General features: G+C 37.7%; 7 protein-coding genes and 1 non-coding gene across 9 annotated transcripts; 3 read left to right on the forward strand and 5 right to left on the reverse strand.

Annotated features, from left to right (window-relative positions):
* The first annotated feature begins 9,781 nt into the window (after positions 1 to 9,781).
* LOC125226280 (four and a half LIM domains protein 2) lies at positions 9,782 to 55,472 on the forward strand. 2 transcript variants are annotated; one of them, XM_048130211.1, is made up of 6 exons: positions 9,782 to 10,019; positions 10,596 to 10,785; positions 14,669 to 14,843; positions 52,264 to 52,433; positions 53,184 to 53,370; positions 53,844 to 55,472. In XM_048130211.1, the coding sequence occupies exons 1-6, from the start codon at positions 9,868 to 9,870 to the stop codon at positions 53,999 to 54,001; spliced, it is 1,032 nt and encodes a 343-aa protein (XP_047986168.1). In that variant the 5' UTR covers positions 9,782 to 9,867; the 3' UTR covers positions 54,002 to 55,472. The 2 variants fall into 2 exon arrangements, with proteins under 2 accessions (XP_047986168.1, XP_047986170.1); XM_048130213.1 differs by lacking the exons at positions 9,782 to 10,019; positions 10,596 to 10,785; positions 14,669 to 14,843 and adding an exon at positions 26,433 to 26,754.
* Positions 55,473 to 60,506: 5,034 nt separating this feature from the next.
* Positions 60,507 to 63,910, reverse strand: LOC125226192 (uracil phosphoribosyltransferase homolog). The gene is made up of 4 exons (XM_048130107.1): positions 63,743 to 63,910; positions 63,385 to 63,577; positions 62,443 to 62,610; positions 60,507 to 61,812 (listed from the first exon to the last, which is right to left on the reverse strand). The coding sequence occupies exons 1-4, from the start codon at positions 63,868 to 63,870 to the stop codon at positions 61,630 to 61,632; spliced, it is 672 nt and encodes a 223-aa protein (XP_047986064.1). The 5' UTR covers positions 63,871 to 63,910; the 3' UTR covers positions 60,507 to 61,629.
* A 1,018-nt stretch (positions 63,911 to 64,928) lies between these two features.
* On the reverse strand, positions 64,929 to 131,968 carry LOC125226087 (elongation of very long chain fatty acids protein 6). The gene is made up of 4 exons (XM_048129939.1): positions 131,457 to 131,968; positions 108,298 to 108,435; positions 74,112 to 74,333; positions 64,929 to 69,968 (listed from the first exon to the last, which is right to left on the reverse strand). The coding sequence occupies exons 1-4, from the start codon at positions 131,648 to 131,650 to the stop codon at positions 69,608 to 69,610; spliced, it is 915 nt and encodes a 304-aa protein (XP_047985896.1). The 5' UTR covers positions 131,651 to 131,968; the 3' UTR covers positions 64,929 to 69,607.
* A 3,029-nt stretch (positions 131,969 to 134,997) lies between these two features.
* On the reverse strand, positions 134,998 to 139,681 carry LOC125226448 (vitamin K-dependent gamma-carboxylase). Its single transcript, XM_048130430.1, is given in 9 exon segments — positions 134,998 to 135,471; positions 135,736 to 136,228; positions 136,718 to 137,220; positions 137,820 to 137,983; positions 138,250 to 138,435; positions 138,729 to 138,894; positions 139,165 to 139,320; positions 139,544 to 139,558; positions 139,561 to 139,681. Coding segments are annotated over 9 exon segments (2,190 nt in total). The 3' UTR covers positions 134,998 to 135,085.
* Positions 139,682 to 144,207: 4,526 nt separating this feature from the next.
* Positions 144,208 to 234,212, reverse strand: LOC125226678 (glutamate synthase [NADH], amyloplastic). Its single transcript, XM_048130738.1, is given in 44 exon segments — positions 144,208 to 145,875; positions 147,928 to 148,014; positions 150,983 to 151,153; positions 153,066 to 153,154; positions 154,084 to 154,209; positions 155,832 to 156,041; positions 156,540 to 156,730; positions 157,269 to 157,352; positions 163,315 to 163,451; positions 164,295 to 164,560; positions 167,131 to 167,358; positions 167,772 to 167,916; positions 169,643 to 169,791; positions 170,547 to 170,673; positions 170,951 to 171,087; positions 172,153 to 172,301; positions 173,401 to 173,586; positions 174,479 to 174,612; positions 174,803 to 174,912; positions 175,569 to 175,714; positions 176,391 to 176,536; positions 176,539 to 176,598; positions 177,214 to 177,358; positions 178,067 to 178,454; positions 187,725 to 187,812; positions 188,257 to 188,520; positions 189,283 to 189,387; positions 190,680 to 190,715; positions 190,718 to 190,856; positions 191,740 to 191,896; positions 192,217 to 192,345; positions 193,786 to 193,940; positions 194,556 to 194,558; positions 196,120 to 196,242; positions 196,569 to 196,690; positions 197,601 to 197,852; positions 198,526 to 198,623; positions 199,595 to 199,704; positions 200,209 to 200,331; positions 200,586 to 200,671; positions 204,422 to 204,591; positions 228,599 to 228,729; positions 230,650 to 230,759; positions 234,035 to 234,212. Coding segments are annotated over 43 exon segments (6,141 nt in total). The 5' UTR covers positions 230,758 to 230,759; positions 234,035 to 234,212; the 3' UTR covers positions 144,208 to 145,744.
* LOC125226750 lies at positions 175,156 to 175,270 on the forward strand. Its single transcript, XR_007177125.1, has one exon. It is a non-coding gene; the product is annotated as a U5 spliceosomal RNA (small nuclear RNA).
* A 3,308-nt stretch (positions 234,213 to 237,520) lies between the features above and the next one.
* LOC125226574 (all trans-polyprenyl-diphosphate synthase PDSS2) lies at positions 237,521 to 260,873 on the forward strand. The gene is given in 8 exon segments (XM_048130573.1): positions 237,521 to 238,047; positions 240,354 to 240,485; positions 244,782 to 244,970; positions 252,802 to 252,866; positions 252,869 to 252,934; positions 256,612 to 256,772; positions 257,629 to 257,820; positions 259,955 to 260,873. Coding segments are annotated over 8 exon segments (1,281 nt in total). The 5' UTR covers positions 237,521 to 237,733; the 3' UTR covers positions 260,117 to 260,873.
* Positions 260,874 to 264,321: 3,448 nt separating this feature from the next.
* LOC125226459 (DNA N6-methyl adenine demethylase) lies at positions 264,322 to 423,080 on the reverse strand. The gene is given in 17 exon segments (XM_048130444.1): positions 264,322 to 267,081; positions 267,084 to 268,764; positions 269,202 to 269,430; positions 269,765 to 270,043; positions 271,183 to 271,411; positions 271,806 to 271,945; positions 272,272 to 272,814; positions 272,961 to 273,903; positions 274,029 to 274,119; positions 274,160 to 274,769; positions 274,932 to 275,001; positions 300,778 to 300,978; positions 316,887 to 316,913; positions 358,054 to 358,140; positions 402,425 to 402,565; positions 411,111 to 412,897; positions 422,911 to 423,080. Coding segments are annotated over 16 exon segments (6,936 nt in total). The 5' UTR covers positions 412,245 to 412,897; positions 422,911 to 423,080; the 3' UTR covers positions 264,322 to 266,550.
* Between the last annotated feature and the right edge of the window lie 1,645 nt (positions 423,081 to 424,725).

The following is a 424,725-nucleotide window of genomic DNA, read 5'->3' on the forward strand; positions in this document are numbered from 1 at the left end:
AAATATATTTCTCTCAAACATGGTATGAAATATTGATGTTATGTGCCTTATAATTGGCAGCGAAGTATGACGTTGCAGGTGCGGCTAGGACGATTGATAGATAATGGAATTTCATACAAACCTTGCAGGCCAAGGCCGGCAAAGTCCTCTTTTTTAATTTCCAAACACAGATAATTGTGACATAACATCCAGGTATTTAGCCAATTAAAAAAAAAAACTATAAGGGGCTTTATAGACGTGCCGACTGCAACTGGTACGGGCCCTAGACAATATTTGATTTTGGGTGCGTTTTCATAAAAAAAAAATTTTTTTCGTTTTTTTTTGAATTTTTTAACTTTTTGTTTTTTTATAAGCGTATACGGGGCATCAAAGGGGAACGAAAATTCGATTATTTTTGCGCTACGACGCACCGTTTAGGAGATACAGCCATCCAAAGTTACTATTTTCAGTAGAATTTATTTATTTCATACCATGTTTGAGAAAAGCACTATACATACCTCGGCGGGAAATGGGGTTGCCCGCCTCAGAACTATCGCTTCGCTCGGCCGTCTATATGTCTTCGGCCGGCAACACCCTTTGTCCCGGCCTCTGTAGTAATGTACTATTTTAATTAGACGCCATCATGGTTTATCTTAGGTACCTACCTACTTAAACACATTTAAAAATGTTACTTATATTTGGTGGCTGTTGCATCTTTTATAAAATTTTAGTGAAGCTATCAAAGTAGAAATCCAAAATAATAACTTTAACATCTGGTCTTATCGATTATAACTAAATTTTTAAATTAACCTTAACTAACGTTTCGGAGATGGCGTCCCCATGGTCTCGTAGAAGACTCAATGATATCGTAGTTATACGCGTCCCAGTTTTAAAGTTATTACTTATTACGTACGACAAAAAAACGACAAGACAAAAAAACTAATTAGTTCGTCAGTTAGATTATCACAGAATTTTAGACACGTATTTTTTATTTTTTCTCGTAAACGAAAAATGACGACGGTACAGTGCGTTGAAGTTTCGCGTGACGTCACGCCTAGGTACAATTTTTACTTAGAAGTGACGTCACAAGCCCCTACTCCGGAACTTTGATTTGATATCTTTGTATTTTTTCATTAATTAGAAAAAGCGAAAAAATATGTTTTCAGTATTATTGGACGATCTAACTGACGGACTAAACAGAATGCAATTTTTTGATGTAGTCGTCATCCCTATTGTGATAGTTTCAATCAGTGGAAAGCCAAAATATCAGGTAGACGAATAAATACTAAAAAAAAAACACTGACTGAAAGGTCTCGCTAACATGACACTTTCATCTCACGCGTGAGAATCATAAATCAGAGCATACTCCCCTTTCATTCTATTTCCACCGAGGAAACGGTCAAGTAAAATTAGCTTCGAGTGTTGCCGAGCCAGACTCAATAGGTGAGGTAAATGTGGACGACCGAAAAATTGGGAAAACAATATGCGACTTGGAAAGTTTTTCCGAGTTCTTTACTTTTTTTTTATACCACGTCGGTAGCAAACAGGTATACAGTCCGCCTGTATCACCGTAACCTATGGACGCCTGCAACTCAAGGGGTGTCACATGCGCGTTGCCGACCCATTAGAAAATTGTTTACTCCTTTTGAAGGACCTCATACTGTAATTCATCGGAAATACCTCGGCAGGGAGCATGCTGAAGAAACTTCCGCTTGGGTTTATTTATTTATTTACTTAATTGCACTATAAAAAAAGTACAAATCGCGGACTTAATGCCTTAAGGCATTATCTACCAATCAACCATAGGGCAAACAGAAAATTTATTTAGAGAGCATGACAACGTTGAGCAATTTACAACAACTATTAACAATATTATTTACAAACAATCAAAAACATATATATTAATATAATTTGGGTTTCTTATGTCAAGATTTGTCATAGGTCTGGTGGATCTCTATATCAATTTGACACCTGACGCGATCGGTTGGTTGCGTAACCTGGATGTCGACTTATAATACAGTGTAAACTCTATATAACGGCACTGAAGGGACTGTGCATATTATGGCGTTATAGAGAGTTGCCGTTAAGTGGAGAGAAGAAAAATCGGAATTAGAAAAAGAAAAAGTTTATTTCAGAATAGTGTTAGTAGTAATATACGTTAGTCATGGTCAAAAACGGCCTACACATGGAAGCAATCCCAATTTGTAAACAAAAGAACCAATTTTTAGAAAGTTCGGGACGCTTGATGCCGACGTCGAGTTTATTGCCGGCTAGGATAACAAAGCCACAAAAGAACGTACACAGCTGCGCAGTTTTTACTAATTTTAGCAACTTTAAAGGTACTTTTTATTACTTAATTGTTGCCGTTATTGCCGTTATTGAGAGTGGGTGTGATGCTATGTAGAGTGTATCATTGTATGATAGACAAGCTAAACCAACCAAAGTCAATTGGTTTCGACGCTTTAGAGAGTGTGCCGTTAAATCGAGTGACGTTACATGGAGTTTACACTTAATTGTCTGCAAATATACGCCATACGCTTAAATAAATAATAGGTCTGGTTTTTATTCAAGCCGAAAGAAGTTATTACACTGAATTCCTTGCGATATTTTTCGTCGTCTAATACATGTACTTCAAGTTATTGACTATCAAAATAAGTTCTCTGTCGTAAGAACCTCATTGTTACGTGGCCAAAATGATGTCAAACACGTATGTAGTTAGGTAGTAGTTGAAACCATTATAAATCCTGTAACTTTTAGAAGAATTAAGGAAATAAATATATCTAATTAGTAACAAAATGCCTGTCAAGAGATGAAAAGTACCTAAACATAATTCTTATAAGTAACTGGAAGATTTTGAATAACGAAGGTAGGCTCGGAATTATGCAAGAGTGTTCTTGCTGAAGGCTGATGCCAATATGCTGCAAACTGTGACCAATAATTCTAGAAGATTACGCTACATTTGACAGTAGAAAGCGCTCGAGGTTGCGGGACCCCGGAGTTTTTCGAAACTTATGTGCGAAATGTCATTTGATATTTGCCAGTCGCTTTTCGGTGAAGGAAAACATCGTGAGGAAACCGGACTAATTCCAATAATTCGGGTTGGAAGGTCAGATCGCAGTCGCTTTCGTAAAACTAGTGCCTACTTGGGATTAGTTGTCAAAGCGGACCCCAGGCTCCCATGAGCCGTGGCAAATGCTGACATAACGCAAAAAAGGATGATGATGACGCTACATTCTACAATAGATGTTATAAATGTCTTTCGTTTCATAGATAACAATGAGGAGCTTTGCACACGGCCGACCAGCTTTTATTAGGATTCGACCGTGACTCCACCCCCGAATGTAAACACGTCAGATTACGCTTCGCTAATCAAGTATATAATCAGTTAACACTTTCGAAACCGGGCTCTACGCGGCGCTACGACATTTTCGCTACATACGGGGAAACCCATGTAATCGGCTACGCTTCTACGAGCGGTGTGCCCGACAGTCGGGTTCTTGGTAGCGAAAGTGTTAAGACGTTTCATTAACGTGTCGACTTTGGGAGGAAAAACTCGCTGGAGATGCTCGCATGTCGTCTAAGTGTATGGGCTACTGGCCACTTAAACTTTCAGTAATACTTACCAACGACATGTAACTCCGTATAGACAGATAAACTAAGAAAAAAACGTACCTCAGAACCGTACAGACAAAGATACGGTGGCCTAAATGGCATTACACATTTGGGGGACGCTCGGCTAGATGGCGCTAATATTAATATTTAACATTTTAACACATATCAAGCTAAGACTATGGGCCAAATTGTCAAAACTGAGGTTCAAAAGTTTAACCTTGTGTTGAGAGATGGCTGTCTATGCACTGCGATTACACATTTTACTTTGACAGTAACTCTCTATAATACTCGATCCTCTTTGCACTTACTCATCACAGAAGAAAATATTGTTGAAAACCTATTAATATTCCCTTGATAGACCTGAAAATAATCTATTAAAGCTTTTGAAACATCATCGTCGGAAATTGCTCATACAAAAAACGCGAACGTCATTTCAAAGTAAAAAATCTGTTATCGTAGCCTGAGACCGTAACAATGGAAATTCGCTGAAATATTCAAAAAACACAAAATAAAAGCGGTTTAGACACTTTCATAATAACCGCGAGGACTACGTCAGTTTTGACTCTGCCACGAAGAACGAGCACCTACACGATATTTAATTATTTACGCACATTTTCCTCATTGTCTGAATTCATTGATGTTTTAAAAGTAACATGTTTATTGCCTTAAATTTATGGTTCCTAATTGTTTTAGGACAATACAGGTGGTTAACTTTTTTTAATGTATTTGTTACCTACTAATGTGTACAGATGTAGTGCGAAAAGGGTTTCCTTCGTATTTTTCCGGAAACGTTCGTATTTGTCATGCTAGTTCAGTCAATGTCAGTACATCTTGTACTGAGACTGACTGAAATAGCATGACACTTTCGTACATTTCCGTAACATTACGAAGGCAAATCTTTTCGCACTACATATGAAGTTAGTTACGTCTTGCGTGCTTGTATTATACAGAGTGGGGCCTGTAACAAAGGCGAAGAATTGAACTGTAGGCTATTCTCCTTATACTGATCAACATTTGTTCAGTGACTTTTAAAAATTATGAAGTCTTTAAATTTTTAATTTTTCATACAAAATAAATATTACCTTCAATGTACGCCATTATTGTTGTCATTGACGTTGTCTGACACACTTTAGACTTAACAGAATTCGCAATACATTACCTCTTAGAAAAAACTTTCAAGGGTGATAAAAATCAAAATACAAGTTATTTTTAAAAGTCGCCGAACAAATGTTGATCAGTATAAGGAGAATAGCCTAGAGTTCAATTCTTCGCCTTTGTTACAGGCCCCACTCTGTATATAGTAGCAAATTTTTGTAATGTATAAGTAGAATCTAGTTTCTGATTAATTTTTTCATTACATTTTGCTCTACCTAGTCAGCATTATACAGTACCAGTACAACTCAATACCTATTCAATACAAATCGGCACTCGGCCCGGATCGAACTATAATATACGCAAAAGTTAGATCTAAATAGTTACGATAACGTTCTTGTTTAAAGAATCCTTTTGAGCATTGTTTGAATATAATAGACTGTTCCTCTCGTAACGCACGTTTCCGAGTTCCGACATCGCAGCCTTCAGCGGTCGATGTCTCGATGAGCGCAAGGTCTCGGTCATCGCTCACTATTTTTACTCTCGTATACTGTTACTTATTCTGTGCTTTAGTAGGTCAGCATTGGTAGGTATTTGTTGGGCCATACCCCTATCTGATTCGAACTATGCATGCATGCCGATTATAGCAATTGTAAAAGATGGTTGTAGCCCCCTGTCTTGGATGTTTTCTATCCCCCTTATTCATAAACGTACTCTAAAGTAAAGTTCGTTTGTCTCTTTCCGGTGTATTGGTGTGATAGAAAAGGACAAACGAACTTTATTGCCTTGTTAATTTTTCTTTCTCCTTGCACCATTTTTACATGTCTCTGTTTGACCCGATGGTTGACTGGTAGAGAATGCCATTAGGCATTAAGTTCGCCATTTGTACATTTTTGTTTTATTTGTGCAATAAAATTTAAATAAATAAATAAATAAATAACTTTAGAGTACGTTTATGAATATAAGGGGTATGTATATAAGTATGTATTATCGTTGCTTAGCGCCCATAGTACCTACAAGCTTTGCTTAGTTTGAGGCTGAGTTGATCTGTGTAAGGTGTCCCTAATATCCATACTTCCATACTAATATTATAAATGGGAAAGTGTGTGTGTCTGTTTGTTCGTTTTTCACGGCATAACGGAGCGACGTATTCACGTGATTTTTTAACTGGAGATAGTTGAAGGGATGGAGAGTGACATAGGCTACTTTTTGTCTCTTTCTAACCTGCCACTTCAATAGAATAGGGTGTGAAAGTTGAAGTTTGTGTACAGCATCACGTAATTTTCGAATTTAATGCGATCGAAGCCGCGGGCAAAAGCTAGTATTATATAATTTCTATACCCATTCTGTCCTCCATACCCAGCGTTTCTTGGATTCTCTATTTTAAATAACGATAACACTATGTGAAACACGATAATGAGAGAAGCTTGCCAAGATATTAAACCATCGAGCACCATGTACCTGATTAAATCGGGCCATCCAAATAACAATCATATTTCAAACTATTATAGTTTGTTTCACGAAAGCTCCCCAAGTGCCTTAGCCGAATGGCATTTCTGCGACGCGAAACGAAACGCCGCGAAAGGTAATCTGGCTCTGTCGCACCAATACGCAAGAGCGATAGAGATAGATATCTACGAGCGTTTCGTTTCGTGAGCGTTTCTGCTATTTGGCTACGGCACCTGAACCTTTTACGTATGATTGAAAGTTATGATATGACTAAACTTTTTATGCCTATTACTTAGTTAGTCCCTCGTATAAAGTTTGACGATGGGAGGACACATGCTATTGTATCGAAAAACTTTAACAATTCGTTATCGATATTTATTTGGAAATCTTTATAATATTATTATTTTCTCTATCTTGAAAGGGTTAGGTATTGAATATTGATATATACTTATACTGAATTGAAAAGTGGTGTTAATACGAATGAAAATGGAAAACGCGTTCTCCACGTCCTAAGTTTTTTATCCAGTAACTGATAACTCAGTTCTTTACAGTCGGGTTAAAATTATAAGATATTTTTCATTGTGTCTGGTTAGGTTCCCCCTCCTCACCTCCATCTTATAAGCATTCAGTGTCCTGTCCACTTCCCCCCGCGCAAACATCGCATAAGCGCTTTCATTCAACCGCGCTTACACGCTCGAATATGTGATCAATTATATAACCGTTATAATTATTCTCTGTACATGTAATTTGTTCTGTACAATAAAGTGTTTACTACTTATCTTATCTTATCTTAAATCTGCGGGGCCCTTACGGATACACTTCGACCCATCGGGATCTTTTGTGCAATTACCCCCTACGATCCTAAGATCCTTCAGCTATTCAGGAGCTTCTCGACCATCTCATATCGGATGATGAGGCTCATGGGTAGCTCTCTGAAGTCCTTCGGTGCCAGGTAGCCTGCTCCAAAGTTCTTCATTCTTTGTCTGGCGAGGGCGTGACATTCACACATTAAATGTCTGACGGTCTCTTCCTCTTCGCCACACATGCGACAATCAGTGTTGTCGGCGTGTCCCATCTTGGCCAAAATTCCTTTGACCCCGTAATGGCCTGTGAACACCCCTGTTATAATTTGGAGTTGTCTTTTGCCTAGCTTCCCTAGCTTTTTGCTCCATCCAGTCTACCCTCTGCTTAAAGAGCTTTGAATGCTTCAGACCAACCAGGGCATCCCACTCTTTTTGGTGACTAGCCTTTGTTTGGTCTTTCATAGCCGTTCTGATGGTTCCTTGTGAAAGGCCCACATAAGGTTCCGGACCTATGAAGTTGTCTTCAGATCCGGCCTTGGCAAGTTCATCAGCGTTTTCATTGCCAATGAAGCCTTCGTGCCCACCGGGGCTACCGGGGTGGATACCGATCCATACCAGTTGCACCTTGTTTTGCCTTCCAAGCTTGTTAAGAGCTTGGATGCCGTTTATTTAATACCAGTCTAGAGGTAACTCTGGGCGATGTGAAGGCTTTGAGTGCCGCTTGACTGTCGCTGAGTATATAGATAGTCTTACATTGGATTTGTCTAACTATATTCTCATGTACACAGGCAAAGTGTTTACTACTACTACTACTACTACTGATCACCTGGTCCGACTCAACTTGATGTCTGTTTATTTGCGCGCTTTGCACTTTTGCACCATGGGGCTGGTTACGTTTCTACCTCCATCTTACAAGCATTATTCATTAATAGCTATCCTATAAAACGCAGACGTAACTTGTGTCCACTCACCCCCGCGCAAACAGCCGCCTAAGTAAAGCTAAGCGCTTTAATTCAACTACACCTACACGCTGGCATAAGGGACCACCTGCTCCAATTCAACTTGATGTCTGTTTATTTGCGCGCTTTGCACTTTTGCATCTATTACGTAACCGTTTCCGTCTGGCAACCTCTAAGATCTAGTTTCTTTAGATGAAAATTTATTACTCTGTTGTGCATACTTTATGTCCCAATTTTTCTTCTGACGGCATGAGCTACTAATTTCATTTACAGAACTCTCGACCTAGTGACAGAAAAGAAAAAGATATTATACTGATTATTTATTATTATACGGATTATACTGCTCGAAATATCAACCAAGTTGAGTTACTGCGAATGAATGGAAACAAATTGCCTTTGCAAAATTTCCCCTTCAAACCCTCTAATAACGTGAAAAAAAAGAAAATGCTGACATCCCTCTTATCAGGAGCAGGAAGTGAGTGCTCCAATTGCAAAGATGGCGTACAACGTGGCGTCTTTCAATATTTTCAAGTATTATGCGTTCTTTGGAAACTAAAAATCATTTGAAATACAAAATTACCAATGTAATGCATGTATGTTGAGTTCAACGTAGTTTAAAACATGAAACGACTTTAAGTGCCCATTCTAGTGCGATTGCGAGTCATATAACTCGAATCAATCCAATAACAATACAGCCCATATCCAACCCGATTCTAGCCTGGTTAAGTAATGAAATCCCGTGTTTAACTAGGTACCTACTACTTACTTTATTTTCCAAGCGATGCTAACGCAACTTACTTTAATTATGCAATATATAATTACACACACAATGAATTCACAAATTAACACTGTCAATTTAAATTTAGTTGGTTGCAAAGTTCAATTAATTTTGTATTAACAAATAAAACGCAGCAAACCTGATTGAAGTGTTGTTAGCTTAGTTGGCAGAGCGATGCTAGGTTTGTGATCCAAACTCGCGATTTTGACTTCCGACAAACCCGAGACAGTGAATAACTTCATATTCGGTTTGTCACAAAGTAATCATAACTGAACTGAACCGATAGTTACCTAGCACTAGTAGGCATAGTTGTTTGACTTGTGAACAGAAATCATGAACATTTAAAGCTTACATCTCATTGGGAAGTGGAGCGAAACTGCACTTTTAATAGTGCATCACCGACCTTGCATAAACCAGTAATTGTTGACCAATAAATAGGGCAGCGAGTTTCTTGTAACACTCGTGTCGAATGACCCAAATATTAGAGCACAGTTTCGAGTGCTCTGACGCGCAAATATCATTTACTGACACCGATACAGATTTAACTAAACCAAATCTTAAGACTGAAATAATTCCTAATGGTTTCCTATAACCATTTGATCTAATGTTCTCGTCGAAATTGCTATGTTCTAATGCAAATATATAAACACACTTAAGTGAAATATCAAGTATGTTCCTTACATAGCTACCTAATAGCTATACCTACTTAATTCAGTATTTAGTTGTACTCTAAATCGGCATCTATATATTTTAATTACGACTCAACAGATCAAACGTCTATTGATTGATTGTATCGTATTGTTATATCAAAAAGATCCGATAGGTATACCTCTTAGCGCCAAGTAGCCTTGCCAAACTATGACAGAATGCTAAAAATGGAAATATTTGGCATCATATACAAAAGCAATTATCTCCTTAAGCGGGTAAGCCAAGCGCCGGATCGCTGCGGCCCAAGTCCTGGCGGCAGCGACGGGCGACTCCGGGAAACACGCGATTCTCGGGTCGCCTCGCTCGGGAGCCGCCCGCGCACCTGCCCTCTCCGTCACTCTTCCAAATTTAAATCCCAAACTCCCCCCACCGACGACGCTAAACATTCTGGAATAATTCCCGCTATCCTATACCGGTGCTCGCCATTCGAATTCGGGTCGCGACCGCGTCGTATCGCTTTTTGTAATCAGGCAGATCGACTGCTGCCATGGCCGACGTTGACGTTCAAGTCCAGTACACCACCACGGAGAGGAAGACCAGGAAGGTCAAGAAGTCCTCGAAGCGTAGGGAGTCTAAGGATGGCGAGGTCACCGTCACGGAGCTCGAACAGACCACCACCAGCAACATCAACGACGATGGGTATGTGTGCGGTGGCCAAACTCCCTTGACCCTCAGTGCGACAGTGTCTGTGCAGCCAAGTGTCGATTACCGTGCTCGACCTTTAGTGACATGTACATGATGTTTACATTCGTAGGTTCGCTATTGGCCACCCTCACATACCCGACCTAATCCAAGGTATTTATAGGCATAGTTTCATACTAATCCGCACAACAGTGAACCTGGATAAAAAACAACCAAAACATGAAATATGATATTTTAAACCTAAATAGTTTTAGGCCCCTAGAAACCCTATAATATATATGTTTCTGAACATTAAATATGAATCATCCAATAAAGTATAAAGTTTCCATGTAGGTCAAAGTTACAAACCTTGCACTAAGTTCTTAATCCCTTATAACCTAGCTTAGGTTAACCATTTGGCAATGATCACTTACGTTTTGCCAAAATTTCTAAAAATACAACATTGTTATTTACCTGTTTTCCTATCTCAACCACGTGATAACTGATTCAGTTTCAAATTTAATTATCGCCTCGCCTTCGATATCGGCTCCCAAATTCTTATGTTCATTTTCGTTGTCCCCAGCTAATTTTCAGTGGCGAATACACCAAGGCGATGAACAAGGACTGGCACAGCGGGCACTTCTGCTGCTGGCAGTGTGACGAGTCGCTGACCGGGCAGCGGTACGTGCTGCGCGACGAGCACCCCTACTGCATCAAGTGCTATGAGAGCGTCTTCGCTAACGGCTGCGAGGAGTGCAACAAGACCATTGGCATCGACTCCAAGGTAACCACCAACTGCTACAATGTACCTAAGTACCTACACTAGGTCTAGCATAGGTTCTATTCTCGCGAGTTCATACATATTGCGAGACTTCAAGTATGTGGATGCACGTGAGAGCGTCTGTTTAGCGAAAGCGTCTGATCTGTTAGTTTTGGTCTCTCAAGCGACTCCAGAATTGTACTCTACTCATACTGCCCGATCTGACTGAACATTCGTGGGTTAAGCGCAGGACCTTGACTCAAAGCTAGTAGAACTGTCTTAGAACTCTAATTAAGTCACCCTAATGGATGAAAGCTGCCCAAATATGCTGCCAAAAAGCTGACAAAACCAACTTACAATACCTCGTCTGTTATTGTGCTTGGGCGGCGGTAATCGCTTACCATCAGGCTAAGTATTCGTCTGCTTGTTTGCGTACATCATAAAAAACAAGCATAAACCATGTTGACAGGTGTTACAGTGGGAGTTACTGTAGTTTACTAATAGAACATTATGACAGTCTGAAAAACATGCTGTCAAAGTTGGCTCGTTATACCGTGTTGATAGTTCGCAAATCATTGTCAAAGCCAAAAGGCAAATCTCTAAGTTGATAAATTGCCATCCAGGCGTGCGCTATAATAGAGGCTCATTATTAGTATCAGTAGTTGAATACTATTGCCTGAATTAATGCAATTGTTTCAATAGCCTTTTTAAATTCTTCCTTATGATGGAAAACAATCAGTAATTGTAAATTGATAGCAAAATATCAGTGTATTTGTATTGAAATAAGATGCCTGGCATTCTGAGCTTTGTTACGGCCGATCAAATTTAGTTATGTCACTCCAGCCGGCCCAGATTCCTCGGGCGTACCTCTGCACACGGCCCCAGCGCCCGTGCCAAGCCAACGTGGGCACGCCACGCCAAACACTACACATTTATCTCCACACCCGACGAATGACTTTTCCTGTCCGAATAACAGCTGCAACTTGTCGCTGTTTACTCAATCCTTAAGATACCTAATTAATAAACAATCCACGAGACCACTTTCTCCATTGCCTAGAAGATAGACAGATTCTGATCTGGCAAATCCAAACTGAGCTCATTTCCTCAGCGAATTTGACCTTTAAAAGATTTATTACAAGTAGCTTTTATTGTACATGTTGGCTTCTTGGTTCGTGTTCAAATTGCTGAAGTCGAATAGGTCGTTGTTTACAATGAAACATAAGACCGTGTAATCCTGGCATAGCAGCAGCTCATGTAGCACTAACAGCTACAAATAACGCTGAAATAAAAGCTAGATTCTTGTTTACGAACAGCGAAATAAATCATGGAAATATTATTAGAATTATTTTGCAGTTTTGTTTTGACTTTAACAAATTGGCGAGCGGTGCGAACAAACGCCTGCCGAATCTATTTCCGAGCTGGATACAGTTTTAATGCCGACCTTGGGCCTTCGCGGGATCTGTCAGTAATTCTTTCGGGATTTATTCAAGACTCCCCGCTAAGTATTTCGTAATCGGTAAAAATAAACTTTCATATTTTATTGACATTACGACATGCGAGTTTTAAACGCGCTGAGAGCCGCGCAGGAATAGATCTGGAATGAGGGGCGCTTTATTTTGAAACCTGAACAGTGAAGCATTCGTCAACCGCTACGTGATTTATTTGAATTCTTCTCGTGTTCTTACGAACTGTTAAAATATGAAATACAGTGTATTTGAATTATTAGGCTAGGTATTATTACATTAAACTCAATTATTTGGTCAGTGAACTTTATATTGATGTATGTAATAGAATTCGATAGTATGAATGTTTGTCTTAAAACGTGAATCATATGACTGGAAATAACTCGAGATTGTAGTTATGACGTCTGAGCTGCGGCTCGTATCGATTTGCGTCTGATATAAGACGCGAAATTAATGTACGCTGTAGATTAAATATGAATGATTGGAACAGGAAATTGAGGGATAACTAAGTGTTAAACCAAAAACAGCTGGTACATGGTACATACTTACATAAGCAGTTTTCAGGATAGGCCAGTCAGAAGGAATCAGAACAAGAATTAAAATACAGAAATCTCAGTCACAAACTGAACTTTTCTCGGATTTATTAAACTACTTTAAGTCATTAGCAACTACAACAAATTAAGACATTAAATTACCAGTCGTTCGAATGATAGATGTCCCCTTCATTCTTAATTAAATACTGCAAGGCGAGCCATATAGTGTGGCGAACAGCTCTCAATCAAAGTGTAGCTCAGTAATTACCACCCACTCATATGGGGATTCACAAGAGTTCCGTGCTGGAGTGGAAAAACCAATACTTTACATCTAATTCTCGTATGTCACAGAGCTCCCGAGTGATCACGTTAGTACGAAATGAATGTCTTATTTGTATGAACAGTGATGTATAAAAGCGAACTAGATAGACCAAAATTTTAATCAAAATGTTTGAGTTCTCATTGAATCAATTTCTTTAGCCAATTGGCAACAATATTTATTTTCTTTTGTATGTTTGTAGAGTAATTGGTGTATGTTTAATATTCGTTGAATTAAAACTTCTAGTTACTTTAGTTGTTAAAGTGGACCCTAGGCTCCCAAAAGCCGTGGCAAATGCCAGGAAGGGGATGATAAAACTTATACATAGGTAGTTGCAATGCTCTCTGTGGTTATTGATAGGAAAGAATACTACAAACAGAAAATAAGGGCATGACAGACTAAGATCCTACCCAATAAAGTTTTGCAATTGCGACTATGATTAAAAAAAAATGTGCCAAATATGATATTTAAAATTGCCCTACAAGTACCTACTCTACATTTCACGATTATAAAGATGTTCTGAATACGTGCACCAAATACTACTTACCCTTGACCAGTTTTTTTAATTTTTTATAACCTATTTGTTAATTTAATATCATGTCAGTACATATAACTATTTTTAAAAACCGGGACTTAATCGCGTATAACTACATATTAAACTGACCACGACAACCCGAGACCACGGGGACAACGCCGTCCTTGAAACGTTGGAGGTCAGTTTAATATGTAGTTATACGCGATTAAGTCCCGGTTTTTAAAAATAGTTATGTGTAATAATCGTGAAAGTTTAAATCAGTGTATGTCATGTTTTGTAGATGCTAATTATACCTACTACTTCCAATTTTGAATCGCGTACTCATCATCGTTCCAAGAAAATTCATTACACAGAACAGGTTTGGCAATAGGTATTATTTTAGATATTAATTAGTTATGTCATTTTGTTTTGGGTGTCTTATTCGTACGTAATTATTAATATGGTTTCATGGAGACAAAACCTATATAATTTTTCATAAATATAATGATGTTATTACTCAGAATTGACGAAGAGGATTAGAATACTGATAAACAAATTGATGTCACATCATTCAACGTTCTATTAAATTAGTCTCATTTAATGATAAATGACATACTTACACGAAAACGCCATTAGAGAATTTCCATAATTATGATGTGGCCTGCTGATAACGTAGGTAATTTGTTTCGCAAACTTCATTTTTAATAACAAACAACATGTCATTGTAAAATGAAACAAATACGTATATATACATACATACATACATACATACAATCACGCCTGCATCCCACTAAATAATATGCTGTATATATAAGATGATGAAAATGCTATATATCGGCAAAGTAGCAGGCGACCCGCCTAATGGAAGTGGTTATCGTCGCCCAAGCAACATTAAACTACTTATTCACAACTAAGTAATCTACTTAGGTACTTCTTTTAAAAGATAACGTTATGTGCCGGAAGCAAATGCGCCTTTACTCCATTTCGCTCTACCCTGATTGCGCGCTCGGGCTGGCATTGCCTTGCCTGTTGGTCCTTCGTAACACCAACACATACTCAACGCTGTCCACATTTCCAGGACCTGTCGTACAAGGACAAGCACTGGCACGAGGCGTGCTTTCTGTGCGCCAAGTGCCGCGTGTCGCTGGTGGACAAGCAGTTCGGCTCCAAGCTGGACAAGATCTACTGCGGCAACTGCTACGACGCGCAGTTTGCTAGCCGCTGCGATGGCTGCGGCGAAGTCTTCCGTGCTGGTGAGTACTTGCTTCTAAAGCTAGGCCACATGCCCGTATCGTACACAACGGACGCATCCATAAGTTCCATAACGCATCGCATCCATTTCGTCAACTCAGGTTGCGGTGTATACGGCGTGGAGTGTGGACGCACTTGTGTGACTTTCTATAAGTACAAAGAATGACTCGGAAAAAATGTGATTTGAGAATTTATGTCGATTTTTTGCCGATAATGAATGGTTGTATACGCAGACTATGCAGACGTACACATACAAGTACAACGCCTATTAAGACGATGCATGTACTGTACAAATTAAAAAAGCGGCTAGGTACATTGTGGTATCTAACTGTGTTCTTGCATACCTACGTATTGATCCAGACGACACTACAGTATTGGCATTTTTACTGTGTCTCACCGATACAATAAAGGAGGACCTTTTTTGAAAGTTTTTGAGTTGGTTGAATATTTTGTGTTGGTTGAATACTTCAGTTAGAATAGTTCAGTTTAAAAACATGAATTATTTCTCAGGATTTTGTCACCTACCTAAATTATTTTAATTTGAAGCAGCTTTTTATATTTATTACCTCCGTAAGCTCCATGCTTCAGTGACATGTCAACGTCCTCATCTCTGACACAATGCCTATTTAAGCGTGACTTGTTCGATCCGCTGCCGGGTGTATATTCCTTATAAAGTCTCCAGCCAGTAGCTCAACAAGGAGGCGTAAAGGCCGCGATTCAAAGAAAACGACCAATGCCAATGCCGTAACCTCGGCCGTTTTACTTTTAAAACCCTTTATGGGCTTGCACTGGCCGTATAGTAAATTTGATTGAGTTTTTAATGACTCATTTTACCGCCTTTTTAAGTTGAACGAGTCGGTGTTGCTTATACTAGTCGTTAGTGTGTTTTCACATTACCCGATCTGATATCGGATGTAGGAAGGATTTCAAAGGAAAAAATCAAAAACGGCGGCGTAACTATATGGGATATCGGTCCGACATCCGATATGGGATCTCATAATGTGAAAACTGAATTATGTGGATAACATGTAGATAATCTTTAATCGTATTAAAGCAAATCCAAATTGAATCACAGCTCTGACATAATATGCCCATAAGAGTAATCTAATCGCAAATTAACTCGCGAAGCGAAACGAGGGAAATAAGCAAAACAGTCGTAAATTGTGAGCGAAACGGCGCCAAACGAGCGGATCTGGTCGCCTAGCCGAATTGACAATCATTGACGCTAGACGCTGATCGAAACGCAGTCTGGCTCTGTCGCGCCAACTCGGAGGAGCGATAGAGATAGCTAGCCACGATAACGATATTATCGTAAGCGTTTATACTTTTGGCTAGGTGCCCTGGTCGCGTAGTGTCGCTGTGCACTTACATGGCCTCTCTAATTGAAATTGGAACATCACTAATGGATTGAAGAGGATTGTTTGTCTCTGGTTTCTAATGTTTCTATGTGTTTAATGGGGACATTGGGGACCCTGGCCGTGGAGCGGAATTTTCCGTATGGAATGACAGGTGTGGACACTTACTATGCGTTTGCAGAGAGACTTCTGTTACGAGTATGTACATGCAGAAACTGAATGATAATTCAGTGCGTCTAAGGTTAGCCTTAAAACGTTTTCACAGTATCCGACCCGATATCAGATTCCTTTAGTACCGTTTCGTAACTAAAAATTGGTAACCAGCTTCGAAACAGGAAAAAATCCCAATTCGTAACTGGCTTCAAATTGGGACTTTCCCATTACCGATTTGTAACCACGTTTGGTAACCGGCTTTGAAACGGGAAAAAGAATCCCGTGTTGTAACTGGTTACAAAATGAGACTAAATCATTACCGATTCGTAACCATGTTTGGTAACCAGCTTCCAAACGGGAAAAAAATATCCCGTATTGTAACTGGTTACAAAATGGGATTTTTTTTTGCCGTCGTGAATAGGGGCTGTCCATAAATTACGTCATCGATTTTTTCAGATTTTAGACCCCCCCCCCCCCCTATAATCATCCTATCGTCATATCTTAATGACCCCCCCCCCCCCCCCTTCTCCCAAAATTGACGTCATTACCAGTTTGACAAAATAAAACATTGCAGATTTGAGAAAAATAGGGTATTATATGATTAAAACACTAGAATCATCTTTTATTATTTTTACTTTGGCAATAATCATTGATATAACTACTTATAATAAATACATAGTATAAAACAAAGTCGCTTTCGCTGTCTGTCCCTATGTATGCTTAGATCTTTAAAACTACGCAACGGATTTTGATGCGGTTTTTTTAAATAGATAGACTGATTCTTAAAGAAGGTTTATATGTATAATACATTTAAGTACCACGGGCGAAGCCGGGGCGGGCAGCTAGTATTATATGTAATATTATTGTTAGAGTATTTGTAGTTATTACTGTATTTGTGTACATCTATGTTGCATTACTTATGTATGTTTATTATGAGTTATTTTTGTATTGTATGCGCCTTAGCCGCCTCTCACATTTGCAGTCTCACTTACTAGGTGTGCTGGAAGAAATTTCTTTTTAGAAATAATCTTTTTGTACGTGAAAAATAAACTATAAATAAATAAGAATGACGTCAATTTCGAAACACCCCGTCCCCATCTATCATTTACCGTCATCCGCAGACCAAACCCCCCCCCCCCCCTAATTTAGAATGACGTAATTTATGGACGGCCCCATACATGATTTATTCGAATAATGCTGACATTGAGTAATTTTTTAGGGTTCCGTAGTCAACTAGGTTGACTAGGAACCCTTATAGTTTCGCTCTGTCCGTCTGTCTGTGCGTACACCGTCCTAGCTTCGATTTGATAGAAACTCCGATCAGTAACTCGGGCCCGATACGTAACCAGCAACAAACAGGGAATTTTGTATTCCCGTTCTGTAGCCAGTTACAAAACTTAGTTACCAAACGGTACCACGCTGGCCCCATACGTAACCGGCTACAAACCGGGAATCTTGATTCCCAATTTGTAGCCAGTTACAAAACTTAGTTACCAAACGGTACTACTCTGGCCCAATACGTAACCGGCTACAAAATGGGAATCAAGATTAGCTGGTTACTAAATTTTGGCTACCAAACGGTACTAAACCATCACTAGGAAGGATGTCAAAGGCAAATCTCAAAACTGTTGATATACGTATAGCATATCGTTATCGGACAGGAGAATGTGTAAAGTCATCGCGATTTTGATCCAAAATAGAAGTTTTAGTTTACCAAGTACGTGGATTTTGTCACACGCGAAATGAATTTGACTCGATAAACAATAAACATACAGTTTAAAATAAAATAAAATCTTTACTATGATAGTCGCATCTCGCATAATTCATTCTCGATTTCTAATTAAAATATCCATGCAGGCTCCTATAGAAATGTTTTCTCTATTGTGTTTAACATAAAATAAAAACCAAAAGCTAATTTAATCCTCGTACATGATACCCGGTGTTTCCTTTCATCGATATTTCGGGCAGACTGATGAGGGCGATGAAACACCCGGATATTTTAGTGCCATCGACTTTGTTTAGAAAAACCACAAAACACATCTATCTACATTATTATGGGAATTGCTTTTAGACAAGCATCGATTTCATATTGTATTCGATGATAAAAGATTTGAAAAATGCAATCAGATCAACATTTTTTTATTCTTTAACTACTTGATTGTAATGTACAGTCAACCAATTGGAACCTTAGGCCACTCTACAACCATGTCAAAATGACAAGCAGCAAGAGATATCTTACAAACTGATTTATAGCGTCACTATGACATAGTTCTACAGTGGCCTAGGGTTCCAATTGGTTGACTATACTTACATAAGTATATGCCATATGGTATCTCCATTAGTTTCTTGGTTAGTATCTACGAGGACTAACAGTCTCATTCGGAAACTTAATCAATATCAATATAATATTAGTTTGATAAATTTATTATAGCGAATGAGGAAGGTCCTCTATTACTACAATTTCGCCTTGATTGGAGTAAAAGAGATAGGTATTTGCTGAGGCAAGCGCTCCCAATACAATTTCCATATAAATTTCCTACATTTCCTATGCCTTTCAGAATGAATTCCTCGTTCTCTCTTGATAGTCTTGATAGATGATGTCACTTGTTTGGGTTCAATTGGAAGCCTATTGAATCATCTGCGTTGACCTGCGTGGCTTCTTTATCGAGTTAATTGGAAATCTGTATCGATTTTGTTGTGTATTCGATAACAGAATCAACCCTTGCCCTATTTATAATATTTATATAGGTACTGAAATTTGAAACTAATAAATCTTTTTAAAATTGAAAATGTTTCGTCTCTGTTGCGTTATTCCGGCATTTTGCCTCGTCTCATGGGAGTCGGCGGCACATAGGCACTAATAGTTAACGAAAACGATTGCTATCAGACCTTACAATCTATATTATCTACAATTATATTATTTTTGTACTAGATATAATCCTCAATTTAAATGGGTGACTATACGTAGTTGGCCACTCTATAATAAAATGATAAACCTTCAATGCAGTTTTGGATTTACGACCGGTAATAAATTATTCCCATATGCATTCACAACGCTACCTAAGACCAATAATTAAGTTTTTTGTCTCGAATGCGATATTTTGAATTGCTTAATTAATAGATTATTTTTGTTTGCCATCCTCTTTGCAGAGTGCCATGGTCAACTGCTGACATCAGATTTGTCCATTAAAAGATTCTAATCCTAGAAATATCAATTGAAGTAAATTACTACCGTAGAGACTACAACAATAACCAAGTTTTTGTTAATCTCAGGCCGAATGTCTTTTCAAAGACACCCACGTTCACGCGATGATCCAACCGAATCGCGGAAGCGACCCAATGACTCATGTAATTACATCGATTATTTTAATTTTAACACCAAACTCGAATTCTCATAGTTTTAGATAAGTTCCTTCTCATTCTTACAATCCTTGTGCGACTTGACAGAGAAAGAGATGGAGTAGGACCGGTAAAAGCTCCGTTGTAGGTAACTGTTTTAGATAAACACTTAATCCGTTATAAGGATGACTTCGAAATAATGTGTTGTCTTGTCTAGTAAGACTAAGGCTACAGCTGTGTAAGTAACCTAAGCACACATTCATGGATCAAAGTATTACTGTCTTCAGACAATTGACCTTTGAAACTTCGATATTCGTGGAAATCGGTGATGTCAGGAACATATTTTATGTAACCTAACTGCCTTGCGCTGACCTATGTAATGAATGACTAACATAGTTGGTGCATTTTATACGTTCGAGTTATGCAATTATTTTTGTGAAAATCTTAAGTTCATCCTCAACCCATCTAGGAGGGTAGAAAATCATTGATATTATTGAGAAGCTCAATAATATCAATGATTTTAAGAAATTCAATACAAATAAGGGATCAAAGATTGTGTGCAGTATTTTGAATAGGTAACTTAAATTAAGAGTTAACCAATAGAAACGGAGTATTTTACCCTTTCCCATTGCGTGTCATCATCTGTTATCGCTTTAAAACGTCTACTCAAACTTACCTTCAAGCGGCTGTCGCTAGGGAAAGTATAATCCTCTTTGAAACATATGAATTTGTGCGCTTTGCGAGGTAAAACATTTTCACCGGGAAATCTCAACGAGAAGAGATACAGAGCCGCAAAGTTAAGTGTTTAATTAAAATGTTGCCGCAGTAAAACGACGGATTCGGTTTTCGAATATTCTGCATACTTCCAATACTTTTATACCACGTCGGTGGCAAACAGGTAAACATTTAAAACTATTAAAAAAAAAACATTATTAATGTCGCTTAACTTAAAACTAGGAAAAAATCATTGTGCTATACGGTTTTTTTTGTAATATAAATTATATTACAATCAACCTGAAAGGAGAATGAATTTACCCCAGTTTATAGTACGACACAATCTATACCTACTTATCCCAAAAGACGTCCAATAGAACAAAATGTCAACAAACATGACACAACTTATGTCCATTACAATTTGTCAAGTGTCACAGTGTCAGGTGAATCACTTTGCGTGGGCGTCGTCAGGCTCTATAATCTCTATGATGCCGTAAATTTACGATCAATAATAGTACTTAATAACATGCCGGATATCGATTGACCTTGAGATTAAGCTCTATTTAATAAGCCCTATAAAACTTTGGGAAACTATGTTAGGCGTTAGTGACAGTCTACCTCCACAGTCCTCGTGTACAAAATTTTGTACATATTCCAAAATTTATTTTTCCCCTCACTAGCTCGGAAAGACGTGTTTTGTCCTTTAATACCAGCGGGTAAAAACGCATTTTATCCACTAGTGGGTAAAGTAATTTGACCTTGAATAAAGTCAAACTAACTGCTTTAAAATTGATAAAAGTAGGTGAATCTAGTAATTAAGATGATTTACCACCTGCGGAACTACTGGAAGCAGTGATTAACGCATTTTTTTGCGTTGTAGTTTCCTCGCTATAGTGAGGGGAAAAGTTTTGTGTTACACTCGGGTGCAAATGTATTTTACTTCTCGTGTGTTAAAAAACTCGCAAGTTCAGAATTCTATTTTCGAACCACTCGCTTCGCTCGTGGTTCAACTATAGAATCCTTTCACTTGCTCGTTTTTCAATTCCACACTCGGCGTTAAAATACAACTTTGCCCCCTTGTATAACAAATAACTATTGAACCTTTGCTGAGTAACAAAAGGTTCCATATTCAAAAACAAAACAAATGCTTCCAGGACTCACGAGGTTAAAGTGGTAGTTTGTTTGCAGATAGTGATCTGCATGGTGATCAAAGTTTTGTCATAAAGATGTAAGATAAAAGTGAGGGGGCAATTTGACTATCTTAATCGGATTGTGTTGGCAAACTATTAGATTGTTTCATTTCAACTAACTGCTGCGGCAAAAATGACGTTCCTGGCGGTCGCTTTCTGATAAATATCATCGTAGAAATAAGTATCTAGGTTTCATATAATTTATTTCTTTATGTAAGTATATTCAAATACCATAAAATGTCTGAAACAATTTCACGTGGTCAGTTACTAATTCATAAAGTGTAGAAAAACAAAGCGAATGTATTTTAATCAGTGTTCACTTGGTCGCGTATTTTCTAACAAAATTTAAAATAATGACAATATTCTCATGGAAAAATACTCTCGCAATATCGATAAATCACGCGCGGAGTCTTCCCTGATTTCCATACAAAAACAAAATCATACCCACTTGGAAATAAAGGCGTGGGCACATCATTAGTATAACCAATACCGCACACATTGGGAAAACCCACCTTTTTCCTTATTCCTAGATCCATAAAGTTGTATTCTGGCTGTTTATTTTTTATACAACTGCCTGCATTGACAAATTTGTCAAAACAGAAAGCAGTGTCGCTACTAGTCGAAGCGAAACAGCGAATTTGTATGAAGATGAATTAGTTCCAAATTTGCCCGCTTGCTTCAATAAAGTTTGTTTTATAAGATTTGTGGTACAGACAGAGTTTTGTTTTAAATTATTCATTGGTCCTGCGATTAAATCAGCCAGTGATGTATTGAGCTCTGCGTGTAATAATCGCTTTAATACTGTCACATTAATATTGATGATATTGTTTTATTTTGGAGATAACAACCAATGCTCATGAATTCTATGGTTAGAAGGGATTAAGAGGTTACTTAGATTCTATGTAACATTAATTTTGAATGAGATTACGTTGAGGCACTCTGTTCGGTCCTTGTTTGTTTATTTTCTTTCTGACTCTTGGAGACCATATACATCTCCAAGGAAAAAAGTAGATTAAGTATATATATATATATATATATATATATATATATATATATTTCTCCTTTGCTTAAGACAACAAGAGTCTTTTACAACTCTAAAGTTATTTTAGTTATTCGTTTTTTTTTCTTCATGTATAATTTTTTTAGATGTACTTTGACACTTAGAGACTCTATACATCTCTAACATCTCTTATTAATAATCATAATAGCTTTGTACTTTGTATAATTTCTTGTGTTAATATTTTTTTTTTATGAATACTTTTGCTTATTTTGTATCTTGTTTTTTTTAATGCATGTTAATTATAAGATGTAATGTTTTGAAAAGAAGTGGCCCGCCGAGTTTCTTGCCGGTCCCATAGTGGATACCCTCCTCCAACTGAGGGGGGACTGAAATCTTCTCGAGGCTGAGGCGTAGGGTTAGAGTCGGCGTAGTTTTATTTGACGTTCATAAGCGCATTGTAATATGCCTACTTGGAAAAAATAAATATTTCATTTCATTTCATTTCATATCATTTGGTTTATCGTTTTAATGAGCTATTAAGTATAGTGTTTATAAGTAGAAATTTAGAGGATAAAAAACATAAAAGCCTAAATATTTAAGCAGGTACAGGCTGTGGAACACTGAACAGTTAGTACACTAGTGTGATTTAGCTCGCATTTATAAGAGGTGCGAAAAGGACGCACCGACGCGATAGTTTCTCTATTACGCGACCATGCTTGCCCTTCTGAACTCGTGATTTACCGACCAACCCGGGAATGTTGGCCAATTCCCGTGCCGTGCATGTTCGCTTTACATATTTAATTTTTAAAACAGTAGAGCAGATGGTAGCCGACCGTCCAACAATATCCATGTCCAATGTATATTAAATTTGACGACCGGTCTGGCTCAGTTGGTAGTGACCCTACCTGCTAAGCCGCGGTCCTGGGTTCGAATCCTGGTAAGGGCATTTTTTTGTGTGATAAGCACAGATATTTGCTCCTGAGTCATGGACGTTTTCTATGTATATATAAGTATGTATTTATCTATTTAAGTATGTATATCGTCGCTTAGGACCCATAGTACAAGCTTTGCTTATTTTGGGGCTAAGTTGATCTGTTGTAAGGTGTCCCCAATATTTATATATTTATTTTATTTATCTCCATCCTTTTTATGTACCTATACTATTGAATGTTTTATTCTGAAATTTAAGATGTCTGAGCATTTCTTTAAATGATAGAGATAGTAAAAAAGGTACAGAAAATTGCAAGACTTAACCATTTTTAGATCGATCTTTCTTTACAACCAACCGAAAGTAATGTTGTAAATTATTCCTTAATGACATAAAAGTGAATTGACACTGACCTGCATCTCAAGTGCATCAGTGCTATAAATTTATTGCCCATCCGCTTAATGCTGTAATGACACCTGTTTCTGATAAGACAATTTTATGGCCTCGTTAAATCATGAAGTCTTATAAAAAACATATAATAATGCCAACTCATAAACATGAAAAAAGTTGTGAAACGCGTAGAACTTTTCTGAAAAATGTACATTTTTTTAAAAGAACTACTTATGTAATTGTATTTCTTTGTTAAGATACATTTATGCACTTGCGTCTTCTACTCGCAATTAGCATATCTTGAAAGAGATAAACAAAATTAATAAGGCGCGCCTTGATGATGCCACAATCATCGCTTAAGATAGGACCTAAAACTGGGCGGAGTCTGTATAGTTGTATACCATTAATGGATATTAAAAACTAAGAAGTTCTTCCATCCACTATTTTGGTTGCGTTACTAAAATAAAATGTTTTACCACGTCTTATTTTTACAAGATTTTTCTGTCTGAAACGCAGTTTTGCAATTGATTAAACCCCTTTAGATTTAAGTTTTAGATATTCATTGAATCTTGTAGATATTATGTACAAGTAAGACATACAGTATGTAAACTAACGAAAACCATTTACTGTATCCCGTAAATGTCCAGGTGATACTGAGAAACTTTTACTATGGGACCAACACCCAAAACGCGAAATAAAAATTTACTCTCCCATAGGAAATACTTACTATAAAATAACTTTTCACGCGTAGAACCTATGAAACTGTCAGAAGATATTTTCGTGATTTCGGGGTTGATCCCATAGTAAAAGTTTCTCAGTATCACCTGGACATTTACGGGTTACAGTAAATGGTTTTCGTTAGTTTACATACATACTGTATAGTTTACACATTATATTCTGTCAAACATATGCAACAGCTCCACATATGTACCTATACCTACAACTGTAGTGTATGTGTATATGTACATAATATGTGTATTTGTTTTAGAGCTTATCGATGTTTATTTCCAATGCATTTGCAATACATGCATAATTAGTTTGTAAATATTCTAGGTTATCTGGTCCTATCCATCACTCGGCACCCACACCCGCCCACACCGAGGACTCTTCATCTTCTTGCCACCTTGGTCTACTAACATACGCGTATTGTAGCACTGTACAACTCGTGTTGTAGGTACATTATGTACAGAATACAAACAATAACCGGATTGAGTCATTGCACATGGATAAAAAAAAACTTTACCTTCTTAAGAATCAACCTATCCCAATTACCTTACCTATATAATATATACTATGTATTAAGTACTATTACATATTAAAATTGTTAAAACTAAAACCGAGCATAATATTTATCCGATTTTGTAGTTTAGTGACACGATTGGGCCCTTAAGCTCAGAGATATATTATTATTTTTAAATCACGTACTTATTAGTTACCTACCCGAATGAAATAGATAGTTATTTCTCTATGGTATACAAATAAACATTTGAAGTGTAAAATAATCCCTACTAATTATGAGATTAAATTAGAATTGAATCGAATCTAACTATTGGTTGAATACCCACTCAATACTTTATATTTTTTTGGTTATTTTGAGGCTTTTATTTAAATATCGATAGCTAATTGCGCATTTTCTGTAACATTAGTAACACTATAAGTATACAACTTACGTGTCGATGCGTGTTTAACACACGTGTCAAATTTATCGACTTCTTATCGAGTGAACGTGTCTTACCTTTACGGTATAAAAAGTTCTGAGAAAAAGTCGTGGTCAATGTGAAATGCAAATCAATAGTTAAACAAAAAACTCTAATGGTCATAAAGTCACTTTTGTAGGGATTATGATTATTATATCATTTATTATTTAAAGACTATAATTAATAGATACAGGCTCTAAAACTCGTTCTTAAACAGTTCATTAAAGTAATAATATGTACCTACATAATAAGCATGTACCTAGTATGTAAGTGTAATGTAGTGCCTTGTTAATGTTAGGGCTACACATACTGCTAGTAAACAACTCTCTTCAAATTGATTACTACAGTAAATCCTTTATCTTGGGTCCTTAATTGGAAACATACTTTAAGTTTACTTAACGTTGACACACAGGCTATTTGTATAAATATAAGACGCGTATAAATTTAAAGAACAGTTGTATGTAAGTATATAAATACGTCGATAATTGTGGTTGATAATTAAAGATTAATTTATTTATTGCACATAAAACAGACAGTACAATCCAGACTTGGAGTTATATCAGTTGAATATATTAGAATATTAACGACGCCCGTCCTTTTACAGTAAGCTCTGTAATTTGGAGGTCAAGATCCACATGTTGATCTATGACACGACAATTAACATGATTGAGAATGAATTGTTTCCTCATTACGAGCATCTCTGCAGTAAGTTATCGCTGTGGATCCACAGCCTACACCGTGCCTACGCCTCCCTCCGACTATCGCTACAAAACAGCCAGTAACGTACTGGCCGCCGCGCCGAGAAGCCTACACTACGCTCGCGTTTAAAAAAAAAGTCGTCTTTGGCGCGTTTTTCAACTTTTTAATCCCAAACGTCATCGGACGCGAGTTTTGTTTTTTTTCCTAATTTTGAAGGACTTGAGTAAAATGTCGGCGGATGTGTTGAGTGATGATTTGAAGTCTCGTCTGCATTTGACGACAAAAACAGTAGGGCAAGATAGAATACGAAGGGCGAGGGAAAATAACGAGGATGTCGCCATATTGTCTATGTTCCTGCCTAACGCTACGGCTGAAAGGGAAAACAAAAAGTTCTGCTGTGCCATGAGGGACCAGTGCTTACTTGGAGACCCAAGGAAAACTATCGCAGGTTGGAAACCACCCTGTATTTTACATACATTTTTTTATTATTATCATCATCATCTTATTAAGATGATTGTAGAATTCTACAGCTGTTTCAATATTATTGTTTATAAAATATCATAGTCATGCGACAATTGTACAACAATAGGTCATAGAAGATTGCTATATCAGGAATTCTTCCTGTGTATAAAGCAAATAATTTCACATCGTTCATCAGATAATTACAATTGTGTTAAGACACAATTTCTATTTAATAAAACGTATATAATATAATTAAAAAACTAGATGACTTCATCGTCAACGTGAAATCATTTTAACAGTTCTAAAAAGACAATGTAAAAGGGATTATTCATAGTGAGAAACGAAATTGTCCTAGCTAGGTAGTCTACAGAAGCATAAAAAAAATCACTTACTAACTGATTTATTGCCAGCCGGGCCTTTTACAGTCATGCTACTGTACTGTCCATTGCCATTGCCATGTAAATGCACCGAAACGTTGTTAACCGCAGACGTCATTCGTTCAAAATAAATATTATATCCTTCATTCGAATGCTATTCGAATTTTGAATCCGCTATTTTTTTATTGCGTTGCTAAAGTTGGGGAGTTCTGTCTGGCCTGCATTTTAAAGCAGTTAAAATTTTCACTTTTAGATCTGATCTGCCTGCTGAATAAAACTTGCAAATAATATAAAATATTGCCATCGGTTACAGATATGCATAAATAAATAAGTTGTTCTATTATTAAACAATAGTTGGTTCCAACATTCATATGTAGGTACCTAGTTTGTCTCCGTGCTGGTCATTATGTTATGATAATAAAGCGGCGTAATGTGTGTTTGCAAAACCTACCTGATCTCTGATACGTGCGTTTCATCTGAATTCAGCTTGCATTCAATTACCGTTTATGCATGTCATTAAAATTATGTCATGGAAAACATATATTATTCCCCATTCCCATATAAAATAATGACAATGTAGAGTCTAGATTATTTAGGTACATACAGAAGTCAAGACAGAGTTTTAAATTACTCTTAATCTAATTATAATTAAAAACGTCTATTTTGTGTGTTGCTTGACATTTTTTATCCACGCGGCAGAAATCACGCTAACGGACATCCATCTATAGAATTTATTGATTTTTATAAAGGCTTAATAGTCCTATTATAACACTTTTTATTTTATACACGTCCCGTGGCAATAAACAGCCGTCAAGTAAATTTACATTAGTCACCCGTTAATTCTAAGCCGCACCATTAATTCGTTCACTCGTAATTGAATGAACGTCGGTGTCGTCGATCCTTTCATTCAATTAATCTTGTCATTCAACGAAATGAAGGCCATATTTAATTTTATTATTAGTATTGCAAACACGCATGCAGATGTTTAAGCAGGACAAATGTTTTTAAACAATGAATCAGCTTATTTAAATAATATTATAATTCAATGTGTATATAGCTTAGCTTGCTAAAAAAATATTATTTCATTCCTAATTTGAAAATGATCCATTCATTTATACAAGATTGAAATCTTTAGCTATATTTAAATTTGTAACACGTCCACAACTTCTTAAATGTTGACAGAAGTCGTTCCTGTAACTGGGCCATTTTTTTTTTTTCAAAGTTGTCCACCCCACTTATTTTCTAGATTTTTGATTTTTTATGTGATTTGATGATTTCCACTCACCGTTACCATTTTTAACCGCCGCCTCAAATCTCTCAAGAAAGGTGGTTTTCAAGTCGTTTTTTTTTTCATGTTTGTTCCACGATATCTCCGTCGTTACTGGACCGATTTTGAATTTTTTTTTTATTGAATGTATATGCATACAGATTGGTCCCATTTTTACTGATGATGGTCAGAACGGAACTCCTCAAATCTGAACGGCATGCTCATAGTGACTTTGGTATTTTTATAAGAACAGTATGCACTTCCGTCCAGAACAGTGACATTTGGTGGCGTACGCATACATTTTGTATGGCGGTAACGGAATGGAGGTCTGAAAAATGTATGGAAATCTTGGGACATTTTTTTCTCCTATCAGGGGGCCGATTTTTGAATCTCACGGCGTTCGAATTCAGAAAATTGTAATTGAGGGCGCCAGAGGGCGCCACGAGCCTTCGGGAATGTCATATACTTAGAAATTTCGACCCTTGCTTTCGTGGACCGATAGCCGAGTGGTTCTGGCATTCGCCCGGTAAGCGGAGTACGCTGGTTCGATTCCAGCTCGGAGCACTGGAGGCTTTGGTCACTTTTTCTTTGTATATGACATTTATTTAATGTTCAGAAAATTGTCACCGAAATTGCCTACTATTTTCAGTGACAATTTTCTGAATTCGAACGCCGTGAGATTCAAAAATCGGCCCCCAGGATCGAAAGACCTCGCGATTATGAGTATGAATCGCGTAAAAAATACTCATGTTACAAAAAAGTGGGGTGGACAACTTTGAAAAAAATGGCCCCTGTCATTTTCCTGAAGCCGTATCGAGACATTTCGCATGATGTATGTACCTACGTATCTTATTTCAAATAAGAATAATGAAAGTAAAGGATTAAACTACATCATCAGAAGTACTTCAACATCATCAACTAAAAGACTAAACTATCAACGCGACGAGCTACAAAGTTATAAAATGGAATCTATGGTTTACGGAACCTATAGTATGCAAATTTGACCATAATTTACTATATGTTAGATACTTAAAAATAGTTTCAGTCTGGATTTTCAGATTATTTATTAATTGACTTCTTACAGTTACCAATTTAAGACATTTCAACAAATTTAAATAGCTGCGCGTAAAGTTCTGAAGACAGAAAATAACTCTCAAGATCTAATAAAAGACTAGTAAAAATAAAGTTAACACATCGCATGATGTGTAACAAAAGCAGAGAGCTAAAATTATCGGCACGATAGTATTTATCTGGTGATTGGACGCTTTAAATAGACCAAGTTAACTATACAGTCTATCGCGGGCACTAGTACGGCTACTATAAATTTTGAACGAAGAAAAATGACATTCATCGTATGGAGATAGTGAACACTGAGCAGCATCCAAGCGGTTACATACTAGAACCAAAAAAAACACACTTCTTCCGTAACATCCCCGAGGAAGAATTAAAATATTTAAAATCTCATGACTCATGACAACATGTCTATTCATATACAAGGTAAAATAGCGTAGGGAGATGGAGCTACCATCAGACTAAGCCGATTTGACGGGACCCTACTGATTGTAACCCAATTTCACGACCCGTCTCGCAAATACCTTTGATGAACTGTATCTATATCTATCTATACACACACATACACAATCGCACACTAATACATTCACTACACAATTAAGATTCGTACTCTAAAAGAGCATAGCATTTAATGTTACAAATTTAGACAGGTACACTTTTTTAGAAAAACTATACGTTACATATAGTTTTATACGAGTGAACTTAAAAATTTTTGACTATTCGTTATAATCTGTAACGATTTTAGTATCAGTGGGCCGATTTTTGATTCTCACGCGTTCGAATTCAGAAAATTGTCACTGATAATAATAAGCAAGTCACCGTTTTCAACCGGTATTTTAGTGACAAAATCCCGTGTGCGAGATTCAAAAATCGCCCTCCTGGTAGGTAATACACAACACGTTCACAATACAATTTACACACACTCATGCATTAACACACACGCCACAATTTTAAATTCATCAAACCTGTAATTAACCTAAGCTTTTTTAGACATATTAATCGTACGATGTAAAACTGAGTTATAAAGATCTGAAGAACTTTTTATAGATTTTATGGCCGTACTAGGCGATCGGATTGAAACAGTCCGCTCAGGTACAGGATTAAGCCCACTATACAAATACGTAAAGCTCAGTAAAACTATTAATTGAGCATGGCGCGTGCTTAAAACCGGAAGCCGTGCTAGAGATGGATGATCATTTAAGTTCTACACAACCCATTTCAAACTTAAATTGAATTGTGCCCCTTCTTGATGGTACAAATGTTGAGTGAAACAGAGGTACCTACGTATAATGTATTATTCTAACTATTTATTTTGAGCGAATACTCGTCCGCTTTTGGATTTGTTTTTTTTATTGGTATGAATCGTTAACATTATAGGAGCACATTTCACATTTTAATATGTGTATTTACCTTAAGATTATTTGGAGATTAAAATACTTACATAAGTAAATATAAAAAATAAACGTAAGGCACGAACGCAATTAAAAACAAAATTCCGGCATGAGACTCGACATAAAGTTAAACAGCTCGGAAATGCTTACAAATCTGAGTAATGCCGTAATATCCGTTCAGACGGCCCTGTTTGTGCTGTGCCGCTACATTGCTCCCCTTTAAAAATTGTTTATGACATGCTTAAGAATCTTTTTAGATATTATACATTGCATAGAGGTAATTTTTGCAGATACCTACATTAGGAATTCATATTAAAAGCTCAGAATCACACACATACACACATACAGTAGGTACCTTGAAAGGCGCAATGTCATGTGCCTATCCTATGTATACACACTTTTATCCAAGTACACATTTTTTTACACACTTGTAATAAGTAATGTAAGCACATAATAATATGAATCGTTTTATAATATGGCTTGTTTTATATAATTTGTAGTTTACACAGCCCCCATTAACATTGACTCCTGCCTTCACCTGTGACTTTTATGAATCTTTATAAGGCTATACATATAAACAAATTGAGGTCGTTACTTTCGAAGAAAAACTTTTAATATTACGTAATATAAATACACCTACTAATATGGTGTTTATAACCCGTTAATTATGCAATTTGTGAGAATAGTCACTGACATTAATTAATTGAACAAGTGGGCGGGCTCGTTGATATTTCTTTCTGTGTAAATAAGTTTGTACTTATTATTTTACATTGACGCAAATTCGTGTTTCTGACTCATATAAATTAATCAAAACTGGGTTATGTTATAATATAAAAATATCATAACATTATGTTAAGGTCACTAAAAAGTCTAAAAACAACATCAAACCAATCAAAGATCTAATCTCGCGTGAGTCGCTTGAACAAATTTAAATGTGTACATAAATAATAATGGTATCCCATTTTCCAATTCATATAAGTTTTCGAGGTTAAGGGGTCATCCACATATTATGTCACAGTTAAAGAAATGAGTGAGAATATTTTCACTGCCTTCAAGATCACAAATAAGATATACCAATAATTGCAACAATACCTCTTCCTATCAATCAATCATAATGACATTGCCTGTCCGCTATCACGGAGAAAAACTTCCGGCGGAAGGTTGCCGGCGAGACTGCGAGCGCAACCAACAGATGGCGGGCCGCTCGCCTTGACCGCGGCGTAACCTCAGACACCCTCTGGCAAGGAAAACATATGACATAGGCAAGTTCTTGACTTGACCAAAGAGTGATACAGTAAAAATAAATAAATAAATATCTGTGTTCATTACACAAATGCTCTTACCGGGATTCGAAACCAGGACCATCGGCTTAATAGGCAGGGTCACTACCGAAGTACCGACTGCGCCAGGCCGGTCGTCAAATGACGTGACGGTATTTTATAGAAATATTAAAATTAAGTAGCTTCCGTAACGATCTGAGGATGTTACATTTCTAGTATTCGAATTCGAATGACCTCACGACGTTAACTACATATAACTTCAGATATTATACTTAGGCCGATAGTCCACTATCATATGTTTATCATAGATATATGATCATAGGCAACATACCATCCTTTTTCTTCACGTTGGAGAAAAAGGGAGGCATACAGACCTATGATCATATCACACTATCATATGTTTATCATATAAATATGATCATAGGTCTGTCTGTATGCCTCCCTTTTTTTCCAACGTGAAGAAAAAGGACGGCATGTTGCCTATGATCATATTTCTATGATAAACATTATATGATAGTGGACTATCGGCCTTAAAACCAGTTTTACGCTTTGATTGACTGCCAATTAAGTTATAAGAAAAGACACCAATCAAAAACTGTTTTGTATGTTAATGCTTTATTACATGTTCAACAATCGCAGAAACAAATCAGCGCCCTTGAATGGCATGAAAACAATGCATTGCCAATTCTTATCACCGGCCACACGTGGCGGCAGGTGAGCGAACTGCGTGCAACGGAACGTGCTCGATAACATTCGCTCGGTTCTTGATTGGCGCGAAATTGCATTCCAAATTTGAATTTTTACAGCCATTCTTTGATAAACAAATGTTTTTTTTTTCGTATAGCAACAATATGGTATCTGTGTAACTGTAAAACCTATTTTATAGATTTTATAATGAAACACTAGCAAATGACGTCACGGTCAAGTTACTTGCTGTTATAGCTTTAGGGCTATAAAGACTATTTCTATTTTAAAAATAGTAGGGTCTGTATACCTAATATTAGGTACCTATACTACATATTTTAAAAATAGAAGTCTAATAATAACTGCAGCCTACGTTTCTCTGTATATTGCGTTTCATAAAATAAATGCATACATGGTATGGAACAATTTATTTAAAATACTTTCAGTCAACCTCAACATCCCTACTAATACATTAAGTACATAATTAACTTAAAATACTTTAGAGTATCCATTCAAAAACTACTTCAATCAGGAATATCCAACGTCTACTTTCTGCTCACAATAATTTAAAAAAATACCATTTTAATAAAGAACTTTCATTCACCCCGATAACGACCAGCAATAAAACCGAAACTTTGATCGGAAAAAAGTAAACGCTCGCGTGGAAGTTTTTCATTCCAAATCCAATGTTACCTTTATTGCCAGATACAGTAAGCAACTATTTAAACTACAAATTACTTTGGAAATAGTATTCGCGTGTTTTTACTTGAACATTTTCCATTAGCGTATCTAAAGATTTCGCGTTCCATGTTCCATGGCCTAGTCTTTGTAAACTTATTCTATCATGGAGTATGAATTATACAATTTCACTGAATATTTATTTTTATACTAATTATTATTTGCATTGGACGCTTGCCTGCATAATATTACCTATTTTTTAAATCCAAAGAGTTGACTGGATTAGTGCGGTGATCTGTATATAAGTTCAAGGTCTCCGAATTATGTGACGTCCCATACCTTAAGAAATCTATACTATAATATTACTTCAGTTCGAAGGTTGATAAAGGAGATCCATAATCCATATTGTTATTAGAAAGGCTTATTGCACTTTCATTTCAGCATTAAGCACCATTCTGAGATTGTGATGGAGGACCTGAGCATTTCTTTTTTTTTGCCACTTTTATGAAGTGTGATATTTTTGAAAAAAATATGCTATTTCTACTCAGAATTACTAGCTTTTTCAATCCTAGTAGTTAAAAAAATTGTCCCATACGATTTTTTCTTATTTTGTTACCATTTTGCGTACATGTTGTATGGGGTAACAAAAGAAAGTAACAAAAATGTTTGGAAATTCTGGGACACTTTTTGTCTCCCAGTGAGATTGAAAGTACTCGTGATTCTGAGTACAATTGACCTAAAATTCCCTAAAACAATCAAATTTTTTTTATTGGCAAAAAAAAAAAGAAATGCTCAGCACATATCGCCGAACAGTGAAAAAAAGATTAGAATCCTTTTAAAATTTCCTCGACATAATTTATGCCAGTGCCTTTTTCTGCGTAGTTTTCCTTTTTTAAACGTCTAGAAACTCAAGTTATAGCTGCAATACAATCCATACAACATGGCATACAATAGCCAATAGATGCAGCGCAAATATGGGAAACTAAACAATACCTTGTTCAACTCTTTGGCGTTAGTCATATAATGCCTCTTTAGAGGTCGACCGCGCTGTTAACTTGTCCTATAAAAACTAGACGTAAAGTGGAAATAGCAAAACATCTACTAACACACCATATATGTATATTTTTATTGTAGATGTAACAACAGCTAAAATATTTGTTTACACCGAACTACTCGTAGTTACTATGAATAATATTATTTCCCGCGGTGTGGTGACGGGTTATGAATTTCACCATCCCTTTCCCCCCGTGGGTTTCATAGAAGTCGACTTCGGGATATGGGCGTGTTGTGGGCGATGGGCTAGCAACCTAGCTGTCACTGTAATGTCACAATTCCATTAACTTTCAACTTTTAATGATAAAAGTGATGGCTTACGGAATACAAGCAAGGTTATTTTCCTGATAAAAGAAAAACATATAATATATTTTATAAAAGAAAAACATACATATATGTGTCTTAAGCTCTTAAGTTAGAAGTTACAATACAACTAATACAAGGCATTCCAAATTATATATGTAAAGTTCAGTTTTAACATTGTAACACTTAATTAACGATCAACTTTGCGTTGCGCAATACCTATAGCTTTAAGTTTAACAAAACAAATCAAACCGAAACTAATTAAATTACATACAAGTGTTTTAACAACCATACGAAACTAACACAAATAGGTACAGTCAAGCTATTAAATAGCTATTAATTAAGCTATTAAATATAGATTCGGACAAAATGCCAATAATATGTATCCACAGGCTTAACATGTAAGCAATAAAATCGTCTATACATATTTTTGGCACCTTGTCCGCATCTATCTTTTGAGTCTTGCCTGTCTAGTCGGAAGCACAAAAACAGACGTTTTTACAAGTGAATGAACAACGTTCACTGATGAGCCTTTACCATTGACCTTGCTATTCGTACTTAATGACGTAATCTTACACAAACTCGTGTTTGCGGATCAACTGTTGAACCATCCTCAAAATAGACGAGTATCTGTGGCCTATTTCACAATAGTACAGCAGTTCTCGAAAAGTTTGTACAAAAATTAAGGAAAACGTTAAATATGTTTTTATTGTTCCTATTTTGTTACCAATATTTTTTTGATGAATTGAGATTTCAGTAAGTTTTATATCGTCATTAAGGTTCTCTAGTATCTATATTTGCTTAATTATAAAGATTATCCTGTCCTGTATATATCTTACGAAAGTCGACTTATATTACTAAATGTTGGTAACAAAATAAGATCAATTAAAATTTGCTGACGTGGCTATGTACAAAGTCTTCGGGAACTGCTCAGTAACACTTCGCCGTCCATAGATGTCATATATACCATAGATCAAGCAAACGTATCTACTTAGCGTGTCAAATGAACTCATTAAAATCTACCGAGTTGTCCGTCTTTAATCGCAGCTTGCAGCTTTCGGGCGTCAATTTTTGCAAGTTGAAGTCAACAAAAACATTAAAAATGCCTCGTTACGTGATATTTAATTGCAACAATACTAAAATTATGAACACTCAAGGGCCTGAGACATATTTAAAATCATAGGCAAGTAACAACTTCAGTACAAAACATACAAATAGATGAATTTCTTCTATCTCTAATTCTAATTCTGTGTCGCCGTCCATTGTCCGTTTAACAAGGGAATATTGACGATGAGTATAGATGTAGTGAAAAGCTTTTCCTACGTATTTTTCCGGAACCGTTCGTATTTGTCATTGGTAGTTCAGACAGTGTCAGTACCTACATCTTGTACTGAGACTGACCGAAATAGCATGACACGTTCGTACGTTTCCGTAAGAATACGAAGGAAAATCTTTTCGCACTACATCTAATACATCTATAACAATGTTACATATCGTCACTACTTTGAAAAAATCTCGATGTCACAAGAGGGGGTCGTACGAAATCCTCGAAAAGTGCATTCGGCGTTTAACAAATGCTGCTCACATTTCTAAATTAAATGAAATAAAATAAATGTAGTTATTATCTTAAAGAGTGTGTCTACAACTTTTGACTATTCACAATCTCCAATTATTAACGGTGTAATAACTAAACCCACACAAAGTTGACCTAAAATGAGAAAAACGTATGTCGCCGTTTAGTAAACTTTGTTAAAAAAATTCAATACTTTAGTTATAACATTAAGTTATTCTAAAAGCCAGATAAATGGACTACAGGTTTTGAGGTTTTTTATATTTTTCCTCTCAAAGGCAACAAAGAAATTTTACCTTAAATTTAAACTATCGTAAAATTTCCATACATTCGCCATTGCTGTCAGAATTCTCCTTTCGATTAGACGCCCTGAGCGGCTCATCGGAGGCAGACGTGTCGCCGGTCGCTCCGCGTTGACGTTTAAATTTGACAAATATTATGACAGAAAATAGTGTACGTACACGAAAAACCATACCAGTGTAAAACTGTGCTCAAAATAAATAGGGTAAATCAATAATGTCAGGTGGAGATCCAATCTCATTTAAAGTTTAAAGGTGCATGGCTTGTGCATAAAAAATAAATAAAAATATATCACATTATTAAAGAAAATAACGAACAAAACCGAATGAGTATAAATGATTTCATTCTAGTTCGGTCAAATTGAAAAAAGTTTCATGTTTTCTTTTACTCATCGGAATACATTTTCATTACGCTGGTATTAACAGTACGTCATTTTAAAAATATATATGACAGCACCTACGTCAAATTTTGTCAACCAAACTTCACAGGTTGTATTGTATGTAAACAATTACAATTTAATTTATTCATACATATATTCAGATACTTATTAATTGATTCTTACTTAGAAAAGAAAAAAGGGGAATGCGAGCGGGTATAGGTTTAGTGCTTCTAGTTCAAATTTAATTGTATATATAAAAAAATGTCTCAATTTCATTAAAGATTTACTCTGTGCATACCACGAACACGTAACCGTAAGTTGAAAACAATAATAATTATAAAGTACCAGCGGACCGCAAGGCGGTATGGGAGAGCAAGCAGCTACACGGGCGGTTCTACAAGGCCCTCACGGGACCCGATGTAGACCTGCTCGCATCGGTGAACTGGTTACGATTCGGGGACCTCTTCGGAGAAACCGAGGGTTTTGCCTGTGCAATTGCCGACGAAGTTATGATGACGAACAACTACCGGAAATATATCCTGAAGGACGGTACGGTCGACATTTGTCGGGCATGCCGCCGTCCCGGAGAGTCACTCAGGCATATCATCTCCGGTTGTTCTCATCTAGCTAACGGTTAGTACTTGCACAGGCATAATCTCGTAGCCAGGATCATTCACCAGCAGCTTGCTCTTCAATACGGCCTTGTGGACCGCGAAGTACCGTACTACAAGTACATACCTGCGCCAGTTCTCGAAAATGGTCGTGCCACGCTCTATTGGGATCGATCTATTATCACTGACAGGACTATTGTAGCCAATAAGCCTGACATTGTCATAATAGATCGATCGCAACGCCGGGCCGTGCTCGTCGACATCACCATCCCCCATGATGAGAATCTCGTGAAAGCCGAGAAGGACAAGTCCAGTAAGTACCTAGACTTGGCTTACGAGATAACCGCCATGTGGGATGTTGATTCGACGATCATTGTCCCGATAGTCGTTTCAGCGAACGGTCTCATAGCGAAGAGTCTCGACCAACATCTAGAGAGACTCTCGCTAGGTGGTTGGATCAAGGGTCAGATGCAGAAGGCGGTGATCTTGGACACGGCGCGGATAGTCCGACGGTTCCTCTCTCTGCAGCCCTAACCACCGGCAGCTTGGGCCCTGCCCCACTGCTGGCGGCACCCTAGGTTAGGTTTTTTATAATGTGTTTATATATTTTGTATTGTTTTGTAAGTGGTTTTGTATTTTACTTTTATAATCATATTATAAAATAGCCTAGCCTGAGATTTAAAATGAATAAAGAGAATTATAAAGTACCTAAATATATATTTAGAAAGTTAACGCTCGTTTTGAATGGCACTTCTCCACTCAACTAGACTAGACCAAATATTCATGGAACAATCACCAGCATATATGACTATGAACGGCCGTGCAAAAATATCTACTGACTCTGACGACATATTCCCGGCGTAAATTTGTGATGCTCCGTGACCGGCAAAAACATCGTCTCTCTTTCTAGCGTCTCGCGAGCGTAGCGTCGGGCCAACTGTATGGAAAAAGACGCCGCGTAGGCGCGGCTTAGCCATACAGTTGGCCCGACGCTACGATTGCTAGACGGCAGATGTGGGGAGTGTCCTTATCCGCAGAAATATCTGATCGGGTAGCTTAAAAATATTTGATTCGTTATAAATAAAAATCTAAATTACACTCTCACTCGCATAAATATCTATCCATTGTTAAAGCAAATATATATCTTACGGGCTAGAAATCATTAATATGTAATTAAAGTGCAATAACAAACCCTACCTTAGTTGCCTTAGAGCGGTAAATTGTATGTTGTATGAGGTGATTTGACATCAGACTCACGAAACACGTGCAGTATTGTCAGTGCATATGTCTGTCTCATCTGTTGTTAAACTATGACAAGTAAACTTATTACAAATCTGATATCAGAAGCCTTTTTACAAGCTTTTATTCAACTTGCCTTGTTAGTATAATATATCTTAGTTTGGGCCAAAACGTAGAAGCTAAATTTGACCCGCTTTCCGATTTGCGATTGAGCTGAAATTTTGCACACTTATGTAAATCACGTGACAATGCAATATTCTGGTATCATGGAGGTGATCTGATGATGGAGCAGAAAGGTGGTCAGAGGAACTCTGTTATGAAACGTCGTATCCACATTGAGTAAGGGGTATTTAGAAACATCTCGGAGAGCAATAGATGATTTTTGAAAGAAAGGTACAGTCGGCTAAGGTAAAGCCTGTGCCAAAAATGATTTTTTTGCAAAAAAACTTATTATAAATTGGGAGGTGAATTTTTATATTATCTCTACATATCATTAAGAAGAAAAACCGGCCAAGAGCGCATCGGACCACGGTCAGTGTAGGGTTCCGTTCCGTAGTTTTCGACATTTTACATATTGACAATTTAATAAATACCGTAATTTGGGGTGAATAGGGTTCCCGGGGTATATAATGCTATTATATTTAAATAATATATTTTATGATTTATGTAAATAATATATTTACATACATACATACATACATACAATCACGCCTGTTTCCCAGAGGGGTAGGCAGAGATCACAGATTTCCATTTACTACGATCCTGACAAACCACTTTCGCTTCACACACTTTCATAACGTTTCTCATACACGCTCGTCGGTTTCGAGTACTTCTGACCTGGCCTTTTTGCAATATTTCCCCGATTTGATCAAGAAAAGTTCGCCTAGGTCTTCCACTACCAACTGACCCTTCCACTCCTTTTTCATATACTTTCTTCGTTAATCTCCTCTCATCCATCCTCTCTACATGCCCAAACCACCTTAACATACCCATCTCAATCTTTGTCACCACATCTACATCCACTCCACACTTCTCTCTTATCACGCTATTTCTGATCCTATCACTCAACTCACTCAAATAATATATTTACAGACATGAAAATGTCTGTCAAAGTAGGCATTCAAATTTATTGGATTTTTTACTCATTTTAACTTCATTTTTGTGTGAAATTTTGCTAAGAATTTGTTCATTATCCTTTTGAATGTAGTGTATACCTACACTTCTAAAGTTTATGTTTAACAGAAAATCATAAGACATATTTTCATTTTTATAATGGTTTTCATGAAGAAAGCGATGCAACTGTGTTGGGGAACTTTTACGGGATGAACAAATATCCGCGGCCTGAGGGGTGAATAGGATCAATAATGGGGGGAAACGGGTCGCAAAGGGGGTGAATAGGTTTACGAAGGGGGTGATTAGGGTCGGAAGAGGGGTGAATTGGGATGTGTAGTCAATGGTTGTCAAATTGTATAAAAGATATATAACTTACCTAAAGTGATGTTTTTATGAATGACCTCTCTGTATATGGACGCAATTTATACGTCAATGTATTGCTTCGTAGTTAGACTAGATACAATAAATTAACATTTAGAAATGTTAATCACACTTCTGTCAACCACAAGTCAACGTTTCTACTTAAGTCCACAAAAACCACCCATGGTTGCTATAATATAAACGGATTACTTTAAAATAAAAATCATAAGTATGAAACTATACATCTAGGGAAGAAATAAAATTATTTTATTGAATAATTTTTGATTTGTTATTTTCAAGTTTATATTTTTTTTTTTGAAAAAAAAAAAAAAAACAACTTAAACTAATTTTGTACATGAATTAACTTGCCAAACTGTTACGTTTAATGGCAAGAATGGAATGGATATAAATTCTCAATTCGCTCAAAGGTTGGAAGAGATCCCTTATAGGTATAAGTTCGCCTTTGTACACCATAACTACATATACTGTATTTTTATGTCCTAACTTGTCTTATGTACAATAAAGTGTTCACATACATACATACATAAATTGAAATATATATCATACACGAAAGAAAAAACGACAAGGCCCACTGGTGGCCGAGCCGGGAATCGAACCCGGGTCTTCAGCTTACGCAGCTAACGTCATTACCACTAGGCCACCCGCCCGCCGTGTGGTACCCGACGAAATTTCTCTAGTGTATGTTATCTCTGATAGGTACATTTTGACCACCTCGTATATGAATCTTTAAGGCCCTTTTGCACCAACCACTTAACTCGGGGTTAGTGGGCTGTCAACTGTCACATTCCATGTAAAATGGTGGGTTAACCCTCAGGTTAACCCTCCATATTCGTTGGTGCAAGTGGCACTTAGAGGATTAGGGTATAGCGAGAGAGATGGCGGGTTCGATTCACGGCTCAGCCACCAGGAGGCCTTGTCGTTCTTACTTTCGTGCGTGATATCTATTTCAATGCATAAGTATGAACACGGTTATGACTTTATTTTCAAGTAAGTAATTTTTGCTGATAAACTTTTTTTTCGGCATTCAATTTTGTAAGGTATGCTCCCAGCCGAAGATCAGCGCTGATCAAGAGGCACCAAAGAGAACACGTCCGTTCCATACAAGATTTATTAGCAGAGAGCGAAAATATAACCTACCCACAATCAATCGGCGCCTAATTACTAAACTACCCACATTTGTCACAAAATTATTTCAAAAATACTTAAGTCATTATCAGTTTGCCGTTAATATTTGTGGGATATTAAATTGGACCAGGAGTGATATTTAAAAAAAACTATACATTTATAACCTTTTGAATTTTGGAATTCGGTTAAAAAATCCGGCCAAATGAGAATCTATTTTCGCACAATTGTAAAACTAAATTATCTTTACTAGTTACCTCCAAAATACTAAATGAAATGACATCTATTGCGACTTAAGTAGTTTGCATAAATTAGTAACCCAATTCACCTAGAGATGGCGCTGTACTTTGGGCTCTTAGTACATCGTTTTCTGAAGATTTTGGGGTCATGGGGTCGGAACGGGTATGAAGTAACTTAATTTGTGGTGAATAGGGCCAAAACCGACTTTTGAACGTCGATAGCAGTTTTTTTATATGTGCCATGCTAATTTTTTACACAAAAAATCTTCCAGCGGTGTGAACTTCGGGTTGTCTTTGAAAATATTTCGTTTTATTTAGTAATTTTCGCTCACCCTAACGTTGGGGTGAATAGGGTCGGGAATGGGGTGAATAGAGAAAAGTGCTAGGGTTGATTTTTTTGGATTACGAACAAAACCTGACCTGTCACGAGCATATTATATTTATTTTATCAAAAAATAAGGAACTAATATGTTATGAGTAGTCGGTAATGTATTAATAAAATAAATTTATCGAAATCTAGACATATGATAACCCTAAACCAACCTTTATAGTTATATGGTGCTCTGACGCAGTGAACAAGAAAGTATGGTCGTGGGCAGTGCGGATAACGTGTCAAAATATAAGCATAGTTTGTTGCTATTTTTCATGTTTAAATAACTTCTAAACTAACGTAGTGGGTATTAAAGTAAAAGGTTCACAGTGAACATTAGCTTGCCAGACATGTGTTTAGCTATACCATTGTATTGAGTGTTGTATCATAAAGTCAAACTAGGCATTTATTACTAATTATTTACTATGTGGGGTGTCTTTGATCACTTGCATGGGGTAACATTGACCATAATGACACATAGTTGATTATTGTCTGATTATGTTACGGTACTTGTTGAGACTGATAATTTGATCTCTTCTTGTGATAAATATTGAAACAATTGCAAATAAAGGTGGTTTTTCGAAGATGGTAATTTTTATTTTTAATCAAAGTAACCCCAAAATAGCGTTAAAGAGTTGTAATATTTGACTCTGCGAACCGTTTCTTATCTTTTCTTGAGATAAAATACTTTTGTAAGGGATTACATTCGATTACCATTAAAAAAATACATAGGGTATCAAAGTAACCCCAATGTCAGTTTAAGTTTGATAACATCGTTTTTTTTTTGCGTACATTATTTTGTTACCTTTCTAGATTTTTAGCAGGAAAAGACTAAAAAAGTTGATGGTCCCATTTTTTTCTTTCTTTGTTACGTTACATTGACCAATTATGGAATTTATACTTCTCTAACTTCTACATTTAATGGGTAAAAATACCCATTAAATGTAGAAGCTAGAGAAGTTTAAATTCCCAAATTGGTCAATGTAACCCCAGTTTACGGCAGACACCGTGAACCTTTTCTAATAATTCTCTTTTTATACATACATACAAACTTTTAGTTACAAACTTAGTTCAGAATTTTTTTCTGTAAAACTTTTATAAATTGTTCTACCTATCAAGTTCAAAATAATTTTCCTAGAAAGTCTTAATAAAGTTCTGCTTTTGAGATTTTTTCATATTTGAGAAAACAGCCCTTATTGCCTGAAATACGGCGACATTGATATTTGCTTTTTCGTATTTTTGCCATGCTAATTTGAACCTCATCTCTGAGCGATGTTTTTTATTTTCAGTCACGTCACAGATGTTTATGACATAACATCTAGGTATTTAGCCATTTAAAAGAAACTACAAGTGGCTTTACAGACGTGGCGACTGCAACTGGTACAGGGCCTAAGCCATAATTTAAAATTATATTGTGATTTTTATATGTATTTGTGTTTTATTTAATGCTAAGTATGAGTTTCAACATTTTCAACTCAAGAAACTGAAATTAAGAGAAGAGACTAGGAAATTGGGTAAGATCAAGAGTCTGATGCAGATAGCGATGGCGGTATTGGATATGATAAGATATTCCCTGTCTTCCTTTGGGTCTCTGACTTGACTGATGCTAGCTGTACTCTATTCATTAGGTTTTTATTTTATACACATGCTTTATTTTTGTATAAACTAAATGATAAAAAAACCTAACGACCAAAAAGAATAAAGAAAATATCTGATAGTCTTTAATACAACCCGCATATACGTAATGCACAGCTCAGGCCTCTGAAGACCTGCAGGGCAATCATGGTCGCGCGATAAATGATAAAACATCGGGCCGTCCCTATCCCACTTACAAATAAAGCGATAGGGCTGATGTTTTATCATTTAGCACGCGACCATAATTGTTTGCCTGGAGGTATCGACCTTCACACACGTCTTTGAAAAATGTTTGCGGGGATAGGCGGGTTGACGATTTTTAATCTAAGTATAGAAAAGTAACGCAAAATGAAGTGCAAAGTAATTTGAAATACACCTAGGTAAACAATCAACTGAGTAAGGAACGTTATCTACATATGTAGGTAAATTAAAGTCACATGAGACATGGACAGAGAAGGAAAGCTAGATGACGCGTATTTTTTCTCTGTCTTCTTGTATGCTACCTTTTTTACAGTTTTAATTTCTCAAAGGAGGTCAGTAGTTGACTACAAACTCAAAATAACACTCTTGAAAAAAATTAAGGGTCACTGACCTTTCACAGTAAATTGAGGTAGTGTGAGTGAAGGGTGTTTGTGTGTGTAATGGGGTAATTTGACAGATTCTGAAAATTCTCCCTGCTCTACCCCCTCTTAAAACACAGTAAGTCTATATGACGAAGATACAAGTTTTTTTAAAAGAAGTGACCATATCAACCCTGAAATGTGTCGCTTAACTTCAAACTTAGGTAAATCCATTCTGCTTTAAGGTTGAATATATAAAAAACATAATATTGATCTGAAAAATAATCTGCCTTATAGCAGAATGGATTTACTCAAGTTTGAAGTTAAGCGACACAAATAGGCATGGAATTGTCAGTGTCAAGACTGTCAAGTGTCAATGTCACTGTGGTCAAATAGCCCACTGTAGCCTACACTGTGTCTCTGTATCAACTGAGATAACTTTGTGTCATAGTTCGGGTTTTAAAGCTGGGCCACACATGCGCGTTTTGAGAGCGGAGCGTTAGCGCAATGATAGCGTTGCGCCCAGCGGACGCCAACGAACTAACGAGCACTCTGTTAACGCTACGCTATCAAAACGCTTTATGTGTGGCGGAAGCTTTAGAATATACTCTAGCATTAACGTATCATTATGATCAATAGCTGTATTGATCAAGTAATGAGTGATGACATCATATGTCTGACACTTGACAGCTGGGAATACAAGATGATAGTATAGCTTTATCCATGTTGTCCTTGACTTTTTATAAAGGCTCAGGGTGTACAGTCAACCAATCTGAATCCTAGGCCACTGTAGAACCCTTTCACAGTAAAATATAAGTCAATCAAACTGACTTCTATAGCAAATAAAGCACGGTGTCAATACGACAGGGTTCTAGAGTGGCCTAGGATTCTAATCGGTTGACTGTACATAGGTATGTTGTAGAAAATATTTGCTCGACTATATTTTACTTAATTACTTGTTAGCTTAACACTACAATGTCATTAAAACAATTCTTTTAAACAGATTTTTATTTACTTTACAAATCGGTCAGCAAATATTATTGTAATGTAAAACAGATCTAATCTACCTACAGTAATGAAGTAAACACCTGTTTTCACACATTATTATTACATAAGTTCTATTGACGATACCCGTGCGACACCCATAACAAGTTATCTAAAACATTTCATTCTAATAAAAGACATGTAACTCAGTATAGACAGATAAAGTCTATGAAAAAAACGTACCTCATAACCATAGATAAAAAGGTACGGTGACATAGATGGCGTTACACCTTTGCGGGACGCTCGGCTAGATGGCGCTAATATTAATATTTGAAATTTTAACACATAGCAAGCTAAGAATATGGGCCAAATTGTCAAAATTGAGGTCCAAAAGTTTTAAGCCCGTGTCGGGAGGTGGCAGTATATGCACTATGATTACACATTTTACTTTGACAATAACTCTCTATAAAACTCGATCCTCCTTGATTCTAATGTATACTGTCGTCATTGGCACACACACCTCGGACACTGACGATCAAATATATGAAAGAGGCGCGTTCCTACGCACACTGTCTAAGCTCGTGTAGGTGAACGCGTACCATGCTTGTATAAGTGAGATATGACAGGTCGACTTTTCGCGTTCTTGACAGGCGGTAACTGTGAGGTAACCGAGAGTGGCCATACTGTACGGTATAGTACTCTTTATTATACTGTCCTGTCGTATTAATCACTTCGCGGTTAATACTTTGTAGCCTACTAATAAGGGCCCAAAGGATGAACCATGAGGTAATTTAAAATTCTCTATATTTTTTTCCGGCTAGTGAATGGGATACTTAACTATTAACATGGTTTTTAAGTTTTTATATAAGTATAATTTAAGACTTTTTTCTTTTTAATAGTATAATACGTATTTAATTAAGGTTTGTTATATTATTCATTTATACCCTATTTAATGTCTTGTATATTTACATGGAGATCATAATTTTATAGTTACTTGCAATATTTTACGTTGTCGAAGCACCTATTAGGGGCACACAGGAACGTTTACATAAATTTTAATGTTGATTTAAAATGTTAATATCCAACAATCAAAACAGCCAGTTTTTTTTACTTTATCTACACTCGTGTCTTGGGGTCGGTCTCATATTAAAAGAAACTGAGTATGAGTACTTATTTACACTAGACTTGAAAAAACAGCGTCTTGACTTGAAATTCAAGAATTGTAACTCACTTTCAATTGTCTCAATACTCATGCCTAATTTTAAATCTTACGTTATAATACAATATACATTTAAAACTTGTCCAAAACTTCATGAATCAACGCGAAGGCCGATGATGTAATGGCGGCGTGGGACTGTTTGCCGTCACTCCGCACGGCAAATACTGGTAATTGAGCAAATATTGGCTTCACGTGGCCAAAACTATCCGATACAACTTCGTTAGTGCAACATGTTGTACCTACTCGTACCTATAGGATAGGTGCCTATACTAACAAAGGGGCGGAGGAGATTTACCCCAACGATGTTAATTTATATGGATGAAGCTGAATTGACACCTGCAAGTTTTGAGATGCAACTATGGGTATGAGCCGTATGAGTGAGTGGCAAATATCTGCATCTGTTTTTGGCATATTGTTTCAAAAGTTGCAGCAGTAACATACAGGTGTAAATTCAACTTTAGACGTCTCATACAATGCCCGTCAAATGTTTTCGACTGTACAAGTTGGGGCACGGACACGATCGCTTGGCGTCACTCAAAGGTATTTTTTTTGGCGCTTCAATGAATCGGCACCATTCGTTAATAGGCTATGATTTACCCAAAATCAATTTCTTCACAAAGTTACCCAGTTATATTCGTTTGAAATCTTGTTTTCCTCTTGAAATAATCGGCTTTGCGCTAGAACGAAAAAGGGTATATAAATCCACTCGGATGGAATTGTGGCATTGGATTGATCCGTCAGGTTGTAATGTAATCTGCTGAATATGCTACGGCGTAGCAATCGTAGAAGGTCCTGCAACGCGTAGCCACGGTGTATACTTGCTCTTGTTTGTACAAATGTACATCGCTATAAAACCGGCATCACAATTCGAAAGTGCGTGAATCAGAATTACATTTCGTCACTACTTTGAAAAAAAATTCGTATCTCACACTGCTACTCAAAGTTACGTACGTTACGAAGTTAGTAACGTAGTAAGTCTATAGGTACGCATTCCATACATACTTACTTAGGTACAGCGGGGCAAATCTCGACTGGGGGACAAATGTAACTGGTCCATTTTTTCCATGTTTTACAATGTGTTTGCATAATGGTAGACGTGTTCAGTGGATACATGTAGAACTCAACATCATAGTGTAATAATGGAAAACATGGATTAGTTAAAATTGCCCTCCAGTCGAGATTTTCCCCATTGTACTTTACATTTTTCTTTTTATTGACAGAAGAATATACAAGTTTTTTTTTTCAGAGTAGTGACGATTTTAATTATGTTATTTATTTAGTTATTTTACGACTAGACCCCAATAGATGTACAATTCGGATTTACGTGTAAATGTACTTTCGAATTAACTTTTATTGCTAAACAAAAACAGCTTTCAATTAAGTACTATTTCACTGATCTAATATTACGAGTACCTATTCAATTCAAGTATTGCGTTCAAGAATATTTGCTTTCACGTTGCCGTGCTAATGAGTAATACTATGTTAAACCACTATGCAAAGAGAACCGTGTAAATTGTATATGCTACATTTATATGAAGCGACATCGTTGAGAAGCACTACAAACGCCAAAAGTATCACGATCCATAGCTTTAAGCATTCTAGTTTCTTACCGTAAACCGCAGTAAGTATCCGGTGTCCTGTGGTCGACGTGGTCGGACACACGGCTCGTTGCGACACCGAAACGTAAATAACATTATGATCCACTTTTTATTTTTAAAACAAAAAGTCAAGGTGTATTAGAGTGGCTGACCTGACAATTTATAAACTGAAATGTTAAAATACATGTTTTAACACCTCAGTTTATAAATATGCTCTGAAAGTTATGAATTTGTTTAGTTCATTTATTTTTATAAGTTTTTTATAAGTCATGTAACTGAAACGAATACAGTTATTTGTATTTGGTTATAAGGATTTGTCGTCTAACCCTCGTTATCAAGCTGATAAAGTTCGTTTGTCCTTTTCTGTCAGTCCAATCCGACATAAGGAATAAACGAACTTTATGGGCTTGATAAATTTAGTGAACGGTTATGAATAAGGGGGTAAGTAAAGTATGTAACTACATTAAACTGTAATATTACACTGTGTTACCCTGGTTGTACGAATTCACGCAGATAAGCTCATTTTATTGAAATTTCATTTAAAAGTTGTTCATTTTATTGGCGCAATGGCGGTGAAGAGTCATCGAGTTTCTGTTCTTTTCGATTTACTTAAACGTATTAAATTTACTTAGCTGCAATTTTGAGTAAAAGAAATACAAATTAGCTACTGAACTTATGGCTCAAGGGACATTCGATCAAAACCGGCCCGCCTAAATAAATCAACAGAGCCTTACGAGTACGTCACCATCATCGAACTCAACTTAATGCGAAACTGTCACCAGCCGAGCCGCAATTACGATCGACACCGTTACTGCCTCCCACGTCCCGTGCCCACTTACTCACGGGTCGAGGTAAGGATGCCGGTCCATAACACTACTTATTTTGCACTAAGATTACCGCCGAAATACTTGCTACAATCAGCATCAAAAGGAGCGAAAAGAAGTAGAAGGAACTACCATCCTTTAACCGCTAAACAAGAGACGTGATATATAGAACGAATAATTAAACTTTGGCATTCTTAACCACGAACTGTATAAGATTTGTATCTATTTTTAGAAAAGTTAATTATTCATGATGTTAGACACTTTTTGGTGCACTTATTCATGCTGACTGTACTAGAGACAAAATCAAATACACTAGCACCATAGTAGCCAAAACCAAAATAGACACATGAATATCAAAACATATAAATAAGCTCTGTCAGGATTTTCTGTGGGATAGTACTTAATGTATCGCCCGTATAAGGTCTTACACACTGTACATTTATGTACAATCATATATGACCATGCAATACATGCTTACACAAACTGAACGTAATCTAGGCCTCAAAATGCAAATTGCTCGTGTCAGAGGAGCGTTTAGCGCGTAATGGTGCAGGCCTTGTGTGTTTAAGCTGCAAGCGTTTATCGCTGTGCAATGTGCATACTTGGATACACCAATTTGATCGAATGACGGCTATTATTCGTCGGCAACACCATACCATGCTAAGGATTTAAACATAGTAGATATTGTATGTGGTATAGGTACTTTTAGAATTAAGTACTTACGACTTCCTTTAAAATATTGTATTGTAACATTCTCAAGTAAATGGTAGTCGCTTACCATACCTAAAGAGGAAATTTGAAAGCGTCCATATGCTTGAGCGAGCGACAATGTGGTAAATTTTGCATGGTGGGCACAATTATTTAATTACCAATTCGTGTGCTACGTGTAGTAGGTAGCATTAGGTTAGGTTATAAAATGTACCTAGATAGTAAACAATTACCTTCGCACATTAGCAAGCCATAGACCACGCAATAAATACTAACCCCCTTATTCATAAACGTACTCTAAAGTTCCTTTGTCCTTTTCTATCTCACCAATACGTCGGAAAGGGACAAACGAACTTTATCCGCTTGATAACTTTAGAGTACGTTTATGAATAAGGGGGTTATTGTTTATTAGTTTTCTAACTTAATTACTTACTCCCTTTACTCTCCTCGGTTTAATTCAAATCAAGAGCCGATTTGTAGGTAATAAATCTAATATACCGTCTATTCTTATTAAATACCTGTTTAATTAAATAAATTATAATTCACAATAATTATTATCTTCGCTATACAATTAGTAGTTCAATGGACGTGAGCCCTAATGATTAGCAATTAAAATCAGTCTGCTGCCCGTGGGATGGTAAAAGTTGTCAATCGCGGACCTTTCACTCGAGAACAATGGGCAGTGGCGTACGGTTATTGAAATTATTTGACTTTAACTGGATCGAGATCAGTCAATAATGATGATTAATTGAGTACAGACAGACAAATATATATTACTTGACTACTTGTCTGTGCGTAATATGGGGGAAGCATAATTATTAACTACTTACATTATTATTTAAAGGACAAACATACCCAAATCTTTCTAATCCCACAGCAAACTTATAAGGCTTGACTATCGTAATGATTAGACGACAGTTATTACCTATACCATTAGGGATGTACTTGAATAATAGCAACAAATATTCCGTGACCCGTGACATCAAAAATGACCTTTTTTGAACCCTGGACATCGCACAAAGTAGAATGAGTATCGATTAGCCTACCTAAAAAAACAGCTTTATTTGTTACTACTCTTTGACATTTCACACTATAATGCTCATGCTAGCTAGCTGTAAGGTAGTAGTTATAGTAACCGATACCTTCAATATAAATAAAACACCCCCCTAGTAAAGTCACGTAAAGTTCGCTTTATCCACGTGTTCTGCACGCGAACTTCAATGTTGCATCGAACAACTTTATCGAAATCGTTCCAACGATAAAAACATGTCTAAAGGCGAAAACTTGAAAACCACAAAACCTTATAAATTGCAGATTTTGACATGATCCTTGCAAAGTTATCGTTTATCCCCTTGAGGAAGCTTCAACTAGTTCAAACTGGCGTACAATTTGAACGAACAAAACTACCTACTTAACATTAGTCAGTCATTTGAAAAGCACTGTTTTTCTTCTCGTTCCTTTTCGTCGCTAGTGGCGATCATCGACATGTTTCGAATCATCATTATGGTGATGGTTCATCAGACATGACATCGATAAGAATGCCAGCGGCGGCTGCACTCCTTGCACGAAAGTTTAAATACATAGAAGAAGTAAGGTATTTTAACTCAGAGTTCTGATTTTTAATGTTCTTTTTTTGGTAGATAGCCCTACCTTCGATGAACGACGTTACAATGCATAGCGTGCATCCAAATATAACGGGTCGAAATATCGATGCCGCTTGCAAGCTCAAGGACGAATCTCCATACAAATCTGATGTATCGGAGACACGCAAACGATTTTTATGATGTCATAAACACGAATAAGGGAACTTCCAAATTTGTATGAATAGATATTGTAATGCTGGTTCTATACTTATAGAACTTCCTGGTGAAAAAAACAGCAAGGCACGATATAGGTTCAATTGTAATGGCTATAGCACTATTTTACTACAACTAGGTACAAAAGGTTTATATTGTATGACCAACAAGTTATTTTCTTAAATAGAGACACTTGTCAAAGAGTCACTTACGCGTTGTTGCGCGGGTTAGTAGCCGACTAACTCATAGTTGGCTGTTTATACACTACATTTTCTGACCTTGAACGTGCATGTTGGTAATAGTTATTTAAGTCCTTGGTCTCAAACATTACATCAAATATTCAATCAATTAAAATTTACACACCTATTATATGTGACATTTTATTAATAAAGTCATTGTAAACATCCAAATAAGGACGCAATAAAAATATAAACAGCCAATCGATACCGGTTGGATAAGGTTATTTATTATGGTTTAACTCCATATTAAATTACAAATCAGTTAGAACTTGTACCTACATTTTTATGGGATGCGGCTACAACCATTAATTGTCTTTACTTATGTATAATAAACCTTAATCGACCTATAACTTACACTTCCATTTACGAGCATTTTGAAACTTTTATGAAAAACCATCTTATTACCTATAGGTACTAACGCCTAAAAACGTTGTCTGGCTCACAAATCAGAGTCACAAGCATTTTATCATAACCCATCAACTAACGCAACTTAATCTCCCCCAGGAACCAAGAAGATGGAGTACAAGACCCGACAGTGGCACGAGAAGTGTTTCTGCTGCGTAGTGTGCAAGAACCCGATCGGCACCAAGAGCTTCATCCCGCGTGAGCAGGAAATCTACTGCGCCGGCTGCTATGAGGACAAGTTCGCTACCCGCTGCGTCAAGTGCAACAAGGTAAGACTGAACGAGAGAAAGAGATAGATACTCGCTAGGTATATGTCTTGTGGTGTTGCCATATGGAAGGACTATAGCTGGCGGTGGAAAAAAGTGCGTAGTGTGCAAGAACCCGATTGGCACCAAGAGCATCAACCCCGTGAGCAGGAAATCTACTGCGCCAGCTGTTATGAGGTCAAGTTCGCTACCCGCTGCGTCTAGTGCAACAAGGTGAGAGAGAGACAGATAGAAAAATAAAGGCAAAAATCAAGGGGTCATCCCCGAACACCAAAGTTGAAGAAATTGCAGTTGAAGAAAAGGCGATTCGTGAATTTCGGTGTTCGGAATCCTTCATAATCATATCACCCACTTCTAACTAAGCCTCTCTTCTAGTATGCCACCTGTCCCGGTCATCCTGAGCTAATATTATCAAATGCAGTCTTCAAATCTTCGTACGCAGCTGCCTAATCTACTAACTATATTGTGTTGACAGATTTGCACAATGTAACCCTTAAAACACCGTACGTTAAGCTAGGAACATACTACGCGGACGTCCGCGGTCGCGCGACCGCGACCGATCAGTGTGCACGGTCTTCGGGACGTGGCTTCGGCTAACCAAAACATCCAGCGAGCCAGATTTCGATCGGACGTCAAGGCCACGTCCACGACCGACGACCGATAGTATGCACAGTTAAGTGTATATTCTTTGTCTAGATGCTCACAAGAATCCAGACCATCCAAATATTAATCTATCAATCTTCCATCTTCCAGATCATCACGCAAGGCGGCGTGACGTACAAGAACGAGCCGTGGCACCGCGAATGCTTCACGTGCACCAACTGCAACACGTCGCTGGCGGGACAGCGGTTCACGTCCCGCGACGAGAAGCCATACTGCGCCACTTGCTTCGGGGAGCTGTTCGCCAAGCGCTGCACGTCGTGCGCCAAGCCCATCACCGGTCAGTATTCTTACTGTGACGAACAGGGACATAAAAAACAGCTGACGATCTACACAGCTCGCCCGCGAGTCCATACTTGAAGTCGCGTTTTATATATATACGCGAGGATGCAAGTTGTACCAAACCGCCTGCACTGATCTCAAGTTTTGGCGTGTAGATAACGAATTTGAATTTCTTACACAACTAGAGAACACGTTCTGCAACGGCACGAATTCCATTTCAATTGTTCTATTCGTTGATGCATTCTATATTTCATTCCACTTGTAGTTATTACTAGATGGCAGTGGGTTGATTGATGATTTTGCTACTCGACGATAGATGGCGCTAGTAGACCGACAACATTAGCTTGCACAAAATTAATACTTGATTTCGAATTTTCGGTACTATTTTTATATTGACGCACATCGACGGTGATTTTTTTTTATTGAGTGTCAAATATGATAGGCAATAATAAAATAAACTTATTTTTACAGGCATCGGCGGCACCCGCTTCATCTCCTTCGAGGACCGCCACTGGCACAACGACTGCTTCATCTGCGCGCAGTGCCAGACCTCGCTGGTAGGCAAGGGCTTCATCACCGACGCCGCCGACATCATCTGCCCCGAGTGCGCCAAGCAGAAGCTCATGTAAACACACCACACACACAACGCCAAGTCGACTAACGAACGCCACCGTGACGCAATCACGCGCTTACATTAAAACTGCGCCGGTTTCGATATTCAAATTTCAAAATTGGAATGCGCTTTCAACAGCGGCCATTTTGTGCCGCAGATAATGCAATTTAATTCGCTTTTTTTTCTAACAGCACGATTTTTCAGCCAAACTGATTCGTGTTTAATTTGTGGTGCAGCGAAAAAACCGTACTGCCGGTAGTCGCTAGCGCCAAGGACTGGGTCGAGTCGAAGGGACGCGACCCGCCGAGAGACCTGTTCGACCTTGTCGACGCGACCAACTTCCGAAAAGGCAAATTAGTCTGACCGAAGCGTTGCTAATATTTTTATACAAAAATTCGAGAAAAACTAAAAAAAATAAAGTGGATGCACAAATGTATGAGTATTTAATTTCGCTTTTCTACTCGTTTTGTTTAAGGTGTTTATATATTTTGGCTGTAAGCTTCAGTTGTCACTAATCCAGTGATCCATCCACGCCTATTTATTTAGGATCATTATACATAATTATGTATTTATGCTAATTGCCATACAATTTTGCTTTAGCTGTTGTATTAGTCCCTTAGAGTTTATTGTCAATTTACCTAGTGCGATTCACGCGATGCCTTAATAACATATCTAAGTCAATTTCGAGGGTATATATGATTTGTGTTGTACATGTATTTCGACGATATAATTTACAACATGATTAAGTCCGGGACGACCGGATCTATCTAGGTAGGATCCAAACAAATCTTTGCGAGTGACAAGAGTTGCAGCAAACAAATAATATCGCTGCGTTTACTCACTAGCAAAGATAGGTTTGCCATTAATTTGTATAAATCGCCATATTGTAATGACGATCATTGACAGCTATTGTAGAAACAATGAAAACATATTTTAAAGTATTATTTAGCCTCCAATAGCTTTCAAACCGTCATCAATTTGGAGTGATAAGTGCTTGTTATTGTTTAAAACTCGTAACATAGGGTAAGAATTGACATTTTAATGATATGTGTTATACTTGTAAGTATTTATTTACTACGGGAGTAGGTGCGCACTTATTACGAGGGCGGCCGAGCGCCGGTGGCGCCGCGGAAACGCTTTCTAACACTTACATGACGACTTGTCATAGTTTTTACTAATAAAAAAATAAAAAAATATTTTTGTTCTCGAATTAGAATTACTCGTGTTACAATGAATGTTATCGCTATTTTTACAAGGTAATAATTATTAAAGTAGGGTAACATCTGTGTTGAATGAGACCACGATCAGGGATCACTTATGGGTACTTGTTAAAGGATAAATTATTAGAATGTTGAAAATATAAATTTATATTAATGTGTACACTTTTAAACTGTTTAGCTGTGTGATCTGATCTAATTTAAATCTTTGTATCTATCTACTCATAGATTGTATAAACTACGAAACTGAATAAACCATTAAAAGTATTATTGTTTGTTTCACTTCCTAATTACCCTTTAGGGCCACTTGCACCAACGAAAATGGAGGGTTAACCCACCATTTTATATGGAATTTGACAGATGACAGCCCACTAACCCCGAGTTAAATGTTTGGTGCAAGTGGGCCTTAGCAAACTAATAATCAATGCTGTAATGTGTTGACCACTGCTGGCGACATCTAGTGTCAAGTAGCGATACCGATACGCGGTAGTTCCGCAATTTGACACTACGAATATAAGCATCATTTTTATTGCACGCAGCGCAGGTATCCCCTCTTTGATTATTAGTCTATGATATACATAAATATATTTGACTATTTTCATCTTGAGGTCATGAGATATTATGGGAAAAATAAACCACATTCACAAATACCCCGACTTCGGAACTAACCACTTAAGTACCAGATTTCTACACATTTTCGGTAACGAAAGTTTCATTCAAATTTCCTGGGACATTTGATTTGAGGGAAAATGTTAGATCTTGCTCAGCATCCTGTAGGTACTTTACCAGCCCACAATTATCCATACTTCCATACTAATATTATAAATGGGAAAGAGTGTGTGTCTGTTTGTTTGTCCACAGAACAGAAAAAACAGTAGAAGTGTAAAGGGGGCGTGGCGCGTGTGCCACAGTTAAGCCCAGTCGGGCATAACTCCGCGCGACTCGGCCGTAGTTCGACGCAGTGACTCGCGAGTGACGTTTGTCTGTGCACTTAAAGAAAAAAAAGGAAAAAGCTGGTGAACATGCCCACTTGCTCCGTTTTGGAGTGCAAAAATAAAAGCAGCACCAAAAGTATCTCCCATGGTGGCGTTTCGTACCATCGGTATGCATTATTTAATTTTATTTTAATAGATTTGTGATTTATTTTACGCGAGACACTTTTTTATTAATGAGCCTCACAAAAATAAACTCTATCATCATGTAGTAAAGTCGCTATTCGCATTAAGCGAAAAGCAAAGCTAAATCGCCAAAAGACTAGAACATTCGCTACTCGATCGTCCGTTGACCCGTAGAAATAGACACGGGGTGTTGTCGATAATGTCGATAAAGTTATCGACATTGTTTTTGTGCAGTGTTTGATATTAATGTAAGTTGAATTATGTGGTTTTCAAGTTTATACAAATTTAATTTATGTAATAATGTGGTTTATTGTACATATAACCGTTCGTCGGTTAACTATAAGTAAAGAATATTTGGTGATATCATATTTATCCTTTTTCACTTATTTTAGGTTTCCTAAAGATCCTTTTCAAAAGGAAAAATGGATCGATGCTACCGGGAGACAGAATTGGATGCCAGTGAATTCCAGTCAAAGAGTAGTATAATCACAGATGTCATATATACCATAGATCAAGCAAACGTATCTACTTAGCGTGTCAAATGAACTCAGTGAAATCCACTGAGTTGTCCGTCTTTAATCGCAGCTTGCAGCTTTCGTGCGTCAGATTTTGTAAGTTGAAGTCAACAAAAACATTAAAAATGCCTCGTTACGTGATATTTAATTACAACAACACAAAAATTATGAACACTTAGAGGCCTGAGACATATTTAAAAACACAGGCAAGTAACAACTTCAGTACAAAATCTGACACGCTCAGCCGCGATACAAATAGATGAACTTGTTTCTTCTATCTAAATCTAGTTCTGTGAGTATAATATATATTCCAGTACCATATGTTCGATTCATTTCAGCGAGAATGATTTTCTTATAACGGCAAAAGGCTACAGATAGTACAGATATTTAGCTAAGGGTGCAATCCCGATTAAGAAAATAGTTACATTCTATGATGTAAGTATATATTTTTTTACTTTTACTGTATTAATTACTCTGTGTTAGTGATGTCTGCAATAATTAAGTAAGCAAATGACTTGAGGATATAACGCATTTATTGATCAGTCTTATTTGAACAATGTATTAGACGTATTAGTAGGTACAGTTTTGATTTTTATGCAAGTTTGTTATTAAAATCCAACCTATACGTATTTTAATTGATTTCTAGCATATAAGCACCGGCGGTGAAACAAGTCTAAACCTATCTAAAAAAAGAAAGGCGGATTTCAGTAATGACTGTGATTCCAACTCTGGACCCTGTACAAAAAAATCTTATGAACCGAGTGAAGACGCAAGTTTCGATATCTCTTATAATATGCCTGGTCCTTCTAGAAAACAAGACATATACGAGTTAAGTAATATAAATGTGAAAAAAGAAACAAATAAATGAAATGACACATAGTACAACTGTTATGACCAAATCCACAGCTTTAACAAAATGGGTGGCAGAAGAAAGCCTAGACTTTACACCACGGAAGAAAAGTCGTAGCAGTAGTATCCAGGTAACAGGAATTAAACGGGGTACGTCTGTACTTGAGGAGGACAGTCCCGGAGTAATAAAAAAAACGCGAAAAGACGATGACGTACGAATTTCTTTTAAACGTGGTTCATATGTACTTATGGAGAGTAATCCAGTCACTAATAAAAAATGCGCACGGAAGAAGATATACGAGGTCATGCTAAAAAACGAGTTGGTAATTTTAACCCTGACTGTCAAACAAGTCCAAAAAGATCAAAAATAGATCCAGATCAACTACCGGAATTTACTTTACTCCGAGAAAAATAAAACTTTGTGCTAAGTTGCAATTATTAGTTAACAATCGCGGCTATTTATGATGCATAAAATAACGTATTATAAAGTAATTATCCGCCATGTACAATTATTACAAATAAATATATTCTATTGTATTCTATTCTATTCCATCGAAATTAATTTTATTTGCCCTACGCTGCACATACTTCATCATCTACCTTTTTATCGATAACCCGCTCTGCACGCGACACACATCACTATTTTCTACGCTAATCGCGCATAGACAGTGCTACAACCTAGTGTCAAGTGGCCGAACTACTTTCTGTTATCGGAGCTTTTTACTTTGGTTACTCGACGCTAGATGGCAGAACTATCTATGCGATTATCATTTTTCGTTTTAATACATCATAACTGACAATTGATGTAATCAAATCTAAACAGTACGTTGTACACATAAGGTTCAAAGTGTACTAACTGGCATTGGTTCTTATTAAAATTATAATGAAATATTACGACCAATCAGGTGCGGTATGTCTATGTAGTTAACGTTACGACAGTGTGCGTGTTGACGACACCGGTTCTGATAGTAATCGAGGCTTATGCCATTTCCACTGTTTTTTTTATTCCGTGTGTTTGTCCGTCTTTCACGGCAAAACGGAGCGACGAATTAAGTCGTCGTGTATATGTAACTAACTATGTAATGGAATCTAGCTAAGGCAGCTAATTTAACCATCTTTCAGGTGTCGTAGCGTAATTTTTAAGTAGAGATAGTTGAAGGGATGGAGAGTGACATAAGCTACTTTTTGTCTCTTTCTAACGCGAGCGAAGCCGCGGGCAAAAGCTATTTTATCAATATCGAAGACGTAATCCAAATGTGCAAACTGTGAGAATTGTTCTGCTACGTCACAGATTAGATTATTAATAAGTTACTAACGTAACTTCTCTTGCTCGCAAAACGACGAATACCTACGCTTTATTTAAGACGATACGGTAGGGGTCAATTCTCCATACAAACGCTCTCGACTATTCCCTCCCTGGTCTTTGAAGATAGAGCAATGATTTTTTCAACACAGATTGTTATTATTTTTATCTGTGTCGGACCGTTTTGATTTTTTTGTTATTCTGCTTTTTAAAGACTCTAGAGCCAATCAAAAATTTCCAAAAACGGCCTTTTTCATTGTGGCGCAAAAAAAGGTGTGATACTCAAGATTGGTAACAATTAACCAAAAAAACTAAACGGTCCGACATAGATTATTTCATTGTTATTCAGATTCTCAAATTTCGTTCCGATTGATAAGTTTTGAAGGAGGAAAGAGTCGAGAGCGGAACCTCGATTTTAAAGATTTTTTCAGTACAGATGTTGTTTTTTTTACGCACTAGTGCGAGAAGTGGTTCATTATATGCCAGGTCGAAACTTCAGAGGCTCATCTGTACTGAAAAACGTCGTACGATACACGTGCGGAAAGGAAATTCGTAACTCGTGTCGATTTAAAACACTCCCTTCGGTCGTGTTTTAATTTATCGCCACTCGTTTCGAACTTCCTTTTTTATTACGCACTTGTATCGTAATGTACTATTTTAAAATATCTATATGGATTCTTAATGGACATTTTTTTTTTCGATAAATCTAGTTAATAACACTTGTATATTTAACTAAAATTCCCAAGTTGAAAGGGGGGCTTCTTTCCATTTTATATCATTTTCGCTACCGTATCCTCTTAACTAATACTAATAAGTTACTTCGTAAAACTCGGAGGAATAGTAGTACGTGCCACGCGACTAAAAAGAAAACACAGGCGGGCGCGTGGCGCCCGCACCTCGGCCACTTGTTCATTCAAATGAACGGCTAGCGTGTAGGTACTTAACAATAACGCGCGACCGCGAGCGAGTGACGTAGGCCTGGCTACGTTCACCATTGTGTGTCATTGTTGTACATAACTTATGCAAGTACAAATTAATTCGATATTTAGACTAATAAAGTTGGCAATTTCAAAATGGCTCGGGTCCTACGAGGATAAAGAAGGAAACAAAGGGGCAATTATAAATAAACAAATTTATTCTCATTTAATCCTAATGACTACAATTTAGTATAATACAATTTATAAACGTTCTGAGTGAGTTCTGACCAGTCACAAGATCTGATATAGCAAGGCACATGCCATTGAATATTTGCCATATTTAGCTGTAATTCATGCATTTATTTTGGCCAGGATATACAAGGTGTAAACCTAATACGGGCGAACCTCTTAACGGTGGTGAGTATAGACGTATAAAATGTAATTAGATAACTTTTACTTAAAATTGAAATATTTTTTTTTATCCATACAAATTAATTAGGCCCGCAACGTAATGCAAACACACTCCCGTTAAACGCTCGTTGACAGTTGTCATTGATTGTCATCCCAACCACGTTTACAGTACATTGCTGCTGAGATTTTTTTTCAAAAATCATTATGGGGTGAAAATTAAGAGTAAATCAAAAACACCTCTTAATTAATGATAACAATATTGAATTATACGCATGGTTTCATTTATCGCCCTTATTACGTTTACGTGCTGTATATTTTCTGTAGACAATTTGCCTATAAAAATATATTATTCAGTTGTACAGCTTACATTTCTAAAATTATTTTATTGAGATTTTCTACCATGTATTCATGAATCATCGGTCAAATAGAATTTTAAACTTATTATTAATTAAATAGAGTATCACCAACTGTTAAATCTTAGCATGATTTTTAATTGTATAAAATATATAGCATCAGTGGTTTTATGAACAATATGATGACCGATCATTGAATTTAGAGCGCTCGATTTCGCCATTCAAAAATGTCAGGGGAAAACGGGCGATATGCTATATAAAAAAAAAACGAGCGCTATATTTGTATTCTCGTATTTAATTTACCATTCGTTTTCAATTTTATTAGTAGAATCAAAAGTGTAGTAGGTTAGTAGTGGATATATTATTAAACTACATTCACGAAAGTGATCGAAGTTCAAAAATCGCCCCCTGTTAGAATAAAGAAGTTTGAGGTCAACTGGGCTAAATGCGTCTAACTATCGGTATTAATTTATCTTTTTGAATATTGTATCCATAAATAGCTGTCAACATTAAACATTCTAAAATGTTCCATTTAGATGATAGAAGGAAGACAATTTTATTTAAATCAAGTGAAACATTTATCCCAGACTTATTATAAAATATTGAAGCTGCAGTTTTACAAACAAGCAAGTTAGAGAAAAGCGTATCAACTCCCAACATTTCTTTGGGGTAAAAGATCACTCATATTAGGTACTTCCAAAAACTAACATATGCACACACTTTCCTAGAAAAATGAGACAGGCTGAGAATAAAGTGTATACTACAATAAGTGTATTTACACATACAGTATTTTCTTCTAGTCATGCTTTTACTCATAATGTCTCACCCTCCTCAGCCAAATTGGGTCAGTTTTTGACCAGTTTTCAAATAGTGTGTACTGCTGGCATTAGAATTTTTTGATAGTAAACCTTTTGTTTAGTCTCAAGTCACCAGACAAAATAGTTATAGTCAATATAAACTCTCAGTCGGTCCCAAAGTACTTCTGTCCAAAGTGGTTAGGCGCTACAGGGTGGAGCTCGGAGGTGAGTATCTTCATCTTGGGCACATAGTCTACCACAGCCTGCACTGCCGCCGGCGTGCAGAATAGATTAGACAATATGATGCGCTCTTCCTTCACACCGTGTTGTGTCAAGACATTTACGGCCTGGAAGTGATATGTTAGCAGTCAATAATGGTACCAATAATGGTCAATAATGTCGTGACGAACGAAAAGTCTAAGAGCTCGTTCCCAACTTCTCACTATGTCGTCTGTCGGATTCCGATTTTAATCGGGTGTCGGCGCCTCTGTTCACACTAGTCGGCTGTCGGCAACGACCGCAGCTGGTGCAATTAAACGACAGTCAGAAAGAGGCTTCTGTACACGATGGAAGTCGACGAAGCTTTTGTTGTAATGTATTAATTGTGGAGGAAACGAAAGACAGCTAAAAATAGAAGATATTGGGTGCACCCAATTCTGAGGGAAAGATTTACTTTGGGAATATTTACGCCATACAGCCATTATTACGAAGAAAAACACAACTGCTTGCGCGCCAAAATCTGTACGCGCGATGCCAGCGGCAGCGACGCGCGGGCACAGGGGGTGCGGCGCGGGCGGGGTCGGCCGACATCCGACAAATGTGAACAGCGCAAAAAATCGTCCCGACAGACGACATAGTGGGAACGAGCTCTAACTCGAATTTACTGATGTCTTGAGTTACAACTCTTTCGTCACTTATTCCTCTATGATAATAATTGACCAAATATAATGAAAATCTTAAACAATATTTGAACACACCTGTTTAACAGTATTTCCTGTGGACATGATGGGGTACATGAGTAGCACCTGCCTCCGGGCGATGTCTTCAGGGAACTTGGCATAGACTACGTGAGCCTCGTGCGTGTCTGTGTCACTCTCCACCAGGATCTTGCCGATGCGGATGGAACGGCAGCAATCTCGAAGACCCTACAAAATAAGTATAAAAAATATTAGTAAGAGAATGTAAGATTTAAGGTAAATAATTCAATTATAGTTTGATTACACATATTCCTCCTGGACTGGACTCTGAAGGCGAGTACTCGGAGCAGAATCAATGCATTTGAAATGTGGTGTTGGCACAAGATGTTGGCTATTCCATAGACGGCGCGCTGCACCAATGTGTCGATCCTGCCAGAGCTTAAAATTTACTGCCACTTGTCTGTCATTTGCCTCCAGTAAATCCTTTACTACTTTGGACACGTGGCCAGACGGGAGCAAAGGAGAAGTGGCCATCCACCAACTGGGTGGACAGCGTTAAGAAGGCCTGCCAGGGATTAACACAGGCGCCTATTACTAGGACTGCAGAAGACCGTGCGGAGTGGAGAGCTTTGATGCGAAAAATAACGACCTCATGTGGTCGCGACCCTCAGCCATGACGAACCGAGGAAGAACAAGACATATTAGAATAAGATTCTCATGCTACTATCCCTGTTAGTATTAATATTATATTCCATGGAAGTTCTACAATGCCACAAAAGCCACTTGCATAAATTTTCTAGACAAAAAAAAATCATTAGACAATTTCGACATTAAATATCTTAAGTAATAACCAATGTAGCATGCCACGGTCAAGGCAGCATGTGCAATTTCCTCAGCCATTGACCTACCTCTGCCTCAGCCGAGGCACATCTACATTTGCCATTTGCCACGCGAGGGCATTGCCTTGCGAAGCTGCTCAGTTTATTTGCATCCATGACTTACTTGTTCCATAGCCTCTCCAGACCGCACGATTGACACGCCACAGTTCCCAGCTCCATACTTCAGCCCTTTGTACAACGCTCCCGTGGGAGTCACCACCTCGCAATCCGTAAACGGAAGCTTGTTCAGGCTCTCTTCGATCACAAGCCTTATTAAACGGTCCGCATAAAACTTAAAATCACTTCGCGATGTGTTCCTGTAAATTAAAGTTCAGACAACAGAACTGCTAATTAGATCGAAACTTTGAAAGCATAAGTTGCCTTGTGTCGGAATGGATTTATTTTAAACTAATGCAATTTAGCAGTGAAACTCATTGAAAAACTCTGCACCATCACACCATACGATGGGTAACCTCACTTACTTGTCCCGTAAAATACTTTGCAGTTCTTTGATGTTGTCATTCGAGGGCAACAGCATGAGACTGTCCCCAAACTGTTCTTTAACGTCATCGGCATCCCATGGCCGGATTTCATTGTTTATTAAATCCATTTAAGGTTTACAATAACACGAACACTTTGCAGCAATAACACAAGAACAAGAAATAAAAATCGAAAACAATTGTCAAATCAAATGTCGTTGTCATTGATGACATGACAGCTGTGTTCAACATTTGAGGCACATTTAAACCCGCCTTGTATTATGTATAGATTTTTATGTGTCTAGAACAAACTCAAGAACCAAGTTTGAAAAATTATGCTTGCTCAGCTCGCTCCACATCGGCGAAACCGAACTTCCGAAATAGAGTTTGGTATTGGTTGGGAAGTAAATGTTAAAGTCGGTCAATTAAGAGTGTGCGCCCACGGGCGACTTTTCGAAGCGACTTTAAAACGTAGTGATTCTGGCTCTTTGGTCGCGACCATGGGCTAGTATGAAAGTACGCACACGAAGCGTCGCAACTTTTCATACAAATACGTAAGTCGCCGAGCAACTTTGGGCGTCATCCATATATTACGTCACAGTGTAAGGGGGGGGGAGGGGTCATACTAAATGTGACAATCCCTGTTAAAGGGATACAAAAAAGCGTGACATGGGGGGGGGGGAGGGGTCCAAAAACCTGAAATTTGGTGTGACGTAATATGTGGATGATCCCTATGTCGCTCGTGGGCGCGCACCCTAAGTTTTTAAAAAAAAAGGCGCTAATTTCAAATTATCTTCGAGACATGCCATGACATGATGAAGTTGACAATATTTAGACTTATTCTGCCAGTGTATTTACTTTTTTTTTATAATAAGCTTTCCACTATAATTAAGTTTGTGACTCGGTTTACACGTTGCGTGTTCGTCGGACATACATTTTGATAAAGATAGGACTAACACTAGGAATTTCATACATCGTCCTACCTGTTTCTATCTCTATCTCGTTTAGAATTTATTAATATATTCTCTTAGGCGCAGGAGTATCAACTTAGGTTTCTCGTGCTCAGCGTCCTATCTTTACTTACACAGGAAGTAGGTAGGTACTTCAACGCTTTAGGCGACGGTGTGGCCGATCTTTATTATAATAAAATATAAATAAAATATAAATGGTAGAATTAAAAGTCAATCAATGTTAATGCACTAACGCTTTATTCGCCCAGAAAATACAAATGAATGATTGTAGATGGACATCTGACAATATTTTCTCCAGAAATGTAACCACAAAACTTTCACAAAAATATATTTTAAAAATATTTTATTGAATACTATGGAACTGTAACCGCTAGTCCAATCTAGGCAGAACAACAACAGCATTGTAAATGCGAGAAAAATACGCATATAAATTAAATAATTAAATGCTAAATGTTCATGACAATGTCTTTACTGAATATTGATTATTCATTATAGGTATATGAAATATTCGGTTACACAGTGATAGTCGTTTGAACAATAATAGGTACATACTTTCCATACTATTAAAAATTGCATTTTCGCATTTTAAAATTGTACAATCGTTAAAAGCTTAGTAGGTAGTAGAATAGATGTAGATACAGACAGGAACAAAGTGTCAAAAATAAGTATACATGGGCTAATTAGCTAATTACCCATTATGTTATTTTTGGCACATTATTAAGGTCTATCTATATTCAATACTTTCCCTGTACATAAGATAAATAAGTAAATTTAATGACAAAGAATAGCGTGCGTAATAAACGCTTAATCAGAAAATTATTCTTAGTTAATAATATAATACCCAGCCCAATTAAATTGTTTTTGTACTGAAATGACGCCAGAATGTCAAAGTTAGTTGAAATTTGCACCTCATCAGGTTTTTAATTGTGGCACCAAAATCGATTTTAGAAAGTAATCAAAATATAACCAACTGATTCAAACATTTTGTTCTGATCACTGCATTGCATATTTGAAAAATACATGATTCATTAACGAGGCAGTTAAAAAAATAAAATTGTCATAAAACAAAATAAGAAACATCACAATATCCACTACTTGTTTCAATGACAATAAACCCAGAACAAGGTTCAATCCATATTATGATTTGTTTGTAATAACAAAATACATAACAAATAAAATATATTTCCTAATCAAATATTTATATTAGCTTAATATTCTAAATAATGTCTAAACCCACCTATCCATAAATAAAACAATGGACTGGACGATGAAAAATAACAGCCTATCTGCAAAATATAAATTATTTATAACCTTTTAAGAACTTAGCTAGTAATTGTGACTTGCATAGTGGAACTAGACGAAATTGACCAGGCCTACCACTACATGGTTGTCCAATGGCCAACCGAATTTAAGTCATTTTAGGGAATACATTTTCTAATCTAAAATTATTGTACAACTGGATCTCGTCAATGAAAAGTAGAAGGCGAAAACCGACTACATTTAGAGCTAGGGGCAAATGTTGCCAACGACGTCGTCGGATGGAATAGACGTTTTATAGACATAGACATAGACACATACAGATTACCTCATGTTTTTGTGTTCAAAAAAGAGATGCCAAGTTAAGAGTCCATTTACAGGTCAAATTTTTTGTCTTCCTTCTCTTTGACAGCGATCCAGTTCAATTTTAAACTGGTCTAAACCCGTAAGATGTCAGGGGAAATATCAACAACGATTATCTAAATTCAAATGCTATTTTTCGTTACTATGTACTTGACGGGAACATTATATTTATATCACTGACACAGGGTCTATGGTATGATTCCTTACATTTGGTCGAATAACCCGGAGGTGTTTTAAATTGTCTATAACTTATCACAAGTATGTAGAATTTCAGCGCCCTTAAAGAAGAGGTAAAGTTTCAGAGCCTTAGAATGTTAATTCTTATATTTTGCACTATTCAGGTATCTCCACAAAAGCACTAGTTAAGGGCGTATGTCTGACCAAATGTAAGTACGTAATTGTCAGAATTTCCAACACTAATAGTAAAATGACTAACTATTTTGGACTTTTAGTAACGCTTACAACTAATTTGTGTGCGTCTAAGTTAGCATCACTTCATGCTAACCTCACATTAGTTTATAATATCGACACGCACACAGGTCTAAACAGCACTATCTTTCGCAATGCTATGTTTTTGTTTGCCACGAGCCACATGCTAAGCATATTTCCATATTCGTAAGCTATATAACCGTCACGAGATAGGACTAAAATGGGTCCATCAACAATTTCTTGTTGTAATTCCGTACCGTCAGCTCGGAGACAATAGTTGCTTTGCTACAAATACTACTGTTCAAAAACATGCTTTAGTAGAAGTCCCATTATGGACCGGCCTTATAACTAGCTAAGAATGCAAGTTTGGTTGATTTAAATTCGAAAATACTAGACCTTTAATAGTAATTCACGAGTAACAAGAAAAAGTTGATAAATCCATACGTCAATCTCAACAATCTGTAGTAGTACCTACTCTGCTCTTAACATAAGCATTGGCTTGGAATTATATTAGCATATTTACAAACAAATATGTATTTCCAACATCTTTGTGACGTTAGAATCCGGATAAAAACCCGCGTTTATTTTAGGTATAATCGTCTTGGTGATTAAGAACAAGTATCAAATGTCTTGCGTCAAAATATTCCAGCAATCATGTCATGTACCCAAGAGATACGATGCTAAAGAATCACTGACGTCCTTAGTGCTACGTAATCTACGTATAACGTCTGCTCTGGCTTCATTCTTACAAAACCTATACAATCTCTGATACGAGCTTAAAACGATGCATCGTTCCGAATGAGGTACACTTAAATTTAAATTTTCCGACCAGAAGCCGCGCACAGTTTCACTTACCATGACGTTTTAAAATGATAGCGTAAACTTCATGAAAAATGTGTACACTCACGGACTTTAATTATTGAGCCATTTAGGGGCCATAATCGTTTTGTAATTTCATAGTTAAGCTATGGCGTTTGCAGAATAAAAATAGAATAGAATAGAATATTTTTTATTCGAAAGCACACAGATAATAAACAATTTTACAAAAATGGGCTAGAAGTGGATCAAAAATTAAATTCCGTGGCCGTACACCTAATTTTTGGTTCTAGTATCCGTTTGGCGACGCTATTCGCTTTCTACATGCATTGAATGTCATTCTCCGTGACGTTTAAGCTATCGAGTCATACAATCATGGTAGCCACATTGGTTGCGCTATACATACTAGCGTCAGTACAGTCGCCATCAGATATATAAGAGCGCCCGAGGTACTCAAAAATATCTGAACACGCCTCTATTGCCTAGGCGTTAGAGGCGTGTTCAGATATTTTTGAGTACCTCGGGCGCTCTTATATATCTGATGGCGACTGTACCACATGGCACAATTCTATGACGACTGGCTTGCTCAGTATTGAGGCGAAGCCAAAAGACATTTGAAGTTCTTTTTTTGGAATTATTTGTGGCTAGCACACGATCACGCCGATGGTTCAGTTCTCAGAGTTTTGTTTAAACTATGCGTAATCATTGTAGTTTCAAAGTTGTAACCGTTGTGAATGTAATTTTAGATGCGGCGAACTCTTATAGAACTGGACCATCTAATTCATAGGCCTCCACTAAAGCACTGTCAATTTCATCAAACATTAATATTGCTTACTCCCCTAGCAGGAATTGTAATCTTACACTTTGTGCGCTTGTTTGACAAGCGATTCAAAGTTATCTAACCTAGACAACAACGGTCACACAGCGAAACCATAACCTTACTAAATGTAGAGGTATATAACCCATTTACAAATAAATTACCTTAAAATCACTCAGTTTTCTTTAAGTAATAAATACGATAAACAACAAAACTACTGCTTTTATATGGGTCGGAAAACAGCGGACCGTACGAATTGGGGTAAAAGTCGCTATAAAGTTTAACAGAGCGGGCGAAATATGCTCTAAAGTGGCAGATATTCTTTAAACGCCACTGCAACAATCAGTCACCCTAATGCAAGAGATATAATTCATGTATAAAAGCGTCGAAAAAAGTTACAAAGAAAAAGAACCCATTTAAAAGCATCAGTTCACTCTGGGAGGGCGTCACTACTCACAGAAGCGTACACTAAAGCCGATAGACGACACGACGCGGTCGGTAATCCTATCTGATCGAGTGTCAACAAAACAGCCCACAATGGACTATAAAAAAAATGCCTGTGCTTCGCGAAACCAGTTACACATACTTTTTTAAGTCAATATGTTCTCAATCGACATATTTTAATGTCTTACCGGTAGGATATCTGGTGTTTTTATTTTATTTGTATAGATGACGATTTATTCTGGTCTAGAAGTTAGTTAGGTTTACCGACAGAGTCTAGTGGCCGGCTGTACAATCTAGCGGAATGTATCGCGCCGGCGCCGGGCCGGTGGGCCGCCGGCCGCAACGCAACAACCTAGCTTTAAAAATTACCTACATTTTGCCTACGATTCGCTACTTTAAAATTTAAACCACCGTGCCTGTTTTTATGACTGGTGTCACGTAGATATCAAAGTCTCATCATTACCGAGAGAATAATTTGATTGAATATTTATACTATGTGCGAGAGACGCACATTATGTTCCAATTAATCTAGATATAAAAAGAAACTAATACCAAAATGAGCAAATAATGAGAAGCATTATTCAACCTAATCACCTATTAAATTATTCACAACGTTTGACGTTTCGCTAGCGTCACTTGAAAGTTGTTTGTTCCGAATAATGTAATTGAAAGAATCACGCTGTGGGTGAATGTTGCGGTGGAGCCGGCGGGTACCCTTGCAGCCATACGGGAACTGTACAATAACCTAGCACGTATCACAACTCGCTATGACTAGTGGGCGACGACGCCGTTCCGTTGCCGAGGGTACTCGTTGTAGTTCTTTTTGGCGCTGGGAGTTTGGCTCTCGACGGGTTCGGATTTGGCTTTCTTGCCCGGCTTGGGGGAGAGGTACGCTTTGTAGAAGAAGCGGGCGAAGAGGATGAAGTAGGAGAAGTACATGGCCATGGAGAGTTTGATGTTGAACTGGCTGATGCCGCAGGCGCCGCTGGCGCTGGTGATGTAGTTGTGGGCGTACACGTTGATGGCGCAGCCGACGATCATCTGCGTCAGCTGCAGCACCGTGATGGTCATGGCCAGCACCTTGGGCGGGTACTTGCCCATGCTCACCAGCGCGTAGTACGAGTACATCACGCTGCAAACATAACAAAACAAGGGTGACTTACATTTTAATCGCTGATATATTCTCGGGAACACCTACTACACACTGATTACATACTGATTTTTATTTGGGATAATCGAGCCGTTTATTGTGTTGGGTCATTTATGACATGATGAGCATATTTAAAAAATATTAATAATAGCTCTGCAATTTGATAAGTGCTCCCTCAGTGAACAGTTTCAAAAACAGACTTGATAAACATTTAAAACTGAAATATAAACATTAACTATAGAACAACAAGTGCAGTGATATACACGCATCAGCTATCAGCTGCTAGTGTATCAATAATATAATAATAATTTCATATTGTTGTTAACCAAGATATTTTAACCTTTTGACTTAATCTTATAGCCTAAGTACAGTTTTTAAATATATTGCATAAATTGCATCTATTATAACAACCTGCGTTTAGTGCTGGTGTATTTAATAGTTGTTAATGCCATTTCTTAGATTTCAGTTTTTTTTTTCTTTTAATGACGACAATTACAGTTATTTCCAGTAAGACAATGTAATAACTAGGGATTGCAGTACCGGTACTGGTTTAAAGAACCGGGATTTTCGGTACCGAAGTAATATGGAACCGGGATTTCCCGGGATTTTCGGTACTTTCGGGACTGGTCTAATTTTTTCGAGTTTTCAAATAAAACAACATATTTTTTGGCATTTTACATCCTTTACTAATATATTACCATAACCGAACCGCACCGGATTCGCTCGGCGTATTATTTTATCTGCCTCTTTTCTTTCATAGTCATTTTCATAGTGAGATTATACCGTGCAACAACAAGAAAAAATCGTGAAGAATTCCGCCTAAACCCGATTATCTGGCAACCATAGGCACCAATGGTTACCGTTGCAATACATTGCTCCGATTAAGCGATCTTCCATTACTGGGAGATGTTTAATCGCTTAGTAAAAGAAATAAGACAAATACTATTAAAGAAATATAATAATTAATTATAGACCGGCAGTAAAACCTCACAAAGTTCCCCAAACATGTAATTTGAATCAAAGAATGTAAACTAAACATTTGAAATGGTGCACCACTATTTTTTTGCTAGTCAGAGGGATCGTTCTCGAGAAAATTAGTCATTTTCTGGTTTCTGTGGAATACCGTAATATCACAATATATGTAAACATTTAACTTTAAAAGAAAAGCATGTTTATAGCAGTTATCATTAAAAGTTAGACATAAGCCATTGCCGAATTTTTTTCTAGACCTACATTTATGTAGGTATCAGAGCGACAATTTCACCATACATTATTTTGTTATAAGTCGATCGGTACGTACGGACAGGGTTTCGATTGAAGCTCTTAAGCAGCGTGATTTTTGCCGACTTTTAGCACATATATACACACAGTCTTGTTTCAGTAATCAAATTATAATAAGAAAACCTTAAACATTCCTCAATAATCACTCTATTCATACATAGGTGAAAAACACATAAATATCCGTTTAGTAGTTTTTGAGTCTATCGCAAAATTGGCGAACACAGTTTTATAACATGCACAGAAATGAGTCAAATAAGACTGAGAGAGGAAAAATAAATACAAAAATTAATATAACAAACCTTCACCAAAAATACAAAACTCGACTACTGAACTGGCTAGTGGGGCTAGCTACTAGGGTATCGCGGTGGCTACGGCTGCAAGGCTGCCACTGCCACACGCTATTAAATAGTGATTAAGAGCGATTTACTGTATCTAAGTTTATTTTTTAACTGTTTAAATAATATAAACAGAAATAAATAAATTTTGTGGCACAAAATGTCACTAAAAAATATTTCCCGAAAGTACCGAAAGTACCGGGATTTTTCAAGTTGATTTCCCGGTTCTTTGCTTGGCCAAAAATCCCGGGAATTCCCGGTACTTTCGGTACCGGTATTTCCCGGGAGCAAACCCTAGTAATAACACATAAAAACAATCTGACTTTGAAAAGAGGCTCGCGTGTGACTGTGAGGCGCTGGTATCATTAGAATAATTTGTTGAACAGAATATTTGATCCATTGATCAACAGATATCTCATCATAATAATGTATAATGCCTTCATATTTCTGTTTTAAGCGACTCCCGGGAGTCCCGGGACATTCGATCGGCAATTGTTGATAGAGAAAGAAAAGCATGTTAATACGATTAACGATTTAAATTTCGTCCTGTATATTTTAAAGCAAGATTATGTAACTTAATACAGCTGGTATATTTGTTTACAAACAGTATCAACTATCAGAGGCCCGTTTCTCGAAGATACAAGTTACAATTTACAAGTGGTACTCAATGCCTATTATGACAAGTTGGAAATAGACTTCCGCTTGTAACTTTCCGTTTTGAGAAATGGAAATGGGTGATACGCACGATGTTGACGAATGAAATTGAACGAAATCGTTTAAGATAGATACCATTGCATGTTTATTGGCTAAAATAAAGACGCACCGATTACGCTTTTTATTAGCTTTAATTATATTATTAATATTTATCCTGTTGAAACCACTGACCTATTTTTAAATAACAATGAACAATATAATAAAAACCCAGATCTCTCGTAGCGGAGATATGTATCGCGTGTGAAGAACTAGCTAGTTATTAATGTTATAATAGACTTACTATACTATACTAGAAAAAATGTGTAGATGACACGCAACGTTTATTTCAAATACAATACAATAGGCTAGTTTCCTACTTATTTAAAAATATTTTAAGCGGGTTACTCACGTATTAAGTCGATATAGCGTTCGACATGTTTCGGCTCAATTTCGAGAGCCTTTCTCAAGAGTAGCGACACCCCGCCTTTACATGTCGAGAGCGCGACGCATACAAACATGTAAAGGCGGGGTGTCGCTACTCTTGAGAAAGGCTCTCGAAATTGAGCCGAAACATGTCGAACGCTATATCGACTTAATACGTGAGTAACCCGCTTAAAATATTTTTAAATATGTATGAGTCTCACGGGAGTTTTATAGTTTCCTACTAGTCAAATCAGCATCTTTTTAAGAACTGTGAAACCGATTTGCTAATATGGAATTACAGATGTAGTGCGAAAAGATTTGCCTTCGTATTGTTACGGAAACGTACGAACGTGTCATGCTATTTCAGTCAGTCCCGGTACAAGTTGTACTCACATTGACTGCACTAGCATGACAAATACGAACGTTTCCGGAAAAATACGAAGGAAACCCTTTTCGCACTACATCTGTACTATGAAATACTGAGGAGTGAAGTCACGGTCAATTAATTTACTTTAATATCTTTCTCTTTGACTTATGAAATAGAAATTATGTTAAAACATAACTGTCCATATTTTTCTTCTAATTATGTAGTGCTTTATTTCGTGTACTGCATAAAATATTTTATTTTAAGTAAGTATAGGAAACTAGCCTATCTATTCTACTATTGTAACTATAAAGTCCCAGTTCTTAAGCTTTTGCACTTTCAAAATCATACTTTAAGTGGAAATGAGCGTATGTGTCCACGGTCGGTTAGTACCTACCAGTGGCGGAGCGTCGATACAAATCGATTCCCAACGGGTTCCCTAAAATTATCTAGTATCTGTTAGAAGTCCATACAAAACAGATGCCAAAAACCCCTCCGGCTTTACCAACGAAAATGTTCACGCCCCGCCACTGGTACCTACCTACCTACCGTAAACAAAACGGCAAGTCTATATTAAAAATGAGAAAAATAAAAATAACGATGAGCCTTAGCTAGGCAGGCAAGTATGGTCGCGTGATAAACGATATAACGCCATGCCGTCCTTTTCGCACTATTTGTAAGTGCGATAGGGACGCACAGATGCGATAAAGTTTATCGAACTAGTGTGCTAAGCCCGCAGAATAGTTTTAATTTTAACCGCTTGCCGTTCTATTTTCTGGAGAAGCTGATATCTGTAGAAAGGTATTTTAGGAGGAAGTACATGCAGTTTTGTTTGTGGTGCTCACGAACGAACACATAAAAGTATATTTTTTTTAAGGTTCCGTACCAAAAAGGTACAAAAGGTACCCTTATGGTGCCGCTCTGTCCGTCCGTCTGTCATATTATTTTAAAGTGGGATAGCTGAAGACCCGAGCTATCTTAGGTGCCAGTACTAATACTAACTATACATTAGGGATAGCCTGTACTAACCTGTGCACACAATAGTTCATAACGACGAACCAGCGCGCCGAGGAGGTGAACTCCGTGAACGAGAACCAGGAGTACAGCAGCACCGTGATGTGGTGGTACCAGTGCAGGAAGATGAGCGGCTTCTTGCGCAGGACTATGAACACCGTGTCGCCCAGCTCCGGTACTTTGGACAGCACGAACATCCACGTCCAGAAACCGGACACTTTGTCGGCCTCGATGAAACTGGAAACAAAAGAGATAAGAGCTTAGTTGTCAATTTTGAGAAAGTGAGAATACAGTGAGACTATTTTCCTGTTGCAGAATATTGTAACTGTGTCGCATCGGGAGTTCGTCAAAAATAGAAAAGGTAATCAACTAATCACGGTCTATATCCCGCTGTCAGTTAGTGTAGAGAATAGGTACCTTTTCTGTCGAGATTTTCTACGTGGACATAGAAGGACTCCAAATTATGGATCGCGATTGTCTGTCGCTAGGAAGTGGCTCTCAAAATATTAGGCCATTTGAGCGTTATCAATAACATTGCATGCCCCGTTCTAAGCCATTTCGGTACTAGAAAGACAAAATTTGGAATTTTTGTCAAATAGGTCGAAGTCCAGTTAACTTTGTGAACCCTGCTCGAAAAAGAACGAAAATGCGTCAAAAATACCCCAATTTTTTAAAGGTGTCTTAGAATTAACGAACAATTATCACAGACCAACCCCTATAGACATCCATTACAAGACGTCTCGCGGTCGCCAGCCTTCCTAGTATTTGCACTGATATAAGCGCGGGCGCTCGCCGTGCCCGATCAGTATCGACCAAGTAACAGACCCGAAAGCAGCGCGTGTTTTTCGCACTAAAAAATTGGAAAAGGGTATTTTGATGCCTTAAAGATGTCCACCTGTAGTGTGAAATGGTGTGGAAAGGTAACAAGAAGCTCAAATTTAAAAACAGACGGCATTACATTCCACAAATAAGTCATATTTATAATTTATTCAGAGCCGGCATAGGTCAACTTACATTGGCCACTTACGCGTCAGTAGAGGGACAGTCATACTTCTGTTCTGTCCCTTTTCATCTGGCGCGACTGCCCGCCGTCCTTGAAACGGCCAATCACAGCGCGCTTAACACATTCCCCGCCCGCTCCTCGCACCCCAAACACTGGTGACTCGTATCGCGAACAAAATATACAAGATTTCTACTCTATAGGAGGTTCTCTGTGACAATTATCAAGCCAAAGTGTCATCACTCCTCGTGTTGTTTCTTCGTCTTGTTTCATGAGAAAATAACATTAACCCAAAAGTCAAACAAAGTCGTACAATGTCAAATGGGACATGACTAGGGCTATTTAGATATAAGTAGTAGGGATTCGGAATGACCACTCGAGGTTATTAATAATATTTAATTACGTAATAGCTTAAGTTCTTTTTAGAGTAAATAAAATACACTGGATATATCATTATCAGAGACATTTAATGTTAACTATGAAGAAACCAATAGGAGTATCTATTCTGCAATACGCTTGAAATGTAAAAGAAGGATAGGACATTCAAGATTTGACACGCTTAGCGGTACAATTTTTACATTTAACAGTGAAATATCAAAAACGGGCGAATTTTTTTATTAAACTGTCCATGATTGGGTCCGTTACCTTAATATTCACTGAGCTTGAGTTTGATCTTGTATAATAATATTAAAAATGCGATTTCGCTCAGGTCCTCCGCTTTCGTCATAACGACTTGGTGGACAATTTAGTTACTTCCTGTCTCAATGATGCAAAATACTACATAAACACATAATGGAGATAAGAGGTCAGCATACTAGCACCGAGCTCGACCGTGAATATTGCATATTTATCATACACCAAGAGAAGTGATACCTATGAAGGATTTTTGTCAAAGCAAAATTTGTAGTAACTTACATTGCCTGTCATCTCTCAACACAGGGTTACAATACAACGTTTAGAACCACAAGACGATTTGACTAATGTGTTTAAATGAATATTAGCGCCATCTAGAGGTAAACTAGCATCCATTTTTGTTTGGTTTAAATGTAATATGTTTATTCTTAGACTTTATTTTTCTTATACGGAGTTATATTATCTTTGTCATACACCATTATATATTTATGTAGTTATACTAGTTAAGGATCCGCGTGTTCCATAATATGCAATTATACGACGTGCGTCACCTCATACAATTCATCGTATGATATTTGTTTATGTACGTGAGAGCATTACATTGTTTATCATGTTTATGATTTTACTCATGCAGCGCATTTTATCATTAGAAAATTTGTATACCTTCCTACTAATATATATTCATTGATGAAGCCATATTTAATTTTATACATTTCATTCTCCTTAGTGGCGGAGTTAGTTTATCGTATATTTAGTTTTAAATTTGCCTTATTTTTGACGTCGTTTTTGAATATTTAAAATCATATCTTTTAGGACTCTGTACGTCTCTTAATTTTTTTGCTCAGCATTTACTTTTAGTATCGTACTGAAAAAAGAAACGTTGTGTCGTAAAAATTATGTAAGAACCGCAGAATGCTGTTCTTTGATGTTAAAGAGGTATATTAAATATCAGCATGGGTAATACATACTTCGAAGACTACAGAATTTTAATACATACATTATTTTATGGGCGGGTGAAACACACTTAAACATTAATACGTACAGGAATGATAGTCATACATCCTGTTCGAAAAATCAATGCCGAAGTCATCTTAAGAGCTGTTCTGTGTAGACATACTCCTAGGATAAGAAAAGGGCTTCTTGGTGGTACGGAAACACTTTTAAAGTATGAAAACAAAGTTTGTGTTGGACGTCCCAACATATTGATATGTCAATTGCCTACTTACTCCTATTTTATAAGGTTACCTTGAAGAAACTTTAGTTTCTAACCACAGGCCAATCTAGCTGTAAAGTTAAGAATAGCAGCGATCGGCGGAACGAGGCCACGAAAATGCATAACAGTTCACATGGACTAGGAACTTTCATAATCAGTTCCGAGTGCCCGTGAAATTGTTATCTATGAAATTGCATCATTATATCACGGTGCAGTAGGTAAGTAGGTACGTTTGATTTAATGAATGTCAAAAGGAGGAAGGAGATTATAGTCAATACTTTGAAAAAATCTCACAATGCTATTCAAAGTTAAGAAGCAGTAACTCCAATGCGAGATATTCTCTCAAAGTAGTGACCTAGTGACGATAATTATCGAGAATTACTGTCAAAGTAAACTGTGTAGTGCATAGACAGCCATCTCTCGATAGGCTTAAAACTTTTGAACAGTATGTATAAAAATTGTCAAATCCACCTAGCTGATGATAATCAACATAAAGTGTAAAGTGTAACGACCGCACATTTCTCTTGATTTGATAGTTCCATGGTACGTTTTCTTCTTAGCCTTTATCTGTCTATACGGAGTTATACATGTAGGTATTTGATGAATGTGATCAGCATTTATTTGTATGGTCTGTTATTGAATTCTGATAAATATGATAAACTATGAAACTCGGAGAAGATAAGTGCTCGAACGAAATTCGTATCTATTTGGCGCATATGTAAACAAAAGGTTAAAGTTCTGAGGCGCCTTTTTTTTTCTTATAAGTAGGTACTTATTAAAGCGGGATAAGACAAACACTGGGACAAGATTATCACTTGTAAAGAAAATTCATAGTGTTGCTCTGAGTATAATAAATTATGGTAGTCTAATCGTATCTGACGTAACATTAAAACTAGTTTTTTTTTAAATTATAAATGGGTTTACTCTTGGCCACAGACTTGCCAAAGGCAAAGACGTGGCCTACGATGGAGTGAGCTCGCCCAGAAGACGCCTCGTACAGAAAAATCAAATGAATCGTCCGAGTGCTTCAAGGCTCACTAAAATTGAAGGGTCATATATCTATCTACTCATGTTTATTGTGATTACTATTAATTTATGTAAGATAAGCTGGTATAAACCATCATTTGCATACTTATATGATACCAATTACCATAACAGCTCTTGCAGGTTTACATAGGTTTTTGACTCTTCGAGGACGAACTACTGCGCACGTGTATGTGTCTTTCCATGCCTAATGGGTCCTTGCGCTTCTAGTGCAATATCTACCTTTCCAGAAAAAAAAAACAACAGAAATTCTAATAAAAGGCCATTGACATGCAAAGCCACAAATGACTAAGTAAGGTCTTTAAAGTTATCACTTTGACAGAAACAACAAAAACTTAGCTAAAAAAATAGCTATGGCATTTCTAGCGTGAAAAAATTATAATTTAATTACGCTATCAACTTGCTGAAGTATTAATAATTAATAACTGAGGAATTATTATTTTTACTACTGGTCTTATTGGTTAAGTGTGAGCGTGAAATGCGTAGATAAAGTAAATCAGTATAATTAATTAAATAGTAGTATCAAATTAAGATAAAACGCATACTATTTTTTACTGCCTTGCCGTGACTTCGTTTTTTTAGTATGAGCTTACAGTAAAGCCTGGGGCGTAACCGAATGGCACAAACGCTCACTAAATTCTCACGAAACGAAACGCTATCTCTATCGTTCGTGCGTATTGGCGCGACAGAGCCAGACTACCTTTCGCGGCGTTTCGTTTTCGTTTCGCGTCGCAGAAATGCCATTCGGCTACGGCACCTGACCAGAAATATATATGTCGCAGGGAAATGGCCAAAACAGAGGTTTGATCAAATCTCTAAGGGATATCAAATCACGCAGGATGTCAAATGGCCATTTTATAATTTCAGAAATTTCAGTCATTTGATCAAAAATCACAAAATCGGCCAATAGACATGCCACGTTTTGTCATTTCACTCAAATAAAATCCCTGAACCACAACAGTAAATTGACAAACGAGCTTATAAAGTCAAATCATTTCGCGACGAAACCTGTTCAGATTTGATCAAATCGCCATATTAATTATATGTATACCATATTTCAGTTGAGACTTTATCATTTCCCCAAATTTGTTTAGCGAAATGTTAAAAGAAATTGTCTTTTTGAGTTCGTTTCGTCAACTTACTGTCGTGGTTCAGGGATTGTATCAAATCCCTGAACAAATCTAGTGAAATGACGAAACGTGGCTTGTCTATTGGCCGATTTTGTGATTTCACTAAACAGAGTCAGGGAAATAGTCAAATGACTGAAATTTTCTAGAGAAATGATGAAATGGATTCGCTATTTCGCTATCTTGCGTGATTTGATCAAATCTCTGTTTTGGCCATTTCCCTGCGACAACAACAACAGCGCCTTCCTAACAATAGTCATATATTCGGTCAGGCTTTGCAATAATAACCATAGAAGATGGAAATATGCAGGAATAGGATTATTTTTAAGAAGAAAAGTAAGAATGCTATGAAAAGAAGCATATCGACAGTTGTGGCGTGAAATAATCGTACCTATTATATATTCGTCATTGATTTTATAAAATTATCTGTTAGGATCTTAATACGACATATTATTTTTGAATGCCTTACTAATACTAACGAAATTATATTATGTCTTTTTGCTTGTATAATTTTCCTCTTATTGTGTGTGGTTGCGAATAAATGAATTCTATTCTATTAAATTATTTTTCTATTTATTCAACAATATTTTCATCCAATATCGAGTGGTCAGAGTGACAAAAGTTCTAGAAAACCGAGACAAACAAGCAAAAGTGGAAATCGACGAGCCACTCCACTGAATTAGTCCTGGAGGCCTAGCCAACACGACAATTGTCTGCATAACAAAACAGCTGAGCGTCTCTTTGACCCAATAATTTAATTTAAAAAAAAAGTTAGTTATAATATGCAGTATAATAGGGACATTCTTACATAACTCACCAAATCCCAAGGTAAGCTTTGTATTTGTAAACATCCATGACTCAGGACAAGTCTACGGCCATCACACGAATGACTATTACCAGGTCATTACCCAGGTCATCAAGGCCGTCTGCCCAAATATTAATGCATAATTGGAAGACATAGAGCTTGGCAAAAAAGATTAGAAATTAAAAAGTGGCAACATCGTAGTAAAGTTTACTCACGCATATTGATTTTTGATTTGAAAGGGATGACACTACAATGTTGCCAGTTTTTGTTATCTTCTCTTCTTTGCCAGACTGTATATGACAGCCTTTCCTTCACAGAACTAGATTTGGATAAGGTACAGCGGGGCAAATCTCGACAGGGGCAATAGTAACTAATCCATTTTTTCCATTATTACACTATGATGTTGAATTCTACATGTATCCCCTAAACACGCCTACCATATATAACAGGTGGACACTCTATTTAATGATGAAAACATTGTAAAACATGGAAAAAAAATCAAGTTATCATTTGCCCTCCGATTTTGTACCGGTTGTTTTGCCTGCCCCGTAGCTGGCATTTCACCGACGAAACGAAAACGAAACGTTGATTATTTGTCTGTCGCGCCAATATGCAAGAGCGATAGAGATGATATCTACTATTTCGTTTCGTACCGTGAGTTGTTACTTCGCCACACCCTGTGATTTTAAATATGTCTCAGGCCCTTGAGTGTTCATAATTTTTGTGTTGTTCAATTAAATATCACGTAACGGGGCATTTTTAATGTTTTTCTTGACTTCAACTTACAAAAATTTACGACCGAAAGCTGCAAGCTGCGATTAAAAACGGACAACTCAGTGGATTTTACTGAGTTCATTTGACACGCTATGTAGATACGCTTGCTTGATCTATGGTATAATGCCATCTGTGCTTTCCTTAGTGTAATGCCTGAGTGCACGCGTATATGAGGCGTGCATGTCAAACAATTAAAGCTCCTACAAGTATTACAAGTGTACTGAGTCGACGTTGCATATTAGGGCCTATTTAGACGGCACGAGAACTCGCATACGAGTTTTATTACATTGCGGTATTTGATGACTGTGCAAAATTGCATGTAACCTCAACAGCCCGCAATGTAACTAAAATCGCATGCGAGTTCGCACGTCGTCTAAATCAGGCCTAACGGCCCAGCCACGACATTGGTCTAAGCGCGACAGCGGTGAGCGGCAGCCATACGTGCGAATGAAAAGTCCCATCGCTGTGTCTCGCGTATGGCCGTTAGGGTGAGCCGTTACGCACGTTCGCCCGCTCCGCTGCACGCCCCTCCGAACGCTCCGCTCCCACCGTCCACTTAGGCCTTGCACTTATCGTAGCGCAGACGATTGCCGCGTTGGCTAGGCCGTCTCCTATCGCCGGCGTGCCGACAGAGAAAGCTCCGTTTGAGTTCGCAATTTGTTTATTTTCGCCGAAGGTATTCCTTTGTGATGTCCTCCGGTCCTAAACACACAGTAGGTATTTCGAGATTTTCGCCTGTTTTACCTTCTTGTCCCAGCATAAAGGCTTAAAATAATTAGAATAGCTACGAGCAAAATTTAGGTTTAAAGTATCTTATTCATAAAAGTGCCCAAAATCATGAAGTTTACTTAACCCTTGGAGAGACAGGGCTATTTAGCGTATTATTTAGTCGGTGCCGTCTTATCGTGGCCTGACTTTACTAAGGAATCTTAATTTTAAGATTACAATCCTATTACATAATATCGACATCTTTGTTTAAAACCCTATATTGTTCTGTCAATCAAAAGAAAACTGAGGTAACTAAATATAAGGTAAGAACCAATGCTCGACGCGCTAATACCCGATAACTGATATGCTTCTGTCGCATGTTTTGATTTTTCATTTTATATAGATTGAAAGTGACATCCATAGGTACACTGTCGAGTCTGTCGAGTACCTGTATGTAGATGTCACATGCAATCTTAAGTATACTTTTACAAAATCAGGTTTCGGTCATTTTTTTACCGTGCACAATGCACATCCTCTTACATATCTCTGTATATTCAAATCATTATGACATTGTTACAAATGTTACATAATTTCCAAGATTTGTAAATATTTCATAGCCGGGCAGCCGCCCACGCAACGACGCCGACTCGCCGGATGTGGCTTTATGCTTGTAAACAGACTCAAATACCTCTTCCGGACTTTTGTGACATAAAAGCTGAAAATAGCAGAATTTTGTTATAAGAAAATGTTGGCCCAAACAATTCATTGTACTTTCCATTTTCGTGTCATGAAATACCGCATTTTCTTTCAACGAAATTTCGACTTTTATTTTTACTTATCTGGTGACAAAAGTTAACAAAAGGAAGATGAAAACCTTTACAAGATCTGATAGCATTCAACATTATTTACTGTAAAATTCCTGAAATGTCGCTTCTGCATATTTTTAAAATATCGGTGATATTTTGAAATATAACAACGCACGTGTCCATGAATAGTTCACTAACGAGGTTGCCCTTTATATGTATTTAATATGGATGCCTTCGTAACTCTTGTGCCGTAAAAATATATGCATAATTATATCGTCTGCCTTGTATCAACTAGTACTTTTAAATCATACACGTGTGATAGGTATATGTAGGTATCGTGGATAGTTTTGAATAAACACATATTTGCATACATTTTGCATGACAACTGATAAAACAATATTCGCACATTGTATAATACAGATTGCGGCTAAAATGCGAGAGGTGTTATCTTCTCGTGGTTCCGAGGTCATTACATCTAATAATAAATTATAAAGTATGTTTTAACACCATACTGTGATTGAGAGATACGAAATATGACGCTAATACTTTAGTAACTTATTATTAATCTGTGCTAATACGTAGACATTATCCGTACATGCCAGATAGCTAACGTTAACCTGTTATGGGAAATTCTAATTGAAATTTAAATAAAGAATGAAAAGAGTCACGTAACTTTTCTGACATTCCGATACATTTTCACCTTGCGTTAAGCGTTTACCGATATATAATAGGTACGATTGGCATCTTGGCCCACCAAACGACGCAACAAAGCTACTAAAAGAATTAATAACAGCAAAATTCATATTTGAATATTTTATATAAATGGTATTTTAACCCATATTTTCCCTTGTTTCGATATACGTCGCGGTATGCTCGCCGTCTCATTTCAGTCGGACCATTCGTGGTAACCGCAAGAGTCCATTACCGGTACCGGGCCGTGAAATCGACAGGCGTTGAGCCGGCGGTGACCGTGTCCGAATGGTGAAAAGCAGGTGTCAGTTATATTCTAATCTCCATTATAAAGCCGCATGAAACGTTTTGATGAATACTAGTTCGACAACCGCCAAAAATATCTGGCTAACCGAAATGAGGGGCTGACTCATTATAATCACTGGGTTATCCACTTAATGATACTAAATTATAGTCGCTGTTTTTCGCTTCTTACGTTACGACTAAGTGAGAACTAGTGAGAAGCTTAAGAAACGCATATTCCGAGAAATTATAGTCATTTTCGATTGCAATTTTGTCTAAAAATCAATTATAATTGAAGGTATGAAATGAATGTCCAAAATCAGTTACTACAAATTTATGGAATATTTTAGTCTGGGATGTGTAGATAAACTCCTTTCAAAAGCCATTGATTTTAAAAATTACTAAAATATGTATAATGCGAACCACATATTATATAGGTATTGAGACAATGCCACGTGCCCAAATCTCAATTTAGTACATTCTCGTATAATGGCTGCGTGTTCCCAAGAATGGTTCTTTGTCAACATGCGATGGCGTGTGACAGGAGGCTCGCGCTTGACTGCCTGGGAACGTGATTGTGTGCATTACTGATAACTGTGATAGTATGTCTAAGCTAACTATGCAATTCTGCATAGCGTGCAACAAAATGCTATGAAATTATGACGCATTTTCTCTCGCGGACGCCGGTTGCGGAATGAGTTTCCTACAGAGGCTTTCCCGAGAGGGTGCATTATGGGGATTTTCAAAAAAGGAGTGTACAGGTTCAGACTCAACAACGCTCATTGGGTATAACTAATAGCAAATATCTTCCAGTAATAATAGATGTAAAATGTAAATTTCATTTTAAAATATTTTCGTGCATTGAGCCGAAAAACGTAAATAAAACAAGTTTTTAAAATGAAAATGGAAAAATACATGATTGGTTACATCGAGGTTAGTGTGAAGGTAAACGAAGTCAGTGAAATTATTAAAATTGTATTTCCTTTTTTATAGATAAATACTATGGATATGATGTATCGTATCGGTACAATGTCCAAAAAAACCTTAAGTAAAAATCGACAAATATGATTTTTGATGATGGAATTGACTCAACTACCAATGCCGTTAACTTAACATGTTAACTAATTCGTCCACTTTTTCCTTAAACCTTGGCTCCCGTTATCGCTACGCGTCGAGTTTAATATTTCCGTAGGTTTTCCCATATTTGTTTTCACATTTCAGCGTCAATGAAAGACCAAGAGGACTAAAAGATGCATTACTTAATCAGGACAATTTCGTAGAGGCCTTTTCAGCATTCATGACCGTTTTCTCTTTTTTAAAGGTTCTTCCTAGTAGTCCTTGAATAGCTAAATTTTATAACATTGACAAGTGCACTTATTTCTCGGAAAAGCACTTGTCTTGATTAACCTTGATAATCTTGGTGTGAATTTCTCACGCACTTAGTTCTGTTTAGTTATATTTTTTTCTAATTCATTATCTTTCCTATTATATCAGAAACTCTAGTTAAGTAACTCTATTCAAGTAATTATATTCATACCTACGTCAGTAGGTACCAGCTCAGTCACCGGCGTAAATAAGTGATAATTTTTGTACCTTTGATGTCATATGAAATTGTCAAACGATTAAAAGCGACAAGGTACATAAATCATCACATATTTATGCTGGTGACAGCACAAGGCACAAAATTATAATTAGGTACATACATAGTTATGAACAACGGGGAGCAAAAGGTCAAATATCCCATAATCCCACCTTTCCACGATTGCCACAATATTTAACTCCATTCACATATAAAATCTTAGCTCCGAATCAGGGTTACGATGCAAAGTAAGCACTTTTATCAAACAAAGTTAAGTAACGTGTAAACATTACGTCACTGGTGTCCAACTGACCGAGTGGGACCGTCTGTTAGAAAGTGGAGTTGCACAAGCGCGGGATGCTATCATATTACTTCTTATTACTCTTATTAGTTGACGACCAATTACAGACCACGAACGTTTAATTATAGGGGCATTTATGTCTTATTACAGCTGATCTTGAAGGTCTATAGGTCTCCTACATACTGGCTTACTGTGTCGTGTTTCGTTCGATGGTTCCGCCGCAAACTATTTTTAGATGTCTTATTACAATTTATCTCGAAGGTACGTATAAGGGTTATTATGTTGTGTTTCCATGGATCCGACGCAAAGCAAATTACTACTTAATAATTACTTTGGAACTATTGACTTGTTGTGTGATATTATGTAATTACAAATATAAGTTTTTTTTTCTCATATACATCATTGCATTTCCGGGTACTACTGCGACATCTTATATTGCTGGACCAATCAATTCATTCATAAATGCGTTTTACATATCACAGCACATAATCTATCCCTTCGCGATGCGTCATGCTACATATTAATTATACATATAGTTCTTACTTTTCTTATAATATTAGTTGTGTTGGCAAGCGTGCGATATTTTAATTATATCATTATGTCACTGCAATTGAAATTAAGATATGCGATGGACTGGGTTCAATGAGCGCACTATATCGAGCTTTCAATGTATTTTGAAGTTGAAGCAACTATAAATGGTTCTTATGCAATAGGTATATTAGGTATTAATGTTTTTAAATAATTCCACCACTCAGTTTTACTACGTTAGAATAAAGAAAGTTAATAAGGTAAACCTGATCTACTAGTATGTGTTCAAAACTAAAGGTGGATAAGATTCAATTAATACTAAAGTGTATGCAATATGTAATTTGACTGACTAGTCTGTAACATTTAAAAGCGGAAAAAATACTTGAGTTAGACTTGAACTTACGTCCCCTAGATCAAGAGTTCAAGTCTCACTCAAGGTAGTATGTTTTTCTACTTTAAATTTCATTCTATATAAGCTTAAATGCGAACGACGCCGACGACGACATTTCTATTCAAGTTGTTCAAAAAAAAATCGTTAAATTTGCTAATTCTTTAACCATCTTATATTAGACACAATTCACACAATATACCTAGAATCAACTAGGTAGGTATAATAACATAGACAATAGAGGTCAAGTCACACTCCAGACTAGAATAGAATTTGCCAGATTGCCACCAGCCAGCTATTATGGTGCTCCCACACAAATAAAAAAAAAAACAAAAAAAAAATGTTATTACACAGGGACCCCAGTTATAGACAGGCAGGAGAGGAGACGCTGTCCCTGTCACACCATGTTATATAAGTATATAACATTTATAACAGCCCAGTGTGGGACACCATTAGGTCAAATTCTAACGTACGTAAGTTCCTATATTTTTACTGCAAGTGGATATTATTCTGGAAAGATCGAATGAACACGATTACATAAAAGCACTCGTAGACCGTATCTTGAGTGTTTGAGCGAGCCCTTCCCGAACCTTCCGATACGAATGTTTGAGACCTTTGTCAAGAAACCTACATGTTATAAGCTTAGGTTGTGTAATTTGTGTATGTACTTTGCAAAGTACTTTTTTAAAGATGTAGGTTTTGGAAGATTGATGAGTAATATAAAAGCTTGTAAAAAATGGGTTTTTGTATTTCATTGCAATTGGTTCAAAACCTATTTGTCATAATTTTCAGTATATATGTTGTACAACCATTATTCTATCCACTTAATATGATTATGTTATAAATTTTATGTGTCACTATCAAAGGTCCAATTTAACCACAATAGCAACTGCAAAATGGTACTAGCACAAACCGGTAGAGTTGTTTACTCTTTTATACCATTCGCATAATTTATATTATTGGAACCGGTGCCCTAACCGGTTCTTTTTGGAAAATATTATTATACGTATTAAGCGGCAGGATTAGCAAGTACTTATTAACTACACGTGTTTTATCGGAAATCATATTCAATTAGGGAACAAATCAAACTATTTTATAATTTTTTTTTTGGTCCTCAGTCTACACTATAAAAAGAAATAGATATCATACACGGAAGAAAAACCCGTCATCAGAGGGGTTTGTCGTTTAGATATATATTTCAGTCCGGAAATCATATTCTTAATTCGGTACGTTATTAAAAACCACACATCATAATGAGCCAAGGTTCAATTTTCAATGCCCTTGAAAATACATAATATACAAAGTACAGGTACCTACGTAAGATACCAGTACTGTATTCAACTCCTGAAATGACCTGTCAACCAGATTAAAGCTTTTCATAAGAACATCTCGTCGAGTTCATGTTTATGACATCAAAGGACTTTCAAACGATTTCAGCGTTGCCAGTTTCTCGTTTGACGTCTTTCATTTCAAACACTTTATATAAATGAAAATGGGAAATTTAAATACGGCATTCGTCAATACTTTGAAAAAATCTCGTATCGCACACTGCTACTCAAAGTCGAAACGCAGTAACTCCATATGCACCTCATACATAGTTAACTACATTTTTCATTCCATGACACAAGATACGAGTTTTTTTTTCAAAGTAGTGACGATATGCGATGGCTTGGGTTAGCGAATCAAATGGTCGTGGAAATGTTATATAAACCCTAAAGAATATGTTTAAAATAAAATGATACATAAACCTTGACAATCTGCCGTAGCCAAGCTTAGTTGTAACCAACAGCTCAATAATATACAATTATGTATATACCTATAAGAGTAATCAAAATGTACATATATTTGTATAAAAAAAACTATACAAATTGTCCCCTTTTATGTAAGTGTAAACAGCAGTTCGGAAAATTACAAATATCAATTTCCACTTTGTGATAATTACAGTTAGGTATCGAAATAACCAAATCAAGTCTGGGAAGTTTAATCGGGCGACGTCAATATTTACCTTATAAATGAGCATTTAATTAGTATTTTAATATATAGAAAAGTTATGACGGTTAATAGCATCGATGCCGACAAAATGTTTCTGGAAAAATAGCAGTTTTATCAATTAATTATGATTTTAAAATAAATTAATTGAAGTCGGAACAAACTGGTATAATTCTGTGGGCCTAGTGAAAAAGGGTATAACTCAAATTGACTCGGTGAAAAAGGGCACAAGTCCCATCTCGGACTTGTGACCTTTTTCACCGAGTCAATTTGAGTTATACCCCTTTTCACTAGGCCCACAGAATTAGAAACTACATTCCGCAGATCCGCACACATCAGTGACTAAATGTGAGACGAGCAATTATGCATGAGGAAGTGCGGAAAGATCACAAAATCGCAGTTTTATTGTCGGTAGATAGTACTGTTGCTTACATGTTCTGCGAGGTTACTCGTAAGATTTTATGACACATCCTGATGTGTGGATTTTATTATTGCATTGAATTTATGGCACATTGTCATATAGTTAGGTAGGTAGACGTCAACGTTTTATTTTTTATTAGATTGAATACAGACAATTTGTGACATGTTCATGTTCAATAATCATTTTACAAATCATGTGCCAATAATTTGTGTTTTGTCGTACCAGCAAATGGTAATGTCTCTATTAGTCATAGGGCTTACGGAAAAAAACTGCATTTTATGCAGAAAGCAAGCCACTTTTCACAGTGATACTAGGGACCAATACAAATGATTTCATCCGAGGAAACACGATTTGCATCCACTAGAATTCAAGATGGCGGACATTTTCCAAAATGGCGGCCGCATATTTTTAAAAATTTATAGAATCATAACGGCTGCACCGATTTTGATGGTTGGGATGTCAATCAGTTTGTATTAAAGCGCTTATTAATACAAAAAAATAAAATCATAAAAAAAATAAGATGGCGGCCGAAAAATAAGAAAAATATGAAATTTTCAAACTTTTTTTTTCATTATCGTGAAATTTACCAATAAATTTTCTATGATATGGCCACATTTGTATGTATTTAAATTAAACCTGATAATATTATCTACACAATAAAATAAAAATCATGAAAATCCGTTGAGTAGTTTTTGAACTATACCCATTTCAAATGGAGCGCGCGGATTTGAAAGACGTTTTCGCACATGATGTAAAAAAAATTGGAATCATAACGGCTGCACCGATTTTAATGGTTGGGGTGGCTATCAGTTTGTATTAAAACATTTATTCATATAAAAATTAAAATCATTAAAAAAAATTAAAGATGGCGGCCGAATAATAAGAGAAATATGAAATTTTCAATTTTTTTTTTTTTATTCTCACGAAATTTACAAATAGTTTTTCTACGATATGGTCACATTTTTATTTATTGCAATAAAATCTGATAATATCATCTGCAAAATAAAACAAAAAACGTTAAAATCCGTTCCGTAGTTTTTGAACTATACGCATTGCAAATGAACCGCGCGGGTTTGAAAGAAGTCTCGTACCGCTATACACGCAAGACTGATTATTTATTTTGGTCACAACTTACTATATTACTATTCAGAATCAATGTTTTTAGTATTTATATACATTATTAGTATTTTATTCCGAGTTTAGGTATATTTAGATAACCCCCGTAAACTTTGATGGTCATAATTTTTATTTTAATACGTAAAAGAACTTGCACATAACATACATACATACATACAATCACACCTGTTTCCCAGAGGGGTAGGCAGAGATCACGGATTTCCATTTACTACGATCCTGACAAATCACTTTCGCTTCACACACTTTCATAACGTTTCTCATACAAGCTCGTCGGTTTCGAGTACATAACATAACATTTGTATTAATAGCAATTGTCCTTTCCGAGGACTCCAGAAATAATTTTCGACAACTTCTGTAGGGGGTTACAGAAATATCTATGTATAAAATAACTTATTTTCTGCTTCTCGTCTACTTAGTCTACGTTTCGAGATGGTTTGCTTGTTATACGACAAGGAGCGTATGTTTTGTAGTGCTGACGATGTTGGTGGGATGCTGGTTATTAATTTTGGTTGGAAACAGTTCCTTGCGCACCAAGTTCACCGATAAATGTGGAGTCTGCGGATCATATACACCGTGTTTCACTTAACACTAAAAACCTGAAAACAGTTTGTTCAGAATCGAGAGTAGAATCGATTGAGCTATATCTTGATGGGGGTAATATTTTTATTTAAATTAGTATTATTAGTTATTTTTTACGTGCCCATTCTATTGTACTCGTAATACAACATTGTGTATATCGCATTGCTAGAGGTTGGTTACCTTTTTTCAGTATTTAGGGGTATTAATACTGGCCGGTTACTTGGATGATTATTTTTTCCGCTACTAGTTTGACGTTGTTTGTCAGTTTAATCTTAATGTTTATCATAAGTCATAACAAATTGAACTCGTACCTAATTACAACCTTGTCATTTTGAATATTGAGTTTATTTGCTTACTGCTATTACCTGTCCAATTTGAAGTTTACTGTGACAAAGCTTTAAAGTGTTTTACAGTGACATCTTAGCTGTCTATTGGTAAACCTTATGTCGTTGCAGTAACGTACACAAATAAATAGTCTTATGGTTTATGATGGTAGTTAGCAATTATTTTATTGAGTGTAGAGCTAAAAGTCAAGTAGAGCTGTACAGAAAATTAAAAATTCAATCAAAAAAAAAGTAACGATCAGATTAAAAGATGAATACTCTAGATGAGTTTAAAAAAATAAAAATCAGTTGGGGTGTCTGAGGTTTTGAGTGGTACCGGAAACACCGTGTATAGGCCGCAGGTGAACTTTTCAAGCTTGGCCATTATTCCTCCAGGAAGACACTGTTATGTTAGTATGACAACCAACAAGGCTTGTTCCAGAAACTGTAGCCTGTTGATGTTATTAGTGTGGTGATTTTTTTTTCTAAACAATTTACTTCCTCAGAGAACATTTGCTCTGCTATTTCAGGGTAAACCATAGGAACGTAACCGGAAGAAGCTGATAGCCTCATTGTACCTCGCGCAAAAGATATGGCGGAACAGGGACTCACGCGTATCATCAGATCTTCCGGTACAAATGTCTTGGTATTTAAATAAAAACTACTGGAGTCTGAAGTACGGGTGAAGGATAGACGCAAAGTCAGTGGCCAGATTCGGGGTTGGGCCTAGCTTAGAGCCCGAAAGGTCTTTGCCTCATGAAGAGGCCTCGAGTGAGTTCAGGGTGGTAACGGGTACTAGTGTCCCATGCCCTTTGTTGTTTGAGTTTATCTCGCAGTTTGTAGCCGTGGAGGCTTTCAAGATGTTACTTGCGAGATCGGACGTGATGTAAATGGAGGCAGGAATGTCGGCAAAACGACACTTTACGAGTGCCTAAGCCGCCAAACCATACCGGAAAACAGGCCTGAGTCCATGCTTGCTCACTAAAATATGTGTTAAGAACGGTCCCAATTTGGCATTTAAGCATGGGATCTATGGAGCTAATTATATTGGGAAATTTCCAAGTCTTATCTAGTATATTTTCTTAATATTTTAAATGAGAATAACCTGCCAGAGTATAAGTTATAAAATAGCCAACACTTTGGATCCTGGAAGACCGACTGCTCTTCGTGGTTTTCACGTCTTTACGTCTGTCACCACTTCTTTTTTCAATACAAAAGAAAAACATCATGTTCTAAAACATTGTTTGCACACTCTGAAGTTATACCAGCTTTGATAGAAACATTGCAGTAACTAAAAAGTCTACCTGGAGGAATAATCGCCATGCTTGAAAAGTTCACCTGAACTTGGTGAGCAAGAAACTGTTTACCACCAAAAATAAATTAGTAACCAACATCGGCAGCACATGCGCTCCGTGTCGTATAACAACGCCCCATATTCTGGATATTACTTCTGTGCCTATGCCATCATCCTGGGGTTGGAAGACGTACAATGATAGTTGGGTACTGCAGTGGTCTGAAAACAGGGAGATATGGTATGAATGGGAATACTTGGACAATTGCGGTTGTGAAACAGGCTGCGAAACAATACGCTGTACGTGTTGTGGGTCTACCCTGCGCAATGCAAATAATGTAATGTAACATTTGCACAGGCAGCTGCCAAAATAAAAAGTATTTTGCAAAAATGATATTGTAAATTATTTTTTTCTTCATTATTTCCTTGTATTTTGATATTATTTTGAATGACTCTTTTATCTTTCAGTATAACCTAGACGAGAAGCAAAAAATAAGTTTGTATTAATATATGTTTCCGTAGCCCCCTACAGAAGTTGTCGGAGATTATCTCTAGCCTTGAAAAGGAGAAGTGATGCAAATGTTATGTGTACCTATTTAAGTTCTTTTACGTATTAAAATAAAAATTATGACCATCAAAGTTTACGGGGGTTATCTAAATATACCTAAACTCGGAATAAAAAACTAATAATGTATAATAATAAATACTAAAAACATTGATTCTGAATAGTAATATAGTAAGTGGTGAGTACTGGTGACCAAAATAAATAATCAGTCTTGCGTGTATAGCGGTACGAGACCTTTCAAACCCGCGCGCTTCATTTGCAATGCGTATAGTTCAAAAACTACTGAACGAATTTTAACGTTTTTTTGTTTTATTTTGCAGATGATATTATCAGATTTTATTTCAATAAATAAAAATGTGACCATATCGTAGAAAAACTATTTGTAAATTTCGTGAGAATAAATGAAAATTTCATATTTTTCTTATTATTCGGCCGCCATCTTTAATTTTTTAAATGATTTTAATTTTTATATGAATAAATGTTTCAATACAAACTGATAGTCACCCCAACCATTAAAATCGGTGCAACCGTTATGATTCCAAATTTTTTTACATCACGTGCAAAAACGTCTTTCAAATCCGCGCGCTCCATTTGAAATGGGTATAGTTCAAAAACTACTCAACGGATTTTCAATGTCTCTATCTCGCAGTATTTATACAGCAACAGAGAGACGTTTATTTCGCTTTGCTAGGACCACAATAGTTGCCTTGATATGTGTAGTGTAACGTTACAACCGAAAAGTACAGCTCTCTTGCTGATTACCAACGGTTAACCTGGCACCTTTTATCTTAAGTCATCACATAATTGCATTTCTGTCAAATATCGATTGAAATATAAAACACAAAAGTGAATTTGAGTTTGTTTTTATTTAGTAGGTACTATATTATATTGGCTAGGCGTATTTTATTCATATTTCATAATTTTCATATTTTATCGATAGCCGTTATCAACTTCATGCAGGCTTGTTATAGGCACAGAACATGTATTGTACATATATTGAAATATCAAAAAATAGTGACATTTACGCACATAGGGTTAACGATACCATGATGTAAAACGGCATGCAATAATAAGATTGTCTAATTAATTAGCACAGCGTACATTACGCACGTATGGAATATTTTTTGCGTCATTATAATGCCATTTACTTGGTTAATTTACACTTTTGTTAACGCTGTGACTAGTTTGTGTGCTTTGGGAAATACGGAACGTATCCGGTATGGGATGTTCAGGTTATATGAGATAAATATTTTCTTAGTTGAGATTTTATTCAACCAAAGAATTGGCAGTCTATTTATGACATTATTCAGCTTAGTAATTCAGTATTGGCTTAAAATAAACCTTGTTTACAGCAATGAAATACATAAAATATAATTTTAAAAATTGGCAAAGTATGGAGGTGTCTGAAAAAATAATACCTATGTACAGTAGAACAGCCGCAGATTTTTTTTTTCAAGGGGCTCCCTCCTTCCTTACGAATTAGATAATGTATTAAAAAGGGACGGATATGTGCTAGTCATTTCTCTTTTTGGTAGGTTGGAGATTTCCACAGATAAGATACAAATGACACGCGAATTTCCACCGATTTTCAAAACTATTAGTGTTGCTAGCCCGCGATTTTTCAAATTTGCCGCCTTTTTCTAGTGACAAGATTTGGTTGACGGTCTATATTTATTTTCATTCTATAGCTTAGGATTTTTACAATAGGAATAATAACTCAACACTTAAAAGTAGGTAGGTAATTAAATCAAAATCAGTCATTAGCACTCAGCACCAGCAGTCCAGCAAACAATAAATCCGTTAAATCGTCGGCGTCAGTTTCCATAGATAATATTCGTTTTCGTTTGACATTGACAGTGTCAAATTGACACTAGTCAGTCAGGCGCGCATGGGCGCGCATGGCTAGCAGGCGCCTCTATCGGTCAAATTCTAGTATTAATTATGTATTGTTTATCGGCCATAATAAAATCTATGTGGCAATATTATTTCCACAAAATCTAGACACAAGTGGTACCCGTAAGAGGCACTGATAACAACAACAAAATCATTGCTGTCGTCTCTTGTTGCTGGAAGGAACTTGAGGTTAAGGTACATCATAACATATTGGAACCTATTTACGCAAATCGATGTTGTGTTTGTTGAAATAGTACCGCCATTAATTTCAAGTGTTTGCCTTATGATGCAATGTCACTTCTTTTTGTATTCTATGCAACTTGCAATTTTCATAAGCGAACTATTTTAGCCACATGCGTTAGCAACGATATAAGAATAAGAATGTTTTTTGCAAAGGCCTTTTCGACTTTATAAACTCTAATTGTATTAATACAGATTTTAATACGTGACACAAATTACATAGCAACATAGCATAGGTATATGAGATAACATAATGAACTCCAGAGATAGTGTAGGTAAATAATATGTAAAAGATAATAATATCGCAACAATATATTGTAGGGGTTAAGCACTTAATCTCATAAACAGTACAGAAGGCATATATTAGAAAAGACGTAAGATTGGGTACTAATTAGTGTGATGGCCAAAGTGGCCGGAATTTGTCGGAAGCAAGCAATTAATACTGTGGCAACAAAGGTGTGTTACATTTGGCCACTTAGCTGTCACTATCCATTACAAGCTTTTATTAACTTGCAATTAAAGTATGTAGAGGTATCTGTATATACAGGGACCCATTTCTCAAAACCGAAAGTTACAAAGAGGAAGTATCTTTCCAACTTGTCACTTGTAAATTGTAACTTGTAGCTTCGAGAAATGAGCCCCAGGCAGAGGTATTTGTAGGTACTTGTGCTATTATATATTCTGTGGTACAGGACAATTTTTTCACGTTGGATATTCATATAGGCAATAATGTATTATTACGGTATCTTCAAACTTATCTGACGATGGAGACAGGAGGTGACATAGAAAGGGTGTGATGAAAAAATTGAACCTGTTAATTGTGTTTGGAGGAGTGACTTATTATTATTTAGTGAAAAGCACGGGCCCTTACAAACACTACGAAGTGGGCCAGTTTGTTGGTCCAAAACTGACGGGTCGCGACTGTAGTACGTACCTAACTACTTACGTATTTTCTTTGGGGCCCATACTCATTCGCCAATTTCGCCATTATAAGAAAGGTTCTAATTTTATTTTCGAAATCTTTGGTTTAGAGTTCTTCTATGAGTAGTTAGCCTGTAGAAAGTACAACCACCGATGAAATTTTTGCCAATAACGTAATCTTTGATGCTGACTATACAGTGCCATTCCCGCGAGAGTATTGTTATTATGTCATGTCTGCGATAACGACGCGTGACGGTGACGTGACTACAAAAACGAAGAATCCTCACGCGATTTACACGTGACGGCATGCACTGTCGTTCCGAGAACAGTGCGGATATGTACAGATTTGATGACAATTCTAAATGTACATTCAAATTTAAATGTTAAAACCCCCGACGCAACCTTATAGAAAATGTTACTGAACTGATTAGTAAAAACCCTAAAAAGGTTGTTTGGTCCTTTTCTCACATATACATAAGTCAACATGACAGATAAAGACAAGCGAAATTTGGCTAATTCAGGTTTTTAAAGCGTTAATGAAAAGCGCCATTTAGTAGTTGATAAGATATTATTATGTATTAACACTAGAATAAGTCTTTCAATATAATTTAAGGTATTAACTTTGAAAATGAGTGCTTCATTTCGCCGTTAAACGTAAGTTTGGCGAAAAGATTAGAAATTGTATAACTGTAATCTTTGTTTACAATTAATAAATAAAAAAAGTGGCGGTAACTCGCATGACAGTTTCATTACATTACGGTATTTGATAAGTTTGCTGAATTACTGAATTGTATGTTACCTTTAGCCCCTTTAGGTACATTCCGAAACTACCTAAATTAAAATTGCATACGTGCTCGCGCGCCGTGAAATTGGGCCCTAGACAAAAAAGACATGTTAAAAGTCACGACGTTCTTATGTTTCGGTGCTCCAAATCTGGCGGCCGACATTGACCGTGACCGCATCCGATTTCGTCCGCAGAACTGCGAATCGATACCGCCTGGCGAGCCGGGCTGCGTGAGATCACAAGCCAGATTTATTGGGTCCTTAATACGACTGATGTATAGATTCTGAACTCAATGCTTCGTCAAAAATATCAAACGTCAGATATAAATGTATTTCCTTTATGAATAGATAAAGAAATTAATTCAATTGACGTGGAGATAATTGGTTGTAAGTTGTGGGCGGGACTGCTGTTCCCATCACACATGGCCTAAACCCAGCCAGTATAAATGCCGCTCCGAGATCTGTAATAAGTATGTTTTCTTGATATATATTTTTTTTAAGCCGCTAAAGCTCTACAAACATGGCCAAAAACGGCCTGACTGTGCCGCAAACGCGTGGCATTCAAAACGGATGGTTGCTGAAAAAGCAAAACAATCCAACAACACAGATAATTTCATTCTCAATAAATTTCGTAACGATTGGTTAAGTTTTGGAAGAGGAACAAATCGAGTACGAAATCTCTTCTTTACCTACTAATTTCATCTACGCTGCAGCGTACGGGTTCAGCTCTTGTTCCGTCTAAATATTTGTCTTGTTAGTAGGAATCTAAGTTCACGTCACAATGGTTCTAAGAAACCTGTGTTCGTTGAACCAATGAGAATACAACGCCCAGTGAGTGTATCAGAGGTCATTATCTAAAGTATCTAAACAAGCACTAAAGGCTCTTCGGAAATGAGAGATTGTTTGCACTTTACTCAGCCCACTGGCAATGAGGTAAAACACGGACATGTGCTATTTGTCGTTTACACTGACAATATTGACATAGAATCTGCGCAATGTTTGAATGACAACTCTTATTTATACCTACTACCTACGTTTTATGAATTAACCTATACTTTATTAATAGGTTGGGGGGTAAAAAGCAGCCTATTGTTTACGTTTGCGTCATGTAACAGTCGTCATGTTCATGCAAATAATTAGCTCGTCATGACAGGCGACATAGACACAATTTAAAAAAACTCACGCCCTGAACTGTGAGTAAAAATTTCTTTTTCATGATATATACGCATACGTTCTCCAAATGACGTATAAAAACACATTTCGGTACGTACGAATGTAACTTTTTTATTTCTACTAAAAAAGTAAAATCATGCTTAGTTAACGTTTTTTGCCTACTGATGACTTGTAGATTCTATTCATCTTTCAAGCTCTTTTAAAAGTATTACATGCCCTGCCTGAATAAGGTACATGTGTAAAGTACATATATACTATACTCTACTCGTAGTATGTAAGAAACTGTCAAACTGACTGACTAGGCTGTTTCTATTCAAAGATTTATACTCATTAGAACACAATATGTGGCTTTTCGCCAAAGAAAGGCCCTAATGCACATGTAACATAAAGCATTGAACGCCACATATTAGGTAATAGTAACCGTTCCTCCATTCTCAGCAGAATATGCCATTATGCCTACGGCCTTAATGATTCCTATTTTTCTTATAGACAGCATCATGCCAATAAGTAGGAAGTCCTGTACTAAGACATCAAATTAGATTAAGACGATACGGTAGGGGTCAATTCTCCATACAAACGCTCTCGACTATTTCCTCCCTGGTTTTTGAAGATAGAATAATGATTTTTTCAACACGGATCGTTATTATTTTTATCTGTGTCGGACCGTTTTGATTTTTTTGATATTCTGCTTTTTAAAGATTCTAGAGCCAATCAAAAATTTTCAAAAACGGCCTTTTTCATTGTGGCGCAAAAAAAGGTGTGATACTCAAGATTGGTAACAATTAACCAAAAAAACTAAACGGTCCGACATAGATTATTTTATTGTTATTCAGGTTCTCAAATTTCGTTCAGATTGATTAAGTTTTGAAGGAGGAAAGAGTCGAGAGCGGAACCTCGATTTTAAAGATTTTTTTGAAATATCTTTTGACTGAGTTGTTCTTAATGGACAATTTTTTTCGATAAATCTAGTTAATAACACTTGTATATTTAACTAAAATTCCCAAGTTGAAAGGGGGGCTCCGTTCCATTTTAGCATTTTCGCTACCGTATCCTCTTAAGAAGTCGTTTTAGATAAGACTGTCTAGCCTACATATCTCCTGTGCTTGGACTTGACGTTGGCTATTATAATAAGCGATGTAAATCCTGTAAAAACCTATCTCATTAGTTACTTTTCAGTACAGATGGTCGTTTTTTTACGCACTAGTTCGAGAAGTGGTTCATTATATGCCAGGTCGAAACTTCGGAGGCTCATCTGTACTGAAAAACGTCGTATGATACACGTGCGAAAAGGAAATTCGTAACTCGTGTCGATTTAAAACACTCCCTTCGGTCGTGTTTTAATTTATCGCCACTCGTTTCGAACTTCCTTTTTTACGCACTTGTATCGTAATGTACTATTTTAACTGCGCGATGAAGTTGCCAGCTCTTCGGTCACCAGTTACGTCAACCAGTGAGCCTAGCACATGATTGCCGCGAGACGAGAGTATGTCGCCGCGAGATAGATCACACGTCTTCTTCTAATTGTATTAATGACATAAGGACGGATAGTCTATCTCACGGCGACATACGCTCGCGGCGCGGCTATCATGTGCTAATGCTAACCCTGCAGATGCTTCGCGATTTATGTATAAAAAACTTGTGCGCGCAAGAACCCGAAAAGCGAATTATCATATGTCATAGTAAAGAAAGTCCCATCACAACAAACATTTGCGTAACAAAACAACTGTCGGAACCAACATGTTCAGAACACACGTAAGTGACATTGACATCACGATCACAGTATACAAATAATTGTGCGTACCCTTCGAAACCGCACCTTGTTGGTTTCAGAATACCTACGTCAATGTTAATGTGCGAGGGTCTAATACAATTAATGGTAAGTGACAGGCGGACACTGGGTAGTTTTGTTAGGCTAATATATAATCCAGTGATTACCAGATGGCAACTTTGGAGAGGTAATTCTAGACTATTAGTAGTTATTCAGATCTTGTTTATTAAATAGTGTAGCAATTGCAATACAATTGAGATCCACGTCTTTTTAACAAAGTACGTTAGGCTAGCACGGTAGCGTTTTTGATCGAAAATGTTCTTTGAAACCTCAACCTTCTACAGAATTGACACTTTCACAGCCTGTGCCATCAGCATCACAATCACTTTCGACTCAGCTTGGTCTATCTCTATTTCGTACTAACTAGCTTTTGCCCGCGGCTTCGCTCGCGTTAGAAAGAGACAAAAAGTAGCCGATGTCACTCTCCATCCCTTCAACTATCTCCACTTAAAAAATCACGACAATTCGTCGCTCCGTTTTGCCGTGAAGGACGGACAAACAAACAGATACACTTTCCCGTTTAAAATATTAGTATGGATTTGAATACGAATCTTAAAGTGGATTCAGAAAAATGTTTAATAACAGTCTATTGGTAGAATCTAGATTTTCCAAACATTCTGGCACAGCAGCATTGGCAAAATGCCTAAAGCTTAAAATGGAATTTCCTTTTTTCCAGCTTTTCGCTCACTGGGCCGGATCCAACTTCGATAACGAACTGATTACAATACAACAAAGAGTTAGGGCCCCGCTTTGAAATACATATTTTTATCCTCTTTTTGTATTTTTAGAAGCGCATTTTTTCACATAATTAATGATTATTTTTATTTTGCGCGAGTGAGGCTTAGTATCACGATTTTTTTTGTCGTAGAAATCAACTGAGGGATGTCGGCAATGGGCACTGTCGGCAAACTGTCACTTTCTAGCTTAAAATGAATCAAGACTATCAAATCAACACTCAAAAAAAACTTTTTATAGATTTCAATACGCATCATACGCGTGGAAGATCAGATATATTTTAAAACCTAATTTAATTTCATCTTTATTACTTTTCACGTCATGACTGACTGGCCCAGTTTTTAAATATCAGAAGTGAATGCTATATTGGGAACATCGTGGTCTAGATCTAGCTCTGGTTCCATTGTACCTTGACAGACAGCTGATTCGCGATAGCGAAATAGAAACTTATCATTGTTACCTACAAATAATGTTTTAATGTAATGGTTAATTTATTGTTTAAGTACCTTTTGCACTACGCTAATAAAACAATACTTAAAGTTTAAATAAATAAATGTAACCAGGGAAGTACCTATGAAAACGATGCCATATCTTAGGTAATCATCTTTCATTCTAGATCACGTCGGCACTTTTCATCCGATTAGATTGTGACCACAAACTGTTTTCCTTCCAATTAAAAACCGGCCAAGAGCGTCGGGCCACGCTCAGTGTAGGGTTCCGAAGTTTTCCGTATTTTTCTCAAAAACTACTGAACCTATCAAGTTCAAAATAATTTTCCTAGAAAGTCTTTATAAAGTTCTACTTTTGTGATTTTTTTCATATTTTTTAAACATGTGGTTCAAAAGTTAGAGGGGGGGGGGGGCACACTTTTTTTTCCTTTAGGAGCGATTATTTCCGAAAATATTAATATTATCAAAAAATGATCTTAGTAAACCCTTATTCATTTTTAAATACCTATCCAACAATATATCACACGTTGGGGTTGGAATGAAAAAAAATATCAGCCCCTACTTTACATGTAGGGGGGGTACCCTAATAAAACATTTTTTTTTTCATTTAATATTTTTGTACTTTGTTGGCGCGATTGATATACATATTAGTACCAAATTTCAGCTTTCTAGTGCTAACGGTTACTGAGATTATCCGCGGACGGACGGACGGACGGACGGACGGACAGACAGACATGGCGAAACTATAAGGGTTCCTAGTTGACTACGGAACCCTAAAAATGATGAAAATAAAACGGATAACAGCCGTTTTTATACTGGTAACAAAACTGTGTTTTTGTAGTCATTTCATCGCATAAGTCCATTTACGTAATAGGTAATCCGTCAATCCTTTTACTTTAAATCCCGGGGGATGAAATGAAACAGTGTCTGATTTGGCTGACAGCCAAACAAAGTTATGTAAGAGGATCTCTGTGAAAGTCATATTACGATGTATAAACGCAACCTACGTCGTAGATAAATACTGTTTCAACCTTTTTATGGTTCAACAGATTAGGAGCTCAGTAGATTTCGATGATGATTAAGATAAAGACTGGTCAAGATTGAGGTAGGCAAAGAGAGAAGAGGCAGGCAGAGCACATGAAACTGTTTAAGTTTCAGTGCAATTTAAGGGGTTGAAGGAAAACTAAATTGTGATGTTGCGGTGACAGTTTGCTATCCCATTGCCGACAATGCAGACATCCCTCAGTCGATTTCTACGACAATCAAGGGAGGAAAGGGGGTAGTGAATTTCCTTAGCCAGTCACCATGCGGGTAGTATGCATATGGGGCATAGCTAAGGGAGAAGAAAATCTAGTTTAAAGGGCTAAACTTTTTTAAACAAATCCTCAGTCCTTTCCTAACATATTCCTTACTTGGTAAGTAGATATGTAACCGTCCTAACTTAAACCTATCATATTTCTAGGTATGTAATGACTGTAATTATTAGTGTTTAATGCGCAAACATAATTTTCATTTGTGTATAGCTGACATCAGAGTGGCCTCGAGAGGTCGCGTCGGTTCGCCACACCAATTAATTCCATTAAGCTAAATAGGCATTAGAAACCGGCTTAGCGATTGTCATATTTGCACACCAAGGGTTCCGTCACTGCTTTTTGAGAAATAATGGCGTGACTGCAAAATTTAACACCTTGGAGATTATTTGTTCGATGTTTTAAAACATTAAAAGCGTAAGTACCTACAATGTTACCTTTTCATGACATCCACTTGATGATAATATAAATAACATAAATTTAAGTACATACAGATGTAGTGCGAAAAGATTTTCCTTACGGAAACGTACAAACGTGTCATGCTATTTCAGTCAGTTTCAGTACAAGGACGTACTAGTTGTCACTGTCTGAACTAGCATGCCAAATACAAATGTTTACGTAAAACTACGAAGGAAAAGCTTTTCGCACTACATCTGGCAGGCAAGGCAAGCATGGTCGCGCGACAATTGATATAACGTCAGTCCTTTTCGCACTATTTGTAAGTGCGATATGGACGCACCGATGCGATAAAGTTTATCGAACTAGTGTGCTACGCCCGCTGTAGTCAAGTTTGAGCCAAAAAGCGAAGTTGCAACCCCGGGCAAGGGGGAAGGGGGTTACGCTCGTGAATGACCCAGCTGAATGGGGCTGCAAGTGAATCAATGCCGGGGTGTCGCATGCGCTCACGGATCGCGATTTAGATTGTCGAAGTGGACTCTAGGGAGAGAGCGATGCACTGGTGGGTCGCCTGAATTCGAGAAGTGGAACCGTTAAATAAAAATTGATGTTAGAATTTGTAATTTCTAAATAGGTATTCGTACCTAATACATATTAGGGGGACAACGTACACAGTTTGACCTAGCTCCTAACTAAAGCAAAGCTTGTACTATAGGTATAAGGACTGCTAGGCGACGACGTAGAAATATACCTACAGAGAAAACAACACTCGGGTACAAATAACCTGTGTTCATCCCACAAATAAATGCCCTTTCCGTGGTCCCAACCCAGGGCCACCGGCTTAGTAGTGTCACTACCCACTAGGCCAGACCCGTCGCCTAAAGGCCTATGGGCTGGGATTCACGGGAAAAATTCAAGTTGAGATCGTCGTTGTTGAATGAACAATAAATAAAGCTATATCAGCGTTAGCAACTTAGCAATGTCTCAATTTACTCATTTTCATCGTATAAATATGAATCAACAATCAACATACAATGTGGCATCAATAGAGTATGCCAAACATGACAACTTTGACGGAAAAGAAAAAAATCTAACTCCCTTATTTATTCCTATATTTAGCATCTGATTTACAATTTCCATATTGGCATAATTTTCAGCGTTTACGTAGTGGCAGAAAAAAATGGCCAATTCCATTATTTAATATTCATGTTTACATGGTACAATGGTTTATTTGCCGTAAACATCAATGTTTACGTTATTTTCTGACGCCACAGTGCCCATGTTTATTTATTATTGGAATTCTATGGATAAATTTGTCATATGTGTCATGTATAACAAAGTAATCATTCAAAAAACATAACTCGCTTAAACTCCCGAGTTAACTCAGCCAGGGCAACGGTAGGCACTGACAATATTATTGTTCGGTGCTTTGAAGTCGATTCGCGTACATCTCTTTCCTGAATATATGAAACGGGGACACAGCAACGAATCGAAATGGGTAAATATCTCTCGATTTACCGGATACAGGACAGGCCTAAATCGGTATGAACTTGAACTGATTTGTGAAGTCGAATCGTAACGTAGTTAGTAGCCATCATCACACTAGCCGCGTTACCAGTGTTACCGCGGGTGCGTATCGATCGATACAACTTTTTTTGATATATTTTTAGTCGTTATAACGATCATTTGATATAATTATTGAATCATATAACAACAAATAATATACAAACAAGTTGTATAATTCTTATTTAATATAATGATCATTATATCGAATAAAATTTATTATAACATACTTTGAGTATAATGCTTATTTCCGATAATGAATAAATTGTATAACACAAATTCTTTCTAAGGCACAGTTAGAATAAAAAAGAATGTACAATAAATTAGATCCATCGTTTACTAGAAAAGTAGATTAGGTTAGAACTGTGACCTCTACACACAATGCGCTGTTACCAGAAAAATAGGTTAGGTTAGGTTAGAACTGTGACCCTTAAACATAAGTATGTACTGCTATCAGAAAAGTAGGTTAGGTTAGATTAGAACTGTCATCCCTTCAAAAAGGAATAAAATTAATTCATGAAATGTTTTATACTGTTTGCAAGTTATATTATACTAGTCGTATATCAATAGATAGTTATACCATATGACGGTTATTATAAATAAGTGTTATACGAAATAATTATTATACAAAATAAAAGTAGATATTTTGTTTTTATACCAAATGTTAATTATGTCTAATGAGTGATTATATCCTTCAAATATATACCAAATGTTGTTATATCAAATGTTACTATACCAAACAAAGTTATACCAATCATTACACACCCCATTACCACATACAATGGCGATGGACCTTTGCACCAGGGCACCAGGTATTATTTCATACAATTATCACGTGTGTCATAATTACTTATTTTGCATTACTTCCTTTTTTATGCCATACCTACTTCTGCTTGTTGTTTTACGTAGTTTACGTAGTTTGTTCGTCATGTTTGATTTGGCCAAGTCAACAAAAGTTAGCACCTAATGTAAAATTAAGGTTTGATGTAATAAAAAACAAACCTGCAAAAAAGATAAGTACAAATAGGAAACCTACTAACATGGGCATAACCAACATAACATATGCAATGGGCAATATCTCAGAGGAAAAAAATCTATAGAGAGGACAAGCCGCGCGCGGCCTGGTCGCAGATGTAGGCCCATTGGGCCTACACCGCCGCCAGTTCGCCGTCCGCTGTCATCGAGTGTACACGCGCGCTGTTCACCCACGAAAAACGAGTTTTATCAAAAATGCCGAAGTGTGCAATAATAACTTGCAAACATCGCAGTGACCTGAATAATTTCCAAGCCGATAGGATAACATTTCATAGGTAAATACTATTTATTTCCTTTTATTTCACATAAAACACGAATTCAACGTAATACTCCGAGTTGTACCATGTAACCTTACGTTTGCTTGTGCTTTAAAACGTTCATTATACATTGCGGCTACACAAGGAACATATTGTAAACAGTGTAGTGTTTTGCGCCGCAATGAACGGTGTACAAAACGATTCACTCAGTGAGACATTTTTCTCGGAAACGAGGCGAGGCGTTCCCGCTATTTATCGTTGAGTGCGTGCGCGATCGCGCTCGCTTATCGTTCGCGTGTACACATACATTGAAATGATGCGCGTGTATTGCGCAATAGGAGCGTCCAGCTACAAGTGTGTGTGGAATTGTGGATTAGGTGTGTGCGTGCATTATCTTTACAATTACTGGTGCTTTGTGTGGGTTGCGCAGACCTTGCGACAGGCGTATTCTATACAAATCGCCCGGCATGACCTATTTCCCGAAATCTGTGGGCAATATTCACAACATCAAATCTTGTTCACATGAAATTATTTTTTAGTCACGCGTAAAATACCATCAAATCTGTCATTCCGTGTCCAAACGGTCCTTACGCTTCCACTGCAATAAGGACCAGTTTCTCTTTTAATTTTAGATGAAAACGCCTTTAATACACTCGAAGCATATAGACCCTTTTGGCGTGGGAAGCCACAACAGTAAGTATATTCTAGAATTAGCCTGAATTGTAAATCAGTTGAGCACATCCTGCCTATGTAGTGAACGGACAATTTCATTACAATATTACAAAGTAACTTTATGAATGAATATTCAATTTAGCTTTGTAATAATCTATTTAGCAGGATGCGTATGTACCTATACATATAAAATATGCAAGAATAATTCCAAGAAATTTATGTTACAATTATTAAAAAAATATTACCAAGGGGGGATTTAAGGTAGTTTCCCTCCATGGCCCAACTTATGTTTCCATCCTGCATATGTCAGGGGTTAAACCTTTAAATCAATTGTTTGATCCGTACTGAACACATTGCCTATATGTGTACGTCATTCTAATCTATAAACACAAAACAACTTTCTGTCAATTTGAGGAAAATATTAATAACAAAAAAATACAATAATTAATTGTCAAAGTCCATGGTAAGCGGAAAGTTACTTCCTCGTCAAGTTAACACATATAAATATGTATGTCATTAGTGTCATTAATCATTACACATGTATATGTGCGTATATACTTGTACATTACTATCACTACACCTTATAAATTATGGTGGAACAAAGAATTTCACATACTTACAAACGGGGATTTCTATTCTATTATTTCATTGGCCTACAAAAAAAAATCAGTATCCTTTAAGAAAAACATACCATGCCCGTTCTTTGCTTTACTTCTCGTGCGAATCGCTAGACTCGCTGTTAGGTACGACTATGAGTACATAATAAATCTAGACGACAGTTAACCATAACATAAACAGTAGGTATAATACGTGCTAATAAAATGAAAGCGACAACTAATCAAATATAATGTAACAAAAAAATTACGCCAGACATTGGGTCGGCACTTTCGAGCTACACCACCTGAATAACATTACGCAGACGAGCGCGGAATATTACGAACCAATACATAATACGTGACTTCCAGGACTTTAGGCCGTTGACAATGCTTAGGTACCTAGCGCAGGTGAGTAGAAATCTGAAGAGCTGATGACTCGATATCAGTAACGATTGTACGCAATCGAAAGCTCGTATTTTTGTTTCAACACTTTCAACTGTGTTTTAACTCTACGATCGGTCAGCTCAGCTATTAGTTCAGCTCAAAAACGTTTTTTTTTATCTCTAAAATGGCGATTAAAATACACTGCATGCTATATTTGAAATGAAGTTAAATAAAATTTATTCGAAACCACGCCTGCCTGCACCACGCCCGTAGGAGTTAACCACCGCACCGCTAAGGTTCACTATAGGTACGTGACCTCTGGGGCGGTGTTAAAAGTGCGAAAACTCGAACAATACTGTCTTCCAGAAAATCATACGGTTGTACTCAATACATTGCTATCTACTAAAGCCGTTTCGCTAAGCTCAGGAATGATCGCTTACGCCGTGGCTTGCGTGGGCGACGGTCGCGCGATGGTCGCGCGACGGCGATGCGACGCATACGAAATCAAACCTTATCGATATGGAAGTATGAGACGCGACGCAAGACACGGCGTTATAGATTGTATAGATACGTGAGAAGGTGTGAACAACAAACTGAATTAGAATAACCTTATCAATCCCTCTACTCAGGTAAGTAAAATCCTAATGAGAACGTTCTGGACAAAACATTACGTCAATGTATTCAGGTTTTTTTGCCACGCGGACGATGTACCCGACGAGTTTTATTTAGAAACAAAGATAATTAGGAAAACAAATACAAAACAAATGCACATTAATTAAAGTTATTTTAGTAATGTGCTAAAATCCTCAAATCCGGTTAAAAGGAAGTAAATCAAAATGTTATGCGCTAAATTTAGCATTCAAATCTTAATTGGCAACATATCAGACAAGGTTTAGCAAAATTTATTATAATATACCTAAGTACCTATATTATAAGTGAGATCGCATGTTATGATGATATTTCTGAATAGCGTTCAAATCTTAATTGGCCATCAAGCGCGACTTCAAGTATTGACAAGGCAAGTTGTGCTAGAGGGGCAAGTAAGGTTTAGCAAAGTTTATTATAAGTACCTATTTGTTAAACATATGATGAATAAAAGACTGCTACATAGAATAAGATCACATATTGTTATGATACATAATACTTCTTCTGAATGACCGTTATGACAAAACAGTAGTGCGACCCAGGATCGATAACATATGTAGATAAGGCAACTATTATCACACTTGACATTGTCTATGACTCACTCGACTGTAATAAGTTGATAACAATAGCACATGGATCTAACATTTCAAAGTCCGGAAGTAGATCAAACATAATAATTATGTTTTGACAACGAAGGACACTTCGTTATCATTTATACATGAAAGTTCATTTCGAACGTTGATATTTATTTAACCTAAGAAATTAGATGAAGCATGGTAAAACAAAGGGGAGAGAGAGTGGCGCGAACTACTGAAGCCGAAAGAATGATAATTAAAATGATTATCAAAGGACAATATTATACAAAGCAACCTAATTAGCAGCTTCTATTTATATGGATTCAATCTTGCCAGCAGTGATCTGAGCAGTGATAAAAGAGCTATAAACCAAAAGTGAAGCCGAACCAGAAATATATGAGTTATATTATATGACTACACGCCATGTTGCTGCAAGAGTATGTGTTTATATTTTCAACATACATTATGTATATTCCAGCCTTTAAATTTCGATCAACTCACTCAAATAAATGTGGTAAATGAGAGAATTCTGCGTCGATGGTAAATCTTCTGACTTCACTTACCTAGGAACACAGACGGAGTGATAGATGCCGTAGTTCCGTAGCACGTGGATGAACTCGGGCAGGGTCCGACACGCGCCCATGATACTGAAGGCCGCGAGCGTACTGTTCCATACTATCAGCGTCCGTGTTAGCTCGAATCTGGTAAAGACAACCACATTATTAACCCTTACAGTTCAATCAATATTCTTATAGATAACCTAACCACAAAATTAAAATTTCGAAAAAAACCCCCGACATAATAGTACCGATTTTCATGAAACATGGCTAAGAACATTCCCGACTAATTCAGCTTTCAAACAAAAAAAACTAAATCTAAATCGGTTCATCCGTTCGGGGGCTACGATGCCACAGACAGATACACACACAAACAGACAGACAGACAAACACGTCAAACTTATAATATAACACCCCGTCGTTTTTGTCGGGGGTTTAACATAGGATAAGCTAATATTATTGAAAGCATCCAATTTGAAACAACCAACGTCCGGGCTGACATATTTTGGGACAGGTAAACATGGAACAATTTGCCCTCCGGTGTTATACATATACAGTAGGACGGACATGTTTGATGGAATGTTACTGTCAGATACATATTTGTAATATTTGGATGCGGAGTTCTATTATGGGATGATTATATAATACACGCGATATATGTTTTGTAAGTATATTATTTGCTACAACTAGGGAACAAATCAAATTAATATTTTTGATTTGTTATTTTTTCAAGTACTATTTATATGAATTAAAAATTGAAATTGATATCATATCATACACGAAAGAAATAGTGGTAATGACGTTAGCCGCGTAAGCTGAAGACCCAAAAAGGAAAAACGGAACCCTTATAGGATCACTCGTGCGTCTGTCTGTTCGTCGTCAAAGCCAATTTTCTCCGAAACTACTGAACCGATTAACTTGGGTTCGATTCCCGGCTCGATTATTCGCAAAAATGACTTAAGTTCCTACCTACTAAAAAGGCTAAAAAGGAGGCGCTAGCCCTTCTTGTAGTGTACGGAACCCTTACAACGCGAGTAGAACTCGCACTTGGCCGGTTTTTTTTTCAACGGGCTCATTCGGTTGAGTGGGATATAATTTTGAATGACGGTAATGTGAGTAGGAGTTGACAAGACTTTTCAATAATAAACAATGACATTTACAAATTTTAATTAGATTTAGCGCGTTTGCCCAACGAACTCTTAGTAGAAGGGCAAATAACTTGAAACGATTTGCGTCATTCTGGGCCATAAGTTCGTATGTTAAACAGGTAGGTTGGTTTTTTCGTCATTGGACGGTTTTTTATCGTTTTTTTGTAATATAATATTTTTTCATTATTTTAAGCTTTTAACAGGTTAATTTTAGCACTGGAACCAAAACAATAACGAGTATTAATTTGTGATAAGCAATAATATTAAAATAGAGATCTGAACTTGCATAAAGATTAGATATTGTATCGCTATATGTATCAGTCAGCTGATATAGAATACGTCGTTTAGTATTTTACAGTACATAATTATGGTGATTTTTTCCGCACGAGTACGCAAAGTATTACATTACTTGTCATGTCGAAACTTCAAAGGGTCATATCAAATACCGTTCTGTAAAACGTCGTAACGTACTAAAAGGAAATTCGTAACTCGTGTCGTTTTTAAACGCTCCCTTCGGTTGTTTTAATTTATCGGCACTAGTTTAGGACGTCCTCTTTTCCGCCCTTGTATCGTAATATAATATGTATTATAAACCCTACGCCTACAATCAACGTATTTTGTATATGTACATTTTCACTACGATTCATAAACGAATGGGTTTTCTTTCCCTTACATTTTCTTGTTTACACTACTAACGTAAGTCATTAGCGAGAAATGCTATTGTATCGACACCGTAAATGTGGCACTCATGGATCATAAACTTTATCAGTAAATGGCATGTCGTAAATGAAAGAAATAAAAGGTAGTCTAAATAGAATATAAAAAAGTAAAATTAATCTCCTTGATTACCTACATTGTTCGTAACATTTTGCAATGATAGTTTAAGGCATATCTAGAACTTATCTCAGAGGAAAAGAAATAAGGATTGACATTATCTAATCATTTGATTAAATAGTCTGGTATTGCTGAGGGTTTGCCTGAATTATTTGCGAAATATAATATAACATATATTTTTAGTGGACCCCCACTAACCGTCTAAAATGAAATGATCGAACATTATTGCCAAAAATTCATTGAAATGATACAGACTTTATGTGTGTACTTAATAAACGACACCTGTCACACAACGGATGGTTACCGGGAAACAAATATTTTCTTGTATAGAAGCATTGGAACTTTGGAAAAAAGGCATTAATAAGAAGTTTAGAACTGTAAAATAATAAGAATAAGATGCATAATTATTATACCTAGATATTTTTCTGGCACGAACGTCAAGTTGTAGGTGCTTGACAAAATAAAAACATCGACAATTCTTTTATCGATAAATAGCCCTACATAAGGTTATTAATTACCTCTAATAATAATCTCTAAAATCTTGAATAATATTGTAAGAACTTATGAACAAACTCTTAAAATATGGTTCGTTTTATTATGATTGTCCATTTATTTTCAAACAATGTGACATTTGTATAAAACATTAATGTTATATACACATAAATTCAAGCGTATATTACCGAAACGGGGTAGGCAGAGCACATGAAACTACTCAAGATTTAGTGCCACGGCAATAATTAATGACATAAGTATTATAATTAATGACATATAATGTAAGCTATCTACTGATGTGCCGACGGAAAGTTTCCAAATTTCTGAAATTTTCACATAGGAAAACTTCGGAAACTTTCCATTCTTTGTATGGACAATTGTATGGATGGAAACTATCCATTTCATAAATTTAAATTCCCTTTATTTTTCGTGAAACTTTCGTGAATTTTTCATGAAATTTAAGATTTTTTTGGAAAGTTTCCGAAACTTGCACATCACTAAAACTATCGATGAACTAAGTATGGGAAGGAAGTCACTAGTGTCACTTCATTCGTGCTAGAAAAATATCTAGGTATAATAATCATATTTGATAATGTGGATTTCGCATAAGCCTGAGGAAATATCCGTGATTCGGTATTGTGAGAAAGATGATGATTGTGTCATGTGTCATGTGACATCTTGTCGGCAAGCAATTGATTGATGATGGAATTTAAATACCTTATGTTTCTTGTTAATAAAGTTCAAGGGCGATTGTCAGAATTTCAATGAAATTGAGTAATGTATTGACGCATGTCGTATAACAAGAATAATAAAACAGGATTTTAACACAAAACGAAATGTAATCTATACGCAACTAAAATCAATAAAGGCGAAAAATCCTTTGTCTGTTATAGTGACTTAAACCGCTAACCCAATGAAATTTTTTGGCATAGAGATTATGTCGTCGCGAGATCTAGACTGCCCGTCATTATGTCATTAAAAATTTAGGAAACGACGTGTGATCTACGTTGTCCCAATCATGTGCTAGCCCTGTAGAAAAGACTTTTAAGTAAATCGCAGGCGGAAGCTACTAACGAATACATTAGCCTAGTCCAAAATATTTAAATGTAGGCTTTTAATTATTATAAATATGAAATAAAACTATGAAAACGCTACATTCCGACGTTTCGAACCCTTTACAGCGAGGTTTAGTTTTATTCCATGAGTAACTATCGCGCTCACCATCATATAAATCGCATATTTATAATCCTCTTTTCTTACAATTAGAATGTTCGTTACCGACATAATAAAGTCTAAGATCCTGAACTTCATGAAACAAGGGATTCTAATTACCGTAAAAGGTGTCATCTAATTTCCGCGCCCGAAGCCAACGACCTGTAACCTGAAGCCGAGCGGATTAGGCTGTCATTCCATACGAGGCCAATCCGAACTTACATGTGTATCGAAAATGATATCTTTTTATCACTCCTATAGTACATATACCGTGGGCCTGAACAACCCGAAAGATTTTAACGGAAATGAAATTATCTGGATTTGGCTTAGATTCAGAGATCATTACATCTTTCTCTAAAACTGTTTTTCGTTATAACTCAGACAAAAACGCATTTTTGACTGAAGTTTACACCACTATGTATTTTAGTATTGTCATACGAATTGACAGATATTATTAAAAAAAAAAAATCTTTGCAAAACCTGAAAAAAAAACTAATCAACTTAATTTTTTGGTTATGACACTTATGACTTATCAAAAGCCCATGTAAAAGTATTTCAAAATCTAAAAAAAAGTACAAAAAAAATCATTGAATTGGAGATTCCAAATATTATAAAAGTCATATAATATTTTTTGTTTGTTTTTACATTAAAAATGTGTGGTTAAATTCTTTCGGGTTATAGTAGTAGTAAATAGTAGTAAACACTTTATTGCCCAGAACAAATTACAAGTACAGTGAATAATTATAATGGTTATGTACAAAAGCGAGCTTATCCCTTTAAGGGATCTCTTCCAGCTATTCAGGCCCACGTAGGTGTATTATAAGGATGAGTACGAGTGAAATACGTTGGTGAATGACATCGTTTGGATATTATTTTGATGTCAAAAGTGTACGTTCGCATTGGCCGCCATTACATGCGTAGGTCGTTAACCCTCGAGCCATTCACGAATTTCAGGCATAACGCTAGTGTTAGTACAAACTGAATTAATAGATCTTAGACTTATAAATAAATATATATATTTTTATCTACGTTTTATTTATACATACATACATACATACATACAATCACGCCTATAAAGGGGTAGGCAGAACACATGAAACGACTAAAGCTTTTGAAAGAAAACGAAACTATTTGCAGTGACAGGTTGCCATCACGCCAATCGCCTTCTACGACACCCACGGGAAGAAAGGGGTCAAATTACAGAGTCAATAGCTACTTCTGCCAAGATTTGTATAAGTACCAATAAAATAAAATAAACTTTTAATGAATTATGTATGTGGATGCATTCACTACAGTGAAGGTAATCTATGTGTTGAGATTAAGATGAACTGTTCGGTGTTGGTGGTATAAACTTGACCTAAATAAAATAGAATCATGAATAATTAAATAATTATGTCCACTGGTGGATAATCGTTTTGGCTGGTGTATATAAGTGGATTATGTGGGTAAAATATAAGATACATGGTACATTTGTCATTTTAGGCAATTTTTTTACGTAATTACAAGTTACGACATTTCAAGGCCCGAAACTGTCTATTTTCAAACACAGAAATAATCATGCTGAATATTTCATATAGTAGCACCCAAAAGAAAGGAACGATTAATTATAGTGAAACCTACAAGTAGTATTTATGTGGTATTAATCAAAGATTTTCATACATATTTCTTTAAATTACTAACAATCCAACCTGATCGTTTCAGTGAAGTATGTACCTAACGACAGGGGCAGCTCACTCCGCGTTTCTATCGCCGCGCTGCAAGTACATGCTTGCGGCCGCGAGTTCGCGGCCTAATCAGGGGTGGCGCGCGTTCTCACGGAACGCACGTTCGCACGTTCTATTGTTACTTTACGTCGCGAGTTTTTTTTTAAGGTTCTTATGCGATGTCCGCTTGTGGAATGGCTAATAATGCTTAGTTAAATAGATATAATGAATAAAATAAATACCATAGGACATTTTTACACAGATCTACTATATTAAGTACCCCGGAAATGTTCAATAAGGCTTGTGATGTTGGAACTTAAACAAAAATATATAAATACTATAGATATACCTAGAAAGTACCCAAGACTTGAATATAATAGTATAACATTTTATCTGAGTATTAATTCGTTTTAATCCATAGGCAACCCTATCCCCGGACGCCGCGCACGTGCGGCTCGTTTCTTTGTAAGAATTTTGTAGGCATTTAAAAAGGCGGCATGTCGTGAACATCAAAGCAGTGGGCCTTCTGTACTTGTACTATTATATATTCTGTGATTATACATGAATGCCAACATAATTAATGAAAACTTATGTCATCGACGATGCCATTGATTCCTTTGATCTGACGCCAACCTCAACAAGTTTAAGGGTAACAAGTAGATATAGGTACATAGTGTATGTAGATTCAAATAACTATTTTGACTCAGTAAATCAAAAAGAAACGGCCTCCGGAACGAATCCATCCCACTTCTGTCCCAATCCTGCGCAAATTCTTGTCAGTCACTAACGTTAGGCAAATCCTCCGTCACACTGTTTTCCTAGCGGTATATCTAGGCTGATGGTGTAGTTAGGTACAATACAAAATAATCTCCAAAATATCCTATAAGTCCAAATAATCCTATAAGTATAAGTAATCCGCCATCATAATATAACTTATCACTAAACTTTTTGCTACACTAGCTTCAAAATTACGAGCATGTGTCGTTCAATGTGACCAAACCAAAGTTACATGTTTATTCTCTTTATGGCACTTTGCGAATAAGTACGAAACTGAATTATAATATGTTTAATGACAGTTCTGTACGAAGAAATGGCCGTAGCGTCCATTGATTGATACGCGTTACATAACGCTCCGTCTTGCGTGAGCGACGGGCGACGCGACGCGATGCGACGCGATGCGACGGCGATGGCTCAAGGTCATCGCGTATCCATCGCGCGAAACTTCGGCACTAGCATTTTGGTGATTAGAATCACAAGATTCGCCGTCTTTCACAATGTGCAAATGGTCTAGCGGGTTTGACTTCTAGGTGGAATCGTTTGCGCCATGAGTGTCGTGAGTTCGAATCTCGGCTCACGCAATCTTTTTGCATTTTTATTTACTTTTTTTCTTTTATGTTCTACTAGCTTTTTCCCGCGGCTTCTCTTGAAAGACGGACAAACAAACAGACACACACACACACACTTTCCAGTTTAATCAGTATGGATTATTTGATTTTGTTTACCTGCTTATTTCTTTCCCTAAGATTCTACTTTCTTATTTTTTTTAAGACTTTCTACTTTCTTATTTCCGGGTTTTATACTAACAAGGAAAGTTTTAAGTAGCACACAATAATACTGCATTTTGTTTTTATTAACTTAATGTTTATTTTAATCCATACTAATATTATAAACGGGAAAGTGTGTGTGTGTCTATTTATTTGTCCGTCCTTCACGGCAAAACTGAGCGACGAATTAACGTATACTATTTACTTATAACGAATGCTATTTACTTAATGTTGAAATGAAAAAATGTCATACAGTGTAACCCAGTGTTTTTTAATGCTGCCATCTAGTGTCGACTGGCATAACCACTACACTAAGAGCCCTTATTCCTTAGAGCGTTCATCAATTTCGTGAAATAGCTATTGATAGATGGCGTTGGAGCTCGGTACGCGAGCCACCGGTAACGCAACACACAGGCAAGAATGATATTGATAGTTTTGAATTTAATTGCTAGTAACAATTCTTTTGGTTTCATGTGTTAACTTTTTTGTAAAGTTTACAAGAGATAAGAATATATTATTATTATATGGTACCTACTAATTGTAAGTAACTTAAAATAAACAGTTTCAAAGAGCTGAGCTGTGTGCATAAAATTACATGTGTTATTGGCCCGGCTAATGAGATCAAATATGGTCGAGTTACGATAAGTAGAATAGCAGTTCTGTTATTCATTTCCTGACTCGATCATGTGACCTTGGACATCATCGAGATCGACGCTGCTCATCAGCCCAAATGTAATAAGCCCAAACATAGTGGAGTTATTATGAGTAAAATAGCAGTTTTGTTGACCATATCCTGACTCCACCATGAAAACCAGAACCTCATCCTGGGGGCCGGTTTTTGAATCTCACATATGGGATTTGTCACTAAAATACCGGTTGAAAACAGTGAATTGCTTAGTATTTTCAGTGACAATTTTCTGAATTCGAACGCCTGAGACTCAAAAATCGGTCCCCTGGTCCCGAAATATAATAATAATTCAAACTCTGATCAGATTTCAAGTAAAATTTCTTGGATAAAATTGCATGTGTAAAAATCAGGCGGACCGTATGCCTGTTTGCCACCAACAGGATCAAGATTTGTTTAGTCGCAGTACCTATACAGCACTTCTCAGAACTATCTAGCTGCTTACGCTTACGAGAGCACGGTGCGCCGGACTATCGAACGTAGGTCCACTGTCTATGAGCGCTGGGCGCAGACTGAACTGGCCCCGTAGCCGAATGGCATTTCTCCGACGCCAAACGAAAGCGATACGCCGCTGGCTCTGTCGCGCCAATACGCAAGCGCGATAGAGATAGATATCTACTAGCGCTTCGTTTCGTGAGCGTTTCGTGAGCGATTGTGCCATTCGGCTAGCCACCCTGAGCAGTGAACGGGCCCGTGTCAGCAGTGTATTTTATTCGAATTTTATGTGCTTTAAAAAATATCTATCGACACAAAGGTATGTCTTATATGTATTTTTTTTTGTATATGGCAACAAGAAGTTCTGGTTTAGGATAATATTATTATTTAAGAGTTACAATAAATGCAGGAATCGCAGGAATTACAATGAACGCCCCTTAAAGAGTAGTCTAATTATATTTTTTTTGTATGGGTACCTTTCCTTGTTAGTATAAAAGCCGGAGTTATTAAAAATAAAATTAAAATAAGAATGAAGATTCTTACAGAAAGAAAAAAGTAAACAATCAAATAATAGAAAATAAAAGAAACAAAAATAAAACTGCAAAAGCACGCCTCAGCCGAGGTTCGAACTCACACCGCTGGCGCGGCGTCCAGACTCCAGGGTGGCTAGCCGAATGGCACAATCGCTCACGAAACGCTCACGAAACGAAGCGCTAGTAGATATCTATCTCTATCGCGCTTGCGTATTGGCGCGACAGAGCCAGCGGCGTATCGCTTTCGTTTGGCGTCGGAGAAATGCCATTCGGCTACGGGGCCAGACGTCGAAACCGCTAGGCTACGAGCCCGTTGTAATAACTAGTTAATTTTGTGATCCTATTCACCAAAGTCAAGTGCTAGTACATATATCGTAAGGTCATCGCACTAGTGTTTCATATTTTTAGTTCACACTTAAATTTTAATATTTTACGCAGACAATCTCGTATCACCGTGCACATAATCAAAGGCTGTCAATACAAGTTACAAAAGTTGTAATTTCCTTACTTTTTAGGCACATTACTCCTTTGGTCAACTTATGTTAATTTGAATATTTTGAATTTTTATTATAAGAAAATATAAAGAATGAAATGTGAGACTAATAATCAATCGTTATTTCTCTAGTCCGACCTCTCTACGTATTGAATTTGCTTCTAAAAATCAAATAGCTTGATCGCGCGCCCATCGCCATCGCATCGCGTCGCATCGCCGTCGCGGGCCGTCGTGGGCCGTCGCTTACGCAAGACACTCCCATATGAACACAGCGGTTTGATCGCATCGCGTCGCATCGCGTCGCTTAACATTCGCATGTTCATCGCTAGTTCGTCGCGTCGCATCGCCGTCGCGTTCCGTCGCCCACCTAAGACAAGTCCATAGAGATAGAAGGTTTGATTTCGTCGCATCGCATCGCATCGCGTCGCCGTCGCGGGTTCGTCGCTCACGCAAGACGCGGCGTAAACAAGAAGACAGACGTAGCTCTGCGCTCCGTGGCGATCTGCTGATTTGATCTCCTCGCATTAGGCTTTGATAAATTCGTTGCAATGAGCAGTTGTCATCGTCATCTATTTGAGATGGCCTCCAGTTTTAGTAAAATTAATCAAAAATTACCTCACATACTTCTTTTGGAAACTGGACAAACCCATGCATAATAGTACATTACGATACAAGTGCGTAAAAAAGTAAATTCCTTTTTTTACGCACTTGCATCGTAATGTACTATTTGAGTACAGATGGTGTTTTTTTTTTCACGAAATAGTACATTACGATACAAGTGCGTAAAAAAGGAAGTTCGAAACGAGTGGCGATAAATTAAAACACGACCGAAGGGAGTGTTTTAAATCGACACGAGTTCCGAATTTCCTTTTCGCACGAGTATCGTACGACGTTTTTCAGTACATATGGCCATCCGAAGTTTCCTCGCACTAGTGCGAGAAGTGGTTCATTATATGCCAGGTCGAAACTTCGGAGGCTCATCTGTACTGAAAAACGTCGTACGATACACGTGCGAAAAGGAAATTCGTAACTCGTGTCGATTTAAAACACTCCCTTCGGTCGTGTTTTAATTTATCGCCACTCGTTTCGAACTTCCTTTTTTACGCACTTGTATCGTAATGTACTATTTCAGTACAGATGGTGTTTTTTTTTCGCACTAGTATCGTAATGTACTATTTTTCTCTGACTCGTGTCGATTTAAAACACTCCCTCCGGTCGTGTTTTAATTTATCGCCACTCCTTTCGAACTTCCTTTTTTCGCAATTGTATCGAAATGTACTATTTCGTCGTGTTTTAATTTATCGCCACTCGTTTCGAACTTCCTTTTTTACGCACTTGTATCGTAATGTACTATTTTGTGGGCATTAATAACGTCAAAACTTAACACCATTTCAACCTGAGCCAATGACGTTGGGCGTTTCGCAGAAGCATCGCAGCAGAAGTAAATATGGCAGATGTGAGGTGTAGCTGTGTCAATAAACTAAAACCCGCTAATTTCGAAATAAACCTCCCGGGTCTTGTCCATACATGTCATTTTGTCCGAATGTCCCCTACGCGTTACGTAGACAAACAGAAGTAGTGTTCCCCGCTCATTAGGCTCAAATAGCTAGGAAACGAAAGTACCCATCAGCATTTGTGATTAAGTGCTAAAGCGGAAAACACCGGCAATGCTAATTGACTGTCAAATAAGCACATTATTTGATTGCACGATACGTCTGACTGAACCTTACGTCGACGCGAGCATTCATTGAGATCTTTCTTTACAGAAGTACGTAGTGTACGTACCCGGCGACAATGATTGCACATCGGTTTTTCGTCTTAGTAAGAGCGTTGTCTCTTTCTTGCTTATTTGACGTTAATTGTCTCTTTCCAAAGACCGATGCGCATTCTTTATCGCCGTTTACGTACGTTCGTTTAGGTACGTTCATCAAGTAAGACAATAATAAAGTGTGAATGGGTTAAAAAAAATTGCGTCCCGTAAAATAGCTAGTCCATATACTCCATACTAAACATACCTAATAAAAATAATGATGTACCTTATCTAAAAGGCAAGTAACTAAGTTAAAATGTGTGTTTTAGTGTTTATTCGGAGTAGATACTCACGCTGCTCATTTTGGAACGTAATAGACGGGAGACTACTATACGCAACAACGAAAAATCGAAGTGATTTTCAATAAGAAAGGCGGTTCAAGTTTTTATTGGGTAGATTAAAAACAGTTTATTTACTTTATCAAATAGCTTGTTTTTCTAGAAAATGCTGCAAAATCGGTTAGATTAGCCACGATCCAGTTCCGATCAAGGATGTATGGTATGGTCCATTAACATCTAATAGGCATATGGATCGTTCAGATCGTTGTGACGCAGGTGACGGAATTCCCAAAGTGATGATGCGATATTGTGGGCAATGCAAGCCTTTCGGCTGTAAAGCAGTAACTTAAATTAAAAATATATTAAATTTATTAAATTCAAAAGTTTTTACTCAATTATTTTAGCAATCATTACTTTTTAATCGCCGAAATTATTGTTTTACGTATGGTACAGTGTCTCGTAATAACCATACTGTCAATCCAGCTTATTTTTTTAGTATGAAATCACTTTTTATCGATTACAGAATGGTTTTCCACCGTATTTTCTCGGAAACGTTCGTATTTGTCGTGCTAGTTCGGGCAAAGCTAGAACTTCTTGTACTGAAATAGCATGAATCGTCCGTGAGTTTCCGTGAAAATATATACGAAGTACTACATCTATACCTACTCGATTTAGGAAATAGGTACTCATCCCACATATGAATCTGCACTTAAGTATTAGTCCAATAAGTTGACTATTACGATACGGCTTATGACATCACACGCTGCGTAGACGAGATTTCAATCGCCTTATCCCATAGTACCGTCTCTAGCGCTCCTCCGCATAAGTTCGACATAGACATCTGTTCGCTACGTATTGGCATCTTGTCTACACCGTCTGATTCCATTCTGGCCACTTCACTCGGCCTGTAGGCCGGTGGGGCAGACGGGCAGCTTAAGGGCAGGGAAGTGTGCCAAGCGTGCCCGAGCTTAAGTTACGTAACGTTGCAGATCAGATGCGGAGCTTATATAGAAAAGCCGAGGAACCCGTTTAGTGCTTACGGAACGGATTTTTGATACTTTCAATTTCGGAACCAGTCGGCCAGTTTCGTGCTATCGGTTCGCGATCGTCAAGTGTGGTTTATACATGGTTAAATAAAATAAATAATTGCTTGACGAAGGTATGTTATGCTACTCCAAATAATTTAAAAAGTAGGTAGGTACTTGTTATGTTTTTGCAAACATGCACTTACTGAGATTTATGGAGATCTTTACATCTACATGATGTAAAATAAATTAGGTATTTATTGAACATGCTAGGCTTTTGTACCATTCATGATGTAACTGACATGACATACTCGTATATTTTAGTTATCGCTTTTTAACCGATTTCATAAATGACGCACAATTTTGAGAAGCGGAACTGCTAATGAACGGCTTAAACGCTGGTATATGTTTAATTAAGCAATAAAGAATTGAATTGAATTAATTGGTTAATTCGGTTCTTTTTAAGACAAAAAATAAAACATAAAATCAGGGGCGGCTCACTCCGCGATCCTTTCGCCGCGCTACAAGTACATGCCGGCGGCCGCGAGTTCGCGGCCCATTCAGTGGCGACGACCTTCGCGTGGCGCAATAGAATTCAATGTCGTCTGCACGCGTGCGGTCCGTTTGTTAATGTAGGTAAGAATTTAGAATGGCGGCGTTTTGTGAACATCAAAGGAGTGAGCCTTCTGTACTTGTACTATTATATATTCTGTGATAAAATGTAAATAATCGTTTTGACTACGTCGTACCTATAGTACTTATGTATCAATCATGTAATAATGTTTTATGAAGCAGTTTCCTATAATCGTCAATTACTTTACTGCGTCTTTATGGCCGTGCCAATAATTAGCGAAATAGCGAGGAAATAACCTACAAAACTGGTTCTCTGGCGGTTGTCAGGGTGCTACTGCTATTGGATTCCAAGCGGTCAACGGACAGACAGCGAGTCGACGACGACGTCACACGAAGCCAGCATCTAATGTGAAGGGTGGTAGCGGTCCTATCGTCTAAACATGACTATTTCATTTATTTCTCCAAAATTTAAAATTTTGAGTATTAGTAATGTTTTGCTCGCTTGCGCTTACTTTTAATTTATGTAATTATTAAAGTGTTGTTTGTTTCTCGCTTAAGTGATTTGTAATCTTAGAGAAATAAATTATTTTTCTAATGTTTAGGTCCGTGGTTGCAAAAAGTTTCCGGAGACCCCTAAAGTCTAGAGTTCGAATTCGGCTATTGGCAACGTGCGTGACACAGTCATCTTATGGGCATATCGCCGTTGCGGCCGTTGGAATTGGAACTAATTTGACAGCATACAATTTAATATGGAAATGCCGACAAAATGAGGGCGGCACCAGTCGTGCACGTAGCGAATACTGACGTAGGTCATATTCCACTGGTTTGTCTGACCATTTGCCTCGTTCTTAGCAGGCAATAGTATATAGCCAGGACATAGTCAGGGGCACTAGGACAAGGTTCGGCCGGCAGTCATCGTTTACCACTTACCAGACTCCTACAATAACCACAATGTAAAAGATTACGTAACCATGCATTGCAGATCGGTCAGTGCGTTCGGGATTTCAGAGACTAGTGATGATTCAGATTCAGATTCAGATTCAGATTCAGGGGGTAACTCCAGCCAGCAGATCCTGCTGCAAGGACTAGGAAGGGGAGATTACAGGGGGAGGAGATTTTGTTACGAAATAGCACTGTAGGCTCACGTGACTCTGATGATTGAGCCTAAGAGGCAGCGAGTCGTTGGATATGTCTGCGTCACATCTCACCGACTAAGACTCGAACGCAGAATCAGACAGAGTACGTTTTCATACCGACTCATTGCGCAACAACCCCTGCTGCCCCGCCGTAGGCCCCCGCAGCCTGTCCAAGACACCGGAGCACCCAGTAGATAGGGTGGGGAGTGTAGGGTTTGCAGTCAGGATAGTAGGAGAGACGGGAGTTTGGAGCCGACCCGAATACAAGGCATCGTAAAGTCAGCGTGGGGTGAATAGATACTATACTTGGTGTGTAATAAATAGTAGGTATGTGAGGATAGGTGACTGCTTTAATTGTTATAACAAGAATTATTTCTTCCCCTTCGTTGTGTGTCGTGGTAGCAATATATCGTTTTTATTAGGTGGTATCTAATTCAAACTCCGGCGTATTAGGTCACCTGGGGAGTGTTAGTGGTGCTGGTGCTGCAGCCGGTTTCTGTTTCTTCTGGCTCTGACTCCGTGTCCGTTTCCGGTTGCCTGTAAATTCTCTCAGCTTCTTTCTTTAGTCTACTTCTATTTTCTGAAATCTGTTCCCAATAGCATCTGGGTCTGTTAGTGTAGTGACGAATGTCGTGGTTTAGGGAGTCTTCCCAAGTGTATATTGGGCGTCCCTCCTTCCTCGTATTTTCTTTATATTTTAACGCTGCGTGTAGAAGGTGGGGGCTTTCTCGTCTAAGGACATGCCCGTAGAATGAGAGTCGGCGGACTTTAATGATTTTGGTAATCGTTTTACCTTCTAGGATGTCGTGTATCTTTTGTTTCGGGCTATCCCTGACTACAAGCAGCATTTCCTTGAGTATGTGCCTTTCGTACCGTCTTAGGCGGGCTCTATTGGCTTTTGTCAGGGCGGTTACGTTTAACCCGTACGTCATGGCGGGGGAGATGACCATTTTATACATAAGTCGCGCTATTTTCCACTCAACTTTCTTTTCCTTGATGAATTTTGTCAAGATTTTTGAATTTCTTACGGCCTGATCGCATCTAGTCTTAATTGTGGCTCTCCTGTTATGACCTGAGGTGATGTATGTGCCAAGACATTTCATTTCCTTTAATGGCTGTATAGGTACCTCGCCAAGGTATCTTATCTGTTGATCGATTGTCGAACCTGCTGTTGGGTCTCTTATTATTAATTTGGTTTTACCTGCGTTTATTTTGAGTCCTACGGAGTCCAATAGGGTTGTTAGCTTACCAAGTAAACGGTCGATGACGTTTATACACTGGCCTAGTATAATTAGATCATCTGCATAAGACAGAATGATTGGCAGTCGGATTTCTTTGTCTTGGTCTAGTCTGACGTCTTCGTCTTCTTCTTCGAGCGTACGAAGTACGTCGTCCATTAGAATGGTGAACAAACGGGGAGACAATGGGCAGCCCTGTTTTACCCCTTTACCTTTCTGAACCGTGTCCGAGCATTGTCCGCACCAGGAAACAAATGTTTTTTCGTTCATGCATGCTTCTACAATCCTATTGGTGAGAGGGGCGTTCGTGCGAGAGTATATAATGTCCCTAAGTGCATTTAGATCAACGGTGTCAAATGCTTTCTCGATATCTAATGCCGTTATAAACAGTTTCGTTCCTTCCCTCCAGTTTATATCTAAGACCCGGCGAAGGGTAAAGATGTGATCCTCGGTGGATCTATTAGCCAGGAAAGCGGCTTGGTAACTTCCAAGTGGTTTTATTGTAGCATCCAGTTTTTCTAATAAGAAACTAGCATAGATTCTGTAGCCTACATTGCAAATTGATATTTTTCGAAAATCGCCTATAGCTTTGGGATGGCTTTTTTTTGGTATAGGAACTTGTTTGGTGAGTGCCCATTCTGCTGGAACCTTGTTGTTAATCCAGGCATCTTTCATGATGTTTGTGACATGTGAGATAAAGTCTGGGGGGGCCGCTTTGTACAGTTCTGGGACAATTTGGTCTGTGCCAGGGACTGTTCCGTTTCTCATGCGCCTGATTATACGACTTATTGTCTCACTGTCGGGGCTGTCCGAGTCCGGCAATGTACTATTGTGGCAATCGATGGGCGTCATAATCGGGCCTTCACATTTTTTAAGATCCGAAATCCACTGGGCCATCGGGATAAAGTATTTCTGCTGCGATCGCGACAGTTTTGTGCGGTGTTTTTGCAAGTATTTGTACGTTATTTTCATTCGTACTGCCCTATGTTGGTCGCTGAAGTTTCGGAAGAAGTAGGCGCATTCTTCTTCGTCGTCCTGTTCTATTGCCTTGCGAAACCGTTTTCTTGCTAGGCTGAGGTTTTTTGTATACAAATGTACATTCGGAAATTTGTTTTTTAGAAAAAGGGCCTTTTGTAGTTGCTCTTGGGCCATCTTGCTTCGTTCGGATCTTATTTTGCAATCCTGCGGAATGACCTTTGTTGATCTAATTAGAATCTTGTTAAGGTCCTCCCAGGTGGGGTTCTTGTTAGTTTTCCCGCTATCCTGCGCGATCGCATCTAAGCAAGATATGAGATTTTTACTTACTTCTTTTTGGAAAGTTATGAGATGTTTCTTGCTTTGAAGTGCCTCATAATTAACTTCTTTATAGTTGAATCGAGTGTCTAGCTCGTTTTTTAGTGGATTCTTGGGTTGGGTCCCATGTCGTGGTGTGTTGCGAGTAGGGTTTAGATTCCCGATCGTTCCCCAAATAAGTTTGTGGTCTGTTTTGATCTTGTTGGACCACTTACCTTGGATGGATGTAAACATGGTTGCGCTAGCTCGACTGCATATTATGTGATCTATTTGGGAGACTTTAGTTCCCATTCTCCACGTTACTTTACTCGATGGTCGGCCCCATAAGCTTTTAACCACTAAATTGTGTTGCTCGACAAAATTCGTTAGAAGGGTGCCGTTAAAGTTAGATATCTCATGAATTAAGTTTTTCTTGCATATATATGGCGACTGGTGCGTGACATCATTCTTGCCAATGCGGGCATTGAAATCTCCTAATAAAATGGGCGTTACTTTTTTTGGGCAGCGTCTTAGTATCGTCCCTATTGTACTTAAACATGTCGTAGAGTCGGATGGTACGTGTGTGTTAATAAACAGTATGTCTTGATCTTTTTGATTTCCGAGTTGTAGTCTAATATGTATAGCTAGTATGTTCTCATGTCTATTGTATGTGTTTATAATTTCGTACCTAGCTGCTTTGCTAATAAGTATTGCTATGCCTCGTCTTTCACGTGCGCGTTTCCCCCCGCTCAGAATCCAGTCATAATTATTCGAGGAGAAAGTTCCCCGGGCAAGGTGTGTTTCCTGGAGACCAGCAATGGTAATTTGGTGCCCGGCTAATTCTTGATCTATATTCAGTCTGTCATTTTGCGAGGCACGTCCTCTTACATTCCACGTTGCAACAGATAAGTTACTATATGTGTTAACTCGTGGCTCTGCTTTGGTTACCGTTTGTCTTATTAATCTAAGACCTGTGGCATCCGCTTCTTGTTGTTCTATGGAGTTATTAATACTCAGCGTTGATTGGGAGCTAGGAATACCCTCCGCGTTTTCAAGTGAGCTGGCGGTTGGCATCGAACTGTTTACGATTGCGCTGTTGTTACTAAATATTACGCTATCGTATTGATGGTTTTGAAAGTATAAGTGAATAGGCTTGGCCGGGGCTGTAAGACATGGCGGTGCCTTGTAGACTAGTGGTTGGTTTGGATAAATACCGTGGATGTACACATCTAAGACGAAAAACTCTGATGCGGCAATAATAATATCTTCCCCACCCCAAAAACCATCGTGGAACTGCTTGCGAATGTATGTGTCAATCTCATCCTTACTCGCTTGTAATGAATAGGCATTATTGCTATGTGCTTCGGTGACGCTATATAATAGGGCCTGCTTAATTCTGGGATCCTCTCTATTAACAGAAACATAGCTAGCCAATTCGCTCCGAATTATTTGATGGTCGTATTGGTCGGGTGATGAGGCTAGTACCCTGTTAAGTTGGTCTGCTATGGATCTATATAGACAATTACCATCTCTTTCCATGGGTATTACTTGTATGGTGGTCATGATAAATCGTAATTAGAAAAAGAAAAGATATTTTGATGAGCCTAAAGCCTAATTAGACAAATGAACAATTATTTAAAGAAAAATACGAGGGTCTCTGCCCTTTGGGGCAACAACAAAATTAGCAAAGCTTGTTGTCTTTGTCGTGGTGATATTGCCCAATTGCGGAGCGTGTCCGTTGTTTAGCAGCTGAAGGTATGTGCCATAAAACAACAGCTTTTCTTTTATACTTCCGGGGGTATTCCGTTTCGCTTTTTTTTTTGTCCGGGTATCTGACAATGGTTCGGGGTTTTTAATGTGCAGCCCTATGGTTGTGCAAAGCTGATCTCTCTACGTTGTTTACACCGAACACATGTTTTATGATGCGTTTTTTGTTTTAAACTAGCCGATATTTACGACTATTGATAATGGTACCGGCAAGTAGAAAGCGCCCTTACATTAAAAAAAAAGAGCTTTAATGGCAGTGCCTAATTCCTTTACTAGTATTGCATTGTAAGTACACACCAAATGTGTACTTTTTTTTTCGGTTGTGTATAATAGGGTAAAATACGTTTGAATTAAAAAAAGTTTTATGCTATTCTTTTTGTTTTTACTTGCCGGGCGGCACTATCTTATTTCCCAAACAAAAACGTAGAATGTAAGAAAAAAAAGAGAGACGCGTAGGTATGTGTTCTAGAGGGTTTGACTTTGCTTAAGTTGAAAGGGTGAGAGAGCCCTAATTCCAGAACTCACTTAGCAATTGCACCGCGATTTGATGAAGAGAGAAAAAGACAGTCTTATGTACTAAGCACCGTAATCTACTTATTGGTTGATGTTGCAAGTTAAGGCTACCAAAACGGACACTAAGTAGTTAGCGCGCAGGATACGTTTCAGTATATGTGTATAAAATTTCAATATGTGATAATCTAGTAAACTTACTATAGTATAGAGTGTCTTACGATTATGGAAATGGCAGCAATAACCTACTGGTTTAATGAGGAATGGATATAGCAAAAGATAAAGAAAATACTGTGCTCTGTAGCTAAGGTGATTTTGACCCCAGGCTGAATGTGAATAATTACCGCGGAATTGATTGTTAGATAGGGCTTGTCTAGGTTCGCGTAAGTTTAGGGCTAACCTACGAGTATAATATGGGAGTATTCCTTTTGATGTAAGTAAATAAATATTAATATGAATGGTGTTGATATGAGTGGTGAGTGTATTTGGGCGGGGTTTGTGGTTAGGAATTTGTATAATAGCGTTCGGTCGTATGTGTATTAGCTGTGTGTGGCGTATGAGTGTGTTTGTAAATACGATGTGTTTTGTGTATCTATACGAGTATGTAACTTGTGCCCTGTTGGTTTTCCTTACGTGGTGTTGCCTGGAACGTTAGGGGGTACGTGGCCTGTGGGTCTATTTCTATCATGTGTGTGGTTGCTGATAGCGTGCAGTGCCCCTTACTAAAGTCTTGAGATATAGGATCAGAGCGGGACTGTTACTAATCTACTTCTAAAATCTAGTAACCCTTTTTTTTTCCTGCAAATAAGTGAGATTAAATGTAAGTCCGTACTGCCGTCCTGTACTTAGGTCCTGAGTCTCTTTGCACTTGGAATAGGCCTAGTTCTTTGGCATAGCAGAGTTGGAACGGGCTCACCAAGTTTGCTGCGGTGTTGATGGTAAGGGCCGTCGCTGCCACAGCTCCGTGCCAGGCCGCTGGTGCCGTCGCAGGGGTACGGTCCTCACGTCGCGGGTCGCGCACCAACACACATCGAACGTATAGGTACACGTAAAAAGATATTATAACTATTCACTGTCAGACTTCACTATAAACACTTTCAAACACAGGGTTTCGGAAATAGATAGATAGGCAGCGTCGTGGGTGTTACGGTTCGACGCGGGATAGCTCTTGGGTGTAGGCGCGGCGGCGAGAGCATTACCATCTGTCGATGGGTCTATCTATTGTTTTCGCTGGACTTTTTAGTTGTTTATGAGGCTTATTTGTTCGCTCCGGGCACGACCGCTCGGGACGGCGTCCAAAATGATTCTCCGGGATTTCAGAGACTAGTGATGATAAACTTTACTGAAGTTGTTTTAGACATCATCAATTTACAATAAATAGAATAGCACAACATACCTAATGCATAATGCATAATGTATAAATCTAAGACTTAGGATTTGATTAAAATCAGAGTACATAATCTGATTATAAAAATACTTTAAAGACGATAGAAAAAAAATTAAATGCAAATGCAAACTGAGACAGTGATATAGGGTAGGCCCTTTAGATGAAGGTTACATTTATACATATAATTTTGACGGCATAGAAAACTAGCTCAGCTCGTGATATATCTAACGGAAATTAAATGGAGCGTGTGATTTTCTAATGTAACGAATAGTTAGAATACTATTATGTCTTGTACCGGTAATATCATACTAATGACCGAAGCCACGTGAATGTGATAACTGTAATAAGCAATGGACACGCACGCTTACCACAATCTTGACATTACCAAAACAAGTGCAAGTTCACGGCTGAGATAGAGGCCCTTCGCATCGCATGGTGATTTGGTGAATCCTGCCCTAATTCGGGACTAAGTACTAAAGAGAATCGAGTATATAGAGTTACTACCATCTTTCGACAAAAGCTTGAAATTTTTGAACTTCAAATTTGAATTTGGCCCATATTCTTAACTTGATATGTGATAAAATTGTCACATATTTAATATTAGCGTTAATAAGCCGCTCATAATCGTTTGTCCCTTTCCAACGAATTGGTATGATAGAAAAAGATAAACAATTATTATCGGCTTCGCAACTTCAGTAAACGTTTATGAGTAACACTGTATAACCGTTAAGCCCCTTATACTGATCCTGACAGAATTTGCAGACTATTTTTTATTAAAAATTGCCAGTTTTAATCCTGAACATTAAATTAAACATCCCAACTGAATATAAACTTAATGATGTTTTTTAATTACATCCCAAGTGTATTTAAACTTGATACATAGATTTATTTTTATATGTTGGTGAAATTGAAAACCACTCATAAGTAAGGTAAATTATTGACCTTGACTCTCGTTTCACATATATGTTTTAGATAATTTTAAAGTATATTTGGTAGTATTGGTTTTGGAACATTGCAGTTTGCGATACAATTGAATTTGTAAACAAATAAATTATAAAAATTATATGTGAAAAAGTTTCACCAACAGTCAGCTAGATCGAATAATACCATACCATGAATATTTATTGCTGGTTGGAAAAATGAGATAAGAGATTATTAAAGTACATATTATCAGTTCGTGAGGCTTACATCAATTCATTGTAACAATAAATTTCTTTATTCATCAGTTGATCAACCAAAATGTTGTACTTATATTGCCACAAATTCAGATGCATTGTGAACAATATGTACTTATGTGAAATCAAGGTTAATTTTTGTGTAACTATTTTCAACACTCGGTTGTCACTGATATAATCATCAAATGATTCATAAATAATCAATAATCCCCTTTTAAATATGTTTTATCACTTATCACCTACCAAGGAGAGGTGAACCTATGATAAACTACCTGTTGTATTTTTTATTATACACTTAATCAGTCATAAAAAACAATATCTGTCATAATGAAGACATAATGAGTGTGATAGCCTATTAGTCTGTAATTAATATGATAACATTTTATGCCCTCATCAGCTGATTCTTGTTAGTAAACAATAATTTGACTTGTGCAACAATGATATTATTGTATAGATAATGTTTTATATTTTTGACATTAGTACATTACGATACAAGTTCTTTTATAGGTATAAATTAGCATTCAAACCATGTTCGGTTGACTTTCAGATTTACCCCGATACAAGTGCGAAAAAGGCGAAATCAGAAATGAGTGGCGATAAATTAAAACACATCAAAAGTGAATGTTTTAAATCAACAAGAGTTGTGAATTACCTCTTTGCATGTGTATCATACAATGTTCTACAGTACATATCCTCTTAAAGTTTCCACATAGGCAAGTAAAATAGTGCAGCACTTGTGAGAATAAGTAGCATCCACAGATCTCATATCGTCACTACTTTTAAAAAATCTCGTATCTCACGCTGTTCCTCAAAGTTAAAACGCAGTAAGTCTATATGCATTCCATACATACTTACTACAATTTTCTTTTTCTTGACAGACGAAGATACAAGTTTTTTTTAAAAGTAGTGACGATATATACTATAGATCAAGGTAACATATCTACTTAGCGTGTCAAATGAACTCAGTTAAATCCACTGAGTTGTCCGTCCATTATGTACCGTAAAATATTTCATGCACAGTAGGCATTTTTTTTAGATTGCATATATGAAATAAACACTATTGTTAGATGATAATTTTTAAACATTCTTTTAAGGAATGAAATTTCACAAATATAATCTTGTGGTTCTTTTTTCTTGCAAAGTGACTAATTGAGAGATTATTTTAGCCTACAGAAGAGTATGATAATTTTAAAAACAGAAAAAATAAAGCCATAAAAATCTCTGTTCATGGGAATTATGTGCATGAAAGCGTTATTATTACATCGATCTTAGCATTGAGCAGCTAATTATGATATATAATTGGGTGATAAAAAGAACATACTTACAGACTATAATTAATGTATATCACATCCGAACTAAAGATATCTTTTGTCATTTCCAGTTTTTAGGTCATATCAATAGTAAGATAGTATTTATTACTATTTATATGTATTCTAATGCATCAGTTGATCTGTGTAAGGTGTCCCCAATATTTATTTTATTTTTATTTTATCTCCTGAGTTTTAGATATAATTATGTTGGTTATTTACTCCATTGACAATTTTCTAGTAAGGATACCGTCTTTGGTAAAAGTTACAAGAGACATAGCAATGATTTTGATAAATTTAATTTATTGAATTACATACATTGTAAAATGATATATGTAATATATCTTTCAGTTTCTAGGTTTAGATAAATTTCAATGAAAACTTTAGATTCCAGTACTTCGTTTTGAAGGGCTTTTTCAAAAACTACGAGGTATATTGATCCTTATTATTTGAACTTTTTAACTAAAAGTCATACCTACTGGGATATTTTTATGGACGTTAAGTTACCAACAAAATTCCAATTAGAAAGTGTAAGTAAGAAAGTTTAACATGATTATGGTCCGGTGCTGTTGAAATGTACCTATCTAAAAAGCAGTCTGAAAATGTACCTGGGACGGGTCTGCATGTAGCGATGCCCGAAGAAAATTATAGCCATGTACACTCCCACGTAGTAAAACGCCACAGTCCAATTCTCCGTCATCCATTTCCTCGAATTCTGATGGATAAACTCGCTCTCAAAATCGAAAATGTACGAGTAATTGGGAGTAGTATCCAAATTGTACTTCCAAGTTGCGGTCTCCATCTCGAAAGTTTTTAAAGTCACTTAGCACTGTTGTCTGCCTCACGCTGCACTTATCATCACCCCGCCGGTGTCCGATTAATATAACCTAAATGGTATTTATTAATCGTTATATCACAGATGACTAATGTCAATATTTCGTGTGAAGGCGTGTTGCCTTTATGACACTGACACCAGCAATGAGCGCCAGTTAATAATACGTTGACTATTTATTTATTAGCGGTGTGACGCGGACGAAACACAGATTTATTCACACAGTCAGTGCCGCGGCAAGGTAGGAAGATGAATGAACTCGTTTTGTCTCACGCCGCACCTACTGCCATGACCACCGCGGGCTGCCACTGCCACAGGCCACAGAACAGAATTGACAAAGGGCATAGAGTAGGAACTGTCACTCAACATTTTTCTCTAGTTTGCTCTATGAATTACTTAATGCTTGGTCTACACCATCGTCGCAACACGCTAGGCATCAAACTATTTAGGCATTCTGTATTTCAGCGCGAATACTTTAATTAATAGATAAAATATCTGGGCGACCGAGCTTCACTCGGTTCTATTTTAATATATCACGTCTTTAGATAAAAAAAAATTCTTATAAATACAAAAACAAAAAAAAGACAAAAAACAAAAACTTAATTTCTGGCCGGGATTCGAAACCCTGACACCTACGATCTATCTGCGTACATTAGACCGACCTCGTACGACTGAACTAAGCGGAATCGATGCGCGCGCGGCGAAATTAACGACCATATTTTACGTTTACTAACGCGAAAGAAAAACTCATGAAAACTCGAAAATTCGCGTTTTCCGGGATCTAAGGCTACGCTAGATCGATTTTTTACCCCCGAAATCCCCCACATAACAAATTTCAGCGAAATCGTTAGAGCGGTTTCCGAGATCGTCGGTATATATAAATAAATAAATAAATGTACAAGAATTGCTCGTTTAAAAGTATAAGATAAGATATAATAATAGCTGACCAGCACTCTTGTGGATAAAATACAATTTTGCTATCGTAATTATCAAAAGAGCCTTTACTAGTTGGTATGAAGAAAACTGTTTTTTTCCTGCCAATTATAATAAGTATAATTATTAATTATTATCATTTGTACCGTTTTATGTAGACAGTACCACATTGTTAAGTTAAATTTTCACGGTCTATATCCCGGTCAACATAAGTCTAATGAAAATAACCGTGAATCATTCAAAACTCTTAAGTTAAATTTTGTCCTTATGATAAGCGTTAATTTGGCACTTTTGATTTGAAACAGGTTACATTTATTTTCTCGGATCGGTGAGATGACCCTAGTATACAAATCATGAACAGTTTATAAATTGCATGCTAGATGGCACTGATACACATACTTAGTAATCAGAATGAACTATATATAAATATCTATACTACAAAATATAATAGTAATAAATAAATACCTGCAAATTGTGGGATTTTCTACTATGTAAGATATCATCATCATTCCCTTGCCCTTTTCCCATTATTTGGGGTCGGCGCAGCAGATCATCTTCCTCCATTTCTCTCTATCAGCCGTCATTTCCATACTAATACCTTTCACTCTCATATCGTTATTCACACATTCCATCCATCTTTTCTTAGGACTTCCACTACCATTGTATCCATCCACTTTCATATTTACCACTCGTTTTATAACATTGCTTTCATCCCTCCGCATTACATGCCCATACCATGCTAATCTACTTCCTCTCAATTTCTCTGCCACTGGCGCTACTTTCAGGCTTCCTCTTATATACTCATTCCGAATCCTATCCAGTCTTGTCACACCACACATCCATCGCAACATTCTCATTTCATTCACATGCAGTCTTCTCTCATCATTCGTCTTGGTGGCCCAGCACTCACTTCCATACAGGACGACAGGTCGGATAACTGATTTATAAATTTTCCCCTTCAGCCTGAGAGGCATTCGGGGATCGCAGGTTGTGCCTGTAACCTATCGCCATTTCATCCATCCTGCGTTAATCCTGTGCTGAACTGCTCTGTCGATCTCGCCATCTCCCTGAATGAGGGAACCCAGGTACTTGAAATCCGAGCAGGTAGGCAATATTTCACCATCTAGTGTCATGGCAACAGGGGCGGAAAGACCGCCGAAGTCACAGTAAAGATACTCTGTTTTGGATCTACTGATCTTCAAGCCAACATTTTCCAGCCTCTGTTGCCACTTCGCTAACTTGCCTTGTACCTCGAGTCCCTCTTCTCCGACAAGCACGATGTCGTCGGCAAAGAGCATGCACCAGGGTGCCTCTTCCTGCATGTCCGACGTCAGAGCGTCCATTATAAGCACGAAGAGGTATGGGCTCAATGCCGAGCCCTGGTGCAAACCCACAGCCACACCGATGCTGTCAGTAGTTCCAGCAGCGGATCGAACACGCGTACAAGACGATCTGTACATAGCACGGATTAGCTCTACATACTTCCCAGGCATACCTTTCTCTTTCAAGGCCCACCACAAAACCTCACGGGGAACCCGATCGTAAGCCTTTTCCAGGTCGACAAAAACCATTGATTTTGCGTTATTTTACACTCTTCTCTCATTCTTCTACTATGTAAGATAATATATTCAAATTAGTTTCAACGGCCGTCGTTAGTATTAAAGTTTGAAAATACCCATACGAATACCTACGTGTATTGTGACAATCAGTGCCAGTCTCATAATAGCAGTATTTTAAGAATAATACATCGGTGGCAAACAAGCGTTCATGATACCTGGTGGTAAGCGGTCACCGTAGCCTATGGACGACTGCAACTCCAGGGTTATAATCAGGTGTGTTACCCTTGGTAATACCTGTGTACTACTTACGTTTTACCCACCCTTTTTGAAACCTGTCGAAGTGCCTCATGTTAAGTTAGTGTAGTTATAGCAAATTCAGTCCATTCTAGCTACAAAACATTTGTGGAAATTATTTTTAAGCCCATGTGAAGGACGTTTATTGTCACGGGAAGGTTAAGATCCCGGGGTCCAACCCACCATATCTACTCTCTCATTTACCTATCTAATTACTCTATGAAAGATAATATGCTATGGATCTCAGCTACGAAATACCTTTCAAAAACATGACTTACTCAAAACTCAACGTATTGAAATAGAAATTAAGGTTGTTTACTCAACAAAAATAATTCTATAAATTATTTTGACTGTTAGTAAAATATTTATTTACCTAAATTAATAATTAATATGTATTAACAATTTGTTCAAATAAAAATTTGATAACTCAAATGCCTTTTCTTAACTAAAATAAATGCTCATTATGTATTAAAAACATAAGAAAGTAATGAACAATAGAAATATGAATATTTATGAAACTGAATTTCATCGGTACTCAAACTTAAATAGAATTACTAGACCATTTACAGTTAGAGAAGTAACAATAATAAAACATACATTCAAATACTACCAAGAGAATTCAAACTAAAAACATCGGCAACCGAAAAAACAGTTGATAATATCCTTTAAACAACATATCACCAAAAACGAGCATGTTACTAAATCTGATTTTCAGTTCAGTTAATAAGGGTAATTTAAACTTAGGTGCCCTATCACTCTGAGTCTGAGTGTTATTTAATGCCTCCGTCTTGTTATAAAAAGTAAACATGTAATATGCTGGTTTTTTTCCAATATTTAAAATTCGATAAAACATTGCAGAGTCCAAATGTGTGAGTTGCCCCGTTTTTAACTGGAAAGACTGTCTAAGAAGATTTGTCATCTCTGGCTCGATGGCTACTTCTCCTTCTAAGATTGTTAGGGTCACGTTATTTAATTCTGGTGGAATATATTTTTCCAAAGCAAAATCTGAAAAAGAAAATATTTATACAGTACAGTAAAGTATAGACATACCTATCTACTCGTATGATATATCATTTACAACAACTAACGATGATGGCGCTGTCATAACTTTTGATTTAAATTTATACTTATTAACTATGTATTGTCAATTTTTATTATGTAGGTTCACTACTATATGGTCTTATAATATAACTAAATCAAATAATATTGATTTCATTCGGACAAGCTGCATATAAAATAGTTACTTATATAACAAGTGTAGTTACTGACCTGGAAAATCGGCGAAAAATACGACGTTACTAAACGGACCCCATGAGAATACCTCACGCCTTATTTGACTTAAAACAGGTCTCCACTTTAATGCATCATCCAAAAGGGGCATCAAAAAGGGAATCTTTTCAAAGGTAGTCCAAGAAGCTTGCAATAAGTCCACATTGGGATCAAACATGCGTTGAACAAATCTACCATTCATCGAACACCAAACATCGACGAAAATTGAAATATTTTTAGAAAGCATTCCATTCCTCTTCTGAGATTTTTCCGACTCGTTAATGAGGGTGTTATTCAGACATATGGCGTATTGGTGTACCATATCTCCGTGTTTATTCCAGCGATCGTTTGGAATAAATACGTTAGGGTCGATAAAGAAATGTTTATTTTTCTCGTTATCGACTACTTTCACAGTCACTGATTGGACGTCCCATGTGTGAACCATCATGTCCCAAGAATATCCGTAGAGACCATCTGTCCAATTGTTGTAGCCCTAAAAATAATAATTATAAAGTATAATCATTTAATATTGACCTACTTTAATTACAACTAAATATGAATCAGATGACTAATTCACTACTTATACAAAAAATAAATGTACGAACGAAGGGGATGAAGGGATATGCGCGGTGAGCATAAATATTACACCTAGCGTGACCTAGCGTTACACAAACGCACCAATACGGAGTATCCACCGTGTCCGAAAATAAATGGACAACTTTAGTAAGTAATTCACTCTTAGCCAACGAAATTTATTTTTCTGAACCATTCTAAAAAGTTTGCCCATTACTTTCTGAACATTGTGTAGGTACCTACATACAGCACACTCAGTATCCTTGTACTATTTATTACTACACTCCTCTCTGAACTAGATGATAAATTTACTATTACCATTACAAGTGCTAATTACTATAGGTACCTATTCATTATTTAGAAAATAACATCTATTCTATAAGCGTGTCTCCATTCATTAAAGCTCTACCTTGGTCATGAAGTGGGAAAACGGTAGGAAACCTTGCATTGTCAAGTAAATAAAAATCAATACTGTGGATATTTCTTTACGCCGGGTAATTGATGTGCCAGTATCTAAGATATTATTTCCTGTTTTACGTGTGTCTTCTAGTGATATAACATTTTTTTCCGAAGACCTTTTTCGGTTTTTTGTTTTCAAATCTTCATCTATATCAGGACATTGTACATCTTTTGGTGCATTTTTGTGGCGATGATCTTCAGCTTGTTCTTTATTTCCATCTATCAATTTACTGTCTTTTTCTAAATTACTATCCCCATCATGATTGTTATCATTTCTATCTCTAATTTTTTCAGGTAACTGCTGGGTACTTCTTGGAACTATATTATATATTGTTTTTCGAATTTCAACCACTACACTCATGTAGCATGTTCTAACAAAACCAATAATTAGTTTTGGCCAATTGAAGGGATAGAATAGTGGCATCGTAGCCAAACATACCCACGGAAACATTCCTGAAAAAAAACCATATTATTTTGTCTGTGAGTTATATTTATTCATTAAACTTATAGGTAATTACTACAAATCTATCACAGTTTTTTTTTTGTTATTTCTGTCCATACAAAATGGGTTATACCTCAGAGACCTATAGTCTGCTATCCTCGTATACCTAAACCTAAAGCCTGGCGTCTACTAATACGGAATCGAGCCGCGTCGAATCGAGTCCTCAATGTCCTCATACATTTCAATGCGATTCGACGCGTCGCTAATGGACACAGTCTTATAAGAAATGCCAAAAAGGGAAATAACGATTCGGCGAGCCTAGTGGACGCTAGGCTTAAAACTGCTTAAAAACGGCTTTTGAGCAGAAGAGCCGACAGCAATTCATAATCAATTAATTGTGCCGTTATCTGGGTAAAAGGGACCTTATTGTCGGTGGCGCTTACGTCCCGCGGCGTCGTATTTTGTATACGAACATCGCTCATAACACCGTAAGCGCCCTCGAAAATAAGGTCCTTTACCCAGATAACGTCACAATTAGAACAATTCACAAGACTCAATACAAGTTTTTCTATAAAAAAATGTGAAATTCAGTTATATTAAAAGTGCTTACCTATAGAAAACAACCTGGAATTCATAAGATGGAATAAGGCGCAGAAAACCATAGCGACATTCCGGGTGCGAGACCACATCATCCAGAAGGCCACAGTCAGATCGAACACGAAAATAAACCAGTGCACTATGAAGTAGTCGGTCTGCTCAACTGTTAAGAACAACCTGAATAAGGTAGTAACGTTGGATATAAACATGTAAGAAAAACACATTAAAATAAAATATTTAAGTAAGGGCTTCTTGCTAAGGGTGAAGGAACACTAACAAACCCCATAAAATGTACAAAAATCGAATTAGAAGTAAAGTAAGCAATTATTTGGTCTCTGAAGAGATTAGAGATAAGTCTGGCTACATGCGTTCTTAACTGTATTGATAAGTTTTTATTTTGCAATTTTGTATGGATCTGACCTACTGTTAATTGTTATACTTACGTAAAAGGAGAAAATACCCAATGGGCGCTAAGATTAGGCACAGAGTACCCAGTTAGCCACTCAGCAGTGCCCTTTTTCACTCCAGCCATGAAATAAAGAATGAAAAATTGATATTTCAATATAAAGTAATTCCAATACGGCACTGTATCACTAGCATTTTCCGGGTTTGTCAAAGCATCTAAAGACCTAAAAGTGAAAATGAAACAATTATAATATAACCCGAACCCTCCATAGAACTTGTACACTCCTTTTTGCTGTGTACACAGTAAAAGGGAGTGTACAAGTTTCTAATGGGTTGGCAACGCGCATGTGACTCCTTGCGTTGCAGGCGTCCATAGCTTACGGTGCGGTCCGCTTTTCACCAGGCGGACCGTATGCTTGTTTGCCACCGACGTAGTATTAAAAAAAAATACTTCAAATTATATAGTTAGATTAAATAGAAAATATATATTACTAGTATGACATAAAAAAATACTCACCAATAGCAGTTGGCATCGGTAAACGTAAGAAGAAAACCCACTAAACCAAACAAGTAACTATGATTGTTCCAGTAACTTTTTTCAATGAAGAATAAGTACCAGTAAGAAATCGTGAATAGTGGCGCTAATGTGTGGTATTTCCACCCCAGCATTATACCTAATGCACCTAAAAAATTAAATCAATTAAAATTTCACAAAATATCTAGGAATCTAGCTGTCTCACAAAATTATAATCATGCGAAAACCGCAAGAATCTCTCAATTCTTATCCTTAAAGCGTCATCTAGCGTGCAAGTTAGTAATAAAAAATATAGTGAATTAGAATGTCTACTAGCGCCATCTATTTTTCAATTTATGTACTTGGTCAAAACTGCGTCTGAGTTTAGTCTGGGGTTATCAAGTGAGTACCTATCATGTATATGATTTAATAAACCTACCTATCCACAATGCTGTGTAGACAAAAGACATGTAGGGCATCGGGACACCATGCAAAAACTCGAATAGTGGGAAGTGGCACATTTTAGAATCCCCCCATCTTTTATTCAACTGGGCTCCGCCGCGCTCATCCGGTATGTCGAACAGCATTGCTAGACCTAGAAAATAAATTCAAATTTTCTAATTTTCAAACAAAAATTAATATGATGTTTGTTTGTATTATTAATTTAAGTTTTGCTGTTGGCATTGGGGTAATGTAGGGTTCGACATAATGTTAAGGTCAGTCCAGACTCCAGACGGGGCAATTTTTCGCCAACGATGCAACTTAGAGGGTAAACTAGGCCAACATGGCACGACACTGTAGAAGATAAAATAGCTTACCAAATAAAATTCTCGAACTGCCAAACTGGACGCGTCTTTCGGTGTATGTAAATAATCCACGATTTTCGTAAACGTCGTTTCTTTAAACTCGAACCCAAATTGTTCTTTAAATTTAAAATTAAACGCCTCGATCAACATATTCAACTTTTCCTTAAATTTCATTCTAGGAGAGAAATCTGGGTGTCTCGCTGAATATCCGGGATAAGACTAACGAATTTCTACGCGGTAATGTTCCAGGTAAACTATATTTGATATTATGTATTTCAGTGGAACTCATGTGTCTGTTTAATTATGGAAAGGGGATGCTCATGAGGGATGTCTTTTCCAGTTCGCTAAACTCTTAAGGGTGACACTTGTCTCCTTCACTGATGCTGAAAATGTTTGAGATTACCTAGGTAGGAATTTACATATATTAATATGCAATGCAATATTTGCGTAAAGTTAAACTATGATTTATAATATTATAATGCTAAACAAGTCGGTATATTACCTTAGCATATAAATATACTTAGTAGGTATTAGTAGTCAACCTGCAACAAAATTCATCAAAAAAAGATCACCGTGAAATATGTGGTACGCTCTTATCTTATGTAATATTAACTCTACAAAAACGAGTTTTTCATTAAAAAAAACTGGGTATTTTAAAGTGTGCGCAGTTTAAATCAGCTAACCACTTTTAGTTATTCTGACTTTAGAAGAAAACAAAAACAAATATTACTCCTGAACTACTTTGTCAGAGGAATTGTGTGAATGAATAATATAAGTTTGTTCGCCTGTTTATCATTAGAATTAAACATTATGAGGTACTTAAAAGTTAGTCATAATGAAGTATACCTAGTAGACGTAATGCACTTTTTTGTGACGTTCCACCGACTCGCCGAAAAATAGAGCGGTTTTACCCGGATACCTACACCTTATTTCTTAACTAGTATTTGGTGGTAGGTACAGTCAGCAAGAAAGATATTAATACAGCTAAAGTGTCAAGCATACGTCATATTCATATATCTTGTTGCTGACTGTACTACAATATCTCAACGAACGAATGACTGTGTAGGCATCAATAGTCCGAGACTGAAATAGTGCTTTTCAACAGAGTTAAATTCTTTTCATATCGAATAAGATATTATAAATTCGTTATAAACAACGCTAAGTTAGGTAGGAAATAGATAGATAGTAAGAAAGAAAAAAGCTAATATATGTGCTGAAATATTTAATTGTTTAATATTACAATTTGATATATAATTCCACTAAGAACAGACATGTATTTATTGTCAATGATATAATTATAAGTACAATTTAGAAACATTTATAATTTCAACAGGACCCACGTTTGACCGCCGCCGTCAGTTGTGATACTTTTCAAATATAGGGTAGACCGAAGCGAACCAAATCACAGGGTGAATCAGATCAAGGTGTAAGATTGGTTGAGATTTAAAATAATACATTGATATTTTAAGGACGTTAAAATTTCAAAGTTCGAGTTTTCCCTTAGCTCTTCACGTTACCTATTAACATCACATATACTTTCATTGACAGCTCTTCTTTAACATACTGTTTATATGCCTACTTACAACGCATCTGTGACGGTTGCAGTACCAATAACGCACTTTTTATTATGAACTTAGAGCTCCGATTCCGTAAACACATTATTGCATGCAAAAAGGCATTATTTTACTCCAACGAAAGATGCGTCATGTAGCCACTTTAATGATTAGGGATAGATTGCAAAGGTAATTAGATACCTATTAAACACTTATTTATCTATAAATCGTGCGACCAAGCATCGATAATTATAGTGTAAGATGAATCTGCCCTAAGCTTATCTGAAAAAAAAAGAAAAATCACTCTGTCGCGTTTGCAGCAGATCTGCTCCACATATTATTAGGTATAGATATTCAACTTGAACACATGAATACTTTTTCTTAAATATTTTTTCTTGCTGCCTAATTTGAAACACGATTGTTTCGCTTAATTCCATCCATAACTACATATGTTTATGCTTTTTACTTGTACTTCCCCACCTTGTGGTATAGGTCTGTAGGTAATGTGTGCAATTTTTATAGTTTTATAAATATTTTAGATAGACGCGGCGATCAAAGCAGGAAACAATTAGCTACATGACATGACTAAATATTTCTTTTCAACATTATTTAATGGCAATATAATTAAAAGACCAACCGATCTCCTAGTTTTGAACTTACCAACTATATCTATGATAATCGCGCTGGTGTCCTAGACTAGACATTTTGGTGACTACGCAACTGTACTTTTCTTTGTGTATTTAAAGCTGGGTATATACCGACTGGACTGGAACCCTTTTAACGCTTTTTGTCATAAACAAAACTTTTTAACAAAAAATAAAACCGCCTTCAAAAATAAGCGCGTTACAAAACACGGAGAAACTAAAAAGCCAAAAATAATAAACCTTTCAATTCAGATTTCTTATCGTATTGCAATAAGCTAAACATCCAAATTATAAACAAATCAATTATTTTTGTAGTCGGTACCAGACCTGTTCGTCGCCTTGCTATTGCCTGTTTGCCCCACCCAACCATACACAGGCTGGTACCGACTCCAAAAATAATTGATTTGTTTATAATTTGGATGTTTAGCTTATTGCAATACGATAAGAAATCTGAATTGAAAGGTTTATTATTTTTGGCTTTTTAGTTTCTCCGTGTTTTGTAACGCGCTTATTTTTGAAGGCGGTTTTATTTTTTGTTAAAAAGTTTATTTATTTGTTGATTTTTAGTGGTTCCTAGTGATATTATATGTATCAGTCCGAATACATGTACAGTAGTGAAAGAATTATCCTTTAACTCCTAACCATTGAGGAGTTGACCTTCCATCATCAGCTTAGTTGATTTTTAGTGGTTCCTAGTGATATTATATGTATCAGTCCGAATACATGTACAGTAGTGAAAGAATTATCCTTAAACTCCTAACCATTGAGGAGTTGACCTTCCATCATCAGCTCAGCCACATAAAATTATTACCATCAGACGTAAATACTGGTGTACCTTTGAAAAATAGACTAAAAACATTACATGTGCCTATAACATTTGAAGAGTTCCCTCGATTTCTCCAGGATCCCATCATCAGACCCTGACTTGGTGCCAATGGGACCATCTCGGGGTTATACCGGTTCGATCAAAAAAAAAAAATTTTGAAAATCGGTCCACGATTCTCGGAGATATCGAGTAACATACATACAAAAAAAAAATAAAAAAAAAAATAAAAAAAAAACATTCAGTCGAATTGAGAACCTCCTCCTTTTTTGAAGTCGGTTAAAAAGCGTCACTCACACGCCAAGGTCAGGGGTTGTAAGGGGTTGTTAAATGTAAGATGTTGATGAAAACCGAAGCTTTACTTGAAACTCTTGAAAGTGTGAGGTATACAACATACGTCATAGCACTTATATGTATATATACTAAAAAAGGCGTCAAATTTGAAAAATGTAGAGGAGGTTTATCGCCCCAGAGAAAATTTGAATTTCTCGCCTTTTTTCAAGTGACAAGATTTGCTTGACCGTCTACACTTGTTAACGCTTAAATTAACGCTTTTTAGGGTTCTTAGCTTTCAAAAGGAACCCGTTTAAAGTGGTACAGTATCCTGCAAAATATCTGGCTTTCCATTTTCCACAAATTTCAGACAAAATGGAAAGCGACATAATATTGATGGCAACATTTTCAGCGGCAGCGCAGGCTACGCGTTACGACTGTAGCATGAGGCGAAAAACCCATTACGGACACAGAACCCGATATCGGGTCTGCGGCACTGTGTGATAATACGCAAACCATATTTCAAATGAAAACCCAGCTTCAGGTGAAATCAGACGGTTAATTTTCATCTTTCACTCTTTCACGTCGTTGTTGAAGTGTAGATTATTTTCGTGTGCTATTTTCGTTACTATTCCAATGTAAAAATATTGCTCCCCTTTTTTTAGCATTTGAACGGGACTTATAGTACGTTAAGCAAAAGATATGTTATACTATATAAACGCTGCCAACAAGTAGATAAGTACCTACCTACTACACATTTGTATCTTTTGATAAGAGGACTTAAATGACTTATGGGTCAAACAGGATCTATATCGTGACATTTCTTGCGAGAAGAAAAGTGCTAGCTAGTCTAAGCTAACGGAAGGATTAAATGGTATGCCATATAATATATTCAGAATAGGTACAATAAGCTTTAGACATTTTTTTTTTATATTATGGATTTATGATATATGGATAAATTAGATATGTATTAAAGAAAACATTTGAGACTTCTATTCGTGTTTTGGCATACAAATTATTAACTTATTAGTACTATTGCACATCTTCTATGTCTTGGCTATTCTATGGCCAAATGGTACTTATTAAATTTTATTATCATTAATTTTACATTAAAATAATTAAGGTATTATGAAGTGTAGTTATTTAAATGTATTGTGCAAGTGTCCTGTTTTACGTAGATCCAAAAGCTATTTGCAAAGTATGTATAATGGTTAGGTATTAATTGACATACATTTAAATCTTAACTATGCATCGATTTTGTACTTATGTGACGTCACAGGTATGAAACAGAAGTTAAAAAACAGACTACCTATTTACTAAAAAGTTTGTTAGTAAATAAGGGTGTAAAACTTAAGCAAAACGTAGAGGATTAAAAGAACAAACTAAAATTCGAATACGTTTAATAATAATAAATAAAATAAACTTTTAACAAAATACGTTAATAAAAAATCAATTCAAAAACGACTTTTTACATCACATACTTTTGTAGATTATATCGCTCTGGTTATGACACAGGTTGTAAAATAATACAAGTGCAAGATCTAGTAAGTAAAGATCTATTTTTATGATTAATTACACTTACTAAACTATACCGCAACACAACTTACTAAACTAAATATCTCTTCAGTTGGCAGAGAAAAGCCAAAGATAAAGATACACTAGGCGACACTTTCTCTCTTCGGACCTCATGGTTCTAACTACACCATACTATAAATATTAATAATAATATCTCACGACATGTGTTAGCTAGTGTACCTCTGACTTCAACTATAATGTGTTCTAAATAAATAGTCTCACAATTAATACTTGATACATAAGTGTCTTGATTTAATTTTACAGCTCGTTCGGGATATAGTCAGAATTATTCAAAGAATAACGTAAATTTAGATTTAAGATAACGGCGAACTGAAGAGACATGTGATTTTAGTTCATTCTTCACATTTTAGGAACTTTGTTAAACATACGACAAACAAAATTGACTGTAACATAATTCTTATAAAAACTTACATCACAGTAAATGTTTCAATACTCGGCCTTGCGCATTTGTGCGCAAACAGAAACGAACAGGTTAACCTATTTAAAATAATTGTAAATATAATCAGATGCCATCAGATGGTTATCATGTCATTGTTAAAATAAATACTAATATAATGCTTGGCACCTCACACCATTTGCGTATAACGATAAGTGATATCGTTAAATAATTTATAAAGTATAACTATAGAAACCATTATAATAACATTAAAAACAGTCAAATCAAAACAACGAAACTTTACGCTTTATGACACTTGGCAGAGATCACAGTGCATACAATTTGGTCTGGATACACGTCAACTGGTTGCGATACTAATCAGCATAAAATACAAACGGAATGTCCTTAAAATAACGCTTAAAGTAGGTAATCACTAAAATACAATATTCGAAATCATATAAATCTCTTTAAAAATTGCTGTACATTTTGGCCTCGCGACTACTGCAAAAATATTTCAGTTGATCTAAAAACTCACTAAAGCGTAAGTTAAAACGCAGAATACTACTATCAAATTCAACAGTCTAAAAGTTCTAAAAATCCAGATTTGATTCAGTAAGGTGATGACTATGAGCTATATATAACAGTTTAAAACTCTTGAGTGTTGTCCACGTATTTAGTAATATGGACAGTTCTACCACGATATAATCTCATTAAATATAAAATGATTTATTTTGTCTACCCCAAACATTTGTTCGAGTAGGTGTCGATTACGTATTGACATTTTGCTGGGTCGAAGCCTTGTTCAAAGCTGGTGCATCCCAATCGATTGTAAGATAAAATAGTTTCGTTCTATCGCAGTAGTCTCGCTCCAAATCGCTAAATACATGACTACGAGCTAACGTCGTAATTACGTCTCAAATGTGTAACATAAGCCTCGGCTTACTATGTTCAGTAGGCCCCGATGACGCCGCCAGGGCCGGGCAGCGCGGACTTTCCGGACAGGAAGATATCGACCGCGCGCGCCGCCTGCCGGCCTTCGGAGATGGCCCATACTACTAGCGACTGGCCGCGGCGACAATCTGGTGGACGAAAATTATATGATTGATTAGTTCATGCTAACACCAGAGGATGATGAAGAACACAAAGTGGAGATCGAGTCCGAAAGCGGACCCTCGCACGAGTCTGGAAAAACGATAGGTCAGTAAGGAAGTTCATGCATGGTTTAATATGGCAATCGAATCTTATTACCGTTAGATTCAAATTGTCTAGTAAACCTTACTATCTATTCAACCCCCGGAAACTTACAAATTGCAAATGTAAATATGACTGGTACGGTGCGACGAGAAAACATCTATATAAAAGAGAACTTTTTGTGACGTCATCGGTCTGCGACTCTGCGCACTGCAAATGTATCCATAAGGGGCATGAAGAATGATCTTTTCCCTAAGCTCCATTTCGCTTCCATGGTTTTCAATTAATTTATTTATTCTAATTTTGTAATGACATTGATAGAAAATTTAGTTTTGTAGAATACTAACCATATATTTAATTATTATGTAATTGCGTACTAACAACAATGATCTCAGTTGGTCCTTTAAATAAATGAATTGAATTGAATTGAATAAGCAACTGATGAAGACATTACCAGTTAGTTATTTAATATTGATATTTTATATTTACATAAATTGTTCATTCAGTTGTGTCAATGTTGCAAGTCACTGGTCAAAGTACTCTTTGAAGATTAAGGACCTTTCCATACAAGAAAGCATAATAACTACTAATGTTGACATACAGATGACTTAAAATGTAAAATATGTACATGTAGTTTTTTTTAATATTTTTAGCTTTCTACGTATTGAGTCATAAGTAATAAGATAAATAACTGTGACATGGAATAATGTAAATTATAATGTAATATTTTTTCGTATTGACGTAAACACGTAAAGATTATTACGTAAATAGGAGTTTATTATGTCACGATATTTGACGTCATGAAATATTATAAATATTTTTTATGTACGTTTTTTATTATGTTATTTGCTTTACGTTATTCAACAGAGAGTTCTCAAAAAAGCAACACATCATTGCTTCCTATAACGAACGATGTTTGCTCGTATCTATATGCAAAGCGACAATATGGTATCTTATAGTTGAGAACGGAACATTTCGTCCCTACTTTTAAAAAATCTCATATCTCAAGCTGTTCCTCAAAGTTAAAACGCAGTAAGTCTATATGCATTCCATGCATACTTACTACAATTTTCTTTTCATTGACTGACGAAGATACAAGTTTTTTTAAAAGTAGTGCCGATTTACGTAATAATAAATAGGGGTGTAGAAGCTTGCAAGTTTGGTGGTTCACGACTTTAGGATTTCTTGACGTTCAGAAGGTTTAAAATCTCAGTCGCGGCAAAAAAAGCCGAGATAACGAAAAGCAGACGAAAATTAATACAATGTTAGTTAATGTGAAAAGGTTTCACAACTTAAACAGGACAAGTACACTATAGGTGCGAATGGTGCGACATTATCTCGCGAGATGGAGTAGGTACGTAGGTACCTGTCTCATTCTATTTTATACAGTTAGATAAGGACGAGTACTTTATCTCGCAGGAGAGATAGTGTCGCGTCTGTCATTGTGCGTGTACTGCAGGCAGGCAAGGATGGTCGCGTAATAAACGATGTAACGTCAGAGTTTTAAATGATTCACGGTTAGTTTCATAAGACTTATATTGATTTATATTGGCCATCGGGTCCATTGGAAACATCGGGACCTCAATAAAAATCAAAAAGTTTAATATGTAGTAGTAGTAATCACGGTTTATATCCCCGTCAATATAAGTCTCATGATATAAAGTCAGGCTGTCCGTTTCGCACTATTTGTAAGTGCGATAAGGACTTATCGATGCGATAAAGTTTATCGAATTACCCCTTATTCATAAACGTACTCTAAAGTTATCAAGCCGATAAAGTTAGTTTGTCTCTTTCCGACGTATTGGTGTGATAGACAGGGACAAACGAACTTTATCGGCTTGATAACTTTAGTGTACGTTTATGAATAAGGGGGTTAGTGTGCTACGCCCGCTGGTATGAAGCTGGTGGCTGATGGTGTGGTGGTGGGGGTGCCAACTTACCTCCGGCAGCAAATACGTTGTTGACTGGCGTGTGATAGATGTTCTTCTTCTCTGTCTCCACGTTGCTACGCGCGTCCAAGGGCAAATCTGTAATTTATACAATAGTTAGTATCACCGCCGAACATAATTCATTTATTGTACAAAAGTGACTATTAAAACCCATGTTTATGCTACATAAAGTCCGTCATAGATGTATTCCACGAGAATGACCGTCAGGAAATGATTTAGCCTTAGTGCGTTTTCACATTATCCGATCCGATATCGGATATAGGACCGATATCCCATACATTGAAGCCGCCATCTTTGATTTTTGCCTTTGAAATCCTTCCGACATCCGATATCGGATCGTATAATGTGAAAACGCACTTACATGACAGCTACTTAAATCGAATTCGTAATGCTTGCAAATATACTGCCAAATTAGTTAATCAAGTCATGAAACATAGTCAAACACAAAGTCGATTCCTTAACATTTTCAAAAGTATTAGAAGAATTGCAATATACTCTTGTAGAATGCCTCCACAATCAGAAAGTATCGTACAAAGGATAAAGGTCGCCCAAGACATACAACACCATTTATCGTTTCAGCGCGATTTGAGTCGTTGCATTCTGCATTTTGTATCGAAAACGTTCTCGGTAGAAAATTTCTCCCATAATAAACAGAGAATGTTCTCGAGAACGGCTCAACTCTATACTTTGTACTTTTGGCACTTGAAAAAAGTGTAAACAAACCGGAGCCGTCAAATTTGACAGATCCAGGGATAGTGACACTTTTAAGGCCAGAAACCTTTTTCTTTAAAATTTTGCTTAAAACCAATATTTCGTAAAAAGTCATAATTTTTCGTTGGTAAACTTCGGGAGATAAGGGGGAATGGTATTTTATTTTTTACATTTTCCTTCATAATTCTTTTTATTTTCCACTACAAAAACATTATAAAAATAGTTTTGATATGTACAATTTGAGCTCTTTCTAACGATACCCCACTTGACCTAGTAACTTGACATTTACGGTTTGCCCCCCTTCCATTTTGGCCGTTTTCTACAATTAATATTAATATATTTTTAAAAATAATAGTTTCAGCTTGTAGAGGTTTAAAGTATTCATAACTGTTCCAAATTTCAAATCGATAGCGTAAGTAGTTCTCGACATATTTAGAATGTGACAGACATACAGACAGACGGACAGAGCGTCGCCATAAGGGTTCCTTTTGTACCTTTTTGGTACGGAACCATAAAAAACATCATATAGCAATCATCATTTCATACGGAGAAACGGAAGCTCTAAAACACAAATATCGAACTCGGAACAGATGATGATGATGATGATGATTGATAACAAGTAATGGCAAATGTCAGACAGATAAAATTAAAAATCGCGTAAGGTGTACTACCTTTATATTTTAGTACAATTAGTACGTTTTCACATTATCCGATCCGATATCGGATGTAGAACAGATATCCCATACATTACAGGCGCCAATCTGGGATTTTTCCATCGAAATCCTTCCGACATCCGATATCGGATCGGATAATGTGAAACCGGAGTTACACCCAGATTAAAATGCAACCATGAGTTTTAAACCTCTGCAAAATTAGGTACTTTTTGGTTGATGATTCCCTGTAGAAAATAATAATATTCATTAAATGTAATGACGGTAGGTTTGTATTAGTGAAGGTGTATACGTTTCGTCAAATTAAACGAAATTACATGTTAGTGGAATGAAATGGAAAATAGTAGTGAGCTCAATTATTTTTAAATAGAGAAAAAAATTCAGGAACCAAACGTTACCTAATAAACAACCCTCAAATTTGACAGCTCAGGTTTGTTTACACTTTTTTCAAGTGCCAAAAGTACAGGGTATAGCCCTCACTTTACCTTTACAAGACGGGTTCTTGTATAATAGTTGTTAAGAAAAAGAAAATGAAAATTATAATTTCTACTTGAATATTATTGCATTATGCATTTTGCATGATTTATTTGACGTTGTTAATTTAAAGATAAAGATAAGATAACTCTAGACCATAAAGTCTACTTATAAATGAGTTGGATGGGTAAGTTGCCACGTAAATATGTCTTACGGCTCAGCCACGACATTGGTCTAAGCGCGACAGCGGTGAGCGACGGCCATACATTGGAGCGAGACACAGCGATGGGACTTTTCATTCGCACGTATGACCGCCGCTTACCGCTGTCGCGCTTAGACCAATGTCGTGGCTGGGCCGTTAGGTCCAATGAAGCCTATAGCCAGAAGTACCAACTCTGCTTTGTACATCTCTGTTCCGAGTATTTCCTTCATCACCTAACAGCCTTTATTTCCACTATGTGCCACATATCTCTTGGGTCCCAGGAAGCCCATAGCCAACAGTACCAGCTCCGCTTTGTAGATTTTCTGTGCCGGGTATTTCCTTCATCTCCCAGCCACCTTGCCTCCGGTAGTAAGTCAGACACTTACCAAGCTGGTGTGCCACGTATCTCTCGTGCCCTAGGAAGCCCATAGCCAACAGGAAGCCCATAGCCAACAGTACCAGCTCCGCTTTGTAGATTTTCTGTGCCGGGTATTTCCTTCATCTCCCAGCCACCTTGCTTCCGGTAGTAAGTCAGACACTTACCAAGCTGGTGTGCCACGTATCTCTGGTGCCCTAGGAAGCCCATAGCCAACAGTACCAGCTCCGCTTTATAGATTTTTTGTGCCGGGTATTTCCTTCATCTCCCAGCCACCTTGCTTCCGGTAGTAAGTCAGACACTTACCAAGCTGGTGTGCCACGTATCTCTGGTGCCCTAGGAAGCCCATAGCCAACAGTACCAGCTCCGCTTTGTACACCTCTGTTTAGAGTATTACTTTCATCACCTAGCAGCCTTTACTTCTACTTAGTGTAGTCTGTCCAGTAAGTTACCAAGCTGATATGCCACGTATATTTCAGTCTCGACGAAACGCATATTCAGTAACACCAGCTCCGCTTTGTACAACTTTTTGTGCCGGGTATTTCCAAACATATTTCATCTGCAAGCGGCTTTGACCTACACTTAAGTAGCTTAGTCAGACAAGTCACTTACCAAGTTGATGTGCCACGTATCTCTCAGGCCCCAGGAAGCCCATAGCCAACAGTACCAGCTCCGCTTTGTAGATCTTCTCTGTGCCGGGTATTTCCTTCATCTCCCAGCGGCCGCCCGCGGCGCGAGTCCATTCTACTTCCACGGCCGACACGCCCGCTACGTTGCCGTGACCTGCTCAACAGTATAGAACGTTAGCAACAGAGAAAATAATATTGTCTAAGGCCGATATTACACTATCATAGAAATATGATCATAGACAACATGCCGCCCTTTTTCTTCACGTTGCAGAAAAAGGGAGGCATACAGACATATGATTATGTATATGATAGTGTGCTATCGGCCTTCGGTTTATGAAAGAAAATAATAGAGACGGATCACATCAAGTACAGTGAATTTATAATACATTTCGAACCCAGTCATTATATTATTACAGTGGAACTTTGATAGGGCGGCTATATTTCCAACTTTTCCGAGCTCATATGGTTATATATAGCAACCTTCAAATCAAGAGTGAACAGGCATCTTCGGGGCGAGCTCACTCCATCGTAGGCCACGTCTTTGCCTTTCTCAACTCTGTGGAAAGTTGACAAGAGTAATTCATAATAATAATAAAAAAATCTTGTCAACTTTCCACAACCATTGTACCTAAAATAATGTACGTCATTATGACGAAGACACACAAGATACAAACCAATATTTGATCTCTATAATTCATAACTTTCATCTCAAATTTATTTACTAAAGAACCTTCGTGACTCGAAAAGTCAACGACGTTTGAGGACGTCAACTATGTGTATGTAAAATATGTACATCAATACTAATATTATAAATGGGAACAACTAGTTTTTGTGTCTGTTTGTTTGTCCGTCTTTCACGGCAAAATGGAGCGACGATTTCTTTTAAATTGAGATAGTTGAAGGGATGGAGAGTGACATAGGCTACTTTTTGTCGCTTTCTAACCCCCACTTCCCTAAAATGGGGGTTGGGAGTTTGTATGGAGTATTCCGCAATTTTATAATTTTACGCGAGCGAAACCGCGGGCAAAAGTTAGTAGCTAATAAGTGATACGAATTTATAATTCCTACTCACCCCTCTTTTGTCAAATTTTGAATAAATTTTTTCTCTGCGTTACATTAAATAAAAACAAAAATTTATCAAGTCGATGTTCTCAATTCTGTAAGTTGACGATATGCAGGCAATGACGTATGAAGTCATGAAGGTCTGTTTAAGGTTATGTCAAGTTCAAGAGTGAACCACGAAAATGACTCGTGAGACTTAGAGTACATACAAAATTACTGTCAGGTGTTATATTATAAAACATAAGAAAACCTTGTAACGTGTTTAAAGTAGTTTTCAGGTGTTTCGAAATGGTAATTTGGAAAACCGGACATAATACAAATTCATAGAATTAAAGCCCGAGGTTACAAAAAAAAAAAAAAATGGAGTTTTACACATACACAGTTTCACAATATTATTTTTAAGGTAGAGTCGATTAGAGAATCGAAATCGACTAGCAAAATATTATCGATTTTTTTTCGAAAGACTTTTTTGTCTACTCCTCTGTCAAGATTATATCTGTAGTAGCACCTTTTTACACGTTTTAGGCCACCAGATGACTGATTAGGTATTAGCTAGAATAAAACGACGAGGTCGAGTCTGCAGTCGAGTCGAGGTGGTGTAAGCCGGGAATCGAACCCAGGTAATCAGGCCAGCCGCGAAAACTGGAAACCCGAGTTCGATTCCCAGCTTCTCCAGTGAACTTGATCGATGCTATTTTTAACCCCCGACGCAAAAACGAAGGGGTGTTATAAGTTTGACGTGTCTGTCTGTCTGTGTGTCTGTCTGTCTGTTTGTCTGTCTGTGTGTGTGTCTGTCTGTGGCATCGTAGCTCCCAAACGGATGAACCGATTTTGATTTAGTTTTTTTTTTGTCTGAAAGCTGAGTTAGTCGGGAGTGTTCTTAGCCATGTTTCATGAAAATCGGTCCACTATGTCGCGGTCGGGGGTTTTTTCATAATTTTAATTTTGTGGTTAGGTTATTGATGTATGCTATCTATTTAAGTTTATAGGTAAAATAAACTTACCGTCATCCAGGAATTCTTTGGTTAGCGTCGAGAACTTCCTCGGGTCATTTCCAAACTTGACTTTCACTTCCTCGTGTCCGTAGTCCACCCTGCGAAGTAATTTAACTTGGTAAATAGCCGATATTCACCGACTGCAAACCTTAGGATTAGTTGTCAAAGCGGACCCCAGGCTCCCATGAGCCGTGGTAAATGCCGGGATAACGCAAGGAGGATGATGATATACCGACTGCAAACCAACTGCACTTTTAAGGATTCCTAAAGTCTAGGTGCAGTTGCGTCGCCATCGAACCAAACACAAATCACATGCCATATTCACAGGCGGTCTTTCCATAAGAAATAAAAGACTTTATTTATCCTTGAAGAATCAGTTGTATAAAACGATTTGCTAATATGGAATTACTATGAAATACTGAGGAGTGACGTCACGGTCAATTCATTTACTTTATATCTTTCTCTTTGACTTATTAAATATAAATTATGTTTAAACATAACTACTGTCCATGTTTTTCTTCTGATTATATGGTGCTTTATTTCGTGCACTGCATATTTTATTATAGTAGAGGAAACTAGCCTATTCTAAAAATCCCTTACTTTTTTAAATTCAGAATCATCACTTTCTAAAACTTTCAGAATGTCATCCGCACATGAAAACGTGTTAAAAGCATAAACATGAAAAAAAAAGTGCGGCGCAATATAATTTGTGTCAAACATCACGTAGTCGTCAAATGCATGTGACGCAAAATATTTATAGAATCAGTTCAAGGCAACCCCAAAACGACATATTTTCATAGGAACAGGGAATATTACTAAAATGTTCTATCGCCAGAGTGCAGCACCTTAACATACAGTAAACCATAGAGTAACTTTTACATATTAGTTTTACCTACAATTTTTTGGAGTTGTGTTTGTGGAATTGATGCATCAAGGTGGTTTGTTTACAGATGGCCTACCTCGAACCACGTCGAAGTGGCGCCATCTGAGTACAGTTTTGTGTAATATGGGGATAGTAGTATAGTACCTGAAGACTCTAGGCCATTGCGGCCAAGGGTTGTCCTGGCCGCGAGTAGGTTTCGGTTCCGGCAAGATTTCGAACGTCGTGATCGACTTGGCACCTTGGCGTAGCGATGTCGCTATGCAGTCGCATCTATAAAATAATGATACAAGTTAGTATAGGTCAAGAAATATTATAATTTCGATGAACAAGTCTGAAATAGCTTTTTTCTACTCCCGAACTGTTATTCGTCATTTACAGGGTCGTGCATAGATCTTTAAAACCCTACATAAAAGTCTATTCCCCAAAGCCAGCCTCCGCCGGCTTTCCGCGCATGCGCGCGGTATCGAAAAAACTGAAAACACATTGTTTGGCTCTGTAACCATGGCAACGCATTGTTATAACGATACTGCGCGCGTGCGCGGGATGCTTTGGGCAGCTGAGCTGACAGTGCAAACCTTTGCGTCAAAATACAGGAAACAGTGTGAATTTCACGAAAGTTATTCAAGAGAACTATTAAAAACTAAGTGCATGGTCGTAGAAAAAGTATTGTATGCATCGGTGTTTAACTGAGACAAAAAATACTCGTGGCGTCTTTATAACAATTTTCGGCTTCGCCTCAAATTGTTACCCACGCCACTCGTCTTTTTTGACCTCCTTTAAACGCCTGTTGCATAAAATACTATTAATATTCCAAATTATTAAAGTACTTAAGCCTATGTGTTTCCTCTTAATAAACAGCTGAGCCGATTAAATTAAACCTGGCAGGCAAGTATGGTCGCGCGATAAATGATAAAACATCTGGCCGTCCCTATCGCACTTACAAATAGGGACAGCCTGATGTTTTATCATTTATCGCGCGTGCCTGCCTGATATGGACATACATTTTATAATTTTTTAAGTCACGTGTAAAAGGTAGTAAAAATAAAAAAGTGCTAATTTATTCAAAAGATGAGTAATATACATATAGATATAAAGTAATTTGTGCTCTGAGCCTTTTGTTTATCACACAATGCTGAACCAATGTTGTTCTCTCGGAGATCCAACCTTTGATCTCTGTTAAATCGACATAACGACGATGCTTAAACATCCTATTATATTCAAATTGAGGTGATATTTACAGGTATATCAGTGTGAGAAGATTAGTATAGTCTAAAGGTTTTTAGCACATGCATATTGTAATATGGGTGTTATAACCTACAGCTGCACACACGCCAAAATTTGTTACAATTCTAAATATTAATGAAACGGGGGTCATTTATATGCCCAATTTTCCTCGATGATATTGTCTTCGGTTACCGCGATAGTTACTCATGAAAACTATGGAAACGGATTATATCGCGTATAATGAATTTACAATTCATCCCGACGTTTCGAACACTTTACAGCATTCGTGGTCAACGGGTGGGTATACGCGATATAATCCATTTCCATAGTTTTATTTCATTTCCTCGATGATGTTCTTCAAGTATGTACACTTCAAATACTCCACAGGCTTCTGTTTTGAAGTGGAATTTATTACTAACCGTCCTCCGATTAAAGTACATTATTTTCATTAGTTTAGTTTGTATTTCTATTCGTGATACTGCGACGGACCCGTCTGTGCCCTCCAATCACAAGCACATTCTTGTCTTTGAAATTCAGTTTAGGCAGTTCCTTTCCGTGGTGCAGAGGTGGTCCCATCTGATTCTTCTGCTAGGATTCGAGGAACTCCATGGCGTAGTAAATGCCATTGACCTTTTCAAATCAGGGAGTTCTATCTGAGATTTACTTACCCAGTATCACCTCCTCCGATAACCAGTACATTCTTGTCCTTAGCATTCAGTTCTGGTAGCTCCTTCCCGTGGTGCAGAGGGGGTCCCATCTGCTTCTTCTGCCAGGATTCGAGGAATTCCATGGCGTAGTGGATTCCGTTGAGCTGGCGGCCTTTGAGCGGCAGGTCGCGTGGCCATGTTGCGCCCATGCAAAGCACTAGGGCATTGTATCTGGGGGAGACATTGATTGGTTAAGTTTATGAAGAAATAGGAGGACCGCCTAGATCTGGTAAAAAAGGAGTGTTTTTGTGTCACCAGAGATGTTTCTTTTATTGCTTGAAGATCTTTTACTCATAAAGATATATGTGAAATACGGCTTTGGCCTTTAGTAGCCGTATTCGCCATTAAATAATTATGAGAGAGATAGAGCTTATTAGGAAAATGTCATTATAAAGTCCTCCGATACAGCCATCCCAAATCAGCAGTCAAATCAGCTTCTTTTTATGAACTGTCAAAACGATTTGCTAATATGGAATTACTATGAAATACTGAGGAGTGACGTCACGGTCAATTAATTTACTTTATATTTTTCTCTTTGACTTATTAAATGGAAATTATGTTTAAAAATAACTACTGTGCATATTTTTCTAATAATTATGTGGTGCTTTATTTCGTGTACTGGTAAAAATATTTTATTTTAAGTATAGGAAACTAGCCTATTATACTCACTCGTTAGCCAGATCAGTAGCGCTGATGTCCTTGCCCACATCCACATTGCACTTAAACACGACGCCTTCAGCCTGCAAAAGCTGGACGCGTCGTTGTACAACTTCCTTGCTGAGTTTCATGGTGGGAATGCCGTATTGTAGAAGTCCTCCAGCGCGGTCGTTTCGTTCGAACACCGTCACGGAGTAGCCCGCCTGTTGTGCATATGTATTAGAATTTAGAAGACAAAAATAAAAAGGCAGTTAATTCATCATTGTAAATGTTTTTATGTTTGCCACGTTATAATTATGTACGTTCAGAGTTATATTTCTGATTTACAAGGACGCAAAGTTGTTGCGCCTTAGCAATATAACAAAATCTTGAAAATTTTCCAGTAAAATAAAACTATGGAGACGGATTAAATCGCGTATAATGAATTTAAAATTCATCCCGACGTTTCGAACTCTTTACAGCGTTCGTGGTCAACGTCACCCGTTTCATTTAATGAGTAACTATCGCGGTAACCGAAGACAATATTAATTTTCCAGTAGTTTTCACACTACAAGCCGTATTACTGGTATCTGAGCGATTTTCAAAATTGAAAAAGTAAACAACACTGCTTAACGTCAACCTCGGCTTAATCCATTCTGTTTTAAGATTAATTAATGTCATCTGGAGTAGTTTGGGATTTTCAAGGCGAGTCTAATATATGCCTAAAAGTCAAAAACATACTGTAGGTACATAGAGGTATACCTTGTTAAGTTGATGTGCGCAAGCCAGACCTGCGGGACCGGAACCTACTACTGCGACAGTTTTACCGTTGCGATATTCAGGGATCTGTAAAAAAGAAAAAAAAATATATCTCAATACATATCGATAGGTATAGTATTATTTTATTAAAGGGTAATAAGGGCCTTCAAGTGTCACGTCGACCAATAATTAATTATTATGATCTATTGTGACGGGCCTTTGAGTTTAAGGTGGCTCGCTTAGGTTACCCGAAGGTCAGGCTGCGTTAGATGGCGTTAATCTTCAAATTACCAGTCTTATTTTTTTTGTGGAGTCGTACAGGCATTTATATAGTTTCAATTATGCTTCGCGAACATTTAATATTAAAATTGACGTATTACAACAAACATTCAACTTCTCATTGTAACGTTAATCCCCTTAATGTAGATAAATTTACTATTTTACACTATTTCTAAGTACCACTCACACATACAAACAGTGTTTTTGTATTCCTTCTAGTCGATAATTTCACGCGGCGACAGCTTGTTTAAATAGCCTTGCGGTAAATACGTGCCATCGCATGATTTGCATGGAAGTACTGGGTTCGAATCCAGGACTTTTTCTCTTTTTTTTTTTATACTACGTCGGTGGCAAATAAGCATACGGTCCGCCTAATGGAAAGCGGTCACCGTAACCTATGGACGCCTGCAACTCAAAGAGTGTCGCATGCGCGTTGCCGCCCCATTTGAAACTTGTACACTCCCCTTTGCTGCGTGTGCACAGCTAAAAGGAGTGTACAAGTTCAAAGGAGGGTTTGGGTTGCCGACGACTCAAAGGACAATAGACGGAACAAATTAGTTCCGTAAGTCCTCCCGTCGTCAGCACCCCACACCCTCGTTGAGCTCTGGCAGCCTTACTCACCGGCAGGAACACAACACTATGAGACACTATTTTTTGTTTTATTATTATACATAAATGTATATGTACTCGTACAGTAGTTACTGAGCGTTTTCCACAAAAAAGATTAAAAACCTATTCTCTTACATGGTAATAATTTTTAGGTTCGTCGAACTCAGAATTTCTAACATAATTATCCTAATCTGATATTTTTAAAAATTCCAAAAAAGTATAGATAAATTTTAGTTTCTAAACTACGATTCGAATGATTTTTTTTTCTAATTGTTTATTTTCGATGGAGCAAGGGTATTCAAATCGCTTTTGAAATCTTAAATTAGTAAATGAAAATGCAATAGTTAACTGAGTAGCGTAATGCTTTAAAAACTCAAGTGGACTTTTTTATCTAAGGAGTAATTTCGATAAAATATTATATTTAGCGAGGGTATTAAAAGTTGTGTTTTATATCTCAACTTAATAAATAGAAAATCAAAATGACAATAAAAATATCAATAGGTTCTCTAAGATAAAATTGATACCTTCGGCTCTCCATTCTTGCTCGGTCAATAAAAAATACGAAATTTATATCCAAAAAAAAATACAAAAAGTTAATAGAATCCTGGGAATCGAACGCACCTTCACGGCGTGACAGACGACTGTACACCAACGACGCCATTTCATAACACGCTGTTCCCGACGAAATTGGGCTATACATATATAATTATTTAAATATAAATAATAATGTCAAATCCATACTAATATTACAAATGGGAAAGGGTGTGTGTCTGTTTGTTTGTCCGTCTTTCACGGCAAAACCGGAGCGACGAATTGACGTGATTATTTAAGGGGATTTAGTTGAAGGGATGGAGAGTGACATAGGCTACTTTTTGTCTCTTTCTTACGTGAGCGAAGCCGCGGTCAAAAGCTAGTTTATTATAAATGGGAAAAGCTGGTTACTCTATAATCTGAAGTGGAAGAATTCGTTGTTTAACCAAAGATAATGTGTGTTTGTTTGTTTGTCCGTCTTTCACGGCCAAACGGAGCGACGGATTGACATGTTTTTTAAGTGGAGATAGTTGAAGGGATGGAGAGTGACATATGCTACTTTTGTCTCTTTCTAACGCAAGCGAAGCCGCGGGCAAAAGCTAGTACAGCACGGGTAGCATGGTCGCGCGATAGACGATAAAATATCAGGCCGTCCCTGTCGCACTATTAGTAAGTGCGATTATAGGGACGGCCAGATGTTTTATCATTTATCGCGCGACCATAATTGCCTGCCTGGACCAGATTATATTGATGATAATTATTATTTGTCACCATTTAGTTAATATTGTCTTCAGTTACCGCGATAGTTACTCATGAAATAAAAACTATGAAAACGGATTAAATCGCGTATAATGAGTTTAAAATTCATCCCGATGTTTCAAACACTTTACAGCGTTCGTGGTCAACGGGTGACTGAGGAAAAATTACAATGTGCAAAAGCTACCCATATTCTTGTATATAACCATTTAGTTGTTGAAGAAAAACATTCACACAACAATAACATAGGTCAACCAGCTCAGTAAATGCAATACTTTACTAATACTATGCCCACACTATGACCTATGTATAATGTATTATACCAGACGTGTAATATTTTATTTTATCAACAAAGGCATAATAAAGGATTGTATTGTATTTTTGTATGAAAATAAAAAATAGGAAAGCAATATAGTAATAGTCAAATATTCCATTAAAAAATAAAAAATACTTAATTAATAAATCCATAAAAGTTCAAATGATTAAAAAAAACTTCGGATTCGAACCCACGATCTTCTGCATCATAGTCAGTCGTTTGACCGAGAAGCCATTTCGATTTACATTAGCAGTGTCGAAATACACGATATGTATCTTTGTTGACAAAATGCGTCATTATTTCTGAGTCTGTTTGAATTAACTAAACCAATATCTTTAAATAATTACTTGTCAAGAGCCAAATGTCACTGATGACAATGTCAACTAAAAATGCGCGAAATATGACGGCTCTGTGTCTGTACACAAAATTTGGCACGCACATTTACGTAAAATTAATAAAAAATTCACAAGGATTTGTCCATAATTTCTGTATGAAACAATGTATTTCATTCACTACCGCGACGACGGATAATGTATAGTAGATGTATGCGCATATTTTTATTTAGTTGTAGTGTGCGGTGACTAAATAAATGGTAGATGTTTTTTGTATGGAAAGCGAGCCACCTTAAAGTGCATTACTAATGTTTCACTATGTTCATTTGTTTCATTACACTATGTTCTAATTATTTGGGCTTTAATGTCTTGTACCTTTCATAGGGATACATGTCTCCCAAGTAGGTACTTCTTTTAGATAGGTATTAGTGGTCCCAAAGAGGATCGAGTGTTATAGAGAGTTACTGTCAAAGAAAAACGTGTAATCACAGTGCATAGCCTGCCATCTCTCGACACAATAATCATCAATTTTGACAATTAGGACCATATTCTTAGCTAGATATGTGTTAAAATGTCATAAATTAATATTAGCGCCATCTAGCCCAGCGTCCCCCAAAGGTGTAACGCCTTCTAGGCCACCGTACCTTTTTCTATATGGTTCTGAGGTACGTTTTTTTTTAGACTAGCTGTGTATGTCTATACGGAGTTACATAATATATATGTCTTTGGTGGTCCTCATTAACAAAGAATTTGCAGTGCATTTGAACTGCAATAGCACATCTCGGACACTGGCGATCAAATACATGAAAGAGGCGCGTTTCTAACACACAGTCGAAGCTCGTGTAGGTGAACGCGTACTATGCTTGTATGAGTGAAATATGACAGGTCGACTGTTCGCGTTTTTGACAGGCGGTAACTGTGAGGTAACCGAGAGGGGGTGGGCGGCACTTTCAGCGGGGAACGGGAGTGGCCATACTGTACGATAGTATTCTTTATTATACTGTGGCAATAGTCTCGTCTGTCTCCTGGTAGAACATGATCGCACATATCTCTGTATCTCGCCGCAACGCCCCACAGTGACATTGACAATGTGCCTATTTCTGGGTTGATAAGATACATCGTTACTCAGTCAATATTTTCTTGTTGAACAGGCAATGAACGTCTAAGTCACTGTCGGACGACAATGAGGAGGCACACTCAAAGGTTATGACAGATGGCGCCACCTTATTAGTCCATTGCACAGAAAAAGAATCTCATAAGTGAGAGCGAGATGATGATTTTTTTTTCTCTCTCACACATATGAATGACAGTGACATGCAAGCCTGTCCAAGTGTCTAGACTTAGACAGGCGCCGCCTGGCGGTATAAAATGTCAGCGTGCGTCATTGTCACTGTTGTCAAATAGGCCACGCACACGTCACGAACACGATTTTTATAAGGGCGGCGACCTAATCTCGCGCCAATCATTGCCAAGCATGTCGCATCTTGTTTCTTAGCCATTAGTAGTTTTTTGTCAACACACGTCAGTCAATTTATATATTACATCTTTAACACTCAAAACCCAATGAGTCAGAGTAGGTATTATCTATTTAACAATAGAGTCACGAGGTCTTGTAAATAGAAGAAAAAACATAGTCACTGTGCTATATCATGGTGATTTTCGAAACTTGACTTTACCGGATTCTACGAAACTTGGCTCGGGTCTGAGGCCGCGCGTGATTCGTGACGTGTTGGGCTATGTAAGATTTTAAAACACGTGATCAATAAATTACCTTTTTATGAAAAAATATGGAAATAGCAGACGCAGTCTAGGAGTTTCCATATTCATCATTCAAAAAGTCAAAAGCCCTCGTAGACCTCGCTCAACATCATCGTCATCATCTCAGCCATTAATCGCCCACTGCTGAGCATAGGCCTTCCTTCGTGTACGTGTAATCTCATCCATAGTCCTCGCTAACACCTCCTAACGGCTCAGCCACGACATTGGTCTAAGCGCGGCAGCGGTGAGCGGCGGCCATACATTGGAGCGAGACACAGCGATGGGACTTTTCATTCGCACGTATGACTGCCGCTCACCGCTGTCGCGCTTAGACCAATGTCGTGGCTGGGCCGTAAGTCCATAGTTTTATTTTCATTTTATTGCTAGCTTTTGCTCGCGGCTTCGTTCGCGTTAAATTCCGAATGCTCCATACAAACTTCCGCCCCCCCCCATTTTAGGGAAGTCTCTATCCCTTCAACAATCTCCACTTAAAATATCAGTCAATTCGGCGCTCCGTTTTGCCGTGAAAGACGGAACAACAGACACACACTTTCCCATTTATAATAGTAGTATGGAATTACGGATACGGTATTTCTAGTGATGTGCAAGTTGCGGAAACTTTCCAAAAAAATCTTTAATTTCTTGAAAAATTCACGAGACTTTCACGAAAAATAAAGGGAATTTAAATTTATGAAATGGAAAGTTTCCATCCATACAATTGTCCATACAATGTATGGAAAGATTCCGAAGTTTTCCTATATGAAAATTTCAGAATTTTGGAAACTTTCCGTCGGCACATCAGTAGGTATTTCCTGTGAGACGTACTTTGCCCACCTTTGGTTTTATTACTAATGAGCCTATCAAACTCAATAAGGCTCGTGTTTTATGAAGAATAAATTGTACATTTATGTCAGGTACAATCCAGCCATTCCAGCCTATGCCAGGCCCCGTAGCCGAATGGCATTTCTCCGACGCCAAACGAAAACGAAACGCCGCGCCAGTTAGTCGGGCTCTGTCGCGCCAATATGCAAGAGCGATATAGATAGATATCTACTAGCGTTTCGTTTCGTGAGCGTTTGTGCCATTCGGCTACGCACCCTGTTCTTAGAGTTAATAGCAAAAGGCAGAGCCAATGCGAGATGAATTATAATGTCTTGTTGTAATGTGTATAGTCAAAAAGGATCGAGTATTATAGAGTTACTGTCGAAGTAAAATGTGTAATCACAGTGCATATACTGCCATCTCTTGACACAGGCTTAAAACTTTTGAACCTCATGTTAGGCCCATATTCTTAGCTTGATATGTGTTAAAATGTCAAGTATTAATATTAGCGCCATCAAGCTGAGCGTACCCTAAAGGTGTAATGCCAACTAGGCCACCGTACCTTTTTCTGTATGGTACTGAGGTACGTTTTTTTTCTTACTGTATCTGTCTATACGGAGTTATATATGTCTTTGGTACAGTTTACCTCAGGCACAATCCAGCCGTTTTCAAAAGCGTTGTCGATGATAGCGCACTCAATGTTCTTGATGGTGACGGGTGGCTCTGAGATGCCCAGCACACAGGCGCCCTCGCACGGCGCGGGACACACGCGACCGGTGAACTCTGCGAAAATATTTATTGTTAGACGAAATCTTCCTCCAAATCGCCTAGAACTAAACTTTGAAATAAGTTTTTTATTTGTGTCAACATGTGTAAAAACGTGTGTAAAAATGAATGATAAATGACATAATAAGTAAATCCTGCGTGATAAATTAATATCGTAAAATACTCACTAACGAAGATCCGCAAAAATGTAACATGTGTTAGATTATAGTAAGCGAAATATTGTTTTTAAGTACCTGATTTTTTCAAATGTTATTACAGGATTTTATTTAAAATTTCATTAGGTTGCGCGAGTTTACGCTTTGTGGACGCTGTCATGTGTCAAAAAGAGGTTCTTACAGCTCTGGGACAATAGGTACAATATTGTCCTGACTGATAGATGGGTACATCGTAATCGGTTACACAAAACAACTTTCCAGGAAAGTTATTGGTTTGCATCAGCTATTCAAGCGCCTGTTTCCAGTCCCCATTAAACACTAGCTCCACTTGGGCACACCTCGGACACTGGCGATTAAATATATGAAAGAGGCGCATTCCTAGCACACAGTCTAAGCTCGTGTAGGTGAACGCGTACTATGCTTGTGTCAGTGACATATGACAGGTCGACTGTTCACGTTTTTGACAGACGGTAACTGTGAGGTAACCGAGAGGGGGTGGGTGGCACTTTCAGCGGGGAGCGGGAGTGGCCATACTGTATGATAATACTCTTTATTATACTGTGACTTGGGTATAATATTGCCTAGTGAGCATTCATATCCAGATAGACAAGCACATCACACTCCATACAACGCACAGTTTAAGTTGAGAACAATTTTCAAGTAGCTGATTCTAGAAACAACTTACCAGGGAAGTTATTCGTCTGCATGAGCTGTTTCAGCGCCTGTTTCCAGTCCCCATTGAACACGAGCTCGTTCCATTTGGGTATAATATTGCCCAGTGGGCAGCCGTGTCCGGACTGGCAGAAGGGGACGCCGCACTCCATACACCGCGCGGCTTGTACGCGTAGGCCGCGGCGCACGTGGTTGAAATTGTAGATTTCGTCCCAGTCTCGGAGACGCTTCTCGGCGGGGCGGTAGACGGAGGTTTCACGTGGGTATTTTATGAAGCCTCTGTAAAAAATATATAAATTAACTATGGTCATAGATTAAATATAACAAGATCATACCATCCGATACATTAAAATGCGACCGCCTAAGACCGCGCTTACACTCCACCACAGATAGATGGCGCCACAAAAAAAATGTCTTGTAGCTTTCGATTATACTTGTAGATGGCATTAAGTGTCACTTTTGACATAGATTTACGGCTCGGAATTGACACTTAATGCCAATCTATAAATCACACAGAGGCGGCTCGCGGCTGTAATTTGTGGGTGTTCACTCAAATAATCATCGTAAGGCCCAAGGTCCTACATGTATGTAGTAACATAAGCAACACTATTAACTGTTTATTTGTAATTCCTATTACAACGGTATAAAGTCTAGTGTTCCTGTTTGTACTTATTCACTGTGATTAAATTTAAATCATCTAAAATTGCCTCAGAGATGCATTTATTTTCTTTCCTTCAATTTTCCAACAAATGCCTGAACCATAAGTTAAAATTTCAATGAAAAATATTCTTTATTTAGTTTATATAGCTGCCCAGCTTCAGGGTTAATAACAGTAAAACATAAAAATGAATAGACGAAAACTGCAGTTCATTCAGTAAATGAATGCGGGATTATGAATGTTTTTTTTTATTTTCATCGAAAGATGTGATAAGTCACTGACGCCGGTATCGGTCCATGCAGACTCACCACCTCCGCCGTCCGCGCCCGCTCCAAATAAAAGACATGGAAAGCAAAACAGTTTGTCACTTTTTTCACATCCACATAACCACGGTGTTTTTTCATACTGTTCCCGTTTTAAAAACACGTGTAAAAGTTTTGGTTTTTGAAAAACATATTTGCGTAAGTTTAAGGTCGGGCCGCGGTGGTCCTATAGCTTTTAATTCTAATCGCGTTGCAAAAGTTTTTTCACACTCTTTTATAAATGTCACATTGTATCCATCCATACACTTGCAATAAAAACAATTTAATTATGCGGTTTCAAAATAAGGCAAAATTGTATTCCCGCACGTGCCTTAAAACTTGTTTATCTAGTGTTTACTAACAATTAACAAAATAGCGCGCGAAATACGCGGGTCGCGGATGACCGCGACGATTTTCGCGCCTGCGCGGTGCAACCGAGACGGTAATCAAGGACAAACGCACAGACCTATATCGAGATAGAAGGAAAAAGCTTGGCGGTTGACAGGGAGACCGATCGTTTAACATTTCGCATTGATTGGTGTTCTTATTATGATTCGATTATCCTAGTTAATTATTAATGTAGTTTAGAATATTTATAAGTTAGTTTAAGATTTTTGCATGGATGTATTTGTAATTTAATTTGTGTTGCATACTTTTTAATCTGTTGAATAAATAGATAAATACTTGATATCACGAATGTGAATTGACTCGACAGTTTGAATTCATGGCTTATTTTTACATCGCTCGTACTTTAAGAACAAATCAATTTATTTTCATTACATACACATTCTAGCATTTATTTCATGTTTATAGGTCGCTCGTTTTGAACGCACGCCAAATCGAGCTCGTCATATAAAAACCGCAATGGAAAACTAATTTTGACATCCAATCGTCGAGCAGACTGCCGTTCGCGGTACTAAATATGATACTTTTTCTTTCTATCTTGATATTGCTCTGTAATCAAACGTCCCTAGGAGCGGCGCTCCAGATTTACCTAATATTTCATACATAATCTTCTGTCTCACGCGCGGCGCTATGACTAAACTTCTCTTTCGCTCTTACTGAATTTCGTATTAGAGAATGTACTGAATATTTCTCCATAGGAGCGCAATTCAAAGCGCTCCGTTGAGCGCGGTGCGTATGAAATTGTATAAGGGAATTGGCGGATTATAATATAGACTGTTTAATGAACTTTTAAGAAATATAAGTAAGTAATTGTTTGATTGGACTTTTTTGCGATAGTTTTTATATAGTATAATACATTAATTTGAGGTACCATAATTGATGTATTACTATAGTTGAATTGTGATTATTTTTGAGAGCACCGCACAAGCGCTCTTTAGGGCAAGCCGCTACTGAATCGGTGGCAACAAGGCATTTTATGTGGCGCCATCTATGTGAGGTGGAGTGTAAGCGCGTTCGTAGGCGGTCGCATTTAATGTATGGGATGGGATGGTTTACACATTTTGATGTCATTCATAATCCTATTAGTCGAACATACGTGAGCTGTTCGAACGCTGTGAGTACATTTTACAACTTCATATTCCTTACGGAAGCGCTGGAGGCCTACCCTAATTTCAAATTGGAGGTCGCGGGTTCAAACCCCGGCTTGTACCAATGAGTTTCGCGAAATTTATGTACGAAATGTCATTTTATTTTTTCCAAGCGCCTATTGGCGAAGAAAAACATCGTGAGGAAACCGGTTTATTCCCAATTTATAAAGTCTAGTTACCCTTTGGGTTGGAAGGTCAGATGACAGTCGCTTTCGTAAAAACTAGTGTCTACGCCAAATCTTGGCATTAGTCGTCAAAGCGAACCCGAGGCTCCCTTGAGCCGCATGGCAGTTGCTGAAATAACGCAAGTAGGATACTGATATGTATATTCCTTACCTGGTCTTATCCAGAATCTTCTCCAAATTCTTCTTATCCAGCTCGACGTCGCGCACCGCTTCCTCTATGTCCGCGATGCCGTTTTCCTCCTTCCCGTTGGCCTCGACTTTAGGAGCCTGTTGTATGGCGAGCTGCTTGAGCGCGCGCTGATATTCGTATGGGAACACCTTTACGAATTGCGTGGCTGGCGCTGGCCAGGTTTCTAGCAGCTGTTTGGCTATTAAAGATCTGTAAAGGAAGAATATTATAAATAAGAGAAATATATTTTTAAAATGCTGAAGGCAAAGTGTAACCAAATGGACATACAGTAAGTATTCATTGAGGTAATGTTCCATGCTTAGAAAAGAACAACTGTACTGTACTGGCAGGGTCGCCATGTACTGAAGGACGTTGAATTAAAATACTGTCTCGGAGTTTAGAGTTATATTGGGTCAAATAACGTAAGTGACATCATATATACTAGTGCGAGCCTCACAAGTTCATTTGTGAGGGTAAGGTGTTGCATACAGTACAATAAACAGAGTTTTAAATAATATAATTTCAACACAAGCTTCTAGCACAAAGAAAATCTCGTACAAATAATGTAATGTACCTGTTTCATTTAAGAGTTGTATTATGTAGACCATGATTTTGGGACTCACCCAGTATATTCAACGAATTCTTCCAGTAATGTCTTGACGATCTGCAAGTCATCCTCCAACTCAAGAGGGAGCAGCTCCACCATTTCAGGGTTGCACTTGCCGCGTTTGAACGAGCCGTCGATGTCGTACACGTACGCGATACCACCTGCAAGAGAATATAATGGTCAAGAGTTGACTTTACAGAGGGATATAATAATAATAATAACATGACATTGGATCTATATCCCCACGCACGCCTTATAAATGACCGGGCTCGAAAGACCCGAGAGATTTAAACGGAGATACAAATAATAATAAATAAATATTATAGGACACTTTTACACAGATCGACTGAGTCCTACGGTAAGCTCAAGAATAATAATAATAAATAAATAATAATAAATAAATATTATAGGACATTCTTACACAGATTGACTGAGGCCCACGGTAAGCTCAAGAAGGCTTGTGTTGTGGGTACTCAGACAACGATATATATAATATATAAATACTTATATACATAGAAAACATCCATGACTCAGGAACAAATATCTGTGCTCATCACATAAATAAATGCCCTTACCGGGATTCGAACCCGGGACCGCGGCGCAGCAGGCAGGGTCACTACCGACTGCGCCAGACCGGTCGTCAAAAGAAGGCTTGTATTGCAGGTACTCAGACAACGATATCATATAATATACAAATACTTATATACATAGAAAACATCCTGGACTCAGGAACAAATATCTGTGCTCATCACACAAATAATTGCCATTACCGGGATTCGAACTCGGGACCGCGGCGCAGCAAGCAGGGTCACTACGCACTAGGCCAAACCGGTCGGATAGCTAATAAATTAAAATAATCAACATTGTCATGACAAACATTACCGACTAGTGACAGTAAACTGAATCAGAATCTCTACAATACTATGAATAGCTAATAGGCTAGTTTGCTACTAGTCAAATCAGCTTCTCAATCTTTTTAAGAACTGTCAAAACGACTTGCTAGTACTATGAAATACTGAGGAGTGACGTCACGGTCAATTCATTCGCTTTATATCTTTCTCTTTGACTTATTAAATAGAAATTATGTTTAAAAATAACTACTGTCCAAATTTTTCTTCTATTATTTACTGCACTGCATAAAAGATTTTGTTTGAAGTATAGGAAACTAGCCTATTCTGAAAATGTTTTTCAAGAATATTTATATATTTAAAACTACGTTGACTTATGCAAAAGCTGTTTGACTTCTCAGGAATTCCCATTAAAACTACGTACGTTTGATGCTGACATATACATGAGTGTTCGTGCGTTGCGGCTGCGTGACCCCTTGTTCCTCGTAGATAACCAAGTTTGATAACTGGTTTTGTATGAGGAAAAATAATTCTTCTTAGCTAACTGGGTTATAAAATAGGATTTTTTTTTCTTCGTAGAAAACCAGTTTTGCAGTTTTTTACGGAGAATATTTTTTCTTTTTTGCTTACCCGGTTATGAAATAGGATTTTATACCCATTATTGTATGCAGTTTTCTATGAAGACCTTTTCTTCTTCCTGATTTTTTTCCCTCAAAGAAAACCATTATTGTACGCAGTTTTCTATGAAGATTTTTTTCTTCTTAGCTTACCCGAATATGAAAACTGCAAAAAATAATGGTTTTCTAGGAGGAAAAAAATCCCATTTCATAACCGGGTAAGCAAAGAAGAAAAAATATTCTAGAAAACTGCAAAAAATAATGGTTTTCTACGAAGAAAAAAAAATCTTATTTCATAACCCAGTTAGCTAAGAAGAATTATTTTTCCTCATACAAAAGCAGTTATCAAACTTGGTTATCTACGAGGAACAAGGGTGCGTAACGCAGTCGATGCGACACCTGTATACTGCCTACACACTCACCGCTCATGCCAGCCGCGAAGTTCCGGCCAGTGAGGCCGAGGATGAGGACGGTGCCGCCCGTCATGTACTCGCAGCCGTGGTCGCCGACGCCTTCCACGACGGCCGTGCAACCGGAGTTGCGCACGCAGAAACGCTCTGACGCTATACCCCTGCATAATTCAAAACTCCATGTCAGTTACGTGCACGTTCCAAATACACAAATATGTGTACCCATATAATCCATATATGTATAGATAATGTGTATCGAGATTTGAACCTTTTAGTAATGGAAAAATAAAAGGAGAAAACAACTCATAATCCATACTAATATTATAAATGGGAAAGTGTGTGTGTCTGTTTGTTTGTCCGTCTTTCACGGCAAAACGTAGCGACGAATTGACGTGATTTTTTAAGTGGAGATAGTTGAAGAGATGGAAAGTGACATAGGCTACTTTTTGTCTCTTTCTAACCCGCCAATTCCCTAAAATGAGGGGTGGAAGTTTATATGGAACATTCCGCAAGTTTCGAATTTAACGCGACCGAAGCCGCGGCCAAAAGCTAGTAGATAATATGTGTATCTAGATTTGTACCTTGTAGTAATGGAAATATAAAAGGAGAAAACAACTCATAATATAACATTAAGGAAAAGAGATGGTCCCAATTTACAATCAGATGTAACGTGAGCAGTTAGAAAATGAAGTATATTGTGATAGAACCATATACAGCTTCAATTATGGATCTTATCTTCCGAATTAGCAAAATGCTTCCCAGGACGACTGTCTTCAAAAACAACCGCAAAGAGCGTATACGTACGCCGGTATTTAAAGATATTTCGCTCATTGACTTGACTTTATTCTTTACCGTTTTATTCACACTAACACCAAAGAACATACCAAAACACTACCAGTTATTCAAAAATACGTACCTAAAGTACGCCCTTCCAGAGGTAGCTCCGTACAAACATACGTTGCCGACAATCACGTTGAGATGTGACTCGAACGGCGAAACTTTTGGTGGGTAAATTATAACTTTACCGCCGGATAAACCTTTGCCTGTAAAAAAATAATAAACCAATAAACAAGTATGTTGACATTGTTGACTGAAATGTTGGCCATATTAATGATATTTTGTAGAAAGTACAATTATGTTTTAAATAAACATTGGATTAACTTAGCAATATCAGTCGAAGTATGTTTTAAATCAAATTATTTTACTAAATATTTTTTACCCTAATGAACCTAAATGAAGTTTTTGGGATAAATATTCCATTTTCAGAACAAATTTGGCTTAGATAGGCCAGTAACTATCATGTAAGAATACGATACATACCGACATAGTCGTTGGCATCGCCCTCCAAAGTAACCGTGATGCCCTTGGACAGGAAAGCACAGAAGCTCTGACCAGCAGAACCGATGAGCGAGATGTTTATGCTTGTGTCATCAGGGAGGCCGTTGTCGCTGTATTTCCTATCAATCAAAGAGGATCGAGTATTATAGAGAGTTATTGTCGAAGTAAAATGTGTAATCAACTAATCAATCACAGTGCATAGACTGCCATCTCTTGACACAGGCTTAAAACTTTTGAACCTTAGTTTTGACAATTTGGCCCATATTCTTAGCTTGATATGTGTTAAAATATCAAATATTAATACTAGCGCCATCTAGCTGAGCGTCCCCCAAAGGTGTAATGCCATCTAGGCCACCGTACCTTTTTCTGTATAGTAAGGAGATATATACCCCGTGTGTGCCCCGTGGGGCTCAGTCAATCTGTGTAAGAATGTCCTATAATATTTATTTAATATTTATTTTTATACGGACAACAAATAAATAAATAATATACTATAGATAGCCAAAGGGATGCTATAAAATGTGCTATATTAATTGTTTTAGAGTAGAGGTATATCTGTATGCTCCCATTTTTTTTGCGGTATCTTCGTTGTTCAAGTCCTAACGATTTAAAACTGAATCTATGTGACAATCGTTTACACACCGTGGCGAACGAAACGCAAATGGCTCTGTCGCGCCAATACAAAAGAGCGATAGAGTTAATTACGATACGCTATGAAGCGTGATCGATTGTCACTTCAGCTAGGCTGGCAGCATTCAAATATTCGACTAAATGAATAAGTGCTAATTTCCTATTCGTTAAATAGTTTCTTTGAAAATTGCCTCAAAACGGATTGATAATATGAGTGATCCTATAAATACTGAGGAGTTCACGTTTTTCCTTTTTTAGGTACGGAACCTTTGAAAAATGGAAATTGAAGGCAGTAACTCCTGTCCATATTTTTGCTTCTTTTGTGGTGCTTTATTTCGCACTGCCAAGGAGTGGAATTCCTTTATTTTCCGAGCTCATATAACCCGGCAACTTCAAATCAAGAGTGAACATACATCTTCTGGGCGAGCTCTTCTTATCGTTTAGCACGTCTTTGCCTTTGGCTAGTCTGTGGCCAAGAGTAAGCCCATTTATAATAATAAAATAAAATATCAATAAAATAAAGTTGATTCTCGTAGAAGAGAGTAGGATCTTACATGGCAATATGGTAGGAGAGAGTAGAAGTGAATGTGCGGTCCTCGTTGGTGATCTTCATGGCGATGTCCACGTGTTTCTTGCTGCCGTCGAGAATGCCGGAGCACTGCTCGATCAGCTGGTTATCCAATCGTTTCTCTAGTTGGAAGTCCTGCAAAGCGAGTTTAATTCGTGTGAATTGTTCTAGGTCGTCGAAAGAATATAAAAACTGTAGAGAAACTAGCTTTTGCTCGTGGCTTCGTTTGCGTTAAATTCGAAAACTGCGGATTGCTCCATACAACCCCTCCTTTAGGGAAGTGAGGGGTTAGAAAAAGACAAAAAGTAGCCTATGTCACCCCTAACGGCCCAGCCACGACATTGGTCTAAGCGCGGCAGCGGCGAGCGGCAGCCATACGTGCGAATGAAAAGTCCCATCGCTGTGTCTCGCTTCAATGTATGGCCGCCGCTCGCCGCTGTCGCGCTTAGACCAATGTCGTGGCTGAGCCGTAAGGGACCGACCCCACTTAGGCGTCGCGTGTGTCGCGGCGCGCAACGGACGTCTCCGCCACGCCGCCTGAATGTAATTCAAAAAACGTCTCCTCAGTACATTTTGTATAGGAAGGACGTAAGACGCGCGACGCCTAAGTGGGGTCGGTCCCTTAACTATCTCCATTTAAAGAAATGACGTCAATTCGTCGCTCCGTTTTGTGAAAGGTGGACAAACGAACAGACACACACAATTTCTCATTTATAATATTAGTATGGACTGTACCTATTAAAAAGAATAGAACTTTTATAGCTCTGGGTGTTCTTCAGAATAAAGGTCAGGTCCAGAGCAGGGCCTTCGGGTTCTCTTTCTTGATTAGTATAGTATAGGCACACCTCGGACACTGGCGATCAAATATATTCAAAGAGGCGCATTCCTAGCACACAGTCTAAGCTCGTGTAGGTGAACGCGTACTATGCTTGTATGAGTGAAATATGACAGGTCGACTGTTCGTGTTTTTGACAGGCGGTAACTGTGAGGTAACCGAGAGGGGGTGGGCGGCACTTTCAGCGGGGAGCGGGAGTGGCCATACTGTACGATAGTACTCTTTATTATATAGTAGTTTCCTTCCTGTTTATAAATAGATATAACTGTAAACTGTTTTAGTGATGTATTTTGTGACTTATATTTACATACAAGTGTAAACCATTATATGTACCTTATTCTTGACTTGTAATTGACTATACTGTGGTATAGGGTATGAACTAAATGGAACTAAACTAACCTGTGATTTAGATCCTCCGATAATATTGACGCCTGGACGCATGTGCAAGGCGTTCTTCAGAATAAGGCTGAGGTTGAGAAGGCGGGCCTTGGGGTTTTCGTTGTTCTCGCGCACTTTGAGCAGATCCGTGCGTCCGATCAGGTCTTGGAACCGACGCACGCCCACGTCGGCCATATGCTGGCGGACCTGTTTAAAAACAAATACGGTAATTAAAGTTTTTAAATACTATGTAGTAGAACGCATCTAAAGATATACCCCCTTATTCATAAACGTACACTTAAAGTTATCAAGACGATATAGTTCGTTTGTCCCTTTCCGACCTATTGGTGTGATAGAAAGGTGTGTGACGAACTTTATCGGCTTGATAACTTTAGTGTACGTTTATGAATAAGGGGGATAATGTACCAAAAGACAATTTAACAATAATAAGAATAATTGAATGGGTTCCAGCAGGCGTTCTACATGACATCAAATATCTCCAAATTGTTAGATTTTTGTTACATTTAGCATTTCATTTTTGCCTCTACGTGTTGGATCTATATCCCCACGCACGCCTTATAAATGACCGGGCTCGAAAGACCAGAGAGTTTAAAAACGGAGAAACAAATAATAATAAATATTATAAGGACGTTCTTACACAGATTGACCGAGTCCCACGGTAAGCTCAAGAAGGCTTGTGTTGTGGGTACTCACTCAGACAACGATATATAGAATATACAAATACTTATAAATATACATAGAAAACATCCATGACTTAGGAACAAATATCTGTAGAACAACAATAACAGAGTGCATGTGGCTTTAATCTTTCACCTGCCAATTTTTTTACTGTCGGACCTCAGTTGTTGAATGTGCTGTTTGCCCTTTTTCTGGGGCCGATTTTCAGAACCGGATTGCATTATAATATTAATGATTTTACATAAAAATGCAACAATAATATAAGCTTGTATTTTTTTATTGCATGGTAGCAAGGCCAGAAGGTTAACTGGAGATAGAAAGTCGTGGCGCGAGCTTGTAAATGTGAAGGCGCATTGCACCTCTGGGTATCCTAGGACAATAGTTCGGCGGTATAAATTACCTCTTCAGCCAACATAAAGAGGTAGTTGATGACATGTTCAGGCTTGCCGGCGAACTTCTTCCTGAGTACCGGGTCCTGAGTGGCGATGCCCACTGGGCATGTGTTGAGGTGACATTTACGCATCATCGTGCAACCTGGAAGAAAGGTATTCTTATTCATTGCTCGAAAATATATTAGATAAAGAAAGCAAATGACTTTATAGAGACGAACGAGACGGAGGTGACAAAAGTCTGCGTCAAAATCAAGTTCTGTGAAGTGTGTTTCCAATTCTATACAATAGAAATGTAGAAATGTAGTTACAAATACTAGAAAAATCATACTAACCAAGTGCAATAAGCGGGGCTGTACTGAACCCGAACTCATCAGCGCCGAGCAAAGCGGCCACCATCACGTCGAATCCGGTTCGGATCTGCCCGTCCGCTTGTACCACCACACTATTAACAATTACAATATAACATAGTATCATCAATGATAAATAAAGTATAATATAATAAAAATAACTATGGAACAAAATAAACCGTGTATGACTTTATTTACTCTCTGTGGCGCTGTGGCTAACAATGGTTTAGTTCCTCAATAATCCGAGAGATGTCGCTGTTACTTCAGCGCAGATTCGTACATCGCGGTGTTAAGATTTTTCTCGGAATCATGTGGTGTCTCACCAAGCCACTTAGACGTTACTCTGGTTTCCCTTCAAAACGAATAAATCTTTCGCCTTTTACTAAAGATTTCCGTGGAGGGGAATACTCAAATGAGTCTAGATATTTTTTGATGCCCTGCGCAAGCGGGGCTTATAGAATTATAAACATAAAATAAGATAATTAAAAGCCACAAATAGATGGCGCCAGGTAGTTCTCTTTATTAGCCCTTCGAGTCCCGTCCCAGGTCCCAGCTATGTCAGTGTTACAGAAGATTCTAAGGTTCAAATGCTTGGTACTCGAAGGGCTAGTTCACGAGAATATTATCACTTGTACTATTATATATTCTGTGATATTATTATGAAACAGTTAGGGCTATTTACACGGTCTGAGAATGTATGCGAGTTTCAGTACATAGCGGTATTTGATTGGTGTGCTAAATCAAAACTTACCGAGAACGTAAATCGTTGAGCACCAACACTTGATGAGTTTCAGCGACGCCCAGCTCCCACGGCAGACCTGCGCTCTTGATTCCAGTCCAGGAGCTGGCGCCGGTTCCACCGTCGTGGCCGGATATCACGATGTGTTCCGCTTTGCCCTGCACACAACAAGTGCGTAAAAAAGGGAGTGTTTAAATCGACACGAGTTACGAATTTCCTTTTCGCACAGATGGCCATTCGAAATTTCGACCTGGCATATAATGAACCACTTCTCGCACTAGTGCGTAAAAATAACACCATCTGTACTGAAAAATGTGACCCGTGTCGATTTAAAACACGACCGAATTGTATCGTAATGTACTATTTTAGTACAGATGGTGGTTTTTGCCCGCACTCGTGCGCAAAGTGGTTCATATCTTGTCAGGTCGAAACTTCAGAGGGCAATCTGTACTGAAAAACGTGTAGGATACACGTGTTTTCATTTATCGCCACTCGTTTCGAACTTCTTCTTTTCCGCTCTTGTATCGTAATGTACTATTTTTATGTGGTATCAATTATCATACCCGGTATGGTAGTGGGATTAGTGGGGTTTTTTTATTTTTTTTTATACCACGTCGGTGGCAAACAGGTATACGGCCCACCTGATGGAAAGCGGTCACCGTAACCTATGGACGCCCGCAACTCAAGGGGTGTCACGTGCGCGTTGTCGACCCATTAGAAACTTGTAAACTCCTTTTTTGAAGAACCCCATACTGTAGTTCATCGGGAATACGCAAGTTTGCAATGACGATAATTTAATGACAATTTCTGGCATATTCATATTTTAAAACTCACCTTGGCGACTCCAGAGGCCACTACACCCACGCCAACTTCAGACACAAGTTTGACAGAGATCCTAGCTCGAGGGTTGGCGCACTTCAGGTCGTAGATGAGTTCAGCCAGATCTTCGATGGAGTAGATGTCATGGTGCGGGGGCGGGAGATTAGACCGACGCCTGCTACGGAGCAACGGGTCTTCGCGATGTCCTCAGTCACTTTGTAACCTGGAAAAGTATTTCAATTTTAGGAGACCGAATATGTACTATGAAGGTTTGTGTCACTTAATTATAGGTGACATAATTTACGTTATTGTAGTACTAAAAGCGTTAATTTTGTAACTAATCAGACAGTAATACAAAAAGTGAAGACCACTAGCGACATCTAGGGTCACAAGGTATCTTACAACTATGTTCAATAGTTGTGAGATGTTTGAACGAATTATGTTTTCTACTAATACTAAAACAACCTTTAAAGTAATAAATAACAGTATAATTGCCATTTCCAAACGCCAAGGACAATATCACAAACATACGTAAACGTATAGACTTGCCTAAACTTTAATGATAGCGGCAGCATTGGAACAAATTTTACTGCGTAAGATTTAACATATAAAAACCCTACAATGTTGAATCATGTAGCATATTATGTTTCTATAAGCGTAATATTGTCTTCGGTTACCGCGTTAGTTACTCACGATAGTTACGAACGCTGTAAAGTGTTCGAAACGTCGGGATGAATTGTAAATTCATTATACGCGATTTAATCCGTTTCCATACTTTTATTTCTATAAGCGGTTAAGATGTCCTTTCTCGAAATTGATGTGTAAATGAGTGATATACCGGGTAATTCTCCGCCCTCGCCGGGCTTGGCGCCCTGCGCCATCTTGATCTGCAGGTCGTCGGCGTGCGCCAGGTACGACGCGGTGACGCCGAACCGACCCGACGCCACCTGCTTGATGGCCGACCGCTTGTTGAACTCCGGGTCCTGGAGACAATCATTTTCAAATTATAGTGTACAGACAACGGCAATAATATTTCACAAAAAACAGGCTGCATAGATATCTGAGATGCTCTATGGCTCTAGACGTAGGATTCTATCAGATACTTTTGACCTTGCAAGACTGATTTTGACATTAAATTGGCTCTCCTAACTCTCCTAAAATTACTAAAATGGCACTTAGTGTTATACCTCTCACTTACGGTACGGATATCCTCTTTAATTCCCAATTCTCTCTAGATATTTTGAACGCAGGTTTAATAGTTACATATATATTATTTGCTGTTTCGTTTTGCGGAAAATGTTTAAAACGATTGTAAATAAATCATGACTTTTCTAAATATATTTTATCACTACATTTTAAGCTTATCGAGTCCAACTCACAGAGCCAGTAGCAATATGATATTATCATCATTCACCTGCCCTTGTCCCAGTCATTTGAGGTCGGCGCAGCATGTCCTTCTCCTCCATAATTACTTATCTATCATCCGTTATCTCATCATAGCAATATGATGTGATAGTAAGAGAATAAGGCCTGATTTAGACGGCGTGAGAACTCGCATGCGATTTTAGTTGCATTGCGGGCTGTTGAGGTTATATACAATTTTGCACAACCATCAAATACCGCAATGTAATAAAACTCGTATGTGAGTTCTCGTACCGTCTAAATGGGACCTAAGTCTTATAATATTGTACCTGATTGAGGTAGCGGTCGGCGTCCTCGCCGCCCTCGCCTGTGTTGGACTTGCCGCCGATGCGGTTCATGGCGATGGCGAGTGTTGTGTGCGCCTCCAGCGATATGGAACCGAATGACATCGCGCCTGGAAACAGATAAAGATAACTTATTTTTCAAGAAGGCATTTTACTGATATTACAATGCGCTTATGAACGTCAAATAAAACTACTCCGGCTCTAACCCTGTGCCTCATTAATTATGCCACGTATGCTCCTGTAGGCGCTTTACGACCGTAAAATATGAGTGTAGTAGCTGTATTAGTATAAGTAACCCTGCAGGTTGGCCACGGACATGGGGTCGTTGATGTGCTTCTCGCCACCGGCTCGCCAGTGGTAGTGCCCGGGGTTCCTGAAAACATGTCCGTCTCACTCTAAAATACAAATAAAAAATATGAAAACTAATAGCTAAAACCGTACCGTAGTGCATTATTCGCTTTAAGATTGCAAGTTTACATAGACAGTGTTGGAACTCACATGCGAGCAAAATAGTATATTATATAACGGTAACGTTATGAAGGCTATAAAAGTTGAGTACCGCGGTTAGGCCACGAAGGCTTGCCGAGTGGCCTAAGTAAGGTACGAGACTTTTATAGCCTTCATAATGTTACGATTGTATACTATACTTTTTCTACGACAGCCACATAAATACCTATTCAAGAATAATAAAATGGGTTAGTTACTTACTTCATATAATGAATGGGAATATTTGTGTGGATCGTCGTAGCATTGAGTATTCTGTCTACAAAATGTTGATGGTGAGATATTGTTGCACAATTCTTCAAAATATGCCAACAATGCGATTTCAGAGAAAGTTGAAACATTTTTTTGCAATTTCCATGTCATAAAACAATCATAACATTTTTGCTACGCTGTATCCGACTTTTCAGGTAACAAATTGTCAGTCACTTTGAGCGCCATAGCCTTGATTTCTTGGGGAGTATATTGTTCACCAGAATCACTCATAATTACTTAAGTTTTTGCACAACGTCGACTTAAAATAAAGTATAAAACACTAAAATAGTTCAAATAATTTTTTAAAAAGTTTACAAATGCGGGAACCAATAATGCACAGCCAGAGAATGCTCAACCCAAGAATTTACGACCCAGGAATTGGCGTCCATGATGTACGAGAGTTCTTGGGCCGTGAATTGATGGGTTGGGCATTCTCGGGCTGTACACGTTTGGTCCGGGCGATAATTCGAAGCCACTTTTTTTACAGGGCGGCAGTATTGTACGACCCCGTAATTCGCGTCCAAATAAGTGGACGCCGATTTTGGGCTGTACATTTCTGGGTCGTACATTAACCGAACTCTTCATGCCATAGACAAGAGAAATAGAAAATAAGCCGGTTTTCAATTACGAAAAATGTGGTTGCGTTCAAGAATATTTAAATGTCAAATGTAAAATTATTTGATAAACTTATGATTTTTACCTTTGTTTTGCAATATCTAATATGTAAAACGCATTTCAGTTTATTTTTTCATCTTGATTTAAATTATGAACCTAAATATTATATTATTTATTAAGAGTTATTTATTATTGCAAATGAAAACATACCTGATAAATGGAAGTTGTACTTTTAAAAATAAACTTACAGAACTCCTATATTCATATGAATACTGCTCAGCAGTTATCATATTAACCTATAGACAAATAGACTTTTCTATCGTTACTCAAATGAACTTAATTTGGATACCGCTGACAATAATCTAATTGACAGATTTAAGTGCTGGAGTAGAAAAAATCGATAATAGTCGGGTCCACAGCCAGACAGAGCCAGCCACGACGCGAGGCAACGTGCTCACAAGACAAACGTCCAATGTAGAGGAGGCTCTGCTGAGGCATGTTGCTCGGCCGAGCCAAACACGCGCATGCCTCGTCCGAGGCACGTCTACATAACACGCTTGCCGCGTGCGCACATTGCCTCGCGGCGTGCCTTGCTCTGTGTGGTCCGGACTAAATACTAAGCCTTGGTCGACAACTGTCTTAACGCGTGCCGTCCTCTAGTGAATTTTATACACGTCGTAGAGGACAGTACAATACCGGGGAACCAAAAGGATCTTACTGCATTTGTTAGTTACACGGTATTGGTAAATATGATTAACTCGAGAACCGTTGGAAACGGCCGGTGTAGTTTAAGACTAACTTACACCAAGATATGTAATTGGCCTCATTTTATAGTCGAATCATAGTAATGACATAACTAAACTCAAGATTGCATGACCAGACTAGCCTAGTACAAGTAAGTCAGGTCATTATTTAACAAATCCACAGCCAGTAAGGCTTTAAAACTATTAAGGTGCGATGGTACGAAAAGTACATGTTTTACCGCCATGATCGATACTATATATTAGTCAAATTAATTATGTAAAATAGATGACATCTAGCGGCGGGCAGGTAATTACTGGTGTACAAAACACCATCTAATATTTGCTTGTAAATAACTTCACCCATCAATACATTTCATTTATTTTCAGGCAAGTATTATGCCATTTATGCCTTAAGTTAAGACTTACGGGAGCGGTGCATTCCAAGCTAACCAACCGCTCAATATAATAATGATGATTGGCGTCGTTTAAATAGCAAATACATGGAACAAACTCACAGTTGGCTTCGTCACTGTAGGCTGTGAAGCTCCCCACATGCGCAAGAAGGCGTACAACTCGTGAGAGGTTAACATGACACACCCTATGCGTGATCATAGCCACCTTCCAACACAGCACAAGCTCTTGTTAAGAAGCTCTGTAACATACATGGGAAATACTAAGTTCCTTAATGTAACGAGAACGTGATATTTTTCCTTGGAACTAAGCCAGTAGGTGATAGAATCAGTACAACACAACTGTCGTTCAAGTAACATGATAAGGTTACGAGAAATTAATGTACAATTGGCATAGTCGATGCTCTCAATTACAGATCCGGCTTACATAGCCGTTAAATAATTTAGTAATAAACAATGACAATCAATACAAAATATTGTCATGTAATTTTTTTTTTTTTTCATGAATATATATTAAGCAGAATACATGGCTGTTCCTTGGCAGGACCTTTAACAACCGCTGATTATTTTTTTTTTTCTATCAACATGATAAAATTAATAAATGGTAATAATCAATGTGTACTAGCCACCAATTTTGCTATAAGACAACACACATTACCATATCAAAGCTTCATACGCAAGCCACGGTGATACGGCTTCTTTCGTGGCTGTCAGCGCAACGACCGCAGAAGTTGGCCCTTCATGACAAGGTTGTCGCGCAGCCTGTAGCATGCATTCGTTCAGCTAGGCATTCCGAACAGTTGCTGTCTCCGCTCTATTGGAAACCGTAATTTCACCAGCGACCTCTGGAAAGTATGCATGTAAGTGATCCTTTCAAGGTAACCTTGAGATCATTACTCTTTAAGGTCATAAAACATGCTTTTGACAAACAAGGTCTCAAGCTAACCTCTTAAGGATATACCTCTTAAGGACTATATAACACATGATGGCATCTCTGAAGACCTTCATCACAAATAACAGAAGCAGAACAATCCTCTTAAGGATAGACTATATAGCACATGATGGCGTCTGTAAGACCTACATCACAAATAACAGAAGCAGACCAATCCTCTTAAGGATAGTCTATATAACACATGATGGCGTCTGTAAGACCTACATCACAGATAACAGAACAGAACTAGCCTCGTAAGGGTAGTCTATATAACATATGATGGCGTCTGTGAAGACCTACATCACAATAACAGAAACAGAACAATCCTCTTAAGGAAAGTCTATGTAACACATGATGGCGTCTACGAAGACCTACATCACAAATAACAGAAACAGAACAATCCTCTTAAGGAAAGTCTATGTAACACATGATGGCGTCTGTAAAGACCTACACCACAAATAACAGAAACAGACCAATCCTCTTAAGGATAGTCTATATAACACATGATGGCGTCTGTAAGACCTACACCACAAATAACAGAAACAGACCAATCCTCTTAAGGATAGTCTATATAACACATGATGGCGTCTGTAAGACCTACATCACAAATAACAGAAGCAGACCAATCCTCTTAAGGATAGTCTATATAACACATGATGGCGTCTGTAAGACCTACATCACAGATAACAGAACAGAACTAGCCTCGTAAGGGTAGTCTATATAACATATGATGGCGTCTGTGAAGACCTACATCACAAATAACAAAAACAGACCAATCCTCTTAAGGATAGTCTATATAACACATGATGGCGTCTGTAAAGACCTACATCACAAATAACAAAAACAGACCAATCCTCTTAAGGATAGTCTATATAACACATGATGGCGTCTGTAAAGACCTACATCACAAATAACAAAAACAGACCAATCCTCTTAAGGATAGTCTATATAACACATGATGGCGTCTGTAAAGACCTACATCACAAATAACAAAAACAGACCAATCCTCTTAAGGATAGTCTATATAACACATGATGGCGTCTGTAAAGACCTACATCACAAATAACAAAAACAGACCAATCCTCTTAAGGATAGTCTATATAACACATGATGGCGTCTGTAAAGACCTACATCACAAATAACAAAAACAGACCAATCCTCTTAAGGATAGTCTATATAACACATGATGGCGTCTGTAAAGACCTACATCACAAATAACAAAAACAGACCAATCCTCTTAAGGATAGTCTATATAACACATGATGGCGTCTGTAAAGACCTACATCACAAATAACAAAAACAGACCAATCCTCTTAAGGATAGTCTATATAACACATGATGGCGTCTGTAAAGACCTGCATCACAATAATAGGTCTTATGCACATGGTCCGCCTCCTTAGGCCTGCATTGCATAAACAGAACTACTTAAGAAACAATAATCAAAGTGCTAAATGTATAGCAGACATTAAAGTAATCATTATAATTATGACTCACACTTTAAGTGACGGAAATCACTTCATTTGTGGATATCACATTAATTACACTACCATGGATACCACAAGATTCAGGTACAATGTGCTTATCAGGAAACCCTGTGAACAGAATATATTATTAACATCATGTAAAGGCAACACAACTCGGTTCTTAATCCGGCGTGTATATATGCAATGGAAACTCAGTTCTTAATCTAAAAGTAATAAGACAAAACACAACTCGGTTCTCAATCCGGCGTGCATATATGTAATGACAACTCAGTTCTTAATCTGAGACTAATAAGACAAAACACAACTCGGTTCTCAATCCGGTGTGCATATATGTAATGACAACTCAGTTCTCTCCGATCTGAGACCAATAAGACAAAACACAACTCGGTTCTTAATCCGGCGTGCATATATGTAATGACAACTCAGTTCTTAATCTGAGACTAATAAGACAAAATACAACTCGGTTCTCAATCCGGCGTGCATATATGTAATGACAACTCAGTTCTTAATCTGAGACTAATAAGACAAAACACAACTCGGTTCTCAATCCGGCGTGCATATATGTAATGACAACTCAGTTCTTAATCTGAGACCAATAAGACAAAACACAACTCGGTTCTTAATCCGGCGTGCATATATGTAATGACAACTCAGTTCTTAATCTGAGACTAATAAGACAAAACACAACTCGGTTCTCAATCCGGTGTGCATATATGTAATGACAACTCAGTTCTTAATCTGAGACCAATAAGACAAAACACAACTCGGTTCTTAATCCGGCGTGCATATATGTAATGACAACTCAGTTCTTAATCTGAGACTAATAAGACAAAACACAACTCGGTTCTCAATCCGGCGTGCAACTTGTCTTATTTTTCCCGTGCCCCTAAGGTAACACGCTTACTATATATACCATTATTGAAACACATTCCAGTCAAGCAAGAATAATCATATGGCACTTGGCTTGACTTATCGAGGTTTCACTACATTCAAATAATGTAATATTTTATCTATCATTGTGCACTTACCAAATGGTTCTTGACAAAGGTATTTATATATCATCATCAGGCATGGTGCATAAGCTTAATAATTAAACCATCAAGCTTGCCAGACACACTAGAGAGGTGCTCCAGCTGTAGGTATATGTGCAATTTAAAGCACAACATTATCCATATAGCTGCCACCTGCACAACTACATAATTTTGTTAGTTGTGTTAATACTATGCATATGCAAGAATACTTAGTACAGGTGATTGAGTTTTTATATCAAAATATCATTATTTTTGATTCTTGCAAAAGTCACAAAACATGTAAAATATATATATTCTTGTGAAATCAAGAAGCAATAGAAGTGTACAGTTATTTTTTTTTTATATTTCAAGGAACAGAACATATTAAAAGTAGACAATACTTGTCAACTTCAAACGTTACCTCAGATTATTGCACATCTGTTAAAAACTTAACTGATTGGCATGTTTCAAGCCCAATTCCAAATCAAACTGATTTGTTGTAACAGACAAGTATAGCATGTAGACCGTTAAAGTCCATCAGGTCTATAAATATCAAAATCTCTTACCATTAGCTATGACAAATTTTACCAGTGTCATAAATAGTTCAATAGATATCCAGTTTGGTGTTTCCAGCTTTTAGCAAGATTTAACCTCAGGAACTTCTGGAATCATGCCTTACCAATGCAAGTATTTTCAACTTATGGTCAATATTCACCAGGTTACCGGCAGGCAACTACTGTAATCAATAAATTAATCTGGAAAGGAATGTAATTAAGGAACAAATTATATCACTGATAATGCATTAAATGGACACTGGACTATGTCATGATAATAAATGTTCCAAATGTCTGTCTAGGTAATATATTTGTCTTTGGTTCAATTTAGAACATGATTACATTGATTACATTTCTTGTCAAAAATGTTTGCAATGCTAAACCAGCATTATTATAAACAAAACAGCATCAACAATACACTATACTTCAGTGCTATGCCCTTAATTTTAACACACATTATGGTTTTAACAAGATGCATAATTAACCTCATCAAAATATTATTATTATTTTATCAACATTTTTGATGAATTTGTGCCATGTAATATAGCAACATGTTTCCTCATTTAGAAAAATGCAAGATCATACAGAGTTTATATGCATAAGAATGTCACTAAGACAGATTTCAAAATACAGTCCCCGGAGAAGTGTTAGTGAACTTATAACAAAACACAAACAAGACAAGACAGTTGTCAAAGTTTTCTTATGCTTATTTACTCATCCCTTTATACCAACCTGTAGTGAATTTAAAATGTATTTACTGTCAGTATACTTACATAAGCCAGATGCAATGGTACAATATTATTGAGTAGGATAAATACCTTATTCCATGTCATTCCGGACAAACTTATATTTAATATGACAAATAGGGCAAGATAATGATCATCTCTCTTTGTAGATCATTAAACCCATAAAGTCACCTGTTATAAGGAATCATTTAGGTGTAATTTAGATCTAAGTACTTGTATCTTATACTCTGTTTCACTGTGACAATTGTCAATATATCACAAGTAGGTTCAATATGTATTATGTATTCTGAAACATATCTGGAAGCACAAAAACACAACACACAAGTGAGCTAATGATTATTCATTACTGCAGCCCCTCTATATATACTGGTAATACTCTTTGCCCGGAGCATTATGTGAATGACAACTTGGATGTGGTTAGCATCTCACCGTCCATGACTTACTGTGGTACTTATTGTGATACATTTTGTGAGTATATAAAAGTATTAGTATCTTCAACATGTACATAACTAAGTTGATCTGAAAGAAAGAAACACAACACAGGCTACTATAGTGGATGTTGATAATTTCAGCCCCAGAGCACTGTGTTTGGATCACTTTTACTTCCGATTTCACACTCATTATGATAAATTATTACTCCAAAGTGTGAATATCTCGTAAACTGCAATGAATCTGAAAGACAACACAAGACACGCCAGCACACTAGGCATGTTCTATCTCTTTGTTGGCACAATTACGGACAACTATTTGATCACGTACTTTGCCTCTTACACTTTTAACTGTATTATATGGTGCTAGTGTCTTTACTCGTTGAATCAGATCGACTGGTGTTAATTAAATACTGTTCGACGACAATAAATGGTTACGAGCGCGGCGCGAGAATGGTGACATTGTCAATTTCGGACAAATTACATAGTACGGGCGTATATGGGTACTTAATATCGCGCTTCTGAAACTGTTAGAGTAAAAACACCAGGTCACCACTATTAATTATACAGTTTATTAAACGGAATCTCAAAATACAAGTTCAATGACAAGCTATCTTCAAGTGACGCTCTGAGTCCGTCTGACGCCCAGTTGACAGCGATGCCTAGGGATGGGGACCAGCGACTAGTGATGTCCTTACACTAGGATTTAGTTCCAAAACAAAAACAAAAATAGCGCTAGCTCTAAGGAGTGTGCGTCCTTGACAAAAACAAAAAATCAGTTGTCGTGCTACAAGACCACGAGTTGGACGAGTATTATTTTGTGTAGTGATTTGGGTAGCAAAAAGTCATGTCCGAAGACTTTTGATATCTGTAAATATTCCTATATATGTTTAATGTTCATGTCTGGTATTTGAATTTGAGAAAACTATGCCGTAAATATGAAAATTCAACGTGATTCATAACACTACCTACAAATGACATACCGGGGTAACGGGAACTACCATAAGCGGGGTAAGTGGAACATATGTTTCCTTTTCCCGATTTCAGGGGTCATGAACATTTTCAGAGACACATATTCTATAAGTACAGAAATTTTGTATTGATCCAAGCTTCAGTATTTTAAATACGATTAATTACTAATAATTAATAGTCGTTTTTAAATTTGCAATACTGAAATTTGAATTTTCGAAAAAAACTTGTAAAAAAATCTTTAAAAACAATTATAATTTTTAGTTAACCACCCCTGTCTCAAGCCCATATGTTCCCCTTACCCCGAATTTCAATTTATGTAAATATTTTCTATTTTAAACTATATGTCAAAGAACCAAAGTCTCCATTTGATTGATGATGTTTTTTTTTATTTACATTGCCGGTATAATCCACACTAGCACCAATACTTTGAGATTTTAGCGAAGTGTTTCCCTTACCCCAAAACCCGGGAAAGGGAAACGGCAGGACCAGCCTAAACATTTTATCAATTTCCAGCTACATGCAATAAAGCTAGTTTAAAAATTAATTTCGCCCTAGAAAGCAGACTTAAAGAAGCATACTTTGTGTCGGTCAAGATGAATATACGACATTAAATAAAGTGATTAGAGCTCGATGTAAAATATAAAAAATGAAGTATGTTTCCCTTACCCCACCTGACCTTATTTGCATTTTCATTTCTACGGGATTAATTTAATTTACCGAAGATTTTTTTAGCCAAATTTAACTTAAAATTGTCAAATGATAATTTCAGTTTTATTCCCAAGGCTTCAGTTGGACAAGAAAAGTTTGCTCAACTTTATTTTTGTCAAAAAATGTTTCTACAAATTACACCATGCAAAACCACGTTTGACAATAAATATTACAAGGCATAAATGTAATGTAATAATTTTATTAGTATTGTAACAGAAAACTCGTGTGCGACAGGGTCAGTTTAGGTGCGACGACGAGCGAAGCGAGGTAAATATAGTAAACTTACCTCAAAACGAGGGCATCTTTGCAAGTGCCATAAGCTAATTCATGCCGCTCGAATATTTCCTTTGAGAGAATTTCGAAGTTTACGCCACCTGTAAATAATTGAATAATAAATTATAAAACCATGTGACTAATAAAAAAAATACTACAGATTTTATACTACGCGCTACTCTTCCACCTTCTGTGCACTCTTGTAAGACTGTAGTGTACTAATGCCCATTTTAGCCATGACTTTAGCTAAGCCAGTCTCTATGGCGGACTGCTAGGCCTTGTAAATACTCTCGTAGTCTTATAGAGCACTTATAGTAGACAAACACTTACCAATTCTAGACTGGATGCCTCTAAAGCACTTGTAAATGACATCTTCATTCAAACCCACCAGCTTCAAAGATTTGCGCACTCTTGTACGACTGCAGTATACTAATGCCCATGGCTTAGCCATGACTTTAGCTAAGCCAGTCTCTATGGCGGACTGACAAGCCTTGTAGATGCTTTCGTAGTCTATAGAACACTTATTATAGTAGACAAACACTTACCAATTCTAGACTGGGTGCCTCTAAAGCACTTGTCAATGACATCTTCATTCAAGCCAACAGCCTCAAAGATCTGCGCACTCTTGTACGACTGGAGTGTACTAATGCCCATTTTGGCCATGACTTTAGCTAAGCCAGTCTCTATGGCGGACTGGTAGGCCTTGTAGATGCTTTCGTCGGTGATGGAGGGGTCGATTATGTGGTCGTTGCGGAGAGCGAAGGCAAGTTCGAACGCGAGGTATGGGCAGATCGCGTCGGCGCCGTAGCCTGAAGAAAAAGATTACACAAATATTAAACACAGTACAAAAAAAATTAGGACAGGTTAAAATATGTTTCCCGCTAGTATCCAACTGTTCCACCCACAAAATAGTGACAAATGGCATTTAGACAACCTTTCTTCTTTTCTTTTTTTTTTCTTTTTTTGCAATTTATGTTCATGTCATGTTACTAAGAGCAATCGTCTAGACATAGGCAAACTATTTTTTATTTTTTGGTCTGGGATTCTAGCCTTCGCCTGAAAGAGTGGAGCATATTACTGAGCCTTTTATTTTGCTGCAACGCACACAGCAAAACCACCCACATTTTAATGTATGCTTCTTGTTGTTTTTTTCCGTAGTGTTAGTACTTATTATTGTTTTAATTGTGTAATTTTTGTGTGTATTGTGGCAAACAAGTAAATGATTATCTATCTATTTACTACCAGTAGCATCAACTGGTGAGCACAAAATAGTTGTCCTAAATTCCTAATTAGTAGGGTTCCTGATATATTATGTTGAAAATGACCGATGTTGATTTAGTGATGTTTGGAATAAATTGTTAAGAAATGATTGGTTTAGAGTAACACGATTTGCACTCATAATTTTAGAACAAAACACTTAATCGCGTAAACACTTACATTTATATTAGGCCCGACGTTTCGAACATCACATTATGTTCGTGGTCACGGGTAGACGTCGGGCCTAATATAAATGTAAGTGTTTACGCGATTAAGCCCCGTTTTGTTCTAAAATTAAGAAATGATTGGCTTACCTAACAAAACACACATGTGGTGCACCTCTCGCGCCTCAGCTGTCTCCACAATAATGCCCACTTTCATACGCATACGGGTCTCGATCAAGTGGTGATGAACAGCACCTGTAAACAAAAACACAATAAGCAATCAATCAATGATGTTATTGCTGATATTTATGTGAATATTCACATACTAATAGGTTTTTGTTGAATGTATCTCATGGGTGTATGTGAGACTTCGATTAATGACCTTTTTTCGATTTTTTCATTGTATAAGTAATGTCATTAGCGGTATTATAAGTCAGACTAACCATTTTATTGACTAATATGTAGCATTTCTATACCAAGGCACTGGTCCTACAGAGAGCTAGTAAACTATGAGCTATCGGCTATAAAAACGAACAAAAGATAATCACTCCCGTTTAAATAAAAGAGACACGGCGATGTTTATAGTTACTCGCCCAGCGGTGAGCTATCAATATCGCCGTGTCTCTTTTATTTGCACGGGAGTGCTTATCTTTTGTTCGTTTTTATAGCCGATAGCTCATAGCTTACTAGCTCGCGGTGGGACCAGTGCCTAAGGGTGGCGTGAATATTTGGTAAGGTTAACTTTTTAGGGTATAGGAGAGTCCCGAAATTGACAGTTTTTTTAAGTGGACTGGAGTCCGGTCAACTTTGGGGACTACTGCACAACATCTGATGAATGAGAGACTTGATACCCAACATCGAGTTGACAACACGAGCAACTGGCAGTCGGCTATCGGTGCCAAATTAGGCCGGGAGGAGATCTCGGTAAGCGCTGGCTCTAGAGTTAGAGCTCTTGGCTATCTTTCCAATACACAATTACGCAGCAAACTGCTAGTGCTACAGGATTCTTAAGGTTCGTCTACGCTAGGCGAGTCGAGCACGAGCAGAGCACGAGCCGAACACAATTCGTCTAGTGTGGACCGGCTTACAAGCCTCGAACGAGCGCGCTGCGATCATTTCGTTCGTGCTCGGCTGCGTTCCGCCGGCTGTCGGTTTTTTGACTAACACAAAGGGATTTGCTTCGCGCTCGCAATGCGCTCGTGGATGTGTTTAGAGACAGGCGTCGGTCGCTCGAGCCTAGCATAATGGAAAAGTGGACCGAAGATGCTTCCATGCAATTAATTGAGTTATATCAAAATTCACAGCCGGCAGTCTTGCCCTTTTTTGCTGACTACTGCTATAATAATCGCTGCTGCAATATTATTAATAATATCGTCCATATTCGCCAAGTGCCGCGAGCACTACGGAAAACTACATTTGAGGAAAGTGATCGTTGTAGGTTCGTTGTACGTCCAAACTTGACGCCGTGAACGACAAAGCCGAGCACGGCTTTGCTCGTGTTCGGTTCGTCTAGCGTACACATACCTTTAAGTAGTGTATGTACATACCGAGTGCGAGCAGCGAGCTGACGGGCACGCGCTCGGGCCGGCGGCGCGGTCGGACAGCACAAGTAGCTGGTAGCCGGCGGCCGCGGCGCCGTGCGCTTGTGCGGCGATCTCGGTGAGCGCCGGCTCGAGGGCGGTCTCGCCGAGACCGTAGTCGAAGGTGCAGTCGATTACTTTTGTCTGAAAAAAAAATGTTTATGTCAGTTTCAATGTTAAGATTTTTGAACAATTCGCTAAGGTTTAATTTACCTCGTCTCTCCGGCGATATCGAGGGCGCTCATAGGGCTAGACGGACGGTAAAACCGGACAAAAACAGCTTTGGATAAAGAAGCGTTGCGATATTTAGTGTTCAGTCAGTGCCAGGTTCCGCTTAGGTTGCTACATCACAGCGATAAGTTTGCATTTTTGGAATAGATGATTTCGAGAAAACTCGCAGCGATTTTATATTTAGCGTTATTTCGAAAATATTACAAAATAACGAGGAATACTTCTGATTTACCAAGCGAATAGCGAGCATATTTTAAGATATATATCATAGGAAACCATACCGTACCGACGTCAAACTAAAGTGCGATTGGTTTGAGCGGTTGCCTTCTCGATATTTATGTACGGGGCCGAGACTTGGACCCTAAAAAGCTGTGACGTGGCTAAGATTGACGCTTTTGAGATGTGGTGCTGGCGAAGACTGCTACGTATACCTTGGACAGCAAAAAGAACTAACATCTCTATTTTGGAAGAACTTAATAACACCACACGCCTCTCCAAAATATGCCAGGAGCGAACCCTTAGATTTTTCGGTCACATTACGAGTATGAGATCACCAATGCATAATATGGAGAAGTGTATCATCTTGGGGCGAATGAATGGTAAACGCGCTTGGAGTGGGACTCGTAAGAGATGGTCAAACTGTGTGAAGAAGTCGACTGGCGGCAGCCTATGTCGTGCAGTCCACAAGGCTTATGACCGCGTTCAATGGAGACACGCTACTTGTGGTCGCAATTCTCAGCATTGAGGGAACAAGGAAGAAGAAGATTATAGGAAAATTTTAAAATGCAATATTCACCTTCCATCCGCGGTGTGTAGTATTTTTCAGAGCGTGTAAGTCTGGCAGCGATAGGATGGGTTGCGGCAGAAACAGCCGGTGTGTGAACGCCGCGCTTGGATTCAGAATGTTGGCGACAGGGCCGATGGGACATAGCAGGGACATTACTATCTTCTCCCTGGAAGAAAAGGTGATACGACTTTTTAATGTCAGATACTAATAATTGTAATACATTAAAAATCTTGTTCCATAGATACGAAAAAAGAAAACTAAACCCATTTCGACGAACAAGCTGCTTGGGATTTGCAAAGACAAAATGTAAACTTATTATTGTCATTATCGACAAGTTTATATGAAAATATGTCATACCCCACATTACTTTCTACCAGTTAAATGTAATAAAATCTGATGTGTTTGTATCTATGAATATAACCAGAACTATCCGTTTTACTATCATTATATTTTTCTCTGTAAGTTATAGATGTTAATAAAGTGTACCTGAAGGGATCAATAGGTGGGTTGGTGACTTGCGCGAACAGCTGTTTGAAGTACTCGTACGGGACAGGTTGGAACTGAGACAGGCAGGCCAGTGGAGCGTCATTGCCCATACTGCCCAGAGCTTCTTTCCTGAAAAAACAAAAATTGACAGTTTCAATATTGTACGTTAAAATTACTTGGGATTGTTTTATCCAAGCCCTTTAGATATCTGCAATTGTGCAGTCTGAAGCAACATGTTGATGGTATCAATGGTGTAGCCACAGACTGACGCGGCAGTCCACAAATATAGGAAGGACGGAGATAGGACATTGAACACGAACACACACTTGTAGATGGACCCTCTTTTTGTCTATTACGTAATATACGAGCATCATTTCCATGTCTGTGTACAATAGTGTACATGCGAACGACCAGCGAGTCGTGTCCTCACGCACGCTCACAACTGTATGTTCAATAAAATAATCTAAGGACACATCCGCCCCATGACGACCGGTCTGGCGCAGTCGGTAGTGACCCTACCTGCTACGCCGCGGTCCCGGGTTCGAATCCCGGTAAGGGCATTTATTTGTGTGATGAGCACAGATATTTGTTCCTGAGTCATGGATGTTTTCTACGTATATAAGTATTTATATATTATATATATCGTTGTCTGAGTACCCACAACACAAGCCTTCTTGAGCTTACCGTGGGCCTCAGTCAATCTGTGTAAAAATGTCCTATAATATTTATTTATTTTTATTTATCCGCTTATCAGTTCTCTAGTATTATATGCTCTGAGCTCATATCCCGTTGGACTTCTAAATACCCGGCCATCCTAACTTGTACAAGTCGTCTCCTGTTATCTTTTCAGTTTATGTCTTACTTGTTTTGAAGCATAGGCAGCAGTAGCATGTTGATGGTCTCAAGTATACAGGCTTCGGTATGATGACGTCACATATCCCGTTGGATATATCGTTGTCTTTTCAGTCTGTCAGTTTTGAAGCATAGGCAGCACAACACAAGCCGGCGGTCGGTAAGCCCAGTGATGACGTCACATATCCCGTTGGACTGACACGGCCATCCTAACTTGTACACGTCGTCTCCTGTTATCTTTTCAGTTTGTCAACTTGTTTTGAAGCATAGGCAGCAGTGCATGTTGAAAAATGTCCTAAGCCCAGTGATGATCATTTTGGACTGACACGGCCATCCTATTTTCGTCTCCTGTTATCTTTTCAGTTTGTCCTTACTTGTTTTGAAGCATAGGCAGCAGTATGTTGATGGTCAATGTGTAGCTACTGAGGCGGTGGTCGGTAAGCCCAGTGATGATATATCCCGTTGCTCTCCTAACTTGTACACGCGTCATATCCTTACGTTGGACTAGCATGTTGATGGTCTCAAATACCCGGCCATCCTAACTTGTACACGTCGTCTCCTGTTATCTTTTCAGTTTGTCACTTACTTGTTTTGAAGCATAGGCAGCAGTAGCATGTTGATGGTCTCAATGGTGTAGCCATACAGGCTGAGGCGGTGGTCGGTAAGCCCAGTGATGATGTCACATATCCCGCCCCATCCTAACTTGTGATGACTTACTTGTTTTGAAGCATAGGCAGCAGTAACATGTTGATGGTCTCAATGGTGTAGCCATACAGGCTGAGGCGGCGGTCTGTGAGCCCAGTGATGACGTCACTGGCCCCGTTTGATACGGACTCGGCTGCCACTGATTTGTGGATGTCTTCGAGGGTTATCTAGAAATACACAGAATCGATAAATGTTAAACAAAACGGCTAGAGACGGAAACGAGTAAACAAATGAAGTAAACGTATTTAGAGCTGGTCACTAGACAGTAGCAGACTAAACTTCATAAAAGCAACGCTACGTTGTGTTTTGTTTCGTAAAAATCCAACCTTTATTTCTTTATCTATTTACTCGTCTCGGACAAAAAAAAAATTACTAATTGCCATTTAAAATGTCGTCTTAAACAACCCTACCTAATAATAATAGAAAGTAAAAAGCTAACACCCGAAACACATAAGCGTAGTTTCCAATAGCAATAAGACAACACCAACTTTACAACAGAAACCCTTGAATTTTCATGCGCGTAGGCCAAGCAGTCTAACACAGTTTGGGTTCTCGCGCGCGAGAACGCGACACGTTACGCGACTTGGAGTAAGAACTTGCACGCGACAGCGCAAGATGCGATAAACTGCCAAAGCGCAAGCACAACTTGCGCTCTCGTGCGCGAGTCCATACTTAGAGTCGCGATAGATGTATGGTCTCGAGCAAGAACGCAAGCTGTGCTATACCGCCCGGTTTACAAAATAAGCAATAGACCAAGCCAACGACAAACACCGAGGACTCACCATCTGACATATATTTAAAATATAATCCCATCGCCAATGTGCAGCACAGAGAACAGAAAACATTGTTACCCAATTTTAATGATGACCAGATGATAATGATTTATTTTACCATGGAACATAGCAGACAATGAAATCATATGAAACTTATTATACGTAAGGTAAGGTGGGGAAAGACTGACGGGCTTTTCTTGAGGGATAATATGTTCCGTATAGTATGAAGCGCTGGTGGCCTAGCGGTAAGAGCGTGCGACTTTCGATCCGGAGGTCGCGGGTTCGAACCCCGGCTCGTACCAATGAGTTTTTCGGAACTTATGTGCGAAATGTCATTTGATATTTGCCAGTCGCTTTTCGGTGAAGGAAAACATCGTGAGGAAACCGGACTAATCCCAATAAGGCCTAGTTACCCTCCGGGTTGGAAGGTCAGATGGCAGTCGCTTTCGTAAAACTAGTGCCTACGCCAAATCTTGAGATTAGTTGTCAAAGCGGACCCCAGGCTCCCATGAGCCGTGGCAAATGCCGGGATAACGCAAGGAGGATGAATAAGTTCCGTATAATGAAGCACCACGGGCGGTTTTCCATCTTATCCCGCAAGAATAAGCCTGCCAATCTTCCCCCACCTTACCTTATGTGTTTTCGATGAGATAAATAAGTATTTATCTCAAGCATTTATCCCAAGCGCGCAATATGCACATGCCATCGCCATTATGCAATGTATTGGGGCATGAAACGAGCGAAGAAGCATGATGCGATGAAAAAGAGTGACACAAAGGTATGCATTAGAAGCACACGATTATTACAGCAAATCACTATTTAGACTATAGTAGACTACTAGTATATTGCTTTATCATGACGTTTAAATGTGGCTACATAATTGTGTTCCCAATGTTACCGTATGCCACACAAAAACAGGTGCCCGCAGCCTGATACAGATGTAGTGTGAAAAGCTTTGCCTTCGTATTTTTACGGAAACGTTCGAATTTGTCATGCAAGTTCAGACAGTGCAGTGTCAGTACGTCTAAGAGTGACTGAAATAGCATGACACGTTCGTGCGTTTGCGTAAAAATACGATGGAAAATCTTATTGCATTACATTTTTTTTGTAACATCTTATTATGCAAGAAGGGCTTCGAGGGAAGTCGAGGAATATACGGGAACCCATATATTCTGCGACTCTTCTCTTTCCGCAAGGACTGTCTAGAAATGATCTACTTGATCTCTAGTCTTAGGTTTTTGTTAAGCTTAGGTATAGAAATGAATGTAAATGCTAAAGAACTTAATCCGACGTTACGTTTCGCTACATATAAAAAACCAACTAAATGATGCAATGTTTTTAAAACATCTTAAAACATATCTTTTAGATAAGGCATTTTAAAGTACTGATGATTATTTTAACTCGTAAAGTATCATCACTAACCCTAGCGAAATTCATATAATATATAATGTAGTAACTATGTATAGTAAAATGTTAAACTTGCATGCAAACTTTGTCTACAGCATAAGTTTAAAAATTGACTTGTAAAATGACTGCCTTTTATCAATAAAGTATCTGTATCTGTAAGCCTTACCTGTTCGCTGAGCCACTGGGAGTGAGGACGGCTGCTAGCGATTTCCATCTTCAGCTCGACATCTTGGATGATTTTCTTTTCTTGAGTGTCTACCAGCAACATGCGGCCGGGCTTCAATCGGCTCTGAAATTAAACAAATAGCTATAATTAGAAATTGTGAAGCATTCGAGACCATTACAGGCTGACAATATTTCTAATAGAAAAGGTGTCAAACCAGTATATTTGTGATTTTGGGCGAATTCATTTTTTGACTGGCAAAAATCTGTCCACAATTTTAAACTTTATTGTAGAATTCCACCTTTAATTTTGTTTTTGTTGATAGTGTAGGTAAGTCACAATTGTAAGGCCTTAATTTTTAAACCTATTTAACAAAAAATAGATGTCTGATTCATTGGTAGCTCCAGAGATACTCGAAACGCAAAAATGCTCCATTTATTATGATTGAGTACCTTGTGAGTAACTTTTTCCGGGTCAACATCGTATACTCCGACTTCGGATGCCATCACCAGTATGTTCTCACTGGTCACATAGAAGCGAGAAGGTCGTAGGCCGTTCCTGTCCAGGATAGCACCTGAAATGAAGTATTTCATTTCAGTAACAAATTGTTTGATTTTCCTTAATCACGAATTGGGTCATCTTAGCACGATTCTGGCACCGCTGTCATGAGTTTTGGAGCGGTAACTATACGGCAATTGGAGGTAAATCTAAGAATCTCCATAAGGCGGGATGAGGAATAACGTGATGGACTTGTTTTGCCACGCTTCTGACCCTATGGTGTTCACTGTTTCGAAGCTTGAGGAGAAGGGTTGTTATAGAGCAATGTGATAGAAGAATCTTTGAAACAAAACTATTTACCAATGTAACGTCCATCAGTGAAAGAAACCAGCGCCGGTCCATCCCAAGGCTCCATAGCGCAAGATGCCCATTGGTAATAATCCCTTTTCTCCTTAGGCATAGTCGGGTCGTTCTGCCAAGCTTCTGGCACCATGGTCATGACAGCTTCGGGAAGAGAACGGTTACTACAGAATAATGGAGATAGGCGAACCTGTGTAACCATTATACTTACCGATATAGCATCCATCAGTGAAAGAAACCAGCGCCGGTCCATCCCAAGGCTCCATAGCGCAAGATGCCCATTGGTAATAATCCCTTTTCTTCTTAGGCATAGTCGGGTCGTTCTGCCAAGCTTCTGGCACCATGGTCATAACAGCCTCGGGAAGAGAACGGTTACTACAGAATAATGGAGATAGGCGAACCTGTGTAACCATTATACTTACCGATATAGCGTCCATCAGTGAAAGAAACCAGCGCCGGTCCATCCCAAGGCTCCATAGCGCAAGATGCCCATTGGTAATAATCCCTTTTCTCCTTAGGCATAGTCGGGTCGTTCTGCCAAGCTTCTGGCACCATGGTCATAACAGCCTCGGGAAGAGAACGGTTACTACAGAATAATGGCGAACCTGTGTAACCATTATACTTACCGATATAGCGTCCATCAGTGAAAGAAATCAGCGCCGGTCCATCCCAAGGCTCCATAGCGCAAGATGCCCATTGGTAATAATCCCTTTTCTCCTTAGGCATAGTCGGGTCGTTCTGCCAAGCTTCTGGCACCATGGTCATGACAGCTTCGGGAAGAGAACGACTGCCGCAGTGAAGGAGGAATTCGAGGACGCAGTCAGCTGATCCGGAGTCGGAGAGGTTGGGTTCCACGACTGGGTACAGTTTCTTGAGGTCTGTGAAAGGGCAAGTGTGTTACATGATTAGGCAATCTTAGTTCACAAGTCACCTAGAGGCCGTTTCATGACTAGTAGCGTGAATAAAGAGAAGGAATCCTTTTGTGTTTAAGTAAAAGAGATTTCCGCTAACAACTTTACAAATCGCAGATACCAAGAACCAATCCAATGGACTACCGACGCTTTCAGTTTGGACCGAGATTAGACACTCTTTAGGGACCGGCCACATCAGACCGTTGCGTGTCTCGGGGCGCGCAAAGGGCGTCCGCGCCACGCCACCTGAGTGTAATTCAAAAAGCGTCTCCTCAGTACATTTTGTATAGGAAGGACGTAAGGCGCGCCGCCAAGCGGCGCGGCGCGCGCCCCGCCGCCGCCACGCCACCTGGGGCGCGTCTTACGTCTTTCCTATACAAAATGTACTGAGGAGACGTTTTTTGAATTACACTGAAGCGGCGTGGCGCGGACGCCCGTTGCGCGCCCCGAGACACGCGACGGTCTGGTGTGGTCGGTCACTAAGAGTGACAATGTATGCCTGCCTCAAGCTGCTGAAAAACTTAGTGGGGCCGGGCTCCATTGAGTTCTTAGAGTAAGGACTACGTACAAGTGTTGTATAACGAGAACTGGAATTATTCAGGAATGTGATTTGGCAGGTGAAGAATAAGTTGAAGCGTACCGTCTCCAAAAATATCGTTCTTCATCACACCCTCGCGAGCCTTCATCAGGTTCACGTTGCCTCGCAGCGTGTTGATCTCTCCATTGTGGGCAAGCACCCTGGAAATAACGACAAAATATTTATTTATTTAATCTTTATTGTACACAAAGAAAGAAAAGCTTATAGTACAAAAGGCGGACTTAATGCCAGACAGCATTCTCTACCAGTCAACCTTTAGGCAAAGCAGAGATATTGTGGGCGGTGATATTACTAAAACTTTACATATTTACCTACATAAGAAGTTGAAGTGCATAATAAAAAATATACATAAACCTAAATATATATATGTAATTGTTTATTATTATTTTTGACGACTGATCTAGCTCAGTCGGCAGTGACCCTGCCTGCTAAGCCGCGGTCCTGAGTTCGAATCCCGGTAAGGGCATTTATTTGTGTGATGAGCACAGATATCTGTTCCTGAGTCATTTTATTTTATTTATTTTATTTTATCTTTATTGGGAAACAAACAGCTTACAATTTTACATAATATAGGTTACATGACTAACACATGAGCCAAAACAGTTTCACTAATGGAATAAAGCAGAATTTCAAAGGGTACTTAATTTTAATCATTACTATTACTAAGTATATTAACAATTAGTATGTATTATATAAGTATGTATTTATCTATTTAAGTATGTTTATCGTCACTTAGCACCCATAGTACAAGCTTTGCTCAGTTATAGGGGCTAGGTTGATCTGTGTAAGGTGTCCCCAATATTCATTTATTTATTGATAATAATTTGCTGAAAACCTTTTTAAGTCTAAAGGTATGTTAGATCTGACTGATGCGCTAGGAACGCGGCGTCGGTGTGTTTCTAATCGTCACACTTTGGTGGTCGTAGGCAGCGTGAGAGAGCGTACGTCTACAATAGCTGTTTGCGTGAATTTGTAATTCGTATGCGTAGATCGTAAGTGGTTTTAGAGCGGTTTTCTAGTGGCATATTTGTCAGATCGTCAGAATCGGAAACAAGTTTATCCTTCCATCTAGAGCAAGAGGTAGGATAGTTAGTACGAAAATAATACTAACCTCAAGGGATGGGCTCGCTCCCAACTGGGGAAGGTGTTGGTGGAGAACCGAGTGTGCACCAACGCAAGGTATGTGGTGAACGCCGGGTTCGTCAGATCCTTGAAGTACTCCTGCAATACACACGTATTGATTTATTGTTGACCTTTTTTATTAGATAAGCTCAAATATCTTCACTAACAGATGAATGAGTTTATTTTTTTTTTACCAAGAGATAAGAATAAAAAGCGCTGGTAGCCTAGCGGTAAGTACGTGCGAATTTCGTTCAGAAGGTCGCGGGTTCGAACCCCGGCTCGCGCCAATGAGTTTTTCGGAATTTATGTGCGAAATGTCATTTGATATTTGCCAGTCGCTTTCCGGTGAAGGAAAAACATCGTGAGGAAACCGGACTAATTCCAATAAGGTTTACCCTTCGGGTTGGAAGGTCAGACGGCAGTCGCTTTCGTAAAAACTAGTGCCTACGCCAAATCCTGAGATTAGTTGTCAAAGCGGACCCCAGGCTCCCATGAGCCGTGGTAATTGCCGGGATAACGCAAGGAGGATGATGAGATGAGAATAAATTCAATTTTAATCTAGTAGAGAAAATACGGAATATGCAAAAGTTGACAAGTATTTACCCATAGCTGGTTGGAAGTCAGCAGTCCCTTGTAGACGACAGTCCTCAGCGACAAGCTGCATATATAGAACCTCGCGCCGGGCACCCCGAGCTCATGCGACGCGCGCTTGCGCAGCACGAAGATCTGCGAACACACGAATAGTTTCGAACGCGTCCCACACAAACTAGACAAGGGAATATAGGGTGTGTAAATTTACGTTCGCATGTAGACTGTCCCCGGTCCGGCCGGCCTCAGGACACGATCTGAAAAAAATCCTCCAAGAGTTCCTTGCCTAAGTGTTCTAAATTTGAATACTCGAGTTTGAATTCGTAGCGGATGGTTACGAATTCATACTCTTTCTTTTGTTTTTGTTTGTCGTCCGCATGGTAAGGTCTTACCTGCCTGGCGAGTTGGATCTCGTCGTCGATATCGCCGGTAACAAACACTTGTCGCATAAATGGCTCGGAGTTACGAGCCACCTGACCTGAAAGCCATCCAAAATAGGCCATTACTAAACTTTACCCTTGGGCGTGGGGAACTGGGCTTTACGATTTGCTTAAGTGACATTCGCTTTGATGAGGGAAGTAGTTAATATGAATGGTTTTATTTTGATGGCGCTACAAGTAGTACAAGTACTTTCTGGTTTAGTCATAAATGCTCTGTTTGGTTGTCTTAATGAATATGATAACTATCGGTAGGTACTGCTGTATAAGCATTTATGAAAATTTACATTGATGCTTATGTATTACCTATTTAACCAAAGTGATTCATTAAGAAACATGAAACATGAACGTATTTATTGAAATGTATAAGGCAAACTTAGGACAATGTTTATTAATGAATCCAGTGTAGATAAACTTCTATAATCTATTAGACTAAGTGCGTTTTCACATTATCCGATCCGATATCGGATTTCGGAAGGATTTCAATAGAAAAAATCCAAGATGGCGCCTGTAATGTATGGGATATCGGTCCGACATCCGATATCGGATCGGATAATGTGAAAACGCACTAAGTTTGTATCGTACGACTTTATTCATTGTATAGAAAATGTGTAAGTACATAGACGTAACTGATTTACATGATTTATATAGCTGAAGTAAAATCAACTATATATTTTATCATTATTTTTTCATATGAACATGACTGTGGTAAACCGCGAGTCTTACGTACACTAGTCGAGCGATACAAACTCTAATACAGTTATAAAAAATAATGAGGTATTCTATTCAACCTGTTAATGACAACAACATCGATAAGAACACAAATTTAATTGTAAGTACCTAATTAATTATGTACAACTATAAGGTGATCTTACTGAGTTTATGCATTCGACACCGCTTTTGGGGTGCGAGGGCCCCTTCCGCGCTAGGCGCTGTGGGGGCTGTGTCGGTAAGGTGATCTTTAATGACGATTGTAAGAAGTCTCAATACTATCAATACAAGCATTGTTATTACATTTTCAATGCATATCATAACTTTTATAGGCAGCAAAACATTAAAAAGAAAGTAAATCGATGGTGTTGTCATCAAAATACCTAAGAATACTGTCAAGTATGGACCGGAGCGATATGTAAACAACTCACTCGTATGATCATGAATAGCGGTATGGACTCAAAGTTATATTCACAAATTCATACACTATAAAACCGTGACGTTATACGCTTATCGTAATGGAATTTAACATATTTTATTTCGTAATGGTATTTTAAATCGAAAAGGATGTCGGCAAAAGAAATTTCACTAAAGAAAATACAACCATTTGATCACCAAGACAACTGATACAATGTAAAATGAATTATCAAGCATTCCAATTATTGAACACATAGTCGAGTCGTGGCGTTCAAAAGGTTAACTCACGTATGTTGTAACAGTGATAAAAGTGTAAAGGTGCCCACTGACGATGAGTCCACTGGACGCCAAAGATTTGTCAGTTCGAATGCGCTGGGTCTTTTAATTCTCAGTGTAAGGCGTGAGTGGACGCTTGGTCGGCGACGCGTGCAGCGAAGCGGGCGAGCGTGCGTCTGCTCTATGCAGCGACGATATCGACTCAGGACACTTGTATATATGACCTTCAATTGTTTGACATAAACGCCGCACGCCCCGCTCCGCTGCACGCCCAATACGAGCGTGCACCCGGGCCTTCCACTAACTGACAAGCCACTGTCGTTCGGTAGACCGATCGTTAGTGTACCCTTTAATGTTAAAACGTAACAAACCAGATGGTCAAGCCACGCATGACCCGTCGGCCGTAACCCATTCTGTTTACTACGGTACGACCTGAAATGATCGCAAAAAAATCGCAACACCTGTTCTAAAAGACGCAATGTTAGGGAATCCACAAAGGTAACGTGGGAAGCACTTTTGATTAGGGGTGTGCAAAATGTTGAAGATTCACAAAAAATTTTTTGGGAAAAATCTCGAAAATTTCATGAGACATCAAAAGTAGAAGGAAGTAAGAAGTTTGCGTTCTAGAAAAGGAAACTTGGTCCTCTAATTTTCCGACAGCACATATGTTAGACTCTAACATGAAAATGTGGAAGAAACATTTTCATAAAAAGCGAAATAAAAAAAAACACGATTTTCTAATACTAACTGCGTCGTTGTGCGTCGTACTTATCAACTTCAAAGAAACACCTAATTAGTAATTACCATTCCGTATACCCTGCATTAATGTAAGTATGTATTTAATTTGTTCTTATCGCTGACAGGTTTTATGAGAATCTATTTTTTTATTATGTATTTTTCATGAAAAACAATTTTGCTACTTCTAAAACGACAGTTCGTTCCCTTCCACCTTTTTGACCATTTTCAGCAAGTTGCACATTTGTGGTAATTGTATTAATCAAAGGTACTTCAACATAAACAAAACATGTAACCCGTTAATGAATCTGATATATATTACATGCGTATAATCAATCTAAAAAAACTTAGTACAAAAGCATGAATCGAATGAAACATTTACAGTTCAGAATATAATGTTGTCTTATCTTCAGCGAAAACATTTTTGAAAGATTCTTCAATAAAACGACAGAATGTCTCGAACTGTTTGGAAGGCTCTATCTATACTGATGCTGTAATGACAACAAAAAGTTTACTTAGATATCTCGACATAGGTAATTATTAACGATACATTGTTGGATTGCATCAGGCCGAATTTCCAGAAATTATTTTCATTAACAAAACAAATTTGCCTATTAGAAGCAAGGGCCGGTCACTCCTTCGATCGGGCGACTCCGGCAAAGTTCGGTTCGTAAGTGCTACGAGATGTGGCATAAATTAGGATTGGTACAAATTGAAGTCCCTTCGTTTTCTGTCCTATTTAGATTAGATACTTACGTGCTTTTTGACAACCCTAAATAGCAGAAAGGAATCGACCCTGATGAACTGCTGCTAAAGTGCTAAACTACGATTTTGTAGAAAAAAATCATTAATCTGCACGTATTTACTACTATTCATTCTGTGGTAGAAGACGAATTAAGAGCCTTTGTGTAACAACAGCCTTTCGTAAGAATCTTTCAAAAACAATTTAAACAATTAAAATTGAATGTTCGACCAATCTCTATTATTGACAGAGGCCTTTGAAACATTAAGACGGAAGCTCACTACGTATGAAATACGCGATATAGGAACAATCGACTGTCTCAAAACAAACCACATTATCATGAATCTGAGAACCAACCGTGGGTTACTAGTATTCAAAGTAGTATTAACATTTTAAGCGCCATTTACCAAAGAACCTTATGCACAGACCATATCTCTGGCATAAACTAAAAAAAAGATGCGAAAATAGGTTAGCCTTTGTAAGGGTGTCAAAGTCCTGATTCATAAAGAAATATTTTTCATGTCAAAAAAACTACATTCTTACACCAAACAGTTCTCTACTATTTTTGTTGTGACTTGTATAATTATTAAGAGCCCCTATTGTCCCACTGCTGGACAAAACTCTCCTTCAAATTATTGAAATTACTCCACGTATCTCTATACTCTGAAGTAAATAAGAACTGAAGAAGGTAAGTAAGCGGATAAACCGAACTGTTGAAGGTTACTTCCACACTGTACGAGTGTACATATTCGTATCATTTAAAACGTTGGCGCCACGGAGACGAATTCTTACGACATGCATTAAGATTTGTTGGCGTTCAACAGGGTTTGATTGTATTGTATTTTAGAGTCAAAGGGAGCTGCCGTCTTAACGTTTACCTTCATATTCACTAAACAAAGTAGCCACTAACCAATGGTCGAGTTGTTGGTGGGCACCGTCCGCCAGCAAAGCACGCGGAGGCCGAGGCTCTCGGCAAGCTCGGTGAACTTCTTCTCTATGTCCTGGTGGTGAAGCTTGTCGAGGAAGAATATGCCGGTGGCGTATTTGCCGAACGGCGGCAGGTCCAGCTGGTGTGTGTCTCTGTAACGATGGACATTTTAAGGTAAGCGTATGTGCAATTGAGTATTTAAGATTTTAAGGCATCAGGTTTGGTGATTATAATTTCATCCATAACGTTATCAACGGCGCAAGCCAGCTGAAATACGCCACGCCACCATTGCCCTAACATATAGATATACAATATGTATGTGTCCATGATAGATTACTCTCGGTACTACTAGTTACGACGCCATAAAAAGTTCTTTCAAAAGAAATGGCAATAGACTAATCTTTAGTGTCATATATCGTGGAGTTCTCGAAACTTCCGTGAGGCGAAAGTTATAATCAATTGATAAACCATATCAGAATTGAAATTATTAAGATTTTCTGATTTGAAACTAACCTTATTAGACTGGACCTACGTCATTTGAATCAAGCTCGTCTATCCTAATAATTAATACAACTGAGAATATTTTTAGCTCTAAGTTAATTACTCCGCCTGCCGAAATGTTACATAATTTACTTTAGTTCATAATACGACATAAATGTATGTCAACAAAAACAGTCAGAAAGCATTGTGTTCAAAACATTTCATTTGAAAACAAAACGATATTTATTCAAATCGCTTCACCATAAACGTTAACGCCGCTATAGCATATCCCAAGCATACGTGATTAAATCTTAGCATAACCGCTGAAACATATGACGTTTCAGACTGTAAACAAATGATGTGTAAAGGTCAGACGGCGACGCTAAGCGCGCCTGCGTGAGCTGTGACGTCACACACCGCGGCTATTGACCAAACTGGGACGTTCGTGACCGTACCCTGTTACATCAACACAGGACTGTGACTAGGAAACTATTCTAGACTACTTAAGTAATGGTAGTCCAAGGTAAATAGTAAGGAAAGCTTTTATCCTTTGTGGTGTTTTAATAGCAATAGATAACAGTTGGCTGGTGTATTGACGCAAATCGTCCCCTGGGCAACGTCTAGACATTAAATTGCGGTCCCCGAACATGCAAACTAGTGTTGATATAATTGGACAACTGGGCCAGTTGTTAGTTTGTCATTTTTATGTTAGAGATTAACCCCTTTATTCATAAACGTATTCTACATTTATCAAGCCGATAAAGTTCGTTTGTCCCTTTCCGACGTAATATTGGTGTGATAGAAAAGAACAAACGAACTTTATCGGCTAGATAAATTTAGAGTACGTTTATGAATATGGGGGTCAAACTTTCGAGGGATGGGATTAGCACGTCCTTGCGTGACAGATTACATAACGGCAGCAGCAGGACTTTCAAGGACGTTTCAGATAATTGTGATGTAACGTAGAAGTTGGCTGTGACCTAGTATTTTCATTATATAGACGAATATATATGGGCATGTAGAGAGGATGAATGAGAGGAGATTAACGAAGAAAGTATATGAAAAAAGAGTGGAAGGGTCAGTTGGAAGTGGAAGACCTAGGCGAACTTTTCTCGACCAAATCGGGGAAATATTGCAAAAAGGCTAGGTCAGAAGTACTCGAAGCCGACGATCGTGTATGAGAACCGTTATGAAAGTGTGTGAAGCGAAAGTGGTTGGTCAGGGTCGTAGTAAATGGAAATCCGTGATCTCTGCCTACCCCTCTGGGAAATAGGCGTGATTGTATGTATGTATTTATAGACGAATAACATTTCTTACACGCTTTTAGGGAATAGGCTGTTTATAAATGTACGTAAATTGTGCCTCTACTCAGACACTTAAAATATTGGACACCAAATTGCTAAAAAATATTCGACAAACGACAATTTCGTCACAGTATAATAAAGAGTACTATCGTACAGTATGGCCACTCCCGCTCCCCGCTGAAAGTGCCGCCCACCCCCTCTCGGTTACCTCACAGTTACCGCCTGTCAAAAACGCGAACAGTCGACCTGTCATATTTCACTCATACAAGCATAGTACCCGTTCACCAACACGAGCTTGGACTGTGTGCTAGGAACGCGCCTCCTTCATATATTTGATCGCCAGTGTCCGAGGTGTGATTTCGTGGTGGAACTTGTAATTATTTTATTTCCAATATAATTATTTCCTCGCAATCGAAGTAAAAAACAAAGTGTACAACAAGGGCATAAATATCCATTTTTACACTCGTCTACTGTTTTGATTTTACCAATAAATTGTCTCGGGTAAAAATGGGTCACTTTATGCCATTCTTGTACAACTTGTACTATTATTTGTAACGAAACTAATGGGTATCTTAAACTTTTCGCCCAGTAGTTCAATGATAACAATGCGAATATATCAAACCCCTAAACGAAGTTTAATATTTAGGCAAACTTCTTTAAAATATTTAAGAAGAATCTTTGATCGATATGTTATACTTCCGTTGCTTACATAAATGTTACGTAAGCACTTCAGCATACACATTATGTAAACGATACAAGGACTGCGGTTATTGGAAGTCCACTGTTGATGTTTTCCCTGGATGAGTTTTATATAAAACCAACGTTTATATTAAAATTCCTGTGAGAAGCAACAGAACTGACAGTCAATTGTTATCATTCCGTTTTACACATATTTAGACTATCATTTTTGTTATGTCTAGAAAATCTAATATTAACATTCTGATGGAATTCTGTTGTATTTTAACTTCTATAAGTTCAACATAACTTTAAAAGTACATGCAATACATATAAGTGGTTTCCCGCCTAACAATGTGACTCTTTGGGACTTATATTGGATATCAGAATGATATGCAATCTTAGGAAGAATAATTGGAATATTCACCATTGATAATGATAAATAATAAGGCTAATTTTTTGTAATGGCCTACAAAATAAAGTTAATGGCTCTGTGGTAAATTTGACCGCAAACAGATTTTCATTAAATATTTAGTCATGGAGCAAATTATCCTCGTAATTAAAGACCAAAGTTGTGACAAATTAAAGGTCAATTTATATTATTTGCCACTTCAGTAATTTTGTGATAAATACTGACAGTCTCTCCGTAGTTTAAATACCAGATAATGGGTATCAAAAAGTATAGTATTTATTTATTCACCCTAGCCTAGCATATTTTTTGCAAACTTAGTTAACCATGTCAACTGTATCCTTTCATTTGCTAATGTTAATGATATAGTGTGACCGGTTTGACCATATTCCAGTAAAACCGGTCGAGGAACTGTCACCTGGAATGGAAACTGCTGTCATGTCATGACCGTTTTGGGGAAACATACATTGGAAGCTTGGGTAGACCTTAAGTAAAAAATATTGCGTAAGATCACACCTCGGACACTGGCCATCAAATATATGAAAAAGGCGCGTTCCTAGCACACAGTCCAAGCTCGTGTACGTGAACGCGTACTATGCTTGTATGAGTGAGATATGACAGGTCGATAGTTCGCGTTTTTGACAGGCGGTAACTGTGAGGTAACCGAGAGGGGGTGGGAAGCACTTTCAGCGGGGAGCGGGAGTGGCCATACTGTACGATAGTACTCTTTATTATACTGTGCGTAAGATGTACGTTATTAAGTAATTTCCTACACGGTACTTTCACAAACTCACATGCGCAAAAAACGCAGCGACTGTTGCTAAAAGTATCAATTTCGTAAGAAAGTGGCGGGAGAGATCATTAAAGAAAATAGTTCTCTAGGAAAATGTAGGTTTCTTTTGTTTCCGGACATTCCCAGCTCTCAGACACGGATAACGAACACGTGCAGAAAACAGTTCAGTGACAATACAATACAAATGTTCTTTATTGTTCACCAATATAACAAGATTACATCACATACCCAAGTCACATATCCAGTGACCTTAAGTGTTTTTTTTTTTATTATTTTTCTGTTAAATGAGCATAGATGTGAGTGTCATCAGATCATCACAAACTTTTATTATTTATTTAAACTTTATTGCACAGTAAAAAAATGTACAAAAGGCGAACTTAATACCAAAAGGCATTCTCTACCACTGTCAACTTTTCTGACATTTCCAATTCTTGAAATCCACACTATTTACAATTAGTTTTCGATGTTATTTAGTCACGTGCAGAAGCACATGGCGTGATCGGGGCAACGACGCCGGACTAAAACGGACGGTATGCACGGCAGTTCTGGACGGGCGCCAGGCGCGACAGCAACTTAGGCTGAGCTTAGAGCTGGTGTAAACGGACTGGAACGCGACTGTCATTTGTATGGAAATTGTCTATGTCTAGTCAGCTGCGGTCCCTTCTTCCCAACAGCCCGCATAAAAATTGCAGTCAGGGTTTCTCTCTGATTCGGTCCGTATACTTTGAAATTTTTTGTTACGTGCACTTCCCACACACACTACTACGCATGATGGGAGCTCCCCATTATTTTAGGGATCGGTGGGCACTGGGCATGGTGAACATGACCACACTACGTCTCAGCCTACTTCCCATGCCTAGTATGTGGCTGGGGAATACCCCATAACAATGAGGACAAGGAAGTAAGAAGAAAATTACTAATCACCACCGACTCTAAATTACCAATAGTTTAGGCTCAGATTAGCTTATAGCTGACAACTTCTTTATTCTGCTTGATATTGGAAAAAATGGAAAATAAGAGAATGATTCCAGGTTCAGTCTATTACGAAGAATTTAACCAGTATAGGTTAGCAAGCTATTCACTTTTCATGTGTGATATGATATTGATTAGTATAAATAGGTATGAAGTAGGACTTACCTATCCGCAAACTCACCAAGGAAATCAAATAAATACCATTAATTTCTTACCGCCTTTTCAACAAATATTTTCTTTGGATCTAACATTTGAAGTAAATGCGCTGATAAATATAGAAGTAGTCATATAAGGTGTGTAGATCTTGTTGACAAATGTATTATTTGACTAATAGGTGTGGGAAGTATTGAAAATAGTCGTGCAAATGGGCACTGCGTAGCTGCATCCTGTTATTGATCTGATCGCGCACGTCGCCTGTGGTGTGGGAGATCTTTTAGTTGTGATTCGTCAAAAGGCAACTGCGTTTCATTGAACTATGTTCCATCCTAAATAAGGTGGTAATTAGAAGCTGCTCAAGTGACATGACTAGGTAGGTAGGAATTCGAACTTGAGCCTATTTTCGAATAAAAATTATTGTGTGTCATGACACTATGAATGAATAGGTATTAAAATACATGTGTATATAATCGAGCGAGTCTAAAGAGCTCGTTCTTCAGATGTTCGATGTTCAGCGATTAATAACTTCTCTGAAGTTAAAACTGAAGATATTAAGTTGTTTTTTAGAAATACTAGTGAAACGTACTGGAATTATTAAGTTGTGGAGAGTTAGAAAAAAACTTGACTGAGTCCAAATAACTCTTACTCTTAAAAGTTGAACCAGAGGACTCTAAGACCAGTATTTATGAATAACTAATGCATTTTCTTATACATCATTATTATGTGATCACATCACGTGTAATTTTTTAAGGAATCTGCCCTAAAAGAGTAAATGCGTCATTATTTGCTATACTACATACATAGATCGAGGTTAATTGCAGATTTCAACGCGTTATTAAAGACGCCTGACAAAAAAGACAGACATGGTGATTCGACAAATAAAACAATCACTTTTGATAACTCGAAAAAAAAACATGAGATACCATAGCGAGATATTACTAGTTCCAGGTGGACCCAATAACTACGTCAATCTTATCTTATCACCTCATGGCTATTTTAATAGTTAACTTAAAACAATGATAGGCTATTTAAGAAAATACCTTATTGTGCAACAGCCCAGTAAGAGTCACTTTTGAGCTTTAAGTATCTAATAACACTTTGAATATACTACTCCTTCGTTCGTAGCAGCTTTCTTTACAAAGCGTGGTAAATCGGTAGCTTACTAAACATTTTGAGTTTAAAAAAAATGCGGGAATTCATCACAAAACGGCTTGACGATTTTCATCCTAAAGAGGCCTTGGAGTGCTGAGCCCGTATTTGCTAAGCTCAAAAAAAAATGGTGTTGGCAAGGCGACTAGCAGACTAGACCAAGATAAACTAACATGTAGAACTTGCTGACTCCTTAGTTTGGTTGGTATGTTTCTAACCAAACTAATACGTGGCTGAGTCCACTGACATCTAGATTTCAATAATTCCTAAGATCGATACAAATAGCTATTAGCAGCTTACATAATACCACGTCGCTCGATTGACCCAAATATATGGATGTAATCAATACAATATTCCTCTATTATAAGACGATGAGAGCCAGACTCGGACTTTAAACATTGTTTAGATTTTTTCATGTAATATGCATGTGGAGTTTAATTAATTGACCGAGTGTACCGCACTCGTACAGTCGAGTTCATAAATATGTATACATTTCTTCACCTTACTCGTTGCAATAAGGTAAAAAAATGTACACATATTTATGAACTCGACTGTACAACTTCGCACAGATATCAATTAAACTTTTCCTATCGCTTTATCAAATGGAAAAGAGAAAAATCGTCTGTATCATTCTTTCATTTTATATCCCATATTAATCTGTGTTAGATTATCATACTATATTTATATTTATATTATGATATCTTTATTACCAGCATTGCAGGAAGTAGTTACCTAGTGATAACTAAGTACCTAATTGATATTTACAGAAGTATTATTAAACATATCATAAGTATTTGCTCTTGGATTGTTTATCATTTTCATTAAAAAAAGAAATTTAGTTTTTTATTTTTTCTTTAAAACAGCGTATCCGATTGAGTTGTTCTTTGGATATTTTATAGATATATTAGGGATACATCAATAAAAAAAAAAATTAACTTCCTGACTTTTTGATAAGGATTATGAATGCATGTTCATCTGTTAATTTCCAAGAAGCAAAACGATAGGGAAACAGAATGTATTTGACGTGAACGTGAACCTAGACGATTTTTAAATTAAAACGAATAGAAAAATACACTATTTGAGTTTTTGTGGCGAAATGCGCGCCATCTCGTGTGGAGCAGTTGTGTTGTTAAGGCTGAGTACGATGGCGACACATGTCAAGGATACGAAACAATGCCCAGATAAACTCAAGATTGATAGTACAAACCAAGATGAGTTTACAATATTTTAGTCGTATCAAACAAATTCCGTAAGCATTTTGGGACAACACTAAATTCTCTACAGCCCTACACTGAGAGAAAAAACAACCAGTTTTCATGTTCGTTCAACAAGTTTTCTGGTTAAAATAGCGACTACGTGCTCTTTGGTTCAAATTACAAGCAACATGACGCATATTGTATTAAACTTTTAAACATATGTTTGCTGATTCAATCAAATATCTGTTAACAAGTTTGATCTTGTTGTTCGAACAAATTCGACTTGTATCATCAATATTGTGATTTATTCCGTTTATTAAAATACTTTTGTTTCCAACAGATAAACCCGCAACAGGTCGAACTTGTTCAATTCACAATGTAAATTTCTCTCAGTGATAAGTTGAAATCTGGATGTTGCCCCATCCATCTGCCCAAAAAATGTCATGAAGACATTTTTGTCGAAAAAAATTTACATGTAAATTGTCATGTCGAAAAAGGGTCCTTACACCTGCTGTAGTAAGAACGGATTTTGGCTGCAAATTACAGATGAAAAATGAACCCCTTCTTAAAGAAGGCCACATTTATTCATGCATTAGTATTATACTGTTCAAATACTTATACATCCTCTAGAAATCTAGATGATAAAGATAAGCAAATTCGGTTAGGACTTTGACACGGATAGAGGATTAAGTTGCAGGCCTTGATGCGGTATCACCGCGCCGGCGCGTGCGCCGGCAGATTGCGGGTTTATCTGTGCTTGTTTACAATTTACACCGTCAAATCGTGTGCAAGGCCAAACAGGTGTCTGAATAGTTAACCATCTGTTAGACCAATAAATTCTATGTGCTTTTGTTTACATCCTCCTTGTGGAAACTGGAACGTAACCCTTCCGCTGGCAGTGCTACGCCTGTCGACGAACTGTCAGCGAAAGGGTTAATAAAATTCCAGCCGAGATGTAACTCGTATGTCAACAACTTACCTCTTGCTTCACTCAATGAATTCGTCCGTTCGCCGTAATCACGAAAAATTAAGTAAATGTTTTGATTCAAATATACGCAACTATATCAACTCTACATCATTGATGGGGGCGGATACACTTCGACCCAATCGATCTTTTATGCAATTATCTCCCCACGACACTAAGATCCTTCAGCTATTCCGGAGCTTCTCGAGTTCTCGACCATCTCCATGTGTTTCATGGTGAGGCTCATGGATAGCTCTCTAAAGTCCTTTGGTTCCAAGTAACCCGCTCCATTTGGCTCCAAAATTCTTATGCTCCAAAGTTTATTAGTGGTTACAGTCCAGTCTTCAATTTTAATATCACGGAAGCCCCCCTGTACCTACCCCAAACGGCATAATCCGATAATCAATGCTTCATGCATCCACCCGCCATTTGCATCCACCCGCATTTTGATGATTATCACCAGCCCGCCGTGTGATCGACACGAGATCTTTACGATAGTCTGATAAGTGATAATATTTGCAAACCCAATTGACATTTGTAATCCAGTTAATACCAGATTTAGATTAGATAACATTTTACTGTGTCATCAGTTATCTAATGCAGTCTAATTGAAAATACATACATACATACAATCACGCCTGTATTCCATAAAGGGGTAAGCAGAGCACATGAAACTACTAAAGCTTCAGTGCCACTCTTGGCAAATAATTGAAAATACGAAGATTATATTGTTTGCACGTGTTTTAAATTTATTGTTTGCTTTGCCAATTCAAATTAGTCGTATAAATTAAATAGTAGATAAACCTTCGTGCAAGCGAAAGTCCAATAAGAGCCACAGCGGAATTAAATTCCAGGACAGTATTACACAGACAGACCATAATCTTGAGCACTACATAAAACATTATTAACTTAAAAAACCCCTTTTTTTGGGAGGTACCTTTTCACTCTAATCAGTGACTATAAAAGTGAACAGCCCAAGCAATAAACAAAGTGTTTATCTGTAATTCGCAGTCCGGCCAGTCATGCGTTGATTTATTTCATTCACTCGGGACTGCAGTTCTTAGAACTTCCCGAACCCTCAGATGAAGAAACCAGTGTAAGAATGACCTTAGCAGTTGAAAAATTAGGGGGCCTACTGTGAACTACGAAGCTCGCAAACTGGAAGACAAGATCGCAATTTTTGAACTGAGCGGTATTCGCGGTAGGTATATAGTTTATATAGGTTGACGAGCTTGACGCTTATATAGGTTGACGAGACGAGCTTGGTAAGCGAATTTAATGCGGAGATGACAGTCAAACGCCAGGCGTAGTTGGCAGGGCTGATACCTAATTGTTTTCTAACCCACGTAACGACGTCCATAGGTCTTCCTCTCAAATGAATAATAGTTGTTTATTTAGAAATCATGATTTAGATTGTAGCGTTGTGGGGCCTAATAAACTAACCTATTACGCAGATGATGGGTCCCGTGGAACGTGGCCATTATAGCTCCCTAGAATTGTGTACCAGTGCCATCATAGTCCTTTAATGTTAAAGAGTGAACAGGCATCTTCTGGGCGAGCTCACTCCATCGTAGGCCACCTCTTTGCCTTTTGGCTAGTCTGTGGCCAAGAGTAAGCCCATTTATAATTAAAAAAAAAACAGATCAGATATAAAAAATCTAAAGACAGGGGCAAGCTATAATGGTGCCGCAATTTAGTATATCAGGGCTACTTTGTTTCAGCTTAGATATTCAACTTGTCGCGTCGTCGCTGTCATGTCATGATATAAGAAGAAACAAGAATTTATAAAATTCACAATTCCACTGTAAGCCAATGTAGTCAAGATAATATACTATTTAATAGAAATATTTAACACACATTCAACAAGGAAGTTAAATAAGTCTTATTAATCACATATTAAGCCTTGACCTACTTTAGGGAAGACCTTGAGGGCCGGCCCAAAACGACAACTATGAGCAGACCCTTTATATCAGCTGTTATTTTAATTAGTGTCTAGAGGTCTGTAAAAGAAAAGGACTTATTAAATAACCTGTTTTCTTGGTGTCAGTCAGCAGAAAATACAATGAAGTCTCTATTAATAGTCTACATTCTGCCGTAATCACTAGGTACATACATTATTATCGCACCGGTTATAGTTACTAATTATACCTATATGTATACTCTATATATAATATCTGTTTTTTTTTATTGCTATGATAGCTTTTTTCTGTACAGACTACCGACGAACGTCATTCATTATTTTTATCACTATCATTTGGGTGCCTTTTGTATACGTAATCAATCACGGTTGTTTTGCGTGTTATGACTATTTTCATGATATCTCAAGATAACTATCACTAAAGTTCAGTATAACAAATAAAGAATAAATGTGAAACAGACCGATGACCGTTAAATTTATAACGTAAATGTAGGTACAGCGGGATAAATCTCGACTGGGGGGCAAATGTAATTGGTCCGTTTTTTCCATGTTTTAATTTTTGCATCATTAAATAGGGTGCACACGGTTATATATGGTATTAGGCGTGTTCAGCGGATACATGTAGAAATTGTAGAACTCAACATCATAGTGTTATAATGGAAAAAATGGATCAGCAGGATTAGCACATGATTGCCACGAGAGTATGTCGCCGCGAGATAGACTACCCGTCCTTATGTAATAAATACAGTTAGAAGAAGACTTGTCATCTATCTCGTGGCGACATATTCTCGCGGTCATCATGTGCTAGGCCTACAGTTACAATTGTCCCCCAGTCGAGATTTGTCCCGTTGTACCTTGTAAGTGATGCAAGTCATTAATTCATCACTCACATTAGCCAGAGGAAAATAAGACATACACGTAACTTTTAGATCTAGGAACTACCAGGTAGAGCAGATACGTTACTACTATTAAGCATTATCCACACGAAAAAAAAAACACTTTTTAACATGGTTCTCTCCGCCGATGAAAAGGTATATCGTCACTACTTTTAAAAAATCTCGTATCTCACGCTGCTCCTCAAAGTTAAAACGCAGTAAGTCTATATGCATTCCATACATACTTACTACAATTTTCTTTTCATTGACAGACGAAGATACAAGTTTTTTTAAAAGTAGTGACGATATAATATTATGAAATTTTCCATCACCTACATCATCAATTTGGTTAGCAATAGTTTAGTTGGGTATTACGCAAAAAAGGTTATTGGACTTCGATAATGATGATAAAAATAAATTGTATCGGTCGTTGCGTGCAAAAATAATTTACAAATAAAAATAACAAATGGTACAGATGTTATAAGATAAATATCGAAGCGGCCGAGATGCTCAAAAATATTTGAACACGATCTATATGAAATTTGGTTAATTGTATGCGCTATTAATGGGTAAATACGGTTTTATAGTGTTGTGAATGTTGTCATTCACGGACACTATAATTTCTTCTTAAAGAAGTTATCGGATCGAACAATTGCCAACAACAATGATGGTATTACACGGATCAGAGAAAGACAATCGTTACATTGTCTACGTTTTCTCATGCGTTTAACCCTTACATATGTAGGTACATAATGCTATATGTACGTATATAACGTTGTGTGATTAGGGCACTTTAATACATGGGGCAAAGTATGGCTAGATAATGGATTCTATCCGGTCTATTGCCGATAAAGTTTCTCAGAAATAACTACGAGTATATGGGTCTCGCGAAATTGTTAAAATATATTTTGCTATTTGGTCGTCCGCAAATCCGAAAAAATCTAGACCTCGATCACAGAATATAATATAATACTACAAGTACAGAAGGCTCACTCCTTCGATGTTCACAAAATGTCACCATTCTAAAATCATACCTACATTAACAAACGGACCACACGCGAGCAGCAGACATTGAATTCTATTGCCCCGCGCGAAGGTCGTCGCCACTCAATGGGCCGCGAACTCGCGGCCGTCTGCATGTACTTGTAGCGCGGCGATAGAATCGCGGAGTGAGCCGCCCCTGCCTCAATTAAGAAATATTGCCGCCGCTGCTGTAATAATAACTCTGTCATGTTCATGTTGTTTCTTTCACAGGATGTTGTATAACGTTATAAAACTTTTATTGCGGGATTTCATTAAATATACTATACTTCTGTAAACTTGTAATATAATAAAACGAATCATGGACATTGGACGTCATAAGTTACGGTAATTCACAGGCACTATATGCCTAATCAATGTTTATAAAATTACTTCTTTGTATTCAATGAGACATGAGACATATAAACATGTCAATTATACCAGTTTAGATGCCTGTGAAGTGAGATGTGACATTTAGCAGACCAGTCTGCTAAATGTTAGGTATTTATCAGGTTATTCTATAGGTACATAGATTAAGATATGCTTGAGAAGATGTCTGTGTAAGATTGACCGTGTGTGTGGTGATGGTGACACTGGTGACGGGTGGGTGTTGTGGAAGTCGACTCTAGAATATGGCGTAGGCGAGAGGCTGGTAACCTGTCACTGTACTGCAACTGTCATAGTTTCGTTTTCTTTCAACCCCTTTTTTGAAGAATGGCACTGAAACGTGAGTAGTTTTATGAGCTCTGTCTACTCCTTTATGGTATACAGGCGTGATTGTATGCCCATGAATGACCGTAACTTATGTGGTACGTACAATGCCAGTAATCTTTTTTTGTTACTAGTAAACCACGGACATTCTTGTGTATAAACACGATTTATGAGTAAAGGCCGCGATTTACTACGCAGTACGTCCAGTAGGCATAAAATACCAATTCGACATGCTCTGAAGAATTTATTAGGTGTAAACCAAGTAGGTTTTCAAGATATGCTTAGTAAAACTAAATAGACCTTTTTAATACCTTTTGTTTTCATTGCAGTCGAGTTCACATCTTTACAAGCCAACATTAAACTTTTCGTTTGTCTTCTATCCTATGTCATAAAATAAATATATACTTGGCTCTAAGACACTGACAATAAAACCGCATAAATATAGGTACATATGTTTGCATTACGTGAGCCTTATTAAAAAAAAGTGTACACACAGCAGTTCAAAATATTGACCTTTTATAGCTTGAATGTGCTCAAGAGCTAGACGAGTTTATTCCACCGTCCCCATTCTACCATCTGACGCACGGCCGATTTCCATCCTTACTTGGTAGATATTCCGCGAATTCGCACGAAGCGCTTTGCTTCTTCCTTTCTTATGCGCACTGGCAAGGAGTGGAATTCCTTGCCGGCGGCTATATTTCCAAGCTCATATAACCCGGCAACCTTCAAATCAAGGGTGAGCTGGCATCTTCTGGGCGAGCTCACTCTATCGTAGGCCACGTCTTTGCCTATGGCTAGTCTGTGGTCAAGAGTAAACCCATTTATAATAAATATCTGGGCGACCGAGCTTCGCTCGGTTCTATTTTAATATTAATAGTCTTTAGATAAAAAAAAAACTCTTATAAATACAAAAACAAAAAAAAAGACAAAAAACAAAAACTTAATTTCTGACCGGGATTCGAAACCCTGACACCTACGATCTATCTGCGTACATTAGACCGACCTCGTGCGACTGAGCTAAGCGGAATCGATGCGCGCGCGGCGAAATTAAGGACCATATTTTACGTTTACAAATGCGAAAGAAAAACTCATGAAAACTCGAAAATTCGCGTTTTCCGGGATCTAAGGCTACGCTAGATCGATTTTTCACCCCCGAAAACCCCCACAAAACAAATTTCAGCGAAATCGTTAGAGCGGTTTCCAAGATCGTCGGTATATATAAATAAATAAATAAATAAATAAATATACAAGAATTGCTCGTTTAATAGTATAAGATAAAAAAGCTTATTTTATACAGAATCTGATCGTAAAGCTAATAATATACTGGTTTAATGTGATTGCCATCAAATCATTACATAGGAACATTACAAACTGCTTGATCTGACTATGGCCGCCAATACAGATGTTTGTGAATTCCATCGACATATAGTTTGTATAGTTTGCAATACTAAGGAGCTATGATTCTATAATAATAGTAAGGATCACGGTCTTGTTTCCTTTGGTATGGTTAATCTTTTGCCATGCTCCACGGTCAATCATCTATCAATATAAACAGATGAAACTATGAGCAGTACGCTAAGTTGTGACTGGTTACTTTGAGGGTTAATGCTGATAACATGAATAATACATGGACCTTCAATAGGGAGGGACTGAGCTCACACTTTTTTTGCCATACTAAATTGAACCTTATTTATTTATTTATCGTATGGCGATACAATACACACATAATATTAAATTATTTACATTTAAACTTAAAATTTAGAAGTCTGCAGGTACAAACACGCAGTTTGTGTCAGGTTTTTAAAATCCTCAGCTGGTCCATTGTATCTGGTAACAGGGCACTCAAATACCATGTGATTAATGGTCTGCTTTGGATCTCCACACTCGCACGCCGGCCACTCGCTCCAGCCCCACTTGTGCCAGAGGTACGCACAGTTGCCAACCCCGGTTCTAAGGCGGTTCAAAGCACACCATACTTGTCGGCTTTCGTTAAACCCCTTGGGTCTCTCTTGTGTGGTGAACTCAAAGATGGTGGATTCTCTTTCCCACGCTTGTCGCTCATTCCATATCGGGTTCTGTGTATGAAAGGTTTTAGCTGGTGGGTTCCGGGACTTGAGTCGGTTACTTCTGATGTTGTCCAGGTCTTCATGGATGGGCAGCAATGTGTTTCCTGACATTTTGGTAAGCTCCCGTGATAGGCATTTTTGTCTTCGAATTCCAGGTGGTGCAATGTTACTTAGGACTGGCAGCCAGTAGGTGGGCGTTGGCTAATGCCGGAAATAGTCCTCATCGTGTGGTTAAGCTCGACGTCAACTCTGGCCCCGTGTGCGCTGTTCATCCATACTGGTGCACAGTATTCTGCCGCAGAGTAGACGAGGGCCATGGCACTTGTCTTTAGACAGGCAGCGCTGGCGCCCCACGACGTCCCCGTGAGTTTTTGGATGATGTTATTCCTAGTTTTGTGCTTGCTAGACAACTTATCAAGGTGAATTGAACCTTATCACCGGTGTAGAAAGGCGTTCTTGTCAGACTAGCAAAAATGTGTCCACATGAGAGGGTCAAAGTTGGGGCTGGTGTCCCTCTCGCACGTGTGACCAGTGTTAAAGAGTGTGACCAGTGTTAAAAAGTGTTAGAGTAGTAGTATTTTTACCCGTATGATAACTAAGTTTATAAACTTCCTAAATTATTTTTGTACTAGCTTTTACCCGCGGCTTCGCCCGCGTAATAAAAGTATTCATTAAGATTTTCATTTGGATCCGTAGGGACCGTAGGTTTCTCTGTAGGTATATTTATCTGCGATTATTTCGATTGCACATAATACTTACTAATGATTGTAGAAATATTACACATCGACCACAGCGTAGGTAATTCTATATACGCTGGGGAAACCTTTATAAACATCCCATATAGCCCGTATTTCGACACTATGATCGGTGGGTAAAAAGTACTTTTTTCTATTATCCCTTACAATTTTTTACATTTTGCTTATACTTATCGCAAACGTAATCTTCAAGTAAGCAAACAACGATCGTCTTAGAGCACATTGATTGTAAGAGACCGCCGACCGATTATCCGTATCCCGCTAACGATACCCATATTATCCGTATCCGTATCGCTATCGCTATCCCTATCGCTATCCCGCTATCCCTATCCCTATCGCTTTCCCTATCGCTATCCCTATCGCTATCCCTATCCCTATCCCTTATCAAGATGTTTAATGATATAACACTTTAAGTTCTCGCGCTTTGTACACATATTTAAAGTCACATACAGGTCGAACGCGATTAATTAACATTATTTTACCTTTTTTCCCAACGTTTCGGCCAGGTTGCACTGGCCGTGGTCGCGGAAGACTGACGTCCCAGCAAAATGTCACCGGAGATGTAAACAACACAAAACTACCCGATATTAATTTATATAAATGTTCGGGGTAGACAAATAAATATAATCTACCCGCTTTTAGTTAATGTTTATTTCCCACCATGTTTATTTTAAAGGTAAAAATAATGTTAATTAATCGCGTTCGACCTGTATGTGACTTTAAATATATGTTTAATGATTTCTTATCAAGTGCTAAAATATAAAGTTTCATGGTTTTATCATTTAAAATTAAGAAATCCCATACAAACTTTCAACCTCTTTTTCAACCCCTTCATCCCTTTTTTTTGAAATAAAAAGTAGCCTATGTTCTGTCTCAGGGTCTAAAGATTGTCTGTTCCAAATTTCATCAAAATCGGTTGCTTGGTTTAAGCGGGAAAGCGTAACAGACAGACAGACAGACAGACAGAGTTACTTTCGCATTTATAATATTAGTATGGATTATATCTAGGCAAGGTATTAATACATTGTAACGAATTGGTAAGTCATTAATGTCATTATTATGAAGCCATAAAACCAAAGATTTGCGCAATTAAAAAAAAAACCTTTGTGTATTAGTAGATTTGGTAGTAACATTTGAATATTGACTGGTATCCCCAAACTATGACAGTGATGACGTCATTCAAATAATTTTGAGAGTGGCAATAAGTGCGAGAGGGACATCAGCCCCAACCTTACCCTCTCATGTGGACACACTTTTTCGCCTAACTACTCAATCTAGCTTAATATCTCTAAATCTATGGAATAATAATGAAGATGAAGAACAAGAACATCTTGATATAAAAAAAATTGCATGAATTATGTAATAATAAATAGAACCATATTGAACTTGAAGAGCCGCGGAAAAAATATAAACTAAAATGGATACCAGAACTGTAATCCTAAAAAAAATTTTATTAATAACATAACCATCAATGAAAACAGTAGACACATATTATTATATGTATGCTTACTCATACTTGATTAAAATAGATATCTTAAAGATAACCACCCCGATAGTCTCTGATAAGAAGATCACGATGGATACATTTATTACGCGTAATATTTATCAGATAAAGCTATAGTCAAGTGCGAAGCGCTATGTAATTGAATTGACCTATCTCGGCAAAAGTTCCATTCGGTAAAATTCCGCTGGTGCAATATTTTTGTGCTTGCTCCGTTTCTATAATCATTTTCATGTTTCAATTGTCGTATACAATGACGATAAGAAATTATATTAATCATAAAATACTAAAGATTTTAATCCAACTTAAAACAAGTAAGTTTTATTGGGTTAAAAATTACTTTCCGATTTGTACACCGATTTGATTATCATGAAAAAAAGTTGTCAGTTTAATTAAATGTTTCCTGATCTTAATGACAATAATGACATAAAAATGATAAACCATGTATTTTATAAATTGGAGCGATTTAGGTTTTAACAATTTGGGAAATCAGGATAATAGTTTGAGGCCCGTGGAAAAATATACAATTAGTTTTCTATCAATTATCATCATTGGATCTTCCGTGCATCGCTATATTCGAACATACAAGCACTTTTCAGCGTGTTATCACTTGCAACAATGTAACAAAATAGCCCGACCTCAGCAAGTGATAATCAGTGGTACTCGCGTCGCGTAGCAACGACACCATAATGAACGACTAATAGATTCTCGCAATTCGGTCCGATCATATCAGGTTACAGTCAGACGACGATCTTCGAATAGAAACGAAAGTAATTTGGGATCGGAATATCTATTAAATCTTGAGAGAGATGGGGAAAAGTTTAATTACGCCGAGTTTTTGCGAGATAGAAGATTTCATCGTAGGTAAATCGTCATAAATGTATAAGTACTTCAGTAGTCGTAAATTTATATTTCAATAATACATTATAGGTACATACAATTGATTAAACTTGATTCACACAATTCTGATACACATGAACACATGTATTCTTTTTTTATCCGAGATTAATTTGCTGGAAAATGTATCCCGCCTGTAAGAGGCTAGATATATTTCCTTAATTTAAATGTGTATGGGAAATTCGCGGACGATTAACTGAGAATCTTTTCAATAGATCAGAAAAACAAAGAGACACAGACACGTCCTTGAATACTGTAAACAGAAAATCGCCAGAAGCGGATCCTGAAATAACTATCCATCAACGCTATTGCGCATTTCTTTAGAAGATAAGATTGCATTTTTAGCCGAGACATGAATACATGATTGCAGACGACGATAACAAAATTGAATTATCGCTATTTTAAGTATGAGAATTATTTATTGCTGTAGATTGCATTAGTAACAATTTAGTAAACATATTTTCCCCTCACTAGCTCGGAAACACGTGTTTTGTCCTTTAATACCAGTGGGTAAAAACGCATTTTATCCACTAGTGGGTAAAGTAATTTGACCTTGAATAAAGTTAAATTAACTGCTATAAAATTGATAAAAGCAGGTGAATCTAGTAATAAAGATGATTTACCACCTGTGGAATTACTGGAAGCAGTGATAAACGCATTTTTTGCGTTGTAGTTTCCTCGCTATAGTGAGAGGAAAAGTTTTGTGTTACACTCGGGTGCAAATATATTTTACTTCTCGTGTGTTAAAAAACTCGCAAGTTCAGGATTCTATTCTCGAACCACTCGCTTCGCTCGTGGTTCAACTATAGAATCCTTTCACTTGCTCGTTTTTCAATTCCACACTCGGCGTTAAAATACAACTTTGCCCCCTTGTATAACAAATAACTATTATGTTATGCAGTGCGATAAAACGAATATGGTAATACGCTGAAAAAGCTTTGCACATTACAACACCTCAATAGAATATAAGTAACTAGGTTTTGCCCGTGGCTTTGCTCGCATTCGATAATTTCGGAATGCACCATACAAACTTCCACCCCCCATTTTAGAAAAGTAAGGAGTTAGAAAGAGACAAAAAATAGCCTATGTCACTTTCCATCCCTTCAAGTATCTCCCTTTAAAAAATCACGTCAATCCACTACTTCGTTTTTCCGTGAAAGACGGACAAACAAACAGACATACGCACTTTCCCATTTATAATATTATTATGGATTGAGTCATATAAGGCTTGCACAATCATTTGGCACTAAAAGAAAGACGTTTATGTCAAAATAGTTGCCAAGTTTTTAAGCAAAATAAAGTATATTAATATATTTTCCGTTTTCATACGAAAATCGTCAACATTCAGAATGCTGTGCAAAAGGTACATATATTACATTTACATTTCAGGAATCAGGATTGTTCATTCGAGAACCCAGATCTCTTTACTCGATCCCATCTATTCAGGATTTGATTTGTAATCGTTTGTGATCAAATATCCAATGGCAATATAATCGGACTCCGAGGTTTGTAAACAACTACCAGTCACAGGAGGTCAGACTTAAAATGGTGAGCAGTGGGTTTGTGAATATACTGAAACGTGTGGAATGCTGAATCAAATGTCGTCTGTTTACTGATGTGTATTATCTCTACGTAAGTACTTACGAAGGGATTGTTTTGTTTATATAGAATCATGTTGCTGAGTCTAATTGACGATTTGAAGAGCACTTCAATTGCAGAGATAACATATATAGCTGATACAGGTCTGGCCTAAATATGTAAAAGCGATAAGAATTTCTAGCCACGATGCCAATTTCTTGCGGTGTAGGAAACGAAACGCTCCCTTCAGTATCGGGACTCTTTAACAAAGATGAAGTTAAATAAAACTTTGTAATTTGTACAGTCTCTACTATTAAATTAAGCACCGTCCTTACCGCTTACAGCTTTATTACATATTCACACAGCGAGCATATTGCACTAAACTAAAACCGTATCTCGACATCGTCAATAAAGCCATCCAGTAAATGTATATTGTACAAGATTCAAATTGCTATACTATTAGGTGCTATGTCATTTGTAGCAATCTCGGGTTAATATAATAGTACATTGTGTAGCAATCTAACGAGGTTTAATACGGCTTGCCGGAGCGAAAAACTAAGTTAGTAATATTTGCGGCTTACACACAATGTTTTTCATCACACTCGCAATGTAAAAAATATGTAAATAGATGTAAAAAAGTTAAGTACGGTGCAAGAAATTTCATTATTCCCTTGGGAGAACGATTTTTCTATAACTCACGCTCTGCCTGCGTGCAATAGCACATTTAAAGTGTGGGTGTGATGAAAAAATAATTTAATATTTGCGGCTTGTATCCATAGTTAGGGTACGTAGCAGCAGCGGCTGATCCATACAAGCCGATTCTTACAGGCCTAAAATTGATTACTAGTAAAGTACCTAATGTAAAAGTAGGTTTCTTTTTGCTCAGTGTTGCCTAGCAAAAATTTTTACCAGCCGCCACTGGTAGGTAGGTATAGAATTGTATCTGATTTGAAATAGCCGAGTTAACTTCACAACATTTTTCTTCGTCGACAAGCATTTGGTTATTCATAATTCAAATACATATCACAGTGAACGATTAGGTACATGATTTCCGAAAACAAATTTATTTCAACAAGACGTGCACACGTAAGGGTCTGAACAGGCGGACTGCAATCTGATTGCCAATTTATACGATAATCGAACGTCATCTCGACAGTTTCCTTACAAAATTGCAGTCGGTCTATATTGGCCCTATTAAAGTTAAGATTGCATCAATAACAATCTAGCCGCAACTGATGTTTACACAAGTCACATAACGTGCATACAACTTGTTTGTACGTATTGTACTTGTTAATAAAATTACCATACTCGTGATTATATTATTTGTTTCATTCTCGTGTCTTCGTTGAGGGGAGTGAAGGTCGAATCAATGTCTGTTCGGAAAGAACTCTAATGGCATGCCCTATTGATCTGTCTAATGCTTTCTGACAACGACCAATAAACACGAATAGTTTATTTGAAGCCATAGAGCAAAATATCTGTTTGATCATTGGGAACACTTTGCACGTGCGAGAATTGTCTCTGTTAATATCTCTGTCTCTGTAAATAGTAAATCATAAATATCTGAAAATGTTACCTAAGTAACATTTTAATTGAAGATGATTCTATTATATAATAACGAAAACTAAAGATCTCAATGATTCTTCTACAATTTCAGTACAATATTATGATGATTATACGTTCCCGTTCCCACGCACTGATTTGGTTGCCATTCCACACAGGGAAAACGACCTATCGTTTTGTAAATATTTTACCCACACTAGCATTATTACAGATACAGATGTAGTGCGAAAAGGCTTTCCTTCGTATTTTTCGGAAACGTTCGTATTTGTCATACTAGTTCAGTCAATGTCAGTACATCTTGTACTGAGACTGACTGAAATAGCATGAGCATTGTTCGTACGTTTCCGTAACAATACGTATGCAAATCTTTTCGCATTACATCTGTATCTAGCAGTTTCAAAGGTTGATACCTCTAGTCTTAAACTTGTATTAATACTATTTCAACCTGATATACCGCGATCTGGCCAAAACCACACCTCGGACACTGGCGATCAAATATATGAAAGAGGCTTGTTCCTAGCCCACATTCTAGGCTCGTGTAGGTGAACGCGTACTGCTTGTATGAGTGGGATATGACAGGTCGACTGGTCGCGTTTTTGACAGGCGGTAACAGGTAACCTGATTTCAGTGGGGAACGGGAGTAGCCATACTGTACGATAGTACTCATTATTATACTGTGCCAAAACTCAGGTGACTGGTTAAATCATAATGCTTATTGCTCAGTAAGACAAACTTGGAAACCTCAATCCCAAGCGAGACGGTAACTAAAACTCCAGCCAGCGCCTTACAAGGAATATAAATGACACCGCATAGCGATAGCCTATACAATATATGCTCTAGAGCATTAATGCTGCGTAGTTTGTGAGACGCAATAGGTAGGCACTAGGCACCTATACAGTGAGGATACCATTATCTAATGTGTGTGCTCTTGACCCAGCTCTGGTTGGGGTAGGGTTATCATTATCAAACTGGTTTGGGATGTGAACGGATTGCATTGCTAGATTACGAACCTACATAGATGGACTGGAGTTATTTTTATTTCTTAAAAGAGTCAAAAGAGCTGTGCCTGTGACTTGTGACACGAATTTTTAGGAATCTGTTGGTTCCGGCTGAGAGGAAATGTCTAAGTCTGATAAATATAAGTCCTGGAGCGACTATAATTATGTATGGCGAGATTTGCAAGCAATTCATATTTTACAGTAGGCAATTATAAGTTACGACGCGAAACTGGCTATACCGCCGAATACAACTGATGTTATTCCTACTTTATTACCTTTGGCATAGATACATTACAGTTAAAATTACCTTCAAGTAGATTTCCGGTTCCCATGAGCAGGAAATAAGCCGGGATAGCGCAAGGAAGACGATCGTGCGAAACGAATCACATATAGAATCATAATTATAATTTCAAATAACAAGTCCAAGGTTACCGATTAGTTCTAGTTTCGCCCTTCAAGTATTTCCCATACCGTTCCAGTAGCGGCATCGATTTTTCATAAAGCGCTGGCACGCCGCCAAGTGTAAGGTTACGTCCGATTGTCGAGAATTTGGCAACTTGCCTACTGGCACGACAAATTTCTGTAAAATAGGTCTTAAAGCTCAACTTTACATTAGTCTCGCGTATTTATTACTGTTTTTGAAATCGTGTCGTAGTTACTTTTTATTTTTATCCATTGTAATGCGGATGGAAAAAAGTGGTCCGTTTGGGAAAAAAATCTAGAGCATCGTACTGCTATAGATATAAGTTAAGAACACATATCTCGCAGAATGAGATCTAACTATCTATGATAAATGTTCAGGCAACATTAGTCTCTAATGCAAAAATCTGCTTCGTTATAATATAAACGAAGCTGGTTCCAAAGCCCAATTGATTCAAACTCTAAAAAAGTTTCTATGTTAAAAGACGACAATTCTTACAATCTTGAAAACATTCCATCGGGAAGAAAAGGCCGTTTATATGACAGTTTAGAATACGAAATATGTGTTGGAAATTTTCTTCCATAATGTTAGGAATTCGTTATCATATTTTGATATTGGAAAAACCATTCAAGCAAAATATCTCCAAAGGAGAATCTAAATCTATCTCAGAGCCAGCCATGAATATATTCTATATGAACATTTAGTTGCCCCAGAAAGAGGGTAGTGACTATGTGTTCAAATCTATTTTTCCTCGGCGTGCTCCGTTTTCAAACGATTTGGGAGACTTATAATATGAACAAATTCTTTCCGTAGACTCTTCTTCGTCTTAAATTGTAATTACGTTAAGATTGAAGAGTGTGTGCTTATGTCAATCATACCAACATTTTACGTCATAATATAAGTTATGAAACAATTTTGACAAATTGGGTGAAATTCGAGTATAAAATAAACTTACAGGTTACAGGCACAGGCACACCCATGAACCAGCCTAACCGATGTGACAAAGAGTGCCATGATGGATTGATATTTGACTTCTTTATAAAAGGGATATCAATTGAGGGCACAGCTGGTATCTATGTATGTAGTTTTCAGTTTTCCTCCGAGTTTGATCGCTCAGTAAGTCATTTATTCAAACATTTTGGAAGAATATAGTCAACTTGATACGTATAAAAACGCAAAAATAAAAAGCTCTCTATTTAAACGTTTTACTTGTTTTTAAGGCAATGCAAAGTTTTTCTTGGCTAATAAACGGTGACGTTTGATCGAGAAGCCAAGCGTCTCATACGCTATACGCTGTCAACAGTGACAACCACTTCTTATTTATTCGCTTTATCTTGTTGGCTCAATGTGGGGAGCTTAAACAAAAAAAAATAGTTTAAAATGCGTCTATCGCAGAAATTTTACATGAAGAAGACGTTAATAATTTCGTACTTTGGCTAACCTCTCTTTTAAGTACCTAGTCAATATTGTATGCTTGCTAGCCTCCGGGACGTCAAAGAAGAGTAGGTAACAGTTATGCGACCACCACGAGCGACAAAGTTGCCCGGCAACTTTTTTGTCGCTCACATCACATCCAATCTATTGAGCCAGTATGAAAGTTAGCACACTTGCTTGTGCTAAGAAATCATTATGCCTCGATCGTTCTGACTCGCCGCGAGCGGCATCTGACCGCCCATCGCCCGCGGCGTGCGAAATGCGAATACGCTCTCGCTCGCCGACTCTCAGGACGACCATTATCCAGCATGAATGTAGACTCACCTCAGCTGTGCGCAGTAGTACTGATGCGGGATGGCAACAAGCACGCCGGCGCCGTCGCCGGTGTCGTTGTCGCAGGCGCATGCGCCGCGGTGCTCCATGCGCTTGGCGAGAGTTTCGGCATCTCGGACGATCTGTTGGATGACAAATTATGTGAGCGAATGTAAGTTGGTATCACTGTTTATCGAAGTTTAAATTAGGCTAAGAAAAGTACAAAATAAAGGTCCAACGGTAGCCGAGCCGGGAATCAGAACGGTGCCGGTGTGTTGCGCGTACGCAGCTACCGTCCTTACCACCCTAGGCCTAGACCGCCCGGCCCCTGGGATGTTAGTTGTAAATTCTCTGGTGTATGTTATCTCTGAAAGAGTAGGGTAGACTTCGGCCAACTGTATCAAAACGTTAATTCTAGGGAAGAAGTACGCATGTAACATAAAGTTACATGCAAATATAAGGAGAATAAAAATGAAGAGGAATGCGTTTCGTCTTCGTTGTATTACAGGTTCTAACTAATACTCTACTAAACATATCAAAGTATGATAAAACCAGGTTATAACTTTGCGGACATGGGTGTAGTTTATCGTAACTACTTCATAATCTTATCTACAGCCCCTAACAGTGCACTTTATACGTAGTTCAGTTCATTTCCCAGCGATATCGTATCAATTACATAAATTGAATCGTTTATGCGTACATACGTAATGATAATTAAACCAAGATTAATACCACTGCTTTTATAGTGGTCATAAAATACTAATAACTACGTAGCTAGTTATACATGAAGTTCTCAAGAACTTTCACAGTGCGCACCGAGAGGACAGGATATTTGAATGTAGATCTGGCCTTAAGGTCTATTTCAGCCGATTTATGGTGCAATGTACGAGAGACATCGCTTTTGATGACTAAAGAGACCTATGCGAGAGCAACATATTTTGCCACATAGCTGACAAGAGTGACAAGGGAAGCTCGCAACCGATTGCGACGTTTCGCTATGGTGTTTTCTTTCCCTTTTGTCAGCAAGTGCCGCAAACCAGGTCTCATCGACGAACTTGCGTCCATCTCCAACGCACCTGTAGATATAGATACATACTAGCAAATTTCATAAGTCTGTTAAGGGACAATGTAGACCTTTTAATTAAGAAGGCATGTGGCCTTAGTTAGCAGTTTTATTTTCTCTTCTGGAAGCGCTAAAAATAAAACTATTTTTTCCTTGTATTGCAGATTGCAGATAGGACAAGCAACAGAATCGTTCACCGTCTAGATCTAGAAGGGCCGAGCTTAGAGGTCCCAGCATCCTAATACATAGTAGTTTTAAGTGTAAGGCCTGAGTGGACGCCCAGAGCGGAACGTTCAGCGGGGCGTGCAGCGTGGCGGGCGAGCGTGCATACATTTTATGCAGCGTCGACTGCACCTGAACAAGCACATGCACACTATCGGGAAACGTGCAAACGGGCGGTGCAGATACTGTTTAAGAGTCTGAAGAAAGGGATCATCCACATATTACGTCACACCAAATTTCAGGTTTTTGGACCCCTCCCCCCCCCCATGTCACGCTTTTTTGTATCCCTTTAACAGGGATTGTCACATTTAGTATGACCCCCCCCCCCTTACACTGTGACGTAATATATGGATGACGCCAAACGCCCCTGCACAAGTGCACGTCCTGGCAGAGTGCCCCTTTCTAATGCGTACACGTAACATGATTCTGGGCAGCTACTCGTACCAAATACACCCAGATGATGTGAGGTACATCGATTTCAAAAAGATTCTACAAATCTTCGAATTTGTAGGAGTTGTAGTAGGTGGCGATCACAATAAATCAGAAATGGTCGCAGTGATATATAAGGCGCTATGAAGCCTTACATAGCCCCTAACAAAGAAGAAGTAGAAGCGTCGACTCAGGACACCTGTATGAGCTTCAATTGTTTCACTTGCACGCCGCACGCCCCGCCCCACGCCCAGTAGCGTGCTCTCAGGCCTTACATTACACTAAGATAGAGAAGGGAGAAGGGGGGTTCGAAAGTGTGCATAGGGGCTACATGAAAATGGGAACTCACTTTATGGGTCCGTTTCCCGTCGATAGCAACCACAAATCCGACTCCACACGCTTCGTGCTCGTTCTGGGGGTCGTACAAGCCTTGCTTGGGTGGTCCTTCCCACTCCATACCTGGAATTTAAAATATATCAGTTCGAATTTAAAAAAACACTTATAGATAACCTACCATGATTGCAGCTAACAGGCAGTAACAAGAAGTCATTGTATTGTATTGTTATACTTACTATTTTGAAAAACATGTTAGTTTAAACACATATTCACGTAGGTATGTATTTACTAAATTACTAGTTAATGTTAAATTTAGGATAAGAATTATTTAAAATTAATAGCAACTTAAGAACGGTACATAGCTTTGTAAAAAATGAGCGCTGTCTCGCCAACAAACTGCATGAGCAGTTTGGCGAGGAACTTTAAAAATGTATGTTACCTGTAAATAAATTAAAAAAAAAAAATAATAATAATAGACAACCGGTCTGGCCTAGCGCGAAGTGACCCTGCCTGCTACGCCCCTGGTTCGAATCCCGGTAAGGGCATTTATTTCTGTGGTAAGCACAGATAATATTTGTTCCCGAGTCATGGATGTTTTCTATGTATTTAAATATTTATATATAATACCGTTGTCTGGAGTACCTGCAACCTGCAATGTAAACAAGCCTTCTTGAGCTTACCGTGGGACTCAGTCAATCTGTGTAAGAATGTCCTATAATATTTATATTTATATTCAGACATCGGATTCCGTGGGGCGAAACTACTTGACAGCTAGGGACTTCCTATATCGATAAACTCAATTATCGATACTAGTTCTAAATACTAGTGATCACACAAAGGTTTGCTTAGAAAATATTTTTTTATTAAAAGAGTATGCGCATGTGACACAGTTTGAGTTGCAGGCGTCCATAGGTTACGGTAACCGCTTTCCACCGCACCGGACCCTATGCTTGGTTGCCACCGACGTAGTATAAAAAAAACATTATATAATAAAATAAGAACTCAATTTTCTTCTTCTTTTTTGAAAACGTTTTTAAAAGTTTACTCGTCACAATTTATTTCGACGCTATTTATTTTAGACGCTATGTATGAATTTCATACTGGTCTTCAGAACAATAGTTACAAAAAACACACACAATGTTGGGGGCGGTCACTAGTATATAGAACTAGTATCGATAAATGAGTTTATCGATATAGGAAGTCCCTAGCTGTCAAGAAGTTTCGCCCCACGGAATCCGATGTCTGTTTATATTTATCAGCAGATACCTAAAATATTATTTGATATTCTTACAAAATTTGGTTAAGCCACAGTGAGCTACAAAATGCTTATTTTGAAAGAAATGAAACAATTATTATGTAATGTTATTTCATTTCTTTACATGCATAAATATTTTTAAAACAGTGAAAACACTCAAGTCCCAACTAAACAATCAGTAAGTGATCATCATGCAAATAAATAATGATTAAATTGGAAACAATAGTAGTAGTTTTTCATATTATCTTAATTTTTTACTGTGTAACTAATGTATCTTAAATATAAGCTTTGTTGGCAGATTTCACAATTTATTTATTTTCTTCCTAGCTCTGACCATTGACCTACAAATAGTAGTTATCAGAAGTTCAATGGCAAGTAAAGATAAACATTGCACAACAAAATTAGCTTCTACTCTGATAAAAGTAAATTACCCACTTGAGAATAGTAATTAGTAGTATAATACTCTGTAAGTATGTAGGAACATAACAACAGTAAGTAATAACTAGCTTCTGTCCATGACTTTGTCTTTGTGGAATGATGATGATGATTAATAAATACTACCCTACATCGTTTGCCAGGGCTTGAACTATCTCCAACATCTCCATACCAAATTTCATGTAAATTGGTCTAATATTATGGATGAATATATTGGCTAACTACACAAAGAAATATATATTAATAATATTATGTTATATCATGTCATTAACAGTTAATAATAAAATAACAAGCCATTGATGAAGAATTGGAAACAATACATAATTAGAATAAGTAGGTACCTAATAACTCTGATAAATAAATAAATAAAAATAATCTTAGAGTGTGGACATTTGCTACCAGACATTTCCACTTGTTAAAAATTACTTTAATCTTAAAATGAATAATCAATCATCATCATATTCATTTTGTCTGTGGTGTAGCGTGCACTAAAGTGTCAAAATGGCGCTCAGAATATTCTTAATTCATTCTTATCAGTCAAACCTTGACTTATCAAGAGTGATGAATGACATTGACAGGTGCAGGCGCTGCATCAAGCCAAATTTTCCATGCCTTGTCTCCATATAAATCAGATTAATCCTAAACGTTCATCATTTTGAGTTACTGGCATGACAACTTTAATTGAATGTGGCCTTTCATGTCTAAGGTGTCCTTACACTTCAAGAGCTATTATATGACATTTTTATTTGAAATTCCAAATTCATCCTTATTGAACATATGTGAGTTTCTCTAAGATTTTAGTATCTTAGGTAGCACTGGTTTTTATATCAGTAACTATGACTATCAGTTACATGTAAATTTAGGAAAATGGTAGGAGGCTATTGGAGGAGTGTGAATAAATTTGAATAATATTGTCAGCATATTTAAGTAGACCTGTGGAAGTTCTCAACTCTCCAATTTGGCTTGATCACTGATTGTAACTCTGACTATAAACGCTAGGTTTGAATCTCGTCAAAGAGCATTTATTTGTGTAACAAACAAAAAAAATATTTTCTTAGTTTAAGGCTAGCAGCTAGGTTCTTTGGTGTATGATGGCCCGCAATATATTATTTTATACAATATTCAGAAAATCTGCCATTTCAACAGTCATTGCCAATGGTAGTGGCCAAATTCACTACAGTTTGGTCCACATGAAAGAATGGCATGTTCTAAAGTCTGGAAATCCAAATAAAAGTTGTGTTTATGTTATCTATAGGGCTGAATAAGCACTGCCTCAGTTTGCCCAAGTGATAATATGATAAGACTGGTATGTGTGGGCATCAGTCATGACAGACATAATCAATATGAAACTAAACTGATTTTGTATCTTTAACTGTTTAGATCTTAATATTCTTAATATACTTAAAAATATGAAATTCTATCTATTGATTTCACATGTTTACAATAAATATTTGAAAACTGGACCAAAACAATAAATCAAATAAGATGATATAAAGCAAAATCAACAATAGAATTTTTTAGGAGTCCCTAAGGAACCATAGATCTGCGTCACAAGTGGAATCGGTAAATGAATGAAATAAAAAGTAAACAATATAAAAACAACCGGCTGCACTTCACCCCTGTAACACGTATGCAATCTACACGTGGCTACCAGACAGCCCAGACTTTAAGACTAAATTTATTACCCACACAAAATCTAAAACCTCACCTTAGAGCAAAAAAGCTGAAAGACTTTTCGTTTGATAAAACCACTTCCCAACTATCACTATTTCACTGACAAGTAGTACCAATTCACGAAAGAAATAATATTTTTTTTATATTTTCAATTGTGACACTGAAAGCCGGCGATGCGCAGTGGCCTTTCTATTGTCGACTACAGCGGCCGGTGGAGCGCGATTGACTGAAAAAAAAAGACGAAATGTCAGACAGAATTATCAACGCTTCTCATTGGCTGAAAAGGATTGGTAAATGTTACCAGCCTGTGAATCTAAAAACTACTATTGTGTACAAAGTATAGACTGTCAAGCCGTTTCCGTCAGTAGAAAAAGCGGTAAGGATAAATAAAACAGTATGTTGACGGATTTTTTTGGCTACATAAGGGCACTTTTTATCTATATTAGTCTGGTCCATTCCGTCCACAGTGTCGTCAACAGCACGGGAAGCATGGTCGCGCGATAGACGATAAAATATCAGGCCGTCCCTATCGCACTTACAAATAGTGCGATAGGGACGGCCTGCTATTTTATCGTCTATCGCGCGACCATGCTTCCCGTGCTGGTGAGCTCAAAATGACACTTGCAATTCAATGCACAGTTTTGACAGTTTAGAGCGGCTAACTTAAAACTCTTAAGACGAAAGATGAATTATACAACTTTTCATGCAACCATACATACAATTTGTAATTGACATTTAGGTTAAATTAGTACTATAATCATATTTATTTCATAGTTTTTGGTATTATACCTAATCAAAGTGGACGCACTTGAGTTGAACTTGAATTTAGGTTTATATTTTTGTCGCTACACAAACAAGTTCGTCGCTGGAAAATTTAGAATTATCTGTATATATTTTCTTTAGTCTTTTTTTGTGATTTGACATTCAAAGGTTTTTAATTTTAAAAGTTTAATTATAAATTATTTATAGTTATTGTGCTTCTTTTGACCTGTCAAATTAAATTATGGTTTATGGTTTAAGATTAGAGATGGGCCGAATATTCGGTAAATATTTGGTATTCGGCATATTCGGCAAGTTTTTCAATGTTCGTATTCGGCCGAATAATTCGGTTGCATTGCCGAATATTTATCGAATAAACTTAGTAAATAACTAATGAAGATCTTACATATTCCATTGGATAATAATCTCCTATTTTAGTAGGTTTTTAAGGAACTGATAAAAAGAGAGAAACCTATGCGTCAAAATATGAATACAATTGTTTAGTAAAAAGTTAAAAAACCGTAGTTTAAGAGTTGAGAAGAATTGTTTTAACTAAGTTTTAGTTATCCACTAAATCATAAAAACTTAATTGTAGTAACATAATTATGTAATCATTATCAATCATTTACACAGGCCGTCCGTCTGAGAACAGTCCCCCGTCGCATGGCACTTTTAAGAAAGAACCCTCGAGTCATCGGCCCTACTTACTATGAGCACTTACCTGCCGATCTGAGAAATGAGCCATGTGACGAAGCATTTAAGCGCAAATTGAGAAACCTTTTGTTAGATAACCCCATGTACTCTGTAAACTTCATGAGTACATGGATTTCTACCCTTAATCCGGCCCTGAATTTTGAATTTTTAATGACCGATGATATAATTATACCTATATTTCTCTGTTATATAATATTTTCTTGCTTCGTGATAATTTCATGATATTGTAACTTAATTTATTAATTTTATTTAGCTTGGCATGTGTATTTTCTTTCTTTGTAAATGACGATCCTCATTTGGGAGACACAATTATTTTTATTTGGAATTTATTATGTAATTTTTGACGATCATGATGAGAAGATAAACATAATTTTGACATGTAGCAAATTTATAGTGTAATTTTTATCATGAAATAAAGAAATCTAATCTAATCTAATCTTTAATAGTTTTAATCTTAACATCCGCTTTCAAAATATGGCGTAACCGAATATTCGGCCGAATGTTCGGTTCGGTAAGAGCTGAACCGAATGTTCGGCCGAATATTCGTATTCGGCAAAGTCCATATTCGGCCCATCTCTATTTAAGATATTTATTTCTCAAAAGATTTACATAAATCACTTACTGAGAAAACAATACAAAAATAATTTTGCTTAAATCTATAAATGGGAGAGGGTAGCATGTAAAACCGGTGGACGACTTAAATAATAGAACGATAACAAGTTTAAAGGCGCTTGGCAACAGCGCAAAGCAAATTCTGCATGTAATCTCTGCATTTAAATACTAATAAAAAAAAATTAATTAACAATAAAAATCATCACCATCCCCCATGATGAGAATCTCGTGAAAGCCGAGAAGGACAAGTCCAGTAAGTACCTAGACTTGGCTCACGAGATAACCGCCATGTGGGATGTTGATTCAACGATCATTGTCCCTATAGTTGTTTCAGCGAACGGTCTCATAGCGAAGAGTCTCGACCAACATCTTAAGAGACTCTCGCTAGGTGGCTGGATCAAGGGCCAGATGCAGAAGGCGGTGATCTTGGACACGGCGCGTATAGTCCGACGGTTCCTCTCTCTGCGGCCCTAACCACCGGCAGCTTGGGCCCTGCCCCGCTGCTGGCGGCACCCTAGGTTAGGTTTTTATAATGTGTTTATATATTTTGTATTGTTTTGTATGTGGTTTTGTATTTTACTTTTATAATCATATTATAAAATAGCCTAATCTAAGAGAAAAGATAAATAAAGGAAAAAAATATATTTAAATTTTATATAATTTTTGGCAATAATTCATAGTTTCAATGGAGTGATAAACAGTCTTGCCCGTTTTTTTAGCGACAGTAATGACTTGACAGACTATAGTAAAAATTCGGGTTTTTTCTTAATAATCTACCACAAGCATGTAGTAAGGACTACATGGCAACATTGGCTTGCACTTCATTCTTCCATTCTCATTCGATCGTTTACGTAACTTCCGCTTAAAAGTAAGAGGTTGTTTACACTAGCCGCTGTTCTCCTCAAAGAATAATAAATAGTAATGTAATGTGAAGTACTGATTATATTTACAATGTATTTTAGATAAATACCACCTTTTGCATACCTAATCAGTATCACCTTGTTGTACCATATTTTATGCAAATAAAGAATGTATTATATTAGTTATTATTTTATTATAATATTCATATTATAATTAAATCATGGTTAGGATCGCGACATTCTTATCTACGACGCTTAAATAAGAAACATAAGAAGTATTCCTTTTAATTATGGATTTAAATTTTGCTTAATGTGCAATCCTCTTAACAATGGTCCTTGATAATAAAATTTATGAAACAAAAGTAGTAATTATATTTTTAGAGCGCCACTGTCTACGTGAAATGTCAAATTTTGTACTGATGTACCATGGTTGCCATTATAATCCGCTGTTATTTTAATTCAGTCGAGTTGCATGTTAGTATTCAATCATTACATTCACTTTTGTAGCGCTTCATTCATTCAATCCAACTTTGAGTTCCGGTCAGCCAAACTGTCAGTTACTTATTTTCCCGCGAAAGTGGAGGGCGACTCTTGCGCACCTTCGCTCGTTAGTTTATTTACGAAAGACATTCTCGTTTATGCAATGCTTGCATAAACCCTAGAATACTTCAGTGTAAAAATTGTGTAACGTGTTAATTCTCTCGAAGTGATTTTGTTCAGTGTGGTTTAAAAGTTCTAAACTTCAAAAAGTTTTTGACTAGTTTTGGTGTGTTTACTAAATTATCAGAATGAGTTTGAGTCGTTTACGTAGTGTTGTTAGGGCCGACTTGGTGAAAGTTTCCTCTACAAGCGCGTTGGTGTCGAAATTACGGGGACCTTGCTCGGGAAGGGACTTAAGCACATCAGAGGCCCACCGCGTCACGATTGCCCAACACACACCGAAGCCAGATTGGAACCGAGCTGTGAGCGAAGCAGAGAAGATAGTGGGATACCCAACTTCTTTTCTAAGTCTGCGATGGGTAATGAGTGACGAAATTGCGAATGTCGCTTTGCACTTGCGAAAATTAGTCGGGAGCAATCATCCTTTATTGAAAACTGCCAAGTAAGTATTGGAAATACACCTACCTACTCGTACAATGTAACGATAGTACTGTGTACTTTGTATTTAAATACTCTGTATATGATCTGATGAATTAATCATATCCATTAAAATTGAATTTATATATATAGTACGCGAACTGCGTGTCTAAAGAATACGCGCAAAAGTTTTATGAACTTTGAACATAAACAAAGAATCTATTAGTCATACTTTATTCAATAATTATTTATCTGCACATTCTGTACATCCACAATTTGCTGGTAAATACGCACATTACATAATATCCCACATTAATTAGGTATTCGACAGAAGCGAGCGCGTTCGTGCAAAGTTTCGTAATTCCAACGAATCGACGCGCTATTTACAACACGCAGTTATTAGGTATCATATTATTAGTTAGGTCTGTTCAAGGACCATTACTTGATTATCTGATGTTTCGGTGATTTTAATTTTTTGTTAAATTTCCATCTACGTCTAAGGTTTTTGAATGAGGATCTCTTCAGTGGAATAAATTGACACATTTCGTGACTGACCGACTCTACCGATAAATATCTATACATATAAGCAAAGTATAACTATGGTATATATACTTGATAGAGTCTGTTCGGAAAGTCAAAGAGTCGTGGAATGTACTGAACCCCATGTACATTTCACGACTCACGACTCTTGACTTTCCAAACAGATGAACAGACTCTATGAGATGTCCCATCCATTGTCATTATCATATGCTGCATCCTCATCAAAATATAATATATGTATATATTTGTGGTATCGTTTATAAACATAACAGTAGTATCTTTTCGGTTTTTCAATGCTTTATGATTTTTATGAATATTTATTGTAGGTTTCTTGCATTGTTTTATTAGTTATGCTGCGCATATCAACAATGCTGCAACTTTTGGGCACTTAATTATTTACTTGTGCCTTTGTTATATTATAATCACAATAATGTGAAGTGGACGAATAAAATTACAAGCTACGTTACGTTACGTGTAGGTAAACAAGTGTAAAAATATATACGGTTTGGTATGTAAAAATAATACTTATAATGCAATAAAATTCAATACTGGGTGTGTACTTGTGTAGTCTGTAACACAAGCAACTAAAGTATATTTATTTAATGCCCACCTATATTATTTATACATATTTAATTATTTATTCAAGTGATTGGAAATAGTTATTTGTTGTACAAGGGGGCAAAGCTGTATTTTAACGCCGAGTGTGGAATTGAAAAACGAGCAAGTGAAAGGATTCTATAGTTGAACCACGAGCGAAGCGAGTGGTTCGAGAATAAAATCCTGAACTTGCGAGTTTTTTAACACACGAGAAGTAAAATACATTTGCACCCGAGTGTAACACAAAACTTTTCCCCTCACTATAGCATGGAAACTACAACGCAAAAAATGCGTTCATCACTGCTTCCAGTAGTTCCACGGGTGGTAAATCATCTTTATTACTAGATTCACCTACTTTTACCAATTTTAAAACAGTTAATTTTACTATATTCAAGGTCAAATTACTTTACCCACTAGTGGATAAAATTCGTTTTTACCCGCTGATATTAAAGGACAAAACACGTGTTTCCGAGCTAGTGAGGGGAAAAATAATAATCTAACACAAAATGGACACAAATAATCTTGTCCGCTATACTATTAATACACAGAGTTATATTATGCACTTCACTGTGCAAGATTATCCATGCGAAATGACCGGTCTGTGATATTATTACTTTGTTATCAATTCTTATAAAATGTCACCGTGACACGATACACGATACCGATCTGCCGGCGTATCATGCTTCCAATTTTATCACTTGTCCACGTGGATAAGACAACTGTCACTCTCACACTGACATACTTGCCAAAGCGTGACGGATGCTTTATCCACGTGGATAAGTGATAAAATTGGAATCATAATACGCCGGCTGTTATTGTCTTATTGTCAAAAGTGGCATTTCTTCAACCAACGTAAAAGATGAAAAACCCGAAACTTAGAGTCACTATCACTAATAAATAAGATTATTATATGCATTTGTAACAATTTTGATGACAAACCGAAAACATTAGTCACTACGTACATTATTATGTAAGTACTACATACCTATATTATGTCACAAATTTTGTGACACTGCAAGTCTGCACATTTTAATTACGGAAGAAACTTGTGTTCGCATACTCTTGCTGCAGCTGCGAAATTGCATGGAGAAATTATTGATACATTGATAAATTCGCCATGCACTTTTGAAGCTCACTGTACATTATATATATAAGACAAGTATATCTCTTTCTCAAGTACGGCTTCTTCCACAGAAACCTGATCTACAATGGGAAGAACAACATGCAAGCGTGGGGTCTCATCGTGCTGCTGGTATCGAAGGCGGCAGGTCACAGCCCAGAGATACCTGATTTGGAGCAAGACAAAGCTGCTGGAGTGTTACACAGGTATTACAAATTAATATGTTTCCATCGAGCCCGAATTCAGAGACCTAATAGCCCCATAGGCACCTGGTATGACACTTAATTTTAGGGGCCCCCATAGATCTATCGGCGTCCCGTTTGCAATTTTTGTTGCCTTGGCCCTAAAGGTTTATAAGCCTAATAGGGAGAATTCCCTCCATCGGTTGTAGATATACATATAATGTTTGTGACACATAATGTTTTTTTATAGGGTCAGTGAGGGCCATTACCAGATCCCGTGCTGCTGCGTAAAATATTGTTTTAGAAGACCTTCCCTCGGTTTCAAATTAAAGTAAACGTCAATTTTCATTGAGGGAAATTCTTTAGCCTGTAGTAGTAATAATATTTGTTGTAGTATATATTTTTCTCGTGTGAAAAAAACAATGTACTACCTACGAACCTAGGGAAGAGCGGTGCCTCCCAACACAAGCATTTTCTGCTTACCGGGCGGCTCCATCCCCTGCATAAAATGTACTCGTATTTTAAAATAAAGATTTTTTGTATTTTTTGTATTTGTATTTGTATCGTTTAAGACGTAGAGGCACCGTGCTCTCACTCACTGACCTAGTAACAAAAAATACACCCTGTTCGTCCCTGTTCGTCGTCCTCTACTGTAGCAGCTCGGCATTTACGGTTTACTACTAAAAAGTAGCTTTACGAGAATCAGATAGATAACTTTTGTTAGTAGCAAGTTAGCAACCATACACCAAATCGAAAATAAGATGTCATATATTAAAGAAAAATTTTTTTGACGAGCACCACCAGTGGTGAAGGCCGGATTCGAACCGAATATTTGTTAAAAATTATTTGATTTGTTCCCATAAGTAGTTGCGTAACTATACCAGTTGACAGGTGCTATGCAAATGCCAAATAGGTACAGGTTGCTCTACCACATAAAGAGCCATGTTGGTAAAGTACAAGAGACCGGTTTAAGCCAGAGAGAGTCTTAATCAAATCTTGGGATAGGCCCAGTCGAGGGAGGTCAGTAGGCCACAAAGCCCATTTCCATATGCATAGTCCATTACGCAAATAAGTATTATAGCATCTAAAGTAAAGTAAGGTAATCTTTATTGCGAACCATGGTATGTACGGAATACATGGTAAGTTATGTATGAAGCGCTGGTAGCCTAGCGGTAAGTACCTGCGACTTTCGTTCCGAAGGTCGCGGGTTCGAACCCCGGCTCGCACCAATGAGTTTTTCGGAATTTATGTGCGAAATGTCATTTGATATTTGCCAGTCGCTTTTCGGTGAAGGAAAACGTCGTAAGGAAACCGGACTAATTCCAATAAGGTCTAGTTTACCCTTCGGGTTGGAAGGTCAGATGGCAGTCGCTTTCGTAAAAACTAGTGCCTACGCCAAATCTTGGGATTAGTTGTCAAAGCGGACCCCAGGCTCCCATGAGCCGTGGCAAATGCCGGGATAACGCAAGGAGGAGGAGGGTATGTACGGAATAGGTGTAACATTATATGTATAAAAAGTTTCACATGGACCTCACTTCTGTGGGGTGTGGGGTGTGGCAAAATCCTTATAACTAGGGTATATATGTCGCAGTAAGATAGATAAAGCCGTTATATAGTTATAACCCTAGGGATATAATTATATGTCGTAACATAGTTAAACGAAAGCAATTTATTGCTATCTTACTAGGAATATAACTATAATACGTTACTAGTTTAGTCAAATAATTATTTGACTGGATTCAGTTTAGTGAAATGATTGTAGACAGGAGTGTGGCGGTGCGGCGGAGGTATAGTTATAACCCTAGGGATATAATTATATGCGTTAAACAAACAAACCACAGTGAAGAATTGTTTAGGGCAAGAATTTGTTAATTATTTCCAATTCAATGTGCTTATTCTCTCTAAACACACAGACGGATGGACAGAGTCGCGACATAAGGGTTCCTTTTGATTTTTTTTGGTATAGAACTATAAATAACCGGGACTTCCGGTTCCAGTCCCACTTAGAGACGTATTATAATTATATCCCTAGATTAAGTTTAATCCAGTGATATAATTATATAACTAAACTAGTACCTACCGTATTATAATTATATTCCTAGTAAGATGGTTATGAATCGCTTTTATTTAGCTATGTTACGGCATATAATTATATCCCTAGGGTTATAACTATACCTCTGCCGCACCGTCGCACTCCTACCTACAATCATTTCACTAGACTGAATCCAGTCATATAACTATATGACTAAACTAGTAACGTATTATAGTTATATTCCTAGTAAGATAGCAATTAATCGCTTTCGTTTAACTATGTTACGACGTATAATTATATTCCTAGGGTTATAACTATATAACGGTTTTATCTATCTTACTGCGACATATATACAATCTAGAACTTATTGTATGTATCGATTTATTTTGTCACAAGCGTCTTTGGGTGAGCTCGCTTCATCGTAGGCCACGTCTTCGCCTCGAATAGTCTGGCCAAGAGTAAGCCAATAAATAATAATAAAAAAAATTGATTTGTAATCTTAATTTTCAATTTGGTCCTATTTGACCATTCTAATTTACATGAAACATTTTCAAGTAAAATGGCTAAGTGATGAAACCAAGTAAATATTTTTGCGACTCTTCATGCAAGCATTTGAAAATGCCTTTGTGCAAGTTTCATAACACCGTTTATTCCATTATAATGACCCAAATGTTTCCGCAGTAAACAATGTAGGCAAACAAAACAGTGAAACTCGAAGGCGACGCGTGCGCAATGCTTCGTGGTCGCGGTCACGTGATGGTCACGCGACGGTATTCTTAAAGTTTATGCTGAAAAAAAAAACATAAATATTGAATTAATATGACTAGTTAGGTAAGTTGTAATTTCTTCTCTTGGTAAAGTGCTGTACAATTTTCATCTCTAGGTACTGACGAGAAGGAAGTACAAAAACAATCTTCATTTTAGAGTTCTGAAAATATATATCGACAGGGACGAGTGTTTTTTCTTTGGTACCTTAACCTTAAGCTTAATTAATAATTTTAACCTTTTTGATGGATCAGGGTAAAAAAGAGGTTTAAAAGTTTTAGAATTTTATCATCAAGAAGACCAACCACTCACGTGTAAGTTCTCTGGTGCTGGTGATTCTATCGACTCGCTCTGTCTCGCGTAGATTGTTGCGTGTGGTGCCGTAGCAGCGAGATGGTGGGTTCCGTTTTTTATTCATTTCACCGGTTTTACCGTTTTGAGAAACGCCTATCTAAGCAATTTGGAGATGAATACCGGTCTATTTAACCCACACAATGATAGCCTTCTTCAAATCGATACGGGCTACGTGATTAAACCTAATATAAAAACCATAGAAAATAAGAATACTTACCTTATAATATTTAGTGTAATATTGGGTCATCAATTTTCTATTCCTCGATAGCGGCACGTGACAAAGTTTTCAAATTGTACGCGTAGCTTAAGTTCTATCAATAGCATGCCGCCTCCCAAAGATTTTGAAGTTTATTCGCGAAATATAGATATTTTATCCACTAGTCGGTAAAGTAATTTGACCTTGAATAAAGTCAAATTAACTGCTTTAAAGTTTATAAAAGTAGGTGAATCTAGTAATAATAGTTATTTGTTATACTACTCTTTGTAAATAAGTGTTGAAATTGAAAACGATCCTGAACTTGCAGTGACAGTTTTTATAACACACGAGAAGTAAAATGATTCTTAACCCGAGTGTAAAACAAAAATGTTTTTTCCCTCACTATGGCGAGGAAACTACAACGCAAAAACGTTTATCACTGCTCCTTTACATCCACAGGTGGTAAATCATCTTTATTACTAGATTCACTTACTTTTATCAATTTTAAAGCAGTTAATTTGACTTTATTCAAGGTCAAATTACTTTACCCACTAAAGGATAAAATGCGTTTTTACTCGCTGGTATTAAAGGACAAAACACGTGTTTCCGAGCTAGTGAGGGGAAAAGATGATTTACCACCTGTGGAACTACTGGAAGCATATAAACGCATTTTTTGCGTTGTAGTTTCCTCGCTATAGTGAGGGGAAAAGTTTTGTGTTACACTCGGGTGCAAATGTATTTTACTTCTCGTGTGTTAAAAAACTCGCAAGTTCAGGATTCTATTCTCGAACCACTCGCTTCGCTCGTGGTTCAACTATAGAGTCTTGCTCGTTTTTCAATTCCACACTCGGCGTTAAAATACAACTTTGCCCCCTTGTATAACAAATATGTAACTATTAATGTATATCAGTAGGTAGATAGTAGAATAGAACTATTCGCTAATTCATGATCCTAATTCTTCTTCCTTCCACAGCCAACGCGCGTTAGCAGAGGTAACAGAGATGATCCGGACATCCCACCTGGTCCACAAGGCTCTAGTGAACATGAATACTAGGCAGCTCACAGTAGCCGAGCCTGACGACATGACCTTTGGAAATAAAATAGCGTTGCTTAGCGGAGACTATCTGCTCGCTAACTCGTGTTCGGAGCTCGCTAACTTGAGGTAAGTCCGTTATCACATCCAATGTGCCAGCGCCGGCCTGAGCACTCAAACAGGGTAGGTAGAGTGAAATGGAGTACTTTTTTTATCAAACTCGCAAACGAGGCTATTTGCCATTTAAGCGCCCTTCCTATGGTTTGGGGCCAAGAGCGGCCGCTCCATTCGCTCTTCCCTAGATCCGGCCTTGCCAATGTGACACATCGAACTATTAGGGTCCCCCACATCTAGCGTCTCGCGAGCGTATTAGCGTCGGGCCAACAGACTTTTTAAACCAACTGACTTTAGCCAACTGTATGGCAAAGTCTGACACCGCGTCGGCGCGACGTCGACGCGGCGTCTTTTTTCCATACAGTTGGCCCGACGCTACGCTCGCGAGACGCTAGATGTGGGGGATCACATGTTTGGTAGGTACAGTCACCGGCATAAAGAAGCGATGATTTCTGTACCTTGTCGTTTGACAATTTCGTATGACATTTCAATCAAGACTTTTATATGACAACAAGGTACAGAAATCATCACTTATTTATGCCGGTGACTGTACCTAAATCAAAGCGTTAATGGCATTCATAAGCCGTTTTGTAACGGCTCCTTTGGATCTGACCAAAGATGTAGTGAGGGACTAGTTATTTTACCGTTACCGATAGAAGTAGGTACCAGTAGAACGGCCTCATGGCAAATTATAGGCGGAGTCGACATGTACCTACTTTTTAGGATACTACGCACTATGTAATCGGGTCAACGAACTTCTCTGTATGAAAATCAGGTCTTTGGTACTAGAAAGTGCCCTTTACCTACATTTATCCCACGATTTAAACATTCAATTGCAAAAAAAATGCAAATATAAAGGTACTACATTCCTCTATCTCCTTCTCCCTTCAACATATAGGTAACTGTGTCTCTTTTAAACTCGCATTCACTTTCGATTAGCGAATCGTTTAAGGACAAGTATCTACGTTTAAGAAAATTGCATGTGATTATTCTAGTGTCTGACTATTTTATGCATCAAGAATTCTGGCCTTCGACGGCTTTAGAAATCTGTTATTAAGAAATAATTACTTGATAGTAGGATAGCAAATTTATTTTATGTATGCAAATAATGATTATATCCTAATTATTGGCAGTAGAATCTTTAAGGTTTGCTTTGGTTTGGGGCTATTGATCAATCATACTTACCTAGGACGACTCACAAGCCTCACAACTCGCGAAAATGCGTATTTTATATACCTATGACGAAAGTAAAAGACCTGCCATCTTTGCTATAATTTCAATTTATGTCGAGACTTCGAGAGAGAAAAATAGGGACTACATATGAAAAAGATATATTGTCCTCTTAATAAGCCCAAAATCTATGTGCCTCTAATGATTGGCATAATGGCAGAGTCAAATTGCCCCCCTGACCCTATTTAAACGCTACAACTTTGCCCGAAGCGTCCAATATAAGTCTGTCTCCATTCAAATGCTAAGTGGTTACAATATACACGGCTCAAGGTACACTAGGAACCAGCTTATAGCCAAGCATACGTCATACTGATACGTAACTGATTGATTATATGAAGCGGAAGCATAAAGATGGTGACCACTTTCCATTGAGAAGCCATCCGTTCCGTTGCTCACCTGACCCGTTTGGCTAGGACCCACGTCACTCACTCGCGGTCGCCCGTTAAGTACCTACACGCTAGCCGTTCATTCGAACCTACTATTCTTCTGAGTTTTACGTAGTAACTTATTAGTACTAGTTAAATAAAGCGTAGGTATCTGTCGTTTTGCGAGCAAGTGAAGGATCTGTTATAAATCACAGATTATTAACCTAGGACCTGTAACCAATATTTGATTTTTGACGCTCAGTGGCGAACGATACGCGACTGGCTTTGTTGCATCAAGACGGAAGAGCGATACATTAAGCCACAGTGTCCACGATTGTACTCTTTGCTACAAGCACTTTGGGCTTAGTTAAGAAGTCATATATATGTCTATCATTCTTTCTGTACTTTAATATTATGTTATTGACGGTGAAAGATGATTCAAATGTTAAGGTCCGTTCACATTAGGACGGGGCGTCCGTCGATGGGACGTGACGATGTCCATTAGGTCCATTATAGGAAACAAAATGGCATAGTTAGTTTTCTTAAATTCGTATTTCTTTCTAAAAAAAAACCATACACCTGCGATAGATGTTAGGTACTTCAATTGCTGATTGAGAAACGGGCTTTACAATTAACTCACACTAAGGGCCCATTTAGACGGTACGAGAACTCGCATACGAGTTTTAATACATTGCGGTATTTGATGGCTGTGCAAAATTGTATGTAACCTCAACAGCCAGCAATGTACTTAAAATCGTATGCGAGTTCGCACGCCGTCTAAATCAGGCCTAATAGTAAGTGTCAAAACTATGACATGTCAATCGCATATCGAATATCGAACACACAGAACCCATTTTTTTAACATCTATCGCAGGTGTATGGTGTTTTTCAGAAAAAAGTTACGAATTAAAAAATCTAACTATGCTATTCTGTTTCCTATAACGGACCTAACTATATGCCGAAGTTAACGGAATTCAAGAAGAACACGGTGTATATGGTAGGCGTGTTTAGTGGATAGTGGATACATGTACATTGTACGTAGAACTCAACATCATAGTGTAATAATGGAAAAAATGGATCAGTTGCAATTGCCCCCCAGTCGAGATTAATAAGTACTAGACGTGTAAATTCATTGTGTTTTTGAAAGTAAGACAACATAATGCCTACAATTAACTGTATGTACATAACGGTCATAGGCAGTTTTTCGTTTTATGGTTGTTCTACTGCCGAATGTGAGTAGGTATAAAAAAATGTAGTATAATAGGTAAGAGTAGATGTGATCATAAAAAATGAAGGTGGAGTCAATTTTGAATTTTGTGTTCCTAGATGTGTGTCAAATTTAACTGGTTTATTCGAAACAGTTAGGTTGGTATTTGTCGGCGTACAATTCTTAGACTTTTTCATCTTCCTATAGTATGTATCTTGCTATAGTATAATAATATTTAGGTAAGCAAATAAAAAGTACCGCCGATGTCATAACAATATCTCATTAACTTAAAGATCAAAGATCAAGCTGCTGCTGCTGCTGATATGAAGGGAAAACAAGTTTTAAATTGAGAAATATCTACAATAAACAAACTTTCAAAAACAAGTTTTTTACCAATCATCTTACATATATACCAAAGGTACTTATAAAGTTAAAGTACGATGTCATTCTTCGAGTTTAAGTTAAAGCGGCTCTTTTATCCATACTTAATATTATAATTGGGAAAGTGTGTGTGTCTGTTTGTTTGTCCGTCTTTCACGGCAAAACGGAGCGTCGAATTGACGTGATTTTTTAAGTGGAGATAGTTGCAGGGATGGAGAGTGACATAGGCTACTTTTTGTCTCTTTCTAACCACCCACTTTCCTGAAATGGGGGGTGGAAATTTGTATGGAGCATTTCGCGATCACGAACAATTTCGAATTAAACGCGAGCGAAGCCACGGGCAAAAGCTAGTATTGAATATATATGACTATACGTATGTACATACAAACTAATAGGTCGATGCACAACTACAGCCGGCCTAGGCAAAATAACAATCGTTGACGCTCGACGCCGATCGTAACGCAGTTTGACTCTCTCGCGCCAATATAAAAGAGTGATAGATATAGCTAGCCACGATAACGATATCGTAAACAAGTGCGTTTTTAGTCTTCACATTATCCGATCCTATATCGGATGTAGGACCGATAACCTATTTGATTTTTGCCTTTGCCATCCTTCCTACATCCGATATCGGATCGGATAATGAAAACGCACTAACGCCGTGTCTTGCTTGGGCGACCGTCGCCGTCGCGTCTCATACTTCCATATCTGTAAGGTTTGATTTCGTATGCGTCGCATCGCCGTCGTGCGACCATCGCGCGACCGTCGCCCACGCAAGCCACGACGTAAGCGTTTGTACATTTGGCTGCGTACCCTGTGCTGAGTACTGACACAGTAGCTATCAAAGAAAGTGCAAGTCATTAAGGCACGCCGCTAAATTTATACGACTTGTTATTATTGTGGGAATATTTTAGAAAAGGTCACAATGTTACATTCAACTGGCTATGTGTGCAAACTTGACCTACTCTGCCTGTTTATAAAGTTGCTTCTAACTTCTAACAATTGTTAGGGGCAGGTACAGTCAAACCGTTTTGAATCTTAGGCCACTGTAGAACCTTTTCACAGTAAACGTCGAAGTGACTTCTTTGACAAATACAGCACGGTGTCAATAAGACAGGGTTCTAGTGGCCTATAGGATTCAAATTGGTTGATTATACGCTAAATCTTTCGGCCCTCAAGGTCCGGGCCTTTTTTTTAACGTTGGGGAAATTTTACGTATGCCACTCGGTCCAGGGAACCAGGGGCGATGACGCACTAACCAGTCTAAGACTTCCGTCTAAAACCACCAACGAATTCCGTCTCCGCCGTTTCCGTGCCGCAGGGTGACTATAAGCGTTCGACCACGTACCCAAGGCCCGGGCCTAGATAATGGGTACCTTACAATGGGATTCAATTGGAGAAGGCGACTTGTGGTATTTCAAGGACCAAGTGACTGAAGGCCCTAGGTCTAAAACTACCAACTTAACAACAATAGTAATGTTTTTAAAGAAAGACGCAGAAATGGTCGGTCAACATACAAACATTTAATCTGGAAAATGTAGGGCTCACTGGCACTGGCCAGTCTTCGAAAAACGCGAGCCTTCCTAAACCTTGACGTTGGCGGAATCATCGACGCTTAAAATTTATTGAAAATGTGCGGTGTGAATGCGAAGGTTTCATGCCCATAGAAAATTTGAATTTCGCGTCATTTTTAGTGCCTTGATTTGGTTGACCGTCAATATACAGGTGCCCATGCCCATGTCGCATTCGCCTAGTTTCAGAGTTATTACCAAATGAAAAAAAAATCTTGTTGTTACTCAATAAAATATTTAGGCTTTTTTAACGGCGTTGATGCCATTATAGAGAAAAGCGTCACTATCCTCATTGATAGATGTCAAAAAATGAGAAATAAAACCTTTCAAAAATGATGATTTTAGAAAAAAACGTTAAAACTCATTGTAAATAAGTGCTGGCACTGGCACTTACAATGAGTTTAAAGTCAAAACTAGTTTTATGAATAACATTTTACTTTTTATGTAAAAATACATTTAAAAATAGTAAAAAAAAATATTTTTTTTTGGCAAAATTTCCTCAACTGTACCTATATAATTTTTTTTGTTTCTTTTGCCCCGGGAATGCTTGGTTAAATTATTTCCCTTTCCTCATGGGGACCTTGTATAAATTAATTTACTCAAGGTGAGGTCCTCAGGGTAAAAGTGAATTCCTTATTGCGAACTATAGGTAAAGTAATATATGATTCCGTGTTACTTCTCACCAGCGCGTACAATCTTGCTTCCTGCTAGAAAGCAGCGAAAGTGTGCGCATTGTACGAATTGAGCATTCAATTCAAGGAACATCCAAATAGAAAGCATGGCATCCCCATTTGCAGTTTAGTGGCTAATGATTCTTCTAATTTTGTTTTTTATCATGCAGAAACGTCTGCGAGCGATATTACATGTATTGAGCATTTTATGTATGTAATAATAAATAAATAAATAATAAATAAATATTAAAGGACATTCTTACACAGATTGAATGAGACCCACGGTAAGCTCAAGAAGGCTTGTGTTGTGGGTACTCAGACAACGATATATATAATATGTAAATACTTATATACATAGAAAACATCCATGACTCAGGAACAAATATCTGTGCTTATCACACAAATAAATGCCCTTACCGGGATTCGAACCCGGGACCGCGGCGCAGCAGGCAGGGTTACTACCGACTGCGCCAGACCGGTCGTCAACGTCAACGTATGTATTTTTCCATTTTTCCTTTAATTTAAAAATATGTGATTCTTCTAATGTTTTAAGACATAAAATAAGTCCATTTATACAGAGACCTGCGAATAGTCACACAAAGGAGAAAAATATCTGGCATGTTTTTAGCAGAACTGTGAGTGTCACATATTTTTTAGGGTTCGCGGATAATCTCAGTAACCGTTAGCACTAGAAAGCTGAAATTTGGTACCAATATGTATTTCAATCACGCCGACAAAGTGCAAAAATAAAAACTGGAAAAAAATGTTTTATTAGGGTACCCCCCCTACATGTAAAGTGGGGGCTGATATTTTTTTTCATTCCAACCCCAACGTGTGATATATTGTTAGATAGGTATTTAAAAATGAATAAGGGTTTACTAAGATGGTTTTTTGATAATATTAGTATTTTCGGAAATAATCGCTCCTAAAGGAAAAAAAAGTGCGTCCCCCCCCCTCTAACTTTTGAACCGTATGTTTAAAAAATATGAAAAAAATTACAAAAGTAGAACTTTATAAAGACTTTCTAGGAAAATTGTTTTGAACTTGATAAGTTCAGTAGTTTTTGAGAAAAATACGGAAAACTACGGAACCCTACACTGAGCGTGGCCCGACACGCTCTTGGCCGGTTTTTACGTTCTTCGAAGAGTGACATCAAGTGACATATTATTGCAGGTTACTGTACTTAAATTAGAGTATAAACAGATGAACAAAGTTGGTTGCTCCTATGGACAATTATAATTACAACGTAAGTAATGCTTTTATACCTTAAATACAGAATATGTATCCTATAAAAATGTCCTATTCATCAAAAATGCCAACGATTGCACCAGATTGCACCCTTGGTCTGATCTTATTAATTTAAGTACAAAAAAACTATTTTCATACTTAAAAAGCAGGTTTGCGGTCTACATACTTACATATGTAGGTAGGTAGGGTAGGGTTGGTACTTGATAGTGGCGTGTCTTCTCTTAAGCAAAGAGGATCGAATATATACGGAGTTATATATGTCTTTGTCTTAAGTTATAAATTTTAGCGCTATGGGCCATAGGTACCACTTCATTGTTGATGCCATATTGTGCACCTGTTCAATATACCAGTCCAAATCTGAAATGCAAAATGAAACCGCTAACCTTGCATCATACCACAATGTCTAATATTCTGATACGAAGCCGGGTCATTTGGTGGAATTTGTGTCAAAAACGCTTTCACACTACTTCGCATTAGCATTACGCAACAAACTGGTTCCATAGAGCCATCTCTAATTAATGAAAACGTAACTTAGCGGTAGTTTATGAATGTGGTCTACATAGGCCTAAATGGAACTGTTTTTTTGATAAAACTAACGCTCCTTTCTTTGTCAAAGATATTTAGGAACTTTATGCTTCCTTAATGTATACTTTAAATATCTCATTATGGCCCGATACAGAGGAATTATAACCTAATTCAGTGTTCGGACACTTTGCCGTTCGGGATTTCCGGCTCCTTTCGTTTCGCCTTGCTACGTAGAAATATAATGTTTAGGATTGGTACAACTTGACACATCTATGCGTGCGCTTCCACAGATATGATAATTACGTGATTATTGAGAACCCTAAATAATCTAAAGGGTTATATAGTAGGTACCTTACCTACCAAGGCTACCATGCAACAATATTATATGATTCGACCCTTAACTGCACAAACTTCGGTTTTGTAGGAAGTGTCGTTTCTGTACGTTAGTAAAATTGTTTATTATGTGTCAACTTAAATATATGAACTGCATTCCGAAATTTCCGACGGCAACGTTGCAGTTATGCATTTTGTATTAGCCCTGATAATCAGAAGAAGATTCTTGTCCACTGAATTCGAAGTGGCAGTTCTGGAAATAGGGTTATGAGACTTATGAGAATACGGTTTAAAGTGAACATTTTTTTTATCCAGGAACCAAGAACTGGTCGAGCTGATGTCCTCAGCTGTGCGAGACCTGGCCGAAGCAGAATTCCTGGGGAGAGAGACGAACAGAATAACCCGCTGCCGTCGCGGCCGGTCACTGAAGACGGAGAACCACATACAGGTCGGTTTTGTAACGTTTATTTATGTTAAATCATTGGAAGCCACGGTACCCCGTATGGTGACATGTTAAGAATAATTTAACCACCCCCTTTCCTTCCATGGGTGTTGTAAAAGTATCATTGTAGTGTGTTAGATGGGCTGGCAACCTGTGATTACAATTTTGTTTTCTTTCGGCCCTTTAATTGTCAAGAGTGGCACTGAAGGCGCTGTTTCATTTCATGTGCTCTGCCTGACCCGTATGGGAATACCTACATGTGTGAGTTTATGTATGTATTTATGTGTGTTATGCCAGGGTTTCTGAAACGAATGGGGTTTTAAGATAGCGCATTGGCCCGCAATGCCCACTTCTAGCTACGGCACTGCATTGTCGTAGCGTACCTATCAGTGTGAGCGAGAGAAAGATCTTATAGTATCTTTTATTTGAAAAAATTACATCTAAATCAACCCTACTAGTAGGTAGGTACTGTTTAATATCTCGTAAGTTGACATTAACCGGTTAAATAAGCACGTGAGACTCGCACTTGGTCTATTTATCGACTTAAAGATTCCTCAAGTTTCTCAATTCCAAATATTTACGTAAGAACTAATGAGCAAACTCATACATCCGCATCACCCAAGACCGGTACGTGTATCTAATCTGTCTATACAATCGATGGTCTATACATACCTACTTGATTTAAGGCGCAACGCGAGGGGTCAATTCTCCATACAATGCTCCAAACTATTTCCTACCGGTTTCATATTTAATGAAATGAAGAGCAATGATTTTTTCATCATTTATTATTATGATTACCTGTGTCGAACTGTTTTGCTTTTTTGATATTTTTATATTTAAAAAAGACGCTATACAATCAAATTTTTCCAAAAACGGCCAAATTGATTACACAAAAAATTCTAAATAGATAACAATTAGGTACCAGTGACACATGTAAAGCCATAAATATTTGTCCTCATTTGCGTTTGCTCTCACCTTTATCGCAAACGTGTCAACTTTTACAAGTGTATTAACAACATATAGAATGTGGAACTGAGTCGGTCTGTGCAACAAGCTATTTTCGAAAGGGCAAAGTTGCTAGCCTTGGACGCATCCGCCACTCCGTCAAATTGTTGCTAAATAAAAGTGCAAACAACATCCATGCGGACCAACTATGAGGAAATACCACAGCGAATTGTAAAAATAAATCAGTCTTTTTAATAAAAAATGTTATTTTAAAAGACAAAATTGATATTTTTTTATTTTATTATACAGTAGGTACAACCTTATTAATTTATAACTCACTACGACCCTATAAATGGATCAATAGGTAAGGTACACTATACACAGCTATACATTGCTTATGGTCAAAATATATGGCTTTGGTAAATTAATTTAGTTTTTGGAGTTAAGACCCTGGGAGAAAGGCGCCCATAGGGTCTTTAAATAATGTAGGCGCCCAGAGAGCTCGGGTTATATTTTATACGTACCCCCTTTTTTTAAGTTTTAGTTTGTATAAATATGTTGTTAATGTTGTTATAAATAAATGATTAATATTTAGTTTCCAAAACTTTTACATGCGTTCTTCTGCTCGTATTTACACTTAGCACGTCTACTTAGACTGTAGAATCTAGACTACACAAAATATTCTGCTCCTGACATAGTTTATAAACTGCCACATTAAACTTGTGTGATATTTTCTTTCTTGACAAAACAATCATGTCGCTTCATGCCTTCCGTATGCGCCTTCGCATGTGATCTGATCGTTGGTTACGATCGAGGAAATCATTATAATAAAACGTGGATAAATATCATCGTACCTACCCATTATAGGGGTAAGACAAGTGAAACAGTGCACGCAGTAGATAGCATAATATAATCTATATACATACATACATACATACAATCACGCCTGTATCCCATAAAGGGGTAGGCAGAACACATGAAACTACTAAAGCTTCAGTGCCACTCTTGGCAAATAAGGGGTTGAAAGAAAACGAAACTGTGACATTGCAGTGACAGGTTGCCAGCCTCTCGCCTACGCCACAATTTAACCCAATCACAATTTTATTTAATCTATATAACATGTTAAATTTATCTTTACGGTGGTCAGCTTTCGTGTGGCCCGCCTAATTTATGGGCCGATACAGAATTAGAGACCCAACAGCTGTTAGATTGTAGTCTGTCTGTTTCAGCCTTAAATCAGCTTCCGCAGCCATTAGACCGTTAATTGAAATTCCAACTTCCAATGGTTCCAGTTTGGTTCATCATGTATAATAGTTATTTGTTAGTTTACATCCGTAATATAGCATAGCCTGTACCTTTCTTCTTCCGTGTTCAGCACAATGATCAGTAATTAACAAATAAAATACAAAGCTGGTCATCTACATACGTATTTTAATGTGTTAGAATTCACAGCGGCCTTAAGGTTCGCATGCGGCCTGAATGCGAGTATCGTCGTGTGTTGAATACTAACTACGGTGGAATTTGCTCCACAAATATCAAACGGCGGTATCAACTCCATGTTGGACACCTTAAAAATGCATAGTTTTGCGTGCTGATGTACCATAGATCGTCAGATCATCACTATACCTCTACAATGTGGCTATTACATATACTGGTATGAGATCTTTTTCCAGTTGTTTCGTTATTACCATGTATGGGTATTGAAGAGCTGTTTCTAAAATACTACCTACATCGATAACCTGATGTTTAGAAATCTGGACTTTCTTGGGCTTTTTGTACTCAAAATCATCAGCATTTTTCATCCTACCAGCAGAAAATGTTCCAAAATCTTCAAAGTGAACGATTTTCACCTGAATGTATGTTACGCTTACGTAGCGCCCGCAGTGGGTATTACTTATAATTTAAATATCATGAATTCATGATCATGAAATAATACCTAAGTTAGACCAGCTTATGAACTGAACGAATCCAATTAATCAATATTCAATTTGGCATAGAAGTTTAGGGCTCATGCATAAATCACGCGAGAGTTTTTCGGCTAGTTTTTGACAAACTTAATCGTAGACACAGAGTATTTTGAGTAAAACTCTATAATTTGCAAGTCGTGGCACTGAGTACAGCGAACATTGTCATGTAGGCTAATCGTGTTTAGACTTTAGATTTCTCTTGTTGGTATTCAATTTCTCTTGAACTTAACGCTTTTACTCTTAGGTACAGTCCTGCATCACATACGTAGTTGACCTAATATTGTAAAATAAGGTAATTACCATAGAAATTAGGATACCTACCTATGTCCCGAGTCCCGAATAAGTTCAGATTGAGCGTAGGATGTTTATTTATACTAACTAGCTAACTACTATGGTGTCTATGGTACTTTTAGGTCGTGTACAGTACGCTCATAGGACTACGTTATTAGGAATTAAATTATCATACAGATCTGGGTCTGATGTACTCTGTAGCCAAGAGTAGGTATTGTTAACGCCCCTTATAGCGTATCACAATCCGACAGACTCAGTTGCGTATCGTTTACCACAGCGTCAACGATTATGCCATTACTCTAGACTCTCTAGAGGCTACAGGCCCTGTGCCGCTTTGACCCCGGGGGTCGCGCGGTTTATAAGCATCTACCGCGAATGGAAAGTACACTGGTTCTATTCTAGCGGTCTCAGCCCCGGGCACTGGAAACCTTCACTTTTTCTGTCATATGTAATCTAATCTCTCTTACATGTTATCCACAGAATGGGAGTGCGTGATCGACCCCCTACCTCTGACCGGCGTGTTGGGGCGCGCTCGGCGCGAGTGGGCGGCGCGACACGTCCTCGCAGCCGGCGCCTTGCTGGGCAAGAGCTGCTCCGCCGCGCTCAAGCTGGCTGGACACCAGCCCAAGCTGCAGACGCAGGTATTAACTCTTAGCGGGGTATGCGCGCCTGGTACCTACGGAAACAGAACCAGTGTTTTTTAACCCCCGACGCAAAAACGACGGGGTGTTATAAGTTTGACGTGTCTGTCTGTCTGTGGCATCGTAGCTCCCGAACGGATAAACCGATTTAGATTCAGTATTTTTTTGTTTGAAAGCTGAGTTAGTCGGGAGTGTTCTTGACCATGTTTCATGAAAATCGGTCCACTATGTCGAGGGCTTTTTCAAAATTTTAATTTCGTGGTAAGGTTATGAGGTTTAGGGCTGGTTTTTCAATCGCCAGATAAATAATATCTGTCAGATATATGTTAGCTGTCATTGTCATTTATACGTGTGATGAAAAGGATAGTGATAACTTTATCTGATAGATACATTTATCTGGTGATTGAAAAACCGGCCCTTAAACAGATAAAGAGGGCGTCTAATTATACACTTAGGCCCACTTGCACCAACCACTTAATCAGGGTTAGTGGGCTGTCATCTGTCAAATTCTGTATAAAATGGTGCCTCCATTTTCGTTGGCGCAAGTGGCCCTCAGAGATACTTGAAAAAAAAATTTGTTGCAAATTATTATTTTTTTAAACGGAAAATTAACAAGACTACATAATACATACGTGAAAAGTTTCGTTCTCGTGTCTCATCATCCTTCTTGCGTTATTCCGACTTTTGCCACGGCTCATGGGGTCCGCTATGGTTACGTTCTCATGATACGATTTTATAGTTACTAGGATGAATTTTGTACTATAACTTTGGAAAAGAGTGGCGCCGCTCTGGCGACTTTTGTGTAATAAATATCCTCTAGAATAATTTTACTAACTGACTACACCTTTAATTCCAGGGCTACCTCTTCGGCTGCCACCTAGCCCTAGCCTGGCAGGCCTTCCTCGACTTGGAACCGTTCTCCGGACCGGAACCCTCACGCTTCTCCTTAGTCGGAGCTCCATTGGCGTTCACGCTTCAAGCGAGACCTGAGCTGTATGAGTACATAGAGGCTGGTCGGAAGAGTGTGCACGATGTCGACTATCATGCGGTAAGTTGAGATCTAAATCTGTTGTACAGTCAACCAATTGGAACCCTAGGCCACTCTACAACCATGTCAAAATGACAAGCAGTAAGAGAGTTCTTACAGTCTCATTTATAACGTCACTATGACATAGGGTTCCAATTGGTTGACTGTATTTACAGTGACTGTCGTGACACAGATTTTTGGTGGCAAAAAATTACATTCAAATTAAAAGGACCAAAAATTGTATTTCAGTGCGTTTTCACATTATCCGATCCGATATCTCATGTAGGGCCGATACCGATATGCAATATATTAAAGGCGCATCTTTGATTTTTACCTTTGATATCCGTCCTACATCCGATATCGGATCGGATAATGTGAAAACGCTGTCACGTACCTATTTTACTTTCGTACAGTACAGTCAGGAACATTAAGACATACTTGAAATTGTCCTCGGAATTGCCATGTATTGCCATTAATATGCTATGGTTGGGCATTACAGGAAATGAAATTTATTTTTTTATTTTTTTTTATTTATTTAATCAAAAAGTAACACAGCATTACAGTTTACACTAAGGCACTGTGAAACTACAAAATACAAAACAAGACATAAACGATAAATATTACAAAAAAGAATACAAATTAAACATTAGATTTGGGCGACGACGTAACAGCGTGGCTCCGTTGCGTCGTCTGACTCGGTGTAGGATTCGGCAGGTTGCCCCGGAACCGCCGAAATACCACACCCTTCGGCCAGAAGTCTGCGCACGCGATGGTGTCCTGCAGCGTGCGTGGCACGCGCACAACAAATGAAGTGAAGTGCACGTAGTGGCGCGACTGCAGCTGTTGCACCCTCAGCGTGTAGCCAGTCTTCCGGCGAACATACTCCACCACCTCATCAGCCCCGGCGGAGTAATGCAAGCGCGACACGTAGAGCGCTTTACTCGGTGTAGCAACTCGCAGACCAGAAGTAATCGGCTCCGCGGTACCACACAGAGTCTTACGAGGCGCCCTACGCGCCTTGCTCTTCCTTTGCACCAGTGTGAACCCCTCCTTATCCACATCGGCACGGGAGGACTTCTCCTTGATTGGAGCCCGTTCTTCACACACCTTTGCAGGTGCGCTGACCCGGTTCGCTGCGGCGTTGCGTTGACCGGCTAGGGCGGCTACATCAGCATATGGCCGCTGACGTGAGCTCGACGTGAGGGGGGGAGGCGGCCGCACGCGCGGGGGGCGCCAGTGCTACGGTTGACGGCGAGATAGAATAAAACAAACGAGTTAAAATAAAGAACTGGTTTATTCTCGCCGTAACTCCGCGTGAGCACACGAACAAAGGTCGTTAGGTGTGGGTTCGTAAGGCCGATACTGATTTTGCTCCGAGGTCAGGTCCACCACGCAAGTACTCCCCTGAAGCTGCTGGTGTCGTTGCGGGCTGAAGACGGAACGCGCCGAGGGACGTCAGCCGCTCCGCTCCGGATCTGCCGGAACTTGTGTAGAGGTTCCGGAACCGTCGTAACCCGGCCTGGGCTGTACTTCCAGCCGTAATATGGCTCCCTGGAATTTATTTCCAGAAAATGAGAATAATGTTCCTCACATCTCTCCGCTGACTGTACCCGGCAAGACAAAAGCAAAGCAGGAAGAAAGTACTGCGTGATAAAGAAGGTAAAAGTCTGGTGAAGTGCGGGTTGGTACAATCAGACGGAGTTTACATTTGTAAAAACCATTGTTTTAAAAAAACAAGCTACAATGCAAAAGTGAAAGTTGAATCTAACGGTCAAATTTTGAATTTAAAAAGTTAACGGAAATTAACTGCCATTATAAATTTAAAAGATTTACAATTTACGTTAAAACAAAATGCAACAAGAATGCAATGCACATTCTAAAAGTTAAATTAAATACAAGCCAATTAAATTAAGTGGCACACAAAATCGAACAAAGAAAAATCATAACGGAAGAACCGTTAGGAATGACATTTGAATTTACCTGCTAAAGAAAGCAATTTACGTTAGAACAAAATGCAACAGGAGTGCAATGCACATTCTAAAAGTTTAATTAAATACAAGCCAATTAAATTGAGTACGCGGGGGAGACGAAATGTAACTCGTGCAAACACGCCTGATTCCCAGTCATTTGATATACACCATTTTTTCGTTCACAGCTATACAAAGCAGTCCTAGAAGGAGACGGCATCGAACAGACCAAGAAACTTCAGCGAGAGCACATAGCCACCGCCTGCGAAGTCCTAGACAGTTTCCCCAACTGCGACGCCAGGACCGCTCTCACCAACATCATAGTGGCCATGCACCACGACCACCTTTAGACCTAACTGTGGTATTTTATACTGTATAATTTTATATCAATATCTAGGTAACTAAATTCATTCCAGAAACCATAACCACAGTATAAGGACGACTCAGTAATAATTCTTCTAACAAATTTTGCGCCGCGCGGTTTGCCCTTGAGTAGCGCTCTGCGCGAGCGAGGTGCAGAGAGTATTTGGAACCGGATGATGCCGGTCGCGTCAGTACGCAAAATCTGAGTCGTACCAAGAACCCACCTGGTAGCACTCGTACACTCGTAGAATGAATTAGTTCTGATGAGGTTGTCGCATTATAGTAATAGGCTGGCAAAAAAGAGTAGAAAACAATAGGGACGCCACCGTTTAAGATGTAAACAGCTTGGCATGAAGCAACTATTGAGTCAATTTTGTATGAGAACAGTAAGTCTGGCTATGATAAAAAAAATTGTTTAATTTCTACTTTTTTTACGATGCTGTAGGTCCCTGTACCTATACCTACACTTTTCCATTCGTGAAAAGATTTTATAATTTGAGAAAAATTAGCGTTACCGATGCCTAAGTTACCATAAAATATTATATTTAGACATTACAGTTATATGCACTGTCATTCTACCTACATGACACAGATTTTTTCAACTTTAAATCGTAATTATGGAAATCTGTATTCACTTATTCTACATAAACAGGTATATAACTATTCTGTATGTTTACGTATGAAAAAATATACAAGGTATTAAGTGCATGTAAGTAGCGAACTAGTTTACTATCTATATTTTTAAATAAATAAAATTATGCTGTTTAAGGTAACTGTACACTATTCCGGGATACTAAAATGTGGTACATTATTCCGGGATACTTTGGTTTTTGTCGCAAAATAAGGAAACTATCAGTAAAATCTTAATTTAAGGCAGTATTTTATTAACTATAGATCAAATAGAACCGAAAATGTCGATTTTCGAATATCTGTCGTATCTTTTGAAGCCGTGAGGTACCTCCAAACGCGTCAGTCGTAACCACGCAGTGGTTTCTATGGGCGTGTTTGACGGTGAGCTTAACGCGGCAGCGGAACTTCTTAAGGGTTTACTGTGATGCGGGTAAGTTTATTTATATTAAATTTGTATCATAATTGTCTTATAGTTATTAAAATACATTTATATCATCTTTTCAAATTAATTTAAAGCATATTTTAATAAAAATACCCGCTCCCGGAATAATGTACACCATTTTGACGCGGTGTACATAATTGCGGGAGTATCACGGAATAACGGAAACACAGTCCGCAATGTTTTTATGTTTTATTACTATTTGCGGTGAAGTATATTTATATATTTGATGTAAATATATTGAGTAAAGATTACAGATTATAGTGACATAATTACGGTACATATATTTTTTAGATTTTAGTCTCATAATTGAGTACGAAATAAATATACTCGTTGAGTAATACGTGCGAAATATTGGAGTGTGACATCGACATTAAATTTGTTTTATTTCACAAAATTAAAGCACAAAGGTTACTTATTTCGATGTTTTGAGTATAATTGTTATATAATCTTCCAATGCTACTAAGAAAAAAATCTTGTTTGTCTTTTAATATAGCCTTCGTTTTGACTGCCGTAATTAAGTACACGACTTTATATGAGTGTATCTTATTCCGGTATGCCTATATAAAGTGTATTAAAATATAAAAACACAAAATAAGGTATAGAGACCCGACTATTATGTTTTTAAACTTCCTTAGTTAGCTAAAAATCTTTATACCGCATATTGGTTTGTCCGTCAGTCAGTCTGTCCGTCTACGATTTAGCTCAATTATTATTAGTACTATAAAGCTAAAATTTAGATGAGGATAATATACAGTATGTAAACTAACGAAAACCATTTACTGTAACCCGTAAATGTCCAGGTGATACTGAGAAACTTTTACTATGGGATCAACCCCGAAATCACGAAAATATCTTCTGACAGTTTCATAGGTAGTTTTATTTTATAGTAAGTATTTCCTATGGGAGAGTAAATTTTTATTTCGCGTTTTGGGTGTTGGTCCCATAGTAAAAGTTTCTCAGTATCACCTGGACATTTACGGGTTACAGTAAATGGTTTTCGTTAGTTTACATACTGTATAATAGGATAGACATATATAAATATAAAATAGTACAAATTCGTCGGACAGTCAATCTGTTTAAGAACGGCCTATAATATTTATTTATTGAGTACTAGTTATTTATTATATACATAGTTGAATAACGTATCACCACTATATATGTATACGGTGTAGCTCAGTGATCACCAGTACCAAAAAACTGAAATTTTCACGAGTACCGTGCAATTTTTATAACCGGCAATAGCTTCTGGATTGAAATTAAATTTTGAAAAAAAAAACCCCGACAATGTAAAGCGTTTTTCACCAAACATGCCTAAGAACACTCTCGACTAATTCAGCTTTCAAACGAAAAAAAACTAATCTAAATCGGTTCATCCATTCGAAAGCGATGCCTTAGACAGACAGTAAAACTTATAACACCCTGTCATTATATCATACAATACATAGTTATACCGTAAAATATCATATTTCCCATCCCACCCCAACCCATGAAAACATTGCCAATTATAAAAAATACACTCTGTATAAGCAACTATCAAAACGATATGTGCATTTATATATTTATGTAAACAATATTTTTAATTCGTTTTTTTACATTATGCTTCAACAACGTGGACTTTAAAGGTATCCCGTAATTACGTACAACGACTCCCGGAATTGAAGCCATACCAAAATTGTATCCCGGAATAATGGGCAAACTAAGGGTTAAGTAAAACAACGGTAATTTTTATAAATTAGAAGTTACGATACAAAATTGTGTCTTAAATCCATTGTAGAAGACTTATCCTTAAAATAAAATAATTAACACGACTAGAAACTTTGCATTTTTTTTACAATCTTCACTCAAAGTATTAGATATTTCCGGCACAAAGATAAGTAAAAATGTAAAAATATTCTATAACCTATGTTAGAATGTAGGTTCTTCAGGTCAGGTACTCAGGGTATTTAATATTTCTGTAACTTGATTCCAAGTACCATTCCACTGAAATGTGTAAAACAGCAGTTCTTAAAAAGTTTGTACATAGCCACGTCAGCAAATTTCAATTGATCCTATTTGCATGCGCCGATCCAGGAGGGGGGGTCATGGGGGTCATGACCCCCCCCTGGAGCCTAAGTTGGCCATACAAATAGACCACGTGACCCCCCCTGGGGTCCCGGGCCTTTACCACGTGACCCCCCCCTGGGCACGAAGCTGGATCCGCGCTTGCCTATTTGTTACCAACATTTGTGATATAAGTAAGTCGACTTTCGCAGGATATACCTATACAGGATTATAATTAAGAAAATATAGATACTAGAGAACCTTAATGACCAAATAAAAATTACTAAAATCTCAATTCATGAAATAAATCTTGTAACAAAAAAAGGAATAAAAAAAAACAAATTTAACTTTTTCCTTAATTTGTGTACAAACTTTTCGAGAACTGCTGAATAGTTTATTGAATTGAATTGTAAGTACATATTTTTGTAATAAATATTTTTTACTTAAGTAGGTATCTCTGCGTTTGTTATTCATATTACCTACCTGCCTAAATGCATTTTGAACTTGAATCCAGTCATTTTGTTACGTCATAATTTCATTAGTTACTTATAAGTAAAACTTGGTTCTGATTTTTTTACCATCACTGCAAGCTAATAATTTTCTAGACTGCGCCAATCTTAAAAAGGTATTCCTAAGGCCCTCTTGCACCAGCCACTTAACTCAGGGTTAGTGGGCTGTCATCTGTCAAATTCCATATAAAATGGTGGGTTAATCCTCCATTTTCGTTGGTGCAAGTGGCCCGTATAAATCTAAATAAATTACATAGTACGTATTCTAATTTTGAAGAGTAAAATAACGTTGACCACGAACGCTGTAAAGAGTTCGAAACGTCGGGATGTATTTTAAATTCATTATACGCGATTTAATCCGTTTCCATAGTTTTATTTCATGAGTAAAATAAGTTCAATTATTCCAACTTTGAAGACTAATCCGAAGACAAGTGACATTTCATAAAAGTGTATTCTAAGTGACAACGTTGATATTATATTCTGTTGGAGTGTATTAGTCTAGAAATTGGATAAGGAAAAGGGTTAGGTACCAAAAAAGGACGTATGCAGGCATTGTAAGCAAACAACAAAATCTTTTTAAATTATTGTATTAATAAATAATGGTAGTTCTATTTACATGACACATTCGATTACTCTTTTGTTTTGGCAGAAGACAATAAAAATATTGTTACACAATAGGTTTGTCGTAACTTAAATTAACGCACAGGGCGTAACGTAACCTAAATTGTAAAAACCACAATGGTAATAACCCACATTTAAAACGCCTGAAACCAGGCGAAACTAACAAACAAACGTCATGCTTTTTGGTTACAACTTTATGACAATACTGGTCGTTTTTGGTTGAGTTTAGAATTTGATGAAAAATACCGCATTCTTTCATGCACACCGAAGAATACACGTTACAAGCGTCCAAGCACTCGAGTTAATGGGTATATCACAGGTTTCTAGTGACCTAACTGATACAACGCTTATAAAAGACCGATGATACATGATTTCTTTACATACGCTACAAATTTTATTTTACAATTTTGGTGTCAAAATTTTGCCCGTGCAAAACGTGTATAAAATTATAAACGGTTAAATGCTAGTACCACAGTACGATTAAAAGTCGGTATACTTAAAATTGACGAGGGACAAATACACCAAGAAGACATTTTGATAGTATCATGGTTGGAAGTCGGGTTAATGAGGTTTGTAACGCGTAACTATCTTTATATATTGCGATGGGTTTGATATGTGCAGCCCCGAGGGACCGGTTCGGGTCGCGACCGTTGGCAACTGGCAATGGCAAGACTTCCTACAACTTCTACACAAATAATATCCAAATACAATTTTAGGCAAATTTTGGTAAGTTTTGAAACGTTAAGCATTTCCATAAGATCGACGACAATTCGCACCATTCGTTAATTGTAATTTCACTCCTACCTTACAATGTACATAGACTCCGATGTCTATTATTGCTTAATTTTTATAAGTTTTGTCATCAAAACTTTTAACCTATAAATAATTTCACGTTCGTCCCAATAAATTTACCATTCAATAAATACGTACACGTAAAAAATATAAACTATATCAATAGTTTAATCTTTAAAACAAACTTTTTCTTACGCTAATTATATATTAATAACTATTAATCAGTATGTTTTCATTCATTTTCAATAATACGCCTACTTTATAATCTTTCCAAGCGCCTGACAATTGTTTTTCTGCAAATATTCTATCTTATATAAATGTATGTAATTTATTACTCATCTTTTTATTGTATGTACCTAATTTTATAAAATTTTATCGTCTACGATAGATGCTTAAAATGTCAGTAGACGCGTCACTTGATCAAACGAACAAGGCAATGATTTAGTTAATATCGAATGTCTACAGACCTCGGTCTGCGGCCGAACATGCAGGCACTAGTGAAAAGTAAAGAAGGCTACTTGAACATGCTAAAAACAACTGCAATAATTTAATGTGATGACGTAAAGGAAATATATTAATGTCTACAGTAACACTAAACCGTTACAAAGGAAATGATCTGACAATGGTTCACGTAATACAATATAAATAAGTTAAATACTCTAAAAAGTTAAAAATACACACATCCTAACCTAATAGAAAAGCACTCATATCTTTGTGGTACCAACCGTGTCGCTCGAGCGCCACCGATTTAATAATAATAAATACGCCTAAACAAACGATCAGCAATACAGAGGAATGGTAAAATACAATTAAAACAACTTAAATACACAAACAAAGGTACAAAAATATCAATAGTCGCGCTCTCGGCTGCGAGCCGCGACGCGAGCCTCGCTGACGTTTTGTACTCTGTCTCGTAAGCTAGTCACAGGTTAGTAGTTGAGATCATTGCGATGCACACGCACGTCGTATTAGAAAACACCCACAAAATATGCAGACAAAATACTAACCGTACACTATAAAACATAAAATGTAAAATATTAAAAACTAGATCCAAAACGGGCCACAAATCGATCTCGGCGAACTAAAATACGACAAGAATATACAAAAAACAAATCTACACGATAACGGTCACTCCGACGATACACGATTCGATACTAACATAGTGACGTAAGACTAGCTGAAATGCGATAAACACTACTAAAAAATATAACTTAAAATTACATCTTTGATCGGAAACTCACTCGCGGCGCCGGACGCGAGACGGCCCGGCCCGCGTTTAAATTTTATAAATCGAGGAACTACAATAGTCGGAAAGCTGCGTCGCTACAGTCTAACGGGAAGGCAACATCTATCGTCCCGCTCCCTCGGCGGGCGCGGAGGCAGGCCGTCAGGTGGCGGACTCCTGGTAGGGCCCGGTGACGGTGCAGGCGTGCATGGGGAACAGCGTGGTCCACGACGTGGTGGTGCCCGTGGCGGCGCGCAGCCGCACCTGCCCGCGCCGCCGCGCCGCCGCCGTGGCCTCCACCAGCGCGCCCAGCGACCGGAACCCGCCGGGGATGACGTCGCGCTTGTCGGCACGTGCCGCGCTCGGCTCCGGGCCCGGCGTGCCGGCGGGCGACGCGTGGTTCGACCCGGGCGCGCTCGGCGCAGGATTCAGCCCGAGCTTCTTCAGCCGCATCTTCTCCTCCCACTCCTCGAGCCCGTGCTTCGGCCGGTTGAGGTTCCGGTGCTGGTAGAACACGAGCGATATCCGCGTCGGGTTCATCCGGTTCGGCGTCCGGACGGACGTGGTCGAGTGCATCTCGTGCTTGGCGCACTCGAAGAGCACGCTGCCGTGGCCGAGCGCGATGGCGACGCCGCCCATCTGCGCGTCCTTGAAGCAGTCGAGGTTGTCGGTGAGCTCGGCGACCTCGCCGATGGGCTCCGCTTGGGCGGCTCGGGCGGGTAGGGGATGGAGAAGGGCGGCGGGTAGAGGCACCAGTTGGGCGACGACTGGCACCAGTTGGGGCTCGGATTTTGGTAAAAATTTGGCGCAAAATTAGGATTGTATTGATACCCGTACGAGTTGTAGCAGTGGGGGTTTCTCAGCAACTCCTCTCTTTTGTACTTCTCGGCGTTGTAGTACGCGAGGCTGTTGTAGTCGTTGTAGGTGTTTTCGTACGGATTGAAATGTCCGTACGGATTCGGCGGGAAGTTGTAGGCGTTGGCCACCTGGGGATAGTTGCCGTAGCCTTGAATCGGAGCTTGATTTCCGTAGGGTTGTTGATTGACAGCTTGGAAGTTGTTGCCGGAGAACTCGGTCGGTTTATTGGCCGCGGCCATGTTCTGATTATCTTCGTGGCTGATAGTGTAGTTGGCTTGGGATGTGGCAGTTTGTGGGGGAGTATTGCTCGGTAACCTATTGTCGTATGGACTTCTGTGTTCGTACCCTTGGGCGAGTGGCGGTCTGTCGGAAGGCGGATACGGTTTCAAGAACGTAGTGTTTTCCATGCCTTCCGCCGGATTGACGTGTTGCGATCGCGACGGAGGGCGCGCCTTCGGAACCCTGAACAGGGAGTTTTCGTTTTCTGGAGTCGTAGGTTCCTTGGTTTTGGATGGATCCCAATTTTTAGATTCGGGTGATTTCCACACACTCTTACGCGATTCTAAGGAAGCAGTTAATTCAGTACCGTTATTTGGAGATTTTAAATCGGGGACTTGAGAAGGGACCGGCGAGGCCGGGGTGCTCTGAGATTTTTGCGAAATCTCAGTCAGTCTCGGAGAGCTCGGCATGTCGAAGTCCGGAAGCTTCTGCGCCAGATCGGCCATGAGAGAGTTCTTGTCCGAGTCCGCGGGATTCTTTTGGGATAACGGGTCGGAATTCGTATCGCTCCTGTTGGAGTCCGGGCTGTAGTTGTTCGGCGGAACGTTGAGATGCGCCGTCGTAGAGTCGGGGTCCTCCTTGACGACGTTGCTGAACATTTCGGCGCCGGCGAAGTCCGGCCACTGTGTCTGCGACGGGTTCACCTGGTCGCCACTCTGAGGGTTCGGGAACTGCTCCCTCTTCTGAAGGCCGGCGGCGAAACCGGGGAGCTGGTCGGGATTAGGGTTCGGGCAGCCATCATTTGGCGCCGGGTTAATGTGGTTGGGGTACAGCGCGCTCTGGTGGTGCAGGTTGTAGTTCTGCTCGTAGGAGTTGTAGGGCGAGTCGAGGACGGTGCTGGAGATCTGGTTGCTCTGCAGCTGGGCGTCGGTGAAGTTGTCGATCATGGTGGCCATGTCGAGCAGCGCGGGGTTGCCGAGGCCGGGCGCGTGCATGGGGTTGAAGGCGGAGTTGTAGTTGTTGGGGAAGGGTGAGGGGGTTGAGTGGGTGAGCGCGGGGGTGAGCGCGCGCGGGGAGGCGCTGTTCTGGCTTCTGGGACTCGGGTTGTTCCTGGGGTCGGGTTGCGGAGTCCGCGGTGCGGGCGGGTTGCCGGGTTTCTTCTGGCCATTGGGGCTGGGTTGACCACCGTTGGAGTTGTTGGAGTTGTTGGCGTCGGTCGCCTCCTCGTCTTTCCGCTTTTTCCCGTGCCTTCGGCAGGGCTGAAGCGGTACTGAGCGCACGCGGACTTCCATTGGATATCTGCAATGGATGAGAAAAATATAGTTGCTATTGGATATAAAAAACACATCAACCACTGTTAACAGACACATCAAAGTCACGCAACACATACAATAAAATTTAGAATAGAATAGAAAACGTTTATTTGGTGAAAATAAAATTTAATCTATATACATCTTAAACTAAAGTCACCAAAAAGGATGCCACTCAGCATATGCCAATGGCTAATTGGTATTAGCCACGGCGAGTATTGGCGAGATTGGTATAAGTGGTTAGCGAGCGCTTTAACAGTGACATACGGTTTGGCGCAACATATTGGCTTATAACTACCATTACAAACTACTCTCGTCAGTAGTTTCCAAAACACTACTTCGAGAAGTAGATCAGTCGTTCATCGTAGAACATTTCAAGCTATCCAAGCATTAACATTGAATCAAACAAAATACATCACCACTCACTTATCCAGCACCTCCAGCGCCCCGCTCTTAATCTTCTCCTCCTGCGCTTCTCTCGACCCGAACTCGTCCGTCGTGTCCAACACGTACAGAGGCAGCACGTGTAGTTGTTCGTCGTTGGGCTTGGACAACGAGCGGTGGCGCGCGAGCGTGACGACGGCCGTGCAGCCGTTGTTCATGTTGTGGAGGTCGCGGTGCGCGTGCGCGCAGAAGTCGATGCATGCTGTTACACCTGGAAAGATGAGGGAAAAGTTATATAATTATCCTATTATAATGTAGATGCTTTAAGAGGAAAGGAAGGAAAGTAAAGGATTTTGTACAATCTTTTCGCCCTCGTTTTGAAACAATGATGAATACATTATATGAACGTTTAGTAATTAAATTAGTTCAATAAAAATCAAAACAAAACTTCTCTAGTTTTACAGACTCTTGTAGCTTTAGTTTTGACTGCTTTAATTCTGATCTTTGTCGTTATAAAATCGATTCAGCAATGACCACGCTATGCTGACTACTGAAGTGTACGATTATAATATGTGTTATATAGAAATTCGGTGATAAATACTTACCAGAAAACGGCCGGCCCGGCTTAAACCCCAACCTACAATCCGACGCCTCCTTCTCAAACTGACACTGGTTCTCAAAGCTCTTCGGGGCCAAATTCATGTATAACGGACTCAGCAACGTTGCCAGCACGTGCATCCGCTCCTCTATTTCAGATTCTTCAGTTTTGACGGAGAGACGGAATTTCCGGACGGTTTTGGAGCGCGCGTACTTGCAGCCGTTGTAGTACATTGACCAGGAGCAACCGAAACTGTAGGAGGCGCCGCACGATTCTGGGTCCAGCCCTGGAATGTATACAGATCATTATTAGTCGTCACTTCATCGCCATCAATCAGTTAATCACATAGCGGGGCATTAACTCGTTAATCCGTTAATCGTTAATTAACGAAGTTAACATTTCGATTAACGGATTAACTTTTAAGTTAACTTGAAAAAATGTTAACGGACTCGTTAACTTCCGTTAAATTTCTCCGAGTCCGTTAATCGTTAATCTAGTAGGGCACAGGCGCCATCTGCGCTGCGAAAAACACGTTCTGAACGCTACTATAAAAGCCCGAAGTACGGCAAATCCTATGATTTGCCGGTAAATCCTAGGTTTTACCGATGTCGATTGCTAAAAGTCCGAAATATTACCTAAAAAAGTATTCTTCACATGGATTTGCTTTTACTAACTTTGATTCGGTGAATCCTAAGGTTTACCATGGCATCTCTCCTGACACAGCTCTTGGCAGTAGCTCAGGCGATCACTGCCTTCCACGTGCAGCCTAGAGTTCAATAGGCTAGCTGTACTTCGGCCTTTTACAGAAATATAATACGTTATAGTGGGTACTGATGCAACTAAATATTTAAAGAAAAGTTCATTTTTTTGTTAATCATATTGCATAACACTTGCCCATAATTTTGAACAGTTTTAATATTTAATTTGATATGCTAGAACACAACAATTGAATGCTGTTTCATGACCGTTGTATAATGGTACAGAAAAGTCCAAATGAGTAATTCCCGAAAAGTTTGTACATTTGGACCACATCTACGATTTTGATAAAAATTGGTAGGCTCATAAAATGTTCCAGGTAGTTTGTATGAAACCTTCCATTATTGTGACCAGATTTGTATACATTTTCGGTAACAAAAAATTTTACACCGCTAAAGCTAACGACCGCATAGTGGAAACGGTTAGAACCGAGTTTACGAGTACTGGCGACATCTAGCGAAATAGATATTGCCAATTTGCCATTAACTTTCAAGCGGACAATTTTGTAATTGTTTGGTAGTTTGATAGGTACCTAATAAGTATAAGTGTTCATTTTATTAACAATGTTCAGTATAATGTGTCACGTTGGTAAGTGCTAACATAGTTGGACGCGTAAAGATAATAATATATGCTAGCGCTCCTAGTAAAGAGAAAAAAAAATCAAATTACCTTGACAAGCACACGTCCTATTCTCATTAGTAGCACATCGCCGAGTGGTAGGCAGTCCGTATCGGTTCAGTTTGTGCGACAACAGCGTATAGTCCAAGTCTGCCTCAGATTGTGGGATCCCCTCCCACGCCACGAGGCACACCACGATCCACGTGGTAGGACACTTGTGCCCAGCGCGGCATTTCACCACCACCAGAACTTTCTCGGTGTAACTTGAGCGGCGAATCACCTGTGAAATAATTTTTGTTTAGAAACGAGTAACGCCATCTGTTGTTGAGTAGAGGAAGTATTTTGTGTTGATGTTTGGTGTCGCCCTCTATAATTGAATGGACAAAGCAAGTTACGATATAATACATCTCTTGTGCAATAATTAATACAATTAACATGCTGGAGGCAGTAGTAAATATGTGTGAATATCTATTCCATAAAATTTTTATTCTCTATTATTATCGCTAAAATGACGATAAGTTGACACACCGCCTTCATTTCTTTTATTTACCGTTTTTTTAGGTGTAGGTACCGACAACGCGATTGACATAGTCTTATTTAAGACCGACTTAATCCGCTGTAGGTCGTATAATGAGAAAATTAAGGAAAAAAGTCGTTGGGATCCATACACTCACCCACTTGGCCATAGGGCAGCCCTGGGCCGACTTCCCTTCCTTGCCGGTGTAGCAAACTTTCTCGATGCGCAACTCCTTGCCTGATAGCCCTGTTCGCCCTTCCAGCTCCTTGCGCAGCTCTGATAGGGTTGCCGCTGCTCCTAAAAAATAATGGTTTTATGTAGTTAAGTATGTTAACAGGCGGGTAAGCACGGTACGGTAACATTATATGGCCCATCGAGTCGCACGAAAAGGACGCAGCGACAGTTCTGTTGTCTCTATGTTTTATAACTTGCTAAGGCTCAGCTATACATATGTACAAACGAAAAAATGCCAGTGAGACTTGATGATTGTACTAAAACCATATCAAAAGGAGATGTCACATGAGATAATAAATACCAAAACATCGCGTAAGATGATTAGTGTTTAATTCTCGTGGATAGCATGCTAAGTTTATATACAAGTTTTGATAAAAAAAATGTCTTACCTAAATGAGTGTAATAGCTGCCAGGTTCAGGAGGGTTCTTGTCAGCGGGAAAACAATTGCAGTCCGGCACTTCCGTCCGAGAATTATTCCTCAACCTTTCCAAATTCTCCAGGTATTCCTTCGAGTAATTAAACTGGTTCTCCTTCACTTTAGTTATATCTGGGACGGGTGTTGGCGGCTTCTTAGCATCTTTCTCTTCTGGATCGTCTTCAAGGATTTCGTCTTTGGTCTGAAGACCGGGACACGCCCCGTCCCTTAAGTGTTCCGGAGGCGGTTTCTTGGTAGACCCCTGCCGACAGCAAGAGTAGCCTATCTCGTTGTGAATCGACACTGGACCACCGTCTCCCGCGTACATATAAGGCTCTTGACTCTTAGGAACATTGTAACTTAAATTCTTGTAAATCTTATGTCCCGGAGGAGAATGCTCCGATTTTATTTGCTCTATGTAATAAGGCGGTTTTGGCTCCGATGCTCTCTCCATGTTTATCCGATTCTCCAATTCCTTAGCCTGTTTTTGTTGCTCGATATAATTCGATTGTACTTCTGAAACCCCATGTTCTTCTGTAACCGTGGATACACTTCAGCCTCTTGTCTTCTCTCGTACGGGTAATTCTGAAAATTCTGGTAATTTTGCGCATTTTGACCAAAATTTTCTTGCTTTATAGTAGAAATAGGTGGCAGCACTGTACTCTGCGAGCGTGCTATGCCGTTTGAGTATTCCCTGTAAGGGTTGTTCATGTCCTTGCTTTTGCAATAATTTGGGTTTACGTTTTGTGGTAACCTAGACTGATCCTTCAGCCTGTCGTCCTTAGGATATTGATAGGAGTCTGGCGTTTCTAATTTAGGTATTAGTGGTGCAGAAGGATGTCTAAATTTGGCGTCGTATTCCCTGTGATCGTAGTTCCTCGTTTGTGCGTTGGTGTCGCGCGCCGGCGCGCAGTTTTGCTGATTCATTTCAGATACTGGCCCGATAACCATTTTCGACTGGAAATCTTTACTATCCGTTTGACTGTAACTTAAACTATCACTACCATACATTTCTGCATATTTCTGCGCTTCGTACGGTGCGGATGGATAACCGTACTGTTCTCGCACGTCCGCGTAGGACGGCAGCTTCTGAGTCTTCGCGTTCTTAGCGTGTTTATCGTAACCTCTCGGCACTTCCGTGCCCCCCTCCCATACGTGGTGGCCACCACCTCCGAACTCGCTCGCGCCATAGGCGTGAGCGTTTTGTGAATAATTACCAGCGGCAGGATACTGCTCGCCTAAGCGGTAATTATCTCGGAGATGGTGGCTATACGATAAAAAATGACCGGTAGTATTTCTGTCATCGTTAACGGCGATGGCACCGCCTTTTCTCTCGTCTATTGTTCTGGGTGGTCCCTCTCCGGGGTCGCCCTTGTCGGGCGGCGTCCCCGAGCCATCGCGCGCGTGACTTTGCTTATTCAGAATCATGGTCTTCAGTCGAGAGTTGAGGTTGACGCGGTCGGATTGAGAAAATAGTTGCTGCTCAGCATCTTCGCGCTGCTGTTGCATATGTTGGTTTTGCATTTGCTGCTGGTTCTGCAGATGCTGTTGATTTTGAATTTGTTGTTGCTGATTCTGAAGCTGTTGTTGTTGATTCTGAATCTGCTGTTGGTTTTGTATTTGTTGATTTTGCATTTGTTGGTTTTGTAACTGTTGAGTCTGCATTTGTTGGTTCTGTAATTGTTGATTTTGCATCTGTTGGTTTATTCTTTGGTTGTGCTGCCATTGGCGCTGTTGCCAGTCTTGTTGCTGTTGCTGCTGCTGTTGTTGTTGTTGCTGCTGTTGTTGCTGCTGCTGCTGTTGTTGTTGTTGTTGTTGCTGCTGCTGTTGTTGTTGCTGGCTCTGTCCGTTCTCCCTGTACTGGTGTCCGCCATTATAGCCGCCCGGGTACCCGCTACAATCGAGTGAAGCTCGCGGACCGCTGCTCCCCTGCAGGTACCCAGGCTCGGCGTTTCCCGAATGCTGTCCATTCGGGGTGTTCTCTTGCCTCTCCGTGTCGTTGCTGGATTCTCCGGTGCCATTTTCACCGCTGTACTCGTCCGAGTGTTCTTGGTAGTCTGTGCGCTCGTAGGTCTGTTGGCTGACGGTGTAGACGGGCGCGGAAGTGGTCGGGACGGCGCTCTGGTAGGAGGCTGCGGAGGCGGGTCGGGAGTCGTTGCCGCCGGTGACTCCTGGCGTGGTGGCCTGCTGCGCGTACTGCTGCTGGTACTCCGGGTAGTGCGGCGCGCGGGGCGAGGGCACGGGGGTGTAGGCGCGCGTGGACGGCGGCCGCTGGGCCGGCACGGCCTGCACGCCCGCCTGGTAGTACGTGTTGTTGGTCACGTCGAAGGTGGTGGCGACGTTCTGGACGGTGTAGGTGGTGTTGGCTTGGTAGTGCGGCGACGTGGCGTACGCTGTGTGGTTGCCCTGGTAGTCGAGGGTAGTCTGACCGGTTTGTGTTGGAAGCTGTTGGATGAACTGGTTCTGCCAACCTGAAGAAACATGAGTATTATAAGTTACACATGTCGGACACTGGCTAGGATTAAACAGAGAGCTCATCAATGGATTTGTGAAAGGTAAGAGACCTTTGAGAAATTTTCAAAGGTTTAGAGGCAATGTTTTTTGTTAAATTAATGAGTTTAAAGTGTAATTACCTTGTGACGGGTCGGTTTGCCATGTCGTCGGGAACCTGTTGGGGTCGCCGGCGTAGAAAGGCATTGGCGCCTGTGAACAAATAATGCTCAATGAGCTGCGAATTCCTAAACAAATAGAGGTACACACGTGTTTCGAAATATCCGTTACAAGTTCGTACGAAGCATCCGTCCTAAAAGATTCAGTCAGCTGGCATAGATTAAATATAAGAAGATCATACCATCCCATACATTAAAACGCGACCGCCTAAGAACGCGCATACACTACACCACACATAAATGGCGCCACAAAAAAGGCATTTTGCCATCGATTATTTGTAGATTGGCGTTAAGTGTCACTTTCGAGCCATAAATCTAATAAGTCATAAGCCATAAATCTAGTATGTATTGGTATAAATGTAAGTATTTTTAATTGTGGACAAGTTTCTTATTTTTAGTGTGCAAGAATAACTATGGCAGGCACTGTAGGTGTGCGGCAAAATTTTAATAAAAAGAGTAACGTAAGAATTTATCGAAACGCATTTTTTTTTACAGAAAATTTGTTAAATTGCTAATTTCTTTTGGTTTAGGCCTTTAGGGTGTAAAAGTAAGGAATTTAGTGTACGTTACGTATTATTAAAAAACAGAGAACGTTACGAAAGGACAACCCAAGCGCATCTCATTTCAGTACTAAGCCGAACAAAACATACCTACTGCGACTGCATCATTATTTTGTTAAGCAAAACGTTAGTTCCCGCGAAAAATGTAGTATTTACGTATGTGGTTTTGTGTGACGAGTCGTTTTGTCTAGTTATTTTTAGATTATGTCGTAACGCGTTGGGGAGACCCGCAACACTAGGGCGTCCTACTTTGGTTGGTGTTGAAACAAAACGTGTGTGAATTTCCACGAACTGAATTTTTAACAAAGTTGAGTATTGGCAGTATAAGTATGAGTTTCGAGAGATCTGTGAAAAGTTATTGATGCTTAAAGTTTTGAAACTATAAATTCAAGTCTACAGCCTGCCAAAATAGCGTAAATATGGAACATTTTTTTTATCATAGCAACACTTACTGTTTTCATACAAAAGTGGCTCAATAATTTTCACATAACGGTTTACAGACGGTGGAGCCTCTATTATTTACTACCCTATTTTGCCAGGCTGCACCTGCTGTAGCTAAGACCTATTGCATAGTTAAAGTCGTTTAAACAACTTTTATAAATTACTTTTTACAGCTTTAAATACTTGAAAATAATGCAGGTAATGGATTTTTTCCTAGGGCTACCCTCTTCATCGCTTAGCGTTTTTCCGCCTTGCAAGCTTGCTTATTATATTCTATTCTATAAGAAATTATGAGCAGAAAACTTGTGTTACATAAAAAGATTATATATCATATCTTGAAGTTCGAGATTCCATTATGAAAACACATGAAACTAGAAAAGAAAATGAAATCTCCGCTCTTGACCTCCCCGGACACTTACATCGGTAAAGCGGCCGAGGCCAGCCAAGGACCTCGCATATTGTTCCACGTGTGAACGCTGTGAGGTTACCAGTTTAGGCAGTCGCCGTCACATATATCGGAGCGCGCGGGGTCGTCAAAATATCTAATCACGCCTTGACAATACATGTGTGTGTAGATACTTGTGACCACCTCGGGCGCTTAGTTATATCTGATAGTGACTGAAAATGCAAATGTTTGTTATTAAATACGTAAGGTTGTTGTATTGTTTATTTAATAATGCTGTAATTGTTTGCTAGAGGACGCGCGTAAATATGTGACTAACGGATTTATGTCCTAGATATTATTTTATTCTATTTGAATAAGTAATGAATAAAAAATATTTATGTGTGTGCTTTTATTTGTTTGTAGAATTTGATTTATATTTTTACAGACCTTCAATTCTTTTAAACAATGTAGCGGCGTTTAATTGGTGAGGCTACTTACATTTGTCCAGAGGCGCTTGTGGGGCCACGTGGAAACACTTTGGGAAAATCCTCACACTAAAACGATTGTCACATATAAACGGAAGCTTAGGTCACTGGGTTTTGATATCACTTGAATGTCAATTTTCACGTTTATGTCGCGCCGGTGCACCGATAACTATTTTTTAATTCGTAATAACGGGAGCGCAGATCATGGCGCTCGCACGGTCGAAGAGAGAGTTTTTTTTTATATATCCGCCAGGTGGCGTGGTGGGGCACCGGAAAGTCGCTTTGGGACTTCTGTAATTGCCAGCTCCAAAAAACTGTGCTACATATACATGGAAACAAGTATTCTTTCAAAATTGTGTTGCCTTGTATGTATGAAAATGAAATAACTATTTAACTATATCAAGAAAAGAAATTAAAACTAAAAATCTCTGTTCCTCGACGGAACATGCCGCTCACCTTAAAAGACACGGAGTGACTTTTAAAAGAAAATAAAAAAAGAAACCATACGAAAGTATACCAAAATATTTTATGAAACTTATATTTAACTTAACATTAAGAGTCGTAACGATTGTATAAGTTTATTCTAAAGGTAAGGGACAGACCTTCACAACAGGTCGTTTGAACAACGTGTTCCCGCTTTTCAATGTTACGACGCGAATAACTTGATCGCTGCCCGGATGGACAGCATGAACGCGCGCGAGTTTCCACTGCAGCGGCGGCAGGTGGTCGTCGCATACCACAACAACAGTACCTTCACGAACGGCGGGACCGCGGTTTTGCAGCCACTTTGTACTTTGTTGCAGTTGATGGAGATATTCACGACTCCATCGACGCCAGAAATGCTGGACAGCTTGCTGTATCCAGCGCCAACGTGTAAGACGATTAGGGTTCTCGTCTATCAGAGAAACGTCCGGTAGGGCCGTTAAGGGCTCACCGATTAAGAAATGGGCCGGCGTAAGAGGTAAAGGATCCGCGGAGTCCGAACTTAGAACGCAGAGCGGACGACTGTTTAATACAGCTTCGATTTGACACGTCAAAGTGTGCATACAATCATATGTTTGCGTTTGTGTACCTATTACGCGATGTAAATGAGTTTTGAAACTCTTAACAGCTGCTTCAAATAATCCACCGAAATGACTAGCATAAGGTGGTTGAAAATGCCAAGTTAATCCTTGTTTTAAAGTTTGTTGATTAAGGGCACTCATGACCGAATCATTACGTAAAAAAATATATAACTCTTGAAGGTAATTATTACAACCAACAAAGTTACGTCCGCAATCGGTATATATATCCGTACAATATCCTCGACGGGACGTGAAACGTCGCAACGCAGCTAAAAAACCTTCCGTGGAAAGTTCGGAAACTAACTCAAGATGTACAGCTTTAACGCTCATACATACGAAAACTGCAACGTAACATTTTATTATTTTTGCATTACGAACCTTATTAGCGCGTACGTAGAATGGCCCACAAAAGTCACAAGACGTTTTACTAAACACACGTGCGGGGCGTAGCCGAACCGAGGGTAACATTCCTATGCGCGGCTGGCAGCGAGTCGGTCGAGCGCGGAAGCATTTGATACAACGATGTACGCGGAGGCGAACAATATCACGACCAGAGATAATCCAGTATCGCTGTAAGAGCGAGTTTTGCACGCACTGCGAACCGGCATGTAGTTCCTTTATATGCGCATCGTCAATGATAAGATTTGTAAGAGGATGTCTTTTAGGTAAAATCAATTGATGTTTTGATTCAAAAGGTAAAAGTGATTTGTGAATACGTCCGCCGACGCGTAACAAACCATCCCTATCTATAATGGGCGTGAGACGCCGCAAACGAATTGACGGAAGTTTATTTGACGAAATCCTCTTAATGTCGTCTTCGAACACTTTTTGTTGTGTAATCAATATTAGTCGATTTAATGCAAAATTGTACTCTGGTACGGTGACGTACTTTGGGAATGTTTGTTTATGTTTCCTGCATTTATTGTAGAAACGAAATATGACTGCCGTGACGCGAACTAATTTACCTAGCGACGAAAATCGCGTTATAAGAGTGTCGTCGTCCGGGGAAGGAGGCAATGTGGACACACATGCATAACTAAGACTTGCCGAGTCATGTGTATTGCGTTTTTCCTCGTTCGTGTTTACCACCGGTTTTGGTATAGGCCAGGAGTCGCGACTTTGTTGGAGCCATGTAGGACCATGGAACCACAAGTCATTTTGTACGAGCGCGGCGGGGAGCAGACCGCGAGACGCCGGGTCAGCGCTGTTATCAGCTGACGGGACGTGACGCCAACAGCGCGCCGGGACACGGGACAAAATCTCACTAGTGCGGTTCGAGACAAACGTTTTCCATTCGTGCGGGGGTGACTGAAGCCACGCGAGCACGACGGAACTGTCAGACCATGCGTACACTTGATCGGGGTGAATGTGACCACCGTAAAGATGCATAACTCTTTCAATTAATTTTGATAGGATTACACAACCCATCAATTCCATTCTAGGTATAGTAAGGCATACCCGAAGAGGTGCAACGCGACTTTTAGCCATGACTAAATAGGTTTGAACTCGCCCGGTGTTGTCCGTCAGACGTATATAAACACATGCTGCGTATGCAATTTTGCTTGCGTCGGCAAATCCGTGAATTTCGATTGAATCGAAGTCGTCAGTATTGAAAATATGACGAGGAAAAGAAATTTGCGATAGGCTCGTTAATAAAACTCGTCCATGAGTTAATAATATCGATAGGGGGTTCTGAGTCCCAGGAAATTTTGGCTAACCATAGCAATTGAATTAAATGTTTGGCAAACAATGTCACCGGAGATAATAACCCGAGGGGGTCGTAAATTTTTGCAATTTCGGAAAGAATCGCCCGCTTTGTACAGGCCTGCGAAGAACTTTGAACTTTGAAACTAAATGCGTCAGATCTTGGATTCCATTGAAGTCCAAGGACCTTGACCCCTTTGTCATTTTCCATTTCGGCAAAATGAACATTTTCGCGCCGCTCACCATGAAACTCTGTCGGTCGCGTGGCAGCGAGAATGGCTGGCGAGTTACTTTGCCACTTTCGCAATTCGAACGCGGCCGTGGCACAAATACCTATCAGCTCCTGCTGCAGATTGAGGGCTTCGGCTAAGGTATCTGCGCCGGTCACCACATCGTCGACGAACACGTCATTTAGGAGGACTGGCGAGGCGAGCGGGAAACGCTCGGCTTCGTCATGCGCGAGCTGTTTAATTGTGCGCAAGGCGAGATAAGGGGAACTACTGATACCGAAAGTAACGGTACCTACCGACACCGAGTGGTGCGGGATGTAATAACTCGCGCCAGCGGGGGGGTTATCGTCCGCGAGCTCCATGTGGTTAAGATCCACATACTCCTGGAGGCACGCGTGATACTCCGCCTTCAGCTGGGGGTTTCGTTCTAGACGGTATTCCAGTTTGTGGAAACGTGCTAGAGCAATTTGCCGAGACTCGCCGAGGGGCGGTGCATCGGGCTTGAATGGCAGAGCAACTATGTATCGCCCTGTCTCATCGCGCGTATGCGTCTTTTGGAAAAAGGATTCGCATAGCTTTTCTTCGGGAGTGTAACTCCGCATCTCTGGAACTGACTCCAGCTCCCAAAACTTCTCGAGATTGTCGTTGTCGAACGACGTAAAACAAGTATGGCGTGGAGTCGAAATATTAGAAGTAAAGTTGACTTTACCCCTAGTAAATAACCAAATACACTATTGATTGCGGTGGGTGTGCCAGGTTTACCCCTGACTATACCCTCGCGAATGACATCCATGAAAATGTCCTCGCCAAGTATCATGTCAACCGGCTGAGGTTTATGAAATTCAGGGTCGGCTAGAGCGAGCCCTTGCAAATGAGGCCATTCCCCGTACGGTGCTAGTGGTACACTAGGCATTTGACGGGTTAATTTTGACAAAATAGTAGCCTCCAAAGGAATACTTGGACTTTGTTTGCCCTTGGGCGAAATTGAGCACACGAAGGTACCCCTAGGGTTGAGCGGTAAATCACCGACACCTACCAACGGCTCGCTGACATTTCGTCGCGGTAAATTTAATCGTTGCATACACGATTCAGTAATAAGAGCTGCTTGTGAGCCCCCGTCTAACATACAACGAATTGTAGCAATTTTATTACCTTCGTAATAAAGGTCAACCAACGCAGTTGACAGTAACACCGTATGAGGCTCAATACCTAAACCTAGATTATTTTGATTCACGCCGTGAACAGCTGATGGGCTCGGGACAGCGCCCGCGCCGGGCTGCGACTGCTCCGTTAGAGCGAGCGAGACGGCAACTAGTTCCGCGGCTTCATTGTTCGCCGGGAAGGGTCGCGTACGCGTAAGGTCCGAATCTAAATGAATTAAGGTGTGGTGCTTCTTATTGCACTTACGACACTTAAAACTTGATTTACAATTACGTAAGTCATGTCCGGAACATAAACAATTATAACAAATGTTATTTGTTTGAACAAATGTGAATCTATCTTTAGTAGACAAATTTAAAAACTCCAAACATTTGTGAAGGGCATGCGAGCCTTTGCACTTCACGCAAGATCGAACCTTATTCGTATCGACATACTGTGATGTGTAAGCATACCTAATTAGATTAAGTAGGCTAGATGCTTTATATATGGAAACTGTATTACTCATAATGATCAGCTTATTCTATCTGTATTCTAATCGACATTACATATTGATGCCTTGGAGAGTCAACATGTGTTTCATTTATTAAACTCTACTACATCCCTACCGAATAGAACATGCACCAATAGCTTCGACCAATACATGGCGATCCTGCCAAAGCGTGTCAGCGTGTTGAGGAACTACGACCACTAAGGCTTCTCTGCAGCATTTCGTCGGTTTGCTATTTTCAAGATGGGGAAAACTGTGTCTAGAGTGGAGAAGGAAGAGGTCATCATAGCTCAGGCCGGTCAGGGCAATAGCGCCAGGACGAGTCAGGACATCAGCCACGCGGATGGGCAATCATACATAACGATGGCTATGGGAGTGATGATCACCGTTATCTTCGTCTATCTCGTCTGGAAAAGGATCCACAAGTGTCTGACGCAGAAGATCGAGCGCCAGGCGGCTGCTATGGTGATGCGCAGGCGTGCGTCCGTCTAAGGTGGCGGGCAGCGGCTGTCGTGGGGATTCCTGGAGCGCTGCGGATCGGCAAAGCAGTGTGAGTGTCCTACCACGAACTAAGTGACAAAGACTTTCATCGGACTACCGGAAAAATCATGTAAGTGTAGTGAAGTGACAAAGACTTTCATCGGCCTGCCGGAAAATCATGTAAGTGTAGTGAATTATTTTCCTATGGACTGTAGACCTTATCGTGTGGCGTTATATTAGCTTAAGGCTCGTTATAGTTATGCCAGATGTTTTAGAATTTTATAAGCGCATTAATTATTTTAAGGAATATTTGCTTAAGCTTGGGCCAGTTAGAAGAAGCGAGAAGTTAGGGCAGGAAAAATTTTCGGAAGCAAAGTCGGTTTATAACGAGTATAATGCCTATTTAGAGATTTATATTTCAAAGGTAGAAAAGGGGGAAGTGCCCCTCGACAATAAGGTACAACAGTATATTGCGGAAGTCGAAAGAGCATATGCTAAAATATTGCAACTGTTCGGGGAATCGCAACAATTAATTAATTCAAACATGGGTTCCAAATCGAATTTCGACTTGAAGACGGCAGTCTCTCTTTTGCCCGTCATGGATGATACTGAAAAGGTTTCTTTGCAATTAATCGACGCCATAGAGTTGTATGGGACAATGATAGTCGAAGCTGACATCCCGGTGTTGATAAATTTCGTTTTGAAAACACGTTTGTCTTACAATGCAAAACTGCGGTTAACAGGTACCTATACCACAGTAGCGAGTTTAATTGCAGATATGAAACTTCATCTGCTAACTCGGAGGTCGGATACCGCTTTGCAGAAACAGTTGCAGACGGCTAGGCAGGCGGGAAAGAGTATAGAGCAGTTCGGTAGAGATTTAGAGGATATTTTTGTCAAGCTGACAATTTCACAAGCCAATGGTGATTCGAGTGCTTACAGTGTTCTAAAACCCCTTAATGAAAGGCAGGCTATTCACAGATTTACCAGTGGTTTGCGAAATGACCGGTTAAGTACGGTAATATCGGCTCGCAATTACACGTCTCTTAAAGACGCAATACAGGGTGCTAAGGATGAAGAGATTGCGATGACACCAACACCCTCAGAACAGGTGTTCGCGGTGCGCGGTAGGGGTGCAAGAGCCCAAATAGCTTCGGGTCGTGGAAATGTATATTTCAACAGTAGGGTAGGTGCAGCGAGACACCCGCAGTACGAGTACAGGAAAACCGAAGGACGCGCTTCCTACTTGCCCAGAGGCAGAGGCGGTGGCGCTTTCAGGGGTGGTTTACGCGGCCATGGATATCGTAAGAGCTACGGGCATAATGGTAACGGTTTCGGACCCCGTAAGCCCCATAATAAGCAGTACGTAAACACGGCTCGTGAGTGCAATGACACGAACGAGTCACCAGCCAGATCGTCTGATCTTCAGTTTTTTCGTAACTAACACCTTACCTTATATTATGGCCTTCGGTAACGTGAATTCAGTTCAGCTTCACGTAAATGGAAAGTCGTTGACATGGCTATTGGACACCGGAGCGTCATTGAGTGCAGTCAAACATGGTTCGATAAGACCAACAGCTCCGATGATTCACCCACACACAACAAACGTAAATGGGCTAGGCGGTGTAATTACATCTGTTGGTTACAGCTATCTCGATTTATTTTATGAGACAAATGAATCATTTAGTCACAAATTTCATGTTTTTGAAAATTTACCGGTTGACGCGGACGGGATCCTGGGTCAGAATTTCTTAAAAAAATATAGAGGCAATATAGATTTTGAAACGGACGTTTTGAAATTGAAAAACGGTAACCGCACATCCTTTATACCGGTACGCGTTTACTCTACACATAGCAGTAACGAACAATCATTCATTGAGTTACCTTCGCGAAGTGAAATTTTTGTAAAAGTTCCCATTAATGTCGCGGGAGATTTTGTTGTTTATGCCAGCGAAGTATGCGAGGGTATTTTCATAGCAAATTCTTTGTCTAGAAGTACGGATGGTAATTTGACTGTTAAACTGTTGAACACGCGAGAGCAGGTTGTGAGGATTAAGTGTGTTACTCCCGAAATTAGGCGACTGGAGGAATTTGACGTTCTTAATTTTGATGAATGTCCAAATAACGCCGAAAGAGTGAAACTGTTGCTTTCTTTGTTAAAATTGAATTATTTAAATTCGGAAGAAAACGCCAGCATCTCAAGTATTTGCGCTAAGTTTGCCGATATTTTTCACCTACCAGGTGATAAGCTGAATACCATGAACCTTTACGAACAAAAAATCCATTTAAAGCCTAATGAATCTCCAGTTTACAGTAAGCCATACAGATTGCCTCACTCTCAAAAAGCGGAAATTAAAAAACAAATCGATCAAATGTTACGAGATGACATAATCGAAGAGTCCTATTCGGAATGGGCTAGTCCTTTGTTAATAGTACCTAAAAAGCAGATTCCAGCGGGGAAAAGAAATGGAGGGTCGTAATTGACTACAGAAAAGTTAACGAGCGTATAGAGAATGACAAATTTCCATTACCGAATATTACCGAGATATTGGATTCACTGTCTGGTGCAATTTATTTCAGCACCTTGGACCTTAATCAAGGATACTATCAAGTAAAACTCGACCCTAAGAGTAGGCATTACACGGCATTTTTGGCTGATAAGCACTACCAAATGAAGCGCCTCCCAATGGGTCTAAAAACGAGTGCTAGTGCGTTTAGCAGAGCGATGACAGTTGCAATGACGGGTTTGAATTACTTACAATGTATCGTTTACCTTGACGATATTATCGTCATGGGACGAAATCTTCAGGAGCATAGCAAAAATTTAATAGACGTATTTTCGAGGCTGAGGAAAGTCAACTTTAAACTTAACCCACTAAAATGTACGTTTCTAAAAAAGGAAATTTTATATTTAGGCCATTTAGTTACGTCAGATGGAATCAAACCAGATCCAAGCAAAATTTTAGCGATTAAAAATTATCCAACTCCAAAAAATGAAGATGAAGCTAGAAGGTTCGTAGCGTTTGCGAACTATTACAGAAAATTTATTCCGAAGTTTGCCGAAATAGCTCAGCCAATAAATAATTTATTTAAAAAAAACGTAGACTTTGTATGGACTAATGAATGTTCAGATGCATTTAATACCCTAAAAACAGCAATGAGTAACCCACCATTGCTACAATATCCTAACTTTTCAGAAGATAACGAGTTTAGAATACACACCGATGCGTCAGGGATAGCGATAGGCTGCGTTTTATCAAACGGAGATGGTTTACCTGTTGCTTACGCCAGTAGACCCCTGAACAAAGCGGAGAAAAATTATCCCACCATTGAGAAAGAGCTTTTAGCTATTTTGTGGGGAATAAAATATTTCAGACCTTATTTATTTGGACGACGTTTCAGAGTAATTACGGATCATAGGCCGTTAGTCTATTTATTTAACATGAAGGATCCCTCCAGCCGCCTAACCAAGTTCAAATTGTATTTACAGGAGTACGATTTTGTGGTAGAGTATTTGAAAGGTAAAGATAATGTGGCTGCAGACGCATTATCAAGGGTTGAGATAACTAGTGAACAGCTGAAAGACATGAGTGAAAGAGTTATGTTCGTAACAACACGTGGGCAAAAGAAGCGAATGGAAGAGAAAGAAAGGCAAAAAAATGCCGGCACTACGGATTTCCAAAACGGTTGGATTGATCACCCAAACGTGGCCGAAATTCTAAAAAACCTAACAATTCAACACAATTAAGTTTTAATTCAGAAGAGTATCGCAAGTGTGCGAAAATGAATGATTGTATTTATAGCAGAAACAATACGTTTGTATATACACCCTCATTGTCACTTATTAGCGTTGCACCAGTATCCCTATCATGTATGAAACGAGCTTTCTTCATGAGGGAATTGGAAGCTTTCTGCAATATTATAAACATTAACGAAATATGCGTTATTAAAAACAAAGACAATGAAAAGATTATCAAAGAGCTAGCTCAACATGTAAAAAATATAAGTAAGTGGTCCGGGCCACGACTATGTATTATAAAGGGTGCAAAAGAAGTAAAGAATAAAGATGACAGGCGAGTCATCATGAATGATTTTCATATCTTACCCACTAGCGGACACGCGGGTATGCGTAGGATGACGAATAATATAAAACGTCACTACTACTGGCCAAGCATGGAAAATGACATAAAAGCTTTTGTAAAAAAATGCGATAAATGCCAAAAGCAAAAATTCCATAAACACATAAAAGAACCGATGTCTATTACTACCACAGCCACATCGGCATGTGAAAAAGTGTATCTAGATCTAGTTGGCCCTTTAACTAAAGATAACAACGGGTATAGTTACATATTGACGATACAGTGCGAGCTCACTAAGTACGTATGGGCTTACCCATTACCCAATAAAGAGACCGAAACGGTCGCGCGAGCATTCGTTGAAGGTTTTATTTTACATTACGGCATCCCGCGCGAGATAGCAACAGACCGAGGTTCTGAATTTATTTCTTCAACTATGCGAAATACGTGTAAATTGTTAAAAATAAATCAGATACAATCCACGGCATATCACCATGAGAGTCTCGGTTCTTTGGAGAACTCTCATAAGGCCCTGGGAGCTTTCCTCAGAATCCAGACGGATAACCAGGCTCACGAATGGAGCAACTGGCTTCAATTCTGGTGCTTCAGTTATAACACGACTATGCATTCTGAAACTAAGTATACTCCTTCGAATTAGTATTCGGAAAACTTTGTAATTTACCAACTAATATAACTAATAATAATATAGATCCTGTGTATAACTTCGATGATTATCCGATAGCTTTAAGGTATAGATTGCAAAAGGCTCAGGAAGACGCCAGAAATAATTTAATTATGTCAAAGCAGTTAAGAAAAGAAAGATATGATAAAACATGTAATCCAATTAAGTATAAAATAGGCGATTTATTATTAGTGAAAAAAGAAGGACGTGAAAAAATGGACCCAGTGTATTTAGGTCCATACTCTGTTATTGAAGACATGGATGTTAATGTAAAAGTTTCTATAGGAAATAAACAAAATGTAATCCATAAAAATAGAACTATTCCTTATTTTATGTAACGAGTTATGCTAGTAATAAGTTAGTCATAATCATTGACTCATCGGTGCACCAGGTGTGCGTCACATTTCATTATATTATTGTTATCGTAACCTAAGAGAGTAATCACCTCACCATAATTATGAGCGTGTCGTATTATACAATAACACATAAAAGTGATTGACCTGTATTTTTATTGTAGGTTAATTTGAAAGTTTGTTAAACATGATTTTTTTTTGTAATATTTTTTTTTAAAAAAAAAAAAAAAAAAAAAAAAATAGGGGGAAGGTGTGATGTGTAAGCATACCTAATTAGATTAAGTAGGCTAGATGCTTTATATATGGAAACTGTATTACTCATAATGATCAGCTTATTCTATCTGTATTCTAATCGACATTACATATTGATGCCTTGGAGAGTCAACATGTGTTTCATTTATTAAACTCTACTACATCCCTACCGAATAGAACATGCACCAATAGCTTCGACCAATACAATACGGTCGAGTTTGGTCTGACGTATTCGTAATTAAAACCCGTTTAGGTGTAATTTGATTTGAAATTAAATTATTTTTATTTGTTGTACTTAAGGAATTATTTTTTGTGGACTGTATATGGGAAACTGTAATCATCTGTTCCGCCGTAAGTTCGCGCTCTAAGAATGTTATTAAGGTTTGGACTTTAGGTATTTCACTTGTGTTGGTTAAAGAACGTTCATATTCTTTTCGCGTATTAACGGGAATTTTACGTAATAATAAATTTAACAGAACGAAGTCCCATTCTTTAACCGGAAACTCCAAAACTTCAAGTGCTTTAATATTTTCGTGGTAAACATTAAGCAAATTTCGCATAGCAACAACTGATGAGCGCGCGGAACAAGAATCGATATCGAATAATTTATCTAGATGTTGTGACGCAATAATGCGTTTGTTGTCATAACGGGATTTTAGAACATCGATCGCAATTGAATAATTACTTTCCGTTATGGGAATTGATTTAATTAAATTAAATGGTTCGTTTTTAACCGAAAGTAGTAAATACCTAAACTTTTCCGCGTCAGTGTAGGCATTGTTGTTGTGGACCAACGATTGAAATAAGTCGAAAAAGGCGGGCCCGCCCGTAGGTTCACCGTGAAATTCAGGAAGCGACAATTTAGGCAAGTTTCGACGGTCGTTCATAAACGTGTCGTGTTGGCTAGGCACAGGAATGCGGCTCGCTCGCCGCTTTTCTACATCTACCTCCTTTAGGTTATTTAAATGCGTAACTATCGCGTAATATAAATCGTTGAAATCATTTCGAATCTTAATGTTGGCTTCTTTGTTGAAGCTATTAGACTTAATTAATGCCTTTTCGATCTTAGTTTGAATTTTGGTAAACTTTCGCTGGTGCGCTGTTAAATCGGAAGTTCTTGAACGAAATTGTTCTATATTCGTTGCTGCGAACTGTAATGTTCGTTTTAATTCGTCGAGAATTAGATCTCGCTCGAATAAATCTTGTGTCATACACGATGTGTCGGTTTCGACACCGTCTGTAGGATTCGGTACCATTTTGCCGTGAGCAAAGATGGCGGAAATTACAATGAAAAATTGAACTACAAACGTATGTAATTGGAATGATGGGTACGTAATACCGCAAAATACACGGGCAACACAACGTGAGAAAGAAAAATCCGGATCGAACGGATCAAAAAACTATATGTAGCGGCGTTTAATTGGTGAGGCTACTTACATTTGTCCAGAGGCGCTTGTGGGGCCACGTGGAAACACTTTGGGAAAATCCTCACACTAAAACGATTGTCACATATAAACGGAAGCTTAGGTCACTGGGTTTTGATATCACTTGAATGTCAATTTTCACGTTTATGTCGCGCCGGTGCACCGATAACTATTTTTTAATTCGTAATAACGGGAGCGCAGATCATGGCGCTCGCACGGTCGAAGAGAGAGTTTTTTTTTATATATCCGCCAGGTGGCGTGGTGGGGCACCGGAAAGTCGCTTTGGGACTTCTGTAATTGCCAGCTCCAAAAAACTGTGCTACATATACATGGAAACAAGTATTCTTTCAAAATTGTGTTGCCTTGTATGTATGAAAATGAAATAACTATTTAACTATATCAAGAAAAGAAATTAAAACTAAAAATCTCTGTTCCTCGACGGAACAAACAATTTGGTGATAAGAAAATTAATAGGCAGGCTCTTATTTGTTTTAAAATTCGTATAAGTATTAATGTTTTCCTTGGAAGATGAATTTAAGACGATAAATATTATTAGATAGAATACTCTAAATAGGAAATTCTTTACATCACCATAACAAGCTAGCTTATCTATTAGCACAATTGTTACGTCAATCATACTTACAATTTCATAACATTGTGGAAAAAAACATAAAAGCATAATTTGAAAAAACTTCCGGGCTCTATGGGAAAAGCAGGTAAGAAATTAATTTCAATAAAACTCCCAGCGATATTAAATTACGAAACTTGAACGCATATCGAAGTTTAAAAAGCTCGTATATTAAATAATGATTCATTACAAACCAGATCTTACAGCTCTGTAGGTAAGTATCATTTTTAAATAAACGAAACAGAATAAACAGAGTTCGTAATAGTTACTCAACGCCTGACGTGTTCCGAACAAATTACGCGTAAGTACGTTATCCCCTTATAACTTGGTTCGGAGTTTGAAATATTTTAAATGAAGAACGCGTCTGTTAATTTATGAATGTGCGGCTGTAATTAAAAGTTAAGTTTGCAGCGAGGTTGCGATAACAATGGCTTGTTTATGGTTCGCAATGAACGCTACGTGTCCTGATTTTGTGTTTAAAAATGTTTGTTCGTCATTTTAATGGTGAATAACCCATTTTATGACTACTTTTCGCGAGGAACTATGAGTATGCATTTTCATTATAAACCAAGGAATTTATCATGGTCTATTTTTTGTCCACAACTTTGTGGTATTTCGGGCGGTAGTTAGAAAAAAAAAACATTTATTATGACGCTCTAGCTGAGCGAGATAGAAAAAAGTGCAAAAGCTCACTGGCAACAGTGGCAACTAATGTCGGCTTGTTCAAGACTAGAAAATACCTATATTTTCAGGGAGAAGCAAATTATAGTACCTAGTTAGTAATGACTTGTTACTAAATAATCACGTCAATTCGTCGCTCCGCTTTGCCGTGAAAGACGGACAAATAAACAGACACACAAACTTTCCCATTTATAATATTAGTATGGATATACAACATCTTAACATAATAATATCATGAAAAATAAAATACAATGTTTCTTTAACCCTTAAAGCTTTCCTGTCACTTTTTTAGTACAGTCACTTAATGTGACCTAGAGTTTAAACACTAAGTGCTAGCTAGAAAAGGCTATACGTTCATGAAAGTGGAAGAAAAACACTACATCTTCGAGCTTATAGCATGACTAGGCAACATTCGGTTTATGCGCAAGCGACCGTTGAAATTTCGAATTTTCGGAATATGCGGCGAAGTGCATTTGTGACGTCATAAAATATAAACTAATTCATCCAGGTGTCTCTAAGAACAAATTAAATTACTTTCATAGAAAATATTTTAACTTGTTATTTTAAGTAGTAACACTACTATTATGTTCTAAACATTAAATAAATGTCATATACAAAGAAAAAGTGACCAAAGCCTCCAGTGCTCCGAGCTGGAATCGAACCAGCGTACTCCGCTTACCGGGCGAATGCCAGAACCACTCGGCTATCGGTCCACGAAAGCAAGGGTCGAAATTTCTAAGTATATGACATTTCCGAAGGCTCGTGGCGCCCTCTGGCCATCCCTGAGGTAGAACAGTATGGTTCGACCTCCTTTTATTTAATGTTTAGAACATAATAGTAGTGTTACTACTTAAAATAACAAGTTAAAATATTTTCTATGAAAGTAATTTAATTTGTTCTTAGAGTGTTAATGGCAGCGCCATCTCTCTTCGCTAGCTTGTAATCACCTGAGTTGATTCGGCTAGGAGGTCGAACCATACTGTTCTACCTCAGGGATGGCCAGAGGGCGCCACGAGCCTTCGGAAATGTCATATACTTAGAAATTTCGACCCTTGCTTTCGTGGACCGATAGCCGAGTGGTTCTGGCATTCGCCCGGTAAGCGGAGTACGCTGGTTCGATTCCAGCTCGGAGCACTGGAGGCTTTGGTCACTTTTTCTTTGTATATGACATTTATTTAATGTTTAGAACATAATAGTAGTGTTACTACTTAAAATAACAAGTTAAAATATTTTCTATGAAAGTAATTTAATTTGTTCTTAGAGTGTTAATGGCAGCGCCATCTCTCTTCGCTAGCTTGTAATCACCTGAGTTGATTCGGCTAGGAGGTCGAACCATACTGTTCTACCTCAGGGATGGCCAGAGGGCGCCACGAGCCTTCGGAAATGTCATATACTTAGAAATTTCGACCCTTGCTTTCGTGGACCGATAGCCGAGTGGTTCTGGCATTCGCCCGGTAAGCGGAGTACGCTGGTTCGATTCCAGCTCGGAGCACTGGAGGCTTTGGTCACTTTTTCTTTGTATATGACATTTATTTAATGTTCATCCAGGTGTACTGTTTCTGTTGATTTTGTTACTAGACGAGTTAAACTTTAGTTTCGTGTATAGAGTTCATTCAATAATTTATTTTTTCATATTCAGAAATTGTGAAATATTTCGTGTCACAATTTTGTGACATTGCCGATATTACTGGAAATCAAGTAACCATCTAGCGTGTCCTAAAAAACGGACAGTGCCGACTTATGGGCAATCAAAATAGTGACAGAAAACGGACATTGCCATAAATGGGTTAAATAAGTTTTTTATTAAATTCTTAATTTTATTTATAATTAACTGGGCCTGAATACAAACTATGCTTTAATACTAAATTTACATAACGTGGGTTTTCATTAGCAAATGCAAAATCCGCCTTTAATTAGCAGTATAAACAATTTTGACTCATGAAACCTCTTCAAGCTGATAAAAAAGATATTATGATCCTTTAGGTCTTTAAAATGCTGGATGACTCACCACAAAATTCAGAACAGACTTAAAAAAGTAAAGTTTCTCATGTGTAGAAACAAAGGAAATCATTTATATTCTGGCAAAGCTTTCCATACCTAATGTCAAACACCAAGGACCAAGAGTCTGCAGCCATGGAGTATGTTATGGATATACGCCATAAAATTATATATCAGCTTCTATTTCTGGCTAAGGAGAATCAATATGATCCCACTATGTTGCCAGATGCCAATATGATCAAGAAATATGTAATTTTTAATGTGAAAGTTAACTTTTCCTGTGCTCAGAATTCAGTCGTCAATAATAAAGAAACAAGAAAGTCAAGACTGTGAGACCACAATGAATGGTTTGAATATTTACGTATTTAGTCTTAATACTTACAAGAATTGTAATTTATGTATAACTAGCCGTAGCTTTGAAACTTACAGATTTATTAAATATTTTTGAATGTGGGTAGTTTTACACGTTACAATTGGGACAGACGTGAAAACATAATTTCTTGTTCAGACGGATGTTGTGAAGAGTTCGAAACGAGATTATTTTTAATTCCGTATACCTACCGATATACATAATATGTCTTAAATGTTAATTACTATATTACTATCGGCATAACAGCTTAAAAATATTTAGGTTTTAGTTAACATTTTCATAAAAGGTGGCATTTTGAATCACCAAATAAAAAACGTGTATTTCAGGAAGGGAAGGTATTTATTGACTACCTACCTTACTTTTTCAATAGTTATAATATTGAAACTCACTTATAAGTAAACTAAACGAGAAGAATTATGCTCTGGTCCATAGAAAATATAAATTAGATAAGAACATTGGGGTTTAGGCTAAGGGATGAATATGTTTTGATTGTATATCATTATAACATTTATATACTTAATAGTTTTTTGGGTTGTCATGTGTCTTTTTTAATCTTCTGATGGTTGTTTAAGTGTTTTTAATTATTTAGTAGTGTGTTATTTTAATAATTTAAGGTTTTTTCACTATATAATACATAATTTAATTTTTATTCTTGGACACCTTATGACGGCGTTGTCCGTTTTTTAGGACTACCTTTGGAGCCATCACTCAGTGAGATTCCTGGCAATGTCCGTTTTAACGGACGTCCTGAAAATCCTACTTTCAAAATACTTTCATTTATTTTTTCTGAAAAATGGTTCGTTTTGACCCATAACTATACCTAAAAACACGCAAAGAGATACATGGTTACATTACTTCATGTCTTGCCGTGTTAAGGGTTAAAATAAAACCGTAAGTAAGTACGTAGACTTAGGGCCGGTTGCATTAAGCCGTCTGTCACCGTTAAATCGTTCATTAAATTTTATTGTATGGGAAGTTCCATTATAGAAGTCTGCTGTTTGACGATGATGTGTCTGTCAAATGTGGTTGATGCAACTGGCCCTTAAACTTTAATATGCTTCAGAAATCAGTTTTAGACATTATAATGATTCAGATATGTTAGTTCAGGAGTTAGGTACTGGGCTGCTCACCTGTGTAGAGTGAACTAAACTGAACTTTTAACTGTGAGTTAAACGTAACTCGTATGTTTGCAAATTCATATTCAAATTGACGAAGTTGAGCGCGCGAATTAAAAATTTTCAGATGACACTTCTCACGGGGGGCATTTTACATTTTAGAGTAAATGCACGCCAAAGTGTATTTAGAGGTTTATTACCTAGGTATTTTAAATTTTTAGGGTAATTTGTAAACTTATCTTTTAGTTACTAATGCAGAACTTTCTAAACTATGAATACTAGTTTTTACTTTGGTAACCAAAACATTTTAAGTATTTAGTTAGCAACAGGTAAAATACCTATTAAGTTACCGTTTATTACAATTATTACATCTAGAACATTAATCAAAAGATAGATAGATAAGATAGAGATAGATTTAAGTCAAGACGTCTTCGTGAATGGCACGTCCCACTATAGTTCCAACGGTGGTGCACGAGTAGGTACATAAGTAGGGAGATCGGCCCACTAGCTCTAATTCACAGCCATGGAACAAATGCCAAATCAAGCGGAAGAGATAGCGGCTCGCATTACTCATCGGCGGGGAAAATGCTTGCTAATCTGTTAATTTGCTGTTGAAGACGTAGAATAAACTATAATTTAGGTTGTTTGTCAATAATTAAAATACTGGGGGGTTCTTGGGTGCTAAAATCAAATGGACATCTTAGTAAGCTACTTATAAAATTTATTTTATTTTCAATTAAGTAATAAACTTTTTTACTATAATTTACATAATCTTTTTTTATACTTATATGTATAAAATTTTCCTACAAAGTCTTTATAAAGTTCTACTTTTGTGATTTTTTCATATTTTTTAAACATATGGATCAAAAGTTAGAGGGGGGGGGACGCACTTTTTTTTCCTTTAGGAGCGATTATTTCCGAAAATATTAATATTATCAAAAAACGATCTTAGTAAACCCTTATTCATTTTTAAATACCTATCCAACAATATATCACACGTTGGGGTTGGAATGAAAAAAAAATATCAGCCCCCACTTTACATCTAGGGGGGGTACCCTAATAAAACATTTTTTTCCATTTTTTTATTTTTGCACTTTGTTGGCGAATTTGATATTCATATTAGTACCAAATTTCAGCTTTCTAGTGCTAACGGTTACTGAGATTATCCGCGGACGGACGGACGGACAGACAGACATGGCGAAACTATAAGGGTTCCTAGTTGACTACGGAACCCTAAAAATCTCGTATCTCACGCTGCTCCTCAAAGTGAAAACGCAGTAAGTTTATATGCATTCCATACATACTTACTACAATTTTCTTTTCATTCACAGACGAAGATACAAGTTTTTTTAAAAGTAGTGACGACATGTCGGCTTGGCTGAGGTTGCTAGGCATACATTTTTTGTTAGACGGAGCCTAAAAAGGGGAAACTTTGTTTAGCTCAATAAAAGTTGCCGCTTTAATAAAAGGTGATCAGAGAAAAAACTGTATTTGACATTCAAAGTTCAAAACAATAACCGATTAAATAAAAGACATCCACGTGACAATTAGTGGTAAATTACAAATGAGGAATAATTCAAAGATTCAAAGATTCAAAGATTCAAAGATTTATTTGTTCAACATAGGTAAGTTACAAGATGTTCAATAATTGTTTTCAGTATCACTATGTCGTGCCTATTGGCATACAAATATATTAATAATATAGTTACACTACTTAATTAAAATATCACAGTCAAATATCAAAACAATAACATTCAAACAGGGTTATCTCATGCAATCAATTCAATCTAATAATTTAATAATGTCAAAGTAATGTTATAAAAAAAAAAAAAATAATAATAATAAATAGGTAATTATAATAATCTCAATTCATTTTAATTTAATTTAATTTACAATTCAGTTAAAAATTCTCTTATAGTGTAATAGGCTTTCTCTATAAGGAATACTTTAAGTTTTTCTTTGAAAACATTACTTTTGTCCTTATATGCTATTATATTTGGCGGTAACTTGTTGTATGTTTTGTGCGCCATTCCTAGAATACTTTTTTGCAAAAGTGCAGTTTTACTTGGTACTTTTTGCGAAGACTTTATTTTATTTTGAAGTCGTACACTCTTAAATTTAGTAAATAGATTTTGGTTTGTATTTACAAAATTGGCCATTTCATATATATATAAACTTGGCAATGTAAGTATATTAAGGCTTTTAAAAGATGGTTTACATGAGCCTCCTTCTTGGATACCACAGATTGTTCGTATGCATTTCTTCTGAGCCTTAAATACACATTCTTTATTGGTGGAGTTTCCCCAAAACAGGACACCATATCTTAAATTAGAAGTTACATAAGCATGATATGCAGTTAATAGTGACGATTTGTTTGCTCTTTTTTTAAATTGTATAGAGCGTATGAGTATTTACTTAATTTGTTACATATATTGTCAGTTTGTATTTTCCATGTCATCTTATTATCTATGCTTAATCCTAGAAATTTTGTTAAGTCCGTTTCATTTACTTTATGCCCTCTGTAACTTATGTTTAAAGTAGTAGATTTGGTTCGTTGCTTAAATGTCATGATATTGGTTTTGTCCAGATTTATTCTAAGATTATTATTATCAAGCCATTCTATGATAGTATCTAAGGTATTATTTATTTCAGTTTCATATGATTCTATATTTTGACCAGAAAAAATAATAGTGCTATCATCTGCAAAGAGAACCATTGGATGTACCGTGGCCTTAGGCATATCATTAATATAAATTAGAAATAATAATGGGCCCAACACACTTCCCTGAGGTACCCCATAATAGATATTCCTAAAACTAGATGTGTAGATTTCCTCTGTCTTCGTAGTCAAGGATATTCTTTTAATTTGTGTAATTTGTTTCCTATCTGTCAAGTATGAACGGATTAGATTGAAAACATTTCCGCGAACTCCATAAGCAAAAAGTTTGTCTAAAAGTATATTGTGATCAACGAAATCGAATGCTTTCGACATGTCCATATACAAGGCACACGTAGGAATTTTTTTGTCCATATTATTAATTACTTGCTGTACTAAGTCAAAAATAGCGAGATTTATGGATTTTTCCTTTCGAAATCCTTTTTGTTCCTTTGCAAACAGATTTTTATTTTCAAAGTAGTTATATAGACTGTTGTATATGACTTTTTCTATAATTTTGGCAAATACAGAAATCAACGCAATTGGTCTATAGTTCTTCATGTCTTCTTTATCCTCTTTTTTATAAAGAGGTCTAACAATGGATATCTTTAGTTTGGTAGGAAACTCACCGTGTTCAATACATAAATTTATTATATGACTGAGTACAGGAGAGATGATGTTACATGTTCTTTTTATAATTTTTGTATGTATATTATCGTATCCGGTACTATTCGTATTTTTTAGAGAGTGTATGATTAGCCTTATGTCATCAGGATTTGTCGGTTTCATAAATATGGAGTTAGCATAGTATGTCATTGTTTTCTTATAGTTAGTTTTGTTGTTAGTGTTACTAGGAGGATTAACAGGACTAACTTGATCGATGAAATAATTGTTAAATTCCTCTGCAATATCTTTAGGATGAGTAAATGTCTTTCCATTGGATACAATTTGTTTAATGTTTTCGATGGGGTATCTGGCCTTAGATGAATTAATAATTTTCCATGTAGCTTTTGTTTTATTTCTTGAACTTTCAATGTACCTATCATTTTCGGATCTTTGAGCATTGCTTATGATTTCTTTGAGTTGTCTGGAATAGCTTTTTAATTTGTCTTTTAGGTCGGGATTTCGCGTCAATCTATATTTCCACAACAAATCTCTTTTCCGTTTACTACAATGTTTAATACCATTTGTTATCCATCTAGGCTTAGTAGTGGTGTTAAATCTACATCGTTTCTTAGGAAAACATAATTTATAAAATAGGTCAAAAATGTCAAAGAAATTATCAAATGCTTCGTTTGGATTGGTTGATAAAAATACATCATTGAAACTAATATTACTAAGGCAATCTATAAATTTGACAATGTTTTGCTCTGATAAATCTATTTGTTCTACATACCAGTATGGAATGGAACATGTTTTCTTCACTGGACACTTTAACAGCTGTGCGGTGTGGTCAGATAAAGCTAGTTCTAAAACCTCAGCTTTACTACCTCTAATATTGTGGATTATATTGTCTATGCAAGTTTGACTGGACAGTCTGGTTGGCTTTGATATTCCTGGCACAAGGTTGTAACTACTTATTAAGCTTTTGAAATCGACCGAGTGAGCAGTCGTTTTGAGTAGATCTATATTGAAATCGCCGCAAATGATTATCTTTTTGCTGTTTTGGCAGAACTTATTTAATATTTCATTCAGTTTGCACAGAAACAATGACACTGTAGCTGAGTTGTTTTTTGGTACTCTATAAACACAAACAACAATGATTTTATGATCAATCAATTCAACTCCAGTACATTCTATGATATTAGGAATAGAGGTTTTCGTGATTTCAGAGATAATGTTGAATCTGTGAATATTTCTTACTAAAATACAAGACCCTCCATTCCTGTTATCTCTCGTAAAGTATGCTGCTAATTTATAATTTGGAATAGCTATGTGAGCTTCATCGCCACATTTCATGTTATGTTCAGTAATACATATTACATCGACTTGTTTGCCAGAATCGTTTAGTTCTTGTAGGTTAACATATAATAAATCAGCTTTATTAATTAATCCATTGATGTTTTGATGAAGTACATAAATATTTTTATAAGTGAGAATGTCATTATTATCATTGTGTTCTAATATGTTATTATGGTCTAGTTTGTTGTCACTATTCATAAAAAAATGCTACTGTTATAATATTTTTCATTTACAATTTTCAATATTTTATTAACATGTTGTGCTAATTTAGATTTCCCTTTAAAATTTAATTGATTACCGTCATTTTGATAATCTGTCTTTCCTAAATAAATACTGCTAGTTTGTAGCCAAACATGCGGCAAACCGTCAAATTTTTCATGAATTGCTGAATTTAATTTATGTACAAAATTATTATAATGTTCAGAGTAATCATTAATCGAATACGGTATGTCACAGATAATTACATTCGTATGTGTAGCGGATTTAACAGTTTTATCTAAAAGTCTTATGATCTGGCTTATCGGTGTAATGTTGTAGTCACTGCCTCCGCACATTATAACCAAGCAGTCACTTTTCTTAAAATCACCTATTTTTTGGCTAACATTTTCAAGAACCCGTTCCGTTGTTCCGCGGTGTATAATGTCAGCTGAGAAATCGTAGTCATTTCTTCGCAACTTGGAAAGGGGGCGTAGTACATCCGATCCGTGGAAATCAGATAAGAGTAATAGTTTTGGCTTGTGTCTATGTGGCTTCTCAGGCACCTTTATAATAGGGTCCTGTCTTTCATCATGCAGGTCCTTTTGGTCCGAGGATGGGCATTGTTTTATCAGATCTGGGTTATATTTGTCAAAACTAGAGTTATAGCTGACCTTTTCTAATTGTTTAATTGTTTTTTGTAGGGTCTTTGTTGACTGGTGTATGCGAGAGTAGATTACGCTTTTGTTTATCAATGCATCTGCGTTTTGTTTCATTTCCTTATTCGTAGTTAACGCCTTACTTAATTTAATCTGCAATGTCCTAATTTTTTTATTCAGGATTTGAATTTCGTTTTCTAGCTCTTTTATTTTTTGTTCGGCTTCAATATTAGATGTCTGCATTAGAGACGATGTCGGACTTAGCGATATTTTTTTTGTAGGGGAACATTTTCCTTGAGGATGTTCTTTAAGTAGTGTATTATAGACGCACATTTTTTTCTTACAATCCTCTAATTGTTTATTTAGGTCTTGATTTTCAGTATTGAGATTAGAAATTTCGTTATGTGCGCTGGATAATTCAATGGTAAGTTCTTCAACTTGCGCTTTCAAGGCAACAATTTGTGAGGATTCCATGGTAGATATGCTCGGGAGACTCCGAGGACTTTCGTATGTGCTTCCATCTCTAAGCGTTGAGCTCAATATATTATCACCAATATCAGCTTGAGATATGTCATAAGAATTAGATTTTTGTGTTATAACGCGTTTTCTCTGTGTTACGTTATCTGGTGATTTATTTGCTGTGCTCTCAGTATAGGTACCAACTGCTGGTGCCGGTGACGAAGTTGCCTTTTTCTGGGCATTTTCGTGGCAATTACTGCACTTCCAATTTACCTTATTGTCACTAGTCATCAATCTAAATCTCGCTAAAGTAACATTTCCAGTGCACACAAGATCAAAGATTTTTAAGCAGCCTGAGCACTTCAGGTATTCTTTAGTTTTTAGTATTTTCTTACATCTAGAGCTAGCACTAATTGCGGGGTGATTAGCATAATTGGGGGAATTAACATAAATGTAACGTAATGATATGCTATTAGCATGTTGTTTTAACTTTAACTGGTTCGTAACTCGTTGGGTGTCATTAATGTAATATGTTTATATTTTATTTCTTGAGTGTCAATATTCCTTGAATTTTTTACGTAATTTTTGAAATTTTGCCGGCATATTTGGAAACAGTAAGCAGAAATTTCAATTTTTCCAAATTTTCCAATGACTAAGTAGTAATTAGATATACGAAACCATCAGATGTTGACCATAATCACTCTGTGGAGAGTTTAATACGGAAGAACGATAGATACTAGGTATGATACGGAGCAACGATTGTACAGACCCAGGTCGGATCATGTATGTGATTCGGTCCACTGCGGACCTCTGTGGCGATAAGACCACGCATGTGGTAGAAATGTTTCATACATTCTAAGACTTTTTTTCAGCACAGACTACTCGTATGGAGAGTTGGAGACTCACCAGGATCTGACTAGGGTGCTCCGTACGACCACGGTCGGGGGCCTGCGGTACTCGTGTGTTTGCGTACACCGCGTGTAGTTGACTACCCACCATGGATTGATTAGGTTCTCCTGCTTCACGCTGGGCGTGATAGCCGGCGCGAGGCTCGGTGACACGGCGTCGAGCACGCCAGGATTCAGGGCGGGCACGGTCACGCCTTACGCCTGCGGTACTCGTGGGTACCCAGCTACCCACCATGGGTTGATTAGGGTGCTCCTGCATCACGCCGGGCGTGGTAGCCGGCGCGGGGCTCGGTGACACGGCGCGGGGCTCGGTGACACGGCATCGGGCACGCCAGGATTCAGGGCGGGCACGGTCACGCCTAACGCCTGCGTACTCGTGTGTACCAGCTACTCACCATGGGTTGACTAGGGTGCTCCTGCTTCATTCCGGGCGTGGTAGCCGGCGCTGGGCTGGGAGCCGCGGGGGCCTGCGGCGCGGGGCTGGGGGACGCGGCGGCGGGCACGCCGGGACTCAGGCCGGGCACGCCGGGCACGACCACACCTGGGGGACCGGGGACGCCTGCGGTACCGCCGAGAGGCTTTCGGCCTCGGTAGCTCTGTGGACAAATGAGGGATACATTATTTATTAGATCTGACAATAGGGTCGCTATTAGGAGGGAGGCTAGGCGAGGTACCAATTAGAGGCTTTCGGCCTCGGTAGCTCTGTGGGCAAGATATATAGATTAAAACTTTTGAACCTCAGTTATTTGTAATGCCATCTAGGCCACCGTACTCTGTATTTATCTGTCTATACTTTATATGTCTTTGATAACTGATTGACGATTTGACGCAGCTGTCAAGTAATGAAGTATATTACTATAGAGACTATCAGCGGCGGTAGCTCTGTAGATAAGAGTTTGCTCTGAAAGTGGCTTTGCTGTGACGGACATAGTGAGGTGAGGTGCCCATTAGAGGTTTTCGGGCTCGGGAGCTCTAGACAAGAGATACATATTATTTTTTTGCTCTAAAAGTGGCATCGTAGTGAGGTGACATGCCCATATGGGTCTTTCGGTCTCGGTAGCTCTGTCTGTAGCCTTTATTTGCTCCAAGCAAGTTAATCAGTCTGTGAAGTGTAGTTGTTGTGATTAGCCCTTAGTGCGTGTGGGACATATTGCTTTCTTGACAGTAAATGGTATGAAGATGTCATAAACTTGTGAGATGAAACAAAACATGTGTTACGAATATAAATAGTGACAGTGTTTTCAGGGTGATTAAATTTAAACTCAAAGTAGCAAATAAATAGCATCCAAAAATTAACATGCATTGTCAAGATAAAGCTAAGGATTGTATAGCGGGTCTGCAATCAAATATGGGTAGAATAATAAAGCTAGTGTAGAGTAATAACATTATTACAGTATAATCAACTAATACCTCCGTGATTAAAAAGCATTACGATATTAAATTTTACAATAATGATGATACACACGATACGCCGGACCAGCAATATTGAGCCATTTTATTAACTATCTCAATGGACTCTTCCTTTTATGAATGGAGCGTTCTGATTGGTTGACTCCAACCAGCCAGTACTTTAGAACCTCATCCTAATTTGAAATTGAAAATGGAATTATTTTATAGTATTTTATGCAACAGGCGTTTAAAGGAGGTCAAAAAAGACGAGTGGCGTGGGTAACAATTTGAGGCGAAGCCGAAAATTGTTATTGAGACGCCACGAGTATTTTTTGACTCAGTTAAACACCGTTGCATACAATACTTTTTCTACGACCATGCACTTAGTTTTTAATTGTTTTCTTGCATAACTTTCGTGAAATTCACACTGTTTCCTGTATGTTGTTTTGTTTCTTGTGTATTACTTGTAAACTATGTGAGGTGTGCAATAAAGAGTATTGTATTGTATTGTATTGTATTTTGACTCAAAGGTTTGCATTGTCAGCTCGGCTGCCCAAAGCCTTCTCGCGCACGCCCGCAGTGTCGTTATAAGGCGTTGCCATGGTTACAGAGCCAAACAATGCGTTTTCAGTTTTTTCGATACTGCGCGCATGCGCGGAAAGCCGGCGGACGCTGGCTTTGGGGAATAGGCCTTTATGCAGAGTTTTAAAGATCTGTGCACGACCCTGTAAATGACGAATAAAGATTCGGGAGTAGGAAAACGGTATTAAAATAACTGCCTTCGAAGCGAACAGATTAATTTAATAATTGTTATAAAATTTCATCACACGTAGAGCATGAATTTCTGAATTTCGTGTTTATTACACATTTGGCTAGTTATAAAGGAACAAAACGGAGGAGGTTTTATTTGAAAATTTCTCAGTTTCTAATTTTAATACTATCAAGGTTTTAATTAAAATATCTAACTAATTTGTTAAGAAAATTGCATTTTAAATAGTCTGTTCCTTTTCGTACCAGATAATTATTTCCTATTTCAACAGTGGCAGCGAATACTAAATATTAATAATAATCGTTTTTATTTTCCAGATAATTTTCGACCTTTTTATAGCATCACATATTACGTTATCCCTGCTTAATCTACTGATATATAAATATGAATTGGACTAAGTTTATCAATTAACGTGAGCTTGGGAAAAGGAAGTGTGCGGTGCTCAAGCACCGTGCGCTCATTATACGCGGCTGAATGCGCGTGTCGGCTAAATTCTATCTCATTAACGCTACTTTAACACCTTATAACACATGTAGATATACTCAATATTGCAGTTGCCTCTTCCGTCACTTTATATTTTTGAAATGTGTATTTTTATTAAGAAACATATGTCGTTTTTTGAAATTATCACAACCAACTCCAAACGTGGAACAAAATTGCTTTTACCTATGACTAGATTAGCGTTATCCAGGAAAAACGTTTACTGTATGGCTATCAAATTATTCAATATCCTATCTGATGACATTAAAGAATTACACCCATTGGTTTTCAAAAAGACATTGTTTAATCATTTAATTGAAAATTGTTATTACTCCATTGATGAATATGTAATAAATTGTAAATTATAATCAATTATTTAATACTAATTATTTATTGTAAATTCAAATTAAATGTTTATATATAATTAATTTATTGTCACTGTTGCGAGCTATGCTGTTTTGGAAATGTTTTATATGTATACAGAACTGCATGAATAATTATAGTGCGTAAGACTAGTATACATCTTGTATATAGTTACTCGTAGTTAAGTTTTCTTAGTTCATAAGTAAACAATATTTGTACGCCTGTCGGGGCAAAACAAGAATCGTGCTGTGGATATTCTTTTTGAACACCTATGTATATACGCTTGTTTTATGCAAATAAAATAATCATTCATTCATTCATTCAGTTTAGTGCAGGAAGGTGGGTAGCAAAGAAGATTGGCGGCGTGATGAAGTACATATATATGAGTAATGATTGTTACGTTCAGAAAGAGTGAAACAACTAAGAAGTAGAATGGTAGCACAGTAAACAATTAAACATCACTTGAGTCGGGTCTCCTTATTTTTTTTTATACTTAGTAGGCCACGATAAGTTGGCACCGATTTTGACAGCCTTGCAGGTGGAAAGGTTATTTTTAATGTAAAACTTTGGTGAAATTAGGACGTTTACACCCTTGCAGAAATTGGGGCTATCAAAATCGTTGCCAATGTTGCCTGACTCTAGATATCAGAATTTACTTTTGCGTAAACAGAACAGTCAATTATTTTCTTATTCTTACCACAATCCTCAAAGGTACACATAAAGTGAAATGTTGAGTTTTTTAAACGCTTCATCTAATAAAACTTGTGGGCTTGACTGCACTTCAACGGAATTCTTAATCTCAGGTAAACCCGTGATGCAATCCTACCTAACTTATGGAATACAATTGTTATTATAAGATAAAATGATTTCTAAAGATTTCACGGTTTATTAAATTTCTGTTTGGGCAGGTGTGGACCTTAGTTATTAAATTTTCGATTAGATATCATGTTTCGCCTAAAGGCCCACCAAAGCGTTTATTAAAACTTAAAGTAGTTATTTTGATAAGACTAATTTTAAGTGGTGACTATCGTTTTACTTAAGTTTGTCGTAAGTAGTCGTTTTACTTAACACTTTCGAAACCGGGCTCTACGCGGCGCTACGACATTTTCGCTACATACGGGGAAACCCATGTAATCGGCTACGCTTCTACGAGCGGTGTGCCCGACAGTCGGGTTCTTGGTAGCGAAAGTGTTAAGTTGCGGAAAGATAAGGGATTTGGAATATGATGGAATCAATACATTATATGACTTCTTTTTCCGCGCAGAATTTCTTCTAATATTCGAAATATGAATAATGAAACCTAATATACCCATTATAACTTAATTTGGTTAAATTTACCTGATGTAATCGAACCTGGGGGTTAATAGAGGCATATCAGGAGGTTACTAGATAACGAACTACTTGAGTTGAAGGCGCGTATTTTCAGCAATAAAACTGTATAATTTAACATAATCGTATAATATTAGAGGTGACGCCAACTTGTCCCATCCATTCCCGTGCAGGACAATAAGTCACGCTCACAATCGGGCCCAGAGCGGTAATGCGCGCACAAAGGAGGCCTGCATCCGCCGGCTTTGTTCCCTACTACAGGCGCTACAAATTACTCCAAACTTCTCATTTATACAGGGAATTAACGTATTAAGCCTTTATTTGTTCAACTCCATAAATAACCTGAACTCATAATATTGTCTTCGGTTACTGCGATAGTTACTCATGAAATAAAACTATGGAAACGGATTACGCGGTATAATCCGTTTCCATACTTTTACCTTGAACTCATTAAGTTATAAACAGCAAATAAATGATACGAAAGAAGTCATCAACACCTAACTTAAAGGTGCACAAGGTTGCAGTTGTAAATGATCTAGCGTGCGAGATAGTTTTTTAATAGTTTATGGAAGGAAACCATAGTTCATTTTTTTTAGATATCAGTGAAATTACAATTCGTCTTCTCTTAGATACATTTTCTGAAAATTGTCTTTCCGAGAATCTACTGCTATTGTTTAGGGTAAACTCGCCTCATTCGGTGACACGCCTAATTCGGTGAAACAACCAAAAATCGTCTTTCGGAATAGTGCTTCAAAGCTTGTATCACCGAATTAGGCGTGTCAGTGTCACCGAATGAGGCGAGTTTACCGTACCTATAGTTTTCCTGTGATTAATATATCCAAAGACTTTCTTTTTCATCACGTTTAAGAGCATTGCTCTTGTCGGTGGAGCAATCTCCAATTTGTCCGGTCTTCTATCAACTCTTTGAACTCCTTAACCTTCTGGTACGACTCGACCAGAATCTTTTCTATTATATGGTTAAATTGTTTGTCCTTTAGGTCTTCCTCTTTCTATCTTAAAGAATTTAATGTAAGTACCTACTCCATAATATCACTCATCCTATACCTACTCCATAATATCTCCATTGTCTTGTGACCCATTTTTCCGTTTTTAATTTTACAACCAGTTTTACCTACTTTTTAAAATCAACAATTATCGCACGAAACGATGCGAGTAACATAATTTTTTTAGATACGGATACGGAGCAAATCGGAGGCGTCCACAACTTGATACGGGGCTTGATACAATACGCAGATACGGTACGGTGATCGGATACGGTGATGACGTCAAATGTGTCTGGACCCGGCTTTAACTGATTGGCGTCATAGAAATACTATCGAGTATTTTTACACTAGACGAGTATGGTTGACTACAAATCATGGCATAATGGTGATGAAATTGGGTGAAAAACGTTACGAAACACGTGTAAGTATTTGGTGTTAACATTATTGAAGTTAAGGATTTAGGTATATTTTTCAGAGGCTTTTATGATAAAAATTTAGAATCAATTTCTTTTTTTAAAGTTTGGACGTTCCATTCCAGCAAGAAAAGTCAGGTAAAAAATATAGTCTTGTAAACTTTGAGTATTCGAGCCAAATACCAAAGATCAATAACGGGTTTAGTTTGTTCCGCTTGTTGGCAATCCTTTTCCTCATCTAAACGGTTTTCCGGTAATTCCTAAAACTCTGCAGAATGGGTGTGCCAATATTCAAACATTTTAAAGCGTATACTGGATTCTTAGAAGCCATCCATGTGGAAATTATGGAAGTATGGAAGAAACCGAAAACATTTAATCTTAATATCACTACTCACTGTCATATCATTACTTACTAGCAACAGAAAAATTATAAAGATGGGGTAAAGAGACAAACAATGGAAATGGAAAGTCAGATAGAAATGAGGAGAGCAGGAGAGAGAGGTGACTAGAGAATGTCGGGTAAATAAAATATATAAATTCAGGCAATGCACTAGTTAGTCTAAAAATCTAGCAATTAAAATGAAATGTATGGTTTTTATCAGCACTTTATCAGTGAGAATGCATAGCAACAGCTAATCTCTATCGACACGTAATCAGACATAGAGTTTGTAGTCCAGGCCAAGGCCACAGTATCTTTGATCTTTCTGGCTCAACGTCAAATCGTAAATTACCGACATTTGTGGAACGGGAACGTAAAATATGTGTACTCGTAGATTCATTTGAGATAAACTTTGATATTGATACTAGTTTGTTTATACTATCATATTGGTTGACGATATGTTGTCAAGTCTTCGTTGTCATCGTCTTAAGAAATGGGTTTAAGTAATATATTATCTATTTCGATGTTGGTACATAAATTGCCTTTATATTCGTCACGCGCAATGTAATTGCTATCGAAAATATCGATGTGAAGAAAGCTATCACCTAACTATTTTATAACGTTTATGTGTCACTTCATCACTTGTCCTGTCATAATAGTATAAGATTTACGGAGTCTTTTCCAAATTTCTGAAGACGATCATGATAAATCAAATGTTCCATTTTAACACAAAGAATTCGCAGAGGTAAACCAGGATTATTTTTGCCATAAACAACAATAACACTAAAATCCATTTTTTCTGTCTGAAAGCGTTAATTTTGTTTTCCAAACAAGCCAGAACTGCTATTAAAACATTTAACGGCGATAATTCTGACAGGAGCTAACATTCCACATTATTTATGGCCACCAACAATAACAACAGCTATTCGGGAAATTCATTTGTTACTGAATTTGAAATATTTTGGTCTAAAACAATTTAATCCGTATTGTTTTCATAGGCCAAATAAATCTAACTCTACAGTAAAACCATTCAAAATCGATTACCAGATAGAGTACTGAAGTTTCAATAACTAGCAAATTTATTAATTGCAATGTAAATTGAGGAATAAAGACGGATACTGGCTTACTTTTGCGCTTTCAACGATTTAAAAATGAGCATCACACAGTCTCACTACAGTAATAACTACATACATAAGTAACATCAGTCTTTCACATATTTTTAGAGTATACTGTGCATAACTTATAGCACTTTATATTAGTTTCCAAACATAATGTGCAAAATGCTGTATTACCATGAAACATTATTTTCTAGTCCGTGACCTTTTTTCCTCTGCTTTCTGATTCATGCCAGCAAAAATTATAATACAATTAACGTATATAGTTATATACCCCATCAGCCCCCTCATAAAAAAAGATTTATTCATAATTATAGCCATCAAGTATGCATGTATTCATACTATTCATTTCCTCAGGTTAAAAATAAATTAACTAGCAAAGAAATTGAGGCCTGTTATCAGTAGGGGCCACAATGAATCACGAAGAAATAGGCCGCGATAAAATAACCGAGGAGGTTAATGTGGTCTATGGTTTAGTAGTTTTATTATCTGTGTTCCGATTTACTGGTTGAATAACACGCAAGATAATAACAACGTGGTTGAACTGGAAGCCTAGATTTCAAATCAATTTAGCGCAGCCATATCGCTGACGAAAAAAAAACAGTAAAAAGAAGTCAATAGAATAAACAAAATTTTACCCTGAAAATTCTCGAGTAAAAGTACTTAATCCAATTCAAATGGTAATAAAAATCTCTTCCAGGCATTCTATCAGTACCTAGTAGAAAATATTGTAAAAAATGCTGTATGTAGATATTATCAAAGAGGATCGAGTATTATAGAGTTACAGTCAAAATAAAATGTGTAATCACAGTGCATAGACTGCCATCTCTCGACACAAGCTTAAAACTTTGAACCTCAGTTTTGACAATTTGACCCATATTGTTAGCATGATATATTGTGTTAAAATGTCAAATATTAATATTAGCGCCATCTAGCCGAGCGTTCCCCAAAGGTGTAATGCCATCTAGGCCACCGTACTTTTTTCTCTATGACTTCGAAGTACGTTTTTAGGGTTCCGTACCAAAAAGGTACAACAGGAACCCTTATGGTGCGACTCTGTCCGTCTGTCTGTCCGTCTGTCACATTGTTAAATATCTCGAGAACTACTTATGCTATCGATATGAAATTTGGAATAGTTATAAACATTGTGAACCTTTACAACTTGAAAATATATTTTTTTTGAATTAAATAATATATATGATAGAAAATGGCCAAAATGAAAGGGGGCAAACTGAAAATTTCAAGTAACTAGGTCAAGTGGGGTATCGTTAGAAAGAGCTCAAATTGTACATATCAAAACTATTTTTTATAATTTTTTGGTTGTGAAAAAAAAATGATTTTTGAAGGAAAATGTAAAAAAAAATACCGTTCCCCCCTTATCTCCGAAGTTTACCAACATAAATTTATGAAATTTTCACCAAACATGGCAATTATAATGAATATTACAGGAAAAATAAAATCGTACACGTATCTTGAAAACTTTTTTTTTATTTATAAAAAACCTTTCAGATTTACATTTTAAATTTCAACACCCTTGCGGGTGTTTATTGTACCTGTATTTTTTAACAAAATAACAATGAAATTACCTGCTTTCAAATAGAGGCAAAATGGTTAAAATCGGTTCACGCAATAAACAATTATTCCATAAAAATCATCTTCCATACTAGCTCGCGCGCATCAATTTACTCAATTTGCCGATAGATGTCGCTGTATGTTGAACGCTCATTTCCTACATCGCGTTTTTCCTGATATGATGAGGTCGGTTCAGGAGCGTCCTTGCGACATGTCGTAAGTCGTAAACTATTGAAGTCGAATAGTCTTGATTTTATTTGGACATTGTCTAACAATAAAATTGTATATTAAAATATTACTTGTTATGTGGGAAATTGAGTCTTGAGGGATTTAGTCAAATCTGTAGAGTTCTATGAATAACATTTTGATGATTCAACTATTGAAAGTTTGTACGGAACCCTCGGTGAGCGAGTCCGACTCGCACTTGACAGATTTTTTTTTCTTAGACTTTATCCGTCTATACGGAGTTACATATGTCTTTGATATTATGTAGGAAGTGCTTTATTTACTAGATCGGCAGATTTCCTTCAACATTTGCGATCTTAAAATGATATTTTGCAACGGTGCCAAAGAATGCCTTGACATGAAAACATTTTTTTTTTCAAGCATATCAAAAATGCCGTTTGTTTTAGGGATCGGTAATAAAAGCCGGTAAGGGCATTTATTAGTGTGATGAGCACAGATATTTGTTCCTGAGTCATGGATGTTTTCTATGTTTATAAGTATTTATATATTATATATATCGTTGTCTGAGTACCCACAACACAAGCCTTCTTGAGCTTACCGTGGGCCTCAGTCAATCTGTGTAAAAATGTCCTATAATATTTATTTATTTATTTATTTATAGGTCTCAATAAAGGTTTACTGACGATTCGCCAAAAAACGTTTCCCAAAGTTTCACATCCCAAACTATTATTCCCAAATTATCATTTCCCAAATAAACGTTTGGCAAAACAACTTATCGCAAATTGACATTTAGCAAAACTTTTTTTGGCAAGTATTTGTTTCCCAAAATATTTACTTGGTCAAATTTCATTTTACCAAATATTATTTAGTCAAAGGTATTGTTAGGCAAAATTTCCATTTCCCAATATATTGTAATTAAATGGTGCACTGGAAATTTGTTTGTTGATTTTATACTATGTGTCCAAGATTTGTGTGAAATAATGTGTATGTCGTACCTACTTTTTTCCTCCTGCTGCAAATGTCAAGGATGACAATTTCACTTACATGTCCGGATACATTCTATTATTAAGAAACCTTATGTTTTCAAGACCATTATGTTCTATTAATTATTAATTACTTTAAAACGCCATTTGCTCACTGTCAACCTAACACGCTCCTCCTCGCTTCGCTCGTCGTCGCACCTAAACTGACCCTGTCACACACGAGTTTTCTGTTACAATACTAATAAAATTATTACATTACATTTATGCCTTGTAATATTTATTGTCAAACGTGGTTTTGCATGGTGTAATTTGTAGAAACATTTTTTGGCAAAATAATTTTGTCCAGTAATATTAATTTGACAAAAATAAAGTTGAGCAAACTTTTCGTGTCCAACTGAAGCCTTGGGAATAAAACTGAAATTATCATTTGACAATTTTAAGTTAAATTTGGCAAAAAAATCTTCGATAAATTAAATTATTAATCCCGTAGAAATGAAAATGCCTAAATATTTTCGAAATTTGCGATGTGAAATTTTGACCAAACATGTTTTTGGGATATAAGTTTTGCCATTAAAAACGTTTGCGAAATAAAGTTTTGACTAAATAAAATTTGACTAAGTAAAATTGTGCCAAATGATAATTTGACCAAACAAAATCATTGCGAGACATACCTTTGCCAAACAATACTTTGGGAAATGAAACTATTGCGAAATGATTATTGGGAAATGAAATTTGACGAAACGTTTTTTGGCGAAACGGCAGGACACCCTCAATAAAAGCGGCTGTAAACGAAAATAAAAATATCAGTGATATTTTATTGGGAAAACCCGGACGCTGAACCATCAGTATGAAAATATTGTTCAGCCGTTGTTGCCACGTTGTTCCAAAAAAAGTGATTTTATATCGCAAATGTTTATCACTTCGTACAATAATTTACAAGTTTAACATTTTCAGCAGAATTCTGTTTCTGCTGAAAAAAGACGCTTACAAGTTACATTGTATTTTCAACGTAGTTTTTGTAACGTTGTCTTAACTTGCTCATTAAACCTGAAGTGGAATACATCGCAGAAAAAAATCACCGTTTGATACCCACTCGACCCAATCGTATTTTTTCTTTAGGTATGAAATACATATACTAACACATATGTTCAAAAATACTGATAAATCTCACATGTGTATACCTAATTAACGTTAGAATAAATTGATACATAAAAGTAAGAGGGCTCCTTCATTTTTTACCTCTAAGCGCACGTGCGTCGTAGGCTATTCTTGGACGCGGCGGGAGGCGCTCGATGATATAAAGATGCATACTTTTGTGACAACTTTGATCGAAAATATTGACACAGTCTAAAAATATTGACTGTGTAAAGCCAGACTTAAAGCATCGAGACTGCAAAAAGTTCACGTCGTTTTACTTGAATATAAAACTATTAAAAAGTCAACGACATCTAGTACGACCGCAGCGCAGTAAATGTCATCGTAAATACATAATGTCCTTTTAAAAGCCAGTAACAGTCTAAAGTTGATTTAACCCGAGACTCCTAATGACTACCATTACATTGAACGTTACCTTCTGTAACCCTAATAGAAAAAATATCTTGAATACAAGATAAATTGCTGTCAATTTAACTGACAAACAGAAATCTGGCTATACATTTCGAGTTATAACTCAAGGGGAAAAGACACTATTTACTCTGGCGGACCATCGGAAATGTCAGCTTCGAATGCGAGCGGACAATTTATTGTTCAATTTTGTTTTTTATAATGACAAGAGCCAAATATATTACCGTTTTTCCAAGGCTAAATGTATTGATTCGTTTTTATATGATATGACAAATAATGGGTAGTTAGTTCTGCGCGGTATCTATTTCACAATATTGAGTGAAAAGTTGAAAACGTGGAAACCGAAATGCTATGAGAATATTTTTACTTCAAATTCAATGCATTACTTTATTTTGAAAGTTTAATATTCTCGTCTGTCTCGTTTAGCTGAGTTTGACTTCTCAAAATAAAGTCTCAGGTTTTAAAATTTGCAAGTTCAGTTTGCAAGTTATTCGTAGGTGTCTGTTTTATAATGTTATTGGCTGTCTAGGAATTGACTCGCTAAATAAAAAAGAAAAATAAAAGTTGACCATAGACTCAAGAACACAGGCACAAAGCACAATTAGGTGGAGTGAGGCGAAGGCCGGCCATTGTGGTCGAATAACTGGGGACCTTTGCCTTCCTAGTTTGATCTATTTGAATTGATTGCTTCCGCAACTAACAGCGCCACAATCTTATGTGGTTGACGAAGGAACTAAACATCTCTACATACTCATACTCATACTCATACTCATGTATTCATAATATTCTTAAAATATTACATGTCAACAACGGAATAAATTATTTTGTATCATCAATTCAAAACATATTTGTAACATCTATAAAATTAAGAGTCAATATTACAATAACAAATATTATGTAGGTTACATTTAAATAAAATTACAATTCGAATAGAATATTTTGAGAATGAAATTGATATGATAGTACAAGGATTATGAATAAATTATTGTTTAGTGGATATGTCAATGTCGAATAATTGCGTTATATAATATCCCCTCGTGGTCTTGCCACTACCGAATGTGCCTCATGGAAGATCAGCTTCATGAGCTTTGCTTTAGTTACTTTGAATTATCCTGACAGTCGTGGAATCTAATTTTCGACCCGTTATGAACGTTGCCTAATCTCAGTGACTAATACATAATTATATCCTTTCCGAGCTTCAGATTGATTGAGTAGATGTTAGGCAGCGAAAATGGGCAGTAGTGCTTGCTTTTCTTCTGTTCATCGCAGTGGTTTGTTTACTTAATTTACTTTTGTTTCATTGTTCTTCCTTTTCCTGATATTTTTTCTTAATTACATAGATTCTATCAAAAACTAACGACAAAATTATTAGCGTTGGGAACAGCGACATCTTTGAGACAATTTTAACAACCAACTTTAATCAGTTCTTCAACCTGACCTAGGTCACACTACGTAACAAATGATTTATCAAAGCATCCTGATGAGTTACAACTGGAGAAATGCCGTAGACACAACTCTAGATGATTCCCCACTTTCCTATACCATATAATTATGTTATGTTATACAATGACAATAGAACTAAATGTTTAATAAATAACATCCATTGCAGCAACAGTTGCTAATAATTCGCCGGCATATTTCTCAAACATCCGCCGTGGAGTCCAAACATTGTGACGTCATTTAATTATGACAGACGACCTGTTGAGTCACGGAGACTTCTAAACTTTAACTTCTGTGGAAAATTCGATATTTAGGGCGTGATTTTTGAAGGAAATCACCATTGTCTTGGACAACGGCTTCGGATCTACAGCGGCGTCATTGGGACTAATGAATATGTCAAAAAGATTATGGAAAAATAAGACATAGTTGATCGAGGAAAGCTCTTAAAATACAGGAAGTGGTTTTAGCCACCTGCAATATTTTTTGAATATGCTACGAAACTTTTGCTAAGGGACCGATAACTTGAAAAATAAAAAAAATGAAGTTGATTATTTTATGGGACAGGTTAGCAAGTTCATGGCTAACTCTGGAGCCATCTCACAGTAAGAGTTGCTCAGTTAGGCGTTACCCATAGAGGCACATCGTAAATGATTGCAGATGCAGGCGGCTTAATTTTCACTCTGTAAACATGATAAAAGGGCAAGGGATAGCTCGAACACTATTACTATAATAGCATTAAAAACCAATACTTTTGGTATTTAAGGGTAGGTATGCATTTTACCTAGGAGTGTAATATGCTTTCTTAATTTTATGTTTCAAAAAAAACATTGGAACATGTTTGACCTTATATTTTTAAAAATCTGGGTCAAAACCATACTTCTCATAAAATTTTACACAATTTAAAACTTGAACTAATTTACATTTGAATCACTTGTATGTTGTCCTTCATTAAACGAAGTCTGGAAACGACCTCTGTCAAGACAGAGAGGTGTAAAGAGGGACGGCAAGTGTGACGTCATGCACTCCTGCGCAATCTGGCAACGTCGCCTCCAATGTTTTGTAAATAGAATCTCCGTTGGCGATTGTTGTGTGAGCGAGGAACCAAGCTGGAAAGGGAGGGAAGAACTCGAAACTGTAGAAATGGACTCTATGTCTTTTGCTTAAGGATTTTGGAGCATGATTCTTATGTTGAAGCTTGATTTCCGATATTAGGTTTATTACTACCTATTTGTGGTGGAATAACGGGTCATATTTTGTAGTTATGGTGTATGTTATTAGGTGTCGTTAATTAGTTTTCGGAAAGCTCTCTTGTAGGTACATTCATACTATTCTGTTCATTCATGCCAGTACTTATCCAAAGTCTAACAAGCAAAAATAACGTTCAATATATAATTTTATTGGGAATAGGTTTCTCCCTATATTAGGTAACAGCGCGGGATGGTCCAACCCAATCATAGAAAGAGCGGGCTGACGTGGGCACTGAAATTCAAGGGATGCTTTTTGGGATACACCTAGGTAATCTAGTATGAATTTATGAATTGAGAAGTATCGAAAGCCAATTTAGCTAGGACCCTAAATAATATCACAGATCGTGATACAATATGGATCTTTTCATAAAGATCAGTATTAGGGGCACACAGGATTACTTGTACAAATGTCAATTTACGAAATGTTTTTTTTCTAACTCGCAAGGTTTCATATATCATAACTCTGTCTACAGTCGGTTCATCTTTACTTGTCCTATCATGTAAACAAACGAAACGTCAAATATGATCAAAGACAATTACTAGTGATTGGAAATGTCGATAAAATGATGTATTACCGATAATTTGTAAATAAACGCTGCCAACGTCATCAGAGGATTTTCAATTTTACGTCACACAATATCTGTGTAAAAACCAAAATTTAACTAGGTTTCGTCACATTTGCAACAATCCTATGGAAAAGGCTAGTATAGTATTCATTTTATAGTACCTAACATTAACATTAATATAACAAAAAATATACTTATAGTAAAATATTTATTGTAAAGAGGTAGGAAATAAAGCGTAAAGAAGTCTGTTAATAAATCTGATAAATTATTGTAATTAATATCAACGTACTTTTTGCAAGCTATACAAACTCAAACGTTAATATCGATCGTTCATAACGATAAGTTGTCATCCCAACATTACGACTCATAGACAATTTAGACTTCGTAATGTCAGGAGTTTGTAATGTCATCCGTTCGTAATTACAATTATTGATGAAAATCGTTTTAGAAATGATATATTTCGGTGGTTTTTTGATTGATTACAATACTTTTTGAGTTTATTTAAGTGTATAATACATTTTTAGTGATGGTTAATGTGCAATTCCAGAGAAAAGTGAGATAATGTTTTCCAGCAGTGTTTGTGTACATGATTGGACAAGTAAGGTTGAACTGAGTGTAGACTTGACTTGACAGACAGTGTACCAGACAGTCAAGTATTAAACATATCTAGGATATCATATCTAACAATAAGCTACATTATGATAAATTCATATCTACTCAACAAACGCTCTAAAAAACCAAAACAATGTATTCTTTCCACTCACCGCGCAATCCGAATTTTTACAGCAAAAAAGCCGAATTTAATCTCGCAACGTTCCTTTATAGCGCTATTAAAGTTTCCAGACAAATAATTAATAGGAAACAATAGGGAATTTAATAAATAAATAAGTGGGGGTGGTTTGGGCGGGGTCGTTGCCTCATCGACCGCTCAGCCGCGCTGCGTATCGAACCTTCACCGACAAGAACGTAGATATGTACTAAAAGCTAAGTATGTACCTACCCTCTTTTTATATTACTACTAACTTTTTCCCGTGGCTTCGCCCGCATATTAATCTAATCTTGTTTTCCTATACAAACTTTGGACCCCCATTTCACCCCCTTACAAGGTGAATTATGAAAAATCCTTTCTTAGTGCTCCTCTACACCTTCTAAGGAACCTACGTGCCAAATTTGGAATATCTAGAACCAGCAGTTTCGGCTGTGCGTTGATATGTCAGTCAGTTTCTTCTTTTATATATTTAGATTAAATCCTGTAACTAATTTAGAAAGAAAGTTAACGGAAACGAGAGAAATACGTGAAAAACATAAGATTTGTACAATGAATGACGTCTAATGATCATAGCAAACCGTCTTCGTTTCCTATACCTTCAAACTATTAAGTACTATCACAACAAATAAGAAATGTAGATTGTAGACACAGTATAGTAGTAAATAAAGTAAAAGCGGTCCATATTCAAACTACAGATGTCACTAGTATGTAAACTGATTTACAGACTAACTACGAACTTACCTTACACAGCACAAAACCACATATTACAGCAAAGCAAAATAAAGAAAAGAAACTAAAAAGAAAACAGCACGGCAATTCTTTAGATACGACATCTTAAAGGAAGAATAATAAAAGAAAGAAAAAGTAGGAAATTCGCGAAAGAAAGAACGCAAAAGAAAAGACAGAAAAACAGAGAAGTGTGAAGAAGATAACAGACCATATTTACCTTGATGTCTTGCAAGACCTGGAACCAACAATTAAATACGAATTAGTTTTGTGTACGCAGACAACTTAATTGCAATTTAAAATACTATATATCTATACTTAAAATCAGGAAAATTTTAAAAGGATATAATAGGCGTAAGAAATACAATATTGATAAGTGTTTTCCGAACGAATATTATGGTTTTAGAAGCCTTACGTAAGGCAAGCAAAACGGTCGTAAGGGTAAATAAGATAACGATAAGCAAGGCAAGATGTAATCGGTACGAATAGTACCTCTATTCAATATTACAACGTTATTGAAAAGATTACACGTGAGAATAGAATCAAAATAAGTTTGTAATTTTTTTTTACTAAAAATTCGATGTAAATATCTAACCCGCCGCTTCGCGCGAGCATTATAAGTATAAAACCTTCCTCTGGAATCACTCTATTAAAAAACACATCAGAATCCGTTGTGTAGTTTTAAAAATCTAAGATACATACGGACGTAGACATACAGACAGCGGGAAGCAACTTTGTTCTAAGTAGTGATAAAGACAATGAATAAAAATAAAACCCACCATACGCCGAAAGTGGCTCCCAATCAATTCAGAAATAAAACCGAAAAAAAGAAATGACAATCGGCCGTCGCAATCAGAAAGAGAAAAAGCGGAAAAGCGGGCGGTCTCGAGAAAAGTGGCGTGAGGGGTCGTTGACCCGACGGGCCAGCACCCGGGCAGGCCGGGTGGCGGTAGGTCAGGGATGTTTACTACCCGTCACGGATTACGTTCGATTGACTTAATAACTTGATTTAGGATATCGTTTTTTGATCGGACTTGGGTTTATATAAAGAGGCGTATTCTGATTTAAAAACAGGTTTTTAAAGATATGAATATGATCTGTCAGTATGAAACGTGACGTTTCTATTATGTTTTTATTATGTATATCTATGTCAAATAAATATTTTCTATTCTATTCTAAATGAAGAAATGTCACTTTTGACATTTGTATAATAACAGATAATGCATGCGCATGAGAGTCAGACTTCAGTACATTTTCAGTCAAGTTTAAGATAGATATATGTAAGAGCAGTCACTTATCTGTGTCTGTGTAGCTGACATACACAACACAAACATCGAAAAACTCAGAGAGATATCTTCGATGTTGTTTGACGGTAGGCTAAGTTACCCGGTTATTACAAGAAACTTTAAAAGTCTCCTCAATATAGTTTCTTGAAAAGCTTTAGAGCAGCTTTTAGTTTCGAGGTATCACGGAGATCGGCGGCTTAGGAGAGCTTTGCCACGGTAAGGAAGGCTGTGCTCTCAACAAGGAACATTTGTAAGTTGCTTAAACCGATTTATTACTATTTTCATCGTTTCCCGCTTTAAATTACAAATAAACGTAATAATAATAACTCCATAAGGCAGTAAACTACAATAAAAAAAATCGATAGCATAAGTAGTTCTCGAGATATTTAGAAATGTGACAGACAGACGACGACAGAGTGGCACCATAAGGGTTCCTTTTGTACGTAACCCTAAAAGTTTAAAGTCTATGCGTTTCATGACAAACAATTTGCACATTCTTAAAAGTATTTTTTTATATTTTGTGCTCGTATGCAAAGTTGACATTTTTAAAGTCTTTTCCGGTCCTAAGTCATCATACAATCATCATACAATCACGCCTGTATCCCATAAAGGGGTAGGTATTAAAGCTTCAGGGCCACTCTTGGCAAATAAGGGGTTAAAAGAAAACGAAACTGTGGCATTGCAGTGACAAGTTGCCAGCCTCTCGCCTACACCACAATTTAACCCATATCCCATAGTCGCCTTCTACGACACCCACGGGAAGGAAGGGGGTAGTGAAATTCTTAACCCGTCACCACACAGGTAAGTTCTAAGTCCTTGCTGATTTTTATTACTATCAAACGAAAATTAAGAAAACCGGTTAACATTCGAATAAATTACTATCTGAAAGGTCTCCTAGATTGTTCATTACTTTTCTAGTTGACAGTATTGTATAAAACTCGCAATTTTTTAAATATCTTTGCAGGCCGAATCTACTGCAACTTCAGAAATCAGGAATTTTCAGTAATAAAGAAAGGAAGATCTTCCGCAGAAGTTCCGAGAAAGCAAACTTACAAGAAATCCAATCAAGTAGATAATGAAAAACGGAATTAAAACGGTAAGGACAATGAGCAAACTTCATTAGAGATATTCTTAAAAAGCTTAATGCAAGATCACAGGATTTTGCTTTAATTTTTCCTTTTGCCTTTTATGATGCTCCCATACTGGCTGTTATAAATGTTATATAACATTATATTATGTGACAGGGACATCGCGATGGCATTGGCACTACACTGTCCCTGTCACATAATGATATATAACATTTATAACAGCCAGCGTGTGCACCATTATGATTAGAAAGGGAGGGTTAAACTAATGATGTGCAAGTTGCGGAAACTTTCCAAAAAAAAATTAAATTTCTTGAAAAATTTACGAAACTTTCACGAAAAATAAAGGGAATTTAAATTTATGAAATGGAAAGTTTCCATCCATACAATTGTCCATACAAAGTGTGGAAAGTTTCCGAAGTTTTCCTATGTGAAAAATTTAGAATTTTGGAAACTTTCCGTTGGCACATCAGTAGGTTAAACAGCTGAAATGGTTTTAATGAAAGTTACTAAATATGAAAATAGTTTTACAAATTACGCATTATGTATGTGTTTAATATCTGTGCTCATCACACAAATAAATGCCCTTACCGGGATTCGAACCCGGGACCGCGGATTAGCAGGCAGGGTCGCGGACCGGTCGTCAAATATCATTTAAATTAGTGCAGCAGTTTAAGATAACAAACAGACAGATATAACTGCTTTTGCATTCACAATATTAAGGCCCACTTGTACCAACGAAAATGGAGGGTTAACCCGAGGGATAACCCACCATTTTATATGGCATTTGACAGATGACAGCCCACTAACCCTGAGTTAAATGGTTGGTGCAAGAGGGCCTAAATGATTAGTGTCATTTTTGCACCATTGCTCCAGCTTTGGCCATACATATTTCGAAATAATTGACATTTTACTACATTCTATCTTATATGTAGCTATTTGAGTGTATAAACAAGATAGTTAACAAGTAGCCCAAGTATATCAAATCACGTACGCGAGTGCCTTAACCCGGTGTAGATCGCGATCGCGGCCCTTTCACGGTACCGTAGTTCAAGGGCCGTCTGGTCCCCGTCTGCTCAACTAGGGTCGACACTCGTAGAAATCATTTATTAAAGATATATTTGAAAATGTATAATAATTTTTCTGATAATGATATTTATTTACACAAAAAATTACAGTTTACATAAGACCAATGTCCCACAAAACAGTTTACACGGGATCGTGCAGTCTCTATATAATTATCCGTTTATCAAACCCCAGTATTTTGATGTAGAAATGATTTCTTTTATTTTTAACTTTAGTATAAAATCGTTACCATATGATGTTCAAACTTTAAAGTAGTTTTTGTACTATATTTACAGTTTTAAACTATTTTATTGGCAAGTGTAAAACATTTCCGTACCCGTACCGTACCTTAAGATATGACGACAATGATATTTGTGGCCAGGATTTACGTTGCTTAGCTAAATTGTGTAATTACAGTGGCTAACTAACAAAAACACTACTGAAACACAATCCACAATATTTCATGTTTCGTGTTTACCCGATCCGTGACTAAATAATTCATATTTTATCTTCGTATAAATTTGTAAAATTATGTAATCTTTAGTGGCGTGGCGTTGACTACTAAAATGCAGGATGACAAATGGCCCTTTCGCACGCCGCTGTTTCAAATACTGTCTGGTATCTGTCTGGTAACGTAGGGTTACCATACAAAACCAGACGGTTTTCTTAATAAAACATTAATTTCTTTTGTTTTTATTAACTATATAGGCATTAAATTTGTGAATTTAAATGTCTTCATTTTAAAATGCCATTTAATGGTGAAGATATAAGAATAGTTGGCAACCCTAGCCACACGCGTGTCCCATGGCATATTTCACTTCGCCACGTCGCGAGCGGACGTGTAAACAGGAGAAAGTCCCCGATTTAAAACACGAACACAATCGACCCCACGGGAAAACGCCACAACAGGTGACGGGTACATTACAGGCGTACATATTGCATAGGTGACTAGTGTTACAACTTGCCCCTATAGGCGACAAGTTCGTGAGCTTTGATGATTGACACTACTACTAGCAATATTGGCTGACGCATTGTACACAAGTAGCCCAAGTATATCAAATCACGTACGCGAGTGCCTTAACCCGGTGTAGATCGCGATCGCGGCCCTTTCACGGTACCGTAGTTCAAGGGCCGTCTGGTCCCTGTCTGCTCAACTAGGGTCGACACTCGTAGAAATCATTTATTAAATATATATTTAAAAATGTATAATTATTTTCCTGATAATGATATTTATTTACACAAAAAATTACAGTTTACATAAGACCAATGTCCTACAAAACAGTTTACACGATTTGACTGTGGGATCGTGCAGTCTCTATATAATTATCCGTTTATCAAACCCCAGTATTTTGATGTAGAAATGATTTCTTTTATTTTTAACTTTAGTATAAAATCGTTACCATATGATGTTCAAACTTTAAAGTACTTTTTGTACTATTTTTACAGTTTTAAACTACATATTTTATTGGTAAGTGTAAAACATTTCCGTACCCGTACCGTACCTTAAGATATGACGACAATGATATTTGTGGCTAGGATTTACGTTGTTTAGCTAAATTGTGTAATTACAGTGGCTAACTAACAAAAACACTACTGAAACACAATCCACAATATTTCATGTTTCGTGTTTACCCGATCCGTGACTAAATAATTCATATTTTATCTTCGTATAAATTTGTAAAATTATGTAATCTTTAGTGGCGTGGCGTTGACTACTAAAATGCAGGATGACAAATGGCCCTTTCGCACGCCGCTGTTTCAAATACTGTCTGGTATCTGTCTGGTAACGTAGGGTTACCATACAAAACCAGACGGTTTTCTTAATAAAACATTAATTGCTTTTGTTTTGATTAACTATATTGGCATTAAAATTGTGAATTTAAATGTCTTCATTTTAAAATGCCATTTAATGGTGAAGATATAAGAATAGTTGGCAACCCTAGCCACACGCGTGTCCCATGGCATATTTCACTTCGCCACGTCGCGAGCGGACGTGTAAACAGGAGAAAGTCCCCGATTTAAAACACGAACACAATCGACCCCACGGGAAAACGCCACAACAGGTGACGGGTACATTACAGGTAGAGATGGGTAGGGGTGAGTAAATACTGAGTATTTACCCGTAATTTACTCAAAGCACCGAGTAAATACTCGTATTTACTCATTTGGGTGAGTAGAAACTGTTACTTAAAAATAATTTAAAAAATGAGATTTAAGTACTTAGTCGTGTTTATTTTAACTGTGTGGACATGTTTAAATGATATTTATATTATTAGAAGCTTATGGGAGTCTTAGTTTGTCGAAAAAGAGGTAATCATTGTGAGAAAAAATAGTGATAATGTTTAGCTAGCAGTTTCGTTTTAAAAAAGCAAGTATTTACAGTAAAAGTATGAGACTTAAATTAAATTGATGTTCTATATAACGGCATGACGTTCGGAAGTGATTGTTAATGTGGCACTTACGACCTTTTATTAAGGGTTTTCTAAAGAAAACTCAAAAATGGCTCTGTTGATGACGTTTAAAGTACTAGTTTTGTGTTTTGTATTATATGGGCAATAATTTGACGGTTTCTGGATATTTTTCCAACAACGAATTCGAAAGTTATAAAGGTATAAACATTATTTTAGCCTTAATTATCGTTTTATTCCAAAACTGTTCATATTATTAAAAAACTTTTTTAGAAACATTCTATTTATTTTTAAAGACCTATCAGATGATGTATAACACACTGGTAATTTCTGAATTTTATTTTTGTAAAAAATAGTTACATGTATGGAGAGCACATCTTTAAAATAAAATTCATATAAATTTGATTACTCAACTTAGTAGCCGATAACAAAATACAACAATATTTCTAATTTGTATTTCCATTTCAGCACGCTAAATAGTTTATACCCATCAATTTGAGTAAAAACGAGTAAATACGGGTATTTTGAGTAAATACTGAGTATTTACTCGATATTTACTCTTGAGTATTTACTCACTACCCATCTCTAATTACAGGCGTACATATTGCATAGGTGACTAGTGTTACAACTTGCCCCTACAGGCGACAAGTTCGTGAGCTTTGATGATTGACACTACTACTAGCAGTATTGGCTGACGCATTGCATTAATATACTTATTACAGTTAGGAGTATTCATGTTATCACATTCTTTTTGGTGGTAAAATAATAATTATGCAATAATTCCCTTATTTTGACAATTTGGTTTTGGAAGAATTGGAGGGCACCCAAACGCGCATCGTTGAAATTGAAAAGGAAAAGTGCCATTTCCTATTCGTTTTTTTTTTCTTAGGATTGAAAAGATCATCGCAGAAGTAGGCATTAGGTTCCAATCTGGCACTAATTGCAGCAATATTTGATAATTACACTATTTTAACAATAATAATCTGATACCTATAAACTTCAACTTACAGTGAGTTTTTTTTCCTTAAAGAATACTTGACTAACAGCATGAAGATCTTAAGCGGCTCATGGAAATGACCGTCCGGGTTCACTCCGGATTCTATTTTCGAACACGATCCTAAAGGGACACGAGGGGCATTGATTACGGTAGCCCTGCGCGTGACGTTTCAAGGGCGTCTTGCCCCCGGGAATATGATCCGTGAACTGTTTGTAAACAACGAGGTGAATGGCCGATTGCTGGGGCATTATCCCGACATCAAGATTTTGAATTTTCTAACAGATTTTCAGCGGTTCCTAAAACAAGCGGTTCAAGGCTCGTGGAAATCATTCCTGGGTCTATTTATGAACGTGATCCTAAAAGTCGTGTCCTTTTAGGATGACTGTGTCACGTTTCAAGAGCGTCTTGCCCCGGGAATGAACTATTTGTAAACAATGAGGTAAAGGCTGATACACTGGAATCATGAAAGATTTATAATTTCTTAACAGCATTAGGGCCCATTTAGACGGTACGAAAACTCGCATACGAGTTTTATTACATTGCGGTATTTGATGGCTGTGCAAAATTGTATGTAACCTCAACAGCCCGCAATGTAACTAAAATCGCATGCGAGCTCGCACGCCGTCTAAATCAGGCCTTAAGACTCGTGGAAAAGGCCGTTCACAATCATGTTTTTAAAGAGAAATCGGATAACATTTATTAAGGTAGTGCAGGACTGCCTTAATAAAGTGATGATGGAACATGTAATGTAAAAAATTAAATCCGTCGACATAAATTGACAAAATAACTAAATACAGACCAGACTATGAGTATGATAGTGGCCGTGCAGAGATATCGGCCAAGGCATATGTTGCTGTGAAGGGGCTGTCTATTATAAAAACGTCGGTTACTCACGAGTCTCACGACGCAGGAGGCGATCACAATTCAATCCCCATCGACATCTCAGCAGTCGTTTATAGGTCGACAAATTAACTGAACACAGACATATACTATTATGATAGTGGCAGTGCAGAGATATCTCGCCCGAGGCATATGAGGCTGTGAATGGACTGTTTGTAAACATGGAGGTGAACGTTCGATTTGGCTCGATATCGTTAATTCGGTTTTTGGAGCGCATTGGGGCAGTTGTGGCTAGGAATAAAAAATGTGCTCGAAATCGAACCACCACTGTAGATTTTGGGTTTCCATTTTTGGAATTGACACAACACTATCAGATGATTGATGATGATTCTACTTTCCTTTTCACATGTATTTTAAATTACTGAATAAAAAACATTAATTCACAGTTTCTGATCTTTAGGACTTTGCTTGTGCTTTAGTGATTAAAAGGGTCCCCAAACCGTGTGCTGCCGGTCAGGACAATCAGAACTGTCAGAAGTGGCGCCGTAAGGCAATCGTCCATAATGTCCATACCAATTTCCATGTTACTATTTCGAATAACATAGATAGGTAGGACGCCTTGATAAAATTTTATATTCACCTCGAAATAAAGTCGATAAGGACCTACTGCTGTAGTCCATTAGCAACTATGACATGAATGTAATACACGGGACACTATTATGCGGACATAGCTGCAATGCAATGATGATTGTTCATTATAAAACGAATCCTTGCACCGCAAACATTTGTTTCACACTACAGTATATTTGTGATAGAATGAATCCCGTCCTCGATTTCCCTTCCCATCAAACAGCATTCTAAACGCTTGTAATAGACACGTTTCACGAATAAATGTTGCCCTCGGTGACAGGGGCGTGCCGAGCAGACGGCGCGGCACTCGCGGCAACCGCCTCCGCATTTTCCATTCCATTCACATTACACCACGTGCGAATTGCATTTGTTTACCACGCTGTTTATCTCACGCAGAAAATGCTGGTAATTAAGCTGTTGACTGGACGTCCTATTCACGAACATATTTGAATGGGAAAAATTTGAAGTGGACAGGGAAACGCATATGAGCGGCATTGCCTTCAATTTAGACAACTTTTTAGCTCGTATAGGCAATGTCTTTATTTACACGGACTGGTTTTATCTTTTTCACCACACCAACTGTTAAAGGCTTACTTTGCTATTCGAAAACAGATAGCAAAATTGCATTTTATCCACAAGAGTGCAAAGTAATTTCATACAAATTTTAACTTGATGTCTTAAGCTGGCTGGTAGAATTTACCTATAAATGATGATTTTGAATCATAAATATTGAATAAATTGATGGATTTGATTTAATTTGATGTTTTATAGTTAGTATTTTGTTCGCGTTGGTGTGGTGAAAATTTTTGTGTTTCACTCGGTGGCAAAGTTTGTTTAACCTTCGTGCCTTGAAACCCTCGCAACGCTCAAGATTCCACTTTTTGAACCACTCGCTACGCTCGCGGTTCAATATTGGAATCTTTCGCTTGCTCGGGTATCAATATTGGCAGGTGCGGTTAAACAACTACTTTGCCCCCTTGTAAAACAAATAACTATTTTTCGATATTTATTTCATTACGTAGGAATGTTGCGACTCTAAATCTTAAGTCAATATCGCGATTTCAGTTCGCAAATGTAAGCTACTGATCGACCTATGCATAAAGGGAGCACAGATCATGTAAATAGGACAAGAATATAATAGTTGAATAGTAATTAGCATTGTTGTGCCATATAAATAGAACAGTTTGCGTTTCATACGTATGTGTAGGGTTTATATTTAACTTGTAATATAAGTTAAATATAACATAACATGTTGTAATATAACATCGAAAATATTGTCAACCATGAATAGGTGCTTGATATTTTTCTACTACCACTCAGAAAAAATACCCTATTTTAAGTGATTCGGCATACATATTTAAGTGAGTTATTAAACAAATATTGTCCTTAAAACTTCAACTCGTTAGAAAGCGGTGAAAGTAAGGGAACTTCGACCTACTTGTCCCCGGCCCTTATGTGTGTAAGTAAGTAAGTAAGTAAGTAAACACTTTATTGTACAGAAAAATAATACAGCACATAATATTTAAAATAAAAAGTTTCAGTACAAAGGCGAACTTATCCCTTTAAGGGATCTCTTCCAGTTAACCTTTGAGCATTTGAGGGAGAGTTTGAGACGGTAGACATCCACACATGTGTGTCACAGTTTGAGCGATGAATGCCGTCAGAAATGACTTTTTCGTGATTTATTACCCACTTTTAGAATGTAAAGCAGCCATTTGTCATAATTATGGAGATGCATAGAAAGAGTTATGTACCCACTCATACTTCCATACGGTTTCTTGTTAAGAGCTTTTTGAACAGCGGAGGATATTTCAATGTCTTCTTAATCGGGACATTTATAGTTAAAACCGCAGAGTAATATATAATTTATAGTTCAACATAAAATAATTAGCGAACAAATTATTATCTATAAAAACGTCTTATAGTGTTACTAGCTTTTACCCGCGGCTTCGCTCGCGTTAGAAAGAGACAAAAATACCCCATGTCACTCTTCATCCCTTCAGCTATCTCATTTCAAAAATCACGTTAATCCGTTGCTCCGTTTTGCCGTGAAAGACGGACAAACAAACAGACACACACACTTTCCTATTTATAATATTAGTATAGGATTATTATAAACTTTGTCAATAACAAATGTCATGGAGATTGTCAGAACGTTTGGTATTGTTTTCGTTTGTCGAATAAAAAAACTAATAATAACACTTTTTCTCTTCCGCAGAAACTTCTTAGCTATAACGAGAAATATTTCCCAGTTTAAAAGCTTTCATTTGAGCTTTTTAACGTATTTTACATCAACTTTAAAACGAGTTTATTGTTAAAAACAAGTTAGTTGAACCGCAGTCAGCTAATTCGGGTTGAGGCGAGCTCGTTGTGTCAATTAGGCAAGCTGGATGACTACGTGACAGGATTATGTGGCTATATAGCGAATTGAATGTAGTGTGCGAACTGTGCGATTGTCCAAAGAGATTAATAACATGGTTTTGATTAAGGTATGGCGTCTGCAACACACGCGAAAAGCTGGAGATGGCAGGATGACCGCCAAGGTAAGCAACTGGCCGGAGATTGCTCGGAGACGAATGGAAATCGAGTAGGACTTTGCCCAGCTGTGGGGCACTGTATACGATTTAATAATTGCACTATTGTAGATTCAATTGACTTAAGTAAATGCCTCTGCGGTTGGTTTCGGCACCGCGCACGCGTCCTATAAGCCTGGAACCCAATAATCCCAAAATATGGGGAAAAATAAATGTAGGATGACTACAAGAAAATTAATAAAAGAAATGAATGATACTATTAATAAATAGTACCTTAGTATGATTAATTGTCGTCACTCCTGTCATACTTTAGAGCCAATAAACTTGCTTGCAATATGTAGGTACAAATAGAAACCGTAGTCTTACATTAGTTTACAAGTAAACACGATTCTAAAATAACAATTTAATAATCATACACAATAAACCAAAATAACTGTTTCCTAAACGACAAATGCGATAAATCACGTAAAACAAAATATCAGTATTTACTCGCAAATGCAAAGAGGAAAAGGCATGCACGGAAAGTGAAAATTTATAGCTTTCATCGTACATTTTCCAATTACGGGACTCGGTGGCCATATTGATTTTCGCTTTTTGCACCAGACGGGTTTACTGGGGGCTTACATTAAAAATTCCGACGTGGATTCATGGCTCGCCGATACTGCCAATAACTTTTGACGGCGGACTTTAAACTGCTTTTTAAAATAAAACAACAGTATTGCGACGTTGTCTGGGGCTATAAAGTTAGTGGGCAAAAGAGCAATTTGTTTCGTTATAGCCTTTAACTTGAGCGCTTTAGTTCTTAAAGCACAATTCGATTAGGCAGTAAATTGGCTTTTGCCGAAAGTTAAGTGTAATCTCGGAACAATATCGAATAATCTTTTTTCAATTTCAGACTATCAAGCCATGAATTAAGCGCATAGGTTTCACATTTAAATTTCAATTACATTTTTCTTCTAGATTGTTTTTATTGCCAGTAAAATATTTCATATTGTAACGTTTCACAAAATTAATCTCAGTTTCAACAACCATAAGCTTTATTTTATGGGCTCGCATGAAAGGCAAGAGATTCCAATCCTTCTCTATCTAACTGCATAGAATGACCGTATTCATGACTGACGCTAAGGCGAGAGAGGGAATCTAATGTGCATGTGTAAGACTGAGACGGCACGAGATCGAAACTCGAGGTAGGCAGGGCCTAAATCTCGTTAAGGTTTACGAGGTTAACCTAACATAATTTAGGAGTATTTTGACAACTTTTGTTACAGCGTACGTCGGAAATGACAATGGCCTTGGGCATAAACGTTTAAGAAAACTCAATTACATCGAAATCATGAGATTTTGGCGTTTTGCGACGATGTTTAACGTAATTCGAGACACAAGGGAGTTTTCACTGAGACTGGGCTTTTAAAAGTCTAATGATGCTATCAGTTTCATTTGTCCCTTGAGAATATGTTGAGCTAAACCTAGAATGAGCCATAACTCGAGCTTTTCTCAAGGAACCTGAAAAAATATGTAAGTTCTTGATATTGTCCTTGTATTGAAACCTTGCATTGAAAGACCAAGTCAATCACTTAGGTGATGATTGATTGGAATCTCTAGCCGAGATTTGCTCTGGAATCATTTAAAAATGTGGTGATCGTTGTAAATTTTCAGGTCTGTTGTTTTCCAGTGAAGCTAAATAGCGTGGCACGACCGCATCGCCACGTGTTTTTATTTACACTACTATCAAGCCAACGCAATCGCCACTGAATGAAACTGGCTGACCTAAATTTTTGTACGCACGCCGGCCGGCACGCCAGCACTGGCAGCCGATAAGCGAGACTAATGCCCCATACGGTTTCTATTTTGAATTTAGAATGTTTCACAGTTTAAAAAGTTTCAATGTTAAGGGGCCCATAGATTACCGGACGGTATCCGTCTGTCAGTTATTCGATACCTAAGCTGTTACTTTTTGCGATTAATCTAATCGACAGGCGAACCTGCCCCTCTAGCACAACTTGTCTTGTCGCGCGCGAGTTCGCGCTTGAATCTAATCGACAAGGCAAGTTGTGCTATAGGGTCTGGTAAGTGGTAAACTGTCAAACAGGTGAAAGGCACCTCAAAACATAAACAATATAAAAATTAAAGCATCTAGATACGATAAACATCATCAAAGTCTATCGGTTTTCTTAATTCTTAGTATTCTTACCGACAAAATGACAACGGGTAGAGCAGATAAACCTGATGTTTCATAGGAAAGTATACTCAGATAAAGAATCCTATCCTAGATACATTAGTGAACTTAAAAATGATATATCTTCCTAATTTTAGACAATGTTAACAAAGTATATACCTAATCAAACAACAATTACTATTTTAAGTTATTCATACCGATTTAAACAAGGAAACTTAAACTTATTCGGTTTTTAAAAAGGTTTCCTCATCGCTCAGTAAATATAGTCAAGGCCCCGCCAATAACTAGCCGACGAAGGCCAACGTTCGGAGAGCGTTCTCGGTTTAAAAATTAAAAACAAATCGATTCAAAAACGAGGACGTCAGATAAGCATTATCTGTGGTCGTCGTATCTTTGTATGCTTTGGCGATAAGGAATGGGAAAGGAGTATGAATCAGAAGTGGAATAGTATGTTGAACGTTTTTTTGGTATTTAACTTTGGACCTTTTTAAATTTATTACTTAAATTATAAATTTTGAGGAATGGGAAAAGTAGCAAGTATATCTCTACAAAAGTCTCTTAATAACTGAAGTATTTTAACGTTTTCTAGCTTATCTTCCTTATGTTATGGATACATTTTTTTTTTCAATCTGACGTAGAGGTATTTTATTTTAAACATGTACTTACTTACTTACATTTTAAACATGTATGGATCTGATTTGTTCCATCCATCCATCCATAAAACTATTGCACCAATTTAATTTTATACTACAACATAAATAATTAATTGTATATTTTACTTACAAACGACAACAAATTCAATAAGTAGCTAAAGTTAATTTTGCGAATTTTTTTATTTTAGTTGGTCGCCATATTTAATGTTTATTTGTATGTGGCCTTAAAGATCTTTGACGGATAAGGCCGATTTCGATGAAATTTTTTTACGTCAAAGTTTTTCCTTGAATTAAGCAGTAGGTTGTATCACGCTTCTACGAGCGGTGTACCCGACAGTCGGGTTCTTGGTAGCGAAAGTGTTAAGCAGTAGGTTGTATCAAGAATTATATAATAAGGTATTTGGAACTTATTGTATACAGATACATACCTAATTATATGGTAATTTACATATATGGTGATGCCAAACCGCAGCTTTTTCAGTTTGTACTAAAATTACAGAACCAGCCGACAAAATTATGGCAGATTGGGTGTTTTTTTTATTTGATAAAGAAAAGCATTTTGACATTTCATCTGATGATAAGGACCGATCGATGTGGTGGTCTAGCATAGTAGAGCATGCACACCTTTATTTCACTTGAGAATTATAATCAACTAAAAATTAATCTATAATGGACTGAAAAAAATAGATTAGCTCATTAGCAAGTCTCGACAAATTTTCAAACTTTTCAGGAAACTTTTTCTCGTCAAATGCATCGCTAGTCAGTCGTCTGCAACCAGCACGTGCAATGCTCTACATCCATCGATAACATCGCGTGCCTCGCAGAGTATTGACCTTTCCACTTGCCTAGACGCGATTTAGCACCAAACCGGTTTCATTTTCCCATAAAATTAAAAAGAAAACAAACCTTCAACAGCTGACGTTCCAAATCCAACTTTTTAAAGTCACTGAAAAAATGTACAATCACAGCACACGCGTTCGGAAACTTGTTTGAAAGTTGGTCAAATTCGCGCGGCAAACCGTCAGTGATTTGCGAGTGACGATCGATAGTGCAGCCGAATCGATATGTTACGTAAGCGCGTAGTGGCAGCGTGGTCGCACGTGACTGAAGACTGGCGCTGTGCCGGAACGCGCCGCGCCGCGGGCCCCGCGCCCCCGCGCCATAGATACGCTACCAGCCGTACGTATAACACACTTGATAAACAAATTACAAATTTTAGATAGCTACCGTGAGAGCTTTAATAGGTTTTCTTAAAGTCTTTTGTAGCGTATAAACACATTTGTTATGGAGTTCTTTACACTTTATTTTTTTATTGTGAAGGAGTAAAGTTTTTTTATATCCAAACACTTTTACAAAGACTTTCTAAGAAGGTAGATATCTGCCTAATGTATACGTCTGTGCAATTAAGTATTAAGTTTTACATTCTGTAAAAAATATTTTGTGAGTACCTAATTAATATTTTCAGAAATATGTGACTAGCTAAGTTAATTACATAGTAAGTTTACTTTTTTATCGAAGGTTTTCATACCTTACAATTTAACACACTTATGGAATAATTCGATTCAATCAGGTAAAAAAAAAAATGAAATGTCATTTCATCAAAGGCGCTGAAAGAGTTTTCTAAGACTGTGTTATGTATGCGCTACGCGATTTTTTACGCAATTCATGATTTCAGCGCACTAAGGCGCTACAGCATGCTAAGTATTTCCTGAAAGTATAAAAAATAAACTTAACATGAGCCGACATAAAAAATAAATAAAACGGAAGGTAAATACGTAACTAGGGTTCCCTAACAGCTAAGTAGTATTAAATATGAGGCATTATTCAAATCTTGCTGGAGAATTAGCAAACAGGCGACTGACACGCAACCAGACGATACAAATGGCCGCTAAGTACAGGTATTTAGGTTGTTTGCAATATTTTTTAACTTAATAAGGTCGTAAACAATTCGTTATATTTGTGAAGTGAAACAAGTGTTTAACCTGTTGAGAGTTGTTCGTATGTGCAAATAAATTGTAGCAGGTTTTATGCTCATATTTTAAAGAAAATGTCAATGTAGAAATACCTCATTTACATTGTAAACATTTTTTTATGGAAACATATAAAAAAATCAAATTGCATATACGATATGAAAAGTAAAGTATAAAGCTCTACCTCACGACGAATACGCTGTCGAGTCTACTAATGAGAATACGCATCTTTACTCCTGATTTAAATAGGTAGGTACCTATACATATAATAATTATGTTTGTTCTAAAACTCTCACTTTGTACTGTAGAGTCAGGTCGAAACAAACTCGCGGCAAAGCAATACATTTAAATTTAAAAACAAAATTTCAATTTCAAATTGGTACTCTTTGACATTTAAGTTTGTTTTCTGCTTTTCTGTACCATTTCCGGTAATGAGCAATTAAGTTGCCGCGAGTTCCGGCTACGGAACTCGTAGCGCTGCGAGATGGTACTTATGCAAAATAGGCCAATATTTCATCGCTCCTACGTCTATTGCAGCCAGTATTATCATAACAATCGCTTATGTTATGTACGAGGTGGGTACATTATATGCCGCTTTGGTGCAAGGAGGTCGGGAACGTTCAATAACCTGATGTATTGCAACAACTTATCAGAGACTACCAAGTTTACAAGTGCTTAGTTTGGCATATACACATTTACTCTATACTCGTAACACTGTTTCAAAACTATGTACTTCATTATCCCGCAAATTATGACGGAATTAGGCTATGAAAATAAAAATCACAATACTGTCTTTAAAAGATAAATGCTTGAATATCAGAACACAAGCATAAAGAGCCAACAAAATTACACAAGAACTTCAATTGCTTCCAAATTCCTTTTGACAAGTCTGTCCCGCATATTAGGCAAATAGATCGGTTCTGCTATCGATTGTGCAACTGACGGACGGCTCGATGCATCGGCACGGGATGGCACTATGCGCCCGCCCCGCGATAGAGAGTATCCGAACGCACCGTCCCTTTAAAAACCGGCCAAGAGCGTGTCGGGCACGCTCAGTGTAGGGTTCCGTAGTTTTCCGTATTTTTCTCAAAAATTACTGAACCTATCAAGTTCAAAACAATTTTCCTAGAAAGTCTTTATAAAGTTCTACTTTTGTGATTTTTTTTATATTTTTTAAACATATGGTTCAAAAGTTAGAGGGGGGGGGGGACGCACTTTTTTTTCCTTTAGGAGCGATTATTTCCGAAAATATTAATATTATCAAAAAACGATCTTAGTAAACCCTTATTCATTTTTAAATACCTATCCAACAATATATCACATGTTGGGGTTGGAATGAAAAAAAAAATCAGCCCCCACTTTACATGTAGGGGGGGTACCCTAATAAAAAATTTTTTTCCATTTTTTATTTTTGCACTTTGTTGGCGTGATTAATATACATATTGGTACCAAATTTTAGCTTTCTAGTGCTAACGGTTACTGAGATTATCCGCGGACGGACGGACGGACGGACGGACGGACGGACAGACAGACATGGCGAAACTATAAGGGTTCCTAGTTGACTACGGAACCCTAAAAACAAAACGTTCCTATTTTGAATTTACGATTTAAACTTTTTCTTTTCTGTCTGTAGTGGCCAACGAGTTTAATTTCAAGGGCAAGATTGAAGTTGTGTGCCTGGATTGGATGCATTAATACGAAATGTGGCAGCTATGTGCCGTTACGTCTGGCAGACGGCAGACGGGTGTGTGGCCGTGGGCAACATTATACAACTGAATATGCAATTAAATGAGGGCAGTTTCAGGGCGCGCGAGCGAGACAGCCGTCTTCCACCACTCGATATTTATTGAACAAGTTTATAACTACGTGTATTAGACGAACGAGTTCGTACAACGTTTTCTCATTTCCCCGGACGAAACTTTTCTAATATTATAGTTTCATTCATATTGTCGGTAGTTTCGCGGAGTTTTCTTTCGTGGAAAATGAAAGACTATTTCCATAACTATTATTTCGCTTTTATTGCTTTGTTAGTTTCTTTTGCTTCAAATAGATTTGTTAAGTTAGGAGTTTTGTATTTTATCGCTTGGAAATAATGTTTGTTCTTGGGAAGTGTTAAGTTACGTTTCTTATTTCCTGCCTTATCGTACAATCTTGATTTAATATTGGACGTTATATTGACACAAAGTGGAACACAAAACAGTGGGGCTGAAATTTACAATTCAAATATAGAATGCAGTTTACTTTTCTATTCGTTAATAATGTAACAGTCACTCTCGCTCGGAGTGGCTGTCTGGATGCAGCCTTGACCGCGCTTGAAAAAAAAAGAAATGGGTACAAAACAAAACAGTCTAAATAGGGTCAACAACTTGGACATCGTAAGGGAAACGACTGATATACTCGTATTACTCGTATAAACCGTTTATAGTTTAATTTATATTAGGTACTGGTAGGCTTTGTAAATGTGCATACTATAGGTATTTATATGTACAGACATGGCTCTAAATGGTAGAATATTTCTGATTCTAATTAAAACTTAGAGTATGTACTTACTTTTAGAGCAATGAAGAGAAAAATAGTGCTAGTGCAGCTTACATTTTATCCGGGATGAATAAACAGAACATTAGTAGAGATGTCTGAAGTTTTTGATATTGTAATTCAAGAATAACATATTTTCTCTAGCGCATATTCCAAGTAACTGAAGAAAACATAAGATAAGTTAATGTATGACTAAATGTGATCGAATTGAATGTAAATGTTGATTTTTAATTACGTGAGGCTTTGCAATTTATGCAAGGCGGCGTCTCAGTTTTCTGAGTAAATATTGCGAGCGGAGCCGGGCGTGGCGCATAGCAACTGTTATGATTGGAGAAATATTATTGTAAGTTTCTAATTAATAACAAAATTTTACATTATAATAATGATTGGGCCGCGTCGGCGATAGCGGGATAAATTAGACTCCTTTTTAGGGTTCCGTAGTCAACTAGGAACCCTTATAGTTTCGCCATGTCTGTCTGTCCGTCCGTCCGTCCGTCCGTCCGCGGATAAGCTCAGTAATCGTTAGCACTAGAAAGCTGAAATTTGGTACCAATATGTATATCAATCACGCCAACAAAGTGCAAAAATAAAAAATGGAAAAAAATGTTTTATTAGGGTACCCCCCCTACATGTAAAGTGGGGGCAATTTTTTTGTCATTCCAACCCCAACGTGTGATATATTGTTGGATAGGTATTTAAAAATGAAAAAGGGTTTACTAAGATCGTTTTTTGATAATATTAATATTTTCAGAAATAATCGCTCCCAAAGGAAAAAAAAGTGCGTCCCCCCCCTCTAACTTTTGAACCATATGTTTAAAAAATATGAAAAAAATCACAAAAGTAGAACTTTATAAAGACTTTCTAGGAAAATTGTTTTGAACTTGATAGGTTCAGTAGTTTTTGAGAAAAATACGGAAAACTACGGAACCCTACACTGAGCGTGGCCCGACACGCTCTTGGCCGGTTTTTAAAGACTGGCCAGATATTGCTCTAAACGGGCATGAGTGGAAAAGGAAAACTAACATTACAAAAGGAACTCTAAATACTACAAAATATTTTTTTTCTACTCCCGTACTGTTATTCGTGAGTTAGAAGGTCGTGCATAGATCTTTAAAACCCTACATAAAAGATGTCAGGACAAGTCTATCTAGTCTATACCCTGAAAACATTTAGTAGCAGTAGCACGAAATAGCTGTTAAAAGTTCAGTAAATACATTGCTACCAACTTACAAACCACTCACTTCATCGTAGAAAATTAAAATATTGTATGTAATCGAATTCAAATGTATGAGAACTCGATTCGATGCGGCTCAATTCGTCTTAGTGGCCAGTATTCAGAGAACCATACCATAGACAGTTTTATTTTCATGTTTGCACTCAAACTGCATATTCAAAATGGTAGGTGGTGTGGTCCACTAGATAGCTAAGATGACTGAAAGTAGGTATTTGTTGAATTTATAATTTTCTTTCAAAGTGCTTGGTCGTAGAAAAAGTATTGTATGCAACGGTGTTTAACTGAGTCAAAAAATGCTCGTGGCGTCTTTATTAACAATTTTCGGCTTCGCCTGAAATTGTTACCCACGCCACTCGTCTTTTTTGACCTCTTTTACTCATACTCATACTCATACTCATTTATTTATAATATTGTTACATATTACACGTCACAATTGATTTAGGTACATAGTTATTATATGGTATATTAAAATTAAAATTATTATATTAGTATTCGTAGTTTGATATGTCGAAATATGGTAATACATTTTTAAATTACATTAAGGACCATTGAGCACCACCAGTTGCATAAAATACTATAACCTACTGAATACTTAATCGAATAAAAATAAAATAGGTATTGATACGATATTGACTGATTATTTCAGATTTTTTTTACAACCTATACAGTCGAGTTTGTTTAAACACTTTAAACCACTTCCCATCCATTACCATTCATCTTTTTGGAATTTGGACCCTTAAGTGTTAACTCGAAGCAAACTGTAAAGGCACATCTCGGACACTGGCAATCAAATATTATATGCAAGAGGCGCTTTCCTACCACACATTCTAAGCTCGTGTACGTGAACGCGTACCATGCTTGTGTGAAAGAGATATGACAGGTCGACTGTTTGCGTTTTTGACAGGCGGTAACTGTGAGGTAACCGAGAGGGGATAGGCGGCACTTTCAGCCGGGAGCGGGAGTGGCCATATTATACCGTGGTAAAGGTATAATTTCATTATCCTTTTCCTTTCAACAACACTATAAAGATTATTAAACTCCGCAGTCCGCAGACAATTTACAACTTACGCAAGTAATGGCGAGCGAAGTTTCATTAGAAAAAGTTCTTTGTCACGGAGTTTTTCCACAACGGTTGTAATTAAAAGTTCCGCTTTGTGGCACAAAAAGGGCCAAACTTGCCATTAACAAGTTCGCGGGTTGCATGCCGACGGTGCACTTCTTTGCTCGTTCTGGGGTTATCTACGAACACTTTGTTATAATAATAGTTCATGGATTGAAAATACTTATTACCTTACTCCCTTATTCATAAACGTTTACTAAAGTTAATTAGCCGCTAATAATTGTTTGTCCCTTTCCAGCGTATTGATATGATCAATAATAAAACAATGATAAAGCGTGGTAGAACTACTTATTTGGAAAACTATCGTAGTGATTGGGTGTCCGATAGCTGGCGAGGAGGCACCTGGTAAAGTCAGCCCACGATAAGTTTGCAACGATTTTGATAGCAAGCCTCTGTAAGGGTTAAGTAAACGTCATCGAAGTTTGACGTTGAAAATAACAGTATACAAGAACACCAGAACGGAAAGAGAAGATCTAGTAGTTGGAACAACCACCAACAAAGGTGTGGATCATTTTAGGTACCAGGGTTGCACTGTAACTGATACTAACCAACGGGAGGAGGAGATAGATATTCGGATCCAGAACGCCCTAAATGCTCGGCAGCGCTCCACCGAGTGTTAGTGTCCAAGCAGATCAGTAGATCAACCAAAATTCGAGTCTACAAGACTGTTATTAGACCAATTTTGATGTATGGGTGTGAAGCTTGGACACTGACACAGAAAGAAGAGAGCAAGCCCTTAGTGGCGGAAAGGAAAATCTGGCGGAAGATTCTAGGGCCAATCAATATGAGTGAGATATGACAGTCGACTGTTCGCGTTTTTGACAGGCGGTAACTGTGAGGTAACTGAGAAGGGGTGGGCGGCACTTTCAGCAGGGAGCGGGAGTGGCCATACTGTACGGTAGAACTCTTTATTATACTGTGGTTGTGGTGCTCTTTACACGTCAACTTTACCGTCAGGGCTTCAAACAAGTCTTTTGAAAATAGGAGACCATCATATAACTGATGTGGAAGGCGGATTCGACTCGAGCAACGAACTATAGCTACAATAGTATATCCGCGCGTGCGCTCTTAACTACTAACCTACTAAATAATCTTCATAGATTTATTATAACTAGCAGAAAATCATTGCTTTTAGATAATATTTCAGGCTTCAGAGGAAAATTATACACGATGGTCCAAACCACTTCCAGTACCTATAATAATAACGTAACCACAAAATTAAAAATTAAAAAAAAAACCCCGACCGCGACATAGTGAACCGATTTTCATGAAACATGGCTAAGAACACTCCCGACTAACAAGCTGAGCAAACATAAAAAACTAAATCTAAATCGGTTCATCCGTTCGGGAGCTACGATGCCACAGACAGACACACACACAGACAGACAGACAGTTTCCCGTCGTTTTTGCGTCAGGGTTAAAAAAAACACAACCAACACACTAAAATTGTCCCTCGATGTCTGGATTTGAAAGTTCCGTTCGACGTTAAATATAAGGAATATTATAATATTCCCAGGAACCTGTTTAAAGTTTAGATTGAATTGCTGCACATTTTTAAATCAAATAAGTTGGGTAAATGCGCGAAGAGCGAATAAATCAGGGAAGTTGTCCAATCAGGCCCATTTCCTTGGTTGAGGACTGCAGAATGCAATTCCAGACGCGTTGGCCAACCCAACCACAAAAAATTGTTAAAATTAAAATTCATATAAATACGTAAAAATAAAACTGTATAATGTACAGAATGTACTTTTATCATGTGAAATGTCTTAATACTAATTTACTTAAGTTTAAATTATTGTATTTATACTTACTTATAAAAAATGACGTGTAAAATATCATATTTTATCAATAAAAAATCTGAATCTGAATCTGTTCTAGGGCCATTTTTTTCAAAGTTGTCCACCCCACTTGTTTTGTAACATAGGTATTTTTTACGCGATTTATACTCAGAATCGCAAGGTCTTTCGATCCTGATAGGAGAAAAAAATGTCCCAATATTTCCATACATTTTTCAGACCTTCCATTCCGTTACCACCATATAAAATGTATGAAGAAATGGTAACGGAATGGGAAAAAACCTTGGGACACTTTTTTCTCCTATTAGGATTGAAAGAGCTCGCGATTCTGAGTGGAAACCACATAAAAAATTCCAAATCCAAAAAAAGTGGGGTGGACAACTTTGAAAAAAATGGCCCACTAACATAGATGTCATATAAACCATAGATCAAGCAAACGTATCTACTTAGCGTGTCAAATGAACTCAATGAAATCCACTGAGTTGTCCGTCTTTAATCGCAGCTTGCAGCTTTCGGGCGTCAATTTTTGTAAGTTGAAGTCAACAAAAACATTAAAAATGCCTCGTTACATGATATTTAATTGCAACAACATAAAACTTATCAACACTCAAGGGTCTGAGACATATTTAAAATCACAGGCAAGTAACAACTTCAGTACAAAATCTGACGCTCGGCCGCCATACAAATAAATGAACTCGTTTCTTCTATCTAAATCTAATTCTGTGCCCACTAAGCATTTAGCGCTTACTTTTTTTTATGAAATAGGCAGCAAACGAGCAGACGAGCCGCCTGATGGGAAGCAGTCATTGCCGCCCATGGACATAAGCAACATCAGGGGGCCGATTTTTGAATCTCACTGTCACTAAAATACCGGTTGAAAACGGTGAATTGCCTATTATTTTCAGTGACAATTTTCTGAATTCGAACGCCGTGAGATTCAAAAATCGGCCCCCAGGGGAGTCACTTATGCGTTGCCGACCTTTGAGAACCCTAAATACCGGCTTCTTGAAGAACCCCATGTCACAGCGCAAGGGGAACACTTCAGAAGGTAGCTCATTCCACAACTTGTATATTTCCTCATTATATTATATGAAAACCGTCCTTTACCTGTACATAATGAATTAACGCAGAATTTAATGATGTCAGGTATAATATATAATTCTTAGTATTTATGTAGGTACAGGTAGTTATTTTTAATAGCCTGTAAGCCTATATGGTCGTATCTGCTGGTTTTGTAATTTAAACAAAAATGAATAAAGCTATCTCCCCCTGCTGGGCAGATTTCAAACCCCCCTGATTCAATGCAGCACCGTTAAAAATACTTGTGTAAATATTATAAAAAGGAAAGTGTGTGTGTCTGTTTGTTTGTCCGTCTTTCACGGCAAAACGGCGGAGCGACGTGATTTTTTAGTGGAGATAGTTGAAGAGATGGAGAGTGACTTATGTATGCTACTTTTTGCCTCTTTCTTATTCCCCACTTCCCTAAAATAGGGGGTGGAAGTTTGTATGAAGCATTCCGCAATTTTCGAATTTAACGCTAGGGTAAGCGCGGGCAAAAGCTAGTCCATACTAATATTATAAATGGGAAAGTGTGTGTCTGTTTGTTTGTCCGTCTTTCACGGCTAAACGGAGCGACGAATTGATGTGATTTATTAAGTGGAGATAGTTGAATTGAGAGTGACATAGGCTATTTTTTGTCTGTTTCTAACGCGAGCAAAGCCTCAGGCAAAAGCTAATCGTCTATAAAGATTAAAAGCCTCATTAAATTTGACACTAATCACATGCATACAACGCATACGACCAAACCTGCCAAATATCGTCTTACAATTAATGTTGCTATGCGGAAATTAAGCGCTGTGGGGAGGCAGGGGGGTAGACAACCCCCGGTGGGGGCAATCTAGCGAGTCTGAAATATCTAGGCCTAGGAAACGCATTAGGCTCCTAGATAGCTGGTCCGAAATGCATGAATGTCGTACTGAATAAACTGAATTATCGATTGCTTTGGATTTCGATTATGTAGCTTTCATGGTTATCGAATGGAATGTGAGTGGTATAGATGGTGTTATTTTGATTTAGAAGACAGCTTTTAGTTAAGCACAGCCTTCAAATATTTGGCATTAGAATCCATAGATCCATACTTAATATTATAAATGGGAAAATGTGTGTTTGTTCTGTTTGTTTGTCCGTCTTTCACGGCAAAACGGAGCGACGAATTGATGTGATTCTTTAAGTGGATATAGTTGAAGGGATGGAGAGTGACATAGGCTACTTTTTATCTCTTTCTAACCCCCTCACTTTCCTAAAATGGGGGGGGGGGGAAGTTTGTATGGAGCTGCAATTTTCGCCGCGGGCAATAGCTGCCTGAAAAGGTCTCTTTCCATTCACACCAAGGTGCCTTTTGTGCTTGAAACCCACATATTATCAAGTTGAAATTAATTTCGCCACCCCCGCTATCGCGCTGATATATTGAGGATGTTTAATTAAAATATCTTTAAGTGATTTAGTGAGGAATCGATAATTGTCAGTTCAAGGCGAATTTATCGGTCCTGTTTGTTTAGATAGGCCTGATTTACGGGAATATTGAAATTGTTTGCTATTGACATTGCGAGAATTTTCTAATTATAGAGTTACCCAGCTAAATTGGTAGCCATTTTGAGAGTCGAAGTGTTACTTTAAAATGTAACAGATTTTTTTTTGTTATAAAAATTGTCTTACTTATGTTTTTAAAACAAACTAGTTAGCCGAGGCGAAAACTTGGCCTATGATGGAGATCGCTCGCCCAGAAGGTGCCTTTTCACCATTGATTTAAAATAAACCTTATATGAAAATGCTATGTATTTTCCGTGTTAAGAATCCACCTTTCGTGGGATAACCATCTGTCACTTGAATTTCAATGTCGTTTACTTTCAACGTTTTAATTCCAAAAAATTAGCCCTTGAAGTTGAACATTTTTATTTACTCTGCCTGATACCCTTTTTAGGAATACCAATTGGCGTGACTTTATGTATTTGTTTACCCTACTTCCTTCATGTCTTAGCTGGAGGAAAATAGCAAATAGCGTCATATACTTAAAATCTATATTTTTAATACAAGAGGCTATATCGCATTAACATTATCTCGGAGCGCCGGCAAATAGGTATTTATAGGAGTTCTATGAGCTAACTCGATTCATCGCTGCATCGACGTGCTCCGGGGTTCCAATTTGGAAAGAAAATTAAATTTCCCGCTCACCCGGAAAAAGTTAAAACGCGTAAGACGCGGAGGGATGCTTTGTCCGGCGTTTTGTCTTGAGAATCCGTTTTTAAATAGCAAAGTATCGTATCCGGAACACCACGCTGCGCTCCAAAACATAAATAGTCGACGTAGCTCGGAAAGCGGCTAAGCTGAAGTGGGACTGGGCTGGTTATGTCTGCCGAATGCCGAATGAGCTATGGGCCGAGATTACCACAGAGTGGCAGCCCAGGCCAAAACGGGGACCCGGTAGACCACTTATGCGAGGCGGAACGAGCTAGACTTCTTTTTGGAAGAATGGCCGAGGGCTGCTCAACACAGGGAAGAGTGGAAGAGGCGGGGGGAGGCCTTTGCCCAGCAGTGGGACATGACAGGCACTCAATAAATAAATAAATAAAGTATCTTTGATTCTTAGACTTATATTGACCGGGATATAGACCATGATTACTTTTTTGATTTTTATCGAGCTCCCGATATTTCGACGCAGTTGCATGCATCATGGTCACGGAAAACTGACGAAGGCGGGTGGATGTCAAACTTGCGTAGACAGCGCGCGATCTACCCTCCTTCGCGCGCGTCGGAAACGGTAATCATGGTATAGACCATGTCAATATAAGTCTAATGAAAATAACTGTGAATCATTCAAAACTTTTATCTTTGATCCTTATCAAAATTGTCCTGTGCACATATAGAAGGCGTTACATCAACTCATCAACTCATTTTTAATCACGGCTGATACCGGGCCTAAAGTTTTCTTGACAACATTACTAAAAAAATTGGGGATTCGCAATTTTTATGAAAGCGACTGCTATCTGACTTTCTACACAGAAACAGATCAACGACGTATGTTGTATGATGATATTAATGACGATAACTGGTTACCGAAAAATAGCGCATATCGTATCTGTTTTTGTGTTAACACTAATCAAATGTGTCTCAAAGTTTTAGGCTCCCAGCCGTCAACTAACCACATTTAACACTGAGAATCCGGTGACCATTTCTGGGTTGATGTCAAATAGTGTCTATTGTCTATTGAATTTGTTGGTCAAGCAATGTATGCCGATGGTCACTGGCGGGTGACAGATGACAATTGCCACCTTGGTGAAACAGAGACCTAACAAATCCACACATTTGTACCTAATCTAATACGCTAATAGGAACCCTATTAAAGCGTAACACAACGTACGCTTAAGAGGCTTAGCAGTCGACTTTTAATATATCTCGGATTACCCGCCGCTCTGAAATCTGTTTTATGGCCGGATTACTTCCTGCGCCTGGCATAAAATCCTCCGACCGTTTTATTGCTCTTCCAATATTTATGTTGCCAAATTGTGCTGAAATTTCGCAACAGATCCTTCAGGTCACAGGTTTTATATCATTAAAATATATAAGTATATACACTTGACTTGTGTGTGTGTAATTTTGAAAACGGTGATCCCTAGTTCGAAAACGATGTCATCATTCACCCTAATATCTTGAAAAATCATTGGCCAAAACAATGTCCTACAATTGTCCTACAGTGTTGATTTGATGCTTGTTTTTATCTCAAATCATTGTTAGAATTGATTAAATTTTTCACTTTATGATTGTACCGTAGTGGCTCTAACTTAGTCAGTTTGTAGCACTTAAAAAAGTCGTACAGTCATTTAAATCTAAATAGTTCTCAAAGTACAAAATAATGTCAAAAGTCACAGGACATTAAATAACTTTTTCGTAACACAGTAGATAATATGTAAATGGTGTCGTAAAAGTTTCTTGAAATTGACATTGCCATGCATAATTCATGTCGGCCTACATTGTAGGCATAACCATTTTATGTGGCCATGTTTATGCATTGTATACTAGGATGTTTTTCATTTTATATCCATTGTCTGAAAACATTTCAACAATATGTCTTTATTATGTTAAATCTACCTATCATAACATCTACATGAATATGTGGTGTCCCACACATATGTAATAGGTACATAGCTACAAGTATTTATTGTAGACTATTCCTTAAACAATTATAACTTTATTTCGACAATACGATATCTTGTACTAAATACGTAATATGTATGTAGTACATATATAGCACCGCTTCCTAATCAGGCGGTTGGCCCGTAGGTATTTTTGTTTGCTATCATTGCTATTGGTGTCACATGGTTTAATCAGATCTATGTCATTTAGTCCAGGAAACATATTTTCTACCATAATGTAATAATTTTCTGGAAGATAAGTACCTACCTTTTGTGGCTTTTATGACTGTATTATTTTCCATCTGCTTGTATTTTAATATTTCCTTTATATTATACTAGTATGTAGATAAGATTAATTGAATATAATCATTATTATTTATAATGAGAGTCTTAATTTCCTCGTAGCTTATAAGTAAGGGTATACTGATTATTTATTATCTTAAATGTTTTGCTTGTGTACCTCAATATTACAAAGGACAAAACATGGTTCCAATGTTTTTAACCCTTTTGCAAGGTATTTAGCTAACGTTACAAGTTTATAGTCATTTCAGATTTTAAAATTTTAACATTTGATTATATAGATATAGGTATAGGTAGAAACGATTTAGTTTTAGTTTTATTTGTACACATTGTGTCCTATTATATGAATATCCATACTAATATTATAAATGGGAAAGTGTGTCGTGTGTCTGTTTGTTTGTCCGTCTTTCACAGCAAAACGGACCGACTAATTGACGTGATTTTTTCAGTGGAGATAGTTGAAGGGATGGATAGTGACAAAGGCTTCTTTTTGTCTCTTTCTATCGCGAGCGAAGCCGCGGGCAAAAGCTAGCAGATATATACTTTTATGTGCAAACACGTAAAAAAAATGAATATATTCAAAAGCTGGTATATCACGTTCCTGTGGTACAGGAATGCCAAAAAAGCAATGGTGCATATATTTTTTTCACAGCAGGCGCAAACAGAGTGGTTGTCAAAGAGATTCGTGTGAAAATTCACAGCGTCCGTGTTAGCCAGAACGTGCGCCCGCGATACAGAGGGCACAGAATGTACTGTGCACAGAATTATCACTGCTGTACAAAAGATGATAACGTATTTCATTCAAAGGTCCAATGCCCGCCCGCCCTAACGCAAGGAAGGGTTCTTTTCCTGAGTCTCCAGAATAAGGCGAAGGATTTATGGAATAGAAAGAAGAGATCTTTGAGATGAGAAGCCTCATCTGTTAAAAGCCACGTCGCCATCGCCACCAAGGTTGAAATATAATAGGTAGGTAGTTAGTAGTAGTACACCAGATAGTTCAGATACCACATTGCATGCTAGAAAGGACCGGATACATGATCGAGTATCGTGGAGAGCACTGGTGGAGTGTCCACAGTCGTCACGTCCCTTAGCAATGAGGATACGACGAAGAAGAAAGTGATAGTTATTGGCATTGATCTGGGGTATGTGAGTTATGTACAAAATCGTACTGATAGCTTTACCCCTTACAAGACCTAACTCACCTCAGCCACCTCAAAGTGGATTTCCTATTTCCTAAGGTTACCCACTGAGCTTTAAAAATCAAAGAGACGCCAAAGCAGGCGGAGTCACAGTTCTCCATTAATACCTAAGTAGAATTGATATCCTCTTGTCTTTTTGAATAAGGTAACCACGAACCCGAAGACTGGGTTGGTGTTGTGTTATTTGGAATTTTGGATTAATTTCAGTAGGTCCAATTTCGGAGAAGCGGACGGAGGAAGACGTTGAAGAAAGAGTCTATCGGTTTTCGTATGATATATTCTAAGCACATTTCTCAGTAATATGGTTTGTTTATTGAATCATATAAAACAGAGAGCCCGCTGTTCCATCGGCCGGTGCAGGGCGGCTGACGTGTGACCGCACTTGTTGCTCTGCTCTGAGCCGGATTATTTTTAACTTGACAGTGTTTGAGGCTCGCCTGCGATAGGCATCTGCCAATTTCGATACACCTACGTATGACAGCCTACAGGTTTAGCTTTGTGGCCTTTGTGCATATGAGTGAAGAATTTGCACTAGCGTCTATGTTTAGCTCAATTTTAAAGGGAAGAATTACCGTCCATGTGTAAGTTAGGTGTTGTTATTACTAGTCAGTTGCGTGAGACACACTTTGCTCTAAATTGCTTTACTTTGGTGACATGGTCAAGCTTGCTTTGTCGTGAGCCACTGTTCCCTACTTGACTCTACTTCTATGATCTGTTTGTAATCATTTGTGAGGCTGTCCATGTCCAGTTTCTATACTCAAAATGAGTACTAATAGCTTTTAGATTACTGATATTTTCAGCTAAACTCAAGACCGTTCTAAATAGGCAAATACGTGTCGTTTTTAAAATCATTAAAAATCCCACTCTGCAGGAGAAGGCAAATAAAAAAAAAAAGAATACCGATTAAGGTAACCTCGACGATCATAGATATAATCCGCATCTGTAGGTGCACATGATGGACGCGACAGTACGTCCGCGAGAGTCTGCCCGTCCTACTTTAATGAATAGAGTAAGAGTAAGACGGATAGTCTGCAGATAGGCTCGTCTATTGCACTTGGCACTTGTTGGAGCTGCTGGAGGGCACTCGTCTGATTTGAGGAGATGGCCACTGATTGCATAATTACGAGCTTCACCTTAAGGATGTTAAGTTGATTCTTCATCGGCGAGGATAAGGAGCCGACTGACTATTAGGTTCGCCGGACTATAACGGTATTTCAGTTATACGGCGCTGGTACTTTGTTTTCAACTGACAGGCCGATGTAAGAAAAAAAACTTGTATATTTTCTGTATAATAGGCAAAAGTTATCCAATTTTCATCAGGCCAAATAATAGGTCATCTATTTAATAGCATCAATATAAAACAAAAGCAAACACGCGTATAATCCACTTAATAGGTTTCGCGTAAATTAATATTTTACATGAAATAAAACGTGAAGGACGCGACCATGGCATAGTCACGCTCCATAAAATCCACAAATTGTATTACCTACTTACACGGTGCGACAACTCGTAAGCGAGTTTAATTTTGCGGTATTTGATTCCACAGTGCGAATTGTTACTAATATCGCATGCGAGGTCGCCGTCTAAACAGGCCTTAAGTCTAGACTAATTTCAATTCCACGGTACAGTAGTAGCAATTCATTAATACACATCGCATTCCACGGGGCTTTATGACTTTAAACATGCATTTTTTAAACATTGAATGTAATAAAAGAGCATTAATGTTTTCGGATTATGATACTGTGTACAAAAAGAAACGATATCATTGTTCGAGTTGTAATTGGTGCACTGGCGGCTGGCGCTAACGGCTTTGCTGTTGTTTTTGCACTATTTAAGATATACAAATTTATTTCCAATGACCACTAATTTCTATGTTAATGTATAACATTAGCTATGTTAACCACATCCGCGTTCCCTAATGTAATGTGCACCAACCACGTGACGTTCACGTGATAAACTGCCATTAATTAAAAAGAAAAATCCCACATTCCGAGCGAGTGCTGCTCAAAAATTGCCAATCTCTCTCAGCAAATTGCAAAGCAAATTCCTCTCCTTGAAAATTGCGTCTGATATAAAAGTGTAATAGCTTCTTCCTTCGAGGTTTTCCGATTCAAACTATTCAAAGGTCTTTTGGTTCCGTGTCTGGCCGTTTCACCATATTGGCTAGTTAGAGAATGCACGAAAACATATGCATGTACAACGAGCAGATAAGGGAGGGCCTGTGCATGTGTGAGTGCCAGACAGGGCACAATAGACTATTGTTGTGAGTACTTTTTTGAGTCTTGTATATTGGCAGCCTTGAGTTAAGACGACTTGGAAAAGTTTTCTTCCGCTTTTCAGCTTTTTTAATTTGGTAAAATTGCTTTTCTTTTACTTTGTGAGATGCCTGGAAGAATTAAGAGTTCTGAGAGTTATTATTAAATTATGCACAGACAAACAATAATTATTAATTATTGTACCTATAACTTTTGCACTGAAAATAATTACGGCTATTATTTTAGCAGAAAGTTCTTTGATGTTTTCCTTAATAACGTGTATTATTAAATATGCTTACTTTATATTGAAGCTAAGCAAGTCCCTAAAACTGCTTGTTTTGGTTGCAATCACTACGTGTGCATAACATATTGACAAACCAATTGAAAACGTCCGCTTAGGGTAATACAAGAACCCCTCATGAATTCGGAATAAAATATTTAACGACACCAACATTGCGAAATGTTATAAATTTTCAAATATCCTCAGAAAATTACGACTTACGTACGATCCTTGTAAAAAAAATAATATAGCCGCTCGTAATATTTTGAATATATTTCGGGTAATAATTATTTCCAACTAATTCCGAGTTGTGCATGGAGGAAGCAGTATAATGCATTAATATAAGTTCGTAGTAATAGTTTAGAGTAACTATCCAATAGCAGCGGGTGCCACCCACCACCCCTTTAATACTGCGCTCGAAAATTAAATTAAATTCTGCCATCCAATTTCTTCGGCAAAGAAACTTTTAATTGCAGATTTTCGAACGTGCGCATTCATATTTTGGCGCGCAAAAGTGATTTTTGCAAGTAAAAAAAAAAAACAATAATAAAGTTGGTATTGATCGGTGCAGGGCGCATGCGCGAATCGGCAAAATTTGCAATTACAAAGTGCGCTGTGGAAATTCGCCTGAGCTGGTATAATTCGGAGGGCGGACGGGCGAGATTCGCTTGCCAGCCGACCGGCATATTTGAAAATAAATTTAAGTTAGCGCCATTTTCGAATATTGCTCGTTTTTATGCTCGTTACTTTAAGAAGGCGTGGGTAAGTAAATATATTTAAATTGCGGTGTTATTTTCAGCAAAGTGGTTTCTTTAATAGCGGTTGATTTTTTTGATAATATATACAATATAATGACTTGATTATTATGCCTCATGTAGATGTACCTACTAAATATGTAATATGAAACATTTGAGTGGTTTTTAGAATTTGCCCTTATTTTACAATGTAACGACTTGCCCGATTTTTAGCTTTTCAAACTTCAAAAAACTAATCACAAAATGAATCTCCGGACTCCCACAACACATTTTAGAACACACTTTAAACTTTTTCCATAACCGCCTTTCCTACAATAATTCCACCGAAACTGCTAATCAGTGCACCCCCACTGCTAGGAAGTGCATCGGGGTGAGGGGGGTAGGTGGCAGTCTGTTGCCATGGCAACCGCAAGATGGCCGCGATTAGTCCGTCTGCAGCTTTATGCGTCTTCATTATGGCGGGTTTCAATTTATGCCCAAACTAGCGTTAGATAGCAGTTTTGCATTTATAGTGAGTGTTCCTACATATGTACTATTATTTAGGTAAGATAATCCTGAGACACTGTTTTTATGTTACATAGGTGGAGGTAGATGTCGCGCTTGGTGGCTGAGTGGATCTGACGTTCAACTTTCAACTTTTAATACCGAGGTAGCGAGTTCAAATGGATTGTCGGCTCGTATCAATGAGTTTTGGTAGATTTACCACTTGCTTTTTGGTGAAAGAACACATCGTAACGTAAGGAAACTAGCATGTGTATATGTGAAGTCCCGAACCCTTTTAGACTAAGACCATAATATAGCAGTGGACTGGAAGGCATAAATGTATACCTAAGTAGAGGCTGTTGGTAATACTTTTAAGTGTCGATAAAAATGCGGCGTAGGTACCTATCGCTTCAAGTGTATGTATTTTTTTGGATAAATTGAAAGGCAGGTAAAGGCAGACGAATAGTCTGATGTCGGACATCGCAGCCCGTGGACATAAGCAACACCAAGGAGCCACTACTTAGTGTGTGTTACCACCATCTGTGAAATCCTAAATTCTTCAAGAACTCCAATGTCATTGCGCAAGGAGAACACATTCTTCTTCACTGGAATTTATATGACTACATAAACAGATCGATTATACACCCTGTTTTTATTGAACTCCGTTAACTTTAAGGGAAGCTTCTTTAGATCAAATACAATTAATTTCTCTAAGAAACTAGCGTCTTAACTGTTACCGAGAGGTTATCGAGTTATTAGAAAAATAAAGATAATTACTGAACACGTGTGTGACAGCCTTTACCAATTCCTAATGTTATTTGTTTTGACATGTGCCGTCAATCACACTAATTGTCATTGACACACACGTCATTGACACTAACTTGAATGCAATTCTTAAGGGTCTCTCACACTAATAAACTCATTTATTATGTATGAAAATGATGAAAAAATTTTTTTGCGAATTTAACTAAAACTGATATATAGGGTGGTTCCTGATAATGAAATGAACCCTAGCTACGTGTGGAATTTAACGGAAAACAAAAAAACACGGTGTATAACTATTATTTACTAGAAGGATATGCATCATATATCACAGATGCAATGATAAACTCCAAACTTCACCGAGGTGGAAGCAATTAGAAGGGGTGCAATTTATATTCTAACTATGCCAGCACGTGACGATGCTCGCATGAGCATTTGGACACTGACCAGAAGATGGCTGGTCCTTGTCCACACATTGTTGTTACGGGTCTTGAGGTCAAGTAACGCTGGTAGTTGTTTGATAGAGATGCTACGAATAAATAAGATTCGGCCAAAATCTCGGCCAATGGAATATTCGGAACAATATATGTACTATTTGTATATCTATATGTAAATATATGTGTTTCACCACCCCCTTTCTTCCCGTGGGTGTCGTAGAAGGCGACTGTGGGATATGGGTTAAATTGTGGCGCAGGCGAGAGGCTGGCAACCTGTCACTGCAATGTCACAGTTTCGTTTTCTGCCAACCCCTTATTTGCCAAAAGGTGCACTGAAACTTGAGTAGTTTCATGTGTTCTGCCTACCCCTTCATGGGATACAGGCGTGATTGTATGTGATGTGTGTGATGTGATATGTACTATCTTGAGTCACAGTGAGTGTTGGAAAAGTGGTCCTCTGCTCTGCAACGGACATTCAAAGGTTTTTTTTTATTAATTTTATTATAAATGCGCGTACTCATAGCCACTGTCCAGCCGAGGCGAAGACGTGGCTTACGATGGAGCGAACTCACCCTGAAGGTACCTGTTCACCCTTGATTTATGTTTTGTTTCCACATTAGTATTAGCAACTAGCTATTCGATATTTGACTGGATACTTCGCAATAACCTGCCAACTATTGAATATTTGGCAAAATGGCCGAATGCCGAAAAGTTGCCGAGTAATTGCGGCATCTCTTAGATCTATACAGGAACAGAAGACCTGACGACGCATATAAAGTGGGCAAGCAACAGCTAGTTAGTCTAATATTGCAGCCTGATGGACATAAATATGAGGTTGCGGTGGTTATCGAAATTCAACATGATAATGGCATGATAGAACACCCTTGTTTGAAATTAATCTTAAAATCGCGCTACTGACCTAGTGGTAAGAGCGTGTGACTTTCAATCCGGAGGTCGCGGTTTCAAACTCACTTGTAACAATGAGTTTTTCCGAAATATCAATTGATATTTGCCAATCGCTTTTCGGTGAAGGAAAACATCGTGAGGAAACAGCTACGGACTATTCCCAACAGGGCCTTGTTTATCCTTTGAATTAAAAGGTTCAGATGGCAGTAATTTTTGTAAAAACTGGTATCTTCGCCAAATCTTGTGATTAATTGTCAAACCTCCCATAGCTCCCTGCACAAGTTCTCATGTACAGGGAACTATGGGAGTAAAACTTTACCAAAACTTGCTAAAGCCGCCTCATACATGAGTGATTTGAGAGCGTGGCGTGGCGCTGGCGGTACGCTCTCATCGCGCCCCGCTCACGCCACGCTCTCCAAACGCTCATGTGTGGCGGAGGCTTAAGTGTACATTTTCGAGTGCTTAAGTATCTACAGCCGTGAAAAATATTAATATCCTTGTACCTAGTAATGTATTGGAAATCTTGGATTCAGGTATAGAATTCACGTTCACATTCAAAACACAGATCTGAAAATAATGGACAGGTCTAAGGTTTTGTTCAAGTTTTACTCGCATAGTTCGGATCACTGCTCATCAGCTCGGATTACTGCTCATTCGTGGAAAAATACCGAGATAACGATAGAAAGAACAAGTACCCTGCAGATCAGATCGATCTATTTTACAAATTGGTGACAAAATCAGAATACGTCTTTCGTCGAGATCAGATGCACAGTCCAATTTTTCAGAAACCTTTGATTCAGTCAGTTTCGCTCGTTATAGCATTCCCCTTTTGCTTCTATTCGTAAATTGCGCTACCCGTATGTACAGTCGATATCAGTATAATGTTTAGGAATAGGATTTTGATGCCTTCAAACAATAAAGTTCGCCTTTCACAATACATTCCGATCCCGATCTGACCGGTCTGGCTCAGTCGGTAGTGACCCTGCCTGCTAAAGCCGCGGCCCTGGGTTCGAATCCCGGTACGGACATTTATTTGTGTGATGAGCAGATATTTGTTCCTGAGTCATGGATATTTTTCCTATGTATAAAAATTATCTATTTAGGTATGTATAATATTGTATATCGTCGCTTAGCATCCATATTACAAGCTTTGTTTAGTTTGGGGCTAAGTTGATCTGTGTAAGGTGTCCCCAATATTTATTTATTTATTCGACGCCCACCAATTTACAGACAGGCAGGCAAATTTATTTACAGAAAAATTATTGCAAAGATATCTCTATTTGTGGTCAGTAAACAACGTAACGAATAGGTTTCACATTCCGATGCATTATTAGAAGTTATACTAGTATCTACATACCCATTACCCAATATGTATACGGGCTTTATTCAAATTATTCTTTGTTAAGTGACTTGATAAGTTGATACGAAGCATTCACCGCATTAGTGCCAACAGCCCGCCAGACGCTCAGTGTAGTCGCTTTTCGGTACATGCGTGTTTCCACGCTATCGACTACGATCGTAGTTTGTACAGTAGTGGAAAAAAATCTCTACTGGTTATACATCGAAAATAATAAGTCGAACATTCTTAAAATTAGACTTATATCCAGTAAAAAAGTAAGTATTTTATCATCATTACAAATATGTATTTGAATACTTCTGAGTCTTAGGACCCACTGTACGTGGCCCGTGGGCAGCCACGAGAGCCGGATGCGGATTAGAGACACGACACACCGATCGTGTATGTCACTAATATTGAACTTTTTATTATAAAAACACAACAGCGAATCCTACTAACAATATAATTTAGATGGATGGGTTTATAAATCTCAGAAGTCGGAAAATTACACCATATCATTATTTTACTATTTGAGGCCCGCAAGGCTACCCTGCATAACTCGAGTATACGAATTGTTTTAAAAATGAAACTTAAGTTGCCCGAATAGTCTTTTTCATATGCACCTATATATTGTGAATTTTATCGACAGCGCAATAGTCGCTTTAAAAAAAAATGAAACAAGTATGCAAATGTGTCCAAAAAAATATGATAGATTATTTTCCGCTACTGTATCCCTCGCTAGCTCTGAATGTGATGGAAGAGAAAAAACTTACAATTCATCTACTCTCCTAACACTTACTGACTGACCCAAGCTCGGGGCGGGTAACCGGGGTCAGTACGGGATCATAGGCTATGTTTATATAATTACAGAGACCTATTCAAACCCTCATATCCATGCAGTAAGGTTTACTATTCAATATTTTACTATGTTTCCGAGATACAACGTTTTAACTAAGGGGTTAGGAACCCCGTGTCTGGATAGTTTCGAACTTATTTACTAGATGCCGATATTTGTACTCACGATAATTTATTCGTTGGGTTATTGAAGTTTCTTTTATACTTACGATAAATATTTTTTCAGCGAAGGGTTTTGTTAAATATGCGTCATTTTAGTACATATTAGTAAAAAATAAGGTTTTAAATCGATATGGATCGGATCTGTCATGTCAAGTGTCATTTTTGTAAAGATACTTCGCTATTGACCCAGTACTTACTTAGAACTTGTTTTTGAAGTCTGTATATTTAAACTATAATCAAACCTTGAGGCTGCACTGCGAGCGCTACGTTCGCTACGCCGTAGCAAGATTCTACACGCAACGTTTGCTACGATGATTTTCTTCATCGATAGGTGATACCTAAATGGTTTTACAAACGAACATATATCTACCACATAGCCCGTATTTCGACACTATGATCGGTGGGTAAAAAGTACTTTTTTCTATTATCCCTTACAATTTTTTACATTTTGCTTATACTTATCGCAAACGTAATCTTCAAGCAAGCAAACAACGATCGTCTTAGAGCACATTGATTGTAAGAGACCGCCGACCGATTATCCGTATCCCTCTAACGATACCCATATTATCCGTATCCGTATCCGTATCGCTATCGCTAACGCTATCGCTATCGCTATCGCTATCGCTATCCCTATCGCTATCCCTATCGCTTTCCCTATCGCTTTCCCTATCGCTATCCCTATCGCTATCCCTATCCCTATCCCTTATCAAGACGTTTAATGATATAACACTTTAAGTTCTCGCGCTTTGTACACATATTTAAAGTCACATACAGGTCGAACGCGATTAATTAACATTATTTTTACCTTTTTTCCCAACGTTTCGGCCAGGTTGCACTGGCCGTGGTCGCGGAAGACTGACGTCCCAGCAAATCCCATACAAACTTTCAACCTCTTTTTCAACCCCTTCATCCCTTTTTTTCGAAATAAAAAGTAGCCTATGTTCTGTCTCAGGGTCTAAAGATTGTCTGTTCCAAATTTCATCAAAATCGGTTGCGTGGTTTAAGCGGGAAAGCGTAACAGACAGACAGACAGACAGACAGACAGACAGACAGAGTTACTTTCGCATTTATAATATTAGTATGGATAGTATGGATAATAATTTTAAAGAAAAAAAATCCGCCTTCCTTTGGGGTTCTGGTGATAAATACTTTCAAATGTTGGATTATGTTATCAATTCGTCTGTATATTTTTTAATGTTTGTTATTCGATATCTCCGTCATTTCTGAACCAATTTTGAAATTTGGATGATTATGAAGTACTTGCAGATGAGAATGATTATCAGAACGGAACTCGATATTTAAACTCGAACAGAAAATTGTCACTGAAAATAGTAGGCAATTTCGGTGACAATTTTCTGAATTCGAACGCCGTGAGATTCAAAAATCGGCCCCCTGGACGTAAGTGCATGCTGTTCTTATAAAAATACCAAAGTTACTATAAGTGTGCCGTTCAGATTTGAGGAGTTCCGTTCTGACCATCATCAGCAGTTCCACTGCACCAAATGTCACTGTTCTGGACGTAAGTGCATGCTGTTCTTATAAAAATACCAAAGTCACTGTAAGTGTGCCGTTTAGATTTGAGGAGTTCCATTCTGACCATCATCAGGAGTTCCACTGCACCAAATGTCACTGTTCCGTACGTAAAATGCATGCTGTTCCTTTAAAAACACAAAAATCACCATATGTATGCCTTTCAGATTTGAGGAGTTCCCTCGATTTCTCCAGGATCCCATCATCAGAACTGGGTTCTGAGAAAAATGGGATCAATCTGTATGCATATACATTCAATCAAAAAAAAAATTTTCAAAATCGGTCCAGTACGGAGATATCGAGGAACAAACATTAAAAAAAAAATACAGGCTAATTGAGAACCCCTGCCTTTGAGATTTGGAACGCGGTTAAAAAGAGCTTGTAAATATAGTGAGGAATATGTGTGTTAGGTACTTTAAAATTATCTACATCGCCACCATAATGCACTACCTACTATGTTACCTAAGAATGTTACATGTTTTTCGTCAGTAGCCTCAATGAGGAATCTTATCGCCAGTCAGACTGCTCCACCAATACAGGCTACATCGAAATACAGCGAACGATATACAAGTATATACAGCGAGCGATCGTCCTTTCTTTACTGCCTCACGTAAACAAAAGGTAAATAAATACAAATTAGGTGACATCGAATGCACACTGAAATAACCAATTTCCAATTCCGTAAATGAGAAAAGCCGATATGCACTTGACACCTATGCAAATCTCATCGCATTTATAACGCAATGACGTGTCAAACGAAAACGAACAAATAGGTCACTCTCGGTTTCAGGCCGAACGCGGATAAAGAGCGGACATTCGCAGATTAACAAAATACAGGGGAAATCAAACGGGTTGTGTACATTGCTGGCTTGTTTTAGAGCAATCTTGTTTAACTTTGTTGAACAAATGTGCCCTCAAACACTTAGATAGTGACAACTAATTGAAAACGATCTCAGATTTTTCCGATCCATGACACGAAAGCAGAAAAATATTATGCAACAAATCTATGATTGCGTTGGGAGTCATGTCTTGCGATATATTTGGCCACTTTGGCTTTGAGATACCTACTGTATTTCTCTCCAAATTCATATACTTACCTTCTTACATAATAATAATAGTATATAAGGATTTTAGACTTGGCTCACGAGATAACCGCCATGTGGGATGTTGAATCAACGATCATTGTTCCGATAGTCGTTTCAGCGAACGGTCTCATAGCGAAGAGTCTCGACCAACATCTTAAGAGACTCTCGCTAGGTGGCTGGATCAAGGGCCAGATGCAGAAGGCGGTGATCTTGGACACAGCGCGGATAGTCCGACGGTTCCTCTCTCTGCGGCCCTAACCACCGGCAGCTTGGGCCCTGCCCCGCTGCTGGCGGCACCCTAGGTTAGGTTTTTTATAATGTGTTTATAACTATATATATTTTTTTTATATTGTTTTGTATGTGTTTTTGTATTTTACTTTTATATTCATATTATAAAAAGCTTAACCTAAGAAGCAAAATAAATAAAGGAATAATAGTATAAGGATTTCATTATTTATTTTGTCTTTAAGTTGTCGAAGAGCTTAAGTTTAGAAAAAGGGTTGTCTTTTTTAGTCAAATATCAAAATTCAGTAAGATAGAACATTCGAAGAATATCGATACACTTTTCACAGATATGTTTCAGCTCAAACAGCATCATCTTCTCCGAAACATGAAGAGGGTACGTAGCCGAATGCACAATAGCAGACGACAATATCGTTATCTCAGTTATTTTAGCTAGATTTCTGGGAGCTAAGCAAGACTGAGTTTCGATCGGCGCCTAGCGTCTAAGATTACCATTTCGGCTAGGCCGACTGAGCGCGCAATGGACGCGGTCCAGCCATTGAAACTCGTCATCGACTCCCCGCGTTCATTCAGTCGCTCATAATTACCGCGCGGTGCAAGTTCGAAGGTTGTTTTTACGTTCGATTGGCGCCCGTAAACAGTGCCGCTGTGATACCTAATTGGCTGCGAGTTCATTGAACTGAATTGGCAAGTATTTTCATTAATGATGCAAAGGATAGGTTCTTTAAAAGCTTTTACACTCCCAAATTCGTACAGCATTTTTATCTTTACAGGATTGTAGTTCATTGTTATATTAATTATAAATCTTCACGTTATCATATCTTTGTATCTATTGGCGCTTCACAATGGGATAAAATGCTGAAATCGCAACTATTCATTCCCAGTAGGTAGGTATAGAAAATTCCAAATAGTTTAGGTTTACAACTAATTTTGGAAGGTTTCAGTCATAAGGTCAGGTCATGAAAATGAAAGCTATTATGGAAATTACGCCTTATTGACAACAGACGATACCCCAGTACCTACTCGTTTGATTGAAAATTGCATAATTGTATTGTAATATGTAGGTATTAATACTGTGTTGTGCTACAGGGAGCAGCTGTTTTTGTCTTGGTTTTAAATTTCATACATACCTATAATATAAGAGGTATAAACAAACAGTTTGAAATACGGTAAGGTAAAATAACAATCGAGCACAGCACATACATGTTAATGATTAGTAATTAGTCACATGAAAATGAAACAGCAAGGAAAGAAAAGGAAAGAAATACTCACGGGCGTCGTGACGGTTCTTCCTCGACCTCGGCCTCGGCGCGACTCGCTCTTGACCGTCTGCAGAGTCCCGTCCGGCCCCAAAATAAGCTAAAACAACATACACACCACAGACTTAACATAAAGCAAAATAAAGAACACAAAAGAAATGAACAGACATGCGATGTAGGGTTAGATGGCGACAGATTAGTTTTTTAGTATTTGGTTTTTGTGCAGTTTTAATGAGGGTAATGATGATGAAAATTGGAAATTATGTAAGTAACGAAGAACCTAATCTACATAGACAATAGAACACTGCTCGATTTGGGGCATGTAGGTAATGTGTAATTCCGAAGTAATTAATTAAAAATATCAAACAGGCGATTATACAAAAATAATCTAACTCATACTCATAATATTTCCACGTATTTTCAATGAAGAACGAATCCATTTAAAAGCGCCCGTAGCGCCATCTATGGTAATACAGTAGAACTTAAGCAACGAGTCGGCACCGTACGTATTGCAACCTAGCTGGCGCGCGATGCATAAAAGTTCCGCTACTCGCCGCTAGGTGGCGTCAAAATCAATCCTTGAAATGTACATGTTTTGATATGTGGTTAAAGTAGTTATAATTTTTAGGCTCATAAGATTATATGGAATAAGAATGTATGAAATTAAACAAAATGTTTAACTATACACACAATATAAATCTGTTACTGATTTCTATAAGTGAAGTTAGACGTTAAAACTTTTGTTACAAGTAAGTTAAAGTAGATCGGTGCTTTGTGACAGTCGCATATTCCTACAAATGCACTCTTAGTCAACTGTCAATCCCATTGACAGCTGTCATTACGTCGGAGTTCAGCAACCTAACGAGCATTTCCTAGCCACTAATTAAATTGGAGAGATGTATACGAATAAATATAGTTGCTGTTACGGCACATGGTCCGCACACCTGGCGTTTCGTTCCTGTTTTTGTGTTAGAACGCGACATTTGTTCTATTGTCGGCTCTTTCTATCGTGTTGCTTTCCTTGTCTACTTGCTTCATTCAAATCGTAAGTTTTATAATTATGTACGGAGGAGACGGATGTTGTAATTTGTATTTAGTAAAGCTTATAGAGTTTTTGGAAAACTTTGGTTTATCAGAATCATACAATTATGTGTTTAATTGTTTATAATATATGTTCATCTTGGCTAGACCCCAAGTACATGGTTTATTTTATTAGGCCATGAAATTTATTTACAAGTAAAACAAAGTTGTTACTCAATTATGGCATTGACTAAGCCCGGACCTTCTTCGTTAGTTCATTTAATTACGAGTTTGACTCTAAGTTAGTTCTGAACTAACTATACATAGGTACCAAAGAGGCGTCGTTTATGTAGGTATATTCGGTTTTGTCCAGCTTCCCTAAGATAATTGCAATAAATTATAAACAGAAATAGATGTGATGCACTAAGGAAAAAAACGTCTTTCTGACTGTTCCCTAGTCACAGGTTCTGAAGTTTTCTAAGTGGGCATTAATTTTAGTGGTAGAGTGGTACTTTATACTTTAAACTTTGATGCTTAGGCATAACTTGGGCCCAAGAATTTATCCAAATTGAAAGTTTCGTAAACGTTAAAAGTTTCATCGGACACCATAGTAGGTACTATGTCACATTTCATAGTAAGAAGGTCTAACAATCTCAGCAAGCCGGATTCTACCATAAAACTATTTTATGAGCAATTACTTCAGGCCTTCAGCCACGAGGCGTGGGTGCGGGTTGGGGCAGGTCGCGCACGCGACTTTCTTCACACTACCATTAATGCCATGACATGACGATAAAAGTGACCGAGCGTTACACGGTGCGAGAACTAGTACAGCCTGGCAAAAAAAAGTAAAAAATAATAGGAGCGCCACCGTCTATGCGACGCCGTGTCTTGCGTGGGCGACGGTCGCGCGACCGACGCCGTCGCGTCTCATACTTCCATATCGATAAGGTTTGATTTCGTATGCGTCGCATCGCCGTCGCGCGACTATCGCGCGACCGTCGCCCACGCAAGCCACGGCGTAAGCCGTTTTGCATGTGGCAACTATTTTGACATATTTCTATGAGAATAGTTAAGCGTTGCTATGATATAAAACTTTAGTTCTATTTCTAATTTTTGGCCAAGCGGTATACGAGTTTCACACATTGCGGTATTTGATTGGTGTGCTGAAAGTATCAAATCCTCCACAGCAATGTAACCAAAATCGTACCAATGCGAGTGCGAGGACGCATAGGGATCGAAAGAAGATATGCTAACAACTTGATCTTGGCTAGGTGCATTCTAGCGGAAATACACAGGTTTTTTTTTATAATAGAGCGAAATTTGTGAACAAAACAATAATGTATGTGAGCGAGACATTGAGTTGCGACTGTTGCGAGGGATGATTCGAAAAAAGAATTCGAGCGAAAAAACATTAAAAAGCTCCGCTCCTGGACATATTCGCACTGCTCAGCAGTTACCACGCAAAGCTTTGACGAACGCAGCTTAAACCGAAAGTCATATTGACGTGTTCAGAATGAAGCAGTGAACGAGGTCAGGGTTACTCATTAGCCCGTTACCCCCTACCGTTGACCTCGTTTTTCACAGTAATACACAATGGTTGTAGATTTGCGGAAATGGCCAAAAAAATAACTGTGGGTAGGTACCTAAGGTTAAGAAAAATATTCGAAATTGCAGATAGTAAGTAAGCGTTGGAAATTAAAATAACTTTCGAGACTGAAGGAATTCTCCAATTGCGTCTCGAAATATTTTCCAGAACCGAACGTTAAAAAAACGCTAATGTAAATAATATGAAGGGTACGCTGGTGATTTTAAAGTCATTAACATAAACTCTTCTGAACCTGAAACATTCGACATTCCGCGTTAAATATGATGATGGATGTAAATGGCAGTTTAAAATCGGTTAAGGCAGGTGCACAGATAATAAACGCAAGATAATCTCGACCGTTAATCTGTACACTGAAAGTATCGAGGTTAATTGGTCGTTCTGTTTCTGGCCGCATGATTTTTTGCCGTTGATAAATTGCAGCGCGTGTTTAGTGCCGCTATCCGACAACAGATGGCGCGCGTAATTTGCGGAACTACGGTTGCATTGTGTTCGAATAGTGCGCCGTAATTTAATGGTATCAATTTCATAATTGTATGGTAGGCATGTTATTCGTGACAATTTGTAATTAGATATGTAATTCTTGTTTTATTATTTAATATTGTTACTCGTATTGTAATTCAAATGTCCACAACTTATTCTAGACTTAGGCAAGTATTAATAGGTACATATATAAATAAGTCGACAACCTTTAGTCCAAATATAAAATCTTTGTCAATACAAATTCCAATAACATTCCAATACATGCTTAAAAAATGTTGTTAAAATTAGGTAAGTATCGGTAGTAACATCTTCGCAGATTTTTATGTGAACGCAAAAATTATATCAAGTACCAAACATCAAAATGTCAGTTACACACTCAACTAAATCAACAAAAAGTCTTAACTACTACGAAACTCAAAATACCGGTACGAGATTACGATAATTCGAAAAACGGTTGGTGCGATTTGACGGCACTCAGCGGTTGGATGAATACAGACGACTGAACACTTTTCGTAGGCGTAGGGAGCTAGGGAGTGTAGTGCTATGGAATAATTTAAGTTAGAATGCTCACTCCATACTTAGGATTTATTTCATAATAGTAAATAGAATGGGAACATTGGGAACCCTACTCGCTTAAGGCCGTTTTCACATTATCCGATCCGATATCGGATGTCGGACCGACATCCTACATCCGATAAACGCTTCCGATAGTGTCGGATGTCGGTCCGATAAAACGCATTGTTCCAAATCAATGAAGTATGATTTTGTATCAAAAAACATTTAAAAAATGTCTTATATTTAATAATTATAAGCACTATATCCTAAATACTTTATTATATTGTAAAATTAAGATAACGAGCATACAAAATACTCAGAGTGTCAGGCAAAATGAATAATTTTACATTCAACTATATCTACTAAAAGATGAAAAAATTAGTATCCGCAATTCGGACCGATGCATTACAACCTTTTTTTTCAATGGAAATTGTCAACTAATTTGAATTTTGATCATTAGCAGCTGTTTAATAGACGCCATTTTTGTCACGCACACTACTACAAACTATGTATACGTTTTATATACGCACACAAACAAATATTATCGGCCAACAACTGGCGGGGGGTCCGGCATGCCAAAAAATGTCGGAAGCGTCCTGCCGATATCGGCAGTTCCATGGTGCCTCGGACAAAAACTGCTGTAGGAGAGTGCCATCGGTATTAAATCCGCAATTTTTATATCGTTTTTTAGTAATAATGATCTATTAAATACATAAATGAAGACCTGGAAGCGCATAAATCTTACATTTTACATCCTTCCTACATCCGATATCGGATCGGATAATGTGAAGACGGCCTAAAGCTTCATACTTTTTAAGCCTAAATCATATTTGTCATCAGCGCCTAAGTTTGTTTTTATTCTTGTTCCTATGTCCCTCATTGCTGAGGATCTCGACCATGGTGGCAGTGTTTTTATAGCGTGCGATTTTGAACAATAATTTTGTTTGTAAGTCATTAAAAAATCTGTAACAAGCTCCAAAACATGAGATTAGGTAGGTACCTACTTACTATAGACATTTGACAGTTTCGACACATACATACCTACCAAAATCGATAGTAATCGTCATCTACTTATAGCGAGAGCATGTTTGCAATTCTCTCGATAACTTGTATCAATACGGCTGAAGTTGCAATACCATGGTTAAAGGGAATAAGAACTTTGGCTAAGCTTCATTCGATGTCTTAACAAACCAACCCTTGCAAAATTACTATTCATATAATTGATTCGATAATGTGATTAGACTGATTAGATACCTATTACAAGACACTTATTTTTATTTTAAAAAGCCTTGCGAAGTTCGGTTTTTAATTTGCTAAGTATATAGATTATTGATTTTCACGCAACATAGAGGGGTTGTATGTAGCTTCGTTACCGGCCTTTAAGATAGGAGCACGCACTTTTCATGAATTTAGGACCTATTCTAATAAAGTTACAAGAGATTTGTTTTTCTTAATCAACGCATCAACCAGGGGTTGATTAAGTGAATCCAGTCGTGAAATTACGGGCCCAGGTACCTATCTAATTTATAGCCAAACTTCAACTTCGCGAACAAAGTAAATATTGTGGATATTGTACAAGATAAACTTCTGCTTTTGTTCTTAACTTTCCAAACAGAATAAAGCCTGGAACTTTTAAAACATTCTGTTAGCAATGCTCTTGAAATTCCGCTTTCGTTTCTTGAAGTTAGGTTCGTTACTAGAACTTCATTATGTTTTTTACACAACTTTGTTTTTCACGACGGTATTGGCGAATGATTTAATTAATTAGTAAGAAGGTCAATACGGATCTTAATTTATTTTCATGGGTTTCTCTGTTTCGTTCCGTCCCCGAGATGGTGTGGATGTGTGTAAAAAAATTGTCAGTCACATCTTTGGAAAGCTTTTGGAATTTGTATGATGAAATCGCTCATATTTGTGTATTTTTTTCTGCTTGATTACATTTGCTGACATTCGGTGACTTGCAGCGTCTGGTAAAAAACAGTAAGATAAAAAAAACACAAACAACCGCAACATAAGAAAGAAAAAAGTGAGGAAGTAAATCAACTTCATTCTGCTTACGTAGAGTAGGCAGATAGTTTTGTAGGTTGGTATACTACTTTGTTGTAAATAGACAATGACCTTAAGCAGTAAAATATTAGTAGCTGGGCCTTGACACGCTGAACTTTAATCGGTTCCAGCGAAATGCCATGTCATGACAATATACGTACACTGTACTATAGGTATTGTAACTAAAATAGTGAAATGGGATACTCGCATAAATACTTCGGTATTCATTTGTATGTATTATTTTATTAAAGGCACATCTAAAGAAATTAAGTTTTAACTTCGTGATACTTGCTCAATTTGCATTGCATAACTATACTTTAATATGATGGTCAGATGGGCTACGAGCAGCGAGAAACATTTTCCTCCGGGCAATAAACACCGTATCTGACGGGTTTTAAATACGTATGTAAATGATTTTATTGATGTATAGGTACTTATATTTTTATGTTACCATCTTAATATAGTTCACGTCTACCTCATACTAAAAAAAAGTTAAAAGTTTTTTGACTATGACATAAAAAAGTACCTTACTTTAACTTTTCACTGTTCTTCCGTCCATCTAACCTCACATAAGACATAATAGACTGGGCCACTAGTTTCAACAACCAGAGCCAAGTATCATCATGGACACCTAGACATTTCGTTTAAGAGCAAAGTCCTAGGTGTCATGGACAGCTAAACAGATCATCTACAACCAAAGTCCCAGGTATCACGGACAACTAGACATCTCGTCTATAATAAAAGTCGCAGCAGGGTTAGCACAGGATTGCCGTGAGAGTATGTCGCCGCGAGATAGACTATCCGTCCTTATGTCATTGATACAGTTAGAAGAAGACATGTGATCTATCTCGCGGCGACATACTCTCGCGGCAATCACGTGCTAGGCCTACAGGTATCATCGCGCCATAACCCACATACACGCTTTGTTTTTGCCGCAATTGTGCGTCTGCGTCACGGCGGCGTCCGCCGCGAGCGGAAGGCGACCAATTTGTTGAATTAAGCGAGCGATGCACAGATTCACGCGCTGAAAGCGGTATATATGGGACAGATTTCCCGGCACACTTTCGGTATAGAGTTTCGATCTCTTTTAAGATAAGATACCTACTAAAACATGTAATGAAGGTAGGCAGTTGCAATTTACAACATCACTACCCGTAAGTTCATAAGAATTGGCTTGTCATATATCTACTATGATTTTTTATAGTTTATTGTCATAACTGTTGCATCTCCAAGTAAATAAAATAAATGTGAAAGTTTTATTGAGATAAAATGCATGATTTGATTTTATATGAGATGAAATAAGCACAAGGAGAAACAAAGTGATTTGAACATCATGCATATAAAGCATAGTTAATTTAGAATTGGTACGCGATGGGAGGAATTTAATTTTTAAATGAAAAGAAAAAAGTAAACAATATTTTTTATTGCAGAATATAAAAGATCGTTTATTAATTTATAGCGTGTCACATATATTTCAATCATTCAGTATGTTTATGCACAAAATTACGGACTTTTCTGAAAATAGTATTCATCATCCTCTGAACAAGATTTTCATCCATCTTTTTTGTCTGTTGATTCCGTGTGGACCGCAAGGAGTGGATATTTTGAATTATTTTGCCAGTATTATTTAATTGTCCTTTAATGAAATAATGATTTGAGCAATAATTATTGCCTAGTAGTTTTCTGGAAATTCAACAATTTAGCAATCATTGACCCAGACCAAGGGGATTTTTCACGTATTTGTTCACAGTGCATTTTCGCCGGTCAACGTCCATCATCAATAACTTACAAACGCAAAAAGTTAGATCAACCAAATTTCTAATATAGAGTTATCAACGTATTAAAATTAAGATGTGATTATCAGTTTTTTTTAATTTTTAAATATATTTTTTTTATTCGTCGCTAAACGCGTGCCAATACTATGTTAACTATGCTTTAGGTTTGATTACGTCCTTTGTATGCCAATGACAGTACGATGCGATATGTAACATAATTATTATACCTTAAATTTTACTATTCCTTCAATTTTGACACAAACAATTAGTTCTATATAAGGTGACACAAATAAAGACAGATATTATCAAATAAAATTCATTCCTTAGTTTTTTATCAATCGGGATTTAAATTGCGAAGACAAATCTAGAAACAGTTTGACTAGCATCTATCAACATTAGATATATAATACCGCTACTCGCCGCTAGAGGCGCTGCCGTACTCAACTAGTAGTGATTGCGCTGAATTGAGCTTCCGTCGTCGGATAAAAATGTCCTCACATTAAACAATAGACAGGCGGTACACTTTCGTTTGACAAGTTTGATTGGCCGCTCAATAAGGTAATAAGAGCGTTTGACGGATACATTTGATTTACTATAATTTTGTTATTTGTTGCTTCTTTAGATAATGTTATTTTGCGAATGAAAAGTTCTCGAGTTGATAGCTACAAAAAAAAATGTAATTGATTTTTTTCATTATAAATGCCACAGACTAGCCAAAGGCAAAGACGTGGCCTACGATGGAGTGAGCTTGCCCAGCAGATGCCTGTTCAACCTTGATTCGAAGGTTTCCGAGTTATATGAGCTCGGAAATACAGCCCCTAACCCGATTGATCCTAACCAGAAGATTACTCATAGGTACATAATTATGTTCCTATACCGTTAAGCTAAGTCTGTGCCATTTTGGCGATAGTTTTTATGATAAGACATTTATTTATGTTAAAACATATTGTATATGATATAGTGTGTGTGTCTGTTTGTTTGTCCGTCTTTCACAACAAAACGGAGCGACGAATTGACGTGATTTTTTTAAGTCGAGATAGTTGAAGGGATGGAGAGTAACATAGGCTGCTTTTTGTCTCTTTCTAACGCGAGCGAAGCTGTGGAAAAAGCTGGTATGATATAAATTCAAAAATAATAGATACACAATTAAACTGCTAGCTAGCGACAGACACTATTTACGTGGCTTTAGAAATACCCGCACCTTGAATCCAAGAAAATGTATGTGATTTAACCTTAACCCCTAATGATACTTTCAGGGCAATTTGATCCCCATCAACCCTTGAGGGGTGGTGAACCTGATCGATGTTCAGCCGGTAATTCCTACCCACGAGATTGCCAATTCGAGAGTAATTGCCTATACCTATATCTATATTCATTTAAGGTGTGAAAGGAAAAATGTTTAGATATAAAATGAACCGTTTGCATGATTTACCTAAGAAATATTAAGTTTTTGAGACATTTATGAATATGATAAGGGGTAAATTGCCCGTCTCCATATCAAGGGACGCTTCGAAATGTTATTGTTATAAAATATAAATAAATTAACATTTTTCGATCGTTTTTCTACAATTACGCGCTTGCTCTTTTTCAAATACATACATATAATAAATAAGAACTAAATATAAACATAAAGAAAAAAGTGACTAAACTCTCCAGCTGAGACCAGATACAATAAGACACACTGCAAAATATTTCACAATGAAGTTAAAAACTCGACGACCTGAATCTCTGACAACTGTCACTATAAAAAAAAAAAAACTAAACGCACAAAGAACGTCAATCACAGCGTTCAAATTATTTAAATTTGGAATTCGTGTGAAAAGCGATCGGTGACTCATTCATTGTCCTAACTTCAGCTCTGACTCATATTGTGTTCGATTTTTGTTTGACATTTGAAACTCATATTTTGCTTTATTATTTGCACACAAATTCGTACTCTAACAGCTTGGTGAAAAGATACATTTTTATTCGAATCTTTTGTGTATTCATATGAGCTTTCAAAAGTTACCACAGCTTTTGCAAATTAATGAAAAAATCCGAATTAAAACTTTACTTCAACAGAGTACGATGCTTTTGTGAATGTTACTGTACGAGACAGGACACCATAGGAGTTTGCTACAGTTATCTGAAGAATTATAATGTCGTATCGCGATGAACAATAAAATTATCGTTGTCATTAAGGAACAATAAGCAAAATGGCGCCAGGGTCAATTATGTGTCAGGATGTGCTGTATTAAGTCGCATTCGTGCAACTTTTCCGATTTCAATCCGATTGGGATACTTTTAGCGTATAAGGAATACATAAGAATCTTATTGGAACTTTTATACAGATGTTACCTGTATTATTATGTGTTATGTAGATACCGGTAGGTCAATGACAACAGCGCCTTACAAATGGCTGTAAAGTTCCATTGAAATGTCTACATTGTCATACAAATCTGTATATGTAAACGCTTATATCTAGAGCTAAGTATAAAAAGAATAGTGAGTCTTATGCACCTTGTCAATAAATATTACCTTCTTACTAAGAGAATATATAATTAAAGCCTGACCATATATATATGACTACGCGTACGCGCCATGTTGCGGAATTTTATTAGAACTATTTTCTTCATACTACTGAACTGTCACCCCATACATCAGAATAACAGCGCCCTCCTGTCAATAATCATATATTTATGGTCAGGCTAAAGGTAATTAATTACCTTTGCATCTAATTGTCCGAAAAAAAAAACGACATCGAAATTTTAATCAGATACTAAATATATACACAAAGAAATACATACAATTGACAGTAACAATTCAATCAAACTCAAACGTATTAACCCCACGTACACCCTCAAACGTCAAACGGAATGGTAACGTTAAAAACGTAAACATTAGAGTGAACGTACACGTAAACACACGCCGGGTTCAAGGTCCCTGCCCGTCCCTCGGGCTGTAAGACCTCTGAATCGTTTCACGGCCACAGGGATCGGATTTACATAAATATATAAAGGTCAGTGATGAGCTACCGGGTCTCTTTGTGTGTAAGTATTTTTAGATTGAGTTTTGGGCAAAAAAAATAAGTTACGAAGAATGAGAATCATTGCCATAAAAAGATAAAGTTATCATTTTAAAGATGATGAATTTCTACCGTCATCCGAGCTTGGCTTGGCTTAGGTACTGGTCCCACCGCGAGCTAGTAAGCTAATATGAGCTATCGGCTATAAAAACGAACAAAAGATAGTCACTCCCGTGCAAATAAAAGAGACACGGCGATGTTTATTACACGCCCAGCGGTGAGCTATCAAAATCGCCGAGTCTCTTTTCTTTGCACGGGAGTGCTTATCTTTTGATCGTTTTTATAGCCGATAAGTCATAGCTTTCTAGCTCGCGGTGGGACCAGTGCCCAGGGCATTATACTAATCATTATAGGAATCAGTATATTTCTGCTCACGATGTTTTCCTTATCCGAAAATCAATTGGTAAATATCAAAACAGCGCATTGATAACACTATAAATTTACTTATTTTTCTACGAAATTCGTTGTATTCTTTTGTATGTACAGTGTATTCATATTCTCTTTATAAACACACATAAAATCTGCACTGCACACGAGATTCTAAAACAAAACCAAGTGCAATATTTTTGTTTTAATCACCGAAACTGGCGACAACGCGTGATTAAGATGCAGCCATATTGGGAGCCCGAATATTTTAGCCGGTATTCCTAAATATTTCGCGAGTACAGGCGAGCGAAGTCTTTGAGCTATCCAGTTTATTTTTAGTACAACGTAGCCGCTGTAGCTAATGCTAAGCTATCTCATAAATTTTAGTAACAATCCAATACAAAAGACCTGTAATTTTCCTATTCCTTTAATTAATTCTTGCACTACCATTTTCAAATTTATATTCTTTATTTCCTGCTACCCTGGCAGAGATCGCTTACATCTATAAGACGGCCAGTTGCTACCTTTATCCATACTAATATTATAAATGGGAAAGTGTGTGTGTCTGTTTGTTTGTCCGTCCTTCACGGCAAAACGGAGCGACGAATTGTCATGATTTTTTAAGTGGAGATAGTTGAAAGGATGGAGAGTGACATAGGCTACTTTTTGTCTCTTTCTAACGCGAGAGAAGCCGCGGGCAAAAGCTAGTGTTTAATATATCTAGTTGTGGTGCAATAAAAAATATTTACTTACTTAAAGGCCTAAAAAATCTTGTCAATTTAATATAATCTAACATCGTGTATGACATTCTAAATTATATTTATGTTAAGTTCTCCCAGTAGGTTATGTAAGACGTCCGACGAATCACAAACGTTACCATGATCCGTTTAAAATTTCCACACTCTGAACTCTGAACAAATATTGTAAACCGGATCCATCTCATATATTGCGGTACGTTACGAGTATGTTCGATCCAGCGATTGGAATAACTCCCTACAACCGCAGAACAAACGAGGAATAGTAAGTGTGAATAATAGTTAAAAGCTCTCCGGGAATGAGGGACCAAAATATTCTCCTGGAAAGGGAGGTCTTAGTTGTTTTTGTGAGGTTGCAATTTTCATTAGAGCTTTGTTTTCGCGAGACTATCATTGTCTTTTAAAATATAATGTATAAAGTTTTGGAATGTTTATACTTACTCGTAGGTATCTATATTTGTTCTAATGTAAGTATATAGCGATATACTTAATATAGGCGGACTGCAGAAAAAGTGACAAATTCTACGGCCGATTCGCAAAGCCTAAATGTTAAATAGCCGCGTAAACTGTCGATCCAGGGTCATATCTCGACTCTTTTATATTATAGTAGTGTGACTACTTAAAATAACAAATATACCAAAATTTTGAGTTCTTTGTTAGTCGTATCTTTTATCCAGTAATAAGTATAAAAGCGACGTCAAATGTCTCGCAGAATAAAGGCAACACTTTGCATTTCTCGCATCGTTTGCGCGTCAAGCCGACGCCCCGCCCGGGGCGACAGCAATTGACGCTCGCTGACTCGCGCTCCAGTTTCCTTATTGCGAGCTATAGACAAAATAAATCGAAAAAATAATAGTATTTTGAATAAAGAATATACAGAAAAGACTTGAATGAAGTTAAATTTGACTAAACAGTAATTTAATTCATATAATTCAATCTTCTTTCGACGTCTAAATTAATACACCATACCAAATCTTTAACAAGTGACAGTGGCAATATGGTTATAAGATCTACACAATGTGAAAATTCTTGGACGTTTTCTGTTTGCAACGAGTTCAGTAATTATTCTGTTTTCACTTACTACATTTCAATTGAAAAAGTTCTTACAATTCGAATTCGAAACAAATGACTGCCACTGCAACGCACGTGTATAAAACTTCATGTTTTTAGTTTTTTGATACATACTCCAAAAAGCAACAATATCTTTTCTAACAGGAAAAATCCTCAAGGTCCTGATCGGCAATCGTCCCATTACAAACGGTTGGGCCCGGCCTGACCCGTAATCCCGGCGCCCAGACGGGGCCAGACATGTGCTCGAATTGTTTCCGAGGTCCGGGGAATATTAGGACTGACAGCTAAATTTATTTTTAAAAAATTCATGAATATTAAAAAAAACAGCAGTAGTTTTTTTCAGTATCAATACAGAGATTGGACTAGATGGTGCTTGACAAATTCATTTTATGACTATTTAAATTAGTTACGGCAAATGTGACGTATCCCGATGTATAACTGCCTGTTCCATTACGCATACCAGCAGGGATACGTTTAAGTTTCTCGTGAGAACAGACCAACGGCCCACGGTGTTTAAGCAGAGAACGGCACCGCAGAGTATGGTTGCCATTGACAACCGCTAATTCGAGAAAATACAAGCACAGGAACCTACTGCGTACCTACCATGAGTATAGCAAAGAAAGTAACATACACAGATGCTAGTAAATATGTCAAACTGTCAGCTACAGTACCTACTACCAAACTCTCATGCTCTTTCCGTTTTAAAGGTTATAGAAAACATTTAAAACTTGCTGTACGCTACGTCAACTTTACCAGTAACAACTGACACGCGCAGAAACCTTTTTTAACATCTTCGTGTTATAAAACAAGCCACGTGTTTTGTTTGCACAAATTTACCAAAACACGGGTTCGCCAAACGACGTCGTCATCCCTCGGGCCGGCTGATCCGGAGGGGACCGTCTGCCGCGCGTCTGCCGGTTATCGAGATTAATGCCGTATCTGTGCGTATATTGTACCGGCAAGGTCAAGCTGCGTTCTGAATTTGAATTTTGGTTTTGTTTTCAGCCAGCCATGTGTTTTTTTTTATTTTTTATTTGTTTAACGCGCGCATAGGCCCGGCCGTTCTGCTGACTTCAAGATGTGTAACATACCCACAAAACCAAGCTGCGTTCTGACTTTTAATTTTGGTTGTTTTCAGCCAGCCATGTGTCTTGTTTTTTTTTTCTTTTGCGGCCAATGAAGCGGACTTTAACGGCTCAGCCACGACATTGGTCTAAGCGCGACAGCGGTGAGCGGCGGCCATACATTGGAGCGAGACACAGCGATGGGACTTTTCATTCGCACGTATGGTTGCCGCTCACCGCTGTCGCGCTTAGACCAATGTCGTGGCTGGGCCGTATGATGTGTGCATACGCGAGTACTGTGACAACAAGGCCCAGTTGCGTTCTGAAATTAAATTATGGTTTTAATTGTTGCAGCCAGTATGTTTTTATTTTTGCGGCACATAGAACTGAGAAGCAATCGAGTAGCAATGGGAATCCCGTTAAGTGAAACAATATTAAGATGCGTATCTACACTGTTGTATGTTCTACCGCTAAGTGAAGTCTTGTTCTAAAAAGTATTTTTTTAATTTTTATTGCGATCTATGGAATCGAACTCAAACATCAAGGGATCAGAGTGGCAGATATGTAGAGTGTGCAGAAAGAGAAGGAACAGAAAGGGCAACCAATAAAATTCGTCTACGCATTTTTATTGCATTCACTTTTATATCAAAGCAATAGCAGCCTAAAATTTTATAAATGAATGAAAATTGAGTATTTTTATTTAACCGACTTCAAAAAAGGAGGAGGTTCTCAATTCGACTGAATGTTTTTTTTTTTATTTTTTTTTTATTTTTTTTTTGTATGTATGTTACTCGATATCTCCGAGGATCGTGGACCGATTTTCAAATTTTTTTTTTTGATCGAACGGGTATAACCCCGAGATGGTCCCATTGGCACCACGTCGGGGTCTGATGATGGGATCATGGAGAAATTGAGGGAACTCTTCAAATGTTATAGGCACATGTAATGTTCTTAGTGTATTTTTCAAAGGTACACCAGTATTTACGCCTGATGGTAATAATTTTATGTGGCTGAGCTGATGATGGAAGGTCAACTCCTCAACGGTTAGGAGTTAAAGGATAATTCTTTCACTACTGTACACATATTCGGACTGATACATATAATATCACTAGGAACCACTAAAAATCAACAAATAAATTAACTTTTTAACAAAAAATAAAACCGCCTTCAAAAAAAGCGTGTTACAAAACACGGAGAAACTAAAAAGCCAAAAATAATAAACCTTCGAATTCAGATTTCTTATCGGATTGCAATAATCTAAACATCCAAATTATAAACAAATCAATTATTTTTGGAGTCGGGACCAGCCTGTGTATGGTTGGGTGGGGCAAACAGGAAATAGCAAGGCGACGAACAGGTCTGGCACCGACTACAAAAATAATTGATTTGTTTATAATTTGGATGTTTAGATTATTGCAATCCGATAAGAAATCTGAATTCGAAGGTTTATTATTTTTGGCTTTTTAGTTTCTCCGTGTTTTGTAACACGCTTTTTTTGAAGGCGGTTTTTAGATTCAATCACGAAAACGAATCCTAATAATGTTACCTTTATAAAGTTTAATAAACCTTGACATAAAGTTAGATACACACAGTAAATAGTACAGTAAATAGTATTTATTTAGGTTTTAACAGTTTCACATAAGTCCCATCCCAACTCATTGTCAGTGTGACCCAGAATGATTTTAATTTTCTCAATTTACTACTTTTTTTTTTTTTTTTATTATGGACTGATCGGCGATTGACCCTAGTCACACCTGATGGGAAGTGAAGACAGAGTCTAAGATGGAGCTCACCGATTCAGACAAATACTGTAGACAAATTTACAGTTTAACTATCGCGTGTTTAAATTATGCGTAACGGCGAAAATAATCGTGCGAATAGAGCACGTAGCGCGCTACGGCCTACGTCGTAGCACTCGTCTATTGCTGCGTAGCACGTCAGGTACTTACAAACTTTAGGAAATGTAATGATAATGACACTTGGGAAGGGGCGCTACGAATTTTCTGTTTACATTTGCGCGCCAAAACATGTTTACATTGAGGTTTTTAAGTGCGAAGTAATAACTACCTACATCATTAGACAGTTGTCAGTATAGCGCAAGGAAGATGATTAGACGTAACTGACTGTGCATGTACCTATACCATTTTGGTAGAACGATTAAATGAGCTTTATTAATCATTTAAGTACTTATAATGTTAAGCATTTCTATTAGGTAACACAGATTTATTTATGTATTAAAAACTATAAACAGAAGTTATGAATTAGACAGTAAGTTCTACAAATATTAAGTTGCTGTCTTGGTAATATCTTCGTTGTACGAAGCTTTCAACTCATATTAAAAATAACAGTACAAAAATAAACATTGCTTTTATAAAACGTGATTTAAACGGTCACGATCAATCGACCTTGCACATCGCGACTGGCCAGTGACAAAAAGCGATCGTCAAATTTTCGATTCCATTTTCAAATTTGGAACGCGTCGTGAAATGGAAATGGCGGGCAAGCGCCGAATAGCGGAAGGCACGTGTACGGTGAAGAGGGGGGAGGGGGGACTTTCACCCTCGCGCCAAGGTCACGCGGACATTGCAGTGCGAGTGTAGTGACTGTCTAGTACTATTGCACGTATTGGTGTATCGGCCGCTTAGGGAGATGTATGGGAAAATTTTCGATGGTGGATAGACATGTACTACGCATTGGTTGAGTAAGCCATGAACTATAATTAAAGCACTGATTCAAACTTTCACGATTATTAATACACATAATCATTTTTAAAATCGGGACTTAATCGCATCGATAATTAAAGCATTGAATAGAGTGATTTTAATAGGCAATGCATTTGAATACCAAAATTTTACCTGTAATTAAGATTTAAGTTCAATTTTAAAAAGGAGCCCTTTAACTTGACGCTCTTAGAGTACAATTTCATATTGTAATTTTTAAGGTTAACTTAAAAGTTCAGCTTATGAAATCTTGCAATTTATATTACAAATGGATGTCTTCATTATAATAGAATATTACCGCTCGATATCATCAATACTTTCGTGAATTAGGCTTTAGCAGTGACTAAAGAGACTTATGAGATTCATATAAGAATATCATAAAAATCTTTGCAAATAAACGGTTAACATAATTTCTAAAAATGATTGATTTGTAATGGAATACTCAAACATTTACCTGAACACTCAGAGATATTTAACCCTCTCGCAAACTAAAGACCTTCACCACACTATTACAGTCACGATTGCAATATTCCTATACCCCGGAGCGTTCTCCCTCGCACCTCCCTTAATGGCATAAAAAATCAATTTCCCGCCCAAATTACGCCAAGTCGACAAATTGCCAGCGTCTAGCCTATAATCGAGTATTTGCTTTATAAGAAATTGTTTTTGGTATACAAAACGTGTTCGTTTTTGAAAAATATTGACTAAAAAGTAACTGTCGTTGTAATATTTATAGAACTCATTTAAATATTAAGTTATGTAGGTTTGATGCACCAAAAAAAACAATTTTAAAGATGTCAATATTGCTCTATGACTATATTTAAAAAGTACTTGAACAGTAAATATCAATATTAGACTGGATAGTACAAGAATGTGAATTCTTAATATTAACCGGAAGTAAGCCCGTGGTGTATCGCGGTCTTTTGGGATACTCATTATACTCATATTTATTATTTAGGTACGTTATGGAAATATGAATCTCATACATAACATACTCGTACTTCACTTTGGGTTTTCGTATAGTCATCATGCTTGTTTGTTTTTCTCATTAAACTCATATATCATGAATCACAGAATAATCAAAGGGATACAGAACATGTTTTCATGATACAAGTACAGGCAATTACACAAATTAGCGGGCCCCCTTTTTCGAGCTTTCTAAAGAGCCTTCCTGTTTTAAAAGGACTCTCGACGCCCGACATGAGTTGTGTACTGAAACTTATGGAGGACGAAAAATAAATTGCCAACTATTTATTTCAAACATTCTCTCCATCGATTCTACCTATTCTTGGTGAAAATAAACGAGGTAAATGCAGATATATTCGCTTTATACACTTTTGCGCGAAAAAACAGTTTAAGTATTTGCATGTGCCATAAAAATGCGAAAATATGCCTTCAGTGTCTAACTGCCACCACTTTTAGAATAAATTTAATATACCTCTAGAGTCGAGGTAATTAGACCTCAAACGGAACTAAAAATGCCAAAGCATTCACAGAAGCAAAATTATATTTTCAGCAAAATGACAAGATGGCGGGGTTCATTCCTAGTAGAAATTTTCTAAAAGAACCGTCTCGCTTCGCTTAATAACTTTAATTGTCCGCCGCGACCGTCGCCGTCTGCGAACTCGATCGAACGCGGAAGCGAACGTACCTATACATTGCAACGCTCACGAATTCCTCTCACCCACACCAGCCTTTATTTCCATCAAAACAAACGCACACACCCGAAAACTGTCTGCCGAAATACGTGTACACGCACAATGATAGTGCGCATGTGTTGGTGTGTGTGAATGAGAGGGAGAGTGACGAAATTTCACTTTCCGTTTTGGCAACGTCGCACCTCCCCGTTCGTCGACATTTGAAAGGGGGTGGCGCGGCTAGTGGATTCCGAACATTTTCATTTTTAATGTTTGCACCGCGATTCAACTTGCAACGATGTCGCCACTAGCTTAATTCTATAAACTCAATTTTTTTTTACATATTAACGGAATCCATAGAAAACTAAACATAAAGACCCAACTTTGAAATCAAAAACCCATAGCGTCCTATTGATAGCGAACTTTGAACTATCTTTACAAAGAATCAAAATGAGATAACTATTCTTTTTTAGCAAATATCACGTGGATTTAAAGAGGGGTGGTGTAATAACAAAAGGCAAAAACCTAAAGCGAGTCGTAAAGTAACGGTACTATGTGTGGGGACTTCAAAGCTTGGACAATTCTTGGAAGTGTCATCGAAAGGGACGGAATGGCATGTCTCTCGCTCTACACTATCGACTGAATGAGACGCAGTCGTACTTTTCGTACAGTTTTAAAAATTTTGTCCGTGAAATGAAATTTAATTCGTTCTTCAGAAAAGAGATTTATTAAAGTGTAGTGTTTTAAGAGTCGAGTCACATTCAGTTTGTAAAGTATGCCGAGAGTGATTAATGTTTTTGTTCTAATTCATTTTTGGGGGTTTCCATGGTTCACTAAGTTAACGATTATATGACGTTAATTCAAAATGATCTTAAGATTATTCAGAAAAGAGATTTATTAAAGTGTAGTGTTTTAATAATATTTGTTTGCTGATTAATGTTTTTGTTCTAATTCATTTTTATATATTCAAGATGGTTCGTTCCAGATTATATTTCGTTTATTGAAAATTGGAGCAAAATGAGTGTAGAATAATATGTCTGACTGGACGATCGCGTCCAGATTTTTTTTTCATCTCAGAATAGGCTAGTTTCCTACTAGTCAAATCAGCTTCTTTTAAGAACTGTCAAAACGATTTGCTAATATGGAATTACTATGAAATACTGAGGAGTGACGTCACGGTCAATTCATTTACTTTATATGTTTCTCTTTGACTTATTAAAACTCTAAATTATCTTTATTACCAAAACATAGAAACCATCATCCAAATCCACAGCGCAGGCTTCGTCAAAATTAAATAAATTAATTTTATTAAATATAAATTATGTTTTAACATAACTACTGTCCATATTTTTCTTCCAGGGCACAGCTGTTGCGGCGTTTTTTGGAAATTATTCAAAATGGCATTGGCATATTCGGTTCAGGAGGCTCACAGAGCTAGTAAGGTCAATAGGTACGGATAAGTGTGTCATAAGGAGAAGTGCGTCTGTTCTTCACATTTGACCGTTTTACTCATTGTCACAGGTGTTTTTGCGAGTTCATACTTTAGCTACTTGCTACTTACGATTAGTGGTAAACGTATGAACTCTCAATAAACACTGATAATTGGTTTAAACAGGCCAAATGTGAAGGCCAGACACACTTCTCCTTATGACACATTAAACCGTATTGACCTTATTCTTTTTTCGTCTTGTAGCCGAAAGTATTATTTCTTGTAGTATTTTCGTCTTGTAGCACATCTCGGACACTGGCGATCAAATATATGAAAAAGGCGCGTTCCTAGCACACATTCTAAGCTTGTGTAGGTGAACGCGAACCATGCTTGTATGAGTGAGATATGACAGGTCGACTGTTCGCGTTTTTGACAGGCGGTAACTCTGAGGTAACCGAGAGGGGGTGGGCGGCACTTTCAGCGGGTAGCGGGAGTGGCCATACTGTACGATAGTACTCTTTATTATACTGTGCTTGTAGTAAAGAAACATGTAGCCATGACAGCCATGTAATCGATCGGGCAAGGCTGTGCAGGCTGCGCGGGAGTCGGGTGTCGGCGGATGTGGGCGCGGAAGCGGCGCCGGACGTCGCCATCTTGCCCGCCACGCTTTGTTGCTGAGCTTACCACTCTTTACAATGTTTATGAACTTCCGCGTTTCTAAAATATTTTTAACATCAAATTTTTTTTTGAGTTGTCCACTACATAATTATAATATTGACATTATCTTCCGTGTTTTTTTTAGTTTTTATAAAAATATACTTGTTTTACACGTTGCGTTGATTTGTGCGATTGCAAAGGAAGTTAGTTAGAACACTCGCCATATTGCTTGACACGCTTTGTTGCAGCTTCCGTGTTTCTAAAATAAGTTTCATGTTAATTATTATCATTAATTATACAAATAATTCTAATATTTGCTTCAGTGTTTCCTAAAATAAATTTAACCCTAAATTCTCCCATATAATTTAAATGATATATTTGGAATTCCGTTACACATTTGCGCGAGGTCTTGATCACTTTTTCGTCGATATACAAACCATGACGAAATATGAAACCACCTATAATATTGTATTGATATATTTTAGTATGATAATACATGTGTGTATTTATGTATATAGTAAGCCTCTTTCATATACGAATTCTCAAAATTGCAAAAGAACAAAATTAATTCTACGTATTTCAAATACAAACATCACCGTAATTTCGTTTCCTTTTAGCCGTCAGAAGCCGATCTGTCCGTAATTTCATATTATTATTCTTGCGACATGATAAATTTTCTCAGCTCCGCACTGAGTAATAATTCTTATCTGCACCATTGCCTCGAGATTTATGTTTATAACAATCTAACATAGAAATAGAAACTCTATACCGAATAGTATACAGAACATTGTGGATTGAAATAAAGTTTATCAAAGTGACATTTGACAGCGATTCAGGTAGTGAATAAGATCGTGTATAAACAAAAAACCGTAAAGGGCCAGGTAAAAGTCCTTTGTGCGCGTTTTGCGCAACAAAGGTGCGATTTCGCTGCGCTTACGCACAATAGCTGATAAATTATTTGCTAATTTGCGGAGATCGCAGCTGGCGCGATGGCGATGCGCGATGGGATAAAGATTGGTCAAGATACTTAGTTGTCTTATCTTCAAGTCTTCTTACTTAGTTGTACCTTAGCATATATCCTTCTAAACCGCGGTAAGTATACTAGACTACTAAGTACGTGAAAGCCTGTAATTAAGTACTATAAAAGCTGAGTAATTTCGTAATGATAAAGATGTAATATAATACCTAACTAGCCTGGCCCTTAACATAAAAAGTAAAATGAGCTACATTTGCGAAGTCTGTGTACAGTAACTAAAAGTTAATTTGAATAAAAGGTAGCTTTTTGATCCTTTTTGGTTACTACTTTTTATGCTAAGCCAAGAACTGATGTTGTTGCGAAAAAGTGTTATAAAATCGCAAATACAAAAATATTCACACCTGTTCCTATGGAATAGAGGAGAAATATCTGTTCTGTAGTTTATAAAACTACTCTTTATATCCCTACAATATAGTTTTTTAAAAAGTTTGATTGATTTTTCTTTTGATTAAATTAAATTAAGACGTATCAAACTATATTAAGCTTTTAACTCCTTTAATATAATTCTAAATGCCAAGTACGATCTAGAAGCGAATACCGAAGTACCTACACACTTTAGCTACATTATATTTTATATCTAAACCTAATAGTAATAAAATTTATTTTCGCTTGCACGCTCAAGAAAATGCAACATCGCATTTTCACCCTCGACTTTTCTTGTCGATGACTCATTCGGCCTTTAACATGCCGACGCGCCCCTCTATTCAAATTAAAACCTTTTCGTTTTGTGTTAAGACTGATTTTAGCTTGTAAATATCCTGATTGAGCCAAATAATTAAGACAATATTTGAACCGTTGTACTGCGCCATGTTTAAAATACAATTAAAACAAATAAGGTACAATTAAGGGCATATTTTTATTTTGTTGTGGATTTGATTGTTTTAAATTTCACACATTTCTACTCAGAATCATGAGCTCTTTTGATTCTAGTAGGAGAAAATGTCTCAAAATTTCCATACATTTTTCTGCTTTCCTTTGAGTTACGATCAAACAAATTCTATGAGAAATTGTAACTCAGTGGAAATAAAAAATTAAGAGTCAAAACGATCTTGAGGTCACGATTCCGAGTAGAAAAAATATAAAAATATCCAAATTTGGAAAAAAAAGTAAAACAGAAAAGAAAATAAAAATCTGCCCTTAAATAAAATTGTTTTTTGCTGGGTTCGTAATTAAACAAAAGTTGAATTGCAAATGAAAAGTAACGGAACTAATCTGTTTTCTAGCTAGGTTACCTCTTTTGTTGGTCGCCATCCTGCATGTCTGTGGGTTCTGGAATACAATGACTGGCTTACCTGAAACAATTTAAATATACCTTGTCAGATTTAATATATCAGGAAAAAGTATAAATAAGGACTTTTTCAGACCTTATTAGGCATAAGAGCTAAATTGTCCGACACAGATTATTTTATAATTCAGATTTTTAAATTTCAGTAAAATTTTGCTCGGAACCAGATTAGGAAATCTTAATTAAAAAAAAAAACGCAATATATATCTTTAACCAGAGTTGTCCTTATCACACCAACTTTTAAGAATCTAGTCAGTATTACAGTTAAGTACATTGAACTGAAATTCCTAAATCACAGATCCTTCTTTTAATTTTGTCATTTTAGCTTCAGTTGTGTCTTAACGATCTGTCTGAACAAAATCGACCATTTCGTGAGTGCGCCACGCCCCCTTGATTGGAATTGAGAAATCATGGGCGTACGACTGGGGAGCTCCATGTCGCCACTTCCAGTGTGAACTTCCGATATACGTAGTAATTCAAATCAACTGCGAATATTGATGTTTCGTTATATTTCCCTCTATTCCTCTAGACGCGTAGATAGAAAAATAGAGGAACGCATATCCACTGGAGGCAAAAGTAGAAACATAATACGGTTACGGATTCCGACAATCAAAAACATAAAGGAATATTTTAAAGCTCTGCACAAATTATAGAAAACGAATGCTATACCCGTAGTCCGTACGTATAATGCAAGAATGCTGTAAATCTGTCGACAGCATGTGATACATATTCAGGTAAAAAAAAATCTTGACAGTTACTATACATACATGAATACACACATAGTATATGTAGGTGCTAGTACATACTAGCTACTTGTTTTCGAAGATTTTCCGCGTATCTGACATCCGAGAAACAAAAGGGAAACATTTTTGAAGCTTTGTACGTATAATGGAAGAATGCCGTAAATCCGTCGGCAGCTGTAATTACAGCATTTGATTCATATTCAGGTAAGAAAGTAAGTACCCATCCCTTGAGTATTACCTATTTACTACTAGAACTACTAGTAGGTATGTTCCCGAAGCTTGTTATAGGTTATGAGGGTTTTTTCAATTGGAAGTTTAAGAAACAAAAGGGAAATATTTTTGAAGCTTTGTACGTATAATCGGGTATAATGGAAGAATGCCGTAAATCCGTCGGCAGCTGTCACTACAGCATGTGTACCTGCGCAGCTGCTTGCTGATAAAAGGTTGCGCTGAGAGACGCGTTAGGTGAGGTCAAACTCGTTACGTCACGGGAAAAAATGTACATATAGGAATTCTTAGTTTTAGTCCAGTACATATTTTATTTTAATGAATATATATTAACGTAGGTAATGATAAAAGGTTGCGCTGAGAGACGTGTAGGTGAGGTCAAATAGATGATTCTAATTTGTGTTCATCTATTTGTAAATAACAACAACACGGTTTTGATGTCATTGATTGCATTATTAAAAATTTAATAATATATTGCGAAGTTTTTCTCATAAATATTCAAAATAAGTCTCCGGCTTATTGATAGGTTAGAAAACTATCCAGAAAAGGTAACTCCTAATTGTACAAGACAAATTAACAAGCTAAGAAATTCCTTAAATAATTTACTAGGGATAAAATAGAAATTCTTTACTGTCATCGTCAATTTGTTTTGTTTTTTTACGGTGTTTCCAAGCTCCCCTCCCTTAACGGTAAGTGGTCAACCCGCCCATAGACACGTGGCGCTAATGTGTTGCCAACTGGAAGCTTGTTAAAAAAATATTATCTATGGCTTCGCAAGGATGCGCGCAAAAAGTTGTCATAGCTTAACTTTTTTACGATCTAACGTTGCAAGAATATGTCAGATGCTAGGTTATAATGAACAACGTTATTAAAACGGCAAAATGAGTAATTATGCTGACTATTTATGGTGTAACATTTAAAATTTAACTTATAGGTTTTATGTGAAATGGCTGCTTACTAAGAATTTGTACATAATCATTTGTTTGTTTATGATGATGGTAGGAATTTATATTTATAAGATAACACATTATGATAAATATAATTATTGAAATAATGACGCAAATGTAATAGTTTGTGCTAGATTAACGAAATACGTTATAAAACCAATAGATATGTTATTTAATGAACTAGGCAATAAAAACATAATTAATTTTTCACTTTTTACAGAGGTACTCGTAAGTTATATAATGCTGACCTATCAAGAAATTCCAATACAACCTGTGCATGCAACGTTTTTTACATTCATTATGATACCATCCAACTACGTTCAGTCGATTATGTAAGGGTCGTTTTCGCAGAAGTTATTAAGCTGTTGAAAAACAATGTATTGGCACTGGAGTGAATAAAATGCTACTTTATTTTAAATAACGGCTTCATTAAACGAGGCAAATCGAGTGGGTTGATCGCTCAGGTGCTGTTTAGTTGGACTTACAACTAGGGATGTACCGACTAGTCGCCGACTAGTCGGGAAAGCCGACTATCCGGCCACATTTGTAGTCGGCGAATAGTCGGCGACTAGTCGGCAAAACAGGCCGATTAGTCGGCACTTTATAAGTCATAGAAAAATAGTAAAAAATAAATTAACAGCTGATATAATTGTACTATGTAGTATGTACCGATTCATTATGCCTTGGTTAGTCAAAAGAACAAATATCTGTGATCATCACAAAAATAAAAATGTCCTACCTAGGGCTACCGGGTGTCATAGGCAGGATCACTAACCTTACCTTAAAAATGGAAAATATATAAATATTCTCATAGACCTTTGAAAACATGAACTTGTAAATAAAATTTAAAGTGCGAACGAAGGACCACAAATGTAATTCTAAATTTCTGATGAATTTAGTTGAAAATTATGCTCTGGCCGACTAGCCGACTAGTCGGCCGACTAATCGGCCACCCAAGCGCCGACTAGTCGGTAGTCGGCCTAGTCGGCCAAATCACTAGTCGGTGCATCCCTACTTACAACACAACACACAACATTATAGATCTTAAACTTCCTTGCACAATATGTATATAGCGAGTACTGATGTGCCGACGGAAAGTTTCCAAATTTCTGAAATTTTCACATAGGAAAACTTCGGAACCTTTCCATTATTTGTATGGACAATTGTATGGCTGGAATCTTTCCATTTCATAAATTTCAATTCCCTTTATTTTTCGTGAACTTTCGTGAATTTTTCATGAAATATAAGATTTTTTGAAAGTTTCCGCAACTTGCACATCACTAATAGCGAGGTAATGCCGCCAGCAAACTTGGTACAATGTCTCAAGAGCCTATTTAAATTTAATCCAGCTAAACGTTTCTTTATCATGCAGAAACGTCTGCGAGCGATATTACATATTTTTTAATTAAAAGAAAATGAATAAACTCACACGTCCAACAGGATTTGAACCTGGGACCTTCTGGATTACCGATCAGCTGGTTTTTCATTTAATTTAAGATTATATTTATTTAAGCTAGCTATTAAGTTATATGTTTAGTCTTACGTAGGGTTGTAAATAGAAAAAAAAACAAATGTTTTTTTTTTCAGAATTGTGAAAAAAAACATGAAAAAAAACTGAGCATCTTGGTTTTTTTTCTAACTAACTAACTAACTAACTATTGTGGCTCAGTGATCCAAAGTGAATCTTGGCCTCCGAAACGAGAGATCGCCACCTGTCCCGATCCTGCGCAGCCTCTTGCCAGTCTCTGACTTGAAGCCGACGCAGATCCTCCACCACACTGTCCTCCCAGCGGTACCTGGGTCGACCCGCCGGGTGGGTTTTTTTTCTAAATATGTTTTTTTTTCAGATGAACAAATAATACGACAATAACGGTTCTTCGTGAGTTGTAACGTGTTTCAATAACAATAACGTAAATTTTAATTCAATTAATATTCAGTATACAAACGTTTATTGGGGAATCCCCGATGCGGCGTGCAGCGTGGAGGCGGTGGTGTTGCCAACAGTAAATAGTGATAACTACCAACTACATATTTCGTAAATGTTACTTTTATAAGACCAGAAATTAAAGTTATTTCATTAAATTCGTTTAATAGTTAACATTAAGTCTAAAAAACCGTATAAAAGTATTAACTACTTTCAAATTTTGAGATTTCGTACTTTAGAAAAAAAACATACTTCAGAAAAAAAAACTGTTTTTTTTCACGGTTTTTTTTCATGTTTTTTTTTCAAGCCAGAAAAAAAACCGTTTTTTTGCAACCCTAGTCTTACGGCTCATTTTTACGGCAAACGGTTGAAGACATAGGTACAAAATATCACAATGTAATGAAATTTGCGAAATTTTATCTACATAAATAATATTTGTCAAACTGATATTCTGTTAGTGTATGGCAAGTAATCCTACATAAATGGAAACTTGCTTTACTGGCGAGTCCAGTTTCCTAACCTTTGACGGACTGCTGACATTTTGATAGAACCTGATAGGATACATATTGTGCACTATCCTACGTCGTTAGTAGACATAACGACCATTTTTATAATGAGTTGATAATGTATAAAAGTTTAAACTTAAACACACTATATGTTAGTTATTATACATAGTATATAAAAGTATAGACTTCATTCGTTATTATTTATGCAGTATTATAAACACCCCTATGATAGACTTGAAGCCAGTAATGGGATGTATACCATTTCATCCATACTAATATTATAAATGGGAAAGTGTGTGTCTGTTTTGTCCGTCTTTCACGGCAAAACGGAGCGACGAATTGACGTGATTTTTTAAGTGGAGATAGTTGAAGGGATGGAGAATGACATAGGCTACTATTTGTCTCTTTCTAACGCGAGCGAAGCCGCGGGCAAAATCTAGTATGAAATATAAAGAAAAACAAGCCTTTAAGAACTGTTTTCAGGCACTTTACTATGAATAAGATTCATAGAGCTTTTTAAGTTGAAAGTTTAAATAATTATTATTTTTCAAAATACATAAATGGCACAATATCCATGACTATTGTAAAATATTTGGAACACAGTTTTTTCATTAAAAAAATCATCTTTTCAATAAATGTTGGATACCACCACATATGCGCAAAAACATTTGAAAAATACTTAGAAAATAAACATAACATTTTATATTTTAAATCGATGCAATACCAGTCGGATTAAAACCTCGAATTTATTTTTCAACCTTTTATCCACACAGCACACATACGCACAAAAAGACATACAATTTCTATGGGTCGAGTCTACCTGAGCGTGCCATAAAAAAGAGGTCATCAACCCCAACAGCTGCTCCAATTCAACATGGCCGACATTTTAATGTCAAAAATTAATAAATGCAAGCCAGTTCCAGTGATGGATCGTGTATTGAGAACGATTTACTTGGCTGCTCATTTTGTATGCAACTGACTGGTTATAAATCATATCAATTTGATTAAAAATGTTTAATAATGGAGGAAGTGTTACGTAAATTATAACAGTAATTACGTTTATGGAATCGGTTCTAAGTAATTCAAGTTACGTGATGTATGGTAACTATATTTTTATATTTAGAAGGTACCTCGATAAATTAAAAACTAGAATTTATTTGGTACGGTACAAGTATTGAACTAAAAGTCTGGCCATCAAGAGATTCATTGACTGAAGATTACCAATTGCACCTATTAATTTGTCTGAAACTCTTTATTAATAACTTTAAAAATAAATTGCTGCATGTGTATAGTTTTGAACAAGCTTAGCAGTAAGAATGTATATAGCAACATATTCAGTAAGAATGCGTATATCCCTACAGACTGAGACGTAGGTGTTTTGAAATAAGGGTGGGTTCTCTATTGACATCTTTCTAATTTTTAAAATTTAGTTTTACACCTACATATTTTGGTGTTACATAAAAAAAATTAAGTGAATATTTTGTACTATTTAGTCGCATATGTGCGCAGCTGAATAACACAGGATGCATTGCGCAGATGACGCGTAGACAATAATGACGCGACAGATGTGTGTCAAATTACTGCCACTAACTTTACTGTGGATAGTAAAAAGGGCTACTAAAGTGTGTAACGTTTATTTTTACACTTTTATTTATGCAACTATCAAATCTTTTTATAATTTGATTCGGGATAGTCACAATACTGTAAATTAAACCTCATCAGGAATTGATATCAAGCACTAAAGAAAAAGTAACTAAGTCAACCGGCGGCCGAGCCAGGAATCGAACCAAGGTCTTCAGCTTACGTGGCTAACGTCTTTGCCACTAGACACAACACCAGTGCTTTGCTACAGTAAGTGCCACTACCAATACACCAACCGGGTGTCCCGCGTAGCTTTTAGCGCGCTTTCTCAATAGAAATAGGCGGAAAAATCAAATTATCTATATGGAAAGGAGAACTCTCAATAACATTTTTCTTCTTTTCCTATTGAAAGAAATGGCTCAACATACTTCGTACACCGTAGCTACCGTATTTTTTCTCGAAGACGGCGTTTTTCAGCCAGCGTTCTCAATAAAAAGCGACGCGTAAATCAAATAAAGGTGTATCCGCAGCAGTCGACGGAAGCAAGTGACGTTCGAAAACCGGTGCCGAACCGTAAATTATGATTTACCGTTCCCGCCGGGCTCGCGTTACTGTTGTCACTTAATTACGATTACCGTGAGAATATCGGTTTGTAGATTGCGTGCCGTGCGGTGGTTGTTTAGTGTAAAATTAGAATAGGTATGTCAATTACATTTTTTTTTTTTTACAGAAAAAAAAATGTTTTTCACTCCCATATCCGTAATTATTAAGAGTCCATTATTGTCCAAGTACCGGGCAAAGGCCTCCCTCCTTCCTTCCTTCCCTCCCCCCCCCCCCAATTCCTCATCCCGTAAAAAGAGTTACATAATATTTACATGTATATATGTATTAGAAATATATATTAATAGCGACAATAAGGGTAACATTCAATGTATAAACCTATAGAAAACAATAAAATTGTAAGTATTTAGTATGGACCATCTGTTTTGTTACTATAGAAAGTTTTAAAGATAAGAACACCCATTAAAGATTTTCAAAGCTTTCTTCTATACATTCTATCGTAATTCTGTAATTATTTTAGTCTAACACAACTTAAGTAAGAAAGTACTAAAACATAACTTTATGTTCACTTTGAAATATTTTGCGATAGCAAGCCACGCTGCAATGTCGCTTTGTAAACTTTCAGCAATTGTCTGTAATCAGAACTTTCTCATTCGATAAAGCGAGGTTTCGGATCTTTTATTTTGATATCAGTATTCTAATATTATAAAGTCACATCGTAAGAAAAGTAACAATGGAGCGAAAATAATTAAATTAAAATTATTGTTTTATGTCATGGAAAATGTATGTAATTTTTGGTTCTACTACTTCTTCATTTTAGCCCATTCAGTTTTTCTATACAATGAATACAAATTTGCGCGTCGTTTACGCTATCGAATTACATATCTTTAAGTCCTAGAATGGCTTCATGGCAAAGGGTCAAGTTACTCAAGTTATATAAAAGGTAGGTACATAATTATATCCCGGTAAGGGCATTTATTTGTATGATGAGCACAGATATTTGTTCCTGAGTCATGGATGTTTTCTATGTATATAAGTATTTGTATATTATATATATCGTTGTCTGAGTACCCACAACACAAGCCTTCTTGAGCTTACCGTGGGGCTCAGTCAATCTGTGTAAGAATGTCCTATAATATTTATTTATTTATTATTTATTTATAATTATTTCAAACATATATATCCGACGACCGGTCTGGCGCAGTCAGTTAGTGACCCTGCCTGCTGCGCCGCGGTCCCGGGTTCGAATCCCGGTAAGGGCATTTATTTGTGTGATGAGCACAGATATTTGTTCCTGAGTCATGGATGTTTTCTATGTATATAAGTATTTATATATTATATATATCGTTGTCTGAGTACCCACAACACAAGCCTTCTTGAGCTTACCGTGGGGCTCAGTCAATCTGTGTAAGAATGTCCTATAATATTTATTTATTTATTTATATATACCGTAGAGAATAAATAGCTTGACCATATTTTTTAGGAAAATGAGTTTTTTGACTTTTAATACCACAACTGAAGGAGTGGAATTCCTTGCCGGCGGCTATATTTCCGAGCTCATATAATCAACCTTCAAATCAATGGTGAACAAGCATCTGGGCGGACTCACTCCATCGTAAGCCACGTCTTTGGCTAGTCTGTGATCTAGAGTAAGCCCATTTATAATAAATAAAAAAACTTCAGCAACATAATTTTCTCTTCTGATTTAAAAAGTACAGTGAGCTGTGAAATAGATAAATTATGTATGAATTCATTGATAAATTCGCCATCAAGCACTTTTCCTCTGTTTCTGTAAAAGTATATAAATCTGTTGTACAACAATAAAATTACTACTAATACTACTTTTGCAGCTTACTGTACCTACAATGAAGGAGCCTCAATCATCTCCAAGCATATAAATATCCTGCACATTTAATCCCTTATTTGTCCTCCATTAACCCCTATTTTCTCGAAGCACTAATTGCGCGTATCAAAAGCCGACGCACCTCTATTTACCTCGTTTACGGTATCTCCCCCGTAGCCTACATCGGTGCATAAAAAACTGCAATTTGCCTATCAGTGCGTGGGTCACACAATAACCAACTTGCGACCCTTCCCAGTGCAACCTGGCCTCTGGTGCTACCCCAACTATCAGAACAAGTTTAATTTTAGCTGTACTATTTAGAAAAAATGCTATATACGTCTTATGATGATCTTTTGTGTGAAGTTTTTGATTGAATAGATGTCACTTTTGACACTGATAGATCAGACGAATCCAAAAATAATTCACAACCTGGGGCCCGTTTCTCGAAAGGTACAAGCCTTGTATTACAAGTGCGCGAACTGTCAAATCGTATGGGTTGTCATGGAAACACACTTGTAATACAAGGCTTGTACCTTTTGAGAAACGGGCCACGGAGGGCGATTTTTGAATCTCGCATACAGGATTTTGTCACTAAAATACCGGTTGAAAACGGTGACTTGCTTATTATTTTCAGTGACAATTTTCTGAATTCGAACGCGTGAGACTCAAAAATCGGCTTGCTGTTATTAAAATCAGAATACGCCTGAATGTCTTAACTGTTGCTGTTAAATTCACAAATGTTTCAGACCAGGGGGCCGATTTTTGAATCTCACGGCATTCGAATTCAGAAAATTGTCACTAAAATACCGGTTGAAAATGGTGAATTGCCTATTATTTTCAGTGACAATTTTCTGAATTCGAATGCTGTGAGACTCAAAAATCGGCCCCCAGCTACAGATTGATTTATTTCTCAAATGTCTTTGTGTAAAAAAACAAAGACATTTGAGACATGACATGACAAATATGTTTTCACCACACCAACTGGTAAAGGCTTTCTTTGCTATTCGAAAACAAATAGCAAAATTGCATTTTATCCACAAGGGGGCAAAGTAATTTCATACAAATTTTAACTCGATGTCTTAATCTGGCTGCTAGATTTTACCTATAAATGATGATTTTGAATCATAAATATTGAATAAATCGATGGATTTCATTTATTTTGATGTTTTATAGTCAGTATTTTGTTCGTGTTGGTGTGGTGAAAAATGTTGTGTTTCACTCGGTGGCAAAGTTAGTTTAACCTTCGTGCCTTGAAACCCTCGCAATGCTCAAGATTCCACTTTTTGAACCTCTCGCTACGCTCGTGATTCAATATTGGAATCTTTCGCTTGCTTGCATCATTATTATGATTAGAAGATAATCATAACTTTGACATGTAACAAATTTATAGTGTAATTTTTATCATGAACTAAAGAAATCTAAATCTAAAACGAATCTAATCATGAAAATGTGAGAAAATCAAGCAGCGCAGTCACTAAGCCCGATTTGTTTGATACATCAGAGGTCTACCGTGGTTGGTGGCAGAAGGGAGGCCTGGGGGTCGTTAGCCTGCCGTTGATTGTTCTATGAGAGCCGCAATGACTCACTTGTGTATGAAAATAAACGGGAATATGCACAGAAACTGTATCGGCATTTAGTCTACATGAAAGGAAAATAAGCTTATTTTTTTACATTGTGTTAGTATCTAAGGGTCATGAGATGTAAAATATTTATTTGCATGCCTAAGTATTAGATATTTTAAAAGAAAATATACGGTATCCAGACTTTTCACTAAGAAGCATCTTTTGTATTTCGAATTCATGTTTTATGTAGTTTCCTTTAGGATTACTGATTGTCTATGTAAATATTCTTTGTCGTCTCTTCAGCAAAATCAGCAAAGAAAGCACAAAACATAAATACAGAAGTAGCAACTTACTTTCATGTATATTCATTCTTTGAACATAAACTTTAAAAGCTGAAGTATGTTCCTATGTAACTATGTATCAATTACAGTGCAATGCCTCATTTTGGAACAGCCCCTCCTCCTAAATTAAAAAAAAAAAAAAACTTTTTTTTTCTTTTAAAAGCAGGTCGAAGGTACATGTCACAATGGCCTACAACAGATTTGTAGGTTACGCGTGCTCCCTAGGCCCTTAAGCTGTGCACACACGGGGTGGAACACATAGGCATGTGCTGCTAATTGAGCTAGGTAAATAAGGGAAGACATAAGACGAGGGGTTAGGATTTGTTTTGTAACAAGACGGAAAAACGGATAAATGGAAAACTAGTCAGGAAAAATCATAAGATCATTTTATTTAAGTTGTGATGTGCAATTTATTGTTAATCGACAACCATGCAAAACAGTTAAAGGATCGATAATTTGGATAATAATAGTAGAGTAAACAATATACTTACAAGACTGAAAGAAAACTAAACATTCCAATTTACATTTGACTGTATGACTTCAGAGATCTGTAACTAATTGCTTTTGAACGGAAATAAGAGCCACAAAAACGGCCCGATTCTAGGACTTCTCTAGCATATTTTCGTCGACGTCGGTTCAATTCCAAAATGACCAAAATCAAGTGTGCCTGTACTGACCCTTTTAAAAAATATCTCGACACCTCGTTATCTACCTGTAACCTTAAAAAATAACATGTTTAAACATGCAGAATGAGTCACGCTGCGCCAACGGGTAATGAAGCGCGTATGAACTGCTAGTTGCGTAGGCACGTCCATTTATAGAGAGCTACTGAGCCACGCATTTCTAGGTGATTTACTTTCAAAACCTAGTTTGTTTCCTGGCTACTCGGCTGTGCTGAGTAGTGGAGCATTTAATTTAGGTTAGGCTTAAGGGTAGTGGGTAAGGGGTAATTGGAATACTTGGTCATTTAGCGAGCGAGTGTTGGTAATTAGTATTAATTAAAAATAACTCTATTGACTTATTTTCCAAATAACAAGCTGAGACGTTTTTAGTACACGTACCTACAGTTGAAGGAGTTGATAATAAGTTTTTTTTTTAATGGAAAATAATCAATTCTGTGTCAAAAAGAACAGCTGGTTTAATAATAATCAGTCATGTCACTTCTTTAATAATCAGTCATGTCATGACAAATTTGATAATTTTATTTTTTAAATCCATGTCATGTTTTTGTCACTTGTCATGCCATGCGTCACTTTTGCACTTAGGTACATACCTACATATATACCCACTTGTTAGACCGTGACAGGTGATAAATGATAGCCGTGCATCTTAGCCCTGCTGTTATAAGCAGACTATTTTTTTTTTCAACATTGCCTAGCACTAATTACCTCCTTGTAAACACTTGCATAATGAATTTTATTTGTAATGAGAAAATTAAGAAAATAAAGGCTAAAGGGCGTCAGTCCACCTGCCATTGAGTCAGCCATCAATCTATTTCTCTAGGGAATCCTCTGGGAAACAGGGCATTGTCATGGGAGCTGTAAAAGTAATTTATTACCCGTCGTAATGTGAAATGCATTGTCGTTATTGTAATGTACCTAAGGATACATTTCAATTTCGTAATTGTTTTGATATATTTTTTTTTGCCTAGGTATATTTTATTAAAGGTTAATTTTAAATGTTTGTAAGTCAATTCAATGATTCGTTCTGTTAATTAATTAGAACTTGCTCAATTGATTTTGAAATTATCTCACAATTTCAATCAATTTATATAATTATGATAGGTACCTATAAATAATTATATCAGGACCGCCATATTCAGTGTCAAACTTAGGACATTTTGGTATATATAAGTGTGTACTAAGCTGTGTGTAGGTAGGTACGTTACAAGATGTTTGTAAAGCATATTTACACGAGAAAGCGGTGGCGATATTAAAAAAAAAACATTAAACCAGAGCATAAATACTGGCAGCTCAGAAAATCCTAGCTACACGCGTATTAAAAAAATGTGTTAAAATCTCTTGAACGCAGTAATTAGAGATGCGTTAAGCGCTCGGGGCTCGGAAGTGAATGCGTGGGCACGCTCGATTTTACCGCCACTGCTTCTGAACGCACCCCTAAGCTCACGCACACACCTATCTAGTGTTTATACGTGCATAGAGGAGGATTTATTTCTATTTCTGCGGATTTATTTGCCTAGGATTTTCTATTAGAGAAATATTATGAAAGGGCCGCGAGGGATATTTTTTTTCAATTGTACGGAAAACAGAGATCGCTGTGTTACTGACTTACTTGCTTATATTTAAGTTAGCTTAAATTCAAAACCCATTTTATTCTACCTATGGATAAAAATTGTATTAAGTAGTTTAACTGCCCTTTTGTACTTAAATAATGTATTGCTAATAAATCTAAACATTTATATTCTCAAAAGCCCACATTTTGCCAATGAGTTTATTGCAAACCATAAATTATTCTAAGATTATAGGGGAACAAAATAATATAGTAAATCGTGGGCGCGAAAGCTAGAAAATAAAATGCATCGCCTTCGATTTCGTATCGTCACAGTAAGGGGTGCATCGACGCACCCCTTACGCACTTACACACACTTGGACAAGCACTTCACATGCACTATAAAACTGGGACGCCATTGGTCGACCTGCCTGCGCATGTGTGTGTAAATGTAGAAAGAGGTCGGTAATGTGTGTAGATAGAGTTATTTATATCGTGTTCTAGGCTGTATGAATTAGTTGCGTGCATTGGGGTAGTCTTTGCTCAGAAAAAGTATTGATTTGTCGCTCGCCCGCTCGGAGCTTGCAACTGGCTGGCAAGATGAATATTCAGACGTTTTAAAAAAAGTAACTATCAGATTTAAATAAAATAGGAACGTACAAATTAATGCAGATGCTAAAAACCGGTCTTTGTAAACGGTTTTATAACGAACACAGCTTTAATTCTCTATTTAAATTTTTATTATACACCGACAATGGTCCTTTTGATGCAGGCACATCGCGGTCATGCTTTTTAAAACAGGTATGCTGTGCTTACGTTGAATAAATTATTTTTTTCACTTTAAAAACTATTTGCTTGATTATTTATCATTTGAATTTGTTTTTTTACTGAGTGGAAGTACTTCCACTTTGCGTTGAAGGAACGAACCAAGAAAAAAGTCTACGCAGCTGCCGTCGCGTCCTAATCCGGTGTGAAAAAAGTTTTACTATTATTTCTTAGTTTTTTGTAGATACTTTATTTAATATAGCTTTTGGAAGGTAATTGTTTAACGATGACGTTTGCTTTCTTACTAATCAATAAGCATGGTATAAATGATCATGTCATCAATGTGTTCAATCTATATGTTTAAGTATAGTAAAAATGCATTATTCTATTTCATTCCACTAGTAGTCACGAGATGTGAAGAACTTACAGTGTATACATATGTATTATGTATCACTATAGCCCATTTCATTTTTATACGTACCTACTACATACATATTATACTTTATTCACAGTCATTAAAAATGTGCACAAACAGTCTCTAAACAATGTAAATTTACCTTTTACCGTTAAAAGCTAAAAGCTATTTACAAGCACAAACTAAAACTAAACTAACTGCACAGTGAGCAAAAGCGCAGCAAAATGTAGGGAAACTCCACTAAATTCTAAATAACATGTTGCACAAAAAATAAAACCTAATGCGCGCCGCTCAAAGCTTTGTGATAATGCATAGTTGCATACGACTTTAAATTTACTAGTTGGTTTAAAATAAAAATAAAAACTGTGTTTTTTATACAATATACCTACATTATATTTATGTTGATACTTTATAGGAGAGTACGCAAATATTGTAATTGCATGAAAATTGAAACTTACAATAGATAAAGGTGGTAGGTATTTCACAAAAATGTTAAAAATTATAATACCTAATTAAACATGCATTTTACAAAAAGTACAATATGTATTGCCTCCAGGTAAAAACAAAAAAAACAATTACGAAATTCTTGTTACACGTAATAATACTTAGTTGCAAGTCATGCATGCAAGATGCATCATTAATGACCTATCCGTTACGTTACATCAGCTGATAGCACAAAAACCGGCAAGAACCGGTAACATCTGCCGGCTGAATCAGCGGCACGTGCCGGACTAAAAGAAAAAATAAAAAATCAAAAGTGTAAACTCCCACCGACCGTTATAATCGCGCGGCCCACTGGGTGGACTCACGTGGTTCCACGTTCGAATTTTTTGCCTGACAGTGATATATCGGCCAACAGGCCAGCTCTCAATTCCTTTTTCGAAATGTTTGTCGTGTTTGTCACTTAATTTAGGGATGCCGTTTTTGATTTAGGAATTGCGGGGGGTTTAAACAATCGGCAAGCTATCATCACACTCCAATACTATGTATTGCCCTTTTTAAGGAGAAAAAATGTAAAAGTTATGTAAGGCTCACAACTATAAATAAGTTAACCAAATAAAAAAGCACTCCCAAGAAATAGTCTAAACAAAATTACAGCGCCGAAAATGGGATAAAAGTCGTAAACCATAATCAAATTGCAATCACAACAATAAATTCGTTTTAATTTCAAGATGGCGACATATTTCTGTGTCATAAATCGGTGCCGAAAAACAATGTCGATTAAAGTAGGTACGCAGAATATTCGAGAAAACAAAAAAGCAATTAAAATGGACGATAAACGTAGATTTATGGACAAGTTTGTTAGTAATGTTTATTGCTAGTCTGTTTGCACGGCGAAGGAAAGCGTTATTCTTTTGCGAGACACTTTTTGGCGCGCGCCCATTTATGTACTTGGCTGTTATTATTTACTTAGGAGAATTATCTTTCTGAAACATGAAGGGACAAGGGACGCTTACTTTCAAGGTGAAATGATGCCAAAAACACTTTCGTGTACGTAAAAATAGGTAGTTAAAGAAAATGTATAGAACTTAAATACTTTCAGAGTTAGCAAGGATCCTAGAGAAGTTACTGAAGTGGTCTACTGTACACTATTTTATTTTATGCAAATAAATTACTCACTTACGTAGTTGTTTCTTATATGTATGTATTGTCAAAAAAAAAGCGTATTTTGTTCTGTACCTAAATAAAAAAAAATGTGAAGGTGTGGTAGGTAAATCTATTGTTTTTTAAATTAAACATGGTACTTTAAAATATTGATTTACTAAAAGTTTGTTGTACATATAGAGAGTTACGTCTTAAATTTTTGAGTAGCAGAAAGCAAATAAACGCCTAAATATATTAGGCAGCCCTAACATCACATACCGTAAGTTAAATTAGAAATGTATAGGATATTAACAGATAAAATGCCCTTTTGTACCTAATTCCTAAGTTCCCTAATTCAGCAACAACGTTTCGTAGAAATACCTAACCTTTTAGCTAGAACTTCTACAAAGTATTTCAGCTAAAAAGCTTTGTTTTCGTAGGGCAATGTAATTTACGATTTCAGGAAAATTTCAGTGAAGGTGATTCATCTTTCTTGTAAGTCAGTTCTATTTCTATTTATTGACGCATTTTTATGAATCGTGTAAGTAAAAGGATTCGACCGAGTCATCTTTACCTATTTTTAGTAATTCATTATTTTACAGATCTTATTAGTCAAAAATATAGTTTCATATACCTGGGGCCCGTTTCTCGAAAGGTACAAGCCTTGTATTACAAGTGTGTTTCCATGACAACCCATACGATTTGACAGTTCGCGCACTTGTAATACAAGGCTTGTACCTTTCGAGGAACGGGCCCCTGGACTTAAAGAAGTCATTGACATCTTACTTTTATTTAGCTTACTCACTAATACTACCTACTTAAAGCTACTTACATCATTAAAATATTCAGGGGTACTATTACTATGAAAGCGTTTTTGAACTAGGCAAGTAATTAAAATCCATATTGTATAATTTTACTTTTAAATCAAATTGAGGCTTATTAATTTCAAATATTTCAATCCCTTATTTCTGTCAAGACTTCTACATAAACCTGTAAAAAGCAGTACATATTTATAATTGTAAAACAAACATGAACTTAACCAACTGCTACTATCAAACTTATTATTTAATCTTAATCAACCAAAGAACACCTTTGCCCAACAATAGGTAGGTAGCGATCGATAAAAATCCTAAAGGCGGTCCGTTTGTGAACGAAGCGTTCTGATTGGAGGACGGGGCAGCTGCGCCGCACGCGCCGCGCTGCCCGACATGTGATAGGTACAATGTAAAAAAAAGATTTTTTATCAGTATTGAGCATGTGTCTATTATACTGTAAGACTTGAACGATAGTACAGCTGTCGTTAACCTTAACATGTCACGGATTACAAAATGTATTGGTTGTCTTATAAATTTTATAGCTCTGTGCCTACTTTGGATCTATATCTATGGGACAACGAATTTTACCTGTTTTAACAAGCAATTTATTGAGTTTTCCTCGGTTGTTGGGATCATAATCCTTTGCATGTGTATTTTCTCTGACTCTACGGTTCATAATAGGCATCCTTACAGTAAAACCATCGACAACTGGTGCGTGTCGCGTGCGCCGATGAGGGCGACATGTGATAGATACAACAATGTTACTAAAAAAAAATCAGAAACATGTGTCTAAACATTATCAATCGACTCAATTTGACATTCAGCTGTCTTTTTCAATTTTACCTACATTTGCAAAACGTTACGTTCCGCGAAAAAAAGTGTAGTAGCGTGATTTAGAATTGTAGAAGCTTTTCAAGTTTTAGTCAGCTAAGTTGACAATGATTTTGTGATAGCCTTGCCTGTGTAGTGTAAGGGTTAGTTAAACGTCAAATTTTTCTAGAACTTTGGCGTTTGAAACAATACTTGTACCGGTGGAGCTGTCAAAACTCTGTGACACTAAAAGTCTTCTTGTAATACTTAACACTTATTTATTAGAATAGAATAGAATAGAAAATATTTATTTGGCATACAGATACATAATAAAAACAAGTACATAATACTTAATAACTAGTACACCAAATAGGATGCCACTCAGCGAATACCGTGTCTTATAGACGCGGCACTGGTTTTCAGGGCACCCAGAAAATTAATAACTAGGTCTTATAACTAAGCAGAACGTATGATCACTTATACAGAAACTATGTTAGAGAAAATGTTTGTGTGTGTGTTAACCTACTAACAGAACATATTATTTATAAATGTCAATGTAAATAAATGCAAATGCAAATATTAAGTTGTTTGTTATTGTCTAAGTCAAGTTTTATTCACAGGGATATTTAGAGCAACAGTCACAGATAAGAAAGATAACCGCCAGGTGTCGAAGATCATAGATTTAATGGTCGCACCCGGCCTTTGAGAAATTGAAACAGTGTCCGGGACAGGAAATGTCTTGTTTTCCTACTTTACAATAAAATTGTATCAGAAGTATCAGAACTAAAATCAGTATTCATTAAGAGTTGGATATCATGAACGCCTAAAAGTTCACTAAGTTTGTGTCGCATTTAATGTGTAAAATAGTGGAAAAATTTTAGACATGAAAATCCTGAACATGGCAAGCAAGAAAACCTACCTTTGTCGATTATTCCAGTTTTGCTATCTTCGTTATTCGTTATTTAAAAAAATCTATTAATGAACATATTTTTTATGCACTTATCGAACAATGTTTGTTCGCTTAGCATTTGGCGTACGCAGCGGTCTATCCGATTAAACTCGTCTGAAATTCCACTCAGCCCTTTATCAATTACCCCCACATTTTCGGATTAACTTAATACAATTCTCGTTCGCAAGATGATTTGTAATTAGGTGAGCTAAGTAAAGGTGTCGGAGGGGGAAAGGGGGGGGGGGGTGCCTCCCTCTAAGCTTTACGGTGCTTGTTTTAAAACTAATTTGCTAAACTTCCTTCGTAGCCGTTAAGTTATAATCGTAAATTAAGTGGAGTACGCTTTTTTTCTTCGGAGGAAAATTTCCGACGAAATACTGGCCGGTTATTCGGCCGTTTGAATTGTGAAAAAGGAAAGTTGTGCGTTTGAAAAAAGAATCACATTCTTTTCTTGCTTTGTGAAGAGTATTGTAATAGTACATTACATCAGAGGCCGGGAAAATGAGGATTTCCGGCCAAGTGGATAGGGATACGAGGCCGGGAATCCGTTTTCACGCCGAGGCATGTATAGTGCTTTTCTCAAACATGTCGAAATTTAAAAAAAAGTTACTTTGCAGGCCTAGGCCTAAAAATAATATGAAATCCCTTTACAGTCCTCTCGAGTTGTTGCGCCCAAAAAGCGATACTTCCCAGCCCATTTTAAGGAACGTAAAGACAATATTTCATTGCATGTTTGAGAAAAATATATTTTAAAGCCTGGTTTTGTAATTTATTAATATTAGTCTACTTTATTGCGGATCCCGAAAAAAAAACACTAAATTAGTTTCTCCGCAAAAAAAAAACTACCTACCTATTGCAGACTTACCAAAAAGAGTAGAAATTAAAAAGTGGCAACATTGTAGTGTCATCCTTTTCAAATCAATATATGTGAGAAAACGGGACGACAATACAATGTTGCCACTATCGTACAGTATGGCCACTCCCGCTCCCCGCTGAAAGTGCCGCCCACCCCCTCCGACTCACAGTTACCGAAAGTAATATGTGGCGAACAGTCGACCTGTCAAATAAATAAATATTATAGGACATTCTTACACAGATTGACTGAGGCCCACGGTAAGCTCAAGAAGGCTTGTGTTGTGGGTACTCAGACAACGATATATATAATATATAAATACTTATATACATAGAAAACATCCATGACTCGGGAACAAATATCTGTGTTCATCACACAAATCAAAGTTAGTTATTATTATTATTTAGGTACTAAGCAAACAAGCAAAGAGACAGAGTTTTACGGTAGCTATGCCTATAAAAAATGTAGATACATTTATTTTTTAACCAAAATACAATAAAAGGAGACAGATAATGGAGTAAATTCGAAAGAGCAGCACGAACGATCTTTTCACGGGCTATTAACTACGCGGTTATGTTTTTTATTACGACTTTATGGTAACGAGTGTCTTTGTTTTGAATTTCGATTTTGTATTTATTAAAGATGGACTTATTCGTGTAGATTTAAAATGTGGATGCGATGCGGCAAATGTATACGTCTGATTATGAAAGAACTGAATAGCAGGTAGCTAGCGTGCTTATGAACAAATACTGTGACCTTAAGACGCTGCTAAAATATGAATAAATACGGAACTGTTCCGACCTTAAGACGCTACAGGAGCGAAAATGCTAAAATGGAAACATCAGGCGGACCGTATACCCTTATAAAAAAAAATAGAAAGGAGCAATTTGGGAATTCAAGTTTAATATACTAGTGTTATTAAATAGATTTATCGAAAAAAAAATTGTCCATTCAGAAGAACTCAGTTAAAAGATATTGCGAAAAAATCTTTATAAATATAATATAATCAATCGTAACGAAATTTGAGAATCTGAATAACAATGAAACGGTCTACTAAAACTAAACGGTCCGACACAGATAAAAATAATAATAATCTGTGTTGAAAAAATCATTGCTCTATCTTCAAAAACCAGGAAGGAAAAAGTCGAGAGCGTTTGTATGGAAAATTATCCCCTCCTGTATCGTCTTAAGATAGGAAGTGAATTCGACTCGACGCATGATTTTATACTTTTACGAAAATAGGATTTAGTGTTACTCTAGGGTACGCTACGCTACTACCTATTCTTAAAATTACTTGTGAAATAGTATACATATACAATAAAAGTCTAAAAAAATAAGTGACTAAAGTACTTATTGTTTGAAAAAACTTCACATTAGAGTTTGACCTGACAGAAGTGGCAGATAGGTCTTTTACCACAGTGACATCTTACACACATTTCAGAATCATTGTTTGAAAACAGCGTAAGGCCATTTCTTCTCAATTTTACTATTTTAATGGACTTCAAACGCGGTTGATGGCTGACAAAATTTCCGCAAGTATACAGGGTGCCCGGTAATCAATGGACAACCTTTTAACCACCAAGCAAGCACCTTATACTGGTCGAAAATCGACATTAAGGTTTAGTAAAAGTCGCCCTTTTTGTGAAAATCTCCAAAAGGCGACTTTCTAAACTTAAAGTCGATTTTCTGGACTATTTTAATGGCCCTCTTGGCGGTTGAAAGGCTGACAACGTTTCCGCAAGTATATATGTATTAATCTGTGTTTATTTCATACAACTGAAAAAAAGTGCTGAAAACCATATTTAAATACGTCTAACAATTGTACTTCCTGGTTTGCAACTTTATACTTCGCACCGAATAACAAATGCAAATCTCCCGTTGAATAAGTCATACCGCACTTGCGTCATCCGCAAGTTTTTCTTCACGATATCGTACATTGAATGAAACATGACCGGTGGAAAAAATGATCGTAAATTGTGAATAGATTTCAAGTGCCAAGGTTGATGTAAAATGTTGCGTTTCAGTCTAACGTTTTAGCCACGTGGGTACAAAATTTTGTGACAATTTGAGTTTCTTTCTTACCTTTGGTAACTTTTGTATTTATGTTTAGAATGTTAAAATACATCTTTATTAACCCCCGACGCAAAAACGACGGGGTGTTATACGTTTGACGTGTCTGTCTGTCTGTCTGTGTCTGTCTGTGGCACCGTAGCTCCCGAACGGATGGACCGATTTAGATTTCGTTTTTCTTTTGTTTGAAAGCTGAGTTGTCGGCAGTGTTCTAAGTGACCGGCCACACCAGATCGTCGCGTGTCTCGGGGCGCGCAACGGGCGTCCGCGCCACGCCGCTTCAGTGTAATTCAAAAAACGTCTCCTCAGTACATTTTGTATAGGAAAGACGTAAGACGCGCCCCAGGTGGCGTGGCGGCGGCGGGGCGCGCGCCGCGCCGCTTGGCGGCGCGCCTTACGTCCTTCCTATACAAAATGTACTGAGGAGACGCTTTTTGAATTACACTCAGGTGGCGTGGCGCGGACGCCCTTTGCGCGCCCCGAGACACGCGACGCATAAGTGGGAACGCTGCCTTAGCCAGGTTTCATGAAAATCGGTTCACTATGTCGCGGTTGGGGGTTTTTCCAAATTTTAATTTACATAATTATAATTATAAGAAACTAAGACTAAACTTAGAATGTTTAGTTGTGATTCGGAAAAATAATAGCGCGCTGTCAAATCTTATGTGTTTTGGAATTACCTACATACATACATATTAAACTTTAATATCGAAAACATGTTAACACCTTGCTCGACATTACTCCCGACACAATAGAAAGAACAATGGGATTACGCCTAGTCGTTTAGTGTTCTCCAAGGTGTTAAGTGTAAAAAACAAAATCACCAAGCTAAAACGCCCTTTAGACTAAATTATGCTCATCCTAGACAATCGTACATGCTAAGTATGTAGTCACTCAAAGTCAAGTGCTACACAAACTATAGAGAATATAACGATATTTATGCGTTTTAAGGCATTATCACACTAGCGATTCAAGGGCAAGTTAAAAGCGAAGCGAAGTTTGAAATCGATGATTCGTGAAACTTCGTTGCGCGCTCGCAAATGCCAAGTTTGTGCAAAAGTTGCCGTAGTCTATACAGATCAAGTAACTAACCTTCTTCTCCGTGAGTTTCTCGCACCGCCGCTGCTTGCAAATCTGGTGGCTCTTGTCGTTGCGACACGGCGCACAGTCTCCACAGTTGTCCTTGCGCTGGCAGCCGATGCATTCGCCGCATCGCTTGCGCTTCTTCTTTGTCTGTGGATAAGTCTTTATGCTTCATTTGTTTTAAGACTAAGTGCGTTTTCACATGATCCTATTCGATATCGGATGTAGGACCGTAATCCCATGTATTTGAGCCGCCACCTTTAATTTTTGCCTTTGAAATCCTTCCTACATCCGATATCGGATCGGATAATGTGACAATACAACGCAATAAGAGTGACAGCGTCGCTCGGCGTCTAGTCGTCTATGGCTGCTGTTCTGCGCATACAGCGATATCATCTTGGAGACCATTTGGAGACCATTTTGTACACCATTTGGCGTTGACTAGATGCTGATGCTAGTAGGGGATGGCTCTTCATTTTCTTAACGATATTAACATTATTAACTTTCCAAAATAGCTTATAAGTATATGTATGTAATAATGGAAGAATAGCCATATTGAAGAAGATTTTTTGATATGATTGAGATATGAATATTGTGCAAAGGAAACGCACAACAGAAAACAAATACATATTGATTGCTGTTGGAACTCTCATCGACATATTTTCATACCGAAAATCACTATGACTACCTACCTATTTCTAACAATTTGTTACTGCGTTCGCGTAGGAACTCAATGGATTGAATGGGAAGTCATCTCACATTGCCATTGCAATCTTTCTACGTGATTGTTAACATTTGAAAAAAAAACAGGCCCAAAGTTTTAATAATTGCGCAATGCGAATACGAAAACCGTCAGTACAAAATAGCCAATTTAATCACACTTTGGGTGGTATTCCGTATAAAATATGTAACGTAATGTAATGATCAATTTAATTCAAGTAACATAAAAAAATCCACAACAGCTGTGGAGCGCGCGCCGTCATTTTGCACAATTTCGCTCCAAATGTGCTTTTCCATAGCATAAGGGTCCGTATGATCATTACATAAGGACGGTTTAGGTATGTGTTTGTTTTAGGTGGTGTTCACAAATGAGTCGGTTATCTTCGGGCGCAATCGGGACCGATCGTACGGTGAACAGCTGACGATCAACGAATAACGTTTGTTTTAAATTTGAAATAAGAACGTGAAAACCACGATAAAAATACTAATCAAAGATTATCACGAAAGTAAATACAGCTTGTTTAGTAAAATGCAGCGATGTAATTGGAAAACTACAGTATTCTAATTTGAATTGAAAAACATGGAATCGTGATCAATACTTGCGATGTAACTTCTGGCCGTAAAAATACACATGGAATTGTAGCCAGATAATGATAGAATTTTAAAGATGAATAAATGAAAAGAAAATCAACTGTAGTTAGCTGACCCTTTAGCACAACTTGCCTTGTCGCGCGCGAGCCCATACATCAAACGCGACTTCACGTATAGACTCGCGCGCGACAAGGCAACTTGTGCTAGAGGGGCTGATATGTTGTAAACATAAAAACACGGCGTTGACAGCTGTCAACGCATGATAAATTCCAAATTTATTTCGTATAAACAGCAATTATATAGGGAGGTACGAGTACCTAACTGAAATTCATATTGGCATACGTTCTATTCATTAATCTGGTCGAATGGGTGGTGTTGTTTAAGCCTATCCACAATTTCACAAAAACTTTGTTATGTAAATTATTACTCAATTAGAATAAAACGAGAAAGTACCAAAGTCCGCAAATGTTCAGGCTCAAGAAACAGGGTTTTCCCGCTTATTCATCCGGTGTGTAATATGGGGGCGTGCCGCGATTCAATGGACGTGTGAGTTTCTCGGCGGTTTCAACCCTTTTGAAACAAACTCGCTAACAGGAGAAAAGTAATAGGTAGAATTCTTTACTCTCTTGTACTTTTAGGTATTTATAAAAACGTAAACAAATAATTTGTACATTTTCAGGTAGTTACAACATTTGTTGGTTAATCAACCAAGCGGATTTGTCACTGTTTTGTACCTCCTTGTTTGGTCGTGTAATGTTTTCAATATCTGGGCGACCGAGCTTCGCTCGGTTCTATTTGAATATATCACGTCTTTAGATAAAACTCTTATAAATACAAAAACAAAAAAAAGACAAAAAACAAAAACTTAATTTTTAGCCGGGATTCGAAACCCTGAGTCCGTTTTCACATTATCCGATCCGATATCGGATGTCGGAAGGATTTCCATAGAAAAAATCCAAGATGGCGCCTGTAATGTATGGGATATCGGTCCGACATCCGATATCGGATCGGATAATGTGAAAACGCACTGACACCTACGATCTATCTGCGTACATAGACCGACCTCGTACGACTGAGCTAAGCGGAATCAATGCGCGCGCGGCGAAATTAACGACCATATTTTACGTTTACTAACGCGAAAGAAAAACTCATGAAAACTCTAAAATTCGCGTTTTCCGGGATCTAAGGCTACGCTAAATCGATTTTTCACCCCCGAAAACCCCCAGATAACAAATTTCAGCGAAATCGTTAGAGCGGTTTCCGAGATCGTCGGTATATATAAATAAATAAATAAATATACAAGAATTGCTCGTTTAAAAGTATAAGATTTCCTCAATCTTTACCTCAAATTTAAGGACCTTTTGAGGGTAGAATTTATTTGTACGTGGTGGAATGCTTATAGTGACCCTGCGACACTCCACCCAAGTCGGAGACGGAATTCGTTGGTGGTTTTAGACGGTAGTCCTACACTGGTTAGTCCGTCATCGCCCGGTCCCCCGGACCGGATGGCATGCGTAAATGCATTTCCTCAACGTAAAAAAAGGGTAGATTTTATTTATATTTATTTACAAATACGTGCAATTTATAAATACGTGCTTATAAAGATACAGACTATAGTTTTGGCATAGGAAAATAGGGAGGTTAGCATAAGTGCGTTTTCACATTATCTGATCCGATATCGGATGTAGGACCGATATCCCATAGATTGAAGCCGTTATCTTTGATTTCTGCCCTTAGGTACCTACTTATTTCGCTATACATAGATCTCTATTTGATAGACATAGATCGGAAATTTGGTTCAATGACTGCCATATAACGAAATACATGCTAAAGATGGACGACTGCATTTACCCAACATCTAACTTTCATAAAACCAAGCAAACTCGTGTTAGAAACCTTTCACAAAAAAATCAAGTATTTAATCGAGCTTTCATTGAGAAAATCGCCATTGAGCTTGCAAATATAAACGAGCCTTCAAAAATCGATGCATTTCTTCAAACGAGACACGAAAGGACGCAGAAGCTCGACCGGTCGATTCCTGATTACATTTCGGAGACACGAAGCTTTTAAAAGCACCTAATTATCATGTTAGCCAAATTGGCTTGATTAAAAGCTTTTAAATATAATAATTACACCCACCGATATTGCATGACTAAGAGTTATATTAAAATAAGGACTTTTCAGAAATGGCGTGCTAATAATGAGTATTTATTCGTACAACTGTCAAAATGTACACTCACGCAATGAAAATATGTGGCTCTTCTTCGCAGAAGGATTCTTCAAGTATGAGGTCCTTTTCAACATTATTTATGACCGATATTATTTTCAACATTTTTTATGGGATAGGAGGCAAAGAAGCAAACGCAAGCAAGCCTGATGGCAAGCGATCACTGCCTGGACACCCGAAACACCAGAAGTGGAGGAGGTGGATATTCAGAATAAAAAGGGTGTTATAGAACTTTCGTGAGACAGGTATTTTAATGGATATACCTACTCTCGTTGACCGTGACGCAGCGGATAAGCTGCAAGAAAGCCGCCTCCGATGGTATGGCCATATACGCCGCAGACCTGTGGACTACATCGGAAACAGATGCCTTAATCTCACTGTTCAAAGGCCCGAAGTCACGCGGCCCCGGTAGGCCTAGTTAAGAAGCGCTGGCTGGACGTCGTGGGAGCGGACATGCAAGAGAACAATGTCACGCCTAAGGATGTCGAAGACCGGGCAAAGTGGAGAAGACTGAGCAGGAAAGCGGACCCTGGCGCTAGGCCGGGAAAACGCTAGGTTGAAGAAGAAAAAGAAGAGACCTACTCACGTTAATAAAACAAGATTGGCGATGTTTCGAGTCATAATAATGGAGACTCATAATAATTAAGCATGCTGCATACATCCGTGCTCTCCAAGAGCTGATGACGGGTTTCCATATGATTATTTTTAAACATTTAGATATACTTCCGTATAACGCAAACTTCCGTACCGCAGGGTAACGAAATGGAAGGGCCCACAAGGCAAACGTCGTAAAGCAAGACCGCACACGAGATGGGAAGACGAAATAAGACAAATCGCTGGGCCCAGTAGGCCTAGCACATGATTGCCGCGAGAGTATGTCGCCGCGAGATAGACTACCCGTCCTTATGTCATTAATACAGTTAGAAGAAGACGTGTGATCTATCTCGCGGCGACATACTCCCGCGGCCATCATGTGCTAGGCCTACTGCTGGTCACAAATAGCGCAGGATAGAGACAAATGGAGTTCTTTAGGCCTTCACCTTCACCTGAGGAGGGGTTCGTGCATATCAAATATATCTACATAGCTAAGATGCACAACACGACAACATTTTACCATAATATATATATATATATATATATATATATATATACATATATATATATATATATATATATATATATATATATATATATATATACTTTTTTTCTTTCTCTTATGTTTAACAAAAATTGTAACGAATTTGCATGAAATAAAAGGCTTTTTATTTTATTTATTTATAAATATTTAAAAGGGGAAAATCTATAAGACGATTGTGAGGCCTGTTGTATTGTATGGATCTGAATGCTGGGCGACAAAGGTGGAGGATGAAAGGAGATTGCACGTAGCGGAAATGAGAATGTTGAGATGGATGTGTGGAGTGACCAGAATGGATAGGATCAGGAATGAGTATATTAGGGGAAGTTTGAAAGTTGCGCCTATAACGGAAAAGATGAGGAGTGGCAGGTTGGCGTGGTACGGTCATGTAATGAGGAGGGATGAGTGTCATATAGGCAAAAGAATGTTGGAGATGAATGTTGATGGATGGAGAGGGAGGGGTAAACCCAAACAACGATGGATGGATTGTGTGAAAGAGGACATGAGAAAGAAAGATGTGAGTGTTGAGATGACGAAAGATAGGGGAGAATGGAAGAGAAAGACATGTTGTACCGACCCCACATAACGTGGGATAAGGGTAGGAGGAAGATAAATATTTAAAAGGGATCTTATTGCACATAAAGAATAGGTAACCATTTGTATGGGAATTCACATTTCCATTTGAAATTTTAATTTAACCATCATGTCACGTCACTGAAAAAAGCTAAGTAGTAAAATTTTGTTATGCATTTTATTCTAATGGTAATTGTAGCTCTAATTACTGCAAATAAAATTAACCAATAAAGGACTGGTTTGACAGTAATTTAGTACTAAAATAAATGGTCACGGCTAACAACGATTTCCATAACTTTATTTCATTAAGTTTATTTTATTTATTGTCTTTCTTTTCAAATAAACATGTTTGTTTCTAAAATTTTAATTTTGAAAGTTAGAAGTAATTTACAAGATACACGTTTTTACATTTCACTCAAATATGTTTGCACCACAATAAGAATTACACATTATGTTATTAAACCGTTTCTGAGATAAATCTTCGTGCCATATATACGAACATTGACATAAGAAATTATAAGACATCTGTTTTTGATATTTTAGCTACGGAATCCTGAATAAGAGGTGTTTTCGAAATCTTTATCTAGGGCAATTGACTACAAAAGTAAAAAATGTCTGGGATTCTGCATAGAATATAAAAACACGTACAAAGTAGTGAATAACTTCTATCCCTGATGCCTGCACCCTTTTAACAAGTCATGCCATTTAATTATTCTCATAGCAATACTGGCAACTTAAAAGTCACTTGGACTGTCTGTCACTCATAATCTAGCTTATTGAGTACGTTTGAGTGCAATTGAGTCAGATGCAATGTGCAGATAAGTAACTTATGTATTGATAACTGTAATAAAGGTGAATTTATGTAATGTATGAAGTTATGTCATGTTTTATGCAAGTTTATTTCTTATCGCCACATTTATAACCTTATCTAATTTTGCCATTCCAGGAGGTCCCATTAAAATGCTTGTGCAAGGTATTTGTTGTATGAATTTCTGTTAAGGTTGCTGGTTAGGCAGTCAAAGATATGTAAGTACCGTCTTTTTTAATGTGTGATATGTTTGACGTGTCTGTCTGTCTGTTTGTGTGTGTCTGTCTGTGGCATTGTAGCTCCTGAACAGATGAACCAATTTAGATTTAGTTTTTTTTTGTTTGAAAGCTGAATTATTCGAGGAGTGTTCTTAAACATGTTTCATGAAAATCAGTTCACTACCTATTGTAGCGGTAGGGTTTTTTCAAAATTTTAATTTTGAGGTTAGGTTATTGTTATTAAAGACACACCAAGCTAAGTTCACAGCGATTTTGGCAACGCCGCCGGTGCAAGTATTATTATTAACTTCAATGAAAATAAAAAACCGGCCAAGAGCGTGTCGGGCCACGCTCAGTGTAGGGTTCCGTAGTTTTTCGTATTTTTCTCAAAAACTACTGAACCTATCAAGTTCAAAACAATTTTCCTAGAAAGTACTTATAAAGTTCTACTTTTGTGATTTTTTTATATTTTTTAAACATATGGTTCAAAAGTTAGAGGGGGGGGACGCACTTTTTTTTCATTTAGGAGTGATTATTTCCAAAAATATTAATATTATCAAAAAACAATCTTAGCAAACTCTTATTAATTTTTTAATACCTATCCAACAATATATCACACGTTGGGGTTGGAATGAAAAAAAAATATCAACCCCCATTTTACATGTAGGGGGGTACCCTAATAAAACATTTTTTCCATTTTTTATTTTTGCACTTTGTTGGCGTGATTGATATACATATTATACATATTGGTACCAAATTTCAGCTTTCTAGTGCTAACGGTTACTGAGATTATCCGCGGACGGACGGACGGACGGACGGACGGACAGACAGACAGACAGACATGGCGAAACTATAAGGGTTCCTAGTTGACTACGGAACCCTAAAAATGCTGCAAATTTAGCGTGGTACATGCCAGGCTAAGTTTATAGATTCGTAGCTATATAATACAAATATGACAATAGCACAAAGAACATACCTAAGCAAATACCTGCAACTAATTGTATTTCATCTTCCATATGTCAAATACCCGCTAGAGTGAAGCAAGTTCACTACCATTTAACCTAACATCTGAAAAACTAGCAAAAACATAGGCAATGATAATTAGTGGCTATTGTATAGGGCAGCTGGCACAAGGTGTTCGTTATTAGACTAGGAAACGCTGACATTTGTACGGAATGCCGTCTAGAGCTGTTATACAGAACAACCAAACATCTTCCTCTATCACTCTTATTGCGCGTTAGTTGGAGGAAAAGAGAAAGATGCGCGCTGTTTGCGTACTTCAGTGTTCACGGTTCTCGACTAGTCAAACTCTGACCTCAGGATTTCTATTGATTACAAGCTATTGAGGGTCTTCTTAGGCTGGAAGATTGTGATGTAAACTATTGGAATACAAAGCTAGCATAGACTAAGCTTTTTTCTTAGGCTTATTATGAGCCACGAGAAAAATGCAACTAGCAGATTAAATGAGAAAATGTTTATTGTTAAATAATAATTAATTTTTCAACAATAATGTGTAAAAACTGTAAGATCTCGATAATTTTGATAGGCATCAAATCAATCAGATGAATACACTACTCAGTGTAATCGATCAGGCCTTAAGATAAAGAAGTAAGGTCATGTGTAATGTAGAATCATTTTTGGCGTCGTCAAATCCTAGTTCGAATTCACAATTAAATAAATGTTGCGATAGAAAGATAACCCAAAGGCTTATTTTTCAGGTGGTTTCTTTCCCTATACTTTTACACACAAGCGCGGCACGAGAGATAAGAACCGCTAATATATTCGCGCGGCAATATAATTAAACCCGCGCGAGCACGGGCCCTCAAACTGCCTAATTGCACTCGCCGTGAATGGGATGGGACTCATAAAATTTTCTAAGCAGGACACGCGTAAATCGCCCCACTTTAATTTGTGTTTTAAACGAGAGAAGAAGTTAATTTATTGGCGGAGCAGCCGAATCGGCTAACTATTAAATTTATAGCCGCGAAGACAGAGAGTTCGGCCATTCGCAAACTCGGAGAGAATAAAAACTGCTCCCCGAATAATAAAAGGTGGAATTACGGCGAAACTTTCTCTTTTTCAGGATCTCTCGAATATCCACTTTCAACGCCGTGTAGTCGGATGAAATTCTGAGAATTCTAATATCTTTCGTCGAATATTCAGTCGGCTTTTTGCGTTCCCCGGCGACTTGTTTACGCAATTCGCCAATTCGCGGAAAGAGACATTAGTTGTCGTTTTTGATTTTTCCCTGTACGGAAATAATATGCCTTTGAAACTACCTATTGTCTTTTTGATAAGAGCAGATTAAATACGTAATAGAGATTTGAGGAAATTCTTCGGTATTTTCTATATCTTTTTGTCGATCAAAGTTCAAACAATAAATTATTTTATGCGTAATTTAAAGATACAAACTATAAATTTACCTGTTTCTCTGAAGAGATGTCGTCCAGATCCATTGGCCCCGTGCTCATGGGCGGAGCCCCGTGCAGCGGCGACTTGAAGCCGGCCGTGGACGACACGGCGGCCACCTGCCCGCTGCTCTCCGACCCCATCTCCATGTTAGACCCGTCCGACTCAGAGCTGTTCGCTCGCATTTTCCGCCTCTCTTTCTTCCGGAAATCCGATCTCGTGGGCGATGACCCGTTTCCGAAACCGTTCTTCTTCTCATACCCGCTGTCGATCAACATCGGGTTCTGGAAATTACTGTGATGTAGCCCGTTCGGTGTGTACTTCTCTTGGAGTGATTTCATATCGAACGGCTCGTTCTTCAACACGTGAACCACGGTTGGACTTTGAATGTTCTGTAGTAAGCTTCCATTTTGATGGAGGATTGTCCCATTTTGGTGTAAAATACCATTTTGAGTGGGAAAAGCATTGATAGTAGCGATATTTGGTTGGTATAGCTGTATGTGCCGGTCGTCAATGTAAGCTTGTCCGGCGGGCGCGAGCTCCCGGGCCTGCAGCGGCGCCGGGACGATGGGGTAACTCCTGGCATTAACCGCCGTGAGTGTATGGAATGTTGTAGCGTTGACGGGTGATAGCGTAGTGAGAGTCGTGGAGAGCGGCGTGACCTGCGCCAGGGTCGTGAGGTGCGCGGGAGACGACGGAGTCGTCAACTGCGTGAGCTGTGTCAGCTGGCTGGGGCTGGCGCTGGGCGTGGGGCTGGCCGTGACCGGGACTGGAGTGACGCTCGGCAGCCCCGTCTCGGGAATGACGGTCGTCTCCGGGAATGTCTGGAACTGGCTCTGGAAGGAGGGCAGCTTGTTGATGGGCTGCAGCGTGACGGACTGGTAGTCCAGGGGGGAGGAGAAGCCGGCGCGCAGGATGGCGTCCTTGGCGCCGACGGTGATGGGCATGGACTCCCAGGGGCGGTACTGCGCCTGGCTGGCGATGACGGAGACGGCGTCGCCGCGCTCGTAGTACTCCCAGCCGGGGTCGAGCAGGCGCGCGTCGGCCGCCAGGATGCGCTGCTCGTTCTCGGCCATGTCTCCGACGAAGGTCGAGAAGGGCGGCAGGTGCGCGTCCGCGCCCGCTTCGCTGCGCAGCGCCTCGCTCATGGCGCCCGTCCAAGGCGGTGGCGGGTCTTCCTCATCGCGACACAACACACGAGACACCTAAAGTTTTACAAAAATAAGCTCTACTAAGTCTATCTCGCTATGAACACTCGCTGCACTGGAACTTGATATTTGTACTCTGACTGGCTAAAGTTAATTGGTTAAAGTTTGTCTAAATAGCACTTAAATTACGGTTATACGGCACACTGGTTTACACTACACTAATCACAATTTCGTTAATCACTAACAAATAAATATAAAAATCCCCGAGAGGCAGTTTACACACGAGTCTTAACTACGGTTTTATAAAATCTTTGGCTGAATTTTAGAAAAATGCGTCGACTGGGTTAACGATCGATAAAATATTTTGTGCACTCGTTTAACGATATCTATTATTTTGGAACGTTTAAATACTGGTCGTTGATAGATTTTTCTTTCGCTCGTTCGTTCTTCTTATTGTAAATACCGATCACTTCAGACTTAAATTAATTTGTACTGTTTGGGAGTTAGCGTATACTATTTACGGTTTATCGTTAAAAGGTTTAAAAAATAGTGCTTATATTTAGATTTTAAACGAAAGATATGACTGGAGGCTTTGGTTTGTGGGTCGTCTTTTGGTGGGTGGAGCGGCGGCTAGCCGGGCGGCCTGCACCAGTCTGAAACAAACAAAAAAACATGTATTAACATTAACAATTTAACATCTATGCAGCATTCTGGAATCCTACAGATTAAAGTAAAATTTTCAAAGCCAACGAAACATGTACAGTCAATCAGTTTGAATCCTAGGTCACTTTAAAACCTTATCTTATTAATTAATACCAAAGACATATATAACTCTGTATAGACAGAAAAAGTCTAAGAAAAAAACGTACCTCAGTACCATACAGAAAAAGGTACGGTGGCCTAGATGGCATTACACCTTTGGGTTACGCTCAGCTAGATGGCGCTAAAATTAATATTTGACATTTTGACACATATCAAGCTAAGAATATGGGCTAAATTGTCAAAACTGTGGTTCAAAAGTTCTAAGCCTGTGTCGAGAGATGGCAATTTAAGCACTGTGATTACACATTTTACTTCGACAGAAACTCTCTATAATACTCGATCCTCTTTGTTAATACAGAGCTTATTTTCTTCTTAAGTTCTAAAGTGGCCTTCAAATTGGTTGACTATAGTTACATTAGGATTTGGGTTGTCTTAAAAACTATTCGTCCGTGTAATTACACGCTTAACATAAACTACAATGAATGTATGAATATTAGCACCTATGTAAATGGAACTCACAACAACAAAATCAATCGACCATTCGCAACAGTTGACTGAGTGTCGCGGGAGTATGTCGCCGAATAGATGCAGTTTCTTCTAACTGATTAATGACTAAGGACAGTCTATCTCACATACATCATGCAGGTGCAGGTGCCCATCTTAATGAATCGCAGAAACAGGCTTACCCTATATAACTAATCAGATGACTTATCGATTTATCTGTCTACTTCAAAGGCCAATAGACAAAAAAAATGCTAATACCTACAACACATCTGTGAAAATTCATGCAACTCTAACGCAATAAACAAACCAAAAGAAATCAAAAATAAATCAAGAAATGCGATTGGGTTAAAAAAATATTCCAATGGTAAAATTGGTAAGAAATCAAATTTTAATTTCACCAGGAAATAACCAAAAGGCCAGCGACTATAAATATAGAAAAAAGAAATAAATTAAGCTCTTCGATTGTTTACTTCCCCAACTTCCTTCCTAAGCTAATTTTTGTTACCGAAAACAACGTTATGCAATCGACTTCAGAGTTTAAATATCGAATAGAATCGAGCCCAGCTGAGCGGCGGTAAGAGAAGTCGTTATTTTACGCGGCGCGTTCTTAATTTGAAATAAGAAAGGAATTGCAAGGAAATTCGCAAGTTATGGGTTGGCGCGGACATGTTTACTGGCAGAAGTCGCGCACGCGCGCTGCGGTGTTTTGAAGCGCGCAATCGATGGAATGATGACCGAATTTTCGATTGTTATTCCGAAATTCTATTGTCTTGTCTTCGTGATTTGTGGCGGTTGCAAAATGAAATTATTTTAAGGTAATTTACAGGCACTTACATGAAATAATGAAAGAAGGGATAGCATAGCGTCGGTGAGCTAAATGCAAGATTTTGTAAGGTATACATACCTACTATATCCCAATGTTTATTATATTCTGCCTAACGAATGTATTTATCTTCTTCTTTAAAATACACAATGAACATATAATTATATGTGTGGTCAGTTGGTATGGTAACCAAGTTTCCTCAGCACGATTTTTTTGGACAAAGCGTATAAATTGTTCCATTTTTTCATGACCAGGCCGAAGAAAACTGCAAAAAGTGAGCGTGCTAAAAATACAATTTTACTCAAAAACTATTAACTATAAATATATATATTAAAAAAAATATTTTTTTTTAAATATTTTAGTAACATAATTAATGAAATAGTAAGTAGTTGCTTATTAATTTTCCAAATAGAAATATTTATATTTCGCAACTCTATTAGAGATGAAACACAGTACATATGTAGTAGGAACAGTGTAAATGGCACATCTGCGCGGTTAACTTTTTATAGTCTATGATTGCGTCACCAAAATGGCGGCAGTGTCGCGCCCGCTCGCGAGTTTGTAGAATATTCAATCTTAAAATATTATAGACGAGTTTTTTGTTTAATTTACCGATGAAATGTCACACCTTGGCTTTTATTTGATTTCCTCGAGTGATTAGTACAATTTTTAAACACACAAGAAGGCATTATTCACGTGGAAAGTAAATGCATCACGGCACGTCACTGCACCGCAAGGACCCGGTAAGGACTGACAACGTTGCGGTCCAGTGGACCGCAGTGCGTTGTGTAAAAATTCTCTTAGCAACGTCGCCTCTAGTACGTAGTACATATACCTCAATGGTTTGGAAAGTGAAATTACTTTTTTGACTATAGTCTAGTTTCCAAAATCCGACAAATCTGATACGTCTTTATAATCTAGCCATAAATATCATACAAATTTTACACTAAAGAAAAAACTCGCAAATAAAACTACCCTGTTATTCATTTTTTGAAAAGTGACAAGGCGGAAAATCGTTAGCGGCGCGATGGCACGCATCGAGGTCACCCCGTGACGTCACGTTATCTAGTAGGTAATGACGGGGAGCATTTGTGATACGCCGTGCATGATCGCGAGGTGTGATAATGTTATGGGGTATTTACTTGTGAGTATTTCTCTTGGAGTATGAGCTGTGGGACCCCTCCCAAGCCAAGGGCCAAGCCCTAGGGAATTTTAGATGTTTCATGTCTAATTAAAACTAAGAATTTAGAATATGCTCTTGGTGTTTTTTTGTGCTCCTTTGCAAAAATCTATAAATCTATCCGGAAGACAAAGAACATCTCAGCAACTTGCTAGATAAAGAGCCCTAAGATTCCCCCTATTTTAAGTTGTTTTTAAAGCAAACAGGAAGTCATAATGGACTTATACAAAAATAAACAATTCCACCCATTAATGGCAAGTGCGTAAAGCTAACTAGATTACAGCTATATTAAATTCACAAGCTAGTTAATGAAATTTGCTAACAAGCAGACGCGTGGGGCCACCGCGGCAGATTTCGGGAGTCCCCCTTATGACAGAGTGCCGAACATTCTAGGGATACCCAATTTGGCCGGGTTGCACAGTGTAAACAAACTATAAATAGAGTTACTCCATAGTAAAGCGTCACTATTTCGGCTTCACTATTTTAAGGGAACTATTTTCGATGGTTTAAAACTGTGTCTTTAAGTCGAAATGATATTAGGTCAGTTGAATTGAACTTGACATTACATGTGACGTTGTTTTAATGGCTGGAAAGAAAAGCGATTGACCTATTCTTTAATTACTAGTATCACTTGTCTTTAATTGCTGGTTTCAATATAACAAATTGCGGTCTAAGAGTATACATAGCTACGGGATCTGTTGGGATAGTTTAATAAATGTACCAAAAACCCACCCCAGTTATTAATTTTGTACATAAATATGTTGTATTTGCCGACCCATATATGACTGAAAGTATGTTTTCTAACTAATTCGAGGTGGGTAAAGTTAGGAACAGGAAAATATTCGATTCAGTTAGCTTCTAAACTTAACCCTTCATTCAATAAAACGTATTCTAAATTTAAAATTCCCTATTATTGGAATTGAAATTCCATTGGTTTATTTTCAGCCAATCGGATCTATTCACGTTTTTCTATATTTAAACACGGAATGCTTTTGCTGATAGCCTGTCATTGACATTTCGGACTTACACAAGTTTCTATTTAAGTATAAATAAAAAACGTATTTTTTAATGTACATGCAATTTAACATTGTTAATGGGTAGAATAATGTTTCAAGAAGATCTTATTGTTACACGCTAGAATATCCCTTCCCCTCCCATAGGTACCTACATGTACATAGGCCGGAACTCTATCCAAACTTGAAATGAATTATCCTTTCCTCCATCCATACTTTAAACAGGAAAGGAAGGAATGGAACATGCTCCCCTCATCTGTAATCCCGGGCGAATACAATCTGGGTGAATTCAAGTCAAGAGTGAATAGGCTGTTACTGAACCAGTGAGCTATCGTCACTTTCCATCAGGTGCGATAAGGTCAATCATACTTTAAACATCTGAAAACTCCTTTCGTATTCGCCTTAAGACGGTTTTATTCAAACGCTGTCGTCTTTTTTATGTAAATCCCGAACTGCCAGTTCTAAATGGAATCAAAATAATTCCAAATTCAAGTTCAAGTAAATATTCAGCGTGCGATTGCGCCGTCAACTCCACTAGTAATCACAAGGCAGAACTCTTTGTAGATGCGCACAAAGAGTGAACGAGAAAAAAAGATTAAAAGCTCACTCCAAACCAAACGGAACGCAGCTCAAACCCATGTGTGAGCGTGTGCTTACTTAGTGAAAACACTTATGTGTGCATAGCGATTCGTCTGATCCTTCCATGTGAGTGTTTTGCGAGGGTGTGTGCGCGGAACACGATAGTATCTGGGTCTCGGTTGTCAAGGGCGACCGTACAACCGCTTGCAGCGAAAGCGTTGCGCTTTCAGCTTTGCGTTGTAATTACACGGCTTATTTTTAGCATCGGATGTTGTCGCTTTTTTGTGCAATGCGCGACGCAGCGCTGTTTAGATGTTCGGCCATCCTCGCCTGTAAACTTGAAATCGCGCCCTTGATTTCAGTTTATGGACTAATTCGAATTTCAAATAGACGACATAAACTCTCGGTGAAACAAACACCGCGTGGCGTTTCCGAGCCGTTTCAGTCTGTTGACTTTGAAAATATGTATAATGAAATAACTTTGTAGGAAGTTGCTAGGCTACATTGTTGAGGAAATTTCTGCTGTGCTGAAACAAAATTGTCATGCACACTAATATTGTGTAGTCCCAGCCCAACATAAACTTAGCAACTCACGTTCAAAAGATTGTACTCAAGCGCACGCAACACAATACAATGCACTCGGCGAGAGGGGGAGAACAGATCGATATGGTTTAGTTTTCCCGGCGTGAGGACGACCACTTATTTCTTTGTAGGAACATTTTGATGACACAGAATTTCTAGAATTTAAAGTAATGGTTCTGTTTAACTTGCAATTTTTGTTGACAAGATGACAGAGTTTATGTTATAGTATTTTTCACAGGCATTTTCATTTCTAAACATTTTAATTGGAAGTTTTGTCTTTTGCATATATGTTTATGGCACTTTATTAACAGATTACAATTACAGTGAAACCTGGTTAAAAGTGATACCCTCTGTAAATAAGACAGACATTTTATAAGGCCTGTCTAACTGAGACCCTGAATAAGTGGAATACCTCTTTATGTGAGATAAATTTTGTCGTCCCTTGAAGTCTCACTTATCCAGGTTTCACTGTATTAATAGTCTTTAACGCATCTGAATTTCAGAATTGAAAATTGATTAATGTTTTTTGGAGTATTGTCTACACTTATAACTACTTTGTCAGAATTATCGAAACTATACTATTCGTATATTGCTTATTCTTACAGCGTTACGAAGGCGAATTATAGTTGAACTCATCGGCACTGATTTTTTAAGCTTGTACGATGAATTACTTCAGTTTTCATCTGTTAAAATACAAATTAACATGTATTCAGGAGTATTAAAGTATCAATTGTAAGTTAGGAGTGACACTATTCGAATCTCTTCCGACCTTCAGCCCGAGTGTTACTTTTAAATCATTTATCAGGTTGACTATTTGATCAGTCTCCATCAAGCGACATTTCCTGCGCGCACCGGAAACTGTTATATATCCGCTGATCATAGCTGATAATCACTGATAAGTATTCATATGATTTATTCGCGTTTTGGGTCATTTGCAAAACTTTACGCAATATTGTAAGTTCTTTATCTAGCTTACCCCTTTTTAACTGAGAACAGCTTCATTAGAATATTTCTGTCTCTTGACAGAAAATACACGTTGTTTCAATATTTTATCACATCAAATAATGATGATATTTTTTTTTTTAATCGGGTAAATGTTTACAAAGATACTTGAAAAAGAACTTCCACGCAACTACAACAAATGGAAAGCACAGTCTCAATAAACTTAATAGACCATTCTTATTTGATGGCTGTCAAATCTTCCAGTAGTTGGCAGTGTTGGCACTTGAGCTACAGAGCTTCAGGTTTGACATCAAAGAGCCGACTATAAACTCGCACCGTATTCTTTACAACAATACACGTCAATTCAAAGTTGTCTCGACCCGAGACTTGTTCGTTAACAATGATTATTAAAACTTCGCCATTATGACTCGGAAACTTTCTCACCGCGCTGTATATTCTGATGTAATCACACAGGATATGCACATCAGCCTGATTGCCGTGCCGGTGCCGATTCGGTTCTCGATGGGTGTTATTTGCAGATCGGCATATGACAGTTAAAGGACACGAGATATAAAATAGTTGGTTCGGTACACTTTCCCAGCACCGACGTATATTTTAGTGACGTAAATAATAATTCTTAATTTTGCAATATTTAAAATTCTGAAATCATGATAATATCTAGACATGTGTGTAATAAAATAGTGTAACAATCTTTTACTTGTTAGGACCTTGTATATTTGTATATTTATTAAGTTAGATTAAGCACACCTTCTTTGCATGCTTTGATAAGCAGAATGTACTATGGGACATAATGTATACTGTAAGAACTTGTTTTGTGTACTACATTCTTGCAAATGAATAAATGATTATTATTGATTATTATTATTGATTATTATTGACAAAGCTGCGAACGCTTAACAGCTTCATCCGACCGATTCAGGATGGCCATAAACCGTGACCACCACCATCATCATCACGGACTAAATTAACAACCATCTGTATCTGTCTGAAGTCATCAAAACAGGTACGAAGATTTTGCTGTTATTCATTATACAGATTTATAGATGCAACGATTTTCGTGATAGTTATCCATCGTAAGATGATCAAAAACAAAATAAGAACGAAAAACAATAGGAACAAAAGACGAACATGAAGGTTAATCCACAATTTGATAAGGCGCGATTTCTCGATATAGAGTTACGTCCCATCCCATTCAGCCGGTTGAATAGCGCCGCAGATGTGGCGTTTTTTCACAACCATCTTTCCCACACTACCACTTTTTCTGATGCCTCAAAACTATAGCACACGAACGCTGTAGCTCCTAATCTCATTGCCATGCGACTTCCACCCATGAGCACTCAAGGACAAGAGCTACGCACTTCAAATTCAATCGCAGAATAAAGTGAGCAAAACGCACTTTTGTAAACATTTTTTGTGCTCACGTCTGTCTGTGCTATCGGATGCGACATCGGAAATTGAGCATTTTTTGTACTTACACCTATGAGATGGAATTGTTTGAAGGAAGTCGCATATTACAGTGACTATATGATTTAGTATTGTTTCCTTTCAAACTGTAGCAGGATCGACTTCGTTTCTTAAGAACCAATTGGTTTCTGTTAAGAATAGTGTAGGTATAAAGTACAATTCTGTCACAGCATTACCTTACTATTAGCATAATAGATATGTACAATACGTGTTTATATTTTTTAAGGCTTTCCACCTCGCTGACCGTCACTAAAATCCCTTTGCGTATGTATCAACAGATGAGTGCAGAACTGCAGACATGTATTTATGCCGAATTAATTCGTCCGATCAAAATTAATATAGTTGTCCCGGATTAAAACCAACAATTCGTTACTCTCCGAAGACTGCTGATTAACTCTATTTGCTATAGGTAAGTATGCAATTATTTCCTAGCATTTTAAGCATTTGCCAATAGACCGGTGGCAGAACAAGAGCATTCACCGGCGCGACTCGCCCTCGCTAAAATATTCCCCACAATTACATTTCTACCAAAACTTTTTCCAGCAGCGCTGTTTGAACTTTCCCTAGACGAAAAGGAAAAGTATAGAGGGAGCTACTACGAGTACATGTACATAGGTATAAAAACCTTTAGAGCAGCATAGAACTTTAGCGGTGTACCGTGGACGTTATGAAAACTGAAAGCGTCTTTTCAGTTTGCTCTCGAGCAATAAGAAGAGGATTATCCTTCAAGAAAGTATGAATTAACTTAAGGTATTTGTGGCAATATAGAATTGGGGGTTGGATGAAAGATGCTTGAGACTTTAGTACAACATCGTTTTAAAAGATTACTAGGAACGATAGGGCTACCTAGAACATGAGCATATTTTTATTATATATGTAAGTAGTAGTTATGTGTTTATGAAACGCAGTCATAATGTGAACTTTCAATAAAATATTACGAAATATATGTCTAAATTTCCCTTTCTTAGAAACCTCGAAACATTTCAAATAAATCATATTATTTTTCATTTGACCATATAAACGTTTCTTTTACAGGTTCAGATTTCCCAAGAAGCAAGGAAATCGTTAACAATGAAAAATTCCAAAACTAGACCGCCGTAGGAAACATAACTCGCTTGTTCAACTAAAAAGGAAGCATGTGGCATTGCACAATCCAGCCGCCGATGTACCAACAGTTAGCTCGAGCGAAATTGGCCAATTTGTTTATTTGTTTTCATTGGCCTCACTGAACTTGACTCCCCATTATCGCATTCACGGGAGGAAGGCGTATTATTTATTCGATTATTCCGTGGGACCGGGTCTTCGCAACTCCAAGAATGATCTCTGAGCTCTGACGTTAATGTTAAACTTTTGCCTACTTCTGTAATCTCAAGTAGGTTATTGTCCTCGGTACTGCTGATCGGATCCAAATGCCGAATATAAGCTACAATGATTGCATTCATGATACATTTATCATTCTAACGAATATGATTTGGGAGCCCAACCAAAGGCCAAAAAGTATTCGGAGAACATTACTCGTCGAGTTTATCGGTCATCCAATAAATATTAATTTCGGGAAGGTTTGTATAAAGCTCAAATTTTTCCTTGAAGCCTCTTCCTTTCCAATTTATCTTAGTTCAAGCCAGTTCCCGAATCTCTAGTCCAAAAGTTTCGACAACTTGTACCTTCGTTGTTCGCTAGCGCAAAACTAGTGGATTCACTTTTGCTCTCAAGAAAGTGCTCTTAATGTGGATATACAGTCAGGCAGGGATAAAACTGACTCTTTGAGGCTAGATAACCTATTTTCTAAGCAGACTTTAACTTCAGTTGCAATCAAATTGTGCGTGGCCTTCTGATGTATGTTGAAGATTGATAAAAGCTCTCTTTTCTTTAAATTAGAGACTTGCTAGAATCCCATTCAATGCCATCGAATGAGTAGATATTGATCTTCTGCCGAGCCATTGTTCTACTATTGGGTTTTCTTAACTGAACTTAAACGTCGTAAGTACAAGGTTAATAAGAATCTCGGTTCGAAAATTATTCTTTTTCAGCTTGATATCTTTTCTAAAGAGCAATTTCCCGTGCTTGTTTAGGGTCGAAATGGAAGGACCATCTATTCCTATGCCATCCTTAAAATGTTGGCGTGTAATTTTATTTTTTCGTGATGTTTGAAGTTTTTGTAAGAACATAGGAACGTACTGGACTACTAAATGCAAACTTTTAAAGGCTAAATTGCTATTGTGCCTTATCATAAACATCGAGATTGATTGTTACTTCCAAAGACTAAAATACTTGATCAATACAACACTACTCATGCAGCATAGGTATGCAAAAGTTACATAGGAAGTAGAATGACACAACAGTATGGAAAATGGAGACAAGTGGGGCAAACGAGACGTTTGCAGGCCCTACAGAGATAAAGGAAAAACAGGAACTACGGATGTGCTGGAGTACACACAGAGGAAGAAATGAAACCATCATACACTATTCAACTACAGGAAGTGCAATCTACAGTCGCATCGATAAAAATCGACATTCTTCCCAGTTTAAACTCGTGTCAATTAAGGGCTTAAATGATGTGACATCATGCAGCAGCGGCAGCAGCCGATGCGTCATGCGATGACTGCTTCGTGCTATCGATTCGCGAAAGCACACAACGAAAGCTCCAGCGGAAGCACGCGAACGCGCACGGCGCGCTTCACGCTCCAGCGCCGACAAGCTGCCTCCAACTAAAACGCACAAAAAACCAGAAGCTTCCTCGGAATCTACACTTCCACAACTCGAAAGCTCGCACAAAACTTTTCAATTCGGCGGTACCTTCTCTCGTGGCTCGATCCATGCGCCGTCTTCTTTCGCCGCCTTGGTAACGCAAAACGGTTCGAAGGACGCGAAAAATAAACAAAAAGGGAATCAGAGTTCGCGATCGCGTCAGTTGCGCGTGTGAAGCTTCGCGCGGGGATGTGTTGCGCGTGTAAGCGCGGCGCGGGTCGGCGGCGGACTGGCGCGCGCGGCGCTCGCGGGCCGGGGAGGGCGCCGCAGCTGCCGCGGTGACCAATGGCGGCCGGTCACGTGACGCCGCACGCACCCCGCGCCGCGCACGCTTGTTTACAAATAATAATAATAGGCGCCGCTACAGCTACGCGCTACGAGCTACGCACAGCTGTCGTTGCATTTGGCGGGATTCGATTCGGTACCGGCTTCGATCTGTTTACGAAGCTTTCGCGTCTCTATCGATCCACGCGATTTTACAAATTAAGCGCGCCGTGTTTACCGGCGGAAGTTCTGTAGTCCGTTCCCATTTTCCTTAACCTAAAAAAGGGTTGATGTATAATGAAATTATTCTGCAATTTTAGCGGAGAGGGTGCGACATTCATCCCTATTCGCGACAGGTTGATGTTTCCGATTGTTTTGCGTTCAGGATGTAAGGTGCGAGGAGGGTGATTGGTGAACCCCAGTGCGTTCCCCTCGTATCTGAGGAGCTAGAGGTGGACCACTTGACAAACGGTAATAATTGATACGCGGGGTATTTAGGTCTGCACAGGTGGGCTGGTCCCCTCTTCACACCTTCCTTGAACTTTGCTGGGATGATAAGGCGAGAAGCCGCGTCTTCCTACTTGTTACAAGGGTTATTTAGTGTCAAAGGGGATAAGTAGTGCTGTGTATTGTTTAAAATAAACAGTGTGTATTGATTTTTAACTCCATAACATCAACTTCTAGGATATGTAATTCAAGGGCCGTTTTCCTACCTACACCCAGGCAATTAACACTTTCGAAACCGGGCTCTACGCGGCGCTACGACATTTTCGCTACATACGGGTTTCCCCATGTAATCGGCTACGCTTCTACGAGCGGTGTGCCCGACAGTCGGGTTCTTGAAGGGTGAAAATTTATAGGCGGTAACCTGGTGCAAGTTTGATTACGACCACGTGAATAATATCACAATGAAATATATTTTATGACTCATTAAAAGCTCATTAATGGTGACGTAATAAAAACACCTAAGTAACCGTCAATCCATTTACACCTTTTTTTGGCCGGTGCCACTAAAACCGAAACGCAGCAATCGGTAAATAACTATAGGTACAAATTACAATAATACCTACATAGTATAATCCATACTAATATTATAAATGGGAAAGTGTGTGTGTCTGTTTGTTTGTCCGTCTTTCACGGCAAAACGGATCGACAAATTGACGTGATTATTTAAGTGGAGATAGTTGAAGGCAATGAAATGTCATAGGCTACTTTTTGTCTCTTTCTAACGCGAGCGAAGCCGCGGGCAAAAGCTAGTAATTAGGCTTGTGTCGTTCACGAACTATGAACTGTTAGGAATAAAATCCCATCAATGACCGAAATGAACTGAATCTTTCCGTGGTCTGAGAATCGGTCTTTGCTCATTTAGTTCAGTATAGGATCGGCGAGCGCGAGCGGTTTGGATCGAGAACGAATGTGTGACTGCGCCGACCGAGAGCGAGAGCTACTTAGCAGAACAACAAAAAAAGTCAAGTTTTCATATTAAACTTCGGTTACTTACAACCTTTCGGCCCGGAATGTTACTATCTGTGGACTATTCGTATCATTTTGACACTATTCGGTCCCATTCGTTCTGATCTTTCCGACCGCAGTGGTCGC

This window comes from Leguminivora glycinivorella, chromosome 5 (genome assembly GCF_023078275.1).
Source record: "Leguminivora glycinivorella isolate SPB_JAAS2020 chromosome 5, LegGlyc_1.1, whole genome shotgun sequence".
Lineage (NCBI taxonomy): Eukaryota > Metazoa > Arthropoda > Insecta > Lepidoptera > Tortricidae > Leguminivora > Leguminivora glycinivorella.

What these genes read in the sequence shown, in the direction of transcription:
- LOC125226192 (XM_048130107.1), bottom strand. Translation starts at nt 63,870, where the DNA reads ATGGATTTAATAAACAATGAAATCCGGCCATGGGATGCCGATGACGTT. An exon ending in CAAAGTATTTTACGGGACAA is followed by an intron (nt 63,578 to 63,742) that starts GTAAGTGAGGTT and finishes TTTAATTTACAG; the next exon opens with GAACACATCGCGAAGTGATT. An exon ending in CAGGAAATACTGTTAAACAG is followed by an intron (nt 61,813 to 62,442) that starts GTGTGTTCAAAT and finishes TATCACTTCCAG; the next exon opens with GCCGTAAATGTCTTGACACA.
- LOC125226280 (XM_048130211.1), top strand. Translation starts at nt 9,868, where the DNA reads ATGGCCGACGTTGACGTTCAAGTCCAGTACACCACCACGGAGAGGAAG. An exon ending in AGCAACATCAACGACGATGG is followed by an intron (nt 10,020 to 10,595) that starts GTATGTGTGCGG and finishes GCTAATTTTCAG; the next exon opens with TGGCGAATACACCAAGGCGA. An exon ending in CCATTGGCATCGACTCCAAG is followed by an intron (nt 10,786 to 14,668) that starts GTAACCACCAAC and finishes CCACATTTCCAG; the next exon opens with GACCTGTCGTACAAGGACAA.
- LOC125226087 (XM_048129939.1), bottom strand. Translation starts at nt 131,650, where the DNA reads ATGGAGACCGCAACTTGGAAGTACAATTTGGATACTACTCCCAATTAC. An exon ending in CACTCCGTCTGTGTTCCTAG is followed by an intron (nt 74,334 to 108,297) that starts GTAAGTGAAGTC and finishes TTTTGTTTCCAG; the next exon opens with TTTCATCGAGGCCGACAAAG. An exon ending in ATGAACTATTGTGTGCACAG is followed by an intron (nt 69,969 to 74,111) that starts GTTAGTACAGGC and finishes TTATGTTTGCAG; the next exon opens with CGTGATGTACTCGTACTACG.